Source organism: Gorilla gorilla, chromosome 2 (assembly GCF_029281585.2).
Source record: "Gorilla gorilla gorilla isolate KB3781 chromosome 2, NHGRI_mGorGor1-v2.1_pri, whole genome shotgun sequence".
Classification (NCBI taxonomy): domain Eukaryota; kingdom Metazoa; phylum Chordata; class Mammalia; order Primates; family Hominidae; genus Gorilla; species Gorilla gorilla.
In genome coordinates this window covers 194,095,240-194,598,669 of record NC_086017.1, presented here as the reverse complement: position 1 = coordinate 194,598,669, position 503,430 = coordinate 194,095,240, and the positions used below count along the sequence as shown (strand labels likewise).

The following is a 503,430-nucleotide window of genomic DNA, read 5'->3' as shown; positions in this document are numbered from 1 at the left end:
CCCTCGTCCCCGCCCTTTACCAAAATTTAAACCAAGGAGTCATTTGGGCTCCTTGCCAAGAACATCTCATAGGTTCTTCCACTTGAAAGGTCTGGGGAATGGGCTTGGGAAGGCCTGTTTGCTTTGAAAGAGATGAAATACTTGTGTTCTGTCCTCCTCCCATTGAAACCCTCTTTTTTTTTTTGAGATGAAGTCGCCCAGGCTGGAGTGCAGTGGCATGATCTCGGCTCACTGCAACCTCTGTCACCCTGGTTCAAGTGATTTTCCTGCCTCAGCCTCCTGAGTAGCTGGGATTACAGGCACCTGCCACCGTGCCTGGCTAATTTTTGTAGTTTTAGTAGAGACGGGGTTTCACCATCTTGGCCAGGCTGTTCTTGAACGCCTGACCTTGTGATCTGCCCGCCTCGGCCTCCCGAAGTGCGGGGATTACAGGTGTGAGCCACTGGGCCCGGTCTTTTTTTTAAAAAATGATCATAAGATGGCCCATTTTGGACCGGAACTGTCATTGCCAGACAGAATTGTACCTTTAGCACATTCTGGTGCCCTGGCCTCTTAGTGTTCACCAGTTGTACTGCAATGTAGACAAGATGTCTCTAGAGACTCAAACTACTGTTTTATTAAAAAAGTAAACACCTGAGCACAGCTGGCCTACACAGGAGCGACAGATTCTCCTTGATGGTACACTTTCTAGTTTTTAGACAGTGATTTAGGTCCACGTTCCTGATACCCCATCCTCCTGAAGCCTTCGTTTTCAAGACTTTTAAAAAGCACTTCTACTTGGTTTTCTGATCAGCGTAGCTCAATTGTGACTTAAAGAACAGAATCTGTCCTTCACTGTAAGAGCTACAGCTTTCAAATGAGCTCACTGGAAATTCATTCTAATCCCCAAGCTGGAGAAACAGGTTAAGAGATCCTGTTTCATATGCTGTATTTAAAAAGCAACAATGATAACAACATAGTAACTGTGTTACCCAATGGACTTTATTTTCATCATATGATTTCAATTCTCTTTATAGAATTTTATTTCATATCCGGTGTGGCTTGTTCTTTTCAGCAGTTTGGGAAGTTAGTTATTAGAGTTGATAGTGAATTGAATTTTCATTAAAGAGTCATGGTTAGAAGAAGCTAATATTTGAAACAGATTTTAAAAACTTGAAAAATTACAGGTGAGATTTCTGTTTATGCCAGATTATTGAAGATAAATATAAATGTATGTTGGTGTGTGAAATGCTCTGTGCCTTAGAAACATGACAGTTCAGCTCTCTGCTGTGGAAAGTAACACAGGGCAATAGAAACATATTTGTGGAATTTTAGAACAAACTATCGCTGACTCACGAGCACTATAATAACCATCAGGAAGCTCCCAACTGAAGCAATGTAACAGTGTAATCTAGTTCAATTCAGCAAACATTCATGGAGTTCTTCATGTCTGTCAAGCCTTGAGGACACCCACGAATGGCAAATCTCCATGCTAGACACTCAATACAGGTAAATAGACCACCAGTTAATATTCTTGTTTTTATTTTCTTCAAGTTAGCTAAAAATGAGATGCGTATGAAGTGATGAGGCTGGATCCAAGTCTTGATTGCCTTTCAGGGGGTCAAGGTGGTAAGCTGTGCAGTGAAGTCAACCAGTGGCCATTGCTTACATGTTTGTCTCTTTGAGATCACCACCAGAACCATTTGTGAACTGATTTGTGAAGGAAAAGTCAGTCTTACCCCAAAGACGATTGCAGGGAGGAACTTCCAGAGAGGAAATCCAATGACAATGGTACTGGTATACACAGTGAGCCTCCCCTCAAAAAGACAGCGCCCCTAGTCAGGGAGGGGATGGCGGTCCTTTGATAAGACCCATAGGCAAACTTCGAGCCCATCAGCAGGTCAACCCTATGCTGGGAAAGTGAGGATTTGGGATTTCTGTGCTATAAACCTGATTCTAAATGTAGGACCCAAGTTTCTGGACTACTTCAGAATACCTAAATGAATCACGGAAACACTCTTTATGATTTTTTACAACACCAGATATGCAGGTGAATTGTGGAAAATGTCATGTAGCTGGCACTCAAGAAATAGGGATTCCTAATAATGGCATGGGTAGGGAACAGATACACTTGGTTAGAAGGTCTAGGGTTCTGTATATGAAGCTGCCAGTCTGTAGCTCTTCGAGAAAGAAAGTTCAAGTCATTTGGGGGAAACTTAAGAATAGTCATCAGGGTTTTAGCTTCTAGGCACTAGCCAAGGATGAGAACTTCTAAAATCTAAAATCCATTTCAAGAAATAAAGACTAACACATTTACAGGAAGGTAACTGTTATAACCCACACCATCAGCAGGGGGAAAACCAAGCTGAGAATAAACCCAGAGGTAAAGAACCCTCGGACTCAGGCAGGACATGGCAAGATGTTCTGGCACAGCAGACTGGAGACTGAGGCAGGGCCTGTGAGTGGACAGAGCACCCCTGGCTGGGAAGAAGAAGATGGGGTAGGAGGAGGGCAGGTTCCAAGGATGCAGGTCTGGAAAATGATATCGGAGGCCCTGGAGTTTGTGAGCTTGGCTCTAGTCCCAAGAAGGGTAAGGGAGAATAAGGGTAAGGGAGAATAAGGGTAAGGGAGAATTCTAGGCAAGGAAGTAAGGAAGGAATCCCCTTCTTAGAGCAGAGGCACAAGTTAGAGCAGGTCCAGCGTTTGGGCCAACTTACTGTGGGGCTTCTGAGCTGCTCAGCTGAGTCTCCTGTGCTAGAGGGAAGGTGGCCCAGAGCCTTTGGTGGAGCCGAATCTGTAGATGAGGTTAAGGGACTCCGGTTGCCAAGGTTGATCTGAAACAGACAGGGAGCTAAGCTCATCAGAACACCAACAGATTCATGTTCTCGTCTTAGCTTTCATCTATTCTGGTCTCAATGGCTTCGGGAAACACACATATACACATACACCATGCCCTTGAACTCAAAGCAAACTACGCTCTCAGGGAAATACAAATATCACGTTCTTATAGCTGTAAAGTATAGCTTAGCTATTTATAGAAGTCTATGAGGTACTGTTGTGAGTTATTTGCTTATCCTGTTTTATTCTGAAAAATGAAAGTGCTCAATAGAATTTTTAACGTTGGTAACACCACAAGGATTTCTTATGTTAAGTCCCAACTTGGGGTTGCAGAATCATTTTTTCCCTTAATACCTGGGTGTTGTATTAGATCTCATAATTTGACGAGTTAACCTTTTAGAAATCCACATATATCTCAAATCTGGCTACCGCAAAACCAGTTTTGACAGGTCAGATTTTCACATGTATAGGTATAAATAGCCAACACTCAGTGAACAAAATCCTTTAAGCATTTTGGTTACATAAAGTTGTATGTTTTAAGTGATCAAACTAAGAATATTGTTTATAGGTTTTAAAAACCAAACCAATAAAATTTTTATTTATTCAATAAAATATGCACAGAACAGATGCAAATGTGTTATATACAATCATGAAGTTGTTTTTTTTTTTTTTTGCTGTTTTTAGTTTATATAAATGAGTGGTGTCTGAATAGAAATTAATTTAGAAGGTGGAAATTTAAAACGTTTCATTTGGTTCATGGGACTTTAGATAAGTTCATAGGTTAAAATTCACCAGGTTTGATTTATAGAATGTCAAAGAGTAGACAGATTTTCCCTCCCTAAAGACGCATTGCCTCGCTGAGCAAGCTTTTACCAACCCATATGCAAACTGCGTGACTCTTCTCTTGCCTGGCCTCAGCATTTCTTACAGGAGACCCCCTTCTAGGTTTTTGATTATAGGTCTGACCTCTTAGCCTGCCTCCACCATTGTTTCTGTGTTGTCTCTGAAGCCCTCCCTGGTCTGTGCTTCTCAAATTGGGGCACGTGTAACTTGGGGTATGAGACTTCCCTTTAATCACTGGAAACCTTGTTATCAATTTAGTTTGTTTTGGTTACAGTGCAAGACTCCTGTGTATTTGAAAAGGAAAATCAGAGGCTTTAAAGAAATCTGGTGTTCCATGAATAGCTTCAGATCTTTCCCTCTGGGCATCCCCAGAGGTAGATGTTCTGCCTTAGGACTTCTTGGTGGAAACCCTTGGGAATCACAGACCCAGCTCCCTCACTGGTGGGGAATGTTCTGGAGTGATCTTGGGCCCTGGATCTGAGTGCCAGTGCACCAGCTGTGAGTCAAACGGAGTTTTGACCTTAACTTTGCTGCTGAGCCTTCCAATTTCCCCACTGGGTCTAAGTGATAATCTCATGTCTGGGCAGTTTGGCTGGGGCCAGGCATCTGCCCAGCTTTTCTTAGTGCCTCCCCCTGCACCTGCTGCTCCCTGCTGGTGTATGGCATCTTCTGGACCAGCTCCTTTTCACTGGACGTGCAGCCTTCATACAGGATCTCAGTTCTCTCCCGCCCTCCATAGGCCCATGCCTTATGTTCCGTTCCTGCATGTGGCCACAGTTGAAAACTCTTTGGTGCTGGGGATGAATCCAGGTCCGGTCCCACCCTCCCCAGTCTCCCCACCATTGGCCTGGCTGCTTACCAGTCACTCTGCTTTTCACTTCCATGTTTGTTTGCTGGCACCTGGGGATTTTCCTTTTCTCTTTGCACATTCAGATGTCTGCTTTGTTATTGATTCCCACATGAAACGCTGCCTTGAAACCCATGCCCAACCATCTCTACTCATCTGCCTGGATAGAGAATATGAGACTTCCTGCTTATAAATTCTTTGGGAAAGTTAAAGCTGGGTAGAGGGAAAAGGGGGTGGCCTTTGATGTGTAAGACAACTGGAAATCTCCCTTCTTAATACGAATCCTGGTTCCTCCGCGTTTGGCAGTGGAAGGAGAAGCTCCCAGTGGGCACGGAAATTTGGACCTCATAGCCCCAACTCTTCCCTGTAAGGAAAGAGTCCCATACACAACTCTTCATTTAATTTCCTAAAGAACATCAAAGACCAGACTGGAACAGTTAAAACTTTACTTATAACTTAAACATAGGAAGGGAAGATACTCTAGATTATGAGGATGACAAGAATCAGCTATCTCTGAGAAGCAATGTTTGTCTTGAGAAGAAGTGTGTGTGTGTGCGCGTGTGCATGTGTACATATATGGTTTAAAAATAAAAATAAACAAGCTGGACATTAGTTAAAGCAGTGAAAACAAATTTTATTCAGTAACTGCTGACAGTAGCGGAAAGAGCTGAGCTCTATTCTGATTTGTGCAGAGATGCTGACTGGGCCTTTTAAAGGGAGAATAAGGGAGCCAGGAGGTGGAGCGAGCAGGTTCAGGTAGAGTCAGGGAAGTGAAAAATGACAAAGTGTTGGGCAGAGTCAATATGACAGGCCAGCTGTGTCTGCTAGCTGGCAGTTCTTGAAGCTAGGATCCTCTCTCCTTCCTGATAATTACCTTGAGGGGAATGGCTTTCAGGTCCTTGAGAAAGACACCCCTGAGCTGTAGGCAACACATACATAGTAGCTCAGAGCAACAGAGGAAGGATTCACAATGGTAAGCCTCCTTTTTTTAGTAAATGCTCTAAAAAAGGCAGGTCAGGGGCCTATTGTCAGATGTTGGTGGAACAAACTCAATTCTTTTGACAGCCTTAAGCTTTCCCAGACAGCAGCTCAAAAGGGGGCTGGGCCATCCCAGGGACGTGGCCTCAGGCTGCTAGAAGCCATGCGATGGTTTGGTGAAGTCTCTGAGCGCAGGGTATGAGTGGAGTGTTGGTACTGAGAGTTTCAGTGTCCCAGGTATACTTACCTTATGAAACAGATACAGTTAAAAGAACAGGTGTGCCCACCACCTGCGCTGCTGTTGGCAGCATTTTAAAAGAGAACTGACCATTTTCTACAATCCACCACAGGCCCACTGTGCGAGGCCAGGAGTGCCGAAGCCCCTCCTTCTAGAATCTGCTGAAGGCAACTAAAGAGAAAAATAGTACTAAAGCTTCTTTGACCCATACAGGCCAGAGCAGTGCTTTCAAACTTTCTTGAACATGTATCACAATAAGAAACACATTTTCTGTATTTCCTATTCTATTTTTTTCTTAAAATGCTGTTCACAAGCCACCAAATTAATTTCATCACCCACTAAATGGGTCACAGGTCACAACCCGTATCTGAAAGGTACAAGGCTGGAAGGCACTGACCCGGGCAGACAGGGCAGCGGTGAGGGGAGATGAGGCTGGCAAAGCATAGTGTATTAGTCCATTTTCATATGCTGTGAAGAAATACCCGAGACTAGGTAATTTATAAAGGAAAGAGGTTTAATGGACTCACAGTTCCACATGGCTGGGGAGGCCTCACAATCATGGCAGGAGGTGAAGGAGGAGCAAAGACATGTCTTACATGGCAGCAGGAAGGAGTGCCTGTGCAGGGGAACTGCCCTTTATAAAACCATCAGATCTCGTAAGACTTACTCACTATCACGAGAACAGCACGGGAAAAACCTACCCCCATTATTCAATTACCTCCCACCAGGTCTCTCCCATGACACGTGAGGATTATGGAGCTACAATTCAAGATGAGATTTGGGTGGGGACACAGCCAAACCATATCACCTTGATTTAACAAAGCGGCAATACACAGAAGGCAGAGGGAAAACCTGACTGTGCAGAGAAATCTGTAAGTCTTGCCTTAGATAAACAGGATTTTTGTTGGTGAAATTCTGTTCTTTGTTTTTTTGTTAGTTTGTTTGTTTTTTTGAGTTTTTTGAGTTTTTTTGTTAGTTTGTTTTTTTGAGTTTGTTTTTTTCTGTTGCCCAGGCCGGAATGCAATGGTGAGATCTCAGCTCACTGCAACCTGCACCTCCTGGATTCAAGCAATTCTCCTACCTCGGCCTCCTGAGTAGCGGGGATTACAGGCACCTGCCACTACGCCCAGCTAATTTTTGTATTTTTAGTAGAGACAGGGTTTTGCCATGTTGGTCAGGCTGGTCTCGAACTCCTGGCCTCAGGTGATCCGCCTGCCTTGGCCTCCCAAAGTGCTGGGATTACAGACATGAGCCACTACGCCTGGCTGAAATTCTATTCTTTCATAGTAAAAATGTAGTAATAGGAGCATCTATTGAGTAATTTCCCTGAAACATGAGACCAAGCCAGAAATAGAAAAAGAAAAAAGAAAAATATTAGGACAGTGACAAAACTAGTCTAGGAAGAAATGCTGAGGTTTTTAATTGTCAAAGTGCATTCTGGTAGAATGTCACATTCCCGGAAAAGGTCACTGGAGGAATCTGTAGGAAAAATTATGCCTTAGATTTTGTTCTGAGTTCTAAGTAGACATTAGTGAAAGAAGGAATGGGGTGAGTCTTTGTGAAACAATGCAACAAATATTCATTGAGTGCCTACCACGTGCCAGGCATGATTTCTGTCCATCTGTGAACAAAACAAAGCCTCTGCTCACGAGCTAACATTCTAGTAGAGAGAGACAGGCAAGAATCAAACAAGCACATAATATAATGACAAGTAGAGATAAATGTCCAAAGAAAGTAACTCAGGGGAAGGGTGATGCATGCTACTTGAGCTAGGATGAACACAGCCATCCTTTCTGATAGAGACAAACAGAGGCTTGAGTGAAGAGAGCATGAGAGGCCTGAAAGTATCTGGGGAAGCTTACTCCAGGCAGAGGGAAGAGCTGATGAGGCTCTGAGGCGGGAGGCTTCTGTGTATTTAAGGAACAGTCATGGCTGGGCACGGTGGCTCATGCCTGTAATCCCAGCACTTTGGCAGGCCAGGATGGGCAGGTCATTTGAGGTCAGGAGTTCGCGACCAGCTCAGCCAACATGGTGAAACCCTGTCTGAACTAAAAATACACAAAAATTTAGCTGGTCATTGTGGCATACTTGTAGTCCCAGCTACTTGGGAGGCTGAGGCAGGAGGATCACTTGAACCTGGGAGGCAGAGCTTGTAGTGAGCCGAGATTGCGCCACTGCACTCCAGCCTGGGTGACGGAGTGAGACTCCATCTCAAAAATAAATAAATAAATAAATAAATAAATAAGGAACAGTCAAGAGGCCTGTGTAGCCGGACTAAATTCAGAGCCATGGTAGGGAGTCTCAGAGGCCTGTGTAAGCACTTTGAATGTCATCGGAGTAAGGTGATAGCTCTTAAGACAGGTTCAGAAATGCTAGAGACTCACAAATGTTCCACACCTAAGCTTGTGGCTTGCAAATCCAAGCCAGCTATGTTCACAGGTGCGTAACAGCAAGGAATTGCCACCCTGAGCCCAATGTTTTTATGAATCCAACATATATTCAGTTTGTTCTCCAAATCCATGCTCTGTCTTGGGCATGATCCTGTTCTGGGCACTCATATTACGGTGGGCTGGGGCTGACTCTCCAAATTGCCTACTCACACACCCTAGGGGTGTTGGGGAAGCCTCTCCAGGAGCTACGATCCCCAACTCATTCCCGGTGTACGTGGAAGGCAGTACTTTGATCATGTGACCGCTTATCCATTCAGCATCCTGGTGACAGTGGGAACATCAGTGCTGGTGTTAGTGGGGATGGGCAAAAGGGGACAAAAGCCAGAACTCTTAAGTTAGTGTGCTCCAGGAAGCCCAGTTAATTTTTGAAAAGATCTTGTTGGCAGCCTAAAATCATGTGACCTGAGATCCAGCACATTAAAAAACAAACTAATAAAAATTTCAGTGGCTAAATGCAAACCAGCAAACTATTTTAAAAACTTGTAGGCCGGGCACGGTGGCTCATGCCTGTAATCCCAGCACTTTGGGAGGCCGAGGTGGGCAGATCACGAGGTCAGGAGATCGAGACCATCCTGGCTAACACGGTGAAACTCCGTCTCCATTAAAAATACAAAAAATTAGCTGGGCGTGGTGGCGGGCACCTGTAGTCCCAGCTACTTGGGAGGCTGAGGCAGGAGAATGGCGTGAACCCGGGAGGCGGAGCTTGCGGTGAGCGGAAATCGCACCACTGCACTCCAGCCTGGGCTGCGGAACAAGACTCCGTCTCAAAAACAAAAACAAAAAACAACAACAACAACAAAACCTGTAAAAGAACGTGTGGCAATTCAGATGCAAGCTAGAAATTAGGTGCTGAAATTGTTATTTCCAATTTTAGAGACTTCATCTCCCTGGGAGGTGGGTTGCAATCCTCAGCAGGAAGCAAACCTGGAGATGTGCTGAGGGTTAGAAAAGGCTGCGGCTTTGTACTCACCTCCACTCTAAGTCACCTCATCCTGAAAGTACAGTAATAATAGACTATGCCTCATAGAGTTTGGGTGAGGATTAGACGAGATCATACACGTGGAATGCTTAGCTCATCGCCCAACAGATTGTAAATGCACCGCACATGTTAGCTGCTGTAATTGTCCTCACTTGACTGAAGGCCCACGGGGCTGGGGGCTGTTTTCTTGCTGGTTTTTGTATCTATAGCACTTAGCACAGTGCCAGGTACACAGTGACACTCCAAGAATGTTACTACATCAACACCTACCGGGAGTAATGTATGGGTATGGGTGGGGCAGTGTGGGGGTCCTGAGGAGCTGCCACCCCAGTAATTACCACCACCATTATTGATCACCTCTTGGACACTTTACACACGCCAGAGGTTGAACAATGAAAACCATAGATATCTTTTTGGACTCTGCCATATTTTTTAAAATTGGCAACACAGGGGTCATATCCCTACTTCACTGGACAGAAAAGAACAGGTACTGTTCCCTTTACAAAAGGGCTTGTAAGCCAGGCGCGGTGGCTCACGCCTGTAATTCCAGCACTTTGGGAGGCCGAGGCTGGCGGATCGTCTGAGGTCAGGAGTTTGAGACCAGCCTGACCAACATGGTGAAGCCCCGTCTCTCCTAAAAATACAAAATTAGCCAGGGGTGATGGCGCATGCCTGTAATCCCAGTTACTCGGGAGGCTGAGGCAGGAGAATTGCTTGAACGCGGGAGCCGGAGGTTGCAGTGAGCCAAGATCGTGCCATTGCACTGCAGCCTGGGCAGCAAGAGTGAAACTCCATCTCAAAAAAAAAAAAAAAAAAAGAAAAGAAAAGAAAAAAGAAAAGGGCTTATAAGTCTGGTTTGCCAGTGTCCACTGACCTACTTGGCCCTGAAGGCCCTTGAGTTTGCAGTCTCTGACGTACACCATTTTGTTTAATTCTTGCATGAACTCTGTGAAGTAAATTGATGCTATATGGATGAGAAAACTGAGGCTCAGAGACTTCCCAGAGTAAAGACTGAACGCAAGTGTGGGGGTCTCCAAGGCTGGCAACGCTTCTGCTCTGCCCATCGCTGCTTGCAGGGAGCGGGTATATGGAACGCTGTGAGGTGATGTCGCGGGTCTCATCCAAGTCCACGCTTCTATGATTCAAAGATTTTAGATCAAGCATGTCACAACTTTAGAGTCACCATGAAAAAAAATCTGGAAATACTTATTACTAACTCACTCTGTGATCTGTGCAAGGCCAGGGACCTGTGCCATAAACCCCCTAGTGGTTGAAGGTGACTTCTGAGTTTACTTCCACCCTAACAGACTCTCATACAGGAGGAACGGCGGCACTTTTTTTTTTTGAGACAGAGTCTCACTCTGTCACCACACTGGAGCACAGTGGCGCGATGTCGGCTCACTGCAACCTCCGCCTCCCAGGTTCAAGTGATTCTCCTGCCTCAGCCTCCCGAGTAGCTGGGACTACAGGCACGTGCCACCACACCTGGCTAATTTTTGTATTTTTAGTAGAGATGGGGTTTCACCGTGTTGGCCAGCATGGTCTTGATCTCTTGAACTCATGATCCACCTGCCTCAGCCTCTCAAAGTGTTGGGATTACAGGCATGAGCCGCCGTGCGCGGCCAGGCTGCACTTTTAAAAGTGTCCACGAGGGGACAAAAGATGACCACAAGCTCCTTAGTTACACTCCTAGTGATGGGGTGCCGCCAAGGACAGCCTGGGGTAATTTTCCTAAAAGGAAGGAAGCTCCTGTCTCAACTGCCAGCCCTAGAGCTCTGTTGTGTCCTCACGGTTCCCTGCCAGGCCTCCCCTCCCAGAGGGAGCTCTTAGAGTGACTGCAGCTGGTCCTATCCCGGGATTATTGAGCCTTAGAAGCCATTGATTGCAAGATAGCTGATCCTGTGGCAGGAAAAATGGTACAATGCCTTAATGTTAGGCTTTCACAATTCATGAATTGGTCCTGCCAGCTTTTCTTTGCTTTGGAATTTGTCCTCTATAGTCAGGGATTTGGCCACTTGCCCTACCCTTCCCTTGCATTGTTTAGCATAATCCAGGCTGTCCTTTTGCGGGTTCTCGGTAACAAAGCGTAATACAGCACTGTTTCCTTAGGTGATCTACAGCACTTATTTGTTACCTTGCAAGAAAGTATGAGGCTTTCTTGAAAGCAGATTCTCTAATCCTCAAGGCATCTGAGAACTGCAGCCCTGGCTGAAAGCTGCTCATGAGAGACCCTGAGCTAGAGCCACCCAGCTAACCTGCCCCTCAGAAACTGTGAGATAATGTTTGTTGCTTCAAGCTACTAAGGTTTGGGAAACTGATTACATAGCTGTAGAAAACTAATACATGGGGAATCGGTAAAGGGTGGAGGGAGGGCAGCGGGGAGTCTGCCTCAGGGATGTGCCCCCCACCTTCATCCTCCAGACAGGACTTCGGAGCACCTGAGGAAACCCCGAGAGACTCCTCTTTAGGGAAGTCATCCAGCCCCAGGGTCCCCTTATGCCGGGAGCAAACAGTGAGGACAGGAGAATGACCATCTATCTTGCTGAAAGCTCTGTGAGGGAGGGACGGAGGGACAGAGGGAGCCGTGCCCTGGATGAATAGGAAGGGCTCTGTCTCCAGGGTCCATGGCCTCTGTGCCCTGGATGATGCTGGGTCTGCTAGGGACCACAGAACCACCCCCTGGGAGGCTGGGGGTTGGCCTGGCTCAGGGGCCTTTGTCAGCCATAGACACCCACAGCCTGGGGTAGACGGGGCTGGCAGGCAACACAGGAACTGGAAAACCTGACAAGCTCCAGCCCCTCCGCAGGGTAAATGACATCTCCAGGTAAAATGATTAGCTGGTTCCAGCCCCTCCACAGGGTAAATGACAACTCCAGGTAAAATGATTAGCTGATTCCAGCCCCTCTGCAGGGTAAGTGGCACCTCCAGGTAAAATGATTAGCTGATTCCAGCCCCTCCGCAGGGTAAGTGGCACCTGGGGTACAATGACTGCCTGGAGCTGGCAGCTGCTTTCCCCTCTCTCTCGCGGGCCCTGCAGGGAAGCGTAGGAAGGGGAGGGGGCACAGCGCTGGGCACAGAGGGGCTCTCAGACCCTGGACTGAACTGTTTCAGGGGTCATCTAGCCCATTCCCCGCCTCCAGGCGAGGATTTGCCTGAGCCTGGAAAGAGGAAGTATCCTCCCAGCCCTGTCAAGCCCCAGATTCCACCTCCCTGTGGGTGCACTGTCAGCGCAGGCCCTGATAACGCAGAGAAAGACACAGGACCCAGCTGGGCTGGTGACAGCAGGAGCTCCAGGTGCCACAGGTGAGGGTGGGGATGCCTGGAGCACCACGGGGGGCCCAGTTAGTCTAGAGCCAGGTTTTCCATACTCCTTAGAGTGCAATCTCAGGGAGACGCAAATTTTACCCAACACAGAAATACATTTATAGAATTCAAACACAAGCAGACGAAACAATGTTTACCCTTACAGTGTGTGAAGTCCTCATCTGTCCCACCTCATCCTATCGTGCTCTGTTCTATCCTAGGAGACAAAGCAGGAGGGGGGCTGCGGAAGTGGGGGAGTCTCATCCAGGCCCTTGGGTGACACGTCTCTCCTGATAAAAGCTGCAGCTGCTCTGGGTGTGCCCTCGCCTGTCTCCCCCTAGGCCCCGGGTTCCTGGCAGCAGAGACAGTTACCTATTGACCAGGCATCCCCCAGGGCTCCTGGAAGAATCCCAGAATTCTCAGAACCAGAAAAGCTTAGACAGCATCCTGCAGGCAAAGCCCCTGGTTCTCTGGGGAGGAAAGTGCGGCTCACGGGGCATCCCACCAGGGACAGTGATTGACCACCAGGCTGTGGGCCCTGTGGGGACTGGCTGAAGGCCCTGTGGGAGCTGAGTCAGGGCCAGGACCGGGGTGTCCTGACTCCGAGAGACCAGGTTCCTTTCCTCACCCAGGCCTTCCAGTCCCAGCCCTGGGCTGATTTTTGCTGTCTTACATCATCTGCATATTTATTCCCCTGCTGGATTCACTGGCCATGGGCTCTGTGGTCCTAAGAGTCTTAGGGACTAAGGAGCTGGCAGCACTGAGGGGACCCCAGAATCTCAGACTCAGGGTCTGGCCTCACAGACATGTGAGGGAACAACTCAAAGGCCCATTGCCCGGTGGCAGGAGGAGGCAATTCGGAGTCCGTCAGACCTGAGTGCAGTCAGATCTGATTCTCACTCTGTCACTTACTAGCTGTGTGATCTTGGGTAAGTCACTTAAGCTCTCTGAGCATCAGTTTCCTTATCTCTAACATTAGGATAAAGAATATCTATTGTGTAGGGTTGGTGTGAGGATTAGCAAAAATGTATATGATGTGCAGTCCATGGCACATAATGGGAACTAAAAAATAGCACTTGTTGGCCAGGTGCAGTGGCTCATGTGTGTAATCCCAGCACTTTGGGAGGCTGAGGCGGGTGGGTCACTTGAGGTCAGGAGTTCAAGACTAGCCTGACCAACATGGTAAAACCCTGTCTCTACTAGAAAAAAAAAAAAAATTAGCCGGGCATGGCGGGCACCTTAATCCCAGCTATTTGGGAGGTGGAGGCAGGAGAATCACTTGAACCCAGGAGATGGAAGTTGCAGTAAGCCGAGATCGCGCCACTGCCCTCCAGCCTGGGTGACACAGTGATACTCTGTCTCAAAAAAAAAAAAAAAAAGAAAAGAAAAGAAAAGAAAGAAAAAAAGAAAAAATAGCACTTGTTATGACTATTGTTGATAGTAATTACAATAATACATTACAATAATACTAACTAGAGGGTCTCAAAAGTACTGTGGGTACTGCAGGTGTGCTATTACTTAGTTTTGGAGGAGATTTGGCTGCCATAGCTTTCATCCTAGACAAAAACGGACTTTTCATAAGCACAAAGGGGAGAAAGCAGATTACGTAGGTTATGAACAGCCTTAATAATAGAAGAAGAGGAAAACACCTTCCTTAAAAACCAAACCCAGGACACAGGCTCTTGCCAAGCATTCACCTTGGTTACAAGTGATAATTGGATCTTGGAAAATGAACAGAATGATTCTGGTCCCAGGCGAGGTCCTGTGATATGCTCAGAAGACATATCCCCGTTCTCTAGAACACTCCCAGTCCACGTATCAGAGTACACGTAAAGTGCGTGAATAGGTAAGGACGAGAAAAGTGGGAAAGGTCGGGAAAATCAGGTTAAGGACTGGGAAGCGTTATGTCTCTTCTCAGAGGACATCTTCATAGCTCATAATATGTAGACATTAAATGACATGGGAAATTCAGTTTTGGGGCTTACTGTTTTATCTAGAATTGCTGTTTTATTTTCACTAATTGAATGAGATCTCTTAACAAGTGAACCTAACATGTTAGAGAATTTAAATTATCCTGATCAAAAAATACATTTTTTGGTAAGTTATATAGTTTGAAAACAAAATTGTAACAAGATCAATAATTTTGCTGTAAATTTGGCATCTCCCTGCTTGTCCACTACGAGGAATGGGACCTCACAGATCCTACCTGCAGAGGCTGCTCTTCCCACACAGGTTTAAAATAAGGAAAATAGTTAGAAGGAAATAATTCAAATGTTCCTAGCATAAAGAAAAGACAAAGCTGGGTGAGGTGTCTCATGCCTATAATCTCAGCACTTTGGGAGGCCAAGGTAGGCAGATTGCTGGAGCCCAGGAGTTTGAGACCAGCCCGAGCAACATGGTGAAAACCTGTCTTTACTAAAAATACAAAAATTAGCCGAGCATGGTGTTGCACACCTATGGTCCTGGCTACTCAGGAGGCTAAGGTGAGAGGATCACCTGAGCCCGGGAAGTTTGAGGCTACAGTGAACCGTGATTGTGCCACTGCACTCCAGCCTGGGTGACAGAGTACGGCAGAGAGAAAGAGAAAGACAGAAAGAGAGAGAGGAAGGAAGGAAAGAAGGAAGGAAGGAAGGAAGGGGAAGGGAAGGGAAGAAGGAAAGAAGGAAGGAAGGAAGGAAGGGGAAGGGAAGGGAAGAAGGAAAGAAAGAGTAGAAAGAAAAGACAAATATTTAAGGTGATGGGCATCCCAGTTACCCTGATTTGATCATATGACTCTATCAAATTATCGCATGTACCCAGAAAATATGTACATTGATTAGGTATCAATAAAAAATAAAAGAAAAATCTAAAATAATAAAATGAGGAAACTATTTTTGTTTTGCTTCCATCTACATTTTTCTTCTCCTTTCAGAAAAGAAACGTAAACCATTTCTGCACAGCTTTTCAAGCATCCTCTCTAGCACAAGAATGGAGGCTGCCATTTCCCCATCTGATGGCCTAGCCCCTCAGGGGCTTTTTCTCTTATCTTGGAGGACCGAACAGTATAAGAGGAAGCTTACCTAAGCCAGGTGCTGGACTATGAGCTTCTCCTCATTTATTCTGCACAGGGAGGCTTTATATAAAGAGTCTCTTTCATTTTGTTTAAAAGCTGTCATTTTGTTGCATAGATATTTTGTAGGTAAGAGCTCCGATAGAAGAATTTCAAAGTGACTACGTTGGCCAAGTGAAGATTCTGGCCAAGAGACTGAGTCTAGGGAAGCTAGTCCCAGCAAGAGACCTCTTTTGGGTGCCAGAGTTTCCATCTCTGGTAGTGAGAGGTAATGTGACCATCATATACTTCTTATGCAAGGAAGCAGGAAACATCTGGGTGAATGAATCAACACGGAGCATGGTCCAGAAAGGAAAAGCAGGAGCTGGGAGAACTCATGAGAAAATAGCCAGAGGTAGAAGGGTTTGTCTTCTCCTTTCCAGCCTGAGCAGGTTGCCATATAACTCAGCACCAGGGCCCATTTATTCATCTACTGGGCACCAGGCATGGTGCTTGGTGCCTTACCTATCACTTAGTCCTCATTTACTTACTGTCCCTTGATGTGGGTACCTTGAAGATGGTAAGATGCACAAGGCAATTGCATTGAGCCACTAGGATTATTTAGTCAGCCTTATCTCTGTAGCCAACATTCTGCCAAGGGAAGGGGGCACTAACACAGAAATACAAGCCATAGTCGTAGCCTATATAGGACTTGCTATAATACTTCCATTGCTGAATTATTTTTTATTTTATTTATTTATTCTTTTGAGACTGACTTTTGCTCTTGTCACCCAGGCTGGAGTGCAATGGGATGATCTCGGCTCACTGCAACCTCCACATCCCGGGTTCAAGCGATTCTCCAGCCTCAGCCTCCCAAGTAGCTGGGATTACAGGTGCCTGCCACTATGCCCGGCTAATTTTTGTATTTTTAGTAGAGAAGGGGTTTCACCATGTTGGCCAGGCTCGTCTTGAACTCCTGACCTCAGGTGATCCACTTGCCTCGGGCTCCCAAAGTGCTGAGATTACAGGGGTCAGCCACCGCACCCAGCTCCATTGCTGAATTATACAAACTGGTTTCAAAAAGAAAAATAATTTGTCCAGCACGAATATTCAAACTTTGGAGCTTGTTTCTGGCCAATAAGGATCTAAATGGAATCCAAATGTCTTTTTATCATGCATCGGATTCAATAGAGAAAAGTCTTTGGACACACGGAGGGAAAAAACTTTACTCTGGTTGAAAGTATTCCGCTTTGATTTAGTTATATCCTGTGATTTAGCTAAGCCGTGAACTAATTGAGCACACACAACTGGGAGAATAATTAAGTATTAGGAGAGAATTTCCCCTTGGTGTTTCATTTGTGAATTCATACACTCAATTTCAACTACTTCCTCTTCCAAAACCAGGTTAAAGTTGGACCTCATGATCCTTTAAAAACATAAATCAGATCACAGCATTTCTCTGCTCAAAACCCTCTAATCACAACCATTTCACTTAAAGCAAAGGTTCTCAAAAAGGTCTACAGAGCTGTACATGGCCTAGTTTTTCATGATTTATTTCCCTAAGTTTGTCTGGTTTCTTCTGTCTTTTTTTCTTTTTCATTTCATTCTTCCTTTATTTTTTAACACATCATTTCTAAAATAAGAAAAGATTGCCCTCTGCAGCACTCTCAATCGTCCTTCCCTCTTTCTATTTGCTACTTCAGGGGTCAGAAAATACAGCCTGTGGACCAAATGTCTGTTTTGTGTGGTCCACAGCTAAGAATGGTATTTACTGGTTTTTTGTTTGTTTGTTTGTTTGTTTGAGATGGAGTCTCACTCTGTTACCCAGGCTGGAGTGCAGTGGAGTAATCTCGGCTCACTGCAACCTCCACCTCCTAGGTTAAAGCGATTCTCCTGCCTCAGCCTCCCTAGTAGCTGGGATTACAGGTGCCCAACACCACGCCCGGCAAATTTTTGTATTTTTAGTAGAAATGGGATTTCGCCATGTTGGCCAGTCTGGACTCAAACTCCTGACCTCAGGTGGTCTGCCTGCCTCAGCCTCCTAAAGTGCTGGGGTTACAGGTGTGAGCCACCACACCCAGCCTACATTTTTAAATGGTTGAAAAAATCAGAAGACAAATACTTTTTCATTGATGCATGAAATTATATAGAATTGAAATCTCAGTGTCTATAAATTGTATTGGAACACACCCACGCCCATTTGTTTTCTTACTGTCTATGACTGCTTTTGTGCTACAAGAGCAGAATTGAAGGCTGGGCATGGTGGCTCACGCCTGTAATCCCAGGCATTGGATTTGGGAGGCCGAGGCGGGTGGATCACCTGAAGTCAGGAGTTCAAGACCAGCCTGGCCAACATGGTGAAACCCCATCTCTACTAAAAATACAAAAATTAGCCAGGCATGATGGTGGTGCCTGTAATCCAAGCTACTTGGGAGGCAGAGGCAGGAGAATTGCTTGAACCCAGGGGGTGAAAGTTGCAGTGAGCCGAGATCGCGCCACTGCACTCCAGCCTGGGCAACAGAGCAAGACTCTGTCTCAAAAAAAAAAGAAGAAGAAGAAGAAGAAAAAGAGCAGAACTGAGTCATTGTGATGAGACTCTATGACCCCTAGAGGCTAAAGTGTTTACTATCTGGCCCTTTACAGAAAAAGTGTTCTGCCTTCTGAGTTAGGCCAGTGTTATATCATTGTTTTCCACGTCTCTAACCATCCTTAAATGTTCAGTTCCATAAAGCAGCCTCTTTAACAAATGCAGCCTAAATCAGTACCACTGCCTGGATCTTGTTTCCTAGTGTAAAAGAATCAAATTGCTGATAGCAGCAATTGCCACCTCAGGTCCCTTCCCCTCGTCCTTTAACTTTCCTTCTGGGGGAAATCTGTAGGTACACAAAAGAGGGTGGTTCACTCTTTTTCTAGCAAAGCAGTGCTATTTAGAAACATGAAGATGGAGGGCTAGGAAAAGGTTACATTACAAAGAAAATGAGAAGAAGAGGCCAAGTACAGTGGCTCACACCTGTAATCCCAACACTTTGGGAGGCCGAGGCCAGTGGATCACTTGAGGTCAGGAGTTTGAGACCAGCCTGGCCAACATGGTGAAACCCCGTCTCTGCTAATAATACAAAAAATTAGCTGGGCATGGTGATGCACTCCTGTAATCCCAGCTACTCGGGAGGCCGAGGCAGGAGAATCGCTTGAACCCAGGAGGCAGAGGTTGCAGTGAGCTGAGATCGTGCCATTGCACTCCAGCCTGGGCAACAAGAGCGAAACTCCATTTAAAAAAAAATGAGAACAAGGGCTAGCAAAACGCAGGAGGTAGCAAAACACAAATGATTCCAAACCTCAGACAGTGAAGCAAATGCTCTTCCTTCTTGGATTGCTTCTCTTGACCCCACCCACCTGTTCCCCTGCCCTTTCCTCCTGATGGGAACTTGGGATGATCCGTGCTGCATGGTGGAGGAAGGGCAGGTGAGGAGGGGCGGGACCTGGGCTGACCAGCTAGCTGTTCTGAGCTGCCATGGGGTCTGTCTGGAATTTATAGACATTAGGTGTTAACCTGGTATCTCTGTGCCTCAGTTTCTTCTTCTGCAAAATGGGGAGCTCATCACCCCCTCATAGGTTGTTGTGAGGCTTAAAGAGCTACTATATGTGTTAAGCATTCATAACAGTGCCTGTTGTATAATAAACACACATGTGTGAGGCTGTTCTTGAATTGCTATAAAGAAATAGGTGAGACTGGGTAATTTATAAGAAAAGAGGTTTAATTGGCTCATAGTTCTGCAGGCTGTCCAGGAAACACAGCTCCAGCATCTGCTTCTGGGCAGGCCTCAGGAAGCTTTTACTCATGGTGGAAGGTGAAGCGGGAGCAGGCACTTCACATGGCCGGAGCAGGAGCAAGAGAGTGTGGGAAGGGAGGGGCCCCACACTCTTAAACGACCAGATCTCACGAGAACCCACTCACCATCGTGAGGACAGCACCAAACCATTCATGAGGGATCTGCCCCATGATCCAAACACCGCCCACCAGGCCCCACCTCCAGCCCTGGGGATTGCAATTCAACATGAGATTTGGCAGAAACAAATATCCAAATTATGTCAACATGAAAATAAGTAACCCGAAAAAGGAGAACTTTGTTTCCTAAGTGGGCAAGAAAAACCAGGCCGGGCGCGGGGGCTCACGCCTGTAATCCCAGCACTTTGGGAGGTCTAGGAGGTGGATCACGAGGTCAGGAGATCGAGATCATCCTGACTAACACGCTGAAACCCCATCTCTACTAAAAATACAAAAAATTAGCCGGGCGCGGTGGCGGGTGCCTGTAGTCCCAGCTACTCGGGAGGCTGAGGCAGGAGAATGGCGTGAACCCGGGAGGCGGAGCTTGCAATGAGCCGAGATCGCGCCACTGCACTCCAGTCTGGGTGACAGAGTGAAACTCCGTCTCAAAAAAAAAAAAAGAAAGAAAAGAAAAAACATGGACAAGAATTATATTTAGAAAAGGAAGCAGATGTTAGCAAAACAATTGTGTCTCAAGAATAAATAGTCAGGGCCAATTAAGAAAAGCAAATGTTTGACTTCTCTGAGACCTACTTTATATTTCAGCCTTTTTAATGAGTTTTGACTTCTGCGTAATCAGATTAGTTACTGGGAATTTTAAAATGACTTTTAGTGTAACTCCTTTAGAATTTGATAACACTCTATAATCTCTGTGTTATCAGCTTCCCGAGTGAAGATTCAGGGCTCATCTTTGCCTGTTTGTTCACTTGGCATTTCCCTGCTTTTATTTTTTCATGCCATTGAACAGAAATCTACACGCATGTTTAACTTGTGAAGAAAGATATAACAGTTTATATCTTTCAGCAATAGGTGGGAATCTTGTTGAATTTAGACAGTAGGTCTTACGTTGCCAGCAGTGAGAGAGAATAAAGTAATTCAGATTTTCCCTCTGTCCCATACCTATGCTCAGTTGGAATTTAAAGTCTTTGAACTAATGTTAAATCAAGAACTAATTCCAATACAAATGCTCTGTGTGTGTGTGTGTGTGTGTGTGTCTAGAGGGACAATAGCTCCAAATGGCCCCTAATCTTTGCCCATGACTTGAGCTAAAGTTTCCTGGCTCAAGTCACAGCCACCAAACACTCCAAGACAGCTACTGAGTAGAATTTTATATTTTCTGTTCAAACAAATTGGAAGCTCTCAAATTGAATTAATAAATGATACAAAAACTGAGAGAAAATATCATTTTCCACACTTAAAATGTGGGTTATAAGTGCAAACTTTAGGTTGTTCCCTTCTTACTTAGGTGGACAGGATAAATCACTACTACTAAATGGTAACCATTTATGCTTCCCAATGTCAGTTACCACAATGGATTTACTAAGAAAAATCTGTGAAGTTGAAATTACAAGCTTTTCAGTAAATACTGAGTGATTTGTGATTTTTAAAAACATGTCAGTATGGCTCTTGAACTAGTTTTAGCAGGAGCATATTTGTTTAAAAAGGAATAGATCACAACAAACTAAAGAAAAAATAATTAAAATGTAGAAATTGATGTAACAGAGAATTTACAGGTAGTTTTATCTTTCTTTTCTTTTTCTTTTTCTTTTTTTTTTTTTTTTGAGGTGGAGTCTCACTCTGTTGCCTAGGCTAGAGTGCAGTAGTGTGATCTCGGCTCACTGCAACCTCTGCCTCCCTGGTTCAAGCAATCCTCCTGCCTCAGCCTCCTGAGTGGCTGGGATTACAGGCACCCTCCACCATGCCCAGCTAATTTTTAGTAGAGGCAGTGTTTTGCCACGTTAGCCAAGCTGGTCTTGAACTCCTGACCTCAGGTGATATGACCATGACTTTTAAGCCTGATTCAGTTTCATCTTTAATACTGATGTGACTCATGGAGCATTCTGAATATCAGATTGATTTTTAATTAGAACGCCAGTCCCATTTCCTAATTCATATGAGCCTGTTCAGACTAGAACAAGAGACCTAAAATTTGAGTGTATTTTCCATAAAGAAGACAGAGAAGGCTGGGTGCGGTGACTCACGCCTGTAATCCCAGCACTTTGGGGGGCCAAGGCGGGCAGATCACAAGGTCAGGAGTTTGAGACCAGCCTGACCAATATGGTGAAACCTCATCTCTGCTAAAAATACAAAAATTAGCCGGTCGTGGTGGCAGGTGCCTGTAGTCCCAGCTACTCAGGAGGCTGAGGCAGGAGAATCACTTGAACCCAGGAAGTGGAGGGTGCAGTGAGCCAAGATTGCACCACTGCACTCCAGCCTGGGTGACAGAGCGAGAATCCATCTCAAAAAAAAAAAAAAAGAAGACAGAAACATTCAGAAGAGCAGGTTTCATTATTTCCTCAACAAAGAGAGAAAACTGGAGTCAGAATGGAATGATTAAATGAATTAATTTTTTTCTGATAGTCATAGAATATCCCCTGATTACAGTACACTAGTTTTTCTTTTGAATAGTGTTACCTACTTACATGAACTTTGGGGGTTATTTATTTATTTATTTGAGACGGAGTCTTGCTCTGTCACCCAGGCTGGAGCATAGTGGTGTGATCTTGGCTCACTGCAACCTCCGCCTCCCGGGTTCAAGTGATTCTCCTGCCTCAGCCTCCCGAGCTGGCATTACAGGCGCCCGCCACCACGCTTGGCTAATTTTTGTATTTTTAGTAGAGATGAGGTTTCACCATGGGGTTTATTTTTGTTTTGGCAGTGATCAAGTGTTAGGATCACTTTACAGTTGGATAGAACTTTGGATCCCCCTATTGGTGTTCTCTTCAAATTGCAGGTTTCCACTAAATGGTTCACGGAATTGTGAGTCACCAACAGAATTGAAAAAACGAAGCAGGAAAATATGTAACACCTATAGTAAGAGTAGATATTGTTTGGTGCAACTTTGTTTCAGTTATGTATCTATGAATGCACAATCAAGAGCACCTTTAAGTCAGAAACCTTCAGTATCAGGTTTCTGATACTGAAACCTGGAAGCTACAGTAAGCAGGTGGAGACCAGGGTGTGCCCAGTGAGGCCACAGGGTTCCCAGGAAACCCTTCCCAGTACATGAACAGTCCCAATTTTAAGCAACGGCCGTGGAAAGTTGGGGAAAATGTATAAATCCATATGGCAGCCCCCCCCCCATAGGCCTGAAAGCAACACTGTTTTTTTTGTTTGTTTTGTTTTGTTTTTGAGACAGAGTTTCACTCTCATTCCCCAGGCTGGAGTGCAATGGTACGATCTTGGCTCACTGCAACCTCTGCCTCCTGGGTTCAAGCGATTCTCCTGCCTCAGCCTCCCAAGTAGCTGGAATTATAGGCATGTGCCACCATGCCCGGCTAATTGTTTTGTATTTTTAGTAGAGACTGGGTTTCGCCATGTTGGCCAGGCTGGTTTCGAACTCCTGACCTCAGATGATCCACCCGCCTTGGCCTCCCAAAGTGCTAGGATTACAGGCGTGAGCCACCGCGCCTGGCCGCAACACTGTTTTTAGTGGTGAATAGATACAGCATAGATTAACTGCTTTCCAGAGTTGCTATGGTCTTTTTTTCCCTCCTGGTTATTGATGTCGGCCATTATGGTTGGCAGTTTACAATAATTGATTTGTGCATTACTCTAAGTAATTTGAGCATTACTCTGAGTGATGCCATCCACGTGTGCATTACTCTAAGTGATGCAACTTAAACTCATGACCTAAGTGCATGATAAGTGTGAGTGTCAACAGCTCATCTTTGATTTGGCCTGTGGATTCTCTATTGTGTTTAGTATTGAGATAGTGCTAGTTTAATTTTAACACAGTGAGTAATGTGATCATATTTTCTAAGAGTTCAGGAAATGAAACTGAGAAGGATTACAATACCAAAGCTAGCATGATATAAACATCATCATAAAAGAAAGTTAAATGACTGTTATTTTAATGATGGGTGGAAGGACTGGATACAGTGTTTTCTACACTGTATCAGGCAGTACATCAAATTGCAGCAGCAACAACAACAAAATAAGGATAAGGAAGGTAAATAAACAAGACAGTACATTCTGCATACTAGACAGAAAAGCATTTGGGATTAAGAGCGGTGAAGAAGGGGATGGGAAAGCATATATGAAGACTGAATCTCACATGTCTGAGCTCAGACAGGCAAGTCCTTCTAAATCAATCAAAAATTTCATCCCCTCCCAAAGACGCTTACGAGTTGAAAATAGCAGCTGCTAAATTAGTTTGGGCAGAACACGTGAATGACCATACATTATCATTTCTTTGATTGCTTTGTGAGACCCAATAAAATCACATTCAGATGACTGATTCAGGTTCTAACTAAAATCTCCCAAGGGTGAGCAAAAGGGATTTTTTTTTTTTGCCAGGGTTTTGCTCTGTTACCAGGCTAGAGTGCACTGGCATGATCATAGCTCATCACAGCCTCTATCCTGGGTTCAAGTGATCCTCCTGCCTTAGCCTCCCCAGTCGCTAGGACTATAGGTTTGTGCCTCCATACTTGGCTCATTTTAAAATTTTTAGTAGTGATTCATCACTTGCTATGTTGCCCCGGCTAATCTTGAACTCCTGGCGTTAAGCGATTCTTCTGCCTTGGCCTTCCAAAGTGGTGGACTTACAGGCATGAGTTACCACACCCAGGCCAGAGGAAAATTTTGATAATGGATATATTGGCCCCTTACAGTGGAGAACTGCATCTGTCAGATATATTACTACAGGGGTTTTCTACACTGTATCGAGCAGTATATCAAATTGCAGCAGCAACAACAAAATGTTCTCCCTCATTTGTAGGTACTTGGTTTGAAAAATGCAGTTTGAAATTATCTTCTTTATTTCTGTGAAAATTTTCATAAAATGGGAGAAAACAAAACTTGTTGCTATCTTATCCAAATAAATACCAACTGAACTTTGACTGTCTCTGCATATATTTGGCAGATAGTACATATAATTTTGGCAAACTCGATTCTGTTTATGAACTTCTTAACAGAATGCAAAGATCTTACCTGCGAAAAATCCTGCATATCCTGTATACATAACACTGTTAAAAAGGGGTGTGATTTGGGAGGCCGAGGCAGGTGGATCATGAGGTCAAGCGATCGAGACCATCCTGGCCAACATGGTGAAACCCTGTCTCTACTAAAAATACAGAAATTAGCTCGGTGTGGTGGTGCATGCCTGTAGTTCCAGCTACTCGGGAGGCTGAGGCAGGAGAATTGCTTGAACACGGGAGGCGGAGGTTGCAGTGAGCCGAGATCGCGCCACTGCACTCCAGCCTGGCAACAGAGTGAGACTGTCAAAAAAAAAAAAAAAAAAAAAAAAAAAAGGGTGGGGTGTGTGATTTGCTTACGGTGATACTGAGGGTTTTCACAATGAAAGTTTTGGTCATTTTTCAATGTTCTCAAAATGTGCAGAATCACTTAATGAAATTCTGACATTATAAAAATGGAAGGAGATGGCTTCCTTAGACTGTGCCTACAAGACGGCTATCATTGTTGCCAGCCATATGTTAACAGAAGCAAAGGACCTGACTGACAAACAGCTGATCAGTCAAAACAAGCCTGTGGCTGCAAAGCGAGTGGGCACCCTTGGAGAGCTGGAAACAAATTCCTGCGAGTTTAAAACCTGCTCTTGCTCCTAAGTAAATCCCAAGTATTCCACGCTCAAATACTTTTGCTGAGAGGATACTGAGCTTGATGTCCTCATGGGCTGGCACCGGGAATCAGTGTAATGGGGCTTGTATAAGAGCAGTGCAGCAAGGCAAAGTGAATTTTTACACTAGAATGTGTTCAGTTTTATTACTATATAAAAGACAAGACAGATGCCCTAAACTGGCTGCAGGTAGTTAGAGAATATTATTGGAAAAGGAAACAGAAAAAGTATTCTGTATTATGGGACCAAAAAATACGTTATTTTAAATTAAATGTAGGTAATAAACTGTTTGTTCCAAATGTATTCATGTTCTGTTTTAAAAAGTGTTCATTTTAAGAATACGTAATAATAGTCTGCCAAATTTAATTATGCAACAAAGAGAATTAAAATAAATTGCTATATCAGAGAATAGAAACATTATAAAATATTGTTATATTTTCTCACACATATTATTTGTTTAATCAGTACTAGTATTTGCTACTAGTCACTGATAATTTCTTATTGTTCTTTTGCTTAAATAATAGCATTTATGTAACATAAAAGTAAACAATACAGAATAATATGTAATTTCAAATAAACTCCCATTTTTCATGTTTTTATGTTAAAGTAAACACACACATATATTTGTTTTATGTTACTTTATTATCTGTCCTTTTCGTCTAGTTTGTGTTCCAGGTTGGCTCTCTAAAACTGGGTTGCCCTATGATACAGTGTAATACAAGCATATCCTGGGCATATCAGGGAACTCATCGGAACACTGAAAGCTTTTTTCATGGCCGGGGGCAGTGGCTCACGCCTGTAATCCCAGCACTTTGGGAAGCCGAGGCCGGCAGATCACGAGGTCAGAAGACCGAGACCATCCTGGCTAACACAGTGAAACCCCGTCTGTACTAAAAATACCAAAAATTAGCCGGGCGTGGTGGCGGGCGCCTGTAGTCTCAGCTACTCTGGAGGCTGAGGCAGGAGAATGACATGAACCCGGGAGGCGGAGCTTGCAGTGAGCCGAGATCGCGCCACTGCACTCCAGCCTGGGCGACAGAGCGAGATTCTGTCTCAAAAAAAAAAAAAAAACCTTTTTGATGAGTAGGAATTTGCCACGCAGGACAAGTAAGAAAAGGTATTTCATTTCAGTAAAGGGATAAGCATTTTCTTTTTCTTTTTCTTTTTTTTTTTTTTTTTGAGACAGAGTCTTGCTCTGTCGCCCAGCCTGGAGTGCAGTGGCGCGATCTCGGCTCACTGCAACCTCCACCTCCCGGGCTCAAGCAATTCTCCTGCCTCAGTCTCCCAAGTAGCTGGGATTACATGTGCCAGCCACCACACCTGGCTAATTTTTGTATTTTTAGTAGATATGGGGTTTCAGCATGTTGGCCAGGCTGGTCTTGAACTCCTGACCTCAGATGATCCACCTGCCTTGGCTTCCCAAAGTGTTGGGATTACAGGTGTGAGCCACTGTGCTCGGCCCAGATAAGCATTTTCAAACAGGTAGATATATGAGAGTTGATAAACTGTATTGTAGCAGTTAAAATTGCTACTTGGCCATCATCCTGTTTTATATCATATATACGTATTCTGCTAAAGGTCATATGTAAACAAGAAGTATGTCCTGATGGTGAAAAACATTTATTACAAGGATGAGCTGGGAAACAGGAGTGAGCCCAAGCCTGGGTGCCTTCATGTTGCCCCTCTCGGGTAGGGTTCCCTGCTTGTTGAATGAAGAATCTCCCTCCTTAGAATCTTTGCTACCACCTGTTAAATTAAGTTTAGGCTAAAGCTGCCTCCTTACATATTTTAAGTTCAGCCTAAAGGTTTCTCCATACATAGTGAAGTGTCACCTAACTGGATATGTAAACAGACTGTAATCTAGTCTTGTACCAATCACTGAGTTTCGGCCAAAGGTGGCCAACTGTTCGAACTGTGTTCAAATAAGGCAAACACTATGATGTAACAATCCAGCTGTTTCTGTACCCTGGGGGCTGCACAGTAAATGGATTAGATAAAACAAGACCAAAGGTAGGAAAAGTTGGATATGTTTGCTGAAGTCTAGATTAGGAAAGAGGTTCAAGGTAATGAGGTTAGTAGCAATGTGGCAAGATGGTAAGTTCAGCTTTGAACATGTTGAGGTGCCAACAGGTCATCTGACTGAACACACCTGGGGAACACTGGTCTGATGTTTGGAGGAGCAGATGGGACATCTAAGAAGAGTGTGGAGGGAGCCAGCGCGGTGGCTCACACCTGTAATCCCAGCACTTTGGGAGGCTAAGGCAGGCGGATCACGAGGTCAGGAGTTTGAGACAAGCCTGGCCAACATAGTGAAACCCCGTCTTTACTAATAATACAAAAATTAGTTGGGCGTGGTGGCATGCACCTGTAGTCCTACCTACTCGGGAGGCTGAGGCATGGGAATTGCTTGAACCCCGGAGATGGAGGTTGCAGTGAGCCGAGCTCACTGCACCACTGCACTCCAGCCTGGGCTACAGAATGAGACTCTGTCTTAAAATAAATAAATAAATAAATAAATAAATAAATAAATAAATAAATAAATAGTGTGGAGAGGATAGCAGAGGGTCACATTTAATGGCATGTGAAAGGAGCCTTGGGAGTTAGAGAGGTGGGAGGAAGAAAGTGGGAATGGGGCCCTTGGAAGGGGAAATGTGGAGGAGGAAGGAGTGCCTTGTGCTACGAAGTTCAAGAAAGTATCAAAGGTGTCCTTGAATGGAGATAATGAATGATCCCCACCCTTGCTGAATAAAATCCACATTAATTAGCAGGGTACTATAGGCTAAATATTTGTGCCCAGCCCCCCACCCCACACATTCACATATTGAAATCCTAACCTCCACTGTGATGTGATTGGGATGTGGAGACTTTGGGAGGTGATTATGTATAAGGGTGGAGCCCTCATAAATGAGATTAGTTACCTTATAAAAAAAGACTTTGGAGAGGCCGGGCGCGGTGGCTCACACTTGTAATCCCAGCACTTTGGGAGGCCGAGGCGGGTGGATCATGAGGTCAGGAGATTGAGACCACGGTGAAACCCCGTCTCTACTAAAAATACAAAAAATTAGCCGGGGGTGGTGGGGGGCACCTGTAGTCCCAGCTACTCGGGAGGCTGAGACAGGAGAATGGCATGAACCCAGGAGGCAGAGCTTGCAGTGAGCTGAGATCGCGCCACTGCACTCCAGCCTGGGTGACAGAGCGAGACTCTGTCTCAAAAAAAAAAAAAAAGACCTTGGAGATCTCCCTTGTCCTTTCTGCCATAGAGGACAGGGGAGAAGATGACCATCTATGAGGAAGTCAGACACGGAATCTGCCAGTGCCTTGATCTCAGACTTTCTAGCCCAGATGAACTAAGAAATTGGGACCAAGAAATGGGGATGTTGCTGTAACAAATATCTGAAAATGTAGAAGCAGTTGTGGATCTGGGTAAGGGGTAGGGGCTGGAAGAGTTTTGCAGTACCTGCTAGAAAAAGCTGATATTGATGTTGCAGTGTAATGTCATAGGTAGACTAATGGTTGGCCTGCATTGGTGGAATGCACCACTGGGTGTTTGAGTCCAGGAAGGCTAGGAAGGCATCCCCTCAAGAGAAAAGCTGTCCCAGAGGCAGCATCATCTTCTGGTTGGGGCTTATCATCTATTCAGTGCTGTGGGTGATATTCTCCTTTGATGCTCTGTTTCATTTCAGAGTGCGGTGGTTCGCAGTGATCATCAGAGCTATGGTGCAATAAGGTGCCAAGCTATCTGGCTACATCAGGTGTAAAATGGGCAGCAGAAAGAATTTAACCAGCATGGCTATGTCTTATCTTGGAAAGTTCATAGGACAAAATATTAGAGATAATCAGACTCCCTGAGTAGAAAGAGAAAACATACATGTTCTGTTACGTCAGGGAGCAACTAACAAGATTCTTGACTCTGAACCTTTTAGAGTTCAGTACATGCTGCAAATAAGTTGGATTTGTTTTTCCACTGACAATTTTTATTTTAAAAGAGGAAAAGCTGTGTTCATACAAGTTTGCTTTTTTTTTCTAACAGTTGAGGCTTGAAAGCATGATGCAGCTGGAAACATTATTAAAATGTATTTTATGGTATGCACATGTATGCATACACTTATGTAATGTCCATATATCACAAATTAATAAAAATGTTTGTGTTCATAAACATATGTAATGGAGACCTTTGCATCATTTTGATCTGTAGAACATAGACAAATGTTCTTAGCCTATCTCAAAGTTCTATGTGTTTACTTATTATTTCTGTACATCATTTTCAGAAGAAAGGTTTGTTTCCATAATAAAAGTGAGCACTTTGGCTTATGTAGAACTTAGAAATAATTGTAAATTTTACAACTTAATATGCACTTCATGGTGAAATTTCTCATCCTAGAGATTCGCAAGCAAGTAAAAACCAAATTCAGGCCAGTGGTGTTAACTAGTTTCTAAAATTTTATTTGTTTTTATTTGTAACAAGTCTTTTCTTAAGGCCCAATTAATATAAACAGAATCTTCATAGTTTAAGGGAAACGCAGAGATTTCTGCTGTTGTATTTATTTTATGGACTGGATAGCAAGATTTTACTTCTTGGAACTTATGGAAGCTCTTCAGTGGTCCTTGGTCCAGTGAAAGCTTTTACCACTAAAAGAGTATTATTCTTATGTTATAGTGAGAATAATCATTAAATACTTGACCTAATAAAGGTCTAAAATACATTTTATTTTATGCATATATTTTTTTCTTGCTATAATGGGGACATTGTAAATCATGCATTTGTATTAATGACTTTTCTTTTTTTTTTTTTTGAGAAGGAGTCTCACTCTGTTGTCCAGGCTGGAGTGCAGTGGCGTGATCTCGGCTCACTACAACCTCTGCTTCCCAGGTTCAAGCAATTCTTCTGCCTCAGCCTCCCGAGTAGCTGGGACTTCAGGCATGCACCACCGTGCTCAGCTAATTTTTGTATTTTTAGCAGAGATGAGGTTTCACCATATTGGCCAGGCTGGTCTCGAACTCTTGACCTCGTGATCCACCCACCTCGGCCTCCCAAAGTGCTGGGATTACAGGCATGAGCCACTGCTCCCGGCCAGTGACTTCTTTTAAACTAAGAAATACATATAATTTCAAATTAAACCAACCTATAAATCACTGTAGGCACCTGCAGATTGTATTATAGGTACTATAAACTCTGTTGGAGTCTTTGAAACCATTCTTCCCTTGTCTTGAAGAGTGGTGCACATTCTTAGCCAAATAACGCTATGGTCCCATCCTATAAAATCCAAGAAACCTGACAGCCTTCCTTCGTTTCTTCTCATCTCCTTCCCCTTCAGTTCAACTGGCAGAGTTTTTCTCACAACTGATTATTTATCACAACTCATTCATAAAATTCATTATTCATAATTAATAAAATTATTTTATGAATGTATTTGTACATTGTTAAAACATTTTAAGATGTTTTGTTTGCTGTAGTCACACCTTTGAAGGTACATAACTTTATATTTGTATGCAACTATATTGTTTACAAAGCAAAAAAAAAAAGGAAAAGAAAAAGCTGATATTGCCATTAAGTGACTGGGAAAGGTGATTCGGGTGAGGGCTCAAAAGGAAGCGAGGCTTGCTGGAGAGACGGCCTCCATCTTCTTATAGATACCTAGGTGATATGGTTTGGCTCCATGTCCCCATCCAAATCTCTTGTTTAATTGTAATTTCCAATGTTGGGGGAAGGAACTGGTGGGAGGTGGTTGGATCGTGGGGTAGTTTCCCTCTTGCCGTTCTTGTGATAGTGAGTGAATTCTCATGGGATCTGATGGTTTAAAAGTATGTGGCACTTCCCCCTTCACTCTCTCCTGTTGTCATGTGAAGATGTGCTTGCTTCCCCTCCCCCTTCCACCATGGTTGTAAGTTTCCTGAGGCCTGTACAGCCTGCAGAACTGTGAGTCAATTACATCTCTTTTCTTTATTAACTACCCAGTCTCAGGTAGGTATTTATAGCAAAGTGAGAATGGGCTAATGCACTAGATAAACATGAACAGATTTTTGGTAGAAATATGGACAGTACAGGTCATTCTGGTGAGGTATCAAATGGACATGAGAAACATGTTACTGGAAACTTGAGGAAAGGTGGTCTGTAGTATAAAGTGGCAAAGAACTGGGCTGAGTTGGGTTCATGTTCTACTGTTTTGCAGAATGTAGAACTTGAGAGCAATGAAATTGGATATTTGGCTGAGGAAATCTCTAAGCAAAGTGTTGAAGGCGTGGCCTGGCTCCTCCTGACTGCTTATAGTAAAATGCCAGAAGAGAGAAATGACTTAAAGACAGAATTTTAAAGCAAAAAGCAAGCAGAATTTAAACAGTTGAAAAATTCCCAGCTATCCATATTGTGAAAAATGAGAATGCTCAGAGTGTTGCCAAGCAACCATTTGAGAGGGAGATTAGAATGGATGTGAATCATGAATTTAATTAGTCACACCAGGAGAAAAAGTAGCAGTTGAACTGACACCTAAGAAGAATGTGTGGAGGGGAAGAAGATGGGAAGTAAGGAAGGAAGGCTGTCAGACTTCTTGGATAGCCAAATGGGACCATTTGGCTAGGAATGTGCACTATTCTTCAAGACAAAGGAAGAATGGCCCTAAAGGCAATTCAGGGACAATCAGAGCTGCCTTCTTGGTCTCAAAAGGGGGATCATTGGCTTCTTTTAATAGGCCAGATTGCCTCTGTCCAAACCTGTGTGAACTACCTAGTGTTCTGGGGACAAAATCCCTGCCAAGTGGAGTTGTGAGAGCAGAAACGCCACCTCAGTGGGACTGAATGGCAAGACCTTCTCCCCAGTGGACCTGGAGGGCAGAGCATCAAGCCAAAGAGAATTATTCTTGAGCCTAAAATTTCATAGAGTTTGTCTTACAGTTTGGACATCCTTGAGGCCTGTTATAACTTTCCTCTTTCTTATTTCTCTCTTTTGGAATGGAGATGTCCATCCTATACCTGTTCTATTATTGTATTTTGGAAGCACATAGCTTGTTTGGTTTTACAGGTTCACAGCTAGAAAGCAATTTGCCTCAGCATGAATTGTACTTTGAGTCTCTCCCATATCTGATCTAGATATTTAGACAGGACTTTAGATTTTAGACTGTAGAGTTGATCTTAAGATCATACTATGGAATGAGTTAAGATTTTGGGGGCTGTTATGACGTAATTAATATATTTTGCATGTGAGAAGGACATGAATTTGCTGTGGCCAGGGGTGGAATGCTATAGCCTGAATGTTTGTTTCCTCCGACCCACCGAATTCAAATGTTAAAATTCTAACCCTCAGTGTGAGGGTTATTAGGAGGTGGGACTTCGAGGGGATGATTAGGTCAAGAGGGTTGTATCCTAATGAATGTGATTAGTGCCCTTATAAAAGAGACCCTGGAGAGCTCCCTTGTCCCTTTCATTATGCGAGAACACAGGAAGAAGGTGGCCATCTATGAACCAGGAAGTGGGTCCTCACCAGACACCAAATCTGCTAGTGACTTGATCCTAGACTTCCCAGCCTCCAGAACTGTGAGAATAAATATCTATTGTTTGTAAGCCATCCAGTCTATGGTCATCTGTTACAGTGGCCCGAACACACTAAGACACAGGGCTGTAAAGGCTACTTAGTAAATTATGTAGTTATGCCTTTTCCTAATACAGCACGTTAGGGTTTGTTTGCTGGTTTTGCTTAATTTTGATTAAAAAAAAATTTTTTTTGAGGCAGAGTTTCGCTCTTGTTGCCCAGGTTGGAGTGAACAGTGCAATCTCAGCTCAGCGCAACCTCTGCCTCCCGGGTTGAAGTGATTCTCCTGCCTCAGCTTCCTGAATAGCTGGGATTGTAGGCACCCACCACCATGGCCGACTAATTTTTTATTTTTAGTAGAGACGGGGTTTCTCCACGTTGGTCAGGCTGGTCTCAAACTCCCGACCTCAGGTGATCCGCCCGCGTTGGCCTCCCAAAGTGCTGGGATGACAGGCAAGAGCTACCACGACTGGCCTGTTTTGATTTTTTGTCTCATCTTTATGCAGCTCTCTCCACCTGTCTCCTACACTTTGTAGGGAATGGACATCAGGGTAGATGCCATTTCCTGCAGCTAATTCATTGGATCTCCTTTTGCACATTTATTTACTGAAGGCAGTGATAACTTTTAATTGATATGATACTTCCAAGGAGTCTAGCATTTACCTTGCGACAGCAGCAGTTTTATGGTGAAGAAAATGGCAAGCACCAATACTGGGACTGAGAAAGGACAGGGGCTCTTTCCCGAAATTCATTAACATATTTTCTAGGCGATACTATTTGGTAGAACATTCATTGCATGTCAGACAAGTTCTTTTAACAAATTATAAACTGTGGTCAAGACAAAACTTGATTTCTTTTTTTTTTTTTTTTTTTGAGACGGAGTCTCGCTCTGTAGCTCGCTCTGTAGAGTACACTGGTGCAATCTCGGCTCACTGCAACCTCTGCCTCCCCAATTCAAGCAATTCTCCTGCCTCAGCCTCCCAAGTAGCTGGGACTACAGGCATGAGCCACCACACCTGGCTAATTTTTGTATTTTTAGTAGAGATAGGGTTTCACCATGTTAGCCAGGCTGGTCTTGAACTGCTGACCTCAAGTGATCTGCCCGCCTCAGCCTCCCAAAGTGTTGGGATTACAGGCGTAAGCCACCATGCCTGGCCCTTGATAAATAATTTGAGTGGGAAAAAATAAGAATCTGATGTCTGTCATCAAAACGTGACAACACCAAATGCTGGAGAGGTGTGCAGCAACAGGACTCTCATCCACTGCTGGTGGGTATATAATAGCACAGCCAAGCTGGAGGACAGTTTGGCAGTTTCTTACAAAATGAAGCATACTCTTACCATATGATCCAAACATCACGCTCCTTGGTATTTACCCAAAGGAGCTGAAAACTTATGTCTGCACAAAAACCTGTGCGTTGATGTTTATAGCAGCTTTATTCATAATTGCCAAAGCTTGGAAGCAACATAGATGTCTTTCAGTAGGCAAATGGATAAACTGTAGTACATTCAAGCAATGCAATATTATTCAATGTTAAAAAGAAATGAGCTATGAAGTTATGAAAAGACATGGAGGAAGCTTAAGTGATATAAGTGAAAGATGCCAATCTGAAAAGGCTATATACTGTAGGATTCCAATTACATGACATTCTGGAAAAGGGAAAACCATAGAGACAGTAAAAAGATCAGTGGTCGGCTGGGGGCGGTGGCTCACGCCTGTAATCCCAGCACTTTGGGAGGCTGAGGCGGATGGATCACGAGGTCAGGAGATCGAGACCATCCTGGCTAACACGGTCTTCACTAAATCCCGTCTTTACTAAAAATACAAAAATTAGCCAGGCATGGTGGTGGGCGCCTGTAGTCCTCGCTACTTGGGAGGCTGAGGCAGAAGAATCGCTTGAACCCAGGAGGCAGAGGTTGCAGTGAGCCGAGATCATGCCACTGCACTCCAGCCTGGGCGACAGAGCGAGACTCCATCTCAAAAAAAAAAAAAAAACAAAAGAAAAAATCAGTGGTTGTCGGGGTTGCGGGGAGGGATGAATCAGTAGAGCAGAGGATTTTCAGGGCAGTGAAAATACTCTGTATGGTGCTATAATGGTGGACACCTCATCATACATTTCTCTAAATCCATAGAATGTACAATACCAAGAATGAACCCTAATGTAAACTATGACTTTGAGTGATGATGACATGTCAATAGAGGTTCAGTGATTGTAACCCATGTACCATTCTGGTGTGGGATGTAGAAGTGTGGGAGACTGTGCGTGTGTGAGAACAGGGAGTGTATGGGAATTCTTTGTACTTTCTGCTCGGTTTTTCTGCTGACCTAAAATGGCTCTAAATAATAAAGTCTATTGTTTTAAAAAAAGATCACGTTCAATGTCAATTTTTCTTTTATAGGACCCATTATATCTACTCTGTGTTATTGTTATGGAAAAAAAAACTTTACTGATTAATATTAGTCCATTAACAAAGAAAACTTTGCTGTTATGTAACTACTTTGCATGTACCAGAAAATTTTTGCCACACCAGAAGAGGGAGAAATCTTATGTTCAAATGCTTCCTTTTTCTCATAAGAAGCAGATAATGCTTGGCAGACGGTGCTGATGAACACCCTCATTGATCAGTCTTTGTGCTAGTGCCAAGCAGCAGCTAACTTGGAACTTTTGTTGTTGTTTTGAGACAGAGTCTCGCTGTCGCCCAGGTTCGGAGTGCAGTGGTGTGATCTTGGCTCACTGCAACTTCTGCCTCCCGGGTTCAAGCGATTCTCCTGCCTCAGCCTCCCGAGTAGCTGGGATTATAGACACGTACCACCACGCCCGGCTGATTTTGTATTTTTAGTAGAGACAGGGTTTTACCATGTTGGTCAGGCTGGTCTCGAACTCCTGACCTCAGGTGATCTGCCCGCCTGGGCCACCCAAAGTGCTGGGATTACAGGCATGAGCCACCGCACCCAGCCCAATTTGGAACTATTAAACCTTTTTATAAAAAGCCACATTTGTGTGTAATTTTGTAACCGGAATAAAATATTTACTATAGAGTACTATTTCATTTCATCTTCTTCCTTTGCAAATGTGGAGTTATGGCAAAAAGTATGATTTTTAAGGAATAAGGACCAAATCACTTTAAAGAAAAAATACTTTATTGTAATTTATTGAACCTTTAATATATAATATGGCAATTTTTCTGGGATTTAACTCTAGGACATGATTGCTGCTGGTATTTAGCAAAAGGCTCGGGTTCACACCTAGCACTAATAAAATGCTTTTCTGAATAAAAACATAATATCAAACAAAATGAATTCAAATATATTCTTTAAAAAAATTATTTTAAAGTTTGTTCTATTCAGTCTAACACAATAAAGGGAGATACCATGGTTTAACATAATTAGCTGATTTTATACAGTGCATATCTTTAAGTCCACTTAATAATAAGTATATTATTAAGTGATAGAGAACACTCAATATAGCGATTTTTACAGAACTAGGAAATAAATTTCTTTTTTTTTTTTTTGAGACAGAGTCTTGAGGAAATACATTTCTAAGAAGGATTTTTACAGACACTCATCTTTCATACCCAACCACAGGGTCTAACTCTAAAGAGGATAAAACCAATTACTTTCGTCCCAAGAGCTCACGACTAATGACAGCGTAAATCCATGCCATCAAAACCTGTGTCTCTCATCTGTTACGAGTATTCAGGCAAGATTCAAATATTCTCAAAGAAAGAAACACAGTGCACGCTGTGATCGCCTGCTCAGCAACAACAAGCACTGCATCCCAAACTATCTCCTCCCAGGAATTAAATGAGGCCAGTTGTGTACACTGGCATTTCCTTCACTATGGTACTGCAGAAGGTCTCAGTGTCACAAAGAATCCTTTTGTCTTCTTTAATATTTATGGCCACAGCTGTCTGCCCAAGTTGACCCCGACTGCCAGTTCTGAACAAAAGAAAACATATGAATCAGAATATTATTCAGCAAGTACTACGTGAACTACTGAACAATCTGAGCTACTAGTTAATCATCAGTGGCTGTTTATTTGCCAGAATTATATGTAGAGTGCTTCTAAATGGAATACAAGATACTGATCAAAATATCTAGAGAAAAACAAAAGATTTCTTTTGCATTTAGTAGAAAAGGAGTTAAGGCTCATCTGGCTACGAAATGAACATTATTACTTATAAAGCAGATGAAAGTATTGGGTTTAGGGTAGTAAAATTAAAGCCCCTGCCAAAGTGGGCCAGCCAAGAGTGGGTGTCATGTCAGTCTGGGACAGAAGTAAACACTAGGTACAAAACAAAAGGAACAGTTATGAATCCATTTTGATACACTTTCAGAGTTAACTACAGATGTCAGCTCTGAAATGTTCACTGTTGTTTAGGACTATGCTGTCCAATAAATAGTCACTAGCCACATATGGCTATTTAAATTTAAGTTAATTAAAATTAAATGAAATAGGCTGGGCGCGGTGGCTCATGTCTGTAATCCCAGCACTTTGGGAGGCCAAGGCTGGTGGATCACTTAAGGTTAAGAGTTCGAGAACGGCCTGGCCAATATGGTGAAACCCTGTCTCTACTAAAAATACAAAAATTAGCCGGGAGTAGTGGCGGGCACCTGTAATCCCAGCTACTCAGGAGGCTGAGGCAGGAGAATCGTTTGAACCCAGGAGGCAGAGGTTGCAGTGAGCCGGGATTGCGCCACTGCACTCTAGCCTGGGCAACAAAAGCAAAACTCTATCTGAAAAAAAAAAAAAAGTTGCATTAAGTGCATTTCAATAGTCACATGTTACCTGTCACTCCTGACTCCTTCTGGGCAACAAGAACCTCAGATATGATAGTATATATTTATGCCTCAAAAAGCAACTGCTGCATACTCTTCTAGGCCACATAAGAGTAATGAACTATATATAACAGCATAGTTCACTATGGAGTGTGATCTTTATCCCCCTACAACTTCAGCTGGCAAAGTCTACTATAAACTTTCCCCCTAAACCAAATTTTGCTAGATAGATACTGTCATTAAATAAGGAAATGGAATACTTACCAACAAGTCAGTAGCAGTCAAAATATGGTTTGTCCTTTATCTGAATTCCCTCTTGATAATGTTTTCTTCCTTCTGTCGCTACCTGCAAAACACCACCAACCCCTAATTCTCAAGTCATTTGTCAAGTCTTAAATTGGTAAACATGTATGAGACCAAACATCCCTGCTGCTACAGCACCATGGCAGACAGGGCTTGAAAGGTAACAGTTTTATTTTGAGCAGGGGGCAAAGACAATGCAGCACTTCACAGCTACAATGTAACTAGATCCTGCCTCAGTTTACTAAGAAAATACAGTGGACCCTTGAAGGAAACGGGTCTGAACTGGGCAGGACCACTTATAAGTGGCTTTTCTTCTCCTTCTGCCACCCTTTAGACAGCAAGACCAACCCCTCCACTCCCTCCTCCTCCTTAGCCTACTTGACATGAACATGAGGAAGATGAAGACCTTTACGGTGATCCACTTCCACCTAATGAACAGTAAATGTATTTTCTCTTCCTTACGATTCTCTTAATAACATTTTCTTTTCTCTAGTTTCTTTTATTGTAAGAATACAGTATATCATATGCAAAATATGTGTTTAATCAACTGTTATTAGTAGGGCTTCTGGTCAACATTAAGCTGTTCGTAGTAAAGTTTTTGGGGAGTCAAAAATTATATGCAGATTTTCGACTGTATGGGGATTGGTGCCCCTAATCATGTCGTTCAAGGCTCAACTATAATCAGATATTAATAGCATCTTAATTAGCAATACTAGGGAAGAGCAGCTCTTATCACACCAGAAACTGGCATATGCTGTTTCTTAGAAGCCCGGATACCTTTCACTCTGTGTTCTACAAGGAACAACCTGACTGGTCAATCTCTTGTCATAAAGAGCATACAATTTCCTTCCTTATAGTATTCCCAACAGGAAAATGTTAATTCATGTCAGAGTTGGAATAAAAAGCCATTTGATTTCTATACCTCATTCCTACCATTGGAAGAGAATAGTTATTCATTGATTTTACTAATTCTGCTTAAATATAGATATTACTGTATCAAATCTTAGAACAAAGTACCCTGTTGTTAAAAAAGAGGTTTAACTCAGGCCAGGCACGATGGCTCACGCCTGTAATCCCAGCACTTCGGGAGGCCGAGGCAGGCAGATCAGCTGAGGTTAGGAGTTCAAGACCAGCCTGGCCAACATGGTGAAACCCTGTCTCTACTAAAAATACAAAAAACTAGCCAGGCATGGTGGTGGGCACCTGTGATCCCAGCTACTTGGGAGGCTGAGGCAGGAGAATCACTTGAACCCAGGAGATGGAGACTGCAGTGAGCTGAGATTGCGCCACTACACTCCAGCCTGGGTGACAGAGTGAGACTCCATCTAAAAAAAAGAAAAAAAAAAGGTTCAACTCAGTTTTTCTATCTGGTACAGCTGTTTTTTTCCTTGGGTTTTCTCTGATAGCTTTATTACAAATGGTAAGACATGATACTAGTTTCTGCAATTTTAGTACAGAGCTTAAACAAGAAGGTAAATTTTAAATCCCTGGCTATGGTTTTTATGTATATCAATTAGAAAAACATTACCCTCTTTCAAAATTATTGTAAAACACTGATTCTTTCAAGGGCCAATTCTTCCTTCTTCACCAGAATTTGAAATAGATCTGTCACGAACTTCTTGGTAACTTCCAACATATTAATATTGAGGCAGAAAGCAACACAATCTTTAAAAAGAGCCAATAACTGACCAGGCTCAGTGGTTCACGCCTGTAATCCCAGCACTTTGGAAGGCCGAGGCAGGCGGATCACTTGAGGTCAGAAGCTCGAGACCAGCCTGGCCAACAAGGCGAAACCAGGTCTCTACCAAAAATACAAAAATTAGCTGGGCATGGTGGCACATGCCTGTACTCCCAGCTACTACTCGGGAGGCTGAGGCACGAGAATCGCTTGAATCCGAGAGGCAGAGATTGCAGTGATCTCAGATAGTGCCACTGCACTCCAGCATGGTGATGAAGTGAGACTCTGAAAAAAAAAAAAAGATACTGAGTAATTATGTTGGCAAATCAATTAAGGAGATGTAATAGTTTCATAACAATACTTAGAGAAATAATGTTTGAGACCAAGCGTCCATGTCTTACTATAGAACCGAGTGAGACAGAGATTGTGGGAAACAATTGCTTTGAGCAGGGGGCAAGGACAACATAGCACTTCACAGCTATATTGTAACAATGAATCCAACCTGCCAGCTGGAGAAAACTCATGTGCACACATGAGTACTTGTATTTAATTTCTAGTAAATCTCATGGATTTGATCCTTAATTCCTTGGTTCAACATTTTTATCTGCTTCATCCAAAACAACCTGCTCCTTTTGAAAAGTTAGGAAAAAATGTTTCACTTAAGTGTGAGTTGGACATTGTGATATCCTTCCTAATAGTACAGAGTGGAAGGAGGGTAGAAGAGTAACTTTCTAGCACAGAACCCTTTCAAATACTACCTCAGCCACGTAATTAAGGTCAACAGCAACCATCATAACTCTCAATCTGATGTGATGAGAATCACATTTTGGGCTGGGTGCGGTGGCTCACGCCTGTAATCCCAGTGCTTTGGGAGGCCGAGGCAGGCGGATCACCTGAGGTCGGGAGTTCGAGACCAGCCTGACCAACATGGAGAAACCCCATACTAAAAACACAAAATTAGCCAGGCATGGTGGTGCATGCCTGTAATCCCAGCTACTCGGGAGGCTGAGGCAGGAGAATTGCTTGAACTCGCGAGGCGGAGGTTGCAGTGAGCCAAGATTGCGCCATTGCACTCCAGCCTAGGCAACAAGAGCAAAACTCCGTCGCAAATAAAAAAAAAAAAAAAAAAAGAGAATCACACTTTATATCTGTGGTCTTCCTCCCCAAAGCCCCAAATTCAAGTCTAATCCAGAGGAAAACATCAGTCAATTCTAACAGAAGGATATCCTACAAAATACCTGAATAATACTCCTCCAAACTGTCAAGGTCACCAAAAATACGAAAAATCTGAGAAACTGTCACAGCCTAGAGGGGTCTAAAGAGACATGACAGCAAAATGGAATGTGGTATCCTGGATAAGATTCTGGAACAGAAAAAGCACTTTACATAAAAACTAAGAAAACCTGAATAAATTGTGGACCTTAGTTCATAATAACGCATCAATGTTGGTTCATTAATTGTATCATACTGGCCGGGCGAGGTGGCTTACACCTGTAATCCCAACATTTTGGGAGGCCAAGGCAGGTGGATCACGAGGTCAGGAGTTCGAGACCAGCCTGGCCAATATGGTGAAACACTGTCTACTAAAAATACAAAAATTAGCTGGGTGTGGTGGTGTGTGCCTGTAGTCCCAGGTGCTCGGGAGGCTGAGGCAGGAGGATCACTTGAACCCGGGAGGTGGAGGTTGCAGAGAGCTGAGATCATGCCACTGCACTCCAGCCTGGGTGACAGAGTAAGACTCCGTCTCAAAAAAAAAAAGAAAAAAGAAAAAGAAAAAAATGGTATCATAATAACCATAATATAATTACACCACAAATTTACCATACTAACATAAAATGTTAATAACAGGAATAATAGAGTGCAAGGTATATGGGAACTCTTTGTACTATCTTCTCTGTAAACCTGTAACTTTTTTCTGGAAACCTAAAACCATTTTAAAAATAAAATAAAGTCTATTTTTCCAAAGTCTTAGTATCACCTCTAGATATTCATGTGTAGCAACTTGCTTCATTAGGCTATTTTCCCTCCCATATCCTAAATATCACTGGCTAAAAAAAGTCCTAGGAAAAATCAAAATAGACATTTCCTACATTATTATTCTGTGTTTAAGATGTATAAACAGGGAATAAGCTCTGCATTGACATCTCCAGGGAAGTTGTTCCGATATGTATTCACTGGTTATCATTTACCTTAAAGATAATTATCTTTCCAGCAGGAAACCATGACTTATACACAGCCTTGATCTTAATGAAGCCTATTGCTTTGTTAAAACAAGCTTTACTTCATAGCTAATACAGCAGTGAGCTTTGAAAACAGATAGCATGCAGATATCCCAAATGACAAAGATTCCCAACTAATAACACATCACTGCGGTTTTCATGTTGCACACTGCATTTAAACTTGACAACAGTGAACAGAAAAGGCATGGATCCTAGTCTACCCAGAAAGAAAGCTTCAGCTTGTCAATCTGTTGAGATACAGTCCTATAAACCATATCTGCAACCCTAGTTTTTGTTTAATTCGAAACAAAAACTCCCTGCGTACAGGGACAATAGTTAAAAAGAAGGTTCTGAATGGACAACTTTATACTAAGTCTTAAGTATGAAGTTTTATATTTTTATAAAACCCGAAGTATCTGGGAAGTTAGGTCTCCCTGAGGGCAGACCTTAACTAATGACTTGGTAGAGACATAAACACACCAGCTTGCTGGTTCTCTGGTAAGGACGACTCCATGGATTGACTATGCACACTGACTTAGAGTTAAGCAGCATTGAGCCACCTCCAGGGGAACAGGCTTAGAGCAGCTTGCTCACTGGCCTTCCTTCCCTTTCTATTCTATTTCTCTATTACCCTGCGATTTTTTCCTGGAAACTTTCTAATTATTTGCACAGGAATTCCTGTGTTAGGGTTTACTTCTGGGGCCCTAAGACACATGATATAATAAGTATTTTTAAACGGATGACTCTTATCTTTAAAAGCAGTATAACTTGCTACTTTTTTGACATATTCTTATGTAAAAGATAAAGTCACTGTGCCACTGCTGAATGTAAACAGAGAAAATTGATTTGGAAAAGTTTTAAAATTCAAATTTAAATATGAAAGATCTTCAACCTTTACCCGTGATACGTGCTACAGATATTTTCTCCCAATCCAGTTTTTTTTTTTCAGTTGTCTTTTGACTTTATGATGTATTTGCCATGCTATTTGTTTTATGTGGTCAAATTTATCAACTTTTTATTTTATTGCTTATGGGTTTTTGAGTCATAGTTAGAAAGCCTTTTTCTTTTAGTACTTGTATTGTTTCATTTTTCACATTTAGATCCCTGATCCATTTAGACTTTATTTTTGTTATGCTATAAGGTGTAGATCTAATTTTATCTTTTTCCAAATGGCCAACCAGTTGGCCCAGCTCTGTGTGTTACAAAGCCCAACTCTGCTCTAATGATATGTGATAGCACCTTCATCTTTAACTTTCTATGTGCACTTGGGGTTATTTCTGGATTTTCTATTCTATTCCACTTGTCTTTTTATATTATTCACACACTAGTTCCACATCTTAATTATAGAGACTTTGTAACCTCTATAGTCATAAAACCTCTATGACTGCCTTCATAACCTGTATAATACAGTTTTAATTACAGAAACTAAAGACAAACATAACTGTAAACCAATATTGAACTCTGGCTAGTTGGTCTGTTTTTTCACAGTGGTATGGGTTAGCAATTTTGAATCTACTTTTTGCACACGATTGAGCAAAGAAGTGAATATCTTGTGGATAAGGAGAGCCAGCTTTCTCACTCTCAGAAAACAGTTACAATTACAGAAAGCGCAAATCTGATTGAACCGTGAGATGCTGCACTGGAACTGAGTTAACAGTATGAACTCAGCTGTTTTTTAAACATACATGTAGATAGATAGATATAAAACAGATATAGATGTGCCTGGATTGATGCGTGTATGGATGTGTGTGGGGAGGGTGTGTGTATACGTATAAATATACATGTATATATACGTACATACACACACATATGTACATAAATATGTGTGTGCATCTCTCTCTCTCTACATATATATATATACATAAAATTTCCTAGCGTTGTCTGCTGAGACAGTCTAGAAGCAATGGCATCCTAGTAGCAACGAACACAACCTACAGCCCAGATACGGCTGTAAAATAGCATTCTCCAAAAAAAGGAACCAGGATTCCTTGGAGAAATGTCTGATTCCAAGGCAGGAGCTAAGTACAAGATGAGCCTGGAACATCTTGTGTCCTTAAACGGAGAATGACGGGGGACATGTTAAAAGGACACGGGAACCAGAAGTAAGCAAATGAATAAACGGGGGAGAAAGGAAAGCGCTTCCTTACTATAGAAAAAGAGAAAACAGAAAAGCATTCTGTAGCTCGTACCGTGTGGGGGCGGGGGAAGACAGAGGCCTGGCTGCAGAAGGACGCCCTCTGGAAGGGGGACTGGAAGCCGAATCCCTTGACAAGCGGTCGCGGTCCTGTCTTCCCGCTCGAGCTTCGTTCTCCCTTCACCACCCACCCCGCGCCCCCACGCACCGATACACCGCGGCTTTATGCCCCGTCACCTTGGCAACAGCAGCGGGCTCAGGCAGTGTCGCCACCAGTTTCTTGCACCCGCCAGCAGCACTGACGCTGCAGAGTTTGCCGCCATGTCCCCTCGGACCGGCCGCTTGTTGAAGTGCGGCTGCGTCTCGGTTGTCGTCCACATCACCTCCGTTCGGTGTAAAAGCCTCTTGTCCTCCTCTGGCCACCGTCCAGGTCTGAACCAAGAAATGAGCCAATCCCAGCGAGGCATTCGGGTTGGGGGGCGTCACCGTTGAAACCACTCGGCTACAATCTGCCAATCGGGCTCGTGCCCGCGGGGTGTGGTCTCGGCCCCCGGGACCCTGGGGGATCTGCATCTACTCCGGGGTGATGTTGGGGGCTGGGAGGATCTGCTCTGTCCCCAGCCTCCTTAGGCCCTGGGTGTCCCTATTGCCGTTTCCGCGCAAGAACCGCAAGGGCCCACCCTCTCGCAGGCTCCAGGGCAAGAAACCCTCCTCTTGACCTTCAATCTTTAGAGAATTGAGGTGAAGAAACGGGGCTGGAGACTGTCGTAGGATACAAAGGAGTGGAGAATAAAACAATGCAAAATTGTATAACATTTTCAAAATGTAAAAAAAAAAAAAAACTGATTAAGAAATCCTCTTAACCATCTCAAAACTGAGATTACTGAATATCTTAAAAATGAAAAAAAAAAAAAGAGAGCAAGCTCTGCATATTAGTACCTGTGGGATATACCAATACAGTGCTTTTAAAAATTCAAAATAAAAGTAAATTAAATAATTCAGAAAAAATAGCAAGGTAAACCTAAGAAAAGCCGAAAGAAGGAATTCTTAAGAATAAAAGAAGAAAATAAAAAATAGAAATGGGAATGGGAATACTAATAAGAGATTTGAAAAAGGCAACAAATAGGATGGTTGGCTCAAGAAAGAAAGAGGAGCACATCAAAATACAAAATGATAAAGGGGAAATAACCATAGATACAGGAAAACTTAAAAGAATTGCATGATCAGTCAGTTCTACGTAATAAATTTGAAAACTTGAATAAAATGGACAAGATTCCAAGAAAATATAATTTACCAAAATATTCCAGAGATAGAAATTCTAAGTAGACCAATTACCATAGAAGAAATAGATGTTGCCCGGGCGCGGTGGCTCACGCCTGTAATCCCAGCACTTTGAGAGGCCGAGGCGGGCAGATCACCCTAGGTCAGGAGTTCGAAACCAGCCTGACGAACGTGGAGAAACCCTGTCTCTACTAAAAATACAAAATTAGCCGGGTATGGTGGCGCATGCCTGTAATCCCAGCTACTTGGGAGGCTGAGGCAGAATTGCTTGAACCCGGGAGGCGGAGGTTGCGGTGAGCCGAGATTGTGCCATTGCACTCCAGCCTGGGCAACAAGAGTGAAACTCGGTCTCGAAAAAAAAGAAATAGATGTTGTTAGAGAACTGCATTTCTCCATAGCTGAATCCACAGAAGCACCAGGCCCAAATTATTTCATAGGATAATTCTGTGAAAACTTAAGGAACAGAGAGTTGGTTGCTGTTGATTCTCCCTTAAGCACAGAAAAAAGAGGAAGCATTTCAAATTCTATTTATGAAGTGAGCATAACATTTATACCAAAATTTCATAAAACACCCATACAGCATATACATATACATTGACCATAGAAATTCTTACTCATGGCCGGGCGCGGTGGCTCACGCCTGTATCCTAGCACTTTGGGAGGCCAAGGCAGACAGATCACCTGAGGTCAGGAGTTCAAGACTAGCTTGGCCAACATGGTGAAACCCTGTCTCTACTAAAAATACAAAAATTAGCCAGGCATGGTGGTGTGTGCCTGTAATCTCAGCTACCCAGGAGGCTGAAGCAGGAAAATCGCTGGAACTCGGGAGGTGGAGGCTGCAGTGAGCCAAGATCACACCACTGCACTCCAGCCTGGGAGACAGAGCAAGACTCCATCTCTAAAAAATTAAAAAAAAAAAAAATTCATACTCATGAATATTACTGGAAAAATCCTAAATCAAATAAAAATTATAATAAAGTATTTCTATTTTACTAGAAATAGCTGGGTACGGTGGCTTGTGCCTGTAGTCCCAGCTACTTGTGAGGCTGAAGTAGGAGGATCCCTTGAGCCCAGGAGCTCTAGGCCAGCCTGGGCAATGTAGTGAGACCTCCCATCTCTAAACATCGTTATAAAGAAAAAGAAAAATTTGTCATCTCTAAAATGCAAAAAAGGTATTTGTTAAAATTCAACATACATTCTTGATTTTTAAAAAAACTTGTAAAATTCAGCAAATGATATTGACACAACTGGGTAGCCATCTAGAAAAAGTAAAGTTGGATCCCAACTCAAACTCATACCTCACATCAAAATAAATTCCAGATAAAGATTAAATGGAAAAAAATGAAGTGTAAGTGTATTTCATTAAATCCTCATACATTCTGTAGCACAGGAAATTTTATAAAGCAATACCCAAATGCCATAAGAGAGAAAATTGATACATTCAATTACTTAAAAAAATTTAAAAGCAGCAAAAGTACATAAACTAAAAGTGGCAGACAGCAATCTGGGTGAAAAATTGCAACTCATGTCACAGACGATGGACTAATTTCCCTAATACCTGAGAAAGTACCTATAATTCAACAGTATTAGCAACTCATTAGAAAAATCAACACAATGTCAATGGTTCACAGAAAACACAAATACAGAATAAAAGGGCTCAATTTTATTCAAAATAAAAATATATATTTCATTTTAGAAAATATAAGTTTTAAAATATACTGTAATTGAGGAAGTAGCAGGAAAACAGGCATTATTATACTTTGCTGATGGAAGCAGAAATTGGCAATAATGCTATGAAGAACAGTTTAACAATAAGTTCCCAAATTGCAAATTTACAAACCTTTGACCTAGCAATTCTATTTCTAGGAATTTATCTTACAGGTGTACTCCTACATGCTGAAATGACGGGTGACTAAGGAAATTCATTTCTAAATTCATATAGCAAAGATAAGAGAGTTTAAATGCCCATCAGTGCAAAACTGATGAATTATAGGAAAGCCATACATACAATGGGTTACTATGCAGTTATTGAAAATAATTGAAATTCTAGAGTTTCTGCATCATGTATACTGATATGGAATTATCTGTAAAATATACTGAAGGATAAAAAAAGCAAGATACAGAAATGCATATATTATGCTATAAGTTTTATTTAAAAAATCAAAAGGAAACATAGACGCGATTACTTACATGTATACACAGGTGTTTCCTCTGGGAAGGAAAATGTGGTGGCTCAGAGAAAGAAGTAGGAGAAATTCCTTTTCATTGTATACTCTTTTGACTCGAATTTTGTACCACATGCATGCTTTAGCTATTGTAATGAACACATCCAAAGAAAAAAATCAGTGAAATTAAAGATATATCAATAAAAACTTCCCAAACTGAAAATAAAAGAATAAAAAAAAGAACGAAAAAAATTGAACAGAATATAGGCACACCTCAGAGATATTACAGGCTTGGCTCCACACCACTGCAACAAAGCAAGTCACACTAAATTTTTGGTTTCCCAGTGCATATAAAATGCTAATGAAGTGAGCACAAACTGTTGGAAAAATGGTGCCAATAGACTTGCTTGACACAAGGGCTTGCCGCAAACCTTCAATTTGTAAAAAGCATAATATCTGTGAAGTGCAATAAAGTGAAGTGTAATATCACAATGTATGCCTGTATCCAAGAATTATGGGACAATTACAAAAGGTATGACATATGTATTAGAAGCAAATTTTTGGTGCCACAAAAGAAATAGCACTCAAACATAAATTTAATTTTCTCAGCAAGGCAATTTTACTTCTATAGAAGGGTGTGACTCGTGGATGGAGCAATGGCAAGAGCACACCTGAACAAGGGAGGGGAAGGGGTTTTTATTCCTGACATAGGTAGCCCCTACTGCTGTGTTGTTCCCCTATTGGCTAGGGTTGGACCAAACAGTCTAAGTTAATTCCAATTGGCTGTTTTAAAGACAGCGGGGTATGAATCGGAGTGACAGGGTGAGTAGCTTTGGCAGGAAAGACAGTTATGGAACAGGTGAATAAAGGTGACTTAGGTCAGAGCAGGTGACCAGGGGTGACTCAGAATGGAGCAGGTGACCAGGAGAACACATGTGAACGACTGATTAGAACTAGTGGGTTATTTACTGAAACTAGGGGCAAGGACACGAGGAGAACGAGGAAGTTAAACTTTAAAATGAAGAACAAAGAATGGGGAGCTGAACACATTGATACATTGTTTCTTTGGAGAGGATCTCAGAACTCGTTGTACTTAACAATTTACAAGCTGAAACCTTTGAAGAGGAATTTATTATATCCTACATATGCATAATGGAAACACCAGAAAGATCAGAAAGAGCGAAAGGAAAAATCATTTGAAGAAATATTTGAAAGGATAATGGCTGTGACTTTTCCAAAAATAATGGCAGATACCAATTCACAAATCCAGGAAGGTGAAATAACACCAACCATGATAAATGAACAAAAAAAATCAACATCTAGACATACATTCAAATTGCAGGAAATCAAAGACAAAGAGAAAATCATGAAAGTAGCCAGAAAAAAAAGCCACCTTACCTGTGGAGGAATTACATTAGACTTCTCAGAAACTATCCATGCAAGAAGAGTGAAGTGAAATATTTAAATTATTGAAAGAAAAAATGATCAATCTGAAATTCTGTATTGAGTGAAATTATCCTTCAAAATAAAGGAGAAATAAAGACATTCTTAGAAAAATGAAAGCTGAGGGAATTTATCACCAATAGACCTGCCTTGCAAGACACGTTAACAGAAGTTCTTCAGAAAGAAGGTAAATAATTCAAAAGCTCATATTTACTTAAAGAAAGAGCATTATAGAAAGAATAAATGAAGATAATGTATAACCTCTTATTTTTCTGATTCTCAGTTTATTTAGCAGTTAATAGTTTGTTCAAAATAATAATAGCAACAATGTGCTGAGTGATGATAGCTTCTAGATAAGTGAAGTAAATGACAGAAATGTCATAAAGGATGAGAGGGAGGAATTGGGAATACTCTGTCATTAAGATACTTGTACTACATATGAAGTGGTGTAATGTTATTTGAAAGAAGATTTACTTATATTAGTTGTAAATGTAAATGGAAAACTCTAGGACATCACTAACTTTTTTTTAAAAGATGTATAATTGAAACTATAAGGGAGAAAAATTTTTTTCCTCTACCCTTCATACTTCTTAGGTGGGACCCCTTGTAACAAATGAAGATTAACCATAGAAAAACAAACAGAAGTTTATTAACATAACGTGTTAAACAAAATTTATAGGAGGTGACTGATTTAAATTGAGCTTCTTTCCTATGCCCAATAGACCAAACCAAAATGGAATCACACTAAAGTTCCATGCTACCAAGCTGAAACTAAGTTATTTATCTGACTTTTTGAGAAATCAGGAGAGAAAAAGGGAGTAGGGGAGAGGCAGGAGGGAGGGAGGGGGGAGAGAGAGAGAGAGAGAAAAAAAATAGCCAATTCCCAAACAGGCCAGTTTTAGCTAGCATGATAAAAAAAAGTCTCTTCTGCTTTAACCTTTGACTTTGAAATGACCAATTCATTTTTGTTGTTGTTCTCTGTTTCTGCTTTCCTTAGAAACAGAGGAAAACCAACATTTCTTTCTATAAAACCAGCTCCTTCTGCTCAGCTCATCAGAACATCCATTCAACATTTTTTTTTTTTTTTTTTGAGAGAGTCTCCCTTTGTCTCCCAGGATGGAGTGCAGTGACGCAATCTCGGCTCACTGCAAGCTCCACCTCCTGGGCTCATGTCATTCTCCTGCCTCAGCCTCCCAAGTAGCTGGGACTACAGGTGCCTGCCACTACACCTGGCTAGTTTTTTGTATTTTAGTAGAGATGGGGTTTCACTGTGTTAGCCAGGATGGTCTTGATCTCCTGACCTTGTGAGCCACCGCGCCTGGCCCATTCTATTCTATAGATTGAAATGTTGCCTGATTCTAGAATTGCAAATAAAAGCTAATTAAGATCTTTAAACTAAATTTGTTGTAATTTTGTCTTATGACTATGTATCCTTGTCTATATGTGGGAGATATCCAGGGAAAAATGAGTAACTCTCAAAGAGAGTTACTTGGTTTGGTGCTGTCCTTGCAATAGTGAGTGAGTTCTCATAAGATCTGGTTGTTTAAGAGTGTGTGGCACCTCCCTCCTTGCTTAGAATTCAAGCTTAAATACTATCTTCAGCTGAAATAAAGAAAGAATGGTGTCGAGGAGGCCAGTTATAGAGAGGTGATCAGGAAAAGTATGGCAGAAAAAGTATGGCAAACAAGAGTAAGGTCTGTTATGCAGATTTAAGTTGATACCTTTTCCATCAATGAGAATTTTTTTTTTATGATTTAATTATCCTTGTCTTCCTGGTTCAGAGAAGGAAGACACCCTTACAAATGGAGATTGTTCTTTGTAAATGTGAATTGCCCTTACAAGAGGTGATATAGTTTGGATCTTTATCCCCTCCAATCTCATATTGAGATGTAATCTCCAGTATTATAGGTGTGGCCTGGTGGGAGGTGCTTGGGTCATGGGGGCAGATCTCTCATGAATGGCCTGGTGCTGTCCTTGCAAAAGTGAGTGAATTCTTGTGAGGTCTGGTTGTTTAAAAGTGTGTAGCACTGGCCAGGCATGATGGCTCATGCCTGTAATCCCAGCACTTTGGGAGGTTGAGGCAGATGGATCACCTGAGGTCGGTGGTTCGAGACCAGCCTGACCAACATGGAGAAACCCCCGTCTCTACTAAAAATACAAAATTAGCTGAGCGTGGTGGTGCATGCCTGTAATCCCAGCTACTTGGGAGGCTGAGGCAGGAGAATCACTTGAACCTGGGAGGCGGAGGTTGTGGTGAGCTGAGATTGCACCATTGCACTCCAGCCGGGGCAACAAAAGCAAAACTCTGTCTCTTAAAAAAAAAAAAAAATGTGTGGCACCTCCTTCCTCTTTTTCTTGCTCCCTCTCTTACTATGTGACACTGCCTGCTCTCCCTTTGCCTTCTATCATAATTCTAAGCTTCTGAAGCCCTCAGCAGAAGCAGATGCCAGCACCATGCTTCCTGTAAAGCCTGCAGAACTGTGAGCTGATTAAACCTCTTTTCTTTATAAATTACTCAGTCTCAGGTATTCCTTTATAAGAACACAAGAATGGCATAACACAAGAGGGTAAATTTTACTCTTATTTTCAGAGCTTGTCTTGTGTCTGTTGTTTTTCAAAACGATCAGCTCAAAGTAATCCTTATGTCAATGAGGCACATTTTGGGGTGACATATTCTGGTTTCCTACAATATGCCAACAGAAGAGAAAAAATGGAATCATATAAAATGCTGAATTAAAACCAGAGAAGGCAGAAAAAGAGTGGAAGACACACACACACAAAAAAAGAACACACGCAACAAATAAAAAAAGTTATAGATATGGTGGATATTAACTTAACTATATTAATTATCATTTTAAATCTAAATGGTTTAAATACACAGTTAAAAGAACAAGACTATTAGAATGGATTAAAAAAAAAAAACCCACAAGATCCAACTGTATGTTGTCTACAAGAAACCCACTTTAAATATAAAGACATATAGAATAAAGGTAAAGAACTAGGCAAAGATAAGCCATGTTGACTTTAATCAAAAGAAGGCTGAAGTAGCTATATTAATTTCAGATAAAGCAAACTTCAGAGCAAGTAAAATGATCAGCAATAAAGAGGAGCATTATGTAATGATAAAGGGCTCAATTCTCCACAAAGGTGTGACAATCCTTAATGTGTATGTACCTAACAAGAGAGTAGTTTTGTTATCCTCCCCCTTTTCCCACAATTCACCCTCAAGTAGGCCGTGGTGTCTATTCCCCTTTGTGTCCATGCGTTTTCATTGTTTAGGTCCCATTTATAAGTGAGGATATGTGGTATTTGGTTTTCTGTTCCTGTATTAGTTTGCTCAGGATATGTCCTTCAGCTCCACCCATGTTGCTGCAAAGGACGTGATTTCATTCTTTTTTCTGGCTTTGTGGTTTTCCATGGTGTGTATGTACCATATTTTCTTTAATCAGTCTACTATTGATGGGCATTTAGCTTGATTCCATGTCTTTGCTGTTGTGAATAGTGTTGTAATAAACATACAGGTGCATGTGTCTTTGTGGTAGAATGATTTATATTACTTTGGGCATATAGCCAATAATGGGATTACTGTGTTACTGTGTCGAATGGTAATTCTGACTTAAGTTATTTCAGAAATTGCTTTTCACAATGGCTGAGCTAATTTACATCCCCACCAGCAGGGTATAAGCATTCCCATTTTCACCCCTTGATTCCTGGGCCCATGAATCCTGCCTATGGGAGAAAGAATATCATATTTTGAATGTTAATTCAGAGCATATGCATATCTTGCCCCAGCCCTGCAAGGTATCACCACCTCACTGGTGCTATAACTGAGTCTTCAAGAAGCCATTCCACTGTTCTATCAAGCCAGCTGCTCCAGGATGCTGGGGAACATAAGATCAGTAAATTCTATGATCGTGGGTCATTCCACACTTTATTTGCTGTTAAGTGAGCTCCCGGATGAGAAGCAATGCTGTGTGGAATACGACGGCAGTAGATGAGGCATTCTTTAAGTCCACGGATGGTAGTTTTAGCAGAAGCATTGTGTGCATGGAAGGCAGATCTGTATTGAGAGTGCCTATTCCAGAAATTAAAAAATGCTGCTGCCCCTTCCATGATGGAAGTAGTCCAATATAATCAACCTGCCACCAGGAAGCTGGCTGATCTCTTCAGGGAATGGTGCCTTATCAGTGTTGGTCTCTGCTGCTGGCAGATTGGGCACTCTGCCAATTGAAGGTTGGGTGAATGGAGGTTCATGTTGCTCAGCCCATGCATACTCTCTATCTCTTTCACCATGGCCACTTGGTTCATGAGCCCACTGGGCAATGACTGGAGTGGCTGAGGAAAGAGGCTGGCTGATATCCACAAAACAAGTTATTTACTTGACTATGAAAATCCTCCTCTGCTATCAGCCATTTGTGAGCATTCACATGGGACACAAATATCTTCACATTTTTGCCTATTCAGAGAGGTCTATCCATATACCTTTTCCCCAAATTTCCTTGCTTTTACAATCATGTCCCTTCCAAGTTTCTGACCATTCAGCCAAACCATTGGCTACAGCTCATAAATTGCTATATAATCACATGTCTGGACATTTCTCCTTCAAAACAAAGTGACATGTGCACTGTTTAAAGTTCTGCCCACTGCAGTAGGGAGGATTTCCCTTCACTACTGTCCTTCAAGAGTGTCTCAAAAGGGGATGCAGAGCTGCATCTGTCCACTTTCAGATGGTGCCTGCATATAGTGCTGTGTCTTTAAAGCAGGCCCAAGTTTTCTCTTCCTGTCAGCTGATCATAGGGGACTTCACGTGAGGCCATATGTGCAGGCTGGGAGAGAGGAGAGAGTGTAGCAGGGTGCAATGAGCATTTCAGTCCTTCTTCTTGTAACTAACCTGTGCCTTCATAGCTCAGGCCTGATCACATCTATGTCGCTTTCATCTGATGATGGAGTGCTGCTGTTCATACCCAACTGTATGGCCTGGTGGGTCAGGTAACACCCAGTTGATGTTGGGCAGCTCAGGTTGCATGGTAACTTGGTTGTCTACGGTTAACCATTGAGTCAATAGCATGCCAAGAGCTGTTTCTCAAAATGAGTGTAGTTATTTGTAGAGAGTGGCAGAGCTTTGCTAAAGAAAATCCTACGGGCCTGTGTTGCAATTCACATAGGGTCCTGCCGTAGCCTCCAAACAGCATCCCTACCTGCTATTGACATTTCAAGCACCATTTGGATCTGCTGAATCATGTGGCTCAAGTGGCAGAACAGCTTGCACAGCAGCCTGGACCTGTTGCAGAGCCTTCTCTTATTCTGGGCCCCACTCAAAACTAGCAGCTTTTCAGGTCACTTGGTAAATGAGTTGGAGTAACACACCCAAATGAGGAATATGTTGCTTTCAAAATCCAAAGAGGCCCACTAGGTATCGTGCCTCTGTTTTGGTTGTGGGCCAGATGCAACAACTTATTCTTTACCTTAGAAGGGATATCTTGGCATGCTCTACACTACTGGACCCATAGAAATTTCACTGGCGTAGAAGGTCTCTGAATTTTAGTTAAATTTATTTCCCACCTTCTGACACGCAAATGTGTTCCCAATAAATTTAGACAAGTTGCTACTTTTTGTTCACTAACTCTCTTCAGCATAATGTCATCAATGTAATAGACCAGCATGATATCTTAAGGAAGAGAAAGACAGTCAAGATCACTGTGAGTTAAATTATGACATAGGGCTGCAGAGTCAATGTACTCCTGAGGTAGGAAAGTGAAGGGGTATTTTTGGCCTTGCTAGCTGAAAGCACACTGCTGCTGGTGGTTTTCATTAACAGATATAAACAAGAAAGCATTTGTCAGATCAGCAGCCACATACTGGGTAGTAGAGGGTGTGTTAATTTGCTCAAGCAAGGAAACCACATCTGGTACAGCAGCTGCAATAGGGGTCACAACCTGGTTAAGCTTCTGATAATCCACTGTCATTCTCTAAGATCCATCTGTCTTCTGCACAGGCCAAATAGGCAAGTTGATGGGGGATACAGTGGGAATCACCACCCCTGCATCTTTCAAGTTCTTGATGGTGGCTCTAAGCTCTGCAGGAATACTGCATTCCTCCAGGGATGCAATATTACTTCTATTTCCCTAAGTAGAAGCAGTTCCAGTGGCTTCCATTTGGCCTTTCCACCATAATGGCCTTTACTCCACAGATTAGGAAACCTATATGAGGATTCTGCCAATTGCTGAGTGTATCTATTCCAATTATACATTCTGGAACTGGGGAAGTAACCACAGGATGGGGGTCAGAGGCCCCATTGGGCCCGCTGTAGGACATACTTGAGCTAAAACTCTTAGTCTGTTTGGGCTGCTGTAACAAGATACCTTAGACTTGGTGGCTTATAGACAACAGAAATTTATTCTTACACTTCTGGAGGCTGGGAGGTACAAGATCAGGGTGCCAGCATGGCCAGGTTCTGGCAAAGGCCCCTCTTTCAGGTTGCAAAATGCCAACTTCTCACTGTGTCCTCATGTGGCAGAGGTGACAACCAAGTTCCCCTCAGGCCTCTTTTATAAAGGCACTAATCCCATTCATGAGGGTTCTACCATTATGACCTAATCACACCTCAAAGCCTCCACCTCCTAATACTATCACTTTGAGAGTTATGACTTCAACATATGAATCTTGGAAAGACAAAAACATTCAGACTACAGCAAACTTCAGTGATCACCTGATCTCCATTAGCCCCTATTCTGACTGGTGGGCCACAGTGATGTTTTTGGTGTCCTGGAATTAGTGTCAGTTCAGAGTCCTATAATCCCTCCAAAGTCTTATTATTTCCTTTTCCCTAATGTATAGCTACCTTAGTAAAATGCCACATGTCCTTTGGGGAAGGCTGGGAGAAAGATTAACAGTATAAAATTTTGGTTGGTTTCGGGTTCTTACCAAAAGGGGACCCAATTTTGTCTTAATTCAAGGGGTTCTGGGACTGTAAACTGGCTCAAATCCTGGAATTGAATGAGGGGTTGTGACTCTCCATTTTTATGATTCAAGTCAGACTTTTGTTCACTTGACCTAGAAACCTTTCTGCTGATACAAATCAAGTAAGAATTTAGTAGGCTTCCTATCTGTTCTACTTTTGGAAAGATCATGATCAACTAGCAAATGCTGAGGTCTGCAAGAGTCAGACTGTTTCAGTTCCTGCTTTGACTTTGCTGTCCCTTGTGGTAATCACATTCACCTCACCTTTGATGACTGAGTGCTGCCACTTGGTCCCTGCCACCCTGAGATCCAATTACTCCTATTGCATTGAAGTTTCCCAACTCAGTGACTGTAGTTCCCACTGTAAGGCCTGGCTACAGAAAAGAAAGATCACAGAGCTCTAAGAATGCCAGGGCTCCCCTCAGACATTTCTCACAGTTGTGGTGAAAGGGGTATCCCTTGTACCCTGCTAAGGTGGGTGAGTAGGTCTTAAATGATGAATCTGCTCTAACAATCCAATCTCCCTAAGCCTTTGAATCCTTTCCTCTATATTAAGCCAAGGCAGGTCAGGAATTTCTAACTCACTTTAAGGATTAGGATTTCAACACAAACATATGTTGAATGCATGAGCCACCTTTTTGTCCATGCGTCAGCCAACCAACCAAATAGACTGTTAGAATCCTTTCTAACTCTAAGCTGTAATGTTAAAGGCAGAATCTCTGCTCTGTGGGCCCATATCAATACACTCAGCCTGATCCAGCTTTATGTTCTTTATGTCAATATCTCATGCCTTTAATATGCATTCCCACATATGTTCCCCAGATTTTTGTCTGTATAAATTAGAAAACTCAAGTAATTCTTTTGAAGTATAGTATACTCCTGCATGGGGCATACTTTGTAACTTGCCTGCTGAATGAGTTACAGGGGGCCTGCTGGGACTTGAGTTATAGGTCTAGAAGCAAATGGATCCTGAAGAGAATCAGCATTGTTCTGCAAAGGCAACTGACCCAGGGGCGGCCATCACAGTTTTCTCTGGGAATGCAGGGTTAATCCCTCAGATGGCAGTAAGGAGGATACTTCTACTGGCAAAGAAGACTCCTAAGAATTTAGGGGCAAAATGTCCTCAGCATTACACACAAAAAATGTGTGTTGTAATTCAGTCACTTGTGAGATGAGATAAAACCACAGAGGGACACACATGGGAAGAGAGAGTGGCAGTGCAGAGGTAGAGGCAGATGTGCTGCCCTACCCCCCATGTGTGCACATCATGCACACATACACCCCTATGCCAGGGTGGCAGGCTGATTTCAGAAAACAAAAAGATGGCAGTGGAATGACTGTTAGGATGGTGTGAGCTCAAGTAACATCGTAATGCCTAACCTTGTTTTTACTAACCTTGCTTTTAGACTTTCTTTTTCCTTTAATCACCTAACTTTGTTTCTACCTGAATTGACTCTCTTTTAGCTAAAAGAGCCCGACAGACTTTATCTTGGCTCTTTCATTGGCAGCCCCTTCCTCAAGGACTTAACTTATGCAAGCTGACTCCCAGCACATCCAAGAATGCAATTAACTGATAAGATACTGTGGCGAGCTATATCCGCAGTTCCCGGGAATTCGTCCAATTGATAACGCCCAAAGCCCCACGTCTATCACCTTGTAATAGTCTTAAAGCCCCTGCACCTGGAACTGTTTACTTTCCTGTAACCATTTATCCTTTTAACTTTTTTGCCTACTTTACTTCTGTAAAATTGTTTTAACTAGACCTCCCTCCCCTTTCTAAACCAAAGTATAAAAAAAAATCTAGCCCCTTCTTCAAGGCCGAGAGAACTTTAAGCGTTAGCCGTCTCTTAGCCGCCAGCTAAATAAACAGACTCTTAATTCATCTCAAAGTGTGGCGTTTTCTCTAACTTACTCAAGTACAACAACGTGTCACTTCTTTTGTTTTTTTTTTTGAGACGGAGTTTTGCTCTTGTTGTCCAGGCTAAAGTGCAATGGTGCTATCTCGGCTCACCGCAACCTCCGCCTCCCAGGTTTAAGCGATTCTGCTGCCTCAACCTCCTGAGTAGCTGGGATTACAGGCATGAGCCACCATGCCTGGCTAATTTTGTATTTTTGGTAGAGTCAGCGTTTCTCCATGTTGGTCAGGCTGGTCTCGAACTCCCGATCTCAGATGATCTGCTCAACTCGGCCTCCCAAAATGTTGGGATTACAGGCGTGAGCCACCGCGTCTGGCCAGCTTGAGCAGTTCTTTACTGGAAGGGAGAGAATGGTCTAGGTTTTTACTACACAGTTTGGTCCTTTACAGTGGCATCTGCAAAATGAGGCTAAAGCCTTTAGAGTGTTGTTGTGAGGCCTCAATGGTGTTTGTAAAATGTCTAACATCATACTAGACACAGAACGGTCACTTGCTATATGGTGGTGGTAGTTGCTGTACCTGACACTGCCTATCATAACCATAGCGGATGTTCAGTAGATGTGAGTGATTGTTAATTGGTTCACTGGAGAAGGAAGCAGGCTTTTCTAGCTTGTTTCTCTGATTTTGCCAGCTGAGATGTCTTCGTCTGTTTTGTGCTGCGGTAACAGAAAACCATGGGCTGGGCAATTTATAATGAACAGAAATTGCTTTGGCTCCTGGTTTTCGAGGCTGGGAAGTCTAAGATCGAGGGGTGTACCTGCTGGGAGCCTTCATGCTGCATCGTAACATGGTGGAAGCCATCGCATGGGTGACAGGAAGAGAGAAGGGGACCAAACTCCTCCTTTTATCAGGAACCTACTCCAGAGATAACAGCATTAACTCATTCATGAGGACAAAGCCCTCATGACCTAATCACCTCTTAAAGGTCTTCTTTCTCAATGCTGTTGCATTGAGGATTGAGTTTCCAACACATGAACTTTGGGGAACACATTGAAACCACTGCACAAAGAGGCATAATATAAGAGATCATAATTAGGAAGGAGAAAAACAGGCAGGGAAGGTGGGAGGGTGGGAAGAGAGAAGACAGAAAGAATGTCAGTGTTCATGAGAACAATGGAGACAATGACCATTTTCTTGGAAGAACAAGGAGGTATGGGCTGTTGAACACTATGTGGTCATTTCTTCTTCTTCTTTTTTTGTTTGAGATGGAGTCTCACTCTGTCACCCAGGCTGGAGTGCAGTGGTGCTATATTGGCTCACTGCAACCTCTGCCTCCTGGGTTCAAGCGATTCTCCTGCCTCAGCCTCCTGAGTAGCTGGGATTACAGGCGCCCACCACCGTGCCCGGCTAATTTTTGTATTTTTAGTAGAGACGGGGTTTCGCCATGTTGGCCAGGCTGGTTTCGAACTCCTAATCTCAGATAACCCACCCACCTCGGCCTCTCAAAGTGCTGGGATTACAGGTGTGAGACAATGCACCCAGCCGATCATTTCTTCTTAATTCCAGTTATAGGATTTCAGAGCTGGAAAAGGGAACTTGGAGATCACAGACCCACTTCCTTACTGCCCAGGGGAAGCAGTGAAGGCCCTGAGAGAGCAAGTGTCAGAGATAAGAGCAGAATTAGTCTCTGAGGATAGGCACTGCCTGCTACATCTCACCATAACTTGAGCTCATTTATCTCCATGGAAACCTTTGAGGACTGTGAAAGTACCAAAGATGTGGGCAGGACTCTGAGTGTGATTTATTTCCTTTCTGTTTTCTTTTTGTTCTCATTCTTAATCATAAGCTTCTCCTCCCTCCTTTTCCTCTCCTCCATTCCTTCTCTTCTTCCTTTTCATGTTTCTCACCCATAAGGACCCGGCCTAAGCCAGGAAGCTGAGGTTACTGGATCTTCAAAGTGGCTCTGACACTCCAAGTCCAACATACCCCATATCATTGTCTTCTTTACTAGGCGTTGGTTTCTGCTGACCAAAACTCACAGTTGGCTCTGACTGGGCACCAGGGTTCTGACTACTATCAGTAGGAAACATCTCATGTGGTTCCTTGAAAATTCTTGTGACCCTTGAACGCCGGAAACATAATTCAAAAGCTGCCTCCCCTCCTGCGGATCTTTAACCTTTCCTTCCTTCCTTCCTTCCTTCCTTCCTTCCTTCCTTTCTTTCTCTCTCTCTCTCTTTCTTTCTTTCTTTCTTTTTTGAGATGGAGTCTCATTCTGTTGCCCAGGCTGGAGTGCAATGGCACGGTCTTGGCTCACTGCAACCTCCGCCTCCTGGGTTCAAGCAATTCTCCTGCCTCAGCCTCCCGAGTAGCTGGGATTACAGGTGCGTGACACCATACCCAGCTAATTTTTGTATTTTTAGTAGAGATGGGGTTTCACTATGTTGGCCAGGCTGGTCTTGAACGCCTGACCTTGTGATCCGCTTGCCTTGGTCTCCCAAAGTGCTGGGATTACAGGCGTGGGCCACTACGCCCGGCCTTTTAACCCTTTTTTGAATCTCTTGCAAAAGGTGGTTGTGAAAATGGTTGCTCTGTGGCCGGGCATGATCACTTGAGTCCATGTGTTTGAGACCAGCCTGGGCAATATGGTGAAACTCCATCTCTAAAAACGAAAAAAAAAAAAAAGAAAGAAAAGAAAAAGAAAATCCTTGCTCTGTTTTGCAGGCAGAGTGCAAAGTGCCCAAACTTCACAGGGGGAAGAACCTCTCCACAAATCTCATGACACAGGTGAACTGACCTCGCTTCTCAATCACAGCCCACAATTGTTAGAGAAAGCATTAAAAAGGGCTGGGCGGGAGGCCAAGGTGGGCGGATCACGAGGTCAGGAGATCGAGACCATCCTGGCTAACACGGTGAAACAAACCCCATCTCTACTAAAAATACAAAAAATTAGCCGGGCGTGGTGGCGGGCGCCTGTAGTCCCAGCTACTCGGGAGGCTGAGGCAGGAGAATGGCGTGAACCCGGGAGGCGGAGCTGGCAGTGAGCTGAGATCGCGCCATTGCACTCCAGCCTGGGCGACAGAGCCAGACTCAGTCTCCAAAAAAAAGAAAAAAAAGAAAAGAAAAGAGAAAGCATTAAAAAAATACCCTCAGCCCCCTGGGATGGGTGGTTACTCCTAGAATTTGGATCCAGGGTGTTTGCGGCTTGGCTTTTTACATATCTAAGAGGAAAGAGATGGCTGAGAACATCCGCGTGGGTGGTCCCGCCATTCCGCCGGCTGAGTATTCAGGGACTCCCGCTGTAGAAAGGATTGGGGGACAACCTGACCGAATTCGCATTTGCTCAGGCGTTACCCGTAGCGCTCTGCTGAACTGGGGTTAGTCTTTTGCTGCCAGTCAGAAAGTGTCTGGGCCCAACTAGGGAAACCACGGGATAATGGGCTGATGGGGAGGAGGACCAGCATGGAGGATGTGCCACAGCCCCTCCAGAAGGTAGCACTGGCGCGCCTGACAGGTGACAGACGGAGCAGAGGCAAGGGCGCAGCTGCACGATGGAAAACGCCCACACAGGGGGTAAGCGCGCCCACGCGTGCTCAGCCTTGTCGGAACGCAGCCTGGGCGCCGGGCTCCCAGTGCAGGTGTGGCCAGCGGAGGCCAAGAACTGCGTGGAACAACCCCAAGCGGGGGAAAACACACGCCAGCCGCCCCCCGGGTCAGGAGGTGGGGCAAGCAGCGGCGCCTCACCCAGCCTCCCGCTCCGGGTCCTGCCGGATGGCGGCAGCTCTCCGGGCCAGCCCCCTTCTCTCCGCGGCTCCTCCGCAGACACCGGGCGGGGAAGAAGGAGGGGCGGAGACCTGGCCGGCGCGCGTCTGATGATCCCGACCCCGGTGCGGCTGGAGCGCCTCAGTCACTGTCTGCCCGCCCCACGGTTCCGAGTAAGGACCGGAGCTCCACTCCGGGGGTGGAGCGCGGGCTCCCCGCAGGGAAAGGTGCGCAGCGTTCCCGACCCCAAAACGAGCGGCGCTTGGGAGCGTGCTTGCCTCCCCGAGAGCCCCGGGCGCCACCCGTGGGCTGGACGAGGTGGGCGCTGGGGCGTGGGGCCGGCGGCGCAGAGAAGCCACGGCCACCTGCCGCCTCCCCTGCACCTGGCGGAGCATCCCTCACCCTACAGTCCCTGGAGACGGCACCGGAAACCTGGCGGCCGGGACCGCGATTCTGGAAGCCCCGGCGCTCGCCCGGCCGGAGGAGCCGGGGCGCGGTTCCGGCGAGATTGGCGACTTGCTTCCTTTTGCAGAACGGTCGCTCCTCTCTCGGTCCAGCTGCGACGCTGGGAAAACGCCAGACTTGGTCTGTCACGGGAGCCCCCGCGGGGCGTGGCGAGGTAGAGCTGGCCTAGGCTGCGAGGGACTCTCGTTTCTTGCCTGGAGAGCCAGGAAGAGGGCGAGGGCAGAGCATCCTCGGGCGGAGATGCCTTTAAAAAATCATCCACCGCAGCGGTAGAAACAGTTTTGTTTGGTTTTATTTATACGGAATGGTTTTTCAGTGAAATGCTGTCTTGCTTAAAAGAAGAGATGCCTCCCCAGGAGCTCACCCGGCGACTGGCCACAGTGATCACTCATGTCGGTAAACGAAGCTTTAATTTTTCCTGCGTTTTATTAATGGCGGGTGAGGATGGTCTCTCGGCTTCATCTGGCTCCTGGCCTCACCCGCTGCCCCGGGGCAGCGCGCTTCCTGGGGGGTTGCCCGGCGTTTGGGCCTCGCTGCTGTGGGTCCTGCCTGCGGTGCCCAGCGGGGGCATCCCTGGGGCGCGCCGCTGGTGTGGGTCGGGGGGCCGAGGCTGGTGCCTTCACCAGGTGGTTGCCGAGTCCGTTGAGCTCCAAACCGAGGGCTGCTGGGCTGTTACCATCCATTAGCTGCTTCTGACGGGAGTGGGGTGGGTGGGAAGTTATGTTCTGGTTTTGGGGATAGTGAGAAAGGAGAGGGCATAAGAGGAACGAATGCCAGTGCTTTTCAGCAGAAATGATTGCCACGCCACTGAAGGCTTGTTTATAAGAAAGTGCAGGGAGAGGCAGGTTACATGGGAGCGCCCCTGCGCAGCTCGGCCGCTAGGCCTGTTACTGTGCTGCCTGGAGGGTTAAGCACACCCCTGATGATCCCCGCGAGAAACCGCTGCAAGCCAAGGAGACTGAGCAATTTTAATCTTCTTCCCTGAGTTGAAAAGAGGAGCAAAACATGCATTGCTTGCTCCTGAAATAAGGGTTGTGATGGAAGGTCAGGCCCCACAGACTAAGGGCAAGAGGACATTGAGACAGTTCCCAGTCAGTTTTTTCTTAGCACTTTCTTCCCCTTGGCCTTCCCTGGACCTCCCTCAATAAAGACACACATTCAGGTTCAGAACCTCTGGATGTGGGCAACTGGAATTATCGGGATCATTTTCTCTGTTGCTGACTGTGCTTGGAGGTCCTCCCATGAATGCAAATCAGCTTTTATTGATAAAGCCAGGAACTATTTGCCTTGGTTTTCTACACATTTGTGAAAGCTGCTTTCTTGGTACTTGCATGTTAAATGTTGCCTCAATTAGTCCAACGTGTTTGCTGTAATAATCATGCACATCTCAAATGATACACTTGTGAGGACATACTTTGTAAAGATGATTTATATGGGAAGGCCCAGTTTTGATAATTCAAGTTTAGAAAAAAGTTTCTGGTGCCAATTGTGGGCACTGAACTTTTACGACAAAAGATCAGTAGGATCCTACCAGGTAAGGTTGAATGTGAAATATTGCTGAAGGCAGTAGTGTGAAATAAGAGGAAAAAAAACTTGTAATGAAACAGAATTTGGAATCTGCAATATGATGAAAGTTGAAATGATTGTGCTAAAACCCAGCACAGGCATGAAGTTGTGGTATAGAGAAAGAGCAGTGGGCTGGGGGTATGACCGTCTGGATTTGAATCTTTGCCTGGACAAGTCATTCAACCTCAGGTTGAAAAATAGGAATTTTAATAGTACTTTCCCACTCAGCTCAAAGGCTACTTGTGAAGATAAGTAAGATAATTTGGGTAGAAATACTGTGTACGCTGTGATTATACAGACATTCCCGTTATTAGACATATCCCTGGTCCGTCTGTCACGCCACTAAAGATCTTTGGTGGGTTACTGGGCCTCTCTCAGGGCGAAGCCTCCTAACTGTTAAACAAGGGGTTGACCTGGATGATTTTAAAGGTCCCTCCTATTTCTCTGGAGCAGGCTCTTCTTGAAAATCTGGCAGGCAGTATTCCTTGACTAACACTTAGCTGCCTGTGGCGCCCAGGCTATGGTATTTTCTTGCCTACCTTGCTCCCTCCTTCCTTCCATAGACAGCTCCATGCAGGATACACATAGGAATTTGTTGTAGTTTCTGCTTTCAACTTCTAATGACCCTTGGCTTTTGTGTGCTTTGCAAGATTCTGTCTCCTCATACTTAATCTAATAAAACCTGTGAAATGGGTGGGGTACTCATTACTACCCCTATCTTACAAATGAAGGAATTGACTCAGAGAGGATCATCTTTTTTGTTTTTTTTTTGAGATGGAGTTTTGCTCTTGTTGCCCAGGCTGGAGTGCAATGGTGTGATCTCGACTCACTGCAACCTCCGCCTCCCGGCTTCAAACGATTCTCCTACCTCAGCCTCCCGAGTAGCTGGGATTACAGGCATGTGCCACCACGCCCGGCTAATTTTTTTGTATTTTTAGTAGAGATGGGTTTCTCCATGTTGGTCAGGTTGGTCTTGAACTCCTGACCTCGGGTGATCCGTCCGCCTTGGCCTTGGCCTCCCAAAGTGAGAGAGGATCATCTTTTAAGGTTTCAGGGGGAGTGAGTGGCAGGCTCAGGGCAGGAAGGTAGCTCTTCATATCCCCTACTGGGGGACCTCAAGGTGGAGTGGGCGTTTCTATAACCCTGCAACAGCCTCAGCCTTCACAGAGGGTCACTTTGGGTAGCCAGTGGAGCTTCTCAAGGGTAGATTGGCTCTATGCTTGCCTGTTCTTTTCAGGTATTTCCTTATCAAGTAGCTTCTGAGGAGGTGATCATGAGTTGGGGAAGGTTTGAGAGGTGCTTGGAGCAAGGCTTTGGGTTAGAACATTCTCCGGGTCCTATCCTAGCCACTTGCCAGGGTAGCCACACTGTCTTCCGTATTCACTCGGCCTCCTCTGACCCTGAGTCAGTTTCTCCTCCAGCAGGGGTTTCTGCTCTTTCCATGTCCCTTAGACTTGATAATTGAGTCATCTCTCCTCACCCACTCCCATATTTCCATAAGTGTCTTGGCTGCTGTTGATTCAGTTTCAGAAATACCTCACAGCTTTCTTTCCTCATGTCCATCCCCACTGCTACCTGCCTCAATCCTACTTCAGGCCTTCATTTCCTTTTAACTAGCCATTGTGCAAACCTCCTGTCTCTCTGTGTCTGCCTCTGATGTATACTAGGAGTCAAACAAACATGACACTCTATATTCCAAAGCCTTTAATAATACCTGCACCTAGTCATTCTCTGCAGCCTAAGATACAAGCTCTTCACTGTTTGGCCTATAAAGTTCTAGCTTTATCCCCTAATAGTTGAGATTTCTACACCTATGGTTGGACAACTTGAACTCTTCAGTTCTTTGGCTCTGTCCCATTATGTTTTCCAGACCTTTTCTCACCTCTAAGTATTTGCACTTTTACCCCCCACCTGGAATAAGTCTTTAGTATATTTCTCCTCACAGAAATAGTACACACCTTTGAAACCCAATGCAATGCCATCTCCTTCATGGTATCATTTCTGATCTTGCTAGTGGGACATGATGACTCCTGACTCTGAATTCCAAAGTAAGCTTTGTTCTGCTCACATTGTGCCCATCATACTCTCCCCTGTATTATGGTTACTGGGTTATTCATGTGCTTGTTTAACCTGCTCTGCTTCTAGACTCTTCATTACTTACGAAGAGTCTTATGTACCCTAGATAGCCACTTAACACAGGGCCTCACTCTAAGGAGATGCAGGATAAATGTTTGCTGAATAGATGAATGATTGATTGTGTTTTGGAATGGAGTTGGAGTATTGAGTACCAGGCAGTTTTTGCACTTTTAAGGACAGCTATAAAATATTTGTAGATAACTATTTTGTCTCCAAAACCCCATTTGAAAGTAAACATGAAGCCCTTCCTGTGTTCCTCATGTGATGTGCTGCACTCTAGGGGCCTCCTTCTTTGGATTTTGTCCATTTGTCAGGAACTCTTATAAAATATGCAGTTCACATGTGAACACATGTCTAGATGTGTTTTCATCCATGCAGGACACATGTAGGACCATCCTTTCCCTTTGATTCTGGACCATAGAGTCACATTGGTTTATAGAATTTCAGTGGCAGAAAAGTATTGTTTGATTTTCCTCATCCTATCCCTTTTCGGTTGTTGAAATATCTGCAACTTTTGCTGTACTGCTATTTATATGTGGAGGTGTGCTGTCTAAGTAACATGGACTATCTATGAATGCATCTCAGATTGCTCTAGGATTTTGATAGGGCACATATGGCTCACATGGGGGCTTCCAATAACTGGAAACCCGTAGTCATCAAGATGGGCCATGTCGCCGGGCGCAGTGGCTCACACCTCTAATCCCAGCACTTTGGGAGGCCGAGGCAGGCAGATCACCTGAGGTCGGGAGTTCAGCCTGACCAACATGGAGAAACCCTGTCTCTACTGAAAATACAAAATTAGCCAGGCATGGTGACGCATGCCTGTAATCCCAGCTACTTGGGAGGCTGAGGCAGGAGAATCACTTGAACCTGGGAGGCAGAGGTTGCGGTGAGCTGAGATGGCGCCATTGCACTCCAGCCTGGGTGACAGAGCAAGACTCTGTCTCAAAATAAATAAATAAATAAATAAAATTTAAAAAATGGGCCATGTCAGTAACTCCCCATAGAGGTTTTGCATTTCCAGCCTGGCTCACTTTCCACCTTGCCCCCTCATATTAGATGTAATTATTTTACATTTTGATCTTATCATTGTTCTAAAATGACTTCATATGTTTGGCTACACCCAATTAACTCTGAAGCAGAAAAGAATATCCTTTGAAACATTCCTTGTATAATTGGAGATCGGTTTGGTGGCTATTTTGGTGACAGAGGCTCTAGGATACTGATCTGTAACCCAGGTTGCCACTTCTGGGACACAGTCAGCATTGATAACATGCAGCCAGAAAAATACTAGACTGAGAAATTCAGCCCGTGGCTCATTATTATACAATGTTGTTAGCAGCTGAAATGTCTAGGGTCCATGCCTCAGCTGTTGGTACTGAAAGAAGAGTCTAATTAGAGTAGGGTGTCTGCTAATCAGGTGGGAATGTGCCCAGTGGGGATGGCTGGACATGTTCCTCCATCTGACTACATTTGGGCTATTTTCGATTAGGCTCTGTAGACACTGTGCCTAGTGTTCACAGACTCTTCAAGGGCTACTAAAAATGTTTGAACCCTAAAAAAATTGATCGACAAATTTAAAAGTGCAAAATAAAATTTAAGAAACAGTTAAATGTCTACAAAACTCTCTTGCCCTTACCATTTTGTCACATTTAAAAAGAAACAGTTGTGGAGTTGGAGTTCCATTTCCAGAAATGCCAGTGTGAAGAGTCCCAGGGATCCATTCCTCAGTGAAGCAACTGTACTTGGTGAAAATTATTTTAAAAGCCAGCCTTCTAAAGCCTCTGGAAGTTGTTTGAAGGGCATGCAGCAAATGAAAAAAAATACATTTATTCAAGAAAATCTACTAAATCTTGGTAATAATAGTGAGTGTCTGTGGTACCTGAGCATGACCTGCTCTCTCTTCATCCTCCCAGCTCCTCTCTCCTCAGCTTTTAGTCAAGGGATATAGTCCCTTGCCAGGAGGGGCAGGTGTCCAGCATTTCTCATCTTCTCTAACTCCAAGTTGCTGAGGCCAAGTTCCTGGAGAGCCTACAGCTGAGAGGTCAGGGTCTACTTCTTTCCACCCAGCCCCCATTCATAGGACAGAAGCTTTATCCCAGGTGCAGCAGGCTGAGAATACTGAGACCTGGTTGCTTTTGCCCCAGCTCCCTCATGAAATGGAGATTCAACATTGAGAGAGGCAAGCCAAGACCAGTCTACTGCCCTGGCTGAGATTTTGCCTGGAAGTAGAGACAGTCTGGAAGAATAGAGGGTTTGAAACTCTCCCCCAAATAACTGACTTTAGCTAAAACTGAGTATGGGAAAGCTCAAGTCTAAAGGCACTCTTGAATACAGTGGAGATTTTGAGAGTAAGAAATTAAGAGGAGCCTGGTAGCTTTGTGAAAGCAACAAGCTAAACCATAGGCCAGCTTGTTTATCAGAGACTCCTCTGAACCAGGGAAAGAGGAAACTAGAATTATATGGAACCTAAAGATTGGCCTCAAAAACTATCCTTGCCTGAATTTAATTGAATAAGACTGGAGCAATTTTATGCCCCAGGGCATTGTTGAAAACGATAGCGCAAGCAGTAGGTAGGTGGAGTTTAACAGCTGAGTATGATATAAACAAAGGCAGACAGCAGAGAGATCAGAAAGGGAGACAGTCAGTACAACTCTGTTAAACCCACAGACTATGGGCACAACCAAAGCAACATTGTCTGAGGAGGGACATCAGTGTCTTTACACTTCAAGGGAAATATACTTCACTAAAACAGTCTAGTTATGTCACTAAACAAACAAACAAAAACAAGCCCCAGAGATGGGGAAAAGAGGAATCAGTATTCATGGTTGCTATAGTATATTACCTAAAATGTCCAGTTTTGAACCAAAATTTATGAGACCTTCAAACAAACAGGAAAGTGTGACCCTTAAATAAACAAAAAGCAGGCATCAGAAACTGCCTGTGAGAAAGCCCAGATGTCAGATTTAGCAAAAACTTCAGTACAGCCACAATAAATATGTTCAAAGAGGCCAGGTGTGGTGGCTTATGCCTGCAATCCCAGGCCCAGGCAGGAGGATCGCTTGAGGCCGGGAGTTCAAGACCAACCTGAGCAACACAGCAAGACCTTGTCTCTATAAAAAACGAAAATAAGTGAAATTAAAAATTTATTAGAGGAACTTAACAGTGGATTTGAACTGGAAGAACAAAGACTCAAGGAACTGAAGATAGATTTGATAGAGATTATGCAATCTGAAGAAGAGAGAAAAATGAATAGAGCCTTAGAAAAATGTGAGACACTAGTAAGTGCACTAATATACATGGAATGTAAAGAGAGGAGCTAGAGGAGGAGCAGAAAAAGTATCAGAAGAAATAATGATTTAAAAAATTCCCCAGATTGATGAAAAACATTATACATCAAAGAAGCTCAATGATGTTGAAGTAGGATAAAGGCAAAGAGATCCACACCCAAACACATTATTGTAAAAATGCTGAAAGTGAAAGATGAGAAAATTTTGAAAGAAGAGAAAAATGACTCATCACATACAAAGAAACTTTAATGAGGGTAACAATTCTCATCAGAGACGACAGATGACAGAAAGCAGTGGTATGACATATTCAAAGTGCTAAAGAAAGAAAACTGTCAACCAAGAATCTTGTATTCAGCAAAACTATCTGATATAGTTTTGCTCTGCGTCCCCACCCAAATCTCACCTTGAATTGTAATCCCCACATGTTAAGGGAGGGACCTGGTGGGGGGTGATTGGATAATGGGAGTGGTTTTCCCCAGGCTATTCTTTTGACAGTGAGGGAGCTCTCACGGGTTCTGATGGTTTTAAAAGTGGCAGATTCTCCTGCATGAGCACTCTCTCTCCTGCTGCCTTGCGAAGATGTGCCTTACTTCCCCTTTGCCTTCTGTCACGATTATAAGTCTCCTGAGGCTTCCCCAGCCAGGCAGAACTATGAGTCAGTTAAACTTCTTTCTTTTATAAATTACCCCATTTCAGGTTGTATCTTTTTTCTTTTTTTGAGATGGAGTCTTGCTCTGTCGCCCAGGCTGGAGTGCAGTGGCACAATTTCGGCACACTGCAACCTCCCCCTCCTGGGGTTCAAGTGATTCTTCTGCCTCAGCCTCCCAATTAGCTGGGATTACAGGTGACCGCCACAACGCCTGGCTAATTTTTGTATTTTATAGAGACAGAGTTTCACCATATTGGTCAGGCTGGTCTCGAACTCCTGACCTTGTGATCCACCTGCCTTGGCCTCCCAAAGTGCTGGGATTACAGGCATGAGCCATTGCACCTGGCCAGGTTGTATCTTTATAGCAGTGTGGAAACAGACTAATACAGAGAATTGGTACTAAGAGTGGGGGTACTGCTATAAAGATAACCTGAAAATGTGGAATTGACATTGGAACTGGGTAACAGGCAGAGGTTGGAACAATTTGGAGGGCTCAGAAGAAGACAGGAAGATGTGGGAAAGTTTGGAACTTCCTAGAGACTTGTTGAATGGTTTTGACAAAAATGTTGATAATGATATGCACAATGAAGCCCAGGCTGAGGTGGTCTCAGACGGAGATGAGGAACTTATTGGGAACTGGAGTAAAGGTCACTCATGCTATGCTTTAGCAAAGAAACTGGTGGCATTTTGCCCTGCCTTAGAGATCTGTAGAACTTTGAACTTGAGAGAGATGATTTAGGTATCTGGCAGAAGAAATTTCTAAGCAGCAAAGCATTCTTTTTCTTTTTCTTTTCTTTTTTTTTTTCTGAGGCAGAGTCTCACTCTGATGCCCAGGCTGGAGTGCAGTGGCACGATCTCAGCTCACTGCAACCTCTGCCCCCCAGGTTCAAGTGATTCTCGTGTTTCAGCCTCCTGAGTAGCTGGGACTACAGGTGCATGCCACCATGGCTGGCTAATTTTTGTAATTTTAGTATAGATGGGGTTTCACCATGTTTGCCAGGCTGGTTCCAAACTCCTGACCTCAAGTGATGCACCCACGTTGGCCTCTCAAAGTGCTGGGATTACAGGCATGAGCCACTGTGCCCAGCCACAGCAAAGCATTCAAGACTTATTCTGAAAGTGTTCAGTTATATGCATTCACAAAGAGATGGTTTGAAATTGGAATTTATGTCTAAAAGGGAAGCAGAGCATAAAGGTTTGGAAATTTTGCAGCCTACCTGACCATGTGGTAGAAAAGAAAAACCCGTTTTCTGGGGAGGAATTCAAGCTGGCTGCAGAGATTTGCATAAGTAATGAGGAGCTGAATGTTAATAGCCAAGACAATGGGGAAAATGTCTCCAGGGCATGTCAGAGACCTTCATGGCAGCCGTTCCCATCACAGTCCCAGAGGCCTAGGAGGAAAAGATGGTTGTATGGGCCAGGCCCAGGGGTCCACTGCTCTGTGTACCCTTGTGACATGGCATCCTGTGTCCCAGCCACTCCAGCTGCAGCTGTGGCTAAAAGGGGCCAAGTTACAGCTCAGGCCATTGCTTCAGAGGGTGAAGCCCCAAGCTTTGGCAGCTTCCATGTGGTGTTGAGCCTGTAGGTGCACAGAACAAGAGGTGAGGTTTGGGAAACCTCCTAGATTTCAGAGGATGTATGGAAATGCCTGGATGTCCAGGCAGAAGTCTGCTGCAGGGGTAGAGTCCTCATGGAGAATCTCTGCTAGGGCAGTGTGGAGGAGAAATAGAGTCCCCACTGGGGAACTGCCTAGTGAATCTATGAGAAGAGGGCCACCATCCTCCAGACCCCACAATGACAGATCCACCAACAGCTTGCACTGTATGCCCAGAAAAGCTGCAGGCACTCAACGCCAGCCTGTGAAAGCAGCTGTGGTGGCTGTACCCTGCAGAGCCACAGGGGCAGAGACGCCCAAGGCCTTGGGAGCCCATCCCTTGCATCAGTTTACCCTGGATGTGAGACATGAAGTCAAAGGAGATCACTTTGGAGCTTTAATATTTGATGACTGTCCTATTGGATTTCAGACTTGTGTGAGGCCTGTAGCCCCTTTGTTTTTGCCAGTTTCTCTAATTTGGAATGGGAACATTTACCCAGTACCTGCACCCTCATTGTGTCTTGGAAGTAACTAATTTGGTTTTGATTTTACAGGCTCATAGGCAGAAGGGACTTGCCTTGTCTCAGATGAGACTTTGGACTTGCACTTTTGAGTTAATGCTAAAATGAGTTAAGACTTTGGGGGACTATTGGGAAGACATGATTGGTTTTGAAATGTGGAAAGGACATGAGATTTGGGAGGAGCTGGGGTGGAATAATACGGTTTGGCTCTGTGTTCCTATCCAAATCTCATCTTGAATTGGAGTCCCCACATGTTGAGGGAGGGACCTGCTGGGAGGTGATTGGATCATGGGGGTGGTTTCCTCCATGCTGTTCTCATGATAGTGGGGGAGTTCTCACAAGATCTGATGGGTTTATTTATTTATTTAATTTTTTGAGATGGAGTCTTGCTCTGTCACCCAGGCTGTAGTGGAAGGGCATGATCTCAGCTCACTGCAACCTCTGCCTCCTGGGTCCAAGTGATTCTTCTGCCTCAGCCTCCCAAGTAGCTGGGACTATAGGTGCGCACCACCACACTCAGCAAATTTTTGTATTTTTAGTAGAGATGGGGTTTTGCCATGTTGGCCAGGCTGGTCTCGAACTCCTGACCTCAGGTGATCTGCCCATCTCAGCCTCTCAGAGTGCTGAGATTACAGGCCCGGCCACAAGATTTGATGGTTTTAAAAGTGGCAGTTTCCACTGCACATTCTCTCTCCCTTGCCACCCTGTAAACATATGCTTTGCTTCCCTTTCATCTTCCACCATGATTGTGAGTTTCCTGAGGCCTCCCTAGCCATGTGGAACTGTGAGTCAATTTGACCTCTTTCCTTTATAAATTACCCAGTTTCGGGTAGTATCTTTATAGCAGTGTGAAAACGGACTAACATAGTATCTTTAAGAAATGAAGGCAAAATAAAGACATTCCTGGATAAACAAAAACAGATAATTAATTGCTAACAGATCTACCTTTTAAGGAATACTAAAGGAAGTTATTCAGGCTGAAAGCAAGTGACCCCAGGTGGTAATTCAAATCCATATGGAAAACAAAGAGCATCAGTAAAGGTAATTATGTAATTATGTAAGACACTGTAAATGCATATTTCTTCTTTATTCTTTTAACTGATTTAAAAAGCAATTATGTTAAACAAAAGTACAAATGGTCCCCAGTTTACAATGATTCAACTTACAACTTTTTGACTGTACAATGGGTTTATCAGGATGTAACTTCATCATAAGTTGAAGAGCTTCTTATGACTTATGATGGGGTTACAGTTTCTACTGAATGCATACAGCCATTCCTTGGCATCCAAGGGGGATTGGTTCCAGTACCCCCCAGTGTTTACCAAAATCTTTGGATGCTCAAGTCCCTTTTATAAAATGATGTAAATGATTAACCTATGCACATCCTCTCGTATACTTTAAATGATCTCTAAATTACCATTTTTTTTTTTTTTTTTTAAGGCAGAGTCTCACTGTGTTGCCAGGCTGGAGTGTAGTGGTGTGGCACGATCTTGGCTCACTGCAACCTTTGACTCCCTGGTTCAAATGATTCTCCTGCCTCAGCCTCCTGAGTAGCTGGGATTACAGGCACGTACCACCACGCCAAGCTAATTTTTAAAAAAATTTTTAGTAGAGACAGGTTTTTACCATGTTGGCCAGGATGGTCTTGATCTCCTGACCTCGTGATCCACGTGCCTCAGCCTCCCAAAGTGCTAGGATTACAGGCGTGAGCCACCACTCCCAGCCTGGTCTCTAAATTACTTATAATACCTAATACAATATAAATGCTGTGTAAATAGTTGCTGTACTTTATATTTTGAATTTGTATTTTTTTATTGTTGTATTGTTTTTTATTTCTTTGAATATTTTTGATCTGCAGTTGGTTGAATTCATGGATACAGAGCCCACAGATACAGAGGGCCAATTATATTGCTTTTGCAACATTATAAAGTTGAAAATCATAAATCAAGCCATCATAAATTAGGGATTGTCTGCTGTGTTGCCAGCATTAAGTGCATTTTTGACTTACAGTTATTTTGACCTATGATGGCTTTATCAAGACATAACCCCATTGTAAGTTGAGGAATATCTGCATATAATGTACTGTTGGGTATATATATTCAGTAATATAATATATTTAACAAGAGCACAGGGGAGGTGGGTAGGGGAAAAGCTGCATTTGGAATAAAGAAATGACTCCAGAGGGTAGCTCAAATCCATAGGAACAAATGAAGAGAACCAGGAATAGTAAATAAGGTTAATGTTACAAAGTCTATAAATATATACTTGTTCTCCTTTCTTGTCTCAGATTCTATAATAAACATAAAGTTATATAACATAGTAATTATAACAACATATTGTTGGGTTTATAACATACATAGATATACTATGTATAACAATAATAGCAGCAAAGTGGGAAGAAGGATTAGCACTATATAGAAGTAACATTTCTGTATCTCAAGTTTAATTAAGTTAGTATAAATCTGAAGTAGATTTTGATAAGATGTATATGAAAAGCTATAGAATAACCACTAATAAAATTACTTAAAATGCATAATGAAAATATTATCAAAGGAATTAAAATGCTATACTAGAAATTTTTATTAATGTAAAAGAAAGCAGTAAATGAAAAAATATGAGATATAGAGAAAACAAAACATAAAATGACAGACATGGATCCCACTATATCAATAATATTAAGTGTGAATGGATAAATGTTCCAATCAAAAGGCAGAAATTGTCAGGCTGGATTTAAAAAATAAGAGCCAACTATGTGGTGTCTCCTGGAGACACACTTTATATTCAAAGATACAACTAGTATATTCAAAGATATAAAAAAGTAAAAGGATGGGAAAAGATGTATGATACAAATTGTAACTATACAAACACTGGGGTGATGATACTAATATCAGATGAAGTAGACTTAAAACAAGAAGAGTCACTAGAGATAAACAAGGATATTTTATAGTGATAAAAGGCTTAATCTATCACCAAGATATAATAATTACAAACACCTAAAAATGGAGCTCCAAAATACATGAAGCAAAAACTGACAGAATTGAAAGGAGACATAGAAAATTCAACTATTGGCCGGGTGCGGTGGCTGACGCCTGTAATCCCAGCACTTTGGGAGGCTGAGGTGGGTAGATCACTTGAGGTCAGGAGTTTGAGACCAGCCTGGCCAACATGGTGAAACCTCGTCTCTACTAAAAATACAAAAATTAGTCAGGTGTGGTGGCGGGCACCTGTAGTCCCACCTACTTGGGAGGCTGAGGCAGGAGAATCGGTTGAACCTGGGAGGCAAAGATTGCAGTGAGCAGAGAGACTGCACCACTGCACTCCAGCCTGGGCAACAGAACGAGACTCCATCTCAAAAAAAAAAAATTCAGTTCAACTATTAAACATAATAGTTGGAAACTTCAGTATGTCACTTTCAGTAATGTGTAGAACAAACAGGCAGAAGATCAACAAGGAAATGGAAAACCTACACAACACTGTAAATCAACCAGACCCAACACAGAATACTCCATTCAACAACAGCAGAATATACATTTGGAACATTCTCAAGTGTTCCAAGGAACATGGAACATTCTCCAGGACAGACCATATTCTAGACTCTAAAACAGCCTCAATAAATGTAAAATGATTGAAATTATACAAAGTATGTTCTTTAATCAAAATGGAATAAAATTAGAAATCAACAACAGAAGGAAATGTGAAAAATTCACAAAAATGTGAAAGTTAAATAGCATGCATATAAAGAGCAAATGAGTCAAACAAGAACTCACAAGGGAAATACTTTAAGATGAGAGAGAATCAAGACACAGCATACTCAAACTTAGAGGATGCAATGGGAGCAATGCTGAGAGGGAAATTTATAGCTGCAAATGCTTACATTAAGAAAGAAGAAAGATCTCAAGTCAATAACCCAATCTTCCACACTGAAGACACTAGGAAAAGAAAAGCAACCTAAATATAAAGTAGAAGGAAGAAAATAGTGAAGATTAGAGGAAATTAATGAAATGTAGAGTAGAAAAGCAATACAGAAAATCAACAAAATCAGAAGTTGATTCATTGAAAAAATTAACCTTTAGCTATAGAGTAACAAGAGAAAAAAGAGAAGGCGTAAATGACTTGAATGAAAGAGGGGACATTTCTACCACCCTTACATAAGTAAAAAGGCCTGTAAAGGAATAATACGAGTAACTATATGCCAACAAATAAGATAACCTAGATGAAATGGACAAATTCCTAAAACTATACAAACTACCAAAAATGACTCAAGAAATAGAAAATATGGATAGACCTATAACAAGTAATGGGACTGAATTAGTAATTTTTTAAAAACTTACCCACCCACACAAAAAAGCTCAGGACCAGATGGCTTCACTGATGAATTCTACCAGCCATTTAAAGAAGAATTCGTACCAATTGTTCACAAACTCTTCCAAAAAATAGAAGAAGTGAGAATATTCCACAACTCATTTTGTGAAGTCAGTATCACCCTAATACCAAAACTAGAGAAAAATGCAACAGAAAAGCAAACTATAGGCTAAATCTCTTATGAATATACAGTTGACCCTTGAACAACATCGGTTTGAACTGTACGGGTCCACTTATACGTGGATTTTCTTCCTCCTCTGCCACCCTGAGATAGCAAGACCAACCCCTCCTCTTCTTCCTCCTCCTCAGCCCACTTAAGGTGAAGACAATGAGGATAAAGAGCTTTATGGCGATCCACTTACACTTAATGAATAGTAAATATATTTGTAAGGGATAATTGGAAGGACAGCTGAGAAAGGAATGAGGCCAATAGACCCAAGTTCAGGCAAGCTGATTTATTGTCATTCCTGCTGGTCTACCTCCTGACAATAGCAGAGGAGGCAGCCCTGCTTACAGACTACTGCAGGGCTTTACAGGGTGAGGAACTGGGTCAGGGTCGGGGAGCTGAGTTGAGGGTGCAGGCGTCTTGACCGCATCCTGGAGATGTTTTTGCCAGCTTTGTTATGCGAGGTGAGCAGACATGTTAATTGCATCGTGTAACTCCCTGGACAAACAGTTACTGGAGGGGCCAGTGAAGTGGGGTTTGTCTTTAGCCCTGGGGGAGCTGTGAGGAGGTCACAAAGGACTGCATTGTAAGACCCATGGGAAGGGAGGGCAACAGCCTGTTTGGGGTGACCCTAACAATATTTTCTCTTATGATTTTCTTAAAATATTTTCTTTTCCTAGGTTTATTATAAGAATACAGTTTATAATACATATAACATACAAAATTTGTGTTAATCAACTGTTAATGTTATTGGTAAGGCTCCCAGTCAATAGCAGGCATTAGTAGTTAAGTTTTGGGGAGTCAAAAGTTATACACGTGTTTTCAACTGTGAGGGAGGTTGGCACCCCAGCTCCCACATTGTTTAAAGGTCAACTATAGATACAAAAAGGCTCAACAAAGTTCTAGCACCAAATCCAGCAACATACAAAAAAGATTATACACCATGATCAAGTGGGATTTTTCCTAGGAATGTAAGGTTGGTTTAACATCCAAAAATCAATCAATATAATACATATATCAAAAGAATAAAGGGGAAAACCCACGTAAGCATCTCAGTAGAGGCAGAAAGGTCATTTGACAAGATTCAACACCCTATCTTGATAAAAAAACAAACACTTCTAGGAGTAGAAGGAAGTTTCCTCAACCTGATAAAGCGTATTTATGAAAAGCCCACAGTTAACATCATAGTTAGTGCTGAATGACTGAATGCTTTCCCCCAAAGACAGGAACAAGGCAAGGATGTCCGTCCTCACCACTTCTATTCAACATTGCACTGGATGTTCTAGCCAGAGCAGTTAGGAAAAAAAATAAAAATAAAAAAAAAATAAGGCATCCAGATTGGAAAGGGAGTAAAACTATCTGTATTTGCAGATGACATCATCTTGTATATAGAAAATCCTAGGGAATCCACTAAAAATACTATTAGAGAAGGCCAGGTGTGGTGGCTCATGCCTGTAATCCCAGCACTTTGGGAGGCCAAGGTGGGTGGATCACTTGAGGTCAGGAGTTCGAGACCAGGCTGGCCAACATGGTGAAACCCCGCCTCTACTAAAAATACAAAAATCAGCTGGGTGTGGTGGCTGACAGGTGCCTGTAATCCCAGCTACTCGGGAGGCTGAGGCAGGAGAATTGCTTTAACCTGGGAGGTGGAGGTTGCAGTGAGCTGAGATCGCACCACTGCACTCCAGCCTGGATGACAGAGGGAGACTCTGTCTCAAACAACAACAAACAAACAAACAATTAGAGAAGAGCCTGCAAGTAGCTGTGAATTCCCTTTGCACTGACTCCTAGGGGCTCTATATGCTCCCATTAGTCTACTCTCACTCAGTCTTATACAATTGATTTAAAACTTCTAGGTGATTGCTTCTTATTTGCTTGTATGCATTTAAGAAAAGTTATGATTTTGTAGTTTATCTGGGTTTTTGTTGTTGTTGTTAGGGTAGTACTGAGCCTCCTTCTAGCATTCTGGCTTCTAGTGGAAGCAGAACATCTCGGCTTTTTAACGTTCTGTGCATTTCACAGAGAAAACGTAATTCACGTACACAGCTTTCCTTCGTCATAGCATTGTCCAGCATGTTACAGAGTTTGCCATACTACCATCTTTGCAAGCGATACCAGAAAACTGGGTCTTAAAGTTTTTCTCTGTGTTTAGCCAGATGTCAAGGATCTTGAATATTAAACAACTGTAGTTCATTTTCAAGGATGCTCAGCTTGATAAAATGCTTCCTATCATTTGTTATCCAGGAACCAACTAAGGCAAGGACCTCTGATGTCAGGGAGTCTGGGTAGCTGGCCTCTTATCAGGGCTTCCTGTACTTCTCAGCTATGGCTACAGGCCATCCTTTGTGTTCCAAAGGCTCATGTGTGTTCCCTATTAAAAAAAAAAAAAAAAAAAAAAGCTTCAAGTAGCCTAACATTTCTACAAAAATTACACTAAATTAATATAGCTAATTTAAAAATCTTTGCCAGATACTTGAAATCATTGAGGATCAAAATGGAAATGGTCATGCTTGTTTTGGAATTTTTCTTTGAAGGGTGAGGCTGTTATCACATTGGCTCCCTTTCGGGTGTTAGTGAATATGACCCAGCCAGAGGGCCTCTGAGCCCAAATCTGGCACCATGGACCAGCTCTTCCCAAATGAGTGTAAGTGCTCTTTCTGCTGATTGTGAGAAATGGGGATTGATTGATTTTAATGAGTCTGAAAAGGAAGACTATCTCATTGTCATGGACTTGTGAAATTAAAGCACTTATTTCATACTGGCAGGCAATAATTATTATAATCAACTTAAGAGATTTTGGAATTTAACCCACTGACATTACCAAAGACATGCATATTTAATTCAAATTAACAAAGCCAAAAAAAAAATTAGCTCCTTTTGGAGCATCTTGCTGGTAAGTGGCAGGACCAGGATTTGAACCCAGGTGGTCTTGGCCTCAGAGTCTGAGTTCCTGACCACTGCTAGTCTGTGCTGAGTGCTCTCCAGGCTAGGGAGTATCTCACAGAACCTCAGAGCAGGAGGTCCCCCTGGGCCTCATCAGCAAGGGGCACAGTCAGGAGCTAAGACAGCTGTTCTCTCTCTGGTGTCACCTGGTCACTGTGCTCTGCTTCCCTCCTGTGTCTATACCATTCTTCTGCTTTTCTCTGCAGATCAGCTCTTTATTCAGCTGTGGATTTAGAGAGTGGCTGGATCTTGGGATGGGGGTAGAAGTCCTTGGGGAAGAGGGCTTTGAGGTGAACAGTCACCCTAAAACAAGTCTAATAACTTGGGAAGTGCTGGCATTATGCTTTCAACTTTTAGAATCATTAAGAATGTAAAATACTTAGACAGTTTTACAGGCTGGCCCTGGGAAAAACAGGAACCTTGCTCCATATTCAGTGTGCCACCTCCCCTATGTGACTGCCTAGGTGCTCGGGCACCATAACTACATTAAGATGTCACTGGTCAATGAACGGATGGTATTTAGACAGCACCCACCACGACCAAGGCACTGGCCCAGGCATATGGCCCACAAGCTGTCATGGGGAGAGAATTATGGGGAATCTGAGGGCCTGAGCTCTTAACACTGGCTGAGTCACCCATGGGTCCCTGCTTTATCCACGTAACAAAGGATCTGAGGGGTTTGGAGAGGACGCTTGTAGGCCACTGGACTGGAGGGGAGTTCAAGGCCCAATATGATAGTTATATTAAGAAAGACTGCAAAAGTCACAAGTTGATGCTTGATCAATTGCCAATATAGATAGTGCTGTGAGAGTTTGGAGGCTGAAGTTATTGTGAGCTTCAGTGACTTGAAAAAGCTTCATAGGAGATGTGACTTGAGCTGATCTTGAAGGAAGGAAAAGATTTAGGTAGATGGAGAGGGGAAAGCTATTTAATTGGCGGGATAAGGGGAATAGCCACTTTTAGAGATTGCATTGGTCTTTCTGCACTAGTTGTCCGATTTATTGTAGTCTCTGCCTAGGCTTTCATGGTCAATAACCCTTCCTTGGACAACAAAGCTCAACAGTGAGCTTTGCCTTGAAAGAAAGAATGACCTCAAGCTTGAAGGCAAACCTATGGTGTCTCACTGTTTTTCCTTCCTCATATAGATCCTTTTCTAGGAGTAAGAGATTGGAAAGGCTAGAGGATATGGAAATAACATTTAAAATGATGTTATTGGCTGGGTTCAGTGGCTCACGCTTGTAATCCTAGCACTTTGGGAAGCCAAGGTGGGTGGATAACCTGAGGTTAAGAGTTTGAGTCCAGCCTGACCAACATGGTGAAACCTCGCCTCTACTACAAAATACAAAAATTATCCAGGCATGGTGGTGGGCACCTGTAATACCAGCTACTCAGAAGGCTGAGGCTGGAGAATCACTTGAACCCAGGAAGTGGAGGTTGCAGTGAGCTGAGATTTCACCATTGCACTCCAGCCTGGGCAACAGAGCAGAAACTCCATCTCAAAAAAAAAAAAAAAAAAAAAAGAAATTTTAGCTACCATTTATTTCCTGCCTTTTAGTGTCACAAGTTGTGCTTTATTATGTACATTTTTATTTAATTAAGTTTAATGGTAAGTGCAGTCTATTTATATGGAGGAGAAATTTGAGGCTTAAGCAGGTTAGGAAGCTTGCCCAAGGTCATAGCAAGAGGAAACGTCAGAATCAAAAGTCAGGTCTGGCTGGCTTTGAGGCATTTGAATGCTCACATTTGCTTTAATTTCCCATGACAAAGTGATATATAAACCAGTAAATGACAAAGTGCTATTACTGAGTTTTGACAAATCTTTTGAAAAAATCAAATAGAAAATGAAAGCATTAATCCCTGAATCTTAAGTATTTTATGAGCCACTGGAAAAGTTGGCTTATTAATAGTCACTTTCTTCCAAAGAAAAACTGTTAGCTAAAGCTAGAGAATTTACTTTGTAGTCTTTAAACATGCAGAAATAATACATACATAATTCTTAAATAAGGATAATAAGCCTGTTAAGGAAGAAATGTTTGCCTAATTGCATTTCCCATGCTAAGCACTAGAGTCTTAAACAAACAAAAAGTCTAATAATCTAATAAAGTTATAACCTCCCATTATCATGGCAAGGTGGCAGCACCACTATGCACTTTTATTTAGTATAGAAGACTTTCTGTATTTAGAGGACTTTACTGTGAGGGAGTTGTAAGTACAAACTGTATGCATGTGGACAAACTACAGGTGTTCAAAATGAGCACAGAGGCTTAGAAGAGTTGCCTCTGGATTTCTTTGTTCAGTTATTTGAACTGAACCTGTCCAGCCCAGGTTTTGGATTGTGTGTGTGTTTTTTTCTACCTATTGTTAGATCAGTTCACATTCATTTTAGCTTTCTCTTTCAATACCCTGGGAAGCTAGAATTAATTAAATTGCTGTGGGGAAAGAGGTCCTTCTGCCTGTTTCTCTTCTTTAATCCCCAATTTAAGACTAACCACATTTCCTGAAGGCCTGCGGGAGCTGGGCACTGGGCCAGGTCTAAGGATGGGGTATGAAGGAGTGGGGATAACCCCTGCCCATGGCCATAGGTCCCTGAGGGCCAGAACCAGGCCACCACCTCCACTGCTGCAGCCGCAGCATCCTGCGCAGCTCCTCAGGTGTAATGGGGGCCAGGAGGAATGAAGGAATGTCCTTCTGGAGCCTGCGGTCTAACGGGGAGGTAGACATTAAGCAAACATAAGACAGTATTTAGGCAAAGTTAGCCATCATTCCCAGGTCTCTCGTGGAGTCCCAAGCCTCCCCAGGGTTCTCTTTCATTGTTGGGCTGATCTTGTGGTCTCCTGGCCTCTCTACTCTGGACTCCAGTTTTCACAGTGGCTGCCTTTCTTTTGCACTTGGCTGGTTTAGTTGTGAAATCCAGCTCTTTCTCCCAGTGTCTCAAAAATCATGCACACAGAAGATTGGGGGGACAAGGTAATTTTCCGAAGATGGGAGAGCAAATATTTACCGTCTAGCAACACAGACACTTTGAAATGGAGCCGGAGGCATCTTTGTGTCGAAAGTGTCCTCTGGCCATCCTAGCCCTCAGGGTTTCACAGGCCCTTACCCTCACCAATTTACTGGCACCTCCCATATCCCATAGCATCTTTCTCTTTCCTCTTTTTTCTCCCCCGCCATGAAGAGGGTTTGGTGCAGGACCTAGACTAGAATGACAGGCCTTATGAACTCTTGCATTCTCATCCTCCTATTCTTCATTCCATTTTATTTCTATTGCAATATTTATACCTCTAGCCTTGCTTGCAAAGGAGGAACAAGCCCGCAGGCTGTGAAATGGGATTTTAGACCTTGACATATTCTGCAGAAATGAGAAGGAAAATTCCACTACACAAACCTCATATGTGAGGTGACCATTTTCTCCCTCAGTGCCTTGGGAAAACTGACCCAGATTTTAAAAAGAAAGATCATGTTTCCTGGTCATTTTCTGTGGCTTTGCAGTAGAATCTAAAAAAGAAGCAGAAGAAAGAGGGAGGAGAATGAGCATTATGTGATATTTCATAAGGGCTTCAAAAACTCTGTTTATAAAACTAACGTATCGTCCATATTTAAGGTTTGGAAGACTCAAGATGTCAATTCTTCCCAAATTGATCTATGAATTAAACACAACTTCAATAAAAAATCTATTGTATATTTTTGTAGAAATTGAGAATCAGCTAAAAGAGATACTATAGTAGGCAAAAAGAACTATAATAACAATTTTTTTTTAAAAGAGTAAATTTGGAGGACTCACATTACCTAATTTTAAAACTTACTTTAAAGCAAAGTAATCACGACAGTGTGGTATTGGCAAAAGGATAGACATATAGATCAATGGAGCAGAGGAGATATTCCAGAATAGTATCATACAAATATGGCCAAATGATTTTTGACAAAGGTATAAAGGCACTTCAGTGGAGTATGATGTAGTGGCAATTTCAACAAATGGTGCTGGAACAATTAGACATCTGTGTGCAAAACAATTGAATCCTTATGTATACCTCACCCCATATAGAAAAATTCACTCAAAGTGGATCATGGACCTAAATGTAAAACCTAATAAAAAATCTGTTAGAAAACATAGGAGGAAATCTTTGTGACCTTAGTTGGTCACAAAGACCAAAAGTCTGGTTCATAAGAGAAATTTGATTTAAGTTAGATTTTGGTAACATTGACATTTTTTTTTCTCTGCAAAAAATACTGTTAAGAGAATGAAAAGACAACCCACCATCTGGGGAAAAAAGATTTGTGAATAGGCTGGGTGTGGTGGCTCACGCCTGTAATCCCAGCACTTTGGGAGGCCAAGGTGGGCGGATCACCTGAGGTCAGGAGTTTGAGACCAGCCTGGCCAATGTGGTGAAACCCCGTCTCTACTAAAAATACAAAAATTAGCTGGGCATGGTGGCAGGTGCCTGTAATCTCAGCTACTCGGGAGGCTGAGGCAGGAGAATCGCTTGGACCCGGGTGGCAGAGGTTGCAGTGAGCCGAGATTGTGCTACTGCACTCCAGCCTGGACAACAAGAGCAAAACTCTGTCTCAAAAAAAACAAAGACTTGTGAATAGCATATCTGACAAATGACTCAATCCAGAATGTATAAAAAGAACTCTGAAGCTGAGTAATAAAATACTCAAATGACCCAATTTAAAAATGGGCAAAAGATTTGAAGGGATACTTTATCAAGGAAGATATAAGATATACAGATGGCAAAAAACACATGAAAATATGCTCAATATCAGTAGTCATCAGTGAAATTGTGTACCTGTTAGAGTGACTAAAAAAAATGACAATACCAAGACATGGTGAAGATGACAAGGGACTGGATATCTTACACGCACTGTTGGTAGGAATGTAAAATGGTACAGCCACGTTGGAAAACAGTTGGCAGTGTCTTATAAAGTTAAACATACATTTAATATATGACTCAGTAATCGCAACCCAAGAAAATGAAAACTCACGGTCACTCAAAAATCTGTTCATGAATATTTTTTTTTTTTTTTTTTTGAGATGGAGTCTTGCTCTGTCGCCCAGGCTGGAGTGCAGTGGCACGATCTCGGCTCACTGCAAGCTCCGCCTCCCGGGTTCAGGCCATTCTCCTGCCTCAGCCTTCCGAGTAGCTGGGACTACAGGCTCCCGCCACCAAGCCCGGCTAATTTTTTTTATATTTTTAGTAGAGACGGGGTTTCACCGTGTTAGCCAGGATGGTCTCGATCTTCTGACCTCGTGATGTTCATGAATATTTATAGCAGCTTTATTCTTAATCAGTAAAACCTAGAAGCAGGGCCAGGTGTGGTGGTGGCTCACGCCTGTAATCCCAGCACTTTGGGAGGCTGAGGCAGGCAGATCACTTAAGGTCAGGAGTTCGAGACAGCCTGGCCAGCATGGTAAAACCCTGTCTCTGCTAAAAATACAAAAATTAGCTGGGCATGGTGGCTTGCGCCTATAACCCCAGCTACTGGGGAGGCTGAGGCATGAGGACTGCTTGAAGTCGGGAGGCAGAGGTTGCAGTGAGCCAAGATCACGCCACTGCACTCCAACTGGGCGACAGAGTGAGACCCTGTCTAAAAAATACAAAATGAAACTGGAAACAACCCAGGTGTCCCTCACCTGGAGAATTGATAAACTGAGGTATGTCTGTCCAGTGGCATATTCAATAATGAAATGATTTATTGATACAGATGATAATATGAATACATCTGAAATATATTATGCTAAGATAAAGATGTCAGATTCAAAAGGTACATACTAATCTTTCTATGATATTGGGAAAAGGTAAAACTATAGGAATGCAGTGATTGCCAGGGGTTAAGGGTGCGTGGGTGGTTTGACTCACAGGGGCAGTCAACTATATTGTATCCTGATTGTGTTGATGCTTAAACGACTCCATGCATTTGTCAAAACTCATAAAACTGTATTCCCAAAAGAGTGACTTATACTATTGGTTAAAAAAACAAATTTAAGAAGAATTAGCAAACAAAAACAATACAGAAAAAATAATACATGCTCATTGTTCAATATTTGGAAAATACAGAAAAGTACAAGAAAGAAAGTCTATTATCCCATTTTCTAATAATAATCAGTTACCTTTTGAGCTATATCCCTCTAGCTTTTTGTTCCTTTGGCATTTTTACATAGTTAAGATGATATGATCTAGCTTTCTTTATACGTATCATACATATTACAGATAGAATTATATAGATTATATTCTGCTTATGAAAACTATACTGTACATTCAATTATATTGTAAATTCTATTAAGACATCTCCATAGATAATATTTTAACGGCTTTATAATTTTTTGCTACATGATTTCACCATAAATTGTGTTGTTCATATAGGTTATTCCCAGTTTCCCAATGTTATTTTTAAGATGCAAGGAGCATCTTTAGTCAGAAATTTTTGCACACATTTCAGATTTTTTTTTTCTTTCTGTTTTTGAGATGGAGTCTTGCACTGTCGCCTGGGCTAGAGTGCAGTGGCAAGATCTCGGCTCACTGCAACCTCCGCCTCCCAGGTTCAAGTGATTCTTCTGCCTCAGTCTCCCGAGTAGCTAGGATTACAGGTGCCCACCACCATGCCCGGCTAATTTTTTTGTATTTTTAGTAGAGACGGGGTTTCACCATGTTGGCCAGGCTGGTCTCGAACACCTGACCTCGTGATCCACCCACCTCGGCCTCCTAAAGTGCTGGGATTACAGGCGTGAGCCACCACGCCCGGCCCATATTGTTTTACAAGTAGAATTCTAGAAAATATTATTGGATTAGAGAGTGTAAGTGTGAAGTTTTTAAATATGTTTTGGTCAGATTGCCTTCTGGGAAACTTACACCCATCAACAGGATGTGGGGTTCTTGTTTTCTTTTTATTTATTTATTTATTTATTTATTTATTTTTTTATTGATCATTCTTGGGTCTTTCTCACAGAGGGGGATTTGGCAGGGTCACAGGACAATAGTGGAGGGAAGGTCAGCAGATAAACAAGTGAACAAAGGTCTCTGGTTTTCCTAGGCAGAGGACCCTGCGGCCTTCTGCAGTGTTTGTGTCCCTGGGTACTTGAGATTAGGGAGTGGTGATGACTCTTAACGAGCATGCTGCCTTCAAGCATCTGTTTAACAAAGCACATCTTGCACCGCCCTTAATCCGTTTAACCCTGAGTGGACACAGCACATGTTTCAGAGAGCACAGGGTTGGGGGTAAGGTCATAGATCAACAGGATCCCAATGCCGAAGAATTTTTCTTAGTACAGAACAAAATGAAAACTTTCCCATGTCTACTTCTTTCTACACAGACACGGCAACCATCCGATTTCTCAATCGTTTCCCCACCTTTCCCCCCTTTCTATTCCACAAAACCACCATTGTCATCATGGCCCGTTCTCAATGAGCTGTTGGGTACACCTCCCAGATGGGGTGGCGGCTGGGCAGAGGCGCCCCTCACCTCCCGGACGGGGCGGCTGGCCTGGCGGGGGCTGACCCCCACCTCCCTCCCGGACGGGGTGGCTGCCGGGCCGAGACGCTCCTCACTTCCCAGACGGGGTGGTTGCCGGGCGGAGGGGCTCCTCACTTCTCAGACGGGGCGGCTGCCGGGCGGAGGGGCTCCTCACTTCTCAGATGGGGCGGCCGGGCAGAGGCGCTCCTCACCTCCCAGACGGGGTCGCGGCCGGGCAGAGGCGCTCCTCACAGCCCAGACGGGGCGGCGGGGCAGAGGTGCTCCCCACATCTCAGACGATGGGCGGCCGGGCAGAGACGCTCCTCACTTCCTAGATGGGATGGCGGCCGGGAAGAGGCGCTCCTCACTTCCTAGATGGGATGGCGGCCAGGCAGAGACGCTCCTCACTTTCCAGACTGGGCAGCCAGGCAGAGGGGCTCCTCACGTCCCAGACGATGGGCGGCCAGGCAGAGACGCTCCTCACTTCCCAGACCGGGTGGCAGCCGGGCAGAGGCTGCACTCTCGGCACTTTGGGAGGCCAAGGCAGGCGGCTGGGAGGTGGAGGTTGTAGCGGGCCGAGATCACGCCACTGCACTCCAGGCTGGGCACCATTGAGCACTGAGTGAACCAGACTCCATCTGCAATCCCGGCACCTCGGGAGGCCGAGGCTGGTGGATCACTCGCGGTTAGGAGCTGGAGACCAGCCCGGCCAACACAGCGAAACCCCGTCTCCACCAAAAAACCACGAAAACTAGTCAGGCGTGGTGGCGCGCGCCTGCAATCGCCGGCACTCGGCAGGCTGAGGCAGGAGAATCAGGCAGGGAGGTTGCAGTGAGCCGAGATGGCAGCAGTACAGTCCAGCTTTGGCTCGGCATCAGAGGGAGACCGTGGAAAGAGAGGGAGAGGGAGACCGTGGGGAGAGGGAGAGGGAGAGGGAGAGGGGGTTCTTGTTTTCACTTGATCTCTTTATCAGCACTTGTGATTTTGTATGACATATGAGCTAATGACAACTTACAGGGTTGTTTTAAAACAATGCATGTTAAGGGAATGATGCCATACCTGTAATATTAGCCTTCTGGTGATGCCTATTTTTATTGTTTCTTATTTGAATTTTTGCTTGTTTGATAGATAAATGTGTTATTGTATTCATTTTAACTGAATTTTAAAAAATTATGAGTGAACTAATGATTTTAATGTTTTTATTAGCTGTTTTACTTGTTAATATTTGGCTTGGGACCGAGGTATTTGTGCATAAATTTTTTAAATGTTAAAGTTATTAAACCTTTCTTAAGTTTATAGAAGGTTTTTTATTCTACAGTTTTCTGTTTATAATTTTGTTTTTGATGTCTTTTAACATAAAAGGTTTAAAATTGTATGTAGTCAAATCTATAGATCTTTTATTTTGTTATTTTATAACCATCAGCTTAGCTGAGCCTCAAACCACTTTTTAAACATTTTTTTCTTCTTTCCCTTTTCCTCTTCCCCCTGTCCTTTTCAAGATATAACTTTGACACAAACTGCATGTATGTTACCTGTCATCTTAAAAGACAGCAATGGAATGTGCTGTGAACCTCCACTCCCTTTCCTTTCCCATACTATACTCCCATGCCTTATGAACATTTATTTACCTAATGCTTATTAAGCACAGACCATGCTGTCTTATCTGGTCATATATTTCCGTAGAAGCTTCAGGAGTCAGAGCCTGATAGGGACCAGGCACCTCCAGAATTCCCTCTTCAACAAAAGATTCCTTCGAGGATGGAACCCACACCCAGCTGAAGACTGACTAATTTACAACCTGGCAGGATCCACAAAGGTGCCAGCCCCTTCACCAAATGAGACAATAATTCAAGAAGGCCACTGGAGCAAGTCACGCCACCTGGCATCGCATAGGCCCATTTGCCTCTTCTACTTTCCAAGCTCTTTGTTTAAAAACCCCCGTGTTCCCTCCACAAATTGAAGAGTGGAATTGCTTTCTACTCTTCCCCTGCTAGCACGGATAATACAATCTCGCTCTCTCTTGTCACAAGTCGTCATTATTTTTGACTTCTTTCCACAAACGGTGAGCGGTAAGACCCTTTTGCTGGTTACAATTTCTTCTATTGCTTTTATTTTATTTTATTTTATTTATTTTGAGACGGAGTCTCACTGTTACCCAGGCTAGAGTGCAGTGGTGCAGTCTCGGCTCACTGCAACCTCTGCCTCCTGGGTTCAGGTGATTCTCCTGCCTTAGCCTCCTGAGTATCTGGGATTACAGGCACCTGCCACCACACCCAGCTAATTTTTATATTTTTAGTAGAGACGGGGTTTCCATGTTGGCCAGGCTGGTCTCGAACCTCAGGTGATCCGCCCGCCTCAGCCTCCCAAAGTGCTGGGATTACAGGGATGAGCCACTGCACCTGGCCTCTTCTGTTGCTTTCATATCCTTCCTCAAGTAAAGAATAAGTAAATAATCATCAGGTGTTTTTTTTTTTAAGTATCTTTTAGTGGTTTTATTTTTTTACACAACTTTTAAATTTCTGATATATATATTTTTTGTCTATGATATGAGGTGAGACTCAGTTTCCTTGGTAGCATTTATTAAGTATTTCTTCATTGATTGGCAATGCCTCACTCTTTACATATTGTTATTTTTGAATTTATAATCTATTTCTTGGTCTTGTTTCATTCTTTTAATTTTATTAGTGCTAACATAATAACTTTAAAATACCTGCCAGGAGAAATTCTCTTTTTCAAGCATTTGTTTTTTTAAAAACCTTTTTTTTGAGACATGGTCTCCTTCTGTTGCCCAGGCTTGTCTCGAACTCCTGGGCTAAAGCGATCTCCTGCCTCAGCCTCTCAATGTGCTAGGATTACAGGTGTGAGCCACTGTGCCTGGCCAAAAAGCCATTTTCTTAACCCTTCTAGCCTCTAGCCTTTTATATTCTTTTTTTTTTTTTTTTGATGGAGTCTCGCTCTGTAGCCCAGGCTGGAGTGCAGTGGCGTGATCTCCGCTCACTGCAAGCTCCGCCTCCCGAGTTCACGCCATTCTCCTGCCTCAACCTCCCGAGTAGCTGGGACTACAGGCACCCGGGAAAAACCCACCACGCCCGGCTAATTTTTTTTTGCATTTTTAGTAGAGACGGGGTTTCGCCATGTTAGCCAGGATGGTCTTGATCTCCTGACCTCGTGATCCGCCTGCCTCGGCCTCTCAAAGTGCTGGGACTACAGGCATGAGCCACCGCGCCCGGCCTATATTCTTTCAAATAAACTTGATAATCATTTCATTAATTCCCCTCATTCCCACAAACTTACTGTACTTTTAACAACAACAAAGAACTAGCTCTAATTACTCAACAGAGTAGTCTCTAATCTTGAAGTGCTTTCTAGTACAACTGCTTTGGGAAAAGATGTGACAGTTTCTTATAAGTTAAATATACACCTACCCTTTGCCTCATCAATGCCATTTCTAGATATTTGTCTGAGAGAAAGGTAAACATGCCTACACACAGGCCTTTACATGAAGATTCACAGCAACTTCATTTAAAACAGTCCAAGTTGGGGAAGAACCTGAATGTCCATCAGTAGGAGAATGAACAAGCAGTAGCTGTCCATACAATGACATGAAACTCAGCAATGAAAATGAATGAACTACTGATACCTACTGTGGATGAATCTCAAATGCGTTATCCTGAGAGAAGCTAGACACAAAAGAATCAATACTGTATTATTAACACCATATGATGTTTTGGAACAGGCAATACTAGTCTCTATCGAAAAAAGTCACAGTGGTGGTTGCCTGGGAACCAGGGTTGACTGGGAAGGGACTTGAAGGTGTCTTCTAGGGTTATGGAAATGTTCTGCATCTTGAAAGAGGGATGGGTTACATGGATGTATTCTTTTGTCAAAGCTCACTGAAATGTATAGTTTCATATTTGTACATTTTTATCCCTCCCCCCAAATTAAGTTAAAAACCTTTAAAAAAAATTTTTTTTTAAAAAAGTCTTCCAGTTTCTTGTTGGCCAATGGCAAGGCTTACTCTTAAATTTTAGCTTGAATGATACAAACAAAGATGAGAAGCTTGTGTAAAAACATTTATTACTTGCTGATTAGCTATTTCACATTGTGCTCTTTCTTTAACTATGGAAGCACATTATTAATAAATACCATTAAGCATGAGGAACCAAAATAAAATGCATCAGGAAAAGGCAGCCTCTCTCTGAGTATATCATCCTCTCTGCACGGCAGTTTGAAAGGTGAACTCACTTTTCCCCAAGTGGTAGTGAGTAGGCTCTTGATCACATCATGACAGGCAAAGAATATCCTTGTTTGAGAATCACACTATACTTGCACCTGATCTTCAGGAGTCGTTCAGGAGGCGCTCTACATCCTGTCTCAGGATCTGAACCTTTATCGTTTGCCGTGTCAATTGAAGGTGCCTGCTCAGATAGTGAATCTTACTGGCTGCAGCGTTAAGCCTCTGGATTTTATTACTGGCAGCCTAGAGAAGTTAGAAGAGAAGGAGGGTAGAATTGTGGCCTGGAATAAGTTTTTTTTTTTTTTAAATCATCCTTTAAAAAGTTTATCCATATGGTTTTATTTTAAATATGCGGCGGCCTGATTTGTGTCTCATGATGTGATGATGTGATACTTCTAAAAAAAAAAATTCTGATTCTCATTGAGGCTAGGATGTCCCTTGCTGTCATCCCCCAGTTTTCCTTTTGTTTCTAAATGAGTACGTCTGATAATCTGCTGGGGCTGTAATCCTGTGAGCACTCACCAATCAAAAGGATCAACTCTCGGCCACGAAATGACCTCGAGTGAACTTCAGGGAGATTAACCTGGAGAAAGGATTGAACATTTCTGTGTGAGTGCAGTGCCTAGAGAGAAATGGAGAGCGAGCGAGGTGGCGCCGTTTCCTGGAATCCAGTCGTGGTCTGGTGCATGAAGTGTGAGCAGCAAGATCCTAGATACTCACCTTACACCTTGGTGCGGATAACAGAGGCAGAGATGAGGGCCTATCACCGTTTAGTAGGAAGTTGCATCAGGCTAGAATATATGGCACAAAAAGGTAGTGTGGAAGCAAGGATGCATGTGTTTTATGTATGTGTTTTATTTCTCCTCATTCTTAGCATAATGATTTAAAGCGAAGAAATTTTACATTAAAAAAAATCTTACTTTGCAGTACTGTCTCAAGTTTTTTGTGAAGAAGTTTTAAAATGACTTTTTTTAAAAAAGCATTAATTAGCTATTACAATATTGTAGATGGTCATTTATTGATATGTTCATAGGTAGATTCATAATAAAAACATTTTCTGAATAATTAGGTTATAATATGGAATGTGTAAGTATGAGCTTGTTTTGAAAGCCTACATATGTCTGCACATACATATATGTGCACTGAATATTGTATACCAATGAGATAACTACTTAATTTTGGTTGAAGGAATAAGTTTTACTTAATTTTGTTTGGTTGTATTTTCTATTTTTTAAAATTACCAACATATCTTGCTTTTGTCCAAGTGGTAGTAAGTAGGATCTTGGTCACTTCATGGCAGGTAAAGAATATCCTTCATTTGAGAATCAGATTGTACTTGCAGCTGATCTTCAGGAGGAGTTCAGGAGACGCTCTACATTCCGTCTCAGGATCTGAACCTTTACCATTTCAATATTTCTGTATTTCTTCTATTAAAATGAAAATAAGAATCCAGATTATGAAATTCATATTCCTGAAGAAAAATGTGAAGTCTGAAAGGCTTCATGTTAGATGCATGAACTGATAACAGACTGATGGTCTCAGAGTAGAAAAAGAAAAGCGCTTCCCTTCGATGGGCTGGTGAGAAGAATCATGATTTCTAAGTGTGCTTTCCGTGTACTTGGAAGCCAGCAGGACAGATGTTCTCAAAGCTGAAGCGGCTACTTGTTTCTAAGACTGCTTCTTTTAGAAATGCGCTTATTGGTATGCTCCCACCTTTTTTATTTTTATTTTTTGCCTTGAAAATGTTTATAATACATTTATTCCCTTTGGATCACAGGCTAGAAAGGGTGATTAAAGCAAATGTCTTAGGCTCTCTCATTACTCTTTATACTTGGCACCTGTTTCTTCAACAGTGGGAAGTTATTAAATGAAGTGTGCTTTAAAAATAATCATTGTTGCAGTATACTTTCTGATTGAGACATGATTCATAGTTATATACCATATACTTATATAGTATATAATGCATAAATTATATTCTCAAAGGCAATGGCTATTATATATTTGCTACTTAGAGAAGGACAACTTGTTAAATAGATTTTGCTTTCCATATTTAAACATGTGTGCTCACCTGTGCATGCACACAAATCCTTACAAGGCTTGAATTGAAGTGTATATATATGATTGCCCTAATTTTATTAAAATTAAATTATTACAAGAGCTTTCCAACTCTGTTAGTAGTGAGGAGAGGAAATAATTTGAAAGAAGAGTAAGATTTCCAAATCCTAAGCTCACAGCATTATATATGCCTTCTTTTTTTCCCTACTAAAGAAGATTATGAAACGTTCACCTATATTCTTTAGCTGTCAGTCATTTTATTCTGTGACTCAAGACAACAGTGAAAGTTGAGTATGTTAATGTAAGTTTTGTGAGTATCTAAAAGACCTTTCTGACATTACTGCTGCGTTATATTCATGAGATACTGTCAGCTGACTTTTCGGACTAAAGCAACACTGATTCCTTGGGATTAGGGGAATTAAACTAGAGATAACACGCTGATTGGAATATGCATTAATAAAGACCCATAGTTTATGTAATTGTTGGGGAGTCAGGAGAGTTAGCAATTGGGTGTTTGCTTTTCCACTGACTGTCCCTCCTCCCTTTTTTCTTTTTTTTAAAGAAAAAAGCATATTATATTTATAACATGATTATAAATATATTAATATTATAAAATGAATTACTCTAAGTTAGAGTAGCGCCAGCTGCTGTAACAAACACCCCAATTTCAATGGATTAATAGATTCCAATACACTGTCCTCAGTCAGAGAGCTGTCTTCTCTCAGTGTTTTAGGGACTCTGGCTGCCTCTATCTTGTGGGTCTGCCATTTGCAATACTTGGAGTTGTCACCTTGCAGCCTGGGAGAGGGAAGAGAGAGTGGCGAAAGCAAACTTGTTTTTTAAATACCCTAGCTTAGAAGTAACACATCATTTTTGCTTACCTCCCATTGGCATTCACAGTCACATGACAATAACTGAAGGTAAGGGGGTGGGTGGGAGATTGAGTCCCTGGCTAGACAACTGCCTTTCAGTGGTAAAGCCACTGTATGGAAGAGGATCTGTGACATTTTGATGGGCACCTAGCCATCTCTGCTTCAATGGCTCATTGCAATTGAATTTAAGCAGTACCTCTATACATACATACATATAAACATAAACAACATTCTGTTCTCTATCTCACTTTCTTTTTAAAAAAGCTTAATGTATTTTAAACCTCCTTTCCTGTCAGTAGCATAGATATATCTGATTTTATTTAATGCCTCCATAGTATTCTATTCTATGGCTTTATCATCATTTATTTAACCAATCCTCTATTAATGGTCATTTGCAACAAAAGAACAAGCTATGATAAACATCTTCAAACCCATTTATTTTGTACTTGCATTAATATTACCTTAGAAATCCCTAGACATGGAATTTCTTGGCTAAAATGCTGCATATTTCATATTTTGACAGATTTTCAAATTAATTAATGGAAAGATTGTACCTATTTATACTTTTACTCATAGATAATCTGCCTATACTCTTACCAACCCAGTCTTATTCATTGTTAAGATAATCACTAATCCATCAGGCAGAAAAGATCTCATTTTGTTTTAATTTAGATTTCTTTATCCATGGTTTGAAGGTATGTGTCCCTCCAAAATTCATATGTTGAAACCTAACCCCCGAGGTGATGGTATTAGAAAGTGGGGCCTCTGGGAGGTGGACAGGTCATGAGGAATCCACCTTTGTGAATGGAATTAGTGCCCTTATAAAAGAAGCTTCAGACAGCTGCCTCCCTCTTCCATCTCTCCTGCCATGTGAGGACTCAGTGTACACCCCTTTCGCCCTTCCACCATGTGAGGATGCGGCAAGAATGCACTATCCTGGAAGCAGAGAGGAAGTCCTTGCCAGACACGGAACCTGCTGGTGCCTTGGCCTTAGACTTCCCAGTCTCCAGAACCGTGAGAAATAAATTTCTACATTTGTAAATTACCCAGTCGAAGGTATTTTGTTATAGCAGCAAGAACAGACTAAGACTTGTGGTTAAACATGTTTCAATATAAATTTATTGGCTATATTCTATGAATTGTCTGTTTTCAGTCTATGCCTATTATATTAGTTTCCTGTGTCTGCTGTAACAAATGACCACAAAACTTGATGGCTTACAACAATAGAAATTAATTTTTCTCACAGTCCTAGAGGCCACAAGTCCACCATCAAGGTGCTGGTAGGGCCACTCTCTAGAGGCCCTGGGGATGATTCAGTTTCTTGTCTCTTCTGGCTTCTGGGGGCTGTAGCTATTTCTTGGCTTGTGGTTGCATCATTCAGATATCTGTCTCCATCTTCACATGGTTTTCTCCATGTTTCTGTCTTCCTCTGTTTCTCTGTCTAACCTCCTTTCTCATCTCATCATACTATTTCATATTATTGCATGTATACTGAATATACAATAATAATTATTATTATTATTATTGTTTTGTCCACACACCATTTCCAGCCAATAGGCTTCACTGTTTATGGGCCAGTGATATGTGAATTAATAATAAATATATACAGAATCCATAAGTCATTACTTATTCCATAAAATATATTTTTTCTTGCCTTCATGTCAGCAAAATCAGTGTTGGTATAGCTGAGATTTTCACTTTGAACTGTTGAGAACAGTCATCTAAAGTCAATGTGATCTAAGTAAAATGTAATTGTGTTTAACAAGTTCAAACTTTGAGTATATTTGCATGATGCATTACCAAAAGAAAACTAAGAGCATTGATGCTTGGTTCTCTTGGACTGGCTATGTCATTACCAAAGAATCTACAGCATCATGCTATGTGAGAGGAAGGATTTCTCAAGTTAATTCATTTGTTTTTTCTCTTATCTAAGCACTTCCACAGTTCAAATCCTCCCTGCACTCTGAAGCAGTGTGTGTCCCTGATGTCAGCAGTGGTGCAACCCACAAACCACCCTAGCATTTGGATGTGGTCGCATTTTCTTTTGAGGACATAAACCAAGAGCTGTGGAGTATTTCCCTGGGTCTGAGCAGCGTTAAAAGAGTAGATTTCCAGGGCTATGTGCACCTGCCAGCATTGAGCCCTGGACCATGAGTGCCCAGGGCAGCCAAGTGTTCTTTAATACATATGTTCATGGGGGGAGGGTGTGAGATACTGAGCCCTCCAAAGTGAGGGTCTGGGCAGGCGGTGCCACAAGGAACTTTCTGGAGGTGGGGGGAGGGGAATATTCCATGTCTGTCTTTCTTTCTTTTTTTTTTTTTGAGACGATGTCTTGCGCTGTTGCCCAGGCTGGAGTGCAGTGGCATGATCACAGCTCACTGCAACCTCCGCCTCCCAGGTTCAAGCAATTCTCCTGCCTCAGCCTCCTGAGTAGCTGGGATTACACGCACATGCCACAACGCTGGCTAATTTTTGTATTTTTATTGGAGACGGAGTTCTACCATGTTGGCCAGGCTGGTCTCAAACTCCTGACCTCAGGTGATCCTCCCGCTTCGGCCTCCCAAAGTGTTGGGATTACAGGCGTGAGCCACTGCACCCCGCTGAATATTCCATTTCTTGATCTGTTTGATGGTTACATCAGTGTATATTTGTCAAAATTCCTCAAACTGTATGCTTAAGGCTTTGTGCATTGTATTGCCTGTAAATTATACTTCAATAAAGTACCAATAGCATAAAAAATAAAGGCTACCAGTGCATACTTTTCTGTATGTAAACTAAAGGGGTAACCACATATAATTCCATCACTTTAACACAACTGTTTCATATATTCTTTTCTCATACGCCCACACGTATGTGCATAAACATATCACACGCTTGGTTTTTTCTTTCTTTTTAAAAATCTGACTATAATCTCACCACTTGTAGGATTTTTGTGTCCTTGACATTGTATCTTAAATCTTTTTCGGTGAATGTGGTCTTTATACTTGTATAATGATTGGTTCCATTTTTTCACTCTGGTAAAAACATCACAGTCTACACCATTACATATAAAGTTTTTATTATGTTCTCATGATACATTCTCAGATATAGGATGAGTGCATAAAATATTATGGAGATTTTAATGACTGTAATGGTTAAGACGTTGGGCTTTGGAGGTCAGAATGAGCTGGATTCAAGTTCTGGCTCTGCATGATCTTGGACAAGCTACTTCAAATCTAGTTCAATATCATCCTTAGAGTGGATTTAAGGATTATATGAGGTCGCATATGTAAAGTACTGGTATGGAATCGACCACATAAGTGCTCAATAATCACCAGGTAGAAGATTGAGAAACGACTTTCCAAGAGGATGCTACCTGCTTCACTCCCTGAGGTTCTGCAGAAGTACTGATTTTCCAATATAACCCCAGCATTGTGTATTAGAATCTCAATTATTTTATGGATGAAGTGAGATATTTTGTTGCTGTTTAAGTTTCATTTGTTGATGACTAGGAAGTTGGACATTTTCTAGTGTTCTTGATTTTTAAAATCTTTAAATTTCCTTCTAAACAATTATTCTGTCTGCTTTCAAAAGCCTTTACTTCATTATTCATTATGGATAAGATAAAAGTCACTGTTATGGGGCAGGTTAAGCATCGCTATAGCGCAGGACCCAGTAAAAGAAGGAAATATGTTTGTGTTATTTCTGACCTGGCCAATAAAACAGAGCAGTGAAATGCATTATGCCCCATGGGCTGGCTTTTTGTACCAGCCCAGCAACTGGTGTCTCTGAGCCTCTGGTCCAGAGTTTCCTCAGTGGTCAAGTCTAGTCTGGTTGTGGAGGTAGGAGGGTGGGGCGGGCTGGAAGAGGTTCATTTGAGTGTTAGGGCACATTCCTTTTCTGTCATTGTGCAACTGATTCAACCAGTTAATCTGTGACATGCAAAGTTAGTGTCCAGCTCACAGCTGGTGCCCTATTCATGTTATTAACAGTTAGGGTCTTGTTACACAGCGCCTGAGAGCAGAGATCCTGGTTCATGGCTTGTTACACGTTGTTGCAAACTCAGTTGTTGAGATCTAGTTTGATCAACTGGCAGATCCTTCTGTTCCTTCTGTCCCCTTGATTCTCTGGGCAAAGCAGTAATGTCACAGGGTCTGCCAAACTTGGGGCAGCTGTTCTCTGCTCCAGACCATACTTTTTCCCCCTTAACCTAGGTATTTATTTATTTAGTTCTTTTTCTTTTTTTCCCCTCAGATCATACTTGAATCTTTTAAATCATAGTGTGACAGAAATTTCAGAAGAGCAAGAGTGGGAAGCTAAGGGTCTCACTGCCCTTTATCCTTTATCAGTTGCAGCAGTCAGACAGTGTTGAGATATCATCAGCCCTGTTTCCTGCCCTCTGTTGTAAGGAGGATGGCTCCAATCATTAGCAAAGGTCCTGGCCCCAGAGCGCATGCTGCTCTCTCAGCCTGGGAAGTGGGCAACACAGGGCTATTGCTTGCTGCCTGCAGTGGAATTCCTGTGGGACATGCTGGACTATTATTTCATCGTGTAAGAGTCTGGAGGCTGTGTTTGGCCTTTGATACCGTCTGTATTTCTGGAACTGTGGGCCCAGGGTAAAATAGAGTCACACTTCTGTGTACTTATCAAGGATAGGAAAGAGACAAGTTTTTCCCTAGTATATTTGTTTGCCCAGGATAGAAATTGTGTTGAAATTGAATTATCACTTCCTTTTGCCTTGTGTGGGTAACAAAGAGACAAGTTTCTGCCAGGCGTAATGGCTCACACCTGTAATCCCAGCACTTTGGGAGGCCGAGGCGGGTGGATCACCTGAGGCCGGAAGTTGGAGACCAGCCTGACCAACATGGAGAAACCCTGTCCCTACTAAAAATACAAAATTAGCCGGGCGTGGTGGCAGGTGCCTGTAATCCCAGCTACTCAGGAGGCTGAGGCAGGAGAATCGCTTGAACCCGAGAGGTGGAGGTTGCAGTGAGCCGAGATAATGCCATTGTATTCCAGCCTGGGCAACAAGAGCGAAACTCCATCTCAAAAAAAAAAAAAAAAAAAAAAAAGAGACAAGTTTCTCCCTAATCTATGCATGCCAAAAATGGCAAAGAAGAAGCAGGAAGCCTCCACAGACCTCTGTGAGGCCAGGGCAGATGTGTAACAGGCACCAGCACCTTGGTGGGTCACGGTTCTGCTCACCTGTTCCTGGGAGAAGGATAAACCCTTTTACTGGTGAGAACACTGAGACTCAGAGGTACTTGCCCTGATCGCCTATCTAGAAGGTGGCAGAAAGGGCCTTTGCATGCAAGCCTGTCTGAATCTGAAGCAGATCCTTTCCCATTGCAGTGGAGGTGTTCTTTCAGAACCAAAGAGTTCTTGTACTTCCTCCCCTACCTACCTATACAGGAGTGGGAGGCAGGGCCTGCCAGCCGCAGGGTGATCTTTGTGTCTCTTTTGGTGTAGAGCATAAGTGTACTTTACTGGGGGCAGAACAGAGCATGCCCTATTCCAACAGGACCACAAGTGTCAGGCAACTGAAGGCTGGGTGTATCTGCAGTCATCTCCATGCCGAGTCAGAGGATGAGTCTGAGAAAGCCTCATGATCTGTTGCAGCTGGCCAGGTTGGGTCATGTGGCTCCTTTGCTAGGAAGACTTTAAGGATAACCATGTCACTTCCTGGCTAGAGAGCAAGCACTCTCAGCAAAACCTGCACTAAAAGCAAAGCAGCTCATTGCTATTCTTAGAAAAACAAATTATGAATTTTAGTCCTGTTCATTTGATAGCCACAGGAGGCTAGCGAGAAAGGTCTCTTGTCGGGGGCTGGGGGGATGGGCAAACCTCAGATTCCCATGACTCTAGTCAGCCTCTCAGGGTTGCAGGAGCCTTTGCAACTCAAGGCCAAGGGTCTGGGAACTCTATCACGCGTGGCTGAGGTTTGCCGTCTTAGCATCAGGTGATCCGGGCTCTACAGTTATTTGTCGTGTAACCACAGGCAAGTTCAGGATCTCTCTGGGTCTCCATGTTGTCATTTGAAAAATGAGATGGCGTGGGGATGGTTGACTTCGCTAATGTCTGTTCCCCTTTCAGATCTTACATCTTTAAAATGTTTAATTTAAAGCACACCTCAAATATTGACATGTAAGAACAATAAATTACACCTTATGATTTTTGTTTTTCTCTGGGTTCATCTCTGAAATATGCTTGCTTGGCCAGGCGTGGTGGTTTGTGCCTCTAATTCTAGCACTTTGGGAGCCCAAGGCAGGAGGACTGCTTGAGCACAGGAGTTCAAGGCTGCAGTGAGCTATGATTATGCCACTGCACTCTAGTCTGTGTGACAGAGCAAGATCCTATATCTTAAAAAAAAAAAATCAAAAAAATGCTCAGGTATGAACAAATAATACTGAAGCTCTATTTCTGAGTATGCCACTGTCCTAGACCACTGGGAGATTGTACTCTGAAAACTCTTTAATTACATAACTTCTGTTTCTGCTGAAATTCTCTATGTTGTTGTCTACTTGTGTTTTACATTTTATTACAGAAAATTTGAAATGTAGCAAGAGAATTATGTAACAAACCCCTGTGGACCCATCAACCAGCTTCAATAATTATCCACATTTTGTCAGCATGTTTCATCTACCCCCTACTTCCACCCCATGCATAGTTTTAGTGAAGGGGAGTGCTGGAGTATTTGTCAGCAAATCTCAGACTTCATATCATTTCACTGTTAAATGCTTTAATTTGTGTCTCTAACAGAGAAGGCCCCCTTTTTATAAAATGTGACTACCATGCCATTATTACACCCACCGAATTAACAGTGACGAAGTTCTTTGAACTTTTAGTGAATTCAGGGTGGAAGTGGTATTGGGATGAAGAAGCTCTGGTCTAGATTTATCCCCTTTACCCAAAACAATGGGGGAATTCATTGAAGGGGATCTTGGGGCTTAAGCTGGCACTTGGCCCACCCCTTACAAGACTTTCAGAAAAAAAAAAAAAGGCTTTCAGAAAGCAAATTTGGGAAAGGCCTGTCTGTTCAGAACAATGGATATAACTAGCATTTGCTCAGCACCCTGTATGTACATCTCCATATGTATTATCTCCTTTAACCTCCACACCAAAAAGCTGAGAGTAGACCAAGACTCAGAGAGGACCTTCCCAAATATTACCTTCTGATTGGTCAACACTAGAATATCATAATGTTACCATGACCCCATGATGAATCAATAGGAAATTTCCCACCTAGCATCAGAGCACAGGTTGTTTGGTTCATGCCTTAATCTAACTAGATGTTTAACTCCTGTAGAAACAATAACCAGTTCATTCATTTTTTGTTATTGTTTTTGTTTTGTTTTGTTTTGTTTTGAGACAGGGTCTCCATCTGTTGTCCAGGCTGGAGTGCAGTGGCAAGTTATGGCTAACGACAGCCTCAAACTCCTAGACTCAAGAGATTCTCCTGCCTCAGCCTCCCAAGTAGCTGGGACCGCAGGCATACATCACCATGCTTGGCTAATTTTTAAATTTTTTGTGGAGACAAGATCTTACTCTGTTGACCAGGCTGGTCTCAAACTTCTGGCCTCAAGTAGTCCTTCCCCCTCGGCCTCAGTACCCAGCCACCAGTTTATTCTTTAAGATTCCCTTGGAAATAATTGAATGAAGATAATATCTTAGGCAGAGATAACATGAAAATGCCTTCCTCTCTTCAGCCTAGGTTGAAAGATTCCAGTTGGTCCTCCCCTCTCTCTAATTCCTTTTCCCCAAATGGAAATGAGGGCAAATCACAGGGCTTATAAGTCACTTTCTAGGGTTAGAGGAACTTTGTAGATTTGTGCTTGAAAGGATTGGATTTTTGCATTGGAAACCTATATAACTTATTATTCAGTTAGGAGAATCTTTAAATAGAAAAATGAAAAAGTGCCTTCTTATATACATTTAGCAGTAGGAAGAGGCCCCTTAAAGTATTCTGGAAGGGGGAAAAACAGGAATGGAGATAAGTAGGGGAGGAAGGAAGTGAGGTAGGGAGGAAAATAAAAATTAAAGAACCCTCATGAATCCCAGATTGATTTTATGACCTGTTTTGAAAGGAGCTCTAGTAACTTATGTTGTTTGTGTTTAAAATGTCCTTCTGCAGACCCAAAGGTGTAGGCAAATACCTGCCTTCGTAATGAGGTCATCCAGCAGGTTTTCTGTGAAGCTGCTGGAGCTTAAACTTCAGGGTTCTTTCCTTGTATTGGTCCTTCCCAAAGCCTTGGTAGGGGCTCTAGAAATGTGTTCCACGCTCAGATGCATAAGCTCCAAAGCACACAAATCCAGATACAGCCCTGGATCTCAGGAATCAAGTTCTCAAGGGAATGATGTGCCAGAACCGTCTCTTGATAAGTCCCAGATTTCCCAATAGTACAACTTGCCTTTGTTTCTTTTTAATTTCTTCTTGTAATTTGCACATGTTTAACTAACCCACTTTGTATTTCATTTGTGCAGATGAAATTATGCAGCAGGAAGTCAGGCCTCTGATGGCGGTGGAGATAATAGAACAACTTCACAGACAATTTGCCATTCTTTCAGGTAAGGGGCACATTCGTTTGCATTTCCAGATTTTGGTGGGAGGTCTTGATGGGAAGGTCCAGCCTCTTGAATCTTGAGGAATGTTATACTCAAATCTCACTCACCCCTTAGGCTTCACCCGGGACTAGAACAGGCTGAGGCCTATCCTGCCAGAAGAGGGTGGGATCTCATACATATTATTCCCTTTGCTGTTTGGTGCAATCTGATCTTTCCCAAAGGAGCACATTTCTTTGTGGTTGTAAATAACAGACCTGAAAAGATTTTGAGGAAAGAAAAAGAGACAATTACTGACATCAGCTGCCACCATGATGTTCTTCCAGTGTTCCTTTGGATGTTCTTCCAAGATTCAGCCTTACAAAGGTCTTAGTTCTAAGGGTTCCCGAGTGTTGCTGAGGTTGTTTGTTCTCTGGGAGATTTGTCTTTTATTCTTAGCTCATTTAAGGGATTTCCATCAAGCATTTGATTGGGAATGAAGAGAGGCTGTTCTGACTAAAAGTCTAGCATCTTTTGAGCCTAGACACAACCCTGAAAGGTTGTCATGACTTGAATACTGTTCTTTCTTATTCGCTCAGCCAAAGGTGACATGACTTTAATTACTAAAACTAGAAGTACACGCCAAACCCCAAATTGTGGTTAGACCCAACTTAGGAGAATGAAGTGGTGACATTAGATGTCCTTAGTATATAACATGGAGGGATAAAGTGGCAAGTTACTCTTTTCAACTTTTACATCCGTTCTGAAAAAAACAACAAAGCCATCTTAGTTACATCACAGAGAGAATATGTAGTTGGTGTGAATTTTATTCTACAACATGGGATATTAAAAAAAAAGTCACATCTCTTTCTTTTCTCCAAATCACATTTAATCTGCTCCAAGCTCCTCATCCCACTGATTTGAAGGAGATGTGAACTCAGTTATTATTGGGATATTTCTCCCCACCCCAGCATTGCCTCCTGGGTGACCACATCTTACACAATCCAGGACGTTCTGGGGGAATTCTCTGGTCTTTCCGCCATATCAGTCACTGCGCACATAGTCACTGAAAGCTCCATAAATACAGGGTCCTCCTTTTTCTTCTTTCTGTCTGTATTGCCAATGCTTAGATCAGAGACTGGAACATAAAAGGTGCTCAGTACAAAAATATCCAAGTCCCTGTGGTCTATTCTGCGAGGCTGGTGGTCTCCCTGCTCCCCAAATGCCTAGTTAGGCACCATTGGCCCCTGTGGGAGGACCTAACCAGCCTCCTGAAGGCGCAGTCTCATAGCTTCCCACTGTGAGTCTGGGCTTGCGCAAGACAAAAGGCAGAATGGGGTCTGTCCTCTGGGTTCCTGGAAACTGTTGCTGTGGCCCTACCACAGAAGGCCCCGAGACCACCATGCAGGTCAAGGTCTGGAATGGATGACAGGGTGGGCTGGGGTCAGGTAGATTCCTAGAGCCTTAGACTAAAGCTCTGAGGCCTCAATGCATGATTCTGGCTTATATAATTACACAATGGCTCATCTCAGGAATCAGTCTAGTGACAGATTAATTAATACATTTATGATCCACATTTATCTCCTTTGAGTATTATTGAGGCATTTCTTTCTGTTCTTATGACTTAGAGGCAATATAGAAAAAAACATGAACTGGTATCAGACAGCTCCAGATATGAATTTGGATTCTGTACTTACTAGCAGCATCACCTTGGGCAACATACTTCTCTAAACCTCAGTTTCCTCATCTGTATGATGGGGTTATTGTAACTTCTTTTTTTTTTTTTTTTTTTTTTGAGATGGAGTCTTGCTCTGTCATCCAGGCTGGCGTGCAATAGCACGATCTCAACTCACTGCAACCTCCACCTCCCAGGTTCAAGTGATTATCCTGCCTCAGCCTCCTGAGTAGCTGGGATTATAGGCACCCGCCATCATGCCCAGCTAATTTTTGTGTTTTTGTAGAGATGGGCTTTCACCATGTTGGCCAGGCTGGTCTCGAACTCCTGACCTCAGGTGATCCACCCGCCTCAGCCTCCTAAAGTGCTAGGATTACAGGCATGAGCCACCACACCCAGCCAGTAATTTTGAGGATTAAATGACATAATGTATGAAAAACACTTAGTATTGCAACTGCTGAATAAGTGTTTCTCTTTTTTTCTGATATCTTTTTATAGTTCTATAAAATGTTTATTTTGGGGTTCTATTACAAGTAAGATAATTTTTCTAAGGAACCAATGTCATGCTCACAATAAATATGGTATACAATGCCACCATTGAGTCAGGAATAGAGATAATTGTCACTCCCTAACGTAGAACAGAGAACTGTGGAAACACACACTGGGCGCAGAAGACACTTCTGCTTTAGGAAGGTACTTTAACCATAATAAAGATAACCCTTCATTTCTGAGTTCCTTTTGTCATTTAAGTTTGTCTTCTTTTTTTCTTTTCTTTTTTTTTTGAGACATGGTGTCGCTGTGTTGCCCAGGCTGGGGTGCAGTGGCACCGTCTTGGCTCACTGCAGCCTTGACCTCCCAGGCTCAAGTGATCCTCCTACCTCAGCCTCCTGAGTTAACTGAGACTACAGGCAGGCATTGGCGCACACCATCATGCCCAAAATTTTTAAATTTTTTGTAGAGATGGGGTTTTGCCATGTTGCCCAGGCTGGTCTGGAACTCCTGGGCTCAAACAGTCTTTCCATCTCAGTCTTCCAAAGTGCTGGGATTACAGGCGTGAGCCAGAGTGTCTGGCCCAAATTTGCCTTTCTTATGAAGCAGAAGCATGGATTCGCTGTGATAGTAATTACAGCCTTGCAAGTCTGCAAGAATAGCGGCAGCCGTGGGTCTCTCTGAGTCAGCACTTTGTTTGGAATCAGAGGCCTGCTTTTCATCTTTAACCATCTCTCTTTTTCTGGCAGAAACAGTAAGTGTCAGCAAGGAGGCTGTTGTGGGAGCCTGTATAGTTGTTGCTGTAAAACAGAAATCTCTCTAATTAGGTCTTTTCCCATGGCTGTGGTAGCCTAAGAGCTGCAGCCTCAGCCCCAACTCATAGCAGCTTCCTTTTCCTGATTCAGGCAAGAAAGGTAAAGATTTTCCCTACAAAATTTTCTACCAATTTCACTGATCTCTGGAAGGAGCCAGAGATCCTGTCAACCGGGAAGGCTGTGAAGGAGAGGATAGAGCCTTTTCCTCAATGCAGCCCTAGCTGCCTGGTCTGCTGAACTGTGCATGTGTTCCCACGGCTGGTAGAAGAGCAGAGGCTCATTACATGAAGCCTGACCCAGATTTGTGGCCCGATGGTTTGCGGCCTCTGGATGCGAAGCCTGTGAGCAGGGCCACCAGCGGGAATTGGATATTGACCAGGGCTGGGGCCTCTGGTAGCTCTGACGTTGGAAGACGCCTGCATGTTCACAGTGAACTTGGGATATTTCTAAATTCAGGGCTTAGCTAGGAAACGAGAGTATAAGCAGGTTAGTGTGGTGGAAACACTCTGGGCTTTGGACCCAGACAATTCTGGGTTCACATTCCAACACAACCAGTAGGTGGCTCCAAACCCCAGTTTTTCATCTGTAAGAAGAAAAGTTTCGCTCAGCATGGTATCTGACTACAAGGAAACTTAGCCTCTGAGACTTGTTGGTTTGTTTTTTAAATTGCATAACGAGGTCTGACGATAGAAACTCTTGGTATTGGATCAGTGGCTCAATGACATTAAGGCTGACATCTTTATGATTCTCTTGATGTTTTCTTCTTATTTGTCAACTCTTGATTCAAGGTGGCTGCTGCAATTCCAGACATCAGGTCAGTGTCCAAAGCAGGAAGAAGGAGAAGGAAAATGCTGGCTTCTTTGGTTCTGTTTGTAGAAACTCTTGGCTGCCTTCTGCTTATGTCTCATTCCAGAATTCTGTCACACAGCCATTCCCTGGCAGCAAGAGAATCTCAGAAGGCAAGCATTTAGCTTTCTAACTGCCACAGGAGACAGTGGTCAGGGAAAAGGGGATTGGGAGTGAATTAGCCATCAATCAACGTTTGCCACAGCTCCTTTCCTTTAATTATAAGGAATTGTCCTTTTATATTTATCTTGATGGTTGTTTCCCACTTGGAATTATTGTGAACTGAATCTCTCTCTTTCACTTTCTCTCCCTCTTTGCTCCCTTTCTCTGCCTGTCTCTTGTGGCAGCGTGAATCCTTTTGAAAGTAATTGATGAAGAAATCAACTGCTCAATACTCTTAGGCTTGTAGAGTCCCCAGTTTCCCCTCATACACACCAATGAAGCCCAGGTTTGGTGGAGGGTAGGGCTCCCAGGGGTGAGTGGGAGGCTCCTAACTGAAACAATGGAGAATGTCAAACCAAGGAAGAGATCGGAGCCCCAACTCCTAGCTTACATATGGAGCTAGTGACCTGAAACCTGGGAGGTGAGAACCAAGGGGCGACATCTAGAGCAGGACTGTTTAATAGAAATAAAGTGTGGCCCACACATGTACTTTAAAATTTTATGGTAACCATATTAAAAAGGTTAAAATAAACAGATACAATGAATTTTAATTATATATTTTAAATTTATCCATATCTAAAATAATATTTCCACATGTACTCGATATTCAACATTTTTGGGATTTTACCTTTTTTATTCTAAGTCTTTGAAATCTGTTTGTGTTTTATACTTACAGCATGTCTCAGTTTGGACTGGTTCCATTTCGAGTGCTTAATAATCACACGTGTCTAGTGGCTGTTGGATTCGGTAGTGCAGGTGACAGGGAAGGTTCTCAGTTATGTTTGACTGAATATCTCCTTTTTATAACAAATGATTTGTATTGCCCTCTGCCATCCTAACATGAACTTTATAGATACTATAACTTATATCTGCAAGGGTGGGCTCAACAACTACAACGAATAGACTCCAAAGAGTATAGAGCTCCAACTGTAACCACCCAAGGGGTTCACCTTGCCTGCTGCCCAGACAGAACCAGGGGAATTACAATAGAGAAAGAGTAATTCATGCAGAGCCGGTTGTGTGGGAGACTGGAGGTTTGTTATTACTCAAATCAGTCTCACCAAGCATTCAGGGAACAGAGTTTTTAAGGATAACTTGGTGGGTGGGGGGAAGCCAGTGAGCCAGGAGTGCTGATTGGCCAGAGATGAAATCACAGGGAGTCGGACCTGTCTTCTTGTGCTTAGTCAGTTCCTGGGTGGGGGCCACAGATCAGGTAAACCCATTTATTGATCTGGGAGGTGCCAGCTGATCCATCAAGTGCAGGGTCTGCAAAATATCTCAAGCACTGATCTTAGGAGCAGTTTAGGGAGGGTCAGGACCTTGCAGCCTCCAGCTGCCTGACTCCTAAACCATAATTTCTAATCTTGTGGCTAATATTAGTCCTACAAAGGCAATCTAATCCCCAGGCAAGATGGAGGTCTGCTTTAGGAAAGGGCTGTTACCATGTTTGTTTAAACTAAACTAAATTTCTCCCAAAGTTAGTTCAGCCTACGCCCAGGAATGAACAAGGACAGCTTGGATGTTAGAAGCAAGATGGAGTGGGTTAAGTTAGATCTCTTTCACTGTCTCAGTCATGATTTTGAAAAGGCCGTTTCAAAACACACATAACAGAAATTAAGTTCTTACTCTTTTACCAGTTCTGCATGTATGTTCCTGGTCAGCAGACAACTTTTCTCCATGTGGAGGTTCAGGAATGAAGGCTCCTTTGAGTTTCTGGTTCTTATTGTTGTTATGCATGTCTGGGGAGCAGACAGGCTAAGAGAACATGGAAGGAGCATAGTGCTTCTTAAAATTCTCAGCTCAGAGATAGCATACAGCACATTCCATTGACTTGAACTTGTCACAGTCATTTGAACAAACTTAACAGCAAGGGAAGCTGGGAAATGTAGTGTAGCTATGTGCCCAGAAAGGGAAAACTTAGGTGAACAGCCACACCTACCTATGCACATATTTTTAAAAATTAAAAAATAAAATATAAGGAACTGTAAAGGAGAAATCAAAGGAAACTAATTATAGTAAAGTAACATATCTTTCAATAGTATGTATTTCCACATGCATGTCTAGCTACATGAGAATAATGAAAGAGGTGCTTGCCCCTCAATTTGGAGTCACCAAAAATGTGATGGGTGCAAATGCTGGGATGTGGTGGGGTGATCAGATACCTGGAGTGACTTTATTAAGATTAAAAAAAAAAAAATTCTTGGCCGGGCATGGTGGCTTACGCCTGTAATCAATCCCAGCACTTTGGGAGGCCGAGGTGGGCGGATCACCTGAGGTCGGGAGTTAAGAGACCAGCCTGACCAACATGGAGAAACCCCATCGCTACTAAAAATACAAAATTAGCCGGGTGTGGTGGTGCATACCTGTAATCTCAGCTACTTGGGAGGCTGAGGCAGGAGAATCACTTGAACCCAAGAGGCGGAGGTTGTGGTGAGCCGAGATCGTGCCATTGCACTCCAGCCTTGGCAACAAGAGTGAAACTCCGTCTCAATAAATAAATAAATAAATAAATATAAAAATTCTTTATGATTATTTGTAAAAACAGAGTCTAGGTTCAGAGCATTTTAAATGGATTTTTCACTTAAATTAAGCCTCTGGTAAGACATTTGGAAGTCACGTAGCATGTGGGGCAATTCTTTGTTTTATTATGGAGAATGGGTCATTTAGTATCCTAGGCCCTGAGATTTCCAAAGTGCTTCCCAGGGAATGGTTCTGCCATTTCCCCAGTTAAAACCTTGTGTGGAGGAGAAAGGGAAAATAGATACTGGAAGGCAAAGAGCAGTAGGAAGATGCTTTGCACCCTTCCCCATCATTGGTCTTTGCCATCTTCCTGTAGGATTTCCCGTATCCTCAATTCACCTGTGCATGAAGCCTTCATGCCAGCTATCACCAGGGCCCTTTCAGCAATCACCTTATGTACCCCAAGCACTTAATGTTTTCTGCACTAAAACTAGTTGTCTTTCACTTAATGAAAAGGTACAAAATCATAGTAGGAGGAGTAAAGTTTATTTTAAGTTATCATTTTACTTAGTACCAAATAATTTGGGGTTGTTTGTATTCCTTGCATTCAAGGAATGCATTGGACTTTGGAATAATCATTCTTTCTTCCTATTGCATTACCGCGTTTCCTCAGAAGGTGGCACTAGATGCCATGTTGTGGGTTGCCCCACAGTTAAGTCCAGCTCTGTTTCCTTGATGCTTCTGCCTCTTAAGACTAATATTCAACAGTAGGTGGGTGTCCACAGTTAACCTTAGGGCCTCTCTGCTGTTCAGTATTGGTAGTTACCAAGGTAGAAGAAAGCTTCACCTTTTTTCATTTAGGTGAGGATGGCTTTAATACAGTCAACTATAAAAAGGTAAAATTGGCCGGGTGTGGTGGCTCAACGCCTGTAATCCCAGCACTTAGGGAGGCCGAGGCAGACGGATCACTTGAGGTCAGGAGTTCGAGACCAGCCTGGCCAACATGGTGAAACCCCGTCTCTACTAAAAATACAAAAATTAGCTGGGCGTGGTGGCGTGTGCCTGTAATCCCAGCTACTCGGGAGGCTGAGGCACAAGAATTGCTTGAACCTGGGAGGCGGAGGTTGCAGTGAGCGGAGATCACACCACTGCAGTCTAGCCTGGGTGACAGAGCGAGATTCCATCTAATAATAATAATAATAATAAAAAATAAAAGGTGAAATTAAATGGCATAATCACATTCTAGTGAATATTTTAGGGTATTTCAGTTCCTTGAAATGTTTTAGCCAGTCCCTCGGCAAATGTTGATTATGCAATTACTACAGTGTTATAATGCATCTTAATTTAGCTTTTTAAAGACGCAAATTCTCTGAATGCACATTTCTCTGAAACTTCCCATAGTTGTGAAACTGCAAAGAGGAAGAATATTATTAGATGAAAGCTGTTAATATCCTCATCAGTCACTGTAATGAGGTAGTTCAATATACTTGTCTTGGTAAACATCTAATCTGTAGATTTCATTTTTGGAAATTTAGAGTAAACATATAGGATTAATAAAGAGGTACCTTCTGTGGAGGGATGACTGACCATCCAGACAAATCTCACATGGTTTCGTTCTACAGCGATTGGTTTCTGAGCACCTAAGACCCATATTAACAACACTCACAAGAGACTCATGCAGAAAAACCACAGCGCTAACTTATTCTTTACATAATATACTTATGTTTGCTCAATAACACATTCCTTTTCTTGAAACAAATTTACAATTTACATGGAAAATCAGATTATAAACAGATTCTTATCAGGCTTGGAGTCAGCACCAGAGAGTTGGCTGGATGATCTTACAGTGGTGTCATCAGATAAACTGGTAACGTGGGTTGGACTCTCAGAGTGGGCTGGCCCTCTCTCCTTAGAATAGCATTGGCTGTACACTGCCCGCCTTTGCTCCTTTGAGTCCTCCTCTTCTATAGTTTCTTCGTGGACCACACATCCTCATTAATCACACAGTCCCCACTAACCACACCCCACACTGATATGTGTGTCTCAGATATGTTGAATACATTCAGTCATTTGTAGTTGGCCTTGCCTTGAGAGCCATGATTCCTCTTCAAGTGGTTTCTCTTCAAGGACATAACTTGGGAGGTGCACGCAGCTTAAGCTCCTATACTACTGGCTAGGGCAGAGGTTCCCAAACCCTCTCAATTCTCTGCGCCTTAGTATCTCAGTCTTTTTTTCATGGCCCCCCTAGGCCAAAAGCAATAACTAACATGTCAAACAACTTAATATGTATCTATGTCCTAACAACTTAGTAGCTGTTTGAAAAAATAATACATATAAATTAACATATTATTTTTTCTCTCATTTTTATTCTTAAATAACTACAACTATCTTAAACCTTGCAATCAAACTAGATATCACCACCTTTATGTCTTGTTCCACATTGATTTGCATACTGTTTTTGCTTTTTATTCCAGCAAGTACCAAACCCCCAGCTTTATAAAGATGCAACACGATCTACAAGAATATAATGCAATTTGATGTTGAAATTGGGAACTACCGGGGCTGGGCATGGTGGCTCATGCCTGTAATCCCAGCAGTTTGGGAGGCCGAGGCGGGTGGATCACCTAAAGTCAGGAGTTTGAGACCAGCCTGGCCAACGTGATGAAACCCCATCTCTACTAAAAATACAAAAATTAGCTGGGTGTGGTGGTGCACGCCTGTAATCCCAGCTACTCAGGAGGCTGAGGCAGGAGAATCGCTTGAACCTGTGAGTCAGAGGTTTCAGTGAGCCGATATTGCACCACTGCACTCTAGCCTGGGCGACAGTGCGAGACTCTGTCTCAATAAAAGGAAAAAGAAATAGGGAACTACCTCAAGTAGTTCATATGGTAGTAGTAGTGCATATGGTGTCTGACAGATGTCAACTGTCACTGTGTTTCCCTCAAAAATTTAAAATAGTCACAGTGCTCCCATGAGTTTACTGTGGTTCCCTGCTTACCTGCGACACAGTTTGGGGACTGTGGGGCTAGAACTTAGTCAAATGGCTCCATGCAGCTGCAAGGGGACTGGGAAATAGAATCTATTGAATTTGGTGGTCTCTGCTCTGAATTAAATGTGAATTTTCATATTTTTACTTTCACAGGGATATCTTAAATTACTATTTATAAATTCTTGAAGGGAAGCTGATTATTGCTTCCTTGTAATAATAATAATTATAATCATGGTCACCATTTTTTGAGCAGTTTTATATAATAAGCACCCTGCTAAGGTGCTTCTCATTTGTGCTGTCACTTAATCCTCACAATACCTTACCACATAGGTACAAGCATTATTCCTATATAATAAAATGGTAGGCCATATATATCTCTATATATACATATATATATATATATAAATATGAAAGAAACACATTAAGTATCTTGCCAAAAATCATATAGCAACAATGTGGCAAAGCAGATTTGAACCAGGCTGTCTGATTTTAGCATTAACTCTCTTAACCACCACGCAATGTTACTTTTGACATTTACTGACTACAAAAATGAAGAGCAATATTACATATTTGTGTTGGCATTATTTACTATTCTACCTATGCTGAATAATTAAATCAGTATTTCCTTTTACACAGTAACTCTCTTCAAAGGATTCAGAAATTGAATTCTTACAACGCCATGGAGCCAGCATGAATGAGAAGAGAGACTTGTTCAAAATAACTGTGTTAACTTCTCCCAAATTCTAGTCTGAGATAATATAGGTAGGAAAAGAGGTGACTGATATTCTTTCGCCCAACTTCCCTGCAGAGGTGTGACAGGACAACATTTTGCTAACATTTTGACCACCTGTTTTTGTTGCAGGAGGCCGAGGGGAGGATGGTGCCCCCATCATCACGTTCCCAGAGTTTTCGGGGTTCAAACACATCCCAGATGAAGACTTCCTGAATGTCATGACCTACCTGACTAGCATCCCCAGGTGAGCCGAGCACAGTGTCCTGCCGCCTTAGGCACTGGCTTTATTCCACACTTCCCATGTGGCAGGGCTGGGTTGAGACATATACTTCCATGAGCATGGTTTACCCTGGTATGCATAATAACCCAGCTGGCTTCTGTCACCCATCAGTCACGAGCAAGGAATGTGGAAAGGGACTGGAAAACAATGACAAACAAGCCTCAGTTTTGACTCTCTTGTGCACACAGGAGGGACAGAGTAAACATGGTCGGGTGGATGGAAAACTGAGCAGCTGTGTTGCCTTTGTTCCTTAGGCTATTGCTTTATTTTCGTTTTTTGTTTTTGAGATGGAGTCTTGCTCTGTTGCCCAGGCTGGAGTGCGGTGGCACGATCTTGGCTCACTGCAACCTCCGCCTCCTGGGTTCAAGCAATTTCCAGCTAATTTTTGTATTTTTTTTTTTCAGCAGAGAGGGGTTTCACTATGTTGGCCAGGCTGGTCTCGAACTCGTAACCTCAAGTAATCTGCCTGCCTCGGCCTCCCAAAGTGCTAGGATTACAGGCTTGAGCCACCGTGCCCGGCCTAGGCTGTTGCTTTAGCCAAAGGTTATTCTGGCTTCCTGGGTCGCGTAGTCTAGGACACGTGACCCTTGTTTAAGGAACTCCAACTGTGTCAGGAGTTATTTATCTCTCCTAAATAAGAAAATTAGGGGCAGATTGTTGTCATTGTCATTGTCAGATGGAGAAACTAAGGCACAGAGCAAGGAAACTACAAGGCCAGGGAAAAAAACTGTGCTTGTAGCTGAGCCCATGATAGAGATGCTTTCTGGCATCTTCTTCCACCCTCTCCAGCCTGGGCCTCAACTCTTTATGCCGCTTAAATCGGTATGCGCCCAGGTCTTCGAAGGGATGGAGTGTGGGCAGAGTCCACATTGGTCACCACCATTTCACAGACAGGGGCAGAGCGGGGTCTAAACCCCCTCCTTAGGCAGTGCTGTGTCCACCTCCAGCAGAGAAGACTTGGTTGGGAAAGGCCTTCCCTCCATGGGTTTGCATTGCTTATGAGCCCCCACCCCTCCCTTGACTATAGTGTGGTTTAGAATGTACACAGTGGCCAGGTGTGTGGTATTTTGCCTGCTTTCCATCTGCCTTCTATGATTTAGAGGTAAACAGCAGCTTTGTGACTGAGAGGCTGCCTGGAGTCTGATACCACTTGTGGCGATTAGGAAGTTGATTGCTTTAACCAAACCCACTTGAAAAATATGTTTTTTCTTTTACACCTTTTTCTTTAGTTTTTTCTTTTGCCCATCTTATTTCTTCAGAGAAGGTTAGGGATTTATTTTGAATGCATTTCTTCAAAGTTAGTACTTAAATATATTTCATCAATTTCCTCCTTTCCTCCTCCCTGCCACTGCCATATGCCACGCGTTAATGCAGATATAAGGATGTGGGGAATCCTTTGTTGCTGTGAGGGAAAGACACCACACCTGTCTCATGGCTTTGCTTAGGTGTTTCTCTGTGGCACACCTCTGCCCCTCTTCTAGGCCTGACTCATACACATTCATCAACCCTCAACTCTGACCTCATCTCTTCGATGAAACCTTCCTTCACCCCAGTTCTGCTTTCACAGAGTCTTTTTTTAAATTTCCACAGAACCCCGAGGTTTACCTTTGCCTATGGAAATTATTTGTCTATGGAAATTATTTCTGCCTCTCCCAGTAGACTGTGAACTTCTTAAGAGTAGGGGCCAATGCTTTGCTTTGCTTCTCTTTCATTTTTAAAAGCTCCAGCCCTAGCACAGTGCTCAACACCTGGTTGGTTCTCAAAAGTAATGTTGGTAGAGTTTTCAGTTTCAATAATGAGTCATTCCAAACAAATGGTATTTGTTGTAGGGTGATGAAGGGGTTAAAATATGCTATTCTGTACTATGCGCCATAAAAAAGAATGAGTTCATGTCCTTTGCAGGGACATGGATGAAGCTGGGAGCCGTCAGCCTCAGCAAACTAACACAGGAACAGAAAACCAAACACCACATGTTCTCACTCTTAAGCAGGAGTTGAACAATGAGAACACGTGGACACAGGGAGGGGAACATCACACACCGGGGCTTGTTGGAGGGTCGGGGACGAGGGGAAGGAGAGCATTAGGACAAATACCTGATGCATGCAGGGCTTAAAACCTGGATGACGGGTTGACAGGTGCAGCAAACCACTGTGGCACATGTATACCTATGTAACAAACCTGCACGTTCTGCACATGTATCCCAGAACTTAAAGTAAAAATTTAAAAATGCCGTTCTGGAATATTGACTATTTAAGTTAAAAGCACTTGAAAAACAGCAGGTACAAGAATATCACTTTGAGCTTTGTGCTGTTTCTTAAGAGGAGAAGACGGAATTCCTATGTGAAAGACACTCTCTAGGGACTAGAAGGAAAGGTAACTTAGAGAATATTGCACAGACCTTGTTAGAAATTCTATTTTTTAAGCTTCCCCACATAATTTAGTCACATTTTCATAGTTTATTATTCTTTGTTCAATCCAATATATGTAACTGACTCTAACTGATTCTTTGGGTCTTCATTTCTTTATGAGGGCTCTTGTGCCATGTAAAACGTTTATGAATAAATGTCTATGCTTTTCTCATGTTAATCTATGTTTTGTCGATTTAACTCTTGGACCCAGCCAGGACCCTAAGACAAAAGAGGTGAAGTTTTTCCATTCCTACAGTGAGAAGGGGGACCCTGACAGAGGGAGGGGAACCCCAGCTCTTCATTCCCGCCTTTATCAACCTGGGTTTTAAGAAGTTGAACTTGAACTCTGTCTTTGGCCCAGTGGCATTTCAGGACAATATCCCATCAGTTTAGCAACTTCTGTGGGAGCGGCAAGGAAGAGGGTGAATAGGGATGTAGACAATAGGAGGAGTGTCCCCTGTCCCCATTCTCCTTATATTTGTTTTAAATTCAATGTCTAGTTTTACTTAATCCCCAGGGATACAGTCAAATGCTAAGTTAAATGGAGGATTTTCCTTTTGCATTTGCAGCCTTTTCCAAATCATGCTGAAGATAGCTCAGCCCCCCGGACTGTGTGGCAAGAAGCAGGCAGGGTTATCACCCCTATCTCACAGATGGAGATGAGGAGATCAAACAGGGGCTTCTGTTTTGGATTTCTTTGTTCTACTGTAGGCTCCTGGTACAATTTCTTGTGACCTAGGGAATATTTTCTTTTCCTAGAATGCTGTTTGTCTTTCGGGAAAGAGTGGCTGTCTGGCCAGTTCTTCCCCTCGCCTTTCTTCTTCCGCTTTTGCTCACACTACTTGCTGCCCCTCCCCTGTTCCTTTCCACAAAAAGTGGAGACAAAGGGTGAGAAGGCCTGAAAGGGGAACTTGACTTGGACCTATGTCTAATTTCCATGTCAGATTTCAAAGAATGAAACCACCCTTGTTCGTTTTATGACTCCTATTTATCACAATTTGCATCTTTTTGTACGTTACATAGTTATCCAGTACCAGAGTCCTTCCCAATTGCAAAATGTTTTATAGACAGGTGGCAGAGGGCTCGTGGATGGATAAAAAAGAATTGATACACTAGAATAGGAAAATGGCAGGATACTTGGGGTTGGGAAATGCTATCTTTGTGCCTGAAATTAATTAGGATCTCGCATTGTGAGTGGGTTGGGCAGGTACAGAAAGGCTTCCCACAGTAATTCATTCTTCAGCAGACCTCTATGAGAGCCCACAGCATGTAGGGTGCGGTGTACGATGCTGTAAAGGACTGAAAAACCTCAAGACGATGTCTCAGACCGCAGGAAACTCATTACATGACTCTGTTATCAATATCTTTTGTGAAATATGTAAACAAAGTGCTATAGGAGCTCGGAAAACAGAAAGTCACTTCGACAGGAAAAAAAGGGAAAACTTCAGGAAAAAAGGGGGTTTCAATCCAGACCTGTAAGAGAGGGTTCTTGGATCTTATGTGGGAAAGAAGTCAAGGTGAGTCACAAAATGCAGTGAAAGAAGCAAGCTTATTAGAAACTACTGTTACAGAGTAGGGTGCCCTCAGAAAGCAAAAGGAGGAACGCATTGACTTTAAGTTTTTCTTATATAGGGGTCTTGTCTATATAAAGATTAAACTAAGCTGTGCCTATGTGCGGACGGGCAGACAGTGTGACAAAACTTATTATTCTATTGATTTAAAGAAAACTATCCTTGACATTTTAGTGTGTGAGAACATCAAAGCATAACTATAATTTTTTGAAAACATATATTGTTATGGTATTGGGACATCTGGACTTTCTGTTGTTGTAGTATCCTTAGGCTGTTTCCTCAACCATAAACATCTTATGACCGTGGGTCCTGGTTGGCAAGGAATGTGCCTCGTTACTCTCAAGATGGAGCTGAACTTAAAATTGTGTCACTTTCACTCTCCTAGGCTCCTGCCTCCCTAACAAAATGTCCTTGAGGGGATGGTACAGTTGCTACAGATAGATACAGAAGGGAGCATTCCAGAGAGAGAAAAGGATAGTGTTGAAGAGCTTTGAACACAGCTCAAACCTGGATTGAAATCCAGATCCTATTGCTCACTAGCTAGGTGGTCTGGGGCAAATGACATGGCTTCTATTTTTTCTTTCTTTCTTTTTTTTTTTTTGAGACGGAGTTTCGCGCTTGTCGCCCAGACTGGAGTGCAGCAGGGCAATCTCAGCTCACTGCAACCTCCGCCTCCCGGGTTGACGTGATTCTCCTACCTCAACCTCCCGAGTAGCTGGGATTACAGACACGCACCACCACGCCCAGCTAATTTTTGTATTTTTAGGAGAGACGGAGTTTCACCACGTTGGCCAGGATGGTCTCAATCTCTTGACCTTGTGATCCACCCGCCTCAGCCTCCTGAAGTGCTGGGATTTTAGGCGTAAGCCACTGCGCCCGGCCGACCTGGCTTCTATTTCTATCTAACACAGGGTCTGAAGTTTTCAACAGAGCATATTTGGGGAATTACAGAGCATCCCAGTTCATCAGAACAGAGTGAGGCTGCTTTTCAGATGGTATTGAGAAACGAGGGCTGGAAAAAGTTGGAAACAGATTGGGCAAGGCCTTTACCCCCAAGTTAAGGAGTTGAGGCACAGTGAGCAGGAAGAGGCCATTTTCCTGCAAGAGGGTTTGAGGAGCAGAGTGAGGAGCAGATTGATCTGGTGGTGGTGTGCAGGATGGATTGGAGAGAGCAGGAAAAGGAGGCAGGGAGACCAATTAGGGGATTCTACACTGAGACAGGTGCAAAATGAAGAGGGATGATGGCATGAGAACTGGATAGGAAGGGATGGACAAGAAGACAGGCACTGGGGACTGGTGGAGGTCGGGAAGGAGGAAGAGGGAGAAGCTACGGAAGATGCTTGGTTTTAGGAGCCTTACAATTGTCTCATATTACTCTAAGTCTGGTGTGTGGGGTATTCTGTGTGGAATTCAGGCCTCATTTTGGTTTTGATGGTCTCATCGTGATTTATTTTAAAACTTTTTCTTATCAAAGCCATGCTAAGACAATGGTTCTCAACCTCAACTGCATTTTAGGATTGCCTAGGGAGATTTTAATTCCCAATGTCCAGACTATAATTCAGATGAATTACATCAGGATTTCTGGGGGTGAAACCTGGATTTTCAGTGGTGTCTAAATCTCACCGGTGATCCCCATGTGCAGCCAGGGATGAGAGTGTCTGTGCTAGGAGCGGATAGGGAGAAGCTATGGTGAGACAGAACAGACATTTGAGGGGTGCGAAGAAGAAAACCTGGAATCCGACTTAGCTTTTGGATAAAGTGAGGTGGCAGTGAATGTGCAGAAATTGAAAGTTGGAGGGAGGGCTGTTCCCACGTCCTTTGCTTTTGCTATCACAGTTCTGTATTTCTTTCCTTAAAATCAATATATAAAAAGATTCAATTTCTTGAGCTTCCTTGACCCTGGAATTTCTTTGTGAATTATGTATAGTACTGTACATAAGAACTATTGAATTACAAACCTTCCCACATGAATCTTATGGTATTAAAATAAATAAATATTCAAAAATACACAGAAATCATTACCACATCACTATTCTGTTTCCAAAAACAGCTGAGGGCCAGTTTTAGCCCATCAGGTGCTGTCTGCTATATAAATTGTACTACTAGTGGTTTTCACAGTCCAGCTTATAACAATAGCACAATAAATCCTAGTGGTCACTTTCTCAGAATGCAAGATATTGTCATTTAAAACATGTCACCTGTGGCTACAGAGTAGAGCCAGATGGTCTGAAAAGACATTAGTAAAATATTCTGAGCCACAGAGATGGAGCTGAACTTGGGTCACCCTCAGTCTCCTAGGCTCCTGCCTCCCTAACAAAATGTCCTTGAAGAATGGGACAGTTTAACTGTGTTTCAATCATAGTTGTTGGTCCTACAAATCAACATTTGTATAACTAAGCATGGATATTTATCACTGTGTTTCTCTACTTAGTTTCCTTATTTTAACTTCCAGTTCTGGGTTCATTATTAGAAATGGATTGGAGAAAGTACTTTTATTAGATGGTACAAGAGCAGTATTTCATATCAATGTTTAATTTTGTTATTGTTTCTATTTCTTCCTTCCTTCCTTCCTTTCTTTCTTTCTTTCTTTCTTTCTTCCTTTCTTTTTTGAGACCGAGTCTCATTCTGTTGCCCAGGCTGGAGTGCAGTGGCGCAATCGTGGCTCACTGCAAACTCCGCCTCCCAGGTTCAAGTGATTCTCCTGCCTCAGCCTCCTGAGTAGCTGAGACTACAGGCACGTGACACCATGCCCGGTTAATTTTTGTATTTTTAGTAGAGACGGGGTTTCACCATGTTGGCCAGGCTGGGATTGTTTCTATTTCTAAAGGACTTTTCTATACGGAATCTGTTGAGGGACCTATTTAAGTTAGAGTAATTTTTCTACATTCATTTTCCTCACATACAGTGTGATGAATAGTCTTTGGTGTTTGTTGTGTCCTCTTTTTATGATAAGTGGCCTAAAATGCGGTCTGATATTAGTGCTCTAGGAAGGAATAGGAGAAGAATAGTGTTATTATTTGGCCTGTGAATTGTGATGAGACTTACTCCTTTGTATTGAAAGACTCAGTGGGATTATAACAACTACTCAGCTTTAGAAACCAGCCTCGTCAGAGAAGTGAGTGCAATCTGGGCCTCTTACTATTATGAAGTGTGAAGGGAGAATAAATCTCAGGATCCCCAAATCATTAAGCCAAAGGGAAGTGAAGCTGGGAAGTGCATCAGACAAACCTGCCTCCCATTTTATTCCTAAAGAAGATAGCTACAAAGATAAAAAAAAAAAACAAAACTATATACCTCCCTAAAGATTAAAAAAACTATATACCTCCCTCACAATTTGCCCACAAGGAATTCCTCATGGAAAAAAGACGGACAGTACTCAGAGTTATCCCTCTGCCCCTGTGAAACAAACGCCTATCTGATTGCTTCCTCCGCCCTCCTGTTTCACTAAGCCAAACTGAGGCATAAGTGACTATTCCTCTACCCTCTTCTCATATGTAAATTGTGTATTGTGTAAAAGGCTAATCAGAGGCCAGGTGCGGTGGCTTACACCTGTAATCTCAGCACTTTGGGAGGCTGAGGCGGGTGAATCACTTGAGGTCAGGAGTTCAAGAACAGCCTGGCCAACATGGTGAAACCCCATCTCTACTTAAAAAAAAAAAAAATAGAAAAATTATCCGGGCATGGTGGCATGAGCCTGTAATCCCAGCTACTTGGGAGGCTGAGACAGGGGAATTGCTTGGACCCAGGAGGCGGAGGTTGCAGTGAGCTGAGATCACCCCACTGCACTACAGCCTGGGTGACACAGTGAGACTCTGTCTCAAAAAAAAAAAAAAAAAAAAAGGCTTATCAGAGACTCAAAAGACTGCAACCTTTTGTCTCTTATCTACCTATGAACTGGAAACCCCCCTCACCCGTGGAGTTGTCCTGCCTTTCCTGAATGACTAATGGACATCTTACGTGTATAGATTGATGTCTCACATCTCCTTAAAATGTATAAGAGCAAGCTGTGCCTCCAGCACCTTGGGCACTTGTTGTCAAGACCTCCTGAGGCTGTGTCACAGATGCGACCTTACCCATGGCAAAATAAACTTTCTAAACTGATTGAGACCTGTCTCAAATACTTTTGGGTTCACAGAAGGCAATGGAAAATACTGTTTTTCAAGTGTCTAAATAACATTAACGAGCAAAAGTGCTGCTTTGATGGAGTAGCTGGGGTGAGGTGTGGTTTTCGCTGGACTGGCTGTGGAACTGTGACTCAAAGGGTCAGGGAGATGAATTCATTCATCTGACTCGTCAGGATGTACATCCAGAGTGTACAGTCACGAGTACAGAGTGTACTTGTCAATCCAGAGTGTACAGTCATGTGGGCAGCTGTGTTGCCCAAGGAGGGTAGATTTGCTTCAGAGCCCTCAGGGAGGATACCAGAGAGGCTAGATTTTGGGCACCCAACTGAGGCCTGAAATCAGAAGGCACTCCTTGGGTTTATTAAGAGTAAATGGTGGCACTGACAAGTAAGTCTTACATGTCACGGGAATTTAAGTAAATTGTAGTAAAGGGCAGGAAACAAAGTTAATATGCCAGGTTCTTGTCCTTCTCTATTTAAAAACTAGGGATCTGATGTTACTTCTTCCCAGTGGAATGACCTCATGTGTGTATAATGGCTTTTCTTTGTTCATTTGCCTGGGTGATTGTTTTAGAATACCTCCTCACTGTTCTGCCTTTGTGTCATCTATTCTGTTCTGTTCAGATAGAAACCCACGTTCCATCTTTCGACATTTCAATTTAGATTGCTTCAGAAATTCAAAACACGACTTTTGCTTGAATTTATGAGTGCTAATGATTGTAAACATCTGGAATTTGGTCTTAGTGGAATTCTTGATGCAGGATTTTTCTTCTTGGTCACTTGGCAAGCCAGAGACCCTGGGCCTTGCCCGATGCCCCACCTGGGCCTTGCTTGGCCACACTACTGAGCCCCAGCTCACCTGTGTTATAGCTTGCATCCGCATCTGCTGGTTCCACACGACAGTGTAGAAGAACAATTAGGAAAGGGTAGGTATATGTAAAATACATGAGGGGTGGGGATCCATCACAGGAAAGCTCGACAAATGGGAAGACAAGTTCTCAATCCGGTCTGAGGATTTAACCTGTAGCTTGGCTTTCAGGCTTTAAACTATCTTCGGCTTGGAGAGGGGGTTTCACCAGGGACCTGCCCATATCTGCCTGGGCATTTGGCTGCCTCCTGCCACTCTCATGATCAATTATATAGATGATAGCCACATACCATAACAAGCAGCCTCCTCTCCTATTTATTATGTGATATGGGTTGTTACAGTGAAGAATTGAGATGAAGTTGGAGAAGTTAGTGGGTGAGCGATTAGCTATAAAATTTGTGAATGTTGCCTTTTTAAAATCAAACTTTGGGTGTAGAGTAGACAACTGTTTGCCACGCCCTTCAACATTCATTATGCAATCAAGAAAGTTTTCCAAGACTATGAGCCAGAGAGGGCTTGACTTTTTACTATTTATTTACTATTGTCAACTAAAGAATGAGGAGGTTCATAAATTTGGAAAGGAGAGCTTTATTTCTCATAAAGAGTTCCAACCTGCAGGGTGACCATTCTGACAGGCTGGGAAGCATAGCCTCCTGCCAGAAGCTGGAAATGGACTCTTCAAGAGAGGGTCTAGAGGGAACAGGAATTTATGTTGAGCAGGGTGGCCAAATATACTTCAGTAAGCTATAGGAAGAGTCTGAATATTTATACAAGGAGAAACGTGCACACACACAATTGAGCTTCTTGCCCCTTCATGGGTCCCATGTACAAAAAAATGGCAGCATTAGCATGATCTGAGGGTGGAATATTTGGCCCTCTGATATCAAAAAGGGAAGCAGAAGACATGAAAACCCTTACTGCACATTCTCCATAGACTGGCCAGAACCACTCTGTGATCAGTGGCCTCTTATCAGGCAAAAAAGGGGAAGCAGTGTTCGGTGGTTGGTTAATATCAGTGGTAGAGTCTTTTGAAAGGGCTGGTTTCTGTGAAAGCCTTAGGGAAGAAAGCCTAATTGTGGTTAGCAAGGGAGGGGGATAACGAGGCGTGTAAGACTGCTCATTCCATCGTGGCCTAGAACTCGGTTTTCAAGGTTATTCTGAGGTTCCCTTGGCTAAGAGATGGTCCATTCGGTCAGTTGGGGGACTTAGAAATTTATTTTCAGCTTACACTATTTATTAAGTGACTTTTTACTATTATTTACTATTCTATTGTGTCAAGAATATGGGGAAGGATTCTGGTACCACTGCCAGAATTAGTCCACACACTTATTAAAGGATTCTAAGCATTTGCACAAATACCTTTCTGATTGAATAATCTTTATGAATTTCATGGGTTCATAAAGATTATCATCCTCACGGAGATGATAAACATGGCATCAAATTTAGGTCAGAGGTCGGCCAACTTTTTCTGTAAAGAACCAGAGAGGAAAAATATTTTAGGCTTTTGTTTTGTTTTGTTTGTTTGCTCTGTCACCCAGGCTGGAGTGCAGTGGCACAATCTCGGCTCACTGCAACCTCTGCCTCTTGGGTTCAAGCAGTTCTCCTGCCTCAGCCTCCCGAGTAGCTGGGATTACAGCCACCTGCCACCACGCCTGGCTAATTTTTGTATTTTTAGTAGAGACGGAGTTTCACCATGTTGGCCAGGATGGTCTCGAACTCCTGACCTCGAGTGATTTGCCCACCTCGGCCTCCCAAAGTGCTGGGATTACAGGTGTGAACCACCGCACCAGGCCTATTTTAGGCTTTTTGAGCCATAGTGCCTCTACCTCAACTACTGAACTCTACTGTTGTAGCTCAAAAGCAACCATAGACAATACTTAAATTGGCTGTGTTCCAATTAAACTTTATTTACAAAGATGAGAGTGGGGTGGATTTGGCAGATGGATGGCAGTTTGTTGGCCAGTGGTCTAGATTAGGGGTTCTCATACATTAGGACACAACAGAATCACTTGGAGGACTTTTTAAGACACAAATTGCTGGTCCCAACCTAAGATTTCTGATTCAGTAAGTCTAGGGGTAGGGCCAAATAATTTGCATTTCAAACAAGTTCCCAAGAGATGCTGATGCTGCTGGTCTGGGGAACACACTTTTTGAACTGCTGGTCTAGTCCAAGCTCATTTACAGAGGTGGATATTAAGACTATGAAGAAAGGACTTGGGTAAACTCACAAGCTGGTAAAGGAAAAACTTAGGGCTTGATTAGGATTTAGATTTTCTGGCCCCTGGCTCAGTGCTGTTCCACCATGTCATGCAGTTTTCAAATGATATAATGGTGGTTAGCTCCATGATACTAACGTGCATATTTATGTCTGTATTTCTTGATTCATCGACTTCAGACAGTATCTTTTGTTTCTTTACTGTGAAAAATGAGTTTTGCGTATTATGATGCTTTCTCTCACCTCACTCTCTCTCATTCTCTCATTTTTGTTAGTTACATTGTTATTTTTAGATCACATACTGGTGATCTAAATTGAAACAACATACTTAACTTCTTTTTGGTGATCCAGCTACCTTAGATAGTATCTGTTGATTTTCTACAACGTGTTTCCATCTTTCTCTATGCTTGTCCTTCATGTTCTTCTGCCTATTATATAATGTTGCTAAGATTTAGAATGTATTTACATTTATTCTACAAATAGATTCTTTTTGTCTGACTATAGGTTGATTTTAAGTAATAGACATCAGTAGGCCGGGCACAGTGGCTCATGCCTGTAATCCCTGCACTTTGGGAGGCTGAGGTGGGTGGATCACCTGAGGTCAGGAACTCGAGACCAGCCTGGCCAACACGGTGAAATCCCATCTCTACTAAAAATACAAAAAAAAGTAGCCGGGTGTGGTGGCAGGCGCCTGTAATCCCCAGCTACTTGGGAGGCTGAGGCAGGAGAATCGCTTGAACCCAGGAAGCAGAGGTTGCAGTATGCCTAGACGGTGCTCTTGCACTCCAGCCTGGGCAACAAGAAAGAAACTCCATCTCAAAAAAAAAAAAAAAAAAAAAAAAGAAAGAAAAGAAATCATTAAAATGCATTTATATGCATTCTATGATGTACATTATGTATACATAATAGATTGGACCTCTCAAGTGACAGATGTAATCCTATGTCATTAAACCTGTATCACTGAAAGGAGGAAGCTACAAATGGTAAAGTGAAATGGGTTCTCTTTCCTTATACCCCATCAGTTACTCAAAATCATGCCATAATTTAATTCATTTCAGATTCAGACAATGACTTTTTTATGTGCATTTTCACCTGGCATTTCTAATTGCCCTTCTTTTTTCCCTATTTACAGAAGTGGCATATATCTTTATTGCATTATTACTATCTTGCAGATTCTTTATTACAGAGTGTGTAATGCATACACTTACTTCTTGAAGATATTCTTTTTTTTTGTTTTATTAGTATACTTTAAGTTTTAGGGTACATGTGCACATTGTGCGGGTTAGTTACATATGTATACATGTGCCACGCTGGTGCGCTGCACCCACTAACTCGTCGAAGATATTCTTTTGAGGCCCTCTGGTCTGCTCTTATAATTCAGGATTGTTGCTGTCTAGATCTACTGCAAGCTGTCAACCTGGAAGTGTTTTTCATTGAGTCTCTGGGAAAGTCCCCTCTATTTTGGATTTCATTTTCATTGAAACACTTAACAATTATTTTATCTTCCAAAAGCATGTATGGTAAATAATTTTTTTTTTTTGAGACGGAGTCTTGCTCTGTTGCCCAGGCTGGAATGCAGTGGTGCGATCTCGGCTCACTGCAGCCTCTGCCCCACTGGGTTCCGGCGATTCTCCTGCCTCAGCCTCTCGTGTAGCTGGGATTACTGGCACACGCCACCATGCCTAGCTAAGTTTTGTATTTTCAGTAGAGACAGGATTTCGCCATGTTGGCCAGGCTGGTCTTGAACTTCTGATCTCAGGTGATCTGCCTGCCTCAGCCTCCCATGGTGCTGGGATTACAGACATGAGCCACTGTGCCCAGCCGGTAAATAAATCTTAACAGTACCTTGAATATTTGAAAATGGCTGTATTTGTCCTCGTATTTGATCAGTAGTTTGGCTGGGAATGGAATTTTTTTATGTAAAAAACATTGATCCATTGATTTGTAGCATCCAGTGTTACTGATAACAATGCTAATCCTTCTCACAAAGATCTGTCTCATTTCTTTATAGGTAAACTGTTTATTTTGTTGTAGGTTTGAAATTTCAAACCTTTTTCCTTCTTTCTCCCGGGCCTTCAAACCTGCATAAAGTCTTTCTTAGGCTTAGAATTCTTTTCACTATTGTTTCTTTGAGTATTTCTCCCCTCCAACTCTATTTTCTGTTTCTGTTTCTATTTTTCATCTCTTTATCACTTTACTTTTTACTCATATATATATGTACTGAATTGCCTATTCATGTTTTTGCGTTATTCTATTGAGTTTTTTATTTTTATTTTTCTCTCATTTTTTTTAAAGAATTCTTTATGTAATTGGTGTATTAGCCCTTTATCTGTGAGGTATATTGCAAATGTTTTTCTCTCACTTCTTAATTTGTCGTTTGTCTTTGCTTAGGATGTTTTTTGCCGTGAAGAATTTTTGTGTCATCAAATGTATTGATTTTTCTTTTATTGTATCTGAATTTTGAGTCATTGTTAGAAAGCTTTCCTAAATCTAGGTTATAGAGTAATTCATCCAGGCTTTCCTGTAATGTAGTATGCTTTCTATTTTTACTGTCAGCTCTGATGAGATGGTTTGTGGTTGGTATGAAGTATAGATCCAAGTTTATCTTTCTCAAAATGGCTATTCAGTTATCTGAACACCATGAATTTTAAAAGTCCATCTTTGCCTCAGTGACTTGAGAATTAATTGTTGTGTCTGTCTATTCATAAATGAGCAACAAACTTTTAATTATAGAGGATTTACTTTGTTTAATATCTAGTGAAATTAATCACTTCTCCCCATCCCTTAAGCTTTGCCTTCTTTTCTAGTGTTTTCCTAACTGTTCTTTCCTGTTTTCTATTTGTCTAGCTTCATAAAAAAGAAAAGAAAAGCTTGTTGATCTTGTCATTGGGACTGCGTTAAATTTATAAATCAATGTAGGGCAAAGTGAAATTTTTCTGGTGTTAAAATCATCCTATCAAAAAGAAGTGTCTTTCTGTTTGTTCAAGTCTACTTTTGTGTCTTTCAGGAATATTAACAATTTTTTTCTGACATAGTTTTGTACTTTTATTGTTAAGTTTTTGATCTCTTGTTGCTATTGTAAATGGGATCTATCCACCATTATATCCTTTAACTAGTAATTTTACTTTTTGTACTGTCTTTATTAAGTTTAGATATCAATATTACACTTGCTTTATAAGTAGTATTTTAAAGTCTTCTTTCATTTTTTAAAGCTCTGAAACAATTTTGTGGCATTGAGACTATGTGTATGTGGTCATTGATTTTGTAGAATTCGCCTGTGGAACCATCTGGGCCTTGATAACTTTCAGCTAAACTGGTCCTGTTTAAGTTTTACATTTCTGATGAGGTTAATTTAAGTAACCTATATTTTCCTAGGAAATTACTTATTTATATCCAGGTTTTCAAATTTTTTTGCATAGGGGTGTGCAAAGTCGTTTCTTAGGGATTTTTAATTTTTTGCTTTAGTTCCTTTTGCCATTTCTTATTTTGTGTCCTGTGCTTTCCCCTTCCTCTCCTTCTCTTTTTTCTTCTTAAGTTAGCTAGTGGTTAATTTATTTTGTTAATTTTAAAAGTAGGACTTTGATTTACTAATTAGATCTATTGGTTTTTCCATTCTCTACCTTATTCATTTCTGCCTTTATCTTTTTTTTTTAATTTTTGAGATGGAGCCTGGCTCTGTTGCCCAGGCTGGAGTGCAGTGGCGTGATCTTGGCTCACTGCAAGCTCCGCCCCCTGGGTTCACGCCATTCTCCTGCCTCAGCCTCCTGAGTAGCTGTCAGGCACCCACCACCATGCCCAGCTAATTTTTTTTTTTGTATTTTTAGTAGCGACGGGGTTTCACCGTGTTAGCCAGGATGGTCTCGATCTCCTGACCGTGTGATCCGCCCGCCTCGCCCTCCCCAAGTGCTGGGATTACAGACGTAAGCCCCTGCGCCTGGCCTCTGCCTTTATCTTTAATATTGTCTTCCTGATCTTCCTTTTGGTTTGCTTCATTTTCTCTCATTTTTGAGTGGATAATTTATTTCATTCATTTATCTTGATGATATACATGTTTAAGTCTGTGAATTGTCTCCATTCACTGCTTTAAACAAACCCACAAATTCTGATATGTAGTGTTTTCTTTGTCATTATATTTTAGAAATTCTGAAATTTTACTTTACATTTTCCCTTTACCAAAGAGTTATTAATAGTAAATTTTTAAAATTTTCAAGCATTTTCTTTGTGGCCTTACATTGTGATCAATTTCTGTGGATGTTCCATGTGTACTTTAGAAGATGGTGAATCCTCTGTTATTGGCATGTAAAGCTGAAGACATATTCATTATATCTTCCTTATTGATTATGTCGTGTAGGTCTTTTATAACTTTACTGATATGTTGTCTCTTTGCTCTGTCTTGTACTTAAAGTAGTATATTAAAATCTCCTGTTTAAAGTGTATTTCTTTCTACCTGCTTTTGAGACAGGGTCTCAAAAGTGGCGCAATCATGGCTCACTACAGCCTTGACCTTCCCAAGCTCAAGTGATTGTCTTACCTCAGCCTCCTGAGTAGCTGGGTCTACAGACATGCACCATTATGCCTGGCTAATTATTTTTTTGTAGAGTTGGGGTCTCCCTATGTTGCCCACGCTGGTCTCAAACTTAGTAATATGTATTTAAGTTTTTCCATGTCTTCTCATGGCTTAAAGCTCGTTTCTTTTTAGTGCTAAATAATATTCCAGTATCTGGCATGCCACAGTTTGTTTTTCCATTCGTCTGCGTCATGAGTATTTTCAGTTTTGGCAATTATGAATAAAGCTTCTATAAACATCTGTGTGCAGGTTTTTGTGTTTATATACATCTCTGGCTCATTTGGGTAAATACTAAAGAGCAAAATTAATGGATCTTATGGTAAGAGTATGTGTAGTTTTGTTATGGTAAGAGCATGTGTAGTTTTGTGAGAAACTGCCCAACTGTCTTCTAAAGTGGCTGTGCTGTGTTGCATTCCCACCAGCAGTGAATGAGAGTTCCTGTTGCTCTTTGCCAGAATTTGGTGTTGTCAATGTTTAGGATTTTGATTTTTCTAATATATATATGGTAGTATCTCATTGTTTTAATTTGCAATTCCCCAATGACATATGATGTTGAACATCTTTTCATATGTTTATTTGTCATCTGTAAATCTTCTTTAGTAAGGTGCTGTTCAGGTCTTTTGCCCATTTTTAAATTGGGTTGTTCATTTTCTTATTGTTGAGTTTTAACAGTTCTTTGTATATTTTAGATAACATTTCTTTATAAGATATAAAGATATAAAGAAGTGTGTCGTCTTCTTATTCTACTGAAAGTAAACATTTTTTATTCTAATTTTCTTTTTTTCTTCCTTATAGTAGCTTTATGTAGATGACTACTGCTTGCATCTTGCGTTTAATTGACAGGGCTGGTGGTTTGGGGTGGTTTACAAGATTTCTAGTTCAAGATATGTCATCTTCTGTTAGTGTATCTAAACGTAGTTTCTTTGATAGATGGCCTTAAAAACTTTTTTTTCAGAGGTTAAGGGAAGGGATTTGTATCCTCATCTTTTTTTTTTTTAATCCTGTAAGATGCTAGATTTTACCTATTACTTCTTTTTGCCTTTACCAGACAGCCACCGTCTTGCTTTTCTTTTCATTTTCTCTCCCCGAAGCTATGCCTTTCCAAGACTGCCTCTTTGATTCCTTCTCTAGTCAGTGCCCTGATGCTCTGGAACTCTTTTTCAGTACAGATTATCTCTTCTCCAAAGTTCTTGAGACAAGAGGCTGGGTGTGGTGGCTCACGCCTGTAATCTCAGCACTTTGGGAGGCCGAGGCGGGTGGATCACGAGGTCAGGAGTTCCAGATCAGCCTGGCCAAGGTGGTGAAAGTCCATCTCTACTAAAAATACAAAAATTAACCAGGTGTGGTGGTGTGCACCTGTAGTCCCAGCTGCTCAGGAGGCTGAGGCAGGAGAATTGCTTGAACCCAGGAGGTGGAGGTTGCAGTGAGCCGAGATCACACCACTGCACTCTAGCCTGGGTGATGGAGCAATACTCCAACTCAAAAAAAAAAAAGTTCTTGAGACAAGAAGTATTTCAGATGTTTTCAGATTTTGGAATATTTGCGTATGCCTAATGAGATATCTTGGGGATGGGACCCAAGTCTAAGCACAAGATTGCCTTATATTTCACATACATATATCCTGAAGGTAATTTTATACAATATTTTAAATAATTTTGTGCATGAAACAGAGTCTGTATACATTGATCCATCAGAAAGCAAAGATGTCACTCTCTCAGCCACCCATGTGGACAGTCTGTGGTTGTTTGGCATCACTGTTATTCTTGAATCTGAACTTACACGCTACTGATAAACAGCTATTATCTTATACTTATTCACACTTAAGTATTTAATAGTAAATAATAAGACATGCCATTATTAGAGCAAAAACAAATAATGTGTTCAGAGTAACTGTATTTGTCTGTTCTCACACTGCTATAAAGCACTACCTGAGACTGGTTAATTTATGAAGAAAGGAGGTTTAATTGACTCACATTTCCACAGGTTGTACAGGAAGCATGGCTGGGAGGCCTCAGGAAACTTAAAATCACGGTGGAAGGCGAAAGGGAAGCAAGCATGCCTTACCATGGCGGCAGGAGAGAGAGAGAGTGATAGGGGAGGTGCCACACACTTTTAAACCATCAGATCTCATGAGAACTCACTGACTGTCATGAGAACAGCAAGGGGGAAATCTGCCCCCGTGATCTAATCACCTCCTACCAGGCGCCTCTCTCAACATTGGGGATTACAATTCCACATGAGATTTAGGTGGGAACACAGAGCCAAACCATATCAGTAACTAAGCAGTACAGTAGCATTACCAGCATTCCTGTATCTGCTGTTAAACAACAACAACAAGGACAAACAACAGCAGGCTTTCAGTTTCCACCTATGATGCCATGTTTTGATTAAAAGGTTATTATACATTATGTGTTTCCTTCCTTCCTTCCTTCTTTCCTTCCTTCCTTCCTTTCTCTTCCTGTCTCTTTTACTTTCTTTTCTTTTTCTTTTTTCTTTTCTTGTCTTGTCTTGTCTTCTCTTCTGTCTTGTCTTGTCTTTCCTTTCCTTTCCTTTCTTCCTTTTCTTTTCTTTTCTGAGTTTCACTCTTCTTGCCCGGGCTGGAGGTGCTATCTCAGCTCACTGCAACCTCTGCCTCCCGGATTCAAATGATTCTCCTGCCTCAGCCTCATGAGTAGCTGGGATTACAGGCATGCACCACCATACCCGGCTAATTTTCTATTTTGAATAGAGATGAGGTCTCACCATGTTGGCCAGGCTGGTCTAGAACTCCTGACCTCAGGTGATCCACCCACCTCAGCCTCCCAAAGTGCTGGGATTACAGGAGTGACCCACCACGCCTGGCCTAGTACACTGTATGTTATTTTTCTAGGTGAGAAGAAACATCAGAAGTAGTTGAAGGCACAGGAAGAAGTGGATCCTCTAAGGATGAGGAGGCATTCTTTCAAATGGCTTTTTTTTTTTTTTTTTTGAGACAGGTTCTCATTCTGTCACCCAGGCTGGAGTGCAGTGGCATGCATGATCATAGCTAACTGCAGCCTTGAACTCCTGGTCTCAAAGCAATCCTCCTACTTCAGCCTCCCAAGTAGCTAGGACTACAGGCATGCCACCATGCTCAGCTAATTTTTAATTTTTTGTGTGGGGACAGTATCTCGTTCTGTTGCCCAGGCTGATCATGAACTCCTGGGCTCAAGTGACCCTCCTGCCTCAGAGTCCCAGAGTTCTGGGATTACAGGGATGAGCCACCCCCTCCTACCCCCATCTGGGCCTGGATGGCTTTTTAAAATGTTTCCTCCAGAGTCATCTGCCTCATTAACAGTGGGTTTTATCTTAGAAGCTCTCTTTGATTTTATAAACTGGCATAATTTCTTGTTCTGTTGTGAATGCAGCTGCTGTAGTCCTTCAATAAGCCCATTACACATTTTCACCGTGTCTTCTAGGCACCTTTTTCTGCAGCGTTAACAGCATCATCTTTACCATCACTAGTATCACAATCGGCTTGATTCAGAATCATTTTGGCTATTTCATCATTGGTTAATGAATGAACAATTGGAGCCTCATAATCAATGTTAAAAATTTCAATACCCACGTTTTCCAGCTTCGTGATGGACTCTGAAGATACATCTTTTGCACATGTAAGAAGGTTAGACATCATTGTTTCCTCACTTGACATGTGGAATTCTTCAAAGTCCCCACCTTATTCATCATCATCACTGAACAGGCCAGAGGTTGTGTCAGGTCTTGGTGCAAAACTGTCTTTAGTCACTGTGTTCCAAGCGTTGACAACAGTCTATATGGCAACCTTCATGCTAAACTCTGTTTGAAAACCTCCACACCCGTGCCTCAGTTTACTGAGTTTACTGCTGATAGCATGCTGTTCAAGAAAGTGTTTATATATTTATTTTCATCGACCTAAGGGTACCTTGTTCATGGCTGAATTAATGTAGTCACATTTGGGGGAAAATACATGACATAAACATTATTTTTCTGAAATCAGATGAGTTCAGGTGTGTTCAAGGTGATATGGCCATAGACAGTAAATGTTATTTTTGATGAGAATTTCAGCTGGAGGGTGAGCAGAACAGTTGTTAAAGAATAAGAAAATATTTCAGTCATCATTCAGTCCAGTTTCCCTGCAGAGTGCATGAGCCACTGGTATAAAATCTTTGTGAAATGAATCAGAAAGGTTGTCCCTGGTGATCCATGACCTTTTGTTAGTATAGTAATGGACGGGTAAGAAATTCACTCTGTGAAAGCAGTGAGCACACAAGCTTTTGCCTTCTGAGTGCCTATTGTGTTAGCACATCCCAGCACAGTTATTCTTTGACATCCTTAATTCCTGTAAGGGCTGTCTCATCAGTGCAGTCAATGTCTTTCTGGGGGAATAGTGCAAAACAGTGATGTTTCATCAGCATCCCAGGCTTATTCTGGCATCAAATTTTCATCAGCAGTGACCTTGGCAAACTTGTCAATGAATTTCTGCACTGCTTCAGTAAAGATTTAGAATTTAAGAAAAACAGAAAAAAAAAAAAACCCAATGAACTTTTCCACTGCTTCATGATCAGCAGATGCTTTATCTTTTAACATTTAATGTTGTCTTTTCTTATATTTCTGGGCCAGGCATCGTAGTAATCATACCCTGTAATCCCAGCACTTCAGGAGGCCAAGGCAGAAGGATTACTTGAGGGGTTCAAGACCTGCCTGGGCAACACGGCAAGACCCTGTCTCTACAAAAATAAAAAAAAAAAAATTAACTGGAGGTGGTGGAACATGCCTGTAGTCCCAGCTACTCGAGAGGCTGAGGTGGGAGAACTGCTTGAGCCCTGGAGTTCGAGGTTGCAGTGAGCTGTGATCAAGCCACTATACTCCAGCCTGAGAGATAGAATGAGATCCTGTTTCTTAACAACAAAAAATTTTCCGTAACCAACCTGTTGAATATTCACACTTCCCTTCAATTTTCAGTTCATTGTGATAGATTTTTGCTTGTTTCATGAGCAGCATACTATTAAGTTTCACAAGTTCACTGCAGTGCTGATGGATCTACTCTTTCAATACATGATCAAGAGATTCATTTTTAACTTTATGTAGTGTTTTTGTATTTTTTGTTCATTTCTGTTCATCACTTTTAGCATGGAGCATCAACAGTTTATCATTCTGTATCTTTGGGTCATATATGGTATGCATTCTAACACCACACTCTTCTTTTTCTTTTCTTTTTTTTCTTATTTATTTATTTTTTTTATGACAGAGTTTCGCTCTCATTGCCCAGGCTGGCGTGCAATGGTGGGATCTTGGTTCACTGCAACCTCTGCCCCTCCCAGGTTCAAGTGATTCTCCTGCCTCAGCCTCCCAAGTAGCTGGGATTACAGGTGCCCGCCATCATGCCCAGCTAATTTTTTTGTATTTTTTAGTAGAGAAGGGGTTTCACCATCTTGGCCAGGCTGATCTTGAACTCCTGACCTCAGGTCGTCTGCCCTTCTCGGCTTCCCAAAGTGCTGGGATTACAAGTGTGAGCCACGGCACCCGGCCACTAATACCATACTCTTCTGTAAGATGTTTCTCACTTATGCTGCTGTCCAGTTTGTCTAACAGCTTGAATTTCTGTGCTATAGATAAACATAAGCTTCCTCTTTTTCTTATCACTGTTACTCATAGGGGTGTCTGCCGGCCTTTTTTTTTTTCTGGACATTTTGAAAAATATCTTTACATCATGGAGAAGAGAATAAGTGGAAAACCACAGTGAGTATTACTTGTAGGTCTTGGTCCCATGCAGAGCATTGGGGAACCTGCCTTTGATGCATCTGGCCTGTACACATGCCATTTTATTACCCTTCATGGGCGTGCTTGCATAGGGGAGTCAGGGTGTGCATGGAAAAGATACACTGCAGCTGAACAGGGCCAGAGAGTCTTTTTCCCCTTGAGAACATGGAATAAATGGTGTGTCGTATGCTTGCGTTTTAACTGCAAGTTGTTACATGAAGTCAGGTGTTGGGTTTTTCCACTTTTGGTGTCACATCAGTGCTGAAAAAGTTTCAGATTTGGGAGGATTTTGGATTTTGGATCTTTGGATTAAGGATGATTGACCTGTATCTTTGCACTTAAAGTGGACTCTTTTTGTTTTGTTTTGTTTTTCTTGTGAGTGTTTTTATCTCGATGGCCTCTTCTCTTAGCACTCCTTAGCTCGCTGCAAAAGCTAGTAGCAGGAGCTCAAGAAATAGTTCTGTTGAAAATTAGTATCTTGCTTGTTTTTTTAAAAATGTTTATAAGTAGCTTGAAGTTTGTAGTGTTCTTAATCTTCTAGTTATTCTCAAGGCATGGGATTTGTGTGGCCCTATTTGTTCTTTTGGTTTATCTGCATGGTTCTGAGAGGATATGTGACAATTCAGATTTTGCTCAGCTACCCAGAAGTCCCTCTGTTTTGTTTTTGATAAACTTCAAATCACTGATTTCAGATCACTAATGCTTTCATTACTAGATGACTACTCAGTTATCTCAGATCACTGATTTGTTATCAGCCATGTGCGTTTTTCAAAAACTCTTCTATGCATTTTTAGGTTCTAGCATCATATGTTTAATTTCTGAGAACTATTTCTTATTCTCCCATTGCTCCCTTTTCATAAGAGTGTGTTCTTGTTTTATGGATGGAGTATTCTTTCAACAGTCTGAGATTACTGACTAGAAAAAATATAAACTTTTTTATAGTTGTTTTCATTGTTTCTAGATTGGCTGTTCTGTTTGTTCACCTCAGTCTTTCTCTTTGATGCTTTGCTTTTATTCAATTCAGAAGATCTTTGGTTGCCTTTTTATATTTTTGAAGGGTTATATTGTAAATATAATTATCTGACTTGGATTTCCTTTGCAATTGGGTAGATCTGTTTAACCAAGGTATTTGCACTTGAATGGGAGGAAATCGAGGTCAGTAGACTCTGCAACAGTGAGTGGGTCCTATAAATAGATTTTCCTTTAGGGATGCTTGATTAGGGAGTAGGCAATACTTTTATTTTATTTATTTATTTATTTTGAGACGGAGTCTTGCTCTGTTGCCAGGCTGGAGTGCAGTGGCGCAATCTCGACTCACTGCAACCTCTGCCTCCCGGGTTCAAACAATTCTCCTGCTTCAACCTCCTGAGTAGCTGGGACTACAGGTGCATGCCACCACGCCCAACTAATTTTTATATTTTTAGTAGAGACAGGGTTTCACCATGTTGGCCAGGATGGTCTCAATCTCTTGACCTCGTGATCAGCCTGTCTTGGCCTCCCAAAGTGCTGGGATTACAGGTGTGAGCTACAATGCCCGGCAATACTTTTTTTTTTTTTAATAGTAAAGAGTACTTTGCTCTAGAGGCAGAGTTTTTTAAAGTCAATTTTATTTCTAGAAAGACCTGCTCTTTGTATTCTTCTTTTGAGTCTTTCGTGCATATGGTCTGAAGTTTCTTCAGGCACTGCTCTTCCTCCTCCTTAGCTTCAACTCCTATAGCCTAGGCACTGTCCTGGCAAATCTACTTTGTGAAGGAAGAGGTTTGCAAGGCTGCAGATGGGGCAAATGCTACAGCCAGCTGCTCTTTATTCACAAGGGGAGGGGAGGGGGGAAGGAGGGGCCCACTGCCCTAGTCACTCCAAGTGAGGCCCCAGAATGAACATCACCTGGAAGCCTGTCAGAAATGCAGAATCTGGGGCATCACCCCTAACTTCATGACTTGAAATTGCTATGTTTAACAGGACCCTCAGGTGACTGGTGTGGACTTGAAAAGCATTGTTGATGGCCGGCCGCGGTGGCTCACGCCTGTAATCCCAGCACTTTGGGAGGCCGAGGCAGGCGGATCACGAGGTCAGGAGACCAAGACCATCCTGGCTTACACAGTGAAACCCTGTCTCTACTAAAAATACAAAAAAAAAAAAAAAAAATTAGCTGGGCGTGGTAGCGGGCGCCTGTAGTCCCAGCTACTCTGGAGGCTGAGGCAGGAGAATGGCGTGAACCCGGGAGGCGGAGCTTGCGGTGAGCCGAGATCGCGCCACTGCACTCCACCTGTGTGACAGAGCGAGACTGTGTCTCCAAAAAAAGGAAAGGAATTGTTGATTATGGTAGCTAAGTAATTATTTTGCTATTCCTGCTTTCTGCCCCCCTCTACTGAAAGAGTAAGACTGTGTTGGAGTTGCCGCTAAGAGGCCTTCAAGCATTTTCCCCTCCATTTTCTAAGGTCAGTATCCTTAGAAAGAGGAATTCATTCATATCCACAAGCAACAAGATCTGATCCTTTTCTAGTGAAGTTACCTGTCTCTTGCTTCCTCCTCACAATCCCCTAGTTTTTTTCATTTTCAAACATTTCATGTAAATTCTAGAAATCAATATCATGTAAAGAAAGTTGTGGTAGAGTGTGTGGAGGGGATGGGATCCATTAGACTTATGAAAATAAAATAAATAATAAATAATATAATAAATAATAAATAATATTATTAAAATAAATAGAAGCATTTTATGCCAGTGCTTTAAACAATTATTTTATATCACTTCACACAGTACAAAGACCTGGAAACATGCTTTAATTCTTATATTTATTTCTGTATTTATTCATGCATTCATGATGGATTTATTCCCTTTGCATGCTTATAGGGACTACGTTATTGATCAGTAACATACCTATGTTGACTCAAAAGGGCCAAACTCTAAAATATTTGAAGAACTTTATTCTGAGCCAAATGTAAGGACCACGACGCCATGACACAGCCTCAGGAGGTCCTAAGAACATGTGCCCAAGGTCATTGGGTAATAGCTTGATTTTATACATTTTAGGGAGACAGGAGTTACAGGCAAACATCAATCAATACATGTAAGATGTACATTGGTTTGGTCCAGAAAGGTGAGACAACTTGAAAACTTGAACCATTGGGTGAGAGACTTACAGATCATAGGTGGATTCAAACATTTTCTGATTGGTAATTGGTTGAAATGGTTAAGTTATTATCTAAAGAATAGAAGTCCGCAGAAAGAAATGCTTGGGGTTAAGATAAGTGGGATGGGGTGGGAGGGTGCAGGTTGTGGAAGCCAAGGTTCTTGGTATGTAGCAGGCTTTAGAGAGAGTAGATGGTAAATGTCCCTTATCAGACCGTAAAAGGTACCAGACTCTCAGTTAAATCTCTCCTGGATCAGGAAAAGACCTGGAAAGGGAAGGGGATTCTCTGCAGAATGTAGATTTTCCCCACAAGAGACAGCTTTGCGGGATCATTTCAAAATATGGCAAAGAAATATATTTTGCAGAAAAAATAATTCTGTTTCTTTCAGGGCCTGCTGTCATGTGACGCTATACTAGAGTCAGGTTGGAACTTGGCATCGTATTGCTATAAAGAATCTGTTGTGTTAGTCTTAAGATCTCTTTTAATGTTAATGCTGGACATTTGAGCCTGAATTCCAAAGGGAGGAGGGTATAATGAGGCAAGTCTGACCCCGCTTTCTGTTATGGCCTGAACTAGTTTTTTAGGTTTCTTTGAAATCCACTTGGCCAAGAAGGGTCCATTCAGTTGGTTGGGGAGCTTAGAATTTTATTTTTGGTTTATACCTACTTCTCTTCCTATTAAAAAAAAAGTGTGGTGAGAGGATGGAATCTGAAATGTGGAAGCTCTATAGAAAGGAATATTTGACTGAATATGGGGAAAGGGCTTCCTTATTTTCTGGACAGCCTAGCAGAGAATTGTGTTGGCTTGGAGGCAGTGGAGGCCCTGGATATGGTTTGGATTTGTGTCCCTGCCCGAATCTCAGGTCAAGTTGTAATCCCGTGTTGGAGGTGGGGCCTGGTGGGAGATGAATGGATCATGGGGGCAGGTTTCCCCTTTGGTGCTGTTCTTGTGATAGAGTCCTCACAAGATCTGGTTGTTTAAAATTGTGTGGCACCTCCTCCCTCACTCTCTTCCTCCTGCTCCAGGCACGATAAGACATGCCTGCCTCCCCTTTGCCTTCCACTGTGATTGTAAGTTTCCTGAAGCCTCCCCAGCCATGCTTCCCATATAGCCTGCAGAACCGTGAACCAATTAAAACTCTTTTTAAAAAATAAATTACCCAGCTTCAGATATATTTTTATAGCAGTGCGGGAACGGGCTAATACATCCCATTACTGGATGTGTCTGGTAGAACTGGGTGGGCATCTTGCAGGGATGTGGAAGGGGATTCCTTCATTATTAAAGCATGGAACTAAGGCATTGACCATGTTCCTTCCTTCTGTAAAGCGGAAGTATCCTCTAAATATGGTCTTTTCTATGAATGAGTGTAGCTGATTCCTAAAGCTTCAGTTTTCTATAACTCTACATTGTTTATTCATGAATCACTTAAGAGGCTTTGGTTTTTTTTTAATCTTTAAAATTTTTAAATGGAAACTACAGAAAAATTTAAACATTTGCAAAAGCCAACAGACTAGTATAATAAACACCTATGTTTCTATCACCCGGCTTCAACAATTACCAACTCATGGACAATCTGTTTCATGTGTGTCTCCACCCATGTTCCTTCTCATCGTTACCTCGAAGCGGATAACATATCGAACATTTTCTGATTGGTAATTGGTTGAAGTGGTTAAGTTATTATCTAAAGAGTAGATTTTGCCTACAAATATTTCAGCATGCATTTCTACAAGACAGAGGTTCTTTTTAAAACATAATGATAATACAATCATCACATCACAAAATATACTTTAATATAACCAAATAGTTCAGTCATTTTTCATATATCTCCAAGTATCCTTTTTTCTAATAAGTTAGTTGAAATCAGGATCCAGAAAAGAAGTGAGGAGGGGCATACCCTGCCATTGGTTGCTCTGCAGATTCTCTCTTTTTTTACTCAAGAGCTACTGATGTCCCTCAAAGCGCTGTTCTTTGCTGGCTTTCCTGTGCGGTGGGAGCACGTCTGCTTCTCTCCATTGGCTTGGGCAGGGACTTGCCATTATACCACAGAAAACATTAGAGTCACAGCCTTTAGTCCATTCTTTTTTTTTTTTTTGAGACAAAGTCTGTCTCTATTGCCCAGGCCGGAGTGCAGTGGCACAATCCCAGCTCACTGCAACCTCTGCCTCTGGGGTTCAAGCAATTCTCCTGCTTCAGCCGCCTGAGGAGCTGGGATTACAGGCACGCACCACCATGCCCGGCTAATTTTTTCATTTTTAGTAGAGATGGGGTTTTGCCATGTTGGCCAGGCTGGTCTCGAAATCCTGACCTCAGATGATCTGCCCGCCTCAGCCTCCTAAAGTGCTGGGATTACAGGTGTGAGCCTCCGCGCCCGGCTTCACCTTTAGTCCATTCTAAGTGAAGATGCTAGTTCTCCTACATAGAACATGGAGAGTGACTTTCCACTCAGGATGAGGCATTGAAGAAAATAGCAAAAGATAAGATGAGGTGAGATGAGAGAAAAAGTATGATGAAGATGCTGAAGTACTTGAGAGATCGACAAAATCATCCCATATGTCTTCCATTCTTAATTTGGTTGTATCTTATCATATCTTCCAAACCCTATAAAAATGATCAACCCGATTCAACTGAATTTGTAGAAGCATATCCATGGTCCCTAGCGACTTGAAGTCACTATACAGAATCAGTAAATCATAGAATGTTAAAATTGGAAGGAGGGCTTGAGATGAGCTTCTGTTAGCCCCCACCATTTTGCAGATGAAGGTGCCAAAAGAATGCCACAAGACTAGAAAGCATTATGGATACTTTATTTCTGAATTAGAGTAATACATTTAAAAAGACATAGGCTAATCATCTTATCTCCTATACCAGGAACAACTCTGGGCACTGCCATTCAAGAGGGAATTCCTAAATTTGCTTAAGTTCACAGTGTAACTAACCATCAGCAAACATAGACAGTCCTGAATAGTAGTTTGATTTCTTCCAGTAAGAAGCCCCATGTGCAGTATATCTATGACAATCATATTAGTGCTTGGAATTAGGTATTTGAATCAGAGTTACCAATTGTCCTGATTTTCCTGAGACTGTTGTTTTTAGCACTGAAAATAATGTGTCCCAGGAACTTCTCAGTGCTAGACAAACAGGATGGTTTGTCACCCTACATTTGACTCAGTTCTGATGGCAATGCAATAAAATTTCAATTGACCAAAATATTTTCTATACCTTGCTTACCAAAAAAGGCAAATCATAGGAAAGTATATTAACATCAGAGCTAGCCTGGCACAGTGATATGAACTGTAGTCCCAGCTACTTGGGAGGCTGAGATGGGAGGATTGAGATGGGAGGATTGCTTGAGCCCTGGGGTTCTATATATATATATATATACACTTAAGAAAATAAATATCACACACACCACAATGCTTCTTTGCTATTTTGGGATCAGAACATATTTACCTCAATCTCTTATACTTACATATTTATATTTAGTGATTTTCAGAATATCAGGTGTGACTCATCGAAAGTTCAATTACATTTGTGACAGAGGAGTTATTAAGATTGGAAAATGAAGGAGTATAGTGTTACAATATTTTCTATAACAAGACATAATGAATTTTGTGGCATGAGCATTGGTCTTGGAGTCTGAAGACTTCTAATGACTCTTTTTTTTTTTTTTGAGATGGAGTCTCGCTCTGTCGCACAGGCTGGAGTGCAGTGGCGCTATCTGGGCTCACTGTAAGCTCTGCCTCCCGGGTTCACGCCATTCTCATGCCTCAGCCTCCGTAGTAGCTGGGACTCCAGGCGCCCGCCACCACGCCCAGCTAATTTTTTGTAGTTTTAGTAGAGACAGGGTTTCACCGTGTTAGACAGGATGGTCTCGATCTCCTGACCTCGTGATCTGCCTGCCTCGGCCTCCCAAAGTGCTGGGATTACAGGCGTGAGTCACTGCGCCCGGCCTCTAATGACTCTTAACTCTGCATATAGGGTGTGACTTTCGCAAGTTATTTTTCGAAGCATTCTTGAGGATTAGTTTCCTTGTCTATAAAATGAAAATGTTATCACCAACCTCATAGAGCGAGTATGAGAATCATATCAAAGAGTATTTGTGCAGGTGTCTGACACATCATAGGGCTTTGGTGTCAAAAAGAACAAGAGGGGTAAAAACCAAGTGTTACCTTAAGAAATACATTGGCCAGAAACCCCATTTCCTGTGCATTTGGTTTAGCTGAAGTTTTCATACCTTTGTTGAATAAGAGAGGGTGAAAAAAAAAAATCCCACCCCAGCAGTCATTACTGAGTGTTGTCTAGCATGTATACCTTATGGGAGGATGATTTAAAGTCGTTGTCGTGATTCCTTGTCTCTTTCTGAACTGTGGCCTATATACAATTATGTCAGGAGACACAGCTCTTTCTGTTCACAGGTATTTTTCCAGCAGATCCCACACTCCATTTACCCAGATGCTCTGGTTGGGTCTTAGTCTGTGTGGAGCGAAGAGGAGTCTTGTTCTGAGGAACATTTGCCCTCAGTTTGGCTGGGGAGACCATATATGCCAGCAGCTGCTTATTTCATAGGTGAAAGAATAGCCTGTGTTTATGAACGATCTAATATTTGCTGAGCCTCTCCCAGCTTCACCTTGTTAAAGAGTCCTGGTGGCTCCCTTAGAACTTCCTTCAATGATTACGTGGTTCAAGTAGAAAAGAAAAAAAAAAAGGAGCAGCAAAATATACAAAATCAAGCTGCCACAAGGTACAAGCAGGTTTGCTGTGAAAAAACAGTGGAAGGGGAGCAATGGAATAGGGTGAAGAGCATCAGTATCAGACAGCTGAGTCTGAAAGCCAGGCTTGCTAGTGTGATATCAGGCAAGTTATTCTGTTCTATCAGCCTTGGTTTCTTCCGCTGTTAAAAGGAGATAACATCTGTTTCGTTAGGTTAAGTGAGACAGAAAACAAATAAGTCTGACAAATGATAAGAACTCAATAAATAGCAGCTATGACTATCTAGAATGATTGTTGTTGTGTTTGACGTTCACACGTTTTTGCTAGTGCAGCAGAACTGTTTTGCTCGTTCTATGTCCCCTATGATCAGTGCCCAGTGACATTCGGAAGCTAAGCAACCACCTCTATATAACCTATGAATCAAAGAAAAAATCACAAAGGAAGTGAGAAAACATTTTTACCAAGCAATAACAAAAACAGTATGTCAACATTCATGTGATATAGATAAAAGTAGAGCTTAGGAAGAAATTGTAACTTGAAATACTTATATTGGAGAAGAAGAAAGGCTTAAAGTCAGTGCTCTAATCTTATACCTTAAGAAGTTTGAAAAGAGAATAAGAAACCCGAAGAAAAGGAAGGAAATTGTAAAGGAAAATAAAAAGAACCAAAGATAAATGAAATAGAAAAGAGAGGAATAGTAGAGTTCCAGTTTAATTCCATGGTGATCAGAAGTGCACCCTCTATGATTAGCATCATGTAAAATTTGTTGATACTTGCTTTATGACCCAGACAATGGTCTATCTTGTTAAATATTCCATGAGCATTTGAAAAGAATATCATCTGCATTGCTAGATGTTGTGTTCTTCCAAGTCGGGTCTATGTTCTTACTAATTTTTGGCTGCTTGTTCTATCAATTACTGAAAGAGGAATACTAGAATCTCAAACTTTGTGGATTTATCTGTTTTTCTTTTAGTTCTACCCATTTTTGCTTAGTGTCTTTGGGGCAATGTTATTGTACGCTTAGACATTTAGGATTCTTATGTCTTCCTGATAAAAAGGCCCTTTTATATTTATGAATAATTTATCTCTGCCAATACTCCTTGTCATAAATACTACTTTGAAAAATATTCACATAGCCACATTGGCTTTCTTATGACTAGTGATAGCATGGTGTATGTTTTACTACTCTTTTCTTTCAATCTAACTCTCTCCTCATACACAAAAGTGTATCTTTTGTAAGCAGTGTATTTACTCTGTCTCTATTTGCCTTTTTAAAAATTTATTTATTTATTATTATACTTTAAGTTTTGGGATACATGTGGAGAATGAACAGGTTTGTTCCATAGGTATACATGTGCCATAGTGGTTTGCTGCACCCATCAACCCATCATCTACACTAGGTATTTGTCCTAATTCTCTCCCTCCCCTCGCCCCCCGCCACCCCCGACCCACTGACAGATCCTGGTGTGTGATGTTCCCCTCCCTGTGTCCATGTGTTCTCATTGTTCACCTCCCATTTATGAGTGAGAACATGTGGTGTTTGGTTTTCTGTTCCTGTGTTAGTTTGCTAAGAATGATGGTTTCCAGCTTCATCCATGTCCCTGCAAAGAACATGAACTCATTCTTTTTTTATGGCTGCATAGTATTCTATGGTGTATATGAACCACATTTTTTTTATCCAGTCTATCATTGATGGGCATTTGGGTTGGTTCCAGGTCTTTACTATTGTAAACAGTGCTGCAATAAACATACTTGTGCATGTGTCTTTATAGTAGAATGATTTATAATCCTTTGGGTATATACCTGGTAATGGGATTGCTGGGTCAAATGGTATTTCTGGATCTAGATTCTTGAGGAGTTGCCACACTGTCTTCCACAATGGTTGAACAAATTTACACTCCTACCAACAGTGTAAAAGCGTTCCTATTTCTCCACATCCTCTCTAGCATCTGTTGTTTCCTGATTTCTTAATGATCACAATTCTAACTTTTGTGAGATGGTATCTCATTGTGGTTTTGATTTGCATTTATCTAATGACCAGTGATGATGAGCTTTTTTTCATATGTTTGTTGGCCACATAAATGTCTTCTTTTGAGAAATGTCTGTTCATATCCTTCACCCACTTTTTGGTGAGGTTGTTTTTTTCTTGTAAATTTGTTTAAGTTCCTTGTAGATTCTGGATATTAGCTCTTTGTCAGATGGATAGATTGCAAAAATGTTCTCCCATTCTGTGGGTTGCACGTTCACTCTGATGATAGTTTCTTTGCTGTGCCAAAGCTGTTTAGTTTAGTTAGATCCCATTTGTCAATTTCGGCTTTTGTTGCAATTGCTTTTGGTATGTTAGTCATGAAGTCTTTGCCACGCCTATGTCCTGAATGGTATTGCCTAAGTTTTCTTCTAGGGTTTTTATGGTTTTAGGTCTTATGTTTAAGCCTTTAATCCATCTTGAGTTAATTTTTATATAAGGTGTAAGGAAGGGGTCCAGTTTCAGTTTTCTGCATATGGCTAGCTAGTTTTCCCAACACCATTTATTAAATAGGGAATCCTTTCCCCATTGCTTTGTTTTTGTCAGGTTCGTCAAAGATCAGATGGTTGTAGATGTGTGGCGTTATTTCTGAGGCCTCTGTTCTGTTCCATTGGTCTATATATTTGTTTTGGTACTAGTACCATGCTGTTTTGGTTACTGTAGCCTTGTAATGTAGTTTGAAGTCAGGTAGCATGATGCCTTCAGCTTTGTTTTGGCTAGGATTGTCTTAGCTATATGGGCTCTTTTTTGGTTCCATAGGAAATTTAAAGTAGTTTTTTCTAATTCTGTGAAGAAAGTCAATAGCAGCTTGATGGGAATAGCAGTAAATCTATAAATTACTTTGGGCAGTATGGCCATTTTCATGATATTGATTCTTCCTATCCATGAGCATGGAATGTTTTTCCATTTGTTTGTGTCCTCTCTTATTTCCTTGAGCAGTGATTTGTAGTTCTCCTTGAAGAGGTCCTTCACATCCCTTGTAAGTTGTATTTCTAGGTACTTTATTCTCTTTGTAGCAGTTGTGAATGGGAATTCACTCATGATTTGGCTCTCTATTGTTGGTGAATAGAAATGCTTATGATTTTTGCACGTTGATTTTGTATCCTGAGACTTTGCTGAAGTTGCTTATCAGCTTAAGGAGTTTTTGGGCTGAGACTATGGAGTTTTCTAAATATACAATCATGTCATCTGCAAACAGAGACAATTTGATGTCCTCTCTTCCGATTTGAATACCCTTTATTTCATTCTCTTGCCTCATTGCCCTGGCCAGAACTTCCAATACTATGTTGAATAGGAGTGGTGAGAGAGGGCATCCTTGTCTTGTGCCAGTTTTCAAAGGGAATGCTTCCAGCTTTGCCCATTCAGTATGATATTGGCTGTGGGTTTGTCATAAATAGCTCTTATTATTTTGAGATATGTTCCATCAATACCTAGTTTATTGAGTGTTTTTAGCATAAAGGTGTTGAATTTTATCAAAGGGCTTTTCTGCATCTGTTGAGATAATCATGCGGTTTTTGTCTTTGGTTCTGTTTATGTGATGGATTACATTTATTGATTTGCATATGTTAAGTGCATCCCAGGGATGAAGCCGACTTGATCGTGGTGGATAAGCTTTTTGATGTGCTGCTGGATTCAGTTTGCCAGTGTTGTATTGAGGATTTTCGCATCAATGTTCATTAGGGATATTGGCCTGAAATTTTCTTTTTTTGTTGTGTCTCTGTCAGATTTTGGTATCAGGATGATGCTGGCCTCATAAAATGAGCTAGGGAGGAGTCCCTCTTTTTCTGTTGTTTGGAATAGTTTCAGAAGAAATGGCACTAGCTCCTCTTTGTACTTCTGGTAGAATTTGGCTGTGTATCCATCTGGTCCTGGGCTTTTTTTGGTTGGTAGGCTATTAACTACTGCCTCAATTTCAGAGCTTGTTATTGGTCTATTCAGGGATTTGACTTCTTCCTGGTTTAGTCTTGGGAGGGTGTTTGCATGCAGGAATTTATCCATTTCTTCTAGATTTTCTAGTTGATTTGCATAGAGGTGTTTATAGTATTCTCTGATGGTAGTTTGTATTTCTGTGGGATCAGTGGTGATATCCCCTTTATCACTTTTTATTGTGTCTATTTGTTTCTTCTCTCTTTTCTTCTTCATTAGTCTGGCTAGCAATCTATCTATTTTGTTAATCTTTTCACAAAACCAGCTCCTGGATTCATTGATTTTTTTGAAGGGTTCTTAAGGTCTCTATCTCCTTCAGTTCTGCTCTGATCTTAGTTATTTCTTGTCTTCTGCTAACTTTTGAATGTGTTTGCTCTTGCTTCTCTAGTTCTTTTAATTGTGATGTTAGGGTGTTGATTTTAGATCTTTTCTGCTTTCTCATGTGGGCATTTAGTGCTACAAATTTCCCTCTAAATCCTGCTTTAGCTGTGTCCCAGAGATTCTGGTACATTTTGTCTTTGTTCTCAGTGGTTTCAAAGAACTTATTTCTTTCTGCCTTAATTTCGTTATTTACCCACTAGTCATTCAGGAGCAGTTTGTTCAGATTCCATGTAGTTGTGCAGTTTTGAGTGAGTTTCTTAATCCTGAGTTCTAATTTGATTGCACTGTGGTGTGAGAGACTGTTTGTTATGATTCCCATTCTTTTACATTTGCTGAGGAATGTTTTACTTCCAATTATGTGGTCAATTTTAGCATAAGTGCTATGTGGTGCTGAGAAGAATGTATATTCTGTTGATTTGGGGTGGAGAGTTCTGTAGATGTCTGTTAGGTCTGCTTGGTCCAGAGCTGAGTTCAAGTCCTGAAAATCCTTGTTAATTTTATGAATCCATCTAATATTGACTGTGGGGTGTTAAAGTCTCCCAGTATTATTGCGTGGGAGTCTAAGTCTCTTTGTAGGTGTCTAAGAACTTGCTTTATGAATCTGGGTGCACCTGTATTGGGTACATATATATTTAGGATACTTAGCTCTTCTTGTTGCATTGATCCCTTTACCATTATGTAATGCCCTTCTTTGTCTTTTTTGATCTGTGTTGTTTAAAGTCTGTTTTATCAGAGACTAGGATTGCAACCCCTGTCTTTTTTTTCTTTCCATTTGTGTGGTAAATATTCCTCCATCCCTTTATTTTGAGCCTGTGTGTGTCTTTGCACATGAGATGGGTCTTCTGAATACAGCACACCAATGGGTCTTGGCTCTTTATCCAATTTGCCAGTCTGTGTCTTTTAATTGGGGCATTTAGCCTATTTATACTTAAGGTTAATATTGTTATGTGTGAATTTGATCCTGTCATTCTGATGCTAACTGGTTATTTTGCACATTAGTTGATGCAGTTTCTTCATAGTGTTGATGGTCTTTACATTTTGGTATGTTTTTGCCGTGGCTATTTGCCTTTTAAATGGAGCGTTATAGGCCATTTCCAATTAATGTGATTATTAAGATGGTTGGGTTTTAATCTGCCAATCTGTGACTTGTTCTTTTATTTCTCCTTTCCTGCCTTCTTTTGAATTATTCAAATATTTTCAGTATTCTGTTTATTTCCTTTATTGAGTTTTTAGCAGTTATTTCCTGATGTCACAGTATGTGTTTTTGAATTAGCACAATCTACCTGGGATTAATTTCATACCACTTTATATACAATATAAATAGTATAGTTTAATTTCACCCAATACTAGTTTCAATAATACTTTTTTTGGGGGGGTGGTGGTGGTTTTGTTTTTGTTTTTGTTTTGAGCCCAGTCTATCTCTTGTGCTCAAGCAATCCTCCCAGAACAGCCTACTGAGGAGCTGAGACTATGGGCACACGCCACCAGGCCTGGCTAATTTTTTTAAATTTTAGTAGAGATAGTGTCTTGCTGTTGCTCAGGCTGGCCTTGAACTCCTGAGCCCAAGCGATCCTCCTGCCTTGGCCTCCTAAGGTGCTGGGATTACAGGTGTGAGCCACTGCACCTGGCTAATAGTAAGTAAAAGTAATTTTACTTACTGCATTCCATTCTTCATGCTATTGTTGTGACACATTTATTTTATAATAATACTGTGTTATTTTTACTTTGATTAGTCAGTAGTCCTCAGAGAAATAAAAAACACAGTTGATAATACTTATTCACATATTTAACGTTTACATAACGTTTACATAACTCTTTATTTCTTCTTGCAGATTCAAGTTACTATGTTGGGCTGGGCATGGTGGCTCACGCCTGTAATTCCTGCACTTTGGGGATTGAGGTGGGTGGATCGCCTGAGGTCAGGAGATTGAGACCAGCCTAACCAACATGGTGAAACCTGTCTCTACTAAAAATACAAAAATTAGCCAGGTGTGGTGGCGGGCACCTGTAATCCCAGCTACTCAGGAGGCTGAGGCAGGAGAATCACTTGAACCCTGGAGGTGGAGGTTGCAGTGAGCCAAGAGAATGCCACTACACTCCAGCCTGGGTGACAAAGTGAGACTCCGTCTCAAAAAAAAAAAAAATCAAGTTATCATGTTGGATTATTTCCCTTCAGATTCATTCATTTGCCTGCCTATTCTCAGAACAGGCAAGCACCACTTTATGTAAAGGTCTGCTCTAGTATTTGCTCTGTATGGAAGGTCTTAAGTCTCTGGAATTTGTTCATTTATATTTCTTTGTCTTCAGAGTTCTCTCATATTTAAGGAAAAATATGAGCTTTTAACTTCACCAGGGTTTTGTTTGTTTTTGGTAGGAGTGAAAGTCTTCCTAAACATCAGCTGAACCTATATTTCTTCAAGTATATGTCTAATGACAATACATTCTCTCACCTCTATTGTCTGGAAATGTCCTTATTTCACTTTCATTTTTAAAATGAATTTTCAGCAAGATAACCTGGGTCAGTATGGGGCTGTGAGAATCGATTAACCCAGTGATGCTTAACTGAGATTAGCTTCTTATGTTTTCCTGCAGGTTTTGCTTAGACCTTCTGCCTCATTCATATATACACACTTTTGTAGGGTAAAGCCCACCTTTTACCCAATATTAGAGAGTTATTGAAGGTTTACTTATCATGTACTACTTATCATGTACTATATCTCTTTTAATCTCTGTGACAAGCACATAAGACATAATAGAAGTGGAGAAAAGAAAGAAAGAATAATAGTACTTATACAGTATTACCAAGTGCCAGGCATTGTCCTGAGCATTTTACATGTTTGTACATATATGCATACACACACACACACACACACATTTAATCTTCACATCAACCTCATAGATAGATACTATTTTATTATTTCTGATTTACAAACGAAGAGTCTGAGAAACTACAGGGGTTAAGTAACTACCCCTCAACCCCCAAAAAGCACACACAATATATAAATAGAATTCAGAATTCAAATCTAGTCAAGTTGGTTCCAGAATCTGTGCTTTTAACCATCTCATTACTGGTAATATGATTCTCATTTTACAGAGAAGAGCACCGAATTTTAGAAGAGTTAGGTGAACTCCTCTGTGTGTCACTGCTAGTAAGTGGCAATAGTAGGGTTTGAACCAGGCCCCAAAGACCTTGCTCTTTCCTCTGTACCGTGCTTCTTCCCAAAGGAGAGAAAAAAAATGTTTTCACTTTTAGAATTCTACTTTCGAAAGATTCTGTGAGAATTTCGTGAGGACTTGAGAGGGGACCAAACAGCTTCCTTTTGGTCTTAGTGACAATGATGTCTTCTCAAGCATATGGTCTATTGGCCTATTTATAGCCAGGCACTGCGAGGGGGTTGCTTTTCCCACTGACGTGTTAATTCTAAACACCTCTCTCATTACTCCCTCTCAGACTGCTCTAGAGCCTCATAGCTGAGCGTGTTACTGTACTGATAGCTCTGTGAATGTTTGCTTTGGGAGTGGAAGGATGGCAGAGCTCAACCTCAAGGTCCTCCGCCTGCATTGGGAATATGTGATGCTCACCTGACACGTGCATATTTCCTTTGGGCTTGAACACGTGTTCCTTTGGTGTTTCATGCATTTGCCAGCCAGAAAGGGAGTCCTCCAGTGGGTCTGAGAAACAAAGTATCTATTTTGTTAAGATTACGAGGCTTAGACGGGGAGAGGGAGTTGGTTGTGCTGTGCAGGGTGTTTACACAGTGAGCCTGGAGTGCTGTGGAGGCTTCAGGGTGTATTCTGCTGTGGGAGCCACATGGAGCATATGGGTCTCACCTAATCTCTGACACTGACCACCCTTCTTTGCAGTGTGGAGGCTGCCAGCATTGGATTCGTTGTTGTTATCGACAGACGAAGAGACAAGTGGAGCTCCGTAAAGGCATCCTTGACACGAATAGCTGTAAATATTTATTTTTGTGCTTTTATTATAAAAGTCATTTAAATTGTCTGTTCAACTATTTCATATCAAAGTCCTGGGGAAAAGGCAATTATTTTATGTCAAATTTTGGGAAGGTCTTTGTAACAGGTGCTGTTATGTCACATCCCTATCTCCTCTGCCATCTGCAGGTCACCTGCAAACAATTCTGAGCATGTCAAAGACTTCCTAAGTCTCTCTACCTTACTGACTTCTCTGGTCACTGAAGAGGGGCAGTTGGGGAGTGCTGGAAAGTTAATGCCCTGGGAGTAACCTGCAACCATTGAGTTAAAGAATTTGGTAGATAAATATCTCAGCTTCCAGATCCGCAGTGGGGCAATTCTGAGGTGTGTTCCACACAGTATCCCAGAGGGTCTCAGCCCCCTTTGCCTACGGCAGTAACCCGCTCATTGAGACATTGCCACTCTATTCATTGTTGTCTTCCTCCCCGCTCCCTCATTCGTGCTTCCTGGAATCACTTCCCCAACAAACTACCTGTACTTAAATCCTTGTCTGAGGATTTGCTTTGGGGACAATTCAATTTAAGACAGTATTTATTATTTCAGTATTATTATTATTTTTGAAACAGTGTCTCACTCTGTCACCCAGGCTGGAGTGCAGTGGCGCAATCTCAGCTGACTGCAACCTCTGCCTCCCGGGTTCGAGAGATTCTCCTGCCTCAGCCTCCCAAGTAGCTGAGATTGCAGGCGTGCACCACCACCCTTGGCTAATTTGTGTATTTTTAGTAGAGACGGGGTTTCACCATGTTGACTAGGCTGGTCTCGAACTCCTGACCTCAAGTGATCTGCCCACCTCAGCCTCCCAAAGTGTTGGGATTACAGGCTTGAGCCACTGCACCTAGCCAAATTATTTATTCATATATTAGAAAGACAATGGCAAAAACAGACACAATGATATTTAAGTAGCATGGTGGGAGGTGTGCTTGTATTTGCATTAAATTATATCACCTTGGATTGGCCTCCTTTTGCTTATAGTCTGATTTTGATCCCTATCTGTTGTCTTTCAGCAAGTAGATGTGTCCTTCCTCTGTAGGGACCTCAGACTTGTGAACTCCACCACAAGCAGAGACACCTTAGGGCCAGCTAAGTCAGCATTTTTACCTGAGCATAGACCCTCTGGGGCAGTTGGGACTGGCTAAAGAGGATGGATGTGGTAGTGTGGTAAAGCAGGACAGGAGAGGGACATTTGAAACCTCACTTAAACCTGCTTGCAGAAGGAGTCACACATGCAAACATGAACACACACAGAGTCCCTCTCAGATTGCTCTAGAGCCTCATCCAAATTCACAAATTATATCTCAGCTAATACTTTCTGTCTTGGCACAACAAAGCGCAAGGTTCTTCTGTTAGGAGCTTGCATTTAAAGATGGGGAAGAGAGTCCTCCCATCGCCGCATGGATTGTTTTCTCCCTTTAGTTTAGTTGTGGATATAGGATTTATCTTTGGGATAACTGCAGCCATGATTGATGCCCATGACTATTCCAGAGGCCTGGCCTCTAGAGAGTTCTGGCTTTCCAGGGTCCATACATAATACATGAGTAATCTAATGTCTGAGCTTAATTTGTCCCAGAATTACGTTGATCACTTTATATGTAAAACATGCTGTAGTGCAGGGATCCCCAAATCTGGCTACCTGCCAGAATCTCTTCAGGTGCTCGTTGAAAATACTGATACCTAGATTTCATCCCAGTCCTAATGAATCAAAATAGTCTGGAGTAAAGACCTGATTTAAAAAAAAATATCCCCATAGGAGGTTGCTTTGGGGGAACCACTGGAAGAATGGAAAGCCATGGCAGTTTCCATGGATACCTGGGTTCCTAAGTCTGCCCCAAAGCAATTACATGAACCTGCTCAGAATCTTGCCTTGAGATGAGGGCGATACTTTCTGAAAGCAACTTAGCAATAATATACATCAAGAATACTTAAAGTACGAACTCTTTGATTAAGTAATTATTTTACGACTCTAGCCTAAGAAAATATTCCAAGATGTGGATAAAGGTGTTCATCTCGGTATTATTTACAATAGTAAAATTATCAAAAAGCCTAAATGATTAACAATAAGGGATTGGTTAAATAAATTGTACACCCATAAAAAATAATATTTCTAAAGAATTTATTAATAACAGGAATAAAATCCTATGGTATAACATTAAGTGAAAAGGCCGGTTACAAAATATTTTAAGAATATGAGCCATGGTAAAGATATTTAAACAGAGAAAACATCCTATAAGTGAACAGATGGAAATATTAAATATGGCTATAAAAACCCATGGGTGAGTTTTCACTTTCTAATGTATAGTTTTATTAATTTCCCAATTTTTCTATAAATAATATGAATTATTTTTATAATCAGAAAACATTTTTCTTGCTTGTTTGGTTTGCTTTGTTTTTTTAGGAGGGGTTAGGATTATCTGACCTCTAGGGTCTCTTTTAGCCCTGAAATCTGGTGAAATTTACATCCATGGCATCCGTTTTAACTTTTCCTTCTGTGATCTTAATCTTGGGCAAGGGGAGACCAAAGTAGACCCTGGTAATGAATATGACATTTTTCTCTCTCCTCCTGACACTTTTCCTGATGCTTGCAGGTGGCATTTCCAGGAAACTTACAGCTCATATTCATCCTTCGTCCATCTCGCTTTATCCAGAGGACATTCACTGACATTGGCATTAAATACTATCGAAATGAGTTTAAAACAAAGGTGCCGGTAAGCAAGACCTTACATCTTGTCTCATTTGGTTAGGGCTTCTGGCAAAGATGGCATTTGGGCAGGGTTTCTGGGCAAGATAAGATTCAACAGGTAGAGAGGGAGAAAAGGGTTCTCTGGGCTGAGGGAACCGCATGTGTGAAGGCATAGAGGCAGGAAGTACACACTGGACTGAGGCCCATGGGAAGCCTCATTTTTGTTGGAGCACGTAAACAGTAATCTTTTGGAGGAAAGAGTAAGAAACAAGGACTAGATCTTCAGTGTGAGGAGGCAGGTTTTGGATTTTATTCAGTAGACAGTGGGGATCCAGGGAAGGTTTTCTTTTTTCTTTTTCTTTTCTTTTTTTTTTTTTTGAGATAGAGTTTTGCTCCTGTCACCCGGGCTGGAGTACAATGGCACAATCTCGGCTCACCACAACCTTCGCCTCTCGGGTTCAAGTGATTCTCCTGCCTCAGCCTCCCAACTAGCTGGGATTATAGGCATGTGCCACCATGCTTGGCTAATTTTTGTATTTTTAGTAGAGACGGGGTTTCTCCATGTTGATCAGGCTGGTCTCAAACTCCTGGCTTCAGGTGATCCACCCGATCGGCCTCCCAAAGTGCTGGGATTACAGACGTGAGCCACCGTGCCAGCCCCCGGGGAAGGTTTTCTAGGTGGGGAGTGACATAGTAAAATTAATCTGAAGGTGGTGTCTAACATGATAGAAAGGGACTTGGGAGGAAGCTAAGTTGTACAGGTGAAACAAAACACGGATCTAAAATATAGGGGTGACATAAATCCAGGAAACTAAAGTAAAAAGTCAACATTGTGATTCTCAGAAGAGAAAAACAAATTAAAACTAAAACATTCAAAATTTTACCTATAACTTTGGCAAACAGATATGAGAAAACAAGCACTCTTATATTTCACTGGTAGGAATGGATTTGGTAATGAGCAATGTGAAGGACTAATTACCAGTATTTATAGAAAATTCACATGTACACCCTCTTTCACCCATCTGTAAAGTTATTCTACAGATATTTTCACACATCTGCATGAAGCTGCTTAGACAGCGAAATTCATTATTAAGCTGTTTATAAAGGTAAAAGATTGAGAATAATGTAATGCTTGACAATAGGGGACTGGTTAAATAATTATCTGCCCAATCAGTGAAATACTTTGTAGCCAATAAAAGTGGTAAGTTATGGTACAACCACAATGGAAACGGCTGATAGTTTCTTTTTTTTCTTCTTCTTCTTTTTTTTTTTTTTTGAGATGGAGTCTTGCTCTGTTGCCCAGGCTGGAGCGCAGTGGCGCAATTTCAGCTCACTGCAACCTCCACCTCCTGGGTTCAAGCCATTCTCCTGCCTCTCCCAAGTAGCTGGGATTACAGGTGCCCGCCACCACGCCCAGCTAATTTTTGTATTTTCAGTAGAGACGGGGTTTTACCATGTTGGCCAGGCTGGTCTTGAACTTCTGACCTCAAGTAATCCACCCGCTTCAGCCTCCCAAAGTGCTGGGATTACAGGCGTGAGCCACTGTGCCTAGCTGATAGTTTCTTTAAACATACACCTAACCTATGACCCAACCAGAAGAAATGAAAACACAAATTCACAAAAAGACATACACAAGAATGTCCATCAGCTGGTCAGCGGAAAACTATATATAAGTTGTGGCACATTTATGTAATGTAATACCATTAAGCAATAAAAAAGAGTGAAGTACTGATGCGTTCAACAACATGGATACATTTCAAACATATTCTCTTGAGAGAAAGAAGCTAGACACTAAACAGTATGATTATGATTCCTTTTAGAAAAATTTCAAAATAGGCAAAACTATGTTGTGATAGAAAATCAAAACAGTAGCTGCTGTTAGGGATGAGGGGTGGTGGAGACTAATTGGAAGGAGACAAAAGGAACTTTCTAGGAAATATTCCATATTTTTTTTTTTTTGAGATGGAGTTTCGCTCTGCTGCCCAGGCTGGAGTGCAGTGGCACAATCTTGGCTCACTGCAGCCTCTGCCCCACACAGGTTCAAGCGATTCTCCTGCCTCAGCCTCCTGGGTAGCTGGGATTATAGGCACCCGCCACCACGCCTGGGTAATTTTTGCATTTTTAGTAGAGATGCAGTTTCACCATGTCAGCCAGGCTGGTCTCGAACTCCTGACCTCAGGTGATCCACCCACCTCAGCCTCCCAAAGTGCTGGGATTACAGGCGTGAGCCACCACACCCGGCTAGGTTCCATATCTTGATTGGGTGGTGTTACATGTCTATATACATTTATCAAAATGAATTGAACTCTATCCTTAAAATTTAGGCATTTTAGTCCATTGAAAAATAAAAAATAGATAACATGAGTCTATAGTGATTACATATTACATTTTCTAATATACTTGGATGTTTTATGTTTAGTTGAAACTAATTTCAAACTCACAGAAAAGTTGCAAGAATAAGAATAGCACAAAGAATATCACATGCCCTTTGTCCAGATTCACCTACCCATTGTTAACATTTTATCATCATCTGATTATTTCTTATCATTTGCTTCTCTCTATATACTTATATGATATATATATACACATAAGAATGTTATATATTTATGTTTACTTAGAATAATATTTTTACAGTTACATGTATTATGTATGTATTACCTTAGTTTGTTCGTGCCGCTATAATAAAATACTGCAGACTCAATAATTTATAAAGAACAGAAATTTATTTGTCGCAGTTCTGGAGGTTGGGAAGTCCACAATCAAGGTGCCACCAAGTTTGGTGTCTGGTGAGGGACCCAGTCTCTCCTTCCAAGATGGCATGCTGTTGCTCCCTCCTTGGGAGGTGACGAATGCTTTGGCCTCACATGGAGGGAGAATGGAAGAGCAAAAGAAGCAAACTCACTCCCTCAAGCCCTTTATGTTTTGTTTTGTTTTGATTTTAGAGATGGGGTCTCTCTCTGTCACCCAGGCTAGAGTGCAGTAGCTTAGGATCATAGCTCACTGCAGCTTTGAACTTCTGGGCTTGAGCGATCATCCTGGCCAGGTTGCTGGGACTGCAGGCACACACCACAATGCCTGGCTGATTTTTTTATTTTTTTTAGAGAGGGTGTTTTGCTGTGTTGCCCAGGCTGGTCTCAAACTCCTGGGCTCAACCTATCCTCCTGCCTGGGCCTCCCTAAATGCTGGGATTATAGGTGTGAGCCACTATGCCCAGCCACCCTCAAGCCTTTTCTAAGGGTGTTAATCCCATCCATGAGGAAGGAGCCCTCATAACCTAATCACCTCCTAGCCCCACCTTCCAATATCATTACCTTGGTGACTAGGTTTCAACACATGAATTTTGGAGGGCAACATACATTGAAACCATAACATGTATTATAGTGTATATGTATGTTTAGAATATGTTTATGTATTTATATGTAGAATATGTTTATGTATTTATATGTATTGCTTCTGTATATGTATTGTAATGCATATGTATTTATCTGTATACTTAGAATAAATATACATATAAGGAGATCCATACACAATATATTTAATATGAATACATATATACAAGATATATGTAGAAGATGTACTCTAGGATTGGGTCGTGGATTTAGTTATCATATCTCATTAGTTTTCTTTAATCTAAAACATTTTCATAGCCTTTGTCTTTTTTCTTTTCTTTTTTCTCTTTTTTTTTTTTTTTTTTTTAAGACAGAGTCTCTCTCTGTTGCCCAGGCTGGAGTGCAGTGGTGCCATCACAGCTCACTGCAGCCTCCATCTCCTGGGCTCAATGTATCCACCCACCTCAGACTCCTGAGTAGCTGCTACCACAGGTATGCACCACCAGCATGCTGCACCATGCAGGCTATTTTTTGAATTTTTTTGTAGAAATGGAGTTTCACCATGTTGCCCAGACTGGTCTCAAACTCCTGGGCTCAAGCCATCTGTCTGCCTTAGCCTCCCAAAGGGCTGAGATTACAGGCATGAGACACTGTGCCTGGCCCTTTCTTTGTCTTTTTTTTTTTTTGAGATGGAGCTTCACTCTTGTTGCCCAGGCTGGAGTGCAATGGCGCAATCTCAGCTCACTGGAACATCCACCTCCCAGGTTCAAGCAATTCTCCTGCCTCAGCCTCCCGAGTAGCTGGGATTACAGGTACCTGCCATTACACCCGGATAATTTTTGTATTTTTTTTTTTTAGTAGAGACGGGGTTTCACCATGTTGGCCAGGCTGGTCTCGAACTCCTGACCTCAGGTGATCCACCCACCTCAGCCTCCCAAAGTGCTGGGATTACAGGCGTGAGTCACCGTGCCCGGCCCTTTCTTTGTCTTTTATGCTACTTAAGTGATACATGTCCTTCTTGGAGTATCGCCTGGAGGCCCACGGTGCTCATCTGTCCCCTATTGGTGATGTGAATTTTGATCCCCTTGTCAAAGTGTTGTCCACTTTCCCAAATATTAAATAGATTCTTTCCCTTGCAACTAACAATCTTTGCAGAGACACTTTAAGATCATGCAAATATCCTGCTCCTCAAAAAAGTCCAATCTCTCTTTAGTATCCATTAAAGATTCTTGCCTGAAACAACCTTTATTTATTGGTTGCAAAATAATGATTTTCCAACTCCAGCACTCTCATCATTTACTAATCAGAAGTTGGTATTTTACCGTAAGCTAGAGCTTTCCCTTCTGACCTATTTGTCTATTATCGTTTTGGATTCTTAGTTTTTCAGTGGTTTGTCATTCATTGCCATTCTCAATTATCGTGGTGCTCCAGCTGTCCCAGATTTGGCCAGCGGGAACCCCTTCAAGCTGACTCTTGTGTCCTTGTGACATGTCCCTATCATTTTTTTTTTTTTTTTGGCACTTCCTTACTTTCTGGCCTAATATGATCATCTAGGCCCCTCTCAGGCATGCTCTGATCCAGCTTTGTTACCGGCCATTTCTCTTAAGAGCCCTGGTTCCTTTTGGTGTTGAAAATATTAGAGTCCAAGATCTGGATGCAAGATGTGCTATTACTACTTGGTATCTTTGTTTTTAGGCTCTTTCAGCAGACAGAAGCTCTAAATATATGCACGTATATGCACATATACATGTACATATTTGTAATTACAAATATCCTAGAAATCACAACTTCATACTGATACCTTAAATTTCAGTCCATGTAAGATGTGTATTTAAGTGAGGGTAAAGTCAAGGAGAGAACAGTGTATCCAGTAAGTTCCCATTTGGATAAAATAAGAGGGCTATATGTATGATTGTGCATAGATCATCTTGAGAAGGATACACAAGATATACAAGAAGCTGGTTAAAGTGGTTGCCTTCTGGATCTCCACCTAGATGGCTGGGAGTAAGTGGGAAGGGGGAGGATTTTTCTATTTAGATAGACTTTTTCTGTTCAAATTTATTACTATCTATAAATATTATCTGTTCAAAATTAACAAAAAATAGCTTTAATTAAAATTACTCTGAAAGAGGGCTGGACGCAGTGGCTCAAGCCTATAATCCCAACATTTTGGGAGGCTGAGGTGGGCAGATCATCTGAGGTCAGGAGTTCAAGACCAGCCTGGCCAACATGGCAAAACCCTGTCTCTACTAAAAATACAAAAATTAGTCAGGCATGGTGGCATATGCCTGTAGTCCTAGCTACTCGGGGGGCTGAGGCAGGAGAATTGCTTGAACCTGGGAGGTGGAGGTTGCAGTGAGATGAGATCACACCACTGCACTCCAACCTGGGCGACAGAGCAAGGCTCTGTCTCAAAAAATAAATAAATAAAAATAAAATTACCCTGAAAGAATATTAAACCCATCTCAGTGAAGACTTGCCATCTTAGACAAGGGATTTTTCTCATTTTTCTCTCTCCTTTCCTACTCTTATTTTCCTTGTTTTGGTTCCATCCTATATTAATAATCAAATTTCTGAAAATCCTTTCTTTTCTAATTTGGGGATTAGCCAAACTCAAAATGAATTTCCCGTTCTATTTTAAATACTCATTTTTGAAATACTTGAGTGTTTAAGGAAAATGTGAGGCCTGAGTTCTTTGCTCAGTTTTCCTAACTTGAGTAACTGTTGATGTTTGGGAAGAGATGGAGACTGACAAGAAGCCGATGACGTGTCATCATCTTCATGAGTCCCTTTGTGACTCCCCTTCAGAAATGAAGACTCATCAATTCTTCTTGCCACTCAAAAACGTTTGGAGTTGGAACTGAGCATTTGACCAAATGTCGTGCATATTTCCCTGATTGCATATAAAACACGTGTTTTATACATATGATACATATGATCTAGGTGTGCTCATATGTACACAGATACATTTGTGACTTATGCCCTCCTTCTCATGTGGTGCATCTACACCTAGGAGGGACTGAACATCTACTTTATCTCGATATTCTGACTTTAGCTACTTCTATTTGTGGTAGTGTAGGTTGATTCCCTGCCTGACCTGCTTTTAATTTTAAACTTAAAATCAACTTTTGAAAAAGCTCTCAGTCACCCAAACCCTGGGCACATTGAGTAGGGCATTCTTTAATGCAACTTCACTCTGTAAGTTACCATTTCACCTGACGCACAAGATCACACTCCCTGGTATCGCTGATGCTCCAGAAACGGCAGAGTCTGAAGTTACCAAGCTTGATGAAATCTAACTTCTCAATACGTGTTGCCTTCTCAATGACAGTTCAAACTGTCAGTTTATCTTCTTTATTTTTAAAACGTGGTTGTGATATTAGCACTTTACTTTGTAGCTTCCTAGCCTCTCTTACATTATAACATCTTCCTGGTCATTTCTAGTCAGATAATTACATTTTCACGTGTCGGGGGGAAAAGAGTTTATTTTGCCTGACTGGTATAGGAATCAGGTGGGTCAAGGATGTAATTGTAGCCAAGTGACAGCCTCCGTCTACCTTTATCTATGCAGGGGAAGTACTTTCATGTAGTAAATGGTTTTTGTTTGTTTTTGTTTTGTTTTGTTTGAAACTGTGTCTTGCTCTGTCACCCAGGCTGGAGTGCCGTGGCTCCATCAGGACTCACTGCAGCCTCAACCTCCTGGGCTCAAGTGATCCTCCTTTGGCCTTCCAGTAGATGGTTTCTGAGTCCCTGTTGCTGGCCAGACACTTCCCTATTCTGGAACAGCTGTACTCATAGCAGCCTCATAAAACTGTTAATGTGAAGTCACCAAGGCAGTCTTGTAAAACTCCTGAAGAGGCTATGATCGTGGAAATTGGTTGCTTAAAATGGAGTTTGTGTCAGAATAAGGAAATGCTTCTTGTGCAGTTAAAAGACCATGTATTTCTTTGAAAGAACAGTTTTAAGCATCTATAGATAAGAACACAAATGTATACAGAAAAGGAAAAGAAACAAGACATTTTTAGCTTTTAACAATTGTTCCAAGAATATGCATGTATGGTAAAGTTGGTGGGGCCACAGGAAGAGACAGGTTTGGAAGGAAGAAGTTTATAATATTCACACGTCCCAGGGGTCAGGGTCACCTCACGCCGCGTGGGCCACTGGGGAAGCACCAAGCTTTGGTCAGGAGGCAGAAGAAGGAGGCAGAGGAAAGTCTAGGACAGAGCATTTACTAGAGTTCTGCAGGCAAAGCAAGGCAGGATTTAGTATGGACTAGTTTAAATAACTCCTGCAATCTTTGGGGTATAAGGATTGTCTCTTTGTTACATGGTACCTGGCCCTGGGATGACTTAGGGCAGGGTAAACAATGGCCTGGTGTGTGAGAGTTTGATAAGGTGGTGGTTGGGGATTTGGATTTGAGACTGGTTGTTTTGCGTATGAAAGACCTGCTCCCAGCTAACCCCTTCCCTGTCTCTAAGAAGTGGTTAGCCCTGGGGTGGGGGTGGCAGGGCAGTCTCTTCCTAGTCATGGAGGCCACAAATGCCAGAGCTTCAAGAGTACAGAAAATAAGAAAATGTGGCTCATGTAATTGACCCTGTAATGAGAGGATGCCAAATAGACAAAAACAGAATCCAAGAAAACACAGAAAAAATGTTTTAAGGCCAGTTTTACATGCTTAGTGTGTCCTGTGGGTTTGATGAGCACAATTATTCTGCTTTTTTTCTTCACTATATAGAATATAAAAACTTTTTAAACATTTCTATCCTGTAAAGATTAAAAGAAGAAAAAAAAATGTGGGGAAACTGCCTCTCGTTTGTTTTTGAAAATTTACATCAGGTAAAATTCACTCTCTTTGGTGTACAGTTCTATGAAGTTTGACAAATGCATGGTGTTATCCAGTCGCCACAATAAAGATACAGAACAGCCCCATCACCACGCAAAACTTCCTCACTCTGCCCCTTTGTAGCCAGCCCCTCTCCCCATCCCTAATCCCTGGCTGCCACTGATCTGCTCTCCATCCTTACAGTTTTGCCTTTTTGCAGAGAGTCATACAAATGCAATTCCAGCCATGTGCTGCATAACAACATTTTGGTCAACAATGGACCACATATACAATGGTGGTCCCATAAAATTATAAAACTGTATTTTTACTGTACTTTTTTAAAAAAGTTTTTCCTTTCCTTTCCTTTCCTTTTCCTTTTCCTTTCCTTTTTTCTTCTTCTTTTTTTTTTTTTCAAGACAGGGTCTTGCTCTGTCACCTGGGCAGGAGTGCAGTGGTGTGGTCATGGCTCACTGTAACCTCAAACTCTGGGGCTCAAGCTATCCTCCCACCTCAGCCTCTTCAGTAGCTGGGACTACAGGTGTGCACCACCATGCCCGGCTGATTTTTTTTTTTTTTTAACTTATTTTTTGTGGAGACAGGGGTTTCCTTGTATTGCCCATGCTGGCCTTGAACTCCTGGGCTCAAACGATCCTCCAGTGTCAGCCTCCCAAAGTGTTGGGATTACACATGTGAGCCACTACCCCTGGCCCCTTTTCTGTGTTTAGATGTGTTTACATACAGAAATACTTTCCATTGTGTTATACTTGCCTACAATGTTCAGTACAGTAACATGCTGTACAGGCTTGTAGCCTAGGAACAATACGTTACACCAGTTAGCCCAGGCATGTAGCAGGCTGTCCCATCTAGGTTTGTGTAAGTGCATTTTATGACTGAGTAGCAACGAAATTGCCTAATGGTGATTTTCTCAGAATTGATCTCTGTCATTAAGTGACACATGACTGTGTATACTGAGTAGCCTTTGAGTCTGACTTCTTTCACTTAGCATAAAACAGTTGGGGTTCATCCATGTTGCTGGGTATGTCCATAGTTCTTTCCTTTCATTGCTGAATATTATCTCACATTATAGAGGTCCCTGTTTATCTGTTCACCATTCACCAGGAAAGAACATTTGAGTTGTTTCTAGTTTTTAGTGATTAAGGATAAAGCTGCAGCCAAACATGGTGGCTCACACCTGTAATCCCAAAACTTTGGGAGGTTGAGGTGGGTGGATCACCTAAGGTCAGGAGTTCGAGACCAGCCTGGCCAACATGCTGAAACCCCGTCTCTACTAAAAATACAAAAATTAGCTGGGCATGGTGGGTGTGCCTGTAGTCCCAGCTACTCTGGAGGCTGAGGCAGGAGAATTGCTGAGGCAGAGGTTGCAGTGAGCCGAGATCATGCCACTGCACTCCAGCCTGGGCGACAGAGCGAGATGCTGTCTCAAACAAAAAAAAAGAATAAAGCTGCTATAAACATTCACATACATGTGTTTGCTGGGCCACAGAGTAGGTTTATGTTTAACTTTAAAAGAAATTGCCAAACTGTTTTTGCAAAGTGGCTCTATCATTTTGCATTCCCACCAGCAACGTATGTGAATTCCAGCTACTTCATACTCTTACCACCTTTTCAAAAACGAGGGTATTTTTTTTTAATTAGTCATTTAATAGGCATGTTGTGGTATCTCACTGTGGTTTTAATTTGTTATTTCCTAATGATTCATGATATTGAGCCTCTTTTCGTGTATTTATTTTCCATCTGTATATGTTCTTTGGTGATGCTTCTGTTCAAATCTTTTGCCCTTTTTTAATTGGGTTTTTGTTTTCACATTGTTGGGTTTTGAAAGTTCTTTATATGTTCTGGATATAAATCACTGTCTGATACATGACTTGCAAATATTTTCTCTCAGTTTGTAGGTTGGATTTTCATTCTCTTAACAGTGTCTTTTGCAGAGCAAATGTTTTTAATTTGGATGAAGTCCAGCTTATCAGCTTTTCTTTTATGGGTTATGCTTTTGGTGCCATAACTCTTTGCCTAACCCAAAGATTTCTCCTAAAATTTCTCTGAGAAAACACTTTCTCTACTCACACAACACTTCTGACAACTAATGTGTAGGCTGCTTTTTTTTTTTTTTTTTTCTCACACCAAGCAGTTCTCCAACTGTCTAGACACCAATCAGGGGCTCTACAATTCAATTCAGACACTGAAGTTAGCATCAGATCCCACAAGTTGAGGGCTCAGTCCCTCAAGACTGTCCCCACTTCAGATACTAATTTTAAGTCTGGGCATCCTGTACTTCTGACCTACCAGCTGTGGATTAGGGGGGTTCCGACAGCCTCCTCCTTGGGTTCTATAATTTGCTAGAATGACTCACAGAACTAAGGGAAACACTTTACTTATGTTTACTGGTTTATCATAAAGGATATAACTCAGGAACAGCCAGATGAATGAGATGCACAGGGCAAGGTGTATGGGGTGCACAGAGCTTCCAAGCTGTCTCCAGCATACCACCCTTCCAGTACCTTGGTGTATTCACCAACCTGGGAGCTCCTTAAATCTCCTTGTTCTAGAGTTTCTATAGCGTTTAATCTTCTTCTTCCCAGAGGTCAGTGAGTGGGGCTGAAAATTCCAAATTATAATCACTTATTTTTTCTGGACACCAGCTCCATCCAGAGGCTATCTAGAGTTCCTACCCTGAGTCACCTCATTAGTGTAAACTCAGGTGTGACCAAAGGGGTTCATTATAAATAATAAAAGATACTCCTATCACTCAAGAAATTATGAGTTTTAGGAACTCTGTACCAGGAACCAGGGACAAAGACTAAATACATTTCTTATTATACCACAGTTTTCTTCTACATTTTCTTCCAAGTTTAATGTTTCATGTTTAGATCTATGATCCATTTTGACTTAATTTTTGTATAAGATGTGAGATATGTCAGCCTAAATAACAGATAGGGAGAGGCTCTCTAAAAGAAAATATTTATTCAGGAACAGGGCATTGAAATGGGAATATGTGTGACATAGTAAACTACGTGCTTATTCAGGAAGGTAGAGGGAGACAGAGGTTTTTAAAGGGAACATGAGGAGCATTATGTAATTGTTTCGAGATCATTATTCTTGGCTACAAAGATCAATAACAAGAGCGATGCCAATCGGAAGTTGGACAGGCAGTTGAATGTTGCAATGGCCTGTGTGCCAGGTTGTGGTTTTTGCCGTCCTTTGTGATAGTTTTGTTATCAGGCATACAAGTGTGAGAACCCTTTCTTTGCAGTCTTCCCTGGCCTATTGGTTAGGTTTTATTTATTTATTTATTTATTTATTTTTATTTATTTTTTGAGACAGAGTCTCATTCTCTCACCCAGGTTGGAGTGCAATGGTGCTCTCTCGGCTCACTGCAACCTCTGCCTCCCAGGTTCAAGCGATTCTCCTGCCTCAGCCTCCCAAGTAGCTGGGATTACAGGCGACTGCCACCACGCCCGGCTAATTTTTGTATTTTTAGTAGAGACAGGGTTTCACCATGTTGGTCAGGCTGGTCTCGAATTCCTGACCTCGTGATCTGCCTGCCTCGGCCTCCCAAAGTGCTGGGATTACAGGTGTGAGCCACCGCGCCCGGCCTATTTATTTATTTTTTAATACTAGTGACTCTGTTTTGATTCTGGCTACTTTCATAGGTGTGGGTCAAGATTCCTATTTTTACATATGAATGTCCGGTTGTTTCAGCACCATTTGTTTAAATAGAATTATTTCTCCATTGAATTACCTTTGCACCTTTGTAAAAAAATCAGATTAGTGTTTGCCGGGGTTCAGGGAGGGATTTTGGGGGTGGGAGATGACTGAAAGGTGCAGCACAAGGGAGGTCTTTGTGGCGATGGGACAGTTTTGCATCTTGCTTGTACTGGTGGGTACAGGAAACAACATATGTGGGAAAATGACAGAGCTACACACACATTATAAGCATATCAAATTCCTGGTCTTGATATTGTACTGTAATTATGTAAGATGCAACCATTGGTGGTGAAAGGTGCCTAGGACCTCTCTGTACTGCCTTTGTAACTTCCTATGAAACTATAATTATCTTTGCAACTTCTTGCGAATCTATAATTACTTCACAGGATAAAAAGGTTTGTGGGTTTTTTTTTTTTTTTTTTTTTTTTTGAGACGGAGTTTCACTCTCATTGCCTAGGCTGGAGTACAATGGTGTAATCTCGGCCCACTGCAACCTCCGTCTCCTGAATTCCAGCGATTCTTTTGCCTCAGCCTCCTAAGCAGCTGGGATTACAGGCATCTGCCACCATGCCCGGCTAATTTTTGTATTTTTAGTAGAGATGGGGTTTCCCCATGTTGGCCAGGCTAGTCTCGAACTCCTGACCTCAGGTGATCTGTCCACCTCCGCCTCTTAAAGTGCTGGGATTACAGGCATGAGTCACTGCGCCCAGCCTCTTCACAGGATAAAAAGTTTAAAAAATCAATTAATCGTATTTGTGTGGGTCTATCAGGACTTGCTTTTTTTTTCCATTGATCTATTTGTCCATCCTTTGTCATTACCACACTCTTCTTTACTGCAATTTTATTAAGTTTTGAAATTGACAAAACTTATGTGACTCATTCAACTTTTTTCTTCTTTTACAAAATTATTTTACCTATTTGATGTCTTTTGCATTTCTATATGAATTTTAGAATCAGTTTGTTAATTTCTATAAAAAGTCGGCTGGGATTTTGATTATGGAATTGTTTTGACTCTACAGATCAATACTTAACAGTATTAACTCTTCTAATATAATCCTTTGTTTTTAATTTTCACTTTTCGCTTTCAACTTAAAATTCCTCTTCATCATCTAAAGCTTAAGATGAGAAAGCAGAGTTTTGGCAAGTGTGGGATATCACACCTCCCTAATGGTACAGAAAATATGCAGCCTGGCAGGATAGGTTTCTGAAACTCCAGACCCTGTGCAAGGTTACTTTTGCCTAATACAATGTCGCACATTGGGTCTTTTTTAAAATGTCGATTATTACCATAGCAACTCATACTCCAAGAAGCAAAATACATTTTTAGCTTGATAATTTCTAACGACCTGTCCTAAAATTTCTAATTTTAGAAAGAATAAATACCTTTTAAAAACTCCCATAAGTGGTTTAAAATTTTTAGGTGGGAAAGGCACAGATAGATTCAGGTTTTTATCCATTCTCATATTATAAAGATACATTTTAAAAGCCCCAAACCATTTTCAGAAGTGGAGGAGCAAGACATGGGGCCTGACAAGGTTAAGGTGGTGATAGGTAGTAATCAAATCCCACGGAGCCTGAGTCTCTCTAGAACATGGTCTGTCTTGTTTACCATATTATCCCCCAGTACCCGGCACTTTTTTTTTCTTTTATTATTATTATACTTTAAGTTCTAGGGTACATGTGCACAATGTGCAGGTTTGTTACATATGTATACATGTGCCATGCTGGTGTGCTGCACCCATTAACTCGTCATTTAGCATTAGGTATATCTCCTAATGCTATCCCTCCCCCCTCCCCCCACCCCACAACAGTCCCCGGAGTATGATGTTCCCCTTCCCGTGTCCATGTGTTCTCATTGTTCAATTCCCACCTATGAGTGAGAACATGTGGTGTTTGGTTTTTTGTCCTTGTGATAGTTTGCTGAGAATGATGGTTTCCAGTTTCATCCATGTCCCTACAAAGGACATGAACTCTTCATTTTTTATGGCTGCATAGTATTCCATGATGTATATGTGCCACATTTTCTTAATCCAGTCTATCATTGTTGGACATTTGGGTTGGTTCCAAGTCTTTGCTATTGTGAATAACCTGGCACTTTTTTTTAGTAGTTCAATACATATCTGTTGAAAGAATAAATCAGTTTTGTTGCATAATTTTGGCCTATAGACTTTAGGCCACAATTTTTTTTTTTTAAGAGATGGGGTCTCCCTCTATCACCCAGTCTGGAGTGCAGTGATGTGATCACAGCTCATTGGAGCCTCAAATTCCTGGGCCCACGGAGTCCTCCTTCCTCAGCCTCCTGAGTAGCTGGGATTACAGGTGCAAACCACCGTACCTGGCTGGGCTCTAATTTATATTCTCATTCCAAAGTGGATTCATTCCTTGACTAATACTTTACAATAATAGAAGAAAGTCCATATTCTTATGTCCTCTGACCAAGAGTTAATTTTCAAAATAATCAACAGGGAGTGAAAAAATATAATGTCATAGTTAAAGGCTTCAAAGATGTGTTTCAGAGATAGGAGTGAGGAGTCCTTGTCCCACTCAGGAGTGAGTAGAGGGTGTGATATAGTCACTGAATGAGCCAGAACCACACCCAGGCCAGAACTACTGCCAAGGAATAGAAAGGGGCAATTTGGGATGCGTCAGCTTCCTCTGGATGTGTGAGTGTTTGCTCATCAGCGGAACTGCTAGCTTATAAAACCCAATGCCCTGTCACCTCCAGATCCCCTCAGTGCAAGCTAAAGTAGGGACACATCAATATTCTTCATCGGGGCGCATCAGTATAGTGAGTCTTTTCAATGCATACTCTTTGTGTTTCCCTGTATTCTAGTTTTATTTTGACATTTACGCGACCACCTTTGATTGGGCTTCTCATGGTAGACTTTCAGGCCATAGCACAACACTTGATTTTGGTGGCTGAAAGGTGTACCTTAGCTTGGGAACTTATGACTGAAAATTCACGTAAAGCGAGGCCTGACTTCTAGGTAGCCTGGAACTGTGTTCCCTGAGCCAAGTCAACGTTTTGTCACAGGCTATACCATGCTTTGGTATTTCTCACTCAAAAGCGAAAAATGGAAGAGACTTTAAAATATTTCCCTGCTGGATATAGTAACTTTTTTTTTTTTTTTTTTTTTTTTTAGATATGGTCTTGTTCTGTCGCCCAGGCTGGAGTGCCATGGTGCGATCACTGCTTGCTGCAGCCTTAACCTCCAGACCCAAGCAATCCTCTTGACTTAGCCACCCAAGTAGCTGGGGCCACAGGTGCATGCCACCATGCCTGGCTAATTTTTTTTTTAAATTTTTTTCTAGTGATGGGGTCTTGCTATGTTGCTCTGGCTGGTCTCAAACTCCAGGCCTCAAACGATTCTCCCACCTCAGCCTTCCAAAGTGCTGAGATTACCGGCGTGAGCCACTGTGCTTGGCTGTAACCATTTTTAAATATAAATGCCTGATAAAGCAAAGTTGGAGTATCATTTAAATAATAATAGAATATAAAATATAATTATGATAAGAATAGAATCTAAATGAGCTATTATTTAATGATCAATGAGGAGTATGTTTAAGTAAATTTTTACCTTACAGATCATCATGGTAAACTCTGTCTCTGACCTTCATGGCTACATCGACAAAAGCCAACTGACCCGGGAATTAGGGGGGACTTTGGAATACCGCCACGGTCAGTGGGTAAATCACCGCACTGTGAGTACCAGCTTACGTGTGCTTTTCACTGTCTCTCCTTGTTTTCTGGAAGATGGGGTGGGGGAGTTAAAGATCAACTGCCAGGAGGTCACCCTGTCACTGCCTGACATTGGGGTGGTTGGGATTTCTCAGCCACAGGGTGGGGAAGAAGGAGCGTGGAAGGGCGAAGGCTGGGGTTTCTCCTGTTGACCACCTTATCCCAGTGCATCTCCCGGTGTGGGGGTTTTGGGACACTTACCTTCGAATGCACCTGGGAAGTTTCCAGAAACACCAATAGCCTGTTATACCTCAGAGAAACTAATTAACTTCATGTGGGATGGGTCTTAGACATTAACACACCACAGAACTCCCCAGATGATTCTAACGTACATATATATTGACACCCATGAAGTCAGAAGAAGCTACATTTAAATATTGTCAACCCCCGGGGACTACTATAGGCGAGAAGGTGGGAGAGGGACAAGGACTGTAGAACTATTGGGTACGATACTCACTACCAGGGTGACAGGATCAACTGTACCCCAAACCTTGGCATCATGCAATATACCCATGTAACAAACCTGCAAATATATCCCTGAATCTAAAACCAAAGTTGAAATTAGTTTTAAAAAATTGTCACAATAACATGTTGTCTGATGTCGGGTGAGTTTCTAAGCATTTCTGATCTTGTCTCTTCCTCTGTTAAAATGGGACTAACACAGTATTTCTCTATAGGGGATAATTTTGCCTGCCTCCTACATTTGTCAATATCTTTAGACTTTTTTGTAGTCATAACTTAGTGGGGGAAGTTAACTGGTATCTGGTGGGTCGTCAGGGACTCCGCTGAACACCTTACAATGCTCAAGACAGCCTCCCACAACAGAGAATCCTCTGGCCCAAAGTGTGAATAGCCAATGCTGAGAAACGCCGGACTAACGAAAGCCTCCTGAAAGTTTGATGTGGGGAATAAGTGATGTATTGTCTGTGAAAGCACCTGATATATAGTATTTTACTTTTCCTACCTACTGATACTGGTGATTGTTATGCTAAGTTAGGAGTTTCAGTAATATTGAGGAAAAAGATCAAAACTCATTGTCATGGCTTGAATGTTGGCGTCCCCTCAAAATTCACATGTTGGAACCCAATGTGATTGCATTAAGAGGAGGGGGCTTTTGGGACGTATTAAGTCATGAAGGCTCTGGCATCATAAATGGAGTTAGTGCCCTTGCAAAAGAGGTTGAAGGGAGCTGTTATGCCCCCTCTGCCCTGTAAGGGCACAGAAGGCATCCTTTATGAGGAACAGACCTCCACCAGACACCAAATCTGCTGGGGCCTTGATCTTGAACTTCCCAACTTCCAGAACTGTAACTGTGAGAAATCAATTTCTGCTGCTTATAAATTACCCAGCCTGAGGTGTTTTTGTTATAGGCCATCCCTGGCCTAGTATGTAGCCATGGTTTGTGGTTGTGTATGTGCTAAACATTTTATGGTGAACTTTAAAAAATACAACTAGTATTGAAGGACCAGAGATATTCTTTACATGCCTTTTACATGTATATATTTTTTATACACACACATACAGTCATGTCTCATTTTATTATGCTTCACATTAGTGGGCTTCACAGATATTGCAATTTTTTAAAATTGAAGTTTCGTGGCAACTTTGTGTTGAACAAGTCTATCAGCACCATTTTTCCAACAGTATGTGCTCACTTTGTGCCTCTCTGACAAATTTTTGCAATTCTTGCAATATTTCAGAGTTTGTTATTACTGTTATATTTGGTTTCTTTTTCTTTCTTTCTTTCTTTTTTTTTTTTTTTTTTGAGACAGAGTCTTGCTCTGTCACCCAGACTGGAGTGCAGTGGCACAATCTCAGCTCACTGAAACCTCAGCCTCCTGGGTTCAAGCAATTCTCCTGCCTCAGCCTCCCAAGTAACTGGGATTACAGGCACGCGCCACCACGCCCAGCTAATTTTTGTATTTTTAGTAGAGACAAGGTTTCACCATGTTGGCCAGGCTGGTCTCAAACTCCTGACCTCAAGTGGTCTGCCCGCCTTGGCCTCCCAAAGTGCTGGGATTACAGGCATGAGCCACTGCACCCGGCCAACTGTTATGTTTGTAACAGTGATCTGTGGTCAGCAATCTTTGGTGTTACTATTGTAATTGTTTTGGGGTGCGGAAAACTGCATCCATGTAAGACAGTTAACTTAATGGATATATGTTGTGTGTGTTCTGACTGATCCACCAACTGGTCATCACCTGTCTCTCTCCTCGGGCCTCCCTACTCTCTAAGACAGAACAATATTGAAATTAGGCCAATTAATTACCTTACAATGACCTCTAAGTGTTCAAGTGAAAGGAAGAATGGCCCGTCTCTCAGTTTAAATCAAAAGCTTGAAACGATTAAGCTTAATGAGGAAGGCATGTCAAAAGTTGAGACAGGCAGAAAGCTAGGCCTCTTAGCCTAGCCAGTTCGCTTAGTTGTGAATGCAAAGGAAAAGTTCTTGATGGAAACTAAAAATGCTACTCCAGTGAATACATGAATGATAAGAAAGCAAAATAGCCTTCTTGCTGATATGGAGAAAGTTTTAGTGGTCTGGGCCTGGATAGAAGATCAAACCATCCACAATATTTCCTTAAGCCAAAGCCTAATCCAGAGCAAGGCCCTAGTTCTCTTCAATTTTATTAATGAGAGAGATGAAGAAGCTGCAGAAGAAAAGTTTGAAGCTAGCAGGGGTTGGTTTGTGAGGTTTAAGGAAGGAATTCTTCTCTGTAACATACAAGTGCAAGGTGCTGCTATAGAAGCTGCAGCAAGTTATCCAGAAGATCTAGCTAAGATCATTGCTGAAAGTGGCTATACTCGGCTTGGTGCAGTGGCTCATGCCTGTAATCCCAGCACTTGGGAGGCCGAGGTGGGCAGATCACCTGAGGTCAGTAGTTCAAGACCAGCCTGGACAACATGGTGAAACCCTGTCTCTACTAAAAATATGAAAAATTAGCTGGGTGTGGTGGCGGGTGCCTGTCATCCCAGCTACTCAGGAGGCTGAGGCAGGAGAATCGCTTGAACCCGGGAGGCGGAGGTTGCAGTGAGCTGAGATCGTGCCACTGCACTCCAGCCTGGGCAACAAGAGCAAAATTCGTCTCAAAAAAAAAAGAAAAGAAAAAGTGGCTACACTCAACAACAGATTTTCAATGTAAATGAAATGGCATTATATTGGAAGAAGATGCCATCTAAGACTTCCATAACTAGAGAAGTGAATGCCTGGCTTCAAAGCTTAAAAGGACAGGCTGACTCTCTTGTTAGGGGCTAATGCAGCTGGTGACCTTAAATGGAAGCCAATGCTCATTTACCACTCCAAAAATCCTAGGGCCCTTAAGAATGAGGCTAAATCTACTCTGCCTGTGCCCTAGAAATAGAACAACAGAGCCTGGATGGCAGCACTTCTGTTTACAGCATGGTTAACTGCATATTTTAAGCCACCTGTTGAGACCTCCTGCTTAGACAAAAGGATCCTTTCAAAATATTACTGCTTATTGGAGATTCACCTGGTCACCTGAGGGCTCTGATGGAGATGTACAAGGAGTTGAATGTTTTCATGCCTGCTAACACAACATCTATGCTGCAGCTTGTGGATCAAAGAGCAATTTCAACTTTCAGTTTTACTATTTAAGAAATATACTTTGTAAAGCTATACCTGCCATAGATAGTGATTCCTCTGATGGGTGTCAGTAGAGCAAATTGCAAACCTTCTGGAAAGGATTCATCATTCTGGATGCCTTTAAGAACATTAGTGATTCATGGGAGGAAGTCAAAATATCAATATTAACAGGAATTTGAGAGAAGCTGATTCCCACCCTCATGGATGACTTTGAGGGGTTCAAGACTTTAGTTGGGGAAGTAACTGCAGGTGTGGTGGAAATAGCAAGAGAACTAGAAGTGGAGCCTGAAGATGTGACTGCATTGCTGCAACCTCATGATAAAGCTTGAATGAATGAAGAACAGTTTTTTACGGATGAGCAAAAAAAGTGATTTCTTCATCTTTCTGGTGATGACGTTATGAACATTGTTGAAATGACAACAAAGGATTTAGAATATTCCATAAACTTAGTCTACAAAGCAGTGGCAGAGTTTTGAGAGGATTAACTCCAATTTTGAAAGAAGTTCTATTGTGAGTAAACTGCTGTCAAACAGTTTCGCATGCTACAGAGAATTCTTTCATGAAAGGAGGTCAATTGATGTGGCAACTTCATTGTTGTCTTACTTTAAGAAATTGCCACCACCATTTCAGCCTTTGGCAACCATCACCCTGATCAGTCAGCAGCCATCCACATTGAGGCAAGACCCTCCGGCAGCAAAAAGATTATGATTTGATGAAGGCCCAGAAGATGGTTAGCATTTTTTAACAATAAAGTATTTTGAAATTAAGGTATGTGGAATTTTTGACATAATGCTATTGCACACTTAATATACTACAGTATACTGTTAACATAACTTCCCTTTGCACTAGGACACAAAAGAATTTTTGTGACTCACTTTATTGTAACATTGGCTTCATTGCAGTGGCCTAGAACCAAACCCACAATATCTCTGAGGTTTGCCTGTATATATAACTAGGAATAATATAACCACACATATACAGTACATATTGTTTTATAAGTGAGATATATAGATTCTTTTCTGTGTGACAGTGCATTTTCTGGGTGTCACCTCTTTGAACGAGAGACTCAGAAAGTTAGAACTCAAAGGAATCTTAAAGATCGTGTGACTCAATCACTTTATTTTATAGATAAATAAACTGATGTTCAGTGTAAAGAGGTGACTTATCCAAAGTCATTTGGTCAACTAGTGGCAGCATTGAGACTAAAACCAGACTCTTTTTAATCTCCCTATCAGAATCAGGTCCTCTATACCATTTCCAAGGTGAGGTGATTATTCACTAATTTTATCAACTAAATCTGTTGTCTTTCCATCAAGACAGCATGTTGGTGAATGTTAATCTCTCCACATTGTTACAATTGTCTGACCTTCCAGGCCATCGAAAACTTTGCCTTGACCTTGAAGACCACTGCCCAGATGCTGCAGACGTTTGGGTCCTGCCTGGCCACAACAGAGCTGCCCAGAAGCATGCTATCCACGGAAGACCTTCTCATGTCCCACACAAGGCAGCGGGACAAGCTGCAGGTGAGCGGTCAGTGGCCTCTCAGAGGCCAGTGTCTGTGCCAGCAGGTATGCCTGCCTCTCGGAGAGAGCTGGAAGCAGAATTAACAGTTAAGCCCTCGTTTTCCTTCTTCTTTAGTGACTTGGAAGCCACTGATCATCTTAAACCTTCCAGACAGGCAGTTTGTAATGAAAGAAATCTCTTGAGACTGGGTGGTGAGTGAGTCTTTTGAGACGGTGGTGAGTGAAGAACGGTGGGAAGCAGCACAGGGAAGGGCTTTTCCAGCTTTGTCTGGGTGAGCTGAGGCATGTGAGCACCCTTTCAAGGGTTGCCCTCCCGTGATCCTGCTCAGGACAGAGCAAGACAGAACGTGCTGAAATTGCAGGGGTAGGGGCTGGCTTTTGAAGTATAAGCTTTCCAGCAGTGGTTGTAAAGTTTTGGGGCAGACTAATAAGCAGACTTATTGCTTCACTTTCTCAGGAGTGTGTCTTTTTATCTGGGGATGAATTTGAGAAAAAGGACTATGGAAGGCACCCTGACCTGAGTTGAAGGACAGGCACCTATTAAATGATTCGTAAAAGCACATCAGAACCTGCCGAGAAAAGGGAGCTTGGCAGGTTCTTTCAGTCATGCAGTACAGGGAAATCTTCCCGGGGCTTCTCCCTGGATGAGTGTTGGCACCTTTCTACCTTGAGAAGCACAAACAGACCGAACCCATTATTTCACAGAAGCCCAGTTTTCAATAGGGCAGCAAAATGAGGATTGGACCGTCAGTGTATGTGTCTTGGCCTCGTGGAACTTGGGAAGAGTTGAACTGTTGTGTCTGTGACCAAAAATTTGCAAAAATGCTTTGCTAAATGGTTGATTTGTTCGTTTATTCAGCATTTATTGAGCACTTACCACTACTTGCCAGGAAAACCAAAAACTCAACCTTAACGAACACAGTCTAGTTAGGAGAGTCTCAGAGTCTAGTAATTGAGGCAAATTAATGCTTCCATGTGACAGGGAACACCATTAAATTCAGTCTTTAAGGAGGTTGTTATTCAAAAAAACAATGGCCGGGCATAGTGGTTCACGCCTGTAATCCCAGCACTTTGGGAGGCCGAGGTGGGCGGATCACTTGAGGTCAGGAGTTCAAGACCAGCCTGGCCAACATGGTGAAACCCTGTCTCTACTAAAAATATAAAAATTAGCCAGGCTTGATGGCAGGTGCCTGTAATCCCAGCTACTCAGGAGGCTGAGGTGAAAGAATTGCTTGAACCTGGGAGGCAGAGGTTGCAGTGAGCCGAGATCTCGCCACTGCACTCTGTCCTGGGTGACAGAGCGAGACTCCATCTCAAAACAACAACAACAACAACAACAACAACAACAACAAAAGAGAAAAAATATATTCCAAAGATTACTGTCAGTAATCAAAATATCTGGAATGGGCTGGGCGCAGTGGCTCATGCGTGTAATCCTAGCACTTTGGGAGGCTGAGGTGGGCAGATCACCTGAGGTCAGGAGTTCGAGACCAGCCTGGACAACATGGTGAAACCTTGTCTCTACTAAAAACACAAAAATTAGCTGGGCATGGTGGCAGGCACCTGTAATCCCAGCTACTCAGGAGGCTGAGGCAGGAGACTCGCTTGAACCCGGGAGGTGGAGGTTGCGGTGAGCCGAGATCATGCCACTCCACTCCAGCCTGGGTGACAGAGTGAGACTCCATCTCAAAAACAAAACAAAACAAAAAAAACACCAAAATAAAACAAAAAAAAATCTGGACTGAAATTGTAAAATCCTGATGACATCATGAAATTTTTCCCTGAAAATGCCTCTGAGAAGCTTGGCCTTTGCTTTTCCAAACCTACTGGCTAAGTTCACGTGATTCCTAGGAGGTATGAGTTGCTGAAAGCAGGGTCTAGGTGCCTCCATGAAGTGTGCTAGGAAGGAGTTTGCAGTTGCACAGGCCCACAGGTGGTCCCTGACCAAAAGGAGTCTGCAGAGTGGTCCTGTTGATGCAAAGGGGTGTCATGGGAAGGACGCCCAGTGCGGCAAGGACTGTGAAACTGAGCTCTGTGCCTTGGGCTCGTGAGCACAGCGCGTTCTTTGCCTCAATCCAAGAAGGGCGTGGAGAGGTCGAAGAGCAGAAGCACCGGGATGACAATGTGGTCAGTCAGGAAGGTCTCTGGAGAAAAGGTTAAAACATTTGGATTTTTAGATAAGGACACATAACTAGGGGGTGAAAACCAGCCAGTCAGGTCTTGCTGTATATGCTGGTGGGCAAGGCAGAGGGGTGGGGACAGGGAAGGCAGATGAGTGGGTGTTCTATAGTTTCTCTACACAGGCAAAGAGTTCTGCAGAGGTAAAAAGGTGGGAAAGAACCAGCTTCCAGGATGGAGTAAGAGGATTTCCTTATGCATGCTAACCAGCTGTTCTCAGAATTAAAACAGGTAGCTCTGAGCAAAGGAGGCTAAGACTTCTCTCAGGTTATGGGATGGAGTAACCTTGGAGGCCACATAGTTAGAAGTATTATTTGACATTTATACTCTATTACATTAATTTGGTTAAACACCCCCTATCCAACCTGTAAGACAAGTGAAAGGAAATTAGAAGGTTCCATTTAATTGACCTTTTAGTAAAAGAAATGCTTGCATTTATATTCCATGCAGCTCTAAAATCATGGTGAAGACCTAAAATTATTTTAAGACAAAATTCTCAAAGCGATTTAATTTGTCCAAGTGTTTACCTCAATTAAGAATATTAAGTGAATTTGGATTTAAAATATTATCTTTATTTTACCAAGTAATATTAACATCCTTTAAAAGACAATACAGGCTGGGCACAGTGGCTCAATCCTATAGTCCCAGCACTTTGGGAGGCCGAGGCGGGGGTGGATCACCTGAGGTCAGGAGTTCGAGACGAGCCTGGCCAACATGGTGAAACCCCATCTCTACTAAAAATACAAAAATTAGCCGGGCATGGTGGCTGGCACCTGTAATCCCAGGTACTCAGGAGGTTGAGGCAGGAGAATCACTTGAACTCGGGAGGCAGAGGTTGTGGTGAGCTGAAATCACTCCATTACACTCCAGCCTGGGCAACAAGAGTGAAACTCCATCTCGAAAACAAAACAAACAAACAAACAAAAAACCAAACCAAAAAAATACAGAGAATTTCTTAAGAAGGTCTTTTTGTGATTACTGATTATTGTCCTAATTCAAATCTTATTTCTTTGTTCCTTATCTTGTAGCTTAGAAGCAAGAATACCAAAATCATTAAACTAGAGTTATATTTTTCCTCTTTCTCATCCAAAAATGACTTAAAGAGAGAAATGGTTTATATTAGAAAAAAAGAGATACTGGCCAGGTGCGGTGGCTCACACCTGTAATCCCAGCACTTTGGGAGGCCAAGGCGGGTGGATCACCTGAGGTCGGGAGTTTGAGACCAGCCTGACCAACACGGAGAAACCCCATCTCTACTAAAAATACAAAATTACCCGGACATGGTGGTGCATGCCTGTAATCCCAGCTACTTGGGAGGCTGAGGCAGGAGAATCTCTTGAACCTGGGAGGTGGAGGTTGCAATGAGCTGAGATCGTACCATTGTACTCCAGCCTGGGCAACAAGAGTGAAATTCTGTCTCAAAAAAAAAAAAGAAAAAGAAAAAAAAAAGAGATACTGTTTAAACTTGTATTAATAACTTAGTAGGTTTTTGTGGTTATTTATACATATTTTATTTTACCGTGACTGGTCTTTTACCTACCTTTTAATCAAAGATTCTGTATGTCGTCGAATAATTTCTTTTCCAGCTGGAAAAGTGAAAAACTATTATAAGATTCATTCTTCAGTACAGTGAACTTTTATATCTATTTAATTATCTATAAAAGTTGTAGCGTGTGATATGCCATTTTCTCCCAGCCTGGAGAGTTTTTTCCTAAACAACTAGCACAGCTTAGGGGATTTGGCTTGATTTCTTGAATTCCTTTCTCCTGGGATTTTTGAGATCTCTTATCTTAGGTATATGTGTCTGGTCGCCCAAACAATCAAACAGAATAGGAGAGCCATTGAGTTGGAGAGGTTTTCAGCCTTACTTGCTATTTCTCCAGGGAGTTGTTACTATTTTGTTCAAAATAATCTTCCAGTAGAACCTCTTTTCTTTTGGCCCTTCAGTATATTAAACCAGTATGTTCACACAGAAGAAAATCTCTAAACATCCACAGTGGAACAATCATATCAAACTTCTAAGCAAACTGATGACTTTAAAGAAGGCTGTTCCCCAGAAACATAAATTCTTTCCCCCAGCCTGAGCCACAGTTTGGGCCTTAATGTATTCTTGCAATCAGAGAGTGCTCCCGACTTCAGTAAGTGCTATTTTCTGTCCAATCAAATTGCGGGCACCTTGGGCTTCATGATAAATTTGAAACCTTATTTTCTCTGTGATTTCACTCTCATCTGAGGGACAGAAAGGAAGAGCAAGTCTTGTAAACACAAGCAGCTTTAGCCTTCCCTGGGAGAGCTCAGCTCCTGATGAATGAGACAAGCAGACAGGACTCAGCTGCCCGTCATTCCTGCTGTGTGCCTTTCCACCCGTCAAGGAGAGTACGAGCAAGTGCTCAGGGCACACGCACAAGGGCACCTCCACCTCGTCTGCCAGTTGGATCCTGTTCCAAGGTGGTGGTGGGGCTCCCATTTTCTGAGGAAAGGGAAGTTTGGTAGGCAATGAGCTATCTCTCAGTTTACAAGCAGTCCTTACCCTGCCACCAACGGGACCCTGTCTGCACAGGGAAAAGGAGATTCTCCGAAAGGGAGCATGAACTTATACACATGTTCTGGAAGATAGTGCCCTGAGTTTCTCCTCCAGCCTGCGTGCGGGCAGTAAAAAAATTAAATACCCAAAAAGTTTATTTTCTTTCCATGGAAACTGAAACTGCATTTTTAAAAAGGCTGAGCAACTTCCCCTTACCCTTTCCAAGTACCGTAGTTGCTCCATCTTTCCGTCTGTGTTCATGACAGATTTTTGTAACCCTACTCAAGTTGACCCTGTGGTTGAATCCCAAAGCAGTCACCAGGTCACAATTTTTGCTTGTGTCCTTTTTAAACAGTGTAAAGGGGATATATAGTGTGTGACATCACTTGTGAAGATTCACCTTCCCTGTCTCACACACTTTCCTCATTCATGCTCTGCCACACTTTGGATGTATCCCTCTTCCCAGCTTCCCCCTCCAATGTCTCCTTCTGCCATACCAATATGGCGTTTCTCCTTTAGCCTCTCCACCTTTCTTCACAACTCTTCCTCACATATGGATATTGTGTGTGTGTGTGTGTGTGTGTGTGTGTGTGTGTGTTGCTGGAAGCTCAGCAGCAGTTAAGAAAATGAGTGGGAAAAGCCAAGACCCTCTTTAGTGGGTAGGATGAGGAAATGGCTAAGATACTGACCCAAGAGTACATTTTTCCATCATATCTAATTTGTCTTTATTCATCTGCAACCTGACTTCTTTTAGGCTGTTATTAATTTATCCAACCTACAAATATTTCATGAGCATTGATGAGATAAGAAATGAGGGCTGACATATGAGAATGGAAAAGAAGAGATATGCCTGATTCCCAGGCAAAAGTGCCAGCCATGTGGCTAATGTGGGGCACTATTTGGAGTGGACAGAGCCAGAGGAGGTGTCCAAAGAACCCTGAAGGGCCAGCTCAGGGAAGCCAAGTCCATCATCAGCCAGATCCAGGGCCAGGTTTGAGGATGATACTGGTATGGCAATGTAACCCTTCCAGGGGAAATTCTGGAGTAGGATGGGACACAAGGAACAAAGGTGCCAGCTTGAGAGGGTCCAGGACTTCTGTGTGATCAGAGTGGGGAAGTCTAAAACTCTTCCCACAGGGAATGAGCTCTAGGCTGTGTGAAGACCACACAGGTGGCTGGGCCTAGAGGAAGTGATTCAGTGTTTGCGTGCAGAGGTGATCTCTTGATTTGTCTTAGAAGTATGGGCCTGTTCTAATGCTCAAGGGCATACCAAACCAGCCTCCTCTGACCCAGGAACCAAACCCATAATTCCCAAGCACAAAATTCTAGGTCAGGCTCTGCCACTTTTGTTTTGCAGTCCGGACTTTCTTTATGGGTAAGGCTCAGGGCAACGAATGATGACCCGCACTGTCCAAGGAAAGGACTACAGCTGTTGGCTTTGGAAGGAAGTAGCCTTCCACAGCTGCATAGTACTAAGTCTCTGTTAAAAGAGCAGAATGGGGGGTTGGCTTGGAAGTATGAATCTTCCCATGTTAAAATGAAATTGCTGCCCATATCTGCCAAACTTAAATAATTAAACAAGGCCATAGTTGGTTGGCAGGTGGAGGGAGAGGCAGATGTTTATTGATGAGACCAACTGAAGTATTTTTATGGTCAACTAGCAGTTATTACATTATTATTGCTCAGTAGTTTCTAGCGTTCAACATTCAGTATCCATCATTTTCTTGTTTCTGGTCACTATCTTGGATTAAAACTAGATTGTATTAACTAGTTTTGCTTTTAATTTACAACAATAGCTTGAGATATACAAAAAGCAGATGTTGATTTTGAAGAGGAAAAATATACTTTTTTTGATGCATACCCTTTCGGATATTTTGAATTTTGTATCACGTCGGTGCGTTACCTGTCAAGGATAAGTTAATTGATTAAAGCTGCATCTAGACTTCATCAGCATTTAATTTCCTAAATGAAAAATGTACTGATCTACTATTCTCTTCACCTCAATTCTACCAAGAATTTGTTTTTTCTAATTCCTTCTAAGAGAGACTACTTTTATTTTCTAGGATGAGCTGAAATTACTTGGAAAGCAGGGGACCACATTGCTGTCATGTATCCAAGAACCAGCAACCAAATATCCCAACAGCAAACTCAATCTCAACCAACTTGAGAATGTAACTACCATGGAAAGGTGAGTGAGTGAAGTGGAACCAGCCTTTTCAGGAGAGAATATGTAGACCTAGATGTTCTGGAGCAACCAAGAACAGATTGGGACAGCCAATATTGGGTCTTGGTGGGGCCAAGGAAGAAGAATATTTGAGACAACAAAGGAAAAAAGAATACGTCCATCTGGCATCCACATACAGAGATCTTTTTATGAGCATTCTATTCCCCCCTCTTCAATGTATATGACATGTTCCCACCCTAGGATTTTGAGGGAGAGGGTAGTATTTACTGGGCTTCATTTCCAAGTAACAGTTTGGCTTGGAGCTGTGCTTTATATTCGTGTAGTCTCAGGTAGAAAGAAAGAAGGCATGAAGGTAAGATCAGCCGGAGCACATTCTAAAGCACAGCAGCTGCATCTGAAGCAAAGTCACTGCCTGCACTGTGGATGTCCTGATTGGAAAATGAAAGGTGCAAAGCCCGCTGAGCCAGAAGAAAGGCATAGGTGACACATGCTTTCATAATAAGGAGATGGTCACCATTGACACCACTGACCAAAGACACAGGTGTTCTAGCCATAGGCCTATATGGATGCCTGTGGAAATGAATGCTAACCTAACATCACTTTCTCATTCTTTCTTGAAAGGTTATTAGTTCAACTGGATGAAACAGAAAAAGCCTTTAGTCAGTTTTGGTCTGAGCATCATCTGAAGCTTAACCAGTGCCTACAACTACAGCATTTTGAGCACGATTTTTGTAAGGTATTCTTTTCTTGTTTACTATAACTTTCTTTTCTGGTACCGGGACCTCTGGTTTTCTCTCCCTCCTCACTCTTTGGTATGGGGTTTCCCTCTTTTCCCTAATCCAGCTTTCTCCTTATCTCCTTGCTTCATTACAGACCACCCCCTCCAACCCCTTCTCACTTTTTCAGTGGAGTCAAACTGTTCTAGAATCCCATTTACCTGTTGATGTACATGGCATTTCAGTGATGGTTTATCTTCCTTTTTTTTTGAAACAGGGTCTTGCTCTGTCACTCCGGCCGGAGTGCAGTGGTGTGATCATGGCTCACTGCAGCTTTGATCTTCTGGGCTCAAGCTATCCTCCCACCTCAGCCTCCCAAGTAGCTGGAATTACAGGCATGCCCCACCATCACACCCAATAATTTTTTTTTTGAGATGGAGTCTCACTCTGTTGCCCAGGCTGGAGTGCAGTGGCGCGATCTCAGCTCACTGCAACCTCCGCCTCCCAGGTTCAAGCGATTCTCCTGCCTCAGCCTCCTGAGTAGCTGGGACTACAGGTGCTCACCACCACACTCAGCTAATTTTTTGTATTTTTGGTAGAGATGGGGTTTCACTGTGTTAGCCAGGATGGTCTCAATCTCCTGACCTCTGTGACCTACCTGCCTCGGTCTCCCAAAAGGCTGGGATTACAGGCATGAGCCACTGCGCCCGGCCCAGATAATTTTTAAATATTTTTGCAGAGACGAGGTCTCCCTATGTTGCCCAGGCTAGCCTCGAACTTCCAAGCCCAAACAATCCTCCTGCCTCAGCCTCCCAAAGTGCTGGGATTATAGGCCTGAGCCACTGGACCCAGCTATCTCCCTTTTTGATTGATTATCTGTTGAATATAGTTCTAATAGTTCAGCTACAGGTGAATTCTGCACCCCCAGCTTAATTTGAAAGTTAGTGAGCTGCAAAAAAATTTTTTTCAACATATATAGATATATACAAGTCTTGAATCCTTTTTGGAATTTTGAGTTTTCTTGAAGCATAACAAACCTATACCTTCAGGTGAGTGAGTGTTGGTTTACTTCTGGACTGTTCTAATGTTTCTTGTAGGCTAAGCTTGCCCTGGATAATTTGCTGGAAGAGCAAGCAGAGTTTACAGGCATTGGAGACAGCGTGATGCACGTGGAGCAACTTCTTAAGGAACACAAAAAACTGGAGGAAAAAAGCCAGGTTTGCTTTCTGACATTTTTGTGTACTGGGAGGGATGTTGCTGTGGACAGTGATGGATCATGTCCAGTCATTGCTATTGGAAGGTTGCTAAAGGACACAGGAATGCCCAGTCCTGCCCTTCAGTCACCCCAGGATCCCAAGGAGAGAGGCACATTAACAACTGCTATGAGTAATGCGGGCAGCACAGAGTCCTGTTAAAGCTGCCGGAACATACAGTTGCAGCTGGACGCTCAGGTGGGGTGAGGACTCTGGACCAGCCCTGCCCTCTCACGTGGTCAGCGGCCAAGTGGGAGAAGGTCACAACAGGCTCATCACTCAGCAGAACAATTATATCAGAGGCTCACCCATCAGCTTGAGCTCCTCCCTGGAGCCTGGACTAGGGGGCTGGGGGTTGTGGGTTGGTAGTAAGGATGGGAAACTTTCAAAGGAGAAACCAGAAAAAAAAAAAACAACTAGTTTTATACCTGGAGCAAGACAATTAGATGGAGGAAATTGGTCCACATTAGTTCCATTGCTACACAGAATTGGCAAAGCTTTCTCCTTTCTCATGTCCCAAGAGTTGTAAATGTGAAACTTGTAAAAGAATATGTATTTTACAGTCCCATACTGGAATTAAACAGTGTCCCAGATCCGCACACAAGTCAGCATTTAGAAATTATTCCATTTTAAGTGTTTACAGATTTGGTTTATTACAAATGAAGAAAGCTGAGTCGTCTCTTTCCAGAGAAGTTCCTTTCTGCTTGTTTGAAATTAGGTTCTCTATATTTTTGGGTCTTGGGGACCAAGTCCCCTGTGGTTAGCGCTTCCTTTCTTAGCTAATCTGGAGGCATGTTTCTCAGACGGCAATTTTGGAGTACTAGAGATTTGCCAAAGTGTGAGCCTCTGGCCAGCAGCACAGATGTCACCTGAGTAAGCGCTAATTAGAAATATAAAATCTCAGATCCCACCCTGGAATTGGAATCTGCATTTTAAGAAGATCCCCAGGTGATTGACTTGTACGTTACAGTTGGAGACACACACCCCTAAAGGATACAAAACAAAGTATACCAAGGCCACACTGACTCTAAGAGCTGTCAGTTGTAGATTCTGAGCTGCAGGTGCTTGTGCACATGCATGAACACACAAACCCAGCTGTGTATCCAGATCCCCATTCAGGAATCCCATCCCTTCCTAGCGAGCACTCTTTCTCTTACCAGTGACCATTTGACAGATAAACTGGTGCTAAAGACATATGAGTCATCAGGAACATTTATCAAACAATGGAAAAGTTGAATTTCATATATATGATGACTAGATATCTTAGATTCTCCAGGACAGCCCCAATCTTATATCATTTTAGTTTTTTCAAAATAATTTTTTACTGAATATAGATACTATGTTTTTTTGCTTATTCATATATTAAGAAAAAGTGCCTCATCAAAAAAAATGCCTTCATATATATATGAAACTAACTACTGACCTATCCAGAGGGTTATTTATTCATCAACAGGTATTCCTTATCCTAGGTTCTGTGGATGCAGCGGTGAGCCAGACAGTCCAGAATCTGCCCTCATGGAGCTTACATTCTACTGGAGAGAGACAGTTCACTAAAAAGCAATCAAATAAATAATAACATCAGATAGTAACAAGTGGTATAAAAAAGAAAACAAGATATAATAGAAAGTGACTGGGGATGCTACTTTAGCTAGAATGGTCTGGAAAGGCCTGAGAAGACGACCTTTGATCTGAGATCTGTTTGATCTGTGTAATCATGCAAAGACTTAGGGAATAGCATCAAGGCAAGAGCGAGCTGCAGGTGCAAAGGTCCTAAAGTGGAAATGAGCTTGGTGAGTTCAAGGAACATTGCTAGAGCAGGTGGGCCAGAGGAAATGAGTGAACAGAGATGAGCAGAGGCCAGGTAGTCCTGTTGCACCCTGAGATCTTTTGTGAGGATTTGAATTTTATTCTCAGTGGAACAGAAAGCCCTTGGAAGGCGCTCTGGGCTGTGTCTTGAATAGTGGCGATGGATCCGCATGACTGCATCACATTCTTTCTTCTGCCCACTTCCTTGAACTTGCGGTCCTTGGTATATACTTCAAAAGTTGCTGACCAGAGTTAGGGATGAAACCTGTGGTTATGGAACACAGGAATGCTCTGTGAACCCATGACCCACCTTTCGTGGGCAACATTCTTGAAGCAGCTAGACTAGCCCACTGTGGATGACCTGTGACTTGCAGGATTTGCAGACCTGTCACATCCTGTGACTTGCAGATCTTATTTCTAAACTTGCTTCCTGAAGGATGCAGTACACCTGTGTCTCTGCCTTTGCGTAAATCAAACAAAGCTGTCTCATCGTAACTGAGATCGTTTTCAATATATCTTCCCTCAGACTTCTCAGACACATGGCTTCTTCAGATTATTAGGGCTTGGCTAATCTTTCCATTTGTCCTTTAAAGTGTTAAAGGAACAAGACTGTGTCTGGCCACAATCTGACAAATATCTGCCTGGAGTTTGTCCTTTACTCGGCACTAAGGGGCCAGCTCCCTCCCAGCACAGCCACACGCTGGCTCTGCGGTGGTGCCAGCTTCCTTATTCCACACAGTGACATCATCCTCACAAGTAACCTCAGAATCAACTCACTAACCAGGCTCCTGTCGCATGCTGATTCAGCCTGTTCTTTATCTTGTTCTCGTTTGAGGGTTTGGCAGTCTTTTGAATGCTCCTTCCTGATTCTGAAAAACAGTAGTTTCAACCACTTACAGAAGGTCTTCTATAAAAGCAGAACTTGCTGCAGGGTTTTGACTGTGGGCCATACTGAGACCCTTGCTGAGGGGCCAGCAAGGAACAGAACAGGACAGGGTGGAGGAACCACCTGATTTCAGCCTTGACCTCTCCCCATAAGGGTGCTGTGTCTAAGAAGGCATGGAACCCAGGCCATTAACATCTAAGGATGTCATCTTGTTGGAGGGTCATGGCTTTGTGTACATGTGTGAAATTTTCAAACACACACAGAAGCAGATAGACTGGCATAATGAACTCCAAGTGTCCATCATTCAATTTCAACAACCATTAGCTTTCTGCCTTTCTTGTTTCATCTGGCCCACCTCCCCATACACACACTCCATCCCTGTGGATCCTCTGTGGGTTTGTTCTAGATTCCCTGATAGAGTAGCATCACTCGCTTTCTCGCCATTTTCTTCCCTAGTAGGCACTGTCATCTCTCATCTGTTATACCAGCAGAGTCCTCGGGGGGAAATAAACTTATTTCAATAAAGATTTCTGATTGCTACTTCTAAGCTGTAACTTGACGATCCAGCCTTCTGGAATTTTCAGCATCTGAAAGATCCCAGATGGGCTTGTGATCAGAGTACCAGATTTTAGCCATTTTTTCCCTCACTCTTTCTTTTTCACTTTGGAGATTTTGATGACTATTTATCCTGAGTGGGAGGTATATAAACTAAAAAAATAAGCTTCAATTTGGAGGTTTCACCATAAATTTCTTTGCAGGCACCAGGAGGATGTCATAGCACATGTGTAGAGGCCAGGTGGGCTGGAGGGTGACAAGAACACAGGCTTTGGAGTCAGATAGGGATGGATTCAAATCTTGGCTCTAACAAGTACCAGCTGTATGACCCTAGTCACATTTCTTAGCCTTTCTGAATATGGTCCCCCTCATCTGTAAAGCAGAGGTAATAATTCCTACCTCACAGAGACCTTGTGAAGATTAAATGAGTTAGATGTGTGGTAGGGACTTCATGTGGTCGGCTTGCAATGTGGTTGGTGGTCAGTAGTCAGTGGTCAGAAACTATTGTTGTCCTTTCAATTCTGTAATAGTGACCTTCCAGCCATGTGGTGGCTGAATCCGGGTTGCTCCTTAGTTGCCCTTTTTTTTTTTGAGATGGAGTTTCACTCTTGCCACCCAGGCTGGAGTGCAGTGGCACAATCTTGGCTCACTGCAACCTCCGCCTCCTGGGTTCAAGCGATTCTCCTGTCTCAGCCTCCCAAGTAGCTGGGACTACAGGTACCCTCCACCACACCTGGCTAGTTTTTGTATTTTTAGTAGAGACGGGGTTTCACCATGTTGGTCAGGCTGGTCTCTAACTCCTGACCTTGCGATACGCCGGCCTTGGCTTCCCAAAGTGCTGGGATTACAGGCATGACCCACTGCGCCCGGCCTCCTCAGTTGCCTTTATGGGCGTTTCTCCCTAGACCCATTTGGACCTGTTACTCACATCTTTCCTCTAACATCTCAAATGTCTTCTGGACAGTTCTGAAGGGTGAAATACTGTATGCCGAGGGAAGGGCAGGCTCTGATCACCACAGGGTGATTTGGAAGTATCCTGTGGTGAATTTCCCTGGACCCAGAAAATTCTGCCCTGTTCTTAATAAATTAGGCAGCTGGACTTAAAAAAAAAAAAAGTGTCAACAGAGACTTTCATGCCAAGTCTCATGTTTCTATATTTGACTAAAGTCAGACAAGTTCGAGCAACCAAATGAGGTCTCTAAGTTTAGGCAGAACAAGTGCAGCCATTTTTCTCTGTGTATGTTGGTCTGAGCCGTATCCTGGAGCCGGACTGCCTGGGTTTGAAGCCTGGCTCTTCTCTTTCCTACCTGGGTCACCTTGGGCCATTGTGCTCCATTTCCCTTTGGTAAAACAGTACCTGTATCAAAGGGTTTGTTGTGAAGAGTTAAGGAAATAAGCAAATGTAAAGCATTCAGAACAGTGCCTGGCATCTGGTAAGCTCTCAGTAGATGTTAGCTGATGTTATTAACATTACAGAGGTAGAGGGATAAATTCTGGGCTATGGAACATGTGCTAGGTTCAGTCTGCAGTAGCTGAGCAGTGCTAGGAAAGGTCTGTCATTCATTCGACATCTATTCTGCAAATATTTATTCATCTCCTACCATGCCAGGTACTGTTTAAGTTCTGAGGACACAGCAGTGAACCAAAGAGTCAAAAATCACTGCCCAGACCAGGCGCGGTGGCTCACGCCTGTAATCCTAGCACTTTGGGAGGCCGAGGCGGGTGGATTGCCTGAGCTCAGGAGTTCGAGACCAGCCTGGGCAACACGATGAAAACCCATCTCTGCTAAAAATTAAAAAAAAAAAAAATTAGCCAGGCATAGTGGTGGGCGCCTATAGTCCCAGCTACTCGGGAGGCTGAGGGAGGAGAATCGCTTGAACCCCGGAGGCAGAATTTTCAGTGAGCCTAGATCAAGCCACTGCACTCCAGCCTAGCTACAGAGCAAGATTCCATCTCAAAAAAAAAAAAAAAAAAAAAGAAAATCACTGCCCAGGGAATGAGTATTCCAGTCATCTTGTAGGGGTGGTAACCAGTGCACCTGGGCCTTTGCTGTTTAGAACAAGTGTTCTGGGTATTTTTGCCTCAGTCCTTTTAACTAGCCACTACTTGATTTGTGTCACTCGTTTCTATACCAGTACTCCTCTTTGTTTTGTGCAGCATTTATTTGTAAGTACCTAAGATGCACCATGCACTGTTTTCAGTTGAATAAGAGCTGGTTCTGGACCATAGGTGTCTGTGGCATAGCGCAGGCAGCAGATAAGTGGTCACAACATAATGAAGCAGGTGCTCTGATCAAGAGAAGCACAGAGAAAGTTTTCTGGAGAAGGTGAAGTCTGAAATATGATTTAGATCGAGTTGGCCCCAGAGGAGTATGGGTGAGGGGGAGTAGGGAAGGATGGGCTTTCTAGGCAGACAGCAGGTGGAGAAGGGATGGAGGCCTGAAGCTGCCTGAATATTTGGGGAACAATAAATGGATAATTAGTATGGTTGCAGCAGAGAATGGAGTTGAGGAAGTGGAAGAGGACTTGGTAAGTCAGGCACACCCACGTATGAGCTAGATAATGAAATTCCCCGTGTGCATTGCTCAAGAGTTTAAGCTTGCTCCTGAAGACCCTGGGCGCCCAGAAAAGGGCTTGAAGCTTGGGAGTGACGTAGACACAATAAGATATGTTGGAATCGCTGCTTTGTCAGCAGTCTGGAGCATGATTTGAAGGAGAGCCTGAAGAAAAGCAGGGAGACCAGTTGTCCCCATGAGAAGCCATGAGGCCTGAGCAGAGAGTGACAAGGAGGTGGCAGAGACAGGGTCAGAATTTGAAAGGTATTAAGAAGGTGACGGTCCCTGCAGGGCTTCGTGAATGACTGGGAGGGTAAGAGGAAAGGGGTTTGGAAATTGTTGAAACCATAAACCAGTGCAAGTTAAGAGAGGGGCAAGTTGTACGCACCTGGAGTTACTGTGACTCCTTGTGTTACTGTAAACAGCTAAAGCAGTGCAGTGATGCACTGGATGCTTAGTGTGGCTGGCAAGGGGGCTCATGGGCTCTCTGCTTCTGGAGACCTTTTGGAATGTGGCAGTCATCTGTGCTGATTGCTTCACAGAGTTCCAGCCAAGCAGGTCACCGCATCATGTAGCTCATTGGCTCATTCATTTATTTTGTTGATCAAATATTTATTGCATGCCTACTAAATGCTCTCATGGAACTTACATTTTGGTGGGAGTGAGTGGGGGAGGGAGGAATTCTTTTTTTTTTTTTTTTTTTTTTTTTGAGACAGAGTCTCACTCTGTTGCCCAGGCTGGAGTGCAGTGGCACAATCTCAGCTCACTGCAACCTCCGCCTCCCAGGTTCAAGCTATTCTCCTGCCTCAGCCTCCCGAGTAGCTGGGACTACAGGTGTGTGCCACCATGCCTGGCTAGTTTTTTGTCTTTTTAGTAGAGATGGGGTTTCACCGTGTTAGCCAGGATGGTCTCGATCTCCTGACCTCATGATCTGCCCGTCTCAGCCTCCCAAAGTGCTGGGATTACTGGTGTGAGCTACCGCGCCCGGCCAGGAGGGAGGAATTCTACATTAAAGTAAATAAGGAAAATAGTTTTTAGATAGAGATAATGCTGTTAAAGAATTAAAGTGTGGGAGAGGGCCTAGGTGACTGGGCGAATGGGTTGTAGAGAATGACTTAAGATATAGTCGCCGGGGAAGCCCTGTGAGGAGGTGACTCAGGAACTCAGCTCTGCATGACCCAGGGAAGAACAATCCAGAGAAGGGTCGAGTCAGGAGCTAGTTTGGTGATCAGCCGTAAGCCGTATCTCTCAGCTGGATTCCTGCAGCAGCCCCTTAACAGGTCTCCCTGCATTTCCTCTTATTCTGGACACTGTACCTGGAGTGGTCCTTTCAAAAACATGATCGAGATCCTCCCTCCAAACCCAGGGGCTTTCCTCTCACCCCGGCTCTGGAACCCCCTCTTTCCTCTAGTTACATCTTCCACTCATTTCCTTCTTGCTCCCTCTGCTGCAGCCACACTGGCCTCCTTCCTGCTACCCTAACTTGTCAAACACGCCTTCACCTCCCAGCCAAGTACTGCACGGCTTGTCCCTGACTTCAAGTCTCGGCTTGTATGCAGAGCGCTCCCAAGACCATGCACACATTTCTTCGAAGATTCACTAGGAGGATTCTGCATGTAGCTGTATTAGAGTTATGATCTATTAAGATGAGAAAGTACTAAGCAAAATTAGCAAAGGAGAAAGGCATGCGAGGTGAAGTCTGGAGGAAACCAGGCACAAGCTTCTTAGAATCCTCTCCTGTGGGAGTTTCACAGGACATACTTCCTGCCCCCGTCTGTGGGTTGTGACAACATGTGTGAAATGTTGTCTACCAGGGAAGCTCATTAGAGACTCAATGCCCAGAGGTTTTATTGGTGGCTGGTCATGTCGGCAGCTTCTGTCTGGCAAGTACCAAGATTTCAGACTCCCAGAAGAAAAAGCAAGTAATCACCATAAACCATACTGTTTGCACAAACAGTTCAGGGATCATGAACCATTCACATTAGGGAATGGAGGGAACCTTCCCAAAATCTAAGTTCCTAGATGCCAACAAAGGGCCAATCTTAAAATCGGGTCTTTCTTTCTAAGGCTGTAGTGTCAGGCTTTCTTTTCTCTTTTTTTTTTTTTGGAGATGGAGCCTAGCTCTCACCCAGGCTGGAGTGCAGTGGCGCGATCTTGGCTCACTGCAACCTCCTCCTTCCAGGTTCAAGCAATTCTCCTGCCTCAGCTTCCAGAGTAACTGGGACTATCGGCGCATGCTGCCATGCCTGGCTAATTTTTTTTATTTTAGTAGAGATGGGGTTTCCCTGTGTTGCCGAGGCTGGTCTCCAACTCCTGAGCTCAGGCAGTCCGCCTGCCTCGGCCTCCAAAAGTGCTAGGATTACAGGCGTGAGCCACCACAACCCGGCCTAGTCTCAGGCTTTCTATGTGAAGTCTTTTCTGCATAGCTTGAGTACTCCTTCTCAGGGAGACTGTCTCACCATCCGATTTAAAATACTAGCTCCAGCACTCCCTGCCCTCCCCACCGTCTAATTTTTCTCCACATACTCGTCACTGTCTAAGATACCATATGACCTACACATGCACTTGTTTATTGCCTCTGTCTCCCATTAAAATGTAAGCTTCATTTCATGAGGTGGGGGTTTTTGCCTGCTTTCTTTACCAATGAACCCCCAGCACCTATGACAGTGTTTGGCAAATAGTAGGTTCTCAATAATATGAGAAGGATGAATGAAGGAATGCTTAAACAAACAGGAAAACTTGGCACGTATGGTTAGAGCAAAGTGTCATGCAGAAAGAGGTAGGAAATGTGATTGAGCAGACAGGGTCAGTGTAGACAGGGCCCTTACAGGCTTTGGGAAAGGGTTTAGACAAGCATATTTCTTTTTTTTTTTTTTTTGAGATGGAGTCTTGCTCTGTCACCCAGGCTGGAGTGCAGTGATGCAATCTCAATTCACTGCAATCTCCGCCTCCCAGGTTCAAGCGATTCTCCTGCCTCAGGCTCCTGAGTAGTTGGGATTACAGACACCTACCACCACGCCCGTCTAATTTTTGTATTCAGTAGAGACGGGGTTTTTCCATGTTGGTCAGGCGCGTCTTGAACTCCTGACCTCAGGTGATCCGCCCACCTCGGCCTCCCAAAGTGCTGGCATTACAGGTGCGAGCCACCACACCCAGCCTAGACAAGCATATTTCTTAAGTGTCATGACCACCTTTGAGTTGTCCAAATCCAATTTTCACCAGTGTTTCAACTTCAGCTCACCCCGAACTCTCCTCAAGGACAGGTGTCAGTCCCTCTTCTTGTTCCTTTAGTTAATAGGGGTATTCAAAATCTCTTATTATGTGCACTCCATGCTTTTCTGCCCTAGAGTTTATTGCAATTGTAATAATTTAACGATTTGTGTAATTTAGTTGATATCTGAATTCTCCATTAATCTGAAAATTTTGGGCTTGTTAACACTATATCCTCGATGTCTAGCCCAGAACTCAACAGGTATTTGAATGAATGACTGCTGTTGTTCAGCATGTGGACAACTCTGGGCCAGGCTTAACTTCCTGGGCCTGGAACCATTCAGAGCTTTCTCAGGTTCTCCAGCCTTCATCCTGGGTTAGCATCTCCACAGCCTCCCTCCAGGCTTGGAGCACACAGTACCAGGCAGCTCTCAGCCTCATGATGCTCTGACTTCTGATGCCTGGCTGTGGGTGTTCACTTTGCAGGAGCCCCTGGAAAAGGCCCAGCTGCTGGCACTGGTTGGGGACCAGCTCATCCAAAGCCACCATTATGCAGCAGATGCCATCAGGCCCCGGTGTGTGGAGCTCAGGCACCTCTGTGACGATTTCATCAATGGAAACAAGAAAAAATGGGACATTTTAGGAAAGTCCTTAGAGTTTCATAGACAGCTGGACAAGGTGAGCAAAACACAGCCAAGAACATGATGTCTGCAAGATTTTCTGTGAAGAAGCTTCCATCGTACTCGTCCTCCCTTCCTTGTGTGAGAGGCTTGAGTGCTTTACGTGAAAAGATGTTCAAGAGGCATTAAAAACTGTGCAGATCCTGGGTGTAGAGGTATACCTGGCACGAAGGTAAAATGTGCTCTGGCCATCCCACCACATCCCATTAAAGTTAACTAAAGCCCATTTCTATCTGTGTGCAGCCGGACTTTAAGAGTGTGTTTTGGCTTGGCCCTGTGGGAACACTTCTTGATTCCCTTTCAGGTGTACAGAGAACCAAGCACTATATTTGCAGAGTGCTTCCCTCATATAAAGGCAAAGGGTTTTGACTCTTTTTGGAGAAGCTTAAGTAATAACGACCATTTTATACCCCCTACCATGTATCGAGCACCTACTGTATTCCTACCAGGAACATAATTATGTCATCTATTTATAATCCTCAAGACAACCTCTGAGGAAGGTATTAATGGCCTCATTGTGCAGAGGCAGAAACTGATACTCTGCTGGGTCTCAAAATGTAGCACACGAGAATCACCTAGTGAGCTGTTATATGGCAGATTCCCTTATGCACTGCCCTGAAGACTCAGCGTCGATAGGTCTGGAATACTGCCCAGGAACTAGTATTTTAGTAAAGTGTCTAAATGATTCTGGTGCAGGTGGTGCAGGGAAGACACCAAGAAACCCTGGGACCACACATGGTGCGCACAGGGGAAGCCAGAATTAAAGTCAGGCCTGTCAGATTCCACACCAAGGCTTCACAGGATAGACAGCAAGGGCGCATGCCAGGGGCCCACAAGGAGAGGGGTGCCCTTTGGAGGTGACCTCTAGGGTATGTTCCCAGTCAGCAGGAGCAGCGGTTTCTGGAGTCTTCCCTGTCAGCTGGTCCCAGGCAGCATGTGGCTGACGGCAATGAGTCAGCATGCTCCATCCCCACAGCTGTTCCTCTTGCATGGCAGGGGGCACCCACCCAGGCTGCTTACCTCATCCCATTGCTAAAGGGATTTTAATGTCAATGAAATATAGTTGCTTCAGAAGCAAGTAGCTCCAAAGGGGCTGGTGCACAGCCTGCTCTGTGTGCTGAGCTCGCTGTGGGATCAGCTGCTGTTTTCCCAACTCCATTTTTGCTCCAGAGATAATAAGCCTGGTGTGTGTGTGTGTGTGTGTGTGTGTGCGTGTGCACATGTGTGTTTGAGAGAGAGAGAGGGAGACAGAGAGAGAGAGAAAGCAAGTAGCCATAGTAACTCTACAGAAAATCCCAGCCTAATGTTTTTTGCAGATCTAGGCATGATGTGTAAAGAGAAAGTTTTCACAGCATATATCAAAGCATGAGTTCATATTATTGTGGAAATCCAAAAATGTAGGAAGAAAAAGGTTACTCATGGGCACGTACATATCCCACTATCCCCCATCCCTACATAATGGTAATTATTAATTCTGAAATATCTTTATGATTTTTTTATTCTAAATGTGGTACATATTCACTGTAAATAATCTAGGAAAAAATAAGACAAAAACTTAAGTTGCCTATCATTTTCCCACTTAGAAAGACAGCCACTTTGGAGTGTTGCATTTTGATCTTTTTTCTCTGTATAGTTATTTTATGTTGCTTTTCAGGCCACATGGTAAATGGAAATGCAGAGGTATTGGCACTGGAAGCTTCTTTTCATATAACTCTTCAGGTAGCATAAGGGCTCCCTGTCTTTCTGTTCAAGTGTCTCAGTGGAGTTCAAAAGAGCAAAGAAAATGAGTCTTTTTAAAAAATTGAATAATTAGAACTCATCACCTATCTAATGTCCTCCCAGCATCCAGAAACTCTTGAGTATTGCTGTGCTGAGTTACAAAGCTTTGCATTCTTGCTTCCTTAGGAAAGACAAACGCCAGTAAATGCAAATAGGGATCACCTGGGAATCCAAAGACGAAAGTTGTGTTTTTGTTAAAAGGGACATGCCCTTCTCCCAGGAAATGTAAGGGCCAGGTCTAATGTCTTATTAATCACCCTGTGTTCTGGTAACCAATTTTGATGCAAGAAGAGTGGACTAGCAGGTAAACCCCAAAAGCCATTGATTACATTTCTCTATGGTTAGACCAGCCTAAGAGATATTTAGCTATAAGGCTGGGTGGGTGCAGTGCCTCACACCTGTAATCCCAGCACTTTGGGAGGCCGAGGTGGGAGGATTGCTTGAGCCCAGGAGTTCGAGAGCAGCCTCGGCAACATGGCCAAAACCTGTCTCAAAAAAAGGAAAGAAAGAAAGAGAAAGAGACAGAGAGAGAGACAGAGAGAAAGAAAGAGGAAGGAAGGAAGGAAGGAAAAATTAGCCTGGTGTGGTGGCACGCATCTGTAGTCCCAGCTACTCAGGAGGCTAAGGTGGAAGAATCACCTGAGCCTGGGGTAGACCTCTCCAGGCTGCATTAAGCCATAATTGCACTACTGCACTCCAGCCTGGGTGACAGAGTGAAACCCTGTCTTAAATTAAATATATATTTAGCTGTCTACTCCTGGAGATGTAGCAATTACTGTTAATGGAAGAGACTCATTTTGCTGACCGAGTGACTTCCCTGAGAAGTGCACAGGTATCAGTTGGTTTGGGTTTGTCCCCCTCATAGTGTAATTTACAGTGGTTAGACCCCTTAAACTCGATGCCGTCCCATGATGATTTCCCATTGTCTGGGAATCCTTGTAGACACCTTACAAGCTCAGACCTGCTGAGGATTACGGTGGCTCTGAGTTGTGGTCAGGCGAAGTGCACAGGGCACTGTTTCTTTCCAAAAGGTCAGCCAATGGTGTGAGGCAGGAATCTACCTCTTGGCTTCCCAAGCTGTAGACAAGTGCCAGTCTCGAGAAGGGGTTGACATCGCCTTGAACGACATTGCGACATTCCTGGGCACAGTCAAGGAGTACCCGTTGCTCAGCCCCAAGGAGTTTTACAACGAGTTTGAGTTGCTGCTCACCCTCGATGTAAAGGTAATGCTTCCGGGTTATTTTGATCCTGTGGTTGGGAAACGGATAGGGGAGGGAGGGACTGTACCTTCTTCCTGATAAAGTACACACAGGGTACTGAGCAGGCTGAATTGAGTGGGCTCACTGGTTCCGAAGCCCTCTGGCGGCCTCTTAGACTCTCAGCCTGAACGTCCTGGCATACTGAGTCTTCGTCTGACTCAAATCAGTCATTTCTCTATTAATGTTTATGAGCATTCCTGATGTACCATGTGCTGTGCTGAGTGCTGAGGATACCACGATGATTAGAAATAGGCATGCTTCCATCCCTCACTGAGCTTACAGTTTGTGGGAGAGGCTGACATTAACAAAATAATCACACAAAAATGTGTTACAAGCTGATATAAGTGCTGTCAAGGAGGGATGCAGGGTCAGGCATGTGACAGAGGAACTTGACCTGGACTGGGGTCAGAGAAGGCTCTCGGGAAGAGTCACTTGAGCTAAAGCCTGGAGAACGAATAGACAAGATGGGAGAGCCTTTCCGGACAGGAGGAACAGCATGTGCAAAGGCTTCAGGGCTGGAGGGAGCCTGGCACAGTGCAGACCAAAAGGTCAGGGTGCTGGAACCTAGAGAGCAATGGAAGTGTGTTTTGGGCGAGGTTAGAGAGAGGCAGGCAAGGTAGGCTTTGCGGGCCACATGAGCGAGTTTGGATTTAAGCAGGGGGATAACTTGATTGGATTTGCATTTGAGAAGCATATTCTTCCATGAAGCCAGCAGGGCTGTAGGTAGCACACCTTCCTCGGAGAGCCACATCATCACCTTGTCTGCACCTCTGGTTTAGGAGCTTCTTTTAATCAGCTTCCTGGGCACAAAGAAAGGAAGAGAAGATGCAGTGGAGGAACAAACAGATTATATCCAGCCTGTCTAACTGTTTGTGTAATTCTGGGGAATGCCCTGAAGTCCATCCATGGACTCAGGCCAAAATTCTTTGCTCTGTCTAACATGACACAAGCCACATTGTATTCTAATTGTTTGTTTGTTTGTTCGTTTGTTTATTTCTGAGACGGAGTCGCTCTGTCGCCCAGGCTGGAGTGCAGTGGCATGATCTCGGCTCACTGCAACCTCTGCCTCCTGGGTTCAAGCGATTCTCCTGCCTCAGCTTCCCAAGTAGCTGGGATGACAGGTGCCAGCCACCACACCCGGCTAATTTTTGTATTTTTAGTAGAGATGTGATTTCACCATGTTGACCAGGCTGGTCTCAAACTCCTGTGCCAGGGTGTTCCAGGCACTGGAGACGCCGTAGTGAAAGGATGTAGTCATTGTCCTCAAGGGTCTCAAGTAGGAGAGGCTAATCCTTAGATACACAATTCTGGAGCATGGCAGGACCTGCAGTGACTTGCATAGTGATGCCCAGAGGGGGTCACCTGAGGGAGGTAGGGATGGGGGGAGTAGGGGAAGGTGGGAGAAAGGGAATGCTTCATGTTCTCAGGCTGTATACAGAGAGACCTGTTCATCATGATTTGCTTTTGTTACTGTAGGCCAAAGCCCAGAAAGTTTTGCAGAGGCTGGATGATGTCCAGGAAATATTTCACAAGAGGCAAGTGAGTCTGATGAAACTGGCAGCCAAACAGACTCGTCCAGTGCAACCTGTGGCCCCACATCCTGAGTCTTCACCAAAATGGGTGTCATCGAAAACCAGCCAGCCCTCCACCTCGGGTAGGTTATTTGAGGAAAAGAAGCTTTGTGGCTTTTGTGTTTCATCAGCACCATGAGGACTGAGACTGGTTGTCTACAATGGATAACGGTCGCTGTTTTAACAGATACTATTTAAAACAGACTACAGATATAGCATAGTGCAGACATGGAAGACATAAACACTTAGATAACACCAAGTCCTGGATGCAAGGAGAAACACACAATCTACTGAAGGAATAATAAAAATGCATCATAAAGGCTGGGTGCGGTGGCTCACGCCTGTAATCCCAGCACTTTGGGAGGCCATGGCGGGTGGATTATCTGAGGTCAGGAATTCGAGACCAGCCTGGCCAACATGGTGAAACCCATCTCTACTAAAAATATAAAAATTAGGCTGGGCGCAGTGGCTCACGCCTGTAATCCCAGCACTTTGGGAGCCTGAGGTGGGCAGATCACAAGGTCAGGAGATCAAGACCATCCTGGCTAACACGATGAAACCCCATCTATACTAAAAATACAAAAAATTAGCCAGGCGTGGTGGCGGGCACCTGTAGTCCCAGCTACTCGGGAGGCTGAGGCAGGAGAATGGCGTGAACCTGGGAGGCGGAGCTTGCAGTTAGTGGAGATGGCGCCACTGCACTCCAGCCTGGGCAACAGAGCAAGACTCCGTCTCAAAAAAAAAAAAAAAAAAAAAATATATATATATATATATATATACACACACACACACACACACACACATATATGTATATACACACATATATACACACACACACATACACATACATATATATACATATATATATAAATAAATTAGCCTGGGCATGGTGGTGGGCGCCTGTAATCCCAGCTACTCAGGAGGCTGAGGCAGGAGAATTGCTTGAACCCGGGAGGCAGAGGTTGCAGTGAGCAGAGATTGCGCCATTGCCCTCCAGCCTGGGCGACAAGAGCAAAACTCTGTCTCAACAACAACAACAACAACAACAAATGCATCATAATAATAACAACATAATAATAACAGCATAAAATAGATCCCATTCAGGACCTTTAAAAGGCCCACGTTTTATTAGCAATGGAGTAGTAAAATTGGTTCTTTGAGCAAAGATTTAAAAAATAGGTAAGTTCTTATGCCAATCCCACATGGTCCTGATTACCATAGCTTATTAGTCAGCCTTTAAGATCAAGTCATGTGATGTTCCAACGTTGTTCTTTTTCAAGGTTGTTTTGGCTATTTTAGGTCCTTTTCATTGTTCCATAAATTTTAGAATCACCTTTCAATTTCTGCTGGGATTATGATAGGAATTACACTGGATATATGAGCTAATTTGGAGAGAACTATTATCTTACCAATATTGACTTTTCCAATTCCTGAATATGTTATAACTTATGTTTTTTAGGTCATCTTTAATTTCTCTCAACAATGCAGTCGTTTTGAGTGTAAAGGCCTTAGGCATTTAACATTTTTTTAACCCTATAATGAATGGAATTTATCATATATAATTAAGAATAGGAGTAGATTTCTATATAGAAATATAATCCTATCATCTGTGAATAGGGATGCTTTTACTTTTTTCTGTTTCAATCTTTATACTTTTTTTCTTGTCATATTATAATGACTGGGACCTCCACTACAATGTCAAATAGAAATGGTGAGAGCAGACATCTGTGTGTTTTCCCAATATTAGGAAAAGGGTTCAAGTTTCATCTTTAAGAATGATGTAAGCTATAGGTTTTCCACAGATGTCTTTTATCAGATTGAGGGAATTCCCTTCTATTTCTATTTTTTAGGAGAGTTTTTATCATGAATGATTATTGAGTTTTCAAATGCTTATTTGGTCCATGTATTGAGAGAATGATATGGTTTTTCTTCTTTATTTGTTAATATGGTAAATTACAATGATTTGTTTTCAAATGTTAAAACAACTGTACATCCTTGGAATAAACTGCCCTTGGGCAGGATGTACATGTCATTTGTTTGTGTCATGTATTGTGGAGCTCTGTCATTAAGCACATACATATTCATGGTTTTTATGTCTTTCAGATATATTAGCCCTTTTATAATTATGAAATGTCTCTCCTTCCCTCCTTACCTCTAGAAATACTCTTAAAGTCTATCTTGTGCGATATTGTCACAGCCATTCCAGTTTTCTCATGCTTAGTGTTTGCAGAACATATTTTTTTTGTTTTCTATTCTTCTATCTTTGTATTTAAAGTATATTTGTTGTAGGCAGCATATAGTTGGGTCTTGCCTTTTTATACACTGTGACCTCTGCCTTGTAATTGGAGTGATTAGATTTTTATGTTTACAACCATCATCATTATTGATATAGTTGGATTTAGAGTTCCTGTTTTGTTATCCTATATGTCTCATGTGCTTTTTATTCCTCTTTTCCTCCTTTCCTGCCTTCCTTTGGGTTAGTAAATATTTTTTAATATTTTGTTTTAATTCCTCTATTGGCTTGTTATCATATCTCTTTGCACTGTTTTTCACCAGACTGGGGATTACCATATGCATCCTTAACTTGTCACGATCTATTTAGTTTCATACCATTCTATGCAAAATATAGGAAATCATACTACATACTACAACGTCATACTTCCATATGCTCCCCATCCATCCTCTGTGCTATTCTTATCGTAAATATCACATCTATATATGTTAATCCCCCACTATGGTATTATAGTTTTTGCTTTAAATAGTCATATATCAAATTAAGAGAAATACATACGTGTGTGTGTGCATGTGTGTGCGCGCGCGCATGTGTGTGTGTATACATACCCCCTTATTCACCATTTCTGGGGTTCTTCATTCCTTATTATAGATTTGAATTACTATCTTGTGTCATTTCTCTTCGGAATAAAGAGCTTATGTTAGTATTTATTGTTGGGGAGTCTACTAGCAACAAATTCTTTTCTTGTCTTTATTTTTTCCTTTTTGTGGAGAACGGGGTCTTGCTATATTGTCCGGGCAGGTTTCGAACTCCTGGGCTCAAGCTATCCTCCTGCCTCTGCCTCCCTAAGAGCTGGAATTACAGTTGTGAGCCACCATGCCTGGCCTGTTAGCAATAAATTCTTCCAGTTTTTGTTTATCTGAAAATTGTGGGGTGTTTTGGTAATTCTCCATTTAGTACAATTTACAATCCCTTGTCTTCCACCATGTATCCTACTTTTTAGAAGTAAGCCTTGATAACATTTAGTGTATTTCTTTCCTGAATTTTTATCTGCAAACACACACACATACATCCACGTATACACTCTAACACACTTGCATACACATACCACAGACATACCCAAACATACACGGAGACATCCTTCTTAGATGATTGGAAACAGAACTTGGTTCTCTTGACCTTTCGTCTATCCTCAAGCTAAACTATGTTCACATCTATGACTTGGCCTCATTCATTGTTTCCAGGTACATATGTTTGTTTCAAGTAAATAAAGCAGGAATTACAGGGTTGTTTCTCGGCTTTTCAAATACAAGATTTCATAATAGATAACACTCCTTCCCAGAATAAATAGGTCTTTGTCAAGTCTGAACAGGTTGTCATTGACCTAAGTCAAATAACTAGCTCGTTTTGCAGAACAATCCTGCACTTTTGTTTTTGGCAAGTATCTACTGAGTGTGGACTCCAGCAAGTCACTAAAAGGATTTTCAAACATTTTTGTCTGATTCCTTAGTAACTGAGTCTGTGCCAAGATAAGCAATTGTATTTCACAGTGTAAAGAAGATGTGTGGAGGGGCTTAAGAGATGGAATTTCAGCTCTGACTCTTGTTAGCTGGATGCCTTGGCTACAACTTTTAACACCTCTGAAGTTCATAAGGAACGTGAAAAAACTTTTTAGTGCCATGTGGCAATAATAGCTAAAATGTGTTATGCATTGTATATGATCTACATTCTTCACAAATGAACTCATTAAAGCCTTATCACAGCCCTTTACTATAGGATTTCTCATTTTTCCCTACTTTACAGATGAAAAAGGTAAGGTACAGAGGTGACTGTAATCATGTTTGTCTCGTGCATGGAAGAGCAAGGTTTGAACACTGGCAGTGTGGCTTCTGTGGCCCCACCTTTCACTGCTTCACTCTACTTACAGTGTCAAGGACAGGCGCTTCTCAGTCATGGTGTCACAAATTATAGTGCATGCATTTCTAGCATCTAGTTATTGTGCCTGGAATCACTCACTTTATAGAGATCCCACAGAGAGGGAGGAGCCCAAAGGATTGTCTGTTATTACAAAGCAGCATTAATGGTAATATGTATAGCCTGGGGTAGCAGTGTAATTTTCTGCGATTTTCAACATAACATCTATGAAAAACCCATAGAAAGCCCAAGCTGCTTCCAGTTGGCTCACAGAATGGAAGGGTTGGAAGGGGCCTCTGGAGATCAGATGGTCAACCTCCATCAAGTCTACCATAGCTAAGAATCAGGGTGATATATTGGTGGCGTTCGATGAATGGCATTTTGGTCTTGGGACCTACAAATGCTAAAATTGGCTGGGCACAGTGGCTCATGCCTGTAATCCCAGCACTTTGGGAGGCCGAGGCAGGCAGATCATGAGGTCAAGAGAGTAAGACCATCCTGTCCAACGTGGTAAAACTCCGTCGCTACTAAAAATACAAAAATTAGCTGGGTATGGTGGTGCGCGCCTGTAATCCCAGCTACTTGGGAGGCTGAGGCAGAAGAATCGCTTGAACCTGGGAGGCGGAGGTTGCAGTGAGCTGAGATCACACCACTGCACTCCAGCCTGGCGACAGAGTGAGACTCCATCTCAAAAAAAAAAAAAAAGAAAGAAAGAAATGCTCAAATCCTGCCTGGGATTAATCACGTCTCCTGTGAGTTTCCCAAGGGACCAGCATATACAAGGGTGGTGACTGTGACAAATAAGAATTCAAAGTACCTCTTATCTGTTAGCCTTGTGGCCATCACCCACAATGCTTGGTAAAGCTGGTAAGGTGGGTTAGGAAGCCTTGAGGCCTAACCAGGGCTTCTCCTCTCCAAGTCCCAATTTTATTACCAAATGGCCATGGAGCTTGAAGAAAGGATATTTCCCAGGTGGGGAGAAGGGAGATAGAGTGACCAAGAGAAAAGAGCAAGAGCAGCAGGCATGGCCATCCTCTTACAATACAATCATAGTATGATTGTGTGTGTACATGTATGTGTGTAAAAAGAGGGAGAGCATTTGAAAGAAGACTGTAAGGAAATATACTAAGTGATTGTGCTTCAGTGTTAAGATTTTAGTGTTTTTCAGATTTTCTGTAATAAGCAAAAATTAATTACCTTTATAATGGAAAATATATTCAATACAATGTAGTACCTAGAATTTAGTCTTTGAATCCAAGAACAACATCAAGTGCAACATTATGCTGTACACATGATGCATGCCAAAGCAGCAGTGCATAAAAGAATCCATAAAGTTTGTAATATGGAAGACTTCATGAGGAAAGTGGCCTTTTTGTTTGTTTGTCTGTTTATTTGTTTGAGATGGAGTCTTGCTCTGTTGCCCAGGCTGGAGTGCAGTGGCTCAATCTCAGCTCACTGCAACCTCCGCCTCCCAGGTTCAAGTGATTCTCCTGCCTCAGCCTCCCAAGTAACTAGGATTACAGGCACTTGCCACTGTTCCCGGATAATTTTTGTATTTTTAATAGAGACGGGATTTCACCATGTTAGCCGGGCTGGTCTTGAACTCCTGACCTCAGGTGATCTGCCCGCCTCAGCCTCCCAAAGTGCTGGGATTACAGGTGTGAGCCACCAAACCCAGCCAAAAGTGACCTTTTAGCTGGGCCTTAAAAATGGGAATGACAGAAAATCTACTATTCTTTACCACACTGCTATATGTACAGATTTGTTGTAGTTTAATGTTTCATATGGTGCTGGGTGTGACTTTTTTCTCTTCTGCTGAAATGTCAAGTCCCTGGAGTCAAGGATTCTATTTCTTCTCTGTGTCTCTCCTTCACCTCCAATTTCATCCACCCCTAGGAAATCAACGCAGCAGCTCAACTGAGCTTTTATAGTTAACCACATTGACATGGTCCAGCTATTTGTCCAAGTCAGACAAAGTGCACTGAGTTATAGTTTATAAGTCAAATAACCACATTAATGGCAGGTTTTCTTAGTCCCTCTAGCTCGTCCTCTGAGAACGTCTGAGGAACCTTATACGGAGACAGAGTTGAACTCCCGGGGAAAGGAAGATGATGAGACTAAATTTGAAGTCAAGGTAAAATTACCTTTATTTTACTTATAGAACTTCCTGACAAGAGGGAAGATTGCTGTCACAATTATCAATAAATCAACAAATTGTGTTTCCTTAATCTGTACCTAAGGCACATAGCACAGACAAATGCTTTCAAGAACTGGGGTTTATAGGATTTTTTTTCTTTTCATCCTTTTCTTTCTTCTTAACGGCAGCTAGAAGTGAAAGCTATTTGGTCATGTATGTAATTATTGGTAGATACTGTTGTAGTAAAAGAAAAATCATTTTATTTATTTCTGTAATCTGACTTCATATTTAAAATTGGTAGAACAGTGTATGGTTCGTGTATAAAAAGAGCATGACAGGCCGGGCGCGGTGGTTCACGCCTGTAGTCCCAGCACTTTGGGAGGCCGAGGTGGGAAGATCATGAGGTCAGGAGTTTGAGACCAGTCTGGCTAGCATGGTGAAACCTTGTCTCTACTAAAAATACAAAAATTAGATGGGCGTGGTGGCGGATGCCTGTAATCCCAGCTACTCAGGAGGCTGAGGCAGGAAAATCGCTTGAAACTGGAAGGTGGAGGTTACAGTGAGCAGAGACTGTGCCACTGTACTCCAGCCTGGGCAACAGAGCGAAACTACGTCTCAAAAAAAAAAACAGCATGACAAAATTGCACAGAGCTGCACACACACATGCACACACACAAGTGCGTGAATAACTGGTGAACCCTGAATAGGCTCTGTGGATTGTGCCAGTGTCAATTTCTTAGATGTTAACATTGGACGAGGTTTGGAGAAAGGGGACATGAGACTTTCCATTTCTTTGCAACCTCATGTGACTTAATATAATTATTTCAAAATAGAAGTTTAAAAAGAACATAAGGTTTGGAATCAGGCAGATCTGGGTTTAAGCAACATAACCTCTTGAAACCTCAGTTTCTTGCTTGTACAAATGGGTATAACAACAGCTACCTCCTGAAAATATTTTGAGCACGAAATGAAAATTTGAAAATTGCTAAGCACTGTATAATTTTAAAGTAACATATATTTAGAAACTGAAGTATATTTAATTGTGAATTGTGAATATAAGTTGTTGCATAGCAGCCCCCGAAGGGGTTCCCTTTCCCTTGCCTCACTAAAAATTAAATATTTGACTGGCTGAATGGTTCTGAAACCAGAGGCCATGGGCTCAAATGAACTTCAGCAACATTTATGATCCATCATCAATCCCCAAAGTATCTGAATATGAACCCCAGAGGAACTCCACTGACCTTTAAAGAGTCCGGAAGAAAGTGAGTTTTAGGCTTTTCTTCTTGGAGGCAGAAACAGAGTGGGAACGAGGGTTCTCAGCAGACTTTTCTTAGAGAGAAAGCTGCGTCCGTTTGCCAATTTGTTTAGTCATCCTGTATTCTGGGCAGATTAGGACGTAGCCACCGCTGTCCATAAATCCCTCCTGGTTGGAGGAATTGCATCACCATGTTTTCTCAAGTTAGGAAACTGTATGAAATTTCATACTGTCCTGATCAGCCACCTAAAAAAGTAAATAGCAATTTTAAAAATAGATTCACCTGATTTAACACCCAGGAGGTCTGTGGAATCATTAGGTAATATTAAAAGGGTTTCACTGTGGTCCTCTTCAAAAGTGAACATCAGCCTATCCATTTCCGCACCCTGGACTTCTGGGAGAATGTCATCTCTGAAGGTGAGGACGGTGTCCCATGATCACAGCTCAGATTTGGCCCCTGAGCTCATGTGCTGCTGCCTTGACTCACGCCATGATGTGAACTCACTTCCTATCTCTATGACCTACTTTGCCTGTCTTCAGACAACATATTTATGACCTGTACGCTATAAAGATGCTACGGGAGTTTTAAGCTTATGGAAGTTCTCATATAAAGGAATCCAAATTAGAGTGATTTATTTCAATAATTGTGAACAGTAAACAAGTGCTATTTTTTTGTTGTTGTTGTAAAAGAGAAACATAGACAGTGTAGGAGCAGCGGTGGGGATAGAATCAGAGGCCTGTAGGTGTGGAAAGTGTTGAGTAGAATCCAAGAAGCCCTGGTCACCCAACTTTTGGTTTCTTCCTTCTTTTGCCATGTTGTTTATTTAATTCAGACTCCAAACCCATCCTGTTAAGTTGCCATCTCCCTCTGTATTTAGGCAACTCACCAAACAGTATGGGTACTGTTAAACAAGCACAAGTCCATGTTACAATCATCCTTCTGTGCTTCAGTTGTTTTCTTCCTTATTGTTGATTTGTTTGCGTATTTAATGAAAAGCTTTTCCCACAACAGTGTATGTTAACAGTCAAGGTGGTGGAGGAAGCAGAGTAGGAACAGAGGCTGGTCAGATTTCTGCTTAGAAAGACCAAGGCTATGGGAGGAAATGTAAACAGAATCCATAAAGGCATGAACAACATGAGCAGGAAGAAAGTGGATTTGTGCACTAAATCCCCAAATCCTAGACTGAGGAATGAATTTAGGACCAATAAATGCAATTAGTGTTTCACACATTGTGTATTATAACCAGGGAAATTGTTATTCCAAAATATGTAAGAAAACTAGTAAGAAAAAGATAGGTTCAAAAAAAAGGTTTAGATTCATGTCTGTGTGGATCATGGATTATTAAAAGGGGGACAAATCAACTGACTAACATCAACAATAATCATTGCAGCTTGTGTTTAGTGGCCACTGTCCGAGAGAGATGGCCAGGTTGCATTGAGCATGCATGTAACTCTGGGTGGCGATTCTGACATCCTTTTGGCCTTAGGTCTAGAACTCAAAGATGAAATGAAACACGGCCAGTCTGGTAGAGTGAATCATAACGTTGTGATAAATGCCACCCCTTTGCCCTTGAGAGTAAATATACCGAGAAAAAAAATAGCTGTGAACCAAAACCAGCTATAATACAGTCACTGATACTCACCACCTACAGCTAAAATTATGACATGGTTTGATCATGATCAGAGAAATCATTTCCTTTTCTGGAGGGGTGATCCTTGCCATGCTGGTTCTGGGGAGCTTGAGAAGCCAAACTTCACAGGGCAGCTGAGACTCTTCCGGGGCCATCTGGCAAGGGTGATGCCCTGTACTTGGCTCACTGACGTCATCTGGGAAAGCCCTGTGGTGGAAGCGATTCGCTGTGCTTGTTGGCAATAGTGATGTGACTATTTCCTGTTCTTCACTGGCTGAAAGCTGAAAGCATGACTCACGGGAACTGCTTTCCCCGGGCTGCCAACATCACAGCCTTTTTGTAAGCTGGAAATAAGTCAGAGGCTGACAATTTCTTTTTCCTAAATGTGGACCTACAGAATTAAGAAAGAGCTAGCAGTGTTTCTTTGGTGCCTGTTAAAGTTATTTAAAGGAGCAGAAGCCTATTCTGTGCTCCCAGAAGATGAAAAAAGAAAAAATAAAGTAACAAAAGCCTTTTCAGGATTCTGAGCAAAGAGCCTCCTAAATTAAAAAAATAAATAAATAAAAGTTTTTGAATGCAGGGGCTGGAAGGGAATGGAGAGGTGAGTGAAGGGTTGCTATCATTGGCTGAAGGCCAGACATTGTACTGGGTGCTGTGTGTACCTGAGTCCATCTCTAGTCCTCAGAACCTTGTGAGGACAATGTTTTCCGTTTTATCAGCAGTGCCATGAGACTCAGAGGTTGAGTTTCCCCAAGGGTCATACAACTAGTAAATGTTGGAGCTGGGATTTGAAACTAGCTGTTTACTAATCTGGCAGCTTACTTAACTACCTAACTTATCTATCTGATTATTTATTAATACTTAATATACCCAACCAGCAGCTTATTTAATCTCTTGTGCCCTAAATGTCCTTTTCTGCCAAATGGTGATAAATCATAGCAATTTCACGGGTGGCTGATTAAATGAGGAATGTGTGGAAGCAGCTAGCACTGTACCTGACACCTAGCAGGATCTTGGTGAATTTTAGTTCCTCATTTAATCCTGTGTTTAGAGACAGAATGGTCAGTGTGAAAGATGAAAAGAAGATGAAAGAAGGTCAGATTCAGGTCTTATACAGAATTATCCTATTGTTGAATATGTACCTTACTGCCAAATGATAACAGATCAGGGGCCAAATTCAGTTCCTTGTCTTCTCATTACTTTGACTCCCAAAAGTTTTATTAATATTTCTGATTCTCAACAAGAAAACTGTGTGAACTATAAACACATTTCAATGCTTGCCTTCTATGATATTTGAAGTCTAGTCAGTGTCAGAGCTAATGGGAGATTCAGGGACGCCACCAAATCCTGGGGTAGCCCTCAGCCAAGTTCTCTGAAGTTTCCAGAACAAAGATTCTCATGGTTTCTTGTGTACCACAGCTCTGAGAAGGTTATGAATTATGCAGATTCCCAGGGCCCCACTCTCTGAGATTCTAATTAGGGAGGTGTAGGGTCGGGTCCTGGAATCTAAATTTTTTTTTTTTTTTGGAGACAGAGTCTCACTTTGTTGCCCAGGCTGGAGTGCCATGGAGTGATCTCAGCTCACTGCAACTTCTGCCTCCCAGGTTCAAGTGATTCTCCTGCCTTAGCCTCTAGAGTAGCTGGGATTACAGGTGCCTGTCACCATGCCTGTCTAATTTTTGTTTTTCTAGTAGAGACAGGGTTTCACCATGTTGCCCAGGCTGGTCTCGAACTCCTGACCTCAGGTGACCCACCTGGCTCAGCCTCCCAAAGTGCTGGGATTACAGGTGTGAGCCACCACACTCGGAATCTGAATTTTTAACTTACACGTTTGGTGACAAGAATGCAGGTGGTATAAAGATCTCACTCTTTGTAACATTGTCCTAGAGGTTACATTTATAGGTCATGAGGACTTGGGATAAAGGAGAACTCATTAAGTTGGATCTGGATTTCTCAGGCTAGTATAGGGTCTAAAGTTGAGAGGAGTGAGGTGGTGATTACATTAATCCATGAGAATGTATTTTTGTTGAGGGAGCTGAATAAGATAAAAGAGAGAATAACATTAAGATCAACGTTGGCCTTGCTCTTTCACCAATAAAGAAATGACATCACTAAAATATTTGGTGTGTTCAACTGGGTACATGGCTTATTCAGCTCAATTTAATATATATTAAGGCAATTGCTGTGGGTCATATGAAAATGATTGTATCAGGCCTAAACTCAGGAAACTTGAAACTTTCATGGGGGAAACAACATATTTCTAATAATTTATAATATAAAGCAGAATGACGTTTCTACAGTAAAAGGAATATATAATGTGGTAGAGAAAGTAATTCCTCACGAGGACATCAAGGATGGCTGTCAAAGGAGGTGGCATTTGAATTCAACTCTAAAGAATAAATAAGGCTGGGCGTGGTGGCTCACGCCTGTAATCCCAGCACTTTGGGAGGCTGAGGTGGGTGGATCACCTGAGTTCACGAGTTCAAGACCAGACTGACCAACATGGTGAAACCTCGTCTCTACTAAAAATACAAAAATTAGCTGGGCATGGTGGCAGGCACCTGTAATCCCAGCTACTCAGGAGGCTGAGGCAGGAGAATCGCTTGAACCTGGGAGGCAGAGGGTGCAGTGAGCCAAGATGGTGCCACTGCTCTCCAGCCTGGGTGACAGAGTGAGACTCCGTCTAAAAAAAAAAAAAAAAAAAGAATAAATAGAACTCTGAAAGGTGGGTAAGACACTGAAGGGCATTCCAGAATAAGGAAGGGTATAACATCTCAGAGGTCTAAAGGGCCTAGGCTATCCTGGGAATGGCTCAAGAATGCTGGGAAGGTAGATGAGAGACAGTTTACTGAGGCTTTGGTTGAGGAATGTTGACAGGAGGAGGAGGGCACCTGTGTATTACAAAGCTGACTCTGGTAGACAGTAAAGAGCAGGTTAGATGAAGGCAGGCAGGCTGACCAGCCGCTGGCAGTTGTCACAGTCAGCTGAGACATCAGTGGTGAGAGCTTACTAGTAGCTATGGCAAAAAGAGATGAGCAGAAATCATACCCATTGACTGAAACGTTCTCCCTAGTGGCTAGAACACGACTATCAGAGAAAATGTGTGGAATGAAGGAGGGGATCAAGGCAGAGAAGGTAGGGGGAGGAAGCATGATACCAAAGACAGCTTTGACGTTTCCATCTTGGATTCCTCATGGGATGAATTTGTTGGCCCGATAAAGTACTTAGGAAGAACATAAGAAGTAAAGGCTTATGACAGCTGAGTCCAGGTTGTGAGGGGTCTCATAGATTGTTAAGAGCACCTTTACCCTCTGTCACTTGGGGCTAATGCTGCCCCAGAGGCCGCAGCCCTGCCCACACCATTGATGCTAGGATAGTCAACCCACTGGCCTTGTAGCTGTGTGGCAATTATTTGTAAACTAGCTTTGGGACCAAATTTGCTTGGACAAAGACTGGCCTAATAAAGTACTTTTCTGATTTGTGATTTTATTTATGGGTTAAGATTTACAGACATAAAAATTGTTACAATGAAATTTATCCATGGAGCTTAAAATCAGAAGAAACCAAACAGCCTGAGAAGATTCAAGATGTACGGGCAGCTTCCTTTCAGTGTCCTTGGCACACTTACTTCCTTTACATTTTCTTGGTTCGGGAATGGGGAAGAGTTATCACATAACATGTTTCTCACTTCCTGATATTTTAAACAGAATTACTATTTGCAAATTTGTTAAAACATTTGCAGTCAGCTTTATAAGAAGATGTTTTTCCTGTAAACAAACTATTGCCAATAGCGTTTAGAGTATTAGTCCAGACTATGAGGTCAGGAGATCGAGACCATCCTGGCCAACATGGTGAAACCCCGTCTCTACTAAAAATACAAAAAATTAGCTGGGCGTGGTGGCGGGCGCCTGTAGTCCCAGCTACTCGGGAGGCTGAGGCAGGAGAATGGCGTGAACCCGGGAGGCAGAGCTTGCAGTGAGCAGAGATTGCGCCACTGCACCACAGCCTGGGCGACAGCACAAGACTCTTGTCTCAAATAAAATAAAATAAAATAAAATAAAATAAAATAAAATAAAATAAAATAAAATAAAATAAAATAAAATAATAATAATAAAAGCCAATTTAACCAGTAAGTAAATTGAACTCATTACTAACAATAGTAGCTAGGAAATTTAAGATCTTAGGGATTAAAAAGACCCTGAGGCTGGGGGTGGTGGCTCATGCCTGTAATCCCAGCGCTTTGGGAGGCTGAAGCAGGATGATCGCTTGAGCTCAGGAGTTCGAGGCTGCAAGCTTCAGGAAGCTATGATCACACCACTGCCCTTCAGCCTGGGTGACAGAGCAAGACATTGTCTCAAAAAAAAAAAAAAAGACCCTGTGAAAATTTTGAAATAGGCAAAATTGCATTTAGGATCCAGTTTCTTATCTTTCTCTATTCATTTCTCATTTCCACAAAGCCTCAGGAACACTGAGGCTTGTTCCTCAAGCTTGCCCTTCCCCTCCAAAGGGGCTTCAGTCTATACAATGTCCTAAAACCTTCCTCTCCTCATCCTTTCCTCCAGGAAGCGCCCTCCCAAGGCAGCTGATCTGGACTAAAGGTAGAGGCAATCTGACCTAGTTCACCACAATGCATGAATGATGGGCAGTCTGAAAGCCCTTTAACTCTCCTGGAAATAGTTGCGGTTTTAAAAAGGGGACAGACTGCCCAGTTTTCCAAAGGAATATTTAAGTGGCTTTTGCAGCCAATGAAAATGGAAAGTAGGAAAAGAAGTGCTAGGAAGAGCCAGGGAGATGGAGCAAATAGGGCAGACAAACCAGCTGTGAATGTACTGCTAGGGTAGATTCTCTTCCTGTTCTCCATGTCATAACCCAGTGAGTTTCCAAAAAAAAAAAGGTGAGGTTTCCCCTTTTTTTCCCATCAGTTCTGGAGAGGAAGACAGAGCCACTCATTCCTGTGGCTAGTATTTTTTACTCTGGGGCTGCGTCATGTAGAACACCCTGGACTGAGGCTGTGGGCAAATGCCTTTGCCTTTATTTCCTTCCCTTCTTCTCACCCTTCTCCCCTGCATCCCATTTGGTAGAGAACATTTTGATAATTATTGATTCTTACTTGACATACCTTTTCATTTTATTTCTCATTTCCATAATTAATTTACATAATTAATTAAATTTACAATGCCAGAAAATGCTGAACCTTTAACATTTTATTATCATTCTTTATACTTTAAACAAAGAAGGTGGCACGGGCCCTTGAAATCTGCTTTTTTTTCTCTCCTCAGAATTGGGCCTAATAGCTCCTGTTTTTAAGAAAATTGATCATAATAGTGAATAATACTTTCACCTTAAATTACCAGATACCCTTGTTTTTGTTTGTTTGTTTGCTTGTTTGTTTGTTTTTTGACAGAGACTCACTCTGTTGCCCAGGCTGGAGTGCAGTGGCGTGATCTCAGCTCACTGCAACCTCCGTCTCCTGGGTTCAAGCGATTCTCCTGCCTCAGCCTCCCGAGTAGCTGGGAGTACAGGCGCGCACCACTATACCCAGCTAATTTTGTGTTTTTAGTAGAGATGGGGTTTCTCTATGTTGGCCAGGCTGATCTCGAACTCCTGACCTTAGGTGATCTGCCCCACCTTGGCCTCCCAAAGCACTAGGATTACAGGAGGGAGCCACCACGCCCGGCCCAGATACCCTTGCTTTAAAAGAGTTGGAACTGAAATCACTTTCTACACATTCCTAAAATCACAAAGTAAAATCATTTAACTTTGGGGAAAAGTTAATTTAATTTTGTTCAAAGGTTGGTATCTCCCCTTTAGGGAAGAAAAAAAACAATTTCAATAATTGATTGAAAATTAGCTATTGGGACTTTTCAAAATCTAAGTTTAAAAAGGGTTTATATGTCCTTTGGAGAAACTGGAAAAAAATATTTTTTTTACAAAATTCCTCTAGGTGTTTTTTTCAATTTTGAGAGCATGCATTTCTTCAAAATATAGGGGAGAAAGAACAATTAGATTATAAGTGTTTTGGAAAAATGTAAGAAGTTACCTTTCAAGGTGCTCCTGGAGAGCCCGTGTGTTGGTTGGCATCACTTTGAAACTGGAGAGAGGCTGGAAGTGGGGAGGTGGAGGTTTGTGGGGTGGATATGGGGGTTGGGGGTATGTGAGGGGAGTTGGACCCAGAGCAGTTCCCTGTCTCATTGCCACCCCCTCCTTTTTTTTTTTTGGAGATGGAATCTTGCTCTGTCGCCCAGGCTGGAGTGCAATGGCACAATCTTGGTTCACTCAACCTCCACCTCCGGGTTCAAGTGACTTTCCTGCCTCAGCCTCCTGAATAGCTGGGACTACAGACATGCGCCACCATGCCCGGCTGATTTTTGTATTTTTAGTAGAGACGGGTTTTCACCATGTTGGTCAGGCTGGTCTTGAACTCTTGACCTCGTGATCCGCTCGCCTCGGCCTCCCGAAGTGCTGGGATTACAGGCGTGAGCCACCATGCCCAGCCAATTGTTGTATTTGTAACAGTGATCTGTGATCAGCAATCTTTTTTGCCATCTTTTTGCCACCCTTTTTCTTCAGGATAAAATGACCATAAGGGGAGAGGGGCTGTTCCGCCGTGAGTGACATCCCTTTCACAGCAGCAGCTGGTTGCCAGCCCTCCCTCTCCTAGGTATACCCTAGGGGCAATTCAGGGTGAAGGAAGGGAAAAAGGATGCAGTGTCACAAGAAATGATTGTTGCTCTGATTTGGAAGAGTATCCTTTTATCATTCAGTGGAGCTCATAAGGAATCCCTCACTAAGAAATATGGCAGCAATTGCTGAGTTAGTCTATGGTCAATTTTTTAGTCTACTATTTGAATAAAAGAAAGGTTTTACTTGAATATGCTCTCTTCCTCCTAGAGCTTTCAAAATGTGTAATTTTAAAATTTCCTAAAAGTACTTTGGCTACAATTCACCTTTGATCTCAAAAAAAAAAGAAATAAAAAATTAAACAAATAAAAATAAAAGATATCTCATCAGTTACGATGTAAATGAAAAAATATGTGTGTGTATGTGTGTGTGTGTGTGTTATGATGTATTTCTTGTGAGCTGTGGTCAGGCTTTGAAAACCACTATGCTAGAACACAACTAATCTGTCTATACCTTAATAAAACATTGGTATACTGTGCAGCTTTTATGAATGCAGTCTCTGGATCTGCTGTGGGTCCTTCTCATTGCATCCTCAATGGCACCAGTGTTATATTCCATTAGACTTGCTTGGCAGAGGAGACTCCCTCTACCTCCCCACCAGCCATCTGACACATGTCAGCAGAGCAACGTGCCAAGGCATTTCTGCAAGCTCCTGAGGGCATCTCATGCATGACAAAATCTATAAATTAGGGAGATGTCATCATTCAGTGTAAAAGATGACAAGGTCCATTACCTACTCCTGAATCATTGTTATTTTTCCATCACTAGGTTATTATGAAATAAGACTCTATGATCCACCCCGCATACAATAGATCAACGGAGTTCGAAAGAGTACAATTCATTTTATAATTGGGAGCAGGTTTCACAGTGAGAGGAAATTTTGTTAGTAATAATGGTCACTCTTTATGAAGGGCCTGTATTACACGCTGGGGATCCAAAGATGAGTAAGACTGAGTTCAAAGTCCAGTGGGGAATTCGGGCATAGTAATGTCACAGATGAGAAACTGCAAAAGGATACAATGTAACATTCACTGCTGTATTAATTAGTTCAACTTTATATAGAAAATGTGAAGAAAGACTTTTGGTAGTGTGGTGAAAATAATTAGATTGAATTTGACCGGGACTGGTTTGAATTTGAATCCTGGGACTGATACTTCTGTTTACACACACACACACATACATAGTGGCTTTCAAAGCCTGACCACAACTCACAAGAAGTACATCATAACACACACACACGCACACACACACACACATTTTTTCATTTACATCGTAACTGATGAGATATCTTTTATTTTTATTTGTTTAATAAACAATATAATAAAAAAAATATATATATTTTTTTCTTTTGAGACAGGGTCTCACTGTGTCGCCCAGACTGGAGTGCAGTGGTGCAATCTCAGCTCACCGCAACCTCTGCCTCCCAGGCTCAAGTGATTCTCCTGCCTCAGCCTCCCAAATAGCTGGATTACAGGTGCCTGCCACCATGCCTGGCTAACTTTTGTATTTTTAGTAGAGATGGGATTTCACCATGTTGGCTAGGCTGGTCTTGAACTCCTGACCTCAAATGATCCACTGACCTCAGCCTCCTAAAGTGCTGGGATTACAGGCATGAGCCACCGCACCTGGCCAACTTTTATATATTGACACATGAAAAGTATTATCTGGTCCCTAGTCAGATATATATATTAGAGGGAACTAAAATTTAGATTCTTATTGGACTGACATCCTATTTTAAAAGGAAAACATATATATATGTTTCCTCCACTTTAGGAGGCCGAGGTCAGTGGATCATTTGAGGTCAGGAGTTCAAGACCAGCCTAGCCAACATGGTGAAACTCCATCTCTACTATAAATACAAATATATATATACTTGGAATATAAGATTGCCATATTGTTTTAGAGCTGAATTGGCAAAACTAGTATCCCAGGTACTTCTTTAGTTAGACTTGTTATCACGCATCTGTGAAAGCCTACACTGGGCTTACTTCATCTCTGCCTCCAGCACTTTCTGGTCTCAGGGCGAGTGCAACTTTTCCAGACCTTGATTTCTTACAAGAAAAAAAAAAAAAAGGAGATGTTGAATGCAGTGATCGCTTTACTGTCCTCTTATGAATCAATAGGGGTGGGGCAGTAAAGTGTGAATAGCCCTTCATGATTAAGGGGAAAGGACACCTGTTTGTTTGTTTGTTTGTTTTTTTGATATGGCGTCTCGCTCTGTTGCTGAGGCTGGAGTGCAATGGTGTGATCTTGGCTCACTGCAACCTCCGCCTCCCAGGTTCGAGCAATTCTCCTGCCTCAGCCTCCAGAGTAGCTGGGATTACAGGCGCCTGCCACCACGCCCGGCCGATACCTGCTTTTGGGAAGGAGTTTTTAGTGTGCCTAAAGGAAGCCAAAAAGGGCAAACCATAATGGATCCACAGAGTGGCTGGGGAAAACCTGAGAAAGAGCGGCATGAGAAACTGGATATTTTGCTTATCGAGAGACTCAAAACCAAAATCAAACACAGAAATTGGGAGAGAGAAAAATATAGATTAGGAGGTCCCTACAATATCAAATCTTACCAAAATTTCTTTCACTTCAGAATGAAGAAATCTTTGAAAGCCATCATGAAAGGGGGAACCCTGAGCTGGAGCAGCAGGCCAGGCTCGGAGACCTTTCCCCCCGCAGGTAAGACTGCACATCTGTGGGGGGGGCGGGGCACGGGTGGCGAGGATCCTCTCTTTTACACCTCAGCACGTGTCTTTCCCAGATAAGAATCATAATATTTATCCTCTATACTAACCTTCATTTATGTACCTGAGAACAAAATTTGTGGATCCCACAAAAGCAACAAGCAAAAGAGCTTAAAGTGACATCTTAGAAACCAAAGTTCTAAGAATACAGTGTTTTAAAAAATTGGGCTATCAAGAGAATATTACATGTAAGCTAATGTTGATATTGACTGAATTATTGATTTAAACACATTTAAAGTCTCTTGGTTCCCCAAAGACACAATTTATACAAATGCTGTTTTTGCTCTGTAGAAAGGTGTTTGCATCCTCAGAAATGCTGTGCCGTTTAGAAAGCCTAAATTAGGGAGGTAAAAGCCAAAAATAACACGGGGAAATTTATTTTAAAAAAATATTTATACTCAGAATCCCCATCATGACACCTGTTCTAGTGCTAGTCACATTATTTATACCCATGCTGTTTGACTTGTAAGCTTTTATCATCCATGGCGTCTATCATAATGCTTGACTCTTAGCAGGCCTCTGAAAAATGTCTGTAGAATGAATGAACAAACATCTTTAGGAATGTGCTCCTTGATTAAACATAATATTAACTAGACTACTTTATATTCTTTCACTTACGGTGTATTCAAAGAAACATGTGGGCTCTTACTGATTGCCATGTTCCTGGAGTTATAATGAATGGCCCAGTTCAGCATGTGAGCGTTGAATGGTATAATCTCTGAAAAACACCATTTGGCAATGATATGTTCTCTAGTTTTCCTTAAGTGACAGTTTATCTTTTGAGACTTTTACTAAAACTCATACCTACTTTTGGAAGAGTCTTAGTGTTCTTTAAGTTAGTTGATGAATTATTGTATTAACTTATAATAGGCCAGGTGTGGTGGCTCAGGTCTGTAATCCCAACACTTTCCAACACTTTGGGAGGCTGAGGTAGGAGGATTGCTCGAGCCCAGGAGTTCAAGACCAGCCTGAGCAACATAGTGAAGACACCATCTCCACAAGAAATTAAAACATTTAGCGGGATGTGGTGGGGTGCACCTGTAGTCTCAGCTACTCAGGAGACTGAGGTGAGAAGATTGCTTGAGCCCAGGAAGCTAAGTCTGCAGTAAGCTAAGCTGTGATCACACAGCTGCACTGCAGCCTGGGTGACAGAGCAAGACCCTGTCTCAAAGAGGAAGAAAAAAAACAAAAAACGTATGGCAGACTGCCAAATCATACTTCTTATGAGAAACACAAAGGAATAAAGTTACAGCACTCAACTAAAGAAACAAAAATATCTTTATGTTCTTGCAAAAGAACTTTGAGAAAAGGCAAAATTAGCCACTGAGTTAATCAAGAGGTAGAATCTGTAAGACTACTGTTTTTGTTCTACCACCAGCTTTGACTAAATACCTTAAGATCACCAGTCTTTGCTGCAACTGTTTAATCTATATTTCCTTATTCCTTTTTGATTTTATAGATTTGAGTTTTGCTGCATAACTAAACAAATTTGCTTGGTATATAGAAGGCTTTCAGATTTTGGGGAGATGATTAATTATTCAGAACCCTAAGTGGACACTGTACAAGGCATGGTTGCCTTCAGAACTTACAGCTCGTAAAAAAACACATGGAATGATTAGTAGGTAGTACAATAATATATGTGACTAAATATAAATGTGGGGAGGAGGGAAGGAAGAGATGGTTAAGGGAAGAGAGGAGGTAGAATTGGATTTCCAAAATTTCAACAGGTATAGGAAAAACAGTGTTCTTGGCAAGGTAAACCAACTTAAGCAAGGTATGGTCATGATTGACATTTGTGATAGATAATAGTGGCAGTGATTTAAAAAAAAACCAAGCTATAGGGAATGAAGGAGGAAAAGTTTACGTAGGGCCTTGAAAATCAGGTAGAAGAGTTTAGATTTGATGCTGGAGGCAGTGAGGAGTCTTTGAGGTCTGGAGTAAAGGAATATTGTAATGAAAGCTATGATTAAGGATTGTGTCACTGCAGAATGCAGAAGTGATTGGAAGGAAAACTGACTCAAAGAGACATCGAATATTCCTCTCATTATTATCACAGAATGAATAACCTTGCATATCAAGAGTTCTCTGGTTCTATTCTCATTGCAGCTATAGCATCCAATTAAAGTCCCCAAATATAGGTCATTAATTAATTCTTCCAAGTCATCACATTTTAGTACCAACTACAAACACTCCTACCACGACTTGCAAGTAAAAAGTTCTACCATAACCAAATAATTCGGATGCTTACAAGTTTTAAATATAGATTGAGTTACACAATATGCTATGTGAAGAACTGAGCAGGAATCAGGCAAAAAACAGATGAGAACACATTACATCCAACTATATCGAAGCACCAAACACTCCAAAGTAGGTGTAAGGGCATTCCTGATATTAAGAGATTAGGGTTAAAATTGACTGTATTTCAGACAGCTAACCGTGCCAAAGAAAAGGAAAACGTAACCTTTTCAAATAGTATCTTAAAGCGCTATAACTACAGGTGATTTCATCCCTCTCTCAACAGATTATAGTCATGCATTGCCTAACGAGGATAAGTTCTGAGAAATGCATTTTTGTTTTTTTTTTTTTTGAGACAGTCTTGCTCTGTCGTCCAGATTGGAGTGCAGTGGCACAGTCTCGGGTCATTGCAACCTCCCTCTCCCAGGTTCAAGCAATTCTCCTGCCTCAGCCTCCCGAGTAGTTGGGATTACTGGTGTGTGCCACCACACCTGGCTAATTTTTGTATTTTAGTAGAGATGGAGTTTCACCATGTTGGCCAGGCTGGTCTCAAACTCCTAACCTCAGGTGGTCCACCTGCCTCGGCCTCCCAAAATGCTGGGATTACAGGCGTGAGCCATGGCGCCTGGCCAATAAATGCATCTTTAGGTGACCACATCGATGTGCAAACATCCCAGGTTATACATACGAGAACCTAGATGGAATAGCCTACTAGACACCTAGCTATATGGTAGAGCCTATTGCTCCTGGGCTACAAACCTGTACAGCATGTTACTGTACTGAATACTGCAGGCAATTGTAAGACAATGGAAAGTATTTGTGTATCTAAACACATCTAAATATACAAAAGGTACAGTAAAAATCTGAAATAAAAGATAAAAAATGGTACACCTGTATAGGGCAGCTCCATTACAATTTCATGGGACTATCATCATGTATGTGATCCATCGTTAGCCGAAACGTCATTTTGTGGCACATGACTACATTAGGAAAGAACATCTCCCCATCCAGATATTCCAGCATGAGTCATTTAACAAAAAGTACATCTTAGGTGGCTCTATAATGCAGAGAACATGATAATCCATGATAATCCTATAGGAACAGGGCTAAGACCATGTAGTACATTAAGACAGAAGGAATGATTATATAAGCAATGTTCATGAAAATGTTTAAATACACATCTCATGATAATTTTTCAGTTGTTTATTGGAAACCATAGATTTTTTTTAAACTCACTAATTATTTTGCCATACAAGAGCAAAATTCAAATAATACAAATATTTAACATTTTGGTATAAAATTAACAATATGGAAAAAAGATGCAAACCAACCAAAAGGTAAAAAAATTTTAACAATAACACTGTGTATAACCATCTTCTATTCAAGTGACCAACCAAGCTGATAGTTTATTTTCCCTTTGTTGACATTTTTTAAAAAGATAGCCCTACACTGGAGCACCAAAAAGTTTTTTCCTTCTTTTTTAAAAGGTTGGAACCCTTTTATTTACAGATACTCTTCTCAGTACTTTAAGTAAGTGTGATGAAGGAATCATCTAGCAACTTCCTTCTTAGAAAAAAAGGAAGTGCCTTCATATTTCCTTGAAATTTAAACTTGCTCCATTCTGTTCTAAGCAAAAATTAAAAGGACACAGTTCAGAAGAGCTCTTTCAGCAAATAAATAATTGTTTCACAAAAGCACTGCTGTAAACAAGATCACTTTGATGGCCAGAGACACTTATGTTTTCAACCAATGGCAACCTTAAACACTTCCAAGTGTAGATACACAGGGTATATATGGGCAAAAGGCAATACATCATTAAACAATCAACTAATAAAAATTAATTATAAGCTTGTTGCTTGGTCAAATATGCTTTTATCTACGTTTTTTTAATTGGTCAGAAAACTTAAACTGTAATGATCTAAAACCCTGTATCTACTCTGAAAGTAACTACAACCTAGAATGTTTGACACTGTAGTTTTGACATTAGTTAAAAATACTAAATTATCTAAGCAATGTAAACAAGCCTCAAATTTCAAAATAGAAAAAAATTAAAATTTCTGTAAACATTAACAAGCTACCTGCTAAAAATTGTAAGTATCATCATCCAGTTGTGTATACTGAGAAATCTTTTTTAGTTTTGTTTTGCATGTTTCCGACATTACCTTATTATATGAGACATCTGATTTTCCCTAACAGGTGCCTCTGCAGTCAAAGGTCTTAGAGTGAGTTCAGTCACTTTTGCTGAAGTCATTATTTTGGCCTTCATATAATCTCCCTAGCAGTAGACACCACCTAATTCTTTCTGTAGTGAAGGGAGGTAGTGTGTATTATAGCCACATTTTTATCCTGCTTTGTAAAATAAATGTAACTTACTCTATTAGATCTCAGACACATCTCTTTGATTACAAGGAACATGCAGCTTTAAAAATGCTTTAACCCCCAAACTGGCAACTTTTCTATCACTTTTTTACTCTGTTTTCAAGTTTGAAATATTTAGAAAATAAAGATCACCTCTGACAGTTACTGATGAAAAATAAATTGTTTTAGATATTATAACTTTGATGTTTAATGCTCTCAATTTAAAACTCTGAACTTGGAACAAAGTGCTGTGGTTTATAAGACCTTGTTGGGGAGGAGTGGGTTAATTTTAGTCATCAGTACAATGATTTAGACACTAAGATTTCATTTTATAAAATTATGGAGACATTAGGCTTGTAATGCTCTCTCTTTCCATTTGAAGTCTCTCCATTATTATATTCCTCTATGTAAATTACATTCAAATAACAAACTTAAACACAGACCAATATTGAATATTTAAAAACCAGTTGAAAACTTCATTAAAATCAGCTTATTTGAATTAACAATGGTTTCTCCCTAGAGAAGGACCCTATGAGCAACCAGCTGCCCGTGTTATGTGTCATTTTCTAATACTTAAAAAAAAATCCATTAAAAACATATAAAGTATTAGGGCAACATTAATCACTTTTCTAAAAGTTCACATTAAACTTTGAAAAAAGATGCAAAAAAAGGTATTTTAATGACTCTAACACCAGTAGCTACATGGATGTGGTAAGACGTGATTTGTCTGTTTATAATAACATTGTACACATTTTTCTACATCTCCTCTTAAGAACAAGAGACTTTGTTTTACCAGATTCATGAATTTTCTCTCCTATGCTGACCTTTCCCTGCCCCTACTACCTCCACCAAGTGCTCTTTAACAAAAATAAACTTGCTTACCTGGTCTAACAATATATTCATTTCCTTGAAATGTTGTACTATACGTTCATTTGGTATTTTCCAAAAGCAATTATTCTAACATCAAAACTTCTTAATGACATCTCTACACCTCAAGTATATATGTGGCATTACATGAGAACTTGAACTTCCCTTTAGTTTTGTTTTCACTAATAATATAAACCTTTTCTAAATACAAATTCTTTGAAATGAATTTAGGCAATGAAGTAGATAAGTGATATTAAACAGCTTCTAGAATCAAAGAAACATTCTGATGGACTAGGCTTTCAAAATATTTGTCTTTCGTCCTCATTTTACTTAGGGTGTAGACAAACATTTAAAGGTTTTTTTCATCCAGGTTTGACTCAGTGACAGTGAAAACATACAACATTCAAGTACTATTAGATAAACGCAGCCCTACAAGGGTATGTGTCCACATAGCTAATTTTACAAAGGAGAATTATCTTCATTAATCTGCAGTATATTTGACCAAAAAAACCTTTGGAAATGGTTTTTACTTTAGGATCTGTAGCATTCTTCCAAAGGTCCTGGAGATCTTCTAAGTGTCCATGAGATGTCATCATTTTTTCATAGATGCAGGGATGATAAGGAGTTTTACCCTCTCCAGAAAAAAACACATGGTCCTGCAGTACTATCCCTATTTTATTGGCACAGAGGCCCATGAACACATCGTCTATGTAAAGACTTGAATTTAGTGTCTGTGATGCCTCATAGACTTTGGCAGCTACATCACCGGAGATTACATAGGCAGCTCCAGCTGTGTAGTCAGGGTAAGCTGGCCACTGGTACATTTCATAGGACACGTAGTATTTGCTGCTTTTATCTCTAATGGGAGGGGCACCACGATGAACACGACCAATCCAAAAGTCTTGAACACCAATTTGTTCTAAACTTTGAAGGTACTCAATCAGATTTGGCATGTGAATAAATATGTCATCATCAGCAGTCATAAGAAATTTGGCATGTGGACAATAGGTGTTTGCCCAACTGAACTGCATAAGTAATTTCAGAGTAAGATTGTAGAAAGAATCAACAAAGTCTTGCTGAATTATATCATTGTACCTTTGATCTTCCCAAGCCAGTTTTCTTTGTAGTTCTTCTCCCTCCAGTGGATTAGGAGTTCCTAAGGCAAACAGAGTTTTGATGTTGGCATTCAGCTGAGACCGAACATAATTTTCATTGCCCCACGTCCTTCTAATTCCGGAACGTCGATCATAGTTTTCAGGAGCAGTTTTTACAAACAGTAAAAGGAGGACGTCTTGAGCTTGACACTTTTCCTTGTGGTTAATCAAGTATTGGTAGCGAGGCCCAGCTGAGGTGTGCTTAAGAGACAGGGTATCATTCACAAAGTCATAGCTATTTATGAGGTATCTGTAAGAATATGACTTCATATGGCTCACAATGTGATTATCGATTGGTTCCCAAAAAAACATGAGGCTCGCTAAAAAACAAGTAGCAAATAACTGAATAATTAACTGCCATTTTTTGACTCTTCTGCCACTAACCAACATTCTCATATCCACTCAAGTGTGTTTTTATTTAGGATCGGTTTTAAACAGGCACTGGCTTCTTCGAGACCATAGAACTTCGTATTTCGTAGAATAGGTGTCCATCTTAATACATGTTGGTCATTAAAAATGGAAGTCTTCTTATTTTACAAACTAGTTTCTTTTAGTCCCATTTTTCTGAGATTGTGGAAGAATGGAACACCCTGTAGAACGAGGACACTGGCATGTCAAAATTCTTCCACACCGGCATCCTTCAGGAAGCGTGGTGGGCGGCCTCATGCGGCTCTCCCATGTGAACATTCCATGCCACCTATCAGAGTCAAGAAGAGAAAAGAATCACAATCGTGTGGGTTACTAAGGTGCCGGAAAGAAACATATTCCTAATTCCTTAAAACCAAATGTAACCTGCCCTGTCTGCACAAAAGGTGATGAGGCAGTTAGTATTTAGCAGAGGCATACGGCTGTTTATGTTTTTTAAAGGAGGACAGGAAAAGGGAAAAAATTGCTTTACACTGTCTTCCCATTCAGAGTACAGAGACCTTTTTCTACTCCTACTCTTAAAAAAAAAAAAAAAACTTCCCAAACGGCTATAATCGTGTATACTTAAGTTCAAATTTCATAAACGGGTAAATTCATGAATATACTGACTTGAATATGGTCAGGATGAAAGCAGATACATAGATCAAGGCAAAATCTTCAATGAAAAGAAAATTCACAGCAGTAAAAATCCATTAAGGCTTGCCCCAGACAAGGCAGGAATAAGAGTAAGACTTCTTTTTTCTTTTTTTTTAAATTAAGGTTCATAATCGAGGAGTCACAGTTTGCTCCTTGAAAGCAAACTCTCAATAATCAAAATTACTTTGTGAGCCCCAGATTTATACAGCCACCTTCTTTCTGTACTTTTTTATTTGGAAATGCAGCAGGCGCCTCAATGTAACATGTTCTAACCTGGGAAGCAACAGAATGTAGCCAACAAGCACTGCCTTTGTAGTCAGGCAATCTGAACACCAATGCCGCCCTAGCCACTTACGGTTTCTTGTACCATATCATGCATCTAACGCAGAAATTTGACAAATTGGGGTAAGACCGTTTAACTCGAAGTCTTTATGCAAATTAAATGGGAATATACACGACAAATGAAGGGAAGTAGACAGATCATTACCTAGCACACTAGGGTACTCAAGTGTCATTTCTCACCCATTCTGTTATCTTCTCCCCTAAAACCTGCTGTTCCTGTTTCTCTTTACATGTGCCTAACTGCACTTCTTTCATCTATGCCTGAAATCTGGAACCGCCCCCCGCCCCATTTTCTCCACTTCCATTATCTAAATGTTTAATCCTGTGAATCACTTCTTCTAAATCTCTCTTCACCCCTTCATGTTATCATCACTTCTCACCCAGACTAGACGATCCCCTGGCCAACCCACCTTCCACTTTACAGTCAGAGTGACCTTTGTAAAACTTGGATTTAACCACGAGACAAACTGAGCTCTTTTAACTCCTTGGGAGCCTCTCCATTAGTTAGTGACAAGATGAAGTCCAGCCTGGCCCACAGGACCCTTTAGGATCTGCCTCTCCAGCTGTTTGGTCCCATCATTTGACAATACCAAATTATTGGCTGAAAGCACAGTCACACTTGCCATTTCATATGCCCTGGTCTTTACACCAGCAGTCCTGTGGCCTGGCTACCCTTCCTCCCTTGCTAATATGAAGTCTACAGACATCCTTCTCTGGGAAGCCTGAATTGGGATCAGCCCATTCCCTGAAAGATGCTTCTCATCTCATCTGTATTGCCCCAGCAACTTCTTATACCCCATACAGAGACTTTTTAGGCACGATGTTGTGGACACCCTACACTCAGCATCCAGGTCAGTGTGTGACCCCTGGTAGGCATTCCCCAAATGTTGGTGCAAAGAACCATGCCGAGGGTGGAGCCACTGTTTACTCAAAGTGATGGTTACTGGGGAAGGATTGGGGGTCAGGACCCTAGCCAGATGCCACCTCGGATGAGGTCCATGCCATGGCTGCTTACGCCAGGTCCTCTCTTTTCCTCCACCACTAGGACGCAGCTCCCTCCTTCCTCAAGAATTCTGTCCCCCGTGCTTACCACAGGTAAAACACTTCCTTGGATGGAAAGGTAGGCTCTCTTCCTCAGGCGTGGTACATTAGTTTCCTGGGCTTTGGACAGGACTGACAGGGAGAGAGCCGTGTAGGCTGAGCCACATAGCAAGCCCCAGGGCAAAGGCCCTGCTTTGTGCCCAGAGATCTGTTCTCAAGTCCCCCCGCTGGTTGACCCCTGATAGAAAACCAACTGTACACACTGAGTGCCCTGCAGAATGGGCCTAGCCTCAGCTGTGACACCTCCATCCCCACTTCAGAGCTTTCGGATCCAGCTATATTTCCCACCCCCATGATTACTCCACATCAGGGTGGAGGCAAAGGCCAGGTATGTAAAATGTCCAATGAGGACTAGAGATTAGAGCCAAGCCCCATTCAGACTTTGTCCAGAGATAATCAGTATATGGCACACTTTATCGCCAAGGGCATTGATTTGAAAACTGCGCGCACCACTTAGGAAGCCACAACCAGCACTTTTTTTTTTTAAATGCAGAGTGTACTGAGAGTAGTAACAGCAAGAATCATTTTGTGAAACTTTTGGGTTTTCTGTGTGTGTGTGTTCAGGGGTGTAATGGGAAATGTGTTGCTGTGCTTTAATATCACAAAGGCTGAAGGCCGGGCATGGTGGCTCACGCCTGTAATCCTAGCGCTTTGGGAGGCTGAGGCAGGAGGATCACTTGAGGTCAGGAGTTTGAGACCAGCCTGGCAACATGGTGAAACCCCATCTCTATAAAAAATACAAAAATTAGCCGGGTGTGGTGGTGCACACCTGTAATTCCAGCTTCTTGGGAGGCTGAGGCAGGAGAATCACTTGAATCAGGAAGGTGGAGGTTGCACTGAGCTGAGATCGTGCCACTGCACTCCAGCCTGGGTGACAGAATGAGATTCCATCTCAAAAAAAAAAAAAAAAAGACTGAAACACTGCTCTAAGGAACAGATCAATATCAGTAATTTCCCCCTTTGGACAGGCTGGTCATTTCTGGACTGAATGCTCTAGAGGAAGGTGAGAAAGACGTCAGAAAATATCAGTTTCTGATGGTGGCATCTGCCTAAAATTTGCGAAATCACTTTCATTCAGGGGCCCACTTTCTCTCAGTTGCTCTCTCAGTCTTTCCACAGTGCTCATCCAGATAACAACCATCCTCTGAAGCCCCAAAACAAGGGCCCTCTGGCCTCCTCCACCATACATCTGGAAGGAACTGGAGGCTTAAAGCAAGGTAACAGAATTCTTGATGGCAGATTTTAAGCCAGCATACACATTTTTGAGAATTCTAGGAAAATTCTCAACTGAAAAGCATCTGCAGTTTCTACTCCAATTGACCCTGGGAAGGGAACAAAGAGGAAAGTAACCTTTGGAATCTCAGGGATCAAAGGGAAAACCAGCTGCCTATTCCTGAGCAGCTGTGCCCGGCAAGCTCCAATGCCAGCTTGCTTTGCACGTCCTACAGTTGTCTGCAAGTCTGAGCTTCTTGCTAGACTTTCTGCCCACAAGTCCAACTGCTCCCACACCCATTGTGCATCTATCTGACTCATTAAAGGTGCTAGTATCTCTCCAGTGAATCAGGCCTATTACTCACCAGGTTGGTGCATTGCTGCTGCTGCTTATATGGCTACTGTAAGCCGGCAGCTGGTTCAGAACCTTCATTTTGTCCCCACCCTCAACATGTACGTAGTTATCTTATTTTCCTGTATTTTTTCAGCTGTTCCAAATTGACATCAACACGTCAAAATGCTTCTGAAAAATGACAAAAGACCTGTCACAAAGCCAGCATCCCACGCTACTTATTTAGTTCAGCACAGCATGTGAAGCTGTAAAATGAGAATGCTCCCCCTCAGTAGTTTGAATTTTTTAGCCACCATTTACATAAATCACAACCAGATCTCACTGATACTACTGGAATGATAAGGGGAAGATTTAGGAAAGGTAAAACTCCTCATTTGTATTACACAGCTTCACTTGTATAACAAAAGAACATCTGAATTCCTCCAAATTGAACATAGTCACTAGGAGGCCTTTCCCAGCCTAAATCAAAAGCACTGCCCTCCCCCGGCCTGCCCCCGATCTAAGTTGATCAATTACAAGTCAACACTGTTGCGCCCAGCTCCGGCTTTGCGGATGGAGACCACGCACATACAACTGGCGCTCACTCTTCTGGTTTCTTACGGCGTCTTAAAGCTTCTCTAAAGCACAGCTTCCAGCTTTCCTATTCAGAGTGCAGGGGAGGGACCTAGGAAGAAGCCCACAAGCCTGCCGATCTGGTAGAAGAAAATGCTGGGCCTGGCAGGAAACAAAGCAAGCCCAATGCCGAATGCGCAGCTCAGCAACCATCCACAACAGACTGCTGTGGGTGCAGCTTCCTTTGTGTGCCTGCAGCACGGGTCAGTGGCCAATCAACAGGCTAGAAACTCAAGGGTTACCCCTGTTTGGGGCCAGATTTATTGTGTAACCTTGGGCAACCCTCACCTCACTCTGATTCGGTGCTTTAATCTGCAAATCAGGGATGAATATCCATGTAATGTCACCGAGGGGCAGTAAAAATTATAAATGACTTCAGAGCCTGCTGAAAATAGGAAATAGAAAAAGCATGGGAGAGAAGAGGACAAAGAATTGCTTAGAAGAAAATATGCAGATATCTCAAATACAACCTGGGTTTGCTTCTATTTGGACTGAGAAGAAGGGACAGGTATTCTTGGTATTATCTTTTCTAACAGAGGTAGTCAGAAGAATAAAGAATAGAAGTAGGAACATCAGAAAAGAGGTGACAGATCCCAAATACTTTTCAGTCTAGGAGCCGTGCCCCTCAGTTACTCATAAGAATATTCTTTCACAAGAGAGCTCTTTAAACTTTTTGGGAAAAAACTAGTTAGAACACCCAAAGGCTACAAGTTTCCCTGCAATAATCCCTGATTGTTGTAAACCTTACCCCTGCTGTCAACTCATTTCTTTGTTGAGTCTACTTTTGTGATGCTGAGATAATATGTGAAACCTGCTATCCGTTTTGAAGTTTTAATCAAGATGGGGAGGTCCGCACTTTTAAGTACAAGTTAAACAACCTCAGTCTCCAGTTGTTTCAATTAATCCTACAAGTATATGAGTATTTACTCTGCGGGTTCTTATACCAGACACAGTGGGAGATCATGAAGAAGTATTTTACAGTCTCCAATCTCAAAGCATTTACACTATATTTGTGACAAGACTCGTAGTTCCCACATGAAAGCACAGTTCCCACAGACAACAATGGGCAAATCCTGGTAAGGTACAGTGTGTCAGCACTAATCTGCATGACACCAACCCCAGGCACAAGAGGAAAGTCTCTGGGACCAGTAGAGAAATCGGTGGGGGTTGGATTAGTCAGGATTTTAGGAGGGCCTGAGGACGACTAGGATTTAGGTGGCTGCAGGAGTAGGAACAATCTTTGTTTTAGACAAGAACTGTGTATGGCAGATAGAAGATTTGAAAGCAGAGAGTTGGGAACCTGCTTATGGAGAACCTTGAAAATCAGGTAGAGGAGTCTTAGGGGGGTACAGAAAGCAGCAGGAAGTCATAGAAATTTCTGGTTTTGTTTGTTATAGTAACTCCCTTGCTCAGTATTTACTAAGTTTGAGCAAGAGGGATTAAACTGGCTAATGGTGGTATGGGGTGAAATGCAGAATGCCTGAAGATCAGGACGCTGGTTTCTCAAGGGCTCACACTGATGCCGGATGAGGTGAGGAAGGCCTAGTCGAGGGTGGTAGAAATGGGGAGGGAAGGAAGGCATAAAGAAGGCCCTTTCAAGAAAATCAAAGACCTAGCAGGACCTGATGAGTGACCTGGGATGGCGAGTAAAGGAGGAAGAAGAGAAGTAAGAGCTAATTTCAAGCATTACCAACAAGGTAGGGAAAACTGGTTTCCTGAGTTAGGAGTGAAGGGGATTGTATTTGATTTTAGACTCGCATTGAGTTTGAGGCAATGGAGAGACCAGAAGGTACAGATGTCCAGGGGGTAATAATCTAAGACGAGTTAGACAGGACTGGAGAGATCCAGGTGGGTACTCTGAGCATGAAGATGACTAATTTCATGAATGTGGATAAGCTCTCTAGGTGGAGAGACAGCAATGGGCCTGGAGGAAAAATAAACTCCGGAGAAGGAGAGAAAGGAGGAGTCAATGAAAAAAGCGCTCATTCATCAGAAAATTAAGATGGGGTTAACAAATGGGTAGAGTGGGTAAGCAGGACAAACAAGGCCCTGGTCTTGGAGCTCTAAGTGGGGAAGAGAGACACTGACCATATAGTTAGGGTTGTGCTGGGTGCTACAGGAGGGTCTAAAGATGGACCCTGCCCCACTTGGGGGCTGGTTTGAGGTTGGGGAGGGCAATTTCCAGGAAGAAAAACAACAGTGAACTGTATTTCTGCATTTTATTCAGTAGACTTACACCACACTCAAGTCTAAGGACACCTTATGGTGTGTATACCATTTTGATCATGTTATCTCCCAACACTCAAGACACCTTATCAGCCAGGAAGTTGTTTACATGGCTTCATTGAGAACTGCATTTCTTCTGAGACCTCAAATTCCAGGATACTCACTCTATAGTACACTCACTCCTCAGCTGCAACTTCTAAATATTCATCGAGAACCTTCTGCCACCCCACCCTGCCCAGCAGTCTCCTGACCTTTCTTCCTCACACACCTCCCCCGTTTCAGATGCAGAATCATTGGACACCTTTGCCCTCCCACCCCAACAACCCCAGACCCCAGCGCCCTCCCATCTTCCTGTTCCTGTGACACCTCCAGGGCTGCTGGGGAAATGGAACTTACCAGGCAGGGAGCGTCACCACAAATGGCACTATCTAGCTTTGAGCAGTTTTCAGTGCTACGTGACTGTTCCTGAACTTGTCCCGGACCTTCTCCCTTTCCCAGTCTCTTCAGCGGCCATGCTAAGTCTCCCCCTCCCAGGCTCTGTCCCCCCCACCCTGAAGACTTCACCTCCTGTCTGCTTCCTAGAGAAAGGAGGAGACATCAGACACACCATCAGCTCCTCCTCCCCTTCTGGGCCGCCTCCTCACGGGCTCCCTAGTTCCCCAACACTCACCATTCCCTCTGTAAAACATACTGATCGGGCCGGGACTAGGGGGAGACAAGGGAGCCACTTATTTTAGGTGCACAATTTAAGGGGGTACCAAAAACTCCGTAGTCAGTATAATATTTGGATGCAATATTTTTAAAAAATCAAAGTTACTGAAAAAAATCCACAATGAACAAAATGTCAAAACTGTAAAACAAGACAGGCTCCAACCCTGCACTTATACAGCCCTGCCTCACCTGACTCCCCTAATCCCTGTCCTGCTGACTGGGGCCTGCTGGGGGCTGAATATTGCCAACTTCCATGGACATGTCTGCATTCTTAGTATATGTATGTATACCAACCTAAAGTATCATAAAACAAGACTAACCCTTAGTGTATATAATAAAGTATCATGAAACAATACTAATCCTTGAATTAGTATTATGATACTTTAATTTGGTATATATATATATATAATATATATATACATTCCTCATTCCTTTATATCTTTTAAACTTTTATTAATAAATATTCATATATATATATATATATGAATGCCCAATTCTAATCTTTTTTCTTTTTAATGCTGGACATGAAAACCTCCTAAAACGGTTGTCTGAACCATGAATGGATTGTGTTCTACATAGGTGAAAAACACCAATCTAGAATGGAATCAAACCTCTACCATAAAATCATCCTCTCTTACTTCAATTGTTGCCAAAACAAGAACAAACCCAGAAATTCTATATAAGAAGGCAGTATAATTTAATGGAAAGACTAACAGATTAGAAGAAAACTAAGAAATTTAATCATTCCGTTCTAGCTCTGGTTTTTTCCTTGCTGGGGAAATAAAATACTGTAGTGAAACCTACATAGAAAACAAGACTGAACTGATAATTTTCTTCATTTAAAAAATCAATTTAATGCTTGGAATATCCCCATGCATCATGAAAATATAATGATCCCTTTAAAAGTGATATGCTTAGAAAGTAGACTATATAAGGCTCTTCCGGTGAGTCACAGTTTTTAAAAAAGTTTCCTTTATATCCTCATTCCTTTATATCTTTTACATTTAAACTTTTATTACTTAATAAAGTCCCACATGGGAGAGTTTTTAGTTCCTGTCCACACATAACTAAAGGAAAGAAAGATAAAATCTTCTGTACCATCTTTGTGCTGCATTTTGTTCTATATTCCAAGTTTTTTTTCCTGGCTTCTTCTCGTCATCTGTTTCCTGTTAAGTACAGCTAGGACCAGTCTTCAGAAGCCAAACTGCCTTGTTGAGAGAGATCAGGAATAAAAAGCCCCAGATTTACTGGAAAAGCTATAATTTGATCTTCCTAGATTTTTTCTTAATAAATTACTTACAGTAATCGGTGTTAAGAAATATAACTAGTTACTATTTGGTACTAATTGCCTAGTCTGTTTGCTCAAGGAGGAAGGAGGCAATGTGAAATGTGAATTTATAACTCACATTTTTAAGGTGAGACATTAGATATCTTTGCAACTGTTACATTTCCAATATGAGACCTCTAAAAAAGAAAAAAATTCTACCTAATGGCTGTCTTCAAGTGTTTTTGTGCTGGGGCTTTAGCTATATGGAACTTTATTTCAAGTTTTGGGCAACAGTTAGAAGCCATTTGGAATTCTTATCCTCCTGCAGAGAATACATTTGTAGAGTTAGTTCTTGATTCAGTGTTAGTCCAAAGACTTTAAATTCCACTTTGGCAATCATGGCTTTGGGACAGAGGGGAAAGTTGGGTAATAAAAACCTACAATGTGAATCCAGGTACAAGATCTCCACCTATGTAAACTCAGTTATATCTCTTTATAAGTTAAACATGGGTGTAGATCTGTTTCCTGGTTATGGGGGAAGTAAAGACGGGGAATTTCAAATGAACAAATGGGTAAAGACAGACCCTAAGTCTTTGTTAACGGGACTGGTGGCATGGGATTACAGATTATTCTTAGATTTTTTTTTTTTTTTTTTTGAGACGGAGTCTCGCTCTGTCGCCCAGGCTGGAGTGCAGTGGCGCGATCTCGGCTCACTGCAAGCTCTGCCTCCTGGGTTCACGCCATTCTCCTGCCTCAGCCTCCCGAGTAGCTGGGACTACAGGCGCCCGCCACCACGCCCGGCTAATTTTTAGTATTTTTAGTAGAGACGGGGTTTCACCGTGTTAGCCAGGATGGTCTCGATCTCCTGACCTCGTGATCCACCCGCCTCGGCCTCCCAAAGTGCTGGGATTACAGGCGTGAGCCACCGCGCCCGGCCTATTCTTAGATTTTACGGAAGTTATATGAACTCAATAATTCCCAGTAACCAGTTTGATTATGCAAAATTTGAAACAAATAAAAAAGCTGACATATAAAGGAGGTCTCAGAGAGGTCAAACACTTCCTTTTCTGAGCTTGGCCCTCTGTGCTCATTCTTGCAACACACTTGTTTGGGCTGACACGGTTGCTTGCTCTTTTAAATATAACTGTTGCCAGTTTTTTTCTTGCCTACTTAAGAAACTTCTCCTTTCACCCAGTCTAGCAACAGTTACTACCATGGGTATGTCTACTGTATACCAGGCCCTGTTCCAAATGCCTTACAAATGTGGTAGCTCTTTAAGCCTTCCAACAACCTTTGAGGAAGAAAGGATCTCCCTCCACATTTTGCAGAAGATACTGAGGCATCGAGATGCCGAGTTAACCATGTAATGTCAACAAATTCCAGACCCTGTGGCAGCTTAGAGCAGCCTGTGAGTCCCAGCCCCATCCCTGTGTTCCTCACCGGCCCTTTTTCCCTGGCATGGGCACAGGTGTTCCTGCAGTTCTCATCAGGAGGGGAGGGCAGGGGAGCAGGTGGGCAGGGTCAAGAGAAGCAACCCAAGATGGATGAGAATTTGCTTCACTGCCAGAAGTGTGAAGTCATTTCTGTTTTGCTGCATTTTGTTAGCACTGTTCTTACTTCCTTTACTAACATACTCTTTTTCAAACCTTCCATTTCAGTTTTCCCTCCTTCTTCTTCTTGGTCTCACTAGTACTAGACAGTGGGCAGAAGTGACCTCATCAGTCTGTGTCCTTTGGGTGTAGTCTTTCAACCACAAAAAAGATTCAGGGACTCCAAGGATGGGGATCCAAAGTCGCAGGAGGGTGATAAAAAGAGGTGGGGTGGAAGGAAGGAGAGGAGGCAAAAAAGTACCGGACTCAGGGAGGATGTTTTAAGCAAGTATTGGGTAAAATGAAAGGCGAGGAGTCAGACACAGACACCCTGGCCTGGAAAAGCAGCCATTCTCTAATGAAAAACCTGTATCAAAACTGTTTTCATGTGTAAAGGCAGGGAAAATCTGAAGATATATTCAAAGTCAGCTCATAAAATGACACATAGGAAGTAAACCTGATGAAGAGATGTAAACCAGTTATCCATCATAAGGTAGATGAATAAAAAATACAAGTTCTCCTATCAATAAGAGTAAGAATTATTGCCTAAAATGCATACCCAGCCCTTTAATGTGATATAAAACATGCTACAAATAGCCACTACTCCCAACCCCACCCCTGCCACCCCACTAGGACTCCTCAGACACAATGACTGCTTTATCTGAGTCACTAAAAGAACAACGTTCACTCAAGCTAGAATTTTTCAAACATTCTTGAGATTTGTTAGGCTGGCTTTGCCCCAGAAAAACTGACTAAGATACATTTGAAATGTTGCATTATGTTGGGTGGGCTTCATCCACCAATCTGTTATTAGAAACCCATATGCAGTTGGTCGTGTACGTTCATGGGTTCCGCATCCTCAGATTCAACCAACTACAGATCAAAAACATTTGAAAAAAAAATTTATGGTTGTGTCTGTACTGAACATGCACATTTTTTTCTTGTCATTATGCGCTAAACAATACCGTGTAACAATTGTTTACATAGCATTTATATTGCATTAGGTATTATAAGTAATCTAGAGATGATTTAAAGTACATGGGCCAGGTGTGGTAGTTCATACTTGTAATCCCAACTACTTGGGAGGCGGAGGCAGGAGGATCATTTGACTCAGGAGCTCAAGGCTACATGCCTCTGCACTCCAGCCTGGACAACAGAGTGAGACCCATCTCTAAAAACATAAAAATAAAAAAAAAAAAGTACATGGGAATATTGCGTAGGTTACATATAAATGCTGTACCATTTTATATAAGGGACTTGAGCATGCATGGATATCGGGGGCGGGGGGGTGGTGTCCTGGGACTAATTCCCCAAGGATACCGAGGGACAACAAACTATGGACCCCAAACCAGGTGCTCTGTGAATGAAGAGCTTTCCTCTGAGATGAGGGAAGCAGGGAGAAGATGGAAACTGGGGAAGGCTTTGTGGGAGAGGTGGCAAATGAGCAGGAGCTAGAACAGAATTCAAATGTGGGTTTGGGGAGGAAAGGAGGAAGACACAGCTCAGAAAGAGAAGTCTACAGCCATACCCCGCTGAATGCACCTGATCCTGGCTGATCTCAGAAGCTAAGCAGGGTTGGGCCTGGTTACTACTTGGATGGGAGAAAGAAAAGGAGAAGGGAGGAGTAGGGCAAGGAGCATTTCAACTGGCTTAAAGGGTGAAGTGGGCCGGGTGCGGTGGCTCATGCCTGTAATCCCAGCACTTTGGGAGGCCGAGGCGGACGGATCAGGAGGTCGGGAGATCGAGACCATCCTGGCTAACATGGTGAAACCTCATCTCTATTAAAAACACAAAAATTAGCTGGGTGTGGTGGAGCATGCCTGTAATCCCAGCTACTCGGGAGGCTGAAGCAGGAGAATCGCTTGAACCCGGGAGGCGAAAGTTGCAGTGAGCCGAGATGGCACCATTGCACTCCAGCCTGGGCAACAGAGCGAGACTCCGTCTCAAAAAAAAAAAAAAAAAAAAAGGGTGAAGTGGAGGGAGCAGGGAATAAGACATTCCAAGAGAGACTACGCAGGAATTTTTTTAAGCACATAAGAGAAAAAGTTGTGGCTTGAGTGGGGAATGTCAAATCACTTAGTTTGGCTAGAAGTTAGGGTAAAGGGAAAAAACAGAAAAAAAGGAGATCAGAAAGGTTAGCTGTGGTTGAATAATAATAAGAAAAACCAGGATTCAGAAACAGGATGACGATATAACCCAGTGTCTGCCTGTTGTCCAGTGGCAGTTCCTACGTCCCATTCTGGACATTGTCTTTAGAAACAGCACTTGATAGAGGGTTTATAACACAGAGGTACAAAAAGTAGAAGATGGTGTGAAACAAGAGGTATATGTAACATGTTTCTGTCTTGGTGGATCAACATTTAGTCTAAGTTAACTACCATTTATTAAGTGCCTGCCCTATTCTAGGCATTACAGCGGGTAGCCCTGAAAGTAGGTTAATACGTATATTTAACTAATTCAACAAACATTAACTTATCACATACTGTGTAGTAGGCCATGGGCAGGATAGGATGCTAAAAAGACTTCAGAGATGTTTCAGGTGTAGATCTTCTATCAAAGGGTCAATAAATATTCCAGTGCAAGCTGGAATCTGGACCTGATGGTGGTGAAAGAGAGTGAAAAAACCGAGAGTGTTTAAATGCCAACAAAAGTAGATGTATACTGTGCCTCTCCATTTACTAGTCACATGAGCTCGACTTGTCTCTAAACCATGTACCAGTGTTTTCTCAGAATCATTTGAGATAACTTGTTGACAATGTCAGTCCAGATTAGATGTTCCATCTGTGCAAATTTCCTTTCTCTAGAATCTGTTCATGTAGCTTTACCAGGATGGGTTAGTTAATGGATGGCTGATTTTTTTTTTCAGGTTTTTTTCTTTTTAGAATACTGAGCTATGCTCATAATATGCTTCTTCTCAAAAAACATTAATTAGGTAGGAGTTTTTAAAAACACTGATCTGATGGCTAAGGGCCATTTAACACATCGCAAATACTGTTGAGGCAGAAGTATCATCCCTAATTGACTGAATATGGTCCTTCTCATGTTCCCCATTATTCCATTAATGGAATAATGGTCTTCCGTTAATTCTTGACAGGAAAGAACATGGTTCCCACAAGCACTTAAAATACATTTCAATTAGGATGACACAGGTATAAGATTATACGGCCCTCTAAAGTAAGAGAAGGAAACTTGAGATGAGTCCATCCTTGAACTTACTTTGCTTAGAGCACTATGAAAAAGTTATAGGAAGTTATAGGAAAGGAGCAAAAGAGTCAAATCTGAAATATTAGGTGGATCTGAGGCTGTAGAACAGTATTTTGCACTTGAACTTTTGGGCTTTGTTGCCTACACACTTGGTAGAACATTCTCTTTTGTAGAGAACTGGCTTCTAGTGTTAAAGCCTTCTATGGAAGAGAAATCTGAATAAGTTACATATCAAAGCCAGCAACTGAATTTGTAGAATTAAAATGTTTCTAAAAAATCGCTTTTTTATTCAAATCTTGTATCTCACCTGATCAAGTTTCTTATCCTTTAAATATAAAGATTCTTACATCCCCTATATATATGTAAACTAATACATAATAATTAGATATTGCATACCGTAAGGAAAGTAATTCTAGATTTACACTGTTCTGGTTACATCTTCGCTCACAGAGATTCAATATCAAAGGGCAGAGCTCTTGTAATTTACTGTGCCTCAGTTTCTGGAACACAGATACAATGAATTCCTCTCCTTACAAGGTTATTCTAACAATGCATTAAAATAATGGCTATGGAAATATTTCAGAAAAGGCACAATGTATTATAAAAATGCAAAGCTGAGATCTGTTTACTTCAGCATATATAAAATTCCCCCCGAATAGGGTACATTTTGTTATTCTGAGAAGAGAGAATTTCCTTCTGAATTTCTCCCAGTTTCTTCCTGATACCTCCTGTGTTCTGAAATGCAGATTCTAGTGCAATTGGGCCTCAGAAAGAACTGGACCCTTTACAATGTGAAAGTCACCAAGTGCAATGATTCTAGCCAAAGTGACCCATTTTAAAAGATGACCCATTTCAAAACCCATGAGTTATTATTATTCAAGCTGTTCTATTTTTGAGAATTAGAAAGTTTTCTTTTTCTTTTTTCTTTTTTTTTTACAATCTCACCATTTGAATGTCTTTTATGAAAAGAGAAAACTGATCACCATTTTAATGAACTACAGTGTTTCATTTTTTACTTGATAGGGCCTGCACTTTATTTTGAAAACTCTTCTGCACCTTCTGAGTTTTCTCTGGGCAGAGCAGTTATAAGCATCTCTACCTCCTACTCATCCTCATCTCCCACTTTCTCAGGAACAGCTGCTCTGAGCTTTGGCTTGGGCCTTTCCTGTGATAACACTGGTTCTACCTTAGATCCTTGCAGGGCCGGGAAGGGTCAGCCTGAGTCAGCCTCCTCCTCAGAGGGCTCAGTCAATGCCCAGAGCGTGTGCGGGAGGAGAAGGAAGAGTGAGAAGGACAAGCAGGTTAAGTACAGAATGGAAACCTTTCTGGTATTGCGTTTAGCTTGCTTTAAAAGCAAAGAGTTGGCCCCAAAAAGCAGCTTTCACCTCCTCACTTGTGACCAGATAGAAAATCTACCATAAATTTATTTTGAGAAAGTTATAACGTCAGCTGCTGATCACTAATCACCCTTTCAGAAAGTTCAGGGTGGGATCATTTCGGTGCCACCACTTAATACAACTACCTTCAATCATCCTTTTCTGGGTCAACTTCGGCTTTTCACATTCCTCTCCCATCCCCCACAGGGACCAGGCAAGATTTCCCAAAATAAAGGCACAGAGGCACAAATCCAATTCTGATGGATGTACTTTCCTCAGATAATTACCATAAATATGAGCCTCAGGCCACCACCAGCCACTGTGCGGTTACCACATCGGTGTCCCTTTAACATGATCCATAACCTAAGTTACCAACACCGGCCAAGAATGTACAGGGTGTAGTCAAGAGTCAAGTCGAAAACTGTTACTTTTACCTATATGGTATCCAAGCAAGCAATTGCCTCTGTCACATCAGGATTCAAAATGAAATGAGGCAGAGTCAAAGGAAAGAGCGGCCACGACCTCCCCGCCAGGGAGATCTGCGGCTGCAGTCTCCCCGCCTGCCCACTTCCCTGTCCCCATTTCCCCTGCCAGTAACTCGCCGAAAGCGTTCTCAGGTTGGCGGTTTCTTCTTTCCAGCCCGACACGGGCTTTCGACTCGAATGCAGCCCTCCAGCCGGAGGCGGGTGGCCGCAAGCCTGGGGCCCCCGGCCGGCAACCGAATTGGTGGGCGCGGCGTTCGCCTCGCGGCTCCCGCGCCCGGGCCTGTCCCGCCACCGAGGAGCCGGGACCCGCAGGCCCCGGGAAGCCGCCCCAACCTGAGCTGCCCGGCCCCCTAGCCTACCTGCCGCACCTGGGCGGCGGCCCGGCCTGGGTCCCAGCCGCTGGCCACCCGCGCGGGCAGGCCGGAGGGAACAAAGGCGTTCCGGGGAGGGGACGAGCCTCCTTCTCCTCCGCGCTTTCAGAGGGCGGGCTGCCGGGGCCCGCGGTGGGAGAGGCCTCCCCGGCTTCCCGGCTTCCCGGCTTCCCGGCTTCCCGGCTTCCCGACTTCCCGGCGCTGGGCCGTGCGCGGTCCGGGCCAGGGCGGCGGGCCCAGATCCGGTGTCCACGCCAGCCGCGCGCCCCCGGCCCAAGCGCGCGTTCCCACCTGAAGTCCTGGCGCCACCCGCCGGGCGAGGGCCGGCGTTCCCTCACCTCCTCGCCACTCTTCCCCTCCAGAGACCTCGCTCGGCCGGCAGTGGACAGACTCGGAGCCTCCCGCGCCGGAGACCGCGAGCCGCTCGGCCCAGGAGGCGCGGCGGGGCGGGGGCGGGGCGGAGCGGGCGGCCCGCAGCCCCCAATGCCGGGAGCCCGCGCCGGAGACCCAGGGAGCCCAGCTCGGGGCCGCGGCACGGAGAACGAACCATCCGTGGCCTGCAGACGTATCCCGCCGAGCAGCCAGAACTTTCCCCATTTAGCGATCCGGAAAGGAAGCCAACACTCCCACCCAGAGAGGCCTCGGCCCGCGGAAAGATGCGGCCGCGGCACAGCCGTGTTTTCACCACGTAACTGACCACAGACTAACTCCGCGCGGAACCACCGGCCCAGGGCGCTCCGCCAAGAGGCGGACTGTGCTGGCCTCGCGGGCCCTGCGCCCAGGGAACGCCGCGGTTCCTCCCACACGGGACACCGGTTCCGCAGCGCCGCGGATTAGGATGGTCTTTTACTTTCCGAGCGGGAGCTCTAACGCAGGCTCAGGCGGGTCTTGTTAAAAGGTTTCTGGTCACACCACTTATGTCTGGTGCTCTGGGGGCCTCACTAACAAAGTAAGGAAACTTACAGCAAACTAGGGCTGCACTGCCGCTGTCCGTTTCTAAAATACGAGAAGAGGGGGAAACCCCGCCCCAGGCCAGCTTCCCAGTGACTTTACCTCCAAGTCCAGCTTCATTTCAAGGGCAGTTTAGAGCGAAACTCACGAAGTCCAAGCCCAGCTCTTTAAATGTCCAAATCGGAGGTCGGCTTTCCTTCCCGCATCGGAGCTAAAGTCGCTGGTCTCAAGAACAAAACTTGCGGGCTTTAAATCTTGGGCGAGGACTGGACGGGCAGCGCTGGACTGGGCTCGCTTCCCTGGCGGGATGCAGGCTGTATGCGGGCGGGATGGGGGCGGGCCCGGGCGGGGGCGCGAGGCTCCCAGCCGCGCGCCCCGCACCTCTCGGCGTCACGGCCCGAGCCCGGCCCCGCCCGCCAGGCCGCCACCCTCCCGGCGCGTAGGTGAAGGTGATGGGCCCCGCCCCAGTTTGTTCTTGTCTGTAGATGAGAATTCCAGGAAGTGTTTCCCTGCCGCTCGTCAGTTAATTGCGATCACTTACTCAAATGGCCAACTGGAAGCCAGAGTGCACATGAATGTCCTCTTTGAGCTATTTTCCTCCTTTAGAATACTTCATGCAGGTAACCAGACAATATCGAGAGATGCGGACTTCTACTCAACGAGAGAGATTATAAGTGAATCCTGTATGCGCTTGATTTCTTGTTTCCCGCATGTTAAAGCCACAAAACATTTAACGGAGATAATATTTTGAGCGATTCTGTTATTGTACATATTTCAGAACATGACAGAAAAGCAAAAGATTAACCCAAATACTTTAGTAAAATAAAAGCTTTGAGTTTGTCATAAAAGGAACAAGACAGGTAATGAGTTAAATGTATGATTGTCGAATCAGGGTTTAAAACAGTGGGGCCAGCAGACACGGTGGCTCACACCTGTAATGCCATCACTTTGGGAGGCTGAGCCGCAGGAGGATTGCTTGATCCCAGGAGTTAGAGACCAGCCTGGCCAACATAGCAAGACCCCGTCTCTAAAAGAAAACACACACACACAAAATGAAAACTGTAAACATTGTGCTTGTTCATTCAAACTAGATTTTTAGGAAGTTTTTAAATTGCTTTCCTTAAGCTGGTCAGCATCTTTTAACTCATGCAGTTCTTTTCATATGCTGCCTACACAGGGCATGGCTCAGCATCTTCCAGACTGTGGCACTGCATGTTCATCAGACCACAGACAAAAATATTTACATGTGTGATTTGCAAAGGAGTCACTGACAGTGACCCACAAATAAGCTGATTCATTGTTAATACAGCACTAATGACATACCTTCTCTAATAAAATGCTGACTGAAATCCCACATGCATTTCCCCCAGCCATCACATGTGTATGTTGTATATCTGTGCAAATATTCAATTACAATTATATTCCTTTCAGATCATTTGGAGCTAGGTCCATGTGTCAGTATACATATGTTCCACATACATGAGCACATAGAACTGTACCCACGAGAAATACAAACTGACCAAAACAGTGGTAGACACACATACAAATCACATATTCACATCATACTAGATACAGATAAACTCACCAGATAGATAAATGGTTTCAAAAGTATGTTTGGAGATTGGAGATACGATGCAAGTTTTTTGGTGGTAGGAGGGAGAGATGAGAGGGTGTGAAGGAGAGATAGGCAAGGTCAAGTAGTCCAGAATGCCCACTCTGGGATCCACACAAGCTCAGGTCACACATGCGAGAGGACAGGGAAGTCCCCTTTGCTTGTTAGGGAAGATTTCCTAGAGCAGCCTGGCTTCCTGTTCCACCCAGAGAGAGGGGAAGAGATGACAGATTTGATGGTATTGATGGTGCTATGCTCAGTTACTTTTATCAAGAGGGAGTGCATGAAGATATTGAGATGTGTTAGAAATAAACTTAGGTAATAATAATGATGCTGACTTGGCCAGCATGAAGAAGGAGGACCGTGTTGGCATGCTTTCCTTATCCAAGTAGCAGCTGGTAAGCAGAGAGCCCTGTGATTAGATCTATACATGACTTTGGAATGACCAAAATCTGCATGTTAGACTCGGCAGGGATAGATAAGGCACAGAAAGAGCAGAGGAGTAGCAGATTTAGGAGAGATGATCAGAGAGTAAGGCACATGCATCATTAGTAGTGGGGAGGGAAGACTAAACCCTGAGTACAAGAGAACCTGGGAGATGGTGGGAGCAACAGGGGCCCAAGGAAGAGGCCTGTGTTACTAAAATCATGAAAGGAGAAGCAGGTCTGATAACCGAGTGGCTTAACACAGCTGAAGCGTAGCAGCAGTATCAGGCTTGACCTGTTTAGCGAAATTTGTCTTTCTGGATTGTGTTAGACCAGATTTCCTCACAGGCCCTATAGGGAACCTGTCCTGTGAATCTGTGAATTCAAACACATCACGGGCCATGTATTCTGAAGCAGGCCGGTGTTCATTCAAGGCCTGGGCTGTTAGAGAGACTCTGGTTGTTTCCTGACCTGGCTTCCTACACAGGATCTCTGGCAAGTTACCAAACTTCTCTGTGCCCACAGTAATACCTGCCTGCAAGGGTGGGTGAGGATTAGTGCAATCGCAGTGACGGGTGGAGTGCTGAGCTCAGAGCCTGGGCTATCCCAATGGGCGGATGAATGGTCAGCATCCTTGAGCCCATCACAGGTTGCAGAAAGCTCCTCTCACCTGGCAGAGGTAGGCTCATGCTGTGTCCTGTCATCGTGCTGTAAAGGATCTGCTGTGTTTCACACCTCTGGGAATTTCACATCTGTTGATACAGCATCACCATTCAGACGACGCCCTATCTCCTTGGCTCCGCCACCTCTTTCTCTGCCCCCCGGCCACCTCCCACCACACGCAGCCTTCCTTGGTGTTCTCTTCTCCGCACACATGCTCCTTGCTGATCTCACCCATTGTCTTTAATCTTGACTTACATTTCTTTCTTTTTTTTTTTTTTCTTTTTTTGAAACGAAGTATCGCTCTGTCACCCAGGCTGGAGTGCAGTGGCACGATCTCCTTTCACTGTAACCTCTGCCTCCCGGGTTCAAGTGACTCTCCTGCCTCAGCCTCCCGAGTAGCTGGGATTACAGTCATGCACCACCACACCTGGCTAATTTTTTATATTTTTGGTGGAGATGGGGTTTCACCATGTTGGCCAGGCTGGTCTTGAACTCCTGACTTCAAGTGATCCGCCCGCCTCGGCCTCCCAAAGTGCTGGGACTACAGGCGTGAACCACCGCTCCCAGCCCATCCTGATTTATATTTCTAGCCCAGATTCTCAGCTTCAACCTTAAGTGTCTTTGGGTATGTCACATCAATCTTCAGCTTAATATGTCTAAAATGGGATGTATAAATATGGGATTGGGAAATGGTTAATGGACAGGACTTGAATGCCCCAAAAGCAAGAATCCTCCTTTTTCTCACCAGTGACCCAGCCCAGGCTGTTATATGTCAGTAACAGTCAGTAGTATTTTGTCACTGTATAAGTTATATGTCTTTTGCCTCAACTAGCTGTGGGGAGGGGAAAAAAGTTGTATGTCTGTTTTCCCAACTACTTTGAAAGTCTTCAGATCTCTTGTGGGTGAACACCATGCCCTGCTCTTCTCTGAGTCCCTCAAAGACTCCCCGTCTCCTTGCCACCCTCCCAATAATGCCTGTCACAGAATGAATGCCTGGTAACTGCAGGTTGAATTGAATTTTTGCATAGCACTTCCACACTCATCAATTATTCAAACTTTTGTTCCAAGAATCCCATCCGTAGTACAGTGGCCCTGTGTACGTCTCCTTTGATGCCACCAAGGCCCAAAAGCTGACGCTACAGACACACTAGCTCTTTGCTGCAGCTCCTGCTACTGCTTCTGTGGGCTGGCACCCTTCAGCATCCTCCCTCAATTCCAGGGCCTTGGCAGTTTGATGAAACCATGCTAGGTACACCCAGAACTGGAAGATGAAGAGAACTGACAGCACAAGGCGGCACTCACCCGCAGGCCACTCTGAGAACCCGGTTTCTTCCATTTTCTTCTCCTCTGCATGGGGGAGGGGCCTCCTGGAACTGATCATCTCCTTCACGCCAACGCATAAGGAAATCTCTTATGTGTCATCTGACACTCAGTGGGGCCTCTCAGGGACAGGGACAGGGACAGTTTCAGAGGGGCAGGTCCTGCTGGCTGGGACCCTCCCTGGTCCAGTAGAGCTGTGCTGTCAACCCTCCGACAGCCCCTGTGAAAATGGCCTGATACCCGTCCCTGGCAGTGAGTCTCTCAGCATTTCTTCTCCTTTTCCCACCAGCAGATCAGACACATACTCCACACTCCCGGAAGCATACAGGGTTCTGTGCAGGTCCCAGAGGGCTGCCTCTATCTCAGCTCTTTCTCTCCTACTCCGGAGGGCACATGCAAATTGAGTGAGGGAGTGACATTTTTGTAGGAACAATCTTGAGTGCTGATTAACACATATTTTAAAAGACAGTTGGCACTTAGTTTAGTCACAGCTATCTAAACTAAGCAAAACAATTTGTGTCCTATGATGGAGTGGTACAGGGGGAAGGAAGACAATTACAGCCCCTGGAAATGATTATTGACAGCAAGATGGGGGCTACATGGCTAGCCCAGAGGCGATCATTTGTGTTGGGAATTTTGCACTTAGGTTTGGTTGTACTGATATTTATGGAACAACTAAAATGTAATTTTCTTTTTTAAAAAATATACATTTTTTTTGAGACGGGGTCTCGCTGTGTTGCTCAGGCTGGAATACAATGGCCGGTCACTGCTCACTCAGGCTTGACCTTCTAGGCTCAAGCAATCTTCCTGTCTCAGCCTCCTGAGTAGTGGGGACTACAGGTGCACCCCATCATGCCCAAATAATTTTTTTTATTTTTAGTAGAAATGGAGTTGCTCACTATGTTGCCCAGGCTGGTCTTGAACTCCTGGGCTCAAGCGATCCACCCGCCTCCGCCTGCCAAAGTGTTAGGATTACAGGTATGAGCCACTGCACCAGGTCTGAAATGTAATTTTCTATTTCCCATTTTTAAATACTTAGTAATTACTAAGTGCTAATTTCCTGCTTTACAGAGAGTACGTGGTTCAAATCCCACTCAACCAATTTCCAAAAGGCAGTTAAAAGTCTTCCTAGGGTTTACATTGAGTACTCTTTAATACAAGTAGACTATTAGATAAAACTTGCTATGCTGAGATTTTCCTTATAGCAGTACTTCTAAAAAGCCAATTCTAAAGTCTATGATAAATTCATGTGATCTGAAACCATATACATTTAATGAATCAGTCTTGGTGGTCTGATGGTCCAAGGTTGTAAAGCCCAATATTAATACCTAATTGGCTCTGCAGATTTAGGGCTAAGGAATCCTAGGAAGAGAGAGCAACATCTCTGAGAGAGATGTTTGCATCATATTTAATAAATAAATAAACCATCTTGGGAAAAACAGGAATCTATTAGAATAATAGAATATCTGCTGGTAGATAAAGACACAAATAGATCTGCAAAAAGGGGCACAGGGCAGGGAAAGCAGCGTGTGTCTTCCCAACATTTTCGGCTCTTTGACTATTTCATAGACATGCTTTTTATCTTTGGGAATTTCCTTTTTGCAATAGATTTCCTTTTGTTTTGTTTTCAACTTGGTACAGTTGACCCTCGGTATCTATGGGGAATTGGTTCCAGGACCCTTGTAGATAACAAAGTCCACAGATGCCCAAGTCTCTTATGTAAAATGGTGTAGTATTTGCATATAACCTATGCACACTCTCCCATATGTTTTAAATAATCTCTGGATTACTTATAATACCTAATACAATATAAATACTATGTAAATAGTTGTTATGCTTTTAAAATTCACATTATTTTAATTGTTATATTGTTATTATTTATTTATTAATATTTTCAATATGAGGTGCGTTGAATCCACAGATGTGGAACCTACAGAGACGGAGGACTGACTATAATTGTTTCACAATTTCTTTTCTTTACTGAAGATTACTGAGTTACTTGGATACTCCTGTTGGGATTACTACCAGTAGTACTCTTTCTTGGGAATTGAAGTAATGAGGTTTTCCTATCCGCTGTATTCTAGGAATCTCCTTGGTATGCCAGACATCTCTCATACCATGTCTTGTTATATTTGATTGCAGATGTGCTTCTGAACCAGAGTGTTGAGATTTCAGCCACATTCCTCAAATGCCAGGCATACATGGATGAGCCAGCCCTTTTTCTGTAACCTGCTTCTCTGTGTCCTTACTGTACAGGCCCTGTCTCTTAAGGAGCAGAGTCAGAAAAGTGGGCACTGTTTCAATGGACTGACATTCATGCTCGACACATTGGTTCCTCTGTCACTATTAGGTAAAACTTGCAGGCAGTTTGACCTCAGCCAAGTCACTTAGTGCTCGGAGCCCTGACTTGCTCTTCTGTGAAATGAAAATAACAATTAGTACCTACTCTCGTCCACAGAATTGGCATGCATCCTATAAATCTATCAACCATCCATTCAATTAACAGTTATTGAGAATTCACTTGCTTGCAAGACACTGGGGCCAAGGATGAATAAGACAGGACATCTGCCCTAGAGGAGTTCTTGTTAGGGATTTAATGGATCAAGTAAGATAACGCACACATTAAAAACAAAAAACAAAAACAACCCTACTTCATGCCCATTGGGTTAGCTATTATGTTTTTTTAAAAAAAGAATGATAATCTAAATGTTGACCAGAAAGTGGAGAAATCAGAGCCTTTGTGCACTGTTGGCAATATAAAAGATGCGGCTGCCGTAGCGGGTGGTATGGCAATTCCTCAAAAAAGTTAAAAATAGAATGATCCTATGATCCAGCAATCCCACTTCTAGGTATATGCCCAAAATTGAAAGCAGAGACTCAGACAGGTACTTGCACATCAGTGTTCATAGCAGCATTATTCACAATAGCCAAAAGGTGAAAACAACCCAGGTGTTCATCAACAGAAGAATGGATAAGCAAAATGTGGTAGACACATAAAATGGAAGATATTCAGCCTTAAAAATGAATCAAATTCTGATAAATGCTACAACATGAATGAACCTTGAAAGCATTACGCTACGTGAAATAAGCCAGACACCAAAGGATGAATATTGTATGATTCAACTTATATGAGACACCTAGAATAGGAAAATTCATACAGAAAGTAGAATAGAGGTTCCCAGGAGCTGTGGGGAGGTGGAGAATGAGGTCATGTTTAATAGGTACAGAGATTCAGTTTGGGATGATGAAAAAGTCTGGAAATGGCTAGTGGTGATGGTTACACAACACTGTGAATGTACTTAACACTACTGAACTATACACTTAAAAAAGGTTTAATTAGTAAATTTTATGCATATCTTACCACAATTAAAAAAAACTTTATAATACCTAAAATGCCATACAAATGCAAGCATTATTAACTCGAATTAAGGTTAATAGGATTGTGTTTATGATCAATCTCTTAAAGTGCTATATGCACAAAGTTACATTGTCATTATTTATTGTGTGATATTGAAGAACATCTATTCAGATAAACTTTAATAATAATTTATATCCCATCTTCTTCCAAAAAGAATTTGAGGTAGTTTACTATAAAATCATCAGGGTAATGAGACCAAATCCTATTAATGTAAGACAAAATATAGAAACTGAGATACAAAGCAGAGAAGAAGGAAGAGAAGGCAGATTACCTGAGCAAAACTCAACTGTTATCCTCCTAGGAACCAGGGAAGTGTTCATATTCATCAGATCTTTTATTCTTAAATGTCATTGGTTTCAATATGATCCTCGTATGGGTCTATAGTGCTTTGTGTTGTTACCATTAACAGTTCTAGGAATTTATTTTATAATCAGGGAACACCTAATCAAAACAGAAGAAGGATGTAAAACTTAAGAACATGTTTTCCTGAGACCGAGCCCTCAGGACTGTATTCTGTGTTTAATGAAACAGGTTCCTGGAAGGGTATCTGCCCTGCTTGCCACAGCCCCATCAATCTCTTATACCTCCCCTGGCCAGCACTCGTCCACACTCGTGGCCTGGCATGACAACCATCTCCTCAGCTAGCTGCCCCAGCCTCCCAGCCCCCATCCAAACTCTGCTCTGGCAGCCTGGATGCTGTAAGGCCCTGTGTGTGGCCATGACTCCAGACCCTGCTGGAGTTTACTCCTCCTGGCACTCCTGTCTTCCTGGATAAACCCTGTACCTCTTGTAGAGGATAGGTCAGACTTCACCTTGTCCAACCCAATCCATTCCCCTTCTCCTTTCTATGTGGCACTCCAGTTACACATTAACTGTTAGTTAATCAGGGTTGCAAATGAATAAAAGTCTTGTGACCTTTGTTTCATTTATTGTGAAAAGTGAAAAGCAGGGGCCATTAGACGAAAGATTACATCAAACAGTCCATTAGAAATGATAACATATTTATAGAATGATATATGAGGGCCAAGAGGGGAAGTCAAGTTTATCTAACCCAGCCCTTTGACATACAAAGAAACAGAATCTGAGAAAGGAAGTGACTTACCCTGTATCCTAGAGGTAGAAATAGAATTGGAACCCCAGTTTCTTGAAACCCTGTGTTTTTATAACACCATGCTAATTTCATTCTAATTTGTGTTTTATTTAATAATCAGCAAACAGTTCTTTAGATGCACCCCCAACATAGGCCAAGAGCAACTTGGTAAAGTAGCAGAAACAGTACTTGCTTTGCAAAAGCCATAGACCTTGGGCAAGTTGTTTCAGAGCCCTGGGCCTCTATTTGAACTGTTTCCTGATTATTAAATAAAACACAAATTAGAATGAAATTAGCATGGTATTACGCAAACACTGGGTTTCAAGAAACTGGGGTTCCAATTCTATTTCTACTTCTGTTTTTACATCTGTAAAATGAAGAGATGAGCTGGATCGTCTTTAAGTTTATATCTGCTTTTAGCATTTTATGAACCTACTAGACGATTGGCTTAACCCCACGGCATTAGTCAGTGTTCTCTAAAGGTACAGAACTAATAGGATAGATGAATATATGAAGGGGAGTTTATTAGGAGAGTTGACTCACACAATCACAAGATACCAAGTCCCACAATAGGCATCTGCAAGCTGAGGAGCCAGGAAGCCAGTCTGAGTCCCAAAACCTCAAAAATAGGGAAGCTGATAGTGCAGCCTGCAGTCTGTGGCCAAGTGCCAAAGAGCCCCTGGCAAATTACTGTTGTAAGTCCAAGAGTCCAAAAGCTGAAGAACTTGGAGTCTGATGTTCCAGGGCAGGAAGCATCCAGCACTGGAGAAAGATCTATTCCTTCCACCTTCCTCTGCCTGCTTTTTTTTTTAAATCAGATTTTGGTACTGGGAATGGTTCTAGAGGAACAGAATTTTAAGGATGGATTTCTTTTTTTCCTTTTTTTTGTTGTCGAGATGGAGTCTCACTCTGTCACCCGGGCTGGAGTGCAGTGGCGCAATCTCAGCTCACTGCAAGCTCTGCCTCCTGGATTCATGCCATTCTCCTGCCTCAGCCTCCCGAGTAGCTGGGACTACAGGTGCCTGCCACCATGCCTGGCTAATTTTTTGTATTTTCAGTAGAGATGGGGTTTCACTGTGGTCTCAGTCTCCTGACCTCGTGATCCGCCTGCCTCGGCCTCCCAAAGTGCTGGGATTACAGAAGGATGGATTTCTTATTTGGTTTTTGGGTTTCTGGAGTTGGTTGCTTAATATGATTAGACCCCAAAATGCTAAGGACTCTACTTCTAATTATGTGGAGAACACTGATAGTCCTTGGCACGAACTGTTCAAAGAGTTATGCAAAAGAAATGCATTCAGTACTCCTGATTCACCACTCATGAGAGGCAAGGAGTTTAATGACTCTATACATAATACCTTTGACCATATATAGAGGACCAAAGAATATAACGAAGTTGGTTGGTTGCTCCTAAGTTCACTGGACAAACTGATAGAAGAAAACCATGAACTTAGGGATTCTAACTCCTAGCTCCAGAAGCATACACTGAGCCTCAAATCTTCTAAGATTGTTCAGAGTGAGATAAGAGCTGAAATTGTGGAAAATCAGATACAAGCTCTTATCATGGGAGTGGCTGACCTGCAATGAAAGGTGCATGCACAGCCTCGCCAGGTGTCTGCTGTTAAAATGAGGGCATTGATTGCAAAAGAATGGGACCCTGCAACTTAGAATGGGGATGTGTGGGAGGATCCTGATGAAGCTGGGGACACAGAGACAAACCATATCATTTCACCCCGGCCCATCCCAAATCTCATGTCCTCACATTCCAAGACAAATCATGCCTTCCCAAAAGTCCCCCAAAGACTTATTTCAGCATTAACTCAAAAGTCCACAGTTCAAAGTCTCATCTGAAACAAGGCAAGTCCCTTCCACCTATGAGCCTGTAAAATGAAAAGCAAGTTAGCTATTTCCCAGATAAAATGTGGGTGTAGACATTGGGTAAAAATACCTGTTCAAAATGGGAGAAATTGTCCAAAACAAAGGGGCTATCAGCCTTATGCGAGTCTGAAATCCAATAAAGCAGTCATTAAACCTTAAAGTTCCAAAATAATCTCCTTTGACTCCATGTCTCATAGAGATTCAAGAGGTGGGTTCCCACCACAGCCTTGGGCAACTCTGCCCCTGTGGCTTTGCAGGGTACAGCCCCCCTCGTGGTTGCTTTGATGGGCTGGTGTTGAGTGTCTGCAGCTTTTCCAAGCACATGGTGCAAACTGTTGGTGGATCTACCATTCTGGAGTCTGGAGGATGGTGTCCCTCTTCTCACAGCTCCACCAAGCAGTGTCCCAGTGGGCACTCTGTGTGGGGACCCCAGCCCCACATTTCCCTTCCATACTCCCCTAGCAGAGATTCTCCATGAGGGCCCCGTGCCTGCAGCAAACTTCTGCCTGGACATCCAGGCATTTCTGTACATCCACCTCAATTCTTGACTTCTGTGAACCCACAGGCCCAACACTACATGTAAGCCACCAAGGCTTGAGGCTTGCATCTCTGAACCAATGGCCTGAGCTGTACCTTGGCCCCTTTCAGCCATGGCTGGAGCAACTGGCATGCAGGGCACCAAGTCCCTAGACTGCATAGAGCAGGGGTCCCTGGGCTGGGCCCACAAAACCACTTTTTCCTCCTAGGCCTGAGCCTGTGATGGGAGGGGTTGCCACAAAGGTCCTTGACATGCCCTGCAGACATTTTCCCCTTTGTCTTGGTGATTAACATTTGGCTCCATCTTACTTATGCAAATGTCTGCAGCAGGCTTGAATTTCTCCTCAGAAAATGGGTTTTTCTTTTCTATCACATCATCAGGCTGCCAATATTCTGAACTTTTATGCTCTTCTTCCCTTTTGAGCGTAAGTTCCAATTCCGAACCATATCTTTGTGAATACATAAAACTGAATGCTTTCAACAGCACTCAAGTGACATCTTGAATGCTTTGCTGCTTAGAAATGTCTTCTGCCAGGTGCCCTGAATCATCTCTCTCAAGTTCAAATTTCCACAGATCTCTAGGGCAGGGGCAAAATGCTGCCAGGCTCTTTGCTAAAACATAGCAAGAGTCTCCTTTGCTCCAATTCCCAACAAGTTCCTCATCTCTATCTGAGACCACCTCAGCCTGGACTTTATTGCCCATATCACTATCAGCATTTTGGTCAAAGCCATTCAACAAGTCTCTAGGAAGTTCCAAACTTTACCACATCTTCCTGTCTTCTGAGCCCTCCAAACTGTTTCAACCTCTGCCTGTTACCCAGTTCCAAAGTTGCTTCCACATTTTCAGATACTGCAGCACCCCACTCTACCAGTACCAATTTACTGTATTAGTCTATTCTCATGCTCCTAATAAAGACATAGCTGAGACTGGGTAATTTATAAAGGAAAGAGGTTTAATGGACTCACAGTTCCACATAGCTGGGGAGGCCTCACAATCATGGTGGAAGGCAAAGGAGGAGCAAAAGCATGTCTTACATGGTGGCAGGCAAGAGAGCATGTGCAAGGGAACCGCCCTTTATAAAATCATCAGATCTCCTGAGACTTATTCACTATCATGAGAACAGCACAGGAAAAACCTGCCCTCATGATTCAATTACTTTCCACTGGGTCCCTCCCATGACATGTGGGGATTATTACAATTCAAGGTGAGATTTGGGTGGGGACACAGAGCCAAACCATATCACCCACCAAAGAATTTGCCAGTACACAGAATAGCATACACTTTCACCTCCTTTCCTCCTCCACACTGTTCCCCTAAGGGACAAACCTCCTTCTTCTATTCCCCCTTACTTTTTAAAAAACTGATTTTTTACTTAAAGAAAAACCTCTGCTTAAACTTCACTCAACACAGAGTTGGCAGTGTCTCCCCCAACCCCTGGTTTAATTAGTTGCCCCTCCTCTGCACCTGACTTTTCTGACTACCCTTACCTTATCACACTCATTGGAATCATTGATTTTTTTTATCTTTTCCATTAGACTCTAAATTTATTAAGGTCAGGATTATGGTACATTTCTCTATCCCAAGTGCCTATCATGGAGCCAGGCTCATAGTAGGGCATCAATACGTGTCTGGTCAATTAATGCAATAGTTTTTGGGTGGGAAACAAGGATGAGAGTGTGGTACTGATTTCAGCTGAAGCTGTTGGAGTTTTTAAGGATGATTAGAACTTGAAAGAAAGTGGAAAATAGTGGTAACACTGGCTTAACAAAAGTGGGGTCTAAAAGGAGTGGGTCAGATGAGTGCTATTTAGTTGAATAGGAGACCATCTGCAGTAGAATCATCCAGGGCACTTGTGAAAATTACAGATTCCATCTTAGCTCCCGCCCACCTCTCCCCATTCTGATGTGTAAATCTGGTTTTACCTTTAAAGCAAGCTCCTTAAGAAGATTCTTACCACATGAACAGAGAGTCTTAAACTCTTAGAAGGAACTCTGGCAGCTGTGGGCAAGTTCTTGAAGAGAGAATGAAGACAGGATAAAAATGGAGCTTTGGGGGACTGGGCGTGGTTTCTCACACCTGTAATCCCAGCACTTTGGGAGGCCTAGGTGGCAGATCACCTGAGGTCAGGAGTTCGAGACCAGCCTGGCCAACATGGTAAAACCCCTAATACAAAATTTAGCTGGGTATGGTGGCAGGCAACTTTAACCCCAGCTACTGGGGAGGCTGAGGCACGAGAACCGTTTGAACCTGAGAGGTGGCAGTTGCAGTGAGCCAAGATCATGCCATTGCACTCCAGCCTGGGCAACAAGAGTGAAACTCCATCTCAAAGGAGCTTTTGGAAGGGCATAGCCTGGTGGTCTGCAAAATAGACTGGTGGAAGAGAAATCTCAGAAGGATGAGATTCTATGAGTGCACTAAAGTGTTTAAATGACAGGAATTGAAAGCTTGCTCTGCGGGGTGTCACCAGAAGTGGAGAGTCAGTAGTCACCCAGGAAGCATGTTGAGAGATGATATAAGGAGGCTGGGTGACAGAGAGAATATAAGGGATGTTGGAGGGGGGAGTTTGAAACAACACCTGTGTTTTAGGGACCCTAGAAAAATGTCAGTTCCACTGAAACACATGCTACTTCTGTCTAATTAGTTCTATTTCAACTTGATGTGACTGAGGTGTCTGGGAGGCATCCAGGTGAAAATGATATAGACCATTGGCAATGTGGGCTCAAGAATGACCAAAGGTCTAGGAGGAAGACAAAGATGTGGGAGAGTCAACAGCATGAAACAGGAAGGACACAAGCCTGGAAATCTGAGTTCGGGTTCTTGAAAAGTAAAAATCTGTAATGCTTTCTGACATGCATGATGTGATGATAGGATAGCAGGAGTAAGTGAAAACTCTTGACGGCAAATTGTGTTGACAATAGTGAGCAAAAATAGACCTCTGGCCGACTGGTTCCCCAAAGGATACTCTTCTATTGGAGAACTGAGAAACGGCGGGGAAGGGGGGGTGACAGGGGCAGTAGTTCAAAGGGGGAGCAGAGGAGGGCACATGAACAAAGAAGAAACTTATCAGGAAATCCTAACATGTATCTACCTTAATGATCTTTCTTGCTAAAAAGGATTGCATTTTTTTTTTTTAGCATATTCCTTTCATTCCTGTCCCTTGGTTGTGGTGTCATTTGAAACAAGCATGAGGTGTCATGTAGAATGGAACCAGATATCCAAAGCTCTGTTTTCATGCTACCCTGAAATATGGCTTCAGAGAAGAAACATTCCTTTAAAACACATTATGCCTCCATTTCCCCTTTAATGAGCTAAGGGCGGCATCTGTTTTGAAATGTAAAACAAAGTGCCCGGATGTAAACTAACGCAGAGTACATTAGTGCAGGCTGCTCTTGCATCCTAAGCTCCCTTTGGTATCCTAAGTGCAGTCTTCTAGCTCTGAGTAGATTGCCATCAGGACAGAAATTGCTGTTGGTGCTGAAAGGTTATTTTTAATTACTTGAATACTCCCAGTGTTTTCTGTTGTTCATCTGCATGATATACACTTGATGATTTTAGATGGTAAATCCTTGAGAGTCTTTTTTTTTTTTTTTTTTGAGACGGAGTCTCGCTCTGTTGCCCAGGCTGGAGTGCAGTGGCCTGATCTCGGCTCACTGCAAGCTCCACCTCCGGGGTCCACGCCATTCTCCTGTCTCAGCCTCCCGAGTAGCTGGGACTACAGGCACCCACCACCACGCCTGGCTAATTTTTTGTATTTTTAGTAGAGACGGGGTTTCACCGTGTTAGCCAGGATGGTCTACATCTCCTGACCTCGTGATCCGCCCGCCTCGGCCTCCCAAAGTGCTGGGATTACAGACGTGAGCCACCGCGCCCGGCCGAGAGTCTTTTCTGTGAATAAAATTACATGCTTTGGAACAGGGGTGTCCAATCTTTTGGCTTTCCTGGGCCACGCTGGAAGAATAAGAATTGTCTTGGGCCACACATAAAATACATTAACACAGGCCGGGCGAGGTGGCTCACGCCTGTAATCCCAGCACTTTGGGAGACCAAGGAGGGTGGATCACGAGGTCAGGAGATCAAGACCATCCTGGCCAACATGGTAAAACCCCATCTCTACAAAAATACAAAAAGTTAGCTGGGCATGGTGGCGCACGCCTGTAGTCCCAGCTACTCAGGAGTCTGAGGCAGGGGAATTGCTTGAACCTGGGAGGCAGAGGTGGCAGTGAGCCGAGACTGCACCACTGCACTCCAGCCTGGCAACAAAGCAAGACTCCGTCTCAAAACAAAACAAAACAAAAAATACATTAACACTAACGATAGCTGATGAGCTAAAAAAAAAAAAAAAAAAAAAAGTCGCAAAAAAAATCTCATAACGTTTTAAGAAAGTTTACAAATTTGTGTTGGGCCACAGGCCGCAGGTTGGACAAGCTTGCTTTAGAATAATAAAGCAGGGAATCATCAGTAAGAGTCATACATTTTCTCCTATTTTATAAAGGTATTTGAAAGGAAAACAAGAGAAGAAAGGAAAAACAATGGCCTAACACTGATATGAGGTCTCTTTTTAAGTCATATATTAATTTGAATGTATTGAATGAATATTGATTTGCCTACATTCTTCAGTGGAGTTCCTATCCTTGGCATTTTATCTCTTGCACTCCAACAGGTAAAATGAAGCAGTTGGCTGAGATTTCTACACTTCTTTTTCCAAACTATAATCCAGAATATGACCAAGGGATTTCTTTTCCTTCAGAGATGTGAATATTTTCCTGTATTAGAGTCCTAAAAGCTCCTAAGAGTCTCTTAAGTTCATAGATCATTTTTGGATAATAACCTTGACTTCTGCCCACCTCCTGGTTATTTCTGCCTTCTGACTTCCTTTAATTGTCAATGCATCCTGAAGCCAGCTTGCCAAGTTGCTTAAGCCCAGTGCTTCACGAAGGCATAAGAGGGTGATTGTACTCAGGTTTTCCATGAATGTTTAACTGTTGCTGTGGTCCCTCTTGATGCCACAACTCATAGAAACATATTGGTGTTGAGGCCTGTACTTCCTCCTGACATAGAAACCGTCGTTGTTTCCGGGTGATTTATAAAAGGCATAGGAACCTCTTTCTCAGTGACTTAGTAAAGTATGATGTTTAAGTAACTTTTTGGGAGTTTTAGACTTCTGGAAATTACATCCTCTGTGGTACATCTTGTTTATCAGTCTTGTCTTATACAAGTATTTATAAATAGACAAAAAAAGATTATAAGAAAGAATAATGAGCTGTAAAATATGTGAATTGTATTATTTATTTATATCTATCAAATAGGGTTTACATATCATTACCTCCAGTAACATTCATTTTAAAATATTATGTAAACCCTATTTTTCCATTATAAAAGCAGTAAATGTTTCGCTTAAAAAAAGATTGTAGAAGGGTATAGAGTAAGATGTAGAAATTCTCCTTTCCCGTACTTTAGCTTTCAGTACCACTCTCCAAAAGCAATCACTTTTAACAATGTGTTAAGTTTATTTGCATAAATTTTCTGAGCATATACAGTTTTACGTATATTTCTACATACACACTCATTTTTTACACAAATAGTCATACTGTGCTTACTTGTCTACGTCTTGTTTTGTTTTTTCACTAAAAATACCTGGCCTCTGTCATATCAGTGTTTCAGTCAGCCTCATTCTTTTTAACAATTGCATGGTATTTCATCATTATATGTATGTACCATATATATGTATATATACACACACATACATATATATATCTATATCTATATATATGTATACATAGATATATTTTTGAGATGGAGTTTCACTCTTGTTGCCCAGGCTGGAGTGCAATGGTGTGATCTCGGCTCACTGCAATCTCCACCTCCTGGGTTCTAGTGATTATCCTGCGTCTCCCTCCCAAGTAGCTGGGATTACAAGCATGCGCTACCACACCCATCTAATTTTTTGTATTTTTAGTAGAGACAGGGTTTCACCATGTTGGCCAGGCTGGTCTCGAATTCCTGGCCTCAAGTGATCCACCTGCCTCGGCCTCCCAGAGTGCTGAGATTACAGGGGTGAACCACCATGCCCGGCCTATGTACCATAATTTTTTGATGAGCATTTAAGTAACCAGTTTATATCTGGTTGTTGTTGAAGTTATATTGTCCTAATTATAAACAATGAACATTCCTAGAAGTGAAATTACTGAACCAAGGAGCACGTGTTTTACATTTGGATGAGATGTTTCTAAATTACCTTCCAAAGAGCTTGCACAAATTTACACATTTTACCAATGTTGTGTGAGGGTTTTTCCACACCCTCATTTACCAGTCTTTTGATGAGGTTTGAAATTTTTAATATTCTAATAGATGAAAATTGTTGCTCTTTTAAAATATGCCTTTGTTGAATGTATGTACTGAGTATTTTTTCCACGAGTCTCATATCCTTTTGAATATTTGTGTGAATCTCATATTTTGTGTCCTTTCCCATTTTTTTCTATTGGATCGTTTGTCACATCCATTTTTATGAGAGAAAAACACATCATTTTCTAGGAGAGGCTGCCATTTAATAGATAATCCATCAATAGTTAACAAGAATAAATATATATATTCTACACAAGGGCACGTGTATAAACACTCATCTACTTGGACTCCTAAAAGAAATAATAAATATGGCCACGTAGCCTGAGGAGAGAAAGAAAGTCTGTCTGGGATAGATGTGGGGACTGGCCTTACTCTTTCTACTGGTTTTCTATCGCTATATAAAAACTGACCACAAACTTAGGAGACTAACAGTTTCCCTGGGACAGGAGTCCCACAAGGCTAAAGTCAAGGTGTTGGCTGGCTGTGTTTTCATGTGGAGCTCTGGATCCTCTTCTAAGTTCACGTGGTTGTGGCAGGACTCGGTTCCTTGCAACTATAGGACTGATTTCCCTTCCTTGCTGCCTGTCAGCTGGGAGCCACTCTCAGTTCCTACGGCTGCCCACATTCCATTCTATCTGGCCCCCTCCATCTCAAAAGTCAGCAAAGGGGAATCTCCTTTGTGTTGAATCTTTTTTATGCTTCCAGTCTCTGACCACTTGACCCAGACAGATCTGAGTTCATGTGATTAGGACAGGCCCAACTGGATTACCTATCAAATGAGCAGCAAAATCCTTCCACAGCATCCCCTAAATTAGTGTTTGACTGGAAGAGGCGTATGTGCAGTGGGGCCAGAGGTCTTGGGGACCGTCTTAAATTCTGTCCACCACATCTTCCACCTGCCTTCCTTGACAGAAGCAGACAGAAGTCATATCTTTTGCCTTAGGAAATCACAGTGAAACATCCAATGCCAGAGGAAGGAGCTAGCATACATCTAACCCCATGTACAACAAAATACATCCATATGGGTCAAAGATCTGGATCTGGCCTGGCACAGTGTCTCACACCTATAATCCCGGCAGTTTGGGAGGCAAAGGCAGGAGGATTGCTTGAAAGTAGCAGTTTGAGACCAGCCTGGGTAACATAGCAAGACCTCATCTCTACCAAAAAAAAGAGGCGTTAGCTGGGTGTGGTGGTGCATATCTGTAGCCCTAGCTACTTGGGAGGCTGAGGCAGGAGGGTTGCTGGAGCCCAGGAGTTCAAGGCTACAGTGAGCCATGATCATGCCACTGCACTCATTCCTGGGCAACAGGGCAAGATGCTTTCTCTTAAAAGGAAAAAAAGCTTGATGTGAGCAGAAAGCTGGAGAGAAAATCTAGGAAACTACTTATACAATGTATACAATGTAGGGGTGGGGGTGGGGTCAGGCAGACCTTCCTTGACTAAGGATCCAAACCTGGTATTTCTGACTCCAACATCTCCCTTCTTGACCCCCACACTATATGGCCCACCCAGAGGACAGGTCATTCACTGGCTGCCTAAAGGATTTTGAGTTCTCTAACCTTGCTGTTTCTTCTTGATACCAGTGTGATCACAGTGTGCGTTTGTGAGATGCTGACCTTGGGTGTTCAGTAGAACAGAATGAACTGACCAGAAACTAAGTAGGTGAGCCACTAAAAGGGAACTGTATTGATGAGCATTATTCTAACAGAATTCTAAAAGAACATTCTCCTCTCCCTGTCTCTCTCTCTTTCACCCTCCCACCTGCTGCTGTGATTCAGGCGCATTATACGTGACTTGCTTGAGACTGAAGAGATTTACATAAAAGAGATTAAAAGCATAATTGATGTAAGTAGATTTGGGGAGTGGGGTATCAAGCATATATTCAAACTGCAGATGTTTTGTTGTACAAAGAGACTCAAAATAGTTGCCAGAAGTCTCCAGAATTCCCACCAAGGTTTCAGGTCTTAGAATATTACGAGTGTCTCCAGTAGGAATAAGAGCATCCCTGTGGTTTCTTGATCCATGTAGCCAAATAGTTTCCAAAGAATTAAGCCAGTTCACACTGATTCCAGCAATGCCCAAATAGGTTTACCATCTTCTTGCCAACAAAGGATAAGTTAAGTGTTCCTGATACTTTAATAAGGGAAGATTATTTCTTGTTTTTTTAAAGTAGCCTTTTTTCTTAAGAGTAAAAATGCATGTTTTCCTTATTTTCCTAAGGGAATAATCTTAAGGAAAAAATTATATGTACACGATTATTTATAATCACATTTTTACCATAAAATATTAGAAGCAACCCAAATGTCCATAAAAAGGGAATGTTTAGTAAACTATGATATATATGCTGAGTAAACATTATTCAGATATTAAAAAATAATTATTGGGCTGGACGCAGTGGCTCATGCCTGTAATCCCAGTATTTTGGGAGGCCGAGGCGGGTGGATCGCCTGAGGTCAGAAGTTTGAGACAAGCCTGGCCAACATGGTGAAACCCTGTCTCTACTAAAAATACGAAAATTAGCCAGGTGTGGTGGTGTGTGCCTGTAATTCCAGCTACTTGGGAGTCTGAAACGAAAGAATCACTTGAACCCAGGAGGCGGAGGTTGCAGTGAGCCGAGATCACGCCATTGCACTCCAGCCTGGGAAGAAGAGCAAAACTTCGTCTCAATATTAATAATAATCATAATAATAATAGTAATTGTATTAGTTCATAAAACAATGGGTACATTTTCCCTTCTTTTACATTAAACCTGTGTAACATAAACATTTTTAAATATATTTGTTCTTCCCACAAAAATGCCATTTTATGATCATTGCCATTAAGCCATCTCCTTCTGAAAGTGGGCACATGAGGAAAATGATATCAAAAGAAAGTATTCAATACAATAGCTTTCAAGAAACAAGTGTGCTATATTCTTCAATCATTTCACTAAAGTTTTGGGTTTTGCAGTAGCTAATTCAGATGATCTCTGGTATGTTCCTGTTTGTAACACCTACCTTGTTTGCACCTCTGCAGGGATATATCACTCCAATGGATTTTATTTGGCTAAAGCATCTAATTCCAGATGTTCTTCAGAATAACAAGGACTTTCTCTTTGGGAATATTAGAGAACTTTATGAATTTCACAACAGGTATATAATAATTCATGTTATCAGAAAGAATGGAGAGTAAGAGAAGGGTGGAAATGAGACTGATGGAATTGAGAGATGAAAACGCTTAGATGTTTTCAGGTTTAAGCAAGTGGTTTGGAGTCAGTGGATTGGATTGGGGTGGGTTGGAGTGAAAGAAAGAGAGAAGCCCCACAGGATCCCTGGAGAGAAAGGGAAGAGACATCAAAGGAACAGGCACCCGGTGTCAGACATCCATGTTGTATGCAGTCGAGTGTTCCTTTGTTTATTTATTCATGCATCAGCATTTTTTGAGCACCTGTTCTGTGCCAGGCACTGTGCTCAGCATTGGGAATACAAAGATGACCAAGATACACATCTCCATACTATTATCATAAGGGGATGCTGGGAACTAGGGTGTTAGAAAATGCAGACTGCTCAAACAAGTTGTACTTTTAACCCGGGGCTGCTTGGATATTGAGTTCTAGAGAATTGCAGGAATAAGGGACTTTGGAAATCATCTTCAAACCCTTTCATGTTACACATATGGGAATGGTAACTTGTTAACTCTCTTTGTTGATGACCCCAAGATTGCACACCTAATTCACAGAGGGAGAAAAGCTGCTTGGTGAATTGAACCACAGTTGCTTCCTAACCCCATCCCTCGTCCGTTGGTCAGACACAAAACTGAAATGGAAACCCATTTCTGCTGATTTCCCCAGAGAAGTTATGTAGCCTCTTTGAGCCCCAGGTTTTATATTTATGAAACCCTATCTTTGGTTGAGGATTAAATGAGATACTATTTGCGGAGCACTTAGCTTATGCCTGGCTTATAGTAAGCTGTCAATGATATTAGTAATAGCAACAGCAGCAGCAGCAGTTCTTATGAACGTTACCTTCATGTAAGAGAGAGCATCAGTGAGTGTATCCAGTCTATCTATGACTAGTGCTTAGAATTACCAGAACAGCTGTGTTCTGATAATTGGAGATGATCCTGACCCCCTGTGCCTTCTGAGTAGTTCTCATTTCTCCTCTCTTTCCCAACTAGTTCTTCTCATTCTCTTTCTTATTTTTCTTTTTGTGAACCTAAGGCAACAGATCAAACAACTTAAAGTTGTGAGTGATTTCAGGGTAATTGTAGTAATACCTCAGAATACAGCTTTTTTTCCTGAATCAATGTGTAGAAGATAAGATAAGAGCAAGAAGGCCTGGAGAACATTTTTCTAGGCACCTCTTGAAACCTTATGTGATTGTACTTAAAAAATTAATTATCTACATGTCAAAATCAAAACATTATTACTTGTATACTTTTATTTTTCTAGGACTTTTCTAAAAGAGTTGGAAAAGTGTGCTGAGAACCCTGAACTTCTGGCACATTGCTTTCTCAAGAGAGTAAGTCTGTACTCCCAGTAAATAATCATGTTAAAGTCAGCCCTTACTTTTCTGTGTTAAGTGGCAAGGACAAATGGAAACACCAATGGTCTAAAAACATATCTGCTTCCCCCTGACTCCAAGCTTTACTGAAGTATAATTGGCAAATAAAAATTGCATATATTCAAACTATACAACATGATGGTTTGATATACTTACACCCTGTGAAATGATTACTGCAATCAAGTTAATGAATACATTCATTACCATTGTGTGTGTGTGTGTATATATATATATATGTATATATATATAATCCAAAAAAGTTGAGCTCATTGAAGTAGAAGGGTGGTTGCCAGGGGCTGGAGTCTAGAGGAAGTAGGGAGATGTTGGTCACAGGGTACAAACTTGCAGTTATGAGATGAGTAAGTCCTGGAGATGTAACGCACAGCATGGCGACTATCATGGAATAATACTGTACTGTACACTTGCAATTTGCCAAGACAGTATATCTTGTATCTGCCCTTTGAATGGAGAACATGAGTTGGCCTCCCAACTTTATCTGACTTTATCCAAGGTGAGAATGAGTCCAGTTTGACTGAGCTCACACTGATATGTGGGAGTAACCGCAAGCCTGGCTTTCTGCAAAGCCTCATGAAATGGAAGGCTGGCCATCCATGGTCCCCAAAGCAGAGGATCCTCTTCTGAATGACTCAACTACGTTTTAAAACAAGAATCATACAGCGAGGTTAGAGTCCCACGATAAAGCTGTACTAATGCTCTCAAGAGGAGAAGCACTGGTGTTAAACTAAAAATCTCAGGAAATACATTTTATTTCCATTCTATTTTTTACAACATAGAGGATGATTCGAAAATTTTAAATCTACAGCCTCCTTTAGGCTTAGTACTCAATTTATGAACATCTTGGCCTACAACATTATACCTCCAACTACCCCTTCTTCCCACCTCCCAGACTTCTTCCCTCTTTCCCTGTTTCTCCACCCTGTTTTAGGCAACAAATAGGCTATATGGGCCAGTGGGAGCTGCCACAGAGAAATGTTTCACCCAACATCAATCCCCACCAGGTACTTTCCAGGATGCGACCATGGAGATGATCCTGACCACCTGTGCCTTCTAAATAGTTCTCATTTCTCCTCTCTTTTTCAACTAGTCCTTCTCATTCTCTTTCTTATTTTTCTTTTTGTGAATCCAAGGCAACAGATCAAACAACTTAAAGTTGTAAGCAACTCATATTACGACTGAGGCTGACAGCAATACTTATGATAACCGGAAGCAAACAAAGCCTCCAGGTTTCAAGATATTTGACATTAATGGAGAGAAGGAATCTTCCGTGCTCAGAGCCCTTTGGTGGCCCCGTATGGCTTTCCATGTCAACTCATCATAGGCTTTGTGTCAAAGCACCAGAATTCAACGTACACTGAAAACTATTTTATACTCATTCTGATTCATTAATTTTTTTGAACTATTACATTATTAGTGCTTTATATACTATTTTGAATTTTTGCACTTCTCAAACCACTAATGTGAAATCTAGTTTCAGAGATTAGAAGTATTTTATGGTTGTGTATGTCATTACTGTAAAGATTATTTAAATTGCTCAATGAGAAATGGGCAAAGTTCCTGTGGGAAAGTGGATATTATCAAATTGTTCAAATATGAGGAAATTGTCAGAGAATTATTAACTAAATACCTTTTCTGAATTCCTCTCCTAAATTGTAAAGTTTTACAAAGTTTTTTGATAGCGCCCCGCCATGTTGGGAGGAACATTGTAAATCATTAACCCAGACAGAAAACACTGACTTAGCCCTATATGATTTATGATGTTAGAGACAAAATACAAGTAGTACTTTTTTTTTTTTCCTTGCGACGGAGTCTCGCTCTGTCACCAGGCTGGAGTGCTGTGGCGCGATCTCAGCTCACTGCAACCTCTGACTCCCTGGTTCAAGCAATTCTCCTGCCTCACCCTCCCTCGTAGCTGGGATTACAGGCATGTGCCACCACGCCCGGCTAATTTTTGTATTTTTAGTAGAGACGAGGTTTCATCATGTTGGCCAGGATGGTCTCCATCTCTTGACCTCGTGATCCGCCCACCTCGGCCTTCCAAGATAATGAATTTTGAAATAGTTTTCTGACCAAGTGTTTTAATCAGCCTCTTTAGCCTGTATCTTCTGAAACAATTCTCCTCCAGAGACCATGTTCTATATAGAATAATATTTGTCCATAGTGTACTGTGGGTTCCAAGTGCTCTGAGATCTCACATGATAAAATGGAAAGAGCACTGGAATGGGTGCTCACACTGATATGTGGGAGTAACGGGTAAGTCAGGAAACATGATTCATCATGTTGGTCAAGCCACTTGCTATCTGCATGACCTCCTGTAAATAACTTAAACCTTTGGAATCTCACTTTCCTCCTCCACACAACAGGCTAATAGTACCAATATGTACAGTTGTTGTGGGAAACAAAATAATGTATGCAGAGGATTCTACAAAGTAAAAAGTGCTTTGACAATAGCCACCATTTTTTGAGTACTCTATCCATTGGGCATTTGTTGAGAGGTTTCTATACATCATCTCATTTAATCTCACAACTGTCACAGGAGTTGACTACTGTTATGGGCCCACTTAACGGATGAGGAAACTGAAGTCTAGGAAGGTTAGGTAACTTACTTTAGGCCGTATAATTTGACAAAGCCAAGAACTGAACCTGGACCATCCGCCACCAGAGCCCCGCAGTCTTAATCTGTAAGCAATTATGTATTCTTGTGTGAATATGAGTTCTGGTAGCAATTTTATAGCCTCCTGATTCATTCTATAAGGAGATTAGGAGAATTGGGCACTTTTGTATGTTGCTGGTTAGTGGACATCCTTTCTCTGAGGAATTTTGGACTGTTAGCCTTTAGAAGAGCAATTTAGGTCAATACTATATTGTTAAGCTCTGAGTTATTATTCTAGCTCCTTAACCAGTCTGAACATTTTTCAAGGGCCATCTGTCTTAAATGTGTGTGCCATTTTTTTCCCGGAGGGAATAGCAAAGGACGGTTGCTGTAGTTCTTATGCTGAAATGACCACTTACAACCTATTGGGAGAAAGAAAGAGCTACAGAAATGGAAGTCATCCACTATAGCAATGTATTTGGGAGTAGAATAGGCATCATTGAAGCTGCGAGGGAAGAAATCATCTGTGTTGACATGAAGGAAATCCAGAGTTGGGCTGAGCAGGAGCACAGGGACACAGACTTCTGCAAGGAGGTGGCTACATGGGCTTCTCCACCAGAGTGGCATGGGATCTGTGGCCAGCACAGCCGCTGTGGGCCAGGCTTCCTGATAGAGCAAGTGAAGCTGGCAAGCTGACGCCAGAGGCTTGGAGTGTGCTTTCTGTCTGTGATATTGGCAGATATGTGCCCACCTCTCAGCGTCTTTGATACCATGAGAATACAGGTTGAACAGCAGGTTGAGTCCTCCTTGCTCTCTAGCTCCGAAACAGTCACATAACATTTCCTGTCTCAGAGTCTTGTGCTGCAGGTTGAAAGTGATGTTTGAGGCGGAGCCTGTCACTTTGAGGGTTGCCCAAATGACTGAGCTCCGTATTGGTTGCCCGATCTACCACATCTCCCCTCTGGCGTGTTTCCATCTTTTGGTTGTTTCTTGGGCTTCTTTGCAGGGTTGGTGTCACGATGACCACAAGGAGAGGGTGGAGAGAGAAGAGAGGGGGACCGTCAAACACCAGCCTCTTTTCTGTCAGTTTTACTACTCATTGCAGACCTGTTGTGGGGAGATGTCAATGTCCTGGATAAAGGGCAGGAAAAGAATGATAAAGATAAAAACCAATTCCTGTTTGTGAGTCTACTTATGTATTTACCAATAGCCCTTGTAGATGCTCCCAGAGCACTCTGTGGCTATCTATGTCTGGTAGTTATGGTTGTTTAAAGCCTTCTGTTTATCTCTCCATCACACACGCATCCCAATTCCTTACTGTACACCCCCAATTCCTTACACATTAGATTACTTACTGTACACCCCCAATTCCTTACACATTAGAATACTCTGGCTTGTTGAATGAATGAATAAACTGTATCATCCTGTCCACTTACTGAAAAATGCTGCCCGATTAATTTGTTCTAATTTTTTCCCACCTAGAAAGAAGATCTTCAGATATATTTTAAATACCATAAGAATCTGCCCCGAGCTAGGGCAATCTGGCAAGAGTGTCAAGACTGCGCCTACTTTGGGGTAATGTTGAGAAGACAAACTTCTTCCTGGAAAATGTTTCTATGCATCAAGTTGTTAAAGAAATCAAAAGTGGGACTAGGGAGAGGAATTTGGCATTGCGATTTATGTTTATTTAAAGTGTCCCATACTTTGAAATTACACATGAAGAGTTGTAATGGGATAGGCCTGTGAGGAGCACCTATATCTGGTGAGAAAACCAGTGTCTTCTTCTAAGATGGGTTTTAAAAATGAAACTAAGTAAAAAACGTCACACTTTGGGCTCCCTGGAATGATGTCTACAAACCGTCTGTATCCTTCAGGCTCCAAATGGCCTGAATAGACTCTGGCAGCCCCCAACTTGAAGATAGGCGGCCTCCTTTTTAGAAGGACTTGAAATGCCCGACTGTCTTCTAGTGAACTTGCTTTCTAAAAGAAATAAATGGTTCTGCTTCCCTAGATGCCTGTAAAAATATTAGCCAAGCCGTCCTCTTTCCTCTTTCTCTTATTTCACACACTGTTCCTAGGGGACAGAACAACCCCACAGCCTTATGGAGCTGCTCGACACAGCTGCCCCTGTTGTCCAGGAAAAGCAATTTTGTGTTTTGTACCTAAATGCTGCCACTTTTATTCTGTGTGTGTTGTTTGTTTTGCTTTATGTTGTTTCTATTTGGCTTTTAAAGGTATGCCAGCGCCAACTGGATCACAATCTCCCTCTTTTTAAGTATCTTAAGGGACCAAGCCAGAGACTTATAAAATACCAGATGCTGTTGAAGGTAAAATCAATGAGACAGTGCTTTTCCTTGGTGGGAAACCAGACGCTTGCACCGTGGTGCCCATGTCGTTACACATGTAGAGCTGTGCCTTGATCTTCTAAGGCTGAAGATATGTCTATCCTGCAGGCTTTTTCTTTCCTCCAACTCTAAATCAGCCCTCTTCAATGTGGAGTAAGACCAAAGAATCATAGAGTCGGAGGGCACCTGAGGGCCTCACTAGTCCAATGTCTAGCTCAGGGCATGAATCACTAAGGAGCCTGGCTTAGGGGAAGAGAGCTCTTTGGGAGCGAGAGTGTGATTTTCCCCAAAGTCACTGTTTTATGGGCATTTTAACTTGTGGAAGGGAGAAGACAAAACTGAAGTCTTCTCTCCTTTTGTAGCACCGACCTCCATTCTTAGATTTAGGATCTTACCCTGAGAGCAGCCTAACAGAATGAACTTTGCTATATCTGAACCCTGAACCCCTAAGTGGTTTTCTCTCTCTCTCTCTCTGACTTTTACCCCTCCTTAGTGATAAGTCATTGACACTAGCACATCTGCAGGCAAGCATTCTCAGACACTCCAAACAGGATATGAGGGCCTATCATGGCTGGTTTTCTATGTGTGAGCTTGAGAGAAAGGTTTGGGCCACCACGATAAGTTGTCTGTTGAATTAACCTCTATAAGGCAGTTAGGTAGCTCTTGCCCAGTGGCCACTATTTCTTAATAAAAAACAAAAACAAAAACAAAAACAAGCACCTACTGTTTACTGGGTACTTCCCCACGTGTATTTCTTTTTTCTTTCTTTCTTTCTTTCTTTCTTTTTTTTTTGAGACAGAGTGAGACTCTGCCCAGGCTGTGGAGTGCAATGGTGCGATCTCAGTTCACTGCAACCTCTGCCTCCCAGGTTCAAGCAATTCTCCTGCCTCAGCCTCCCAAGTAGCTGGGATTACAGGCATGCGCCACCATGCCTGGCTAATTTTTGTATTTTTAGTAGAGACGGGGTTTCACCATGTTGGCCAGGCTGGTCTTGAACTCCTGACCTCGTGATCCGCCCACCTTAGCCTCCCAAAGTGCTGGGATTACAGTATTTCTTATTTAATCTCCACAATCAGACATACCAGCCATGCTCTGGACTGTGAAGAAACTGAGGCTCAGGAAGGTTAAGCTCATTGCCCAACAGTCTCCCCTCAGAAAAAGTTACCCCTTTCAGGCCAGACATGATGACACACACCTGTAGTCCCAGCTACTCAGGAGGTGGAGGCAGGAGCATCCCTTCAGTCCAGGAGTTCAAGACTAGCCTGGGCAACATAGCAAGACCTCATCTGTAAAAATAATTTTTAAAACATTTTTTCAAAGTTACTCCTTTCAAGCTTTCCATTAGCAGTTTCAGCCTCGGTGTACTCTGCCATTTGTCAGTTACGAGACCTTGACCTCTTGGGCCTTAGTTTTCCTCTATGTAAAATGAGGGTACTAGAACCTGCTCCATAAGATCGTTATGAAGCAGATGATTAGCACATGCGGAGGGCTTGGCACAGCCCAGGAAGCTCTGCATGATGTGTAGCTGTTATCTTAGACATTGAGACTGTCACACCACCATAGAAATGAGGATAATGATCTGCTTCTTTCAGCGAGCAGCACCTCAGAGCATGTTTGACCCAGCACTCACTCAGGGCCTCATGCTCCTCTGCATGTCCCATAGTCACTGTCATTCCTGTTGTAGAAGTCCAACCTCTGGGCCCAGTGAGGCATGAGCAGGACATAAGTGATGGTCCTTCCTCCCTCAGCCTAGGCTCCAGCTTTCCCACAGAGGTGACATTTACACAGGAGCTAGGTTCGGTACCAGACGCAGAGGGCTGTGGGGCATCGTCATTGGAAACACAGACTCGAGAGTTTAACAACCTGGGTCTGAATCCAGGCTCTGACCCTTCCAGGCTGCGTGAACTCAGGCAAGTTACTTAACCTCTCTCAGCCTCAGATTTCTCACCTATAGAAATTAGATAATAATAGTACTTTCCTGGTATGCTTGTTGGGAGCATTAAATGAGATAATACAGGTTAAAAGGACTTAGAAGGTTTTGTTAGCTGCCTTTCACTGAAGAAACAAGAGATGGAATTACTACAAAATATTTTGCGGGGGCGTCTGTGAGGAGCTGTGGGAGCTACCCAAGGCAGACCAGAGCAGTGTCCCCACAGCTAAGCTTGCTGGTGCCTGTGAGACCAGCTCAGGCCATTACGTGCCTGCAAAGAAAGGAACGACCTTGTAGTCCTATCTCTAGGACCTTCTCTATCCCCAGGGGCGGAGCTTATTTTGCATCTCGCACACATGTGCTGGCTTGAAAGAGCATGAATGTTGGACTGATTGCCTCATGCTTTAGAAAGGATCATGGGATCTTGGGGAGAGGGTGATGAGGGATAGCTAATACCATTAAAGACAGACTCATGAAACATTGGGGAAAATGTGAACAAAATATGTAACAGATGATCAGTATGCTTAATGAATCATGTGCTCTTGGAAATTATAATAAAAAGATGCGCAAAGGACATAGCAATTTGCAAAAGAATAAACACTAGTAGCAAACGTTTTTTTAAAAAAAATCTACACCTCTAGTTATCTAAGGAAGTCAAATTAAAACAACAGTGAGGTAGGATTTCTCTTTTCATTCAACTGGTAAAGATTTTTGATTAAATGGTACTACCCCTGGTAGGCTAGGGGCTGGTGAGACAGGCTTTCCTATACAGCTGGCAGGAATACAGTCCTTCTCTGAAGAACTTGGAAATATGCCTCAAAACTCTTAACATTTACAATTCCACTCTAGGAATTTAGCTTTAAGAAAAATGCACAAAAGTTATTATCATTATTATAGTAAAAAATATTGTTGAACCTAAATGTTTAATGATAAGGGGGACTATAATTCGATTATGGTTTATCTATAAGATATAACACTCTACCACAATCAAAGCCCATGTTTTAAAAAAATATAGTATCATGGGAAAATATTCATGAGATATTGTTGAATGAGAAAAATGGTTTATCTATAAGATATAACACTCTACCACAATCAAAGCCCATATTTTAGAAAAACATAATATCATGGGAAAATATTCATGAGGTATGGTTGAATGAGAAAAAGCAGTCTACAAAATAGTGTGTACAATATGATTCTAGGTTTGTGGAAAGAACCCTGTGCCAAATACATCATTTATTCTTTCCCTCTTACACATTTACACATGTTCTCAGTCAGTTTAGCATTGGTGGCAGATAGTTTGCACAGTAGATTTTGTTGACAATCTACATTTTGATGGCAATGTACATTTTAATTTTCAACAAGACTTTTGGGTTAATGCAGGGTCTGCTGGATTTCGAGTCTCCTGAAGATATGGAGATAGACCCAGGTGAACTAGGAGGCTCGGCTAAGGTACTCAATATTAAATATTACATTTTATATAACTAACTATTAATGGTGTTTGTCTATGGGTCAGAGGATTTATAGCAATTTTACTTGGTGGTCTTTATTATCTAGATTTTCTAAAATAGTATGTATCCTATAACTCATAGTCAAGAAAAAAAACAAAAAAATTAAAGGCAATTTTAAAGTAGGGATTTGCAGCCCAAATGGAAGTGGTAATATATTTTCTTCCTTCCACATAATTTTTTTTTTTTTTTAGACAGAGTCTCACTCCATTGCACAGGCTGGAGTGCAATGGTGCAATCTTGGCTCACTGCAACCTCTGCCTCCCGGGTTCAAGCGATTCTCCTGCCTCAGCCTCCTGAGTAGCTGGGATTACAGGTGCCCGCCACCATGCACAGCTAATTTTTTTATTTTTAGTAGAGACGGGGTTTCGCCATGTTGGCCAGGCTGGGCTCGAACTCCTGACCTCAGATGATCCACCCGCCTCGGCCTCCCAAAGTGCTGGGATTACAGGCGTGAGCCACTGCACCCAGCCAAAAAAAATTTTAATGGGAACAAAATTAAGCAAATACGTAAAATGCATACATAAAAGACTGGAAGTAAATAAATATGAAAAAATGTCTGCTGTGGCTTTCCTGAATGGTAGGATTATGTTTTCTTCTTTGTACCTCTTAGTATATCTAATTTCTATATGTTATGCCTTGTTCTCCTCTGTGTGTGTGTGCGCGTGTGTGTGAACTCTAAGAGTCTGCCAAAGTTCCCTTAGAATAAATGGTGACCGTGACCACACCAGGTTAGGAAGAAATCTGTGGTATAGCAGTGCGGTTTCTCTTCCCTTTCCTATAGAATATTCTGGTTTTAGCAAGAAACACTTGAGACATGTCTCATGGGGCAGTCATTTGCATGCCCTTTCTGCTCAGAATGGATGACAAGGACCTGTTGAAAACAGAAGTAGCTCAGGACACAGGTCATATTTTTACAGCCTGGAGCAAGAGGAGCTAGCCCTAGTTAGAGGAGTTTAATAATGTTTTTAAGGATTTTTCTGAACCCTACATTATACAGTTCAAAACCCTAGCCACCTCGTGTTTTGTGAAGGAGGGTTAGCGGAAGGAAGGGGGATAGGAGGAGGTGAGGATCTGAAAGGAAACTGAGCATTCAGTGTTTGGTAAGGAGGAAGATGCCTGGTATAAGAACTTTAAAAAAAAATTATTTCTTATTTTTTTATTTTTTTGAGACAGAGTCTCGCTCTGTCACCCAGACTGGAGTGCAATGGCGCAGTTTCGGCTCACTGCAACCTCCGCCTCCCGGGTTCAAGCTATTATCCTGCCTCAGCCTCCTGAGTAGCTGGATTACAGGTACCCGCCACCACGCCCGGCTAATTTTTGTTTTTAGTAGAGATGGGGTTTCACCACGTTGGTCAGGCTGGTCTCGATCTCGTGACCTCGTGATCCGCCCCCCTCGGCCTCCCAAAGTGCTGGGATTACAGGCGTGAGCCACTGCGCCCTGCCAAGAACCCTTAATCCCTTATTGATGTTGTTAAAATAAATTCAGGTGAGAGTCTGTTTTCTTTTACCGGGAAGCGAAGCTTCTTTATTATGAATGAGAAGCTACGAATCCATCATACGTTTTTCAGAGGCAGCAGCATGATCTATTCCATTCATCAGCCCTGTCACTCATGTCTCTCATCCAAAGATGCAAATACCCAGTGCTTCCGCATAGATTAAGAAAATATTAAACCCTGTGTCTACATTGTGCTGTAGAGGACAAAAAGAGTCAGGGCCAGATGCGGAGCAGCAAAGGGGCTAGCTGTTCTTCACTGCAGAAATTGAGATGTTAAAAAAGCACATTGAATAAACCAAAATTTTTTTATGTGTATTTACCAGGTAACAGATAAATACAGCATGTAGGTAGCAGGGAGATAAAATACCTCAAGCCCATGCAAAAGCCTTTAGAGCTGAAACAATCACCCCAATCACATCCTAAATGTCACTGTGGTTGTAATTGGAACATTGGTCTCTTTAATTAGTTACTGCTTTTCCGCTGAATGCTGAGACTTTATATTCGGGAGGTGCAGAGCGCTGGCTTATCTCTTTGGCATCTTTAATGGTGGTGCAATGTGGGGAGGGCCAGGGACAAGTGGAGGAAGGAAGGACAGAGTTGGGGGAGATTCAGTGTGCAAATATGATGTTATAGCTTTTACATGTAAATCATTAGTAAATTTCCACATAGCAGCCTCTATGGAGTTCTTTGTCTCTATAGGAGTTTACAAATGTCCTCCTCTGGGATGATTTTAAGTATAATTTTTCCCACAGGAATAAGGCTCCCACATTAAATATAGGAATATGATACTCAGATTGTATCCTTTTTCTTTTTCTTTTTTCTTTTTTTGTGAGACAAGGTCTCACTTTGTTGCCTAGGCTGGAGTGCAGTGGCGCAATCTTGGCTCACTGCAAACTCCACCTCCCGGGTTCAAGCAATCCTCCTGCCTCAGCCTCCTGAGTAGCTGGGATTACAGGCACACACCACCACACCCAGCTACTTTTTTTTTTTTTTTTTTTTGAGACGGGGTTTCACTCTTGTTACCCAGGCTGGAGTGCAATGACACAATCTGGGCTCACTTCAACCTCCGCCTCCTGGGTTCAAGCTGTTCTCCTGCCTCAGCCTCCCAAATAGATGGGATTACAGGCGCCCACCACCACACTAAGCTAATTTTTGTATTTTTAGTAGAGACGGGGTTTCACCATGTTGGCCAGGCTGGGCTCAAACTCCTGACCTCAAGTGCTCTGCCTGTCTCAGCCTCCCAAAGTGCTGGGATTACAGGCATGAGCCACCCGCCCGGCCATATGGTATTTTTTTTTTTTCAGTAAGCCCCAGGGAATAGGGGTATAAAAGAGAGAGAAGCCTATTTAAAAGGAGCTAGGTTTTTCCATGCTTTAAAAAAGCTAAATTCTGGCCAGGCACAGTGGCTTACGCCTGTAATCCCAGCACTTTGGGAGGCCAAGGTGGGTGGATCACCTGAGGTTAGGAGTTCGAGAACAGCCTGGTCCACATGGTGAAACTCCGTCTCTACTAAAAATACAAAAATTAGCCAGGCATGGTGGCGCACACCTGTAATCCCAGCTACTCGGGAGGCTGAGACAGGAGAATTGCTTGAATCCAGGAGGCAGAGGTTGCAGCGAGCCGAGATCGTGCCTCTGCACTCCAGCCTGGGTGACAGAGTGAAACTCTCTCTCTCTCAAAAAAAAAAATATATGTATATATATATAATATATATACTTATATTTTATATAATATATAAATATTTAATATATAATTAATACATAAACATATAATTATATATTAATATATAAAAATATTTAATATACTATATAAATATTTATATAATAAATATATATACACATAAGAAACATAGAATTCAGCTATATATATATATAGCTGAATTCTATATGTTTCTTATGTAGCAGGAATATAATTTCCATGATTTATGAACTTCATTCTTCACTAGTACAATGCACAGAAGTAGATGATTTTGCTTGTCTCTGTGTCGTATACCTAAATCAGCAAGCATCTTTAGCCACCATGCTTTGGGAGCAGGGAGACAGATCAATATCCACCCTTCTCAGTCAGGGTTGGCTGGATCCCTGGCTCCTCATCTCTGTCCTGTTTTCCTTCACTTTGCAGATGGTATACTTTTGATTTCCAACAAGGCATTTGTTTTCCACAGGATGGGCCAAAGAGAACCAAAGATTCAGCATTCTCAACTGAACTACAACAAGCTTTGGCAGTGATAGAGGATTTGATCAAGTCCTGTGAGTTGGCTGTGGACCTAGCAGCAGTGACTGAATGTCCGGTATGTTCCATAGTAGTGTTAGAGCATCTCACACAAAAGGCAGGTGCAATACTACACAGTGAGGAAATGCTCTGGCAAAGTCAGAGAGATCGTCTATGGTAAAAGAATTGGACTCTGAGGACAGTCGCCTAAATTGCTCAGTAAACCCGCGCTACAAGATTCCAAGCAGTCCCTTGGCATCTTCAGGAATCTTGGATTTATTCCTCAGGGTTCTGAATGTGGGACTGACCCACTGTCTGGACAAACCAGAAAGTCAAGGGCCAGAACATATATGGGCAGAGGAAAAGTCCTGGAGGAGCAATTTATTTTCTAACTCATGGCACTATTAAAATAGTAAAAGATTTGTCTTCTTGTTTCAGAGTTTCTCTAAGAAAAGTATTTTGGAAACAGGTCCTATATTCTTGCCCCAATTTTATATCACAGATCCCAGAAGAGGCCCCAAAAGTATATAGTGTACATGCATTAATCCAAATAGTCTAAAGAAAACCCAAGAGATGCAGTTAGAGGCCAATGCTGGGGAGTTGAGCTCCAGCGTCAGTGTTAATCCGGAGCAGGCTGGTCCCAGGCATTCCAGGCAAAACATCCCCTATAACTGTATGATCTCTTTGAGACTGGAGCATAGTTAATATTCGACTTGTTTTGTTTTTTACTTTGAAGTACTCTAGATTTTTATTCAGATGTGTTTGTTTTATTTCACTGTCATAATAAATTACCATAAGCTTGGTGGCTTAGAGCAGCACAAATTCATTATTATTATTATTTTGAAGTTCCAAGGTCAGAAGTTCAACACAGTCTCATGGGCTAAAATCAAGGTGTTTCCTTTCCTTTTTGGAGCCTAGCATCTGTCTCCTGGAGTTTTCCAGCTTAAAAAGGCCACCCACGCTCCATGGCTCATGGCTTCTATGAGCAGAGGTAATAAAGCACAAACCAGCAGTGGCAGGTTGGGTTCTTCTTCTTTTTTTTTTTTGTTTTTGAGACAGAGTCTTGCTCTGTCGCCCAGGCTGGAGTGTAATGGCATGATCTCGGCTCACTGCAACCTCTGCCCGCCAGGTTCAAGCGATTCTCCTGCCCCAGCCTCCTGAGTAGCTGGGACTACAGGCACTTGCCACCACACCCAGCTAATTTTTTTTTTTTTTTTTTTTTTTTTTGTATTTTTAGTAGAGACGGGGCTTCTCCATGTTGGTCAGGCTGGTCTCGAACTCCTGACCTCGTGATCCACCCATCTCCGCCTCCCAAAGTGCTGAGATTACAGGTGAGAGCCATCGTGCCCGGCCAAGTTTTTCTTACATCACATCTCTGTGACCCCCTCTTCTGCGTTTTTGTCACTTGTGATTATATTATACTTTTTCCTTCTCTTTTTTTTTCTTTTCATTTTTATTTGGTTTTGAACATACCATGTATTGAGGTCTTGGTAGAGGAAATGACTTTCCTTTCCTTGTCATAAATCAAACCATGAAAGTTATTAAGGTCCGAAAAATGAGTTATTTTTACTTCCCACGCTGGTATTTCTTGGGCCTGGATCTCAGAAACTTAGCCCCATGGGGTTTGCTGTGATCCCAGCCATGATGCTGTTACTGTCCCCTGGGACTCCAAGGTGTCTCTGCTGACAACTGATGCATGATTCAAGAGGATATGCATAAACTGCAGAGTAGGGTTAGGGTGTGTATAAGGATCATTTTCTTGGTAATAATTCTTCTTTCTTCAGCTGAGGAAAGTCAAGGGAACAATTTGTTAGGTCAATTCAGGGCATCTTTCTGTTCCTTTTTAAATCTTGAATTACGTATTAGCCATCCCTATTAAATTTCACTTCCCTGAATCTAATGAATGTCCTGGAAACAATACACAGGGCAGGAAACAGTGTAAATAACATAGGAGGAGGAGGCTGTGAGAAAAGAATGGTTAAAACATGAGCAAATAACATTCTGCCCTAATTTCATTCCCAGCCAGTTTGCATGCAAATAGGATGAACCAGCTTACAGAATTTGGAGATTTTACACGCAAAAAGCAAAGGACCTTTTTTGACCATGTGTCCTCAGAATTGTGCCTTTGCCAGATGCTTTTTGGTACCTTTTCTACTAAGACTTAACTTACTTTTACATCTAATACATCAGCTAATTTCTCCTGACAGTTTTGTATAATCCTGTTGAATTACGGAGGAGTAGATATTGGAATTTTCAACCTTCTGATTCAAAAGAAGATCCATGGAAAGAAGAGTTAACTCACTCAAGATTACATGGCTGTCAGCTTGGACTATTTCTCGTTCATTCCCTATCAGGGTGCAGTTCCACTCTTTATCTGTTTCTGATTAGAATTGACTGACAACTGCCTCTAACTCAGCTCAAATGATTCTGAGATTCTTTGTCTCCATTTTGTAGAGTTTTATTACAGGTTTATGATCACATGCTATATGCATGGCTGAGTCCAGTTTAACCTCTTAGTTTCTCTGCTTGAAATTTAATATTAACCTGGTTTTATAAAGGAAAGAAATTGAATGTGATAATTAAATTATCACAATTAAACAACTAGAAAGCAACTAGAAAAAAATCCCTTCTGATATTTATATTTTCTTGTTTTCCTGTGTACTCAATTAGTCCTGGGTCTAATTTAATCACAGAAGTTTAAAATTCTTTTCCAAACAGGTTTGTTTTGTGGAACACTAAGTTATAATTTACTTCTATCTATTTGCAAAAAAAAAAACAAAAGTTTTTTTTTCAAATCCAATGCATAGTAGAGATGCATTTAAATTCTGACTTGCCAGGGATAAGTTCCAAAGTTGACTTGTAAAGATTGAATGAAACAGTCTTCCTTTTTGGAACAAATTTATATAAACCACTAAAGGATGTACTTGTATTGTAAGTTCATTGTGGGCTAGGGCCAGGATTTTATTTCTGTTTCAGTTTCCTCTTTCCTTACCACAGTGTTAGCTGCAGAGATAGGGCTAAGTAAATAATCCTAGTGACCCAGGCAAAGTATCTTGTTCATTCCCCACGCCCCCCACCCCCCACAATACCTGTATCACAGGCAGTTACCGGGAGTAAGTGAGGATTAAATGATGGGTAAGGCACCAAGCACTGTGCCTGGCGCCCAACAGATGCCGAATAAACAGCCCTAGTGGTACGTTATATGGGGACCTGCTCAGGCTGGAAGGAAGATACCTCTTTGCCCCTGACTATTGTAATCACAGGCTCCCACAGCTTCTGCTTTTCATTTCTGGACTCAGGCTCTGTGTGGATGCATTTATACAGATGTTTCCTGCTTCTTTGTGCAATAAGTTTGTGACAGTCATATTAACTCTTACTACCTGGAATGGAAACATGGGCACCCAAAAGAAGCTCTTGCTGAGGCCAGCTTCCCTAGATTCACTCTCTCAGCCAGACTCTTCATTTGGCCAATGTAGTCACATTTGAAATCCTTGTATCGGGGCTCTTACCTGCAGAATGCCCAGGTGTGAAAGTGGTAGCATTTACTAATTGATTTTGCTATCACTTCTTGTACAGAGGAGGCCATCTAACTTATCGCTCGCTCATTTGAGGTAGCCACTATGTTCCATCTCTGAGTTCACAACCATCAGGTTCTTCCACATACCGTGTGACATGGCCACACTTCTTTGTTACTGGTGGAAAACGGTTGGGAGTATATTCGTTTCCTAGGGCTGATGTCGCAAAGAACCACAAACTACGTGACTTAAAACAACAGAAATTTATTCTCTCACAGTTTTGAAGGCTGGACGTCCAAAGGCAAGGTGAGAGCAGGCCCACGTTCCCTCTGAGGGCTCTCAGGAAGAATCCTTCCTTACCTCGTCTGAGCTTCTGGTGACTGCCGGCAATTCTTGGAGTTCCTTGGCTGACAGCTGTGCCACTCCAATTTCTGCCTCTGCCTTTGCATGGCTGTTCCTTCAGCGTGCGTCTCCATTTCTTTGTTTTCTTTTTTTATAAGGATACCAGTCATTGGATTTGGACCCATCCTAACCCAGGGCAACCCCATCTTAACCAATTGTATCTGCAAAGACCCTCTTTCCGAATAAGATCATATTTTGAGGTTCTCATAGACATGAGTTTTTGGGGGAACACTATTCAACCCAGTACAGGGGCATCGCTGAATGAACTCCTTGGATAAATCAATATTCCCTCACAGTGATGAGTATTTTGTTTCCTGTCCCCTACTCCCAAGCACCACTAAATGCCAATAAATAAATAAATACTAGGGAATGCCAATAAATAAATGAATACTGGTGAACACGTATCTGAAAGAGGTTGTGCGACGTGGTCTCTGACCTTGAGATCAATTACAGTCTAGTTGGAAAGAAAAGGTACACGTGACGGAAAAGGTCATTCTTGCTCCTGCTCAGGGAATGTCCCTGCAGTTTCCTGTTGGAGGCGGAGCAGCTCCACACAGCACACACCCTGATGACAGTGAACAGTGTGCGTGCCTGCCCTTCGTCAGCACCGTGTAGGGCATGTGCTCACCCGCTGGAGATTGGACCTTGGGCGTGGAGATGGGCAATCCCGTCATATGTGTGGTCCTGAGAACATTTGTGCAACATGACCCAGAGGATATGTGCCCATATGTTTCTGCCAGACTTGAAAGACCCAGCGACTCCCCCCAGTCACTTCCAGTGATAATGGGCTTACTGGAAAGCTGACCTGCAGCTTCTCAAGAAGTCACGATGGCAAAGCCAAGTTCACGGAGATGGGAACTGAGCAAACCCTGGATCCACAGAACCTCTGGGGCCTGGGCCTGGGGAGGGAGCCGGGGTTCTTACCTGTGTGACCCGCCTGTATATGTCAAGTGCACCCACATGCCTGCTTGCCCCTCCTCTTACCACCTACTGACTGTTTTTTTCCCTTCCGTCAGTTTCTTCCTCTTCCTCATAATTTCTAATGACTCACCTTCTTCATAGTTCTGTTTCCTTCTCGTTTATTCCACTGCCTGCTTTCCCCTAAAGCATCTCACAGCCCCATCTCCTGGTGGTCACCACTTCCTCCTGTTTTCTTCAGTTCAGGGAGAGATCACATTGCCAACCCCCACCCCTGGCACATTGTTTTTATGCTGGGGGCCCTATGGTCAGCTGCTGGTACCTCTCTGGATTCACATCCTCTGATTACTTGCCTATGAAGGTGCAGCAGCATGGCTGTGGATGGGGTGATGAGGAAAGTTCAGAGGTAATAAAGCACAAACCTTGCTGCCTGAGGCTGCCTCTTCAGCATTTCTGGTTGGGGCTGTTTCCTCTACAATAGCCTTGTGGATGCCTTAACTCACGTCACCCCATCTTCCCAAGTCATTAGAGAGTGTACACCTCGACTTATTCCCCCTTCCCCTATCATCCTAGCCTCTTCTAGAATTACTTTGACAGCTGAGCCTCCACACTGACCAAATGTGTTCTTACAAGCAGCTTTACCTAAAACATGTTCCTCTTTCTATCATAGGGCGTGGTTGAGGATGTTGCTCAGTGACAACATATCATTGGGAGAAATGTTTCTTATGTCTTAGTAGGAATAGCTGTGCTTTTCCTGAACAACTGGTTTGTGTATGTCTTCAGACATAATAAATCGTATCACTCACCATGTTTCCCTCTGTATTGCTATTAGAAAGTCAGAGCCAAGTCTACAGCAAGTTTAAATGGCCTTATTATATGCATTTTACATATAACCTCTTCATCTTTTCTTTTATCTTCTACACCTTCTGGAACAGTTCATCTGATTTATTGTCTTTATATTTAGGGATGGGGATCTCTCTATGTTGCCCAGGCTGGCCTCAAACTCCTGGACTCAAGTGATCCTCCTGCCTCAGCCTCCCAAGTAGTTGCGACTACAGGCAGGCGCCAAGCTCCCAGCTTCTTTATTTTTTCTTCACCTTAATTCCCTCGGTTATTTTCTATCTGTCTATACTGTATATATTTCTGTAAGATGCATCAAATGTTTAAAATGAGGTAGAGAGTGAATACATTGTAAGATAGAAACTACAAGTTTGAATATCCCTTAGCCAAAATGCTTGAGACCAAAAGTGTTTTGGATTTTTTTTTTTTTAGGAGAGGATTGGAATATTTGCATAAGTACTGAGTTATGTTGCAGATGGAACCCAAGTGTAAACACGAAATTCATTTATGTTTCATGACACCTTATACACATAGACTGAAGGTAATTTTACATGTTTTAAATAATTTAGTGCATGAAGGCCGGGAGCAGTGGCTTATGCCTGTAATCCCAGAACTTTGGGAGGCTGAGGCGGGCAGATCACCAGAGGTCAGGAGTTCGAGACCAGCCTGGCCAACATGCTGAAACCCTGGCTCTACTAAAAATACAAAAATTAGCCGGGCATGGTAATGCACGCCTGTAATCCCAGTTACTCGGGAGGCTGAGGCAGGAGAGTCCCTTGAACTCAGGAGACAGAGGTTGCGGTGAGCCAAGGTCGTGCCACTCTACTGCAGCCTTGGCAACAGAGCAAGACTCCGTCTCAAAAAAATAAAAAATAAAAAATAATTTTGTGCATGAAGCAAAATTTTGACTGTGTTTTGACTGCCACCCATCACATGTGGTCAGGTATGGAATTTTTCACCTCCAGTGTCATACTGGTTCTCAGAAAGTTCCAGATTTTGGAGGATTTCACATTTTTTAAATTATGGATGCTCAACCTGTGCTGACAACATTTGTTTATGCGGCAAATATTAAGCATCTACTTCTACCAGTTGCCTTTACTAAAACATATTTCCTGCACTATTTATGTCGATATTGATTATGAATTGAATGGATTTAAAGGAAAAAGCAGTCACTAAGGTCTGTAGTGATTACATTTGAGTGGGTCCTTGATGGATGCAGATAGAGTGAAAAAATTCTCCAGGGTCCTCATGGACCTATCCACCCTTCTGTTTTGGAATGTGGTGAACTGTTAACACAGAACAGGAGCATTGGCTTTTAGGAAAGAAGGCCTCGTGGCTGGGAGTTTGAGGGTTTTATTCACCACAGTCTACATATGTAAATTTTCCAAAGAAGAAAATAGAAAATTAACATAGGAAATAACGCCATAGACACCATAGAAATGACTAGAGTTTATTGCTCTTGAAGTTTTTCTTTTAATGTTTCAGAAGTAAAGTCAATTCCTTTTTAAAAAAGATACCTAGAGTTTGCCTAACGTATAAACAATAAATTATAAAAATGCCCAATCAATTATGAATGAAGTACATATTTCCAGTATTAACTCAGAAATCATAGGGATTGATCTCAGCTAGAGGTCACTTAGGGAGATTTCTTTGTCTTGGTCCCCTTCAAATAATTTGTTCCTTTTGGTGTTTTTATTCAGGGAAATGAATTCTTATCTGCTTTAAGCAATCGAAGTTTTGAAAAATACCAGATAAAATGCCTTGCTCCCAGCTCATCTTGGTTCACTGTCTTTTGAAGAGAGCTGAGAGAAGGCAGGGTCATCTCATTTGGACTTTCAACCAGACATATGACAAAGGCAGCCTTGCTGGTAGAGACAGGGGCATCACAGTGTATGCCTAGAGTCAAACAGACTTCTTAAAAATCTGTCATTTGGTATTATCTTGGCACTGTTGACTCACTCTGAAAAACTCAGAGTTGAATGCAGTTACTATTTCCATTACAATGTTATGAAGATTAGATCACACTAAACTTTCTCTTTTCAGAACAAGCTTCATTTTCTCAGGTCCTCATATACCTGAAGCAGAAGTTAGGATGCAGATGGAACACACAGATGCTCATGGGTCCATAATGCAGCCAAAATTCTATCTCTACTGGACATAATTGAAATGTTAATTTCTTGTCCCTTTGAAGGAGACTGTCATGTATCAAACATAGCACAGAGGAAATTGAATTCTGCTAGTTAAAATTGAGTCAAAAATATCACAGTCCCCGTATCTCTAGCTCAAGCATTTCTAACATTCTTTATGTATAGCATTACCTTTCATAGCTGAATTGATTTCCTTATATAACTAAACGGCACCATGCTCAGTGAAGCTCAAAAAATTGTCATTTTGATTTAGTGACAGACCAGCCTGAATAGCACTTTTAGAATTGTAAACCTCAAAGAAGCATGCTTTATAAAATTTGAAAACAGGCCACAAAGGCTTCTTTCTCTGTCAAGTAATTTTACAGCTTCTTTTCCTGTATGTGTGTTTCCAAAAGGACGATATTGGAAAACTAGGCAAGCTGTTGCTGCACGGCCCTTTCAGCGTCTGGACAATTCACAAGGATCGTTATAAAATGAAGGATTTGATTCGATTTAAACCCAGCCAGAGGCAAATCTACCTATTTGAAAGGGGAATAGTGTTCTGTAAGATACGAATGGAGCCTGGGGACCAGGGATCATCTCCTCATTACAGCTTCAAGAAGGCCATGAAGGTAAAGGGAGTCCTATTGCATCTGGGAGTCGCCCTATGCAGAAAAGAGAGAGATCATTTTCCTTATTTTACAGATGAGGAAGCTGCAGTGTAGAGAGGTGAAGTTAACTTGCCAAATACCACACCACAGGGCTAGAATCCATACCCGGGTCTGTCTGACTCCAGGGTCAGAGCTTATGGGCCAGGGCTGGCATAGGAGTGCCTTTGTACTAGAGAAAAAAGACTATATGGCAGCCAGTCTGGACAAACTAATTAGTAAAAGTACCCTCTTTCTTCCAGGCAAAGAGGTAAAAGAGAGTTGAAAGACTTAGTGATGAGAACATGGGCTGGATTTCATCTTAGACTTGCCCTTCTCAACGGTGCATCTTTGTGTCTAAGTGCAGGCACTGTCCTGACCTTGGGGTCTAAGGGACCCAGGCCCACACCAAGCATTGTTTTCTCACCTGTTTAGAAACTGTTTCATAGCCAGTTAGCTCTCAGGCTATGAAACACACACACACACACACACAGGAGCCACACACATATACATTTATGCTCTTGTGATTAAAGCTGTTAATTTGTTCATAGTAGCCTTTGTTTTCTTTCTCTCCTTCCTTCCTTCCTTCCTTCCTTCCTTCCTTCCTTCCTTCCTTCCTTCCTTCCTTCCTTCCTTCCTTCCTTCCTTTCTTTCTTTCGACAGAGTTTTGCTCTTGTTGCCCAGGCTGGAGTGCAATGGCATGATCTTGGCTAACTGCAACCTCCACCTCCCGGGTTCAAGCAATTCTGCCTCAGCCTCCCAGGTAGCTGGGATTACAGGCACGCACCAGCATGCCCAGCTAATTTTGTATTTTTAGTAGAGACAGGGTGTCACCATGTTGGCCAGGCTGGTCTTGAACTCCTGACCTTAGGTGATCCGCCCACCTAGGCCTCGCAAAGTGCTGGAATTACAGGACTGATTACAGAGGCATGAGCCACCATACCTGGCCTTGTTATTTATGTTTCTGAATAGATCCTTATTCACTTACTATTACGTAGAAAGTTGTAAAATACGTGTTGAAGGAGAAATGATCTCTTCACTGAAAGGTTGAGGGCTGCAGCGCCTCCTGCATAAAGATACAGTGGAAAGTTAACAGTCTGTGTTACCTTATGAAACAGATGAGACAGAAGACACTGTACCAGATTGTGTTTTATGCTGTCTTGGAGTCATTAAGAGAGGAAAGCAAAAACTTGAAAGGAAGATGAAAGAAGAGAGCTGTCAAGGATAGAAAGGATTAGAGTGATTGACAGGGACTATTTTAAAATCAGAAAATGATGGTATAGAACATTTCTCTTCCCTCTTTATAATAGCTGATGACACTTTCAATTCGCCAGCTTGGAAGGGGGAGCCATAGAAAGTTTGAGATTGCCAGTCGAAATGGACTTGAGAAATACATCCTGCAGGTAACGCTCATGCCTTCCCCATGGGTCTCCTCTACTCTTTCCTTATTGTGTTCCCATGACTTGACAAGTGTTTTCTATCTCATTAGTCTAACGGTCACTGGGAGAATAAAAACTCTGCAATTAATACTCATGGTAGTCTTATAGTGTTTTCTTATGTGTGATTGCAGGCAGCTTCAAAAGAAATCAGAGACTGTTGGTTTTCAGAAATAAGTAAATTATTGATGGAACAACAAAATAATATCAAAGGTAGGTTGCCCCTGCTGACTTTCGTCTGTCGAGTTATACTGATTTCAGCTCAGTGGGGGATGTGCAAATTGGGGATATTGTGAAAGAAAATGGTTTGCTGGGAAAACAACTGTGGCCACATTTTCACAGTCCCTGGAAGCACCTATGCTTGATTTCTACTGTGGTGGAGGTGGAGGGGTTGTGTGATTGTGTGTGGTTGTGTTGGTTTGTCCCTTTTGGTTGTGTTCCCCCCACCACTTAATTGCCAAGGTTACCTTTAATCAAAAATCTGACGGCCACCCAAGAAAATGTTAACAGAGATTCAAATGGCCAATGCTACCTTTCAGACACTGTACTACTTTTTTAAAACATCAAGATATAATTAACATACCATCAAATTCACTGTCTAAAATATACAATTCAGTGGGTTTTAGACTATCCACAAGGCTCAATAACCATCCCCAGTCTAATTCTATTTTTTTACTTCTTACTTTTGTTTTTTGTTTTGTTTTGTTTTGAGATGGAGTTTTTGCTCTTGTCGCCCAGGCTGGAGTGCAGTGGCACCATCTGGGCTCACTGCAACCTTTGCCTCCCAGGTTCAAGTGATTCTCCTGCCTCAGCCTCCCGAATAGCTGGGACTACAGGCGCGCCAACACGCCTGGCTAATTTGTGTGTTTTTAGTAGAGACACGGTGTCACCATGTTGGGCAGGATGGTCTTGATCTCCTGACCTTATGATCTGCCTGCCTCGGCCTCCCAAAGTGCTGGGATTACAGGTGTGAGCCACTGCGCCCAGCTGTTTTTTGTTTTGAAGTATTTAACAGCCTAATTCTAATTATACTTCCAAAATATTTTCATAACTCTCCCAACAAAAAAATTCTGTACCAATGAGCAATCATTCTCCATCTCTCACCTTTACCCAGCCCCTGGCAATCACTAATGTATTTCCTGTCTCTATTGGATGTTTTCTCTACACATCACATATATGGCCCTTTCTGTCTAGCTTCTTTCACTTTGCATATTTTTTTAAGTTTCATTTATGTTGTAGTATCTATCAGTACTTCATACCTTTTTATGCCTGAATAACAGTCTATTGTATGGATATACCATCTTTGTTTATCCATTCATTAGTTGATGAAGATTTGGGTTTTTTCCCCTTTTTGGATACTGTAAGTAAAGCTGCTGTAGATATTTTTGTACAGATTTTTGTATGAATCTTTATTTCCAATTTTCTTGGGTGTATATATGTAGAATTGCCAGACCATATGGTAACTTTTGTTAACTTTCTGAGGAACTTCCAAATCATCTTTCAAAACAATACCACCATTTCACATTCACACCAGCAATATAATAGTTGGGTTCAATTTTCTCCATTTCCTTACTAACACTTGTATTGTTCATTATAATAACATTATTATTATTATTATTATCATTGCCATCCTAGTGGGCATGTACTAGTATCTCATTGTGATTTTGATTTACATTTCCCTCATGGCTAGTGATGTTGAGCATCTTTTAACATCCATATTGGCCATTGGTATATCTTCTTTGTAGAAATGTCAATTAACTCCTTTGTATGTTTTTTAATTGGCTTGTCATTTTATGGTTGAATTGTAAGAGTTATTTATGTATTCTGGATACTGGACTTTTATCAGATATATTATTTGCAAGTATTTTTTCCCATACTGTGCATTGTCTTTTTACTCTCTTGATAGTGTTCTTTGCAAAGAGTTTATAGTTTTAACTCTTACAGTTAAGCCTTTGATTCATTCCGAGTTAATTTTTGTATATGATGTGAATTAGGGGCCCAAGTTCATTTTTTTACATGTGGATATCCATTGTCCTAGAACCATTGATTGAAAAGACTATTCTTTCCCCACTTTGAATGGTCTTGGCATCTTTGTTGAAGATAAATTGGCTTTAGGTATAGAATTCCTTGTTGACGCTCTTTTTCTTTAAGCACTTTGAATATGTCATCCCATTGCCTTCTCAACTCTGTGATTTCTGATAGAAATCAGCTGTTAATCTTATTGAAGAGTCCTTCTATGTGCTTGCTGCTTTCAAGATAATTTCATTGTCTTTGTTGATAGTTTGATTATGTTATCTCTAGGTGTGGATCTTGATCTCTTTGAATTTATATTTCTTGGAGTTTATAGACTTTCTTGAAGGTATAGATTAATGTTTTCATCAAATTTGGGAAATGTTCAGCCATTGTTTCTTTAAATATTATTTTAGCCCATTTATCCCTCTCTCCTTCTGAGACTGCCATTATGCATCATTAGCGTGCTTGAAGGTATCTCACAGTCTCTGAGGCTCTATTCATTTTTCCTTCATTCCTCTTTCTTTCTCTTCCTCAGACTGTATAGATTCAATTGACCTATTTCTGAGTTCTCTAATTCTTTCTTCTGCCTGCTCAGATCTGCTATTGAGCCACTCTAGTGAATTTCTCATTCAATTATTATACTTTTGAAATCTAGAATTTCTGTTTCATCCTTTAAAACAAATCTTTATATTTTCTATTTAATGAGGATTTGTTCTTGTACTTTCCTTTAGTCTTTATATATGATTTCCTTTAACTTCTTGAACATGTAAAAATAGTTAAAGTATTGGTCTAGTAAGGTCAGTATCTTGGCTTCCTCAGGAACAGTTTTTTCTTTTTTCTTTTTTTTTTCCTTTTTGAGACAGAGTCTTGCTCTGTAGCCCAGGCTGGAGTGCAGTGGCATGATCTCAGCTCACTGCAACCTCCGCCTCCTGGGTTCAAGCAATTCTTCTGCCTCAGCCTCTCGAGTAGCTGGGATTACAGGTGCACGCCACCATGCCTGGCTAAATTTGTATTTTTCTTTTAGTAGAGATGGGGTTTCAACATGTTGGTCAGGCTGGTCTCAAACTCCTGACCTCTGGTGATCTGCCTGCCTTGGCCTCCCAAAGTGCTGGGATTACAGGCATGAGCCACTGCACCTGGCCTAGGAACAGTTTGTATTGACTGGTTTTTCTTTTTCCCTGGGTATGGACTGCATTTTCTTATTTCTTTACATGTCTCATTATTTTCTGTTAAAATTGCACATTTTAAATAACATAATGTAGCAACTCTGGAAATTGGAACTTCCCACCTCTACTGTTTGTTGTTGTTGCTGTTTATTGTTGTTTGTTATAGTGACTTTTCTAAACTAATTCTGTGAAGTCTGTATTTATGTGCAGCCATTGAAGCCTCTGTTCAGTTAGCTTAGTGATCTAAATACTAATGACATGACAGAGATTTCTTTAAACACCTGAAACCAGTAAGTCTTCTAGTCTTTGCCAAGGGGCTCTGTGTGCACATTAGGACACACCTTCACACTCAGCCTGGCACTTGACAGTTCTAGCCTAGCCTTCACTTTCTGTTTGTGCAGATCATCAAGATCAGCCAGAGGTAAGATCGTGGGGCCTTCGCAGATCTGTCCTGAACATGTTCACAGGAAATGTGTGCATGGTCTTCTAGAGTCTCACAAATATTTTGGAGCCTTTACAACCCTCTATGAGCATCTTATTCCTGAGCATTTCATTTTAAACCTTCTGATTAGCCCATGTTTGCCCCACTGTTAGCCAATACCTTGAGCAACCAAGAAGTTAAACAACTGCCTGTAATCATTTTCTACAAAGGCCTTTGGGGAAAAGACTTTTCACGTTGGGGAAGTTCTGAGTCAGGCCTAATAAAGACAGACTTGCAGGTCAGGTATTCCTAGAAACCCGTGGACAGATCAAATAATGATAATTCTCTAAGAATGAGGCTCCATAGTTCCCCCATTCCTGTTCTGCCCCTCCCATGGCTGCCAGACTGCTGATTTTCACTATCACTGCAGGCTGTTCATTTCTAAGGCTACCACCAAGGAAGGGGAGGATAGAAATAGGGCAAGTTAAAAAGCTCATTATTCATACTGAGACACAGCCATTTTCCTTGAATAAATGCTCTCCAGATTGCTGCAAGCCATCGTTTAATTTCCAGTGTTCTCCAAAGACAAAAACCACATGATTATCTCAATAGATGCAGAAAAGGTCTTCAACAAAATTCAACAGCCCTTCATGCTAAAAACTCTAAATAAACTAGGTATTGATGGGACGTATCTCAAAATAATGAGAACTATTTATGACAAACCCACAGCCAATATCATACTGAATGGGCAAAACCTGGAAGTATTCCCTTTGAAAACTGGCACAAGACAGGGATGCCCTCTCTCACCACTCCTACTCAACATAGTGTTGGAAGTTCTGGCCAGGGCAATCAGGCAGGAGAAAGAAATAAAGGGTATTCAATTAGGAAAAGAGAAAGTCAAATTGTCAAATTGCAGATGACATGATTGTATATTTAGAAAACCCCATCGTCTCAGCCCAAAATCTCCTTAAGCTGATAAGCAACTTCAGCAAAGTCTCAGTATACAAAATCAATGTGCAAAAGTTACAAGCATTCCTATACACCAATAACAGACAAACAGAGAGCCAAATCATGAGTGAACTCCCATTCACAATTGCTTTAAAGAGAATAAAATACCTAGGAATCCAACTTACAAGGGATGTGAAGGACCTCTTCAAGGAGAACTACAAACCACTGCTCAACAAAATAAAAGAGGACACAAACCAATGGAAGAACATTCCATGCTCATGGATAGGAAGAATCAATATCGTGAAAATGGCCATACTGCCCAAGGTAATTTATAGATTCAATGCATCCCCATCAAGCTACCAATGACTTTCTTCACAGAATTGGAAAAAACTACTTTAAAGTTCATATGGAACGAAAAAAGAGCTTGCATTGCCAAGATAATCCTAAGCCAAAAGAACAAAGCTGGAGGCATCACGCTACCTGACTTCAAACTATACTACAAGGCTACAGTAATCAAAACAGCATGGTACTGGTACCAAAACAGAGATATAGACCAATGGAACAGAACAGAGCCCTCAGAAATAATACCATACATCTACAACCATCTGATCTTTGACAAACCTGACAAAAACAAGAAACAGGGAAAGGATTCCCTATTTAATAAATGGTGCTGGGAAAACTGAATAGCCATATGTAGAAAGCTGAAACTGGATCCCTTCCTTACACCTTATACAAAAATTAATTCAAGATGGATTAAAGACTTAAATGTTAGACCTAAAACCATTAAAACCCTAGAAGAAAACCTAGGCAATACCATTCAGGCCATAGGCATGGGCAAGGACTTCATGACTAAAACACCAAAAGCAATGGCAACAAAAGCCAAAATTGACAAGTGGGATCTAATTAAACTAAAGAGCTTCTGCACAGCAAAAGAAACTACCATCAGAGTGAACAGGCAACTTACAGAATGGGATAAAATGTTTACAATCCACCCATCTGACAAAGGGCTAATATCCAGAATCTACAAAGAACTTAAACAAATTTACAAGAAAAAATCAACCCCATCAAAAAGTGGGCAAAAGATATGAACAGACACTTCTCAAAAGAAAATGCTCATCATCACTGGCCATCAGAGAAATGCAAATCAAAACCACAATGAGATACCATCTCACACCAGTTAGAAAGGCAATCATTAAAAAGTCAGGAAACAACAGGTGCTGGAGAGGATGTGGAGAAATAGGAACACTTTTACACTGTTGGTGGGACTGTAAACTAGTTCAACCATTGTGGAAGACAGTGTGGCGATTCCTCAAGGATCTAGAACTACAAATATCATTTGACCCAGCCATCCCATTACTGGGTATATACCCAAAGGATTATAAATCATGCTGCTATAAAGATACATGCACACATATGTTTATTGCAGCACTATTCACAATAGCAAAGACTTGGAACCAACCCAAATGTCCATCAATGATAGACTGGATTAAGAAAATGTGGCACATATACACCATGGAATACTATGCAGCCATAAAAAACGATGAGTTCATGTCCTTTGTAGGGACATGGTGAAGCTGGAAACCATCATTCTGAGCAAACTATCACAAGGACAGAAAACCAAACACCGCATGTTCTCACTCATAGGTGGGAACTGAACAATGAGAACACTTGGTCACAGGGTAGGGAACATCACACACCGGGGCCTGTGGTGGGGTTGGGGGAGGGGGAAGGGATAGATAGCATTAAGAGATACACCTAATGCAAATGATGAGTTAATGGGTGCAGCACGCCAACATGGCACATGTATACATATGTAACAAACCTGCATGTTGTGCACACGTACCCTAGAACTTAAAGTATAATAAAAAAAAAAAGGAAAAAAAAATTTCAATATTCTGAAAATAAATTTTCTAACCATTTTTGGCCAGTTTTTTCCATGCTTTCACAAAGAAGAGAATTTGGGGACGGGCTTTTTCTCCACCATTTTCACTGATGTCACACACTGTACTCCTTTCAACAATTAAAAATCATCTTTAAGCAGGCTTTATCCTTTCACTTTGTTTGCAAGGATATTTGGTGGGAAAATCCACAGTGAGCTTTATCAATTGAGTTCTGACGTTCCCCTCAGGTAATGTTACTAGGGTGAAGAAATGCCAGTCTCATGTGGAAAGTCTATCTTCCATCATTTATACTGGCAGTGGTTTGCATTTTGGGTAAGAAAAATCACAAAAAAATGAAAAGATAACTTTTTTCTTTAGAGATAGCAGGAATGCAACTGGCTCACACTTTTTCTAGGTCTTCTGTGATCATCAGCTGCTCAGGAACGTGCAAAGCTGGGTGTGCATCATAAGATAAGGGAAAAGGTAAACCAAGCAGTGTAACTGGAAAGCCACCACATCAGTTTTCTGTCACAAAAACCAAGCAACATAAGTTCTTGATTTAAACTGTAGGTAACTGCCAGGAACTAGTAACAATATTATGTCATTGATTTTACTTTGTATAAAGATAAGATGGGGAAAAAACTATGATTTACTTTTGTTTTACAACTATTAATATTATGTTAAATATATGTTATGGTAATTGAGTAGGAGTGTCCTAGAGGCTTAACACGGAATGATATGGCAACTCTAGTAGAAAAAATCACTTGTTCCCTGCAGAAACAACATTCTAGTCACAAGCTTGTTTAGAAATCCTTACTCACTAGGTCAGTGTTTCTCAAAGGGTGGTTTAAGGACCACCTGCATTCAAATTATTTGAAGGGCTTCCTACAAATGCAGATTTCTGGGTTCCACCCCAGAACTATAGAATAGCTAGGGTTAGTCTTGGGGACATACATTTTAGCTTATTAAGGTTTCTAGGTAGAGACCTTTTACTACAATTTTTAAAACTCCTTTACTGAGGTATAATGACACGATAAACCACACATATTTAAAGTGTACAATCTGATAAGTTTTGACATCTGTATACATCTGTAAGGCATCACCACAGTAAGGATAATGAACATGCCTATCACCGCCAAAGGTTTGTTCACACCGCTTTGCATTCCCTTTCTCCTGCCCCTCCCTCACCCACCCCAGGTGACCACCAATCTCCTTTCTGTCACTATAGGTTAGTTTGCATTTTCTAGAATTTCATAAGAGATAATACAGTATGTACTTTTTTTTTTTGGTCTGGCTTCTCTCCTCTGCATTATTCTGAGATTCATCTATTTGGATTTTGTAAACAATAGTACATATTTTGGTTGTTGCTGAGTAGTATTTCATTGTTTGGCTAGACCCCGTTTTCCTTATCCATTTACTTGTTAATGAACATCCGATTTGTTTCTGCTTTGGGGCTATTTTGAATAATGCTGCTATGAACATGCAAGTACAAGTCTTTGTGTGGACATGTGTTTTCATTTCTCTTGGGTAAATACCTAAGAGTGTAATGGTTAGGCCATATGGTAGGTGTATGTTTAATTTTTTAGGAAATTTCTAAATACTTTCCAAAGTGATTATACTATCTTCCATTCCCATAGTAATGTATGAGAGTTCCACTTGTGCCATGTCCTCACCAATACTTGGTATTGTCAGTCTTTTAAATTTTCGGATTTCTAATAGGGGCATAGTAGTATGTCATTAGGTTTTAATTTGCTTTTCCCTAGTAACTAATGGTTGAGCATCTCTTTATGTGCGTCTTTGCCATCTTTATCTCTTCTTTGGTGAAGTGTCTGTTCAAATCTTTTGCTCATTGTTTTCTTATTATTGACTTTTGAGAGTTTTTATGTATATCCTAGATATATGTCCTTTTAATGCTTTGTAAATATTTTCTTTTAGTGTGTGGCATCTTTTTCTCTTAAGAGTAACTTTTGAAGAGCAAAAGACTTTAATTCTTATAATATTTAATTTTAAAAACTGTATGTATCATGTTTTCGGTGTCCTGCCTAAGAAATCGTTATCCAAAAGCCATAAAGATTTTCTCCCTGTGTTTTCTTCCAGAAGTTTTATAGTTTTACCTTTAGGTCTCTGATCCATTTTGAGTATTTGTTTGTTTGTTTGTTTCTGTTTTTGATTTGTATGTGGTGTGAGGTATGGATCAAAGTTCAGTCCTTTGCATATTGATGTTCTAGTTTTTCCATTGCCAGTTGTTAAAAACACTATTCTTTCTCCAATTGATGATTTATGTAAGTGCATCTATTTCTGGATGCCTGATTCTTTTCCATTGATCTATTTGTCTACCTTGACTTCAGTCCCTCACTATCTTGGTTACTGCTGCTTTCTAATAAGTCTTAAAATGAGGTAGTTAGAGTCCTATAATTTTGTTCTTCCTTTTTAAAGTTGTTTTGATTATTCTGTGTCCTTTATACTTCTATATATATTTTAGAATCTGCTTGCCAACTTCTCAAAAAACCTTATTGAGATTTTGATTAGGATTATGTAAAATCTCTAGAACAATTTGGTGAGAATTGACTTCTTAATAATATTAAGCTTAATCTAAAATTTAAATTTTAACTGACTCCCCTGCTGCCTTCCTGGCCCTGCAGAAAAAGCCAAGTTTGTTATGAAGATATGACACTTATTCAGTTGACAATTCAGAAAGAGATTTCTCAAGCCCTCCTTAAGGCCTGAACTGTGCTTTATAGGTTGTGACAGGAATGCAAAAATCTAGATAAGAAGCAAAACCAGGACCCAGCATGTTGTTTAGGTAAAAAGAAAACACTATTGAACTGAAAGGCCCAGAGGTGTTGTGCCAGCCCCTTCCTTTTACAGATGTGCAAGCAGAGGGTCAATTTTACATAACTTATCCGCAGCAGAACTGAGTCTCCTGAGCCTGGTGCACCAAGTAGGGTCTGATGAAACGTCTCTGTGAGTGATGCAAATGGCAAGGGCTCTAAGAATTCAGAGAGGGCCCACAGTGGATGGTGAGTGAGCGGGAACCAGGGCCCTGGGCTGAACCAGGAACAGAATGCAGACTCAGGCTGTCTGGATACCCTTGAGGGTATCTGGGCAATGTTGAGAAGATGGCGTCCCAGGTTCCAAGATCAGGAATACCAGGACTGTCAGTACCTTACGCCTGCCGAGCACTTTACGAAGTTCTGACATATAAACATTATCACCTAGATTCATTTTTACACCATCCTACAACACCTTTCAACCTTTGTGGATTGTTAAGCATAATAACCCTGTACACTGGCCAAAGAATACAGTGACCTTAGGGCCATGGGTGAGAGGAAGGACACTGGGAGCCAACGAGGGATGTAGAGAGAGGGCCTCTCGGAGGTAACCAGACAGAAGAAGACATTGTATCCAGGTGTTATGGCGTCAGCTAGGGCTTGGGCAGGAAGAGAAGAGTGTCACTGATGGGTGAGACACAGCAGCACAAGAAGCCGAGGAGGGAGGCAGGCACTGAGGTTTGGGACAAGCTCCTCAGCTGTGGCATGACTGCCTGTGATCTAGAGGTGAAGGGAGACTGCGGGGAAAGATCAGGCCCCAGCCAGAAGAGTGCAGGGGCAGGCAGCAGGGTGGGTGGGAAACAAGGCAAAGCCTCTGTCCTGGCAGAAATCAAGGCCACGGTCCCATCCTAGCAACTGGGCAACATGTGGCAGTCACATCGGTAGTAAAAGGTGGGCCCAGGAACCTTGAAAATCACAGAGGTGCCTCGAAGTGAGCACATTCAGTGACGATCTGAGCCTAGCCTGGGAGAGTCAGGTATAGGGTGAAAGGAAAAAGATTGAGATGGCCTCAAATATCAGGCCGAGGAATTTGGCTTTTATGCTGTGGGAGGCAGTGGGGGGCCTCTGGAGGTTGAGATCTGGTGTTATTCTCATACCTGGGACAACACTTTAGTAAAGAATGTGATTCTTATTGCTCTCCCAGGGACTCATGATTTTTTTTCCCTCATCAAGTCACATAATTTGGGCTCACATGGAAAAAATGAGCATTTGAGCACTGTTTATTCCTTAATTCAGTAATAATGGAGCTAACTGTAGAAACTTGGACAGACCCAGAACCAATGCATGCCGGAAACTCAGCAGGATGGGGTAGAGACGTGGGGGAGGATGCCAGGACCACGTGAGCCCAGGGACTGTAGCAGCGTTTTCTGAATTCCTGGGAAAATATGATCAAGACCTACACACCTTTATATATTTTTATAGTATTCTCTTTATGCATATATGTGTATTTAAAAATCACTATGTAAAATCAATTCAAATTAGCTTAAATTTGAGAGTGCTGTTTTTTGTTTTTTAAAATTTTAGACCAAGGAAATCCACAGTTTGAAATGAGCACGAGGTGAGTACTGATTTTTTTATTTTAAAGACATGTCAAGTGCTTCGGGTGTTTCATATTGAGTCCATGTCATTGCTTTTATTGCTTTTCTTCCCCCAACACTTGGCTTATTACAAGGGATTTCCAATTTTTAAAAAATATTGGCTGGGCGCAGTGGCTCACGCCTGTAATCTCAGCACTTTGGGAGGCCAAGGCAGATGGATCGCTTGAGCCCAGGAGTTTGAGACCAGCCTGGGCAACATGGTGAAACCCTGTCTCTAACAAAAAAAATACAAAAATTAGCCTAGGTGGTGGCGTGCTTGTAGTCCCAGCTACTCAGGAGGCTGAGGTGGGAGGATCACTTGAGCCCAGGAGGTCAAAGCTGCAGTGAGCCTAGATCACATCACTGCACTCTAGCCTCTGTGACAGAGCGAGAGCATATCTCAAAAATAAATAAGTGCATAAATACATGAATAAATATAAAAAATTAAATAATAAATCAGTTCCCAACCCCACTGCTAGCCTAGGATATTAAATCAGTTCCCAACCCCACTGCTAGCTAGGATATCTTTTCTGGTGCATGCTTGCTGTATTGCCAGTTGAGGTAGATCTGCCAGTTCGAAACCTCCCCTAATTGCCCTTGCTTTTGGCTGTTTTCTTGAGCTTTCTATTCCATTCCTATTTTCACAAGGCTGCCCTGCCTCCTACTTTACCGAGTGGGCAAACGCGCCCTCTGATGTTACCTCCTCTGGCTTCCCCTCTGGCTTCTGAGTTCCACTCAGAACTCTCCTGATCATCTTCCTTTCTTTATTCCCCCTTGTCTGGGAGGAAGATGTGCTCACACTTCTTTCAGGGTTAAGTCCTCACTGGTGCTCCTTGCTTCATCTATTACTACGACTTACAATCTTTGTCTATAATTCCTCTTCCCGTCCAAAGCACTCAGGGATACTCAATATATGTTTGTTGAAAACGCCTGTCTACTGCGATCCAGTTCTGATACAGGAGTCTGCTTAGTTTTTCTAAGCTCATTTAGCCTGATCCTCATGGAACCCCCGCTAGACCCTAACCCAGAAAGATGAGAGAAGTGGAAAAGGTGAGGGCTCTAGCAAGCAGCTGTTTCTCCCCCTCCTCTCTGCCCCCACACTCTTACGGAGTACTCTATTGCAGCATTTAATATGCTATAATTTTATGATGTGTTTACATTTTCTCCCTATGAGACCATGAATTCCTCTAGGACATGGAGGTTGTCTTATTAGTTTTAGCTTCCCTCAGGCCTCATCTACCAGGGCCAGGCACTTTTGTAGGTGCTCAGTAAATATTTAGTGAATAAACAAATGAAAGCACTCATTGAATAATCAGATGAGGCCAGCAAACCACTCTGCAAGCAAGGCCGGGGGTGATGAGGTTTAGCTCAGGCACATCTTATTCCTCTTGGACCTCCAATGCTTAGTAGGTGTTTATTCACTGGATTCGTCTAACCCAAAAGAGTTACTATAATAGTTGGCATTTTGGGTCAGTAAAGAGGAAGGAGGGAGCTGTAGTGAGCCAGTGAAAACATTTTTGAGAAGACAAAGGGGATTATTCCTCCTCATCTCTCCCCCCATTTAAGATTTGTAGCCATGTAATCCCAGCACTTTGGGAGGCCAAGGCGGGCAGATCACAAGGTCAAGAGATCAAGACCATCCTGGCCAACATGGTGAAACCTCGTCTCTACTAAAAATATAAAAATTAGCTGCGTGTGGTGGCACACGCATGTAGTCCCAGCTACATGCTGAGGCAGGCTACAGGCTGAGGCAGGAGAATGGCGTCAACCCGGGTGGCAGAGCTTGCAGTGAGCCAAGATTGCGCCACTGCACTCCAGCCTGGGCAACAGAGCAAGACTCTGTCTCAAAAAAAAAAAAAAGAAAGAAAAAGAAAAAAAGATTTGCAGCCAATTAGATGTTTGCTGTGTAATCCAACAAGAAGTGTCCTTTGGACATTTCCTTACTGCGTATCACCTACTTAGCTGAGGCAGGTCTTCAACTACAGGTGAGGGAGGAGCAGCAGGTCCTCGAGACCTAGACCAGAGATACACTAGGTGGGCCAGCATTACTCCAACTGGTGGGGGAGGGATGCGTGTGTCATTCCTTCCAGTGACTCAATATTCATGTTTATTTCTCTAAAGCAAAGGCAATGGAGCAGGATGCGGACCATGGATTAAAAATATGGAAAGAGCTACCACTAGCAAGGAAGACCCAGCCTCCAGCACAGGAGGGATTAAAGGTAGGGAGGGTCCCATGGGAGAGTGGAGCACAGAAGCAGTGGGGTGATGCCGGCTGCTTAGATGCTAAGGAAGGCATCACCTAGGGCCCAGCCCTTCTTTAGTTAAATGAGGGAGAAAAAAGAAAGCATTTTACCACCATGTGGTTTAAAATCAATTTCCTGCTATTCATTTGTGTAGAACTAATGGGGCAGAATTAACATGAGGGCAAATGTCTCACATTGAGAAGTACAGGAGCACCCCCTTATCCACTGTTTCACTTTCCAGGTTTTAGTTACTCTTAGTCAACTGCTGTCCAAATATCAAATGGAAAAATTACAGAAATAAACAATCGATGAGTTTTAAATGATATGCCATTCTGAGTAGTGCAGTGAAATCTGGCGCCTTCCGCTGTGTCTTGCTTGGGACACAAATTATCCCCTTGTCCAGGGTGTCCCTGCTGTCTGTGCTCCCCACCCCACCAGCCTTAGTCACTTATAGCCGTCTTGGTGATTAAATCGACTGTTAGGATCACAGTGTTTGTGTTCAAGTGACTCTTATTTTACTTAATAATGGCCCCAAGGCCAAGCACGGTGGCTCACGCCTATAATCCCAGCACTTTGGGAGGCCGAGGCGGGTGGATCACCTGAGGTCAGGAGTTCAAGACCAGCCTGGCCAAGATGGTGAAACCTTGTCTCTACTAAAAATACAAAAATTAGCCGGGCGTGGTGGTGTGCACCTGTAATTCTAGCTACTCCGGAGTTTGAGGCAGAGAATTGCTTGAACCTGGGAGGCAGAGGTTGCAGTGAGTGAGATGGTGCCACTGCACTCCAGCCTGGCCGACAGAGTGAGACTCTGTCTGAAAAAATAAATAAATAAATAAAAGACTCACGCCTGTAATCCCGCCACTTTGGGAGGCTGAGGCAGGCGGATCACGAGGTCAGGAGATTGAGATCACCCTGGCTAACACGGTGAAACCCCATCTCTACTAAAAATACAAAAAATATATATATATATTAGCCGGGCGTGGTGGTGGGCGCCTGTAGTCCCAGCTACTTGGGAGGCTGAGGCAGGAGAATGGCGTCAACCTGGGAGGCGGAGCTTGCAGTGAGCCGAGATCGCGCCACTGCACTCCAGCCTGGGCGACAAAGCGAGACTCCGTCTCAAAAAAATAAATAAAATAAATAAATAAATAAATAAATAAACAGTGGCCCCAAAGCACAGTCGTGATGCTGGAAATTCAGATATGCCAAAGAGAAGCCGTCAAATGCTTCCTTTAAGTAAAAAGGTGAAAGTTGATTTAACAAGAAAGAAAAAAAATCACACACCGAGGTTGCTAAGATCTATGGTAAGAAGGAATCATCTGTCCATGACATTGTGAAGAAGGAGAAAGAAATTTGTACTCATTTTGCTGTCGCATCTCAAACTGCCAAAGTTACGGCAGCAGCACTAAGATGAAAAAGGCGTTAAACCGGTGGTGGTGGAAGGCGAATAGAAACATACTCCCACTGATGGCAGTCAAGTTCGGCACTCTCTGTGGTTTCGGGCATCCACTGGGGATCTTGGAAGTAGCCCCTGAGGATAAAGGGGGACTACTGTACCTGTCATTATAAATGTGTCCAAATCCAAGGAATGTACAACAGCCAGAGTGAACCATGATGTGAGCTACAGACTTTGGGTGAATATGATATATTCAGTGTATACGTTCATCCATTGTAACAAATGTGCCTCTCTGGTGGGGGGTGGTGATAGTCGGGGAGGCCATGCATGTGTGAGCACAGGGGATATGTGGGAAATCTTTGTACATTCCTCTCAGTTTTTCTGTGAACCTAAAACTGCTCTAAAAAAATAAAGTCAGCCGGGTGCGGTGGCTCACGCCTGTAATCCCAGCACTTTGGGAGGCTGAGGTGGGCGGATCACCTGATGTCAGGAGTTGAAGACTAGCCAGGCCAACATGATGAAACTAAAAATACAAAAAATTAGCCGGGCATGGTGGTACACACCTGTAATCCCAGCTACTCGGGAGGCTGAGGCAGGAGAATTGCTTGAACCCAGGAGGCAGAGATTGTGGTGAGTCAAGATCGCGCCATTGCACTCCAGCCTGGGCAACAAGGGCGAAACTCCTTCTCAAAAAAATAAACAAAATAAAATAAAGCCTTCTTAAAAAGTTTTTAAAATAAACCACATATACAGTATTACAGTAGAGAGTATTGACAGCCTGCCCAGACCCTCTTTATAGGCTGTTGGCCCCATGTCTCTGCTGCTGTGAGGTTAGCTGACAATGGCTCACCGTTGTGCCCTTCAGACAGTTGCCCTCAGCTGCCCAGGGTCGTCCAGCCAGGAAATGCCTGTGAGGTTATGTCCTCCCCTAAGGGTGGCTTATGGCCCACCAATGGCTTACTGATTCAAGGTACAGAAGCCAGTCCTTCTGTCTCAAGATGGTAACCTGTGGTGCCATCCATGCTCCAGTACTGCCCAGGGGATCAGGCTGATGCTAGACTTCTGCTAAGCCCACGTCTGTGCCTGGCTTCTTCCCTGCCCTAGCTTCGGCCCTCACTGTCTTCCAGGTTTCAACTGAAAGCCATTTGTCAATAACACATTTGCATAGTCTGCTTCTGGGGAACCTGACTAAAGACCGTTAGTAGCAGGAGAGGTCCCAGAATGGATGGGATTCTGGTGTTGGCTCACTGCAGGCCAAATGACCACGAGGACCTCATTATTGGTGTTAAGTGGAGTGTTGAGAGTCCTGGTACCTGGCCTGCTGTAGCAGTTCAATTGCTCAGACCTTCACCTGTGGTGACCTGGGATCAGATACAGGTGGATGGGGACATGCCAGCTGGTGCAATGTCTCTAGCATTTGAGAGCTTTGAGGAAAATATTATCTATCAGGAAGGTAGAGTTGGGAGGCTTTTGCTAAGAGCCTCCCGTTGATGCACTGAAGAGAGAAAGTAACAGGGTCAGACTAATTATCAATTTAAAACACAGGATCAGAATCGGGGCCTCCCTGCCAACATTTAGCCTTTCATCTCCTACAGCAGAGGCAGACTGGGCTGGTAAAAGTGGCAGAATTTAAGAGAAGGAAGAATTCTCAGCCTAGGCGAGTCTGCCATCTGGTCATTTTGGACTCCTAGTGCCAGTAGATGAGCAAGAAAAGTTAGATCCTTAGAGGGAAGATAAGGGAACCAAAAACTGGGAATGAGGATGTCTGGGTAAATGCCCTTGACCTCCTGGGCTGGCAGCAGTGGCCTACTCCGCCTTGTACTACAAAGTACAGCCAACTGTAGCAGCAGGCGGCAGCCGTAGATTTAGTTAAGTAGGATTCTTGCTGTGTTCCCTAGTGGAAGTGTCTCCCTCAGGTGCTGTCCCTTGAGGAGTACCTCCTTCTGATGACCACGACCCATTTCTCCTTCCAGTATGGTAACTGCTCTCTTTGCCTGCTGGTCTCCTGGCATGAGGACAAAGAGATAGGATTCCTCATGCCAGTAGGGCTAGGGCCTGGCTGGGGGAAGGGAAGAAGGTGAGATTCACTTAAGACTGTTCCCAGTCCCCTAAGACTATGCGGAAGCCTCAGATGAGGCATACAAGGCAATGTTTGCCCTTTTCAAGATCTGTCCCCACCTCCCTTCCTGAACCCTTTCAGAATAATAACTAGGATCAAATGACAACATGACCTGACTGGAGAAGGGGCACACAGGCCTGTGGGGGTTAACTCAAAATGTGAGAGTCTTTGAACTGTGCTTTAATGCCCACTAAAGAAGGTGCATAGCAGAAGTCCAGTTAGTCCACTTCCTCTTAGGCACCCCAGTGCCTGCACCACAGGCTCGGAAATGGAGAAGCCTTGGTAGCAGAATTGAACCCAGCAGTGCTCAGCCCCAGCAGTGAGGGCCCCATGTCTTCAAGACTGCTCTAGCTGCTACCACTTTTAAATGTCCGACGTGCCAGCAGAGGGCAGTGCTGAGCCCCCAGTTTGGTACTGTCCCTTGAGAAGACAAGTTGATTTTACCAGACCCCTTCAGGTTAGAAAGTACAGTGTGTGATCAATCATAAGCGTTGCTTTTTTTTTTTTTTTTTTTTTTTTGAGATAGAGTTTCACTCTTGTCGCTCAGGCTGGAGTGCAACGGCACCATCAGGGATCACTGCAACCTCCACCTCCTGGGTGAAAGTGATTCTCCTGCCTCAGCCTTCTGAGTAGCTGGGATTACAGGCTCATGCCACACCCAGCTAATTTTTGAATTTTTAGTAGAGGAGACAGGGTTTCACCATGTTGACCAGGCTGGTCTTGAACTCCTGACCTCTAGTGATCCATCCCCCTCTGCCTCCCAGAGTGCTGGGATCACAGGCATGAGCCAGTGCGCCAGACTGTATAACACTGCTTTGATCAGGGGACTCAGTATGGCAAAAGAGAATCAGCCATAGACGTGATCACAGGACAGAGTCTTACCACTGCATTCAGAAGCTGGTGCCTGACAGAGTAGTGGGACAGCCTCTTGAGAGTGAGGTGGGGCAGCAGTTTGGACATGGCACTGCGGGGATGGAGTGCTGTCCCTCAGGATGCAGCATACAACTGAACCAATGGCTGTATTATGGTGAAGTGCCCCCAAGAGGCAGAGTATATGAATCTGGGAGCCAAGAAGTCAAATGAGTTGTGACCTTGCCCATCATGACTCTAGTGATGAACACGGGGACATTGTTTTCTCCCCACGTCTCCAACTTTAACCTCAGTGGGTCTCGACAAGGGAGATGCTTCCACTAGGGAACACAGCAAGAATCCTACTTAACTCAATCTGTGGCTGCCACCTGCTGCTGCAGTTGGTCCTTGGCTGTGCTTTGTCATCATTCCCTCCTACTCATTCTAGACATCCCTCTCCCCATCAGGCACTTCTACTGGTGGCATGTATAGTGGGGGTCCTAGACTCTTATCAGGCTATGGTTCTTGGACTTGGCCATCATAGTTACAGCTGGGCATGGGAGTATTGCGAGATGTCCTAGTGGATCACCTGAGCATCAGACATGTCCCTCTCGGCCTCTGTTAAACAGCAGCCCTACCTCCTCACCACGACTAGGACTCGTTTCTCCTTCCACTATGGTAACTGCTCTCTTTGCCTGCTGGTCTGTTGACATGAGGAGAAAGGGAAAGGATTCCACGTGCCAGCTGGGATGGGGTCTGGGTAGGGGAAGGGAAGAAGGTAAGATTCAGTAAGGACCTACACAATTTCCAGATGGGACAGTCAGCAGACAGGTGGGTGTGCTGTTTTGAGTGCTGTTGGTTAACCAGCCTCTCTCTGGCAGCTTACAGTAAAAATAAAGGGCTGGGTGCGGTGGCTCACGCCTGTAATCACAGCACTTTGGGAGGCCGAGGCGGGAGGATCAGGAGGTCAAGAGATTGAGACCATCTTGGCCAACATGGTGAAACCCCGTCTCTACTAAAAATACAAAAATTGGCTGGGCGTGGTGGCGCGTGCCTGTCGTCCCAGCTACTCGGGAGGCTGAGGCAGGAGAATCACTTGGACTCAGGAAGCGGAGGTTGCAGTGAGCCGAGATGATGCCACTGCACTCCAGCCTGGAAACAGAGCAAGACTCCATCCAAAAATAAAAAAATAAAAAAATAATTAAAAAAAATAAAGGTTATAAGCTAAGACTGTTTTACTGACTTGGATGGTGCTGAAAATTTTTAATTCTGAATTCACTTTGCCCCTGATTTGCAAAGTCCTGGCCATGTGAAAGACATAAAAATGAGAATAACTGTTGTACCTCAGAGCTAACAGAGGAAGAACCTGTCTGCTAGCCTTACTATAGGTCCCTCGTCGGGTACCTCAGGGTCTCCGAGGGGGCCTAGGAGCTATCCAGTATAGCACGTCATGGTTGTTTCTTTGCCAATTTTTGTGGCATTTCCTTTTGGGCCTAGATAATTTAGTTACTTTCATTATCATTTTTTTTGTGTGTTATTCAAACTTATTGGGGCACTCTAGTATTTCAATGAAGAAAATAAGTTCTAGCAAACAGCCCTCTCTGGAGAGATGGTGGGTTATTTTACATATCTGACCAATTGCTTTTAACTATTTTAAGTTTCCTTTTCTGATTATTAAAGGAATACACATGTAGAATGTCAGAAATTTAGAAAATACAGGAAAGTACAAATAAAAATACAAATCCAACATAACCAGATATAATCACCATTAATATCTTCTTGCAGACGTTGTCTATAGAAATGCATGATTTGGTCAGTTGTGGTGGCTCATGCCTGTAATCCCAACACTTTGGGAAGCCAAAGCAGGATGATCACTTGATATCCAGGAGTTTGAGACCAGCCTGGGCAATATCGCAAGACCCCATCTCTACAGAAACTTTTGAGATGGAGTTTCACTCTTGTTGCCCAGGCTGGAGTGCAATGGCACGACCTTGGCTCACTGCAACCTCCACCTCCCAGGTTCAATTGATTCTCCTGCTTCAGTCTCCCGAGTAGCTGGGATTACAGGTGCCCACCACCACACCTCGCTAATTTTTGCGTTTTTAGTAGAGACGGCAGTTTCACCATTGTGGCCAGGCTGGTCTCAAACTCCTGACCTCAGGTGATCCGCTTGCCTCGGCCTCCTAAAGTGCTGAGATTTACAGGCATGAGCCACTGCACTGGACCTACAAAAAATTTTTTTAAAAAATTAGCTGGGCATGGTGGTGGGTGTCTGTAATCCTAGCTATTTGGCAAGCCAAGGTGAAAGGATTGCTTGAGCTCAGGAGGTTGAGGCTGCCGTAAGCCATGATTGTACCACCGCACCTCTCCTGGGCAAGAGTAAGGCCCCATTGCAAAACAAAGATATGCATGATTTTTTTTTTAAATGGAGCCATACTAAAATTGGGGTGACCTTATATTTTAATCTTATTGGAAATTTTCCATTAAAATTCTGATGAAATGGGCAAGGCTTTGACTGAACCAAACTAGACGTATTGGCTTGCCCTTCCCTCCTGCCACTCATCTTTGGGCTTATTCCAATCCAGAACATTTGAGGGCAGCTGGTGGCTGAGCTGGGAGGTAAAGCTAGGTTATAAAGTTTCTATGACCCACCGCCCCTCCCTCCCCCAAGCTTCCAGCAGCTCTGAAAGTCTAAGACAGCCAGCTCAGACTGCCTTAGGAGCTGGCAGGGACTTTGACAACAGAAATGCACAGGAAAAAAAAAAAAATGTGCCCTGAGAATGTCAACATGTGGAATCTGAAAGCAATTAATTAGATATTCTCAAGAATGATTCACTTCCTCTTGGCCAAAGATAGGCTTGCAAATGAAATAGACGTTTCAGCTATAGACCAGCCTAAGATATCCACGTTTATACTCTGGGCCACCAAGCAAAATATTGTAACCGGGCCTAGTACCCCTGGAAACATTTTGGAACTCTCTCCTGTTGGGAGCTCTGGAGAGCTACTGGGATGGATCAGACAGAATGTGACCCCATGTATTAAATCCTAGAAGACAGAGAGGGGAAATTGGTTAGCAGCACACACAACACAATGATGAAGGGCTCAAACTCAGGTCTCAAAGACCCAGCCTCAAGTGCAGCTCCATCTCTTTGGATGGATTCTATAGCCTGTCTGTGCTTAAGTTCTTTTTATCATTCATATTACAAAATGGAGATAATACTGTACAGTCTTGCCATGAGGATTAAATGAGATGAAGCCCTTAGGCTAGCGCCTAGATCTCTGAAAGCATGGAATTGTTAGCAGTTAGTTACCCCCTGGTTCTTCCAAGTGAAAGGAAGGAAAGCCCAGGGGGGTTAGGCATTGCTTTTAAGCAGCTCATCACCTCCCACCCCCAAGTGAAAATGATATCCTTTAGTTCATGTGATAGAGATGGTCCTTAAAAAGTTGTGCATAATTGGCCAAGCGCGGTGCCTCACGCCTGTAATCCCAGCACTTTGGGAGGCCAAGATGGGCGGATCGTGTGGTCAGGAGATCGAGACCATCCTGGCCAACATGGTGAAACCCTGTCTCTACTTATATTACAAAAAAATTAGCTGGGCATGGTGGCACGCGCCTGTAGTCCCCAGCTACTCAGGAGGCTGAGGCAGGAGAATCACTTGAACCCGGGAGGCGGAGGTTGCAGTGAGCCGAGATCGTGCCACTGCACTCCAGCCTGGCAATAGAGCGAGACTCCGTCTCAAAAAAAAAAAAAAAAGAAAAGAAAAAGAAAAAGAAAAAAAAAGTTGTGCGTTGAGAAAAATCTAGTTTGAAAGACAATAAAAATAGAATTTGCCCATTTAATATCTATGGAATGAGAGCTACCGCTGAACCAGCAGGATCTACAATGGTCTCTTTGTGCCATCCACTGGACAGTAAGGGAAACACCATGATTTTGTCTTCAAAGTCTATAATTTACCAAAAATATGTATGCTGGTGAGAATAATTTCAGCTCATTACTAGGTTCACTTGTTAATAAATTTCATTCCATTTGTTTAAGCAAAATAAAAAAGCTCAGAATTCTAAGCACTAAATGTGAACACTAGATTTCCTAAACCATTCAGCTTATCCGATGTGCACCAGAAAGATTGTCGACTAAGGGTTTCGAAAGAGAATACTCTCACCGGTCCTTATCTGCAGGAATTCTCATCGCCCATCTTTCCCATTCTTGTCCTTCTCCACCAATACTCTTTATGCTTATCTGATACATAGACTGAGAGTGCCCCAGAGACTCAGGGTGTATCTGCCCCAACACACCACTAGATCTTGGCTGGGACAAAAGTCGTTCCATTCATTTTCCAAGAATACAACTATCACTTAGAATTTTGCTATAATCAGCTGGGCATGGTGGCTCACGCCTGTAATCTCACACTTTGGGAGGCTGAGGCAGGTGGATCACCTGAGATCAAGAGTTCGAGACCAGCCTGACCAATATGGTGAAACCCTGTCTCTACTAAAAATACAAAAATTAGCCAGGCATAGTGGCATGTGCCTGTAGTCCCAGCTACTCAGGAGGCTGAGACAGGAGAATTGCTTGAACCCGGGAGACGGAGGTTGCAGTGAGCCAAGATCACACCACTGCACTCCAGCCTGGGCAACAGAGCGAGACCCCTGTCTCAAAAACAAACAAACAAAAAAACAAAACAAAACAAAACAGTTTTGCTATAATCAGATTGAATATTTGTCAAGAACCTGCGTGTTTGGCATGGTTTTTCTGACGGGTGTGTGTGTGTGTGTGTGTGTGTGTGTGTTTGCTCTGTTTCTTTTTAAAGCCATTTATTATCCTTATAATATGTTTCTTTCCCTGAGTGTTTATGAGGATGAGACAATGGCAGACAAACCTCCCCGAAATGTAAGTAATAATAGCACACCTGGAGTGCCCAGAGCTGTTTTGAGACCCTCTCTTTAGTATTATTGTAATTGCTACGCACAATAATCATAACAGGTACTATTTGTTGAATTCCTATGATATACCAGGCATTTTTCTTTATCAGAAGATTTGCTAATCCTCATACCAAGACTGCAAAATCGATGTTATTATCTCCATTTTAGAGATAAGGAAGCTGATGCTCAAGAGGTTAAGTGATGTATCCAAGATCACACAGCTAGTGAGTGACAGAGTGAGAATCAGGTCTGACTGCCCTCGGGTCTGACTGACTCCAGAGCACCTTCTCCTGCCATGGGGCAATGGGCCTCTCAGTTGTTCCCTCACATGCCTGTGACTGGCCAGATCCTGAGTCTGAGATTTTGGGGTCCCCTCAGTGCTGCCAGCTCCTTAGTGCCTAAGACTCCTAGGGCCTCAGAGCCCATGACCAGTGAATCCAGCAGGGGATTAAATATGCAGATGATGTAAGACAGCAAAAGTCAGCCCAGGAGCTGGGCACGATGGCTCACACCTGTAATCCCAGCACTGTGGGAGGCCGAGGTGGGCAGATCAGCTGAGCTCAGGAGTTCAAGACCAGCCTGGCCAACATGGTAAAACCCCATCTCTACCAAAAAATACAAAAATTAGCTGGGTGTGGTGGCATGTGCCTGTGGTCCCAGCTACTCAGGAGGCTGATGTGGGAGGATCAGTTCAACCCAGGAAGTCAAGGCTGCAGTGAGCCGTGATCACACAACTGCACTCCAACCTGGGTGACAAGCCAGACTCTGTCTCCAAAATAAATAAATAAAAGCCCAGGGCTGGGACTGGAAGGCCTGGGTGAGGAAGGGAACATGATCTCTAGGAGTCAGGACACCCCGGTCCTGGCCCTGACTCAGCTCCCACAGGGCCTTCAGCCAGTCCCCACAAGGCACACAGCCTGGTGGTCAATTACCATCCCTGGCGGGGCACCCTGTGAGCCGCACTTTCCTCCGCAGAGAACCAGGGGCTTTGCCTGCAGGATGCTCTCTAAGGTTTTCTGGTTCTGAGAATTCTGAGTTTCTTCCAGGAGCCCTGGGGGATACCTGGTGAATAGGTTACTGTCTCTGCTGGCAGGAACCTGGGGCCTGGGGGGAGACAGGCGAGGGCACACCCAGAGCAGCTGCAGTTTGTCTCAGGAGAGACGTGTCGCCCAAGGGCCTGGATGAGACTCCCCCACCTCCGCAGCACCCCTCCTGCTTTGTCTCCTAGGATAGAACAAAGCACGATAGGATGAGGTGGGACAGATGAGGACTTCACACACTCCAAGGGTAAATATTGTTCCGTCCGCTTGTGTTTGAATTGTATAAATGTATTTCTGCGTGTATGCTGTGTTAGGGGGTAAAATTTGCATCTCCCTGAGGTTGCACTCTAAGGTGTATGGAAAACCTGGCTCTAGACTAAACCAGGCCACCCGTGGTGCTCCAGGCATCCCCACCCTCACCTGTGGCACCCGGAGCTCCTGCTGTCACTGGCCCAGGTGGGTCCTGTGTCTTTCTCTGCGTTGTCAGGGCCTGTGCTGACAGTCCCCCACAGGGAGGTGGAACCTGGGGTTGACGGCACTGGGAGGATCCTTCCTCTTTCCACGTTCAGGCAAATCCTCGCCTGGAGGCAGGGAATGGGCTAGAGGAAACAGTTGACTGTTTCAGATGACCCTGAAACAGTTGAGTCCAGGGTCTGAGAGCCCCTCTGTGCCCAGCGCTGTGCCCCCTTCCCTTCCCCGCTTCCCTGCAGGGCCCGCGAGAGCAGGGAAAGCAGCTGCCAGCTCCAGGCAGTCATTTTACCCCAGGTGCCACTTACCCTGCAGAGGGGCTGGAACCAACTAATCATTTTACCTGGAGGTACCACTTACCCTGCGGAGGGGCTAGAGCTTGTCAGGTTTTTCAGTTCCTGTGTCGCCTCCCAGCCCTGCCCACCCCAGGCTGTGGCTGCCTATGGCTGACGAAGGCTCCTGAGCCAGGCCAACCCCCAGCCTCCCAGTGGGTGGCCCTGTGGTCCCTAGCAGCCCTGGCATCATCCGGGGCACAGAGGCCATGGACCCTGGAGACACAGCCCTTCCTATTCATGCAGGGGATGGTCAAGGGCATGGCTCCCTCTGTCCCTCTATCCCTCCATCACAGAACTTTCAGCAAGACAATCATTCTTCCATTCTCACTGCTTGCTCCTGGCATAAGGGGACCCCAGGGCTGGATGACTTCTCTAAAGAGGAGTCTTGGGTTTCCTTAGATGCTCCCAAGTCCCGTCTGGAGGATGAAGGCAGGGGGCACATCCCTGAGGCAGTTTCTCCTCTGCCCTCCACCCCTTGCCCCTCCCACCTCCTGGGACTAGGAACTCAACCAGGACTTGCTTCAACCTGAGAGGAGGGTGTCCAGCCCCCTCGGAGCCTGCCAGAGTCAGGCAGGATTTCAGAGGGGCCTCCAGGGAGGTGCTGCCCAGCTGCCCCCCGCCCCCATGTTACTCACACAGCCCCCACTGATCTGCTCTGGGGAGGGCCTGGGGCCCAGAACGTGGCTTGTTGGGGGCTTGGGGCAGTAGCCCAGGAGACGCCACTTGTGCTGCCTGCTCACCCAGATAACTGCAGCTCCCTCCACTGCCGCCTACCGCCCTCCGGCCATGCCTCTGCCCAGAACGCCCTCCCTCTCCAGTCCTGTCGGCCCCTCAAGTCCTGCCCGCCCCTCGAGTCCTGCCCAAACCTCCCTGAATTCTCGCCTGAGCAGACACTCTCCTAGCACGGCTCCTGCCGCGTAGACTACTCAGCTGACCCTCAGTCTGGGGCTGTCCTGTGTTGGGACCTTTCTGCAGATGCTCTGCTCCCTACCCTGGCTTGTGAGCCGTGTGGGGCAGAGACTCCATCTCACTCAGAGCGAGGGTAAAGAGCAGGAGTGCTAGAGAAGCCAGCTGCCCTGCCACAGGCCAAGAGGACTTGGCCAAGTGACCATTGCTGTCTGTTTCCCCAACTGTAAAGGGGGCTGAGACCCTTACAGGATTGTGAGGCTTAAACTTTGACAAATGCCTAACATACCACCAGGCACAGGGCAGTTGTTCAGTATTTGGCAGTGGCTGCTGTTCCCCACAGTGTCCAACACCGCCCCAGGGATGTAACATGTGCGCCATAGACAAGACTGATGGATTAATTAATCAGTTCACTGCAGAGAGAGGCAGGATGGATGCACTTGCTTGTTCCTCTGATTTTCCCTTATGGGGAGCAGTGACACTTGGCAGAGGCTGCCAGGGAGATGGGAAATGGACATTAATTAGGGGAGAGAAAAGGAGGCAAGGAGGGGAGGGTGAGAAAGAGACAGGGGAGGAGGAAGGGAAGGAGGCATGGTTAGAAGACTGGCAAACACAAAAAACAATGACTGTTTTCTTGGAGGAACGGGGAGGTAGGGCCATGAACAGCATGTGGACGCGTCTTCTCGGTGAATTACGGCATCTCGGCGCTGGAAAAGCAGCCTGGAGATCACAGACCCCCTCACAGCCCAGCGCAGTGCAGGCCCTTGGAGAGCAGGAGTTAGAGATGGGGAGGACCGTGCCTGCAACAGGCACTGCCTGCTACACCCTGCCATGGGCAGAGGGGGTGTCCTCCCACCCCACAGAGGCCCCATCCTTCCCTTTCTTTCCCTAAGGCTGCTCCAGCAGGGAGTTTAGCTCCATGGACACCTTTGAAGACTGTGAAGGTGCAGAAGACATGGAAAAGGAGAGCAGCGCTCTGAGTGTAATTACTTCCCTTTTGTTTCTTTCATCTTCTTCCCTCCTTCCTATTCATCAGCTCCTCCTGCCTCCTGTCCCTAGCCTCCATCCCTCTCCTCCTCCTCAGGATTCTCACCCATAAGGACCTGGTTAAGCCAGGGAGCCGAGGTCACCAGACCGTCAAACTGGCTCTGACCCTGCTAGCCCGGCATGTCCCCACGTGGCTGTCTCCTTGGCGGTGCGCTGGTGTCCGGTCATAACTGGGGCTCCTGCTGGGAGCCCCGTGGCCCAGGTGGGAGGGCTGGGGTGGGCCTCAGCCTGCCAGCGGGAGTCACCACCTTGCCCGGCCTGGCCACAGCCTCCAGCAATAACTCTGAGGGTGCACCCGTCCCCTCCCTTCCAGCTCGCGGGCCTTTTCCAGTCGGACGACAGTCACGAAACCTGTTCCTCCAAATCTGCTTTCCTGGAGAGGGGAGAAAGCAGCCAGGGAGAAAAAGAAGAACGCGATGAGGAGGAAACGTGAGTGTGAGCGAGGAAAGACTAAGCGCCTCTTTGGGCCACGGCGTCTCTGACTTTCTTCTCGGAATTGCAGGGCGACCCGCAGCACCGAGGAGGAGCGCGCTGGGGCGTCCACGGGCCGGCTGGCTCCTGCGGGGGCGACGGCTGGTTTCCAGGCGAGGGCGCTGCGCCCGAGGACCTCCGCCCAGGAGAGCTGACCTCCCTGCGGACGCCCCCGCTCCTCGGCTCCAGAGCGCCCGCATTCCCGGGAGAGGCGGTGTGGGGGCCCGGGCCCTGCCCAGCTACGCAGAAAGCAGCCGGAGCCTCGGCGGCGGCAGAAAGGGGACAACCAGGGCCTCCTCCCAGGAGCCCGAGGGGTGCCCTGGGTGCGCGCCTAGCTCCGCACGGGGGACCTCGGAGCTGCTCTAAGGCGCCTGCAGAGGCGAGCAGAGCCCGCAGCCCACGCCTTCTCAACCGCGCACTTCGACGTTCGGAGCCGGGCAATTCTTTGCTGTGTGGGCTTCTCTGTGCTCCCACGGTAGGATGTTTAGCAGCATCCCTGGCCTCTACCCACTAGGTGCCAGGAATGCGCCACCCCATCCTCCACCCCACCCCCAAATTGTGACAATCAAAGATGCCTGCAGACACGCCCACATTTCTCCAGGGCGGGGTGGGAATCGGTTGAGAGCCGCTTAGCCCGAGCCTTGGAGGAGCCGGAGCCGCTCAAACCCGGCGGGGGCCGCAGACTGGGAGCTCCCGGTCCGCCTCCCAGAATCCCTGCGAGCGTTCATGGGGTGTTCGTGTTAGTGCCAAGATTGCTTCGTTGTAGAGAGAGTTCGTTCCAAGTTACTTTCTGAGGTATTTTATGTATCGATTTATTAGTTTTTAAATGAGTTTTGTTAGTTTCGGTTGTATTTTATTTTTAGTTTTATTAGTTGATTTTCATTTCTTTGTAGCTTTCTAGTTATTTAATTTTATAGTTTCACTTACTGGTTTATAGTTACTTTATTTTCAAAGTTATTTAGTTGTTCATTTTCATTTATTTATATGTAGTTGTTTTGTTTTAGGAGTTATAGATGTTCAAATTAATTTGCTTGGAAATTATTTATTTATTTATTTATTTTTTGAGACAGAGTCTCGCTCTATCGCCCAGGCTTGAGTGCAGTGGCGCGATCTCGGCTCACTGCAAACCGCCACCCCGGTTCACGCCATTCTCCTGCCTCAGCCTCCTGAGTAGCTGGGACTACAGGCGCCCGCCACCACGCCCGGCTAATTTTTTATTTGTATTTTTAGTAGAGACGGGGTTTCACCGTGTTAGCCAGGATGGTCGATCTCCTGACCTCGTGATCCCCCTGCCTCGGCCTCCCAAAGTGCTGGGATTACAGGCGTGAGCCACCGTGCCCAGCCGGAATTTATTTTTAATTATCTTTACAATTATTATCTGAGTTATTTACCTTCATAGTTATTTCACTTTATCTTATTGGAGTTTTTGAGTTATTTATTTTTACAGTAACTTATTTGACTATTAAAAACTCACTGGAAGTTCAGGAACTACTGTCAAGTTATTTATTTTGAGAGTGAAATGTTTTAATGAAGGGTTTCCCCTAGTTATCTGGTTTTCGAGTTGCTTATGTTCACAGGTATTTATTTTCAGTTATTTTATATTTGAGTTGTTTATTTTTATGTTCTTTTTTCAAGTTTTTAGTTTTTTCATTTTCAGCATTACTTCATATTTGAACGTTATATTTTCTGAATTTTTAAAGAGTTTTTGAGATATTTAGTTTTTGAGCTATTTTCAGAGTCATTTATTCTGTTATTTCTTTTCAGCTTTGTATTTGCCATTCAAATTTTTTTTCTGTTCTTTATTTAATTTTCAGATTTTTTTTTCTTTTTTTTTTTTTTTGAGATGGAGTTTTGTTCTTGTCACCCAGGCTGGAGTGAAGTGCCGCAATCTTGGCTCACTGCAACCTCCGCCTCCCGGGTTCAAGCAATTCTCCTACCTCAGCCTCCCAAGTAGTTGGGATTACAGGCACCTGCCACCATGCCCGGCTAATTTGTTGTTGTTGTTGTTGTTGTTGTTGAGACGGAGTCTCTCTCTGTCATCCAGGCTGGAGTGCAGTGGTGCAATCTCGGCTCACTGCAAGCTCCACCTCCCGGGTTCACGCCATTCTCCTGTCTCAGCCTCCCGAATAGCTGGGACTACAGGCGTCTGCCACCACGCCCGGCTAATTTTGTTTTGTATTTTTTTTTTTTTTTTTTTTTTTTAGTAAAGATGAGGTTTCACCATGTTAGCCAAGATGGTCTGGATCTCCTGACTGGGTTTCGCCATGTTTGCCAGGCTGGTCTCCAACTCCTGACCTCAGGTGATCCATTCGCGTTGGCCTCCCAAAGTGCTGGGATTACAGGTGTGAGCCACCGCACCCGGCCCTCAGAATTATTTAGAGTTAGAATTCTTAGTCTACTAGTCAAGTTTCAATCAAGAGACACTGTATCAGTTATTTCAAGAGAGAATTTAATATAAATAATTGTTATCCAGCTAGTAGAGATTTAAAAAAAAGTAGTGATAATAAGATATCATGAAGATTTTGACTGCAAGCTCCCAGCCCAAGGACTCATACAACAAAGAAAAGAGGTTGAAAATATCAAAACTCAGAAATATGAAGGTGGCCCTAGGGCTGGGGGTTAGTCCTCTGAGGAGGAGGCACTATCAATGGTACACGTGGCCCAAGGGCTCAGAGCTCAAGGTCCAGGAGCTGGACGCAGAATTCTGGAGAGGGGACATGGCCAGCCCGTGCTGCTGTCTCTGAATGGGCATCATCAGGCTGGTTATAGGAGTGCTAGGAAAATGGCAAGCTGGAACCAACTCCCGCTACTGGAACCAGCTGTCACTCTCAGGGTGGAGACAGGATGCTGACAGTAGGGGTGGGGTGGGGTGCACACAGGAAGGAGCCCGTGGTGGCCCTGCACCCCAGAGCTGGGAAGGGTGGACTGGAAGCTTAATTACCAGCACACTCAGCTTTAGAGTTACATAGAGTTATGTTAGGATTCCGTTAGTTTTGGAATTGTCAGGGGTGATTTGATTTCACATTTTCATGGGATATGGGATTGGGATGAGTCTTCAGTCTCCTGGTTTGTTTCTGGAATAGAGTGGGCCACACCTCCGAGGAGTCTCCCCCAGGGGACTCAAGACAATCACTTTAGAATTCAAGAAAACAAAAATAATGTGTCTCACTTTGTTCATAAATAAGCCCTTTGACAACGTGGCCAAAAAGGGGCAGAGCCTAAGGGACAGACTCTTAGAAAGATGCCCTTGGTACAGGGTCCAGCAGAGTATTCCTCTCAAATTCTTTAGAACTTTACGCTGTTTTGTGGGGCCGCCTCTCCTATGCCCTTTCCTAACAACACAGTGTCTTTCTTGATAGAGTGTGTTTCAAATTTGTAGACTGTTTGCACAATAAAATAAAGTTCCTCCCAAATCAAGAATCTGTAATCTTAGGTTCTTCTACCTGCATTATTCTTCAGCCCACATTGTTCCATTTGACCATCAGAATGTTTACATATGTATGTATGTCTGGATGGATGGAAGGGTGGATGGATGGATGGATGGATGGATACACTTATTTTATTCAACACCTATTTCCTGAGCATTCTCCTGCCCTGAGGATGGTTCTGGCACCAGGTAGAGACCAGGGAGGTATGAAGATGAGTGAGGCTCTCATTCCAGTGGGGGAGACAGATGTGGAAAAATAATCACAACACAATGTGGCAAATTCTCTGGGAGCATAAAACACCATCACTGACTCTTCCTGATACAGTCAGGAAGGGGTGACATTAGAACTGGGTCTTACTGGCAAGTGTTCTTCTCCTGGTGGAGAAGGAGAAGGGCATCCTGGCAGAGGGAATAGCATGAGCTCAGGTACAGGGGCACGGAGGAGCTGTGCATGGCAGGTAAGATGAGTTGATGGGGGCTGCTGGGTCACAGGGTTCAGAAAGGCACTAAGCTTAAGAGCTGGCCCTGGTGCTTGACAGATCCTGCTTCATTTGGTCCTGCAGCAAGTCTGCAAGATAGTAGGCAGCAACCTCAGGAGCCCCATGCTTCTCCTGACCTTACTTTTCCAAACACAGTTTACATTTCTGGATATCTTAAGCTCCTTCTGGGTTTTATCCATCTTCCACTTTTCACTTGTCCATCAGAGGAGAGTTGCCCCCTCCTCTCCTTCACCTTTTGATTCCTGCTGCTTAAACATCTGTAGGGATGGAGGAGGGTTGAGACCAGAAAGCTGTGAAGCGCAGACTTCCTCTGACAAGGGAGGTGGAGGAGAGCAGGGCAGAGACCTACTTGTGTGAATGGCATGCAGAAGTTCTGCAGACCAGCACAGTGGGGAATGGGCTCTGGACATCACCAGCTGTGACTGCCTCCAGCTGCATTCAGCAACCATGGAAAGGTCGTGGGGATGCCTTTCCAAAAGTGGGAGGCTGCTTTAGATCCAACCCAGGCTTATGAATGCAACAGATTGGGATTTTTTAAAGCACATAGAGCCCTTTGCGGCATTAACAGCAATAAACATGCCTCCCAAGTCAAAAGAAAATATAGTCCTAAGACTATACTTTCAGGGATCATTTCTATAGTTCGTTACTAGAGAAGTTTCTCTGAACGTGTAGAGCACTGATGCAGCCAAAAGACACATGAAAAAATGCTCACCATCACTGGCCATCAGAGAAATGCAAATCAAAACCACAATGAGATACCATCTCACACCAGTTAGTATGGCGATCATTAAAAAGTCAGGAAACAACAGGTGCTGGAGAGGATGTGGAGAAATAGGAACACTTTTACACTGTTGGTGGGACTGTAAACTAGTTCAACCATTGTGGAAGTCAGTGTGGAGATTCCTCAGGGATCTAGAACTAGAAATACCATTTGACCCAGCAATCCCATTACTGAGTATATACCCAAAGGACTATAAATCATGCTGCTATAAAGACACATGCACACGTATGTTTATTGAGGCACTATTCGCAATAGCAAAGACTTGGAACCAACCCAAATGTCCATCAATGATAGACTGGATTAAGAAAATGTGGCACATATACAGCATGGAATACTATGCAGCCATAAAAAATGGTCAGTTCGTGTCCTTTGTACGGACATGGATGAAATTGGAAATCATCATTCTCAGTAAACTATCGCAAGAACAAAAAACCAAACACCGCATATTCTCACTCATAGGTAGGAATTGAACAATGAGAACACATGGACACAGGAAGGGGAACATCCCATTCTGGGGACTGTTGTGGGGTGGGGGAAGGGGGGAGGGATAGCATTAGGAGATATACCTAATGCTAAATGTCGAGTTAATGGGTGCAGCACACCAGCATGGCACATGTATACATATGTAACTAACCTGCACATTGTGCACATGTACCCTAAAACTTAAAGTATAATAATAATAAAATTAAATTTAAAAAAAGAAAATATAGTCCTACACAATCTGTTAGAATGGTGGTGTATTTTTACGCTTTTTATAATACACATCTATGCATTCAGTCTTGACGTGTGTGTGTGTGTGTGTGTTTCTCAGTCAACTTCTCTGCTTACAGTGTCTATCACAATATATCCATTTCCCTATGAGAATCCATTTCTCTGTGAGAACAGGTAAGAACTTCAGATGGTCTCACATCTTAGCTGAACAGAAGAGTCTGTTGGGTTCTGACCACTTGCCTCAGGAAACACATCACTTGTATCCTCTCAAACATTTGACTGTTGAATAGCCAGCCACTCACTATGGAAACACCCCCCAAAGCATTCTCAATCCTTTGGATCTCGGCCCTTTTCTGGATCTATGAGGATGTCCATACTTAATAATTCTAGCAGGATGCAAATTGGCCAAACCTCACAAGCCTCATAGGAAGACCCTGTTTGCAAATGTCTTGCCACAGGTGGGTGACCAGGGGAGTCATTCCAATACCAGTCATTGCTGGAGGTTCCTGGGGTATTGTCCTCCAGTGATCCAGGATGGTCCAATATGACCTTTCACTCCAGCCTCCTTGTCAAAGCCCCAAGCTGCTGCTCTGCTTGCTGGTGTCGTCTGGGAAAAAGCTACCCTTTGGGGCTCAGAGACTCAGACTCCCCACTGAGCCCATGGTGGGCTGCAGGGTGGGACAGGAATCATGGGATAATTCTCATAAAATTGTGCCAGGTACACCGTCTGTTCCCAGCGGACACGACATTCCCTATTCTACACCTGGACACACTGCTCATTCAGGAAATAGTTGTGCATTTTTAGACTTCTTAAAAACAGGGGAAAAAAGAGTGGCTTTTCTGTGAGTGACATTTGTGTCACCTTGTTTAAGTATAAATGGAAAAGAATCCAAAACCACCAGATAAAATCCCTCAGACTTAGAAGTTGTTCAGATCCTCCATGGCTATATGATGTTGCCTGTTGTCCACCAGAGGAACTTAGATTTCAAAATACTGCTGACAATTGGGAATGCTGTGACCTCAGATTAAAGTGCCCTGGCTGAAGCATTAGAACTAAAAGCAGACCAGGATCTGTAAAATCTGATGGGAGTCTGAGTTCGTGTTAAACATCAGCCATGCATTATGAAATATTAGAAAAGTTAGAGACCCTCTAAACCAGCCTTCCCAGAGTATACTTTGCAGAATATGCAGAAGAGTGTAAGAGCTTTTTTTTTTTTTTTTGAATGAAGTCTCGCTGTGTTGCCAGGCTGGAGTGCAGTGGCATGATCTTGGCTCACTGCAACCTCTGCCTCCTGGGTTCAAGTGATTCTTCTGCTTCAGCCTCCCCGGTAGCTGGGATTACAGGCATGTAAGGAAGCATCCTTCCTGGCATAGACCTGGGGGTGAGGAATATCAGTTGCTACAAGAAAGACACAAAACCATGCTTAGATGCTATTGGCCCATCTCTCCTACAAAGGCCTTAAAAGCCTGGAGGAAGGGTAACAAATACTGACGCTCCTAGGGGGCTGGTAAATCCAACACAGCTGGAGAAAAAGGAACAAAAACTTGAAAAACAAAACAACAACAACAAAAACCCCTCTGATTCTGGGGAAGGGGCAGGAATATGTGCTGAGCCCAAAACTACTGCTGCGGGGAGGGACAGAGATGCTTGGTCATACCCTTCAAGACCCAGGGACACAATACCTGCAGGAATCAGAACTGAGAATCACAACCAAGCACCTCACCTCTCAGATCCCACCGCCCCGCTAATAAGCACTGACTAAAAAGTAATGATGGAATACTCCTGGGAGAGCTACAAGTGTATGGAGAGAGAAACTGACAGCAGAGAAGACCTAAAGTTGAAGGTGGAGCAGACATTAGGGAAGACCTTTGGGCAAACAAGCCCATATCCTAAACACAAGGTAAGATTTGAAGTGCCTGGTATAACTAAGGTCACCATAGCAACAAAAATCCCAAGGATCTAAACAAAGGAATAAAGACTGCAAGAAACGGTAATCACATGAGTAAGTATAAAAGCTTTTTTCCCCATATATATTTATATATATTATATATATTTATATATTATATATTTATGTATTATATATTTATATATTATATATTATATATTTATATATTATATATGTATATATTTATATATTATATATATTTATATATTATATATGTATATATTTATATAGTATATATTTATATAGTATATATTTATATATTATATATTTATATATTATATATTTACATATATTTAAATATTATATATTTATATATTATATATATTATATATTTATATATTATATACTTATATATTATATGCATATTTATATATTATGTATATTTAAAGATAATTGTTTAAATTTTAAATAAGAACAATGTGTTATGAAATTTCTAATTTATAAAGAATTAAAATGTGTGACAACACAGCCAGGTGTGGTGACTCACACCTGTAATCGCACTTTGGGAGACCAGAGTGGAAGGATCACGTGAGGTCAGGATTTTGAGACCAACTTGGGTGACATAGTGAGACCTTGTCTCCACAAAAAATTAGCCACACATGGTGCCACACACCTGTGGTCCCAGCTATTTGGGAGGCTGAAAGTATTCTAAGTCGAAAATGCATTAAATTTCCCTAACCTACCAAACATCATGGCATAGTATAGCCTAGCTTAAATGTGCTCAGAACACCTACATTAGCCTACAGTTGGGCAAATCATCTAATACAAAGCTTGTCTTATAATAAAGCATTGAGTGCCTCATGTAATTTATTGAGTATTTTGCTAAAAATGTAAAACAGAATGGCTGTATCAGTTGTTTACCCTTGGGATTGAGTGGCTGACTGGAAGCTGAGGCTTGCTGCCACTGCCCAGAATCGTGAGAGAGTATCTTGTCCCATAGCAGTAGCTTGGGAAAAGATAAAAATTCAAAGTATGCCTTCTACTGAATGCATACAGACTTCACACCATTGTAAAGTTGAAAAGTCGTAAGTTAAACCATCCTAAGTTGATACCATTTGTTCTTGAACCATACTATCAATTGAAGGGGTGGCCTGCCCCTCCACACCTGTGGGTATTTCTAGTCGGGTGGGATGAGAGCCGGAGAAAAGAAATAAGACACAGAGACAAAGTATAAAGAAACAACAGTGAGTCCAGGGGACCGGCACTCAGCACACCAAGGACCTGTACCGGCACCAGCCTCTGAGTTCCCTCAGTTTTTATTGATTATTATTTTCATTATTTCAGCAAAAAGGAATGTAGTAGGACAGCAGGGTGATAATAAGGAGAAGGTCAATAAAAAACATGTGAGCAAAAGAATCTGTATCATAATTAAGTTCAAGGGAAGGTACTATGCCTGGATGTGCACATAGGCCAGATTTATGTTTCTCTCCACCCAAACATCTCAGTGGAGTAAAGAATAACAAGGCAGCATTACTGCAAACATGTCTCACCTCCTGCCACAGGGCAGCTTTTCTCCTATTTCAGAGTTGAACAAGTGTACAATCGGGTTTTACACCAAGACATTCAGTTCCCAGGGGCAGGCAGGAGACAGTGTCCTTCCTCTATCTCAACTGTAAGAGGCTTTCCTCTTTTACTAATCCACCTCAGCACAGACCCTTTACGGGTGTTGGGCTGGGGGACAGTCAGGTCTTTCTCATCCTACGAGGCCATATTTCAGACTATCACATGGGGAGAAACCTTGGACAATACCCGGCTTTCCAGGGCAGAGGTCCCTGCAGCTTTCCGCAGTGCATTGTGCCCCTGGTTTATTGAGACTGGAGAATGGCGATGACTTTGACCAAGTATACTGCTTGTAAACATTTTGTTAACAAGGCACGTCCTGCACAGCCCTAGATCCCTTAAACCTTGATTTTATACAACACATGTTTTTGTGAGCTCCAAGTTGGGTCAAAGTGGCTGGGGCAAAGTGGCTGGGGCAAAGCTACAAATTAACATCTCAGCAAAGCAATTGTTTGAAGTACAGGTCTTTTTCAAAATGGAGTCTCTTATGTCTTCCCTTTCTACATAGACACAGTGACAGTCTGATCTCTCTTTCTTTTCCCTACATCAATTAGTTTAACCTAATTAACATTTATAGGTCACTGAATCCAACAATGAGAGAATACACACATTCTTCTCAAGTGCACACAGAACATTTAACAAGACAGCCCACTATTATGAGTTAAATTGTGTCCCTCCAAAATTCATATGTAGAAGTCTTGATATGGTTTGGCTGTGTCCCCACCCAAATCTCAACTTGAATTGTATCTCCCAGAATTCCCATGTGTTGTGGGAGGGACCCAGGGGGAGGTAATTGAATCATGGGGGCCAGTCTTTCCCATGCTATTCTCGTGATAGTGAATAAGTCTCATGAGATCTGATGGATTTATCAGGGGTTTCCGCTTTTGCTTCTTCCTCATTTTCTCTTGCCACTACCATGTAAGAAGTGCCTTTCACCTCTCACCATGATTCTGAGGCCTCCCCAGCCATGTGGAACTGTAAGTCCAATTAAACCTGTTTTTCTTCCCAGTCTCAGATATGTCTTTATCAGCAGTGTGAAAATGGACTAATACAGTAAATTGCTACCAGTAGAGTGAAACGTTGCTGAAGATACCTGAAAATGTGGAACAACTTTGGAACTGGGTAACAGGCAGAGATTGGAACAGTTTGAAGGGCTCAGAAGAAGACAGGAAAATGTGGGAAAGTTTGGAACTTCCTAGAGACTTGTTGAATGGTTTTGCCCAAAATGCTGATAGTGATATGGACAATAAGATCCAGGCTGAGGTGGTCTCAGATGGAGATGAGGAACTTTTTGGGAACTGGAGCAAAGGTGCCTCTTGTTATGTTTTAGCAAAGAGACTGGCCACATTTTGCCCCTGCCCTAGAGACTTGTGGAACTTTGAACTTGAGAGATTATTTAGGGTATCTGGTGGAAAAAATTTCTAAGTGGCAAAACATTCAAGAGGTGATTTGGATGCTATTAAAGGCGTTCAGTTTTATAAGGGAAGCAGAGCATAAAAGTTTGGAAAATTTGCCACATGACTATGTGACAGAAAAGAAAAACCCATTTTCTGGGGAGAAATTCAAGCTGGTTGCAGAAATTTGCATAAGTAGCAAGAAGCCTAATGTGAATCCCCAAGACCATGGGGAAATGTCTCCAGGCCATGTCAGAGACCTTCACAGCAGCCTCTCCCATCACAGGCTTGGAGGCCCAGGAGGAAAAAGGGGTTTTGTGGGCCGGGCCCAGGGTCCCTGTGTTGTGTGCAGCCTAGTGACTTGGTGCCGTGTGTCCCAGCTGCTCCAGCCATGGCTGAAAGGAGCCAATGCATAGCTTGGGCTATGGTTCAGAGGGTGGAAGCTGTGGGGCCCTCATGGAGAACCTCTTAGGGCAGTGAAGAAGGGAAATGTGGGATCAGAGCCCCCACACAGAGTCCCTATCGGGGCACTGCCTAGTGCAGCTGTGAGAAGAGGGCCTTCGTCCTCCGAACCCCAGAATGGTAGATCCACTGATAGCTTTCACTGGATGCCTGGAAAAACCGCAGAAACTCAACACCAGCCCATGAAAGCAGCCTGGAGGGAGGCTGTACCCTGCAAAGCCACAGGGGTGGAGCTGCCCAAGACCATGGGAACCTTTTGCATTAGCGTGACCTGGATATGAGACCTGGAGTCAAAGGAGGTCATTTTGGAGCTTTAAAATTTGACTCCCTCACTGGATTTCAGACTTGCATGGGCCCTGTAACCCCTTTGTTTTGGCCAATTTCTCCCATTGTAATGGCTTTATTTACCCAATACTTGTACCTCCATTGTATCTAGGCAGTAACTAGCTTGCTTTTGATTGTACAGGCTCATAGGTGGAAGGCCTTGTCTCAGATGAGACTTCGGACTGTGGACTTTTAGGTTAATGCTGAAATGAGTTAAGACTTTGGGGGACTGTTGGAAAGGCATGATTGGTTTTGAAATGTGAGGACATGAGATTTGGAGGGACCAGGGACAGAATGATATGGTTTGGCTGTGTCCCCACTCAAATCTCAATTTGAATTGTATCTCCCAGAATCCCCACATATTGTGGAGTGGGGGGACCCAGGAAGAGGTAATGTATTCATGGGGGCTGGTCTTTCCCGTGCTGTTCTCATGACAGTGAATAAGTCTCATGATATCTGATGGGCTTATCTATCAGGGGTTTCTGCTTTTGCTTCTTCCTCATTTTGTCTTGCCGCCACCATGTAAAAAGTCCCTTTCGCCTCCCACCATGATTCTGAGGCCTCCCCAGCCATGTGGAATTGTCCAATTAAAGCTCTCTTTCTTCCCAGTCTCGGGCATGTCTTTATGAGCAGCATGAAAATGGACTCATACAAGTCTTAACCCCAAATATCTCAGAATGTGACTATATTCGGAGATAGGGTCTTTAAGAGGTAAAACGAGTTCAAAGAGTAGGCACTAATCCTACATGACTAATGTCCTTATAAGAAGAGGAGATTAGGACAGACAGAGGCATGCACAGAGGGATGACCATGTGAAACAAAGGTGTCTACTAGCCAGGGAGAGAGGCCTTAGAAAGAACTAACCCGGGCCGGGCGCGGTGGCTCACGCCTGTAATCTCAGTACTTTGGGAGGCCGAGGCTGGTGGATTACCTGAGGTCAGGAATTTGAGATCAACCTGGCCAACATGGTGAAACCCCGTCTCTACTAAAAATACAAAAATTAGCCAGGTGCAGTGAGAGGCACCTGCAATGCCAGCTACTCGGGAGGCTGAGGCAGGAGAATCACTTGAGCCTGGGAGGCAGAATTTGCAGTAAGCCAAGATTGCACCACTGCATCCCAGCCGGGGTGACAGAAAGAGACTCTGTCTCAAAAAAAAAAAAGAAAAAGAAAAAGAAAAAGTAGAAACCAACCCGGCTGACACTTTGATCTCACATGTCCAGTTTCCAGAATTATAAGAAGGCAAATGTCTGTGGTTTAATTACCCAGTCTGTGGCACTTTGTTATGTCAGTCCTGAAAACTAATGTAACCAACCATAGTCTTGGTCAAAAAACAAATCTCAATACATTTGTAAGATTTAAGTCCATAAATATGTTTTCAACCGCAGTGGAATTAAAAATCAATAAAAGAAAGATATCTGAAAAACTATACGTTTGGAAATGAAATAATGCTATTTTAAATAACCATGAATCAAGGAGATAGCAAAAGGAAATTAGGAAGTATTTCTATCTATATGAAAATGAAAACATATTAAACTTGTGGGATCCAGCTAAAGTAGTAATTAGAGGGAAGTTCATAACAGTAAACCTGTTTATTAGAGACGAAGAAAGATTTTATACCACTGGCCTCAACTTCCATTTTTTTTTTTTCTTTTTTTTTTTTTTGAGACGGAGTCTAGTTCCTGTCACCCTGGCTGGAGTGCAGTGGCATGATCTCAGCTCACTGTAACGTCCACCTCCCGAGTTCAAGCGATTCTCCTGCCTCAGTCTCCCAAGTAGCTGGGATCACAGGTGCCCACCACCACACCCAGCTAATTTTTGTATTTTTAGTAGAGATGGAGTTTCACCATGTTGGCCAGGCTGGTCTTGAACTCCTGACCTCAGGTGATCCTCCCACCTCGGCCTCCTAAAGTGCTGGGATATCCCAGGCAACTTCCATCTTTGAAAACTATTGAAAGAGGAGCAAATAAAACACAAGTTAAGTCGAAGAAAGAAAATAATAAAGATCAGGTAGAAATGAATAAAACAAAAAATATAAGAACAATGAAGGAACTCGATCAAATGAAATTTTTTTTTTTAAAACATGAATAGAATTGATCAACCTCCAGCCAAACTTATCAGGGAAAAAAGAGAGAAAATACAAATTATTAATATTATCAGGGAAATAAGAGAGAAAATACAAATTATTAATATTAGTAATAAAAGAAGTGACATCACTACCTATACTACAGATATTGTAAGACAAGGGATTGTTATGAAAAGCTTTATGCTAATAAATCCAACAACTTAGTTGAAATAAAAAACTTCTTTTTTCTCTTCTTTTCTTTTTTTTAGACACAGGGTGTGGCTTTGTCACCCAGGCTAGAGTGCAGTGGCTTGATCGCAGCTCACTACAGTCTTGACCTCTCAGACTCAAGCAATCCTCCTGCTTCAGCCTCCCAAGTAGCTGGGACTACAGGCATGTGCCACCATGCCCAGCTAATTAAAAAAATTTTTAATAGTGGCAGGGTCTCCCTGTGTTGCCCAGGCTGGACTTGAACTTCTGGCCTCAAGTGACGCTCCCACCTTGGCCTCCCAAAGTGCTTGGATTATAGGCATGAGCCACTGTACCAGCCAGAAAACATTTTTTGAAAATAATAAACTGTGATAGTGTGGTATAATAATATATCTTTGGTCTCTGTCCCAGTTTCTAAGACAGAGCTCCTAAAATCCTTATATATCAGAGTTCTAGGAGAATCTTTTGTTTTATTACTTGGTCTTTGACCCTGGTTCCTGAAACAGAGTTCCTAAATCCCTTGGAATTTCCAGGGTAAGCGGAGCAGCTTTTTTTGTTTTTTTTTTTTTTTTTGAGACGGAGTCTCCTTCTGTCACCCAGGCTGGAGTGTAGTGGCGCGATCTCGGTTCACTGCAAGCTCCACCTCCTGGGTTCACACCATTCTCCTGCCTCAGCCTCCTGAGTAGCTGGGACTACATGCACCTGCCACCACGCCTGGCTAATTTTTTTATATTTTTAATAGAGACTGGGTTTCACTGTGTTAGCCAGGATGGTCTCGATCTCCTGACCTCGTGATCCGCCCGCCTCGGCCTCCCAAAGTGCTGGAATTACAGGCGTGAGCCACTGCGCCCGGCTATGTGCTTAAAATCCTAGACTCTCAAGGCAGACAAGATTTATGGCCAAGTTTCCGTATTTATTATCTAAGTGACTCTGGGCAACTCCCTTCTTTGTGCTTAGTTTCTCCATCTGCGAAATGGGGCAGCGATAATAACAACAGTGTCCATATAGAGTGGCTACGGCGCTTAAATGGAATAAGAAGAGTGCCTGGCACACAGTCTGTACCCACTTAATTATCGTCTTTTGAATAAACTGTCTCCAAGATCAGAAAGCAAGTAGTTGCTGAAATTAGGTTGACTGGCGCAAGTTAACCCTCACTTTTCACCATAAAAATTCCCTTCTGAAACACACTGCAAGCTTTGGTTAAGTTTTCTTACTTGATTAGAGTGTTTGGAGCAACATAGTAAGATAAAATAGTTGTAGCCAAAGTTATTTTTCAGAAAATAATTTGAGGCTAGGCTGAAAGCCCTCAATCTAGTGATAAGGAGGGTCTCCTAATACACTGCTTAAATGTGTATTCCCCACTGGGACTCAAGCCCTGTCAAAACATCGTTGTTTTGACAGACAATCCAATTAAGAGAGGAAGGAGATAAGACATTAAAAGGTTGCCTGTCAGCGTTGTTGAGCCGTGGGCCGTGGCTTACGCCTGTAATCCCAATGGTTGGCTAACGCAGGAGGATCGTTTGAGGCCAGGAACTCGAGACCAGCCTGGGCAACACAGCGAGACCTCCTCTCTTCATAAAATAAAATAAAATAGCTGGGCGTGGCGGCAGGCGCCTTTGGTCCCAGCTACTCAGGAGGCTGAGGTGGGAGACTCACTTGAGGCCAGGAGGTCGAAGTTGCAGTGAGCCGAGATCACGCCACTGCACTCCAGCCTGGGTGATAGAGCAAGACCATGACTCCAAAAAAAAAAAAAAAAAAAAAAAAAAAGAGATATTGTGTGTTTTTTGTTCCAGGATTTTCTGGTCTGTAAAACCACCTGGGGCCAGGCACAGTGGCTCACGCTTGTAATCCCAGATCTTTGGAAGGCCGAGGCGGGCGGATTACCTGGGGTCAGGAGTTTGAGACCAGCTTGGCCAACATGGTGAAACCCGGTCTCTACTAAAAATACAAAAAATTAGCCGGACGTGGTGGCGCACACCTGTAATCCCAGCTACTGTGGAGGCTGAGGCAGGAGAATCACCTGAACCCAAGTTTGCAGTGAGCCGAGATCACACCATTGCCCTCCAGCCTGGGCGACAGAGTGAGACCCCGTCTCAAAAACAAAAACAAAAACAAACAAACAAAAACAAAGCAAGAAAGAAAAAGAAAAAAGAAAATAAAAAAAACACACTGGGAGTGGGCATTATTATGTCCGTTTTACAGCTGAAGAATCCAAGGCTCCGAGAGGTTCCCCGACGCCGCACGCCGGGCAGTCGGCAGCGCGGGCTCCCAGCCAGACCTAGCGCCTCTGGGCTGTGCTCCTGTTGCTTCCCGCAAACCGCGGTCCTGGCGAGGCCTGGGCGTGGAGCGCGGCTGCCGCAGACTCCCTGGGAAGACATGGAGTCAGGGTGCTCAGGGGTTTTTAGGCTCCTGCTCGCCTAGTGGCTGGCTTTCTCCCGGCTGAGAAGCGTCTCCGGGTTCCCAGAAAGGTACCCGAGCTGTTAGAAAAGAGGAGACCCTGGGCCGGGTGCAGTGGCTCACGCCTGTAATCCCAACACTTTGGGAGGCCGAGGCGGGCGGATCACAAGGTCAGGAGATCGAGACCAGCCTGGCCAACAGGGTGAAACCCCGTCTCTACTAAAATACAAAAATTATCTGGGTGTGGTGGCGGGCGCCTGTAACCCCAGCTACTCGGGAGGCTGCAGCAGGAGAATCGCTTGAACCAGGGCAGTGAGCCAAGATCCCGCCACTGCACTCCAGCCTGGCGACAGAGCGAGACTTTGTCTCAAAAAACAAAACAAAACAAAACAAAAGAAATAAAAAGAAAAGAAATAAAAGAGGAGACCCTGGCCGGGCTTGGTGGCTCACGTCTATAATCCCAGCACTTTGGGAGGTCGAGGCGGGGGAATCACGAGGTCAGGAGCTCGAGACCAGCCTGGCCAATATGGTGACACCCCGTCTCTACTAAAAATACAAAAATTAGCCGGGTGTGGTGGCACGTGCCTGTAGTCCCAGCTACTCGGGAGGCTGAGGCAGAAGAATCGCTTGAACCCGGGAGGCAGAGGTTGTAGCGAGCCGAGATCGCGCCACTGCATTCCACCCTGGGCAACAGAGCGAGACTTCGTCTCAAAAAGAAAAGAAAAAGAAAGGAGGAGACCCAGGGTATGAGCGGAGGAGGCCGGCGCTGCCGGGACCACGTGCGTGCGGTAAACGGTCCCAGAGGCCCGGGCCCCGGCGGCCGCGCCGAGTCCCCGCCCCTCCCGGCTCCGTAGGGGTAGGAGGGGGCCGGCGGAGTTTCCCTCCCCGCCCAGCGGCCCTGGGCGGGCTTTTCGGCTGCTTCTCATAAGCAGGTGGCTTCGTTTCTCCGGCACAGGTAGGTTTCTCTGGCACCGGTTCGGGGCCTGCCCGGACCTCGCCGCACGCTGCAGAGCCTCGCCCAGCGCCCACCATGCCCCGGCAGCTCAGCGCGGCGGCCGCGCTCTTCGCGTCCCTGGCCGGTGAGTGGCCCTCAGGGCTTCCCGCGGTGGCCCTGACGTGTCGGTCCCCTTTCATCTAAACGCACTCTGGAGTCCCGGGCGCCACAGGACGGGCTGCGGGTAGGGAGGTGTGGCGCGTCCAAGGGCTTCCCAGCTGGAACTTGTTTTCCGTGAGTTACTCAGAGCAGGTGTCAACCCCAAAGACAGTGACACTGTCCCTCGCTTCCAAAAGGGTTCTGGACACCTTCTCAGGGAGAATTTGTAGAGGTCACTCGGATTTAAGAGATGGAGACCTGAGCTAGGGCTTAGGAATGGGAGTCTTGGCTTTGTTATCCGGGAAAAGCGCTCCTGTCTTGCTTTTCCTTGCATCAGATGTGGTCTGACAGATTGTTCCATTTCAGAAAGGTGTAGGACAGAGTGTCAAAGACTTTTTTTTTTTAAAAATGATCATTGTACTTCCCATCCCAGATGCCGTCTGGGACGCTGAGTTTATGGTTATTTTATGTTCCGACCCTCCGCTTTCTCCAGAGCTTTTCCCCCTAGACATTGAGTCCTCGGGTGCTGTGGTGTTGTCCCTGTGATGAAGTTTCCTGGTTACTCGAACGTCATGAGAGAACTGTCTCCGTCCCTACCGCCCGGCTGACATGCTCAAGCAGGGGGCGCGGTGGCCCTTGCTTGTAACATGAATGCTAGGAATGTTAGGGAAGCCGTGAGAAGGGTCGTGCCAGCTGCCCTCACCTAGGCAGTTCTCTCCTGCGCCACGCTTTCAGACTTACAGTTTCAGGTTCTTTTAGGGGACGGAAGAGGAAGTCATCATCACGCTTCGCAGGGCAAGCTATTAAAAAAGCAAAACAATCTCAGCCTAGAGGTAACCCACAGTGACCTGTATGTGAGCGCTCGTTGAATGGATGGATAGGCTCAGAAACACAATGGTATTGACAGGCCAGGCGTGGTGGCTCACACCTGCAATCCCAGCACTTTGGGAGGCTGAGGCCGGCGGATCACTTGAGGTCAGGAGTTCGAGACTAGCCTGGCCACCGGTGAAACCCCGCCTCTACTAAAAATACAAAAATTAGCCGGGCATGGTGGTGGGTGCCTGTAATCCCAGGTACTCGGGAGACTGAGGCAGGAGAATCACTTGAACCCAAGAGGCAGAGGTTGCAGTAAGCCAAGATCGTGCCACTGCACTCCAACCTAGGTAACAGAGTGAGACTCTGTCTCAAAAAAAATAAATAAATAAAAATAAAAATACAGTGAGTATTGACAAATGCAAGGGCAAGTGGAGAGAAAATGCCCACATTACCGGTTCCTTTCTGAGCTACAAATTCTCAGAGGTGAGCTAGGTGAAGGATGCATCAGAGGTTTCTTCCTCAGAGGTGGAGGCCTTTGAGGGGTGGCACGGAACTGGATTCAAACCCTTGCCCTGACCCTTCTCAGCAGGGAGGCCTTGTTCACATCACCCAACCTTTCGGGTGCTCAGTTCCCTCACTGAAAAATGGAGAGAATAATATCCTCTGCTAGGAGTACTGGGGAAACAAATGAGGTAGCACCTGGACAGCAATTACTGCAGTGATTTTGCTCAGTGATGTTAACTCGTATCTCCTGTTTGTCCCTCCAGTCCCTCTCCCATTCACCTCACAACCTGACCTTGAGCCCCTTCTTCACTCAGTACAGGGCTCATCAGCACATGGTAATTAACAATGATGGACATGGCTTCCTGGCACTCTCTGCGTGCCAGGCACTGTTCGCAGTGCTTTAATCCACAAAACAGCTTTGTAAGTACTGCTATTGTCTCCGTTTTACTTGTGAGGAAATAGAAGCACAAAGAGGTTAAATAACTTGCCCCTGATCACATAGCTAGCTGGTGACAGAGTCGAGCTTTGAACCAGAGTCTGTGCCCATAGCAGCTAACCTATGTGCTTTATTCATACATCTACTTACCTATAACTTATTTAGTCTCATAAGAACCCTGAAAAGTAGATGCTATTCTTATCCCTATTTTACAGATGAGGGCACTGAGGCAGAGGCAGGTTAAGGAATTGTTCATGGTCTCCCAGTTAGTGAGTAGCATTCCTGAGACTGGCATTCAAGACATCTGGCCTTGGCTGGGCACAGTGACTCACACCTGTAATCCCAGCACTTTGGGATCCTGAGGTGGAAGGTCGCTTGAGGCCAGGAGTTTGAGACCAGCCTGGACAACATAGTGGACTGTGTCTCAAACAAAACAAAACAAAAACGAAGTCTGGCCTTGGGGTTCAGGCTCTACGATACTGTGCTACACGATCCTGCATGCATAGGCTCAAGAAATCTTTGTTGAATTGGAAATGAGCAAAAATCATCAGAAAGTTTTGCTAGGAGAGACGGAGCTTTTGGGTAAACTCTCTGAGTAATCTTTACCCAGTCAACTTGCTTCCCTGATCTCAAATTTTTCCTCCAGAAAATGAGGGGATTTAAGTTCACGTCAGTTAAGTTTAGGTTCAGTTACACGTAAGAGACAAGCCAAAATAACAGTAGATTAAACAAGATAGTTGCTTGTTACTCTTTCATGTGAAAACATGTCCAGAGAAATTCAGGTCAGTTCTAGTGTGGGAGTGCTTCACTGGGGATCCATCATTAGGATCCGACATATAGGTATGTGACTTCTACCCTCAAGGCCTCCTCATGGTTCCACATGTTGGCTGGAGCTCCAGCCATCACATACAAGTTGCAGGTTGGTCAAAGGAGGAAAAACAGAAGGGCTGTAGAAAGGCAGTCCACACAGGTGATTGAGCTGCCTTCACCCAGCCTTCCCAGAAGGCCCACATGATCTTAACACTTCCCTTCTTTTGCTAAAACTCAGTCATATGCTCCCACCCAGCTAGAAAGGAGGTTTAGACATAGAACTCTTTATTCCAGGCAACAAGTGCTCAGCTGAAACTTGAGGCACTGTTAGAAAGAAGGGGAGACTGGGTTTTGGAATAGTCAGCCAGCAGTCTGTCACAGGGCTAGTGGCCCTTCTGCTCTAGGGTTTCCTTGATTCTCTCTGCTGCACCCTGCTGGGGCTGCTTCTGCTGCCCCTAGAGGTGCCAGAAAACATGCTGTGGGCTAAACTGTGATTCCCTGAACCTGGACATGGCTGTGGGGCTCCAATGACTCCCTGACTGTGCTCCTCAGAGCTCTGCAGACAGAGTGTAGTCTCCAAGGCCTGCCAGGCCTGCTCCCTGCTGGTCTCCCCTCCTCACCCCTCCCTTCCCATACCGTCCCTGTGTTCCCGTCATGCTGACCCCTTGCTGTTCTCCAGACATACAAGACTTCTGAAGCCTCTGTGCCCTTACACATTCTCTTCCTCCTGTCTGGAAACCATCTCCTCCTTTGTCTGCCTGAAGAATTTATCCTTGTGTTGGATTCCCACCCTACCCACACTCTCATAGTATCTGGGGATTTGATAAAGACACTTGTCAGTCGGGCACAGTGGCCCATGCCTGTAATCCCAGCACTTTGGGAGTCTGAGGCAGGCAGATCACTTAATCCTAGGAGTTTGAAACCAGCCTGGGCAACATGGTGAGACTGTACAAAAAATGCAAAAATTAGCTTGACATGGTGGCACATGCCTCTAGTCGCAGCTACTAGAAAGGCTGAGGTGGGAGGATTGCTTGAACCCAGGAAGCTGAGGCTACAGTGAGCCCTGAGCATGCCACTGCACTCCAACCTGGGTGACACAGTGAGACCCTGTCTCAAGGAGAAAAAAAAAACAAAAACAAAGACAAAAAACAACACTTGTCACACTGAGGAGTGTGGTTTACTCGTGTGTCTGCCTCACAGGGCCCCTGAGAACAAAGACCTACCCCCAGTGCCTGGTACAGAGCCTGCCTGAGAGGAGACCCGTACATACTGTTGAGTGGTGTGGCAGGGAAACCAACCAAAGGCTGTCTGGGAAGGGACTGGCTGTCAGGAAAATACCTATAAACGATCCCTTGTGAGATCACTGACTTTCTCAGGGGACTGGGCAATGACTCATCTCACACCCACTGGTTGTAGGGGAACCAAAACCTTCTAACACGTCTTCATGCAAATTTCCATCTAGTGGAGTCCAAGCAATGGATCAAGGCCCTGGGGTGCTTGTTTGCCAAGTCTCCTGAATTTTGGAGAGGGGAGGCTGGGGTGGGGTGGGGTGGGGGTGGGCAGATGAGTGTGTGAACACCAGCACTATGTTCTGTGTATAGAGGAAGGGTCAAGACAAAGTCTGGGCTATGCCTGCCCTTGCTTCTGCCCACTGCCCTCTTTCTAGGCCTCAGACAAACCTGTGACCTTGACTAAACCTCTATAGGGCCAAACATCCCATTTTAAAACTGTGACCCAATTTCGACAGAAATCAGTCATATATGTGTGGTCATATACATAGACCATGTGTGTGGTCATATACATTATAGAGTAGCTCTCATGGTCTTTCTGAGCTACTTTACAATGCAGAGATACCTACTCCAGTCGAATCACCTGCCTATCTTTTACACCCCACACAGGGAGAGGAGGAGAGTGGGGAGGGCCAGAGGAGGGAAGGAGAAGGGGTGAGAACTATACTTCTCTGACAGGTTCAATCTCTAACACCCATGAACTTGGCACTTTTGGTTGAGCCATTTGCCAGCCCAGCCTTCTGTCTACCACCCAGAGACACACCTACACCTACACACTGTATCAAGACATCTCAACTGCCATCACCTCTAGCCACCCCACCAAGGCTTCCTACATAGGAAGCATACCTTGACTGGGTACCACATATCTTCTTGGCTTGTTTAGGATGCTGTTCATTTGTGAACAATTAAGTCCTTTTTTCATTTATTTGAGTTCATTCATTACCACTGAGAGAAGAGTTCTAGTTGCATCTTGAGGAAGGCTTTTTTTGTTTTTTTTTAAGGGTGCACTACTGAGTTTAGGAAACTGAACTCAGTTGAGAAGATTCTCTTTAGCTTATAAACACCAGCCATACACAATAGGATTTTATCAAGGATATAATCACTTCCCCAAGAGAACAACTGGCAAGTGTTTTCTAGTCTCCTGGAGGTCTCTGTAGCAATCTTTACTTTTCACCACGAGATATTCCTGGAAGCCACAGTTGAGAGTGAATTCTCTTTCTCCATTGTAATAGTATGAATTTAATGGGGCTTTCGTTGGTGTTTGACCAGAGAACCAGCAACGCGGGTTTTGCCCAAATGAATTGCTAAAATAAATCGTCAACAACACTCATCGTCCCTTATAATCTCAAAGTGAAAAATCTTTCTCCAAGCTCCATGACATGGGCATAAAAGTTCTACGTGCAGGGATTTTACAAAAGTTTGTAGGTAAACCTATAGCCCATCAAACCTACAACTCTCAAGTATCATGCATTTAACTTATCCAAATGGATATTTTAGATTAAAAAAAAAGACTCTTAAAGAATGATCTCAAATAACTTAATGTCATTAATAATCATCGGTCTTTTTATAAGGTTATCAAGGCAATTTGAACGACACTTTTGTCTTTCCTATTTTGCAAACCAGCTGTACAGAAATAATTCACAGGTCTTACTACTGGGCTTAAAGTTAGAACTTTTCTTCTGGAAAATAGTCCCCTTTTCAGCACATGAACTTTTGAAACCCTCACCAAGGATCATCATTATGAGGTTTTCATGAATTGGGGTCACTGGAGGGCACCCTCCTGTTCCTCTCTCCTCTGCTTTTGTGTCTTCTCTCACCATTCTTCCCAGCGACACCCCACCTCCACCACCCCTCAAACCCAAGGGCAAGCTTTGATTCAGATGTACCGGTGCTCAAGTCTCTGCCCCAACTTTGACCAGTTGTGTCATTATGGTCAAATGGCTGAAATTTTCCAAGCCTGAGTTTCCTCATTTGAAAGATGGATAAAGTAGTACCCACCAAAGGGTTTTTGAGAGAAGTTGGTAAAAGATGACCCTTGACCTAAGGCTTTCTATGCAGTAAGTGTCCAGTATCTTGGAATTTTTATTGTTATTAATATGAGAAAAGTAACCACTTAGAAGTGTATTGAATGGAGGAGGGAGATAGAAAAGGCATATATGAATTATTTTTACTGGGTATGAACTTTAGGACTTTGTAAATACTAGCCTAGCGTGATCTCCTTTCCCTTTCTCAGCCCAGCACAGGACAGCTCCAGCTCTCCTGAGAGTCTATGGGTAAACACTGAGAAACCACAAAATTGAAGGGACACAGGCATCTCTCAGTGTGCCTGACCACAGACTCCTAAAGACATCGTCTGTTTTTTGTTGTTGTTGTTGTTTTTGAGACAGAGTTTTGCTTTTATTGCCCAGGCTACAGTGCAATGGCATGATCTCAACTCACTGCAACCTCAGCCTCCTAGGTTCAAGCTATTCTCTTGCCTCAGCCTTCCAAGTAGCTGGGATTACAGGCACTGTGTCACCATGCCCAGCTAATTTTTCTATTTTTAGTAGAGGTGGGATTTCACCATGTTAGCCAGGCTGGTCTTGAACTCCTGACCTCAGGTGATCTGCCCACGTTGGCCTCCCAAAGTGTTGGGATTACAGATGTGAGCCACCGTGCCCGGCCCATCATCTGTGTTTTGTCCACTTTTCTGGATCCCTATGTGCCTGGAAGGAGGCAAGGATAGACCTATTCTAGTTGGAAAAGAACGGAGGCCCTCTGCCCTTAAGGACAGCCTCTGGAGAGAACCTGTGACAACAGTAGACACCGTCTGTGTGCTTAATGGTCCATGAAGAGTTTTACTTAAACCAACTCATGTGAGCCTTACAATAATCCTAAAAGGCCTACAATGCTATTGTCCTCATTAACACATTCCGTCATTTTTTCGTTCGACCCATATTTACTGAACACTGTCTATGTGCAGGCACTGATGGTAAAAATGGTATACACAGTTCCCACCTTCACAGTGCTCTTAATCTACTAGGAAAGATCCACAACCAACAAATAAACCAATAAGCAAACATTTAATCAGGGAAAATATTTGGCTGGTACATACTGGCCAGGCTGATTGTTAAATATTTGAATACCATCCCCATATATACTTACAAGTTGTAATTAATGCAGTGAAAGCAATGAATTTAACACTGCAGTGGAGAATCATGGATATGGGGAACTATTTTATATAAGGAGGACAAGGAAGATGCTCTGAGGAGCTGCCATGAAAGCCAGAACACAAAGGACAGCCCACCTGAAATATCAGAGCAGTTATGACTTCTCTTTCTTGGTTGAGAAAGACTGGGCCACTCCAAAAGTTAAGTAAGAAAATGACAGGAATTGGTCTGTATTGAGAGAACAAGTGACAAGATAAAAAATGGAAAGGACTGTATTGTGAAGAGATGAGTCTCCTGTCATTGGGAACAGTTAAGTCTAGATTGGATGAACTCATGGCAAAGATCTGTAGGTGTAATTCAAACATCAGATTAGGGTTTGGGGTGGGGCGCGGTGGCTCACGCCTGTAATCCCAGCACTTTGAAAGGCTGAGGCAGGCGGATCACAAGATGAGTTTGAGACCAGCCTGGACAACATGGTGAAACCCCATCTCTACTAAAAATACAAAAATTAGCCGGGCGTGGTGGCAGGTGCCTTTAATCCCAGCTACTCACGAGGCTGAGGCTGGAGAATCGCTTGAACCCAGGAGGCAGAGGTTGCAGTGAGCCGAGATTGTGCCACTATACTCCAGCCTGGGCAACAGAGCAAGACTCTGTCTCAAAAAAGAAAAAAAAGATTGGAGTTTGGACTAGATGACTTTTAAGACCCCTTTCAAACCTGGGATTATATGATTCTGTGAAAACTGTGTAACTCTGTAATCTTTATTACCATCATTCATGCTGCCCCAGCTCTATCAGGTCATACAGCAGCTGTTCACCCAGGAACACTATTTTATGTCGGCTGTCCGGATCCACATTTGAAGGTGGAGAATGAAGAGGCATTGACACTTAGATATCTAGCTGAGCATGATCACTTTGGCGTGTATTAGTACCACACCTCACACAGGCAAAGGGGCTGGGTGCTGTGGAACTGTCATAACCCTGTAAAAGGCATGGATACAACCAGAACATTATAATTGTGTCCTGGGGGTAGAATCTTTGGTGATGTTTGCTTCATTGTTATACCCTTGCAAATTTCCCCCAAGTATAAAAATATGCATGTTAGGTTTTTTTATGAACAAACATTAAGATGGAGATGGGAGAGGGACCTTGTAAGCAATCGGTTAGTGTTTTTAACACTTTTATTTCCTAATTTTCAGTAATTTTGCACGATGGCAGTCAAATGAGAGCAAAAGCATTTCCAGAAACCAGAGATTATTCTCAACCTACTGCAGCAGCAACAGTACAGGACATAAAAAAACCTGTCCAGCAACCAGCTAAGCAAGCACCTCACCAAGCTTTAGCAGCAAGATTCATGGATGGTCATATCACCTTTCAAACAGCGGCCACAGTAAAAACTCCAACAACTACCCCAGCAACTACAAAAAACACTGCAACCACCAGCCCAATTACCTACACCCTGGTCACAACCCAGACCACACCCAACAACTCACACACAGCTCCTCCAGTTACTGAAGTTACAGTCGGCCCTAGCTTAGCCCCTTATTCACTGCCACCCACCATCACCCCACCAGCTCATACAACTGGAACCAGTTCATCAACCGTCAGCCACACAACTGGGAACACCACTCAACCCAGTAACCAGACCACCCTTCCAGCAACTTTATCGATAGCACCACACAAAAGCACAACCGGTCAGAAGCCTGTTCAACCCACCCATGCCCCAGGAACAACGGCAGCTGCCCACAATACCACCCGCACAGCTGCACCTGCCTCCACGGTTCCTGGGCCCACCCTTGCACCTCAGCCATCGTCAGTCAAGACTGGAATTTATCAGGTTCTAAATGGAAGCAGACTCTGTATAAAAGCAGAGATGGGGATACAGCTGATTGTTCAAGACAAGGAGTCGGTAAGTTGGGGCCACAGGACTATAACACTATCTTCAAAAAGTCTGAGTGGAGGTTGCCTTGCTAGGAATGAGCATTCCCCACATCCTGTGTCTTTAAATGAAACCAATAGCTGTGAGCTCATCTCTCTCCAAGGTGCTCCATTAAAAGGTGATTATGTTTTAGGATATACATGAAAATAGAAACTAATAGCAACTGTTTGGAGAGAGGAAGGCAAACAAAAATTTAAATATTCACACCCCTCACTTTTAGCCAACATGGGCAGAGTGTCGTAGAATGTTCAGCGTTGATCTCAGCCCCTCCCTACCACTCCAGACTTACAAGCCTCATATCCTTTCCCGTGAAATGAGAGATTTAAGTCAGATGGTCTCTATGGTTCTGGGCAGTTTTGACATTAATATGGAAATCCACATTAACAAGAAAACCGAGGGAGAGGGATTGCAATTATTTGATATACTAAAGGAATCACTAAAACAATATTTATTTATTTATTTATTTATTTTGAGACGGAGTCTCGCTCTGTTGCTCAGGCTGGAGTGTAGTGGCACAATCTTGGCTCACTGCAACCTCCACCTCCCTGGTTCAAGCGATTCTCCTGCCTCAGCCTCCTGAGTAGCTGGGATTACAGGCGCCTGCCATCACACCCGGCTAATTTTTGTATTTTTAGTAGAGACGGGATTTCACTATGTTGGCCAGGCTGGTCTCGAACTCCTGACCTCATGATCTGCCCGCCTTGGCCTCCCAAAGTGCTGGGATTACAGGCATGAGCCACCGTGCCCGGCCAATAATATTTTCTTTTTCTGCAAACTTTAATGATTTCAAATAAAACTTCCACATCTAGGTTGCCATTTGAGACAGAGGTAACTTACAGAGCAAACCCTTCCCTCCAGTATCATTTAACATGTTTAACTTAACATAAATTCCATGCAGCTTATCAGGAACATACCTGCCACCAATTGTTTACAAAAGAACTCCTCTCTGTGGGAGAACTCCTCTTTAAGAAAGCTTTTGAACATAACAGTTTGGAAACAAGAGGAGTTGTCTGGGGACTTCGCAGTTCTCCAGTGAATCCTCAGCCTTAAGTTTCAGGCTCACAAACTAGCCTGTGCATCTGGTTCCCTAGCTAGAGTTTTCCTCTACATCTCATTTAGCTGATCTATCTAACTTGATTTAGGTTTTTTCACCTCGGAGATACTTCAACATCGACCCCAACGCAACCCAAGCCTCTGGGAACTGTGGCACCCGAAAATCCAACCTTCTGTTGAATTTTCAGGGCGGATTTGTGAATCTCACATTTACCAAGGTGAGGCCTGAGCTCCTTTGCGCAAACTGCATCTGGTACAGCTTTCCCCCTCCCTCATCCTGGGGCCAGGTGGTGCAACCTCACACTTCAGTTTGAGATCTTTGCTGATAAGAATGAGGGGTTTGGGGATGGAGAGGAGGAAGCGTCAACATCTTATGTTTGTCTTCTTCCCCCTTCAGCCTCCTTCTGTGCAGCCCAAAAAGGGCTTCAGGGCCTCTTATGGGAGACTTGACCTCTGGGGAACGTAACCACCCGTGCCCTTTGCAAACCAGCCAAAGGAGGAAGTTGTGCAGATGAATAAACCTGTAGAAATTCCCAGTGGGCCCCAGAGGAACAGGATTATTCAGAGGAACAGGATTATTCTAAAACCGAAATCAAATGTCAGAACAGGTTCTTTCCAACCACAGCAGGCAAAATTCAGGGCCAGAGCAGGCGCTGGGTTTCCCAGATCATACCCTGGAAGGGACAGACAGGGAAGTGATGTGGACAGAGCAGTCATAGATCGAGGTCAGAGAGTCTCACTGTGGATTTGGCTCTGTTGCTTTCTCTCCTTGTGACATTGGGCAGGCAACTTAACCTGTTTGGGCTTTAGCATTTGAAAAATGGAGGAAAGGACTTAGAGATTGCCTCTGTAAAGAGCATGCCCCAGCTGGGTGCGGTGGCTCACACCTGTAATCCCAGCACTTTGGGAGGCTGAGGCGGGCAGATAACCTGAGGTCAGGAGTTCGAGACCAGCCTGGCCAACATGGTGAAAGCCCGTCTCTACTGAAATATAAAATATTAGCCGGGCATGGTGGCGGGCGCCAGTAATCCCAGCTACTTGGGAGGCTGAGGCAGGAGAATCACTTGAACCCGGGAGGTGGAGGTTGCAGTGAGCCGAGATTGCACCATTGCACTCCAGCCTGGGCAACAGGAGCAAAACTCCATCTCAAAAAAAAAAAAAAAAAAGAGCATGCCCCATGCACGGGAAGTGGAGGATGCTCAAGAGCCAGCAGCTGCAATTGCAGTGATTGAAACAGGCAAATGTCTTGCAGACCAGAGGGGGCTGGTCATCCCACTCCCCTGGGAGAGACTTGCCCCCGCTTGCCTCAGAGTGTCCTTCAGATAGCCCCAGTAAGAGCTGAGGAGGAGGCACTGAGAGACCCCTTGCAGCTGGGATTAGCTGCATGATCTCAGGGGAGTTGGGGCTTGTTTCCCAATCTGTAAAATGGAAATAATTACATCTACTTAGTAGGACCCTTGGGAGGATTAGAAATGGGGTATGTAAACTGTCTAGCACAGTAGATAACAATGTTCAATGAAGAGCGGCGCTTATGATTGTCATTATTAACTTGATCACAAAGGCTTTATTCTCCTGGAGCATACAAGGTAGAGTTGCGCTTGAGAAGTCAGTGGTTTCCTTTTGGGACCAAGTGGGAAAGACACAGTCCTTCATACGTCACCCCTCACACAAAATGGGAAGACATTCAGGGTAGAGTAACTGCTCTATCCCTGGAAAATTGAAGTTAAACTATAGAGATGACAAGAATTTCTTTAAAAGTCCCTGGGCTGGATACAGTGGCTCAAGAATCACTCGAGGCCAGGAGTTTGAGACCAGCCTGGGAAATATATAGCAAGACCCTGTCTCTACCAAAGAAAACAAAATAAAATTAGCTGGGCATGGTAGCACATGCTTGCAGCCCTAGCTACTCAGGAGGCTAAGGTGGGAGGATTGCTTGAATTGCTTGAGCCCAGGAGGTCGAGGCTGCAGTGAGCAATGATTCGATGATTGCACCACTGCTCTCCAAAAAAAAAAAAAAAAAAAAAAAAAAAAAAAAAAGTCACTTTGGCAAAATAGCAGAAGATACAGACATAAACATTTATGCTTTGGTTCAGGGCTCAGTTCCACCCAGACCCAGACCCACTGCCCCCTGCCCATGTGACTCATTGACTAATGGAAGGCATCAATAAACTCCAGCATTTGTGGCACACAAGGGCAGCTGCCATCAGGCCTTAGGCAGACCTGTAAACAGAGATTTCTTTGATACTTTCAACCTCTCTTTTTGTTACTTTCTTCTGTCTCCTGATGCTCCAACCCTGCCTTTCCTATTCCTTTGGGCTGGATTCTGACCAAACTCCACCCAGGTGTTGAGTCCCTGCCTTTCTGAAAATCCTTTGAGCTCCCAAATTACCTCTTCCTCCAAGGGTAGGGGCAGGAAATGAGTGTCCAGAAAGAGCCGGAAGCACCAGCAGGTCGTCCTCCCCTCCCTCCATTCACCCAGCTTCAGGAAGGGGCAAGGTGAGCCACTCTCAGCCCATGGCCCCGAGTGTTGCAATAGCTGCTTTGCTTGAGTTTCACCAGCCACATTCTCCTTATTCATTCCATTCCCCATCACAAATTCCCAAAGTAGCTGACCTTCACCGGGTCACAGAAGGTAGAGAGGCTCACAGAAGGTAAAAATTCCCACTGGCCTTAGTTATCCCAGGAACTTACGCATTTACTTTTTATTAAATTTATTTTGATTTTTTATTTTATTTTTAAATGCTTGTGGGTACATAGTAGGTGTATATATTTATGGGGTACATGAGATATTTTGATATAGGCATGCAATGTGTAATAATCACATCAGGGTAAATGGGTTATTCATCACCTCAAGCATTTATCCTTTGTGTTACAAAAAATCTAAATATACTCTCAGTTATTTTAAAATGTACAATAAATTATTTTTGACTTCAGTCACTCTATTGTGCTATCAAGTATCAGATCTTATTCATTCTGTGTGTGTGTGTGTGTGTATGTATATATATATATATATATTTTTTTTTTTTTTTTGAGTTGGAGTCTCGCTCTGTCACCCAGGCTGGAGTGCAGTGGTGCAATCTCGGCTCACTGCAACCTCCGCCTCTCAGGTTCAAGTGATTTCCCTGCCTCAGCCTCCCAAGTAGCTGGGACTACACTACAGCCGCGCACCACCACGCCTGGCTAATTTTTGTATTTTTAGTAGAGACGGGGTCTCACCACGTTGGCCAGGATGGTCTCGATCTCTTGACCTCGTGATCCGCCCCCCTCAGCCTCCCAAAGTGCTGGGATTACAGGCGTGAGCCACCGTGCCCAGCCCATTCTGTCTATATTTTTTTACCCATTAACCATCCCCTTTTCCCCCACCCCACCCATTACCCTTCCCAGCCTCTGGTAACCATCATTCTACTCTCTATCTCCATGAGTTCAATTATTTTAATTTTTAATTTCCACAAATAAGTGAGAAGGTACAAAGTTTGTCTTTCTGTGCCTGGCTTATTTCACTTAACATGATGACCTCTAGTTCCATCCAGGTTGTTACAGATGACTGGATCTCATTCTTTTTTACAGTTGAATAGTACTCTATTGTGTATATGTACCCTGTTTTCTTTATCCATTCGTATGTTGATGGCCACCTGGGTTGCCTGCAAACCTTAGCTGTTGTGAACAGTGCTAGAATGGATGTGGGAGAGCAGATCTCTTCGATATACTGATTTTCTTTCTTTGGGGTATATATCTAGCAGTTGGATTGCAAGATCATGTGGTGGCTCTGTTTTTAGTTTTTTGAGGATCCGAACTTTTCTCCATCTTGGTTCTACTAATTTACATTCTCACCAGCAGTGTACGAGGGTTCCCTTTTCTCCACATCCTCACCAGCATTTGTTGTTGCCTATCTTTTGGATAAGAGCCATTTTCACTGGGGTGAGATGACATCTCATTGTAGTTTTGATTTGCATTTCTCTTATGATCAGTGGTATTGAGCACCTTTTCATAGACCTGTTTGCCATTTTATGTCTTCTTTTGAGAAATGTCTGTTCAGATCTTTTGCATTTAATTTTTTTAATCAAATTATTAGATTTTTAAAATCAAATTATTAGATATTTTACTGTTGAGTTGTTTGAGCTTCTTCTATGTTCTGGTTGTTAATCCCTTGTCAGATGGATGGTTTGCAAACGTTTTCTCTCATTCTGTGGGTTGTCTCTTCACTTTGTTGATTGTTTCCTTTGCTGTGCAGAAGCGTTTTAACTTGATGTAATCCCATTTGTCCATTTTTGCTTTGGTTGCCTGTGGTTTGGCATATTACTCAAGGAATCTTTGCCCAGACCAACGTCCTGGAGAGTTTCCCAGTGATTTCTTTTAGTGGTTTCAAAGTTTGATGCCTTAGATTTAAGTCCTTAATCCATTTTGATGTGATTGCTGTACATGGCAAGAGATAGGAGTCTAGTTTCATTGTTCTGCATATAGATACCCAGTTTTCCTAGCACCATTTATTGAAGACACTGTCCTTTCCTCAATGTATGTTCTTGGCACCTTTGAATTTCTGCATTTTAAAAAATAACTTGGCTGGAGTGGTGACTCACACCTGTAATCCCAGGACTGTCAGAAGCCAAGGTGGAATGATTGCATGAACCCAGGAGTTTGAGATCAGCCTGGGCAACATAGCAAGACCCTATATCTACAAAAAATTTAAAAATTAGCTAGCCATGGTGATGTGTACCTGTGGTCCCAGCTACCACATGCAGGCTGAGGTGGGATGATTGCTTGAGCCTAAGAGGTCAAGGCTGCAATGAGCTATGATTGTGCCATTGCACTCCAGCCTGGGTGATAGAGTGAGACTCCGTTTCTAAAAAACATCAATCAATAAGAGCTTGTTTAAGCCAAAATAGGGACCCCGAATTCAAGAATTACAGGTGCTAGGCATATAACCTAATGAGCAAAGCAAGCTAGTAAAAAAAAAAAAAATTGTTTTCATTGAAACAAGCAGTCTTAAATTTTTATTTTACCAGTTTTGATGAAGATCAAAATATGTCTTCATCAAAAATTAAAGACAAGAAAGATTTCAATTCCCATTCAATCTAATAAGAAAAATATTAAAGTAAGCACAAAGTAATGAAGCAACTGAGAAGGCCTCGGAAATTGGGAGACAAAAGGGAGGGACAGGAGAGTGCTCATCTCCCTAGGAGTTAGCTCTGCAGATGGTGCAAATGGCAGGGCTGGTGTCTAGCCCCGGGGATTATCAGTGTCTTTGATGGCATTTATTTGGGATGATCCAATGTCCATTCTGAGTGACTTCCCTTCTGTGCCAGTTGTTCAATATTTTTTTTTCTTTGTTTTAGACAGGGTCTCACTCTGTTGCCCAGGCTGGAGTGCAGTGACACGATCTTGGCTCACTGCAACCTCCGCTCTTGGGTTCAAGCGATTCTCTTGCCTCAGCCTCCCGAGTAGCTGGGACTACAGGTGCATGCCACCACGCCCGGCTAATTTTTTGTATTTTTAGTAGAGATGGGGTTTCACCATGTTAGCCAGGATGGTCTCAATCTCCTGACCTCGTGATCCACCCGCCTCGGCCTCCCAAAGTGCTGGAATTACAGGCACAGTTGCTCAATATTTTACATGTCCCCTCAATCAGGTGGTAAGGAGAGGGTGGTATTGCTAGATCTTCTGATTGTTCCAGATAAGGCAGAAATCTAGATCTTTCTAGAAAAGCACTTTTTTTAATGTTGGCAACACATTTTTAAAAATTTGAGGGCCGGGCGCAGTGGCTCACACCTGTAATCCCAGCACTTTGGGAGGCCGAGGTGGGTGGATCACCTGAGGCCAAGAGTTCAAGACCAGCCTGGCCAACATGGCAAGACCTTGTCTCTACTAAAAATACAAAAATTAGCTGGATGTGGTGGCGCATTCCTGTAATCCCAGCTACTAGGGAGGCTGAGGCAGGAGAATCGCTTGAACCCAGGAGGCGGAAGTTGCAGTGAGCCGAGATTGTGCCATTGCACTCCAGCCTGGGCAACAAGAGCAAAACTCTGTCTCAAAAAAAAAAAAAAAAAAAAAAAAATTGAGCACCATGCTGGCCAAAAAACATACAACTGAAGGCCAGATTTGGCCTGTGGATTCTGACCCTGTGACTTCTGCCCTAATGGGTGTATTGTATGAAGTGTATTTAGGTAAGAAAGCCTTCTAGATTTTTCCAAAAGAGAAACAGACTCAACCATTCAGTCAGTTGCTTTTGAAATGTTGCTGCTTTCTAAACCAGCACTTCTCAACAGCAACATTATTAACATTTGAGGCCAGATAAGTCTTTGTGTGGGGACTACCTTGTGCCTTGAAAAATGCTCAGCAGCATTTCTGGCCTCTATCTACAAGATGCCAGGAGCAACTGCCCACCCCAGTCTGACAACTCAAAATGTCTCCAGACATTGTCAAATGTCTCCTAGGAGGCAAAAATCATGTGCAGTTGAAAACCACAGCTCTAGAGAAAAAGAGAACCTTAGAAAATGTGAGTTTATTCATTATAATATAATAGATGTTATGAGAGCTAAGTTGTAGAATGATAAATGGATGTTGATTAGGCCTGATTTATCAACTCATTTATTAGTAAGAATTTACTGAGCACCTACTTTGTCCCTATCAATGAGCTTGGCTATGAAAGAAAAATAACAGAAATATAGGCTATAGTTCCCGCTTTCAATCTGTAGGGTTTTGTTTGTTTGTTTGTTTTTGAGACCGGGTTTTGCTCTTGTCGCCCAGGCTGGAGTGCAATGACATGATTTCGGCTCACTGCAAACACTGCCTCCTGGGTTCAAGTGATTCTCCTGCCTCAGCCTCTCGAGTAGCTGGGATTACAGGTGTGCACCACCACACCCTGCTCATTTTTGTATTTTTTAGTAGAGACGGGGTTTCGCCATGTTGGCCAGGCTGATCTCAAAGTCCCGACCTCAGCTGATCCACCCAACCTCGGCCTCCCAAAGTGCTGGGATTACAGGTGTGAGCCACTGTGCCCAGCCCAATTTGTAGTTTTTTAAATTGAAATACTACCAATGACAACAACATAAAGAAAAATCAGTCACTTAACCTTGTTGTTCAATCAAGGCAAATTATCCATATCATTCGCTTTGTGACCATGGACAGGCTGCTCATGATCTCTGAGCCTCAGTTCCTCTTCTATAAGATGGAGCCAATGAGTGCTTATTTTGCTGGGCTGCCATGAGAGTGCGCTGAGCTAAAGAATGTAAAAGTGTTCAGCGTGGTATTTGGCCCCTAGAGGGGTCAGGAGAGGTGGATTTCCTTTCTTTTTTTCCCTCAGTTTCATTTTTTAAAGAACTGAAAACCTTTCCCTGTCAGTGTCTCATTTGGTTCAGGTGACATGCTGAAAGTTGTGCAGACCCTTCAAGTTCAAGATCACATGCATCTCTCCCCACACCTCCCTACAACATCCTTCCTGGTGGGATAGTTGCTTTTAAAACATTCTGCAGTAACTTCATTCTGTGCACAGGACTATCCCTTTCTCCTCCACCCGTTTGGCTGGGCAGCTCTAGGTTTCCAGCCCTGGCTCGTGAAATCAACCATCAAGAGAGGAGAGGTGCGAGGGTCAGGCAGTGCACTGGCCGACTGAGGTCCTGGAATCAATGCTGCAGACCCACCTGTTGTTTCCCCAGAGCTTTTTTTGTTTTTTGAGAAAGGGCCTCCCTCTGTCACCCAGGCTGAAGTGTGGTAGCATGATCAGGCTCACTGCAGCCTCAGCCTCCTGGACTCAAGTGATCCTCCCACCTCTCAGTCTCCTGAGTAGCTGGGACTACAGGTACATGCCACCATGCCCAGCTAATTTGTGTATTTTTTTCTAGAGATGGGTTTTCATTATGTTGGTCAAACTGGTCTCCAGAGCCTTTGAGGGGCATTTGGAACCCTCTTGGCCTACGAGCTGGGCTTCTGAGGACTGTGACCAGTGTTCAAGTGTTGACACCCTCACAGTGCACACTTAGAACTCCCCAAGTGATCTGTACTTTCCATGCTCTTTTTCCCCTGGTACTTTTCCTTCTGCCTAGAAGGTCCCTCCCACCCCTCAGCTCCTTTAGCATCCATCCTTAAAATAACTCAAATATCATCACCCTGTGAAATTCCCCCTTCCCCACTTCCACTTCAGGTAAAATGAGAGACTTCCTCCTCTTAGTTCCCTGAAACTCTATTCATTGTTCCCCAAACTTCGTCAATGCACTTGTCACACATTTTGCCATCCCCAAGGCAAAGTCTATGGCTCCTTCACGTCTCTTCTCTAGTGCTCACCCCGACTTCGCATATAGTATATCTTTAGCAATGTTTGATAAACAAATGTATCAATGAAGGAGAAAATCTAAATTTTGCAGAGAACTCTGGGTCAAAGTGCCAAAAAGTAGATCACAGGTTCCTTTTGCTATGTCCAGAACAAAGCTTTCTTGATTTAGTCACAACAATGCTGAGCGAAAAAGACATGATTGATGCTGAAGACAGAATCCACATCCTGAACAGCTGGGACTATGAAACTTCCACGGTGTGTTTTGCAGAAGTGGACAGGGGGACCTTAGGACCCCATGGTTATTGGCATGCTGGCGTCCTGGGCAGGATGAATTGGCTGGTTGGTGCCAGACCTCCGTATGTCTGTAGAAAGGTAGGCATGTTGGTGGACCGACAGTTTTGCTAAGGAGGATGTTAAGGTTCCTTGACGGATTAACAAAGGACCACAGAGCCTAAAATATTTCTGGAAAAAAGTTTACCAAAGATGATTTTATTTCCTTTAAGAATATTCAGTAACACTACAACTCTACAGAATAAAGTGGCACAATTGTCTAACTAAGCCTCATTCCATAGCATAAATTGTGTAAAACTTGGAATCTTTTTTTTTCTTGGAAAGAGACACTTAATAGGGATGTATGAACAGAAGCCATGTCTGTCTTGAATGGTGGTGAGACAAGATGGTATATCCCCACGCCATTAATCCTGAGACCCAGGGCTGAAATACCATATGGAAAGGGTGAGTCAGAAGAGATGTGTAGGACAATTGAAGTATGATCATGTCAAGTCAAGCTTGTAATCTTAAGAAAACTAAATATCCCCCTGTCCTTTTGTTTACATGAATCCACCTAACAGATACTTTTCCTTTACTCTAAAGATAGACATCATGGCTAGACATAGTAGCTTATACCTCAAGCCTCATTCCTTGTAAACCCAACACCTTGAGAGGTCAAGTAGGGAAGATCTCTTGAGGTCAGGAGTTCAAGACTAGCCTGGGCACCATAGTGAGATCCCATCTCTATAAAAAAATTTTTTTTTAAATTAGCTGGCTGTAATGCCACGTGCTTGTAGTCCCAGCTACTTGGGAGGCTCAGGCAGGAGGATCACTTGAGCCCAGCAGGTTGAGGCTGCAGTGAGCCAAGATCTTGCCACTGCACACCAGCCTGGGCGACAGAGGGAGACCCCAACTCAAAAAAAAAGCTAGACATCAGCTTAGTCCTAGTCAATGTTTCACTAATTTTGACTCAGTCAAAATGGAAAGAATTCTGAGTACAGGTTCCAGACTCTGTCCTGTGTGTCCTTGAGATGAACTCACAGTGAATGTGAGCACTCTGATTACGGAAGGCCTCATTTTTTGATTAGCCCTAGAAAGCGCAGATTATTGTGGAACAGCAGTGGCCCTGCCCATCAGGGATGGGTTCACAGGTGTTCTGCCTGTGCATCCGGAAGGGCTCAGACTTGTTTTCATGCTTTGCTGTTGCCCCATGAAATTCTTGATTTTTGAACACATGGCCCCGCACTTTCATTTTTTACTAAGCCCCAAAAATTCATTATGTAGCCAGTCCTGCTTCCCATCAATGGTTATAGGTTTCAGCTGCATTTCAGGGAATGTGAAAGTAAATTCTCATATTATGAATTTTTGTTCTATACCCACGCATCCCATGGAGGAAAATGTAGGGCAGGATCTTGCTTTGTCTCACCTACAAACTACATGCATCTGCGCTAGATGCTTAACTCTTCTGAGCCTCTTTGTTCTCAGCTGTAAAATGGTCTGTTAATATCGATTCTGTCTCAGGGGGTCGTTGTAAGGATCAAGTGAGGCAATGTCAGTGAAAGCATGCATGTGGCGAATTCTGAAACTCTCACAGAAATGCCAAGCATTCTTCCTTTAGGCGGGACAGGTCAGGGAGACACCAAAGGGAAGATTCCAAGAGGCCTCTGAGGAGTCTTTGCTGACCTCATCACTATTCTGCTGCTCCTCAAATCAATCTCACAGTGCAGCCCGAGCCATTTACAAAAACAAAGCTATGCTCATGTCACTGCCCTGCTTAAAACCCTTCGATGGACGCTCTTTGCCCTTAGGGATGGGGCGGGGGCCTTGTAACCCGGACTGTGGACCCTGAAATATAAGTCTCTCTTATATTAAAAGAGGCTCCAAATTTTAAAAATGCCCCAAATAAATGGTATATTAAAGCAACACAAAGATGGTATCTTTTTAAAAGAGATGTTTCTCCCTAAAGCAAATGGATGGTCTCAGGGCGTTGTTCAACTTGCCTTCAAGAACCAAGAGACTGAGCACCTTGACGGAGGCAACCAGGTCCTCTCCCAGGACCAAGAACAATCCCTGGCATGGAGTGGGTATGAAAGAGACGTTAAAGGCTGGACTTGAGGCAGGCAGAGCTGGAGGTCATATCTTCCCCTGCCACCTCTTAGGGCTGTGACCTGGAGCAAGTCACCCAGCCTCATTTTCTCTCATGATTATTGTGAGGATTAAATAAGGCAAGTGCGTGGAAGTGCCTGCGACAGTGCCTAACACGGGGTAAGAAGCTATTGTGTGGTAGGTTCTATTCAATGAATTGTAGGATCTAGAGCTCAGTGTATCAGCATCAATGACCTTACTAAAACAGTTTCTATTTATGGAACCCTTTTATTGTGTAATGAATCAACATTTTATCCACTAATAATACACAAATGAGCTATAATGTGGTCAAGATTAGTATTGTTAAGTTTCTCTAATGACTGTATTTGAAACCTCTAAAAGTAATTCAATTTCAGGTTCTGATTTGGGTTGCTCTGCCATTTTTGCATCTCTTAACTTGTAAATGGTTTTCTAAGGAATGTTTAAAACTGAGAACACTGTGGATCACCTCAATTAAAAAATAGAAACTCCCTTTTCAACTTACCCTTCTACACCCCAATTCAGTTCCCTAGAAGGTTTCATACCCTTTGTTTTTATAGGGCTGTTTTGTAGTTTGTTTTTGTTTTCCTGGAAAGATAATTCCTAGATGAAATGTGGGGGTGCTGCTTTAGGTTTTAAATACAACCTCTTGGGGTTCTCTTCTAGAGAATACCCAGGGATCTCAGGGTAAGGCATTTCTTCCCATAATCCCTCCCAGTGGCCCCATTTAGCCATTTTGAAGACATAGACCCATTAATCTGTGTAAAGCCATTCACACCCTACATAAGAACACGTACACACCATTTTGTATGCATTGTTTTTCCCAGAGGGTTTATGGACCCCGGGAGGTCCTCCCTTGGTATCCTTAAGGATGAGCCTTCTAAGCCAGATGGAAGGTCTTAAAAATAAAAGGAAAGGATGAGTAGTCTCAGGATAAGAATTCCTACCCTTAGATATTAATTGCTAGTAAACGCTTAATATATGCTCCTGCTCCTCCACCTTCCCAATGGACTTGCAATTTAACAGGGAGAAATTTGGCCCAACCGAAGGGACTCAAATTGTACTGGTGGAATTTGAATATCAGGCCCTAGCAACTAGTATGCAGTAGGGAAATTTGGGGCCAGGGGAAAACTGTTAGTTATTATTTATTTATTTGTGGTATGTTTACTTTTTTGGAATTTTCATACACAATTATGACCCAGTACCAAGTAACTCCCCAGCCCTTGTATCCAGATTTAATAGCTGGATTCCTAAACAAAGTTTATAAACCAAGATTGTAAACATATGAGTAGAGATAACCCAAAGGTTAACACCCTACTGTTTTACAGGATGAAGAATCTTATTATATCAGTGAAGTGGGAGCCTATTTGACCGTCTCAGATCCAGGTTAGTAATTACAGAATGCCCGTTCTACCAGCCATGACGCTGTTTCTGGTTAGCTCACCTTTCATCCCATTGAATCTGCCCATGTTTGATGCTGCTTTTTTTTTTTTTTTTTTTGAGATGGAGTCTTGCTCTGTTTCCCAGGCTGGAGTGTAGTGGCACGATCTCGCTCGGCTCCCTGCAACCTCTGCCTCCCGGGTTCAAGCGATTATCTTGTCTCAGCCTCCCAAGTAGCTGGGATTACAGGCGTGTGCCACCACACCCAGCTAATTTTTGTATTTTTAGTAGAGATGGGATTTCACCACATTGGCGAGACTGGTCTCAAACTCCTGACCTCAGGCGATCCGCCCACCTCGGTCTCACACAGTGCTGGGATTACAGGCGTGAGCCACTGCACCCGGCTGATGCTGCTTCTAAGGAACAGACTGAGAAAGCAGCCAGCAATGTGATTTTGGGGGACTTTACTACGCCTCTGTGTGCTGTAATTTGCCCATCTGCTCATAAAGGAGGCTGGACTAGATTACGTCAGAGATCATGATTGGTGACAATAAAGAGTTTAGTGGCTTTTTGACAGATTTGCTGTCGATAGTGCAGCTTATTCTATACTCTGGGACTCATACATTCGTTCTACTAAAATGTAGTTAGTGTCTGCTAGGTGCCAAGCCCTGTATTAGGCACTGATGATCCACAATTTTTCAAACTAATAGTTCTTACCCTCATGAAGTTTACATTCTAGAAGAGGAAGAGGACAACAACACATTAAATGATAATACAGTACCGCCCCCCGACCTTATTCGCGGTTTCACTTTTCATGGTGCAAAAACAGGTGAGTACAGTACAATTAGAGTTTCTGAGAGAGAGAGCTCACATGCACATCACTTTTTTATAGTGTGACCATTTTTCTATGTTATCATTAGTTATTGTTTGTAATATCTTACTGTGACCAATTTATACGTTAAACTTTATCACAGGTATATATGTATATGCAGGAAAAAACAGTATATCTAGAGTTCAGTACTATCCATGGCTTCAGGCATACGCTGGTACACTGGGGGTCTTGGGATGTATCCCCCAAGGATAAGGGGGACTCCTGTGCTCTGTTAAGTAGTGATAAGTTCTTTTTTTTTTTTTTTTTTTTTGAGACAGTCTCGCTCTGTCGCCCAGGCTGGAGTACAGTGGCTTGGTCTCAGCTCACTGCAATCTCTGCCTCCCAGATTCAAGTGATTCTCCTGCATCAGGCTTCTCAGTAGCCGGGATTACAGGCACCTGTCACCACACCTGGCTAATTTTTGTATTTTTAGTACAGACGGGGTTTCTCCACGTTGGTCAGGCTGGTTTCAAACACCTGACCTCAAGTGAGCCACGCACCTTGGCCCCCCAAAGTGCTGGGATTATAGGTGTGAACCACTGCACCTGGCCCAGTAGTGATAAATTCTATGAACAAACACAAGCAGGAGGAGTGGAGAGGAATCGAAAGCTATTTTAGGTGGGACATTAGGGAAGCCTTCAGGGTAGAAAGGCCCTCTCTGAAGACGTGAAGTTTAAGCAGAGAGATTCAGCTCTTTGGGTGTATCTGGGCCTAGGGAAGCCCTTTCCAGATGGCGGGAAGAACAGATGCACAGACCCTAAGGGGTGAGCTGGCTAATGTGTTCAAGGACATGCAGAGTGCCAGTGTGCCCGGAGAGAGAATAAGCAGCAGATGAGGTCGAGGGACAGACAGCCAGGCCAGAGCATGTAGAGCCAGTGGCAAGGCAAGGGTCAAGACTTTGGACTTTATTCTAAAGTGTGAAAGGATGCCACCGAGGGGTCTAGGGGAGAGAAGAAAATGATACCTCAGATTTACATTTATAAAGATTCACTTTGGTTGTTGTGTGGAGTAGTGGGGGAAATTCAGAGAACTTCTACAGTATTCACTTCTTGTGTGAGAAGCAAAGCTCCCACTCACACAAGATGTCTCTCAGAGGCCTCAAATGTTTCCCTGGAAAGTTAAATAACCTTTATTTGTTTGTATCCCCCTGTGCCAGGTACCGTACTAAGAGTGTCTGTTTTCTCCTTTTCAAAGGTCTATCCTTTGACTAGCTTAAACATTATTTTACCAATTAAGGAATTTATGCCAAAGAAACTTGCCAAGAAATGAAAATGTGGAGTAATGTCTACTTAAAATATCAGCTACATTGTATTGATATGTTCAGGGGGATTTGCCAATGATTGTTAAATGTAAGTAAGATAGCATAGTTGACAACTCATTTTCATATATGTTAATTCACTTAGATCTGTCTCCTCACTTAGGATAGAGAATAAATATTGTGAGTGCTAACATAAATTAGCTAATGTTATCACTAGGTATGGACCAGGTTTTAGCCAGCAATAGAATAGAAATCTCTCAAGAGGCAGGGGAGTCTGGGTGCAGTGGTTCACGCCTGTAATACTAGCACTTTGGAAGGCTGAGGCAGGCAGATCACCTGAGGTCAGGGATTCGAGACCAGCCTGGCCAACATGGCAAAATCCTGTCTCTACTAGAAATATTAAAAAAAGTAGCCCAGCATGGTGGCGGGCACCTATAATTCCAGCTACTCAGGAGTCTGAGGCAGGAGAATTGCTTGAACCCGGGAGGCAAAGGTTGCAGTGAGCCAAGATCTCACCACTGCACTCCAGCCTGGGCGACAGAGTGAGACTCTGTCTCAAAAAAAAAAAAAAAAAAGGAGGGGGGAAGGGGAAGTCTGATCAAAAATTAATTTAAAGCTGAGGGTGTGGGAAAATCAATTCTAGGTCTTGATCCTAATGGCTGAGCAGGAACTTAAGGAGTCACAGTAATGATGATTTTCATGTTAGTGGAGGTATTAAGAATAGTAATCAGTTGTAATTACGGTAGTGACAGTTGTAATGTTAGTGGGGATGGTAGTAGCAGACTACCCAGGATATAACACGTGATCCGGTAGTGTACACAGAGAATTCAGTACATTGTGTAGGGCATTTGCATGTACAGACGCTGGCATTAATGCCACCTTGTTAATTCATCGTGGGACTATTCCTTACTGTAACTACTAAGCAGACCAGAGAGTTGGGTCCTCTGGCCAGTGAAATTTCTACCATTCAAGAAGCTACAGTATAGTCAGAAGGGTACTTAGCAAACATGGAATTGGAGAAAATGGAGTTCATTGTATGATTAATTATTTTTCTTTTATTATTATTATTTATTTATTTTTGAGACTGAGCGTGGCTCTGTTGCCCAGGCTGGAGTGCAGTGGCACGATCTCACCTTACTGCAACCTCCACCCCTTGGATTCAAGAGATTCTCCTGGCTCAGCCTCCCTGAGTAGCTGGGATTTCATGTGCCCACCTCCATGCCTGGCTAATTTTTGTATTTTTAGTAGAGACAGGGTTTCACCACATTGGCCAGGCTGGTCTCAAACTCCAGACCTCAAGTGATCTGCCTGCCTCAGCCTCCCAAAGTGCTGGGATTACAGGCATGAACCACCATGCCCGGCCTCTTTATTTATTTATTTATTTATTTAATTATTTATTTATTTATTTTGGAGACATTCTTGCTCTGTGTCCCAGGCTGGAGTGCGGTGGCATGATCATAGGTCACTGCAACCTCGAACTCCTGGGCTCAAATGATCCTCCCACCTCAGCCTCCCAAGTACTTGGGATCACAGGTGTGTGCCACCGTGCCTGGCCTCAATGATTAAAATGTTTAACTTCATCTGCCTTGAAGCCTCCACTTTCTTGAACAGGGTGTACCTTTCGTAAGAGAGGGCCAGTCCTTGGGCAGGTTTCTCTCCCCAGGCGGCGATCAGAAGGGAAGAGATGGGCTTCTCCCTTCTCTCTGTTTCTGTGGATGGATGCAACAACCCCTCCTAATGAGTTTTTTTTTTTTTTTTTTTTTCCTGAAACAGAGTTTCACTGTTGTTGCCCAGGCTGGAGTGCAATGGCACAATCTCGGCTCAACACAACCTCCACCTCCTGGGTTCAAGCTATTCTCCTGCCTCAGCCTCCTGAGTAGCTGGGATTACAGGCATGTGCCACCACGCCCAGCTAATTTTGTATTCTTAGTAGAGATGGGGTTTCTCCATGTTGGTCAGGCTGGTCTCGAACTCCCGACCTCAGGTGATCTGACCACCTCGGCCTCCCAAAGTGCTGGGATTACAGGCGTGAGCCACTGTGCCTGGCCCCTAATGAGTTCTTGACCCTGCTCATCTAATACATTCAGCCTGGTGATAAGCATTTGCTGACTGCATGTCCCTTCACTGATTCATTAAGGGTTCTGTGACTTTCTAAGTCTCAGAAAGCAATCTTCTTTTATCTCTAAAATTTTGGAGGCACCTCTCTGTAGCCCCCAAGTACTGACTAGTTCCCACCCACTCTGTCCCCAATGATTTACAATAACCAAAGAACACATTCTCAAAAGTTCTCATTTCATTGTTTGCGCATTCCAGTTTATGTGAGGTGTTTCCCTTATAGCCCAAACAGAGCAGCTGAAAAAGTCTCCAAACCGCACCAGGGTGTTTTTTCATGGGGAGAAGGTGGCAGAAACCCCAGAAAGCCCCTCGGAAGGAAGGAAGGCCATTTAGTTGCAAACAGGCAGCCCGGCCACAGCTGGAGCTCAGCGGTTACCTCTCAGGACTCATGCATCTATCTGTCACCTTTTCAGAGACAATTTACCAAGGAATCAAACATGCAGTGGTGATGTTCCAGACAGCAGTCGGGCATTCCTTCAAGTGCGTGAGTGAACAGAGCCTCCAGCTGTCAGCCCACCTGCAGCTGAAAACAACCAATGTCCAACTTCAAGCCTTTGATTTTGAAGATGACCACTTTGGAAATGGTAAGTTAAGGGTCGATCAGGTTGCAGACGTACACTTTAGAGACCCCAGGGTAGATCCAAATTGTTTTCTGTCTGCAGCTGTCAAAGGAGCAAGCATCTCATGAGCTTCCTGGGATGGTGTGATTCCACATAGCTCACAGGGCCAGGCTCCTCCGGTCACCTCAGAATCAGGCACCTGCACCCACCCAGTCACGGCTGTCCCGCAGCGGGTTACATTCTCTTCGACTCACACACATTCTTACTCATTTAAACACTCACACGCTCAATCAAAACAACAGAAAATACCACCTGCGACTTCCCTTTATGTCCTGTTGGGTGTAAATTCAGATATGTTTGGAGAACACTTTAAAGATCCTGAGTATCAGTAATGTCTAAAATCAAGATTTCAGAATAGTTTCTTCCCCACCTGCAGAGGGAAAAGAGCAAGATGCAGCAATTCAAAATAGAAGGAAACTCTGCTGGACCCCCTCATCTCAATTACAAGCTGTTGGAGTCCCTCGTCTCCAGTTATAAGCTGTCACACCCAACAGTGTTTCCTCATAGTCAGTTTTAGTTTCCCTCTAACTTCTGCCTTGAGTTCTGACCATCACAGGCAGAGCTTGCCTGATGACTGCCCTGGAGGAAAACAGGTCCCTGGGCAAGGGCCAAGAGCAGACCAGGGTGACTTTCCAGAAAAGCCCTCTTCTCCCTTCCAGGAACACATTGTTATAAGGATTTCTGCCTATGACCAGGAGAGTCATATGCCAGAAAAAGCCCTCTTCTCCCTTCCAGGAAAACAGTGTTACGAGGATTTCTACATATGACCAGGAGGGTCATGTACTTCAATTTCTAAAACATCCCTCTCATAATAACTAAAAAATATGATGAGTACTTTCCAGTTATCAAAAATAGATTTAGCTAGAAGTTTAGCCGTATTTTAAATGTCTACAATATGAATCTGATTTTGCTTTGGGTTCCATCATGAAATTGCAGATGTGTGTAGCAGAAAACTTCTCCTCATGTACTCAGGGGGAAGCATTTGGCGGAGGAAGGACTGGGCATTTCTTGCCTTGGGTGCCCTGGTTTCTGTAGGCTTTGTCGGAGTCCCACAGTCATATGAAAATTTGCCAGTAGAGGTTGGCCCCATTTGTCATCCACTCTCAAAACTGCTAGTGTTGGAAAACTATTTCTTTCTTTTACAATCATTATGAAGGTTTGAAAAACTTCTGTAATCGTGTGATCTTAAAAAAAGGTACACACTTGCTCTTCTTCCCCTTCAGAACCTCTACGAAGCAGGAAGTGATCAGGTCTGGGAAACTTCTTAGTGGCAGAGTTAGGAAATAAAACCTTTCAGCAGTGCACACCAGTGTTCACAGGGATACACAGAAAAGCTCGCTTGTCTTTACATTTTTTTTTCTTAAAACCATCATTAATTGGATAGTTTTCCAAACAACAGACTTCAGAGTTCTCCTTAACTCCTCTCCCTCCAGCACCCTCTCATACAAATAGTCACAAAGCCCTAACAATTCCACTTCCAAAATGTTCCCCTTGTTCTCCCACTGTCACCCTATCAACTCAACGCCATCTTCTTAGTCTTTGCACTTCAAATTTCACTAAAGATGCTCAAATGTGAAGAGGTATGTCATTCTGTAAATAGGATTTTCTACTAGAGAGTAAGAGAAGGGGGAAAAGAGGAGCAAGTTACCATACCTAATATGGTGTTTAAAAGACACATGTGCAAAGGGTTATGGGAGCCCAGAGGAAGTTGTGACTGACAGCATTGGTGATGACAGGGTGGACTAAAGAAGTCTTGAGTGATAGGCGATTTTTAAACAGGGGCTCGAAGAACTGGAGAGGAATCCAGCAAGTGTCAAAGCTGAGCCTTGTAAAAGATAATGGTCATCCCAAACAGTAGTCTCCTGACTCCTAAAATCTCCTCCTCCCTAAAATCCTGGAGCCTGCAAACATTGTGTTTTGTTTATTGAGTTTTAGGGTTTTTGCTGTCCTTTTCTTTTGCTGTTTATTATGCTGATTTAGGAGCCCCAAGCTATCTGAGCAGCCCCTGTAAGAAACACAGAGTTAGGACTGGGCGTGTTGGCTGACTCCTGTAATCCCAGCACTTTGGGAGGCCAAGGCAGGTGGATCACTTGAGGCCAGGACTTTGAGACCAGCCTGGCCAACATAGCAAAACCCCATCTCTACTAAACATACAAAGAACTAGCCCGGCATGGTGGTACATGCCTGTAATCCCAGCTACTCGGGAGGCTAAGGGATAAAAATCACTTGAAATCAGGAGGCGGAGGTTGCAGTGAGCCGAGATTGTGTCACTGCATTCTGGCCTGGGTGACACAGTGAGACTCTGTCTCAAACTATTACTAGAGTTGGAGAATATGGCTCCGGGAATTACTCTAGTTTGAGAGTCAAGACATAACTCTGATCACAACCCTTTAGGCCAAACTAGCATTTTCTCAAAGTTGGATCTGCCTGGAAGCAGCATCAGAATTCCCCTGGCCTCAGCTCAGACCCACTGAATTATCATCTCTTGGGCATGTGTCTGGGCATCTGCAATTTAATAAGCTCCCTAACTAATTACCAGTGCTACACGTGTCAGATCCACTGTATTGACCCTTTCCCTCTCGTTTTCACCCACTGTTGTCTGAGCCCCAACAGCTCCATCTTCCCCTCCGTCTTCTTCTCTCCAAAGCTGAGGCAGATGTGGCAGTGCCACTTCCCAGCATTTGTGGCCAGTCTGTAACACTTGTTACTCTGACTTCAATTACAGCGGATGAATGCTTCAGTGACAGAAACAGGAGAGAAATCCCTGTGGCCATGGGCCTGAGTATCACAGGACTGCTTGTGATTTTGCTAACTGCATGTCTGGTGGCCAGAAAGAGGCCCAGTAGAGGATATGAACGCATGTAAAGCCCCACTTTCTTCAAAATGTGCAAAGTTAAGGTCTTGGGAATTCCGGCATCATATTCAGCCTGAAGTGAAAGGATTGACCTGTCTCGTTGCCTGTTGCACCCTCCTGAGCTGATTAGGAAACCTAACTTTCCACCAAAGGGCTACCGCAGTGCTAGGAAACAGCACCTCCCCCACTTCCTCCTGTTGCTTTGGGGAGGCCATGCCAGGTGTGCTTGATGCCCTCTGCCATACCTGAATATACCAGTGCTGGCTTCCGGAATTAGGGGCAATAGGCAGAGACATGAGCGGGGTGCTTGTGAGAAGGGAGAAAGCAAAAACCCGGAGGGAGAATTGTGGGGAAGACATTTACAAATTGACTGATTTTTCTTATACATTTTCAAGAGTCCTGATTTTCAGTTTTTAAAAACATTACTTTAAAAAAACCAATGCATTTCAAAGTTGATTACAAAATGATTTTAAACTCCTGGATTTCACCCAAATTTGGTTTACTTAAATTATAGATGATCTTAATATGCTATTATTTTTTTAAAAAAAAATATCCTACTCTATTGTAATGTATTATCAGTTTAAAAAATTAGGAAACTGCGTATTTCACTTTTTTAATTTAAAGCACATATCAAAGATCATGGCAAAAAAGGAGGGGCTCAATAAATGTTAGCCCTTCAGTTGCTTCAATTTCATGTGTTGTCTGCCTTCTTAGCTACTTTTTTCCGGGTTTGTCGGCTTTTCTTTGATGTTGTTTTATTCTTGTAAATGTGTCCATTTGGACCATTGCAGGACAGGAGGGAGACAGAGCAGGGAGACAATATGGAATGGCAAGCAGGAAGAGGTAGACCTGCCTGGAGGATCACTCACTTCCCTTTTACGCAAACATTCACCAAAAGCAGTACATTCCTGATGGGGGACGGTTGATATCTGAGGGAAAAATTCTGTTAAAATATGGCTTAGGATGTTATTCATGGTTTCCTATTACACTGATGGGGGTTTTTCATTCAGAGAAAAAGGAGAGGAATGTTCTTAGTTGATTCTACTGACTGGAAGTTTTCTTGTTTTTCCAAATTTTCCAGAGGTGCCATTCATTATTTTTAACATGACATTTATGAAATTTGGCAACAACTCTAAAACTACTGCCTACTTAGGAAATGTACTGACTCTCCCAGGAGGCATTTTTGCTCTCCTTGTTTTCTTAGAAGTGGGGCTGTGGGGAGGGCACACCGCAGCTTCAAAACAGCACTAAGAGCCCCTGAAGACATCAGAGTGTCAGGAAATGTCTGTTTCCCTCTTAAAACAGATGTTGATGACAATCTGATATGAGGACCCGGGAGTTCCCCAAAGAGACTCGGGCTTAACAGGAAGAGCTTGGCTTTGGAGAGCTGTGATCTCCTTCCACCTGCTCCTTCAAACTGGCACCTGCTCCAGGCTCCCCTGTGTCCAGTGTTAAGGGCACTTGAAAGTTCTGTAGGGCAGAGGACAAGGTGTTTATTCACCGGCCACTCACTCTTCTGCAGAATGATTAATGTAAGATTTACCTTCTAGCACGTGGAAATTTCTCCCCTAGCAGATGAAACAAGAAGCAGAATTTAAAATCAAATATAGAGGGATATGACCACTTAAATTTAATTTTCCTCCCTACCTTCTTCAGTGAGTTCTTCTGGATGATGGCCACTGCTTGGACTCCTGCTATCTATTCCCCCGACCCCAGTACCGATTATTTTTAGAATTAATTTGAATTAGCATTCTGGTAACCACAAAAAGCAAAGGTTTCATTGGAATGGCCAGTAAATAAACGCTTGGATGTGTAATTTACTCACAGTCCTGCCCACTTTCCAGGTGGAGAGCAGAGGGGGCAGTGGAGCTGGGCTCCTCACCTGCCTCCCTTCCTAACCACACACACATTCACCCTAAGAAGCCTGTGATGAGAGGGAAAAAAATACTGTGAACTCCTCCATTACTAAACCTGGAGGAAAAAAAAAAAGAGTGGGTTGCTTTATCTTCTTCCTTTTCCAACCTAGGATAGTGAAAATGGCTCCCAGGAAGACTGGGAAGAGTAAAGGTAGGGACAGACGGAGGTGAACTGGGGAAGAAACCCCAAAGCAGACGATCGCTCTAGGCTGCAGCTAGTTTCCATGCTACATAAAAGAGAATAGAATCCAAATATCTAACCCAAAGGGAAACATTAACTGATCTCAGATGCAATGGAAAGAAAGACCATAATTCACCCAAACGGCATCATAGGAAATGGAGTATCTCGACTGCCACGCTCAAGCATGAGCAAGATGAAAACAAACTGCATGGCCACTGTGCCAAAATACTGCAGCAAAATAAGAATAATTTGAAATTAAATTAAGAAAAGGAGTGAGGCCGGGCACGGTGGCTCACGCCTGTAATCCCAGCACTTTGGGAGGCCGAGGCGGGCGGATCATGAGGTCAGAAGATCGAGACCATCCTAGCTAACATGGTGAAACCCCGTTTCTACTAAAAACACAAAAAATTAGCCAGGCATGGTGGCAGGCGCATGTAGTCCCAGCTACTCGGGAGGCTGAGGCAGGAGAATGGCGTCAACCCGGGAGGCAGAGCTTGCAGTGAGCCAAGATCGCACCACTGTACTCCAGCCTGGGTGACAGAGCGAAACTCCGTCTCAAAAAAAAAAAAAAAAAAAAAAAAAAAAAAGGAGTGAGGGTGTATTAGTTTGCTAAGACTGTCTTAGTAACATACCACAGTCTGGATGCCTTAAATAACAGAAATGTATATTCTCACAGTTCTGGAGGCTAGAAATTCAAGGTCAAGGTCTCAGCAGCATTGGTTTTTCTGAAACTTCTCTCCTTGGCTGTAGATGGCCTGTGTCTTCACGTGGTCTTCCCTCTGTACCTGTCTGTATCCATATGTCCTCTTTGTGTAAGGATACCATTCAGATTGGATAGAGGCCCACCCTAATGACCTCATTTTAACTTACTGACTTCTTGAAAGACCCTGTGTCCTAATACATGTTCTGTGGTCCTGGAAGTTAGGGCTTCACCATGTAAATTTGGGGGCAGGGAGGGGATACAATTTAGTCCATAACAGAAAGTTAGAAATGAAAATAGTAAAATACAAAGAAAACATAATTCAAGGAACAGAAAGAAATTCCTGACAATTGCTTGATGCTGAGAATCACTTAATGTGAATTCCAGGTAATCAGAGTTTAAAGATAAGATGTTAAAATGAAAGAGTAAGAAAACAAGATGAGTGTCAAAGCAATACACTGCATAATGTATAGAAACAGTCAGAGGCAGAATAAATAGGGAGGAAATTATATTATTTTCATAGAGAGAATGACTGAGATCATTACAGGTAATACAGATAAACCTTATGATTAAAGCATTACAGGGAAGCTCCTAGATATAGAAGCTATTCAGCCCATCCAACATAAGTATAATTGGTGCCTCTGATGTATAGACCTCAAAAATAGAATGAAGATATATTTGAAGATTTAAGGAAATTTCCTTGAGATAAATAATTGAAGTTGGGATTAAAAGAGCATGTCCCAAAAAAGAATTGATACCAAAAGTTTAACACTGGGACATATTGGAAACAAGCTATAAAACTTCAAACATGAAGAAGTCTTTAGGCCTTTATGGAAAATAAAATAAAATCAGCTATAAAAAGGGAAAGTTAAAGTTGACCTCCAATTTCTTGACAACATTTAAAGCCAGCAAATAATTTCTACAATGATCTAAGAAAAAGAAAGTGTGACCCAAAAATATGAAGTATAAAGACAATAGGCAGATATTCTTTTGTTTGTTTGTTTGTTTGTTTTGAGACAGAGTCTTGCTCTGTCGCCAGGCAGATATTCTTAACCATGAAATAATTCAAAGGATGCAACACAAATAAGCCCTTATAAAAAATATTGCTTGACAATGAAATTCACCAAGAGAGGAAATGAGTTGCAATATAAACAAGGAAATAAACAGCCTTTAGGAATAGAAAAGTCACAGTAGGCCTGGCGTAGTGGCTCACACCTATAATCCCAACCCTTTGGGAGGCTGAGGCAGGAGGATTGGTTGAGCCCAGGAGTTTAAGACCAGCCTGGGCAATATGGCGAAACGCCATCTCTACAAAAAATACAAAAATTAGCTGGGCATGGTGGCACATGACTGTAGTCCCAAACTACTTGGAAGGCTGAGATGGGAGGATGTTGATCCATTTATATATAAAACATACTAAACAATTATGGGCCTGGGAACACAAACACACCTTCACATATATGAAATGATATTTGTACATGGTTATTCATTACAACATTATTTATAATAGCAAAAAAATGAAAACAAGCCAAGGGTCCATCAATAGGGGCCAGATTTTAAAACTGTGATTCATCCCACAATGGAATCCTATACAGCTACAAGAAGAATGAGGATGCTATGTATGTTTAAGGAAAGAGTTCCAAAATATATTATATCAAAAAAGCATAGTGCATAATAGTATATTCATTATTGTTCTAGCTGCACAAAGAAACATCAGAAATATAAACAAGAACTAAGGAAAGGAATCATCTAATGGGGACAGGGAGAACTAAGAGGAAGGGGCAAGGGTGGAAGTGAAACTTCTCAATGCACAGCATCTTGTATTATTTTGACTTTTCAAATCATATGACAGTGTTAAATCTTCAGAACACTTTTTTTTTTTTTTTTTTGAGACAGAGTCTCGCTCTGTCTCCCACGCTGGAGTGCAGTGGCGTGATCTCGGCTCACTGCAAGCTCCGCCTCCCAGGTTCATGCCATTCTCCTGCCTCAGCCTCCCAAGTAACTGGGACTACAGGCGCCTGCCACCACGCCTGGTTATTTTTTTATTTTATTTTATTTTTCATATTTTTAGTAGAGACGGGGTTTCACCGTGTTAGCCAGAATGGTCTCGATCTCCTGACCTTGAGATCCACCTGCCTCAGCCTCCCAAAGTGCTGGGATTACAGGCATGAGCCACCATGCCCAGCCAGTCAGAACACATTTTAAAGACTACAGGAATGATAGTTATCAAATAGAATTGAAGTGTCATAAACCTGGACAATAGATCAAAGTCAAAGATTGTTTCCTTAAGTTGAAATAGCAACCAAAACGTTGTTCACACGAGGGCTTGGGGGGCGGCTGCTGGCACTGTGGGCTTCTTAATGAAAAAATTCAAGCTAAAAACATCAAAAATTAAAAGTTTTTAAAACATTTTTCATTTAACAGGCCATTGAAATGCATGGTACAAAAATCAGTGATAAGGTTATTATAAAATGAAATGGACAGAATAAATGTTTGATTTAATTTTCCATCTATGAGAATTTCACAATAAAATCCGTTTACTTTTTAAAAAAGAAAAAAAAAATAGACAATGTTAAAAACAGTGACATAACTATTCAAAATTTGGAGTTGTCTGGGCACAGTGTCTCACACCTGAAACTTTGGGAGGCCGAGGTTGGAGGATCACTTGAGGCCAGGAGTTCAAGACCAGCCTGAGTGACATAGTAAGGACCCCATCTCTTCAAAAAATTTAAAAAGTAGCTGAGTGGGGTGGCATTTGCCTGTACTACTAGCTACTTGAGAAGCTGAGGTGGGAGGATGGCTGACCTCAGGAGCTGGAGGCTTTAGTGAGCTATGATCGCACCACTGCCCCCCAGCCTGGGCAACAGAGCAGACCCTGTCTCAAAAAAAAAATTGGGGGAGTTGAAGAGAGGGGAGATGGAAGGGAATCTGTTAGTGCTACTCTTTCAAAACAGTATCAATAGATAATGTTTAAATTGGAAACGAAGTTTAGCAAACACAAGTCCAATTTACTTCATAACCTCTTAATGTATTTCATAATTGTTTAATGCATACTTCATAGTCTCTTTTTAGAACTCTAAGGGGACCCTTTATGAACCAATATTTCCCATGACAAAGAAACATTGGTTTGTGATAATTCCTTCAAGTTCTTTTATCCTATTAAACACAAGTAAAATTGAAATTAACAAATGTAATAAAATAGTACTTGTATGATCCTATCTTAATAAAAGTATTTCTATTTATTTTTCTAACCTATCTATCCTTGTAGTTCTAAAGAAAGAGGCCTGAAATAATGTTTCTCCATATTAGCAATGACATTTCTTGGTGGATGGTCTTGGGGTAGTTGGTTTTACTTTTTTGTTTGTGCTTTTCTCTATTATTTTAGTTATTTATAATGAGAATAGACTATTTAAAATAGAGTGATTTTGCTTTAAGCATGCACGTGAGTTTGCACACATGCACACGTGCGCGCACACACATACACACATTCACAGAGGAACCACATGCCCAAAAAGGTTTATAGTGATTGATTCAAATGGAAGAAATGGGGTGATTGGATCAGTCACTTCTTTTCTTTGTGTACTCTTTTGCATTTTAGAAATGTTTAAACAATGTTAAATAATTTAATAGCTTAACAAGAGAGAGTAAAAGTTGCCCTCCGCTTCCTTCCCAGTCCTTCTGCCAGTTTTTGGTGTATCTTTTCACACCAGACCCGCAAGCACATGGGTTTGGGTTCACATGATGCTTCACGGAGCTTCAGGAACTTCTGTTACAGAACACTGAGACCTACCACTTTCTTTTTAATGGCTATATTATTTTCTATTGTCTGAATACTATTTTAGTTTTTACATATATTTAAATTGTCTCATAAAATGGACAGTGCTGTAATATATCTTTGCATAGTGTATGAATATATCTTTGGGATCATTTCCTAGAGATGGAATTATTGGGTCAACAGGTGTGTGCGTTACATTTTGTTTTAACTTTTTGTATTTTTTTCCCACTCATTTTAATTCCTTAACTTGTCAAAGTTCTTTTTTCGTTTAAGAAATATAGGCCAAGTGTGGTGGCTCACGCCTGTAATCCCAGCACTTTGGGAAGTCAAGGATTGCTTCAGCCCAGGAGTTTGAAACCAGCCTGGGCCACATAGCAAGACCCCATCTCTAAAAAATAAAAAATTGGCCCAGCATGATAGCACACACCTCTAGTCCCAAGAGGATGAGGTGGGAGGATGGCTTGAAGTCAGGAGTTCCAGGCTGCAAAAAAAGAGAAACATATATAAGTAACAAAGTTTCGTGTACTCCAAAAGGTCTTATCATGGAAAGCAACATTTCTCTGTCCCTCTGCCTCCCTGCCCCAAGATACAAGATACTTTTAACTAATTTTAACAATTTCTTCTGATTGCTATCTCCATAACTCTAAAAAATAAAAAGCTTATCATGATAGTTCCTAATTGATCCATTTTAGACTTCCTGCTATAGCACATAAAGATTTGTGGTTACACAACTATTTTTGGGTAAATCAGTAAGGTATTAAGGCACACATTATTATAGTTGTATAAATATTGTCTGCTGTCAAGCCAAATAGTGTACTACAATCACAGTTTCTTTCTTGTCCAAATTTTCTTTTTCCTGGAATCTCTAATTAATTGCCACTCTGTCTTCTCTGACCTCTTCTGATCCTTTTTTTCTCAGATCTCAGGTACACTGAATTGGGTTGATGGTGATCCTTGGTTCAGGACATAATTTCAGTGTTAGTTCGTACAATGACCTCACACATGTATCTTTTTAGCTATAATGACTAAGACATGGTTCTTCATTTATTTGCTCTTTTCTCCCAGTCTCTTCATTAGAGTATTCTATCAACTTCCCCTGTTACCCCAGACCCTTCCGTCTTTCCTCAGTTGAGATTTATTAGTCTCTGACCCAATCAATTACATTAAATGAATTGAGTAAGCGTTTTCTAATGGTATAAAGAAAAAACAGTCTTGATAAGTTTGTAAACTCTCACTTTTAAGCTCTCATAAATAATTTGGTCTGTTTTCTAATATTAGCTAAAAGTAATACAATAGAGCCTTAGGAGTGACAAACATGTTTTATAAAGTGGATAAAAATCACGTTTCTCAAGAGATCATCTGTAATCTGGACACTGGTCACACAAATGGTCTTCTTTTTTTTTTTTTTTTTTTTTTTTTGAGATGGAGTTTCGCTCTTGTTGCCCAGGCTGGAGTGCAATGGTGTGATCTCGGCTCACCGCAACCTCTGCCTCCCGGGTTCAAGCAATTCTCCTGCCTCAGCCTCCCGAGTAGCTGGGATTACAGGCATGTGCCACCACGCCCGGCTAATTTTGTATTCTTAGTAGAGATGGGGTTTCTCCGTGTTGGTCAGGCTGGTCTCAAACTCACGACATCAGATGATCCGCCCGCCTCGGGCTCCCAAAGTGCTGGGATTACAGGCGTGAGCCACTGTGCCCGGCTGGTCTCTTTTATGTAAGCATATCCCACTTAGCAGGGAGTATGCCTGGAGTGACTTCTTACTCAGTTCAGGAAATGAGGATTATGATTATTGAATGTTAATTACTAAGAAAATATGGTTATTTAATCTTCTGACAGTCTTACATATTATTTGCTTACTTTATAAATTAGGAAATTGCAAGAGTAAATTACCTGCCCAAGGTCACAAAGCTAGTTAATGGTGGAGTTAAAAGTCAAGCTTTGTTTGATGCCAAAGCTCATCTTCTTTCCCCTCTAGCCTGCTTTCTGGACTGCATCACCAAACCTTACCCACTGTATTGTATTTGTTTTCTCTCTTAGTGGATGAGTGCTCGTCTGACTACACAATTGTGCTTCCTGTGATTGGGGCCATCGTGGTTGGTCTCTGCCTTATGGGTATGGGTGTCTATAAAATCCGCCTAAGGTGTCAATCATCTGGATACCAGAGAATCTAATTGTTGCCCGGGGGGAATGAAAATAATGGAATTTAGAGAACTCTTTCATCCCTTCCAGGATGGATGTTGGGAAGTTCCCTCAGAGTGTGGGTCCTCCTTCAAACAATGTAAACCACCATCTTCTATTCAAACCAAGTGAGTCGTGTGTGATTTAAGTTCAGGCAGCACATCAATTTCTAAATACTTTTTGTTTATTTTATGAAAGATATAGTGAGCTGTTTATTTTCTAGTTTCCTTTAGAATATTTTAGCCACTCAAAGTCAACATTTGAGATATGTTGAATTAACATAATATATGTAAAGTAGAATAAGCCTTCAAATTATAAACCAAGGGTCGATTGTAACTAATACTACTGTGTTTGCATTGGAGATTTTACTTTACCCTTGATCTTAAAAAAAAATGCCTTTGCTTTGTTATCAAGTGGACTTTCAGTGCTTTTACTATCTGTGTTTTATGGTTTCATGTAACATACATATTCCTGGTGTAGCACTTAACTCCTTTTCCACTTTAAATTTCTTGTTTTTGTTTTTTGAGATGGAGTTTCACTCTTGTCACCCAGGCTGGAGTACAGTGGCACGATCTCGGCTTATGGCAACCTCCGCCTCCTGGGTTCAAGTGATTCTCCTGCTTCAGCTTCCCGAGTAGCTGGGATTACAGGCACACACCACCACGCCTGGCTAATTTTTGTATTTTTATTATAGACGGGGTTTCACCATGTTGGGCAGACTGGTCTTGAACTCTTGACCTCAGGTGATCCATCCACCTCAGCCTCCCAAAGTGCTGGGATTACAGGCATGAGCCATCGCGCCCGGCCTTAAATGTTTTTTTTAATCATCAAAAAGAACAACATATCTCAGGTTGTCTAAGTTTTTTTATGTAAAACAAACAAAAAGAACAAATCAGCTTATATTTTTTATCTTGATGACTCCTGCTCCAGAATCGCTAGACTAAGAATTAGGTGGCTACAGATGGTAGAGCTAAACAATAAGCACGAGACAATAATAATGGCCCTTAATTACTAACAAAGTGCCAGAGTCTAGGCTAAGCACTTTATCTATATCTCATTTCATTCTCACAACTTATAGGTGAATGAGTAAACTGAGACTTAAGGGAACTGAATCACTTAAATGTCACCTGGCTAACTGATGGCAGAGCCAGAGCTTGAATTCATGTTGGTCTGACATCGAGGTCTTTGGTCTTCTCCCTACACCAAGTTACCTACAAGAACAATGACACCACACTCTGCCTGAAGGCTCACACCTCATACCAGCATACGCTCACCTTACGGGGAAATGGGTTTATCCAGGATCATGAGACATTAGGGTAGATGAAAGGAGAGCTTTGCAGATAACAAAATAGCCTATCCTTAATAAATCCTCCACTCTCTTGAAGGAGACTGAGGGGCTTTGTAAAACATTAGTCAGTTTGTCATTTTTATGGGATTGCTTAGCTGGGCTGTAAAGATGAAGGCATCAAATAAACTCAAAGTATTTTTAAATTTTTTTGATAATAGAGAAACTTCGCTAACCAACTGTTCTTTCTAGAGTGTATAGCCCCCTCTTGTGGTAACTTGCTGCTTCTGCACTTCATATCCATATTTCCTATTGTTCACTTTATTCCGTAGAGCAGCCTGCCAAGAATTTTACTCCTGCTGTTTTTTTGCTGCTAAAGAAAGGAACTAAGTCAGGATGTTAACAGAAAAGTCCACATAACCCTAGAATTCTTAGTCAAGGAATAATTCAAGTCAGCCTAGAGACCATGTTGACTTTCCTCATGTGTTTCCTTATGACTCAGTAAGTTGGCAAGGTCCTGACTTTAGTCTTAATAAAACATTGAATTGTAGTAAAGGTTTTTGTAATAAAAACTTACTTTGGAGATTTGTGCATGTCATTTATTTTTTATGATTCATTTTTGTGCTGTATAAAATTTTGTTTACAATCATCTTAGGTTTTTGCTCAGATCAATAAGTTAAATCATCTTTCTATAATTTGTTTCATTCTATTCTCCATTGCCACATTATCACTTGGTAAGAATTCCTGAGAAGATAAACCACATTAAAGTTACATATGAAATGTCTCAACTCTTAGCTTAGACTGACTGCATTACTAGTTTACTTAAATGTCGCCACGTTTGTTCATTCATTAATTTGATCAGCATTGATAAGGATTTGCTAAATGCCAGATACTCTTGTAGGAGCTGAGATAAATAAGAGGTCCTATATTAGTTACCTATAGTGATCTGAGAGAAAGAGAGTGAGGGCTGGGAGCGGTGGCTGACACCTGTAATCCCAGCACTTTGGGAGGCCGAGGCAGTCAGGTCACGAGGTCAGGAGGTTGAGACCAGCCTGGCCAATATGGTGAAACTCCGTCTCTACTAAAAATACAAACAAATTAGCCAGGCATGGTGGTGTGCACCTGTAGTCCCAGCTACTCGGGAGGCTGAGGCAGAAGAATCGCTTGATCCCGGGAGACAGAGGTTGCAGTGAGCCGAGATCGTGCCACTGCACTCCAGCCTGGGCGACAGAGCGAGACTCCATCTCAAAAAAAAAGAGAGAGAGAGAGAGACTGACCAAGATGAAAGCTGTCATATTTTTTAAAACCTAATCACAGAAGAAACATACTATCGTGTGTCTGTTTATGGTTCACACAAACCATCCCTGGTACACTGTGGAAGGGGACTACACAAGGGCTTGAATATGAGATTTTAGTCCATTCTGTGCCATTATCACAGAATACCACAGATTTTTTGATAACTTACAAGCAATAGAAGTTGATTTGGTCATGGTTCTGGAGGCTGGGAAGTCCAAGATGGAAGGGCCAAATCTGATGTACATCTTCTTGCTGCATTGTAACATGGTAAAAGGCATCACATGGTGCAAGGACACAGAAGAGAGAGCAAGAGGGGGCCCCACACTTGTAATAATAGCATTAATCCATCCACGAGGGCAGAGCCATCATGACCCCACTGCCTCTTAAAGGTCCCGCTTCTCAACACTGTTGCATTGTAGATTAAGTTTCCAACATATGGTTTGGGGGACACCTTCCAACCACAGCGCCAGGAGAGGGAGGAACCCCTGGAGGCAACGTGGATGCTGCCTACCTCAGGTGCCTACCGTCAAGGTGAACATTGTGGAATTCGTGGTTTACTTTTTGGAGGGAACTTCGGTAAATAAATTCCAGTATATATACTAAGAGAAGTGGATTAATAGGAAAATATACAAGGGATGATGAGAGCAAGGCCCTTTCCAGCCTGCTTCCAACCCTGCCCCAGGTGTAGCACCTCCTCAGGAGCACAGCCTCCCAATCCCTGGTGATGAAGGTCCATTGACCACAGGGTCTGGTGTTGACCCATTGGTCTACAGCACTGACGTCATGGTTTCACCTTCCTAAAAGAAAGTAGCCAGGATGGCTCCAGCCCCTACCCAATCTGCCCCACCTTTGTTCCTCTCACATTTTTCTTGCTTTGTAAGGTCCTAGATCCCCCCTCTGGACTCCTGTTTGGGGCTCTAAGCTTGAAGGCCAAGAAGGTCTGAGGACACAAATACATGAGCCACTCCTTCCTGACCCGGGACTTGGTTCTCTAGGATGATTTGCTGTGAGGTTTCCCTCTGCCCACTAAGTAAAAGGAATATAAACTATAAAAAGGATGGAAGAAGAATCTCTGCCAATGAAAAAAGAGTTTCATTTTATAATACTCTGGCCCCTCACTCATCAACAAGTCCCTTCACCCCACATTAGTGCCTCCAAGAGATGCCAATTTTGGTCAAGTGTTGGCAGGCATAAATAAGAGATGTTTAGGCCAGGTGCCATGGCTCACACCTGTAACCCTAGCACTTTGGGAGGCTGAGGCAGTTGGATCACCTGAGGTCAGGAGTTTGAGACCAGCCTGGCCAATATTGTGAAACCCCATCTCTGCTAAAAATATAAAAATTAGCCAGGCATGGTGGTGGGCACCTGTAATCCCAGCTGTCTGGGAGGCTGAGGCAGGAGAATCATTTGAACCTGGGAGGTGAGGTTGCAGTGAGCCAAGATCGTAGCACTGCCCTCCAGCCTGGGCAACAGAGTGAGACTCTGTCTCAAAAAAAAAAAAAAAAAAAAGATGTTTTATTTTGTTTTTAACTTAACTAGTTTTATATTAAGACCAAGATTGACTACAGATAAAATTGTGAAATAGATTCTGTTATCAAAATTATAAAATCTCTTTTGCTTTCCAGATATTCCCTCATGCTGTCCTGGCAAACTTTCTTCTTAAGTGCTCATGTATTCTTCTAACTTCCTCATACCTCCACCAGCCCCACCACGCCACCCCAACATGCTTTGGCTGACCCCAACAATGTTATTCACTCACTCAATTCCATTTTTTTTTTTAAACGGAGTCTCACTCTGTCACCCAGGCTGGAGTACAATGGCACGATCCATTGTACAATGGCACGATCTCAGCTCACTGCAACCTCTGTCTCCTGGGTTCAAGCAATTCTCCTGCCTCAGCCTCCTGAGTAGCTGGGATTACAGGTGTGCACCACCATGGCCAGCTAATTTTTGTATTTTTAGTGGAGACGGGGTTTCACCATGTTGGCCAGGGTAGTCTCAAACTCCTGACCTCAGGTAATCCGCCCTCCTCAGCCTCCCAAAGTGCTGGGATTACAGGGTAGAGCCACCGTGCACAGCCATTTTTTTAATTTTTTATTTTATTTTATTTTATTTTATTTTGAGACAGGGTCTCGCTCTGTCACCCAGGCTGGAATGCAGTGGTGTGATCATGGCTTACAGTAGCTTCAACTTCCCAGGCTCCAGCGATCCTCCCACCTCAGCCTCGAAGGTAGCTGGGACTACAGGTGCGTGCTATCACACCCAGCTAATTTTTAATTTTTTTTTTTTTTGTAGATACATGGTCTTGCCATGTTGCCCCAGCTGGTCTAAATTTCTGGGCTCAAGTGATCCACTCACCTCTGCCTCCCAAAGTGCTGGGATTACAGGCATGAAGCACCAATCCTGGCTCATTGTCATGTGTTAGTAACCCATCGTGGAGTTGTCTTTTATCCCTCCCAAGGCCACATGCATTTTGTCAAAAGACATTACCTTAATCCAAAGGCATAAAGCTTCGACTGGGTGCAATGGCTCACACCTGTAATCCCAACACTTTGGGAGGCCAAGGCAAGCAGATCATTTGAGGCCAGGAGTTCAAGATCAGCCTGGCCAATATGGCAAAACCCCATCTCCACTAAAAATACAAAAATTGGCTGGGCATGGTGACACGCACCTGTAGTCCCAGCTACTCGGGAGTCTGGGGCATGAGAATTGCTTGAACCCAGGGAGCGGAGGTTACAGTGAGTTGAGATGGCGCCACTGCACTCCAGCCTGGGTGACAGAGTGAGACTCTGTCTCAAACAACATCGACAACAAAACAAAGGCATAAAGTTTTATGTATGAGGTTTCAGGCCTGAGCACAAGATTAGCAAGAGGAATCTTTCAAGGCAGCAGGATCTCCTGGCCTCCATCTATTCTCACCACCTGCCAGGAGTCCCTACCCACACTTCCTGTTAAGATAGCTCTGATTATAAGCTTGTTCTATACTCACATGCCTCTGTAGCTTCACTAGCTATTGGATGGACACTTTTAATTGGACAGTTTTAAAAGACATTACTGGCTGGGTGCAGTGGCTCACACCTGTAATCCCAGCACTTTTGGAGGCCGAGGCGGGTGGATCACAAGGTCAAGAGATCGAGACTATCCTGGCCAACATGGGGAAACCCCGTCTCTACTAAAAATACAAAAATTAGCTGGGTGTGGTGGCGCACACCTGTAGTCCCAGCTACTCGGGAGGCTGGGGCAGGAAAATCTCTTGCAACCGGGAGGCGGAGGTTGCAGTGAGCCAAGATAGTGCCACTGCACTCCAGCCTGATGACAGAGCGAGACTGTCTCAAAAAAAAAGTCAGCCAGGCATGGTGGTGCACACCTGTAATCCCAGCTACTCAGTAGGCTGAGGCAGGAGAATTGCTTGAACCTGGCAGGCGGAGGTTGGAGTGAGGCAAGATAGTGCCACTGCACTCCAGCCTGGGTGACAGAGCGAGACTCCATCTCAAAAAAAAAGAGAGAGAGCTATTGCCACGTTTGCCCCAAAGCCACAAGCATCTTCCACAGGCAGCTCCCAGACAATGACTGAGCATGCAGGGATACTAAGGTGAAACCATTCCCGGGACACATTGTCCTCATCTGACAGATGACTTTGGCTCAAGGACTTCTCAACTGCCAGAACTTCCCCAGATTGCACGGCAGAAATGCTTCTGCCCAGTGCTCTTTCCCTTTCTCCTTCATGCAAGTTCAAGCTGGCATCATGGTCTGAAAACTCTCCAGCACCTTGGCTCCCTCACCATTTTCTCCCACAGACTTTTCCCCTGATAAAGTCTGGCATGGTTAATCCCATCTTGGCATCTTTTTCTTTAAAGTCCCAGACTAACGTAAGTGGTGCTGAAAGTGCCCCAAGAAAAGAGGCAGTAGGAAGGGGATTTGGAACTGGCTCACCCATCACCCAGCAGATGAGGGGATACTGTCCTGGTTGATAGGTGGACACAGATAGTTCCTGGACCTGGGTGGCAGCTCAGTTGCTAACGATTTCATTGGTGGTGACCTGAGAAAAGATGCTTTTGGAGGGGAATGCTGTAGCAGGTATTTCACAAGCATTTAACAATATGGGAGAACAATGCCTACCGAGACAGCAGAATGGGCTGTCCTACTAAATTGTGTTGATGGCCCTGCAGGGGAATAACAGAGACTGAGGGCTGTTAACAAGCAGTGAATCACCAAGTATGAGAGTAGGAGAGCCTTGGGAGCAGCTTACAAAACAGGCATTATCTTCCGCAGTGGCAAGACAGACTCGGTTTTGAACAGCTGGTCAAAAATCTAATTGCAAGCTGGGCTTGATGGCGCATGCCTGTAATACCAGCACCTTGGGTGGCTCAGGTGGGAGGATTGCTTGAGCCCAGGAGATTGAGACCAGTGTGAGCAACATAGAGAGACTCCTGTCTCTACAAAAAGTTAAAAAAGTAGCTGGGCATGGTGGTGCTCACCTGTGGTCCCAGATATTCGGGAGGCTGCGGTGGGAGGATAGCTTGAGCCCAGGAGATCAAGGCTGCAGTGAGCAGTAATCTCACCACTGCACTCCAGCCTGGGTGACAGGGCAAGACCCTGTTTCAAAAAAAAAAAAAAATTGCAAATCTACAGAGCCTCAAAGAGATTTGAGTGTCTGGTGCAGGCAGGTCTGGTATACAAAGTGCAGGGCCCTGGTGGGGAAATCCGGGATCCTGAACCATAGCTCAGGGGCACTGAGATGGATTCCACCAGTGATATTTGACTCTGCAAAAGCCCAGAGCCTCTGGGATTTCAGATGTAGCCCAGCCTTCCCTACTTCGTGCTAGCACATCAGTTTTCTGGAAGATGCTACTGAAGCCTCTCTCACAAGGCAAGAGGTGACCCCTCAGGAGTTGCCTCACCTCCTCTCCTCCTTGCCAGGCTGAGAACTAGTATTAAAATGCAGCTGAACACATGCTGGGCCTGATTGAGGCAGGAGAATCGGGAAATTGGGGTTAGCAGGGTTTCAGCAAGTGCAGCCAGTGCGCACGGGCAGGGGAACAGCAGGTGCAGCCAGTCCGCACGGGCAGGGGAACAGCAGGCGCAGTCAGTGCGCACGGTCAGGGGAACAGCAGGTGCAGCCAGTCCGCACCGGCAGGGGAACAGCAGGTGCAGCCAGTCCGCACGGGCAGGGGAACAGCAGGTGCAGTCAGTGCGCATGGGCAGGGGAACAGCGGGTGCAGTCAGTGCGCATGAGCAGGAGAGCCGCAGGTGCAGCATATAGATCACAGCCTCGCTCCCATGACAACAAGCCACTTCAGCCCCCCCATTGGCAGCCGGCCAGTCCTTCATGGGGTGTGGCCAATTGGAGGCCTCTGAGGGTTTCCTAGGGGTTTTGCTGGGTTCTTTCTAGCTTAATTTTAAAAAAACCCTAATTGAGGGGGCTCTTCAGCAACTGCTTGCTCGAGCCCACTCCCACTCTGTGACTGTCTTCAATAAATCTGTGCCCACTCCGTGGTGTTGTGTTCAACTATTTGTCCAACACGCCAAGAACCTGGACATCACATTTAGGACTTTTTTTTTTTAATTTGAGATGGAGTTTTGCTCTTGTCACTCAGGCTGGAGTGCAGTGGCGTGATCTCGGCTCACTGCAACTTCCGCCTCCCGGGTTCAAGCGATTCTTCCACCTCAGCCTCCCGAGTAGCTGGGATTACAGGCGCCCAACACCATGCCCAGCTAATTTTTGTATTTTTAGTAGAGATGGAGTTTCACCATGTTGGCCAGGCTGGTCTCCAACTCCTGACCTCAGATGATCCACCCACCTCAGCCTCCCAAAGTGCTGGGATTGCGGGCGTGGGCCACCGCACCTGGCAGCATTTAGGACCTTCTATCTGGTAACATAAGTAGGGGAAGAGACAACACACACACAAAATGGCAAGAATCTGCTGGCACGGACAGGCTGGACCCAGGTGAGTACTCCTGGGGTTGGATTTTGAAGGTGCTTGGTCAATAGAGCCAAAAGGTAAATCTGGGTGAGCAAGAATTCACTGACCTCAGGGTAGATTCTTGAACATGGTATTTAACACCCAGCAAGAACTCCAGGGAATGGACACTTGCTGAGATGGCTCTTAGAAGCCTGGAAGAAATGATAGCCAATTCTAAGCAAAGCGGAGATGGCTGAGTGGCCCTGGCAGATGGCAGAGGAAGGAATAAGGAGGTTGAGGAGAGTGTTGAATTGATGTGTTTTAGTAAGGTCAGAAGACATGCTAGAGGATTGTTTTCCATGAGAGGGCTTAGGATACATCTTTTATCAAGGCCGTCAGAGGGGTGCCGGCATCCCTGAGCACGTTGGTGTGGCTCTGTTTTGTAACACAGTCGGTAGGAGAGAGGTCCCAGAACTGGGACTGTGGGAATGATGGGTCCCCTGAAACAAAGCCAGGCGGCAGCATTTAGCACCACGAGCCGGGAGACTGTCATTACCATAACAACTGGCAAGGTAGAGGGGCATCCAAAGGAGCTTGGTTTGCAGGACTGTGGATGTGGTTAATGGAGCAGGGAATCCCTAGGAGCAAAATACAGGGGCAGCCAGCATGGGTCCTGCTTAACATCTAAAGCAACAGCAACAACAACAGACAGTGGAGAGGCAGGAGGCTAAGGGTGGTCACTCCAATAAAACACCACGATTCCTTGCTCGATTTCCAGAACCGAGGCAATTTTTAGATCTGGAGCTACTGTCTGAATAAGTGGCTTGCTCTCTAGGAGGAAGAGCCTATGAAGATTCTCCCCCTTCTTCCCCCAAAGGGACTTGAGAGGAAAATACTGTTTTACTTCTCCTTTCACACCATAACAATCAACACAGAAAACTGCTGTGATCAAATGTGTATGTTTCTCCCCACCCTCAAATACCGAGCAAGCCATCAGTTCTGCAGTGGACACCAGATGGGTTCCTTCAATTCAATTCTGACACTACCTGGAGACAGCATCAGATCCCATGTTGTGCCCGAGCGAGTTAGAAAAACGCCACACTTTGAGATGAATTAAAAGTCCTTTATTAGCCGGCGACCGAGAGACGGCTAACGCTCAAAATTCGGCCCCAAGAAAGGGGCTTGATTAACTTTTGTATCTTGGGTTAGGAAGGGGGGCGGGGGGTCTAGTTAAAACAATTTTACAGAAGTTAAGTAGTCAAAAAGTTAAAAGGATAAATGGTTACAGGAAAGTAAACAGTTTCAGGTGCAGGGGCTTTAAGACTATTACAAGGTGATAGACACAGGGCTTTGGGCGTTATCAATCAGACGAATTCTTGGGGACTGCGGATGTAGCTCGCCACAGTATCTTATCAGTTAATTGCATTCTTGGATGTGCTGGGAGTCAGCTTGCACAAGTTAAGTCCTTGAGGAAGAGGCTGCCAGTGAAAGAGCCAAGATGGAGTTTGTCTTGTTCTCTTAGCTAAGGGAGAAACAAGGCCTGGTGAATAAGGAAAAAACAAGGTTGGGCATTACACCCACGGGTTGAGGGCTCACTCCCCAAGACAGCTCCCCACCCGCTCTGCATTTCTGATGCCAGTTGCAAGCCCTGGGTTATTTTGCCTGTACTTTTGACCCACCAGCTAAAAATCAGTGTTTCCACAACTCCCTCCTCAGGTTCTATTAATTTGCTAGAGTGGCTTCCAGAACTCCGGGAAACACTTTTACCAGTTTATTATAAAGGACCCTTTTTTTTTTTTCGAGACAGAGTCATCTTCTGTCACCCAGGTTGGACCACAGCGGTGTGATCACAGCTCATTGCAGCCTTGACCTCCTGGACTTAAGGGAACCTCCCACCTCAGCTTCCTTTTTTTTATTTTTTATTTATTATTATACTTTAAGTTCTAGGGTACACTTGCACAAAGTGCAGGTTTGTTACATACGTATACATGTGCCATGTTGGTGTGCTGCACTCATTAACTCATCATTTACATTAGGTATATCTCCTAATGTTATCCCTCCCCCCTCCCCCCACCCCACGACAGGCCCCAGTGTGTGATGTTCCCCTTCCTGTCCAAGTGTTCTCATTGTTCAATTCCCACCTATGAGTGAGAACATGCGGTGTTTGGTTTTCTGTCCTTGCGATAGTTTGCTGTTCTACTTCAGCTTTCTAAGTAGCTGGAACCACAGGCTCCCACCACTAAGCCCAGTTAATTTTTTTTTTTTTTTTTTTTTGAGATGGAGTCTCGCTCTGTCACTAGGCTGGAGTGCAGTGGCGCCATCTCGGCTCACTGCAATCTCCGCCTCCCGGGTTCAAGAGATTCTCCTGCCTCAGCCTTCCGAGTAGCTGGGGTTACAGGTGCCCACTACCACGCCCAGCTAATTTTTGTATTTTTAGTAGAGACGGAGTTTCACCATCTTGGTCAGGATGGTCTCGATCTCTTGACTTCGTGATCCGCCGGCCTTGGCCTCCCAAAGTGGTGAGATTACAGGCGTGAGCCACCGTGCCCGGCCAATTTTTATTTTTATTTTTTATTTTTTTTATTTTTTAAGATGGGGGTCTCACTACATTGCCAGGCTGGTCTCCAACTTCTGGTCTCAAGCAATCCTCCTGCCTAAGCTCCCAAAGGGCTGAGATTACAGGTGTGAGCCAATGCACCCAGCCTTCAAAGGATATTTTAAAGTATACAAAGAGACAGATGAAGAGATACATAGGGCAAAGTCTGGAACGGTCCTGAATGCAGGAGCTTTTGTCCCCATGGAGTTGGGGCACACCACCCTCCAGGCACGTGGATGCATAAGCCCCTCTATGTTTGGCTATCTGCAAGCTCCCAAAATTTGTCCCTCTTGTATTTTTACAAAAGCTTTCTTGTGTAGACATGATTGATCAACATCGGCCATTGATGATCAACTTAACTTTCAGCCCCCTCCCTCCCTGGAGGTTGCGGGGTGGGCCTGGGATTTATAATAATGTTTTGTGACTCTAAATGTCTCAAAATGGAATCACTTGTGACAGGTGACTCAGCCTACCGTGAAACTGCTGACCCCTAAACATATGTATGGTGTTCTGAGGTGAAGATGCCTGCTGTGGCCAGGCACCCCCGAGACCTGACAAGAAAGCGGAGCTAAACGACAGCTGAGTTAACAGCTAGGGACACTCCTGTGGAGGACCATAAAAACTGCAAAGAAACTGACCATGGCTAAGATGCCTGCAGAAGCTCTGCGGATGATGAGAACGCTGAGGCCTCTTTTCCATGAGGCAATGGACCCCACCCTGGTGGCATTCTGAGAAAAACCAGCCCCGAGGGTTGTTAGTCAGCTTGCTGGTCTCCTGAGCTACTTGCTGTGGTTCCTCCCACTCTCTCTTATTACTGCCTGTGTGTGTGTTGAGTATATTTGCATGATTGTTGGTGTGTGAAACTCTTGCGATAAACTGTGAATTCGTAAGCACTTAAGTGGCCACTGAGTCACTGTGAAACCTCTTGGGTCCCCCTGTTGGAGTTGGCACAATTAGGCTAATTCAAACCTGAAGCAAGGGAGACCGAAAGTCCTAACCTTCTTGTAATCCTGCCTCATTTCTTCCAGTGATCAGCCCCCATCCTGGAGCTACCTAGTTGCGGCCAGCCATCAGTCAGCTCATTAGCATACAATAAACTGTTACTGTGGAGATCTAAGGATTTCAGGAGTTGTATGCCAGGAAACAGGGACAAAGGGCAATATATATTTCACAGTATGGCATGACCTATGGCCATTTATTGAGTGACTGTACACCAGGAAAAGGAAAGAACCACGTGTTTCAAGCGCTATTGGATACAGAGTCTGAGTTGACACTGATTCCCAGAGACTCAAACTGTCATCATGACACTCCTGATAAATTCCGGGCTCATAGTAACCAAGTAGAAAATGGAGTCCTCAGGCCGGGTGCTGGGGCTCATGCCTGTAATACCAGCACTTTGGGAGGCCGAGGCGGGCAGATCATGAGGTCAGGAGTTCGAGACCAACCTGACCAACATGGCGAAACCCCATCTCTACTAAAAATACAAAAATTAGCCGAGCATGGTGGTGTGTGCCTGTAATCCCAGCTACTCAGGAGGCTGAGGCAGGAGAATCGCTTGAACCTGGGAGGCAGAGGTTGCAGTGAGCCGAGATCACACCACTGCACTCCAGCCTGGGCACCAGAGCAAGACTCCGTCTCAAAAAAAAAAAAAATGGAGTCCTGGCTAAAGGCTGGCTCGTAGTGGGCTCCTTGATTCTGTGGACCTATTCAGTGGTCATTTCCACAGTATCAATGAGCAACAAGAAGGAATGTATTTCGCAGTTGGAGTAACCTTCATATTGGGTGCCCAGTCTGTAGAGTAAGAGCTATTATCATAGGAAAGGCCGAGTGGGAATCACTGAAATGCCTTCTTCCTTGTCTCCACCAAGACAGTAAATAAAAAATAATATATTCTGGAACACGATGGTGGGAATCGGTACCACCATTAAAGACCTAGAGAATTCCCAGTCATCTCTCCATATTCATTAGTCTAGGCCCTGCGGAAACAGGATGAACCTCAGTTTGTAGATTCCTACGAACTTAAATAGCAGGCTGATTGCAGCTGCTGTGTCTGATGTGGTATCATTGCTGGAGCAGATTACCAAGGCCTCTGGGATGTGGTATGCAGCCATTGATTTGGCAAATATGTTCTTTCCCATTCCAACTAAAAACAGCATCAAAACCAATTCTCATTCACATGGAATGGACAGCAGTATTCATTTGCAGTTTTGCCTCAGAGCTTTGTTCACTCTCCTGTTCTCTATCATATAGTCCAAAGAGATTGGCACCACACAGGCATCCCACAGGGACAGTACTCTGATCCGTGACATTGACATTATGCTAATTGGACACATAAGGAAGAAGCGGTTAGTATGTCGGAAGCCTTGGTGAGATACGTATGTTCCAGGAGGTAGAAGATTCAGGGATTGACTGCTTCTGTGACATTTTTAGGGGCCCCGGAGGTCAGAGGCTTTCCAGAATATCCCCCCCAAATTAAAGTACATTATTTTTGCATCTTGCATCCCTTCCACAAAGAAGGAAGCACCAGAGGCTGGTAGGCCTCTTTAGGCTCTGGAGGCTACGTTTCACACCTGGGAAAATTCCTCTGGTTCACTTACCAGATGACATAGAAAGTTACCACTTTTGATGAGGCCAGAGTTAGGAAAGAGCAGTACAGCAGGTCCAGACCACAGTGCAATCGGCCCTGCTGCTTGAGCCGGGTAGGCAGACCTTACGGTGTTGAAGGTGTCAGTGGTGAGAAAAGGTGCAGTATGGAATATCTGGCAAACTCCAGCAGAAGAATCATAACACAGACCCCAGAAGTTTTGAGCAAGGTCAAGGTCATGCTGCCATTTGTAGCAGACAGAGATATATACTGTTTGAGAAATAGCTCTTGACATGTGACTGGGTCCTGGAACACTGCCCATTTTGAGGTAGATTCTGTCAAACCCACTAAGTAATAAAGTCAGGTGGGTTCAGCGGTAGTCAACTGTGAGAAGGAAATGGTACATCCAGGTTCAGGTACATGCAGGACCAGAGGGCATGAATAGGTTTCTCAAGAAGGCATCACCCACCAGAGTTGTATCAGTGGCCCTCCCCTAGCTTGCACCAATTTTATTAGGGGGCCAGCATGGGGGAACAGGTAAGAAGTTGAAAATAGAGGAAAAGCACAAATTGGTTTACACACAAGTTGGCTTGGTTTGTGGGTGTAAGCCAAAAGTAGGCAGCAGCTGTATTACAGCCATATTCAGAGATGCCCCTGAAACACAGTGGGGAAAGAAAATCTCCCCAATGGGCAGAGCAGCCAGCAGAACACTGCAGGAAAACTGGCACGGGATGAGAAAATACAGATTCTTGGACAATGCTGTGGCCTGGTCATCTGGCCAAGGGTCTGGAAGAAAAGACTGGAGCATCAGAGACAAGCGGGTCTGGGGTAGGGGTATGTGGATGGACAAATTAGAGTAAATATAGTGTAAATATTTTTGCATCACATGTTAATGTCCACCAGAAAGTATCCACCATAAAAGAGTCACTGAACAAACAAGTGAGCAATTTTTTTTTTTTGAAAAAAGGTCTCACCGTGTCACCCAGGCTGGAGTATAATGGCATGAATATAGCTCACTGCAGCCTCAAACTCCTGGATGGAAGCGATCCTCCTGCCTCAGCCACCTGAGTAGCTGTAACCACAGGCATGCACCACTACACCCGGCTAATTTTTTTTTTTTTTTTGAGATGGAGTCTCACTCTGTTGCTCAGGCTGGAGTGCAGCGGCGTGATCTCAGCTCACTGCAACCTCCGCCTCCTGGGTTCAAGCGATTCTCCTGCCTCAGCCTCCCAAGTAGCTGGGATTACAGGTGCCCGCGACCAAGCCCAGCTAATCTTTGTATTTTTAGTAGAGATGGGGTTTCTCCATGTTGGTCAGGCTGGTCTTGAGCTCCTGACCTCAGGTGACCTGCCCGCCTCTGCCTCCCAAAGTGCTGGGATTACAGGCTTGAGCCACCGTGCCCGGCCCCATCTAATTTTTTTAATTTTGTAGAGATGGGGTCTCACCATGTTGCCCAGGCTGGTCTTGAAATCCTGGACTCGAGTAATCCTCCCATCTTCGCCTCACAAAGTGCAAGATTACAGGTGTGAGCCACCACACTTGGCCTAAACAACTCAACAAATTAACTCAGCCAGTGAGTTAGCTAGGCTTTGTCATAAATGACAACAGTGTTCGCACAATGCGCATGTGAATGGATGAACATGGTGTCATGGCTTCCCACTTGCCAAGGCCAGTCTAGCTATTGCAAATTAAAACCACAATGAGCTATCATTCCACAACCTCCAAAATTGATACAATTTAAGAGATGGGCAATACCAAGTATTGATGAGGAGACGCTATTCACTGCTGATAGAAAAAAGATACAATCATTATACACAAAGTTTTTGGTGGTTTCTTGTGAACTTAAACATATAACTATCTAAACCCTTTCTGGTAAAGGGAAAGATAGTAAATGTTTTACGTTTTGTGGGCAGATGGTTTCTATGGCAACTATTCCACTCAGCTCTTGTAGCATGGAAGCAGCTACAGACAACATGTAAAAAAATAGGCTTCTTTATATTCCATATTCAGAAAACTTTATAAAAATAGGTAGGTGGGTCAGGCGCAGTGGCTCACGCTGTAATCCCAACACTTTGGGAAACTGAGGTGGGCAGATCACGAGGTCGGGAGTTCGAGACCAGCCTGACCAACATGGTGAAACCCCATCTGTACTAAAAATACAAAAATTACCCGGGCGTGGTGGCACGCACCTGTAATCCCAGCTACTCAGGAGGCTGAGGCAGGAGAATCGCTTGAACCTGGGAGGCGGAGGTTGCAGTGAGCCAAGATCACGCCACTGCACTCCAGCCTGGGTGACAGAGTGAGATTCTGTCTCAAAAAAAAAAAAAAAAAAAAAAGGTAGCTGGGCTATGAGCTCTAGTTTCCTGTTCTCTTACCTAGAAATTCAACAACTAGGTATATATGCATAATAAATGGGTACATATGTCCACAGAAGGAGGCAAAAAATACTCATAGCAGCTTTATTCAAAATCATCCAAACCTGGAAGCAATCCACAGCTGTATCATCAGGAGAACAAACTGTGGCATTTTCTTTTCTGTTTTTTTTAGATGAAGTCTCGCTCTGTTGCCCAGACTGGGGTGAAGTGCTGTGTTCTGGCTCACTGCAACCTCTGCCTCCCAGCTTCAAATGAGTCTCCTGCCTCAACTTCCCGAGCAGCTGGGATTACAGGTGCCCGCCACCACGGCCGGGTAAGTTTTGTTTTTTTAGTGGAGACTAGGTTTCACCATGTTGGACCAGGTTGGTCTCGAATTCCTGACCTCAAGTGATCCACCTACCTTGCCTCCCAAAGTGCTGGGATTACAGGCATGAGCCACCGTGCCAGGTCGTTCATTACAATTTAAAATGTGCATTGAAACCTCACTATACAGCTTTTCGCTGTAAATCAGATAGGCGAATCAGAGCAGATTTTCCCATATTTTATCCAGAAGGAACATGGCCCTGTTGTGTCTACCATCGTGGTATTTATAAAACATGAATAAAATTCAGGCGTTATGTAAAGTTAAAGAAGTCCACCACAAAAGAGTTCATTCTGTGTATCAGTTATCTTTTGCTGTATAACAAATCACCCCAAAACTTAGTGGCTTAAAATAACAGCTATTTATTCAGCTCATGATTCTATACGTCAGCAATATGGTCTGGGTTTGCTAGGGCTATGTATTAGTCAGTGTTCTCCAGAGACAAAACCAACAGGACAGGTATAGATATATGAGAAGGGATTTATTAAAATTGCCTCATGTGATTATAGAGACTGACAAGTCCCATGGCAGGCTGTCTGCAAGCTGGAGAGGACCCCAGGATGCTTTGTGGCATGGGGTCAGTCCAAGGCCAAAGGCCTGAGAGCCCAGGGCAGGAGTGCATGTAAGTCCTCGAGTCCAAAGACAGGAAAGCCTAGAGTTCTCACGTCCCAGGGAAGGAGAAGTATGTATATCAGCTCCAGGAGAAAGACAGACCAACTAGCTTTTCCTCTGTTTTTGTTTTCTCTGGGTTCCCAGTGGATTGGATGGTTGAGGGTGGATCTTCCTCACTTAGTCCACTGAGACGCACATGCCAGTCTCCCCTGGAAACACCCTCATAGACACACCCCAAAATAATGTGTGATGGTTAATACTGAGTGTCAGCTTGATTGGATTGAAGGATACAAAGTATTGATCCTGGGTGTGTCTGTGAGGGTGTTGCCTAAGGAGATTAACATTTGAGTCCGTGGGCTGGGAAAGGCAGACCCACCCTTAATTTGGGTGGGCAGCATCTAATCAGCAGCCCGCACAGCTAGCATGTAAGCAGGCAGAAAAATGTGAAAAGAGAGACCGGCTCAGCCTCCCAGCCTACATCTTTCTCCCATGCTGGATGCTTCCTGCCCTCGAACATCGGACTCCAAGTTCTTCAGTTTTGGAACTTGGACTGGCTCTCCTTGCTCCTCAGCCTGCAGACAGCCTTTTGTGGGACCTTGTGATCGTGTGAGTTAATACTTAATAAACTTCCCTTTATACATATATATATATTCCACTAGTTCTGTCTCTCTAGAGAACCTGACTAATGCATAATGCTTTACCAGTTATCTTGGTGTTTTTTAATCCAGTTAGGTTGACATCTAACATTAACCAGCAAAGGCTGTTCTTCTGATCTTGGCCAGGTGCCCTCATGCGTCTGCAGTCGCCTGGTGGGTCAGCTGGTGCTGGCTGGTACAACCACCAATTTATGGGAAATGCAAAGGACAGATGACCATATTCAAAGAGACCAAGAGGAGACAGTAGCAAAATCTGAACTTTAAGGAACTAGAGGACAATTTAAATTCTTTAAAAATAGTAGTCAAGGGAATTAAAAGAGAGATAGAAGGGCCGGGTGCTGTGGCTCACGCCTGTAATCCCAGCACTTTGGCGGGAGGATCACGAGGTCAGGAGTTCGAGACCAGCCTGGCCAACATAGTGAAACCCTGTCTCTACTAAAAATACAAAAATTAGCCGGGTGTGTTGGCACACACCTGTAGTCCCAGCTACTCGGGAGGCTAAGGCAGGAGAATTGCTTGAACCTGGGAGATGGAGGTTGCAGTAAGCCAAGTAGTGCCACTGCACTCCAGCTTGGGCAACAGAGCGAGACTCTGTCTCGAAAAAGAAAGAGATAGAAGAATCTGTAGATTGGGAGAGTCACAAGAAATTCACCAACCAACTGTAAAGGTTGGACCTTTTTTGGAAGGTGGTTCAAAAAAACTGCAAATAATAAATTTTATAAAGTTAAAAAGAAAGAAAAAAATAGTCCAGTCGGGGTGGCTCATGCCAATAATTCCAATACTTTGGGAGGCTGATAGGGGAGGATCGCTTGAGCCCAGGAGTTAGAGGTTATAGTGAACCATGATCATGCTACTGCATTCCAGCCTGGGCTACAGAGTGAGACTCTGTCTCAATTAAAAAAAAAGAAAAAGAAAGAAAGAATACTCATAAGGCAATTAGGGAAATGCAAAAACTAAGTATATTTGATAATATTAAGCAATTATTGTTAATACTTTTAGATGTGATTATGATATTCTGATTTGTTTGGGTTTTTTGTTGTTGTTGTTGTTGTTAGAGACAGGGTCTCACTCTGTCACCCAGGCTGGAGTGCAGTTGCGTGATCATGGTTCGCTGCAGCCTTGACATCTTGAGCTCAAGTGATCCTCTCACCTCAGCCTCCCGAGTAACTGGGATTACAGGTGAGCACCACACCTGGCTAATTTTTAAAAATTTTTTTGTAGAGACAGGGTCTCACTATGTTGTCCAGGCTGGTCTTGAATTCACAGCCTCAAGTGATCCTCCTGTCTTGGCCTCCCAAAGTGCTAGGATTACAGGTGTGAGCCACCATATCTGGCCTTGCTTATTTTTTAAAGAGTTATTACTTTTGAATATATACATGCTGAAATATTTATGGATGAAATTAAATGATGGTTGAAATTTGCCTCAGAAAAATCTTATAGGAAGTGGCGATAGGTGGGATATAGATGAAAAATGTTAATCGTGAGTTGATAATTATTAAAATTGTATAATGTGTACAAGGATTTATTGTATAATTCTACCCACTCTTATAATGGTAAAGCTTTTCCATAATAAAAGGTTTTTTAAACCAGGGGAGAAAAACTCATATGCATGAGAGAAAATGTCTTGTCTTTGCTTGATGTTGTGTCTGCTGTGATGGCAGGAGCCACTGCAGCCTTCTTTTGACACTCGCTGAAAATGGCAGAGCAGGATAGAAAGCACATGGCCACTTCCTTGGTGATAACATTGAGCTATTGAGTTAACCAGTCCTGGAAACACCCTACCTTCTGTCCTTGTTATGTGAAATAAATTTCCCTCATTTTTAGTTGGATGTTCTGTGGCTTACAGGCAAAAACATCTTAACTGACACGGGGAACAACAAGAAATTTGTAGGATTAACGGAGTCGTAGAGCTTAATTTAAAATGATGAGATTGATGATGAGGAAAATGCCTGGGCCCTTTTTAGGTATTAGAAAGCTGAGCTGGCATACATTTGTTTTCAGAATCACTGAACCCTGCTCTATTTTACAAAATGGATTTTCAGAAGACCAGAGAGACTCAGAGCACTTCCGTTTATTGAGGAATGTTTATTTTTTTTTTAATTTAGGAAAGCCAAAACAATGTTTCAAAAATGGTGATATATTTTACATGTTGACATGTAACAAAATAACATTTTAACACAAAAATTACAATGCAAAGTTGTGGCTATTCATAGGATAATTATAAGATAAAAATAAAATATCAATTCATGGCACAGTGTAGGGAGTGTGGTCCCGCACTGAGGCACAGGTTCAAATTTCTGTCCGTCTGATCACTGTGTTGCTGGGACTATATGAATGACTTCATTTGGAGAAGGTTTAAATTTAAAACCCTTTTTGAATGCAAAGTCTGGGTTGACAGCCCTTCTGGACCTCCTGGTCTTTCCTGCAATAGGCCTAAGAATAACTCACATGCATGTATCACTTTATAGTCTTCAAAGGTCATTTGAAGGCTGGACGCGGTGACTCACGCCTGTAATCCCAGCACTTTGGGAGGCCAAGGCGGGCAGATCACCTGAGGTCAGGAGTTCGAAACCAGCCTGGCCGACATGGCAAAACCCCGTGTCTACTAAAAATACAAAAATTAGCCAGGCGTGGTGGTAGGCGCCTATAATCCCAGCTACTCGGGAGGCTGAGGCAGGAGAATCACTTGAGCCTGGGAGGCAGAGGTTGCAGTGAACTGAGATTGCACCACTGCATTCCAGCCTGAGCGACAGAGTGAGACTCCATCTCAAAACAAAAAAAAGGTCATTTGACATAACTTATTTAATCTTCCCAATGACCCTGTAAGGTAACAAATACAGGGTGCTGCATATTGCACTGGGGTTCCCAGCCAAAGGGGTTGACGGAAGCGGAAATCCAGACTTGTACTAGACTTACCATGCTGTGTATCCTGTCCTGAGTTTGCCTGTTCCAGGAGAATAAGGAACTCTTATATAATTTTCCCAAAGAAACACAAGCAAACAGCAGTCCTGATGATATAATAAATATGTAAACATCTTTATCATCATTAAAAAGCATGTCAAATTGTACTGGTACAAAAAGAGATGCATAGACCAATGGAGCAGAATAGAGAATCCAGAAATAAAGCTGCATACCTACAATCATCTGATCTTCAACAGAGTTAATAATAATAAGCAATGGGGAAAGGACTCCCTATTCAATAAATGGTGCTGTGATAACTGGCTAGCCATATGCAGAAGATTGAAACTAGATCCCTACCTTTCTCCATATACAAAAATTAACCCAAGATGGATTAAAGACTTAAATATAAGATCTAAAACTATAAAAGTCCTAGAAGAATACCTAGAAAATACCATTCTGAACATCAGCCTTGGCAAAAAATTTGTGACTAGGCCAGGTGCGGTGGCTCACGCCTGTAATCCCATCACTTTGGGAGGATGAGGTGGGCGGATCACAGGGTCAGGAGATCAAGACCATTCTGACTAACACAGTGAAACCCCATCTCCACTAAAAAATACAAAAAATTAGCTGGGCGTGGTGGCGGGCACCTGTAGTCCCAGCTACTCAGGAGGCTGAGGCAGGAGAATGGCATGAACCTGGGAGGCGGAGCTCACAGTGAGCTGAGATTGCGGCACTGCACTCCAGCCTGGGCAACAGAGTGAGACTCCGTCTCAAAAAAAAAAAAAAAAAAGTGACTAAAGGGATCTAAAATTATAAAAGTCCTGGAAGAATACCTAGAAAATACCATTCTGAACATCAGCCTTGGCAAAAGATTTGTGACTAAGTCTCCAAAAGCAATGGCAACAAAACCAAACATCGACAGGTGGGACCTAATTAAACTACAGAGCTTCTACACAGCAAAAGAACCATCAACAGAATGCACAGATAACCTACAGAATGGGAGAAAATATTTGCAAATTAGGCATCTGACAAAGGTCTAATACCCAGACTCTATAGATAACTTAATTAAACTAGCAAAAGACAAATAATCCTATTAAAAATGGGCAAAGGACATGAACAGACACTTCTCAAAAGAGGACATACATGCAGCCAACAAATATATGAAAAAAATTCTCAATATCACTAATCATTAGAGAAATACAAATCAAAATCACAATGAGATCCATCTTGTACCAATCAGAATGGCCATTATTAAAAAGTCGAAAACATAACAGACAGTGAGGCTGTAGAGAAAAGGGAACGTTTATACACTACTGGTGGGAATGTAAATTAGTTCAGCCACTGTGGAAAGCAGTTTGGAGATTTCTCAAAGAACTTAAAACAGAACTACCATATGACCCAGCAATCCCATTACCGGATATATACCCAAAGGGATATAAATCATTCTACCAAAGAGACACACACACTCATATGTTCATCACAGCACTATTCACAATAGCAAAGACACGGAGTCAACCTAGATGCCCATCAACAGTGGACTGGAAAAGAAAATGTGGTACATATTTACTATGGAATACTACACAACCATAAAAAAGAAAGAAATCATGTCCTTTGCAGCAACATGGATGCAGCTAGAGGCCACTATCCTAAGCGAATTAACACGGGAACAGAAAACCAAATACCACATGTTCTCACTTACAAGTGGGAGCTAAACGTTGAATACACATCTATACAAACATTAGAACAATAGGCACTGGGTACCACCAGAGGAGAGATGGTGGGAGGGAGGCAATAGTTGAAGAACTATCAGGTACTATGCTCACCAGGGTGACAGGATCATTTGTACGCTAAACCTCAGCAGCATGCAATATACCCATATAAATAACCTACACATGGCCAGGCGCGGTGGCTCACGCCTGTAGTCCCAGCACTTTCGGAGGTCGAGGTGGGCGGATCGCCTGATGTCAAGAGTTCAAGACCAGCCTGGACAACATGGTGAAACCCCGTCTCTACTAAAAATACAAAAATTAGCTGGGCATGGTGGCTGGCGCCTGTAATCCCAGCTACTTGGGAGGCTGAGACAGAAGAATCACTTGAATCCAGGAGGTGGAGGTTGTAGTGAGCCGAGATCGCGCCACTGCACTCCAGCTTGGGCAACAAAGAGCAAAACTCCATCTCAAAAACAAAAACAAAACAAACAAACGAAAAACCCCACAAACCTGCATGTGTAGCCCCGAACCTAAAAGAAAAATTTTTTAAAAACCCAGCATATCAAAGTCCTTCAATACATATGATGCCGTAATGGGTCATTCCTTTGGGCTTTAGTTTTATCCCAGATATACCTATTGAACACCAAAGAGGCTACTGGGGCTGTTCTACACTTCTGTTGGAGCAAGCGCGAGGATGATGGATCAATATAACTGCCCTTGCCCCAGAAATTGGAAATAATCATGCCTGCTCTAAAACAGGATCAGTGGGTGCAGTTATAGAGAGAACAGCACACCAGCTTCTAACTCTGTACCTCCACTTCCACTTCCTCCCCCCAGTATTTTCTTCAATCAGATTTAAACATTACTTCTTGTTAAAGTCATGTCTGTTTCTTGTAGAACTTTGCAAAGTGCAGAAAATTATTAAGAAGTAATGTTGAGAAGGAGTGGCGGAGAATGAAACACAATTCTACCTCTCGGAGACAAAACCATATGGAATGTCAAAAAAACATATTTACAGTGAGGAAACCTGGCAGACACCAATTTAATCAAGTGATAAAGTTAACATCATGGAACAAACTCACATTTTGTAGCTCCAGATATGATGCACTGAAATGGGTATGACATCACTTCTGTGGTATTCCTGCCAAAAGGGAGGAATCTAATTACCTAAATCTAATAACCTAAATCTAATCATGAGGAAATACCAGATGAACAGGTTAAAGAAAAATAAAATTGGAGGCCACAGTTTGGATATTTCCCTAGGCCAACAACCCACAGCCATGTGTAGTCAAAACCTAAACTATCCTGATTTCCCTGAAAATGCTAGCCCTAACCATAACACACTTTTTCTTCCTTGTCAGCGTAATAACATTAAGCCAATACAAACAAGCTTATGCAGCTTTATTTGCACAACAGAGATCAATGTACTTCCTCATTTAGGAAGCTGCACAGAGGTCTCTAGTTTGGGAACTGTCATTTTGTATGCTCAATAATCTTTTTAAAAATTTAAATTTAATCTGATTTTATTTTTGACAAACCCAAATTCAAGGATATTATACAAAACAACTGGCCTGTATTCATAAAAAATATCAGCATCATCAGCATCTTTTTAAAAACGGAGGAATCAGGCTGGGTGCAGTGGCTCACACCTGTAATCCCAGCACTTTGGGAGACTGAGGCGGGCGGATCACTTGAGGTCAGGAGTTTGAGACCAGCCTGGCCAACATGGTGAAACCTCCATTTCTCCAAAAAAGAAAGAAAGAAAAAAAAAACTAGCCAGGTGTGGTGGCATGCGCCTGTAATCTCAGCTACTTGGGAGGCTGAGGCATGAGATCACTTGAATACAGGAGGCAGAGGTTGCAGTAAGCCAAGATTACACCACTGCACTCCAGCCTGGGTGACAGAGTGAGACTTCATTTCAACAACAACAACAACAACAACAAATAATAATAATAATAATAATAATAATAATAATAATAAAAACAAAACAGAGGAATCAATACAAATTAAGTGACCTAAGAGTCAATGCAATGTGTACTACAGTGTTTTCTTTTTCTTTTTCTTTTTTTTTTTTTTTTTTTTTTGAGATGGAGTTTCACTCTTGTTGCCCAGGCTAGAGTGCAAAGGCACAATCTCAGCTCACTGCAACCTCCACCTCCTGGGTTCAAGCGATTCTCCTGCCCCAGCCTCCCCAGTAGCTGGGACTACAGGTGCATGCCACCACGCCCAGCTAATTTTTTTTTTATTCTTAGTAGAGATGGGGTTTCACCATGTTGGCCAGGCTGGTCTCAAACTCCTGATCTCAAATGATCCGCCCACCTCAGCCTCCCAAAGTGCTGGGATTACAGGCATGAGCCACTGCGCCTGGCCGCTACAGTGTTTTCTTTTGGAACAATTGTTGAAAGTCAAAGTAGGTCTGTAGAATAAATAATAGTATGTATCAGTGTTAACTTCACAATCTTCAAAAATATTCTGCGGGCAAGTGATAAAATCTCCTTGTTTTAGGAAATATGCAGTGACATAGTTAGAGGTAAAAAAAAAAAAAAAAAAAAGGGCATCATGTCTGCAGCTTGCTTTCAAATGGTTCCAAAAGAAAATGTGAGTGTATGCATGTGTGAGTGTGTGTGTGTACACATATATATCTATATCTGCATGAGGAGAGGGAGAGAGAGAAAGATAAAGCAAATGTGATAAAATAGAAACATTTGGGCTGGGTGTGGTGACTCACGCCTGTAATCCCAGCACTTTGGGAAGCTAAGGCGGGTGGATCACCTGAGGTCAGGAGTTGGAGATCAGCCTGGCCAACATGGTGAAACTCTGTCTCTACTAAAAATACAAAAATTAGCCTGGTATGGTGGAGCGCCTGCAATCCCAGCTACTCCGGAGGCTGAGGCAGTAGAATCGCTTGAACCTGGGAGGCTGAGGTTGCAGTGAGCTGAGATTGCACCCCTGCACTCCAGCCTGGGCGACAGAGCGAGACTCTGTTTCAAAAAAAAAAGAAAGAAAGAAAGAAAAGAAAGAAAAAGAAAGAAAGAAAGAAAGAAAAGAACAAAGAAACATTTAGGAAATCTAGGTGAAGGGTACTATTCTTGCAGCTTTTCTGTAAGTTTGAAGTTATAGCAAAACAAAACATTTTAAAATTATGTATTTTTCTATAGTATCAGCCTAAATAAGGAACAGAGAGAGGTTCTATAAAAGAAAAAGATATTTATTTTGGAATAAGCCATTGCAATGTGAGTAAGCTTTTTAAAGGAAAACATGAGGAGTATTATGTAATTGTTTTGAAATAATTATCCTTGGCTACAAAGATGAGTAACATGGGTGATGCCAGTCCAGGGTTCCATAGGCAGTTGCTGGACACATGTTCTTGCAGAAGTATTTTTTGTGTAAGGTTGTGATGGCCTTTGTGCAAGGTTGTAGTTTTGGTAGTCTTTTTTTTTTTTTTTTTTTTTTTTTTTACGGACTCTCTGTTGCTCAGGCTGGAGTGTAATGGTGCAATCTTGGCTCACTGTAATCTCCCACTCCCAGGTTCAAGTGATTCTCCTGCTTCAACCTCCTGAGTAGCTGGGATTATAGGCACCAGCCACCATGTCCGGCTAATATTTGTATTTTTTAGTAGAGACAGGGTTTCACCATGTTAGCCAGGCTGGTCTTGAACTCCTGACCTCGTGATCCACCTGCCTCAGCCTCCCAAAATGCTGGGATTACAGGCATGAGCCACCACACCAGGCCAATTTTGGCGGTCTTTTGTGACACTTTTTGTTATCAGGAATACAAGCCTGAAAACACTCTCTTCATAGCCTTCCCAGCTCTATTTGTAAGAGTTTTTTTTTTTTCTTTCTTCTTTTTTACCATTAGTGACTCCATTTTGATTATGACAACTTTCACAATAGCTAATACAGGCCTAAGGTACGAAACGCAAAAGATGCAAAAGGGTGTACAATAAATATTCACCTGCATCATCTCTGTCCTCAAGCCAACAACTTTTCTTGCCTAGAGGATATTTCTACATATATAAGCATATGGGAATTTTCTTTCTCCTATTTTTACATAAATGATGAAATAATAATCACGGTTTTTTATTTTGCTTTTTTCACTCATCAGTGTGTTTTATGAGTACATATTGCTCTGTCTCATTCTTTTTTAATGACTGCATAGTAATTCATTGTTTTTCTGCATGTACTTTTTTTTATTTTGAGACAGAGTTTTGCTCTTGCTGACCAGGCTGAGGTGCAATGGCGTGACGTCAGCTCACTGCAACCTTTACCTCCCAGGTTCAAGCAATTCTCCTGCCTCAGCCTCCCAAGTAGCTGGGATTACAGGCATATGCCACCACGCCCAGCTAATTTTGTATTTTTACTAGAGATGGGGTTTCTCCATGTTGGTCAGGATAGTCTCGAACTCCCAACATCAGGTGAGTCGCCTGCCTCGGGCTCCCAAAGTGCTGGGATTACAGGCGTGAGCCACCACACCCGGCCTGCATGTACATTATTTGTTTCTTTAATCAGTTTGCTATTTCCAACAATGCTATAATAAATTTCCTTAATCATATATCATTTCAAACATCTTTGGGTATATCTGTAGGTGAATTCCAAGAAATACTTTTGCTAGGTCAAAGAGTTTGTGGATTTGCAATTTTGATAAATATTGTAAAAGTACTATGCAGAATGGTTGTGCCAATTTTTACTTGCAACAGTAAAGTGTGATAATATTCCCACACCCCTCACTAATTACAGTGTGCTAAACTTTATGTTATCTGCTAATATGATAGGTGAAGTATGGTGTATTATTGTATTTCTCTTATTTGGTGTGAGATTAAGTATGTTTTATATTTGCTTACTTTTTCTATTCTGTGAATTCCTCATATTCTTTGACCATTTTCTCTTTCATTACAGATCTTTTTTCTTATCGGTTTATAGTTCTTTATATATTAAGGAAAGTAGCCCTTCATCTGTGATAAGAGTTGCAAAATTATTCTGTTTGCTGTTTGACTTTCTCTATGTGTATGTTTTGCTGTGCAGATTTTAAAACTTTTTCATGTAGTTGAAGCTATCCTTCCTTTTTTTTTCCATTATAGCTTCCGAGTATTGTGTTATACTTAGAGAAGCTTTCTCTGGCTGGGCACAGTGGCTCATGCCTGTAATCCCAGCACTTTTGGAGGCCAAGGCGGGTAGATCAGTTTAGGTCAGGAGTTCGAGACAGCTTGGCCAACATGGTGAAACTGAGAGGTGACAGCGTGCTGGCAGTCCTCACAGCCCTCGCTCGCTCTCGGCGCCTCCTCTGCCTGGGCTCCCACTTTGGCGGCACTTGAGGAGCCCTTCAGCCCACCGCTGCACTGTGGGAGCCCCTTTCTGGGCTGGCCAAGGCTGGAGCTGGCTCCCTCAGCTTGCAGGGAGGTGTGGAGGCAGAGGCGCGAGCGGGAACCGGGGCTGCGCGCAGCGCTTGCGGGCCAGCTGGAGTTCCGGGTGGGCGTAGGCTTGGTGGGCCTCGCACTTGGAGCAGCCGGCCGGCCCTGCCGGCCCGGGGCAATGAGGGACTTAGCACCCGGGCCAGCGGCTGCGGAGGGTGTACTGGGTCCCCCAGCAGTGCCGGCCCACCGGCGCTGCGCTGGATTTCTCGCCGGGACTTGGCTGCCTCCCCGCGGGGCAGGGCTCGGGACCCGCAGCCTGCCATGCCTGAGCCTCCCCCCGCTCCATGGGCTCTTGTGCGGCCCGAGCCTCCCCGATGAGCGCCACCCCCTGCTCCACAGCGCCCAGTCCCATCGACCACCCAAGGGCTGAGGAGTGCGGGCGCACGGCGCGGGACTGGCAGGCAGCTCCACCTGCAGCCCCGGTGCCGGACCCACTGGGTGAAGCCAGCTGGACTCCTGAGTCTGGTGGGGACGTGGAGAACCTTTACGTCTAGCTCAGGGATTGTAAATACACCAAGGTTTGTAAACACACCAATCAGCACCCTGTGTCTAGCTCAGGGTTTGTGAATGCACCAATTGACACTCTGTATCTAGCTGCTCTGGTGGGGGCTTGGAGAACCTTTGTGTGGATACTCCGTATCTAGCTAATCTAGGCTAATCTCCACGTCTCCAGGCTGGGGACGTGGAGAACCTTTGTGTCTAGCTCAGGGATTGTAAACGCACCAATCAGTGCCCTGTCAAAACAGACCACTGGGCTCTACCAATCAGCAGGATGTGGGTGGGGCCGGATAAGAGAATAAAAGCAGGCTGCCCAGAGCGAACAGTGCCAAACAGCTCGGGTCCGCTTCCACACTGTGGAAGCTTTGTTCTTGCGCTCTTTGCAATAAATCCTGCGACTGCTCACTCTTTGGGTCCACACTACCTTTATGAGCTGTAACACTGCAAAGGTCTGCAGCTTCACTCTTGCCTGAGCTAGCGAGACCAGGAACCCACCAGAAGGAAAAAACTCCGAACACATCCAAACATCAGAAGGAACAAACTCCAGACGCGCCACCTTAAGAGCTGTAACACTCACCGCGAGGATCTGCGGTTTCATTCTTGAAGTCAGTGAGACCAAGAACCCACCAATTCCAGACACAAAACCTCGTCTCTACTAAAAATACAAAAAATGAGCTAGGTGCGGTAGCGGATGCCTATAATCCTAGCTATTCGGGAGGCTGAGCCAGGGGAATTATTTGAACTTGGGAGGTGGAGGTTGCAGTGAGCCGAGATCATGCCATTGCACTCCAGCCTGGGCAACAGAGCGAGACTTTGTCTCAAAAAAAAAAAAAAAGAACTTTCTCTGCTCTAAGACCTCCCATAATGTCTTCTAGAACTTTTATGCTTTCATCTTTTCTATTTAATCTTTCATCTACTTGGAATATTTTGGTGTTAGGTGTAATAAGTGAGCAGGGAGCCAGCTTTTTTTTTCCAGAGGGCTAATCACTGGTCCCAATCACTTCTTGAATTACTGAGTTTTAAAATCTAGAATGAACGTCAGATTTTGTCAATGACCTATTAAGCATCTGTGAATATAAGATTTTTTCTCTTCTAAACTATTAATAAGATTCATTTTATTAATTGATTTAATAGTGAATCATCCTTACACTTCTGGAATAAACCTTGCTTATTTACAGTGTGTTATTCTTTTCACATGCTACAGGATACTTCAGTTAATTTTTTTGCTTTTTTTTTTGGAGACATTCTCTTACTGTTACCCAGGCTGGAGTATAGTGGCATGATAAGAGCTCATTGCAGCTTCAAACTCCTGGGCTCAAGTGATCCTGCCTCAGTCTCCCGAGTAGCTGGGACTACAAGTGTGCATCATTACGCCCAGTCTTTTTAAAAAAAATTTTGTACAGATGCGGGTCTCACTATATTGCCCAGGCTGGTCTCAAACTCCTAGGCTTAAACAGTCCTCCCACCTTGGCCTCCCAAAGTGATGGTGTATCCAAAATTGGTGAGTTCTTGGTCTCACTGACTTCAAGAATGAAGCCGCGGACCCTGGCGGTGAGTGTTACAGCTCTGAAGGTGGCACGTCTGGAGTCTGTCCCTTCTGATGTTCAGATGTGTTCGGAGTTTCTTCCTTTTGGTGGGTTCGTGGTCTCACTGGCTCAGGAGTGAAGCTGCAGACCTTCACGGTGAGTGTTACAGCTCTTAAAGCAGCGTGTCTGGAGTTGTTCATTCCTCCCGGTGGGCTCGTGGGCTCGCTGGGCTCAAGAGTGAAGCCGTAGATCTTCGCGGTAAGTGTTACAGCTCATAAAAGCAGCGTGGACCCAAAGAGTGAGCAGTAGCAGGATTTATTGCAAAGAGCGAAAGAACAAAGCTTCCACAGTGTGGAAGGGGACCTGAGCGGGTTGCCAATGCTGGTTTGAGCAGCCTGCTTTTATTCTAGTATCTGGCCACACCCACTTCCTGCTGATTGGTAGAGCCGAGTGGCCTGTTTTGTCAGGGCACTGATTGGTGCGTTTACAATCCGTGAGCTAGATACAAAGGTTCTCCACGTCCCCATCAGATTAGTTAGATACAGAGTTTCAACACACAAGTTCTCCAAGGCCCCACCAGAGCAGCTAGATACAGAGTGTCGATTGGTGCATTCACAAACCTTGAGCTAAACACAGGGTGCTGATTGGTGTATTTACAATCCCTGAGCTAGATATAAAGACTCTCCACGTCCCCACCAGACTCAGGAACCCAGCTGGCTTCACCTAGTGGATCCCGCACCGGGGCTGCAGGTGGAGCTGCCTGCCAGTCCTGCGCCACCCTGCGCTTGCATTCCTCAGCTCTTGGGTGGTCGATGGGACTGGGCGCCGTGGAGCAGGGGGCGGCGCTCATCGGGGAGGCTCGGGCCGCACAGGCGCCAATGGAGTGGGTGGGAGGCTCAGGCAGGGCCGGCCGCAGGTCCTGAGCCCTGCCCAGTGGGAAGGCAGCCAAGGCCTGGCGAGAAATCGAGCGCAGTGCCAGTGGGCCAGCAGGGCTGGGGGGACTCAGTACACCCTCCGCAGCCACTGGCCCGGGTGCTAAGTCCCCCATTGCCCGGGGCCAGCGGGGCTGGCTGGCTGCTCCGAGTGCGGGGCCCACCAAGCCCATGCCCACCCGGAACTCCAGCTGGCCCGCAAGTGCCGCACACAGTCCTGGCTCCCGCTCGTGTCTCTCCCTCCACACCTCCCTGCAAGCTGAGGGAGTGGGCTCCGGCCTTGGCCAGCCCAGAAAGGGGCTCCCACAGTGCAGTGGGGGACTGAAGGGCTCCTCAAATGCCACCAAAGTGGGAGCCCAGGCAGGGGAGGTGCCGAGAGCAAGCGAGGGTTCTGAGGACTGCCAGCACGCTGTCACCTCTCAATGGGGGGTTACAAGACATGAGCCACAGCACCCAGCATAGTTAATATTTTATTTAGAATTTTTCCACTGATACTTATAAGTGAAATTGGTCTGTCGTGTGTGTGTGCGTGATATCTTTGTTGATTTTGGTATCAAAGTTATGTTTACTTTTTAAAAAGAGTTTGGAAGACTTCCATCTTTTTTGTGCTCTGGGACAGAATTAATAGCATTTGAGTCAATTACTCATTTGTGTGGAATTTTCTTGCAAGACATGGAGGGCTTTTGTAACTTTTAGGGGTGAAGGTGAAGGTGAAAGTGGGCCATGGTGGTAGCAAGGATAGTTCTTTGATAAACTTCTCTATTTTTTCTATGGTAATGGTTTGCTTAAATTTTGTCTCTTCCAGGATCTATTTTGATAAATTGTATTTTCTTGTAACATCATCCATTTCATCCAGGGTTTTAAGTTCACTTGAAGTTAAGCAAAATTAGCATCTTACAAATCTATAATTTGTTTCCTGTGTCTGTGATTTTCCCCCGCTTGTTTTTTAAATCATGTCAAATGTGCATTTTTCTCTATTTCTGATTAGATAACTATTTTATTTTTTGTGAACCTGTGGGTTTATTAGTCCTTTGACACTGGTTTCCTGAATTCATTTATTTCTTCCTTTATCTTCCCTAATTTCTCCCTCCTGCTTTCCTCATGAAGCATCTACATGTAGTGTTTACAGTTTCTTTATTCTCTAGATGTTCCTCAGTTTGCTCTTTGACTTCCTCTTTTTCCCAATAGTCAGTTAGAATACCTGTTTTAAGCTCAGGTGGTTTAAAGATTTTCACTTTAGCTTATTTATTTTTTCATCCCTGAGAGCACTAGAGAATTGTGTATCCTGCTGTCCATCCGCATTTGGCTTCTTCCCCAGGGTTCTTCTCCCAGAAGGTGACGAGAGCGAAGGAACCCCACGGGCTGCAGGAAGAAACAGTGACAGGCAACCAAGAGGCGGAGGATGGAGAAAACCCTTGCCTTAGTCGGCGCAGGCCCCAGGGGGCGCAGAAACAAAGGCCACACCCCCACGAGCACGTGGCCAGACTGCCCAATCGTCGCTACTGAAGCCGGGCTCTGGTCTTTGATTGGTGTTCGTGGAGACGCCCTCACATTCTTGGATCAGCCCAAAAGTAGGCTCAGGCTCCGACGGTGGCCGCCGGGGATCACAAGGCTTCGCAGTGGAGGAACGGGTTTGGCGTGTGGGACGCAGCTGCCTCTGTACTGGGGAGTCGCGGAGTGGCCGGGCTCCAGGGACATGGCGGCGGCCTCTGCGGTGTCGGTGCTGCTGGTGGCGGCGGAGAGGAACCGGTGGCATCGTCTCCCGAGCCTGCTCCTACCGCCGAGGTGGGTGGAGGGGCCATGGCTCAGTGGGCAGAGGCGGGAGCGAGGGGTGCACGGACCCGCGTGAGCGCTGGGAGGTGCGGCGGAACCCAGGGTCGGGGTGGGGAGGACGGTAGGAAAACCCCAGCCACTTTCGGAGGGGTTCTGCTGGCAGTCACGGCGTCGGGAGGAAGACATCCCCACCAGCCCTTCCCTTTCTCCCCGCTTCCGCACATCCACGTTTCAGCGCGCCTTTGGCTTCTGTTTTTCCATTTCTGAGGACTGGGCCCGCCATCCTCCAGGCTCCCCTCGCCGTCGCTGCAGCTCGTAGCCGTTTACATCGGGCTTTCGCAGCACCCCTTAGGTGGGAGCGTTGTTATAATCCGGTTCCGAGGAAGCCCAAAGGGATCAACGACTTGCTCAGCGAAACACAGCTAGTAAGAAATGGGGCCAGGATGCCCTCAAAGCCATTTTTCAGTTCAGCTGTGCCCCATCAGGTGTCCAGGTCAGAGAAAGACTCCTGGAGTTCCTTCTCATTGTTAGAAGAGTGAAGTTGTCAAGAAGAGCAAATGTACCTTCCACCACAGAGCTGGGAAATTATTTTGTCAAAAACTCTTGTACCCAAGTTTGAACAACGCTATCAGATGACTCAGTGTAGCTCACCTGACTCCAGCTCTGTTTCAAATTTTGAGCTCTAAGCTTTGGTGGCAATAACTCTGGCAGTGAAAAAACCCTCAGGCTTGTAGATAGCTTTGCTTCTTTGTCTTCTTTTGCTTCATCGTTATCATCCTTCATCATTCTGGAAAGATTGACAGTTTAGTGTTCAAGGGCACAGACTCTGCAGTCAAGGCTGGGGTCTTAGCTTACTTAGCTACTCACTAGGTGTGTGACTTTGGGTAAGTTACTTAATATTTCTTCTTTAATTTCCTCACCTTGGAGATGATACGAGTACCTTGGGTTGTGAAAATTAAATGAATTAATTCATGGAATGAGGTTTAAGCACAATCTGGTACGTAAGATCAGTCTATAAATGCAAACTCAACCATTTATATGAACGTTTGCTTGCTTTTATTTTCCAGAAATATTGTAGATGCCCTTTTTAGTTACTTAATTGTAGGAGTGCCCCAGAGAAACGTAAGAAAGTTGTTGAAAGTTGGCGGGGCGCGGTAGCTCACGACTGTAATCGCAGCACTTTGGGAGGCCGAGGCGGGCAGATCACGAGGTCAGGAGATCGAGACCAACCTGGATAACACGGTGAAACCCCGTCTGTACTAAAAAATACAAAAAATTTAGCCGGGCGTGGTGGCACGCGCCTATAGTCCCGCCTGTTAGTCCCAGCTACTCGGGAGGCTGAGGCAGGAGAATGGCGTGAACCCAGGAGGCGGAGCTTGCAGTGAGCTAAGATCACGCCACTGCACTCCAGCCTGGGCGACAGAGTGAGACTCCGTCTCAAATAAAAAAAAAAAAAAAGTTGGTGTAAGTAATGTTAATGTTCTTCTTGTTCTTCTGGTTTTTCTTTTCTTAGGCCTCCAGGGCTCTTCAGGATAGTACCATAGACCCATTTCCTGTCTTCCCTTTCAAAGCTTAGCTATTGTCTAAAGAACTGTCCTCAAGTATGTCACTCTGGAGAGTGTTAGAGTTGTTAATGGCTTATAGAAGTAAAACTCTTTGCCAGGAGACTTGGTTCATGCCTGTATTTTCAGCAGTTTCTCAGCACTGTGGGATCCAAGGTGGGAGGATTGCTTGAGTTCAAGAGTTCAAGACCAGCCTGGGCAACACAGTGAGGCTTCATCTCTACAAAACATTAAAAAATTAGCCAGGCATAGTGGCACACATTTGTAGTCACAGCTACTTGGGAGGATGAGGAGGGCGAGGACGGCCTGAGTCCAGGGGTTCCAGGCCGTAGTGAGCCATGATCACACCACTGTACTCCATCCTGGGTGACATCCCATCTCAAATAAAACAAAAACATCTTAACAGTACAGATAGTTTACATTATTTTTATGTTATGAATCTTTAGTAGCTCAGAGAAAATAATCTCTGGTGGCAGAATTATAGACATGACAATAAGCTGATATAGAGCTACCTTGAATCAGGGAAGCAGCTTCGTAATCTTGTTTAAGCCATTGCTTTTAAGTTGCAGCTTAGATAATTGTGAAAAATGGAATAGATGATCAGAACATTGTTGGGATAGTGGATTACAGTTAAGTGGGATCTCTCTCTCTCTTTCTCCCTCTTTTTCCCTCTTTCCCTTCTTCTGTCTTCACTAGAAGATTGCAGAAGAAAGCTTTAGGTCAACAGTAGCCTTGAAACCGAATCAGTCTTAAGCTAGCTTTACCAACAAGCAACCATTTAATAGATACATCTCCCCAGAATAGGCCTTGAAACTTATCAGAAGCCTATCTGAAGAATGTGAAGGGAAGACGATGCTATGAGCTAGAAAATACCTCATAAAGATCAGGAAAGATGATCCCCCTCCTTCAGGATCAAGAAGGTAAGGTCATCTGAAATGGAAAGGTGTGGGAAAGCAGCAGCCTCGTGAGGAAGCTAGCTCACGGAACTCTCCTGCCAAAGCTGTGGGTCTTCCCAGCAGCTCCTCATGGATGGCAGCATCTGAGGGTGCATTGTAGGGCAATGAGTGTATAGACGCATATAGATGTGTAGATGTCTACTGCATCTCCGCTCCAGTGAAATACTAGTCCTGCTCAACTACATAGTCATATACATAGTATGTATATACTACTGCCTAGTTACATAGTTTCTAATGCACACACTGTGCTTTTAGCTTGTGCTTTGTGAATAATCTAAAATGGTTAGTTAGTCCTTTATAACCACATCTTCCAGGTATAGACAAAAAGATAGGTGGAATTGCTTCTGTAATTTGTTTGTTTCCCTGCCTATGCTATTTATTTATTTATTTATTTATTTTTTTATTTATTTTTTTGAGATGGAGTCTCAGTCTGTCACCCAGGCTGGAGTGTAGTGGCACGATCTTGGCTCACTGCAACCTCCACCTCCCAAGTTCAAGTGATACTCCTGCCTCAGCCTCCCAAGTAGCAGAGATTACAGATGCGCACCACCACACCTGGCTAATTTTTGTATTGTTAGTAGAGATGGGGTTTCACCATGTTGGCCAGGCTGGTCTCGAACTCCTGACCTCAGGTGATCCCCCCGCCTCAGCCTCCCAAATTGCTAGGATTACAGGCGTGGGCCACCGCACCCAGCCCACTTATCCTCTTTAGCTGAAACTTAATAGACGTTATACTTTTTTGTTTCTAAAGTGAATCTGGCCTGTTTTCTGTCAGCTCTTGGTTACTTTATTTTATAAACAGGTATCATGAAACTTAAAAATTGTTGAGACTTCTACCTCATTAAAATACCTCAAGTCATTTTGTCTCCCCGTTTCTCCATTTTTTTTAATACAAGGACTTGGAATAGAATTGTGTAGTACTTTTAAATCTGAGAGGTACCTTCAAGATCACCTCTTATAGTCTCATCTCGTGTGTGAGAACACTGAAGCCCAAGCTATTAAATCTTGCATCCTCAACTGGGATGATACCACCGCTAAAGGGTGGAAATTGATTCTTAGGAGAGCCAGGAAATCTTAGATTTTGTCAAGGTTTACGGCTTTCCAAAGCTCAACCTTACCCCACCCTTCCTACAAGGAATAAAATCTTTTAAAAGTTTTCTCATTAGGAGGGTAATAATGAAAAAAAAGTTGGAGAAACACATGTAAAGTGACTCGACCCTGGGCAAGCTGGTCATTGGAGGGACTCGGATGAGAATGCAGCTTTTCTGGTCACACAGCCAACATTCTTTCTGTTGCCCCTGTTTAACGTCCGTTTATTTCTCTGGTCTTACTTTTTAAACATGTCTCATGTTTAAACTTGATTGGTATTTTTCAAACTGTAGATTGACCAGCATATTTTAATAAAATAGGATACAACTGAAAGAGCCAAAAGAGTTTTGTTTTTTTTGTTTTTTGTTTTTTTTTTTGAGATGGAGTCTCGCTCTGTCACCCAGGCTGGAGTGCAGTGGCCCAGTCTCGGCTCACTGCAAGCTCCGCCTCCTGGGTTCACGCCGTTCTCCTGCCTCAGCCTCCCGAGTAGCTGGGACTACAGGTGCCCGCCATGACACCCGGCTTATTTTTTGTGTTTTCAGTAGAGACAGGGTTTCACCGTGTTAGCCAGGATGGCCTCGATCTCCTGACCTCATGATCTGCTTGCCTCGGCTTCCCAAAGTGCTGGGATTACAGGTGTGAGCCACCGTGCCTGGCCAAGGCAGAATGAGTCATTTTTAACAAAACATCTGTTTTCATTAAGTGTGTGTCCTGGGTAGTTTGTATTATGAGTTGTAGCCAAAAAGGTTTCGAAAAAGCTAAACTAGATGATGTTGGTATACCTTGGTTGTTTAATCATCTCTGACTGTGGTCTTATGCCAGCCTCAGGAACAAGCAGGCTAGGTGACTCATTCAAGGACAGGTAGTACGAGGGAAAACAGCCAGACCTCTAACTCTTGAGTTCTAGATTAGTTTTCTACCCACTAAGAAAGCCTTACTAAAGCACTGTTAGTTGGCTTAAGGTTTCATGTTTTAAGAAACTGAAATTCTTTTGAAAGAACAATTGTGTTGCCTATTCTGTTTAATTGTAATTCCTTTTGGATTTATGTTATAGGACATGGGTGTGGAGGCAAAGAACCATGAAGTACACAACAACCACAGGTACTGACAGGCTTTGTTGTTCTATTTGATTTTGCTTCAGACTGGAAGTGTTTAAGAAAGGGAAATGTTTAATCCCTTAATATATGCATAATAGAATTAGTTATCATAAATTTTGGATTTTCATGATAATTTTCTAGGAAGTGTTAAGTCATGGTTTTCACCTCTTTTGTATCAAATCTCTCTTGCTGTTAAGTCTAAAATACAGAGGGCAGCCGGGCGCAGTGGCTCATGCCTGTATCCCAGCACTTTGGGAGGCTGAGGTGGGTGGATCACCTGAGGTCAGGAGTTCGAGACCAGCCTGGACAACATGGCAAAACCCTGTGTCTACTAAAAAATACAAAAATTAGCTGGGCGTGGTGGCGGGTGCCTGTAATCCCAGATGCTTGGGAGGCTGAGGCAGGAGAATTGCTTGAACCCAGGAGGCGCAGGTTGCAGTGAGCCAAGATCTCGCCACTGCACTCCAGCCTGGGTGACAGAGCAAGACTTCGTCTCAAAAAAAAAAATAAATAAAATAAAAAAATAAATAAATAAAATACAGAGGGCAATAATGGAGAACATTTTATATTCGTTTGTTCTTTCTGTCCATTTGACCCTCTTAGTGTACTGGATTGGAAAAATCATAACTACGATGGGCTAAAGCAGTTCTTTGAAAAAGCTATTTTAAGTAGCAAAACCTTTTTTTCCAAATAAAATTTAACATGGAATTCCCAACTATGAAACATATAAAAGTGTAATAAAGTATAACTTCTAGCTGATTGGATATAGCCCTCTACCTACCGTGCTCTCCTTCCCCTGCCCACACTCTTACATACGTCATCCATCGGCCCCTGTGACAACTCTTGGGCTCTATAGAGCCCCATGGAAAAACACTTTTAAATTAGGTGCAACCTTTTTTTTTTTTAAAAGGAGAAATAACTTTATTATGTTGAGCCTATGGATTCTATTGAAGAAATAACTTTATTATGAACTGTCAAAGAACATTTATCTCACGTGTGATATTAGAAGTACATTTTATATATGCAGTAGCTTGTCATTATGGTGCCATGCCAGTAGACTGGTACAAGAGTCACTTGTGTTGCAAGAGAACCACACACACCTATGTATATAGGGATAGAGGCAGAGGAGCAGAGTGACTGAAAGCTTAAATTCTGGAGTGACGCAGATCTAGGTTGAAGTCCCGGATTGTTTCTTTAGCTGTGTAATTTTGGGAAAATAATAGCTCTTTCAGCATTAGTTTCTTCATCTTTAAAATTGAGATAACAATGATAGTATCTATTTCATTAGGATTATTGTGAAAATTTAAGTCGACGTTGAATCTTTAGCACAGGACCTGAGGCACAGAAAGTGCTTATTAAAGATTAGTTAGTATTGGCCGGGTGTGGTGGCTCACACCTGTAATCCCAGCACTTCGGGAGGCCAAGGCAGGTGGGTCACCTGAGGTCGGGAGTTCGAGACCAGCCTGGCCAATGTGGTGAAACCCCGTCTCTACTAAAAATACAAAAATTAGCCAGGCGTGGTGGCGGGCACCTGTAATTTCAGCTACTCAGGAGGCTGAAGCAGGAGAATTGCTTGACCCTGGGAGGTAGAGGTTGCAGTGAGCTGAGATCACACCATTGCACTCCAACCTGGGGGACAAGAGCGAAACACTGTCTCAAAAATAAATAAATAAGTAAATAAATAAATAAATAAAAGAGTAGTTATTAATGATGATAATTTAACACTATTATAATTTGATCCTTGGCATAACAAAGCATCTTTTAATTTTATTTTATGTTGCTTTGTATTTTAAGTTTAAAAAGCTGAGTAATTTATGTTAATGAGTATCTTGAATTTAAGTGAAAAGAAGTGCACTGTCTAATATTAGTTAAAGTGGTCATTTTGGGCTCAGTTATGCTAGTTTTACCAAAAAGCTTGAACTTATCAGTCGAGTCCTTATCAGCCAGTTAAGATCGTATTCTCATTCTCATTCTTTGCTCTCCAGTAACATTTCTGTGTGATTTTCATGGTGTTTTAAACAGGAAGAAACATTACCAAGGTCCTCATTGCAAACAGAGGAGAAATTGCCTGCAGGGTGATGCGCACAGCCAAAAAACTGGGTGTACAGACTGTGGCGGTTTATAGTGAGGCTGACAGAAATTCCATGCATGTAGATATGGTATGTGTTAAAAATTGGAAGCCACGTCTTACGTTTATTCGTTTACTGTGTCAGTATTTTAGTTCTTTATGATGACAGTTGATATTTGCTAGTGTTATCAGGGTTGAAGCAGGTAAGTTCAAACTGCTCACTGCTAATTCTTGGGAACATTTTTCAGATACAACATCAGTTGAACTAAGCGGTGTGCTTAGTAGAACAGTTGATTTACAGGCAAGGTCTTTATCTCCTTGAGGATTGGTTAAAACGGTTCACAGAATGTTGCTGATCCACTGACTACACTTTGAGTAGCTCATGTCCAGATTCCATATATACGAGGAGAAAGATCCAGGCTCTATTCTTTTTTTTTGAGATTGAGTCTTGCTCTGTTGCCTAGGCTGGAGAGCAGTGGCACAATCCCGACTCACTGCAAGCTCTGCTTCTCAGGTTCAAGCGATTCTCCTGCCTCGATTCTCCTGCCTCGACGTCTAGAGTAGCTGGAACTATAGGTGCCCTCCATCACAACCGGCTAATTTTTTGTATTTTTAGTAGAGACAGGTTTTCACCGTGTTAGCCAGGATGGTCTCAATCTGCTGACCTCGTGATCCGCCCACCTTGGCCTCCCAAAGTGCTAAACAGGCGTGAGCCACCGTGCCTAGCCAATCCAGGCTCTATTCTTAGCACCTGCTACTTACTGGCTGAGTGATCTTAGCCAAGTCACTTCATGTTTCTGAGCCTTGCTTCATCTGTAAAATTATAACTAATAAGACCCAACTCCCTGAAGTTTGTGAATGTTACGAGTGAGTTATTACTAGTTTTTTTTGTTTTGTTTTGTTTTGTTTTTGTTTTTGACAAGAGTCTCACTGTGTTGCCCAGGCTGGAGTGTAGTGGCGTGTTCTTGGCTCACTGCAACCTCCACCTTCCAGGTTCAAGTGATTCTCATGCCTCAGCCTCCTGAGTAGCTGGATTACAGACACACACCACCACGCCCGGCTAGTTTTTTGTATTTTTAGTAGAGACAGGATTTCACCATGTTGGCCAAAATGGTCTCGAACTCCTGGCCTCAAGTGATCCACCCACCTTGGCCTCCCAAAGTGCTGGGATTACAGGCGTGAGGCACTGCGCCCAGCCTATCACTAGCTTTTATCCACCAGAAATAACTCCAAGCATAGGTGACTCCAACTGTTGGACTTCATTATGCCTGCAGTAAGACTCCAAGCACTAGCATCAATTCATGATGAGCAGCCTCACCTGGGCTTTTATCACTCTACAGCAGGCCCTTGTGGCTCTCTAGCCACTGTTTTTCTCACTCTGTGCAATGAGTATTTCAAACTTGTTTCGCTTCATTCCAACCTCCAATTCTCCCTCTACCCACCTTTTTGCAGCAGGATGATCTTGATTTCACAGAGAAAATAAAATTGAGGTTTCTGCCACAGAATCTGCTGACTTAGTTATGTCTGCATCCATCTTTCCCATCGAAGGTCAGTGCTCTGGATCCCTTCTCTTCTTGTCTTTTTAAGAATTTTCCCGGCTGGGCGCGGTGGCTCACACCTGTAATTCCAGCACTTTGGGAAGCCGAGGCAGATGAATCACCTGAGGTCAGGGTTCGAGACCAGCCTGACCAACATGGAGAAATCCCGTCTCTATTAAAAATACAAAATTAGCCGGGCGTGGTTGCAGGCGCCTGTAATCCCAGCTACTCGGGAGGCTGAGGCAGGAGAATCGCTTGAACCCGGGAGGCGGAGGTTGCAGTGAGCTGAGATCGTGCCATTGCACTCCAGGCTGGGCAACAAGAGCAAAACTCCCATCTCAAAGAAAAAAAAAAAAAAAGAATTTTCCCAAAATAAGAGAGTAAATTTTAAATGTCTTACCATGAAAAACTATTAGGTAAGTGAGATGATGCCTAGGTTAATTGGCTTGATTCAATCATTCCACATTGTGTGCATGTGGCAAAACATCACATTGTACCCCATAAATGCATACAATTATGATTTGTCAGTTAACAGTATTAATAAAACATAAAGCAAAATGAGACATTCCTGTGTCAAAAAGAAAAGGATCTTCTATTTTTCAATAATGTGTCTTCAACCACTCTCTACTAGACTGATACTATCCATGTCCCTAAATCCAGTGGAGTCTCCAGGGCTGAGCTGACTTGACCCCTCAGCAGCATTTAGCATCCTAGTACACTGCTCCCTTCTTTTAGAAATAAATTCTTCTCATGGCATTCTCAACCTCTTGCCTTCTTGTCTTCTCTCAGTGTCCTTTATCTGGACCCTAGCCATCTACCAGACCCTACCCATCTACCAGACCCTTATGTTGAAGTTTCTTGGGACTTGGTCCTTGGCCCTCTTTTCTCAGTGTGCACTCTCATTCTGGATCATTTTATATACTCCTATAGCTTTGAGAAAAACTCCCAAATTTCTATTTTTAGTCCAGACTTTCTTTTGAGCATGATACGTGGATATCCAACTGCCCATTCAACATCTCCACTTCGATATTGTCACAGGTACCAAACTAGTGTGACTGAAATTGAACTCATGACCTTTCACCTATACTGAACCTGCATTTCTTACAGAATTCCCTAACCCCGTAGAGGACAACACCATTGCTAATAAAAACAATAATGTCAGAGATCTAGAAGTCTTTGAGCATTTTTCTCTCTTCTTTCCTACTCTAGATCCTTCCCCCCTCATCTAGTAAATGACCAAGTACTGTTAATTGTATTTCCCAAACATTTCTTTCCACTTCTTTCCACCCCCTCCCACCTATAACTTAACTCAAAGCCACAATCACCTTTTTTTTTGAGCCAGGGTCTCACTCTGTCAGCTAGGCTGGAGTGCAGTGGCACAGTCACAGCTCACTGCAGCCTCAACCCCCCAGGCTCAAGCAATCCTCCTACCTCAGCCTCCTGAGTAGCTGGGACTACAGGCACTTGCTACCATAGCCGGCTAATTTTTAAAATTTTTTGTAGAGATGATGTCTCACTATGTTGTCCCAAAGTGCTGGGATTATAGGGATTATAGGCATAAGCCACCATGCCCAGCCCCACTATCACCTCTTGCTTGACCAAATGCTGCAGCCTCCTAAGTAGCCTCTCCACCTCCACTCTTAACTGTCCCCCACCCCCAGCCAACAATTTTCTGCTTTTCAGCCAGACTGAGAGTATAAAATAAAAATGTACTTAAGTTACTCCTCTTCTTAAATGCTTTAAACCTTTATAGGGTGCACCAGCTTATCAGTAATGTAAAAGGTGGATAATATTCAGTGTTGATGAGGGTGGTTAGAAACTGGTATGTTGATGGAAATATATATTGGTAAAACCATTTCAAGGCTGATTAACCAGGAGCTATTAAACTATGCATATCCTTCAACCCAACCCTGCAAACATTCCTGTAGGTTTCTGTCCCACAGACATGCTCACATATATTGTGCTAAGAGAAGTGTGTACAGGAATGTCTGCTTTAGCCTTGCCTGCATCCAGTTTTTTGCCGTTATAACCTAAGTGCGCATTAAGAGATACATGATTAAATGAACTATGATACCACCATACTATGGAATAGTTTGCAAATGTTATACAAAATGAGGTATAGACATGTGTACTAGCAAGAAAAAGAGTTCCCAAGACATACCGTTAATGGAAAAAGCAGTTGCAGAAGATAATTACATAGTATGATCCTATTTATGTAAAAACAAGAACTAAAACTGCATGTGTTTATATAAACATATATGACTAGTTAGGAATATGGATATGGAACAGTATGTCCCAGGTTTATTATAGTGGATGTTCTATCTGGAAGGAGACTGCAATGGGGGGAGTACCAAAGGGCTACTTTGCATTTGTATTATAATTCACTTTCTTTAGAATGAGAATAGATTTTTGTTTTGTGGAGTTAAAAGTAAAAAACAGACTGGGCACCATGGCTCATGCCTGTAATCCCAGCACTTTGAGAGGCCCAGGCAGGCAGATCACCTGAGGTCACGAATTTGAGATTAGCTTGGCCAACATGGTGAGGCCCTGTCTCTACTACAAATACAAAAATTAGCTGGGTGTGATTGTGTGCACCTGTAATCCCAGCTACTCGGGAGGCTGAGGTAGGAGAATCGCTTGAACCGGGGAGGCAGAGGTTGCAGTGAGCCGAGATCGCGCCACTACACTCCAGCCTGGGCGACAGAGCAAGACTTACCTCAAAAAAAAAAAAAAAAACACAAAACAACAACAACAACAACAAAACATTTAAAATGGTCTCTTTGTGTGTTCCCTTAGGAGAAAGCCCAAAGCTTTTTAACCTCTCACAGGCCCTTTGAAATCTGTGCCCAGCTTTCTGTCCAGCATCTTCTCTGGCCCCTGGACCCCTTGCTCATTGTGTTCCAGCCACACAAGCCTTCTTCGGTCACTCAACTGGACCAGTTTTCCTCCCACCTTTATGTAGGTTGTTTTCTGTGCCTGAGAGCCTCACCCTCAGCTCCATTCCTGTTCTCAGCTCCACATTCTTGATCTGTTTGCCAGGCAAAGTCTTGATTATCCTTTTTTTTTTTTTTTTTTTTTTGAGAAGGAGTCTCGCCCTGTCGCCCAAGCTGGAGTTCAGTGGCGCAATCTCGGCTCACTACAAGCTCCGCCTCCCCGGTTCATGCCATTCTCCTGCCTCAGCCTCCCGAGTAGCTGGGACTATGGGTGCTGACCACCACGCCCAGCTAATTTTTTTTTGTATTTTTAGTAGAAATGGGGTTTCACTGTGTTAGCCAGGACGGTCTCAATCTCCTGACTTCATGATCCGCCCGCCTTGGCCTCCCAAAGTGCTAGGATTACAGGCGTGAGCCACCATGCCCGGCCAGTCTTGATCATCCTTGAGGAGCCTCCCCTGACTTCTCTCCTAGGCATTTCCTGATCACCTTCAGACCAGATCAGGCCTTCCTCCTACAGCATTTATGCCCTTGGTTTTTCCTCCATGACGTTCATCACAGTTGTCATTAAGTGTGTGAATGTATTTTTAATGTCTGTCTCTCCCCCTAGACAGGGACATTTGTCTTGTTCACTATGGTACAGGCAGCTCCCACCTCAAAGTGTGGCACGTAGTAGGCCTTTAGTAAGTCTTGGAATGAATGAATGATGTGCTCTAAATGGTCTACTTCAAGGGATGCTATGATTTTGTGAAAGCTTTAAGGAATAATATAAAATAATTCACAAATGTATGAAAGCATTATACTCTGATAATTATATAAACTTTAATCAACTTTGTAAGCTTTTTTCTTTGTGTACATCTGTCACATATTTTGTTTCTATTATCAAATATAAATTTTTGGCCTTGAATACATTTAAGGTTATTATTGTTTTAGTAATAATATCATGACTAATGTCTGTTGCTTTCTATCCTGAGACACTTTAGTTTCACACCAGTGTGTGGCTTATGCATGAAAACCAAGTTTTGTTACCCTCTTCATGCAAAAGATTCTAAGACTGGCTTATTTTTATAGCGTAGACATACGTTGGTACTTCAGTTTTTCAATTCTTGCACTGTTCTTGAGGGAGTGGCATTTTTATTTACAATAATAAAATGGCCCTGAAGCAGTTCTGTGTAGTGTATGAGTATGTACTAGCCACAAAGTCTTTTAAGCATGTGATGTTTCTTAAACAGGCAGATGAAGCATATTCCATCGGCCCCGCTCCCTCCCAGCAGAGCTACCTATCTATGGAGAAAATCATTCAAGTGGCCAAGACCTCTGCTGCACAGGTGAGGGTTGTGAAGAGATTTGCAGTGCAAAAGGAATACGTTTTGTGCAACTGATGCAAAGTTACTTATAGAAATTTTCTATTTTTAGCCTTTCCCAAGATCTTTACATTTGATTATTGGATTATCATTGTAAACTAGGCATGTCCCATCTCATTTCTCAGCCAGTCTGCCTTTTTACTGGATCCTGTGTACTTTAGATCCTTTGGGAAATAGGTGGAAAGAGGGTCTAAATTACAAGTTAAAATTAGGAGAGAATTCAGCTCTTCTATCCTCAAAACTACAAGCTCAAATCCTTTGGGAGAAATAGGTAGGTAGGGCTCTAAATTACAAGGTAAAATATAAGCAAGAAATAAATATATTTCCACCCCAACTTCCCAGTCTCATTCTAGGGCCACGTAGGGAACTTAAGGAAGACGATTCAGGTAAATGGAATTGCCAAGACTCTGAGATGAAAACAAGCTTGGTGTTCAAGGGAGAAGAATGTTCAGTGTGGTTGGAGTGAAGGCAGTAAGGGGCTGTGTCATTCAGGTATAGTCAGTAAAACCAAAATTCCATTTGACGTTTCAGCAGAAGGAACTTAGTTTAGGAATTAGTTCCACCAGTGTTAGAGAGCTGAAGGCGGGGTGGGGATGTTGAAATTACCCTTTAATAATAACAGAAATTGAAAACCACCCTTTGGGCTGAAGGAGAGACTGGGGAAGGGACTTTCTGCAGCTGTTCTCAGATCTGTGGAGGGGCCCTGCCTGGCTGCCGGGGGCTTAATGAGGCTGGTTCTTGGAGTTCCAAAAGAACCTGAAGACTGGAACCAATGACCGCTTCCCGGTGGTGAGGAGAAGGAAAGCTTCCTTGTTCAAGTTTCCCTACAGTGACCCCTACTGGTGAAACCTAACAGGAAGCCCACTGGCAAACAGGCAGAGCCCCTTCACAAGGCACCACGTAGAAGGCTGGGTTTGCAGCTGGGAGAACCAACTTACAGGAAGAAAGTGGTAGGAGACGATGGAGCAGAGAGAGGTAGGGGTAGCATCATTTAGAACATTCTTTTCTTTTTTTTTTTTTTTTAAAGACAGGGTCTTTGCTCTGTTGCCCAGGCTGCAGTGCAGTGGCACAATCATGGCTCGCTGCAGCTTCCAACACCCAGGCTCAAGTGATCCTCCCACTTCAGCCTCCCAGGTAGCTGGGACCACAGGCGCATGCCACCACACCTGGCTAATTTTTTATTTTTTGTAGGGATGGGCTTTCTCCATGTTGCCCAGGCTGGTGTTGAACTCCTAGGCTCAAGCAATCTGCCTGCCTCAGCTCCCAAAGTGAGAACATTATAGGTCTTGATAAGGAGTTTGTATTTCATTCTGAGTAGCCATTGGGAGGTTTTTTAAAGCTGGGGAGTAAAGCCATCTGCTTTACTTTTTAATAAAATCGCTGTGGCTTCTGGGTGGGGAAATGGATGATTGAAGTGGGGGCAAAGGTATTGAAAGAAGGCAAAACAATTAAAAGTAAATTGCCGTAGTGTTGCCCATCACCCTCACCTGAATTCCTGCTCCTTAGAAATTCTTCGTTGTCTCCTCTAGCACATTGATCATTCCGCATTTGATTTCTTGTTCTAGTCATATTTATACTTAATTAGTGCTTTGTTTAACAAGTTTAATGTAGATGTTGGCTCCTCCATAATTCCTTTGTGCTTTCCTAAGGGAAGAACTCATATCTGACACCGTTTTTTTTTTTTTAAGCATACCTCCTAGCAACCCAGTGAGCTTGTACATAGTCCTCAATTTGTTTTTATTTTTGTTTTTTGAGACAGGGGTTCGCTTATCATCCAGGCTGGAGTGCAGCATTGAGGGTTCAAGCAATCCTCCCACCTCAGCCTCCCAAGTAGCTAGAGCTACAGGCTTGCATCACCATGCCCAGCTGATTTTTAAAATTTTTGTAGAGATGGAGCCTCCCTGTGTTGCCCAGGCTGGTCTCAAACTCCTGGCCTCAAGTGATCCTCCCACCTCAGCCTCCCAAAGTGTTGGGATTAAAAGTGTAATCCACTGCGCCCAGCCAAGTCCTTAACTAAATTAGTGAATATGTATAGTTGTTTTGTATTGATGTGTCTCTTCTTTAGAGTAGAGTTCTTAAACTGAATAGGTATTAATTTATACAAATGCACATTTAAAATATGCTTGTTTATGAAGCTTTTTTGGTTACAGCTTGAAGTAAAAGGTCCTTAGGAGGGAAAGGAGATGATAATAGTACATGGAGATATACATATGTATCTCACATGTCCTTAGGAGTTCAGGCCCTTTAACATGAATATCAGTTTATGTATTTATCATGTATTTAAGCATAAATGCCATGGTAGTATTACCTTCATCTTATGGGCATAACATCTAATGCACAGAAGGTTGCATGATGTTATTCCAAATCATCTAAATCTTGCTACTCAAAGTGTGGTCCATGGACAGCAGGTTTGACATTATGAGCTCATTAGAAATTCAGACTTTTAAGCTGGACACAGTGGCTCACATGTGTAATCGCAGCTACTCAGAAGGCTGAGGCAGGGGGATTGCTTGAATCCAGGAGTTTGAGGCCAGCCTGTAGAAGATAGCAAGACCCCATCTCTAAATAAAAAACAATAACAGCCTTTAAGTCCTACCCTAAACCCGCTGTAATTTGCATTTATGCAAAATTTGCATTTTTATCAAGATCCCCCAGTGATCTGAAATCAAAACTTGTCTAATCATTGAAAGAGAAAGGATTAAACAAGAGTATTCTGACTCCCAGCCCCATTCCCTATTCATTGGACCAGACTGAGCAGTAGAACTTTCTTGCCCTGCATTTTGGAAAAAGGGAAGGTGTTGTTTAATTAGAAATTTTTATTAATTAAAAATTACTTCTTGTAGGCCAATGAGCTTCCTTTTTATTTTATTATTGCTTTCTTTTCTAAGCTGCCTCCTCAAGAGTTGAAAATCCACTTTCTTTTTAATGACCATTTTTCTGAGACCATTTTTTAGTTTAAATAAGAACCTTCTAGCAAATGTATGATATGCTAATTCCAGGGACTTTATCAAGCTTGTACCTATTTAGAATAGTATCATGTTAGTTGCTATAACACAATGAGAAAGGAATAATACTTATTTTGAAGTATATTTCAAAGAATGTTTGAAAAGAATAAAATACTTTCAGACAGTATTTTTAAAAGAATAAAATATTTTCAAAAAATATTCATTTTGCCTGGATATTGAAGATTTGGGGTGGCTTGCAAAAATTAGTGGTGAAAATAAAGGATAAAAGAGCAAAAGTCAAGTAACATGAGTGAATGAACATTGGAATTAAATCAGAAAATTTAGCCTAAGTAAAGCTGTTTAGCTCTTTGGGGCAGACCTGATCAGAAAGGAAATTTGGTGGGTTATAATTTACAAAGTTCTCCTCTAATAAAAAGATACTTGCCGATTAGGAGAGCAAACCTTCCTTTAATGTTGACTTTAAAGAAGAAACTTATTGGCCATCTAGTAAAGGACATTGAATAACACTTGTATAGTGATTTGAAACAAGTTTTCTAAAAGTCTAGAATTGTTCTTAATGTGGCCATTTTGACATACTTTTATAGAAATTAAAGTAAAATTTACAAGTGAGCTAAATTTCTGGTGATGTCTGGTGATATGGCTATATTGAGAAACTCAAGAAGATGTAAATATTTTTTAGGCTAGCTTTTTTTTTAAGACGTTGTCTCACTCTGTCTCCCAGGCTGGAGTGCAGTGGTATGATCATGGCTCACTGCAGCCTTGAACTCATGGACTCAAGTGATCCTGCCACCTCAGCCTCCCAAGTAGCTGTGATGGGACTGTAGGCACACGTCACTATGCCCAGCTAATTTTTTGTTTGTTTGTTTGTTTTTGAAACAAAGTCTCACTATGTTTCCCAGGCTGGTCTCAAACTCCTGGGCTCAAGTGATCCTTCTCTCTTGGCCTGCCCACGTGTTGGCGTTACCGATGTGAGCCACCGCCCTGGCCACACTCGTTCTCTCGATTGCCAGTTGTCTTCAGTCTTCTCTGGTTGGGAAAGAGGTTGTAGTTAACCCTGTCTGCAGATTAGAACCACCTGAGCTTTTAAAGAGACTGTTGTACTGCCTTGCGGAAGAGGCCTAACTGCAAGGGAGCATAAAGCAGTCTCTGGAATGCTTGTGAAGTTTTGATTCTTGAGCCAAGCACTGGCTGCACAGGTATATTCAGTTTAAGTAAACGATGGACTTAAGAGCTGTACACTTAGGGCAAATGTGCTTTTCTATATGCGTATTATACTTTAGTCCCCTCAGTTATCTGAAGTTGCTCCTGAGCATGAATGTTTTATAAAAGTGCTCCATTTTTTTTTTCATGTGCTACCAAGAGTTAGGAACTTTATTACAGGTACTTGAAAATCACTGACAAGTAACTTAAATGCATATAGCAAGTCCTTTACTAAATACAGGTACTCTGTGGTTGACCAAAAGGAAACCCATATGTTTTAAGTATCACAGACGAAGGTAGGAAATTCTTGGTGTCAGGTCCCAGGGTCTGTCCAGCCCATGCTGATGTCTGAGGAGAGTGGGTGGATGAGCAGAAAGAACACTTGGGGGGCCATAGACAGGTGAATATGGTTTTCTTCAGCAGCAGCTCTTATTAGCAGCTTAGTTACACTAGCTCTCTCATACTGTTCACCTTTATCTTAGCTGTCTGCTCTGGCTCTGTGGTTCCTGCCACTCCCATGCCCGCAGCTGCACAGCTGGCTCTCCCTTGCCTTCAGGGTCAGCAGCTTAACTCTTTCTCTCTCTGGGCATGAGCAAGCCAAGCTGTGTCCTGGCTCCCACCTGTCCGGCTACAAGATGGACAACTTTGGCACTCTCTCTGGGCGCCAGTGCTCCCACCATGTCAAGCCATGTTGAGCCGAGCTGAGCCCCAAGAGCCCCTGAACAGCATTAGCAGGGCAATTATACCTTTTACAGACAATAGTGGCATATGAGCTTACACAAACAGGTTATATAACAAGTGCAGTATGTGCCTGTGCCCTAAATTTGCTGAGTCATGCAGGTCTGGATGTCCACCTCAGCCTATTCCTTGACCAAAGCACATCCATGTACCTTACACTTGGTAATAAGAATTTAAAGACCATGACTTGTCCGCTTCACCATGGAAAGGACACTTCTCATTTTTGCTTGAAGGCAGAGCCAGTTTTTTGTCAAACTCTGCTTGAGGGTAGAACCAACAGCTTTGCTTGTGTGTGTCTTCTTGAACAAGTTACAGAGCAAAGTAAATAGAAACTAAAAGGTTGGAAGAAATTATTTTGGCAGAGATTTAAGGAGGACAAGAGATACTAGTTTTCTGTGTTTGCTAATAAAGGCATGTTAGTACCGTGCAATGAACAATCTCAAGAGGTTTGCAATCCTATGACCCACCAGGGTGAAGTGGCAGCTCAATACATGCCTGAAGCAAGGGAATTAGCCCGCTGGTAATAGTAGTGGTGCTGTTGTTTTCCCTTTTAATCCATTCAAATGCTCAAGAACATCATGGTTTGGGTATATTAAATTGTTCTTCCTAAGAGAAATTAGTTAAACTTCTTAAGGCTGTTCCCAGAGTGTACGACTGAATTTTATTTTCACAAGGAGATGGCTCCTTTTGTTTTTAGTTACTGATATGGTTTCATGGTGTCCATACCCACATCTTATCTTGAATTGCAACTCCTACAATTCCTACGTATTATGGGAGGAACCCAGTAGGAGGTGATTAAATTATGGGGATGGGTCTTTACTGCGCTGTTCTCATGATAGTGAATGAGTCTCATGAGGTCTGATGGTTTTAAGAAACAGGAGTTTCCCTGCTCAAGCTCTCTCTTTGCCTGCCGCCATCCATGTAAGTTGTGACTTGCTCCTCCTTGCCTTTCCACCATGATTGTGAGGCCTATCCAGCCACTAAACCTCTTTCTTTTGTAAATTGCCCAGTGTCAGGTATGTCTTTATCAGCAGCATGAAAACAGACTAATACAGAAAATTGGTTCCAGTAGAGTAGGGTGCTGTGAAAAGATACTTAAAAATGTGGAAGTGACTTTGGAACTCGGTAACAGGCAGAGGTTGGAACAGTTTGGAGGGCTCAGAAGAAGACAGGAAAATGTGGGAAAGTTTGGAACTTCCTAGAGACTTGCTGAATGGCTTTGCCCAAAATGCTGATAGTAATGTGGACAGTGAAGTCCAGGCTGAGGTGGTCTCAGATGGAGATGAGAAACTTGTTGGGAACTGGAGCAAAGGTGACTCTTGTTATGTTTTAGCAAAGACTGGCAGCATTTTATTCCTGCTGTAGAGATTTGTGGACCTTCAAACTTGAGAGAGATGATTTAGGGTATCTGGCGGAAGAAATTTCTAGGCAGAAAAGCATTCAAGAGACGACTTGGGTGCTATTAAAGGGATTCAGTTTATAAGGGAAGCAGAGCATAAAAGTTCAGAAAATGTGCAGCCTGACAATGTGGTAGAAAAGAAAATCCCATTTTCTGAGGAGAAATTCAAGCTGGCTGCAGAAATTTACATAAGTAACAAGGAGCCAAACGTTAATCCCCAAGACAATGGGGAAAATGTCTCCAGGGCATGTCAGAGGTCTTCATGGCAGCCCCTCCCATCACAGGCCCAGAGGCCCAGGAGGGAAAAAATGGTTTTGTGGGCCGGGCCAGGCCAGACTGCTGTGTGCAGTCTAGGGATTTGGTCCCCTCAGTCCCAGCTGCTCCAGCTGTGACTAAAAGGGGCCAAGGTACTACTTGGGCTGTTGCTTCAGAGGGTGGAAGCCCCAAGCCTTGGCAGCTTCCATGTGGTGTGAAGCCTCTGGGAGCACAAAAGTCAAAAACTGAGGTTTGGGAACCTCCGCCTAGATTTCAGAGGATGTATAGAAACGCCTGGATGCCAGGCAGAAGTTTGCTGCAGGGGTGGAACCCTCATGGAGAACCTCTGCTAGGGCAGTGCAGAAGGGAAATGTGGGGTCAGAGCCCCCACACAGAGTCCCTATTGGGGTACTGCCTAGTGGAGCTGTGAGAAGAGGTCCACTGTCTTCCAGACCCCAGAATGGTAGATCCACCGACAGCTTGCACCATGTACCTGGAAAAGCCACAGACACTCAACACCAGCCTGTGAAAGCTGCCAGGAGAGGGGCTATACCCTGAAAAGCCACAAGGTTGGAGCTGCCCAAGACTATGGGAACCCACCTCTTGCATCCATGTGATCCAGATGTGAGACGTGGAGTCAAAGGAGATCATTTTGGAGCTTTAAGATTTGACTGCCCTGCTGGATTTCAGACTTGCATGGAGCCTGTAGCCCTTTTATTTTGGCCAATATCTCCCATTTGGAGGCTGTATTTAACCAATGCCTATACCCCCATTGTATCCAGGAAGTAACTAGCTTGCTTTTGATTTTACAGGCTTATAGGCGGAAGGGACTTGCCTTGTCTCAGACGAGACGTTGGACTGTGGACTTTTGAGTTAATGCTAAAATAAGTTAAGACTTTGAGGGACTGTTGGGAAGGCATGATTGGTTTCAAAATGTGAGGACATGAGATTTAGGAGGGACGAGGAGCGGAATGATATGGTTTGGCTCTGTGTCCCCACCCAAATCTCATCTTCAGTTGTAACTCTCACAATTCTCATGTATCGTGGGAGGAACCCAGTGGGAGGTGATTGAATTATGGGGGCAGGTCTTTCCTGTGCTGTTCTCATGGTCATGAATGAGTCTCACGAGAGCTGATGGTTTTAAAAATGGGTGTTTCCCTGCACAACCTCTCTCTTTGCCTGCCGCCATCCATGTAAGACATGAATTCCTCCTCCCTGACTTCTGCCATGATTGCGAGGCCTCCCCAGCCATGTGGAACTGTGAGTCCAATAAACTTCTTTCTTTTGTAAATTGCCCAGTCTGGGATATGTCTTTATCAGCAGTGTGAAAACAGACTAATACAGTTATGAAAGAAGAGCATTTATCTAGTACACCAAAAAGTTCCATCAAATTCAGTATCTGTTAAAAAGAAAGGAGACTAGTAACAAACACTCCGGAAATGAAATTAAGGAAACAGTTATATTCACAATAGCAATCAAATACTTAGGAATAAAGTTAGCAAAAGCAGTTCAAGACATATTTACTGAAAACTATAAAACATTGCTGAGAGTTACTAAAGAAGTTCTAAATAAACAGATATTTCATCAGAACACTCAATATTATTAAGGTGGCATTATATATTTAATGCAGTCTTTATAAAAATCCCAGCAGGCTTTAAAAAAAATAGAAATTGATAAGCTAATCCTAAAATAGCCAAAAAGCCTAATATATACCTAAAACAATTTTTGAAAAGCTTATGTAACTAATTTGTAGGATTTAGACTCTGTTTCAAAACTCACTATGCCAGGTGCAGTGGCTCACACCTGTAATCCCCAGCATTTTGGGAGACCAAGGTGGGCAGATCACTTGAGGTCAGGAGTTCAAGACCAGCCTGGCCAACATGGTGAAACCCTGTCTCTACTAAAAATACAAAAATTAGCCAGGCATGGTGACAGGTGCCTGTAATCCCAGCTGCTCAGGAGGCTGAGGCAAGAGAATCGCTGGAACCCAGGAAGTGGAGGTTGCAGTGAGCCAAGATCATGCCATTGCACTCCAGCCTGGGAGACACTGCGAGGCTCTGTCTCAAAATATATATATAAAGCTACAATAACCAAAACAGTGTGGTATTGGTATAAGGATAAAAACATAGGTCAGTAGAACAGGATAGAAAATCCAAAAATAAACTCACATATGTAGTCAATTGATTTTTGAATAAAGGTGCTAAAGTAATTCAATAGAGGAAAGGAGAGTTTTTTCAACAAATAGTGCTGGAGTAATTTGACATCTCTTTGTAAAAAGATGAACCTGAAGTCTAGATCCTAGACTCTTACCTCACACCTTAAACAAAAAAAATTAACTTACAATATATCATAGACCTAAATGTAAGAGCTAAAACTATAAAACTTCTAGAAGAAAACATAGGAGAAAATCTTCGAGACCTTGGATTAGGCAAAGATTTCTTAGACATAATACTATAAGAAAGGTTCATGAAAAAAAATGATAAAATTGACTTCAAAGCTTGAAACTGTTGCTAGGAAACCCAATTTTTTTAAAAAATGAGCAAAATATTTGAATAGATCCTTCACCAAAGAAGGTATACAAATGACCAGAAAGCCCATTAAAAGATGTTCAACATATTAGCTGTTAGGGAAATACAAATCAAAACCTTGGTGAGATACCACTTCATACTCACTAGGATGCTATAATCAAAAAGAGATGATAACAAGTATTGGTGAGGACTTAGAGAAATTGGAACCCTTCTATGTTACTGATGGGAATGTAAACTGGAGCAGCCACTTTGGAAAACAGTTTTGCAGTTTCTCAAAACGTTAAACATAGAGTTACTTTATGAACTAGTAACTCTACTTCTTCAGTATATACCCAAAAGAAATGAAAACACATCCGCACAGAAATTTATACCTGAATGTTCATAGCAGCATTATTTATAGTAGCCAAAAAAGTAGGAACAATGCAAATGTCTATCAACTGATGAGTGGATAGATAAAATGCAGTATAGCCATACAATGGAGTATTATTTTACCATCAAAAAGGAATGAAGTACTGATTTGTGTTAAACAAAAAATGGATGAACCTTGAAAATATTACGTTCAGTGACAGAGCCAGTCACAAAAGACTGCATGTATTATATGATTCCATTTATATGAAATGTTCATATAGGTAAATCTATAGAGACAGTAGATTCACAGTTGCCTAGGGCTGGGGGTTTATGGGGAGTGAGGAATGGCTAAGAGGCACAGGATTTCTTTTGCAGTGTTAAAAACTTACATTATTAGATCTTAGTATTTTAGATTATAGTGATAATTGTGCAACTCTGAGTATACTAAAAATCATTGGGTTGGCCGAGTTTATGGTATATGAATTATATCTCAACAACTATGTTTAAAAAGTGCAGTAACACTGCACCCACTAGATTGGCCAAAATCAGAAAGACTGATAGTACAACATGTGGGCAGGGATATGGATACACACTTTAAAGCATCATAAATTGCTGGTAGAAATGCAAAATAAAATCATCGCTTTAGAAAAGTTAAATGTATTCTTACCATATTAGGACCAAACAATTGCACTCCTGGGTATTTACCCAAGAGAAATGAAAAATATGTTCACACAGACTTGTCTGTCAATGTTTATAACACCATTATTCATAATAACCACAAACTGGAAAATAATTCAAATGAATGGGTAAACAAAATGTGGTATATCCATATAACAGAATCCATATTATAAAAAGAAATGAGCTACTGGCACACTCCACAACATGAATAAACCTTGAAAAATTATGTGAAGTTAAAGAAGCCAGACACATAATACTATGTACTGTATGATTCTGTTTATATGAATGTTTTTAAAGGCAAAACTATAGAGACAACAAGTCAGTTGTTGCCTGGGTATTGGGAACAGATTGCACGTGGGCACATGGGAACTTTTTCAAGTGATGCAGGTGTTCTCAAACTGGATTGTAGTGATAGTTGTACAATTGTATAGATTTACTAAATTCACCAAACTATAAATGAATGAATATTATGTATTATAAATCATATCTCAAAAGAAAACCCAAACCAGGGAGGACTAGGACATAGACCTGTTTCATTTGCCTAGTATAGATGTTTGACCATTTTATATAAAATACTCAAATTGTGGGAGAAAATATTTGCAAAGTTTGCATCTGACAAAAGTCTAATATCTAGCATCTATAAGGAACTTAAACAGATGTGCAAGAGAAAAACAACCCCATTAAAAAGTGGGCAAAGGACAGCCAGGCACAGTGGCTCACGTCTGTAATTCCAACACTTTGGGAGGCCGAGGCGGGCAGATCACACGGTCAGGAGATGAGACAATCCCGGCTAACATGGTGAAACCCCGTCTCTACTAAAAATACAAAAAGATTAGCAGGGCGTGGTGGCAGGCACCTGTAGCTACTTGGGAGGCTGAGGCAGAAGAATGGCGTGAACCTGGGAAGCAGAGGTTGCAATGAGACGAGATCATGCCACTGCACTCTAGCCTGGGTGACAGAGCGAGACTCCATCTCAAAAAAAAAAAAAAAGTGGGCAAAGGACATGAACAGGCATTTCTCAAAAGAAGACATACATGTGACCAACAAACATGAAAAAAAGCTCAATATCACTGATCATTAGAGAAACGCAAATCAAAACCACAATGAGACACCATCTCACACCAGTCAGAATGGCTATTACTAAGAAGTCAAAAAAATAACAGATGTCAGGAGGTTGTGGAGAAAAGGGAACGCTTATACACTGTTGGTGGGGGTGTAAATTAGTTCAACCATTGTGGAAAGCAGCAGGGTGATTCCTCAAAGAGCTAAAAGCAAAACTGCCATTCAACCCAGCAATCCCATTACTGGTTGATACCCAGAGGAATATAAATTATTCTACCATGAAGACACATGTGCATGTATGTTCATTGCATCATTCACAATAGCAAAGTCATTGAATCAGCCTAAATGCCCATCAGTGACAGATTGGATGAAGAAAAGGTGGTACATATACACCACGGAATACTATGCAGCCATAATAAAGCATAAGATCACATCTTTTGCGGGAACATGGATGGAGCTGGAAGCTATTATCCTTAGCAAACTCCCACAGGAACAGAAAACCAAATACTGCATGTTCTCACTTAGAAGTGGGAGCTGAATGATAAGAACTTGTGAACACAAAGAAGGAAACAAAAGACACTGGGGTCTACCTGAGTGGGGAAGGTGGGAGGGAGAGGAGCAGAAAAGATAACTATTGAATACTGGGCCTAATACCTGGGTGACGAACTCTGTACAACAAACCGCTGTGACATGTATTCACCTGTGTAATCTTCACATGCACCCCAAACCTAAAATAAAAGTTAATAAAATAAAATTGAACTTTGGTTTAAAAGATATAAAACTCTAAACTGGCTGCAACATATGAGTATCCAGCATTTTATCTGTATCTGGCATTTTATTGTTTCCTGTCACTAGGATGTGGGTTTTTCTATTCGTATGAGTTTCCCAGATATGTGAAGCTTACCCCTTTAATTTTGAAATGATCTTTGAATGTAACTGTTTTGAAACAGGATTGGCTGAGCCTTTGTGTTTTTACGTTGTTTTGGTCATAATTATAATACTCGCTCACATTTTAGAAGAACAAATCCCCTCAGGGCTACTGATGTTGGAGAGGGTGTGGCTTCACCACTCATTAAATCATCCAAGTCCTCTCTGCCTTTTGCCTCCTTCTGTTTCTTCCCTTTTTGCTGTCAGCGTGTTTACTTTTAGAAATCTTGCTGTCCTTCAGTTACTGAATTTCCTCTTCTGTGGGCTAAAATTCCAGTAAGTATGTTTGTTAAAATTCTGAGTACATTGGAAGTAACTAGGCTGAAGTCTGAGGGATGCCCTTTTCACTGAAAGTACATGTACTTTCCTTTATCCACGGTTTTGCTTTGAGTGGTTTCAGTTACCTGCAGTCTACTATGGTGTGAAAATATTAAATGGAAAATTCCAGAAATCAACAATTGATAAGTTTCAAATTGCACGCCATTCTGAGTCACACAGTGAGATCTTGCACAGTCTGCTTTGTCCCTCCCAGGATGTGAATCGTCCCTTTGTCCAGTGTCTCCATGCTGTCTCCACTCCCCATCTGTTAGTCACTCAGGAGCCATCTAGGTTATCAAATCGACTGTCATGGTACCACCATGCTTGCGTTCAAGTCACCCTTATTTTATTTAAATCACGGCCCCAAAATGCAAGAGCAATGATGGTGGCAATTCACTTATGCTAAAGAGAAGCCATGAAATGCTTCTTTTAAGTGAAAAGGTGAAAATTCTCAAGGAAAGAAAAAAATATGTATGTTGAGGTTTCTTGGTTCTTGGTAAGGACCAAGTTTCTATCTGTGAAATTGTGAAGAAGGAAAAACAAATTCATGTCATTTTCCTGTTGCACCTCAAACTGCAAAACTTATGGCCACAGGGCATGGCAAGTACTTAGTTAAGATGGGAAAGGCATTACATTTGTGATTGGAAGACATGAACAGAAGCGTGGTCAAATTGGTATCAGTCCAGTTCTGTAGTATTCATAGTTTCAGGCATCCACTAGGGATCTTGGATAAGGGGGCACTCCTGTAGACTTTAATACATGACTTTCATTTGCTTCTTAGCTTTTTTTCTGGAAAGATGACATTGATGACCTGAAGATAAGTGAGGTATTTATTGAGCTAGTGTTCTGTTTGGGGCTTTTGGATGCCGTGATTTCAATTCTAGGCCAGTTTTACACAGAGACAGAATAGACAAATTCCCCTTACCACTCTGAAGCCCTTTACTTCTTGACATTCTACCCTAATTGCAATATTATTTTAAATTTAAGTATATAGAAACTTCTGTACCATATGATCCAGCAATTCCACTTTTGGTATACAGCTAGAAGAATTTAAAGCAGGGACTCAAAACAGATACTTGTATACCAATACTTGTTGTTCACAGCAGCAGTATTCACAATGTGTAGAAATAACACAATGTCCATCAAGAGATTAATGGATAAACAAAATGTGTACAAACTGGATATTATTCAACCTTAAAAACAAATGGAATTTTGATACATGTTACATGAATGAACCTTGAAAACGTTATGCTAGGTAAAATAAGCCAAACTCAGACAAATTATTATACACTTCCACTTACATGAGGTACTTTGGCTAGAGAAATTCATAAACAGAAAGTAAAATGCTGGTTACTAGGGACTAAGGAAAGGGAGGGAATGGAGAATTATGTTTGGAGATTAAAGCATCCTGAGGATGGATGGTGATGACAGTTGCCCAACATTGTGAGTGTACTTAATGCCACTGAATTACATACTTGAAAGTAACTAAAATGGTCAGTGTTTTGCTATGTATATATTATCACAATAAAAAGAAATATAGATTCATCTGGTTTAGGTAAGGCTTCAGAGCTTTCATATGAATATTTCAGATATTTCTTTGGAAACAGATTTTAATAGAGACCATACTATTACCAGTGTAGGGAGAGGCCTCCCAGAGGAAGACAGCTTCACCTGCATTAAGGTGTTGCCAGTTGAGCACTGATGAGTAAATTTTTTATTTTATTTCTCATTTCTAGGCTATCCATCCAGGATACGGTTTTCTTTCAGAAAACATGGAATTTGCTGAACTTTGTAAGCAAGAAGGAATTATTTTTATAGGCCCTCCTCCATCTGCAATTAGAGACATGGGTATAAAGAGGTATGAGTTTATATCTTTTAAAATATAACTGTATGAAGGTCAGTTGAAATAGTTTGGGCCAGGCATGGTGGCTATGCCTATAATACCAGTGTTTTGGGAGACTGAGGCAGGAGGATAGCTTGAGGCCAGGAATTCAAGACCAGCCTGGGCAACTTAGTGAGACCTTGTCTCTCAAAATTTTTTTTTTTAAATCAGCCAGGCCTGGGCACAGTGGCTCACACCTGTAATCCCAGCACTTTGGGAGGCCAAGGTAGGGGGATCACTTGAGCCCAGAAGTTTAAGACCAGCCTGGGTAACACAGGGAGACCCTGTCTCTACAAAATTTTTTAAAAATTCCAGGCATGGTGGCACGTGCCTGTGGGTCCAGCATCTTGGGAGGCTGAGGTGGGAGGATTGCTTGAGCCCAGGAGATCAAGGCTGCAGTGAGCTGTGATCACACCATCATACTTCAGTCTGGGTGACAGAGTAAGACCCCATCTCAAAAAAAAAAAAAAAAAAAAATTCAGCTGGGTATGGTGACACACACCTGTTGTCCCAGGTGCTTAGGAGGCTGAGGCAGAAGGATCACTTGAGCTCAGAAGTTTAAGGCTGTAGTGAGGTATAATTGCACCACTGCACTCTGGCATGGGCAACATTGTGAGACCCTGTCTCTTTAAAAAAAAAAAAAAGAAATAGTTTGTTTTACCTATAATATTTTAATTCTACCCTTCTGTTGTCATAGGCATAAGTTATTTATCTGCGACACAGAGAAATTCTATTGAGTTACAGAAAATACTTAATGTTTCTAATCAATATATTAGTATTTTGGGATTAAAAAACAGGGTGAGATGAGCTACCGCATGAAATGAGGGAAACTAACTAATAGACATATTAAATTTGTATTATTTTGTCGTCTCAGACTCGATGTTTTCTTTAAAGAGTTCCATTGTAATTTATAGACTGGGCTATATTTATGTTTGTCTTGAATGAAATAATTTGTAGAATTTGGGGCATGTTGTTTTCTTTCCCACTCTAAAGCACATCCAAATCCATAATGGCTGCTGCTGGAGTACCTGTTGTGGAGGGTTATCATGGTGAGGACCAATCAGACCAGTGCCTGAAGGAACACGCCAGGAGAATTGGCTATCCTGTCATGATTAAAGCCGTCCGGGGTGGAGGAGGAAAAGTAAGATTGTGCATGCTTGTGTTTGCCAATTCAGGCTTGTCTTCTTTGTTTTATTTATGTTGTAGTCATAATCATCTTTTCTCTCTTAGGGAATGAGGATTGTTAGATCAGAACAAGAATTTCAAGAACAGTTAGAGTCAGCGCGGAGAGAAGCTAAGAAGTCTTTCAATGATGATGCTATGCTGATCGAGAAGTTTGTAGACACACCGAGGTGGGTTGACCTTATTTTTCTGACTCAGAGTTTAAAAATTAAATTATAAAAATAATGCATGCACATTCTATCAAATATAAAACTGTAGTAGTATATAAGTATATTATTACAAGTTTCCCAGTTCTGTCCTGTGATGTAACCACTGATTGTAGGATGGTATGCATTCTTCCAGGCATTTTCTATGTGAATAGAAACCTACATACATATACATACAGCAAACAAAATATATCCTAAGAACAGTGAATAGAATTTTCTTTTTTTTTTTTTGGACGGAGTCTCTCATTCTGTTGCCCAGGCTGGAGTGCAGTGGCACGATCTCGGCTCATTGCAACCTCTGCCTCCCGAGTTCAAGCGATTGTCCTGCCTCAGCCTCCTAAGTAGCTGGAATTACAGGTATGCCCCACCATGCCTGGCTAATTTTTGTGTTTTTAGTAGAGATGGGGTTTTCCCATGTTGGTCAGGCAGGTCTCAAACTCCTGACCTCGTGATCCACCTGCCTCAGCATCCCAAAGTGCTGGGATTACAGGCGTGAGCCACTGTGCCCGGCCAGTGAATAGAATCTTATACACTAATATTATATCACAGACATCTTTCCGTGTCAGTAATTGTAGATCAGCCTCATTCTTTTTGTTGGTGACCTAGTGGTTCTATGATCTTGATATACCATTAATTCATTCAGTATGTTTCTTGTTGATGAAATTTAGGGGTTTTTTTTTCAATATTAGCAAATTATTGTCATAAATTCAGCTATATTTATAGAACTCTGTCAGTTGAGATGCTCAGGAAATGGAAGTAATTTTCTAAGTTGAATTACAAGTGATATGCTGTTAATAGGAGCTAACACTTACATTGCACTTACCATGTGCCAGATTTTAAGTATTTTACACATGCTAAATAATCTTGCTGTCCTTCTAATTCTAATATAATTCTTACAACAACCTCATTAGGTAAGTACTGTTTTCATTTTACAGGTGAGGACACTAAGCAACAGAATGGTTGTGTTGTGTTACTTTTCTGAGGTCACTCAGCTGTTAAGTAGTAAAGCTGAGATTTGAACCCAGGCACTTTGACTCCAGAGTTCATATCTAAGCCACTGCACTAAGCTACTTCTCTGGGTACCACTATAGCAAATGCAATGTGAATCCCTATTTTTTTTTCTGGAATTTTATTTTCATGTTTGTTGTTTAAGATGCTGATTGTAAAGTTTCTCATTTCATAGATTTTTATGACAATTGTTAAATTTTATATATATATGTGTGTGACCTGTAAGTCAAGTGAAAAGAATAATTTATTTGGGAACCATGACTGGAAAGAGATTTACCTTGAAGGTAACAGACTTGAAACTTCAGGCCCTTCTTTTACATTAATCTCTTCCAAGACCCTGACCTAATTTTGTATTTGCAGTTTTGTATTCTTCTCCTTAAAGAAGACCCCCAAATTGTTTTTTGTTTCAGGTCCTATAAAACAACTGTCCTGAGCATGGCATAGTAAATGAAATTCAATTAAGGCAAAAAAAAAGGGGGGGAGCATTTCTAAGGTACATTGAAGGCTTCCTTTCAAGAAAGAATAGGCTAGCCATCCAAATCAGCATGCTCTTAAGTTAGAATTGTGGAGACATCAATAGCTTATTTCAGTAACTTATTTCAGAGACATCAATAGCTTATTTGAGTTATTATGTAACTCCATGCCTGCAACATTTTTTGAATATGTAAGTTCTTTACTTATGAAATGTTTAGCCATACATTGCATCACATTATAATTTATTCCCCCAATAGCGGGAAAGCCCCTGGGAATCAAAGACCTGGTAGTATATACATTTTTATTTTTTGTATATATTGCCTGGCATACTACTTTCCTTGTAATAGGCATCAGTAATATTTTTTGAACTATAGAAGTAATATGAACACATTACAAATTTTTGGAAAATGCAGAAGATGGAAAACAACCCATAATTGTATTCTCCTAATTATTATTAATATTTCTGTATACAGTCATGTGTTGCTTAATGACAGAGATACATTCTGAGAAATGCATTGTTAGGCAATTTCATTGTTGTGCACACATCATAGAGTGTCCTTACACAAACTGAGATAGTATAGTCAACTACACACCTAAGCTATGGTATAGCCTATTGCTCCTGAGCTACAAACCTGTACAACACGTTACTGTATTGAATACTGTAGGCATTTGTAACACAATGGTAAGTATTTGTGTATCTAAACATCTCAAAACATAAGAAAGGTAATGTATTGTGCTATTATGTCACTAAATGATAGGAATTTTTCAGCTCCATCATAATCTTATGAAATCGCCATCCTATATGCAGTCTGGCATTGACGGAATGTCATTGTGTGGCACATTGTGTGACTCTATTTCTATTCTGTATTTCTAGTAATAACTTTTTTTAATTGAAAACAAGTTTATTAAGAAAGTAAAGGAATAAAGAATGGCTACTCCATAGACAGAGCAGCCCCAAGGGCTGCTGGTTGCCATTTTTATGGTTATTTCTTGATGATATGCTAAACAAGGGGTGGAGTATTCTTGCCTCCCCTTTTTAGACCATATAGGGTAACTTCCTGACGTTGCCATAGCATTTGCAAACTGTCATGGTGCTGGTGGGAGTGTAGCAGTGAAGACGACCAGAGGTCACTGTTGTTACCATCTTGGTTTTAGTGGGATTTAGCCAACGTCTTTACTGCAACCTGTTTTATCTGCAAGGTCCGTATGACCTGTATCTTTTGCTGACCTTCTGTCTCTTCTTGTGATTAAAAATGCCTTAACTTGCTACTGGGAATGCAGCCCAGCAGGTCTTAGCCTTATTTTACCCAGCTCCTATTCAAGATGGGAGTTGCTCTGGTTCAAATGCCTCTGACATTTCCCTTTTCCCTTTTGTAAGAGCACACTTAATCCTAAGGGTTGCAGAGGGACAGAGATCCATCTTCTGTAACTTCTTCAGGCTGAATGGGGTGATGATATTCCTGCCTAACTACTAGGATCTCTTGTGTTCAGTATAGAGAGAGGAGCTTAGTTAGAAAGCATCGGTATGTTGAGGGCCACTCATAACTCTTGAGTTCCGACAAAAGATGACATCTGGAAGATTAATGTGTGTTTTTTAAAAAAAATTTGGTAAGCTTATCCTGCATTTCTACACAAAGAGTATAACAGTAATATATTCCACAACAGTAGAGCAAAGTAAGCAAGATTATCCCAAGTTAACTAAGTTAGAAGGCTTTCCACTAACTGGGCAACTGTTGGAACCAAGCTGATATGAGGTTGCTAGGTGATTCCAATACGTGCCCAGGATTAGAATATTGATTCAGATATTTGCATTACCAGTCCCTCCTGTTTCTTCTGAGCAGCATCCAGGGATCACTGGTTGGTCCACAGGAATAAGCAGGGTTAGTCCAAATTGTAGGAAATCTCAGAAACAACTGATGAGACCAGAATTTAATAACAAATGTGCCATAGTTCTTGAAACATAATTTTTCTCTCTCCAGTTTCCCATTTTTACTAAAGACAAATCATGGTAAGACTGATTTGCTTTATTATACATGGCCTGATTATTTGTACAAAGTGCAGCAAGAATAATTATTTGCCATACAGGCTTTTAAAATTGGTTTTGATAGAACTCTTCCATAAGGAATGTCAGAGAAGACCTTTCTTGTTTTTAAGCCAAGCCCAGCCATGGGTTTATACCCTCAAATACCTATGAGTTGGGTAAATTTTTCTCCTCTTGAGGTCTCACGATAACTTGGGGCTCCTGAGTCTTTCAGAAAGTGACATTCTTTACTTACTACAGGTTAGGAACCCTACATAGAGACTGTGTAGACAAGGAATGAGGCCAGTTTTCCCCAGGGGCTTTTATTGGCTTTACAAGTCAAGTTTGATTCCTTAAAGGAAAGCATGCCATTCCAGTCAAAGCCTTGGTAAAATAACCAGTTTCTCCAGTTGTGTCCCATTGCAAAAGAAAGCAGATTCTTATTGCATTTATGCAAATAACTATATTGCCATAAGTTAAGATAGTCACAAATAATTTCCAAATTCTGGAGAAATCAGATAGAAACAAATATGCTCCAAATTTTGTTTATGAGTGTGCACATTACTTAATTGTTTAAAAAGCTGTCAATAGCTTAAAAGAAAAGTTTCCTTGACTCTGAAGAACAAAACAGAGGATCAGCAATGTTTTAAGCAAAAAGTCAAAAAAGATTACTTCAGACTTCTATTAGTTTAGTCCGTGCAGTTAACTCCTGTTTTGCTTGATATACATGAACATTTCAACTTTCCATGAGAGTCCTGAAAGTTTCTTTTTCCCTTTTCTAATGTCACAATCTCCAAAGTTAAATGAAACCTGCATTCAAGAACACCTATTAGAGTTGTATAGTTGATTATAAATCACCTTTTGGGGCTTGGTGGCTCATGCCTGTAATCCCAGCACTTTGGGAGACTGATGCAAGTGGATCACTTGACCTGGAGTTTGAGACCAGCCTGACCAACATGGTGAAACCCTGTCTGTAATAAAAATACAAAAATTAGCCAGGCATGGTGGCATGCACCTGTAATCCCAGCTACTTGGGAGGCTGAGGCACGAGAATCAAGTGAACCTGGGAGGCGGAGGTTGCAGTGAACTGAGATTGTGCCACTGCACTCCAGCTTGGGCGACAGAGTGAGACTCAGTCTCAAAATAATAATAATAAAAAATCTCCTTTTGAAGAGGATCAAAACAAGACAATTGTCTGTGGATGGCAAAAAGTTTTAGGGCAGCCACAGTTAAAAACACAATTGACAAAGAAATTTGGTTACCTCTGTTGCATACAATGGTTTTATGTAACAATTATAATTATACTGATAATGTACACTAAGTCATATCAGAATTATAGGAGTTTCCCATTATTTTGGAACACATACTAACAACATATTTATACAAATATAGCCCAAAGAAAGCTAAACACTATTTCACATTTGACACTGCTTCCTGTATGACTCTTATGCCAAATAAGCCAAATTTCACCTTTACATAACTGTACTATTAATGTTAAACCCAATTTTCAATAAAACCTTATAGACATATCTACCCAATTTTAATGTTTGACCATAAGGTGAGGTTCTCATAAACCTTTTATAACCCTTTACAAATTTTTGTTAAAGAGCAGATTAGTGCTTTAAGAAGAACCTGTTGTGCTTTTATTCCAATGTTCAGTTTACAGAAAAACTGAATACCCCTTTAACTTTAGACAATATGTTCACACACAGAATTTCTTTTTTTCAAGATTAATTTTTTACAAACCTTCCACAACTTGCTTAAACCTTAAGCTTTATCTTATTTAACTTAAAACAATCCTTTAACTTTTTAATCTAGACAAAAAAAAATCCACATTCCTGTGCCTTCTTATAATCTTTTATCAAAAATGCATTTCAAAAAAAAAAAAAACAAAAAAAAAAATGCATTTCACTTTCCTTACACACCTTACATGTAGAATTGTTTCAATTTCTCAAAGATTACTTAAATCACATAAATTAAAGGCATTATACTTTTTACTTTTCCAACAAAATATTTGATATAAACACTTATTTTTAAACCAGTTAACCAAAGCTCTTTCATATCACACACACAACACATATAAATACACAGACAAACAGAAGAAAAGGACTCATTCCCTAAGCCAGGAACTGAATCCTGAACCCGGGCTACCATTGTGAAAAGACAAAGCTAGGCCACATGGTTACAAGGTCAAGTTCCCAAGGACATACAAGACAAGAGGGGAAACCTCATCCAGTTTTTTTTTTTCAGGGACCTGCAGCAAAGTTTATAACTGACTAGTTTGCTGGGCCATCTTAAACAGTGGGCTTATGGGGTTCTAAGCCTGTGTTTTATCCTAAGGTATCCATCTCTATGACAGAACAATTCAGAAAGACATGCAAAGCACACCAGATTCACTACAGCTTAAGACTAGCCTCACAAATCCTTTTTTTATTAATCAAAACTTTACAGAGGAGATAAACAGTGATTTTTGCCATTCATTCAACCAGTTTGCACAGAGAGAGAAAGGGAAGGGAAGGGAGAAAAGCATTGCTTTGTGGCAGGATGGGGAAAGCAAGGTGCTCAGAGAGACCAGAGAAAGACCCACCCATTGCAACCGACACTAAATAAAAAGTTCAGGTGGCCAGTTGTCAGTTAAGAAGGGATCTTTTGCCCGCCATGGCTCTGAGGCGCGTCCTGCCGGTGCTGCGCCCCTACATTCCCCGCTTCGCCCCGCTGTCCACGGAGCCGGCTGCCCGTGAACAGCCTGCCGTGGGCCCAGCAGCCATGCCAGGACGTGGGTCGGCCGAGGCAGTGTGGCCGCCGGTGCCCGCAGTGGACTTCGGCAACGCGCAGGAGGCGTACCGCAGCCGGCGAACCGGGCAGCTGGCGCGCAGCCCGCTGGTGCTGCACTTGTGCGCCTGGCCCGCGCTGGTGGCGTGCCATGAGCAGGCGTGCGGGGTGCAGGCAGGGGCACGGGGCTTCTGCCCGTCCCAGAAGCCTTTACGGAGCTTCCTGGGTGCCCACCAAGCGTCTCCTGGAGCGAGGGAAGCCAGGAAGGGAGGCGTTTCCTGCAGTCCCTCTCGGACCTCGCAAATTTTCCTACTTGTCGATGTCTACCAACTAAAAACAATGATCATTTTAATATTTACGATATATACCACTTGTGGGAATACAGAGTTATCACTTGGAATTAAAAAAAAAAAGGGGGGGATCTTTTCTAGCAGTCCCATCAGTTCTCAAGTTTCTCCTTTTAGGGAGGTAAAAGCTCCCCGTGTCCCACCATCCTGTACATGCCTAATCCTATCACCGACCGCCGTCAGCAAAGAGTACAAGGCAGATTAATTCAAACAGAATAGCAGTTAACATCCGTAGTGCCAAACCCATTCTTAGCCGAGAGGGATTTTACTGAGAGGAGCCCCTAAATCTTAGGAAGGAATCTAACCTTCCTAAGTTGGGCTTCAAACCCAAGTTCAGTCAAGCATCCTTGCCTTTTGTTGAGAGGGGTCTTTAACCCACTCTGTCTTAGGAGAGACTTTAACTCCACCAAGTTGGGCCTGTAACCCAATCCTATCCTTTGCCCGGGTGTATGCACCCCACTTACCCAAAGTTGGCCAATCAGTGCTGCAGTCTTTGGGTTGGAGGGTCTCCTCAGTATCGTCCCTTCCGTAGTTCATCAGAAAGACGTTACCAGACCCCACCGCTTTGGGTCGGGATTTCCTTAGTATTGTCCCTTCTGTGGTCACCAGAAAGATGTTACCAGACGGGGGTCCTGATCCAGACCCCAAGAGAGGATTCTTGGATCTCACACAAGAAAGAATTCAGGGCGAGTTCATACAGTAAAGTGAAAGCAAGTTTATTAAGAAAGTAAAGGAATAAAGAATGGCTACTCCATAGAGAGAACAGCCTCTAGTAATAACATTTAAATATCCTGATAATCATACTGTGTATTCTTTATGTCCTGCTAAATAATTACCTGTTGAACTAATGGAGTGCCAGAAGATTGTCAAAATGGTGCTGATAACTGAGAAGAGTCGATATCAAGATATTACACAAATCTTATCAAAACTATTTAGTGTATCTGAAAGACTGGGATAAGAAACCACCTTTAAAGTATACTATTTTGGAAGAAAAAACAGAAATCAGATTTCTTCCTCAGTTCATATATAATACATATTCTAGATGGATTAAAAATGTAAATAGGGCCAGGCGCAGTGGCTCACGCCTGTAATCACAGCACTTTGGGAGGCCGAGGTGGGTGGATCACGAGGTCAGGAGATCAAGACCATCCTGGCTAACACAGTGAAACCCCGTCTCTACTAAAAATACAAAAAATTAGCCAGGTGTGGTGGTGGACGCCTGTAGTCCCAGCTACTCGGGAGGCTGAGGCAGGAGAATGGTGTGAACCCAGGAGGCGGAGCTTGCAGTGAGCCTAGATCACACCACTGCACTACAGCCTGGGCGACAGAGCAAGACTCTGTCTTAAAAAAAAAAATGTAAATAGGAAAATGGATATGTTAGGACTCTTAGAAAATATCAAGGCGCTCATGATAGGACTCAGCTGCATCTGTCTGTCTCTCTGGCCCGTACTCTGGCAGTGGCTGAATTAGGGCAGCTGGGATTTGATGCACCTCCTGGTTCTCAGACACTTATAGACACTATGCTCCAGAAACTCTAAGTTAGATAAAGCTGCACAGAAAAGGGTCAATCAGAAAAGGGTAAATAAGACTGATTTAATGACTACAGAAATCATAACAGAACACAGATCTTCACTGAACTTCCCTTATAAGCAGCCAAAGGAAAAGTGTTTCCAACTTCTAAGACCTCAGACAAGGCTGGGCACAGTGGCTCACGCCTGTAATCCCAGCACTTTGGGAGGCCGAGGCGGGCAGATTGCCTGAGCTCAGGAGTTCGAGACCAGCCTGGGCAACACGGTGAAACCCTGTCTCTACTGAAATACAAAAAATTAGCCAGGCATGGTGGTGTGTGCCTGTAGTCGCAGCTACTTGGGAGGCTGAGGCAGGAGAATCGCTTGAACCTGGAAGGTGGAGGTTGCAGTGAGCTGAGATCGCACCACTACACTCCAGCCTGGGCAACAGAGCAAGACTCCATCTAAAAAAAAAAACAAACAAAAAAAAACTGAAAAAACAAAACTCAGGCAAGAATTGCTCTGTGCTCTTGATGTGGCCCCCACACATTCCCTTCATAACCTGGAATCCCTGCTGTAGTGTTTCCTCTTACCTGGAGCACCTAAAAGATGAGGGAGAGTCAGAAGTGGTATGTGTTAGTCTGTTCTCATGCTGTTAACAAAGACATACCTGCGACTGGGTAATTTATAAAGGAAAGAGGTTTAATGGACTCACAGTTCCACATGGCTGGGGAGGCCTCACAATCATGGCAAGAGGTGAAGGAGAAGCAAAGGCATGTCTTACATGACAGCAAGCAGGAAGGAGTGCCTGTGCAGGGGAACTGCTCTTTATAAGACCATCAGATCTCATGAGACTTACTATCATGAGAACAGCATGGGAAAAACCTGCCCCCATGATTCAGTTACCTCCCACCGGGTCCCTCCCACCACACATGGGGATTATGGGAGCTACAATTCAAGATGAAATTTGCTTGGGGACACAGACAAACCATATCGTGGTAGAACTTTACAATTGGAATTAGAAAAACAAACACTTCAGCTCCAACATATAAAGAGCTTGAAAGTTATCAGTCATATCCAAAAAGCAAGAAAAAGGCTAAACAAAATGAAAGTCAGTGGTTTTAGAACCATCAGAGAATTGAGGCCAAGGGGGAAGCCTTCACTCTAAAATCTGGACAAGCATGCAAGTATAGTGAGTCACAGCCAGATCAGTTTACCTGCTGGAGCCCTAACACTTACGTGGGAATTTTGAAAAATGGCTGAGGCTAAGTGTGGGCCAGTGTGCAAGTGAGAAACTCCTTGGGGCCCTGTCTTAGAGGGACCTCCCACTTTCATGGGTTTTGCCTCCAGGAACCTCACCAAGTTCCCACAGTAAAAATCCAAGAAAAAAAAATCCCTCGTGTTTTACAGCAGTGGGAGGGGAAAAGTAACCAATTTGAAAGAGATCCAGAGCATTCTATTCTCCCTAACAGAAGAAATCCTAACTCCAAGGGAGATGTTGCCAGAACCTTTTTTGTTCAGGGGGAAGGTAGTTAGCCAACCACAACCCTCTTTAGTCTTCCCATTTCACCTAAGGGGAGGGGAAAAAAAAACAACTTAGAAATACTTTGCAGCGCAAACACAGGACCACTAAAAGACTTGAGATTTAATCACAAGTTTATAGAATGCTTTCCCTCCCCCATACCCTACCACCATGTTGCAATGGTCTAAATGTTTGTATCCCTCCAAAATTTACATGTTGAAACCTAACCCGCTATCCCCAAGTATTAAGAGGTTGGGGCCTTTGGCAGGTTATTAGGTCCGGAGTGCTCTGCCCTGATGAATGGAATTGGCTTCAATGAGCACAGGCGCTTTGTCTCTGCTCACCTCTGTACAGCCAGCACTAGTTGGGAGCCTCCTACATAATATTAATAGATGCTCGCAGCCATAAAAAAGGATGAGTTCATGTCCTTTGTAGGGACATGGATGAAGCTGGAAACCATCATTCTCAGCAAACTGTCGCACGGACAAAAAACTGAACACTGCATGTTCTCACTCATAGGTGGGAATTGAACAATGAGAACACTTGGACACAGGAAGGGGAACATCACACACCGGGGCCTGTCGTGGGGTGGGGGGAGCGGGGAAGGACAGCGTTAGGAGATATACCTAATGTAAATGACGAGTTAATGGGTGCAGCACACCAACATGGCGCATGTATACATATGTAACAAACCTGCACGTTGTGGACATGTACCCTAGAACTTAAAGTATAATAAAAAAAAAAACTATAAGCGTATTTGCAAACATATTGGAAAACATGGAAAAAACAATGAAAAGGATTTCAGTCATATAGCAAAATAGCTGATTTGTGTTATGTCAATGGCTTTCTTCTCACTTTTGTTCTGTCTGCTTCCTATACTTAGCAATAAGAAGATACTGTAATTATTTCACTTATCTACCCCTCTGTTCTTAAGTATCTCTTTTTCCTATAATTTTGTTATGTAAAAGGTAAGGTTTAGAATGTGCCACTCAGACCTCAACTTTCCATTGTGGATTATGCAAGGCCACAAAGATTTCATACAACTATGATGGGACAAATAAATACAAATTTGTGAACAACAACAACAAAAAAAATCAGTGATCCTGAACATAGATAAATAGAACTTTCCCAAACGGAAATGCAAGGAGAAATAAAAATGAAAGAAAAAAGAGAGAACAGAATATCCAAGAACTGTGGGACAATTTAAAAGGATGTAACACGTTATTTGAATACCACAAGAATTAGAAAGCAGCAGGAGAGATATTTGAAGTAGTAATGGCCAAGAATTTTCTGAAATTGTTGACAGATGCAAAACTACAGAACCAGGAAGCTCAGAGGACACCAAGAAGAATAAATACCAAAATATATACACCTATGCACATCATCTTCAAATGCAGGAAAAGAAAGACAAATAGAAAATACTGAAAGAAGCCACAAGGAAGGAAAATACTAGAGGAATAAAAATAAGAAATCTTATCAGAAACCATGCAAGAAGAGAGTGGAGTGAGATATAAAGTGATCAGAGAAAAACTACTAACCTAGTCTTCTGTATCCAGTGAAATTATGCTTCAAGTATGAAGGAGAAATAAAGACTTTCTTAGACAAACAGAAATGAAGAGAATTTGTCACCAGTGGACCTGTCTTGCAGGTCATATTAGTAGATGTTCTTTAGAGTGAAATAAAATGTTTTAGGTCAGAAACTTGGATCTACATAATAGAAAAGAATTAGAGAAGGAATAGGTAGAAGTAAAATATTTTCCTATCCTAACATAGGAATATTTTCCTATTTTGAATTGATTTAACAGATAACAGTTTGTTTAAAATAATGGCAATAACGTATTTGGTGATTATATAGCTTGTGGATAAAGAGGAAAAGTCAACAAGGCAAGAAATCTAAAAAGAAAAAATCAGCTCCAAGAATTTTATTAAGAGAATGTATTGGACAGGTTGGAAAATTCAAAATGGGAACATTCAGAAAAGATGATATATCAAGAAGGTAAATTCTTTTTATTTTTGAGACGGAGTTTCACTGTCACCCAGGCTGGAGTGCAGTGGCACGATCTCGGCCCACTGCAGCCTCCGCCTCCCAGGTTCAAGTGATTCTCATGCCTCTCAGCCTCCTGATTAGCTGGAATTACAGGTGTGGGCCACCGCACCTGGCTAAGTTTTGTATTTTTAGAAGAGACAGGTTTTCACCATGTTGCCCAGCTGGTCTCAAACTCCTGGCCTCAGGTGATCTGCCTGCCTTGGCTTCCCAAAGTGCTGGGATTACAGGTGTGCACCAACCGTGCCTAGCAAGAAAACAAATTCTTTGAAGTGGTTAAATAAAATACTTCATGAAGTAAACAAGAATAGAAATGAACTATTGTACTGAAGCAATACATTAATAAGACTTCCTGGCTTTTTTGTCTCTTCTATGTTTGACAGTTTTTATTTTAAAAAATCAACAGGAAAACATATTTGCTGATCACTTCTGTATTATGGTGTATTATGGTGGTGAATAGGTGAAGTGAACTACAGTGTGACCATATCACAAACCTACCGAGAAGAATTTCATGTTCACCAAATAGTCCATATTAGCCTTATTTCCACAAAGGTTATGTGCATTCACTCTTAATATGATTAGTCATAATTTTACTATTTTATAATCAACATGTAAGTACCTTTGTTGGTTGTTGCTGTTTTTTCCTTAGAGATGGGGTCTGACTTTATCAGCCAGGCTGGAATGCAGTGGCGCAATCGTAGCTCACTGCTCACTGCCACCTTGAATTCCTGGGCTTGAGGAATCCTCCTGCCTGAGCCTCCTGAGTGGCTAGGACTACAGGCATGTACCACCATGCCTGGCTAATTTATAAAAAAAATTTTTTTTTTAGAAACAGAGTCTCACTATGTTGCCCAGGCTGGTCTTGGACTCCTGGGTTCAAGCAGTCCTCCTGCCTTGGCCTCCCAAAGTGCTGGGATTTACAAGTGTGAGGCACTGTGCCCGGCCCTTTTTTGGGTTTTATTATGATTTATCATTCATGTATTTCTGAGATACTAATGGTCCATATTAATTTAATACATTTAACTTTTCTGGATAAGCCATTTTAATTTCAGTCTTCTATATTCATAAAATCTAACTGTAAGAGTTGCTTAAAAACAAAAAGTCATAAAAAATTTTTCATTGGTCTTTTGACAATATATGAAGTGACTATAATTTGTAATTTTGATGTAGTCAAATTTATCAGACTTTTCTTTGACAGTTTGTACTTTTTGTTACGTATCCCTACTTAGTTTAGTCTCTATTTTCTGTCTTTTAAAAATATTTATTTATTCATTCATTCATTCATTCTCCTTTAGGTTGGAGAAGTGTCTTAATTGCCATTTTATGTAGAGAGATTTTTTCTCTTTAATATTCATCCTACAAATGGTAACATTTTCCTTGAGTTTTACAAGATTATAGTTTCTTTGTTTTGACAGGGTCTCTCACTCTGTCACCCAGGTTGGAATGCCGTGGCACAATCTCAGCTCACTGCAGCCACAACCTTCTGGGCTCAGGTGATCCTCCTACCTCAGCCTCCTGAGTAGCTGGGACTACAAGCATATGCTACCATGCCTGGCTAGTTTTTTTGTAGAGATTGGGGTTTCACCATGTTGCCCAGGCTCGTCTTGAACTCCTGGGCTCAAGCATTCTGCCTGCCTTGGCACCCAAAGTGCTGGGATTACAGGCATGAGCCATCTCATTTGGTCTGTGGTTCTTTTTCTAAGTCCATAACCTCTAATTTGAGGTCAAAATATCAGATCTTACTTAAAGGAAGTAAAAATGGAGAAATCCTGGTGATTGTGCCTAACAGTTTAGCTTAACGAATGTGATATTTATCACCCCTAACAAATATATTAACATACATGTTTGCTTTTATATAGGCATGTAGAAGTCCAGGTGTTTGGTGATCACCATGGCAATGCTGTGTACTTGTTTGAAAGAGACTGTAGTGTGCAGAGGCGACATCAGAAGATCATTGAGGAGGCCCCAGCGGTAAGGACCTTGGAAAGAAATTTGTAAGCTTCTCCGTAATGTGAATCTTACTCTGATTTTCACATCAGAAATCTGTGAATCTGGTGTCTCTCACCCCTCAAACTCCTGCTGGACAACTGTTGCCTAATAGCAGTGTAGTGAAAAGACCTCCTGTGGTATTGGGGATGAGGAGGAGATTGATGTTCTGGGGGTAGACACAACAGGGTCATGTTCCTTCTGGATAAAGTATGGGAAAATCTACTCTGATTCACCTATCTGATTTACAGCGAAAAGCTGACTAGTGAGGTTTCAACGCACATTTTAAATTGTAATGAATGGCCAGGCGCGGTGGCTCACGCCTGTAATCCCAGCCCTTTGGGAGGCCGAGGTGGGTGGATCACCTGAGGTCGGGAGTTCAAGACCAGCCTGACCCACATGGAGAAACCCCCATCTCTACTAAAAATACAAAATTAGCCGGGCTTGGTGGCACATGCCTATAATCCCAGCTACTTGGGTAGGCTGAGGCAGGAGAATTGCTTGAACCTGGGAGGCGGAGGTTGCAGTGAGCCGAGATCACGCCATTGCACTCCAGCCTGGGCAACAAGAGCAAAACTCTTGTCTCAAACAAAAAAACAGAAAATTATAATGAACTAGAATTAATTACTGGAATGGAATGATCTGGTTAATTGAATCTATTTTTTGTGGAAAAGCCTTTTTTAATTACCATTTCAGATGTTCTCAAAATATGTGAGAGATTTTCCTGCCTTACTGGTTATATTATAGAGAAGAGAGAGTCTCTCGTTTGGCAGCGTTTGCTCATTTAACATTTGTTTATATCTCTTTGAGCCTTATTCTTGATTGGTTTAGGTGATTATCTGGGTCAAAGCCTACTACTAGGACTACCTATTTTTGGATTTACATTTCTGTGGAGGTTGCTACTGCCATGGGTTCTTGTTCAACGTTTTATAGATTTTTTTTCAATATATATTTATTTCCAAAAAGTCAGGGATCAGAGGTTTCTGGTTAATCAATACATTTTTCTTATACCATATTCAAATTTTAATTTATGTTGCAGAATATATTTAACTTATGTTGTAGAATATATTATACCATTATATATTATATCAGAATATGTTATGCCATGAATATTGACATATTAAATGTCAATAGAAATTGCAGTAAAGCCTTATTTTCAAGTGGTGATTACTTAAATTTATATCTGTATAGCAGTGTTTTTAAAAAGTTAAAAACTTTGTTTACTTCTAGACATACATTTATTTTAATGTACCTTTCTTATTAACTTGGAATCTCAAGGTTTCCCATTATTTTAAGATAATCATTAGGCACATCACTCAGATTGCTTATCATCCTGAAACAAAATAAGGATTGTTGAAAGTTACCATATTGATACGTATAGTTTTGTTTTGTTTTTTTGAGACAGGGTCTCACTTTTTCATCCAGGCTGGAGTGCAGTGGCATGATCAGAAGATCACTGCAGTCTCCAGCTCCTGGGCTCAAGCAATCCTCACCTCAGCCTCCAGAGTATTTGGGACTACAAGCGCATGCCACCATGCCTGGCTAATTTTTTTTTTAATGTATTGTAGAGATGGGGTCTTACTGTGTTGACCACGCTGGTCTCAAACTTCTGGCTTCAAGTGATCCTTTAACCTCAGCCTCCCAAGCACTTGGATTACAGGCCGGAGCCACTGTGCTCAGCCTGAAACATATAATTTTAAGTGGACGTATAGTTATGAAAGCTGTCATGTAGATACAAGGGACAAAGATATGTAATTACGCTGAGTAATATCTGCAATGCATAGAAATTAGTAGCAGAATCATTGAACTTTGGTATATTGACAGTTAAACTATCATAGGACAGTTTTTGATGAAGTATATAATATTAGCTTTTTATCCTTTTTTTTTTTGAGATGGAGTTTCGCTCTGTCACCCAGGCTGGAGTGCAGTGGCGCGATCTCAGCTCACTGCATCCTCCGCCTCGCGGGTTTAAGCAGTTCTGTGCCTCAGCCTCCCAAGTAGCTGGGATTAAGGCACCCACCACCACACCCAGCTAATTTTTTTTTTTTTTTGTATTTTTTAGTAGAGACGGGGTTTCACCATCTTGGCCAGGCTGATATTGAACTCCTGACCTCATGATCCACCCACCTCAGCCTCCCAAAATGCTGGGAGTACAGGCTTGAGCCACCGTACCTGGCCAGCTTTTTATCCTTTTTAATGCAGAATTTGGTACATAGAAATATAGTACAGTCATGCATTGCTTAACAATATGAATACATTCTGAGAAATGCGTCCTTAGGTGATTTTGTAATTGTGTGAACATCATAGAGTGTACTTAAACCTAAATAGCAAAGCCTACCACACACCTAGGCTGCTGGTAGAGCCCGTTGCTCCTAGGCTACAAACCTATATACAGCATGTTACTGTACTCAATACTGTAGGCAGTTGTAACACAATGGTAAGTATTTGTGTATCTAAACATATATAAACATAGAAAAGGTACAGTAAAAATACAGTATAAAAGATTATTAAAATGATACACCTCCTATATGGAATACTTACCATGAATGGAGCCTGCAAGATTTTCAGTTGCTCTGGGTGGGATAGTGAGTGAATGTGAAGACCTAGTACATCACTGTACACTTGGTAAACACTGTATACTTACAGCCAATTAAATTTATAAAAAATATTTTTATTTAATAAATTAGCCTTAGCTTGCTATAACTTTTTTGCTTTATAAACTTTAAAATTTTTTTTTCACTTTTGACTCTTTTTAATAATACTTAGCTTAAAACACAAACACATTATGCAGACATACAAAAATATTTTTTCTAGGCCGGGCGTGGTGGCTTACACCTGTAATCCCAGCACTTTGGGAGGCTGAGACGGGTGAATCACGAGGTCAGGAGATCGAGACCATCCCGGCTAACACAGTGAAACCCCGTCTCTACTAAAAATACAAAAATAATAGCCGGGCATGGTGGCGGGCACCTGTAGTCCCAGCTACTCAGGAGGCTGAGGCAGGAGAATGGCCTGAACCCAGGAGGCGGAGCTTGCAGTGAGCCGAGATCGCGCCACTGCACTCCAGCCTGGGTGACAGAGCAAGACTCCTCTCAAAAAAAAAAAATAATTCTTCTTGGCTGGGTATGGTGGCTCATACCTGTAATCCCAGGGCTTTGGGAGGCTGAGATGGGTGGATCACTTGAGATCAGGACTTCGAGACCAGCCTGGCCAACATGCTGAAACCCTGTCTTTACTAAAAATATAAAAATTATCTGGGTGTGGTGGCAGGCGCCTGTAATCCCAGCTACTCAGGAGGCTGAGACAGGAAAATTGCTTAAAACAACCTGGGAGGCAGAGGTTGCAGTGAGCCGAGATCATACCACTGCACTCCAGCCTGGGCAACAGAGTGAGACTCCATCTCAAAAAAAAAAAAAAAAAAAATTTCTTTATAGCCTTAATTCTATAAGCTTTTTCCTGTTTTTTAATTTTTTTTTGTTTTTTTGTTTTTTTGTTTTTGAGACAGAGTCTCACTCTGTAGCCTAGGCTGGAGTGCAGTGGTGCAGTCTTGGCTCACTGCAGCCTCTGCCTCCTGGGTTCAAGTGATTCTCCTGCCTCAGCCTCCAGAGTAGCTGGGACTACAGGCACCTGCCACCACACCTGGCTAATTTTTGTATTTTTAGTAGAGATGGGGTTTCACTATGTTGGCCAGGCTGGTCTCGAACTCCTGACTTCGTGATCTGCCCACCTTGGCCTCCCGAACTGCTGGGATTACAGGCATGAGCCACCGTGCCTGTCCCCTATTTTTAAATTTTTAAATTAAATTAAAATTTTTTGAGATGGGGTCTTGCTGTGTCACCCAGGCTGGAGTGCAGTGGCACAAACATGGCTCACTAGACCCCTGACCTCTTGGGCTCAAGTGATCCTCCCACCTCAGCCTCCTGAGTGGCTGGAACTATAGGTGTGTGCTATCATGCCTGGCCAATTTTTTTATTTTTGTAGAGACAGGGTCTTGCCATGTTGCTCCATGGTTTGATTCTTGCCAGGCTGGTATCAATCTCCTGGGCTCAAGTGCTTCACCCGTCTCGGCCTCCCAAAGTGTTGGGATTACAGGGGTGAGCCACCACACCCGGCCTGTTTTAACTTTTTAACCTTTTCTGTTAAAAATGAAGATACAAACACACCCATTAGACTAGACCTAAACAGAATCAGGATCATCAATGTCACTGTCTTTTCTCCACATCTTGTCCCAATAAAAGTTTTCAGGGTCAATAACATCTATGGAGCTGTCATCTTCTATGATAACAATGCTTTCTTCTGAAATATCTCCTGAAGGAACTGTCTGAGGCTGTTTTACAGTTAACTTTTTTTTTTAAGTAAAAGGGATACACTTTAAAATAACTATAAAAATTGTATAGTATAGTAAATTAAAAAAACAATAGTGTAGTTGTATTATGAAGTATTATATACGGCACATGATTGGGCTGTATTTTTTTTTTTGAGATGAAGTCTCACTCTGTCACCCAGGCTGGAGTACAGTGGCGTGATCTCGGCTCACTGCAAGCTCCGCCTCCCAGGTTCATGCCATTCTTCTGCCTCAGCCTCCTGAGTAGCTGGGACTACAGGCGCCCGCCACCACGCCTGGCTAATTTTCTTTGCATTTTTAGTAGAGATGGGGTTTCACTGTGTTAGCCAGGGTGGTCTCAATCTCCTGACCTTGTGATCCGCCCGCCTCAGCCTCCCAAAGTGCTGGGATTACAGGCATGAGCCACCGCACCTGGCCGATTGTGCTATACTTTTGTATAATGGCAGTGAAGTCGTTTTGTTTACACCAGCCTCACCACAAAACACATGAGTAATGACTGTGCTGTGATGTTATGACAGCTACAGTGTCACTAGGTGATAGGGATTTTTCAGCTCCATTATAATCTTATGGGACAACTGTTGTATATGTGGTCTGTTGTTGACTGAGAAACGTCATTATGTGGCACCTGACTGAATTGAATTTTAATGGAATTTCTAGTAAGGCAAGCTACTAATGGAGATTTATTTACATATTTTTTTCATAGCCTGGTATTAAATCTGAAGTAAGAAAAAAGCTGGGAGAAGCTGCAGTCAGAGCTGCTAAAGCTGTAAATTATGTTGGAGCAGGTAGGTTAAGATTTGCTTCTAATGGAAGAGACGTAACAGTGATTAATTTATGTTTTAGAAGGCAAGAGAAACACAACTTTTAAATCAGTTGCTTTCAAGCTGTTTTGACCATATTCACAGTAAGAAATACATTTTATATTGAGACTTAGTATGTACACATAAATGTTTATTTTTACATACATATATATTTGAAACAAATGTTTCATTAAACAGTACTTGTCTTAATTATATGAGTTTTGATATTTTGTATTCTATTTTAAAATCACTAGATTGATTTTTTTACTTCTTTATGGCTAATAAACTTTCTCTTTTAGAGCAGTTTTAAGCCTACAGCAAAATTGAGCAAAAGGTACAGAGAATTCCCATATACCCCGTCCCCCACTTGGACACCCCCCAACACACAAGCTCCCACAGTATCAACATCCCTGCACCAGAGAGGCAAGTTTGTTACATTCAGTGACCCTACATTGACACATCATTATCACCCAAGTCCATAGTTTACATTAGGGCTCACTCTTGGTGTTGTACATTGTGTGAGTTTTGACAAATGTATAATGATATGTATCCACCATTGTACTATGGTATAGAATAGTTTCAGTGCCCTAAATATCCTCTGTGCTCTGTCTATTCATCCCTTCATTCCCCCTAAACCCCGGCAGCCACTCATGTTTTTACTGCCTCCATAGTTTTGCCTTTTCAAGAATTTCAGATAGCTGGAATCATGCAGTATGTAGCCTTTTCCGATTGGCTTCTTTATAATATGCATTTAAGTTTCCTCCATGTCTTTTCATGGCTTGATAGCTCATTTCTTTTTTATGCTGAATAATATTTTGTTGCCTCGATGTCTCAGAGTTTATTATCTATTCAGCTACTGAAGGACATCTTGGTTGCTTCCAAGTTTTGGCAATTATGAATAAAGCTGCTATAAACACCCTGAAAACAGGCTTTTTTATGGACATAATTTTTTAGTTTATTTGGGTGAATACTAAGGAGTGTGCTACTGGGTCACATGGTAAAAGAATATTTAGTTTTGGAAGAAACTGACAAACTCTCTTCTAAAGTGACTGTACTATTTTGCATTCCTGTCAGCAACAAAAGAGGTTTCCTGTTGCTCCAAATCCTCTCCAGCTTTTTGGTGATGTCAGTGTTTTGGATTCGGGCCATTTGGTATCTCATTGTTTTAATTTGCACTTCCCTAATGACATACAGTGTTGAACATCTTTTCATATGCATACTTGCCATCTTTATATCTTCTTTGATGAAGTGTCTGTTCAGGTCTTTCACCCATTTTTTAATCAGATTGTTTATTTTCCTATTGTTGAGTTTTAAGAGTTCTTTGTATATTTTGAATGACAGTTCTTTATCAGATGTGCCTTTGCAAACACTGTCAGTCTGAGGCTTGTCTTCACTTCTCAACTTTCCCTTTCTTTTTTTTTTTTTTTTTTTTTTTTTTTTTTTTTTTTTGAGACAGAGTCTCACTCTGTCTCCCAGGCTGGAATGCAATGGTGTGATCTCGGCTCACAGCAACCTCCGCCTCCCAGGTTCAAATGATTCTCCTGTCCCAGCCCCCTGAGTAGCTGGGATTACAGGCACGCGCCATCAGACACCCAGCTACTTTTTTGCATTTTTAGTAGAGGCGGGGTTTCACCACTTTAGCCAGGCTGATCTCAAACTCTTGACCTCAGGTCATCCGCCCACCTCAGCCTCCCAAAGTGCTGGAATTACAGGCTTGAGCCACCGCGCCCGGCCGACTTTCCTTTTCACAGAGCAGAAGTTTTAAGTTTTAATGAAGTCCAGTATATCAGTTATTTGTAGATCATGCCTTTGGTGTTGTATATAAAAAGTCATCACCATACTCAAGCTTGTCTAGGTTATATTATACTCAGCTGGCTTTGTGCTTTCTGTTTTGGAAGGTTATTAATTATTGACTCAATCTCTTTAATAAATATAGCTATTCAGATTATTTCTCTTTTTTTAATTTAATTTTATAGAGACAGGGTCTCATATTGCCCAGGCTGGTCTTAGACTCTTGGCCCCAAGGGATCCTGCCATGGCCTCCCACAGTGCTGGGATTATAGGCGTGAGCCACCATACCTGGCCTATGCTCACTGCAACCTCCACTTCCTGGACTCAAGTGATCTTCCCACCTCAGCCTCCCAAGTAGCTGGAACTACAGGCATGTGCCACAACACTCAGCTAATTTTTAAATTTTTAGTAGAGACAGGGTCCCCCTGTATTGCCAAGGCTGGTCTCAAACCCCTGAGCTCAAGCAGTCTTCCCACCTTGGCCTCCCAAAGTGTTGGGATTACACACATGAGCCACTGCACCTGGCCCTAGGTTCTCTCTTTCTTGTAGGAGTTTTGACAGATTGTGTCTTTGAAGGAATTGGTTCATTTCATCTCGGTTATCAAATTTGTGGGCATAGAATTATTCGTAATATTTCTTTATTATCATTTTAATGTCCATGGGACCTGTAGTAATAGACCTCTTTTTGTTCCGTTACTAGCAATTTGTGTTTTTTCTCTTCTTTTTTTCTTAGTTAACTTGGCTAAAGGTTATTGTGTTTTTGTTTCTTTTCTTTTCTTTTTTATTTTTTTTGAAACAAAGTCTCACTCTGTCGCCAGGCTGGAGTGCAATGGTGAGATCTTGGCTCACTGCAACCTCCGCCTCCTGGGTTCAAGCAATTCTCCTGCCTCAGCCTCCCGAGTAGCTGGGAACTACAGGTGCACGCCACTACACCCAGCTAATTTTTATATTTTTTTAGTGGAGATGGGTTTCACCATCTTGGCCAGGATGGTCTTGATCTCTTGACCTTATGAGCCACCCGCTGTGGCCAAGGTTACTGATTTTATTGATCTTTTCAAGGAACCGGTTTGGGTTTTGGTGATTTTTTTCTATTGATTTTCTATTTTCAATTTCATTAATTTTTGCTTTAATTTTTATTATTTCTTCTGCTTACTTTGGATTTAATTTGCTGTTCTCTTCTCATTAATTACAATATAAGCTTAGATTCTTGATTTTGGTATTTTCTTTTCTAATACATACATTCAATGCTATAAATTTCCCACTAAGCACTGCTTTTGATGCATTCTACAAATTTTGAACGTTGTATTTTTATTTAGTTGAAAATATTTTAAATTTTTTCTTGAGATTTCTTTATTGATTCAGGTGTCATTTAGAAGTGTGTTGTTTAATATCCAAATATCTTAGGATTTTCCAGATATCCTTCTGTTAGTGATTTCTAGTTTAATTCTGTTATGTTCTGAGAGCAGACACTGTTATGATTTATATTCTTTTAAATTTGTTAAGATGTGGTTTATGGTCCAGAATGTGGTCTATCCTGGTGAATATTCCTTTCTAGCTTGAGAATGTGTTCTGCTGTTGTTGGATGAAATAGTCTATAGATGACAGTTGTATCCAGTTGATTGATGGTGTTGTTGAATTCAACTATGTCCTTAGTGATTTTCTGCCTGCTGGATCATCCATATCTATTTAATAACAGATGGGTGTTAAAGTCTCCAACTGTAATAGTGAATTAATCTATTTCTCCTTACAATTCTTTTTTGCTACATATATTTTATGCTCTGTTGTTAGGTACATGCATGTTAAAAATTGTTATGTCTACCCCTTTATCTTTTTTTTTTATTATACTTTAAGTTTTAGGGTACATGTGCACATTGTGCAGGTTAGTTACATATGTATACATGTGCCATGCTGGTGCGCTGCACCCACCAACTCGTCATCTAGCATTAGATATATCTCCCAATGCTATCCCTCCCCCCTCCCCCCACCCCACAACAGTCCCCAGAGTGTGATGTTCCCCTTCCTGTGTCCATGTGTTCTCATTGTTCAATTCCCACCTACGAGTGAGAATATGCGGTGTTTGGTTTTTTGTTCTTGCGATAGTTTACTGAGAATGATGATTTCCAATTTCATCCATGTCCCTACAAAGGACATGAACTCATCATTTTTTATGGCTGCATAATATTCCATGGTGTGTATGTGCCACATTTTCTTAATCCAGTCTATCATTGTTGGACATTTGGGTTGGTTCCAAGTCTTTGCTATTGTGAATAATGCTGCAATAAACATACGTGTGCATGTGTCTTTATAACAGCATGATTTATCATTGTTTAATGCCCCTCCTTATCCCTGATAACTTTCCCTGCTCTGAAGTTTACTCTAAAATTAAGATGGCTACTCGCACTTTCTTTGGTGTTAGCATATTCTATCTTTGTCTGTTTTTACTTTAAGTCTATAAGTCTTTAAAGTGGATTTCTTGTAGATAACATATATTTGTCTTTTGTTTTTTAATCTACTCCAACAATCTCTGTCTTTTAATTGGTATATTTAGACATCAACATTTAAAGTGATTATTAATATACTTTGATTAATATTTACCATATTTATTATTGTTTTCTATTTATTCCCCTTGTTTGTTCCTATTTTTATCTTTCAGACTTTTTCTGCCTTTCATGGTTTTAATTGAGCATCTTCTATGATCCAATTTCCTCTCCTTTTTTAGCATATCAAGTACAGTCATATGCTGCATAACACCATTTTATTCAATATAACAATGGTTCCATAAGTTTAAAATGCAGCCGAAAAATTCCTATCCAGTGACATTGTGGCAACTGTAACATCATAGTACAATGCATTACTTTCTTTAGGTTTAGATATATGTAGATACACAAATACTTACCACTGTGTTATAGTTGCCTACAGTATGCAGTAACATGTTATTATTGTTTCAAATATTACTTCTGTTCCTTCCTTTCTTCTCCTTCTGGTATTCTCGTTCTGCGTAGTTAATACCTTTTGTAGTTGTCTTGCAGTGCTAGGTATTGTTCTGTTTAAGGTTTTTTTTCTCGCTGTTTTTCAGAATTGGAAGTTTCTGTTGTCATATCCTCAAGTTCAGAGGTTCTTTCCCCGCCATACCCAACGTACTAATGAGCCCACCAAAGCATGCTTCATTTCTATTAGGGTTATGGTTTTTTTTTCAATTCTAGCATTTCCTTTTTATTCTTTCTTAGAATTTTCACCTCTCTGCTTACATTATCTATCTGTTCTTGCATGTTGTCTACTTTTTTCATTAAAGCCCTTAGCCTGTTGATCACAGTTTAGAATTTCTGTGTCTGATAATTCTAACATTCCTGCCATACCTGATGCTTCTTCAGTCTCTTCAAACTGTGTTTTTTGCCTTTTAGTATGCCTTGTAATTTTTTGTCGAAAGATGGACATGGTGTACTGGGTAAAGAGAATTTTGCTAAACAGGCCTTTGGTAATGTGATAAGGCTGGAGGGAGCATGTTCTATTGTCCCATGATCAGATCTCAAGTCTTGCTGAGCCTGTGCCCCTGGTGTGTGAACTTCACCAGTGCTTCCCGGTATGTTTTTGTTTTGTTTTCCCCCACCCCTTAGGATGGACAGGATGTCTGGCAAAGGCTGGAGTTGGGTATTTCTCCTCCCCCAGTGAGGTTAGGCTCTGATAAAATCCCAATCGTTTAGGCTCTGATAAAATAGTTTTTCTCAAGGGTAAACCTTGAATGTTTTGGTGTATTTCAAAGTGGTTTCATTTCCCTTCTGAGCTGGAAGCATGGGAGGATTTTTCTCTGATATTCACTGTGAAGACCTGGTAGAGCTCCTGGAGGTAAAACTCACAAAAGTGTGAGGTCCTCCTGTAACTGGGTCGCCTTGGAGTTTTTAACTCTCAGAGTTGTCCACACTGAGCTACCAGGAATTTGTCAATTACAGCTCAGGCTTCTCCTCATGGCATCTCTGTATCTGCCTGTCAGTTGTCTGTCTCTCTGGTTCTGAGGACAAGCAGCTTGCCCTGTGACCTGATTTCTCTGACAAATTTAAAAATTGTTGATTTTCAGCTTGTTCAGCTTTTTACTTGATAGGACAGAGTGGCAGCTTCTAAGCTCCTTAGATGCCGGATCAGATTGATTTTCAAATTGATTTTAAGCTGGGCACAGTGGCTCACACCTGTAATCCCAGCACTCTGGGAGGCTGAGGCAGGTGGATCACTTGAGGTCAGGAGTTCAAGACCAGCCTGGTCAACATGGTGAAACCCCATCTCTACTAAAAATATAAAAAATTAGCTGGACATAGTGGTGTGCGCCTGTGGTCCCATCTACTCAGGAGGCTGAGGTGGAAGAATCGCTTGAACCCGGGAGGCAGAGGTTGCAGTGAGCCAAGATCACGCCATTGCACCCCAGCCTGGATGACAGAGTGAGATTCCGTCTTAAAAAAAAAAAAAAAATTGATTTTAAAATCCACTAATGGGTTGTGACCACACTTTTAAAAACAACTTTACATTGTATTCACTTTAAGCTAAGAGAAAAACACAGAAACACAGAAGACTACAAACTATATGATTTCATTTATATAAAATTCTAGAAAAACTATAGTGACAGAAAGCAGATTGGTGGTTTCCTGGATCCCAGGGTTTAGTGAAGGGACTGATTCCAAATGGGAACAAGGGAACTTTTTGGATGATGGAAATGTTCTGTAGTTTCATTGTGGTTCTGTGATTGTATTCAATTGCTAAATCACATGCCTACACTTAAAATAGTTACAGTTTGTTGTCTAAAATTAAACCTTAATAAAGTTAGGGGAAATTTTTTAGAGCTTAATAGAATGCCAATAGACATTAACATAAGGTTTAGTTGCCAAACAATCTTTCAATGGGTTACCAGCAAAAGGACTTTAAAAAGAAATTCCTAGGAGCCCACAATCAGGGAAAAAAAAGTTTTCTTTTTCTCCATGGGGTTAGGGTGAGATGGGATGTCATGGTATGAGGCTCCCAGGATCTTGGTGCTCTGAGGCAGTAACATGTGGTCCACCCTTGTTCTCACTGTTACAAGCTGAAACGGATTCATAATTTGGGCTTACCATTTGCTCACAACCCCAAATATACTTTTCCGTTGCCAAATTTCATGCAGCTCTCTATTTTTGACTAAGATTCATATGCTGCTGCAAATGCGAGATGTTTTCTTCATAAAATGCAAAGTGTTACCATTGAATGAAGACAGCGGTAAAACTTGATGTGATGCATCATGGAAGATTTTGGTTTGCTACTGATTATACACTACTGAATATAACCATTGTTTTTTACCTTTTAGGGACTGTGGAGTTTATTATGGACTCGAAACATAATTTCTATTTCATGGAGATGAATACAAGGCTGCAAGTGGAACATCCTGTTACTGAGATGATCACAGGAACTGACTTGGTGGAGTGGCAGCTTAGAGTGAGAATATTTTTTCTATTAAAGATCAGCCTTGGCTGGGTGCGGTGGCTCAAGCCTGTAGTCCCAGCACTTTGGCAGGCCAAGGCAGGTGGATCACCTGAGGTCAGGAGTTCGAGACCAGCCTGGCCAATGTGGTGAAACCCTGTCTCTACCAAAAATACAAAAATTAGCCGGGCGTGGTGCCGGGTGCCTGTAGTCCCCGGTACTCAGGAGGCTGAGGCAGGAGAATCACTTGAGCCTGGGAGGCAGAGGTTGCAGTGAGCTGAGATCACGCCACTGCATTCCAGCCTGGGCACTCCATCTTAAAAAAAAAAAAAAAAAGATCAGTCTTGATGGGAGGGATGTGAGGGCTGAAAAACTACCTAAATGGTACCATGTTCACTGTTTGAGTGATGGGTTCATCAGAAGCCCAAATCCCAGCATTATGCAAAATACCCACGTAGCAAACATTCACGTGTACCACCTGAATCTATAATTCAACAACAACAACAACAACAACAACAAAACAGTCTTGAGAATAGGTTACTACCTTCTGGCCTCCTAAAACAGGTGTCATTTTGGACAGGGTTCAGTTCTTGGTGGTTATGAGGACAGGAAGATGGGAGGTAAAAAGTGAAGCAACTTTTGATGCTGTAGCTTTTTTTTGGCACTTTAGGGACTCAGATTCACTTCCCCCTAGGCCCGGGCAGCCAGCAGGTGAGATTGTGTCACAGGGGCTTGCTCACAACCACATCACCTCAAGGTCAAAGCCTTATGGTCTACCTAAGGCCACAGCATTCTGGGCCAGGCCATCATTCGGTTTCAGATCAGGGCAGATACTAGGCAAGACGAAATGAGCTAAGGCAGAGTTGGGAATGAAGAGCCAAGGAGATGGTCTAGAATGATCCAAGTAAAGTGCGGATTTATGGCTGTTGCCGGCCCATGAGTAAATGTTCATTCAGAGTAAATGTTTGGAAACTTTTAAAGCATTTTGGCATTGCTATGACATGCCTACTGTATTTTTCAAACATGTAAGTTTATAACTGTTCTTTTACTATGGATAGTTTGAGAAGCACTGGTATAAACCAGAATTCCACAAAACATACTTCTCAAATATTAATAATAGCTTAGTCTCTTTTTGTTCTCATAAGAACAATGGATTTTACTTTAGCCTTCTTTTTCCTAACATGAAAAAAATGTGTTAAGTAATGTAGACGGTCCTGCTATATGTAGGATTCTTGCTTCCTTATATATCCTGCATCTAAATTGTTTTTTTCATGGTGTGATACTAAAGTCTTGATTATTTTGGTAATTTTATCTCTTCAGAACTTCTGTAGATAATAATATGATACTCCTTTTTTTGGTTCCTTGGGGGTGATTGGTGGTTTTAATTGAGCCAAAAGGTTCTTCTAGGGCTCTATATCCTAGGGTGTTAATGAAAACCAGGCACAGCAAGCTAGTAAGTTTTAGTGAGTGTCAAGAAAAACTGTAGTGGCTTTGGAAACTTCTGGAAGGAGTGTTTATATTTCCAGAATTCAAGGAAAAGGAGGATAATTTTTCTGAAGCAGTAAATCAAGAGAGTTTCAACTTTGGAAATCATAAGAGAAAAAAAGGTTTCTAAGGATTAAGGAAGGAGAAAGCTTTTGGGTATTAAGGAAACCAGCAGACATTTATTTCTTGTAAGAGCTTGTCAAGGCTCTTCAGAAAGAGAAGCCAGCTTTTATCATCTAGGGAGGGACACTAGAACTTAGGGAAGCTGCTGGACCTGGTTTATAGAGTTCAAGGCATTTGGCATCTGGCCTTCAAACAGAGGTAAAACAAAGGGGCTCACCATTTGGTGAGTCAAGAGTCTAAGCTCGAGGACCTGCCTGTGCAGTCAAGCCTTCCTAGAACAAGGGTTGAATGATGACTGATGTAAGTGTCCTGGGTTCAGGCTGCAGATACAGATAGTTAACAGTGTTCAGGGAAAGCTGGTGAAAATGTCAAGGTTAGGGGTTCCGGAGAGCCAGTGTCAGCCTGAGAGAACTCAAATGACACATATCTCCAAAGACCCAGAGGCATGATTGGGGCCTGTCTCTTCTGGGCTCAAGTGGAAGCCAAGCTTGGAGGAAAATGGACAGGCAAAGACAAGTCAAGGTGAACATAAGAGACAGAGTTTTGCTCTTTTTGCCCAGGCTGGAGTGCAATGACGTGATAGCTCACTGCAACCTCCACCTCCCAGCTTCAAGCAATTCTCCTGCCTCAGCCTCCTGTGTAGCTGGGATTAAGGCGTGTGCCACCATGCCCGGCTAATTTTTGTGTTTTTAGTAGAGATGGGGTTTCACCATGTTGGCCAGGCTGGTCTTGAATTCCTGACCTCAGGTGATCTGCCTGCCTCGGCCTCCCAAATTGCTGGGATTACAGGCATGAGCCACCACACCCAACCCGGAATTATTTATTAAAACATTAAAAAACTGGTTCCAAGTCTATTGTGAACAGTGCTGCAATAAACATACACGTGCATGCGTCTTTATAGTAGAGTGATTTATAATCCTTTGGGTATATACCCAGTAATGGGATTGCTGGGTCAAATGGTATTTCTGGTTCTAGATCCTAAGGATGGAATGATAATAGGTAACATAGTGCTGACTGTATGCCAGACACTTTTCTCTGAAGCATGGAAAGCTTAAGAAACTTGTCTAGATGACAAAGTAAGTATAGAGGCAAAATTTGAACCTAGGCAATCTGGCTGCAGAGCCTGAAGTGTTTTCAAAATATACTGCCATAAAGGCATTTAACTTAGTTCCATTTCCTTTGATTCTTAACTGCTGTGCATCCTGATCTTTCATATTTACAGATTCAGAAAAATGAAACTTTTGCCTCTGTTTTTATACTTACCGGTTTAGTTCAATGTCATGCTAAGTTACTTAGAGTCTAGATTTTCCTGTATCTATATTGCTTTCTCAGGTTGTCATTTTCTCATCTTGGAAAAAAACTTGAGAGTAAAGAGAGAAAGTGCAATGTGTCCTCCAATAGCCATTTCCAATTTATACTAGTTAATTGAAGACAGTGATTTGTTGTATTGGTACATAATAACTAAAATAGTAATAATTATAGTAACAACAAACAATAGTGATCACCCTGTTTGTAATCTGATATCATGCAGTACATATCAACATAACAAAATTGAAAAACCATCATTTTCCCCTTTCTGTTTTGCTTTATCACCCACTTACTGGTGAAGATTACAGCGTAGGATGACAATGTCAGCTACACTTTTTGCTTGGCTGTGAATCTAGTCCTAAACACTAATAATATACTATTTTTTTTTTAAAAATTGATTTGGGAATTAAGTGCTAATGTTTTAAATGAAAACTGAGAGTGTGTTGCCAGTAAGAAATTTTGGTTTTGATTATACTGAACAAACACTGATTTTTATATTTGTAAGTTAGCCATCACTTTGCCTGCTTTTGCCATTTAAAAACTCCAATACCCCAAATGATAGACTGTTGCCAAGCTGCATCTGTTTTTTAATTTTTTGTTTTGCCCAATACTCAAATGAGTAGACAAAATAATAGTTTTTATTTGGCTGCATTGCAAAACCTAAATGTACATTTTACCTAGAAAAAAAGCAAGACCATTGATTTACTAAGTCTGGTAGCCGCTATACGGTAGATTTCATAAGAAACACTATTCTATTGCCAGATTGCAGCAGGAGAGAAGATTCCTTTGAGCCAGGAAGAAATAACTCTGCAGGGCCATGCCTTCGAAGCTAGAATATATGCAGAAGATCCTAGCAATAACTTCATGCCTGGGGCTGGCCCATTAGTGCACCTCTCTACTCCTCGAGCAGACCCTTCCACCAGGATTGAAACTGGAGTACGGCAAGGTAAAGTGAAAGAAAATGAAAAGTCTCACTGTTTTTAAGTTTTTAGTACATTATTGTTTTTGGACACATTCTTATCCCTGAGTCTTACAGAACTGTCTAGCATATTTTAAAATAAAGAATTTAAGTGATTTCTCAGTAACCATTACTTTTTGCCTCTGGAATTGTTACTTTTAAAGAATAACGAGTATTTTTCAACAACGGACCCTTTTTTTTGAAATTCAGCAGGACTTGGTCAAACCTAACCAGGAAATATTTTGTGTGTACTGTTCTTGACCTTGCCTCATTCCAAAAATGATTTAAGATGACTGATATCTGCTATGCACAAGGCAGACTGCCTTCAAAGGACATAAAGTCAAGTTGGAGAATTAACACATAAACTTAGTATAAGCTAAACAATAAAAAAATTACAGTAAAGAAACAGTGGAAGAGCTATCACAGTTCAGCATATGATTAATAACAGTGGTCATAACTAGTGATTATTTAGGACTTCCTACTTACAGGCACTGCTCTAGGTGATTTTTCTGCTTGTGTTCCTTTCATCATGAGAAGTACCCTGTAAGTAGGCATTATCATCCCTGTTTTCTAGATGAGGAAACTGGAGCACAGAAGAGTTAAGTGACTTGTCCAAGGTCATCCTTGGAGCCAAGATTCAGACCCAGGCAGTCTGGCTCCAGAGTCAGTGCTCTGAACCTCCACGGTCTCCTATCATCTTAATTTCAATTGCTGGAATAAGTTATACAGTGATGGGATATAGCAATTCTCAGGGGTAAGAGGTCACATTAGACTGATATAATCAGGACAAGTTTTTTGTTTGTTTTTTTTTTTGTTTGTTTTTGTTTTTGAGACAAGGTCTCACTCTGTGCCCAGGCTGGAGTACAGTGGTGTGATCTCAGCTCACTACAACCTTTATCTCCCTGACTTAAGTGATTCTCAGGCCTCAGCCTCCCGAGTAGCTCGGATTACAGGTGTATACCACCATGCCTGGCTAATTTTTTTTTTTTTTTTTTTTTTTGTATTTTTAGTAGAGACAGGTTTTCACCATGTTGGCTAGGCTGGTCTCAAACTCCTGGCCTCAAGTGATCTGCCCACCTTGGCCTTTCAAGGTGCTGGGATTACAGGGGTGAGCCACCGTGCCTGGCCAGGACAAGTTTTTAAGAGGATGTCTGGAATGGATTTAGATAGGTAGATTTAAACAGCATAATGGAGAGTGAAGAAAAGAGAAAAAGGTATGTTTGAAGAATAGTAAGAAAATATATGACTGGAGACATGGGTTGAAGGCAAATCGTAGTGTCCTGAAAGCCAAAATGAGGATTTAGGTCTTCTTAAAAATAAATTGGCAGCATTTTGAGAGCTCTGGATAAGCCACAGCAAGATTTGGTAGTTAGTAGACTTTTTAACTTAGCAAAGCATCTTAACTCTGCTTGCCCCACTGGTTCCTTCCTTTTTTTTTTTTTTTTTTTCTGAGATGGAGTTTCACTCTTGTCGCCCAGGCTGGAGTGCAATGGCACGATTTTGGCTCACTGCAACCTCCGCTTCCCAGGTTCTAATGATTCTCCTTCCTCAGCCTCCCGAGTAGCTGGAATTACAGGCACCCGCCACCACACCCGGCTAATTTTTTGTATTTTTAGTAGAGACGGGGTTTCACTGTGTTGGCCAGGCTGGTCTTGAACTCCTGACCTTGTGATCTGCCCACCTCGGCCTCCCAAAGTCTTGGGAGTACAGGCGTGAGCCACCTGTAGGCACCTCTAATCTTATCAACGAGGACTCTGGGGTTCAAAGAGGCCAAGTGACCTGCCAAAATCATGGAAAGACCCTGCAACAACGTTCTTTTCAACACACCACATCCTTTCTACTTGAACCATTTCTAACCAGTGGAATGTGCCCTGGTTCAGATTCTTGTTCTCTAGGACTGTAACCGTCCCAGTGATGATAGCTGCCATTGGTTTATCAGCTTTGCCAGGTATGGCACTTGTCACTTTATTGTCACTCCTCCCAGCAACCCTGCAGGACAGAGGAATTATTAAACTTGCTTGACTAGTACGGAAACTGAAAGAGTGGAGGGGAGGGGAATGCGAAGGGCAGAAATGAGGGGAATGTGAGAGGGTGGAGGGAGATTGTGTTGACTTTGAAAATGAGAAGGGAAAAGAAGCTTCAGAAGAAGATAGGACAGGAAAGCCAGCTTGTGTGCCATTGAATCACCAAGTTAGGGCCTGGTGCTGTTGGGTGGCCCACCTCATTACACCTGGCGAGTTTTCAAAGCCCTCTGAACCTCAGGGTCCTCATGAATAAATTTGTGTTGTTGTTATTTATCATGCAGGGGTTTATGAGGATTAAGCGTGAAATGTACATAACAAAATGTCTTGCTCGTTGTATTTTATTCCTTAATGTTTTGACTTGAAGAGGTTACCGTGGTTTTCAATTTCAGGAGACGAAGTTTCCGTGCATTATGACCCCATGATTGCGAAGCTGGTCGTGTGGGCAGGAGATCGCCAGGCGGCATTGACAAAACTGAGGTACAGCCTTCGTCAGTACAATGTGAGTGATCTGAGACCGTGCCAGTGACCTTGATGTGTTTGGTCAGCACCAGAGGTCAGCCTTTGTCTTTGGCAGGGCCTTGGTCTCGTCAGCATATTTTCTATTTCCATCAATTGCCCAAACAAAATAGTTTCATATGGGAGAATTTTGCATGGGCCAGAACAGGGTTGGAGGACTTCTTCCTTTCAGTTACAAAAGAGAGATTGCGGAAGTAAAATTGTTAGTGTCAGTGCTATGCTTCGGTGAAATCCTATTCACTCTGTAGATAAGGCCAGCTATACATGGTACCTTCGTAGGTTTTTTATTTTTCCTAAGAGCTGTCCACAGTAGAAAATACTTAGGAAATAAAAGCAGACGTTTTCCTGAATGTTGTTTTCGCTACTCAGTATGCCTGCAGTCCAGTAGTTTTTCTCTAAAGTAAAATAATTACGTTCAGTTTCATCCCTTTAATAGAGTTTGTTATTTTTCTGTAGAACATTAATTTCCTTGGTGCAGAAAGTCCCATACCACATTGATTTGGCTCATAGAAGGATTTATTAACCCAGTTATTCAACTTGTTATTGTTAATAATTGATCAAAGCTCTGGTCTCTGTGGCTCCAATCACACTGGCCGCCTCACCGCTTCTGAGACTCACTCAGCATGGAGCCATGCATTCCTGTCCAATCTTCCAGAATGTTCTTCCCCCACATGATTGCAGGGCTCCCTCCTGACTACCCTGCTCTCCTGCTCTGAGCCCTTTCCCAGGCTGCCCCATTTAAAGTATGACCTTTTGTTATTCTTTATCCTCTTAGCCAGCCTTCATTTTCTTCATAGCATGTAACATTATATTCAATACCTGTTTACAGATATTGTTACTTGTTGCCCTAGAATGTAAGCAGAGACTGTGAAGGCAGGGACATCATACGTTTTGTTCCTCACTATGTCCCCAGTGCCTGGATCAGAGCCTGGCACTTAAGAGATGCTCAGGAAATGGCTGTTAAATGAATGAAGGAATGGATGAGTGAATGAATGAACCCAAAGCTCAGATAGCTGGTTTTACTTTTGATCCCATTTATTGGTGTATTTGGGTTAATTTTATACCTTTTAAAATTTTTGTATTGGTATATAAAATTTGGATTTTATTGTTGGGAGGAAGCTCTTTTGAGGTCATTTAATCCTATCCTCTCCCCACTATAGCAATCCAGCTTGCTGTTTGCAGTCTTCCTATTCTGTGGAAGTGTTCTGAGCAGCAAGTCTTCAATACCTTGCAAATGAATTTCATTTATGTTTCTTAACATTTATTATGTTCCTAACCTGAGTCAAGTAAGTGCCTCGGTATTTCCAGCATCCTCTTTGTCATATTAAAATGTAATTTTTAGTGTCAAGTCCAGATGGATATAGTAATAGTGGATGGACATAGTGATAGTGAGATGGTTTTTTGTGTTTTTTTTCCTGAGAATTGTCCTGTTGCCACATGGTACCTTAGTAGGTTTTTTATTTTTCCTAAGAGTTGTTCACAGTAGAAAATACTTAGATAAAAAGAGCAGATGGTTTTCTGAACATATTGTTTTCCCCACTCAGCAGGAACTGGGGGTTTATTCTCTTCCTAGATTGTTGGACTGCACACCAACATTGACTTCTTACTCAACCTGTCTGGCCACCCAGAGTTTGAAGCTGGGAACGTGCACACTGATTTCATCCCTCAACACCACAAGCAGCTGTTGCTCAGTCGGAAGGCTGCAGCCAAAGAGTCTTTATGCCAGGCAGCCCTGGGTCTCATCCTCAAGGAGAAAGCCATGACCGACGCTTTCAGTCTTCAGGCACATGGTATGGAAGGCTTTCCTCTTTCCTCTGCTTGTCAAGTTTTGCAAATCATCATTGAACATGCTTTTCTTTCTGTATGGCACACTGACCTCTTTTCTCCTCTCAGTGACTGACACCATTCTTTGCAGATGTGTTTTTTAGTATGAAGGAAAGCTCTTCACTTACCATGGATGCACCCATAAACACTATTTAACCCATTAACTGGAGTGTAACTAATCATCTAACATTGTAGAAATGGATCTCTTTGGCCAGGCGCGGTGGCTCACGTCTGTAATCCCAGCACTTTGGGAGGCCACGGCGGCTGGATCATGATGTCAGGAGATCAAGACCATCCTGGCTAACACGGTGAAACCCCATCTCTACTAAAAATACAAAAAATTAGCTGGGCGTGGTGGCACGTGCCTGTGATCCCAGCACTTTAGAAGGCCAGGGCGGGCGGATCATGATGTCAGGAGATAAAGACCATCCTGGCTAACATGGTGAAACCCTGTCTCTACTAAAAATACAAAAAATAAGCTGGGTGTGGTGGCACGCGCCTGTAGTCCCAGCTACTCGGGAGGCTGAGACAAGAGAATTGCTTGAACCCGGGAGGCGGAGGTTGCAGTGAACCGAGATCGCGCCACTGCACTCCAGCCTGGACAACAGGGCGAGACTTCATCTAAAAAAAAAAAAAAAGAAATGGATCTCCTTTCAGTCAAGCGCTTGTTCTCCCCACATCCTACACTAATTTCTTATCACTTCTTTTGTTCGCCACTCCTCATAGCCCTAGTTTGTTTTGTCCTCTGTACCTGCAGCAACTCCCTTTGTCCCAGAGTCTCCAGACAATCTAAGACTGGAGACTTAGATTCCCTAGGGTTACCCATGACTTATTGTCGAATTACTTCCGCTTTTTCCATCCTGTGATTGAATGTCTACCTAGAGACTTCATAGTGTCATAGAATCCAAGCATAGGAAGGGCCATAGTGGGGTTCATCCTGGCTAGAAACCACACATATGCATTGCATCCCTACCCCAGCACACCCACTAAGCTGTTGCCCAAATTCTTCCTAACACCTTGGGAAACTGGAAGTTCATTACCTCATCAGGTAGCTTATAGTTTCAGCGAGTTCTCCATTAGAAAGTTCTGCCCTTAAACCAAACACCGCATGTTCTCACTCATCGGTGGGAATTGAACAATGAGAACACTTGGACACAGGGTGGGGAACATCACACACCAGGGCCTGTCGTGGGGTGGGGGGAGGGGGGAGGGTTAGCATTAGGAGATATACCTAATGTAAATGACGAGTTAATGGGTGCAGCACACCAACATGACACATGTATACATATGTAACAAACCTGCATCTTGTGCACATGTACCCTAGAACTTAAAATATTAAAAAAAAAAGTTCTGCCCTTTAAATTGATACAAAATCTCAGCTCTTACATACTTTTTGCATTTCAGGCTAGCTCTGACTTTCGGAGCAAACAATTTTTAAAAATCTGATCTATTTTTCTCTTTTATTGGTAATTATTATATTACCCTATACAGTTTGAGCATCCCAAATCCCCAAATCCAAAATGCTCCAGAATCAGAAGCTTTTTCAGCACTAACATGACGCTCAAAGGAAATGCTCATTGGAACATTTCAGATTCCAGATACTTGGATCAGGGATGCTAAGCCAGTTAAATATAATGCAAATAATCCAAAATCCAAAAAAAAAAAAAAATTTGAAATTCAAAACACTTCTGGTCCCAAGCATTTTGGATAAGTGATACTGAACCCGTATTATTATAGGATCCTATCATTAGAATCTTTAATTTCTGAATTCATTTAGATTCATTCAAGACAGCTGTATTGAAAGCTTAAAATGTAAAATGTTTTAAGTCCCGAAAACTACATCTTTAGAAGATTTGTGCTCTATCCTCATTTTACCCTTTTACATTGAATGAAAATGCATCTAAATATGTCCCACATGGTATTCCTGAGCCTGAACCTAACGTTTTTAGAATGGAGCGTTGTCTTACTGTGACCTTCCTTTTGAAAGTTTATAATTGGTACAGATATGAGGTTCAGAATAAATTGCGTCAGCTTAGCTATGCTGAAGCTCCTGGATATTGTCCAATAGAGGATATACACCCAAATGCCTATAAGGGGCCAGACGTGGTGGCTCATGCCTGTAATCCCAATACTTTGAGAGGCCCAGGGCGGGTGGATCACTTAAGGTCAGGAGTTTGAGACCAGCCTGGCTAACATGGTGAAACCCCGTCTCCACTAAAAATAGAAAAATTAGCTGGCTGTGGTGGCACACACCTGTAATCCCAGCTACTCTGGAGGCTGAGGCAGGAGAATCACTTGAACCCAGGAGGTGGAGGTTGCAGTGAGCCAAGATCATGCCACTGCACTCAATCCTGGGCGACAGAACGAGACTCGTCTCAAAAAAAGAAAAAAAAAAAGCCTATAAGGGCTGGGCCAACAACATAAAAACATAAAAGAGTAAAAGAGGCCAGGTGAAAGAAAAATAATGAATAGTAGAGACTGGTGACCTGGAATGAATTTGCCCCATCAAAAGGGGGTGACTGTGGTACAGTTTATGCCACTGTGGGATTAGAGTTTAGATTGCAAATATTCAGATTCTTCAATAGAAGCTAGAATTTTTCATATGAAATTTCATAAGATGTAAACAAAACTATCCCTTTAAACTTAAAACAACAAGAAGAACAAAAAAAGCACATCTGAGCTGCCAGTTTAGGACTTGTGTTTTTTTGTTGTTTTTTTTTTTTTTTTGAGACGGAGTCTTGCTCTGTCGCCCAGGCTGGATCCAGTGCAGTGGCGCAATCTCGGCTCACTGCAAGCTCTGCCTCCCGGATTCACGCCATTCTCCTGCCTCAGCCTCCAGAGTAGCTGGGACTACAGGCGCCCGTCACCATGCCCAGCTAATTTTTTTGTATTTTTAGTAGAGACGGGATTTCACCGTGTTAGCTAGGATGGTCTCGATCTCCTGACCTCATGATCGCCCGCCTTGGCCTCCCAAAGTGCTGGGATTACAGGCGTGAGCCACTGTGCCCGGCCAGGACTTGCATTTTGTTTTCTTTTGTAAGGTGTAAATTTCATAGGCTTGATACTCATAAGTTTGTTACTAAATTTTAAATTTTTTCTAGATCAATTCTCTCCATTTTCGTCTAGCAGTGGAAGAAGACTGAATATCTCTTATACCAGAAACATGACTCTTAAAGATGGTAAAAACAGTAAGTAATGTTTCATTAAAAGAGAAATGTGAGTCATAGAAATGTATCACATTAATCTGAAAAAGAGGATTCCAGCCTGGCCATGATCAGTCAGTTACATTTTTTAAATGCCTAGGCTAAACATTGGAGGGAAATATGCCAATATAATAGAATTGATTGGCTCTGGGTAGTAGAGTTGATGGTATTTGCTTTTCTTCTTTACACTTTTTAAAAATTTTGTAAATATTCTAAAAATATGTCATAAAATAAACATAGCAAAACAGCTGAAATGAAATATGCCAGAATGTTAGAAATATGCCAAAAAAAACCTCTTTTCCCCCAATTCTTTGTACTTTTTTTTTTGCTTTGCAATTTTTCTGCAGCGAGAATGTGTTACTTTTAAATAAGAAAAACAGTTTTCAAAACTATGTCAGAGAGGGACGACTACCTACTGCTCACGCAGTGTTTCGGGGGTTTCAAGTGGAAGTGGGTCACTGCAGAGCTGTAATTTATTAAGTGCCTTATCTGATGTAAGTTTTTATCTTCACAACGTAAATGAGGGGGAGTCCCTGTTATACTCACGTATGGAAGATGAAAGCATGGATGGTAAGACACAGAAGTGAAGTAGTTTAGTCAAGGCTAGTGAGTGGCAGAACTAGGATTCACACCCACTCTTTGTGACATTGACCGTTAGGCTGTTTCCACCACTTTTCCAGTAGAAATTGATTTTTGATTGTAAACTAATTTGAGTTGGCTCGACTTAGGGACTGATTTTCTTTAACTGATGTCAAAAGAGGCTGACGCTTAAGCCAGAAGGCAGTTTATAAACTTTTGGCTGGAGCAGTGTAGCAGCAGGACCAGAATTCTATGATAGCTGGTCACTGTATCCCTTCTGCTGTGAGGCAGTTTGCGTGGGAGGCCCAATGGGCAGAGTCAGAGCTCAGAATCCTGGCTAACCTTGAATGTGACATGTCATTGAACTGTGACAGTTCTGTTATAAAAATATGCCTCCCAGGTAGAGCAGAATACTTTTGCCAGCTGATCACAGAACGCTCTTCCTTGGACAGAGGAAAATCTTTTTTACTTCACCTCTATGAAGACACTCACCCAGTAACAAATTTTTTTTTTTTTTTTTTGACACAGACTCTGGCTCTGTTGCCCAGGCTGGAGTGCAGTGGCACGATCTTGGCTCACTGCAAGCTCCACCTCCCGGGTTCGTGCCATTCTCATGCCTCAGCCTCCCAAGTAGCTGAGACTACAGGCACCCACCACCACGCCCGGCTAAGTTTTTGTATTTTTAGTAGAGACAGGGTTTCACCGTTTTAGCCAGGATGGTCTCCATCTCCTGACCTCATGATCCACTCACCTCAGCCTCCCAAAGTGCTGGGATTACAGGCGTGAGCCACCATGCCAGCCAGTAACAAATATTTTGTTCACACAAGTTTATTGGGTTACAGCTCTTCAGTTATTTTTCAATCCTGAGCCTAGATGGTCATTATCTTAAGTGCATTGGGCATATTGTCAAGCCTTTATAATGAAAATTTGCAAACATCTTTATATAGTAGCATTCTGCAAATGGTTAACCCATCCATTTATGCTCATTTCATCCTAAAAAATACAACCCCCCAAATCTGGAAGTATCTTATTCTAGACTCCTATATGCTAAATGCAAATATCAAAAGTGGTAAAGTTTCACTGGCTTCTTCAACCTGAATTGAACAGAAGAATTACATATGTGATTGTAATTCATGTAAGCCAACTGTGTTATTTGGCATGGCTCTTCACTAAAGCACCAAGCACTGATTTGAAGTATGTTGCATTTTTTGGAATTAAAAAAAGTTTTCATGAAAAAATAAATACATAATTGAAAAGCCAACATGATTGCTGTTCACTACACCCTTTTGGCAATATTCTATGAAAATAATCCAAGTCCGTATGTAAGAGCTTTCAGAAAATGTTACATAGCTAAGTCTCCAAAAAATGCTAATAAGCAATGACCACAATTAAATAGAATGCATGAAACAGGAAGCTTAAGAGACCAGGCTGGTCACAGTGGCTCACACCTGTAATCTCAGCACTTTGGGAGGCCAAGGCGGGAGGATTGCTCGAGGGCAGGAGTTTGAGATCAGCCTAGGTGACATAGTGAGATCCTGTCCCTATTTATAAAATAAAAATTTTTAAAAAGGAAAAAAAAAAAAAAAAGATACCAGAAGTGCCAGGCACGGTATCTCCCGCCCGTAATCCCAGCACTTTGGGAGGCTGAGGCAGGTGGATCACGAGGTCAGGAGATGGAGACCATTCTGGCTAACATGGTGAAACCCTGTCTCTCCTAAAAAGTACAAAAAATTAGCTAGGCATGGTGGCGGGTGCCTGTAGTCCCAGCTACTCAGGAGGCTGAGGCAGGAGAATGGCATGAACCTGGGAGGCGGAGCTTGCAGTGAGCCGAGATCGCACCACTGCACTCCAGCCTGGGCGACAGAGCGGGACCCTGTCTCAAAAAAAAAAAAAAAAAAAAAAAAAAGGTGCCAGAAGCATTTATGAGTCCAAAGCAGAAGCAACTTCTGGTGACCACAGTGAGAATGACCAACTATTTTAAGTATTCAAGGCTTGCAAGCTATTCTTACTTTGCTACTAGAGGCCACGTTTCACAGAACCCTGCCCAAACTCAGTGATAATAATAGCTAAGATTTATTGAGTATTTGGTTTATGTCAGATACTGTATTAAACACTTTCCAAAGATTGTTTCATTTGCATTTTCAGAACAGGCCAATGAGATTGGTGTTATTGTTAGTGTGAACTTTATAAATTACTAATCTCTCTAAGCCAAGGTCAAGGCTCAGAGAGATTAGTAATTTTCCAAAAGTCACACCAGAAGTTATTGGTGGAGTCAGGGTTTGAACCCACACTCCAGGATACACGTGCTGACCTAATACTGCAGGTGCCACACTTGATACCTTCTTAAATGCATAAGAGGATGTTTAAGGTCCTCTTGTATATGACAAGAGATATCTAGGGTAGGAGTTTTTTTGATAGTGTCTTTACTGTGATCTGTTGGCATTCGCGCCAGTTAAATACATGTCGTATTTTATAAATTCAAAGAAAATGGCTGTGGTGTAACTGGAGGCGCTTTCTGATAAGAAGAGTAAAAGCCTGTTGACGTGATATAGGGTGGAGAGTTTTATTCATTCATACATTCAATACAAAGTTTTTGATAAAATAGATATGCCAAGTGATGTGGAGAAGAGAAGGAAATGTCTTTGTCTCTGCTTTTTTTCTGTTAAGGAATTTGCCATTTGGAAGTGTGTATGTTGAGAAGCTGGAGAGCATAATGGTCAAGAGTGTGGGCCCTGGAGTTCCTGTACTTTAGTATTTGACTTTTGTGAACATTTTTATTTTGATAATTTTTCTGAAACAACTGATAGAGAGGAAAATCACTCTTTATAAACCAGGATGAGGAGAGAATCATAGTGGGTGTTTTGTATGCAGAAGGCTAAATGTTCAGAGGAGGGAGAAATTGAGCTGTCCAGGCCAACTCTTCCCAAGGACACTGAGGCTGATGTGAATGGGCAATGGGGTTTCTGTGCTGTGGCAGGGCACTGGCAGCGTAGTGAAGGAGAAGCATGAGCATGGAGCCACAGTGCAGGGAAAGCTGGGGGCATACATGGGGAATTTTTTGTGTGTGTATTGGTTTTTTGTGTTTTGTTTTGAGACGGAGTCTCTCATTCTGTTGCCCAGGCAGGAGTGCCGTGGTATGATCTCGGCTCACTGCAACCTCTGCCTCCCGGGTTCAAGCGATTCTCCTGCCTCAGCCTCCCAAGTAGCTGGGACTACAGGTGTGTGCCACCACGCCCAGCTAATTTTTGTGTTTTTAGTAGAGATGGGGTTTCACCATGTTGGCCAGGCTGGTCTCGAATTCCTGACCTCAGGCGATCCGCCCACCTCAGCCTCCCAAAGTACTGGGATTACAGGTGTGAGCCACCTCCCCGGGCCTAGAGAATGTTAATTGTCCCACTTTCCTATTTGGGTGGAGCATCATGCCGTCCATGGAGGAGAATGGTAGGAAATAAGACTGAGAGGGTGGGGCCTCCAATATCAGGCCAAGTATTTGGAATGGGGTCGGGACATCAGCTCTGACTATTGAGATGAGAAGCAGGAAGACCCCAGAGGACCTCCTCAGATTCAGCCAGGCCTGAGGCAGTGGGGCCCGAGGCAGGGTAGAGCAGTAGGAATGGAAGGAAGAGATGCATAGGACAGGGAAGAATTTGGCAGCTTTGTAGTAACTGTCCCTATTTATAAAATAAAAATTTTTAAAAAGGAAAAAAAAAATAAGATGCCAGAAGCATTTATGAGTCTAAAGCAGAAGCAACTTCTAGTGACCTCAGTGAGAATGACCAACTATTTTAAGTATTCAAGGCTTGCAAGCTATTCTTTGCTACTAGAGGCCATATTTCACAGAACCCAGCAGTGGAAACTGTTGCATGTGAAAAGCGAAGGAGTACGAGGCACGGATGTTGCATGTGGAAAACAAAGGAGGATGAGGCAAGGATGACAGGTTTCAAGCCTGGATGACAAGGAGCATAGGGATGCCAGTCAGGGAGCTCACAGGTCTGGAGAAGAAGGTAGAGGGAGAAGATGATTTGTTGGCCCTGCTGTGTTTGTCTTAAGTCACCAGTGGAGCATCCAGCTGGTAATGATGATAATCGGAGGTCACCTGGAGAAGGAATGTCGGGGCAGGAAACAGATTTGAGCTGGCAGCATCAAAATGATCATTGAAGTATCAGAAGCAGACAAATTGATTTTGACCTATATATTCTACCCCACAAAACTTTAGGTTTTCATCTCCTCGGATAATGAACCATTTCCATACTCATGTAATCTAGGCATACTCTGGAGTTATTACAGGTTTGGTTCCAGACCACTACAATAAAGTGAGTCAAAGTTTTTGGTTTCCTCATGCATATAAAAGTTATGTTTATATTATACTTTATTGTGTGCCAATAACATTATGTCTAAATAAAAACAATGCGTATACCTTAATTAAGAAATGCTTTATGGCTAAAAAAAAAAAAATGCTAATGATTATCTAAGCCTCCAGTGAGATGTAATCTTGTTGCTGGCAAAGGGTCTTGCCTCAATGTTGATGGCTGTGATTGATTTATAGTGGCAATTGCTGAAGATTGGGGTGACTGTAGCAGTTTTCATAAAATAAGACACCAAAGAGGTTTGCTGCATCCGCTGACTCTTCCTTTCAGGAAAGATTTCTCTGCAGCATGCAGTGCTGTTGAGATGCAGCAATTCAGTCACATCTTCAGGCTCCACTTCTAGTCCTAGCTCCCTTACTGTTTCTACCACATCTGCAGTTACTTCCTCTGCTAAAGTTTTGAACCCCTAAAAGTCATCCATCAGTCATTAACGTCTTCTAAACTCTTGTTAATGTTGATAATTCGACCTCCTTCCATGAATCACAAATGTTCTTAATGGCATGTAGAAGGTTTTCAATTTACTTTGCCTAGATCCATCAGAAGACTCACAGTGTATGGCAGCTATTGCCTTACAAAATATATTTCTTAATAAGACTTGAAAGTTGAAATTACTCCTTAATCCATGGGCTGCAGAAAGGATGTTGTGTTAGCAGGCATGAAAACATTAATCTCCTTGTATGTCTCCATCAGAGCCCTTGGGTGGTGACTATGTGCATTGTCACTGAGTGATAATATTTTGAAAGGAATCTTTTTATCTGAGCACTATTGAGTAGGTCTCAACAGTGGGCTTAAAATATTCAGTAAACCATGATGTAAACAGAAGTGCTGTCATCCAGGCTTTGTTCCATTTATAGGGCACAGGTAGATTTAGCATGATTCTTAAAGGCCCTAGGATTTTCAGAATGGTAAATGAGCATTTAATTCAACTTAAAGTCACTGGCTGCATTAACCCCTAGAAAGAGAGTCAGCCTGTCCTTTGAAGCTTCGAAACCAGGTATTGACTTCTCCACTCCAGCTATGAAAGTCCTAGATGACATCTTCCTCCAATAGAAGACTGTTTTGTCTCCATTAAAAGTCTGTTGTTTTTTGTAGCCACATTTATCAATTATCTTAGCTAGATCTCCTGGATAATTTGCCGCAGCTCCTCCGTCAGCATTTTCTGCTTTATCTTGAACCTCATGAACCAGTCTCTGCTAGCTTCAAATATTTTTTCTGCAGCTTCCTCAATTCTCTTGGCCTTAATTGAATTGAAGAGAGTTAGGGCCTTGCTCTGGATTGACTTTGGCTTAAGGGAATGTTGTGGCTGGTTTGATCTTCTATCCAGACCACTAAAACTTTCTCCATATCAGCAACAAGGCTGTTTCACAGTATTTATTATTATCATTATTATTATTTTAGAGATGGGGTCTTGCTTTGTTTCCTAGGGTGGTCTCAAACTCCCAGGCTCAAGCAGTCCTGCTTTGGCCTCCCAAAGCACTGGGATTACAGGCATGAGTCACTGCTCCCAGCCCAGCTATTTCACCTTTTTATCATTCATGTGTTTACTGGAGTAGCACTTTTAACTTCCTTCAAGAACTTTTCCTTTGCATTCACAACTTGGTGGTTTGGCATCAGAAGCCTAACTTTTGGCTTATCTCAGCTTTTGACATTCCTTCCTCACTAAACTTAATCATTTCTAGCTTTTGATTTAAAGTTACATGGGAGACATGTAACTCTTCATTTGACCACTTACAGGCCATTGTAGGGTTATTAATTAGTCTAATTTCAATATTATATTGCCTCAGGGAATAGGGAGACCCATAGAGAGGGAGAATGACAGGGGAATGGCTGGTCAGTGGAGCAGTAAGAACACACACAATATTGATTGAGGAAGTTCTCTATCTTACACGGGCGCAGATTGAGGCACCGTAAAACAATTATAGTAGTAATATCAGAGATCGCAGATGACCATCACAGATATAATAATTTAAAAGTTTTAGATATTGTAAGAATTACAAAAATGTGACATAGAGACACGAAGTGAGCACATGCTGTTGGAAAATTATGCTTGACATGGTGTTGCCACAAACTCAATATGTAAAAAACATAGTATCTGCAGAGTGTGCAATAAAGTGAGATGTGCATGTAACATGAATAATTTATTAGGTGTATATAGTCTTACCATTTCTACAGCATTTTCATATTTGTTTAATAATTGTTACATTTTTATACCCATTTAATGGCTCAGAAAATCAAGGCTCGGAGATTTAGTGAGTCAAGATGACAGAGGTGATCAGGTGGCAGATTCCATTCTCTACCAAAAACTTCTCTTTGCCAATTCATTGCATTTTTTTTTTTTTTTTCTTGAGATGGAGCCTCACTCTGTCACCCAGGCTGGAGTGCAGTGGTGTGATCTCAGCTCACTGCAACCTCCACCTCGCAGGTTCAAGCTATTCTCCTGCCTCAGCCCCCTGAGTAGCTGGGATTACAGGTGCGTGCCACCATGCCTGGCTCATTTTTGTATTTTTAGTAGAGACCAGGTTTCGCCATGTTGGTCAGGCTGGTCTCAAACTCCTGACTTCGTGATTCCCGTTCCTCTGCCTCCCAAAGTGCTGGGATTACAGGCATGAGCCGCCGCACCTGGCCTGCATTTTAAAAATTATAATACTGCAGCCTTTTTGTTGAGGGAAAAATATGTAAAACATTCGACAACTTTAAAATATCTAAAACTCAAGGCTGGATGTGGTGACTCGTGTCTGTAATTCTAGCACTTTGGGAGGCCCAGGCAGATGGATCACTTGAGTCTAGGAGTTCAAGACCAGCCTGGGCAATACGGTGAAACCTCATCTCTACAAAAAATCAAAAAATTAGCCGGGCATGGTGGCACGCCTGTAGTCCCAGCTACTTGGGAGGCTAAGGTGAGGGGATCACCTGACCCCAGGAGGTTAAGGCTGCAGTGAGCTGTGATTGCACCACTGCAGTCCAGCCAGGGTGACAGAGTGATACCCTGTCTTAAAAAATAAATCAAAATAAAAATAAAACCCCTGAAATTCCATTTTAAAAAAGAAAAGTTTGAAATTCATCTTTATTGGTACTAGCTTGACAGATGCTTTTCTAACAAAATACTTTATTTCCAAGAAGTTCAAAGATGTTGATTTTCCTTTGAATAGTTGGCTGTCTTTAGGTTGAGAGTGAGATTCTTTATATCTCGGTTATTAAATAAATGAATGTTTTCTAATTTTTCTTCATTTTTTTCCCTTTTTCCATAAAGATGTAGCCATAGCTGTAATGTATAACCATGATGGGTCTTACAGCATGCAGGTAAGCCTTACTGATTTTGTTGTACAGTGCAGAGCTGAATCTGACCGCTTTTATACTGAATAGGGTCTTTCACTCTCTGGTTTCCCTTAAGCCTTTGACTATTATGACTGTAGTTAAGAGAATATCTTATGCTTTTATTTCAGACCCAATTTGGGGAAATTACCCCCTATACAGTTTCTAACTGATTGTTTACTCAGTTGGGCTGTGATTCCTTTAAGAATAAAAACTTGGCAAAAAGTAAAAGCTCGAATCAGACATTCACAAGCCCCTAAAGCATGTGCATGTATTTACATCAAAAGCAGCAGTTTTCAAATTTTTTGTCTCAGGAACTGTACACTCTTTAAAATACCCACCAGAGCACTTTTTTGTGTGTTAATTATATCTCTTGATATTTACCATTTAGACAATTTAACTGAGAAAATTTAATTTCTAATTTTTTAATTGTGGTGAAATACACATAATGTAGAATTTACCATTTTAACCATTTGCATTCATTGCATTCAAGTTGATATGTAACCACCACAACCATCCATCTCCAGAACTTCTTTCTTCTTGTGAAACTAAAATTCCATACTCACTGATTAAACAGTTAACACTCCGTTCCTTCTTCCCCCATCCCCTGAGAACCACGATTCTACTCTCTGTCTCTATGAATTTGACTACTCTAGGTACCTGATATAAGCGGAATAATGTAATATTTGTCCTTTTGTAATTGGCTTATTTCACTTGGCACAGTGTCTTCAAGGTTCTTCCATGGTGTAGCATATGTGAGAATTTCCTTTTTTTTTTTTTTTTAAGGCTGAAAAATACTCTGTTGTATGTATATACCACATATTCTTTATCCATTCAGCCATTAATGAACATTCGGGTTGTTTCTAGCTTTTGGCTATTGTGAATAATGCTGCTATGAACAGGGGTGTACAAATACTTCTTTAAGACCTTGTTTTTTGTCCTTTGGATATATATCCAGCAGTGGAATTGCTAGATCATATAGTGATTCTGATTCTTTGAAAAACCGCCATACTGTTTTCCATTGCAGCTGTAGCAGTTTACAGTCTCATCAACAGTGCACAATGGCTCCGATCTCTTCACATCCTTGCCACTACTTATTATTTTCTGGGTTTTTTTTGTTTTGTTTTATAATAGCAATACAAATGAGTGTGAGGTAGTAGTATCTCACTGTGACTTTGACTTGCATTTCCATAATGACTAATGATGTTGAGCATCTTTTCATTTACTTATTGGCCATTTGTATATCTTGTTAGAAAAATCTCTATTCGAGTCCTCTGCCAATTTCTTAATCTAATTGTTTTGTTGTTGTTGTTGAGTTGTAGGATAAATTGAAAAAATTGTAAAACCTAATCACAAGTACACATTCCATTAGCCATCAGAGTGATAACATTATCACACGTTCAGTAGCCTCTGGAAAATTCCACTGTGTACTTATGAGAGAATGAGGGTATAAAAAACAAATAATATCTTAATCTTTTTTTCTTTTTTTTTTTTTTTTTTTTGAGAAGGAGTTATGCTCTTGTCATCCAGGCTGGAGTGCAATGGCATGATCTCGGCTCACCACAACCCCCACCTCCCAGGTTCAAGCGATTCTCCTGCCTCAGCCTCCCAAGTAACTGGGATTACAGGCATGCACCACCATGCCCGGGTAATTTTGTGTTTTCAGTAAAGACAGGGTTTCACCGTGTTGGTCAGGCTGGCCTCTAACTCCCGACCCCAGGTGATCCGCCCACCTTGGCCTCCCAAAGTGCTGGGATTATAAGTGTGAGCCACCACGCCTGGCCTTCTTAGTCTTATTATGACTTTGTGGATGCCCTAAAAGGGTATTAGGGACCCCAAGGAACACATAGGTCATATTTTGAGAGCCTCTAGTGTAAAGTTCATGGTAATCCTCAATTAGAAGAAGACCGTTACATTGGCAAAATGGAATGCTTAAATGGTTTAAAAAAAAGTGGGAATTCAATCAAATTCCTATAGTAAGGTACAACTTCAGGGAATAGAATAAATCATTTTTAATATGAGCTAAGAGATGTCAAATCCTGCAGAACAGATTTATCAGTGATATGTATTAGACCTCCCAACACTTTGAGACACATTGATTTTCTTTCTGTGAGATTCAGAAAAACCATAGAAAGTCTGCCTACTTGGGTATGAGGGTTATAATTCATATTAATGCCTCTGGTTTGAGATTATTTCTTGTCCCTGTTAGCTGGTAAAGTAGATTGCCAATTTGTTCTAATCTGCTCATGGAACTACATTCACAATTTTAAAATGTGTTTTCGTGAATCTTTAAACAAAACTGTTTTCAATCTAACCTTTATGTCCTAAGAATTCCACAAACATTCAAATGGCTGTTTTAGTAGGTTACAGAGCATAGTAAAATGTCATATTTAACTTAGGATAGATGAGAACCAATGTGTAAATATTGCAGTGTGACCTATTTCACCTTAGTCTACGTAATATATTTGAAAAGAATAGCCATGTGACTTCTACACTAGCATGGTGGGAATTGAAATGAAGACTAGAGAGAGAAGATGTAAATGGATTTTTTACCTCAGGGAAATTTTAAAACAGAAAGGTTCCATGTCCTTTTATCAGCTTCCTTGAAACGTTGTGAACTTTGTTCTTTGGCATATGGTCTCTGAGAGTGAGAAAATTATGGCCAATCTCCAGCTAATTTCTGTTCTTAAATCATAACTGAAACCCATGAATTGGGCCTACGTGTTGATAAGATAAAAGAATATCCTCTAATTATGTGATTCTGGCATTTTTTTGGTGACTGACTTTGGCACAGGAAAACTAAATTTGACTTCAAATACTCAGAAATAAGTTTATATTACAAACATGTAATATATGCAAATGAATTTTAATAATTTTGCATAACTTGGTTTGTATTTTTGTTTCATATTTTTAATGCTATCTTTATATGTTTACGTGAACCTTTATCTGTAGCATTATGGTGCTACGGATAAGTTATATAACTTTTTTTCCCCTTTTAATTATCTTCCTGTCATTTCTATGTAAAGTATCGTGGTTAGGAATAGGGGATAAGTTCCATGACTTTTTAAAAAATATATGTTATATATGTTTAAGACATATTTTATGTTTTAAAACTACCAATAGTGAAGAATTGATTCTGATCTTATTAATTCTGTAGTGTTGTTCATTTAGTTTAAAAATCTTATTTTTCATTTTTTTCAGATTGAAGATAAAACTTTCCAAGTCCTTGGTAATCTTTACAGCGAGGGAGAGTGCACTTACCTGAAATGTTCTGTTAATGGAGTTGCTAGTAAAGCAAAGCTGATTATCCTGGAAAACACTATTTACCTATTTTCCAAGGTAATGTCTCTTCTTTATAATATCCCTCTTGGGGCATGGGAGAAAACTGTTTGACCAGAGACATTTCACTGAAAGAGATTAGTAAGATCCAGCTTCCTTTGACCACTGCTGTGACCCTTTTCCTTCAGTTTCCCCCACCATTCTGTGTTTCTTTGCCAAATTCCTGCCCTCTGTAGTTTCCCATTCACTTCTCTCGTTCACACAGATGCTCATTGATAGACACATACCCATTTTCTTCCTGAATTCTGAAACAAATCCTTCCATTTTCTTTATCAGAGCGTATCTCCCTGCTCAGTGGGTGGTGGTATCTCAGGGCTTTGATGTCTGAACACTTTTCCCCACCCACCATCCCCCTGACAACTGGAATCCTGGTGATTTTGGAGGAGGTGACCACTGAGAGAGGAGTCTGTGGACCAGTTGTTCCTTGTGGGGAAGGTGGACAGTAGGAAGGTGGATGGCATTACTGGTGGTCTCTTGAGAGTCAAAGGATAGCCGAGGCAGGCTTTGCATGGTTTTGGTTAGAAGCCTGCTGCCCAGTGAGTCCTTAACCTTCTGCCTGGGCAGAAAGAGGATAATGCATTATCATATATGCTGTGGCCTCACAGTGCTTTGTGATGAGATTCCTTTAGTAGTCTAGTAATTAAACTACTATATATGGAGTTGAGGATGATCCCACTTTGCCAGGCATTCCTTTCCATAGCCAATTACGCTACAGTAATATGATAGAGGCCGTATAATGGAATGGTGAAGAACACAAGTTCTAAAATGTGAAGCTGCTTTGGTTCAAATCCTGCCTTGCCACTTAACAGCCATGTGACCTTGGCCGTTAAACTCTCTTGGCTTTAGTTCTCCTATCTATAAACAGTAATAATAACAGCAGTAACAGTAATAATAATAGGTGCAGTGGCTTGTGCCTGTAGTCCCAACACTTTGGGAGGCCAAGGCAGGCAGATTGCTTGAGACCAGGAGTTTGAGACCAGTCTGGGTAACATAACCCCATCTCTACAAAAAACTTTAAACATTAGCCAGGCATGGTGATGTGTGCCTGTAATCCTAGCTACCCAGGAGGCTAATGCAGGAGGATTAATAGGCTCAGGAGTTCAAGGTTGCTGTGAGCTATGATTGTGCCACTGCACTCCAGCCTGGGTGGCAGAGTGAGACCCTGCCTCTAAAAAATAATAATAATGACAGTACCTTCCTCATAGAGTTGTGATGACTCACGACATGATGTGTGTGTGTTAAAGACAGTTCCTAGCATACTGAGCATCTGAGAGTGGGGATGCTACTGAAAATGGCTTCCAGACAGTGGCTACTTGTTGTCTACAGTGAATGCTTTATTCTTATTTTATTTTTTGAGATGGAGTCTTGCTCTGTTGTCCAGGTTGGAGTGCAGTGGTGCCATCTTGGCTCACTGCAAGCTCTGCCTCCCTTGTTCACTCCATTCTCCTGCCTCAGCCTCCCGAGTAGCTGGGACTGCAGGCGCCTGCCACCATGCCCAGCTAATTTTTTGTATTTTTTAGTAGAGATGGGGTTTCACCATGTTAGCCAGGATGGTTTCGATCCCCTGACCTCGTGATCTGCCCACCTTGGCCTCCTAAAGTGCTGGGATTACAGGCGTGAGCCACAGCGCCCAGCCTAAATCTTTTAATATACTGTGAGGCATGTATACCGTTACGCCTTTACAATGGGAAACCAAGGCTGAGAGAGGTTTAATAATTTGCTCAAGGTCATAAAGCTAGATTAGAACCCTGGTATTAATGGTGACTAATTTATTTTTTTTTTTTGAGTCAGAGTCTCACTCTGTCACCCAGGCTGGAGTGCAGTGGCGCAGTCTTAGCTCACTGCAGCCTCTACCTGCCAGGCTCAAGTGAGCCTCCTGCCTCAGTTCCCAAGTAGCTGGGACTATAGGCGCGTACCACTACACTGGGCTGATTTTTGTATTTTTTGTAGAGATGAGGTTTCGCTATGTTGCCCAGGCTGGTCTTGAACTCCTGGGCTCAAGCCATCTGCCTACCTCAGCCTCCCAAAGTGCTGGGTTTACAAGCGTGAGCCACTGGGCCTGGCCATGATGACTAATATTTAACAAATTGCTGGGAAACAATTATTACCTCAGGTATATTAGTAAAAATATAGTGATAGGATGTTGATTCCGTTTTCAGTTTGTTTTCTGCTTCTAGGAAGGAAGTATTGAGATTGGCATTCCAGTCCCCAAATACTTATCTTCTGTGAGCTCACAAGAAACTCAGGGCGGCCCCTTAGCTCCTATGACTGGAACCATTGAAAAGGTAATCACATAACATCTGTAGAATGATGTTCAGTAAGTTTTAATACGTGGCTTTGTTAAACTTTGTCATTTATGTCCTTTTCCCTTTCTAAACCTTGCTCATTGGAAAGCATCCACTTCACAAAAACAAGAGGATCTATTACAGATTCAAATTGTTTATTACAGTCCTCATTGAAAATACCCATTTACCTAATTTATGAAAAAGACTGCTGTTTTTGAAGGCAGGCATTTGCATCAAACTACAAATAATATAAATTGTCTTTTTATGATTAAAACTGAGCATTCATTAAGCATTATTCAAAAAAGCTGGTTTTGAATGTTAAATTTAATAGCAGCAAATTTTTCATGAAATAATGACATTTTCTTTAGTGTACATAGTTGCATCTGTGTTAATGCAAAAGGCTGGTTTCGGTGAAGAACAATACGGTTTGGTGTTGAATGCAGTACATAATTCACAGTTGCAGTCCATACTGTCTGAGTCAGTTCAGGCTGCTAGAACAGAATACCATAGACTGGGTGGCTTTTAAACAATAGAAATTTATTTCTCACGATTCTAGAGGCTGGGAAATCCATCAAATCACCAGCAGGTTAAGTGTCTGGTGAGAGTCTACTTACTGATTTCATAAACAGCCATTTTTTCTCTGTGTCCTCACGTGGTGGAAGGGACAAGGGACCTCTCTTCAGGCCTCTTTCATAAGGGCACTAATCTCATTCATGAGGCCAGATCCCTCATGACCTAATTACCTGCTAAAGGCCCCACCTCCAAATACCATCATCCTGGAGGTCAGGATTTCAACAAATGAATTCTGGAGGGATATAGACATTTAGACCCTAGCACATACTGATATAACATCAAATGGTGATAGATCAGTATCCGTAGTCTCCTTTTATATACTTGAATACAGTAGAGTCTCCTCAAATACACTTAAGTCATAAAAACTCAACTGTATATGCTTGGAACAAAAAAAGAAGAAGAAGAAAATAACTACTTAAATAGTGTGGGTGATTTCAGCCACTATTCTCCTTTGGAAATATTTACCCCAAGTGGGTACGAGCTAGGAGACCTGGATCTGCCTTTAGCTCATTTGATTTCAGTTCCCACAGGCCTCTCATAGTGCAGGCATCTCTGCACAACTCTGTTAGTCTTCCACTTAGTAACCATGTTAACCAAAACGAAAGTGAGACCATATAGGATCTATGAGTCCATTTATAGGTATACAAAAGAAAATAGAAATCTCTTTCTGGGGTTGCTAATAACTTTGATTCTGTTGCATGAAGATTGTCTTCACATTTACTACACAGGGCTCTGAAGACTTCAAACACACTTACTATACTTGGCCCTAGACAACCCCAAAACAAGAAAACCAGTCAAGACCCTCATCCCTCTTCCCTCTCTGGGGAAGACATTTAAGTATATTAGTCCTTCCCTACTGGCAATGTGTCTTGTTTCTACATTCTTGAAAAAAATGAAAGGATTTCAAAATACATGGAGTATATTCATGTGATTCAAGCAAAACTAAGTGGTTTTGGGGGTGGGGACAGGGGACTAAGCAGTGGTACCCATGGACGACAGTGCCAGCAATGCCAGATGGACCTGTAGGGCTCTCATTTGACCAGTGCATTTGGGCTGTAGGCCTCTGATTTCACCAGTGCATTTGGGCTGTAGGCCTCTGATTTGACCAGTGCATTTGACCTGAAGGCCTCTGATTTGACCAGTGCATTTGGGCTGTAGGCCTCTGATTTGACCAGTGCATTTGACCTGTAGGCCTCTGATTTGACCAGTACATTTGGGCTGTAGGCCTCTGATTTGACCAGTACATTTGACCTGTAGGCCTCTGCTTTGACCAGTACATTTGGTCTGTAGGCCTCTGATTTGACGAGTGCATTTGGGCTGTAGGCCTCTGATTTGACCAGTGCATTTGGGCTGTAGGCCTCTGATTTGACCAGTGCATTTGGGCTGTAGGCCTCTGATTTGACCAGTACATTTGGGCTGTAGGCCTCTGATTTGACCAGTGCATTTGGGCTTAGGCCTCTGATTTGACCAGTGCATTTGACCTGTAGGCCTCTGATTTGACCAGTGCATTTGGGCTGTAGGCCTCTGATTTGACCAGTACATTTGACCTGTAGGCCTCTGATTTGACCAGTACATTTGGGCTGTAGGCCTCTGATTTGACCAGTGCATTTGGGCTGTAGGCCTCTGATTTGACCAGTGCATTTGGGCTGTAGGCCTCTGATTTGACCAGTACATTTGGGCTGTAGGCCTCTGATTTGACCAGTGCATTTGGGCTGTAGGCCTCTGATTTGACCAGTACATTTGGGCTGTAGGCCTCTGATTTGACCAGTACATTTGGGCTGTAGGCCTCTGATTTGACCAGTACATTTGGGCTGTAGGCCTCTGATTTGACCAGTGCATTTTACCTGTAGGCCTCTGATTTGACCAGTACATTTGGTCTGTAGGCCTCTGATTTGACCAGTACATTTGGGCTGTAGGCCTCTGATTTGACCAGTACATTTGACCTGTAGGCCTCTGATTTGACCAGTACATTTGGTCTGTAGGCCTCTGATTTGACCAGTACATTTGGTCTGTAGGCCTCTGATTTGACCAGTACATTTGGGCTGTAGGCCTCTGATTTGACCAGTACATTTGGGCTGTAGGCCTCTGATTTGACCAGTACATTTGGGCTGTAGGCCTCTGATTTGACCAGTGCATTTGGGCTGTAGGCCTCTGATTTGACCAGTACATTTGGGCTGTAGGCCTCTGATTTGACCAGTGCATTTGGGCTTAGGCCTCTGATTTGACCAGTGCATTTGACCTGTAGGCCTCTGATTTGACCAGTGCATTTGGGCTGTAGGCCTCTGATTTGACCAGTACATTTGACCTGTAGGCCTCTGATTTGACCAGTACATTTGGGCTGTAGGCCTCTGATTTGACCAGTGCATTTGGGCTGTAGGCCTCTGATTTGACCAGTGCATTTGGGCTGTAGGCCTCTGATTTGACCAGTACATTTGGGCTGTAGGCCTCTGATTTGACCAGTGCATTTGGGCTGTAGGCCTCTGATTTGACCAGTGCATTTGGGCTGTAGGCCTCTGATTTGACCAGTGCATTTGGGCTGTAGGCCTCTGATTTGACCAGTACATTTGGGCTGTAGGCCTCTGATTTGACCAGTACATTTGACCTGTAGGCCTCTGATTTGACCAGTGCATTTGGGCTGTAGGCCTCTGATTTGACCAGTACATTTGGGCTGTAGGCCTCTGATTTGACCAGTGCATTTGGGCTGTAGGCCTCTGATTTGACCAGTGCATTTGGGCTGTAGGCCTCTGATTTGACCAGTACATTTGGGCTGTAGGCCTCTGATTTGACCAGTACATTTGGGCTGTAGGCCTCTGATTTGACCAGTACATTTGACCTGTAGGCCTCTGATTTGACCAGTGCATTTGGGCTGTAGGCCTCTGATTTGACCAGTGCATTTGGGCTGTAGGCCTCTGATTTGACCAGTACATTTGACCTGTAGGCCTCTGATTTGACCAGTACATTTGGGCTGTAGGCCTCTGATTTGACCAGTACATTTGGGCTGTAGGCCTCTGATTTGACCAGTGCATTTGGGCTGTAGGCCTCTGATTTGACCAGTACATTTGGGCTGTAGGCCTCTGATTTGACCAGTACATTTGGGCTGTAGGCCTCTGATTTGACCAGTACATTTGACCTGTAGGCCTCTGATTTGACCAGTACATTTGGGCTGTAGGCCTCTGATTTGACCAGTACATTTGACCTGTAGGCCTCTGATTTGACCAGTGCATTTGGGCTGTAGGCCTCTGATTTGACCAGTGCATTTGGGCTGTAGGCCTCTGATTTGACCAGTACATTTGACCTGTAGGCCTCTGATTTGACCAGTACATTTGGGCTGTAGGCCTCTGATTTGACCAGTACATTTCGGCTGTAGGCCTCTGATTTGACCAGTACATTTGGGCTGTAGGCCTCTGATTTGACCAGTGCATTTGGGCTGTAGGCCTCTGATTTGACCAGTACATTTGACCTGTAGGCCTCTGATTTGACCAGTACATTTGGGCTGTAGGCCTCTGATTTGACCAGTACATTTGGGCTGTAGGCCTCTGAGTTGACCAGTACATTTGACCTGTAGGCCTCTGATTTGACCAGTACATTTGGGCTGTAGGCCTCTGATTTGACCAGTGCATTTGACCTGTAGGCCTCTGATTTGACCAGTACATTTGGGCTGTAGGCCTCTGATTTGACCAGTACATTTGACCTGTAGGCCTCTGATTTGACCAGTACATTTGGGCTGTAGGCCTCTGATTTGACCAGTGCATTTGGGCTGTAGGCCTCTGATTTGACCAGTACATTTGACCTGTAGGCCTCTGATTTGACCAGTACATTTGGTCTGTAGGCCTCTGATTTGACGAGTGCATTTGGGCTGTAGGCCTCTGATTTGACCAGTACATTTGACCTGTAGGCCTCTGATTTGACCAGTGCATTCGGGCTGTAGGCCTCTGATTTGACCAGTGCATTTGACCTGTAGGCCTCTGATTTCACCAGTGCATTTGGGCTATAGGCCTCTGATTTGACCAGTACATTTGGGCTGTAGGCCTCTGATTTGACCAGTACATTTGGGCTGTAGGCCTCTGATTTGACCAGTGCATTTGGGCTGTAGGCCTCTGATTTGACCAGTGCATTTGGGCTTAGGCCTCTGATTTGACCAGTGCATTTGACCTGTAGGCCTCTGATTTGACCAGTGCATTTGGGCTGTAGGCCTCTGATTTGACCAGTACATTTGACCTGTAGGCCTCTGATTTGACCAGTACATTTGGGCTGTAGGCCTCTGATTTGACCAGTGCATTTGGGCTGTAGGCCTCTGATTTGACCAGTGCATTTGACCTGTAGGCCTCTGATTTGACCAGTGCATTTGGGCTGTAGGCCTCTGATTTGACCAGTGCATTTGGGCTGTAGGCCTCTGATTTGACCAGTGCATTTGACCTGTAGGCCTCTGATTTGACCAGTACATTTGACCTGTAGGCCTCTGATTTGACCAGTACATTTGGGCTGTAGGCCTCTGATTTGACCAGTGCATTTGGGCTGTAGGCCTCTGATTTGACCAGTACATTTGGGCTGTAGGCCTCTGATTTGACCAGTGCATTTGGGCTGTAGGCCTCTGATTTGACCAGTGCATTTGGGCTGTAGGCCTCTGATTTGACCAGTGCATTTGGGCTGTAGGCCTCTGATTTGACCAGTACATTTGGGCTGTAGGCCTCTGATTTGACCAGTACATTTGACCTGTAGGCCTCTGATTTGACCAGTGCATTTGGGCTGTAGGCCTCTGATTTGACCAGTACATTTGACCTGTAGGCCTCTGATTTGACCAGTGCATTTGGGCTGTAGGCCTCTGATTTGACCAGTGCATTTGGGCTGTAGGCCTCTGATTTGACCAGTACATTTGACCTGTAGGCCTCTGATTTGACCAGTACATTTGGGCTGTAGGCCTCTGATTTGACCAGTACATTTGACCTGTAGGCCTCTGATTTGACCAGTGCATTTGGGCTGTAGGCCTCTGATTTGACCAGTGCATTTGGGCTGTAGGCCTCTGATTTGACCAGTACATTTGACCTGTAGGCCTCTGATTTGACCAGTACATTTGGGCTGTAGGCCTCTGATTTGACCAGTACATTTGGGCTGTAGGCCTCTGATTTGACCAGTGCATTTGGGCTGTAGGCCTCTGATTTGACCAGTACATTTGGGCTGTAGGCCTCTGATTCGACCAGTACATTTGGGCTGTAGGCCTCTGATTTGACCAGTACATTTGGGCTGTAGGCCTCTGATTTGACCAGTACATTTGACCTGTAGGCCTCTGATTTGACCAGTACATTTGGGCTGTAGGCCTCTGATTTGACCAGTACATTTGACCTGTAGGCCTCTGATTTGACCAGTGCATTTGGGCTGTAGGCCTCTGATTTGACCAGTGCATTTGGGCTGTAGGCCTCTGATTTGACCAGTACATTTGACCTGTAGGCCTCTGATTTGACCAGTACATTTGGGCTGTAGGCCTCTGATTTGACCAGTACATTTCGGCTGTAGGCCTCTGATTTGACCAGTACATTTGGGCTGTAGGCCTCTGATTTGACCAGTGCATTTGGGCTGTAGGCCTCTGATTTGACCAGTACATTTGACCTGTAGGCCTCTGATTTGACCAGTACATTTGGGCTGTAGGCCTCTGATTTGACCAGTACATTTGGGCTGTAGGCCTCTGAGTTGACCAGTACATTTGACCTGTAGGCCTCTGATTTGACCAGTACATTTGGGCTGTAGGCCTCTGATTTGACCAGTGCATTTGACCTGTAGGCCTCTGATTTGACCAGTACATTTGGGCTGTAGGCCTCTGATTTGACCAGTACATTTGACCTGTAGGCCTCTGATTTGACCAGTACATTTGGGCTGTAGGCCTCTGATTTGACCAGTGCATTTGGGCTGTAGGCCTCTGATTTGACCAGTACATTTGACCTGTAGGCCTCTGATTTGACCAGTACATTTGGTCTGTAGGCCTCTGATTTGACGAGTGCATTTGGGCTGTAGGCCTCTGATTTGACCAGTACATTTGACCTGTAGGCCTCTGATTTGACCAGTGCATTTGGGCTGTAGGCCTCTGATTTGACCAGTGCATTTGACCTGTAGGCCTCTGATTTGACCAGTGCATTTGGGCTATAGGCCTCTGATTTGACCAGTACATTTGGGCTGTAGGCCTCTGATTTGACCAGTACATTTGGGCTGTAGGCCTCTGATTTGACCAGTGCATTTGGGCTGTAGGCCTCTGATTTGACCAGTGCATTTGGGCTTAGGCCTCTGATTTGACCAGTGCATTTGACCTGTAGGCCTCTGATTTGACCAGTGCATTTGGGCTGTAGGCCTCTGATTTGACCAGTACATTTGACCTGTAGGCCTCTGATTTGACCAGTACATTTGGGCTGTAGGCCTCTGATTTGACCAGTGCATTTGGTCTGTAGGCCTCTGATTTGACCAGTGCATTTGACCTGTAGGCCTCTGATTTGACCAGTGCATTTGGGCTGTAGGCCTCTGATTTGACCAGTGCATTTGGGCTGTAGGCCTCTGATTTGACCAGTGCATTTGACCTGTAGGCCTCTGATTTGACCAGTGCATTTGGGCTGTAGGCCTCTGATTTGACCAGTACATTTGGGCTGTAGGTCTCAGATTTGACCAGTGCATTTGGGCTGTAGGCCTCTGATTTGACCAGTGCATTTGGGCTGTAGGCCTCTGATTTGACCTGTGCATTTGACCTGTAGGCCTCTGATTTGACCAGTACATTTGGGCTGTAGGCCTCTGATTTGACCAGTACATTTGACCTGTAGGCCTCTGATTTGACCAGTACATTTGGTCTGTAGGCCTCTGATTTGACGAGTGCATTTGGGCTGTAGGCCTCTGATTTGACCAGTACATTTGGGCTGTAGGCCTCTGATTTGACCAGTACATTTGACCTGTAGGCCTCTGATTTGACCAGTACATTTGGTCTGTAGGCCTCTGATTTGACCAGTACATTTGGTCTGTAGGCCTCTGATTTGACCAGTACATTTGGGCTGTAGGCCTCTGATTTGACCAGTGCATTTGGGCTGTAGGCCTCTGATTTGACCAGTGCATTTGGGCTGTAGGCCTCTGATTTGACCAGTGCATTTGGGCTGTAGGCCTCTGATTTGACCAGTGCATTTGGGCTGTAGGCCTCTGATTTGACCAGTACATTTGGGCTGTAGGCCTCTGATTTGACCAGTACATTTGGTCTGTAGGCCTCTGATTTGACCAGTGCATTTGGGCTGTAGGCCTCTGATTTGACCAGTACATTTGGGCTGTAGGCCTCTGATTTGACCAGTGCATTTGGGCTTAGGCCTCTGATTTGACCAGTGCATTTGACCTGTAGGCCTCTGATTTGACCAGTGCATTTGGGCTGTAGGCCTCTGATTTGACCAGTACATTTGACCTGTAGGCCTCTGATTTGACCAGTACATTTGGGCTGTAGGCCTCTGATTTGACCAGTGCGTTTGGGCTGTAGGCCTCTGATTTGACCAGTGCGTTTGGGCTGTAGGCCTCTGATTTGACCAGTACATTTGGGCTGTAGGCCTCTGATTTGACCAGTGCATTTGGGCTGTAGGCCTCTGATTTGACCAGTGCATTTGGGCTGTAGGCCTCTGATTTGACCAGTACATTTGACCTGTAGGCCTCTGATTTGACCAGTGCATTTGGGCTGTAGGCCTCTGATTTCACCAGTACATTTGACCTGTAGGCCTCTGATTTGACCAGTGCATTTGGGCTGTAGGCCTCTGATTTGACCAGTGCATTTGGGCTGTAGGCCTCTGATTTGACCAGTACATTTGACCTGTAGGCCTCTGATTTGACCAGTACATTTGACCTGTAGGCCTCTGATTTGACCAGTACATTTGGGCTGTAGGCCTCTGATTTGACCAGTACATTTGACCTGTAGGCCTCTGATTTGACCAGTGCATTTGGGCTGTAGGCCTCTGATTTGACCAGTGCATTTGGGCTGTAGGCCTCTGATTTGACCAGTACATTTGACCTGTAGGCCTCTGATTTGACCAGTACATTTGGGCTGTAGGCCTCTGATTTGACCAGTACATTTCGGCTGTAGGCCTCTGATTTGACCAGTACATTTGGGCTGTAGGCCTCTGATTTGACCAGTGCATTTGGGCTGTAGGCCTCTGATTTGACCAGTACATTTGACCTGTAGGCCTCTGATTTGACCAGTACATTTGGGCTGTAGGCCTCTGATTTGACCAGTACATTTGGGCTGTAGGCCTCTGAGTTGACCAGTACATTTGACCTGTAGGCCTCTGATTTGACCAGTACATTTGGGCTGTAGGCCTCTGATTTGACCAGTGCATTTGACCTGTAGGCCTCTGATTTGACCAGTACATTTGGGCTGTAGGCCTCTGATTTGACCAGTACATTTGACCTGTAGGCCTCTGATTTGACCAGTACATTTGGGCTGTAGGCCTCTGATTTGACCAGTGCATTTGGGCTGTAGGCCTCTGATTTGACCAGTACATTTGACCTGTAGGCCTCTGATTTGACCAGTACATTTGGTCTGTAGGCCTCTGATTTGACGAGTGCATTTGGGCTGTAGGCCTCTGATTTGACCAGTACATTTGACCTGTAGGCCTCTGATTTGACCAGTGCATTCGGGCTGTAGGCCTCTGATTTGACCAGTGCATTTGACCTGTAGGCCTCTGATTTGACCAGTGCATTTGGGCTATAGGCCTCTGATTTGACCAGTACATTTGGGCTGTAGGCCTCTGATTTGACCAGTACATTTGGGCTGTAGGCCTCTGATTTGACCAGTGCATTTGGGCTGTAGGCCTCTGATTTGACCAGTGCATTTGGGCTTAGGCCTCTGATTTGACCAGTGCATTTGACCTGTAGGCCTCTGATTTGACCAGTGCATTTGGGCTGTAGGCCTCTGATTTGACCAGTACATTTGACCTGTAGGCCTCTGATTTGACCAGTACATTTGGGCTGTAGGCCTCTGATTTGACCAGTGCATTTGGGCTGTAGGCCTCTGATTTGACCAGTGCATTTGACCTGTAGGCCTCTGATTTGACCAGTGCATTTGGGCTGTAGGCCTCTGATTTGACCAGTGCATTTGGGCTGTAGGCCTCTGATTTGACCAGTGCATTTGACCTGTAGGCCTCTGATTTGACCAGTACATTTGACCTGTAGGCCTCTGATTTGACCAGTACATTTGGGCTGTAGGCCTCTGATTTGACCAGTGCATTTGGGCTGTAGGCCTCTGATTTGACCAGTACATTTGGGCTGTAGGCCTCTGATTTGACCAGTGCATTTGGGCTGTAGGCCTCTGATTTGACCAGTGCATTTGGGCTGTAGGCCTCTGATTTGACCAGTGCATTTGGGCTGTAGGCCTCTGATTTGACCAGTACATTTGGGCTGTAGGCCTCTGATTTGACCAGTACATTTGACCTGTAGGCCTCTGATTTGACCAGTGCATTTGGGCTGTAGGCCTCTGATTTGACCAGTACATTTGACCTGTAGGCCTCTGATTTGACCAGTGCATTTGGGCTGTAGGCCTCTGATTTGACCAGTGCATTTGGGCTGTAGGCCTCTGATTTGACCAGTACATTTGACCTGTAGGCCTCTGATTTGACCAGTACATTTGGGCTGTAGGCCTCTGATTTGACCAGTATATTTGACCTGTAGGCCTCTGATTTGACCAGTGCATTTGGGCTGTAGGCCTCTGATTTGACCAGTGCATTTGGGCTGTAGGCCTCTGATTTGACCAGTACATTTGACCTGTAGGCCTCTGATTTGACCAGTACATTTGGGCTGTAGGCCTCTGATTTGACCAGTACATTTGGGCTGTAGGCCTCTGATTTGACCAGTGCATTTGGGCTGTAGGCCTCTGATTTGACCAGTACATTTGGGCTGTAGGCCTCTGATTTGACCAGTACATTTGGGCTGTAGGCCTCTGATTTGACCAGTACATTTGACCTGTAGGCCTCTGATTTGACCAGTACATTTGGGCTGTAGGCCTCTGATTTGACCAGTACATTTGACCTGTAGGCCTCTGATTTGACCAGTGCATTTGGGCTGTAGGCCTCTGATTTGACCAGTGCATTTGGGCTGTAGGCCTCTGATTTGACCAGTACATTTGACCTGTAGGCCTCTGATTTGACCAGTACATTTGGGCTGTAGGCCTCTGATTTGACCAGTACATTTCGGCTGTAGGCCTCTGATTTGACCAGTACATTTGGGCTGTAGGCCTCTGATTTGACCAGTGCATTTGGGCTGTAGGCCTCTGATTTGACCAGTACATTTGACCTGTAGGCCTCTGATTTGACCAGTACATTTGGGCTGTAGGCCTCTGATTTGACCAGTACATTTGGGCTGTAGGCCTCTGAGTTGACCAGTACATTTGACCTGTAGGCCTCTGATTTGACCAGTACATTTGGGCTGTAGGCCTCTGATTTGACCAGTGCATTTGACCTGTAGGCCTCTGATTTGACCAGTACATTTGGGCTGTAGGCCTCTGATTTGACCAGTACATTTGACCTGTAGGCCTCTGATTTGACCAGTACATTTGGGCTGTAGGCCTCTGATTTGACCAGTGCATTTGGGCTGTAGGCCTCTGATTTGACCAGTACATTTGACCTGTAGGCCTCTGATTTGACCAGTACATTTGGTCTGTAGGCCTCTGATTTGACGAGTGCATTTGGGCTGTAGGCCTCTGATTTGACCAGTACATTTGACCTGTAGGCCTCTGATTTGACCAGTGCATTTGGGCTGTAGGCCTCTGATTTGACCAGTGCATTTGACCTGTAGGCCTCTGATTTGACCAGTGCATTTGGGCTATAGGCCTCTGATTTGACCAGTACATTTGGGCTGTAGGCCTCTGATTTGACCAGTACATTTGGGCTGTAGGCCTCTGATTTGACCAGTGCATTTGGGCTGTAGGCCTCTGATTTGACCAGTGCATTTGGGCTTAGGCCTCTGATTTGACCAGTGCATTTGACCTGTAGGCCTCTGATTTGACCAGTGCATTTGGGCTGTAGGCCTCTGATTTGACCAGTACATTTGACCTGTAGGCCTCTGATTTGACCAGTACATTTGGGCTGTAGGCCTCTGATTTGACCAGTGCATTTGGTCTGTAGGCCTCTGATTTGACCAGTGCATTTGACCTGTAGGCCTCTGATTTGACCAGTGCATTTGGGCTGTAGGCCTCTGATTTGACCAGTGCATTTGGGCTGTAGGCCTCTGATTTGACCAGTGCATTTGACCTGTAGGCCTCTGATTTGACCAGTGCATTTGGGCTGTAGGCCTCTGATTTGACCAGTACATTTGGGCTGTAGGTCTCAGATTTGACCAGTGCATTTGGGCTGTAGGCCTCTGATTTGACCAGTGCATTTGGGCTGTAGGCCTCTGATTTGACCTGTGCATTTGACCTGTAGGCCTCTGATTTGACCAGTACATTTGGGCTGTAGGCCTCTGATTTGACCAGTACATTTGACCTGTAGGCCTCTGATTTGACCAGTACATTTGGTCTGTAGGCCTCTGATTTGACGAGTGCATTTGGGCTGTAGGCCTCTGATTTGACCAGTACATTTGGGCTGTAGGCCTCTGATTTGACCAGTACATTTGACCTGTAGGCCTCTGATTTGACCAGTACATTTGGTCTGTAGGCCTCTGATTTGACCAGTACATTTGGTCTGTAGGCCTCTGATTTGACCAGTACATTTGGGCTGTAGGCCTCTGATTTGACCAGTGCATTTGGGCTGTAGGCCTCTGATTTGACCAGTGCATTTGGGCTGTAGGCCTCTGATTTGACCAGTGCATTTGGGCTGTAGGCCTCTGATTTGACCAGTGCATTTGGGCTGTAGGCCTCTGATTTGACCAGTGCATTTGGGCTGTAGGCCTCTGATTTGACCAGTACATTTGGGCTGTAGGCCTCTGATTTGACCAGTGCATTTGGGCTGTAGGCCTCTGATTTGACCAGTACATTTGGGCTGTAGGCCTCTGATTTGACCAGTGCATTTGGGCTTAGGCCTCTGATTTGACCAGTGCATTTGACCTGTAGGCCTCTGATTTGACCAGTGCATTTGGGCTGTAGGCCTCTGATTTGACCAGTACATTTGACCTGTAGGCCTCTGATTTGACCAGTACATTTGGGCTGTAGGCCTCTGATTTGACCAGTGCGTTTGGGCTGTAGGCCTCTGATTTGACCAGTGCGTTTGGGCTGTAGGCCTCTGATTTGACCAGTACATTTGGGCTGTAGGCCTCTGATTTGACCAGTGCATTTGGGCTGTAGGCCTCTGATTTGACCAGTGCATTTGGGCTGTAGGCCTCTGATTTGACCAGTACATTTGACCTGTAGGCCTCTGATTTGACCAGTGCATTTGGGCTGTAGGCCTCTGATTTCACCAGTACATTTGACCTGTAGGCCTCTGATTTGACCAGTGCATTTGGGCTGTAGGCCTCTGATTTGACCAGTGCATTTGGGCTGTAGGCCTCTGATTTGACCAGTACATTTGACCTGTAGGCCTCTGATTTGACCAGTACATTTGGGCTGTAGGCCTCTGATTTGACCAGTACATTTGGGCTGTAGGCCTCTGATTTGACCAGTGCATTTGGGCTGTAGGCCTCTGATTTGACCAGTGCATTTGGGCTGTAGGCCTCTGATTTGACCAGTACATTTGGGCTGTAGGCCTCTGATTTGACCAGTACATTTGGGCTGTAGGCCTCTGATTTGACCAGTACATTTGACCTGTAGGCCTCTGATTTGACCAGTACATTTGGGCTGTAGGCCTCTGATTTGACCAGTACATTTGACCTGTAGGCCTCTGATTTGACCAGTGCATTTGAGCTGTAGGCCTCTGATTTGACCAGTGCATTTGGGCTGTAGGCCTCTGATTTGACCAGTACATTTGACCTGTAGGCCTCTGATTTGACCAGTACATTTGGGCTGTAGGCCTCTGATTTGACCAGTACATTTCGGCTGTAGGCCTCTGATTTGACCAGTACATTTGGGCTGTAGGCCTCTGATTTGACCAGTGCATTTGGGCTGTAGGCCTCTGATTTGACCAGTACATTTGACCTGTAGGCCTCTGATTTGACCAGTACATTTGGGCTGTAGGCCTCTGATTTGACCAGTACATTTGGGCTGTAGGCCTCTGAGTTGAGCAGTACATTTGACCTGTAGGCCTCTGATTTGACCAGTACATTTGGGCTGTAGGCCTCTGATTTGACCAGTGCATTTGACCTGTAGGCCTCTGATTTGACCAGTACATTTGGGCTGTAGGCCTCTGATTTGACCAGTACATTTGACCTGTAGGCCTCTGATTTGACCAGTACATTTGGGCTGTAGGCCTCTGATTTGACCAGTGCATTTGGGCTGTAGGCCTCTGATTTGACCAGTACATTTGACCTGTAGGCCTCTGATTTGACCAGTACATTTGGTCTGTAGGCCTCTGATTTGACGAGTGCATTTGGGCTGTAGGCCTCTGATTTGACCAGTGCATTTGGGCTGTAGGCCTCTGATTTGACCAGTGCATTTGACCTGTAGGCCTCTGATTTGACCAGTGCATTTGGGCTATAGGCCTCTGATTTGACCAGTACATTTGGGCTGTAGGCCTCTGATTTGACGAGTACATTTGGGCTGTAGGCCTCTGATTTGACCAGTGCATTTGGGCTGTAGGCCTCTGATTTGACCAGTGCATTTGGGCTTAGGCCTCTGATTTGACCAGTGCATTTGACCTGTAGACCTCTGATTTGACCAGTGCATTTGGGCTGTAGGCCTCTGATTTGACCAGTACATTTGACCTGTAGGCCTCTGATTTGACCAGTACATTTGGGCTGTAGGCCTCTGATTTGACCAGTGCATTTGGGCTGTAGGCCTCTGATTTGACCAGTACATTTGGGCTGTAGGCCTCTGATTTGACCAGTGCATTTGGGCTGTAGGCCTCTGATTTGACCAGTGCATTTGGGCTGTAGGCCTCTGATTTGACCAGTGCATTTGGGCTGTAGGCCTCTGATTTGACCAGTACATTTGGGCTGTAGGCCTCTGATTTGACCAGTACATTTGACCTGTAGGCCTCTGATTTGACCAGTGCATTTGGGCTGTAGGCCTCTGATTTGACCAGTACATTTGACCTGTAGGCCTCTGATTTGACCAGTGCATTTGGGCTGTAGGCCTCTGATTTGACCAGTGCATTTGGGCTGTAGGCCTCTGATTTGACCAGTACATTTGACCTGTAGGCCTCTGATTTGACCAGTACATTTGGGCTGTAGGCCTCTGATTTGACCAGTACATTTGACCTGTAGGCTTCTGATTTGACCAGTGCATTTGGGCTGTAGGCCTCTGATTTGACCAGTGCATTTGGGCTGTAGGCCTCTGATTTGACCAGTACATTTGACCTGTAGGCCTCTGATTTGACCAGTACATTTGGGCTGTAGGCCTCTGATTTGACCAGTACATTTGGGCTGTAGGCCTCTGATTTGACCAGTGCATTTGGGCTGTAGGCCTCTGATTTGACCAGTACATTTGGGCTGTAGGCCTCTGATTTGACCAGTACATTTGGGCTGTAGGCCTCTGATTTGACCAGTACATTTGACCTGTAGGCCTCTGATTTGACCAGTACATTTGGGCTGTAGGCCTCTGATTTGACCAGTACATTTGACCTGTAGGCCTCTGATTTGACCAGTGCATTTGGGCTGTAGGCCTCTGATTTGACCAGTGCATTTGGGCTGTAGGCCTCTGATTTGACCAGTACATTTGACCTGTAGGCCTCTGATTTGACCAGTACATTTGGGCTGTAGGCCTCTGATTTGACCAGTACATTTCGGCTGTAGGCCTCTGATTTGACCAGTACATTTGGGCTGTAGGCCTCTGATTTGACCAGTGCATTTGGGCTGTAGGCCTCTGATTTGACCAGTACATTTGACCTGTAGGCCTCTGATTTGACCAGTACATTTGGGCTGTAGGCCTCTGATTTGACCAGTACATTTGGGCTGTAGGCCTCTGAGTTGACCAGTACATTTGACCTGTAGGCCTCTGATTTGACCAGTACATTTGGGCTGTAGGCCTCTGATTTGACCAGTGCATTTGACCTGTAGGCCTCTGATTTGACCAGTACATTTGGGCTGTAGGCCTCTGATTTGACCAGTACATTTGACCTGTAGGCCTCTGATTTGACCAGTACATTTGGGCTGTAGGCCTCTGATTTGACCAGTGCATTTGGGCTGTAGGCCTCTGATTTGACCAGTACATTTGACCTGTAGGCCTCTGATTTGACCAGTACATTTGGTCTGTAGGCCTCTGATTTGACGAGTGCATTTGGGCTGTAGGCCTCTGATTTGACCAGTACATTTGACCTGTAGGCCTCTGATTTGACCAGTGCATTTGGGCTGTAGGCCTCTGATTTGACCAGTGCATTTGACCTGTAGGCCTCTGATTTGACCAGTGCATTTGGGCTATAGGCCTCTGATTTGACCAGTACATTTGGGCTGTAGGCCTCTGATTTGACCAGTACATTTGGGCTGTAGGCCTCTGATTTGACCAGTGCATTTGGGCTGTAGGCCTCTGATTTGACCAGTGCATTTGGGCTTAGGCCTCTGATTTGACCAGTGCATTTGACCTGTAGGCCTCTGATTTGACCAGTGCATTTGGGCTGTAGGCCTCTGATTTGACCAGTACATTTGACCTGTAGGCCTCTGATTTGACCAGTACATTTGGGCTGTAGGCCTCTGATTTGACCAGTGCATTTGGTCTGTAGGCCTCTGATTTGACCAGTGCATTTGACCTGTAGGCCTCTGATTTGACCAGTGCATTTGGGCTGTAGGCCTCTGATTTGACCAGTGCATTTGGGCTGTAGGCCTCTGATTTGACCAGTGCATTTGACCTGTAGGCCTCTGATTTGACCAGTGCATTTGGGCTGTAGGCCTCTGATTTGACCAGTACATTTGGGCTGTAGGTCTCAGATTTGACCAGTGCATTTGGGCTGTAGGCCTCTGATTTGACCAGTGCATTTGGGCTGTAGGCCTCTGATTTGACCTGTGCATTTGACCTGTAGGCCTCTGATTTGACCAGTACATTTGGGCTGTAGGCCTCTGATTTGACCAGTACATTTGACCTGTAGGCCTCTGATTTGACCAGTACATTTGGTCTGTAGGCCTCTGATTTGACGAGTGCATTTGGGCTGTAGGCCTCTGATTTGACCAGTACATTTGGGCTGTAGGCCTCTGATTTGACCAGTACATTTGACCTGTAGGCCTCTGATTTGACCAGTACATTTGGTCTGTAGGCCTCTGATTTGACCAGTACATTTGGTCTGTAGGCCTCTGATTTGACCAGTACATTTGGGCTGTAGGCCTCTGATTTGACCAGTGCATTTGGGCTGTAGGCCTCTGATTTGACCAGTGCATTTGGGCTGTAGGCCTCTGATTTGACCAGTGCATTTGGGCTGTAGGCCTCTGATTTGACCAGTGCATTTGGGCTGTAGGCCTCTGATTTGACCAGTACATTTGGGCTGTAGGCCTCTGATTTGACCAGTACATTTGGGCTGTAGGCCTCTGATTTGACCAGTGCATTTGGGCTGTAGGCCTCTGATTTGACCAGTACATTTGGGCTGTAGGCCTCTGATTTGACCAGTGCATTTGGGCTTAGGCCTCTGATTTGACCAGTGCATTTGACCTGTAGGCCTCTGATTTGACCAGTGCATTTGGGCTGTAGGCCTCTGATTTGACCAGTACATTTGACCTGTAGGCCTCTGATTTGACCAGTACATTTGGGCTGTAGGCCTCTGATTTGACCAGTGCGTTTGGGCTGTAGGCCTCTGATTTGACCAGTGCGTTTGGGCTGTAGGCCTCTGATTTGACCAGTACATTTGGGCTGTAGGCCTCTGATTTGACCAGTGCATTTGGGCTGTAGGCCTCTGATTTGACCAGTGCATTTGGGCTGTAGGCCTCTGATTTGACCAGTACATTTGACCTGTAGGCCTCTGATTTGACCAGTGCATTTGGGCTGTAGGCCTCTGATTTCACCAGTACATTTGACCTGTAGGCCTCTGATTTGACCAGTGCATTTGGGCTGTAGGCCTCTGATTTGACCAGTGCATTTGGGCTGTAGGCCTCTGATTTGACCAGTACATTTGACCTGTAGGCCTCTGATTTGACCAGTACATTTGGGCTGTAGGCCTCTGATTTGACCAGTACATTTGGGCTGTAGGCCTCTGATTTGACCAGTGCATTTGGGCTGTAGGCCTCTGATTTGACCAGTGCATTTGGGCTGTAGGCCTCTGATTTGACCAGTGCATTTGGGCTGTAGGCCTCTGATTTGACCAGTACATTTGGGCTGTAGGCCTCTGATTTGACCAGTACATTTGGGCTGTAGGCCTCTGATTTGACCAGTACATTTGACCTGTAGGCCTCTGATTTGACCAGTACATTTGGGCTGTAGGCCTCTGATTTGACCAGTACATTTGACCTGTAGGCCTCTGATTTGACCAGTGCATTTGAGCTGTAGGCCTCTGATTTGACCAGTGCATTTGGGCTGTAGGCCTCTGATTTGACCAGTACATTTGACCTGTAGGCCTCTGATTTGACCAGTACATTTGGGCTGTAGGCCTCTGATTTGACCAGTACATTTCGGCTGTAGGCCTCTGATTTGACCAGTACATTTGGGCTGTAGGCCTCTGATTTGACCAGTGCATTTGGGCTGTAGGCCTCTGATTTGACCAGTACATTTGACCTGTAGGCCTCTGATTTGACCAGTACATTTGGGCTGTAGGCCTCTGATTTGACCAGTACATTTGGGCTGTAGGCCTCTGAGTTGAGCAGTACATTTGACCTGTAGGCCTCTGATTTGACCAGTACATTTGGGCTGTAGGCCTCTGATTTGACCAGTGCATTTGACCTGTAGGCCTCTGATTTGACCAGTACATTTGGGCTGTAGGCCTCTGATTTGACCAGTACATTTGACCTGTAGGCCTCTGATTTGACCAGTACATTTGGGCTGTAGGCCTCTGATTTGACCAGTGCATTTGGGCTGTAGGCCTCTGATTTGACCAGTACATTTGACCTGTAGGCCTCTGATTTGACCAGTACATTTGGTCTGTAGGCCTCTGATTTGACGAGTGCATTTGGGCTGTAGGCCTCTGATTTGACCAGTGCATTTGGGCTGTAGGCCTCTGATTTGACCAGTGCATTTGACCTGTAGGCCTCTGATTTGACCAGTGCATTTGGGCTATAGGCCTCTGATTTGACCAGTACATTTGGGCTGTAGGCCTCTGATTTGACCAGTACATTTGGGCTGTAGGCCTCTGATTTGACCAGTGCATTTGGGCTGTAGGCCTCTGATTTGACCAGTGCATTTGGGCTTAGGCCTCTGATTTGACCAGTGCATTTGACCTGTAGACCTCTGATTTGACCAGTGCATTTGGGCTGTAGGCCTCTGATTTGACCAGTACATTTGACCTGTAGGCCTCTGATTTGACCAGTACATTTGGGCTGTAGGCCTCTGATTTGACCAGTGCATTTGGGCTGTAGGCCTCTGATTTGACCAGTGCATTTGACCTGTAGGCCTCTGATTTGACCAGTGCATTTGGGCTGTAGGCCTCTGATTTGACCAGTGCATTTGGGCTGTAGGCCTCTGATTTGACCAGTGCATTTGACCTGTAGGCCTCTGATTTGACCAGTGCATTTGGGCTGTAGGCCTCTGATTTGACCAGTACATTTGGGCTGTAGGTCTCAGATTTGACCTGTGCATTTGGGCTGTAGGCCTCTGATTTGACCAGTGCATTTGGGCTGTAGGCCTCTGATTTGACCTGTGCATTTGACCTGTAGGCCTCTGATTTGACCAGTACATTTGGGCTGTAGGTCTCTGATTTGACCTGTACATTTGGGCTGTAGGCCTCTGATTTGACGTGTGCATTTGACCTGTAGGTCTCTGATTTGACCAGTGCTTTTTGGCTGTAGGCCTCTGATTTGACCAGCGCATTTGGGCTGTAGGCCTCTGATTTGACCAGCGCATTTGGGCTGTAGGTCTCTGATTTGACCAGTGCATTTGACCTGTAGGCCTCTGATTTGACCAGTACATTTGGGCTGTAGGCCTCTGATTTGACCAGTACATTTGGGCTGTAGGCCTCTGATTTGACCAGCGCATTTGGGCTGTAGGTCTCAGATTTGACCTGTACATTTGGGCTGTAGGCCTCTGATTTGACCAGTGCATTTGGCAGATGGCACAACCACATGGGCTCTGCTTCTGCTCTGTAAGTTTATATACTAAATCTATGGACCGCAAATGACCTTTGTGTTGTTTTTTTTCTTTTAATTTATGTTTTATTGTTTATATTCATGGTTTGCAACGTGATGTTATGAGTTTATATAGACAGTAAAATGGTTACTCTAATGAAGCAGATTAACATATCTAGGACCTCTGTGTTTTCAAATATTAACCTGTCACACTGAATCTCAAGGTGTTTGTTAAAGCTGGAGACAAAGTGAAAGCGGGAGATTCCCTCATGGTTATGATCGCCATGAAGATGGAGGTAAGGAAATCATGAGTTCATTTGCTAAGAGGACTTTGGGAGCAATCATACCTAATGGTTCTTTTGCTTTATTTTGTAAGTTAATACCACCTTAAATATGAAAAGCCATGATTGACGAAGCATTAATTGTAGGAAACAAAACCAAACTATCCTTCTTGTAGAAAAGAGTTTTACTTTAACTTTGTGAAATTGCACCTGTCATTTCTGATTCTGAAATTAATGAAATTATCAATAGCTTGGAATCAGGCGATAATCCAACTGAATGTTAACTGTTGGTATTTTCTAAGATAATCCAACTGAATGTTAACTGTTGGTATTTCTGGAATGTTAACTGTTGGTATTTTCTAATGTTAACTGTTGGTATTATCTTGGTTCTAAGGCCGAACCAAGGATGCCAGGCATCAGTTTCAAAGTGAAAACCTCAATCAAATTAAATTAGCTGTTTAGGTTTTTAGATGGTTCAAATGGTAGGTCAGTGATTCTTAGCCCTGGCTGAATATTGCAGGCAGTCCTCAACTTACAGTGGTTCAATTAAGGATTTTTCAGCTTGACAATGGTGCGAAACCACACACGTTGAATATGCTCCTCAACTTACATTGGATTTATCTGGACCTGACCCCATTGTAAGTCAAGGAGCGTGTGTACAATCACCTGGGGAGATTTGAAAAAATTCTTCCCCAGACCCATTGAATTGCAATCTCCAGGAGTAGAGCCCAAGGATCAATACTTTTGAAAGGCTGGGTGCAGTGGCTCATGCCTGTAATCCCAGCACTTTGGGAGGCCGAGGCAGGCGGATCATTTGAGGTCAGGAGTTCACGACCAGCTTGGCCAACATGATTAGACCCCATCTCTATTAAAAATACAAAAATTAGCCAGGCATGGTGGTGCATGCCTGTAATCCCAGCTACTCAGGAGGCTGAGGCAGGAGAATTGCTTGAACCTGGGAGGCAGAGGTTGCAGTGAGCCGAGATCTTGCCACTGCACTCCAGCCTGGGTGACAGAGCGAGACTCCGTCTCAATTTAAAAAAACAAACAACAAGGCCAGGCGCAGTGGCTCACGCTTGTAATCCCAGCACTTTGGGAGGCCGAGGCAGGTGGATCATGAGGTCAGGAGTTCAAGACCAGCCTGGCAAATATAGTGAAACCCCGTCTCTACTAAAAATACAAAAATTAGCCAGGTGTGGTGGCACACACCCGTAGTCCCAGTTACTTGGGAGGCTGAGGTGGGAGTACTGCTTGAACCTGGGAGGCAGAGGTTGCAGTGAGCTGAGACCATGCCGTTGCACTCCAGCCTGGGTGACAGAGTGAGACTCCGTCTCAACAGCAACAACAACAAAAAACAAAACAAAAAACAAAAACAAACAAACAAAAAACTGTTGAAAGCTTCCTAGGTGCAATTCTCATGTGAAGCTCAAGTTGAGAACTGCGAGCTACACCAGAGCTTCCCAGTCATATCATTGAATGGTTACTGCTGTGTCCCAGTGTTAATTCCTCTCAACCTGTTACTGTTCTCCCTGTGTGCTGTGATGTTAAAAATAAAAACAACAACAACAACAACAAAGCATTGGAAAGCACCGAGAGATGACAAAACATCAAAGTTGGCTACAGTTTTCATTTTTGGTCTCCCTTTCTTGACTTGGTGTATACTCAGTCCTCATTAGTATTGCAGCTATCATTTGTCCTGTCATGTGTCTCTGCAGCATACCATAAAGTCTCCAAAGGATGGCACAGTAAAGAAAGTGTTCTACAGAGAAGGTGCTCAGGCCAACAGACACACTCCTTTAGTCGAGTTTGAGGAGGAAGAATCAGACAAAAGGGAATCGGAATAAACTCCAGCAAGGAAATGGCCAATTAAGTAGTGTCTTCTCTCTCCACCAAAAAGAGGAAGTGCCTCCAGCTTTTCTGGGGGTCTCATAAAGAGCAGTTTTACTAAATGATTGTATGCTTGTGCTGAACACCTTTCATATTGGAGAATCATGCATTTGGGTCACAAATATAATTATCTCAAAATATTTCATACTAATAAAGTTGAATTATTTTTTATTGGAAGCCAATGTTTGTTTCTGCCTCAAATTTTTTACAAGGTAGTCTCTTTTAGGAAGGGGGGAAGAGAAAAGGACATTTAATTAAATGAGTTACTTTCCAGTTGCTGTTATGATGAAAATGAGCAGTAACATATTTCAGAGACAGGTGCCCTGGAGTTCAACAACTAAGGTTTTGTCTGGCCAAAAAGTAACTTGCTAGGTAGTTTAAAAGACATGGATATTAGTCGGGCATGGTGGTTCACGCCTGTAATCCTAGCACTTTGGGAGGCCAAGGCGGGCAGATCACTTGAGTTCAGGAGTTCGAGACCAGTCTGGCCAATATAGTGAAACCCGTCTCCACAAAAAATAAGCTGGGTGTAGTGGTGTACATCTGTAGTCCCAGCAACTTGGGAGGCGGAGGCAGGAGAATCGCTTGAACCTGGGAGGCAGAGGTTGCAGTAAGTCGAGACCGCACCACTGCACTCTAGCCTGGGTGACAGAGCGAGACTCTATCTCAAAACAAATACATAAATATAAATAAGTAAAGACACGGATATTGTTTCTAGTGTTTGTGATTGGAAAGTTTCTAACTAGATTGCCTCTGCCTTTATTGTGCTTTCTAAGCTTATAAAAATATATGTATTATATATCTATTACATGCTAAAATATATTAATATTTAATATAACATTTTGGTAAATTTGAAAAGCATAATTTTACAGAAAAAGTTGGTAAGAGTTAAAAGCCTGAGCCTGCTGAATGCTTTTTTTAGAAATACTTTTTTCATTATGAAGAAAAACCATTCAGTTTACTTTTGTCTAGATTCTGTGTTACTTTTACTAACAGATGTGCAGCCGTTTGCATTTTTATATATTCATTGAAGTGTTAAATATTTGTTGAATTGAGTTCTTGCTGAATACATAAGACTATGCTAAATGTTGTGGAAAATACAGAGAAGTATAAAAGATGGTCTCCGTACTTTAAGATGCCTATAATTGGAAAAGTAAAACATAAATCATGTCTGCTATGATTAGAATGGGTCCCCTATATTTCACGTGTCAAAAACTTAATCCCCAAGTTCATGTGTTGATTAGAGGTAGGACTTTCGAGAGGTAATTAGGATTGGATATGGTCATCAGGGCGGGGCCCCATGATGCGACTGGTGGCTTTAAAAGAGGAAGAGAGATCTGAGCTGGCTCGCTCTTGCCCTCTTGCCATGTGATGCCCTCCACCATGTTATGACACAGCAAAAAGGCCCTCGCCAGACACCGGCCCCTTGATCTTGAACTTCCCAGACTTCAGAACTGTAAGAAATAAATTACTTCATAAATTATCCAGTCTGTGATACTCTGTTTCAGCAATGCAACACAGTCTATGACAATGTCGAAAGTTACAGTTTTAGCAAGGGAGCCGTTTCCCCTTTCCAAACAAAACTTTCTCTGTTTAAAAGAGGGAAAAGCAGCCGGGTGCGGTGGCTCACGCCTGTAATCCCAGCACTTTGGGAGCTGAGGCAGGCGGATCACAAGGACAAGAGATGGAGACCATCCTGGCCAATATGGTGAAACCCTGTCTCTACTACACATATACAAAGATTAGCTGGGCATGGTGGTGCGCGCCTGTAGTCCCAGCTACTTGGGAAGCCGAGGCAGGAGAATCGCTTGAACCAGGGAGTTGGAAGTTGCAGTGAGCTGAGATCATGCCATTGCACTCCAGCCTGGTAACAGAGTGAGACTTTGTCTCCAAAAAAAAAAAAGAGGGAAAAGCAAAGGTGCTGTGATGGAAATTTCACATTGCTGTTTGCCCCCTTTCGGAGAATGCTGTTTGTATCCTTCAGTGGAACATGGTTGAGTTCACTGTTTCGTTGTTAAGTGACTGTGCTGGGGATATGTGTATTGAAGGAATTCGAAGCTAGCTAGCCCAATTACCCACATATTGGTAGAATTCTTTCTTTAGGATCTTTGCCAGTTCTGGTGCTGTGTGAGCAGAGTTATTTTGCACATGAATGCATCTGTTTGTGCTACAGACACTTACAGAGCATTTGCTCTACACTAGGGCCTCTGGAACAGAGATGGTAAGAAATGATTTCTGCTCTTGCCCTATCTAATGGGAAACAGGATCCAGCTGCATAGAAAAATGTAATATAGGCTGGGCGTGGTGGCTCACGTTTGTAATCCCAGCATTTTGGGAGGCCGAGGCAGGTGGATCACCTGAGGTCAGGAGTTCAAGACCAGCCTGGCCAACATGGTGAAACCCCATCCTTACTAAAATTACTAAAATTAATTGGGCATGGTGGCACATGCCTGCGGTCCCAGCTACTCAGGAGGCTGAGGCAGGAGAATTGCTTGAACCCCAGAGGCAGAGGTTGCAGTGAGCTAAGATTGCGCCACTGCACTCCAACCTGGACGACAGAGTGAGACCCTGTCTCAAAAAAAAAAAAAAAAAAAAAAAGACAAGAAAAATTACAGGTCAGGGTGGGGAAAACAGACTTTGGTGCACATCTTGACTTAAAAGTACTTCTCTGTTGGATAAGACCCGTTAGAGGCATGGACCAAAACAGAGTCATTAGTTGGGAAAAAAGCAGCTTGCTACCTTCTCTCTGACAGAAGCGTGGCTCAGGTATTTAATAACCAAGAGAACAACAACATTTAAGAACCCCAATGATTGCTTTTTGATCACAGGGGAGAACACAGCATTGTAGTTGAAATACAGCGGTTGAAATTCTTGCATTCAGACCCTAGCTTTGTCACTTATTAGCTGTATTGCCTTGGGCAAGTCATTTAACCTCTCCGAGCTTTATCTGTAAAATTGAGGTGGCAGCACTACCTCACAGGCTTGTTTTGGAGATTAAAGGAGAAAATGTAGAGGTTGCCTTTAGCATTGTACCTGGAAAATCATTTATACTTCCCTGGTAGTTATTGCCAACTCTGGTTCTTGCTAGGGAGCAATTAAGAAACTGCTGTAAATTCAGACTAGCTGGTTACTCTTGCCAGGAAAAATCCCAGGTCCCAGGATGGTGAAAAATCCTGCCTGGATATGCATCACCCTGTCCCCTCTCTCCCCTCCCTTTCCCAGCTGTAGCCTGCTCCGGTGTGACCCAGGCACCTGTCAACCACTTACAGACTGTGTTGCTGCCGGACTGTCGGGGGAAGCCTCTGTCAGTAGCTAGAGCTGTGTGCTGGTGGGACAGCGGCCCGCCCACTTGCATGAAGGCTGGGTCAACTTGGAAAAACTCACTTGGAACAACTCACCTAGAACAACTCACTTGTATGAAGGCTGGGTCCGGACTTGCTCCACCTGCTGCCGTCAGTTGTCACGTGTGTAGCTGGTGCTGGAGGGGAAGCCTGTGTCTGGCTTGCGCCTCAGTGTGGGCAGGCATCATACCTGCTGCCGGACAGCAGAGTAGGGTGGTCTTTCATTTAGCTGAACTCTTTCCCCCTTTTCCCCCTCCACAATCAACTTCTCACTCCTGCACACTTACTGTTAACCCTCAACTAGTCCTCTTAGGAATATTAGAAGGTGAAATGTGCATCTGTGCCCTGCCTAGCCAGGGCTCTTCTGCTGTTGTCATTAAAATATTCACAGTGTTGTTAGTCATGTTTGCACGTCTATTGCATCTTTCATCAGAGGGTCTCAAAAAAAACACTTCTAGGCCAGGTGCGGTGGCTCACACCTGTAATTCCAGCACTTTGGGAGGCCGAGGAAGGTGGTTCACCTGAGGTCAGGAGTTCGAGACCAGCCTGGCCGATATGATGAAACCCCATCTCTACTTAAAAAAAATACAAAAATTGGCCGGGCGTGGTGGCAGGAGCCTGTAGTCCTGGCTACTCGGGAGGCTGAGGCAGAAGAATTGCTTGATCCTGGGAGGCGGAGGTTGCCGTGAACCTAGGTTGTGCCACTGCACTCCAGCCTGGGTGACAGAGCAAGACTCTGTCTCAAAAAAAAAAAAAAAAAAAAAAAAGCACTTCTAGATATTCACACTAGGCTTCAAAATACCCCGGAGGAGGAAAATGTGATTTAAACTGTGGTAGAAGAGGAGATGGCTGTCCCCAAATGCTTTGCTCCTTGCCTAGTGCAGAGAACCTTAGGGTACCAGTCCGCTCCTGCTAATAACATACTGTACCCTCAGGGCTGACCCCAGGGTGCTGCCCCTAGAGGTTAGTAGTTTTTCCCCACCAGACTGGGAGTATAGGGCATCACAAGAGGCCCTGCCCACAGCTGTCAGCTCTCAAAGCCACAGGCTGAGTGGAAACACTCTTGCCCACCCTCCCCCAACCCCTGGGAATGTCCCTGGGGACACCATTCCTTCTGGACCAAGGGGTGCCTGGGCCTTTAGAAGATTATAACCCTGATACCAATGATTACCTTGTCACCCTGACATTTGTCTCCCATTTGCTGGATCCCTGGGGACTCAGAATGCCTTGGTGCCTCTAACTGGCTCAGTCTCCTGCAGCGAGTTCCAAGTGAAGTGTGCACTCTCCTCTGCCACCTCCAAGCCACAGCACAGACGTCAACTCCCTCCCTGCTAAGAATGGCTGACGTCATTCTCTGTATGTACCACCCCTCGTTACCATTTCACTAAACTGTTAGATTAGATTAGAAATAATTCTTATTCCAAAACCAGCTTCCCACAGAAACAAAAAACCACTAACAAAAA

The 503,430-nt window shown here is 42.9% G+C and overlaps 4 protein-coding genes, 1 long non-coding RNA gene, 2 other non-coding genes and 1 pseudogene across 27 annotated transcripts; 4 read left to right on the top strand and 4 right to left on the bottom strand.

The window, feature by feature from the left end:
• Positions 1-35,747: 35,747 nt before the first annotated feature.
• Positions 35,748-44,152, bottom strand: LOC101135152 (uncharacterized). Its single transcript, XR_174315.5, has 4 exons — positions 43,797-44,152; positions 39,239-39,673; positions 37,672-37,753; positions 35,748-36,567 (listed from the first exon to the last, which is right to left on the bottom strand). It is a non-coding gene; the product is annotated as an uncharacterized lncRNA (long non-coding RNA).
• On the bottom strand, positions 37,814-37,944 carry LOC115934180 (small nucleolar RNA SNORA63). Its single transcript, XR_004070003.2, has one exon. It is a non-coding gene; the product is annotated as a small nucleolar RNA SNORA63 (small nucleolar RNA).
• Positions 39,019-39,184, bottom strand: LOC115934245 (small nucleolar RNA SNORA81). The gene has a single exon (XR_004070062.2). It is a non-coding gene; the product is annotated as a small nucleolar RNA SNORA81 (small nucleolar RNA).
• A 16,899-nt stretch (positions 44,153-61,051) lies between the features above and the next one.
• Positions 61,052-312,641, top strand: MCF2L2 (MCF.2 cell line derived transforming sequence-like 2). 2 transcript variants are annotated; one of them, XM_004038073.5, is made up of 30 exons: positions 61,052-62,065; positions 101,970-102,053; positions 112,325-112,439; positions 150,024-150,114; positions 152,735-152,854; positions 168,292-168,408; positions 173,420-173,569; positions 180,335-180,459; positions 181,078-181,192; positions 182,270-182,389; positions 191,923-192,114; positions 194,927-195,118; positions 196,631-196,808; positions 202,906-203,006; positions 215,161-215,246; positions 257,848-257,914; positions 259,085-259,200; positions 260,499-260,568; positions 264,704-264,796; positions 265,456-265,548; positions 268,877-268,945; positions 272,664-272,789; positions 280,928-281,143; positions 282,469-282,561; positions 282,729-282,807; positions 293,378-293,411; positions 295,552-295,649; positions 308,597-308,685; positions 309,064-309,179; positions 309,253-312,641. In XM_004038073.5, exons 1-30 carry the CDS (start codon positions 61,990-61,992, stop codon positions 309,374-309,376), a joined length of 3,345 nt encoding a protein of 1,114 aa, XP_004038121.4. In that variant the 5' UTR covers positions 61,052-61,989; the 3' UTR covers positions 309,377-312,641. The 2 variants fall into 2 exon arrangements, with proteins under 2 accessions (XP_004038121.4, XP_055237935.1); XM_055381960.2 differs by lacking the exons at positions 293,378-293,411; positions 295,552-295,649; positions 308,597-308,685; positions 309,064-309,179; positions 309,253-312,641 and adding an exon at positions 286,175-290,750 and having other exon boundaries at positions 61,331-62,065.
• On the bottom strand, positions 218,735-239,195 carry B3GNT5 (UDP-GlcNAc:betaGal beta-1,3-N-acetylglucosaminyltransferase 5). Of its 8 annotated transcripts, none has more exons than XM_055381965.2 (3): positions 238,127-238,283; positions 234,883-234,995; positions 218,735-222,622 (listed from the first exon to the last, which is right to left on the bottom strand). In XM_055381965.2, exon 3 carries the CDS (start codon positions 222,319-222,321, stop codon positions 221,185-221,187), a length of 1,137 nt encoding a protein of 378 aa, XP_055237940.2. In that variant the 5' UTR covers positions 222,322-222,622; positions 234,883-234,995; positions 238,127-238,283; the 3' UTR covers positions 218,735-221,184. The 8 variants fall into 8 exon arrangements, with proteins under 8 accessions (XP_055237940.2, XP_055237937.2, XP_063560487.1 ...); XM_055381962.2 differs by lacking the exon at positions 238,127-238,283 and adding an exon at positions 237,824-238,038; XM_063704417.1 differs by lacking the exons at positions 234,883-234,995; positions 238,127-238,283 and adding exons at positions 226,008-226,165; positions 226,562-226,796.
• Positions 312,642-313,756: 1,115 nt separating the features above from the next.
• Positions 313,757-313,870, top strand: LOC115934273 (uncharacterized; annotated as a pseudogene).
• Positions 313,871-316,599: 2,729 nt separating this feature from the next.
• On the top strand, positions 316,600-366,458 carry LAMP3 (lysosomal associated membrane protein 3). 3 transcript variants are annotated; one of them, XM_063704415.1, is made up of 6 exons: positions 316,600-316,643; positions 334,290-334,999; positions 336,172-336,300; positions 348,071-348,128; positions 352,780-352,950; positions 364,450-366,458. In XM_063704415.1, exons 1-6 carry the CDS (start codon positions 316,640-316,642, stop codon positions 364,581-364,583), a joined length of 1,206 nt encoding a protein of 401 aa, XP_063560485.1. In that variant the 5' UTR covers positions 316,600-316,639; the 3' UTR covers positions 364,584-366,458. The 3 variants fall into 3 exon arrangements, with proteins under 3 accessions (XP_063560485.1, XP_004038120.2, XP_055237931.1); XM_004038072.5 differs by lacking the exon at positions 316,600-316,643 and adding an exon at positions 325,810-326,075; XM_055381956.2 differs by lacking the exon at positions 316,600-316,643 and adding an exon at positions 325,829-325,951.
• A 30,298-nt stretch (positions 366,459-396,756) lies between these two features.
• On the top strand, positions 396,757-498,808 carry MCCC1 (methylcrotonyl-CoA carboxylase subunit 1). 11 transcript variants are annotated; one of them, XM_019024419.4, is made up of 19 exons: positions 396,757-397,019; positions 401,669-401,715; positions 403,734-403,870; positions 409,483-409,578; positions 423,770-423,891; positions 424,909-425,056; positions 425,146-425,267; positions 438,858-438,969; positions 444,033-444,114; positions 451,241-451,368; positions 455,032-455,215; positions 457,641-457,750; positions 459,341-459,557; positions 462,693-462,779; positions 470,991-471,040; positions 474,254-474,391; positions 476,569-476,676; positions 496,683-496,754; positions 498,455-498,808. In XM_019024419.4, the coding sequence occupies exons 1-19, from the start codon at positions 396,931-396,933 to the stop codon at positions 498,581-498,583; spliced, it is 2,178 nt and encodes a 725-aa protein (XP_018879964.3). In that variant the 5' UTR covers positions 396,757-396,930; the 3' UTR covers positions 498,584-498,808. The 11 variants fall into 11 exon arrangements, 10 of the variants coding, with proteins under 10 accessions (XP_018879964.3, XP_055237923.2, XP_055237924.2 ...); XM_019024421.4 differs by lacking the exon at positions 396,757-397,019 and adding an exon at positions 399,390-399,489; XM_055381948.2 differs by lacking the exon at positions 496,683-496,754 and having other exon boundaries at positions 396,791-397,019.
• The last annotated feature ends 4,622 nt before the right edge of the window (positions 498,809-503,430 follow it).

What these genes read in the sequence shown, in the direction of transcription:
- MCF2L2 (XM_004038073.5), top strand. Translation starts at nt 61,990, where the DNA reads ATGCTGTCTTGCTTAAAAGAAGAGATGCCTCCCCAGGAGCTCACCCGG. An exon ending in GGAGACCTTTCCCCCCGCAG is followed by an intron (nt 215,247 to 257,847) that starts GTAAGACTGCAC and finishes GCTGTGATTCAG; the next exon opens with GCGCATTATACGTGACTTGC. An exon ending in CAGCACAGGAGGGATTAAAG is followed by an intron (nt 295,650 to 308,596) that starts GTAGGGAGGGTC and finishes TCTTTCCCTAAG; the next exon opens with GCTGCTCCAGCAGGGAGTTT.
- B3GNT5 (XM_055381963.2), bottom strand. Translation starts at nt 222,321, where the DNA reads ATGAGAATGTTGGTTAGTGGCAGAAGAGTCAAAAAATGGCAGTTAATT.
- LAMP3 (XM_004038072.5), top strand. Translation starts at nt 326,027, where the DNA reads ATGCCCCGGCAGCTCAGCGCGGCGGCCGCGCTCTTCGCGTCCCTGGCC. An exon ending in TGAATCTCACATTTACCAAG is followed by an intron (nt 336,301 to 348,070) that starts GTGAGGCCTGAG and finishes ACTGTTTTACAG; the next exon opens with GATGAAGAATCTTATTATAT. An exon ending in TTTGACCGTCTCAGATCCAG is followed by an intron (nt 348,129 to 352,779) that starts GTTAGTAATTAC and finishes TCACCTTTTCAG; the next exon opens with AGACAATTTACCAAGGAATC.
- MCCC1 (XM_019024419.4), top strand. Translation starts at nt 396,931, where the DNA reads ATGGCGGCGGCCTCTGCGGTGTCGGTGCTGCTGGTGGCGGCGGAGAGG. An exon ending in TCTTAAAGATGGTAAAAACA is followed by an intron (nt 462,780 to 470,990) that starts GTAAGTAATGTT and finishes TTTTCCATAAAG; the next exon opens with ATGTAGCCATAGCTGTAATG. An exon ending in TGATCGCCATGAAGATGGAG is followed by an intron (nt 496,755 to 498,454) that starts GTAAGGAAATCA and finishes GTGTCTCTGCAG; the next exon opens with CATACCATAAAGTCTCCAAA.